A 576,716-nucleotide genomic window follows, 5' to 3' on the forward strand; every position below is an offset into this window, starting at 1 on the left:
TTCCTAGTAGAGGTGGTAGATACAAGGTCGGTATCTAAATTCAAGAAAACAAGATGCAAGCATAGAGGATCACTGAGGGAGAGGAAGGGATTGTAGAGCTTAGTAGTCGGTGTGTATGGGCAGACTGACTAGCTCATATGGTCTTTATCTGCCACTAGTTCTCTGTGTTTTTCTGTTTCTAAACTTTACTGAACTTGCATGAAAGTTTGGCAGCTGCTACACAACATTGTTTCCTAGCGGCTAAAGCTTTATAAGTGAAGTAATATTTTCTTTTGAGATTTGTGAGTTTTATAGTAATTTGTACTTTTTTTCTTCAAGGTCATTTTAAATGTGCTTAATTAGCATGGCAATAGAGGAATGATACTCCATTATTTTGCTTACAGGAAACCTTCAACATTACATACTACAGATCTTGAAGAGCAGATCAGTCGCCTCATGCTTACGCAAAAAGGTGAGTTTGTGTTCACTGAGCTATAGAAGGAATGTATCATACAAGGATTCATCTGTGTAAGTTTAGTTGAACAATGCTATATGGCCAGATGTGCATCAAAGGGATAACTTTATCAGCCTTTTGTGCACATAAAGCAATGTTTTGCATTCAGAAACAGGCACTTATAAAATTGCCCTGGGCGTAGACTCTACTGATACATGGAGAGTAATTTGGTAAAATACACATATAAAATTTTCAAAAAAGTGCCTATTTTGCTGTGACTGTCCACTTACCTCCTAATTGTATATATAGCACTCAATATTGCGTGTGTGCAAATTTAGGTGTGTGCCCAAATTGTGTATGCAATTTAATTGATTAATGAGACAATTAGTGCTGATAATTGGGTGTTAATTATTGGTGCTAATTGGCAATAACTGGAATTTAGGCTCGCATCTTGCTACATGCTATTCTGCTCAAATCCTAATATCTTAACAAGCAAGTGTGTATTTGCCCCTGTTTGTTTTAATTTAATCTGCCATTTTCAGCGATTGCGAGGAGGAAAAGACTTCAGATGCTCGGCTATCACTACCTTTTTGATTTTAATGTGAGTGCAGAGTGAGCTTCTTCATCAGTCTAAAAAACCTTGAGATCTAAAATTGCTTTGAAATTCGCATATTTATACCTCTTCTTTTTTTCTTTTTTACTTCTTTCAGTGTAGTACTTAATAGTGATAAACCACTTATCTGCATTAAAGCTTATCTTCTTAGGCGAGATATAGTGTGATTCGCTTCAACAGAGCGCCTCTGTTTCTCGCAATGCTTCTACAGGCAACAAACCCTTGTGCTTTCAATATCCTTTCCCTGAAAAGAATAGTGCTTTGTAAGCATGGAGGAATATATTAAACATTCTCATGAAATTCCTTTTAATGGTAATATTTTTCAAGCATGGTGCCTACCTCTTGTCACAGCGCTTTTTTGATGTGTGTTAAGATATCAAAAATGGTGCTCAACTTTAAAAGGATGCTATTCTACAAGCACCAATCAGGGACTTTAATGTGTTGTGTTAATATTTAAAGGGACCACTCATGATTTAATACCTTAATGTGTATAACTGATTGTAAACTATATATTCATCGTTGTTCTAATTGTATTAGTTTGCGATCTCTGTCTCCTCCTCTGACGGACTTAGAAATCTGGTCAGTCACCACACAATGATAGTCTTCAAATTTATACTGTTGAACTATGCTGTGTGCTACTATTGGAGCTTCTAATTTGCCATGAGTGATGTTATGTTTATGTTCACTAAGACTTTGCTTTAACGTTGTAGTAGATTTTTCCCACATATATTTTATTACAGTTGCAAATCAAAACATATATTACATATATGCTATTACAGTCTGTCTTTTGTTTTAATCTGTATTGTCTGTTATCCAAAGGATTTGTAAATACATCTGTTGTTAACACTAGAGGACAAAATATACAAGACACATTTTCTATGCCCTTTCGATTCTATTTGCTGTGCTGATGGAAACTGATTTTGTAAAAGTTATCTTATATTTTTCCCTCAGTATATGCTATTCTTAAATGATGATTTTGGAAGACCGGATGTATTTGTATGATCCTCCAGTGTTGTTTAATGATGCATCACCCAACTTTGAGTGCCATTTATAAAATAGCCCCTAGTGTCCTTTCTTTTTTTGAATCCATAGTGTGGAGGAGCATTTTCGAAAAAACATCCAATTCAGAATTGTGACGTTCCGCTATAACGTCCAAAAAAAACCTGTCCATCTCACAGCAATTTTTGAACAGGAAAGACGTCCAGATTTCCTGTTTGAAAATGCGTGAGAAGCAAGTCCTTATGCTGCAGACAGCAGACATTCATCCTGAACAACCATTTTACAAACTGAAACGTTTAAATTATAAACGGGTGAAAAAAGGCACAGGGACGTCTGTCTGACAGCATTCTTATAAAAATGACCACGCAGACATCCTTTCAGAACAGAGGAGTAACCCATTGGCTAGTGCAGTGGACTGTGCACCAAGGGGACAGGTTCAAATCCTAGTTAAACTTACTTACTTATTTATTTATTTATTTAGGTAACTGTGATCCCTCCAGGAATAGAAAAACACCTACTCAAGGTGAGGTCACACCATGGAGCAATAAAGAGGCATTATAATTTTCTTGATCTTATTTTGCATCCCTTTCCTAATAATTCCTAGCATCCTGTTTGCTTTTTTTGGCTGCCGCTGCACTGTAGGCAGTATATTGTCTACAGTGACTCCTAGATCCTAAGGTGGACTCTAGCATCAGGTAACTATGATTCGGATTATTCTTCCCAATGTGCATCATTTTGCATTTGTCCACATTAAATTTCAACTGCCATTTGGATGCCCAGTCTTCCAGTTTCCTAAGATCTTCCTGCAATTTTTCACAATCCACGTGTTTTTTGACAACTTTGAATAGTTTTGTGTCATCTGCAGATTTAATCACCTCACTCGTCATTCCATTTTCAAGATCATTTATAAATATGTTAAATAGCACTGGTCCCAGTACAGATCCCTATGGCACTCCACTATTCACCCTCCTCCATTGAGGAAAATCGCCATTTAACCCTACCCTCTATTTTATGTCCAATAACCAATTCCTAATCCACAGAAGGACATTGCCTCCTATCCCATGACTTTTTAATTTTCTCAGGAGTCTCTCATGAGGAACTTTATCAAAACCTTTCTGTAAATCTAGATACACTACATCAACCGGCTCACCTTTATCCACACGTTTATTTATACCTTCAAAGAAATGAAGCAAATTCGTGAGGCAAGACTTCCCTTGACTGAACCATGCTGAGATATAAATAGAAACAATAAATATAGTTTGAAATGTCTATATGCGAATGCCAGAAACCTAAGGAATAAGATGGGAGAGTTAGAATATATTGCACTAAATGAAAAACTACATATAATAGGCATCTCTGAGACCTGGTGGAAGGAGGATAGCCAATGGGACACTGTCATACTAGGGTAGAAATTATATCATTGTGATATGGTGGATCGAATTGGTGGAGGGGTAGCACTGTATGTTAAGGAGGGCCTTGAATCAAATAGATTGAAAAATCTGCAGGAAACAAAACACATCTTGGAATACCTGAGGATTGAAATTCCATGTGTAAAGGGGAAAAGGATAGTGATAGGAGTGTACTACCATCCACCTGGCCAGGATGAACAGATAGATGTAGAAATGTTATCAGAAATTAGAGAGGCTAACAAACTGGGCAACACAATATAAATGGGTGATTTAAATTACCCCCGATATTGACTAGTTGTGTCATAGGAGCCAACTTTTCAAAATGATTGAGGGTGCTGAATGAACGCAACCCAATATTCTCCCTCCACCTGCCACCACCAAAAATAGTCTTAGACTACATTCACCTTTCCTTTGTTTTTAATTGATGAAAATAAACTTTTCTAGAATATACACCGACTATGATGCATTTTCAACACACAATCTGAGTAAACATGGAGAAATTTTGTTTAGGCAACAATCCATGATTATAATTTTTTTAACTCTGAATAGGCCAAGTAGAAAAATCACATTTACTTGTTATTTTAGTACTGATAACTAATATGTATGTATATATTTACAGTTCAAAGAAAGCAGAGTGTAAGAAAAGTGAAAAGAAATAACATATGTATACATAAATAATATAGCCATCATCAAGCACAAGGCAGGTGCTTCTTACTACTTAGGTGAATGAAACTACCGCGGGTGACCACGCTGCTGACTCCTCCGAGTGAGACGTGAGTTCCTTCCACTTCCCTCCACTGTGACCTGCCCTTGCGGAAGAAGGAAGTTACCTCTGAAGGGGGCGGGCCACAGGAGAGAGAAGTTCCAGTATCGACGACGGCAGCCAATGTACTAGCTAGAGCAGACAGCAGAGGGAGAGAGAGAGAATCAGCATCCATCCGTCGACAGCGTCACGGTCAGCACTGGGGAGAGAGAGGGGGGCCAGAGGGTGACAGGAGCTGAGCGCCGAGCGCCACCACTGAGTACCAAAAACAATGTGTCGTGTTGGCATCGCGGTCGGGGTCAGCACATGAGAGAGATATGCCGCGCCGGCACATGTGGGAGGTAGCCCCTGGCCTCGGGTTCCAAAATATTGTGGGGTGCTCAAGCACCCACAGCGTCGGCGCCTATGGGGTGTGTAACATCAGGGCATGCTAGGGAGGTAAAATTCCTTGACAAAATCAAGGACTGCTTTATGGAGCAGCTGGTACAGGAGCCAACAAGAGGAGGAAAAATTCTAGACCTAGTCCTTAGTGGAGTGCATAATCTGGTGCAAGAGGTAATGGTGCTGGGGCCGCTTGATAACAGTGGTCATAATATGATCAGATTTGATATTGGCTTTGGAGTAGGTACACAAAGGAAATCCAATACGTTAGCATTTAACTTTCAAAAAGGAGACTATGATAAAATGAGAAGAATGGTAAAAAAAAAAACTTGGAAGAGCCGCTGCGAAGGTCAAAAATTTACATCAGGTGTGGATGCTGTTCAAAAATACCATCCTGTAAGCCCAGGCCAAATATATTCCACGTATTAAAAAAGGAGGAAGGAAGACCAAATGACAGCCGGCATGGTTAAAAAGTGAGGTGAAGGAAGCTATTAGAGCTAAAAGAAAATCCTTCAGAAAATGGAAGAAGGAACCGACTGAAAATGATAAGAAACAGCATAAGGAATGGCAAGTCAAATGCAAAGTGCTGATAAGGAAGGCAAAGAGAGGCTTTGAAAAAAAGATTGCGTTGGAGGCAAAAACACATACAGTAGTAAACATTTTTTTTAGGTATATTAAAAGCGAAAAGCCAGCAAAACAATCAGTTGGACCGCTAGATGTCCAAGGGGTAAAGGGGGCAATCAGGGAAGACAAAGCCATAGCGAAGAGATTAAATGAATTCTTTGCTTCAGTCTTCACCAAGGAAGACTTTGGAGAGATACCAGTTCCAGAAATGGTAGTCAAAGCTGACAATTCAGAGAAACTGAATGAAATCTCTATAAACCTGGAGGATGTAATGGTGCAATTTGACAATTTGAAGAGTAGCAAATCTCCTGGACCGGATGGTATTCATCCCAGAGTACTGACAGAATTGAAAAATGAACTTGTGGAAATATTGTTAGTAATATATATTTTATCTTTAAAATCAAGCATGGTTCCGGTAGATTGGAGGGTGGCCAACGTATCGCTGATTTTTTTTAAAAAAAGGTTCCAGAGGTGATCTGGGAAATTATAGACGGGTGAGCCTGATGTCAGTGCTGGGCAAAATGGTAGAGACTATTATAAAGAACAAAATTACTGAACATATTCAAAAACATGGCTTAATGAGACAAAGCCTACGCAGATTTAGTGATGGGAAATCTTGCCTCACCAATCTACTACATTTCTTTAAAGAGGTGAACAAACATGTGGGTAAAGGTAAGCTGGTCGATATTATGTATCTGGATTTTCAAAAGGCGTTTGACAAAGTCCCTCATGAAAGATTCCAGAGGAAATTGGAAAGTCACGGGATAGGAAGTAGTGTCCTATTGTGGATTAAAAACTGGTTAAAAGATAGAAAACAGTGAGTAGGGTTAAATGGTCAGTATTCTCAATGGAGAAGAGTAGATAGTGGGGTTCACTAAGGGTCTGTGCTGGGACCGCTGCTTTTTAACATATTTATAAATGATTTAGAGATGGGAGTAACTAGTGAAGTAATTAAATTTGCTGATGACACAAAGTTATTCAAAGTTGTTAAATCACAAGAGGATTGTGAAAAATTACATGAGAACCTTACAAGACTGGGTATCTAAATGGCAGATGATGTTTAATGTGAGCAAGTGCAAAGTGATGCATGTGGGAAAGAGGAACCCGAATTATAGCTATGTAATGCAAGGTTCCACATTAGGAGTCCGCAACCAGGAAAGAGATCTAGGCGTCATCATTGATGATACGTTGAAACCCTCTGCTCAGTGTGCAGTTTCGGCTAAAAAAGCTAATAGAATGTTAGGTATTATTAGGAAAAGAATGGAAAACAAAAATGAGGACATTATGATGCCCTTGAATCGCTCCATGGTGCGACTGCACCTCGAATATGGTGTTCAATTCTGTTTACCGCATCTCAAAAAAGATAGTGGAATTAGAAAAGGTACAGAGAAGGACAATGAAAATGATAAAGGGGATGGGACGACTTCCCTATGAGGAAAGGCTAAAGTGGCTAGGGCTTTTCAGCTTGGAAAAAAGACAGCTGAGGGGAGATATGATAGAGGTCTATAAAATAATGAGTGGAGTGGAACAGGTAGACGTAAATCGCTTGTTTACTCTTTCCAAAAATACTAGGACTAGGGGGCACGCAGTGAAGCTAGAAAGTAGTACATTTTAAACGATTCAGAGAAAATATTTCTTCACTCAACATGTAACTAAACTTTGGAATTCATTGCCAGAGCATATAGTAAAAGCGGTTAGCTTAGCGGGGTTTATAAAAGGTTTGGATGACTTCCTAAAGGAAAAGTTCATAGACCATTATTAAAATGGACTTGGGGAAAATTCACTGCTTATTTCTATAATAAATACAAAATAGCAGAGTATTAAATGGGATAGCTCGATCCATTAACTATGTGAGGTAGAGTCTCATATAGCTAACACAGCTATTTTCATTTCACTCCACGGTGAATCTCTGCTCATGTGTATGCTTCAATCATTGACTCTGGGGCAGCAGGTAATTTTATCGGTGCTGAACTTCTGCACCAGTATAATATTCCTACACAGTCCCTGGACACAGCTTTACAGGTCACATCAATCCAGGGAGAGGTTCTTTCTGGAGTGGTTTCTTAGATATCAGATCCTCTTCGCCTCCAACTGGGAACCTTACACTGCGAGTCCATGCAGCTCCTGGTCTTGCCTCAGGCCATTCATCCTATTGTGCTGGTGTATGGGGTTCACTTGGCTTCATCTGCATTCACCTAGCAGTGACTTGGGAACCGGTGCATTATCAAGTGGGGTCACCACTGTTTTTGTAACTGTTTGGATTCTGTTCAGCCTGTGCCTACTCTGGACAGTCATGCCACACTCCCCTGCGCCATCCAGGCCTATCATCTGCCTCCTGAATACATCAACTTCGTTGATGTCTTCGATAAGAAGGTAGCCGATCGACTCCCACCTGATAGGGTATTTGACTGTGCCATCGATGTACTCCCATGGAAGATGCCTCCACGTGGACGACTCTACACCACCACCCAAATCACAGTGTTACCATCGGAAACAGACAAGTCTGTGATGAAATCCATGGCAATTTCCTGCCAAGGAGCATCAGGAATGGACAAGGGCTGCAGCAGACCCCAAGGTTTGGCCTGAGAGATCTTGCTTCGAGCACATGTGGGGCAGGTAGTGACAAAATATTGGATGTCCTGAATCATCCGTGGCCATCGATAATAGCGTTGAATAAGATGTAAGGTCTTACGGAAACCAGGATGCCCAGCCAACCATGACAAATGCCCCCATTGCATAACAGCATAGCGAAGCCTGGCAGGAACTGGAGTGAGTCCAGGAGGAATGGGGAGGCTTGCATAAGCTGGGGTTCCTCAGCATCCTCCTGAGGTTCAAAGGCTCTAGATAAGGCATCCACCCGAGTGTTCTTTTCCGCTGGCCGGAATGTCAAGTGGAAATTAAAATGGGTGAAGAATAAGGACCAGTGGGCTTGCCTAGGATTTAGGCACTTGGCATCTTGGAAATATAGCAGATTCTTAAGGTCTGTGATGAATGTAAATGGGTGTTGGGCTCCTTCAAGGAGGTATCACCATTCTTACAAGGCGAGTTTTAAGGCTAGAAGCTCCCAATCTCCAATAGTATAATTATGTTCGGTTGGAGTAAATTTCTTGGAAAGCCCCTAGAGATGAGGCATCCACCTCTACAATGAATGGTAGATGGACGTCCAGGCTGCGTAAAACTGGCACAGAGAGAAATGCCTGCTTCAGTTGATCAAAAGCTTGAAAGGCTTCCTTTTATTTTTGCTGATGCAGTTGTGGAGGTGGAGTGACACTTGGTGGTACTGAGTCCCTCTTCCACCCCCTCACCCCCTCCATTCCTTTCAGTATATTGAGTCTGAGGAGTCACATTGTGCTGCTGTTTTACTGCAACGGACATGTTACGCATTAGGAACTTGTTCCTCACTCCCTTTTCCTTCATGCCTTCATTTTGAATGGGGGTTAAAAAAAAAAAAGAGAGACCAATAGGTTTTATTCTGCCTTCTATCTCAGACACTCTGATTTCTGTTGCCTTTTATGAGGCAAGTTTTCTCTACTCTTTCCGGAGTCTGGCCATATCTTTTAAAATGTGGGTTCCCCGTAGCCGTTCTTTAGTCCATTAGTGTTTTTTTTTTGGGGGGGGGGGGGGGTCATTGCTCTTAAGTGTGAGGAAACAGAACGCAAAACCCCTCATTTTAACACTTGTTTTGGTGCCAGTTTTTTCATGTGAGCCAAGCACTGAAGAATCTTCAATGAACTATGGTTCCATCAATATTTCTGTGCCAGTACTGTCTGGTTTCTACAGATTTAAAAAGAAGAAAAGAGAGAAATTTCAGTTGCTTTTTTTGGGTGTTCATTTTATCAAGCTAAGCTTGGCCCTTTAGTGCAGTTGGTTCTAGTACATGAGGAATGTTTTTTGAGCTGCTGGTCTGATGTTTTTCCAGCAAATTAAGACTTTGTTTTAATATGTTCTTTAATTCAACTAATTCGCTGTCTATAGTCGGCTTTCAAATATTGCTATGATGTCTGTTATAATCGCAGCTGTTATCCAATGGTTAGGGCTCTTCAGCTTTGAAAAGAGACAAATGAGGGGAGATATGATTGAGGTCTACAAAATCCTGAGTGGTGTAGAACGAGTAGAAGTAAATCGATTTTTTACTCGTTCCAAATGTACAAAGACTAGGGGACCCGCGAGGAAGTTACATGGAAATACTTTTAAAACAAATAGGAGGAAATATTTTTTCACTCAATGGATAGTTAAGATCTGGAACTCTTTTCTGGAGGATGTATTAACAGCGGTTAGCATATCTAGGTTTACAGAAGGTTTGGACATATTCCTGGAGGAAAGGTCCATAGTCTGCTATTGAGACAGACATGGGAAGCAACTGCTTGCCCTGGGATTTGTAGTATGGAGTGTTGGCACGATTTGAGTTTCTGCAGGTGCTTGGCTTGGCCACTGTTTGGAAAACAGGATACTGAGCTAGATGGACCATTGGCCTGACCCAGTATGGCTACTCTTACATTCTTATATTATGTTATGTTATGTTATGTTATGTTATGTTATGTTATGTTATGTTATGTTATGTTATGTTATGTTATGTTATGTTATGTTATGCCCTAGTGCCACTGAAATCTTTATATATAATCTCTGCTCTTTCTAGATAATGCCAGGGCAGAACATGAGCATCCCACATTTATCTGGATAGCAATCCGGATACTGATTCTGAATATTCCTGCATATTCCAACAGCAAAGGACTCAAATACAAATCCACTTATGCATCCAGCTTTTCCTACTTAAGTGCACAACTATGGAATGCACTACCAAAAGCAGTAAAAGCTACGCTCGACCACCTAAATTTCCGGAAAGCACTAAAAACAAATCTGTTCAGAAAAGCATACCCCACCGACCCAACATAAAAAAAAACATGGATACCAGCGACATAACGTAACCAAAGACCATAACTGGACATATCTTAATCCTTCCTCTTCTTCTCTAAGTTCCCCCCAATGGTCTTTACCATACATGTACCTCAATATCACCTTGCAACTGTTCATACCTTGTATTTGTTCATACCGGAATCGGCTAACGCCATTTACGGTACTATGTAAGCCACATTGAGCCTGCAAAAAGGTGGGAAAATATGGGATACAAATGTAACAAATAAAATAAATAAATAAAATGTAAATGCTACCGCCAGTCTTTAAACAGATGCCAACCACACTGTGTAAATATTGGCCTGAAAGATTCCAGAGTACAATTTGCACTCCACAAGAATGTTATCCTGCATGACTGTATGACATGTTTTGACACTAAGTGCCTGCCTAGGGGTCTACAGAACATTAAACATAAATAAAGTTAAACTTAAAGATATAAACTGGTGTGAAATGATATCAAATAAATACAATTAGATAAAATATAAAATATATTGATTGTATATCTAACAATATATATTTGTTGAAAATTTACAGGTAATTAAGAATAATAAAATTTGATAAAAATAATCAAAAAAGGACTTGCATACTTTTATGTGTGTAACCCCTGTGGTAGGTAACTCTATAAAAGACTTTTGTGCACATTATGGAGACTACAGACACTCCAGAACACAGCTGCTTGATTTCTTAGCTGGGCTCATAAGACAGATCATATGACCCTCACTTCGCCATACATTACATTGGCTACCAGTGTCTCATCAATCCCACTTTAAAATTCTTTGCCTAGCTTTTAAAGCTTATCACTGGGGCACTCCATCCTGTCTTTTTTCATCTATTATTCCCTACACCCCTCACCGGCCTCTTCATTCACTGGATACTCATTATCTTGTTCTTTCTTCCCCACCGGCCTCTTCGTTCGCTGGATACTTGTTATCTTGTTCTTCCTTCCCCAAAATTTGCTTACTGTGAATCCACTCACAACTCTGCTTTCTCCTTTCTAACACCAAAATTATGAAATGTCTTTCCTCCTATTCTGCCTTCTGAAAACTTCTTTCCCCCAGTTTAAAATGTTGCTAAAGGTACATTATTTTGAATTGGCTTTTAATATGACTCAATAAAGAATACCAAGGGGGTCCTATGTGCCTGAGTGGCTGGAGCAGTTCAATCCGTTCATTTAGTCTTTTGATTTTAATGCTTGTAACTTTGAGTGTGTGACATCTGTCTTGTTTTTATTGGCATTCTTTTCTATCTTTTAATGTTGATTTTGATTATGTAAATTTCCTTGACCTGTTTCAGAATTTGGCGATATAACAAGCCTAACTAATAAACATAAACATAAAAACATAAAAGGCCTTTATATTGTGAAAAAATCTTTTGTAAAACTATCTCCTCAGGGGCATTTGTTGCCTTTGTAAAATAGGCACAATGGGCTAAACAATTGCACCTAAAAAAATCAGTGTGAAAACATTTCGGCCTAAGCGTATTCTGTAAGCAGCGCTAAGATTTAGGCACGGTATATAGAATACGCTTAGTTGATATCCCAGTGCCTAAAACTGTGCACCTCCATTTACTCCAACAAAAATATGGTTTAAATCCCTGCACGTAAATTTACGCGCTCTGGGCAATATTCTATAACTAAGCGCATGAATTGTGGAATGCTCATTTCCCCACCCATAGCCATGCCCCTTTTGAACTGCATGCATTAGAATTTTGGCGCACTTTATTACAAAATATGCTTACTGAGTTGTGTGCATAAATTCTAATTATTGCCAATTAGTGTTCAATATTTCTTGTTAAGTGCTGTTATCAATGCTGATTAGCTTCTTAAGCCAATTAAGTTACGCACATTGTTATAAAATATGCCTGGATTTTGGCACACATTTCTAAGCATTGTATATAGAATCTGGCAGAATATACATAACTACATGTATGTTCTTTTCCTGCCTAGGCACCATATTATCAGATGTCATATGCTGGGTCCTCTAGGTTAGCTCTCTGAGAGAGAAACTCAGCAATGTCTCTTTTTCCAAAGATAAGGCATAACACTGGTATACTGTTTGCATTCTTTATTTCAACTTAATGTGGATGCGTTACAATGGGCTTCCAACTAGCAGCTTCACGTCTCCTGGCCCTTCAAAACAATTTGCCAGGTGCCCTTGGCCTGGATTGGCCGCTGTCGTGGACAGGATGCTGGGCTCGATGGACCCTTGGTCTTTTCCCAGTGTGGCATTACTTATGTACTTATGTACCCCAAAGTAACATAGATGACGGCAGATAAAGACCTGAATGATCCATCCAGTCTGTCCAACAAGATAAACTCATAATTTATGTTTTGCTATGATATAATATATGTGCATTTGATCTTGATCTGTCCTTGTCATTTTCAGAGCACAGGCTGTAGAAGTCTGCCCAGCACTGGTCTTATTCTCCAACTGTTAGAGTTGCTGTCAAAGCTGCACTCCAACAACCAGATCTGTCTATGTCCTGATTGAGCACATATATTATAGAAAGGTTTCAAATTAAATTAAATTCTAGGAACTATTTTTATTCTGTGTATATGCTTGTAATATGCCATCTGATTATTTAATTGTCAAAACAAAGGCTTGATGCTTATTTTTGCAGCAATGGACACAGGCAACTTATTAATAAAGGTTGAATGATATGTTTTCAGACCACTAAAAGAAATCTGATTAAGCATTCTTTTTCCTTTTTGTATTTATTTCCCCTCCTCTCAGTGTATTTGAAAGTTCTTGGGATGTGGTTATGCAAATTTTTCTGAACTTGCTGATTCCTTAGTTCTGTTACCACTTAGCTTTCTATGACTTGAACGATTATAGAGTAGGGAAGTGAATGGTATTGTTAAAAGGAAGACAATCTTCCAGCCCAGGTGAGTATAGAGGTTTGTAATCATGTAAATAATCTTATACAATGTACAACTGTAAATATTGAAAATGTGTAATTTTTTCAAATATTTGCTTTATTTATATATTTTAGTGAACTCTCAAATTGCTTCTACTGCATCTGGTCATACTTCTTCACCAGATAAACCCCATGAGGATTGGAAAACCAAAAGTAAATCTCCTGTTCCAAAACTGACTATTACAACAGATGATAGTTCTGCAGTGCCCAGCATGGCAGAGAAACCTTCATCCTCCAAGAGGTGTTGTTCACAAGATCTCTCCGTCAATAAATGTAAGTATAATGTGTGGGGCTTGTGGCCTTAGTGTAATTATTTTCAACAATCTTTAATATAAGTTAGTTAATAACAGAGAACATCCTATGAACTACTATAATTCTGAATTTAAAACAGTGATTTGAAAGCTAGCCATGTAGCTCAGGCAATAGTGCTTTGTATTTTGGCACAAGGGATCTGGATTTAGATTCCCATCTGTTGGGGATAATTTTCTGGGTATGCCATGGAGATGGTGAACTGAAGTTCAGGGAGGAAAGATGATTTCTGGCAGTGTGTTGGCACCTGTCAGTCAACAAGCAACACTATCAGGCTTATTTTCGAAAGAGAAGGGCGCCCATCTTCCAACACAGATCGGGAGATGTGCATCCTTCTCTCAGGGTCACCCAAATCGGCATAATCAAAAGCTGATTTTGGGCGTCCTCAACTGCTTTCTGTCGCGGGGACGACCAAAGTTCACGGGGGCGTGTCAGCACCGTAGCGAAGGCGGAACTGGGGCGTGATTAAGAGATGGGCATCCTGGGCTGATAATGGAAAAAAGAAGGGCATCCCTGATGAGCACTTGGCCGACTTTACTTGGTCCATTTTTTCTTGTGACCAAGCCTCAAAAAGCTGCCCGAACTGACCAGATGACCACCGGAGGGAATCGGGGATGACCTCCCCTTACTTCCCCAGTGGTCACCAACCCCCTCCCACCCTAAAAAAAAACTTAAAAATTTTTTTTTTTGCCAGCCTCAAATGTCATATCCAGCTCCATGACAGCAGTATGCAGGTCACTGGAGCAGTTTTAGTGGGTGCAGTGCACTTCAGCCAGGCAGATCCAGGCCCACCCCCTACCTGTTACACTGGTGGTGGTAAATGTGAGCCCTCCAAAACCCACTGTACCCACATGTAGGTGCCCCCCTTCAACCCTTAGGGCTGTGGTAGTGGTGTACAGTTGTGGGGAGTGGGTTTTGGGGGCTCAGCACCCAAGTTAAGGGAGCTATGCACCTGGGAGCAATTTGTGAAGTCCACTGCAGTGCCCCCTAGGGTGCCCGGTTGGTGTCCTGGCATGTGAGGGGGACCAGTGCACTACAAATGCTGGCTCCTCCCATGACCAAAGGGCTTGGATTTGGTCGTTTTTGAGATGGGCGTCCCTGGTTTCCATTATGGCCGAAAACCGGGGATGACCATCTCAACATTTAGGTCGACCATCTCTAAGGTCGACCTAAATGTTGAGATTTGGGCATCCCCGACCGTATTATCGAAACAAAAGATGAATGCCCATCTTGTTTCGATAATACAGGTTTCCCTGCCCCTTCGCAGGGCCATCCTGCAAGGACGCCCTCATGAAAACTTGGGTGCCCCATTTGAGTATTCCCTCCACGGGTTCCTCTTGAAGTAAGTGCCTCTTCACCCTTAGGATAGCATATGTTCCTTGTGCCACCCAAGCATGCTTGGGAAAGGGCTAACCAGTGCAGACTGATGACATGAATAAACATCACAGGCTATATTATATTGATTCCTGGACTCCAAGCCTCTAAAGATCTTGTGGACTTAACTACTTTCTCTTAACCCTGAACCTTTCCACCCCACATATCACTTTCCTTTAATTGTACTTTCCTGTTTAACTAAATGTTATAAGCCACATTGAGCCTGACAGTGGTGGGAAATTGTGGGGTATAAATGATATAAAATAAAATTAATTAATTAATCAGAGCAATCCAGTGGTAAGAATATTGAAGCGCCACTGGAGAATTCTACAAGTGCACCCAGCATTCCAAGACCGTCAATTACGCATAGTGTTTTCTAGAGAACAAAACCTGAGGGAGATAATGCAACCTCAGGTAGGAAATAAGATCACAACCACCCAGAGTATGGGACATAGAGACTGTGGAGACTGTATATACTGTCTGAATATGGATACTACAAATGTGTTCATTAACCCTAGGGATGACAAAAAATATAAGCTTAGATATAATACAGACTGCAATAGTACTCATGTAGTCTATGCCTACCATTTAACATTCGGCCGGTGGTAAGAATATTGAAGCGCCACTGGAGAATTCTACAAGCGCACCCAGCATTCCAAGACCATCAATTACGCATAGTGTTTTGTAGAGGACAAAACCTGAGGGAGATAATGCAACCTCAGGTAGGAAATAAGATCACAACCACCCAGAGTATGGGACATAGAGACTGTGGAGACTGTATGTACTGTCCGAATATGGATACTACAAATGTGTTCATTAACCCTAGGGATGACAAAAAATATAAGCTTAGATATAATAGAGACCGCAATAGTACTCATGTAGTCTTTGCCTTGAAATGGACGTGTCCAAAAATATATGTGGGGAAAACCACACGGGCTTTAAAACAGCGGTTAAGTGATCACAAATATAATATCACACATCAACGCAGGGAAACACCCCTGGTAGCCCACTGCATATCAAAAAATCATGCGTTATGGATCTTAAATGTACAGTTATAGATCACATAATTGGGTCCCAGCGGGGTGGTAACAGAGATAAGGTTTTGATACAAAGAGAACAACAATGGATTTTTAAGCTAGATACCCTAGCCCCAAAGGGTCTCAACAATCGGATTGAATGGAAGGCGTTTTTGTAGCTTGCTCACAACATGATCAGGAGAATGATGGTATAGACAGACAATCCAGTAAAGATACTCGGTCCCTTTAAAAACTAAGCGGTCCGTGATTGGACGTACTTGATGGCGTCTGTTTTAAATAGCCCTGACGCCATGTTAAACGGTAGGCGTCCCGCTAAAGGAACTAGCAGGACCCTCCGAAGGTAGGATTCTCTCTGCATTTTATACGCTCAGCTAATCCATTGGTCCCCTCTCTGAAATATAATATTTACACTTTCATTGCAGGGCAAATTAAGTAGCCAAGGGAAAGCTCCTGAAGAAGCACTTGAGAAACAGGAGCGCTCTGTCGAGCATTTCCAATCATTTGAGCTACAGCCCAGATAAGTGTAATCTTTAATTGGAATACGGTTATGCTAAAAAGAGCCGGTAAATTCCACATGGAGGTTTTCAGACTAGTGACGATTCTGCACCTAAACCGTGTAGCAGACTTAAAGGTCTGTATAGTACAGGATAGGAAGCAGTCTGCCAATGTAGGAAAATACAATAAAGACGAAGGCAGAGAATCTGAAATCTTTCCTCCATAGAAAAGAGAGTGAAGCTTGCGTTTAGTACCTATACAAAGTATCTATAACAATATTTCAGTACTGCTGGTAAATTTATATGCCCCAAATACTGACTCTCCTGAGTTTTTCTCTAACCTTTTTCAAACATTACAGTCGCTGGAATCTAGTCCTATAATTATGTCAGGGGATTTTTAACATTCCTTTAGATTATTATCTTGACAGGCATTCCCAAATTAAGGTGTCACCTTCTAAATCGTCAATCACTTTACATTCTTTTATAGATCAATTACATCTCATTGATCCCTGGATATTATGTAATCCGACATCTAAAGAATACACCTTTCACTCTGCACCTCATAAAAGTTTTTCCAGGCTGGACTATTTTTTAATCTCTAATAGTTTAGTAGAGACAATAATCACCTTTAAAATTTCACCAGTTGTAGTGTCTGATCATGCACCAGTTTCTTTAGCATTAAATTGGTCTACTATCCACCTTATAATTGAAAGAGAAAAACGCCTAGATTTCGACCCAAATCGGGAGATAGACGTTTATCTCACAAAAACGAATAAATCGGTATAATAGAAAGCCGATTTTGGACGTTTTCAACTGCACTCCGTCGCGGAAGCGTACAAAGTTGACGGGGGCGTGTCGGAGGCGTGGCGAAGGTGGAACTGGGGCGTGGTTATTGGCCGAGGAGCGATGGGCGCCTTTCACCGATAATGGAAAAAAAGTATGCGTTTGTAGCTAGAATTTAGGGCACTTTTCCTGGACCCTGTTTTTTCATGAATAAGGCCCCAAAAAATGCCCTAAATGACCAGATTACTACCAGAGGGAATTGGGGATGACCTCCCCTGACTCCCCCAGTGGTCACTAACCCCCTCCCACCACAAAACATGATGTTTCACAACTTTTTATTTTCACCCTCAAATGTCATACCCACCTCCCTGGCAGCAGTATGCAGGTCCCTGGAGCAGTTGTTAGGGGGTGCAGTGGACTTCAGGCAGGTGGACCCAGGTCCATCCCCCCCTCCCCACCTGTTACAATTGTGCTGCTTAATGCTTATTAGTCGTCCAACCCCCAAAACCCACTGTACCCACATGTAGGTGCCCCCCTTCACCCCTTAGGGCTATAGTAATGGTGTAGACTTGTGGGCAGTGAGTTTTGAGGGGGATTTGGGGGGCTCAACGCACAAGGGAAGGGTGCTATGCACCTGGGAGCTCTTTTACCTTTTTTTTGGTTTTGTAAAAGTGCCCCCTAGGGTGCCCGGTTGGTGTCCTGGCATGTGAGGGGGACCAGTGCACTACGAATCCTGGCCCCTCCCACGAACAAATGCCTTGGATTTATTCGTTTTTGAGCTGGGCGCTTTCATTTTCCATTATCGCTGAAAAACAAAAACGCCCAGCTCACAAATTGTCGAATAAAACATGGACGTCTATTTTTTGAGAAAATACGGTTCGGTCCGCACCTTCATGGACCCGTTCTCGGAGATAAACGCCCATGGAGATAGACGTTTTCGTTCAATTATGCCCCTCTATAACTCCTAAAAAAAATCCCCACTTTGGAGATTATCTCCTAGTCTTCTTACAGATGAAGAAATCTGTGTAAAGCTGAAAACTTTTATTGAAGAATTCTTTATTAATAACTCTTCTACCTCACTTAGCACAATAACGATTTGGGAGGCTTTTAAAGCAGCCCTCCGGGGTGAACTTATATCTCTAGCTGTGTACAAATTTAAGAGTGATAATGCTCAAATAACACAACTCGAATCTCAAATCAAAGGCGCAGAAACTAAATATTTTCAAACAGGAAATACTATTTTCCTCAACTCTTTGTGGAATTTAAAATATAGAATAAATAAATTGCTTAGTCTTAAAGCTGGTCAGCAAATTTTCACTCTAAACATTATGCTGAAAAAGACAAAAGTAGTAAATTATTAGCAAATTATCTTAAAAGAAAACGATCTAAAGTACAGATTTCTGCTATTAAACTTTCAAACCATAATACTGTGACTTCCACAAAGAATATTTCCAAAGCATTTCATCATTTTTATTCTGAGTTGTATAAATCTGAATCTCCTTAATTTCAAAATCTAACAAATCAGTTTCTGTCTTCACTAGATAGCCCCACATGGGCAGAAAATGATGTTATATTTCTTCAAAATCAAATTACAGAACAAGAGCTTATTACTTCCATTAGAGATAGCCCGGGCTCAGATGGGATTCCTGTTGAGTTTTATAAAATGTTTAAAAAGGACCTTTCTCCTATTCTTATAAATCTCTTCAATGAGTTATCTCCTGAGAATATATCTCACAGCCTATTTTCTGAGGCAGTTATCACTGTTATACCTAAACCTAACAAAGATCCCTTATTAATATCTAATTATCATCCAATTTCACTATTAAATGTAGATTATAAACTGTATGCTAAAATCCTTGCAAATAGAATTTAAAAAATTATTTCTGAAATTATTCATCCCAGTCAAGTAGGTTTCATGACTGGTAGATATCTATATATATAAAAGGCACCACCAACGTTCTATGAAGCCTCCAGCCGGAAGTGTGAAGCGCCAGAGATATCCAGTTTCCCCATGAGTGAAGGAAAACAGCACAACACGAAATCCCTCTCTCTGTAACAGTGAAGGACTCAGAGGGGGAGGGGAGAGAGATGCCCTCACTCTCTCTGTAACACAAACACAGAACAGCAGGAAACTTAACACTGAAGGACTGGACTCGAAGGGGGGAGGGAGAGAGGGCAGAGGGCAGGGACACACACTCCCACATGCACACTCTGAAGAAAACCTTGCTAGCCCCCGTTTCATTTGCATCAGAAACGGGGCTTTTTTACTAGTATTAGTGATAATACACGACTTTTTTGCATATATCTCATCTTGCATCTTCCTATTCTCTCCCTGCTGTGGCTCTTTCCTTAGATGCAGAAAAGGACTTTGACAGGATCGAATGGAACTACTTATGTGAAGCCTTATCCTGGTTTGGTTGTCCTCCTGAATTTCTACTTAAAATTAAAACTTTATATGCTAATCCAATTGCTAGGGTAATCACCAATAATTCATTATCAGAGAAGATTGGGCTCAATCATGGTAATAGACAAGGCTGTCCCCTCTCCCCATATCTATTTAGCATAGCACTTGAACCACTTTTGATTGCATTAGATCCAGGGCCGCCAAGAGGGGGGGACAGGGGGGACAAAATTCCCCGGACCCGGCACCAGAGTCCCACCCACCCTCCGTCATCAGGACCTCGCGCCTCCAGGGGCCCGTGGCGCTTCCTGGCGCTCCCTGCCACATCGTTGCGACGCTCAGCTTCATTCTTTCCAGCTGCCTTGCATTTAAAAAGTTGCAGCAGTGGCGAAAAAGCAGGTTCGCCTCTCCTTTAAGCTCTTCCCCTTCTCTCTCAGCGTGCACTGATGCAATTTCTGGTTTCCGCAAAGGCGGCACAGTGCACACTGAGACAGAAGGGGAAGGGCTTAAAGGAGAGGTGAGCCTGCTTTTTCGCCATAGGGCGGCTGGAAGGAAGGGAGGGCTGTGGTGGAAAACTGAGGGCACAGCTCGGGCTGGGAACTGAAACTCAGGGGGGGTGAAAAGGGGGATACGTTGGGGCCTGGGGCGAGTCACTGGACATGGAGGGGAAGGGAGGGGAGGACAGGGAGCAAAGGAGAATCACTGGGGATGGATAGGGAGGGCAGAGGAGCGAGGAGAGTTGCTATGGATGGATGGAGGGGAGGGGAGGAGAAATGCTGGACATGGATGGAAGTGAGGGAAGACAGGAAGGAGATGCACATGGATGGAGGGGATAGAGGAGAGGGCAGGGGACAGAGAAAAATCACTGGATGTGAATGAGAGGGGAAGACAGGGGGCAAAGGAGAATCACTGGACATAGATGGGAGGGGAGGGCAGAGGAGAATTGCTGGACATGCATGGGTAGGGAGGGCAGGGGAGAGAGGAGAGTTGCTATGGATGGATGGAGGGGAGGGTAGGAGAAATGCTGGATATGGGTGGAAGTGAGGGAAGACAGGAAGGAGATGCACATGGATGGAGGGGAGAGGAGAAATTCTGGATATGGATGGAGGAGAGGGAAGAGTTGAAATGCTGGATATGGATAGAGGGAAGGGAAGAGAGGACACGAGATGAACATGGATGGAGGGGAGGAGAGAGGGGATAAGTGCTGGACATGGATGGAGGAGAGGGAAGAGAGAGGAAAGAGATGCATCCTGACGAAGATGAGGGAAAGGGAAAAGAGGAGAAAAACTGCACATGGCTGGAGAAAATAGGCAAAAGCTGGATCCACTCTATACTTCCTCTAGTCAAGTCCGCGGAGGACCCAGCTTTTACCTATGGATGTAGGGGAAGAAATGAAGAAGAAAGGAGGAAAGTAAAGAAATAAATGGAAAGGAAACCCTGGAAGTGGAGTTAAGGGAGCAGATAGAGAGCAGCAGAATCAGAGACTTGGACCAACATGATCTGAAAAACAGTCACAAGACAACAAAGGTAGAAAAAAATCATTTTATTTTCATTTTAGTGTTTGGAATATGTCCAATTTGAGAATTTACATCTGCTGTCTTATTTTGCAATGTATAGCAATGTTCTGTTTTTCTGATATTGTGCTGCATGCAGAATCTGTATGCTAATTTGGTTTCTGTCATTTTGGGTATACTGGAGCGGGAAGGGGTGGGTAGGCCCCAGCAAACTAGTCTGCATAGTTCCCTGCAGTTGCTAAGACCGGCCCTGTCAGTTGTTGACCGTCTGCCACCGGGCCGGGCCCCCTGCATTGAAATCACAGCGCCTCTCACCTCCGTGTGAAAGCGCTGCAGGCAGCAGCAAATCGCCTCCCTTCGGGCTTCCTTCCCTCTCTGTGTCCCACCCTCACGGAAGTTACGTCAGACAAGGGCGGGACACGGAGGGAAAGAGGCCAGAAGGAGGGAGGCGATCTGCTGCTGCCTGCAGCGCTTTCACATGGAGGTGAGAGGCACTGTGATTTCAATGCAGGGGCCCGGCCCGATGGTGGGCGGAGGAGGAGCGGCGGTGACCTCGGGGGGGGGGGGGGGGGGCCCGGGGGGGTGGCCTTGTCCCGGGCCTGGCCCAGTCTCTCAGCGGCCCTGATTAGATCTCATGCACATATAAAGGGTATTGCCTACAATGGTTTAGAAATTAAATATTCGGCTTACACTGATGATGTTTTTCTATATTTGTCCAGTTCATATCAATCAATACCCAATCTTATTGAACTAATTACTTACTTCTCTCAGTTTTCTAGTAATAAGATCAATCAACAGAAGACTGACTTATTACCACTTATTAAATATGCATTCTCAGACATTGCCAAGTCTTTCAATTTGGTTTGGGCAATGCCTAAAATTAGATACCTTGCAACTAATTTACATACTTCACTGACAGATACTATTCAGTATAATGCTGATTTAATTCTCAAGTCTCTTAAATTGTTGCTACGTTCCTGGCACCCACTTAATTTATCTTGGTGGGGTCATCTTGAAACTATTAAAATGATGGTTTCTCCTAAAGTTAACTATACTTTAAGTATGCTGCCAATCATTTTTCCTCTCACGTTTTATTCTCAAATAGACAAATTACTGGGCACTTTTTTGTGGTCAAATAAACAACCTAGAATTGCTCTTAAAAAAACTTAAAAGCACTAAAGATTCAGGGGTGTTTTGTTTCCTGATTTTTTTCACCTATCATAAATCCTTCATTTCTCATCAAGGGTGTAATTGGTTATATCAAAAATCCTGACTATAAACCAATATGGTTGATTTTTGAAGAAACTATGATTCATCCATATCAATTGTCTCTTTTCCTCTCCTCTACCCCATTTCCATCTCATAAAATAGATGATATAATAATCTCCACTGTTAAATGCATGGTAGAATTGGTTAAGTTACATACTATTCCTTTCACTTCATCTCTTTATATGTCACTATGGTATAACCCTCATGTATTAATAAACAAGGTTCCTTTCTTCTGGAGGGAATGGATTGATAAAGGAATTTGGACTCTCAGATATTGTAAATGAAGACAAAAAAATCCGTTCTTTCTCTGAAATCATAGAAAAAGTTTCTCTGCCATCTTCTGTATATTTCAAATAGTTACAACTATCTCATTGTATAAATGCTTTACCTTTCATCTCCCATTTGACTTACCAATTGCCCTCTTTGCTTTCCAAAGCTCAAACACTGATTATGAATGGTCACACAGCCTCTTTTATTTATAAACTTTTAATTAAGCATACATATAATTTCAATTTTGTGCTTCAAAACAGCTGGCAAACAGAAGTTAGTTGTGACTTAGATATAAGAATCATGGGATCATTTTTAGACAAAAGTTATAAAACCTTTACTTCTGCTTCTATTCTCCAATCAATGTACTTTTTATATCACAAAACCAACTGGACCCCTCGTAAACTTGCTATTGCAGGTCTTCAGTCTTTAGATAAATGTTGGCACTGTTCTCACAAGGTGGGCACCTTATTTCACATGCTATATGAATGTGAACAGATATTTAAATTTTGGAAAGCAGTATGGTGTATCATCCAAAAGATTTTGTCCATCAATTGTGACCTTACTTTTTCAATAACAATTTACAAATCTTCCTTCCAAAATCTGAATTTATCAGCTTTGCAGGCAAAATTGTTGGACATTTTGCTTACCATCGCTCAGAAGCATATACTCCAAAACTGGAAATCTTGTCAACTATTAAACGTGCATTTCTGGTAGAACACAGTCTTACAGCATCAAAAATTTGAATTTGCAATGGCAGAGAAAAATTAGACGACCCTTTCTAAGAAGAAAGTCTGGATTCCTTTGGAACATTATTTTCAAACTCTACAAACTGCATAATAGTCCACAAAAAAAATTTCAGTTGAAAAAATGTATTATCTCCTTTTTTCTTATGTAGATAAGAATGTTTTTGCATACTGACTTTGTATTTTTCTTTTCCCTATTCCTCTCTATGTTTGGTTCTCTTTTTCTTTCATGTTTATTGTACTTTTGAGAAAAACTAATAAAATATATTGGAATATAATACTTGGTTATGGAGTTAATTCTGTTATTTTTGGATGTTGTGAGCTTGGATCTGGAGATAAGAGAGAACATTTGCTTCTGACACTACATTGTCTGATGTTGAAACGCAGCAAGAGTCCCATTCTTTTAGTAATTTATACTGTCAGATTCCCCAATAACACCCCAGAAGGTTCTTATCTGTGTATGCCCCACAGGCAGCGGTCAGCAAAGCACTGATCGCTGCTGGCTGAAAATTGGGCTTGAGTTTCTTCCTACTTCTGACTGAAAGAGAATTTCCAAACAGTATTTTATTTATAATCACTATAAGGTTTATGCAGGATCCTTAAATTTAGCCCTCAGGCAAAATTCCCTTGAGTATGACAGTTCTGCTAACAAAACTCATAAAGAAAGAGGGAATACAGCGTCAAGATGGTGACTGCAGCTTAGTTTGATGCTATTCTCTCCATTATGGTGAAGAAGAAAGGGAGGCTGAGGGTTTATCCCTATAAACCGCAGTTGCAAGTCTCTTCCCTGATTGTTGGTCTGATTGACACTTACTTTAATCAAAGCCAAGCTCCACCTTTAGTCGGTGAGCTCCCGGCTGACCTAACGACATGACCAGGAGGTGTGTCAGCAGATTTTGGGTCTGACATCTCATTGACTCCCGAGTTACAGCCACAACAGCCACAACCACTCCTTGATGCATAACTGATTTCAGAGACTGGTGCCCAATGCAAGATGTCGGCATCCCCAGCCCATGGAAAGATGTAGTCAGCATTTCAGGAAGAAGTTTTTGCTTCTCCGGGTCAACTTTTGTTAGGCGCAGCATTGGGTGGAGCTGCAGCATCGGATATGGATGGGGCTTCTGCTGCTGCTGGAAGCGGACCAAAGGTTACTGTGTTTGCTGAGATATTGCTCCAGACCTGCAAGGGAATGGGGTTCACTGGAATCCCGTGGGGACGGAAGCAGTTCCTGTGGGGTTCTCATGGAAGTGTATGCTGCACTTTGTGCCAGCCTCTCACCTACCAAGTACCAGGTTCTTTGAGTGCTGTCTTCTCCTCCTCCTTGCTTTAACATCACAGATGTGGAAAGTCTCCATTAAGGAAGTGATAGAGATACAAATGATGATGAAATTCAAAAAGGCATGGGATGAACACAGAGGATCTCTAATTAGAAAATGGAAGTTATAAAAAACCTAAACTTAAATGGCTGCATGTGTATGGATGTGTCGCGTGACACTTAGATGATGACTCTGGCTGTGATGAACTAGGGCCGATACCGGGAGGCCTGTACAGTCTGTGTCTCATATATGGCAATCTGGTTTAGGATGGGCTGGAAAGGGTTTAGACAGCAACTTTAGTGGCTGGAACATGAGGACACTGCTGGACAGACTTTTATAGTCTGTGTCCTGCAAATGAGAAGATAACTAGGCTGGAGTGGGCTTTGAGGGCAACTCCAGCAGTTGGAACATAAGGATAGGGCCAGGTGGACTTCTATGGTCTATGTCCCAGAAACACCACAGAAAGACCATAATCAAGTATATAATCCAGCTTATAATCGAAAGAGAAAAACGCCTATATTTCGACCCAAATCGGGAGATGGGCGTTTTTCTCGCAAAGGCGCCCAAATCGGTATAATCGAAAGCCAATTTTGGGCGTTTCCAACTGCACTCCGTCGCGGAAACGAATAAAGTTGACGGGGGCATGTCGGAGGCATGGTGGAGGCGGGACTGGAGCGTGGTTATCAGCCGAGGAGAGATGGGCGTCTTTAGCTGATAATCGAAAAAAAAAAAAGGCGTTTGTACCGCGATTTTGGGTCACTTTTTTTGAACCCTTTTTTTCACGAACAAGTCCCAAAAAAGTGCCCCAACTGCCCAGATGACCACTGGAGGGAATCGAGGATGACGTCCCCGGACTCCCCCAGTGGTCACTAACCCCCTCCCACCAAAAAAAACCCACTTTAAAAACTTTTTTTCCAGCCTCTATGCCAGCCTCAAATGCCGTACCCACCTCCATGACAGCAGAATATGTTTGATGCTCTCACAGCCTTTCCCTGGGTCAGATGTGGCTCTCGGGTGCACTACAGGGTCACATCAGCATTGCATTGTGGTGAGTGTAGGGTATTGGGCTCCGTGATTTCATTAGCTTGTGTTACAGTCTCACGTTGTTGGTAGTTGGTAGGCTCTTCTCCCATGGTGCTTTTCCCCCTGCCTACTAGGTCAGAGTGTGTCCAGTTTTGTTTCCGGTAGTCCTTGAGGTAGTGGCCATTTTTGTAAGCCAGTTTTAGATCCCTTCCATGTGTTAGCCATGTTAGAGAACTTAGTTCTTACCTTGAATGTGGCTGAAAGACAGCATTGTACAGCATTCTGCCAGCTCTGACCTACTGCTAATCTCAGTACCAGGGAGACTCGTTGTCAGTGGGGCACAACCTCTGATCTGCAGTTAACTGTAAGTAAGCGTGCTTATTCCAATAAAGGACGTTTTCGGAGAGATTAGTCTTCAGGTGTAAACTGTTGTGCCAATGTTATACAGCAGTAACAAGTCCTAGAGGCCTGCGTGTATGCAGGTCCCTGGAGCACTTTTAGTGGGTACCGCAGTGCACTTCAGCCAGGTGGACCCAGGCCCATCCCCCCCTACCTGTAACACTTGTGCTGGTAAATGGGAGGCCTCCAAAACCCACTGTACCCGCATGTAGGTGCCCCCTTCACCCCTAAGAGCTATGGTAGTGTTGTACATTTGTGGGTACTGGGTTTTGGGGGAGGGGGGTTGGGAGCTCAGCAACCGTGGTAAGGGAGCTATGCATGTGGGAGCTTTTTCTGAAGTCCACCACACTGACCTAGGGTGCCCAGTTGGTGTCTTGGCATATCAGGGGGGCCAGTGTACTACGAATCCTGGCCCCTCCCATGACCAAATGGCTCGGATTAGGACGTTTTTGAGCTGGATGTTTTTAGTTTCCATTATCGCTAAAAAAACAAATGCCCAGCTCAAAAACATCCATTTTTTCGAAAATATGGTTTGGCCTGCCCCTTCACGGACCCGTTCTCGGAGATAAACGCCCATGGAGATAGGCGTTTCCGTTCGATTATGCCCCTCCACATCACATTCATTGTTGATTTGATCATGAATTGATAATGATTGTGACTATTGGGCAGACTGGATGGACCGATCCAGTTTTTATCTGCTGTCATTTACTATGTTACTATTAATCCTCTCTGCTCCCAGGCTGATTCGCAGACCTCAGCTCTGACATAGGCATGAGCATCAGATGTCACCTGACCTACTGGCATATGCATGTGGTGATCTCTTAGCACACAGTGCCAGTGAATCAGAGAAGTCTTTCATGTGTGCACCAGAGTGTTCCAACTTCCATTCCTTCCTTGCCTGCAGTGCTGTGGCTCAAACCCAGAGACTGAGAGAGCCGACAGGAATTTTTTTTTAATGTACCATTAAATTCTTGTGGGACTAGGTGAGCATAAGTTAAATTCTTGCGGGGACGGGTAAGATTCCCCGTGGGGACAAGTGGGGATGGGTTAGATTCCCTACGGGGATGAATGGGGATGGGTTGGATTCCAGTGGGGATGGGTGGAGACGGATTGGGTTTCTGTCCCTGTGCAACTCTCTACTCCAGAGGCCTCCAGTGTTTTCCTTAGAGATTTGGACTGCAATTGCATAGATGTGTAAGCAGAGACAGACAGCACAGCACAGCACAGACTGTCTGTAAATACTAGTATTCAAGTTAATGCTCTTCGCTGACTGCCTGAAGTTGATGTTTTGAATATTTCTGAAATACTAGAGACTTCTGGAACTGAATTGTTATCCTTGTCCACCTTGGTATTAACTTTGGCTTTGGCTTCTGATCTCCACAGGCTACTTCATATGTTTTTCAAGAAAAGGGATATTCCTTTTCTGGGTTCATGGATCAGGATTTTTCCTGACCTGTAAAAAAGAGAGACAGAGAAGGAGAAAATGTTTTATTTTGCTGAAACATGGAGTCCTCCAAATTAGAGCACTCTTTTTTCTTCAAGTATCCATGTAAATGTATAAATAAATTTCAGTCAGTCAAATATGCATTCTTTGATTCCTCGCAGTTAACTGCTTTTATCAGCAGCAGATGAGTCATATCCAGTTCTCCGAATAGAGTTGCAATTTGAAGTCTGTTAATACTATTAATAGTTGGAGTTTCTAAGCTGCTCTCTGCTTACATTAATTAAGATAGTTTTTGTGATATATTTTTTTCACAGGTTTTGTATAACTCTCCTCCACAGTGTTGTGGACCTTATAATTTAGGGATGTTTCCTTTAAAGTTGGCTATTTCTTCTGTATTTCTTTATGATATTTCTTTGTTTCTGTACAAGATTTTTGTCTTGGATGTAATTGGAAAATTATAAACAAATAAATAAAAAAGAAGGAAAGAGAGAAGATTAGCTATTATGTATTCTAACAAACTAAAGGTAACTAACCTTACCCACCCTGTCACTTTATATTAGGTTCACTGTTACCAATACAATTTCTACTACTCTACCACCCACTTCCTATTTCATCCCATTCCCTTATGGAATTCTCTGACATTCCCTCTTATACATTAAAAACTGCATATGTCTTAGATTTCTCTCAAATAATAACTGGCCTCACCAATTCTGCAGACCATACGCTTGACCTTGGGTTTTTGATGAATTATCACAAGTCAATACAGGGGACCCATCTTGCACCTGTCTAATTTGGAATGATCGCTCCTTGATTTGGTTCTCTTTATCCTGTTCTCCTTCTACTTGAGAAAAAAATCTCAAGTAGGAAGCAGATACATAAAATTCAGAATCTGAATGCAAATGTTTTTATCACCTGTGAATCATCCCTAAGTAATCTATCATTACTTCTTTTAGAAAATCAGGTATCTGCCTGGAACACCACACTGGGCACAGCATTAGACCAAGCTGCCCTATTACTTGCTCCTAGTCCTACAGTAGATGGACTGATTTCTGGTACCATCTGGGTTGTTGTTTTATTGATTTGAAATAAAGAACTTGTTTAAGGAGACACCACTTGTGAGAGGACTTTTTTGGATCCACTGTTTCCTTTACCATCTGGGTTCTACCTTTTGAAAGGTAACTCAGACATGCTGAGCACCTCTGGAATTAAGTCTAAGTCAGCTTCCCTTCTCCAATGCTATAAGGAGCTAGAGCAGTGGTTCTCAACCAGCATGTCGGAACACAATAGTGTGTTACCAAGAGCTTGGAGGTATGTCACCAAAAATGTGACTTAGACAACAAGTATATGCTTTCCTTAGGAACCATGTGTGCCTGTTCTTCCACTACAATCACTGCTGCCACCAGCTTGGACTGGAAATACTGCATCCTGTTCCCTCTTCTGTGGCAGCAATCACTGTTGCTAGTCTTGCCCAGAAGTGTAAAGTCCTGCTCCTTCCTTTTGGCTACAGTCACTGCCATTGCTGGCTACAGAGAAGGCCTGTGGAAGCCCCCTGCACACTTTCACCTTCTACCAACTCTGGAGAGGGTGAGATTTAAAAGGAGGATTGTCAGAGTAAATGATGTTGAAAGGAGTAAGAGAGGGAGGATATGCATACTGGTGAGAAGCATAGGAAATGAGAGAGGTGGAGTGAGCCTGGAGAGGATGAGAGAGAGAACTTGGTAAAATGGTATCATTACAGGATGGGGGCCATAAGGATGGCAAGTTCTCCCCACCAAAAAAAAGGAAAAAAGAAAACTAGCTGTCAGGATTAAAATTAAGTGAAGTCTTAGATGAGGGAGAACAGGGACTCAAGAATTATGAGAGGACTCAGGGAACTAGGCAGGAGTGTGGGAATTGTACCCAAATTGAAACATGGCAATGGTGAGATTAAGGACTAAGAGACTGAATAGGGATTTTGCAGCAGTGAGGACAAGGAACCCTGAGTTGGGGGTATGTGTAAACTTGTGTTAGATGGCCTGGAATATTTGAGAGAAGTCACAGAAAACAGGGATAGGGTGGGAAGGAGAAATGGTGTAAACCTGTGGAGGACATGGAGGCACTGGGAAAAGGGTTAGAGAAGAGAAAGACATAGATTTGTAAATGAATGATAGACGGTAGAAATGGAGAAGCTATAGATGATATTTAAGGGGGCATAGGAAGCTAAATAGGGGATAAGAGTCAGAAAAAAGGACTGGAGGCCAGGGAAGAGGGAGCTTGGGCTGGTGAGGGAACAAGGAGCACAGGAAAGTATATGAAGGCTAGGGAGGTGATTGAGTACAATGAGTTGGATTGGAAATGGGGTTCCATGGATTGATTGATTGATTGATTGATTGAATGAAAGAAAGACAGAAGAACAGAAAGCTTAGTAAGGAGTAAGAGACAAGGAGGAAATGGACTGAGTGGGGATGAGTGAGGGTGGGGGAAGTACCATGAACTGCAGTGAGAGGATGTGGCAACCATTTTAAAGAGGTACCACATGGGGCAGGAGCTAGAGGGCTGGGCTCCTGCCCCCAACGACCCTGTTGGATCACCAGTGATACAGGTAGACACAGGGGGAAGGCCTATTTGCACAGCTGGGGGGTAAGGGTCTTCCAGGGGGGGTCTTGATGTGGGCTGGGGGAGGGGGAAGGAAAGAGTGGGCATTGGCAGGGGGCTTGGGGGCTTTTTTTAAGGAAAAAAAAAATAAGGGTGCCAGCCTGATATTCAGAGCCAGCACCCATATAGCTAAGCGGCCTTATTTAGGACAGCTCTTGAGCTATCCTAAATTAAGCCGCTTAGCTATGCAGGTGTCGGCACTGAATATTGCTGGCACCTGCATAACCTGGGGCTCCTCCCCAGTGCTGCCCCTGATCTGCTCACTTTCTAGTTGGGCAGTCTGAGGGGCTATTCAGCGGCACTCTCTGGTTAAGTGCTGCTGAATATCCCCACTTAGGCAGCAGAAAGTGATTTAAGCGGCAGGAGAGACTCCTGCCTGCTTAAATCACTTTGAATATCGGCGCCTTAATTTTTATTTTCTGTTGGACTGGTCACAGACAAAGGGAGAGGGGGTTCTCAGGATTTCCATTTCTAATTTTTGATCTTTTATTCTGTAACTGGTGAGGGGCTTTCAGCATTCTGTTTGTGTAACCAAGGTGACATGTAATTTTTTTGTAGGTTTCTATAGCAGTATGGCTTCCCCAATGTGTTCTAGGGGGTCGATATTCAGACTGTGGGAGGTAGCTGGGCTGCCTTCCGTGGTCAGCGCTGAGACCCGATATACAATGCTGAACCGTTTCCAGTGACCAGCATTGAATATCCAGTTTATTTTTGACCGGTTTCAAATTAACTGGCCAAGTCAATACTCAGCGCTGGCCAGTTAAGTTGAAATCGGCCAAAGATAGGCCTGCTATTTGGTGGCCTAATTTGACTACCAAACTAAGCCAATGATGTGCTGAATATTAGCGGATAGCCGATTAAATCGTGCGATATAACTGGTTATCCACTAAGCACTAATCAATATTCAGTAGGAGATAGCCAGCTGTCTTCCGCTGAATAGTGCCAGATAGCCAGTTAAGTGCCATACAATCTGCCTGGAGCCATTCCTGGCTGGTTAAATGGCTTTAAATATCGGTCGGTATATGTCCTGGACTGCTTTTACAAATGTACATTTTTTGCTATTTGTGTCATGAAAAGTAAATGTTGTTATGGTATGGAAGATTTGCTTCATAGGTTCTGAGTAAGTTTTTTACATTTAGTAACTAATTATTCTTCCTTTAGCGGAAGCTGCTGGAAAGACTAGTCGGAAGATGCAGACCAAATTAGAGTGCTTGCAAAATCTTGTAGAAGATTTACAAACAAAAAGCCAAGGTACTGTAATTAAATCATTGAAAACACTAATTTAAATAACAATCATAGAAATCCTTGTCTCAGAGTGGGAATGTGTTGTCATTGGCAAAAGTTTTTATCTTCCACTATTTTTTTCTGTGATGTACAGGATTGAATTTATTCATGTATTTTGCTGCTGCTGTGGAACAATATATGCTTCCTCTGGCCATGAGAATGTACTTCTTTCACCTCAGATACCTTTGATTGACCAATAATGTGTATAGTGCAACAGGCACCCTGTTTTCATGAGACTAAGAGGCCCTTTTACTAACGTTTAGCAGGTACTAAATGCTGCGCGCCCTATCTATGGGTCATATGGCACTTAATGCATGCTAATGTCAACAAACTTAATAGGTTCTGGCCTGCTGAATATTGATTGTTATGATTCTAAAATATTAGGACTCCTGTTCCATTAAAAATTTTAATCGCGTTTAATCACACAATTAAGGGGTTGTATTTACTTATTTATTTATTTCCTACTGCGACTCCTTGTGACTCTTACCCCCAGGTACAGAGTAAGTACCTGTATATAATATGTATCCTGCTTTGATTGTAACCACAGAAAGTCTGTATACAAAAAAAAATCAAATCCCATCCCTCTTCCCTTAAGGACTGCTAATGTCCCTCCCTCCCACTCCCCAATACATCTCTCCCTTTCTCTTTCTCTTCCTCGTCCTCTCCCTCTCCTTTTTTCCCAGATCCATTCTCTCTCTTTCTTTCCTAAGATCCAGTCTCTCTCTCTCTTTTCCCTTCCTTCCTCCCCTCCTCCTGCCCATTGTCCAGCACCTCTCCTTCCCCTCCATCTCCATGAGCAGCAACACAAATTTGGTGGTGAGCAGCACAAAGCTCTTCTTGTAGCTGCTGAATCTCAGTACCTTGGCCATAGCTTCCATCAGTGGCCCCTCCAGTTCTGCTTGCTGGTCTGCAGATCACTCCCCTCCCCTTCTCAATATCCTCTGCCGGTTTACCTTAAAAATGGTCTTCTGTTGGTCCCTGGAAGTGGCAACATTGCACATATGCTGCCTGTGTCCTGCCCTGAAGCTTTCCCTCTGGCCTATCCTGCCTCCTCTGACATCACTTCTTTTTTCTGCATGAGTGAGATGGGTCTGAGAGAGAGCTTTAGACCAGTCTGCAGGCAGCATATGAGCAAAGCTGCCGCAGTCAAGGATCAACAGAGGACCACCTTTAAGGTAGACTGGCACAGAGGTAGGTGATCTTGAAACACAGGTGGGGGGAGGTGAAGATGTCAGATTGCACTGAGGACAGGAGCTGATAGTGGAAGAGAGTAGAAGAGATGTTTGGAGGAGACAGGAGACGCTGCATTGTGATTAAATTATTTTTAATTGTGATTAATTTTTTAAATCATGATTAATGATTCATGCATTAATCATTAATTATGCATTTTTTAAATCACAAGTAATGATTAATGCAGAGTTAACTGCAATTAAAATGAAGCCCCATAAAATATATGATTCTTTTCAGGATATAATGCCTTATCAGATCAACACTAAGAATTATTTAATGATGATTTACTGTATTAGCTATACATAAGAACATAAGAGTAGTCATACTGGGTCAGACCAATGGTCCATCTAGCCCAGTATCCTGTGTCCAAGAGTGGCCAAGTCAAGTCACAAGTACGTGGCAGAAACCCAAATCATGGCAACGAGAAGTAGCATTCAGTATAGCATTACAGAGGAGGTGGCAGCAGCATTGAGCCAGAGGGAGGAGATAGCACTGGCCTGATTTTGGCCAAAGATAAAGGAGGCAACATTTGGCATAATCAGGGCTAGGACACTAGAGTGAGTCTTGAACCTGAACAGGTAGTTCAAAGGCTAGGGGCTTTCATTGGTGCTGAGCTGAAGTTACCACCACAAGAGTCAGGGATAATTTGCTGAAGCTCTTGAAAGCATTATTTATCAAAAGATCAGTTATGCTCTATAGTATATCCCCATGTTATTTCAAGGATTCCTTGTTGTAATATACTGTATCAGGGTTCCGTGAATCAACAGATCTATCTATCTATCTATCTACTTAACATTTCTATGTGATGTCTCCAATCAATAGAGTGCATAGCAGCTAAAATGGTAACAGGATTGGGGACCAAAGTATTGAAACTCTGTTCCCAAGTGATATGATATAGTACATGGAATTACAGTATTTGTATTTATTGGTATAAATACAGTTGCCTTTACTAGAATCAGAAAAGTAAATCCTCTATAATACACTAGTGAGCTTGCCTTGGTTTCTGATGTTTTTGTAGTGAAAGGGGATTAACCATATATGTGTGTGAGAAGAGTTCTTTAATAAATATGAAAGTGACACCTTAAAATATCTTAACTTGGCCAAGATAGGTAAAATCATCAATGTCTAGCTTGACATACATCATCATATACATACATATGAAGAATTATTCTATAACAGGGCGCTTGCATTTAAGCATCATTTGCACACATAAATGTACAGAATATGGTATTTTTGTGGATAATATACACATATGCATTTAAGTGGCAGCAAAGTGACTATGGCGCTCATTTTCAAAGCATTTAGATTTACAAAGTTCCATGGGTTGAAAATATGCATCTAAGTGCTATTCTGTAAGGCTGTGCCTAAGTTGCATAGCACAGAAATGTAAGGGAGCACTTATATGGGAAGAATGTGGGTGGTGCTGCCACATGTGTATTACTTCTAGAATGTAGGCACCTGCTGTTGTGCCGGATCTATAGTGTGAATGTAAGGCATGCTGATGCCAGGTTACTCTAGTATTGTGTACCACAGTCTGGATGCCAAGATGCTGTTCTAGAATAAGTTCATACCACATGCCATTGAGGCACATAAAAGGAGGCACCCACTTATAGAATTGCCCCCCCCCCCCCCAATATTTAATTTCATGCTATAGATGTGTACTCTGAAGTCACTATGTTTTTATTCTTTAAGTTCCTTCTCTGTAATTCATCTGATCCCTTAACAGCAGAAATATTATGAAGAGTGTTACACATGGAATGTGATTGGTTCAAACAGTGTGGGTAATGTAAATTGTGACTTAGTTGCCAATATGAAATAAATTGGATCGGGGTTTCGACCCGCACACAGCACAGAAACAGTATTACTCACCCTGGTTTCCAAGTTCAAACAAGAAATTTCAATTGGCAACAAAATACTTCTTCTGCAGTTCGACCTATCCAGTGCATTCGACATGGTAGACCATGAAATTCTCACAAAACTACTGGACAAGCTAGGAATCGGCGGAAACATCATTAAATGGATAAAAAGTTTCATCACCACCAGAACTTATCAGGTCAAATCAACATATTCAATATCGCCTGCGTGGCCATCAAAATGTGGAGTTCCCCAAGGCTCACCCCTATCCCCGATCCTCTTCAATCTCATGATGATTCCTCTGGCCAAATCCCTATCTAAATCTGGCCTAAATCCCTTCATCTACGCTGATGACGTCACAATATTCATCCCCTTCCAATCCAACCTCACAGAAATCTCGGATAAAATAACCACTGCCATGAACATCCTAACATCCTGGGCCAACGCTTTCAAGATGAAATTGAACAAAGAAAAAACTCAACGTCTAATCCTTTCATCACAACACTCTACTCTGCTCCCAACTACCCTGAACACGCCAGACGTTACAATCCCAATATCTGACAACCTAAAAATTCTAGGAGTAACATTAGATAAACACTTAACTTTAGACACTCATGCAAAAGCCACAACGAAGAAGATGTTCAACATGATATGGGTACTGAAAAGAGTGAAACCATTCCTCCCACAGAAAACTTTCCGCAATCTAGTACAATCCACAGTACTTACCCATGCCGACTACTGCAACAGCATCTTCATCGGTTGCAAAGCCCAAATCATGAAAAAACTCCAAACTGTCCAAAACACAGCAGCAAGACTCATTTTTGGCAAATCACGATTCGAAAGCGCAACACCACTTCGAGAAAAGCTACATTGACTCCCTATCAAAGAACGAATAAACTTCAAAGCCCACACTATGATTCACAAGATTCTCAATGGCGAATCCCCAAGCTACATGTCCAACCTGATTGATCTTCCAGCCAGGAACCAGTCCAACTCTTCTCGAACATATCTCAATCTCCATCTTCCCAACTGTAAAGGCCTCAAATACAAAACCTACTACGCATCCAACTTCTCTGTTATAGGCAGCCAACTCTGGAACGCCTTACCTTGACATATCCGAAAAACCAGCGAACACCTACCCTTCCGAAAGCTGCTGAAGACTCACCTATTCAAACAAGCCTACCCAGACAACCTTACAAAGTCTCAGACCTAACCCACACCACAAACAATCCCCACACTCCAATCCTTCACCACATCGCACACTACTGTCCCACTCTTTATAAATGTGTTATCTCCATGATACTTTGTACCATACTTTGTATTATCCCTATGATACTATGTACCATACTCTGTAAGCCGCACTGAACCTGCTATTGAGCGGGAAAGAGCGGGGTATAAATGCCACAAATAAATAAATAAATAAGTGACAGTGATGCTTGCTCAGATATTAGGTAGAATTGTAAAGAGGTTGACAATTTATGTTGCAAATCATTTAAGCATGTTCCCTAGACAGCAACATACTTTATTTAATGTTGCCATATCATATGCTACATACTGCGGTAAATTTTCAATAAGCCACATAACACAAAATATACAAATATTATTCAGCTCCTACAAATGTCTTACTGTCAGATACAAAATGCCCACCTAGTGGATGTAATTTAAAAAAACTTTTTTGTGCATACAGTGCATCTCATAAAATTAGGTCACTCCTAAAAATAAACTTGGTGCAAGCAGGCATATACTTTTAGAGTAGGCATGCTTAGGGAAGGAGTTGGGGCAGAGAGTGAGGAGAGTCACAGTGTACCTGCCTATTCCATGAAATACATGAGTACAACATACTTTATGTGCTAATGTTTAGGTTTGCTCCTGAGCAAGAATAAATGTAAGCACCCATAATGGTACTGAATGTACTGTGTTGGCATTACCGCATGGCTTTGTAAAAGGTGAGGGAGGGTTGTTTAGTTATAACGTGTAGTGTACAGTCTCTAAAAGTCTATGCAGGTTGCATAAAGACACACATAATCAGTGAATAAAACAAACTCATATCTGTTATAAATAAAATATAAATGTAAACAAAATCTAAAACAGGCATAAATAATAAATAAATAACAAATTGCTGTAAGTTGCCCCAATTCCAAACAAACATAAAACAACATTTTTGCTCTATACATCTATTCAGCCCATCCCCATCTATGTTAAACAATGACAGATAACATATGAAACATTCTGAGAATGTGTGGCCATTCTCATACACAATGTTCCCCTCAGCTCCTCAGTTTTGTTCTGTTTTGGGTTTGTTTGTTTTTTTTTTTTTTTTTGTTTTTTTTTGGGGGGGGGGTAATCTGCCAAGTGGATGTAAAGCAAAACTCTTCCATTCATATTTCTTCTAAACAGATGCTTTTTCTTCAGTGTTTGTGTCAGTTCCTTCCTTCTTATTTGCAAACAAAAAATAGCATGACATTAATGTTGTTGAAGTTGGGATTTCAACCTTGTCCAAAATACACTGGAAAGGTCCAGAACTTTGACACTAATTCTAAGTATCTCTTATGCTTGAGTCTCAACTATAATCAAAAAGAGTGCAAATTGTGATTGAATGTCACCATGAGCTTGGAGTGATCGTCAGAATCATTTTGAAGCCAAGAAAAAGCTCCTTCTTGGAAAACTGTACCAGAAGAACTCCTATGAACAGAAGACTCCTACATCTGTGCACATCATTGAGAATCTTCCATGGAACAGCCATCAGTTCCTAGATGAAGTGACCTTAAGGGTCCAGTTACCCAAGGGAATTGCAAGACATCATTAAAAATAAACCAAGTACCTCTTGAGGTTTCCAGGCTAAAAGCATAGCCTGAGGAAAATCTGCTTTTCAGGGGCATAATCGAAAGAGAAGGGTGCCCATCTTTCGACACAAATCGGGAGATGGGCGTCCTTCTCGCAGGGTCGCCCAAATCGGCATAATCAAAAGCTGATTTTGAGCGTCCTCAACTGCTTTCCATCGCGGGGACGACCAAAGTTCACGGGGGCGTGTCAGCAGCGTAGCAAAGGTGGGACAGGGGTGTGGTTAAGAGATGGGCGTCCTCGGCCGATAATGGAAAAAAGAACGGTGTCCCTGACGAGCATTTGGCCGACTTTACTTGGTCCCTTTTTTTTCACGACCAAGGCTCAAAAAGGTGCCCGAACAGACCAGATGACCACCGGAGGGAATCGGGAATGACCTCCCCTTACTCCTCCAGTGGTCACCAACCCCCTCTCACCCAAAAAAAAAAAAAATTTTTAAAACATTTTTTGCCAGCTTCTATGTTAGCCTCAAATGTCATACCCAGCTCCATCACGGCAGTATGCAAGTCCCTGGAGCAGTTTTTAGTGCGTGCAGTACTCTTCAGACAGGCGGACCCAGGCCCATCCCTCCCCCACCTGTTACACTTGTGGTGGTAAATGTGAGCCCTCCGAAACCCACTGTACCCACATGTAGGTGCCCCCTTCATCCCTAAGGGCTATGGTAGTGGTGTACAGTTGTGGGGAGTGGGGTTTGGGGGGCTCAGCACTGAAGGTAAGGGAGCTATGCACCTGGGAACAATTTCTGAAGTCCACTGCAATGCCCCCTAGGGTGCCCGGTTGGTGTCCTGGCATGTGAGGGGGACCAGTGCACTACGAATGCTGGCTCCTCCCACGACCAAATGCCTTGGATTTGGTCATTTTTGAGATGGGTGTCCTCGGTTTCCATTATTGGCGAAAACCAAGGACGCCCATCTCTATGGATGACCATCTCAACATTTAGGTCAACCGTCTCTAAGGTCGACCTAAATGTTGAGATTTGGGCATCCCCAACCGTATTATCGAAACGAAAGATGGACCTCTATCTTGTTTTGATAATACGGGATGCCCCGATGGTGCCGATACGCCGAGTGTAGCAAGAACATCAGAGAGTTAGCTGTTTCGAAATACCTCTTTTTCCTTCACTATGCCGCATTCTAAAAGAAAAGGGACAGTTTGAGCCTTACCCTCTCAGGCTCGTACTTCTTCCCCAGCACAGTGAACTCTTGATGATTTTGCAGTTCGGCGTCCACCCGATCAGACCGGAGGAGTTGTTCCGCTAGATGCAGGGGCAGGGAGCCCTGCGTCGCTGGAGTGTGACATCTCATTATCTCCCCCGGAGATTGGTAAGCCGCCTTGTCCTGCTGAACTCCGAGAGGAGATCGCTGTGTTACACCCTCCGGAGGTTGGAGAGGTTGAGGGCAGCGGAGGGGACTCTATCCCGGAGTTGAAAACAGCAGTTGATGTAAATCCAGGAGGAAAAAGTTTGTCTGATCCTCCCCAGGTGGTGATGCTCAACACTCTATGGCAGGCTATGGAGAAAATGCAAGCCCTGATAGTAAATTCTACTCAGGAAACAAAGAACCTTATCTCTACAGTTGACCAACTTTCTAAATCAGTAGATAAGCTGAAGCAAGACTTTAAAGAACAAGTGAAAACCTCTCACGAAGTAGTAGAAAAAATTAAAGAAAATGTCTTAGCGGTAATGAAAGATAATACAAGTATTCGTCAAAGATTGAACAAATCGAGAATTACAACCGACGACTAAATATGAGGATTTTGAATTTTCCAAAACCGATAGGAATCTCACCATTGGAACTATTTAAAACATTTCTTGTTGAAAATTTAAAATTTTCATCTCAAAATATTCCCCCAATAAATAAGATTTATTTTCTTCCTACAAAGAAAAATCAAGATGGGATCCCTGGAGATATGGAACAAGAAAAATCAGAAGAATTGAAAGACATTTCATTAATTTTGAAAGATTCATTAACTGAGGTAACAAATAGAGCTACTCTTACGATTTCCTTTGTTTTTGAACAAGACTTTAATGCAATTTTAAAGCTGTATTTTAAGGATACACAGCAAACGTTTTGTGGTCAGAAACTATGGATTTTCCCAGATGTAACAAAAATAACACAACAAAGAAGAAAGGAATTTCTAGTAATGAGAGAAGAGACGAGGTCACTGGGGGCAACCTTTCTATTAGCATACCCATGTAAATGCATTGTTAAACATCAGGGTATAAAGTATATATTTTTTGTACCTAATCAACTGAGAGAATTCATAAGTCTGAAAAAGATTGTTGAGATATAATACCAGTATAGAGAATTTAAAGTGGTGGTTGTTAGTGCATTAAGCCTTTCCTCTTTACCTTGTTTCATATTAGATTCCCCTGAATCTGTTTAACTCCTCCCCTTTCTTAATATTGTGGTCTAAGGGACATTTGTGAGTTAACACTTCTTTTTGAGAAATGATATTATATCACATATGTTCACATTTTGTACCTTGTGTTGCTTGTAACAAGATTAACGCTTGTGAAATATTTAAAATTGCATAAATAAAAAAATACGGGATGCCCTGCCCATTCACCAGGACGTCCTTAGAGATGGTCATCCCTGTTCGATTATGCCCCTCCACGTCACCTTCAGCCAAAGCACTGATGAAGCATATACATACTAGTTCAGAAACTCCTACTGCTAAGAGGAATTGCAACCCCCCAAAAAACTAGCCTACTCTGTGCAGTCCTGTGCACAATAGCATGCTCCGTACATACCATTGTTGGTCATAGTGGCTGATGCATCTTCATCTTTGGTGTTTCTCCAGCTTCAGAGCAGTATCATTCTTTTCTGTAGAGATGTTTGCTGACTTTGTAAAGGGTTAGTTCAAGAACCTGTCTGAAGTTCTTTCAGCACCACAGGCTAGGTAGTCCTCTCACTCTTCAGGCTTTATGCCAGCACAAGGAAACACTCTGTAAATTCCTATCGTCTCCTTGTTGTCTGCTTCAGATTCTGAAGTACATTCACTCCCACCCTTCTCTCCAGATTCACTCCCATCTAATGTAGAGGGCATATCCAACGTCTTTCTCCCCCCCCCCCAATACACTCCATCTCATTCTTTCTCCCTCCCTTCGATGCACTATCTTTGCCCCCTCCACAGCTCTACCAGCTTTGCTCTGTCCCTCCCTTCCCTAGGTCCAACATCTCTCCCTCTCTGCTCTTTGTCCCTGGATCTGGCTCTCTCTCTCCTCATGTTTACCTCAAAAGTTCCTTTCTCCATACAGGACCCTGGCCATCTGAAGCAGACTGGAACCTACTGTGGCCCACCCTTGTGGAAGCAGGAAGTTACGTGAGAAAAATGTGGGCCATGGCAGAGAGAAGGTTCCGGTCAGCGGCTTCAGCAGCAAATAGCCAGGACTCTGTATGGAGAAAGGGACTTTTAAGGTAAAAGGGAGGGGGGTGAGAGAGGGGAAGTTCCAGACCTGGGGAGAGAGATGTCAGACATGTACAGAGGAGATACTGGGCCCCCCAACTGAACTGGGCCCTTGAGCACTGCCCAGTTGCTTGAATAGTCAGTCCACCCCTGCTTTCAACGAATATCAATGTGGCTATTATTTGAACAGAAGATTTTACTACCAAAAGCAATGTCAACAAGGTCAATGACCCATTGTCCTAAAGCCAAGACAAATAAAAAAGCCACAGCCTAAACAAATAACTCCTGTTCAAACCAAGCAACAACCTTCTTTTTGACTACATTCTGAGCCTCCACTTCCTCTAGAATATATTCATCTTGTCCTGCCCAGGGGCCAGGTTCAATTTTTTCTTCTGGCATGGCAGGACATTACAACAGACACATAGATCCTTTCTATAATCCAGATTGATAATATTATAGATTTGCCAGACATCCTCTGGACCAGCCTTTAACATGGACCCAACCTCCTCAAACCATCTCAGTCTTTTACAAGAGGAAGTCCTCTTCCTCTTCCAGGCAAGACCATTTAACCTGTTCTACCACAGGATAGGAAACAGGGTTACCACTAAAGATATTTTATCATCCTGAAAAGACAGTAGGCTTATATCCTATATTAGATCTCAGAGACCTCAACTATTTCCTCCTCACAGACCATTATTCTTTCCATTCTGATGAACAAAGGTGATTGGATGTGTACTCTGACTCTCGAGGTAGTGGCGCTTAATGTACGGATTGATAAATTTTCTTTAGTGACTGAATATCACTGCTAAATGGCTAATTTGAGGTGCTGCCTTTGCTCCTCCCCTAATGCGGCCCACAATTTTATGGATAGTAATGAGTCATTTAGCAATTTAAACAGCCCAATACAGTTTTGAAACAGTTGGCTTTTTTCACTGAGGTTTTTCTCCACTATGTTTTGTATTGTTTTAGTTTGTAGTGTCAACATTTCCATTTTATCATTAAATTTGGAGCAAATTTTTTTGGTACATTCAGTACATATGCCACCTGATATTCAAAACAATTTGAACAGGCAAGAGAGGCTCCTGCCCATTTAAATAGCCTGTGGCTGTCTAACCACTAATATTCAGTTGCACTTAACCTGACAGTGCCACTGAATATTGCCACAACATAGCCATGGGTGAAGTCAGAAAGTCACATGGGTGGTACAGAGGGTGAACTTGGAAAGGAGCTGGCAGTTATGCAAGTGCTAGTAATATTCAATACTGGCATGCACATAGCTGTCCTAAAAGTCAGTTGGTTAGCTATGCAGGTGCCGGTACTGAATATCAGCCAGCACTCACATAAAATAAAAAAAAGTGCCCTGTATTCCTCCCAATCCCCCCTGCCTCCTTCCCTGCAAGACAAGAACACCCTGCCCACCCTCCCCCATCCCTCAAAGCTGGACCCCTACGATGGGGGCAGCCCACCCAATCCTGCCCCTAGTGGCTGGCTCTCCAAAATGTCTACTGTGACCTCTAGAAGCAGTGTAGTACTGCTAGTCTGCTTTGAGAGGTCACATCAGCCATTTTGAAGAGCCAGGCACTAGGAACAGGAGTGGACTTTTCTTTTGCTCCATTGCCCCACTGGACCACCAGGGACTTCAGGTAGGCCTGAGGGAGCCTATCCTGTGTTGGGGGAGGGGGTTGGGAGCAGGGTCTTGACTCATCAGGGAGGTAGGAGGGGTTCCAACCTTACAGAGGGTGGGTGGAGAGATTTAGCCTTATGGAGGGGGGATCAGGAGGCATACAGGGCACATTTTCTTTTATGCAGGTCTCAACCGATATTCAGCCAGGGTCCACACAACTGTCTTATTTGAGCTCCATCTGAATATTGGCCGGGACCCCACATAAACTCTGGCGGCCAGAACCACTGCAATTAGCCCCAGATATTCAATGCCAGTGCCCAGACATGGTCCAGCACTGAATATTCAGAGCTAATTTAGCCAGCGAGAGTTAGCATTTAAAATAAAAGAGCACTGACTGCTGCCAGCTGACTATTGGCCAGATAAATGTTAAATATGCTACTTTACTATTTGCTTTGGAAGGATCTAATGATGCTTAACAATAGTTATCTTCCTTGAACACTATTTTCAGGAATGCCTTCAATGATCGGAAAGCAGGACAAGAGTTCAAAGAAGGTAAAGGACCAGGAGCAGATGCTTATGGAATAAAGCAGCAGTGGATGCCATTTCAACAACTGTTAACTACTGTAATATTTGCATTGTGATCTATTAACCACTGTTGTAAAATATCTGTCCTGTGAATTTTTAAGGAACAGATGTCATCACTATACTTCTTTCCATTAATTGCACAAAATACATGGTCTACCTGCTCTGAAGTTGTCATCGTTGCTTCCAAGGGACCCCTTTCACATTGTAAAATGTCATGCCAGCACAATTTTCAATTTGCTGGTATCTCAGAAATAAAATGTCCAGCACTGCCTGTTGTAGTATTTCTATACTTGAATTTTCACCTGAGGAAGTCTTTGAAAAGTGAAGTCACACATAAGACAGCAGAAGAATATGGTTTATAATGGCCACATTAAGCTGCTACCATTTGTAGAATAATGAATTGAGACCTATGTGAAATTTGATAAAAACTGATTGTGTTGATCATTAGTTATAACATGGCTTTTTTGTAATCACAAAAGAAAAGTTACAACATATTCAGCTGGTGATGATCAGCATTTTGCTGCTGGGGCCATGTCCGGGCACCAGCATTGAATTTCCGGGTTTGCGGAGCCAGCTAATGCATAGCTGGTTAAATGCAATATTCAGCACAACTGGCTATAGGTTCCCACATAAAGATAGGACTGGCATTTATGCGGTTAATCTGGCCGATTAAGTGCTGAATATTGGCACTTAACCGGCCAAGTTCCAACTCTGCCTTCAGAATACCGCCAAAATAGCCATTTTCATTCTGGTGCTAACCAGTTATTTTCAGTGGCACTAACCGAAGGATATGGTTTATTTAACCTCATCTGCCAACGTGACTAAACAATGAGATCTAGAAATTGAGTAGATCAGAAGCTATGTGGAAAAGTAATCGTCGCTTGAGGTCTTTGACAAGAGCCTAGTAGTAGCCTAATGGCTAGTGCAGTGGCCTGAGAATTGGGAGAAGCAAGTCCTACTGCAGCTCCTTGTGTCTCTGGGCAAGTCACTAAGGGGCCCTTTTACTAAGCCGTGGTAGGGCTATCGTAGCATAGTTCCAAAATTGGTGCGCACAGTCAAAAATTATTTTCTGTTTTCTACCATGGGGGTGTTCCCAGCGGTAATCAGCAACATGGCCACATTGCCGCACGCTGCCTGATTACCACACGAGTAGCGCATGAGCCCTTACTGCCTTCTAAATAGGTGGCAGTAAGGACTCAGACAGTAAATAGCTGCACACTAATTTTAATAATAGCACATGGCCATTTACTGCCCCATTTTTAAAAAGGCCTTTTTCCCACCGCAGTAAAAAGTGGCCCAGCGCACACCAATTTCATATGCTGAAACTAGCACTGGCCACTTTTTACCGCTGCTTAGTAAAAGGGCCCCTTAACCCTCCATTGACTCAGGTACAAAATAAGTACCTGTATATAATATGTAAACCGATTTGATTGTAGCCACAGAAAGGCAGTACATAAAATCCCATCCCCTTTTCCTAAGCTATTGTGTGCCAAATTTATCAATAAAATAACAGAAATAACAAATAGTAATTTTACCTACTTCAGAGTAATACAAGGATGAGTGCCAAAACTTCTAGTTGAAAAAATGTGCTTTATTAACCCATTAGTGCCCAATGTTCCCATAATAAAATCCCATATGGGAATGTTGGGCACTAATGGGTTAATGCACACAAGAAGTCCTTAAAGCCACAATCATGTGGTCATAAAGTACAAACATCCAATGATTGCAGAACAGGGTCTCAACTGGAGATCAAAGACTTGACATGGCTGTATTTCAGCATAAATGTCAGCGTTATGGTTCATATAATCCAATTGAAAATTTCAATGTCACATTCATGAACTTCAATAGAGTAAATGACGATAATTGTGCTGTTTGGCAGCTGTCCCTGTGCCAGGGAGCCCTGCCTCTGCCGTGTTGAGTATTTGCTCTCCTATTGAGACCACTGTTTTGCAATCATTGGAAGTTTGCACTTTGAAATGTAGTACTAGTTGAAAAAAATGTGCTTTATTAATGTCCACTACTACTTATCATTTCTAAAGTGCTACTAGATGTACGCAGCGCTGTACACTTGAACATGTAGAGACAGTCCCTGCTCGACAGAGCTTACAATCTAATTTGGACAGACAGACAGAACAAACAAGAGATAAGGGAATATTAAAGTGAGGATGATAAAATAAGGGTTCTGAACAAAGTTAATAAGGGTTAGGAGTTAAAAGCAGCATCAAAAAGGTGGGCTTTTAGCTTAGATTTGAAGACGGCCAGAGATGGAGCTTGACGTACCGGCTCAGGAAGTCTATTCCAGGCATATGGTGCAGCAAGATAAAAGGAACGGAGTCTGGAGTTAGCAGTGAAGGAGAAGGGTGCAGATACAAGTTTTTGCACTCATCCTTGGACTACTCTAACTCTTTCTAGGTCGTCCTTGCTGTTTTGTTATATTAGCTTTTGGAAATGTGCATTCTGACCTTTTGGATTTCAGTTTCTATATCTGTGGTATTGCTGTATGCAGAGTGTGATTTCATGAGCTTTTCCAGTTCAGTGTTTTTGCCATCATATCTCAATTACTGATGTTGTCCCTTGTTTCATATTGAGGGTCTGTCTGTGTTTTTGCATATGTGACCAAGGCATGGTATTCTGCTAGCATGTACCTATGTAGAGATTCTTGATGCAGTCCTGTTCGTTCTGTTTTCTCATTGGGTGGTGTATTGGTGTATTAGGGCCCACCCAGTGTAATATTTACAGTGCTGCCTTTTCATGCATAAGGTTGTTGCTCAGTCCTGGGAATTAGTGCTGTTATGGTACAGTAAGGTTCTGAGTGTGTGTTTGCACAAGTTTGTGCAAAGTGTTTTGCAGTAGAGGGGTTTGTGCTGAACTTACTGAGGTGACATCAACACTTTAATTTAATTTTAGTTTGTCATAACATCAAACATGGTTTTACAATATTTTGCAGAATCTGATGTTGAATTGTTCCATAGATATGTATGTGGTTTAGTGTTGGTAAGTGCTTGAAATGATTGAGTTTTTATGATATATAAATCTGTTTTTGCATGCACATGAAGGCATTACTTGTCAATAACCAGCAGCCCTTCCTTAGGACAGTCTCTTCTCCACCATGGCAAACTGTATACATTGAATGCACGACGAGAAAACCCTCACTCACTAGCCTTCAATTTCACTAATTAGGGTGGTACTTTTCACTGTTTGGGGTGGACCATCCTTAGCATTTCTACACTGGTCCAGCATCTTCCTTCCCTCCCCTTTTACTTACTCTTTTTTCTGTATGTTGTCAGATAACTATGGATGTAGGGCCTGCCTCTGGCCCCACCCCTGATCCTGCCCCCTTTAGCCTCCCCAAACAGCTGGGCCACCGACCACCTATGTCTATCACTTAGGGGCCCTTTTAGTAAAGGGCATTAAGCCCTTAACGCATGGTTAGTGTGTAAGAATACACACCTGGAAAGCATTTTGCAGTATTTTACCTGTTAGCATGTGGAAAGCCACATGTTACTTTTTTAATATATATTTTTGGATGGGGCATGTTATGGGCAGAGAGTAGGTGTTCCTATTTTATCCAGTAGCGTGCGCTAACTGGATATTTCAGAGTTAATGCTGGAGCACCTATCATCTCTTTCCACACAAAGTTCTTGCTCAGTTTTCCAAATCATATTCATCATAAATATCTAACACACATAAATCTATGAGTTGTTGGGAGAGACTGACTCATTTTACCCTCTAGCTGTGCACAGATCTCATTCTTGTATTGTTGAATCTGGGGGCATTCCCACAAACAGTCCGTTAAAGTTCCCTCTGGACTGGAACACTTCAAACAACTACTTGATATCTCTGACCATACATCATAAGCCCAGCAGGATGCATATACAACCAGTGAAGAATCTTGGAATAAAGCTCTCAGAGATGTACACTTTCCACTAGCGTGTCCTGCCTATGACCCTATGACAAATATCAACCTCTATGTAATCATCACTACTAGTCACTTGGGCCCACTTATCTATTAGTGCGCTGAAAGGGGGAGAGCCTATACTAATTCATATATTCCTTATATTTATTTATTTAGATTTTGCTTACACCTTTTTCAGTAGTAGCTCAAGGTGAGTTACATTCAGGTACTCTGGATATTTCTCTGTCTCAGGAGGGCTCACAATCTAAGTTTGTACCTGAGGCAATGGAGGGTTAAGTGACGTGCCCAAGATCACAAGGAGCAGCAGTGGGGTTTGAACCAGCCACCTCTGGATTGCAAGACTGGTGCTCTAACCACTAGGCCACTCCTCTTATAGTATCCCACTATCAACCATCTAGCCATCCCTCTTTATAAGTGCACAAGTGTTGCCATACTGGGACAAACCGAAGGTCCATCAAGCCCAGCATCCTTTTCCATTAGTGGCCAATCCAGGTTACAAGTACCTGGCAAGATACCAAAACAGTACAATACTCCACTCATTGGAACGGGTAGATGTAAATCGCTATTTTACTCTTTCCAAAAATACTAGGTCTAAGGGGCATGCAATGAAGCTACAAAGTAATAAATTGAAAACAAATTGGAGAAAATATTTTTTCACGCAACGTGTATTTAAACTCTGGAATTTGTTGCCAGAGAATGTGTTAAAAGCAGTTAGCTTAGCAGGGTTTAAAAAAGGTTTTGATAGCTTCCTAAAAGAAAAATCCATAAGTCATTATTAAGGTGGACTTGGGAAAATCTACTGCTTATTTCTAGGATAAGCAGCATAAAATGTATTGTACTGTTTTGGGACCTTTTGGGTACTTGTGACCTGTACTGGCCACTGTTGGAAACAGGATGCTGGGCTTGATGGACTTTTAGTCTGTCCCAATATGGCAACACCTATGCACTTATAAGAAGGGATGGATAGATGGTTGATAGTGGGATAATATACGTATTAGTATTGGCTCTCCCCCTCTTGAGGCCACAGTTTATCAGTGCCTGATATTTCAAATGCCTGTTGATTGTGCTGTAAAAGTTCCTTTACATAATGGGTGACCTTGAATGTAATATCTATTCCAGTCCTCCAATCCATATTGCATTTATAAATGCTCAAAAGATATGAGTGTATGTGTATCCTTCCCCCCTAATGTACTCTCTGAATTCCCTAAATATACCAGTTCTTAAAACTCATACCCTCCATCCCTGGATGAAAGTCTCCATTTCCTATTATGGGACAGTAAGGGGAACAGGTGGCTGATAACCCGTTTATTTATGCAGATGACATCACTATCTTTCTCCCTTTTTAAAAAAAACCTACGCAAAATTTCCAATGAGATACGGCTAGGATTGCATACCATGTTTGACTGGGCCAGCTCATTTAAGTTCAAACTCAATGCCGAGAAAACCCATTGTCTAGTTCTCTCCTCTCCCTACAACAAATTCACACCCCCAACATTAATCACTCCTGAGTTTGTCTTGCCAATCTCAGAGTCCCTAAAAATATTAGGTGTCATTGTTGATAGAACCTTAACCTTGGAGCAGCAAGCGAACTCTACAACCAAGCAAATGTTCTTCTCTCTTTGGAAGCTTAAGCGTATACAACCTTATTTCCCGAGAGAAGTATTCCGCAGCTTAGTTCAATCACTAGTTATAAGTCACCTTGATTACTGCAGTGGAATCTATGGGGGATGCACAGACATGCTTCTAAAAAAACTACAAACTGCCCAGAACACAGCGGCTAGGCTCATCTTTGGTAAATCAAGATTTGATAGTTCATGACCACTGCGTAAGAAGCTGCACTGGCTTCCTGTGAAGGACCGAATCGCTTTTAAAATTTGCACTTTGGTGCACAAAATCATCTATGGTGAAGCCCCTGCTTATATGGACACCCTAATTAACCTGCTGCCTAGGAACTCTCACAAATCAACTCGTTTGTACCTAAACCTCCATTACCCAGTTTTCTGTGGCCTCAAGTATAAGACCACTTATGCAGCCTCCTTCTCCTATCTCAGCACTCAATTGTGGAATGGGCTGCCTCAATTGGTCAAACTTACTCTTGATCACCCGACCTTCAAGAAGCACCTCAAGACCTTCCTCTTTAGTAGAGCATACGCTTCAAACCCGCCTGGCTTCTCTTCCTTCTGAATTCCAACTGACGTAGCGACACATTGTTCACCCCTACTCTTTCCCCCTTTTCCCTCCTTAGCTTTTTCCCTTACCCTTTTACGACATTAATTGTTTGCTGAATTGTATGTTTTTATAGACAGTTGTATGCCACATTGAGCCTGCCCTTGGGTGGGAATATTGTGGGACATAAATGCTATAAATAAATAAATAGCATGTCCTCCCTTGCTTCCCTGACCATATAACTGAAGCTATAACGGGATGACTCCAAATCCCAAGTGGAAGATCTGTCCACTTTGCATGCAAAAATGGTATGGCTTCATTATTTGTTGTTCTGGTCCACAACACCCAGACTCTTGCCTGCCTTAAAAACATGCTATATTGTAATGTTTAATGCCAGAAAGACTCAGCCTTCCTTCAGCTTTGGTCACTTGTAAAAAACTAAAGTTTCATTTGAAGGTTTTTTTCCCCTGCCCCGCAAAGGCAATAGGGGAACTATTCCATTTGTTAACTTTTCGGCCCCTCAAGGAAACAGATAAATTTTGAAGAAGATATAACCATTTGGGTAGACAAATCATTTTGATTAACTGAGCTCTTTCCATCAGCAATAACCGCAAGTCCTTCCACTCCTGTGATTGCCTGGTGAGCGTCGACAAATGGGCCACATATTAACTTGATAGAACTTCTGTCCATAAGCCATTACTGAAATGGACTTGGGGAAACTCCACTGCTTATTTCTAGGATAAGCAGCATAAAATGTATTGTACTGTTTTGGGATCTTGCCAGGTACTTGTGACCTGGATTGGCCACTGTTAGAAACAAGGATGCTGGGCTTGATGGACCTCTGGTCTGTCCCAGTATGGAAATATTTATGTACTTATTCCCTGCCCTCCTATCCAAGTGCAATTCCCCCCTACCTTTCTTTCCATTCATGTCCAGCCTTTCCCCCTCTCCCTTCCATTCTATTCAAGTGCATCCTTTCTCCCTCCCATCAAATTGCAGCCTGTCTCCACTGTTGGAGAGAGGATGCTGGGCTTGATGGACCTTCGGTCTGTTCCAGTATGGCAATTCTTATGATTTGATACCCAAGTATTTTAATGTCCATGGGGCCTATGGAATAGGTAAGCACTCAGCAAACATGAATAGAGATTCTAAAACAAGAGCCATAGTGCCTTTGTGGGGGAAGCTATCAATGTGGGCTTCCATTAAGACATGGTTATTTTACTGTTAATCCCAGTTGTTAGAAACTGGGACCTGTGCTAAAACAGCATAAGCTAGTAGTAAAATACATTGTATTGATAGCCCACGTTGATAACTAAAATAGCCTTGCAAATGCTGCTGAAATAGTGGCTAGAATACAGCTATAGACCTGCTCAGTAGCAGCAGATGTGAATGTAAGTACAGGCTTTGGTACATTTTTTCTAAATTTATTTCTGGCATTTCATCTTGAATACAGAGAGAGAACCCAGCAAGATCACACTAGTAACAACAAATCAAGCAAAGCTAATAGATCAAAGGAAACTAACACAGGTTTAAGGTGTGTATTTTATAAACTATGCACATTCTTCATGGCTCTGCCTGCTTTCCACTCAAATTGTGTGTCTAAACACACCTACACAATTGGTCACTTGAAAAATACACAGCTTTTTGGCTCTGAGCATACTTTGTTTATTATCCAGAGGGTAACTTTATAAGATGCCTTTTATGTGCAAAATATCCTTTATAAACTGAACATCAACATGGGTGCCTTTACTACCTGGGGAATCCTTCTCATTTACATCTTTAAATCTGTCCCTATATGTTTATGACAAAGACCACTGACCAGTTTCATAACAACCATCTGGACCAAATCCATCTAGTTTTGCAAGCATGGCCTCCAGAATTGCACACAATACTCCAACCAAAATCCCACCAGAGATTTATAATTAACATTTTTCTGCTAGCTATTCTTTTCCTATGCACTCAAGCATCGTGCTGGCTTTTGCCATCATCTTATCTGTTTGGCCATCTTGAAATCCTCATATACAATCAGCCTTTTATTAATCACCTTCCATCGCACTCCACTCAGTGCTGCAATTTTTATTTTGGAGGTTTGCTTTGGTGGCAGCATGCACTTGGTCTGCAGGCCACAGCCACCTTGTACTGCATTTGTTGGATCCTTGTTTTGCTGTGTGGCATCAGTTATATTTGTGCATTTCGAGTCCTGCTCTGTGATGTACATACGCAGCATTTACCCTTCCTACCTTTCTTGATGCAAGTTCAAGTTATATACCACACAGGTCTGATCAGTCAAGCATAGCGGATAAACATCCACATTGTGTAGGAAATGTTGCTCTTTCCTGGAGAGATGGTTCTAGTACTAGGTAAAATAAGGTGGTCTCCTCAGGTGACAAATTTGGGGAGCAGGGGAACCAACACTTGCTTCCAAAACACCTCTGCGGGGGAACAACTTCACTATGACCCAAGTTAGCAGCCCAGCTACTTCCTTCACTGCAGTGACCCTGCAGTAGCCTCCCTTGCATCATCAGGGCGTGACTAGCAGAGCCTTAGAGCTACAAATGAGTCTCCTTAGATTCTCCCCCCCCCCCCCCCATAAGCTATAGTAACATTAAACATACTGATGCAGTACCAGGAGTTGGATGGATCTGGAGTAGCCTAATGGTTCATGCAGCAATCTCAGAACCAGGCTTGATTCCCAGTGTCAACCACTTTGACTGTAACCACAGAACAGCAGTATATTAAATCCCATCCTTTATACTAGAGTCCCACACTACATAATTAACTACTACAACAACAAACAGCATGACAGTTTGTTGACTATTTGTTTATACCAGCTAACCGCTGTGCTGACCAAGAGAACCTCCTAGTCCCTAATTGAGGAGCGCGCACACACCATAGCTGGTTGAGGGATGGTACATCAAACTTATCCCTTGCCTCAGGCAGCCTCGAGCTGCTCCCGCTTGTGTGCACTACGGCCAATAAGTGAACAGAAAAAGTAAGGTGTTTAAAAATGTATGGCTTTAGCTACTACTGCTAGCTATGACAGCATTCAACTCACAGTAAATTTGCTTCCCCTTATCAAATAAGGAAGTCTCTCTTAGGTAGTATTGCAACAGAAATATATACAAGGGTTTGTGGCCTCTTAGCCTTAGATTGCTAATATAAATAGGTGCATGCATAACACATTTCCCCCCCCCCCCCCCCCCCCCCCTTAAGTTTTCCCATTGTTACTAATGGCAGTATGGTTACTACATTGCAAAAGGCCTCCAGTGACTTTTATGACGTTACACTCACATTTCATATTTACCAAGTTAAATACAAAGGGTTCAATATGTACCATGCAGAGATAGTACATAGGGCCCCCTTCCAAATCCAGGCTCTTACCTATATGCTTAGTCAACTGGCCTCTCCCTCACTGCACAACAAACTATAAACAGCAGATCTTGTTCCTACCCTTTTAAAGGTACAAAGGCCCAGAGGCCAGCAGTATTAAAGAAACTACCAAAACTGAACTGGGCCCAAGCCTCTGCCTACCAGCATTCCTAGAAAAAAAAAGTGCAGATGTTTTTAACAAGGCAAATTCATTTAAAGGTGAAGGAGTGGAGTAGCCATCTAGTGGTTAGAGCACCAGCCTCAACATCCAGAGGAACCTGCTCCAAATCCCACTGATTCTCCTTCATATCTTGAACAAGTTGCTTAACCTGCACTTGCCTCAGGTACAGACTTAGATTATGAGCCCACCAGGGAAATAGCCAGTGTACCTGAATATAGATGAGCAAAAACTACAATTTTTTAAAAGGATTATACCAATACTTGGATGCAGCCATTAAACACCTCTGCAGCATAAAGAGAAAGCCTTTTTGGGAGTGCCAATGGGTAGGTTGGTCAACACTGCATTTCCTCACCACCCTACTCAACCTGATAATGAAATACTGTGGCTAGCAAGAAAACCCGAGACTGAGGAATACTGCCTCTAGTGGCTCAGAGTGCTATTGCAGTTTATAACCTTGATGGGCTCATTGTCTCCAGTTGGCAAACTAGGGGTATCCCCACCACTTACATACACAGTGTGCTGCTAAGTGTGTCTAAGGCAAGGGTATGGGCCCAGGCTCACCCTTGGCTGCAATAAGTGACCAAATAACAAAGGGGGAACAACATTAGTTAAGTCAGGTGCTAAAGTAACTGTTGACCTTAGGTTCTCACCCACCCACTCTTCAGCTTCAGTGGAGACAGCAAAAGCATGCTTAGTGTCATAATTACTCCCCAAACTTAGGCTGTAGGAGACAGCAATGTTATCACTTCTGACAAGCTTATGTTGTCTCACGTAGCAGTTGTAAAACAGGCAAGGGAACTGGCTGCATGTAGAAGGTTGTGTAGTCAACACCAAAGTTGAAACTTGGTCCCTGATGCCTGGCCTAAACAGTTCACTATAGTATAGCACAGGGCTGGATGGCCTCTAAAGATTATAAAGTACAGGCAGATCCTGACAAGCCTGCTCATCTGCCAGTCATGGAACAAGAGAGAGACACCTCTCAGTAGACATACTGAATGCAAAGCAACACTGGAGTAACTGGCCAGAAATATATCCGAGTGCCCAGTCAAACGTAAACCTGACTTCAACAGAAAGATGAAAAGCCCAGGCATAAAGTGTCTCCACCATCTCTTCCCCCCCCCCCCCCCAAATAAAAATGTGTTCAGTGTCTTCCATCCCTTCTGCTGAAGAGCACTGCAGTAGTTGGCTATGGAAGATGCCCTAGGCTGTACAGTAGCCACACTGAACCTCACACACTACAGGCCTGTTGGCTCCCACCACCTCTACAACAGGAAGGTTGAAGCCTGGGGGCTGGCAGGCCTAGAACATGCAGTGTTGCTCAATGCCCTGGTCATACTGCATCTTCTATTAGATGTTAACTGCTGTGTTTCTACCCCAGAGGAAGTAAGGTAAGCTGCTAACACCTTATGGGCAGGGAGGTTGATGGAAGGAGGATATTTATTTTACATTTTCCTCACACCTCTTTCAGTAGTAGCTCAAAGGTGAGTTACATTCAGGTACAATGGATATTGCTCTGTCACAGGAGGGCTCACAATCTAAGTTTGTACCTGAGGCAATGGAGGGTTAAGTGAGTTGCCCAAGATCACAAGGAGCAGTAGCGGGATTTGAACCGGCCACCTCTGCATTGCAAGACTGGTGCTCTGCTAGAGACCAAGAGGGAGAGAAGTATGAGGAAGGAATGTGCTGAATACTACAAGTTGCCCTGTGTTTAGGGGGAGGGCACAAAGCTGAAGGTTCACCTAGGGTATCAGATCCTTGGGCTAGCCCTGCATGGCCTGATACTCTTAAGCTACTTATTCAGGTAGTAGTCATGACACCTAGTTAGCAGCAGAACAAGTAGTTCTGGCTATTGCTGATTATCCAGAAAAGTTTAAGTCTGCTAATGTTGCTGTACTGGACTGTTATACCTATAGCTGAATCAGTAGTTCCTGGATACGTTTGAATGCCTGTCAGCTTTTGACATGACCACCAAAGCAGATATAGTAAAGCAGCATAGCTGCCACAATCCTAAGCAGTACTACAGCTGTATCTCACTAAGACCGAGTGTGCACTTGTAAAACCTACAGGAAGCAACTTGCATGTCACTGTTTGTGCCCCATGTGAGTTCTAACATGAAGGGGTAGATTAGATTTCTGCTTCCTGCTAATGCTAAGCATATCCTTAATGCTAGAAGTAGTCCTGTTAAGGTGTTTGTGACCTGGATTGGCCACTGTTGGAAGCAGGATGCTGGGCTTGATGGACCTTTGGTCTGTCCCAGTATGGCAATACAGGTGATAAACCTACAAAATGATCCCATCAATGTAAATCCAAAATTTGTCAAGATTTGTTTAAAAAAAAAAACACACAGGTGTTTAAGGCTGTTTAAACTTTTTATTAAGTCTACAAAATGATTTTAATTGCAGTACTGCATCAACATAGGTCTTACCGCACTAGTCCCCATCACTTGAGGAAAAAAAAATAAAGTTTATCATAAAAATACCAAAAAAACTATTCATTACCACCCCCAAAGTTTAAAATTCTGTAGTCTGATCTTTGCTGCCCTAGTCATTTTGCACATTAAGCCCAGTATCTCTTGCCCTGAAGAAAAAAAAAAAAAAAAAAAAAAAAGTTAACCCTCTGTTTACCAGAGTAAAGCAGCAGGAAAGAGTTTGGCTTCCAGCATACAGAAAAGGGTGTATCAATTTTAAATACTGGCCAAGTTAAGAGTAAGAAAGTGCATCTTCATGCTGTCTATACCAATCCTGTATACATGAACTTCAATGTAATATTCCTTTTGCGTAGTTATGATCGCATGATGTTCACGGTCATTGGACTAATAAGGTGCTATGTAAGAGTAGCAGTTTGAAGCTTACATGAAGGTGAACTTGTACTACAAGTAGTGCAAGCTCTAATCCAGCCACTAACATTGGTCTAAAGATACCAATTCTTTCGAAGATTAAAGGACATTTGTTAACGTCCCTTTCCAGGGTAGCACCATGCACCGTGTGTTACACATTTCGATGACCCTTTCCCCCCCCCAAAAGACACAATTTGCAGGTTGGCCAAGAAAAAAAAAACCTAATTCTGTGTAACGGTGTAGTGAATTGGAATTTGTACAACACACCTCAATATTTCTCACTAAACTTCATTTCATCTGGTCTTTGCTGTTCAGCATTGTGCCCTCCCTGTCAAATATTTATTCTTGGATAAAGTTTAACTTTTCAGCAGAGTTGTAGTGTCAACTGTTTACATTGTTCAGCTGTGCCATTAAATAGTTGGTGTGTGACTTGATTTATGCTTCAAATCTATTCAGATTGTGTGCAGTGAGGAAAATCTAGCACTAGCATTTAAATAGATGTTTTAGGCCTCTAATCTTCCCTCCTTGATGAGGTGCCAGTTTCAATTAAAGATATCCCCACCACTGATGTGCCTCCTTGTCATCATGTCCTGTCTCCAATGATCGATTGCTGCACTCTTCCCAGCGTTTGATTTTTCCATTCTCCACCATAACAAACTTCCACACCACTCTGGTGTCTGCTGGAAGTGCAATAGAATCAGACCAAAATCCATCTTTGTCACACTTAAGTGGAATGTATGCTTCCCAGACACCAAGGTTCTTGTGGTCTCCAGTGACTGCGATCAGCTGTATGTCAGACTGGGTGATATAATGAACTTTGAATGTTACATGGATGTTCTGAGGCATTGGTGAGATAGCAGCTACTTGTTTGATTTTTCCATCACCCTCTGGACTCTTGGCTTCTGCTTCAACCAGCCCAGACTTGGCCACTTCCTCACTGCTAAGATTTGAGCTGTGCTGTTCAAATTCTTCATTCACCTTGCAAGTAAATGAATCACAGACACCATCTACAGCTGCAGGATGATTAACTGCCTGTTCCCAGGAATCAGCCAGCTCCCTCCCTAGTGGCTGACCCAAATGACCTTTTTCTTGTTGACCATCAGGGCACGTGAACAGCAAGTTCTTTATACTCTCCTTGGCAATACCCTGTCCCTTTGCCTCTGTCACGTCACATGTGACAAGTCCAAGACTTCCAGGTCTTAAAGATTCAGAGCCCTGCAGACAGTTAACCGACTCTGCAACTGTACGCTGACAAGTTTCATCCAGTACTCCATGTTCACGGCCAGCCTCTTCCACTGTGGGAATATTCTGCAAGTTCCCTTTGGAGGCACTTTCTTCCAGTATCTGTTCCTTTACTTCATACACAGGCATCTGATCTTCCAGACAGTATCCTAAGAATAAGGAGACATGGGTCAATTTAAGAACTCATGAAGACAACTGTAGAGTAGTGGAAAACTACAAGCAATTGAAACTGAACAGTAATTAGATTTAGGCTCATGCCTGCGTTAAACAGACGCTGTAGTTATTTCCCTGACTGCAGAGGGCGACACTGGGCTAGACAACATGTCACAGGAAAGTAGACTTGAGCGACTCCAACACCCACCCCCCACCCCAAGGTTAGTGACCTTACTCAACATTGCCATTTCTATATTCTGTTCTTAGAAAGAACAGTCCAAGCCAGAAAATGCTGCAGACACTTCAAAACCTCCAAGCAGGCTTGGTATAATTGAAAAAAAGGTTAAAGTTGTTTGGGTCCTTATCACCACCAAACAGGATACAAGTGTCATCAGGTTAAGCACACACTTGTTCCTGTGGTTTTTAACAGCCAGAAGTATACAGACAGAAGGCGTGTTGGAAACTACAGGCTCTTATTCAGTCAGCAGGGACATGTCTGTTCTAAAGACATCCCATGCTTCTAGGTCATTATGACCACCCCCAGCTCTTGATGGCCATCACCTTGGGCCATCTTAATTTCAAGCAGGAGCCACTTGGGCAAACTACACCCCTCTATATATCTAGCAATGGTAAGTGGCCAGTGCTGGGGAGGAGTCGCCCGCCAATATAGGGCGCAGTTGCTCACACCTCTTAAGTTGAGCCTGTTCTTTCACACTCCCAGCCCCCACTATTCTGTTCCCCATCCCCCTCCTCCACCCTTATTCCCCCTTCATTTTCTCTGAAAACTTGCTGCTAACACTGCCTCTAGAACAGGGCTTCCCATTTGCCCTTCATACACAGCTTGCTTTTGCTGGGGGTGGGGGGGGGGGGTCACACTGTAGCTGCATGAAATGGGGTCATGGCTACAGAAAGCTTGCTATGTTGTACAGCAAAAAAAATCCCATACTGTATGGCTCAGTGATTTTAAGCCAAAGCACCTAGCTTGTGCTCAGCCACGTATCAGAAGCAGTACTAGCACCAAATCTTTTATAGACAAGGAATGCTTGTAATGGGGCCAGAATCAGGAAGAAACAGAAAAATCAGTGGCTTTCAGGCCTTACACTAAATTCTGCTGTATGCCCGAGGCAGGCAATACTGGTGTAATGAGGGGGTTGAAACGTATACAAAAATTTAGATATCCATAAACAAATTGTTTTAATTAATCCTTAATCGAAAGGCTGCCAAGACCCTCTACAACAGGTGTTCTTAAAGTTTTTTGGTTCCTGCACTCCTTTAACAAAAAAAAAAAAAAAAAAAAACCTCACTCACTTTCTAAACCACTTGTGCACTAGTGACCAACACCTACATATGTCACTAAGCTGAGTGTTAACATTACAGTAGCCCAGTAATACCATCAATAAACTGTCCTAAATTGCCTTTACAATGTCTAGAAAGTGTCAATGAATTGCCTCAGATTATGACCTCTGTTCGACCTCTTCCCACAGAGAAAAACCTCTGCTCTACATCACTCAGTAATTAGGCATAAAAAAAATTATACATTTGAGAACTATGCCAACAGGCAGTTTTCAGGTCTGTAACTCTGTTCAGGCAATTCATGATCTGCAAAACTTTTTTTTTTTTTGTCTTTCAAATTGTCTCTCAACTGTAATTGGATGCATTTGACAGCTGAACTGCTAGCTAGGAATTTCCAGGTGCAGTATACTAAACCATCAACCTGACATGTTATGTCATTTTCTCTTTAACTGAAGGCACCATGAGTTAACATTTGGCACAGTAATTCAACTAAAAGTATGTTGAAATCTGGCTATGGCATGTGACAAAGGTTAATCTAATTTCATTCAATTTTCAGCTTCTGTTGCTTTAGGATTCATTGAAACTGACCAGATTGCCTGAACATTTGCCCACAAGTGTTACATTCTGATTGAAGGCAGGAATGCTGCTTCAAGCAGAAGCATGAGATGGGAAACAATATCACTTAGTTGAAAATCAGATGCCATTGGAGAACTGCATATATTAAAGTTACTTCCCTGGCAATTCCAGAAAGCCACAATAGTTGACTTGCCGGAGAACGTAGTGAAGGCGGTTAGCTTGGCAGAGTTTAAAAAGGGGTTAGATGGTTTTCTAAAGGACAAGTCCATAAACCACTACTAAATGGACTTGGGAAAAATCCACAATTCCAGGAATAACACGTATAGAATGTTTGTACGTTTGGGAAGCTTGCCAGGTGCCCTTGGTCTGGATTGACTGCTGTCAGACAGGATGCTGGGCTTGATGGACCGTTGGTCTTTTCCCAGTGTGGCATTACTTATGTACTTATGTTAGGACAGTGAGCTAAGAACCAGGGAAATCAGGATTCAAATCCAACTGCTACCCTTTGTGATCTTATCACTTGCCTCAGGTACAAGCTTGGGGCTAGATTTAGTACTACACTACTTTTGAATTTACATGGATTAGTACATCTTTCAGGCTCAGCAGGAGTTCCCAAGCCTGTCCTGTCAGGTTTTCAGGATATCCACGAGTGATTTGCATATACAGTGCTTCCTTGGTATGCAAATCTCATATTTGTTGTGGATATCCTGAAAACCCGACTGGCTGGGGTTCCCCCAGGACAGGTTTGGAAATCACAGTGGTACATTTTATGCAACCCTATTTAATGGGATTTAACAGCATTCACATATGCTAACATGAGAGGGAAATGCCTTCCGTACCCCCACCCCAATAAAGCCAGGCACTAGAAGGGCAATTGTGAGAGGCGTCTACTGTCCTGTACAGCTACTAGCCTAAACAGGGACACAACATTTAGTCATGAACACTTCAGCCACAGCTGCTGAGTGTCAGTGCCAAGTACTGCAGATACAGAACTTGTAAAGTAGTGGGTAAGTTTGAGCTTTGCCCAAGCTTTGACCAGATGCACACCCCTCCCCCCTTACAAATACAGGCAGAGTGCTATTCTGTAAATAGCTGCTTAGGTAGTATTTTGGCACTTACACACTTGTATAAGCCCGTTTACAATGGCATCTGTGCCTGCAATTGTGCATGGCATTGATGCTTTCACATGCTAGATTACCCCCTAATTAACTCACCTGGCAAATATGCCAAAGATATGCTTTGCATTGGCCTCCACTGTGAGGGAGCGCAAATGCTCAGGTCTGAAAGCTGAGCAGCTCAGTTTTACAGGCTAAGTCACCTATTGTTCATTCCAGTAATGAGAAAGGACAGAGCAAAAGGGTAGCCCTCTAACATATGCATTCATAGCTGTTTCTCCTCTTCACAATCCTGTGTTGGAATTTTCAGTGTCCCTCAGTTGTTTGTGGAGTCAACTATGAAGTTAGACAGGAATGCCCAGGAGGACATGCCCTGCTGTATAGTACTGTCTAGCACTCTCCCTAATCTTCAAAACAAAACAAAGCCATGGTCAGATAAAGGTAATAGGATGTGCATATATGAAGTTGAAGCAACAAGTCCATAATTCAAATCAAGAATCACATTCACTACTATTCCACTCAGTAGCTGTTGGTTCCTACTTCACCTGTTGTAGGATAGAATAGTTATGGTTTCATTTCTTTGAAATGTGATGTGCTTGCTGCTACACAGATGAGTCTTCCTCCTGCTTGATTAGTTTGTCACATCTCTTCAATGCAGCATTCTGGAGCTGCCACCCTGCTATATGGAGAGTGTGGGAGGAGGCGGCAACCCCCAGCTCACTGCACAGCTGCTTGCAGAAATGCACAGGATGCCATGCTGTGTGCCTTTGCCAACAGGGCCGTGCCAACACAGTAAGCGGGGTAAGCACCGCAGGGGGGCGCTGACCTCTGGAGGGCGCTGCCGCGGTGATTACCCTCGCCGCTTACCTCAGCTCCGCACCACCCCGAGGGCTTTAAATCTTTTACCTCCGACGGTTGCAGTAGCTGAGCAGTATCAGTGAAAGCGCTGCCGACGTCTCCAGCCTTCCCTTCTCGCTCACTGGTTCCCTCAGTGTCCCGCCCTCACAAGGAAATTACGTCAGAAGAAGGCGGGACACTGAGGGAACGAATGAGCGAGCGCAAAGAGAAGGCTGGAGATGTCATCAGCGCTTTCACCGACGCTGCTCAGCTGCTGCAACCATCGGAGGTAAAAGATTTAAAGCCCCCAGGGCGGCGTGGAGCTGAGGTAAGGGAAGGGCAGAGAGGGACAAGGATGGACATGGATGGGAGGACAGGGCCCAGGGAAAAAGGAGAAATTGCTGGAAATGGAGGGGAGGGGAGGGAGGAGAATTGCTGGATATGGATGGAGAAGAGAAGGGCAGAGGGACAAGGATGGGAGGGCAGGGCCCATGGAGAGAGGAGAAATTGCTGGACATGGATGGAGGGGAGGGAAGGTAAGACAGAGGAAGGAGATGCACATGGATGGAGGGGAAGGGAGAGAGAAGAAATGCTGGGCATGGATGGAGGGGAGGGAAGAGATGAGGGAAAAGGAAGAGAGGAGAAAAACTGCACATGGATGGAGAAAATAATTTTTTACGATCAAGTATTTCGCAAGAAAGGCTTGTAAGCCTTGCCATGATTGCTATTGAGAATGATATATGTGCCCAGTTAGATATCAAAGATTTAATTACTAATTTCATGAACATGAAAAGCTAAGTGGTTGTAAACCCTCTATTTGTTGAGCAATCAACAAAGATACACTCCATCTTTCAGCTCCTATTTCCTTTGCATCTTGTACCACACGGGGCGGGGGGGAGACAACTGATAGTCTGCAGGGGGGCACCAGAGCCCTAGGCACGGCCCTGTTTGCCAAAACTTTAGGCCATAAACTTAAAAACCTAGCTCCCACCCCCCACGGGTCTTAACCCTTTCCTTGAAACAGGAGAATACTGCAGTTGCTAGTGTCCCACCTGTAGCATTTCAGAATATAGCATCAGCAAGCTAATGTGACTGGGACCTCAACCTCATTTCTGACTAAAGATGGGGTACTTTTGTCTCCAAGCAGGGGCAACTTTCTTTATACACAGGAAAGAAATTGTTCCCACCCCTGTCCTTGAAAGCAAATACTTAGTATACACTTTGGGGGGGGGGGGGGGGGGGGAATACTGCAATTGTTATTTTTTCCAATTCAGCGGTTTATATTTAGGAGGGGGGGCCTATCGTGGTATGCAACACTTCCACCACATTAGATTGCTCTCATCTTTAAAAAAAAAAAAAAAAAACCTAGTACTAAGCAGCTTGACAGCCTCAAGGGCTCTGGCCATTTCCCATGGCAATTCTTCCATCATAACTTCAGATTCTCATTTCTATCATGCATACCAGAAAACAGCCAGCTCTGATCAGGCCATACAAGGAGGCTTTGAGGTTAGACAGCAAGGTCACAATAGCGCATTAATCCAGAAGGGACAATTTTCACTATAGACTTTGGATACGTTTAGCATCCCCATGTGTTTGATAACTAGTGTGTAGCTGTTTGCCATGTAGCTTTTAAGTATGGCCTAATTTGTTGAAAACTCATGTATGGGAGGCAGATCATCACTATTTGGCATTTTAAATGTAATAACATGCCTCGTCTATGTTTTAGGATGCTGTCTTTACCAACACTGGCTTCATGGATCCAGTACCAGAAAGCAACCTTATAAATTATGGTTGTAGTCAGATTTTTAAGAGAAAAAGGCATCAAGTTAGTAATTACTGCCGGAGTAGCAGGCAACGAGTTAAAAGGTTTAAAAGGCAGTGCCAACATATTCAGCATTAACTGAGCTATGTAATCATTAGCTTTGGTCAGATTTAGAATTGATTTTTTACGGAGAAAATTGGTTTCTGAGAAGACTTTGCCCTTACCCATCCACTACTACTTTGCGTTTCAAATGTCAGGGATTACAACATTGTTTATACATAGTGGCGTGCAAGGATATGTTTTTCAATCCGAGCGCAACTCATTTTAAAATACGGTAAATAGATGGCCGCAGTTCATTAGAAATGTCCAGAAGCTTCGGTGCCGCGATGCAAGTAAGAGGGCAAGCGTTAGCTCTTTGAATTTGACAGATTCATTATCACAACCCGGATCATCATAGTATGTACACCATAAGACTGAAAACTTTTCTTCTCCCTCTTGGTGTCTAGTTAACCCTAAGCAGCAAAACAGATACTCTTCCACCAGTAGACTGCCAGATATTATTCCCTGGACTTTCCACGTTCAGGGTTTCTTTTTAGAGGGGGAGCTTGGTCTATTTATGCTTGCTCAAAAGATATTTATCAGCGGGGATAATCACCATCCAAGTCATTGATAACCAGATCTAGCTCGGCTGCAGCCGACCCTTGTTAAATAAAGTTAAAATAGAGGGGCTTTAACAGCGCCCCTTTATCTTTTGATTAAAAACCAGGGTCTATAATTTGTCTTGCTCGAACGCTGAACTAGAGAAACGAGCTCCCGAGCCCTGCCTACTTGTCTGGCACAGGAGGATCTAGAGCTGCAGCAGACGACATACTGTGGGGTGCTAGATAGACCCCGCCCATAACACACCCCATTCGTCCGCCCGAAGGCGTGTCCGCAGATCTACAGCTGTCCCACACACCCCGCCACGGGCCTTTCTCCAGAAACAAATGCAGCGGCAGCCGGAGCCTTTATCTACCTGTTGCCGTCTCCTCCTCGCCTGCCCGCGGTTCACACGCCTCCTGCTCCCGTTCCTCCTCCTCTTGCGCCGCCGGCGGCTTCTCCCCGGAGCCACCGAACCAGAACCAGGCGAAGATGGCAGCCAAGATCCCCAGCACCAGGGCGGACCACATGCTATTCAACGCTGTCACCAAAGAGCCCCGACTCCCCGGGGGCTGAACGGGAGACTCCCCGGCCCCACCAGCATCCCCGGTCGCTGCCATCACGCTGCCAAAGCGCACTACCAGCTGATCTATAATAAAGTACGCACGCAGCTCTCAGTCGCCTCTTATAGCCCTAAGAGGGCGCCCTGCCTCCACCCCCTACTGCCCCTCCCACCTCGCTGACAGACAGGCCATTGCACATAGCTAACTCTCCACTGGCTTCCAGTATGCACCGCTGCCTGTCGTAATTCGGCGCTTCCCTCTCTCTGGTTTGTGTTGTAAGTTGTGACACTCCTGCTGAGGCTTAGGAACGTGACACCATTCACAGGGGACGATCAAGGTGGGAGGGGGGAATGCCCTGCGGCTGGGAAATCTTTTCTCACGCATTCTTCTCTGTCCATTGGCAGATCTTTAAACACCCCCAGCCTCAGCCACTTCCCCAGGCTTTCTGCCTTTCACTCACGAGCAGGAGGCAATTCTGCAGGTCATTTTGCACGATTAATCGCGATTAAAAATTTTAACCACTCGGCCCAACTGTAAAATAAATGTTGATGTTGCATGTACATATAGTTGTTTACATTTTTCATTCATCCTAAACATTCAACCAATAACTTTGATTCCAGTTTCCTTAAAAGAACACCATTTCTTCAGGCGTGTGAAAGGCAGAGAGAGTGCGCCAATTAAGCACCAAAAGTGGCTGCCTTGAATGTGTTTTTTCTGGATTTAGCTGCCATCTTTCCCAGTAGTAAGTAACTGTAGGTGAACTACATTCAGGTATACTAGGAGGCATATTTTCAAAGCACTTAGCCTTCCAAAGTTCCATAGAAACCTATGGAACTTTGGAAAGCTAAGTGCTTTGAAAATATGCCTAAAAGTATTTCCCTGTCCCCAGGTGAATTAGAATCGAATTTTGTTTGGTTTTGCCCCCAATCGTTTATATTGTCCACAATAACAGGGTTAAATCACCTGAAAATTAGCTCACAATATATCAATGTATCTACCAGTATGACTAATGAATTTTTTAACAATATCTAATATTTAATGTTTGTTTTTTCAAAAATATTTTATTAGTTTTCCATATATAACAACAATAAGGGGCAGCAAAGAAATTAATGAAGGTACAAAAGGGAAAGGAAAAGAATATCTAGGTGTCAATTACACTATGAAGATAGTTCTGGCAACCAGACTTTTTTCGTTAACTGCAATTAATGCAGCCCTGCATGAAATGCAACTTACAGTAAATAATACTCAGTAATACATGCTGTAGTAGATTTAGTCCTTAGAGAGTAAGCCCTCTGGAGAGAAGAAAATACCTACTGCACCTGAATGTAACTCGCTTAAACTACCAATGAGTCTAAATCCAAATAAATACATATATGGAGGTGTTATTGGTTTGGCTGTGTTATGGACCTTTTTGTATGTGATGGTTGGAAAGTAGAATTTTGATGGTAGCTGCATCTTTCCATTGATTTTTCTCTCTGGAGGCAATATCTGGAAATTGGTTAGTTTTGCGCGTGACAAGAATGAACGTCACTCTTAAGCCAGGGTATATGGCACATGATCTCAGTCTCGCAAATTTACTGCTAATGCTCACCAGATAGAGCTTCCTTCTGGAGTTCATAAGATGTAACATGTAGAGATATTTGTGGGTAGGTATTGTTCACTAAAAGTGTGGTATCCATAACATTAATCGGAATACATAACACAGCAATCTAGTGTTTCTCCTGAGGTAAACTGGATTCTCAGCATCATAGGCGGTCGGTGGCCCAACTGTTTGGGGAGGCTAAAGGGGGTGGGGTTAGGGGTGGGGCCAGGGGTGGAGCTTAAATCCATAACTGTCTGATAACACACAGAAAAAATAAGTAAAAATAAAAGTCACAATACCTTTTATTAAATTTAGATATTAGATATGTATCATATGTCAAAGAATAAAGTGGTTGCTCAAAGCATATTCTAAGCACAATCGCTCAACTGCAAAACACTATGCACAACTTTGTGCAAAAACACACTCAGAACCTTACTGTACCATAAATATTACACTGGGCAGAACCTAATACACCAATATACCACCCATACGGAAAATGCAGACCGTCAACAATATGAAACAAGGGATCATATCATCACAATTCTCATGTAGAGCCACAAAACACCCTAATTAATGTGGGATAAAATGCCATAAATAAGTAAATAAATATAAACTTTTAACGTCGAGCACCTGATTCTCAAAGTGGACATATTCCAAACACTATAATGAAAATAAAATGATCTTTTCTACCTCTGTTGTCTGGTGACTTTTTCTGATCATGCTGGTCCAGTATCCGATCCTGCTGCTATCTGTCCTCAGTGCAGGTCATGAAGTCATCCTCTTTAAACATCTCCCTGGCAACCCAGGACACCCCCCCCCCCCCCTCTCCCAGCAGTAAGGTAAACAAACCATAAACCAATTTCTACAATTGGTTACACAAGGCTAGAGGGCTTTCACTGCAGCTCCTGCTGTGAGGGTGGAGGTAAATCAACAATTTAAACCTCTCTGAGCACAGCAGGGGAGGCTTAGCCTGTCCAAGCCTCTTATACCGGGCGCCTATGCTCAGCATACTATTTGCTTTCATTGGATTAATGCAACTATCCAAAAATATTATACATGAGCTATTGAGATCTCATAGTCTCTTCTTCAGGTGTGAATAAATGTCTCTGATATTGTTTCTGAGAAAGGGATCTCTGTGGTTTCAAAAACTCATATACTACATTTTTAGATGATTCTTATTTGAACCAATAAAAGGTCTCTGTTGGCCAGCAGTCTCATAATTAGAAACATAGAAATGTAGCAGCAGATAAGGGTCAAATGAGCCATTCAGTCTGCCCATCCTCAGAAACAACAACTATCACCTCCTTTCCCTAAGAGATCAGACATGCCTGTCTCTTGCTTTCTTAAATTCAGACACAGTACTTGTCTCCACCACCTCCACTAGGAGTCCATTCTACGTGTCCACCATCCTTTCCGCGAAAATGTAATTCCTTAGATTACTCCTGAGCCTATAAGCTCTTAACTTCATCCTAAACCCTCTCATTCCAGAGGAGTTTTCCTTCATTAAAGGCTCACCTCCTGTAAATAAATGCCATAGAAATATTTAAACGTCTCTATCATGCCCCCATGCGCTTTATAGAGACCACTGTCAAAAAGACACAGAGTCTTGAAAGCCTCCGCGTCTTTTTGACAGTTGCCGCTTGAGCATTGCGGGTTGAAGCTTTTTCACCAACCTGATTCAAATTATCTCAGAAGCAGGTTCTGTGGAACCAAAACGCCATTCTCTTCTTGTAGTGGGCGTCAGAAGCTCTGCTTATCTTCGGCGCTGTGCCAGTCCGGTGTAAGTTAAGTAACGGGGTTGCTGATTTTTTTATTTTAAATGAGTGTGAAAACTTGCTTATTATAAAAATAAAAAAAAATTACAAGATCTACCTCAGAATAGGAGGCAGATGATTATTATGTATAAAGTGCTGCAGATCTAGCTTTGAGCTAAAGGATATCACATAGCCGATTCAATTGCTCTATGATGCCTCCAAGCTCTATTTACATAAGTACATAAGTACCGCCATACTGGAAAAAGACCAAGGGCCCATCAAGCCCAGCATCCTGTCTCTGACAGTGGCCAATCCAGGCTTCAAGAACCCGGCAACCCCCCCTCCCCCCCAAAAAAAAAAATTAATAATGTTCAATGGACTTTTCCCTCAGGAATCTGTCCAAACCCCCTTTACATTCCGTAAGGCCAGCTGCCGTCACTACATATTCCGGCAACGAGTTCCAGAGTCTAACTACACGCTGAGTAAAGAAAAACTTTCTCCTATTTGTTTTAAATCTACCATATTCTAGCTTCATCTTGTGTCCCCTGGTTTTGTTGTTGTTTGAAAGTGTAAACAAACACTTCACATCTGTCCGCTCTACTCCGCTCATTATCTTGTAGACTTCTATCATATCACCCCTTTTGTTGGGTAGCTTTGCTTGCATAGTTCTATATGGTTTTTACCACTTTTGCTTGGTTTGGACACTCCTCTTTATCTTGTTAACTTTTCATTTAGGAGTGATATTCTTTTCCCTTGCTTTTTCTGAGGGTACTTTATAAGGCCAGCACAATCTCGGCACACGCATGTCCTGTGATTTTTGTGGAATTGTTCCAGAGATGTCAAGCTATCCAATTCCAAGCTGGAGATTTTGGGACGGTCCTGGATTTCTGACTGCCCCCATCCTGGAGCATTATGGAGATCATTCTAGAAAGAACTTTACAATTTAGCTGTTAAATAATGAAAGCTGAGCCAGTATTCTATAATGACATCTGGGCACCCTGATTCCATTATAAAATACTAGCGTAAGTTGACAGTCATGTGAATACATTTAGACACAACCACATGCCATTTCTACAGCTGGTGTTAATGTCCACGCTTAAATATTGGCACTTGTGCATGCAACGTACAGTATTCAATAAGTTTTGCATGTAACTGTGTGACACGCCCATGCCTCTCCCTCTTTGCAGTTGCACACTTTAGAAGTTAGATGCTAAGTTTATAGAACAGGGTTGTAATTCAGTTATGCACATCTAACTATAAGGGCCAATTGATGCCATGAAAGCAACTTATTGCTATGTATTGCCAATTTAGCAATTAGTTAATTGTTACATACGTAACTGGTGCTATTCTGTAACTGGATGCCCAATTGCGCACCACCCTATATAGAATGGGGGGAAGGGCGTATAGGACTTGCAGCACTGGTTTCAATGGGCAGGAACAGGCACTACAAACCCCACACTGCTTAGGGATGAAAGTTCGAAACCAGGAGTGGTCAAAACATGTGGAAACAGGATAGCTTGGCAGATCTGTTCTTGGGCTCCATTAACTGCAGCTCCGAGTTGTGTTGCTAAGCCAGTTTCTCATTCAGTTAGCAGCTTTCTTGCCTGCTCCCATTTTGACTAATTTGCTTAGTGGTCTCGTGTATGGAACAGGAAAAGGTTAGCAGATTTTGGGGTTGCAATCTGGGACACCTGGGCAGGGCCTCCACCATAAACATTATAATCTACAAAGGCAATAAGATGTTCAAAACTACAATTACAGTTAGCAAGACCCCAACCCCACTTCTGCAATAACACAAACCATCCCAAACATGTACACAACCCCAATTATTGTACTCAGATCTCTGATATATATATATATATATATATATAGCATCGCTGCTCTCTTGCGTTGGGTACCTTGGTCTTTTCCACATCCACGTCTCCTCGGTTGGCGAGGTCAGCTCACCGGCTCAGGAACTCCAGGATACCTAGTGCTCTGACTCAAAGAACTAAAAAAAATGAAAACCCTGACTCCCTGTGCTTGTTGTGTGTGCTAACCTCAATCAGTATTTTCTTTGGCAAGGGACCTTGTGTCCCGTCTTCCGCCGGGACTAATACTCACCTGCTCGCCACCAGTGCCACTGGGCCGTGGGATCCGGGCCCGCCATGGATGGCCGGCCTTCGCCGCAGGTCCTCCGGTGGCCGGCTATCGCCGGCCAGTGGGGAGAGGTGGCCATTGTCTTCAGTCTGGCGACAAAGGATCGCCGGTTGTTCTCACCTAGGTTCCGCCGATGGCTGGCTTCCCACTTCCGGGATGGAACCCCTGCAACATGGCACCGGCGGAGGATAGCCAGCGTCTCTTCCGGTTGCGGGAGCAAGCAGGGGAAGCGATGACTAGTGTCACCTCGGATTGGTTGCCAGAGACGCAACCGCAGGAAGCACCAGCTGGGGCCCCGTGCTAATGAGGAGGGCTACTTAAGGAGCACCACTTCCCCTAGCCAGTGCTTCGGCTTCTCGTTCCTGAGAGCTCCGCATCGTTGGATGGATCTCTGTACCTTGCTATCGGATATTGCCTGCCTTGACCATTGCCTGCTACCGACTCTTCTTGACCGCTGCCTGCCTTGACCATTGCCTGTTACCGACTCTTCTTGACCGCTGCCCGCCTTGACCATTGCCTGCTACTGACTCTTCTTGACCGCTGCCTGCCTTGACCATTGCCTGCTACTGACTCTTCTTGACCACTGCCTGCCTTGACCCGTGCCTGCTACTGAATCATCTAGACCGCTGTCTGCCTCTACCTCTGCCGCCGTGGTCTCCATGCCGGCGTGCCAGTTCCCTGGGACCTCGGCCCAGCTGTCCTCTGGGGATCCAGAGCCGCGCTGTCCGCGGGGCCTGTCCGCCCCCTGTTCCAGAAGCCCTGTAGGCTGCCCGCACCTGGAGGCTCAACTTCCAGGGAACGGCGGCCTTCCCAGGCGAAGAGTGGGAGTGGGTCGGCTGTCCTCTGGAGAAGGAGGGGTTCACTCCGCCGGATCCAAGGGCTCACACCAGCAAGCTGCTCGTCCTTTGGCGGAGCAAGACACCTTGTGGGCTAACTAAATTCAAATAAAAAGATATGCAAGGGAAATTCCTATCTAGCCCTCCCAATACATGACACCTTTTCTTTTATTTTGTTATATACCCTCTACTCAAACTGATGGACTGCTAAACTAAACCCCCTAATGGCAGGTCCTTAACTGCAGGCACTCACAGGGCTCGAGGCTTGGGCTAGGCAGCTCCTTCCCCAGGGCAGGTTCGCTTAGGTGGGGACATTCAAACCAGCAGGCTTCTGTGCTGGATCCTCATGAGGCAGACACTCTAAAAAAGTTCCTTTGGAGTCTGGGCACTCAGGGGGGGGTCTCTCTGTCTCTCTCTTTGTGGGGCTTCTTCCCTTTCCGGATAGGCCACTTCTTTGCAGGACAGGCAGTCACACAGCCGGCTTTCTCCTCTCTGGATAGGCAAGCACACCTACGGAGGGATGCGCTGGGTGGACTTCTCTGGGATTCAGGGCCCTTGCCGCGCTGCTCTCTATTCAGCTCTGCACTGCTCCCAACACGTCTCAGCTCCCCAGTGTGGCCCCTCTTCCTCCTCTGCTTCTCTCTCTGACTGAAGAATGGCCTTTGTGGCTACTGCTACAGCTCCTCTTCTTGGTCCCATTTTGCCTGTTCCCCTGCAGCTCGGCTTCTCTTTTACCCCCCCCCCCCTGGCTCGATCCAGACCTCCTTCTCCTCCTCCTCTGTTCCTGTCGGCTTTGGTGCCCCGCCCCTTACAGGACATCAGTTCTCTCTCTTCATCTGGGGCTTCTCAGTGGGTCTTTCTCTTCCAGCCTGCAGCTGCCTCTTCAAACCTGAGTATGCCCTTCTCTGCCCCAGCTTGTAGCACACTCCCACCTGGATCCGATCTCCTCTCAGAGCATGCTTTCACCCTCCTCTCTTTGCCCAGGCTTGCCTTTCTCTTTCCCAGGTTGCCTCTGGGCCTCAATGTGGTGATATAATGTTTCTGTTAATGCTATCCTAGTGCCACGACCTAGCTAAATAAAAAAGCTACCACAGAGAAGGAGCTCAGAGGGGCCATGGAGGGCCATGGTCAGGGGTGAAGCTACCAATGAGCAAGCCCAGCAAAATGCCCAGGACCACCCAATGGTAGGGGCTGTCTGCAGTGGTGAATCCCCACCTTCTATCCCCACAACTCTGGCATTGCTATCTTTCCTAGCCACTCCCACCCATGGGTCAAGCATCTGTCCAACAACCCTCCCATCCTCGTGTGGCCTAGTATCTCTCTTACCCATCCCCCGGTCCTTAAAATGAACACACTTCACCGGCAGAGACAGCAATTAAAACAGGCTACCTCTGCCCAGCCCCACCTGGGCCTTTCCTGTGCTGTGTCCCACCTCTGTGATGTTACTTCCTGTAGACAGGAAGGGCCCAGTCAGAGCCAGGCAGAGGCAGTCTGTCTCAATCACTGCCTTTGCTGGTGATCCATGCGCATTTTGAAGACCACGGGAGATGCTGGGTCAGTGTGGGGAGGGAGGGAAGTGGGAAAACAGATGCTGAGCTTGCGCAGGGAGGGGGAGAAGGACAGGGGTTAGAGAGATGCTGGACCAGCAAGGGGGGGGGGGATAAGAGGAGAGAAAGAGACCTGGAGCAAAGGGAAGGAGGGGAGTAGAGGGAAGAGGGAAAGAGAATGACCTGGAGCAAAGGGGAAGGGGATAGAGGGGAAGAAATGCTGGACTTGAGAGGTAGTAAAGGGAAGAGATAGAGACTGGACCAAAGGGAGGAGACAGTGGAAAGAGATGTTAGACCAATGGAGGGAGGTAGAGAGATAGAGAGGCTGGGCCAGGGGTGGCAGTGCAGGAGGAAGGGAAGAGTGAGGGGAGAAGCTGGACAAGGGGAGGAACAGGGATACAGAGAAGAAATGCACATCATGAAGGGAGCATAGGGAAAAGGATACAGAAGAGAGATGCTAAATATAGAGGGAGGTTATGGACACTGAGAGGACAGTTGCTGAACATGGGTGAGAGGGGATAGGGGCAGGGACACAGAGGGGAGAAACTGGACAGGATGGATAGGGACACAGAAGAAAAATGGATAGTGAACATAGAGAAGAAATGTCAAAAGGACAAGAAAAAAACAGAAAAGTGGAAGAGACACTGGGACCAAAGCAATGACCAGTCAACAAAGGCAGAAAAAAAGTTTTTCTTTCTGAATTTATTAATTGTAATATGCCAGCTTTGGGAAATGTGCATCGCTGATATCTTGCATTTCAGTTTCTATTTATATTACTGTGACAGGTTTTCTATATATAGGTCTGGAATGTGTTTGCTTTTTGCAGGATTTGCTTACTGGAACTCTTAAGGAATTTTTCCTCTTCCCCTCCCCCTCCATCTCCCTACCTTAGGAGAGACGGCATTATAGGGGGGCCCATCCAGTACTAGCTATGCCATTAGCCATGATGAAGGAAACTTGTCCTCCAAGGAGTTGGAAACATCAAATCAAAATTGGGAATGTCTTATAACCTTGGAACAGGGTCAAAAGTCTTCTGAAATGCTGATAGGGGGCAACCATTGCATCTTCCTGATCCACCACTTTTGACAACTCATGAAAGAACAAAATCAAAATTGTCTGATGGGATCTTCCCCTAGTAAGGCATTGCTTCAAAACAGCAGTGAAATTACTTTCAGGCTTATTTTCGAAAGAGAAGGATGCCCATCTTTCTACACAAATCGGGAGATGGGCGTCTTCTCAGGGTAGCTCAAATCAGCATAATTGAAAGCCAATTTTGGGTGTCCCCAACTGCTTTCCATCGCAGGGATGGCCAAAGTTTATGGGGGGGGGGTGTCGGAGGCATAGCGAAGGTGGGACTTGGGCGTGCCTAACACTTGGACGTCCTTGACCCATAATGGAAAAAAAAAAAAGGATGTCCCTGGCGAACACTTGGCCGACTTTACTTGGTCATGTTTTCTAAAAGGTGCCCGAAATGACCAGATGACCACCGGAGGGAATCAGGGATGACTTCCCCTTACTCCCACAGTGGTCACTAACCCCCTCCCACCCTCAAAAAACATCTGTAAAAATATGTCCTGCCAGCCTCAGATGTCATACTCAGCTCCATCACAGCAGTATGCAGGTTCCTGGAGCAGTTTTAGTGGGTACTGCAGTGCACTTCAGGCAGGCGGACCCAGACCCATCCTCCCCCTACCTGTTACATTTGTGGAGGAAACAGTGAGCCCTCCAAAACCCACCACAAACCCACTGTACCCACATCTAGGTGCATAGGAGCCAACTTTTCAAAATTATTGGGGGTGCTAAGCCCAATAAAAATACCCCCTCCCTGGACACATACAAGGAATTTTCTCAATATTGGGGGTGCTCAAGCACCCACAACACCCACAGAGTCGGCTCCAATGTCTAGGTGCCCCCTTCACCCGTAAGTGCTATGGTTGTGGTGTTCAGTTGTGCAGAGTGGGAGTTGGGGGGCTCAGCAGACAAGGTAAGGGACCTATGTTCCTGGGAGCAATTTATGAAGTCCACTGCAGTGCCCCTAGGGTGCCCGGTTGGTGTCCTGGCATGTCTGGGGGACCAGTGCACTATGAATGCTGGCTCCTCCCACGACCAAATGGCTTGGATTTGGTTGTTTCTGAGATGGACGTCCTTGGTTTCCATTATCGCCGAAAATCAGAAATGACCAAGTCTAGGGACGACCAAATCTAGGGATGACCCAATTTCATGATTTGGACGTCCATGACCGTATTATCAAAACAAAAAATGGACGTCCATCTTGTTTCGATAATACAGGTTTCCCCGCCCTGGCTGGGGACGTCCCTTTCGATTATGCCCCTCTTTATGTACTGTATTCCTAAGAAGTGGGGGTGGGGGAGTAGCCTGCATAGAGTGGCAGTTACACCTCTATGCAGATAGATTGGTTTGCTCTCTAGCTGCCATCCTCATTAGTTTCTATTGGTGTCTGTCACAGATGTCAAATTATACTAATGCCACCTAGTGGCTCATTGTTGTATCTCACTGTTTCCTACTTTCTAGTTGCTTCACATTTTAAGCTCCTTTTCTTTCTTTCTTTCTTTCTTTCTTTCTTTCTTTCTTTCTTTCTTTCTTTCTTTCTTTCTTTCTTTCTTTCTTTCTTTCTTTCTTTATTACATTTATATCCCACATTTTCCCACTGATCGCAGGCTCAAAGTGGTTTACATAGCCTGTAGTGCAAGCTACAGTACAAGAAAAACAATTATACAAATTGAGAATAATATATAAAATAACAATTAAACATCAAAAAGACAAGTGATAATAACAGGTAATTATAGTCCTTAGATCTGAATTTATAGTAATAGTTAATTCAAGTTAGGTAAAACCTAACAAAGCAATGGTGCCGATTAACGTGCACTGAATGCAAAGAAGCCCATGGGAACTGAATGGGTTTGTCACACTGAACGTGCTACTAATTGGCTGCGCCGCTTTGTAAAAGGATCCTTAATCTATAGTTGCAATACAGCATGGTTCCTGTGCACTAACTTCATGCAGTATTTCTTTATTTCTAATCTAAAATATGGTGTCAGAAGTTTCTGGACCTGTGCTGTTTTCCTGCATATGACAGACAGTTTCTAGAGTATGGTAGACTAAAGAACTGTGAGTGCACAGCAAGGCATGTAGTGTTATTAATTGGTGTAAGATTGCACACACTCTCCATTGAGAAAGAATCCCAAAAGCATTACAGCATCAGAGTAACCGCAAATAGCATTCCACCTCCAGAAGGCACAAAGGTTATTAGTGACTTAAGTGGCAACTGGGAAAATTTTCAGAGTAGAATTTGAAAACTGCTTTCTAGCAATAGGCATACACAAGAAAGCCTGCTGAAGTGTAGTCAGTGATGTTGAGATGGGTAATAAGTGCTCAATGTAACAATGTTTATAAGCACAATTTCAGCCTCACAGAGGAGCAGAGAAAATACCGAAGTTAGCCTGAATGTATCAGAAGCCTATTTCAAACCAACCAAAAGAAGTAATATATGAAAGATACATATTTGACAGCTGCAAACAAGAGGAGAGTGAATCCCTTGACAAATTCATAATGCATTTGAGAGAAAGCAGTGACATGTGAGTATGCCAACTGAAAGATGAACGTATTTGGAATAAAATACTTTTTCACAATCATGCAGGGACGTAGCCAGACATCCAATTTTGGGTGGGCCTGGGCCCAAGATGGGTGGGCAGAAGAACTCCGCCTTGTCCCACAAGTGATTTGGTCTCTCCCTCTCTCAACTACAAGCCGCTGTCACAATGCCACTAAGTGAATATGTTGCTATCTCTTAAAAGAACATGACTGAATGCAGCCACTGAAATATGACATATTGCAGAACTCATGGCTTGCCACTGAAAACTGTAGAACAGACTGGCAGGCTGACAGCATTAATGTAACAGACAAGCATCAGCGAGGTGAGGATAACTACTGCAACAGGCAACTGCAGAGTAACTCACCTGCAAGGCATGTAGGTACTGTGGCAATTCGTATAAGTGAGTGAAGAAACACTGTCCAGCATATGGAAAAACATAGCGGCTATGCAGTGGCTGAAATTATTTTATGAGTGTGCCCCAAGATACAGGGGCTCCAGAAGGGAAAGATCTTGGCCATCTCAGCATGTGGCCTGGAGAAATGCTAATCAGGAGAACAAAGCAGTGGAAGAAAGAGGAGTGACACACAGAACTGAACCAGTGCAGACCAGACCAGAGGGCAGTTCAGAGAGCTGATTGGAGGTTCAACCTAGGGGATGCAATACTGCAAGACATCAGAAAGCAGGAACAGGATTTTGTGAGTCAATCACGTCAGCTACTATATGTGTAACAAACAACAAAGGGTATATTATTTAGTACCTTGGCTTTAGAAAGTAAAGTCTAATGTTAGAACTCTGTCCTTAGTGGAGCCTTAGATTCTCTTGCTCTACTGCGATTTTCCCATTTTTCTGCTCACCGGCACCACCCTTTTGTGAGGGAGTATATAGGAAGTTACTGGTCCCCCTTAACACTCCCTCACAGAACCACATTAAAAAGCAATACAAAGCAGAGAGGGCATGGCTCAATGAGGGTAGAGCAGGATAAAACTGAGCACAGCTAAGCAGGGAGGCCCAGGGAAGACAAGAGTAACCCTCTAGCAGATGCCTTGACCTCACGTCAGTAACTACTACTACTACTTATCATTTCTATAGCGCTACTAGATGTATGCAGAGCTGTACACTTGAACATGAAGAGACAACCCCTGCTCGACAGAGCTTACAATCGAATTAGGGCAGACAAACAGGACAAATAAGAGATAAGGGAATTACTAAAGTGGGGATGATAAAAAAAGAGTTAAAAGCAGCATCAAAAAGGTGAGCTTTTAGCCTAGATTTGAAGACGGTCAGAGATGGAGCTTGACGGACCAGCTCAGGAAGTTTATTCCAGGCATATGGTGCAGCAAGATAAAAGGAATGGAGTCTGGAGTTAGCGGTGGAGGAGAATTGTGCAGATAAGAAAGATTTACCCAGTGAACGGAGTTCCCGGGGAGGAGTGTAGGGAGAGATGAGAGTGGAGAGGTACTGAGGAGCTGTAGAGTGAATGCACTTATAAGTCAATAAGAGGAGTTTGAACTGTATGCGAAAACGGATAGGGAGCCAGTGAAGTGACTTGAGGAGAGGGCTAATATGAGCATAACGACACTGGTGGAATACTAGTCGTGCAGCAGAATTTTGAACAGATTGAAGAGGAGAGAGATGGCTAAGTGGGAGACCTGTGAGAAGCAAGTTGCAATAGTCTAAGCGAGAGGTGATAAGAGTGTGGATAAGGGTTCTGGTAGTGTGCTCAGAAAGGGCGAATTTTGCTGATGTTGTAGAGAAAGAAACAACAGGTTTTAGCAGTCTGCTGAATATGTTCAGAGAAGGAGAGAGAGGAGTCGAAGATGACCCCAAGGTTACGAGCTGATGAGACAGGGAGGATGAGAGTGTTATCCACAGAAATAGAGAATGGGGGAAGAGGCGAGGTTGGTTTAGGGGGAAAGATAAGAAGCTCAATCTTGGTCATGTTTAGTTTCAGATGGTGGTGAGACATCCAGGTGGCAATGTCAGACAGGCAGGCTGATACTTTGGCCTGGATTTCGGCTGAGATTTCTGGTGTGGAGAGGTAGATCTGGGAGTCATCAGCGTAAAGTTGATACTGAAAACCATGGGATGAGATCAGAGTACCAAGGGAAGAAATACAGATGGAGAAAAGAAGAGGTCCCAGGACAGATCCCTGAGGCACACCAACAGACAATGGGATAGAAGTGGAGAAGGATCCACCAGAGTATACACTAAACGTACGATGGGAGAGATAAGAAGAAAACCAGGAAAAAACAGAGCCCTGAAATCCAAGTGAGGACAGCGTATCAAGGAGTAGGCTGTGATCAACAGTGTCAAAAGCAGCAGATAGACTGAGAAGGATGAGGATAGAATAGAGGTCTTTTGATCTGGCCAGGGACAGGTCACTGGACACTTTAGCAAGTGCTGTTTCAGTGGAATGAAGGGGCGAAAGCCAGATTGAAGTGGATCAAGAATAGCTTGAGATGAAAGAAAGTCAAGGCAACAGCGGTGAACAGCACGTTCAAGTATCTTGAATAGGAAAGGGAAGCAGCAAAAGCTTAATTCAGGTAGGCCAAGTTTTACCTTGGAACCTTGTCAACTGCTAATCCTTGAGGCCAGACCAGAGCAGGCCTGGTTCTGATTAATCTTTAAGACAAGATTAGTACACCACAACACTGGAGCTCTGTCAAGGACACAACTGCACAAAGATTGGTACATGAACTTAAAAGAGACTTTTGTGCTTGATTTATCCAGTCTGTGTGTACAAGTAAAGTGTTTTTGTTTTAGTTTCATCACTCTAAGTGACTGTGGGGCCCTTTTACTAAGCTGCATTAAGTAGCTTACTCAGCATTATCAGCAAGGTAGACAGTAGCGCAGGTCTACGATACTGTCTACTGCACTAAAACAGGGCCCTTTGCATTAAAAAAAATCCCATGTTAGCTACTTAACATGGGAGGGGGCTAGGTCTGGGCGTGAAAGGGCAGGAGAAGGTGTGGCCAGTTGTGACAACCAGTGGCGTAGCTACATGGGGCCACGGGGGCCTGGGCCCCCATAGATTTGGCCCCGGACCCCCCTGCCGATGACCCCCACCCCCCTTCCGCTGCCAACCCCCCGCCGCCGCCACCGTTGCCTACCTTTGCTGGCGGGGGACCCCAAGCCCTGCCAGCCGAGGTCCTCTTCTTCCGGCGCAAGACTTCGTTCTGTTTCTGTGAGTCTGTGCAGGACGTCAGACTCACAGAAACAGAACGAAGCCTTGCGCCGGAAGAAGAGGACCTTGGCTGGCGGGGGTTGGGGTCCCCCGCCAGCAAAGGTAGGTGGCGGCGGCGGGGGAGGGGGGATCGAGAGAGTCATCGACGGGGGGGGGGAAGTTGGTGGTGGTGGTGGTGGCGGCGGTGGTGGCGGGGGGGTTCAGCAATGGCAGGGGGGTCGGCGGTGATGGGGGGGCTAAAATGTGCCCCCTCACCTCAGGCTCTGTTCCCCCCTCCCGCCGAAGTCTGGCTACGCCCCTGACAACTAGTACACAGGTCTTTCCGTCACGGGGACGACCAAAATTCACAGGGGCGTGTCGGCAGTGTACCAAAGGCGGGCGGGGGCGTGGTTAACAGATGGGAGACCTCGGCCGATAATGGAAAAAGGAAGGGCGTCCCTCACAAGCATTTGGCCGACTTTACTTGGTCCCTTTTTTTTTCAGGACCAAGTTTCGAAAAGGTGCCCGAACTGACCAGATGACCACCAGAGGGAATCAGGGATGACCTTCCCTTACTCCCCCAGTGGTCACCAACCCCCTCCCACCCAAAAACCTTTTTAAAAACATTTTTTGCCAGCCTCAAATGTCATACCCAGCTCCATCACAGCAGTATGCAGGTCCCTAGAGCAGTTTTTAGTGGGTGCAATGCACTTCAGGCAGGCAGACTCAGGCCCATACCCCCCTACCTGTTACACTTGTGCTGGTAAATGTGAGCCCTCCAAAACCCACCACAAACCCACTTTACCCACATGTAGGTGCCCCCCTTCATCCCTAAGGGCTATGGTAGTGGTGTACAGTTGTGGGGAGTGGGTTTTGGGGGGATTGGGGGGCTCAGCACACAAGGTAAGGGAGCTATGTACCTGGGAGCAATTTGTGAAGTCCACTGCAGTGCCCCCTAGGGTGCCCGGTTGGTGTCCTGGCATGTAAGGGGGACCAGTGCACTACGATTGCTGGCTCCTCCCATGACCAAATGCCTTGGATTTGGTCGTTTTTGAGATGGGTGTCCTCGGTTTCCATTATCGCTGAAAACCGGGGATGACCATCTCTAAGGACGACCTAAATGTTGAGATTTGGGCGTCACTGACCGTATTATCGAAACGAAAGATGGACGTCCATCTTGTTTCGATAATACGGGTTGCCCCGCCCCTTCGCGACGGCGACCTTAGAGATGGGTGCCCTTAGAGATGGTCGTCCCTGTTCGATTATGCCCCTCTATGCAAACTAGGATTGATTATGTTGTTTTGAGAGAAAGTTATGCATCACTCTTTTTTTTGTTTTTTTTTTAGAAAATCTCACGCCAAACACAGATAAATCAGTGGTAACAAACAAGTCATATTGGATCCTCCCTGGCCCCAGTGATCCTTCTATCTCCACTTTCTCTCAATGTGCCTTGAGGGATGTGATTAGGTTGGCAAACAGAAAGAAACATATGTTTTACAATCTCTCAAGAAAAGAAAAAAAAAATCACATTGAAGGAATTGAGAGAAAACAATGATATCACTATCAAACCAGCCAACAAAGGAGGTGGGGTTGTGATCATGAATAAAGATAATTATGTTGCCAAAATATTACATCAACTCTCAGACACTGCTTTCTATTAGATGAGGATCCTACTGGAGAAATTAAGAAAGAAAATGAGTTTTGGGTAAACTTTGGCTATGCTTCTGGCTTTTTCACTCAAAAGGAAAAGGATTTTCTACTTGTCAAAGATCCTGTGATTCTCATAATATATATCCTGCCGAAAATCCATAAAACTTTGGAAAATCCTCCGGGTAGAACCATGGTGTCAACCAAGGGCTCTTTATTAGAACCTCTATTTTTGTAAATGTCTTTTTGAGGCCTTTTATTCCTTAGGTTAAATCCTTTGCGCGTGACTCTTCAGACGTAATCAATCTTTTGAATGATTTTGATGGTGAAACGATAAATTTGATTTTAGTTACTTTTGACATTGAAGCCCTGTACACTAATGTTCCTCAGCAGCAAGCCCTTGAAACTTTGGTACAGGTTCTCAATGACAGACCCAGACCACACAGAATCCCCACAGCTTTTATTATTCAGTTGGCATCTTTGGCCCTTAGGGAGAATTTATTCTGTTTTCTCAGTCAATTCTACAAACAAATCAAAGGTATGGGTGCCACTATGGCACCCGATATCCCCATCCTGTATGTTGCCGATTTTGAATTCTAATTCTTAAATGAATACCCGTTTCCGGCTGAGATTTGTTTCTGGAAAAGATATATTGATGATACCTTGATGTTGTGGAGAAGTTACAGGACTTTTATGTATGATTAAACACTCTAGACATAAATACCAGATTTATCATTCACTCTGACAGCAAGCAGATCTCATTTTTGGATTTGTTAATCATTAAAGACACATATGGCTTCAAAACTATTGTGTACAGGAAACCCACTAACAAAAATCAATGTTTACATTTCGAAAGCTTCCACAATAGATGTTTTAAGGAAAACCTCCCTTACAATTTCTCCAGGTGAGGAGATTGTGTAACTCATTTGACGAATTTGAAAAACAAGTCATATCCATAACCAGCAGATTTTGAGAGCGAGGTTATCCTTCATACTGCATTACCACAAGTTTAGACAGAGTGACGGGAGCCGATAGAGATACATTGTTAAGTCAACAAACTAACAGACCGGCACCGGATTCTGTGCAGTTTAAAATTTTCATGCCTCTCCAAGGATATACAAAAAATGTTGAGATAGAATTGGTACATATTGGAAGGGCATTCATGTTTCAGAAACAAAAAACTAACAGTTGCATATGCACAGGGCCGCAATATTAAAGAGCTGGTTGCCCCATCATCTCTGCCCATCACAAGAGTAATTTCTGCTCCCACTTCTAGTCACTGTCCCTGTGGGACCTGCTCTGTCTTTCCTCTTTCCCTGACTATTGTTAGTTTCATACACCTGCATACGGGTAAGGTGTATCAATTGAAGCAGAACTCTGACATAAAGAGTGGAGGAGTGGCCTAGTGGTTAGTGCAGTGGACTTTGGTCCTGGGGAACTGAGTTCAATTCCCACTTCAGGCACAGGCAGCTCCTTGTGACTTTGGGAAAGTCACTTAACCCTCCATTGCCCCATGTAAGCCGCATTGAGCCTGCCACGAGTGGGAAAAGCGCAGGGTACAAATGTAACAAAAATAAAATAGATACTATTGGAGATTCTACATGGAATGTTGCTATTCCACTAGCAACATTCCATGTAGAAGGCTGCGCAGGCTTCTGTTTCTGTGAGTCTGACGTCCTGCACGTACGTGCAGGACGTCAGACTCACAGAAGCAGAAGCCTGCGCGGCCACATTGGTGATCTGCAAGGGTACATGGAGTGTTGCTAGTGGAGGAGTAGCCTAGTGGTTAGTGCAGTGGACCTGGGGAACTGAGTTCAATTCCCACTTCAGGCACAGGCAGCTCCTTGTGACTCTGGGCAAGTCACTTAACCCTCCATTGCCCCATGTAAGCCGCATTGAGCCTGCCACGAGTGGGAAATTGCAGGGTACAAATGTAACAAAAATAAATATATGAACATATATTACCCTTTCAGGGTAATATATGTTCATATGCCCCTGCTCTTTATTTTATGTGGGCTTAAAACCATGAGAAAAATTAAGACAAGAATTATTGAGGAAATATTTCTGCTACCTCTTTCATTCTTTCTCTGAATTGAGGTTCTTCGTTTCTAAGGTAATTAAAGCCACTGGTGGAGTGATGACAGATAAATCATTACTGTGATAGGAACAGCAGTGTATGTTGGAGCGTAATACTGTACCACCAGTAGGATTAAATGCTGAAACTGGTTTTTCAGTTTTTCTCTTAAGTATCAGTTGTTCTGTACCAGGATCACACTCCATTTGTCTTTATGTGGAGTCTCTTTCTTCAATTGTTTATCATATGTATGTTTCTTGACACATTTACAGTTAATTGTTTTGTCATCCATTTGCCATCACGTGGAGTCCTTTTTTCCAATTGTTCATCACTGGGCATGTTTATTTCAACATGTATATAGTTGCATAGCCTTTATGTATGTTTTTATTCACAGGATGTTTTACTTTGACCTTAGGCTTGCTTGCTAATAAATTGCAAATAGCACCTTTTCTTATGTATTTTTACTATATATGTTATTCAGTGTTTTGGAGGCTTGCATTTGTATATCATTAGTTGCAATAGTGACCTCATGAAACAATTAGGAGTATTGTTTTGCAGCAGATTTTTATGTCATGTTTTCACTGAAATTGTCACTCTTGTTTCTTTGACCCCTGATTCAAGAAGCAGGCATTTTCAGTATATATATATTCACCTTTTTAAAACGCTGGTTCATTCTATTTTATTACACTATTAACACACATTTCACATATAAGCACTGACATTTCACTTACTCAGATATTTTATTAACATCAATTCAGTTAAATTCTTTTTTTTCACAGACATCACAAAGATGGGTTCCCTCACGATATGTTTCAGGCAAACATATCATTTTGGGATTCACTCCTATTTTACACTATCACACACACACAGTTCTTTTTGTGCTATGCCATAGCATTTCATTTTTAGTGAACTTTTTTGACCAAGGAGGTTTAATAGCCAGGAGACGAAGTGAGCCTATCTAGTCCACTGTAAGAGCTAATGAGGGACAGCCTATGCGTGGTCCATCTGTAACAAGTGTAAAGCTGTTTCAGTTGGATATGCAGTGTCTTAAAAGGTGGAGGACAAACCTTTTTTAAAATGTATCGAACAGCTTTTGAATTTATTTGAACGCTTCCCATCTCTAGATATAAATATCATGAAATAACAATTGAATATCACAAAAACAGCTTCAAAAATTATTGTAGCTGGTAGAAACAGCAATTATAAACTCTGTAGTTTGTGCTCATTTTTTTCACTGTTCTTCTATACAATACAGATGGCCAAATTTCAGTAGGATATCCTGTCTCCTGATGGGTTAATCTTAACTATTGTTGTAATCTGCCTTGGGAAGCCTGGTGTTATAAGATGATGGAATATATTGAAATTAAATGGAAGTAAACTCTCCTTTCATTGGGGCACATGGAGTCACATCTTCATCTGTTTTGTTGAAGTTTACCTTTTAGATACTACAAACGGATTATTCTGTTTTGAACATGTTTCAGGAGCAAGTGGTTTTATAATTCAAAATAAAAATAAATATTTTGTTTCATGCAGATCTCTTTTGTTGAAACATAACTAAATGGGCTTTAAGCCCCTAATGCAGTCCATTGGATTTCTTATATTTTGTTCTTTTGATGAATTATACTGTGCCAAAACTAGAAATACAGAGACAGAATAATAGAATTCATTAACATCCAAAACTTATTTTTTTACGTTTTAATTATCTTTATTAAAAGCACAACATGTTGGTTGATAAGCTTCATAAAGAGCAAGAAAAAACAGTAAACCATCCACCATGGCACAATAAAAACTTTTACAGTGAACATAGGATTGGGGGAGGGGCATAGAATGTTGAGATTGTACCATGGGGATGGGAGCAGCAAACTGAAGGTGTGCCACTGCTGTGTGAGCTATCAAATCTGAGGGTGTGTCTTCCACAGTCCTTCCTGCAATAGAATATGTCTTCTTAGAAGATGTGCTGGTAGCAGGATGTACAGGATTCCCCGTGCAAATTTTGCTAGTTGTGGCCAGTATGTTTGCTTGTTTTTCCAAAAAATCAAAATATCTTTGTAGGCATCACGTCAACATAAATAACAGTCCAGTTCATTAACAGACTTCAAAGCAGAAAATGACACGGGGATAAAGTTTGTCCCCTTCCCTGTGGGCTTTGTCGCCCATCCCTGCCCCGTCCCTGTAGGATCTGTTCCCGTCCCCACCCTGTGAGTTCTGTCCCCGTCCCCATTCCTGTGGTCACTGCAATTCCCCGTCCCTGTGTCATTCTCTAGTAGGCTGTCTCGCTGCAGTGTTTTCAACGGGTTTAAAAGCTTCTTTGCGCATTCGTGCGGTTCATATTTTTGGCGCCAGTGTAGCTTAGCTGTTCGCTCGAAATTCAGGCTGAATCTTTGGTACAAAAAAAATCAACTTTTTTTTTTTTTTTTACAGAATTTTGGTTTTGTTATAGCACAATGTAGCTTTTGCCAGTTCATTCGTTGTTACATAGCTTCTTCAGTATACATTCATAGCTGCTTTTCAGAAGTTGAAAATGTAGCTTTGTTTGGTAAATGTACTTTAACCAGGATTTTGATATAGTTATAACCTTTTGATGCATAATATGGCTTCTGCTGTTTTCTTTTTGTTACATGGCTATTCTTCGGTAAATTTGTACAGCTGACAAGTCCATTCCATGATATTACAGCTTAGACGGCATTCACATCTTTTTTTTCTTTTGAAACCTGTAGTTTTGCTGAATGAATTGGTGTACTATTTCTTTTTGTCCATTTTTAACGTGTTTCTATATCAATGCTTTCCTTTTTTTTTTTTTTTTTTTTCTTTAAAGAGCTGATGTTAGGCTTCAATTTCGTGGTTTTTACATATAATTTATGTGCTGTTGTGAGGTAAAGCCATTGTTGCCCCCTTTCTTAAGGCTTGGAAGTACTCCTTTCCATCTTTCATCGGTTCATTTCTTTATATGAGTAACTTTTTTTTTTCACTTCAGCTACACATTGTTAGTTAATTTATGCATGCTGTTGAAGCCTGTGTATTACACCACATCATTCAAAAACAACACTGTCAGCACTTATAAAATTAAGCCCAACTTTACACAGCTTGCATTGCTGTATTTCATATGATCCATTGCACATTATTTTGATTCCTCCCCATTTTCAAGTAATAAAGCGCTTATTTGGGTCACCGTTGCATGGTATATTTGCACTTTTAAGTGTTTATGGCGTATAAGGCCTTTACATTTATGTTTTTTATGTTATTTAGTATTTATTGTTTCTTAAGAAAATGTGAATTGTACAACGTACAGTATGCTGGTTTGTTTTAGATTGACCTCTGATGCAGGCACAGTGTTGCTGAAACACGGCCTATGTCAGGTCCTTTAATAAAGCATGTTCATTTGGTCCTATCTTGGAAGCCGTTTGTGCATTTTTTTGCTGCTGTGTTTTGTGTACTTTGACCCTCTCCTTTGTATGTATCTGTATAGGACTCACCCATAACTATCCTCTGGGTTCCACCAGTCAAAATCATTCACTAACAGTTCCACCCAATCCAGTATATCTACCAAGTAAAATGTATTTGTTCAGTGTATCAAAGGTAGTTGTAATATCTAAGGCTACTAGATAGCAATGAAGTTTCTGTACTATGAATTTCCTAAATCCATGTTGATGACAAACCAAAATACTATTGAGATCTTAAAAATCTAAAAGCTGATATAACACAGCCTTCACCAATATTTTGGTTAGAATAAACAAGGAAGGATGGAAGTTTACTGTATCACTTTTATCTGCATCTTTCTTGGGAAGAGGACACACAACAGCATTTTTAAGGTCAATGGAACATGTCCTGATTGGAGGCAAAATCTTATTTCATAGCCTTCAAAATAAAGGGAGAACATCCATCCTGAGGACAAATTTAGAATTTATTGAGTCTAAAACATGAAGCAAATCAGATGAAATTAGCAAAGAAAATTGACACCATAATATACAGTCATAGACAGCAGGAGAGAAAGCTATTAAAGGCACAGAATCAAAATGTGGTGATACAGAAATCTGTCCTATGCAGACAACTTCAAATTGTTCAGCAGTGAATGAGTAGGGTACAAACATTCCTTTATCCTTTTGAATTAAAAAGTTCACAATAGAACTCAATTGAGCTGGGTGATTAAGGGAATCAGAAATCTTTTTTGGAAAAATAAGATGCCCTTACAGAATCAACATGATGTTGATATTATTTCATTCCATAGCATCCCACAGATCAATCGAGAGACTTGTGGTTATGTCCCTCTACCAGCAGATGGAGATAGAGAACTTCTGAGAGAGCTTTATGTGGTCATGTGCAGCCAGCTTCTCTTCAGTAGTCTCTCTATCTAGCAGGTGGAGGGTCATAACTGGGCAGCTCTGTATTGATCCAGCTCCTAGCACTTCCCACAGGCCTTGTTGAGCCTGGATCGGGGTTGAGGTCGTGACTCCTGGGATTTTGGGGGGAGCATACCTGGTTGTGCCAGGCCCCTCCCCTTTCCCCCCATTGGCTCCTCCGGTTTCCCAGGATTCTGTGCCCTGATTGGCCGTGGCTGTTCTCTCCTGCATCCTACAAAAAAAAAAGTAGGTCGGCACAGAATGCAAGGTTGACAAATAACTGCAAGGAAAAGGAACTGGACGGAGGAGCGCCTCACAGCGTGGGAAGCTCTGTCGGGAGGGGGGGGCATGCTCCATTTGCTTGGAGCTTCCGATGTCGGTGTCTGAAGCTGCAAAGTGCTGCTCCTGGTATAGGAACCAGAGAGCGGCGGCCGACGGTTGCGACACATACACGTGGCAAGTCTCACCGGAGGCGAGGCCGGTGGGAAAAGGGAGCTCCATTTTGGGTCTCATTGCAGAAGAGTCACTTCCCATTTTGGCGGGAACCTCGGCCCTGGCGCTGGTGCGGGTGAATTTTTTTCAGCCTTGCCACGTCCTGCGCTGCACGTGGCAGTGGGAAAATCTCAGTCTGACCAGGTTTGGGTAAGACTGGGTTTCTTTTTTTTTTACCATTTATTTATAATTTTTCATTTTACAAGGGTCACTTGCAAACAGTAATACAGAGATGAGAAGAAAACAGAGATAAGAAGAAAACAATCCCAACTAGATATATGGATTATATACAATCTTTCTCTTTCTTAGACCACAAAGTGAAGAAAAATAGGGAGAGTGAAATAAGACAAGGAGATCAATTAAACAGAAAAAAGAAAACATGGTATTAACCTGATTATCCCCAGATATTACTCATCTAATTCATTATTCCACATTGATCATCTTGGTTGGCTTCCTCGACCAAATACGGCATATAGTCAATTAATTTCATTGAGAACATACTTATTGTCCAGGTTTTAGTTAGAAATAATACATCTGATTACATTCTCTCTCTTTCAAAGACCAGAAATTATTTAACAATGCATATACTCAAGTCTCTAATTCAAATCCCACTGATTAAAGCAATCCAAGTTTTCACAGGCTTCACTCCTTTCGAAGTAATAATTAAGGAAATTTTTCTGAGGAAAACTTTAGGAGTCATACCTGGAACTCTGGGAAAAACAATAATCTCGACATTAATCATCCACAATAACATCCACCTTATTATTTAAAGTTTCTGGTCCATTATCATTTTCAAGATCATAACCTCTTCTTGCTTGTGCAGAACTTCATCTGTCATATCAATTTTTCACTCTCAAAGGGTTCAGTCAAAATGTCCATGCAACTCTCCAATAAGATCGTATATAAGACTGGGTTTCAAGGGTGCTGAAGTCCAGGCGCAGTCTCAGGGGAGCGTCTCTTTCGCCAGAATTTTTGCTATTCATGCACAGGACATTCTTATTAAAGCCAGCTGGGTTTGCTGAGGACCAAGATATCTCCTCCAGGATCTTGCTCTTCTTTGCAGCTACTCCTGCCTAAGCATCCCAGGATTGAGGCCTTTGATTTAGATGCAGGCTGCACCGAGTCAAACCCTGATGATGCTCTCCTTTCGGGGGACTCCTTTCCAGGAACCCTGGACCTCCTGGAGGAGGGAGAAGGTCCAATGCGAAGGGGGTGACCCCAGAGCGACACATTTATTAGAAAGGAAGAGCTTCCAGCCTTGATCATTAGAGCACTCAAAGTCCTAAATATGTCTTCTCTGGAGGCTGCAGTCAGGGCTCCAACAGCTCCCTCTATTATGTCTGGGACAAAACGTTCCACCAAATCTTTTCATATACATAGGCGATGAGGGTCCTGATATCAGCTCAATGGGGGATGCTGGCCTATGAGTGGTGCAGGCAATGGCACACCTCTATTCCCTGCCAGCGTTGGATTTGGAGTCCCTTAAACTCCCTACAGTAGACTCCTTAATCACGATGGTCACAAAGAAGACCATCTTGCCGGTTGAGGGCGCACCCTCTAGACTGTAAGCTGGAGGCGTCTATCAAGCTTTCTTGCGAGGTGGCTGCATTTAGTCTGCAGGTGACTGTGTGTGGCTCCTATGTGGCCTGAGCATGCCTTTCATTGGGTATAAAAGGCCTCCTCGGAGGAGGAACTCTCCAGCAGTGGCCCTTGAATCTAATTTATGTTTTCCCACTGTGGCCCATGGTGGGATGGATAGTGGGCCGGATTGCGAGGCATCCCCGGGCCAGTGATACTAGTTGCACCAGATTGGTACTGACGCCTGTGGTATGCAGACCTAGTCCGACTACTGATGGATCAGCTGTTGTGCCTGGGCAGTCCTGTTCAAATGGAGAATCCCTCCCCCTTTCGTCTTATGGCCTGGCCCTTGAGAGGGCGTGATTGAGGAAGAAGGGGTATCCGAACTCAGTTATTGCTAAAATGCTGCAGACCAGGATGTGTTCCACTTTCACTGCGTATGCTAGGGTCTGGCGTAAGTTTGAAGAGTAGTGTTCTTCTTTGGGTGTACCTGCAGTCTCAGCTTTGGTGTCCATCATTCTAGCTTTCTTGCAGGAAGGTCTGGAGAATTCTCTTTCCTTGAGCACCTTAAAGGTTCAGGTGGCAAGTTTGGCCTGCTTTCGGGGTCCCCTTCAGGGCTCCTCATTAGCTGCACTTCTGGATGTTGTGTGCTTCCTCAGAGGAGTGAACAATTTGCAGCTGCCTTAGCTGCCATTGTTCCCGACTTGGAACCTGAACCTCATGTTGCGGTCGATGCAATGGCCTCTTTTTGAGCCTTTAGATCGCTTATCTTTGAAGAATCTCACTTTGAAGACAGTCTTTTTGGTGGCTGTCATCTCTGCCCAGCACGTCGGAACTGCAGGCCTTGTCATGCAGGGACCACTTCTTCATTTTATAGATGGGGGGGGGGGGGGGGGGTTGCATTAGGATGGCGCCATCCTTTTTGCCCAAAGTGGTATCCTGTTTTCATTTGAACCAGACTCTGGAGTTACCGGTGTTTCGGGCGCTGCAGCGCCTGGATGTTCATCACATCGTTCTACATTAGAGTAAGTCACGAACAAGTTTCACTGTTCTGATCATCTGTTCTCTATGGAGGCGCAAGGAAGGAGACATAATTTGAGGCATATTTTCAAAGCACTTTGGGAGGCTAAGTTCCATAGGTTTCTATGGAACTTTGGGAGGCTAAGTGCTTTGAAAATGAGCTTGATAGCATCTAAGGCGATGGTGGCACGTAGATTGAGGGAGGTGATAGTTTCTGCTTGCTTAACCGTTGGTCGTTCTCCTCCCTTGCAGGTACAGGCACACTTCACGAAAGCGCAGGTGGCTTCCCATGCAGAGTTTCATTTGGTCTCTTTGGAGGATGTTTGCAGGGCCACCACGTGTGCTTCATTCCACTCTTTTACTAAACATTACCAGGATATGGCATTCATGGCTTCTGTCCTCTCTTTAATGCCTTTCAAACAAATGTTGCCTTTTTTGGGTGTGGTATGCCACTACTTCACCCAGGCCACCGTACCTGGCTTTGAAGATGCACAGTGGGTCTGCTGACAAAAACGAACACCAGACGGCAGTATCATTGCTGATTAAGGAGTATGTGTGCAAATGAAGAAATGTCTAAATCTACCAAATACTTTTGCCAAAACTGGACTAACGGAGGAGACCCTATCTATGCAAGTGATATATTCAATTAATATTTAAAATCTCAACTGCCCCTAATGGGCTACTATCATAGGTTTAATTAAATGCCGCAAGAAAGAATGAGTAGAAAACAACTCTGTAAGACGGAGAAAAAAACTTAAAAAAAAAACCCACATCATAAATTTACAAATTTGCAATATTAGGATCCACCTCAGTGAACCAACTATAACTAAAAGGCTTCTAAATGAAAAACAAACAACCGTGCATGACAACGAAAGCAAAAAGCTTATCTTTAGGAAGTTTTCACGCTGGATCCAAGTGCAATCTTTGCCCCATATAATTCAAACTGTTATTTTCATCTGTACAACATGGTGGCTCCCTTAATAATCCTCAACAAGGTAAGAGCCCTTTGTTTCGCAATGGCTGCATCAGGAGAGATAAACAGTTTGCTCATGAGAGAGATTTGCATGCACTGCCTCCACTGAATGCAAATCCATCTGATTAATATTCATTGTGGATACACTGAAAACCTGACTGGCTGGAGTGCATCCAGGACCAAATTTGGGAACCAATGACATATACCATTGAAAATTATGTGAAGCAGATAGGGTGATTTCATTTTCAATAAGGTCATATTTAATGTGCAAGAAAATCCACGTGTAAGCACAGTTTTGCACAGGTTTTTTTTTTACTTCCTTTTTATATTTTTTAATAGGAAAATTTTAAATCCAGTTCATGGCTGTGAGGCACTGTAAAAGCACCAATCCCAAACACACACATTCCAAAATGTCACTCAAAACAGCATTTGAAAGTTGGCTAGCCTACCTCTTGCTCAGTAGCTGAAATGCAACCCGGTGATCTAAGCTTGTTACTATCCAACACCTGTTCAGTAATTGTGCAAAGAGATTGGCCCACAGTCTGTTTTTCAGCTAGCTCCACACTACAAATAAAGCCCCAGCCAAAACTGACAGCAAATTGCATGCAGTGTAAAGGTCAAAAGAGAGGATATGCCTAGAAATAGAAGTAAACCTGTGTGATCCCTCCTGAATTGGTCAGATTTGGTTTCTTTTTTTTAGCAGGGTGTTTATCTTGCTGTTTTGGACATGGCTACAATATAATGTCATACCAAAAGGATTTGGGTGCCAGAGTGCAGGCTCCTCATATTATATACTGTAGGATCTCAGTCTTGGCCCTGAGATGAAAAAGGGATCATTCTCAGCTCACTGCTCAGCCTGAAAGAGGGTCAGAAGAGATACTGTGTTTTGACAAGTTGTATAGAATAGTTTGGCCCAGTCCTGTAACTGAATGATATCTGTTCCAGCTGAACTAGTGAGTGTTCTGAGCATTAAAATATTCAGCAGCAAAACTAATAATCCTGTGTTTTTAAAAATTAAATATTGTAAAACTGGCCTGATGGCAGAGGAGTAGCTAAAGGGGGGGGGGGGGGGGGGCAAGGAGAGCGGTTGCTCCCCCAAACGGATTTTAAAGAAAATGGTGTCTATGCCAGCTGTTGTCAATCGTTTTTTTAAAAATTTGCTGTATTGACTTTCCCCCTTCCCATCCCCACCCCACCGTGGAATTGGCACCCCTCCCTCCCCAAGTGCAACACCGCTTTCTGTTCTCCCTCCCCCCCAACACCATCAAAGCTTCTTCGTTTAGTGGCCCCTGCAGTATATAACACGCTTCCTGTCTGAGCCAGTGTCGGATAGGGAAGGATCCGATGCAGGCTCAGGCAGCAGCGTGTTATACGTTGCAGGGGCCACTAAATGAAGGAACTTTGACGGTGTTCGGGGGGAGGGACAACAGAAAGTGGTGCTGGACTTGGGAAGGTGGATTGAATGAAGCAGGCATTGGACCGGGGAGGGGGGGCGGTTGAAGGAAGGAGGAGGTACTGGATGGGAGAGGGGTTTGAAAGAAGAAGGAGGTATTGGAAAAGGGGGAAACAGGGACACTACTGGAAAATGCAGGGAGAGATAGGGACACTAATGGAAAATGGGGGGGGGGGGGATGGGGACATGGGGAGTTTTGCTGGAAAGGGAGGGAGATGGGGACACAAGGGAGATAATGCTGGAAAAGTGGGAGATAGGGACACTACTAGAAAAGGAGGGGGACATAGAGAAAAGGGAACAATGCAGGAAAAGGAGGAAGATGGGAACAAGGTACATGGGAAGTTTTGCTGGAAAGGGAGGGAGATGGGGACATGGGAGGGAAATAGGGGAAAGATGAGGCCGGGGGGGGTTATGCTTGAAAGGGAGGGAAGATGGGGACACTGGGGGTAATGCTGGAAAGGAAGGGAAGGTAAAAGAGATGCCACATTGCATAGGGGGTAGGAAGAAAGATGTCACCAGACCACAGGGAGGGAGAAGGGAAATGTGAAAGAGCTCGGATGAAGCGAGGGGAAGAGAAGCTAAATCCATGGGGAGAAAGGGAGAGCATCTGGGAGGGAGGGGTTGGCAGAGGGAAAAGAGAAAGATGAGATGGGTTGGGAGAAGAGTAGGAAAGGTGCTGGAGCCAGAGAGAGAGAGAGAGATGCAGTACCATGGGGAGGGTCAGGGGAGAGAGAAGAAGTGCTGGCTGGGGTATGGGGGGGGGGGTACAGGAGAAAGGGGGAGTACAGGAGAAATGGAAGAGAGGATGAGAGGAGAAACTGGTCAAGGTAGGGATGATGACACAGATGGCAGATACTGAACATGAGGGAAATAGGGACAGGGGAGGTGCTGGATACGACAGATAACACAGAGGGAATGATGGTAGATATGAAGAAAGAAGAAATGTCAAATGGACAGAAGATGGATGGGACTAGTGGAGAAGGGGGGGTGGATCAGAAGATGACTAGGACTTCGTGATTGAATGAGAGAGTGTTTGGGAGCAGAGCAGGAATTATAGATAGGACAGATGGCATGGGAATTTTGAGTGATGCTCGTAGCATTGGTAAGTATGAGTGAGGTATGTTGATGGGTTCGGGGAATGAATGAGGGTGTGAAATGGATAGAAGAGGGGAGAAAGGGGGTGATGTTTGGGGGAAGTTTGAGACATAATGTGAATGACCTGGAAGAATGGAAAGGATGAAAGGCACTGAAAAGGGATGGGGGTACTGGAGAGAGGTATGGGAGGAAGAGTATGGGTCCCTGAAGGGATTGTGTGAGGGTGGAAATGGGGTTTAGAAGATGGTGGAAGAAGCAGTATGACATGGGGTATATTGTAAAAGATAGAAGAATGACCTGGAGGCAAGGGAAGGAAGGAGAGATGGAGATGGATCTGGGGCTGGTGAGGGTGTAATGGTATCAGTTTATTATTGAAATATGTAGCATGATATTTTGCTGGATCATATATAGCAATACAAACATACAGCTTTAAAAATACAGTTTTAAACTACAGCAGAGAAAATAGTTTCATTTCAAGCCCCTCTCTCCCCCTACCTTTTTCTTGGGGACTTTTGATAGCAGGGCTAGTCAATTACAAACACTTAACAAAGACAAAAGAGAGATATATAGCTTCCTCTGCCCTCCCACCTAACAAAGCATGACTAGGTGGATACCTGAAGGCTCATCAGGACATCTCCGAAAACCAAAGACCCAAGAGACAGAAAGTCTGGAGAACCCATTGACAACAAGGAAACTCAGAGAAAAACCATAAACAAAACATTTGCCTGCCATCAGAGGTATACCTGCCCCCTCCCATCATCTATCAGACAAATGGATGCCAGGACATCTGCAGAAAGGAAAGACTTATAACAGACTACAATAACCATAATGCCTTGCAAGTTATCCAGTGCAAACCAGGAAGCAGGTGCTGGGACTCTGTGATCATATCCTCCTGCAGCTTGCAAGATATAAAAGAAAAAGCTGTTTCCCCAAGAGGCAGATTCTCTCTTCAGCTCCAAGCAACTCAGATCCATTCACTGCAGAAGCCCTGCTCCTTGCTCCTGACCATGTGCTCATCAATCAGCTGGACCACAGCATGCTTGTAACAAGGACTATAAGTTAACCTACCTGTTACTTTGTTCTATTTTATGCACAAATTCTCTGTTCTAAGATCCTTTTAAAAGCTATCTCTTGTTTGTAACCTTATTTATATGATTGCATTAATCATATTGTAACTTAATAAACCTTTCTGAAGCTAAAAATATAGTCTCTTTGTGTTCTGAGTATATGGTATCTGTTAAGGTTAATCTTGCAGTACAGAATACTGCATTTCAACAGAGATATATACTTAATGTATTTAATTTATTGCAATTATCACCTTTGGTGATTGGTGGAGAAATTAATATCCTAAAACTTATAAATACAACACCTCCTCTTAAATTATAAACAGTAGCGAGTGCTCTAGAGCTCTTTCCCCAAAAATAAATCATTTCCGGTAACAAGGGGATGAGAGGCAGTGGAGGGTAGATGAGGGCTAAGAGCATACAGAAGATGGGAATGCGGGAGTAAGGAAGTGGGTGAAATACGAGGATGGGGATAGGAGACTGGAAAAGGAGATGGGCAGAGGGGGCAATGGGAGGGAGATGGGGAAAGCCAGTAGGTAGATGAAAAGTGAAAAGGAGACTAAGGACTAGAAGGTGAGAGAAAGGGATAATGAGAGTAAAATCAAATGAATTTACAAATGCAGAGAAGAGAATAACAGGGGGGAAAACAAAACAAAATGAAAGATCAGTGCCAAACGGATATAGAGAAAGAAAGGAAGAAGACAAAAGGAGAGAGAAGAAATGGAAAGGCCAACCCAGAAAAGAACTTAGAAGACTGACACATGGAAGTGGGAAAGAGACTGTGATCAGCCTAATCATAGAAATAAAATGCCCAGACAACAAAGGTACATTTCACACTGGTTATGAGAATTGATGATTTAACTCAGGGATAGCAAATCTGTCCTTGAGTATGCAATAGTTCTGGGTTTCAGGCTAGCCATTTACACAAATGATATGATTTATTGATCAAATATGTGTAAATCTCTAAGTATTCATTGTGTCAATCTGTAAAAAAAATCTTCAGTCTGCCATACTTGCAGGCCAGAGCTCACCATTCCTGAGTATTTTTAATTTGTGATCTCTGAATGACTGTCTCTTTCCTGTTTTAATTGGTGTTCTTTTCCATTCTTTTATTGCTTCTTATTTACTACACTGCCTTGTAGTGCCTTTCAGGAAAGGTGGTATATCATAAGTACATAAGTATTGCAATACTGGGAAAGACCAAAGGCCCATCGAGCCCAGCATCCTGTTTCCAATAGTGGCCATAAACCATAAACCAAACATATCTCTATATATAAAAGGCACCTCCAACGTTCGAATGAAGCCTCAAGCCGGAAACTTGAGGCGGGCGAGATATCCGGTTTGGCCATGAGTATCTGCCCCGCCCTCATGTCACAACGTGATGACGTCGAGGGCGGAGCAAAGACACTCAACGAATCAAGGAAGCTCATTGGTTAATCTCTGTTTCCACTCCCCAACGCAGCCATCATTCCCATACACTCAAAACCAAACAAAATGGCCACTGCACCCCGTCCGTCCCCCCGCCCACACTCCCGCTCACCCACCCTCCCGCAGCCGCTTGCTCACCATTCCGCTGCACCCCCCTCTCCTCTCCCACTCTGGCCTTGCAGCAGGACGATTACTACACACGAGTGGAACTGACCCAATCAACTACAATGTAAGTAAGGAGGCCCATTGGTTAATCTCTATTTCCACTCCCCAACACAGCCGTCATTCCCATACACTCAAAACTAAGCACACCTACGAGCTGCTGATACACATTGTCATTTTCACTCAAAACCAAACAAAATTGCCACTGCACCCCGTCCCCCCGCCCATACTCCCCCTCACCCACCCTCCCACAGCCGCTCGCTCACCGTTCCGCCGCACCACCCTCTCCTCTCCGACTCTGGCCATGCAGCAGGACGATTACTACACACGAGTGGAACTGACCCAATCTACTACAATGTAAGCAAGGAGGCCCATTGGTTAATCTCTATTTCCACTCCCCAACACAGCCGTCATTCCCATACATTCAAAACCAAGCACACCTACAAGCTGCTGATACACATTGTCGTTTTTTCTCCCTTCTTCCATCTGAAACACGTCTAAAGCTGTTTCTACTGGATAAACTGCGCCTTAACAGGTAAAGGACAAAAGGTTTTTCTTTTTGGTTTCTTACTGCACACCTTTTTAAATTATTTGAAAGCTACACATCTGTACATATGACTATCATGAAATCTAAACTAAATATCACTCAAACACTTTATCTAGCCGTTGCCTGTCAATGTGTGTCACTGAAAGAGTATGAGGGAGCTCCAGCTGCCTGTGGGTCAGGACAGGACTTAGCTGCTGTACGTCAGAAGCAGTGTCTCCTTAGGTTGACAGCAAATAGCAACCCCCCCCCCCCCCCCACCAAGCACCTCGGAGGGAGGGAGGAAGGGAAGGGACAGGACCATGGAACTGGGAGGGAGGGGGAGGGACCCTTGAACTGGTAGGGGGACCCTGGAACTGGGAGGTGGACTATGGAACTGGGAGGGAGGGAAGGTGACCCTGTAACTGGGAGGGTGGGGACCCTGAAACTGGAAGGGACCCTGGAACTCGGAGGGGGGGATGACCCTGGAACTCAGAGGGGGGATGACCCTGGAACTCGGAGGGACGGAGGAGGGACCCTGGAACTCGGAGGGATGGAGGAGGGACCCTGGAACTGGGACGGAGGAGGGAGGGGCCCCTGGCACACACACTGATTCTCACACATACATTCTCTCTCTCACGGACACACTCGCACCCAGTCTCACTCTCTCTCTGTCACACACACACACTCACACATTCACTCTCTCTCACACAGTCAATCTCACACACACTCTCTCAAACATACACACTCCGACGAAAACCTTGCTAGTGCCCGTTTCATTTCTGTCAGAAACGGGCCTTTTTCACTAGTTTCTTATATTGGTCCTGAAAACCAAGATGTGGTCAAGTGGTTGGAACATAGGACTGCAAGTACATAATCATGATGTAAGCATTATCTTTTTATGATTGCCAATCAAACCTTTGATCAAACATTTGCCCTTCAAACAATGTCAAACATTTGCCCTTCAAACAATGTGAATGATCCATTTGAAAAAAGCATTGTACTGAAGACCAAGTCAACTTGCATTGGTCTGCCCACCTGTTCTAAGAGATGGAAGGAGGGTTTTAGCCATAAGCCAGAAATAAGTCTGAAAGTAATGTAAGAATTTACACATTTCTTTTTTATATACTGCTTACATACAAACTGGATTATGCAACTGTTGTTCACAAGTAACAATCATTCATCCTAAAAGTACAACCCAATACCCAATACCATTAATTTAGACAAGGCTATGTGTCTGAAGTATAATTTATTAGCAACCCTCCCTCAGCCCATGAAACATAAACAGAACAAAAGGTGAAAAAAGGGTTAATTTATAATAGTTTCTCCATGTGTGGAGGCAGACCCTGATTTATACCTCCTGTTTTTCTTTGACACATTCCTTGTTGACAATTTTGACGTAACTCCATCCATGCTCTCTGGTGTTTGATTTAAAAAATTCATCAGGAACTGGAAGAGTGAAAAAATGGAAATATAGTTACTTATTGACCATATATACTGGAGATTCAGATTCAGATCCTGAAATGCTTTGTGAAAAAGTACATTTTTATGATTGACATCTAATGGCACATGTACTTTAATGAGACATTTTGCAGCATTTAAGATTTTTTGAGTGCAGTCAGAACTGGGTAACTTTAGGAGACATCAGAATTTGTTAAGGATTTAACGATCCCACTATGTTTTTACCCAGTGCATATAGTTTCACCAATGAATATGGCTACAAGCAAAGAGATTTAGATTTTGCATATGACTAGTTACTAGATCTATAATCTATCATTAAAATTGTTTGTAGTACCTGAAGATTGGAGGGTGGCCAATGTAACAATTATTTTTTTTTTAAGAGTTGTAAGGGTGATCCCAGAAATTACAGACAAGTAAGCCTGATGTCAGTGCTGCGCAAAATAGTGGAAACTATTATAAAAAATAAAATTACTGAACAAACAGACAAATGGTTTAATGGGACAGAATCAACATGGATTCAGCCAAGGAAGTCTTGCTCACCAATCTGCTTTATTTACGTTCCAACTACTGGAGTTGCCATCAAGCCCAGTCATATATGGGATACAGACTGCAGAAGTCCGCCTGGCACTGGCCTTAGTTTTTCACAGTCGGAGTCACCATCTAAGCACCACTCAACACGTCACACACTTGCAGTCAATCATTTAGGTTTTGGGGGTTTTTTTCTACCATCCATTTTCTAAATTAGAGATCCTCTGTGTTCACCCCACACCTTTTTGAAATCTGTTACCGCGTTTGCCTCCACCACCTCCCGCAGGAGAGCATTCCAGATATTGACCACCCTCTCTATGAAAAATAATTTCCTGACATTATTCCTAAGTCTACCACCCTGCAACTTCAATCATATCCTCTAGTTTTATCGTTTCCCCTTCTCTGGGGGGGAGGGGGGAGAAAAAGAGTTGTGAAGTATTTAATCATCTGTGTTATAATCCCCCCTTTCCTCCATCTTCTTATTCAGGTCTTCCAGTCTCTTCTCAAGCATTTTAGCACAAGCCCCATACCATTTTAGTCACCTTCCTCTGAACCACTTCAAGTCTTTACATCCTTAGCCAGATATGGCTGCATAAAACCTGAAAATAATACTCCAAGTGTGGCCTCACCAACAATTTGTACAGGGGCATCAACACCTCCTTTCTTCTGCTGGTTATGCCTGTCTATGCAGCCCAGCATTCTTCTAGCTATGGCTTCCGCCTTGTCACACTGTTCATCACGTCCTCAGACACGATCACCCCAAGGTCCCTCTCCTTGTCTGTGCATATCAGCCTCTCTCCTCCTAGCAAATACAGCTCCCTTGAATTTCTAGTCCCCATAAGCATAATTCTTCATTTCTTCATATTAAATTTTAACTGCCAAATACATTAGACCATTCTTCTAACTTTTGCACATCCCTCTTTATTTCTTTGAACGTGTGAATAAATATATGAATAAAGGTGAATCATATCTAGATTTTCAGAAAACTTTTGACAAAGTTCCTCATGACAGACTCCTGAGAAAATTAAAAAGACATGTGATGTGATAGGAGGCAATGTTCTGTTGTGGATTGGGAACTGGTTAATAGACAGAAAGCAGAAAGTAGACTTAAATAGCCATTTCTTTCAATGGAGGAGGGTGAATAGTGGATCTGTACTGGACCAGTGCTATTTAACAAATTTATAAGTAATCTGGAATTGGGAACAATGAGTTAGATGACTAAGGGCCCCTTTTACCAAGCTGCGGTAAAAGAGGCCCTGTGGTAATATCGGTGCATGGATTTATGGATTTGCCATGCACCGAGGCCTCCTTTTACCACAGCAGGTAAAAGGTATATTTTTTAAAGGTAAATGGCCCTGCAATAAGTGAACCACTTGCTGCACGCCATTTCCCGGGGGAGTCCTCACTGCCACCCATTGAGGCGATAAGGGCTTCCACGCTCACCGGGCAGTAACTAGGCAACACACAGGGCTGCCTGGTTACCACCAGATAAGCCCCCGGCCCTAGAATGCATTTTCTAGCGCTGGAATTGGCACACGACAGATGGGCTGGGACTAAAACCGGGCTCCTGTGGTAGGCCCGATTTGCAGCATGCCAACACAGTGGTAGTCCTACCGTCCTTTAGTAAAAGGGACCCAAAATTTGCAGATGACACAAAACTATTCAGTTGTTAAATGGACTGTGAGAAATTGCAAGAAGATCTTAGAAAACTGGAAGACTGGGTATCCAAATGGCAGATGCAATTTAATGTGGAGAAATGCAAAGTGAGAATAAAAATCCAAATCATTGTTACTTGATGCTAGCTTCCACATTAGGAGTCATCACCCAGAAAAAGATCTAGGTGTCATCATGGACAATATGTTTAAATCTTCTGCCCACTGCAGCAGCCAAAATGGAAACAGAATGTTAGGAATTATTAGAAAATGGATAGAAAAAAAGGATAAAGAATATCGCTGTATGGTGATGTGTCCGCTCCTTGAGTTTTGTGTGCAATTCTAGCTGCTATATACTCAAAGACGAGTGACCAAAATGATTAAGGGGATCAAACCCCCTTCATATGAGAAGAGGCTTATGAGTTTAGGGCCCTTCAGGTTGGTAAAGAGATGGCTGAGGGGGGATATGATGGAGGTCTACAAAATCCTGAGTGGAGTAGAACTGGTAAACATGAATTGATTTTTACTCTTTCACAAAGTACAAAGACTAGGGGCCACTCAATGAAGTTACATAGTAATAGTTTTTAAATGAATAGAAGGAAATTTTAGTTTCAGTCAACAAATAGTTAAGTTCTGGAACACGTTACAGGAGGATCTGGTAATAGCAGTTAGCGTAGCTGGGATTAAAAAAGGTTCGAACAAGTTCCCGGAAGAAAGGTCCATCTTCTGCTATTAAGATATACATGGTTAAAGCCACAACTTATATCTGGGATCGGTAACATGGAATCTTGCTCCTATTTGAATTTCTGCCTGGTACTTGTGATTTGGATTGGCCGTAGTTGGAAACAGGATACCGGGCTAGATGGACCATTGGTCTGATCCACTACGGCTATTTTTATATTCTTAAATAAACAAAACAGTTTTGACATTTTATTTAAAAATGAACTGCCCAATTTTAAAGCGATTTAACTGGGTAAGAAAGGCTGCCGCCCCCTTAAATCGCCTGTGACCACCTAATCTCTGATATTCAGCAGCACTAAACCGGGCAGTGCTGCTGAATATGGGCTCTGACCACCCATGTTAAAAGTGGGCAGGTCAGGGGCGGTGTTGGGGAGGAGCTGGCAGTTATGCAGTTGCTGGCAATATTCATTGCTGGCACCTGCATAGCTAAGCAGACAAATTTTGAACAGCTCACAATCTGTGCTAATTTGGTCCGAAACTTGGCCCCTTAACTATGTGGGTTCTGGCACTGAATATTGGCTGGCACTCGCATAACTTGTTTTATTTAACCCTCATGATCCCCCTCCCAGCCCCTGAAAAAGCTCCCCTCCCCCCTGATTGCCTCCCAATCTTTACCCTTGCCTGGTCTGGGTGGGCCCCCTCAGGCCTACCTTGGTGGTCCAGTGGGGGTGATGGGGCACACTTGAAGCCCACTTGCTCTTACCCCTTGCTACCGCCTGTAGAAAATTGGTGCTATGACCTGGGGGTCTGGATAGATTCCTGAAGGAAAAGTCCATTGATCGTTATTAAATTTTGGGTTTTTGCCAGGTTCTTGGGGCCTGGATTGGCCGCTGTCAGAGACAGAGTGTTGGGCTTGATGGACCTTTGGTCTTTTCCCAGCGTGGTGATGCTTATGTGCTTATGTACCCCTCACGGCAGCCTCATGATACCATGAGCTGCCGCAAGAGGTCACAGATGCCCAGACTGAAGAAGTGGGGGATGGGGAGGTGTTCTAGGTGGAGGAGGGGGCTTCTGCATAGCGCAGGCTGGGGTAAGGAGGGAGGGAGGGAGAGATGGAGATGGGCTTTTTCTGGAGCCAGAAGGGGTATAGCAGGGTCTAAAAAAAAAACAATGTTATGCAGATCCTGGCCAATATTCTACCGTATAACTGTCTTATATGGGCACTGGCTGAATATTGGCCGGGACCTACATAAACTCTGATAGCCAGCCCCACTGACATTGAATATTTGGGGCTAATTCTGCCCATAGCTGTCAGCATTTTAAAAACACACTGACTGCTGTGGGCTGAATATTACCCCCGAAGTTTGTAAGGTGTTTGTGTGGAAGCTTGCAAAGGGAAGGAGGTGGGGGGATGCAATATTTTGGGGTGGGGAAGTTTGGGCAGAAATTCTAAAAGAAGGAACTCAGGTGTCTATACAGTATTTCCCAAGTTGGTCCGTAAGTACCCCCTTGTCAGTCAGGTTTTCAGGCTATCCACCATGAATATGCATGGAAGAGATTTGCATATAATGGAGGCAATGTCTATTATATGTGCATTCTACCAGCACATGTTTCCATAGTGCACATGCATTTAACTGGACTGAGAAGATGTGTTCCCAGAGCCGTGTTTAATTTGGGGAGGAAAACAGCACGCCTGGATGACCATTTAACAACTGCATGTGTTATTTTATTCCATTGGGTCACTTGCATAAAAGAACAGGTGCAAAGTATGAGGCCCCTTCTAATACTGACACATTTCTCTTTGAAAACTGGACATAAAGCACATGCACTAAAAGCAAGTTCAAGGAACTGACATGCTTTACAACTGCATGGGCTGTTTAAAACTGGCCTCTAGTCAGTTTATTGCTTTTGTACCATACCTGAGGTCTTCTGTAACCCTTCCTGTCAACGAATGTCTTAAAAGCTGCTGTTGACTGTAGTTTCACAATCTCTTCATCCTACAACAGTTGTAACAATGTCATTCATTCATAGCACATATTTTTGCCATTCTGCTTAATCTCCACAAGGAGTAAATTTATGGTTTCATCTGAAGCTTGGAATTGCTGCCCATTTATGGAGCTGATTGAATTGTTTTACTTCACAGTAAATATAATTCTGAGACTTCACACTGCCCTACATTTTTATTTTTGTTACATTTGTACCCCGCGCTTTCCCACTCATGGCAGGCTCAATGCAGCTTACATGGGGCAATGGAGAGTTAAGTGACTTGCCCAGAGTCACCAGGATCTACCTGTGCCTGAAGTGGGAATTGAACTCAGTTCCTCAAGCCCAAAGTCCACCACCCTAACCACTAGGCCACTCCTCCAATTCCCCCCCCCCCCCCCCCTTAGTTGTATAACAATGAGGTTCAATTTAGGACAGCCTTTTTTCTCTCCTAAATTAAACTGCTCAGTTATATGGATAAGGGCTAAATATTGCTGATATATAGTGAGGGTGATGCCCTTGTTCTACCCTGGCACTATCTGTATAGAAGTCTAGGCCTTACCACTCTATGATTCAACAGCCAGACTGTACAAGTAGCAGTGGAGAGGTGAAGCCCTGCCAACCACAGATTCAGCAGGCTAGTAGTGAATGGAAGGGTGGAGTGGTGCTGCAGCCACATAACCTGAAGAAGACATGGCAGACAAAGCAGCCCCCACAAAGAGCAGGCAGCTGAAGTCCTGTTCTCCACCTTTTTTTTCTTCTCTACCCCGTTCCCCCTCTACTGCTGCCCCTCTTTTTTCTGTCTCCTTCCTCTCTCTCTCTGTTTGCTCCTCACTTTTTTCCTCTATATCCTCTTCCCTCCCTAGTTCCATTCCTATACCCTCTCTCCTTCCAAGTTATAGCCTGTTCTGAGCTTCCAGTCAAACACTTCTTCAAGGCTTCTTTGCTCCCAGATGGGTCAACACTGCTGGCAGGAATCTGGGAGCTGCTTCAGACACAGTTGTTTGTTCTTGGGTGCCTGATAGCTGGGGGAGATGGGACCTCAGCTGCCATATCTTTGGGTGACAATGTCTAGTCTCCCATAATCCTCCTGCTCCATCTGCCATGTCTTCAGATTAGGTCGCACTGCCTCCAGAATGCCCCTTCCACGGTCCAGTTTCTTTCTGTGGCAAAGCCAATATTCAGCAGCCATGCCTAGTTAAGTGCCGCTGAATACTGGTAGCCAACCCAATGAGCATGATTTAAGCAGACAGGAGCCTCTCCTTCCTGTTTAAATTACTTTGAATATTGACCCCAGGATCTTGATAGAGAGAAAAGAAAACTAAGGAAAAGAGGTGGATTTGATACTTTGATCTGATATCCTTTCCATTGGTTCTCTCTCAGAATGAAGAGGAGACATGGAGGACATTCTGTAGATAAATCTCTCTTATCTGTCCCCTTCTCCTCTACTGCTAATTCCAGACTCCGTTCCTTTTATCTTGCTGCACCTCACGCCTGGAATAGACTTCCCGAGCCTGTACGTCTAGCCCCGTCTTTGGCCGTCTTCAAGTCCAAACTTAAAGCCCACCTCTTTACCACTGCTTTTGACTCCTAACCACTACTCACTTGCCCTGTCCTTTCATCCTCACCTCTTTATTCCCTTACCCTTAATTGTTCTGTCTGTTTAACTGTCTTATCTAGATTGTAAGCTCTTTGAGCAAGGACTGTCTTTTTGTGTATGGTGTAGAGCGCTGCGTATACCTTGTAGCGCTATAGAAATGATAAGTAGTAGTAGTAAATGGATTTCACTGTGTGAAAGAGTACTCCTGGAGGCATTCTGCAGTAAAAAAAAAAAAATTTTAAATATTAGAAAACTTTTAGAAATTCTGCACCAAAAGTTTTGTTTCTCACCTGCAACAGTGTTTTTCATAGACACAGAAGTGGGTAACTTCACTGCACATCACTGGGATGGAACAGCTCACCTAGAGCTCAGAACTAAGTGTTCAGCCCTCAGTCTCCTCAATTAGTCCAAGGCTGGTAAAAGGAATACAACTCTTGGGGAGGCAGGAGGGATTGTATACCTGATCAATCTTGTTGTCTATGGATAACACCTTTAACAGGTGAGGACAAATGCTTTTTACATCAACAAGCAGGACTGAGTCAGGTGCACATGTGGGTGACTCCAAAGGTTAGGGCTGCTCATCTCTTTATGATTATCCATTGTTCAGAAGAAGCCCACTCATCAAACAATGGGACACTTTTAATATCACACAGATAGGTTGACAAGCACAGCTCATCCAGATGCACTAAGTCTGACGGAGGACAAGTCCAAGCAATATTGCGAAGAGAAAGTATGATGCAATGATCAAGTTGCTGCTTTGCATATGGAATCCATTGACGCCACAGTAGCTATAGTGGTTCTGAACTGATGAGATTTCACTTTACTGGTTAATGGAGCCCCAGTTTGATCATCATGTAACCTTGGCCTAACCATAAAGTTCTGGGCACCAGCTAGCTCTTCAGGTCAGCACCCGAAACCAGTGTCACAACAAATTTTTAGTTTCTTACTGAGCTGGGCGCAGGCCGGTGCCAGACTTACTCCGGTAGGCTGTAGGGTTTTAAGACACTTTTGTTTAGATTTCTTTACTAATCCAGGAGCAAATTAACTTTACTCTCACTCCAAATGAACTTTACTCTCCAAAGAAATACTCCAATCCAGGCTTTATGAAACAAATTTAAACTTTACTTGAAATGCTGCAACAGGCAGTTTATCCAAACAACAAATTTAATTAACTCTTAACCCCACCCTTATATGACAACTTCTATCCATCTAAACCCACAAACATTTCCCTCAGCACTTTCCCTTAAACACTCCCCTTGGGGCTGGGCTTCTCACTCTCCCTTTCCAATCAGTTCTCTCCAACCAGTAATTCTGAAGAAGGACTCTCATCTGTTCAGTAATCCCCAATGATGGATTATAATAACATAATTGTATTCAGGATGCTAGCCAATTTGCTAGGCTACTGGAATGCCAACTCTGTTGGGGACAAAGGAGACAAACAATTGTGTTGACTTTCTGACGGATTCAGCTCTTTTCAGGTAATAAGTGCAAGCTCATTTGCAATCTAAAATATGGACAAATTTCTTGCATGGATTCTTAGGAGGTTTTGACAGAATGTAGGAAGCATCATTTTCTTGTGAACATGGAAAAGTGTTACTACTTTAGATAACAACTTGGGATGAATTTGATGAACTCTTGTGATGAAACTGAGTATACAGCTCATAGTACGCAAGGCTTGAAGTTCACTTATCCTTCTCAGCAAGTTAGCAACTAGTAGAAAGCGTACCTTCCAGGTAGCATGCTTGAGAGTAGCAGACTGCATTGACTCACACAGTAGCTTCCATAGAGATGAACGAATGAGCTGAAGTCCCAAGGTACAGGAGCTTCGGTAATGGTAGTTTGATGTAAAGAAGTCCTTTTCATGAATCAAGAAATTATAGCACATTAAGCAACTGAAAACTAATCAACCAGGGTATAATTTCTGGATGTTCAAATATTTTCTGAATTTTATAGAAATAACCCAAAATGGGTTGTCTCTTTTAAAACATCAAGAAAGATAACTTGAGTAGAACTGGAGAAAAAAAAATTAATTTGTTGAATCAAAGATTAAATACTAAGAAATCACTAGGTGTTACCATTCAGAAATTTTGAAAAGTAAAAAAAAAATGTATTAACAAGAAACTAGAGGAGGTTGGTAACAATCCTCATAGACTTTATAAAATAATATCTGACCTTACACTGTCATCTTGCCTTGCTGAGTTTATAATTCTTTGATTAGTGCTGACTTTTTTGAAAAGAAAATAATTTATTTAATCCTTGGTTAGTGAGTCATCAAAGGATTTAGAGGCAGTTGATTAGAGGGGTTGGAACTGCTCTCGTATGAGGAAAGGCTAAAGAAGTTAGGGCAGCTTGGAAAAGAGATGGCTGAGGGGGGATATGATTGAGGTCTACAAAATGCTGAGTGTTGTGGAGCGGGTGGAGATGAATCGATTTTTTACTCATTCAAAAAGTACAAAGACCATGGGATACTCAATAAAATTGCATGGAAATACTTTTAAAACATATAGGAGGAAATATTTTTTCACTCAAGAGAATGCCCTGGAACTCATTGTCGGAGGATATGGTAATGGCAGTTTGCGTATCTGGGTTTAAAAAATGTTTTGGACAAGTTTCTGGAGGAAAAGTCCATAGTCTGTTATTGAGATGGAAATTAGGGAAGCCACTGCTTGTCCTGGTATTGGTGGCATGGAATGATGTTACTAATTGGGTTTCTGCCAGGTACTTGTGATCTGGATTGGCCACTGCTTGAAACAGGATACTGGGCTCGATGGACCACTGGTCTGACTCAGTATGGCTGTTCTTATGTTTTCTCTTTTAAAATGTACAAAGACTAGGAGACACTCCATGAAGTTACTAAGTAGTACATTTAAAACATAGAAACAGAGAAAATGATGGCAGACAAAGACCGTCCAGCTCATTTTCGAAAGAGAAAGGTGCCCATCTTCCGACACAAATCTGGAGATGGGTGTCCTTCTCTCAGGGTCGCCCAAGTCGGCATAATCGAAAGCCGATTTTGGGTGCCCTCAATTGCTTTCCATCGCGGGGATGACCAAAGTTCAAGGGGGCGTGTCAGCAGTGTACCGAAGGCGGGACAGGGGCGTGGTTAAGAGATGGGCGTCCACGGCCGATAATGGAAAAAAGAAGGGTGTCCCTGACGAGCATTTGGCCGACTTTACTTGGTCCCTTTTTTTTCAAGACCAAGCCTTGAAAAGGTGCTCGAACTGACCAGATGACCACTGGAGGGAATCGGGGGTCACCTCCCCTTACTCCACCAGTGGTCACTAACCCCCTCCCACCAAAAAAAAACAATTAAAACACATTTTTCCAGCCTCTATGCGAGCCTCAAATATCATACCCAGCTCCATGACAGCAGTATGCAGGTCCCTGGAGCAGTTTTTAGTGGGTGCAGTGTACTTCAGAAAGGCGGACCCAGGCCCATCCCCCCCTACCTGTTACACTTGTGGTGATAAATGTGAGCCCTCCAAAGCCCACCCGAAACCCAGTGTACCCACATGTAGGTGCCCCCCTTCATCCCTAAGGGCTATGGTAGTGGTGTAGAGTTGTGGGTAGTGGGTTTTGGGGGGGGGTTGGGGGGCTCAGCACACAAGGTAAGGGAGCTATGCAGCTGGGAGCAATTTGTGATGTCCACTGCAGTGCCCCCTAGGGTGCCCGGTTGGTGTCCTGGCATGTGAGGGGGACCAGTGCACTATGAATGCTGGCTCCTCCCACAACCAAATGCCTTGGATTTGGTTGTTTTTGAGATGGGCGTCCTCGGTTTCCATTATCGGCGAAAACCGAGTTCGCCCATCTCTAAGGTCGACCTAAATGTTGAGATTTGGCCATCCCCGACCGTATTATCGAAACGAAAGATGGATGCCCATCTTGTTTCGATAATACGGGATGCTCTGCCCCTTCGCTGGGATGTCCTTAGAGATGAGCGCCCTTAAAGATGGGCACCCCGTTCGATTATGCCCCTCCATATGGCCTATCTAGTCTGCCCATCCATACCAAATAATTAGGTCTACAATATCTTCCTCTTCCTTAGAGATCCTTTGTGCTTGTCCCACACTTTCTTGAATTCAAACGCACATAGAGATAGAAACTGGAGAAAATATTTCTTCACTCAGTGCACAACTGAACTTTGGAATTTGTATCTGAGTTTAATAAAAATCTGGACAGGTTCCTGTAGGAAAAGTCTATAAACTGTTACCAACTAGACACATTTAATGAAAGCCACTGCTTATCCCTCAGCATAAGCAACAATGAATCTATCTGAGATTCTACCAATTACTTCTGACCTGTGCCTCAAGCTTACTCTTCAATCCAACCATTTCCAGTACAGAGTCTTCCCATTGGCCTCTCATCAGCCCCATGTTTTTTTGAAGTGCCTTGTGATGGCAGTTGCTCACCTACACAAACAAGGGTATCAACCTAGCAGTGGGCATTCCCTTTACACTGTGGCAGCACCAGTTAGTCCTGACTATAGATTCCTAAGACTGGGGAACTTATCTCGACAATCCACATTCACAAGAAATGTGGTCAAGATTAAAGACAACTCTTCACATCAACCACTTAGTACTTAGAGCAAACTATGAATGTTCCTTCACTGCCTTCAAGATTCATCTGTAGTTATTCACATGGACAATCAAGTATCAATGTTTTAAGTGAACAAAAAATAGGGTGCAGGCTCTCTGTGCCTTTATGTAGAAGTAAACAAAATCTGGGATTTTGCTATAGCCCACAGAATCCAGATACAGACTACGTATATACCCAGCTCACAGAATCAGTTGGTTGACAAAATTAGCAGAGTGCTTCATCCTCACAAATAGTCCCTGGATGCAGCTCTTCTGATTTCCCTCTTTCAGGGGTGGGGAATGCCTCTAATCAACCTTTTGTCAACGAACAGAACACAAAGCTACCTCTCCATTGTTTGATTCTTTCTTCCCCACTACTTCTAGCTCTGGATGTTTATTCAAAAGAGTTGATCTATCGCCAAAATTGGACTGGCCAAGAATAGGCAATGTACAAATTAAAATTCATAAAAGAAAACCGAAAGGAACTCCATTAAAAAGTCACAACAATCAAACCAAAAACAAAGAAGGGAGGGGAAGAGAGGAAAAGGGGAATGTAGTGAACACTGCTATCATCCATCATTCTCATAAAGAATTAAATGCTAGTGAGAAAAGATAGGTTTTCAGACTTACTTTAAAATTCTTATAAGAAAGCTCTGTTTATTCCACAGGAAAGGGGCCAGAAAGAAAAAGGCTGATGTTCAGGTGGATTCCCAGTGGAATTTCAATAGAGAAGGAATAACCACATGGTAATAATTAAATGAGAACAACATGTGAGCGGCAACATAGGGTATAGTGAGACTGGCCAGATAGTCTGAGATTCCTTCCCAAAGTGCCCTAAAAGTCAGCAGTAGTACTTTAAACTATATTCTGAAGGAAACTGGGAGCCAATGTAAATCCTGAAATAATGGAGTGACATGGTCATGGCGCTTGGCATTATGCAAGAATTCAGCTGTTGTATTTTGAAGAGATTGCAGTCCTTTTTATGGCTGACTGGGGTGAGCCTGCTTATATGATATTGCAATAATCCATACACGAGGTGCCTCCATAGACTTGGTTGCTTCTCCATGCTTACTCTCCTATTCTTCTAATACTGAGAATTCTACACAAGTTCCAGCAAAGCCGAAGGACCATGAGTCTTGTAATGCCCTACTAGCTTCAACAGAACTGGTTCCCTCTTCTTGAGAATATGGCAGTTCTACCTTCTCAGAAGCAGCTCATATTTTCAGCACTGATAACTCAACAGGAGGGCCCTCTCAGTCCTCACATCCTAGAAATTGAACAGTGTCTAGTTTTTTTCTTGGTGTTCCACAGACCGTCCAGCATATCCTGAGAGTTGTTCAAAAATCTTCAAGTAGACAAATGCTTTCAAGTGAAAGAGATTCCTAATCTGGTGTTTTATTCATGGCTATGACTCAATCATGTGCCTTCTTATGAATCGTCTTGGCCTTCAAATCTCATCTATTACAGTACACCTCAGTGTGCTATGGGCTTATCACATTCACTCACATATGGGGCTTGTTTCATGAAAGGTCTGTTTCATGTAAAGCCTCCATTAGGAAAGGTTCTGGTTCTATGGACCTGACTTTGGTGCTTGCTTTGCTTATGACGTATCCTTGTGAATCGGGGATGGACTACAAGTTTGTAGGCCCCTGGGCAAACTAGCACATAGGGCCCCTGTCCCCTTCCCGGGCACAAGTGCCAAGTGCTTACTTTTACTATCCATCACAGAAGGAACACAGCTTACATGCAACTGTGAAGTGTTTTAAATTTATACAACTACACAAATAAAATCAAGTCGTGTTTTAAAGTTAACAACTATGTGTATAACATCAAGTGTCTAGCTCACTGGCTGTTGTATATGTAATTAGGAATTGCTGTCTAACAGATTAATAGTAGGTCTATTGCTCATGTAGACATAGGCCCTACAGTACAATATCTTCAAGGAAGCATTCGCCGTGCTTTTCTCAATGAAAACTCATTCACCTCGTCATCAAAGTCTAACTGTTTAGTAAGTTCACTTTCAATTGAAATGAGTGAAAGTGAATTCAGTCATTCCTGTTTCATCCTTGTATGCAGCTTATTTTTTTATCCATACTATACTTGAGAATGACCGCTGTCCCTCTCAGTTTGTCACTCGCAAGATTAAAATCTGTTTCAGAGCAATATAGATGTTAGGGAAAGTATAGTGCAACCCATATTACATCAAAGTAACCATCAGTTTCTGTGGCAGCATTCTTCCATATGACTCCAGGCAACAAAAGCTCTCAGCTGAATCAGCTCATCGCCCAGGCTGCTGTTCAGGTCAGATGGATACATGTCTGAGAGGTGCTTTGGCTTGTGGATGATGGAAGGAACAGGCTCTGCCTCTGTAGTGAAAAGTACAGCAAATAGCGTACACAGATGCTCATAAGCATTAAGACAGTTGATTAAGTTGTCAATAGCCACAATAGCCATTTTCAAAGCACATAGACTTACTAAGTTACACAGATTACTATGGAGCTCATTTTGAAACAGAAAAACATCCAATGTGATAAAGCAGCATTTGGACGTTTTTCTCACAAACGTCCAAATCAGTATTTTCAAAACCTATTTCTCAGACATTTTTCTATGCTGTTCTTCTGCAGTGCATCCAGATCTCAAGAGGGCATGTTGGGGGCATGTTATGGGTGAGATTTGGGTGTTCATAAGACTTAGACATTTTTCAGCCAAATGGAACAAAACAAAACTATCCAGGACTAAAACAGACATTTTGAGCTAGACCTGTTTTTAGAATGAATAAGGCACAAAACGGTGACCTAGATAACCACTGGAGGGAATCAGGGGTGACCCCCCAATAACCCCCCCAGTGGTAACTGACCCCCTCCCACCCCCCAAAAATATGAATAAACATAGGACTTACCAGCTCTATGACAGCCTCAGATGTTAAAGTCAGGTCTATTAGAGCAGCATACAGGTCCCTGGAGTAGTGTAGTGGTTGGTGCAGTACTCAGTGGGGGACCCAGGTCCCTATCTCCCTCTAGCTGTCACATTTGTGGTGGAAACTGTGACCCCACCCAAAATCACCAAAACTCTACTGTACCCACATATAGGTGCTCCCTTCACCCATAAGGTCAAAAAAGATATAGTGGAATTAGAAAAGGTACAGAGAAGGGCGACGAAAAATGATAAACGGGATGGGACGACTGAAGTGTCTAGGGCTCTTCAGCTTGGAGAGGAGACAGCTGAGGGGAGATATGATAGAGGTCTAATTATGAGTGGATTGGAATGGGTAGACGTGAATCATTTGTTTACTCTTTCCAAAAATACTAGGACTAGGGGGCATGTGATGAAGCTACAAAGTAGTAAATTTAATACAAATCAGAGAAAGTTTTTCTTCACTCAATGTGTAATTAAACTCTGGAATTCGTTGCCAGAGAATGTGGTAAAGGCAGTTAGCTTAGCGGGGTTTATAAAGGGTCTGGACGGCTTCCTAAAGGAAAAGTCCATAAACCATTATTAAATTGACTTGGGAAAATCCACTGCTTATTGCTGGGATAAGCATCATAAAATGTATTGAGCTTTTTTGGGATCATGCCAGGTATTTGTGACCTGGATTGGCCACTGTTGGAAACAGGATACTGGGCTTGATGGACCTTTGGTCTGTCCCAGTGTGGCAATACTTATGTACTTAAGGGCAATTGCAGTGGGGTATGGTGGGTTTTGGAGGGCTCAGCAGACAAGATATGAGAGCAAAGGTGAGATGTGCACCTAGGAGCATTTTCATGAAATGCATAGAAGTGCCCTCTAGGGTGCCTATTGCTCTCCTAGGATGTCTGGGTGTCCAGTCTACTAAAAATACTGGCTCCTCCTACATCCCAATGGCATGGATATCTATGTTTTGCACTTATTTGGATGTTTGTTTTTTGAAAATGGACCAAAAAACAAAATGTCCAAAGCACAAAACCTTGTTTGAAACAGTATTTTTCGAAAAAGAAAAAAAGATAGACATTTTTCTTTTTCGAAAATTACCTGCTTTCCTATTTGGATTTTGGATGTTTTGTGGAAAACGGCCAAAGTCGGACTTAGACATCATATTGAAAATGTCCCTGCATGTAACTTTGTAAGTCTGCGTGCTTTGAAAATGAGTTCCTAAATGTCTCTATCTGAAGTGTTCTCCTGCCTTCGAGAGAAAAGTCTGAATCTTTCAAAAATGGGTTGAACTCTGCCAGTAACTCCAGAAGCCTCAGATAATTTCCATTGTGTGGTGACCCTATTATTTCATCATCACCCCTAAAAGTCAGTCTTCTCTCAGCCAAAAACTTTATTACCACCACCTCAGTCTTCAAAACCTCCCCACTTTCTTCCTCGACTTGCCGATACAGCCCAGAATGCACAGTAGCTCCAGAATTACATTGAAGCAAGAAAAACATGCAGCTCCTGTTCTCCTTGCTCCTCTCATGTTCTCCCATACATTCTGGATGCTTCCAATCATCAAAGCCGGCAACAAGAGCATGCAATTTTGTCAAAAGCAGTTTACATGTAAAACAAAATACATTGCCAGTAGATGGGAGAATAAATGGCCCACTTCCTCATTGTGCAAGCTACAATGTAGCCCCTCTCCCAACCTCTGGGCCCAGTAGACCAGGGCCGCTGAGAGACAAAGCTGGGCCTGGGGCAAACACCCTCCCAGGCCTGCACATGTGGTTTTAGTAAAAGACCCCTTCAGACTGTGAGCCCTGCAGGGACAGAAAAATACCCACTGTATATGAATATACACTGCTTCAATAACTTCCAAGCAGTATACAAGAAATTAAATAAACAAGCAAATAATTTAATAAATAAATAATCAACATGAATAAACAATAAATACACCTGGTTAAGCGAGTGTTCTATAAAAGAAAGTAGGCACCCACATTCCTTTACAGAATAGGTTGTTATCAGGTGCCTTATTACAGAATTGCCCTGCATGTACTGATATATAAAAGGAACAATGATTGGGATAATTCTGTAAAGAAAGCGCCAACATTTAGGCATCATATGCACACAAATGACCAGTATACTAGCACATACTGTATATGTGTAAATAACAAGATCTTGGCTATGTGCTGTTCTATAATCTGGAATCTAAATGTGATGGTGCAGTGGGTGTACCCATGGGCATGTATCTCCAGCTCTATGGCTGGTGTAAGTGCTCATGTCTAACTGCATACACTCTGTATACTGGGTTTCACTAGTATTTTATAAAAGCAAGTAGACATCTACTTTCCTTTATACAATACAGTCCATTCTCACTATTCGCTGGAGTTAGGTTCCTAGAAAACCTCGTGAATACCGAAAATACGAATACAGAACCAGTGATCCTATGGGGAAAAGGGGGTTAGGTTTCTGTGCAACCCTGTTCATTGTACACTTTTGCTACCTAACACCATAAACTCATCCTTTCGTATACCCTTCTTGTAAAGAATAGCTCACTTATTATACTGTGCATTTTATAAATGTATTTTATACACTTTTTAAAAATAAAAGCAAAGTATGTACAGTCTTTTGGTGTAACAGTACTCACACATAGCTCTATGAATATCTTCATCCTCATGGGAACACACTTTCATTTGCATTTGTACTACACTGTGGATGGCCATGAATAAGTGATAATGGGTTACACTTTATTTTGTGTGATTAAGCAAATCCATGAAAACCAAACACAGGGATAGCAAGAATGGACTGCAGGTCCCAATTAGGTGCCCTCTAAGCCCTTAAATGTAGCACCCCTTTATAGAATACCCCTTATGGACCAGATTCTATATAAGGCACCTGAAAAAAATCAGCGCCGAAAATATTTCTGCCAAGGCACATTCTGTAAACCATGCCTAGATTTAGGCACCGTTTATAGAATATACCTAAAACCATGCCTGCGCCTAACTCTAGGAGCGTCCATTTACGTTAAGTAAAACTTGGTGTAAATACCAGCGTGGAGCAAGGGTATTCTATAACCCTGTGCATAGATTTTCAGATCACCCACAATCCACCCATCCCACGCCTCCTTTTTGGCAGCACACATTAGAATTTATGCACACCACTTGACAGAATACGCCTAGCAAGTTGTGCATGTAAATTCTAATTAATTCCAATTAGTGTCAATCATTGCTTGTTAAGTGGTAATTATTGGCATTGATTGGCTTGTTAAGTAATTAAATTGCATGCGCAAATCCAGAATATGACCGGATTTACAAGCGCAATTTCGGTCACACTATATAGAATCGTGGGGTAAATGTCAGCTGCATCGTATGTTTTATAAGCGTTTCAATAGAAATGTAAAAAAAAAACCACTGGTGATACTTTTTCACTTAAATAAAGAAACAGTGCTTCCCACCCTTTGTCTAAAGCCCAATTCAGATCTTCAAGAGAAAGCTGTCCACACTCTGGGCTGTAAATGGGCTCTCGCCTACCACCTGGAAAGAAATCTACTCAACTTTTCAAGTCATTCAGCCAAGTAGACCTGCTATGCCACTTGCAGAAAAGGACTTTAGCAGACTGGCTAGCTTCTTGTATTCAATTCTGAACAACCAGATGCTCCTCTCGGCTCCAAGGTCACTTCTCATCAAATTAGAGCTCCTGCTTCACTGAGCACCATGTGCAAAACACCTACATGCTCCTCTTTTCACAGTTTTGCTACATAATAATGTTTGGACCAAGCCTCAGCACAAGGCAATACCTTTGGTCAAGTGCTGCAGGTCAATCTGTCCCTGTCAGCTAGCAATTCTCATTAATTGTCTGTACAGACTGCTCTGAAGACTTAAGGTGGTATCAAACTGAGCAACCCTAAGCTTGGGATTCATTGACTTGTGCCTGCTTCAATTCTGCTTGTCCACAGAAAAAGCAAAGTAGTTCACCTTTAACAGGTATTTTCTGTAGACAGCAGGGCTGATAAGGCACACAATCCCTGACACCTCTCCAACAGTTCCTTATACTGATCTTTGAAACCTCCTGAGGAAACCTCTGTGAGAGGGAGGGGCTGCACATGTTGTTCCATCCTGGTGCCCTTGGATGACATCCACCATTTGTGTGTCTTATCAATCTTGTTGTGTATAGAAAACAGCTGCTGAGCAATATTTTTATATGAGAGAGAGAAAACAGAGAAGCTTTCTACTGTTACACAGTAGCAAATCTCACTGCAATTCCTTGTGATCTTGGGCAAGTCACTTAACCCTGTATTGCCTCAGTACAAACTAAGGGGGTCTTTTACTAAAGCTAAAGCTTAACTTGAGTTATTTATTTATTTGTTTGTTGCATTTGTATCCCACATTTCCCCACCTATTTGCAGGCTCAATGTGGCTTATATCTTACCGATCAAGGCGATCGCCTAGACCAGTATGGAAACAAATACAATTTGAGTTATCTGCAGCAGGGCCTATCTTAGTCCTATGAAACCCGCTGCAGTTAACTCGAGCTAAGCTTTAGTAAAAGACCCCTTCAGATTGTGAGCCCTCCAGGGACAGAAAAATATACACAGCTTCAAAAACGTCCATGCAGTATATAAGAAATTAAATAAACAAACAAGCAAATAATGTAATAAATAAATAATCAACATGGAATGAGATCCCACTGGAAACAAATTATGCAGGGTAAAGATTAAAGCTTGAATTTTTTGCCAGGTCTATAACTAAATGGAGTCAAATGTCATTTTGTTTCATGTTTATATGATTTGCATTCATATATGAATTGTTTTATGATCTATATGGATTTGGATATTTAATTGTAATTTATTAATCCATTCTGAGTTAGTTTAGTTGTGAAGGTCAGAGTTTTAAAGAATGTTAGATAAAATAATAAATAACCAGGTCCATTGAACAGGAGACTCAAACGCACGTGGGGCATGCAAAAATATTCTAACTGGCATGAGAAAGAGACCCCTACAACATGTAAACACAAGTACATTGTACCTTTTTATTTAATTTCTGCAACAATTCCAGGGTCACTCCAAAGGCCCCAGCATTTGGATCTCGTAAAGGCTCATCTGCTTTTAGTTTTTTCCAGGTCTGTGGATGAAGGTACCAAGCTCCAAACCTTGTTTTCTCCCATTTAGGGCAGTAATGAGCATCCTGCACCATATAATGACAAGAAAAATCATATTTATCATGATTTATCTGCTATATAGCATTAATTCAAAATCAGACCGCTTAAGTGGATTAGCAGAAGTGCAGCAAATTGGCATACAGGAAAATCTAGTTTGTCTCAGGAGTTTCAGTTATTCCTGAATGTCGGAAGCTGCACCTATCAATCAATTACAGTAGTGAAGGAAAGGATTTCTCCAAGGGGCAGGGGCAAAGTAATTTTTTGCATTAGCCAACAGAATGCTTAAATGGAGGGGAATAGAAACAGTAGCAGGCAGCACTGAGTGGTTAAGAAATGGGGGAGGGGCAAATGCCCCTCTTCCCTCCCCCCACACCCTTGCTCAGTTGTCCAGTAACCTATTTTCTGGAGATAGAATTAAGTTCTTATTGCAACTAAAAGATGCATGATTAACAGTTACTATGATGCACTGGACATGGCCAAAGGTCTCTGCCAAGAAATTGGGTCACTTGGTAGCACATCACACTAGCAGCTATAGAAGGGTTTGCCATGCCTTCATAGCCTGAGGAGATCACTGCAGCATAAGCAAATTACCAAAGTAAGGATTTAAGGCATGTCTCTCCTAAATTGTGGGAACGGACACAGAGTTATATTGCCATTCTCATGATACTACTGAAAAGTGGACTCTTGCATATTTTTCTCATTTAAATTAGATTTAATGCTATAAATGATGCTCTCACATTTATATAAATATCACTTTCATATAAAGGAGAAAGGAAAAGACTTGTTAAGAATTAAACGAAACCTTTTGCAATCTATGAAACTATACATTGCTGAATATGCACAACTAAAAAGTTGTAAGGTGGTGTTTCCCAAACTGTTCAAGCCCAAGGCACACTTACATTATCAAAACTGCTGTGCAGTACATCAGCCTTCAAGGCGCATAAAATCAGAATAAGAGCCCTGAAAGTACCACCAAATTGAAAAACAAAGAAAGAGAGGTCAAGGAGATATAAGCAGATGATCCCATCACAGTGGACCAGTTCTCTCTATAGTCAAATACAGGAGAAGGAAGATGTCAGTATGGTGTGGGCAACCTCAGCTGCTTTAATACCTTGTAAAAGTTTTCACTTTCTGCTTTTAAAAAAGAACACAAAGCAATAAATAAATAAAAATCAGAATGCATAAAGCAGGAGTTTGTTTCATTGACATACACAACATTTTAGCTTGTTAGCCACATTGAACTCGAAATTGTACGGGAAAATGTGGGGTATAAATGTCATAAATAAATCAGTGTGATCCAGAGGATATGAGAACTCTGAAAGAAAGTGAGCTGGGAGCTGTAGTCCCAGAGAGTTCTGGGTTGACAGAGAATCAGCTCATGCTTGGGATAATCAGTGTGGGAATGTATGTAGTACAAGAAGTCATACAGTGAAAGGTAATAAAGCAGTATAGCAATGAGCAGAAGAAAAAGTCCAAGCTGCAGAGAAGACTATGAAAGGAGGAGTCCAGGAAATGCAGAGCTGCAAAGCCACAGAACCGCTTCAGGGGGAATACAACTGTAAAACACTTTCTTGTTTGTGAGATCCTAAAATAAAGTAAGACCCTGGATTTTGTTAATTAAGGAGCTGTCAGGGTTTGGGGCAGTGACAGAAGAGTACTGTGTTTGTTGTGTGAAGGTTGCTGATTAGAAACTAAAAATATCAGCTTTGAAGTGCCACTATTCAGATTGTGAACAGAGCTGAATATACTACAGGTAGGTCTACTAAAACAGCAAGCTAGGAAAGCAGAGAAGATTTGGTGCAAAAATAAAGTTCCTGAGATTTTGGCATTTTGTATCGAACATCACCGTTATTATAAATCTAGTATGAAACAGGCTAAGCCAACTTCATTGCCCCAGGTACAAAATAAGTACCTGTATATAATATGTAAACCGCTTTGATTGTAACCACAGAAAGGCAGTATATCAAGTCCCATCCCCTTTCCTTTTCACTTTCTTATAATAACATTAATAGAAGTATCAAATAAACCTAGGAAACCTTTCTCATTGTTATCAAAGTTATCCCAATTGGATCCTTTTGAGCCATTTACCAATCAGCCAACAATAGATGTTTACTAGCTGGCATTATTTTTTGGATATCTTTTAATTCAGCTTTGTAAGTCTAAGATGGAAGGTTCTTCAAATGCAGTATCCTCTTTCCAATAGTGGCCAAATCAGAGTTGGCAGGAGGAGACAAAGTTTGGGGGTGGGGTAGGGACATTCTCAGATCATCTCTTCTTCCTCAGCTAGCAATGGCAGTAATCGCAGCACACAGGGGATAAAGCAAGACCACATATTTCTAGGCCAGGTATGCAGCAGTAAACACAGGCATAGGGGAAGAAGCAGGCGATAACATTTCAGGGCCACGCTAGCAATAGTGATTGCAACTACAGGGGAGGGAGCAGAATGTAGCATTTCCTCCCTGGCCTGAAGGCAGCTGCGACTGCACTAGAAGCAGTTTAGGACGCAGTGGTGCTGATTTCCAGTGGGAGGGTGTAATGGAAGATGCAAAGGATTGCTTTTCAACCCTGCTTTGTCCGATAATACACTCTGAAATCTTCTGTCTTTGACTGAAAGTAACTTTCCTTGTAAGTAGAAAAATAAGTTGTAATGCAGAAGATAAGACACAGCTCTAATTAATTTGGTATGTGAAGTGGAGGATGGCTCTTGTTTTCGAAGTTCAGACTGGCCACCTGGACTTGGAAACATGTGACCATATTCCCACAGTATGGCTTGTTTACCTATTCTCAAGCATTCTGTAATTTTCCTTAGCTCTGAACATGAGTTCTAAGCTTAATAAAAAGGGGTGCTTGTTGCAGCAGAGTTTTGAGGCTCATCTGTGGGTAGACATATCACGCAGAGGACTTGTTCCTGGTCATAAGGAGACTTCGGGCTTTCGCTGCAACAGGCCTCCAAGCTGATGAGATAAGGGCCTGAAATTCCTGACTAGTGATGTTGTATGTATAATATGTAAATATCTGACTTATAGCTTTCTTTTAGTTAGATGATTTAATCATTAAATATATATATATATATATATATATATATATATATATATATATATATATATATATATATATATATATATATATCTTAATCACTGTAGATTTTAGCACCTCTAATAAAGGTCTCATTTACCTAATACGAATCCAAAAGAATCCACAGTAATTATTGAGTAGTCTGTGTCAGTGAGACAGGCTGTAAATCCATAGCAGTACAGAGGGAGGGGGAAAGCAGACCTGCAACATTTCCAGCCTCTGCTAGGGATGGAGAAAAACATATATAGGGAATGATTATGAAGATTTCGAGAACCTGGCTCCCTGCTTTGTGCTTGCAGTAGGCACATGTGGTTAATTAAGGAAAGCATGGGATTTGCTGTCTATGTCAAATAGTTGGTGATGCACCACTGTGTCCTTACACACTGGTTGAGAACCATTGCTGTAACTGGCTTTATAATATTTGGATAGCCAAGGGGGAAAGGGAAGCTGGAGCGAGGGCAGTGTCATGAAATTATCTGGATAGCAGAAATATTCAGGTACATGTTTAGTTAGGGCCAGCGGAAAAATAAGCTAAAAATAAATGGATAGCAGCAGCAGTGATTACACATATATTCAGCACTGCTGATTAAAATGGTAATTTTACAACAGGTTCCTTATGTGTGAAGGGCAAGTAAATAGAAACTTATTTTATAAAGACCAGGTACATAGCCAGACCTTGATGGGGAGGAGGGCCAGAGCCCTAAGTGTGTTGGGGGGGGTGCACATTTTGGCCTGCCTCCCTGCCGCTGCCAACCCCCCCTTTGCACTGCCGCTGCATGATGGTACCTTCCCAACCCCCTATAACACAGATAGAGAGGGTAATACAGCATATATAGAAAGTATACACACAAAAAAGCAACACTGGGCCTTCAAGACTGGGACAATTGAAGTTCTTAATTGATGAGTGACCCGACACGGGCCGTGTTTCGGCGTTAAACAACGCCTGCCTCAGGGGTCTTGATTATTGTAGTATTGGATACATTGGTTTGTCAGCCACTTGTATTCAATCCATGCAAATTGTTCAAAATGTGGTTACCAGTCATTCAATTGTTGTTTAGGCTAGCTAAAAATAAGCATGCATCATCATATCGTAGGAAATTGCAGTGGTTGCAATTTCAATCCAAGTTCATATGCTGGATATCAGGCCTCCATCCCTCGCCAGGTCAAAATAATTACATAGGCGCTGCAGCAGTATATGCTGGAGCTTCAACTCTTCCCTGAGAGGGAAGCAATGCGAGAGGAGACAAACCTGCCTGCATGCCTGCCTCAGTGAGCACTGTTGCCTTCACTGCCGGTTCACCGCAACTTGGATGAGAGGGGAGGGCAGGGGAGGAAGGCGACATGTTGGGCATGGAGGGCAGGGGAGGAGAGGGGAGGGGAGAGAGAATTGCTGGACATGGAGGGGAGGGCAGGGGAGAGAGGAGAATCGCTGGACATGGAGGGGAGGGCAGGGGAGAGAGGAGAATCGCTGGACATGGAGGGGAGGGCAGGGGGGAGAGGAGACATGCTGGACATGGACAGGGGAAGGCAGGGGAGAGGAGAATTGCTGGGCATGGATAAGGGGAGGGCAGGGGAGAGAGGAGACATGCTGGACATGGAGGGGGGAGGGCAGGGGAGAGAGAATTGCTGGACATGGACAGGGGAGGGCAGGGGAGAGAGGAGAATTGCTGGGCATGGATGAGAGAGGAGGGCAGGGGAGACATGCTGGACATGGAGGGGAGGGGAGAGGAGGGCAGGGAAGAGAATTGCCGGACATGGGCAGGAGAGAGAGGAGAATCACTGGGCATGGATGAGAGGGCAGGGCAGGGGAGAGAGGAGACATGCTGGACATGGAGGGGAGGGGGAGAGAGAATTGCTAGACAGATGAGAGGGGAGGGCAGGGGGCAGAGGAGACATACTGGACATGGAGGTGAGGTCAGCGCAGAGAAATTTGCTGGACATGGAGGGCAGGGGAGAGAGGAGAATCGCTGGACACAGATGAGAGGGGATGGAAGGGGAGAGAGGAGACATGCTGGACATGGATGGAGGGGAGGGAAGACAGGAAGGAGATGCACATAAAGGGGAGGGTAGGGGAGAGAGACGAAATGCCGGAAATGGATGGAGAGAAGAGCAGGAGATAGAGAATTGCTGGACATGGTGGATGGATGGAGGAGTTGGCGGGGAGAGAGAATTATTGCTTTATATGGATAGAGGGGAGGGAAGAGAGAGGAGAAATGCTGGACATAGATGGAGGGGAGGAGAAAGGAGAAATGCTGGACATGGATGGAGGAGAGGAGAAAGGAGAAGTGCTGGACATGGATAGAGGGGAGGAAAGAAAAAAGAAGAAGATGCACATGGATGGAGATGAGGGAAAGGGAAGAGAGGAGAAAAACTGCACATCGATGGAGAAAATAGGCAAAAGCTGGATCGACGTTATACCTCCTCCAGTCAATTCTACGGAGGAGGACCCAGCTTTTACTTATGGATGTGGGGAAGAAATGAAGAAGAAAGGAGGAAAGTAAAGAAATAAATGGAAAGGAAGCCCTGGAAACGGTGTTAAGAGAACAGATAGAGAGCAGAAGAATCAGAGACTGGGACCAATATGGATAGAAAAACAAAGTCACCAGACAACAAAGGTAGAAAATCATTTTATTTTCATTTTAGTGTTTGGAATATGTCCAATTTGAGAATTTACATCTGCTGTCTTATTTTGCACTGGGTATACTGGAGCTGTAACAGCTTACAGAAATGATTTATAATGAAAAAAAAATCACATTGTTTTTTTCTCCTATACTAGTATAATATTTTCAATGATGTCTGTTTATATGCGCCATGGCTGGTATAAGGGGTGTGGTTAATGTGGGTGTGGCTATCATAGGGGTGGAGCCATATGTGGTGACCCCGCCCATAATGAGTACCGGCACCTTTTTTTCTACAAATAAAGCAATGGCTAAATCAAACAGGAGTGGGGACAAGGGGCAATCCTGTCTAGTGCCTCTGTGGAGCCCAAAGCATGATGACAGATAATTATTGACATAGAGCCATACATATGGCACCGTATACAGTGCCTGAACCATACTACAAAATCCTGTTCCCAATCCAAACCATTCAAGCATTTTCAACATATAAGGTCATTCCACCCTATCAAACGCCTTTTCGGCATCCAAGGATACTGAGAAAGTGGGAATCTCTAACTTTTTAGCCACCTGAAGAAGTTGGAAGCATAATCTGGTGTTATTAGCACAGTGCCTACCAACCACCACAAAGCCAGTTTGTGAGGGGTGTATAAGTTTATGAATATATTTAGTCAGTTGTAGGGCAAGGATTTTAGCATATATGTTAGCATCCACATTTATCAGAGATAGTAGCCTACAGTTGGCAACTTCAAGCGGGTCTCTACCTGGTTTAGGGAGCACAATCATGAGAGCTTCATTCATTGTACATGAAAACCTGCCCTGGTCTAACATGAAACAATATGTGTGTGCCAGGTGGGGTATTAATAACTCTTGGAATGCTCTGTAGAATTCCACTGTAAAACCATCCATACCTGGGGTTTTTCCATTTTGCATCTGCTTTCGCGCTGTTACAATTTTGTTATCTGTGATAGGACCTTTAAGATGCATCCTGTCTTTATCATCAAGCTGTGGAGCATGTAGTCTCCTAAGAAATTGATCTGCCACTTCAGGTGATGGTGGACTTTCAGATGTATATAGGTCATGACGTATATAGGTCATTGTAAAAGTCCACAAAGCGCCCCAGAATATCCTTCTGAGACGTAAGGAGACGACCGTTTATGTGCTTAAGGGCACCAATATGCTCCCTATTTTTTTCCCTTTTAAAAATGCAGCTAAAACTTTACCTGCTCTGTTAGATGCTTCATAGCAGGTGGATTGTTGAACAAAAATGTCCCCCCTTGCCTTCACACTCAAAAGAGTGTCATATTTATATTTAGCCTTGAGGTAGCGGTTTAATTCCTCCCATGACCAGGACCTAATTAACTCACTCTCTGCATCATGTATTTCCTGTTCCAGGGATATTAGTTCCTGTTTGTGCTGGTTGTTAAAAAATGCCCATATACCTTATTATTTCACCCTGTAGGGTAGCCTTCAGGGCATCCCATCCAGTGACCGGGGATACTGGAGCCTCTGAATTGAAATGTACATAATTCTTTATCGCATTTGACAGCTGTTATATGTATATTTAATCTTGGACTAATGCATTATTAAACCTCCACAATGGCTTAGTTAGTTCAGGTGTGGTAGTCATAATAGCCATAAGTACATAAGTACATAAGTAGTGCCATACTGGGAAAGACCAAAGGTCCATCTAGCCCAGCATCCTGTCACCGACAGTGGCCAATCCAGGTCAAGGGCACCTGGCACGCTCCCCAAACGTAAAAACATTCCAGACAAGTTATACCTAAAAATGCGGAATTTTTCCAAGTCCATTTAATAGCGGTCTATGGACTTGTCCTTTAGGAATCTATCTAACCCCTTTTTAAACTCCGTCAAGCTAACCGCCCGTACCACGTTCTCCGGCAACGAATTCCAGAGTCTAATTACACGTTGGGTGAAGAAAAATTTTCTCCGATTCGTTTTAAATTTACCACACTGTAGCTTCAACTCATGCCCTCTAGTCCTAGTATTTTTGGATAGCGTGAACAGTCGCTTCACATCCACCCGATCCATTCCACTCATTATTTTATACACTTCTATCATATCTCCCCTCAGCCGTCTCTTCTCCAAGCTGAAAAGCCCTAGCCTTCTCAGCCTCTCTTCGTAGGAAAGTCGTCCCATCCCCACTATCATTTTCGTCGCCCTTCGCTGTACCTTTCCAATTCTACTATATCTTTTTTGAGATACGGAGACCAGTACTGAACACAATACTCCAGGTGCGGTCGCACCATGGAGCGATACAACGGCATTATAACATCCGCACACCTGGACTCCATACCCTTCCTAATAACACCCAACATTCTATTCGCTTTCCTAGCCGCAGCAGCACACTGAGCAGAAGGTTTCAGCGTATCATCGACGACGACACCCAGATCCCTTTCTTGATCCGTAACTCCTAAGGCGGAACCTTGCAAGACGTAGCTATAATTCGGGTTCCTCTTACCCACATGCATCACTTTGCACTTGTCAACATTGAACTTCATCTGCCACTTGCACGCCCATTCTCCCAGTCTCGCAAGGTCCTCCTGTAATCGTTCACATTCCTCCTGCGACTTGACGACCCTGAATAATTTTGTGTCATCGGCGAATTTAATTACCTCACTAGTTATTCCCATCTCTAGGTCATTTATAAATACATTAAAAAGCATCGGACCCAGCACAGACCCCTGCGGGACCCCACTAACTACCCTCCTCCACTGAGAATACTGGCCACGCAATCCTACTCTCTGCTTCCTATCTTTCAACCAGTTCTTAATCCATAATAATACCCTACCTCCGATTCCATGACTCTGCAATTTCTTCAGGAGTCTTTCGTGCGGCACTTTGTCAAACGCCTTCTGAAAATCCAGATATACAATATCAACCGGCTCCCCATTGTCCACATGTTTGCTTACCCCCTCAAAAAAATGCATTAGATTGGTGAGGCAAGACTTCCCTTCACTAAATCCGTGCTGACTTTGTCTCATCAGTCCATGTTTTTGTATATGCTCTGCAATTTTATTCTTAATAATAGCCTCCACCAGTTTAATACCAGCATGGTCAGATACATCAATATCCTCAATAGAGGTATGAGTTACTGCAGTAATCAATACCTTGGATATAAGAAAGTAATCTATGAGGGAAAAGGATTTATGAACATGTGATCAGTATGTAAATTCTTGCCCAGTGAGGTTTTGAAGTCTCCAAATATCCATTAACCCAAGCATTGACCATAATATATTTATGAGATCATCACTCCTCACTCTGGTTGCCTATCTAAAATGGGGTCATTTACATGATTAGTTACCAGCCATAATGACAGGTGTATCCCCAGCAGTGAGTAGTAAAGTTTAAAGTTCTTTAAAATTTTTCTTCCCCCCCCCCCTCAATAGATGGTGCATATACATTAAGTAATATGAATTTTCTATCTGCTACAGTTATTTCTGACAATAACCAGTGCCCTTGGATATCAGCCTGTTGCTTTTGCACCACTATATTAGCACCGCGTTTTATTAAAGTAGCCTCACCCCCTTTTTTCTTACAAGCAGAAGAGAAATAGCTTGCCTATACCCACTCACCCTGTAGTTTAACCACTTCCGTCCATTCAGATGGATTTCTTGTAATAAACACACATCTGCACCCACCTTTTTCAAATGGCCCAATATTTTCTTACATTTCAAAGGATGGTTCAGTCCATTTACATTAAGTGAATATATTTGTAACGATGCCATAGATTAACACAGAGACAAATCTGGAATTTGAGTCACAGTAAGTCCAATTAAACAGAAATCATATTCCTCACATTAAGGGTCTCCAGATTTCCCAGAGAAGTCAGTTCTGTGCATACAAACCAACCATACATCTGAGTGCTGGATACCCATGTACCAATACACACATCCAAGTCCCTTCTCCCTTTCAAACCAATCACATATAATCTCCCTCCCCCCTCCCCCCACCCAACGCTCCAGTCAACACTGCAACATCACGATGTAGGCCCCAAATCCATACCCTCCCTCATTCCCCTTTATACCAGATAAATTTACAAGACTGACATACCAACATGGCGACTAACAGAGCTCAACATTATGCTTAGGAGAAATAGATATATCATAGCCGCCTAATTGTAGGAGTCAAGTCGGGTCATGCTGAGATGAATGGATAAACTGGTGCAGCTGCGCACATTCCACAAACTGATATGTTTTATTGCTTTACGTGATTTTCATGACCGCCGAGTAAAACAACCCATACTGCGTGCCCATAGCCTTGAGTTGTAGATGAAGAGCTAAAAATTATTTGCACCTTTTCGTTGTAATATGGTCAAAATCAGGTACTATTTTGATCTTTGCCCCTTGCCATTGTAAGACTTGTGTAGTGCATGCCTTAGCAAGGATCTCCATTGCCTGCGGGTGTCTAAGCACTTTCAGGTTTAAGTAGACAATTGCCACTGTAGCTCTCTGACCTGGTAGTAGGAACACGGTGCACTCTTTCTACCTCAAACAGTCTTTGAAATTTTAAGCTGAGCATCTTGGGAATCATATCTTCCATGAACGTCATCAAAGACTGACCCTCAATTCCTGCAGTAAGACCCAGCACGTGCAAGTTGTTTCTTCTACTGCGGTTACTGGAATCTTCCAATGTTTTCTGTAGTTCCCTAATAACGTTCTGCTGCTCGTTCCACTGCAAGGCCGAATCTTCAAGCCCTGAGACACGTTGTTCAAGCTCCATTGTATGTTTCATGCAGTTTTTGATCTGGGCAGTAATCATGATTTCTTGCTGCATTTCTGCAATATTCGTCGCATTTTCACAAAGCATACCCTTAATCTCAGCCAGCTCCTTCATGATGGGATCAAGTATGTTCTGAAGCTCTCATGGCGACGCCATCTTTATCAGTGTAAGTCCTGTTTAGGCCGTTTGCCACCACTTTGAGCCCCAAACACCGTTTCAATCTTGTTTTCGATCAACGCTGCCATGTCCAGAGATAGTTAGCAGTTTATAGTGAGCTGTAAATCCAGGGTTTATGAAGTATGTCAGCTATAATCAATCATAGGGGAAAGAGAGCATGGAGATCAGGCTGCCATCCCATACACTGCAGGTTCCACCCCCTATTCCCTTTATTCTAAAACTCTGTCATGCAAAATTGCGGCACACAGGTGTGATGGATGCAGTTACATGTCACATGGCAGGTAATTGGTCACCACCAATTAGACACTGCAATCAGACACTATTGCATAACTGCACTTAGACACTATTCTATAATGTAGCACTTAAGCGTAATTGCAAGTGGGACGTGCCATGTACAAGGGCCTAATCAGCTCCACACTTACATATTTAGGTGCCAACATTGTCTTGCATTTCTGGTAGTCTCAATTCCTGTATCCTGATTAGCTCTTTGCTTTAATTAATCCTTGTGTGCCCTTTTCTGCTAGATGCACTTCTTGAGGGTACAATGACATTAAAGACTTTCTTGTCTTGTTCTAGTTTAGTATTCAAGTCCTCAGGAGTCCCTGCAAGGAACTTGTGACTGAATGAACCAGCTAAAGTATATGTACTAAAAATTAACTCAGTCACCTTAATAAAAAGCTGAACAGAAGAATTCAACTAAATTTGAGTCACAGGAACAGAGCCAGCACTTAGCCAGTTAAGGTCGCAATATTCAGCACTTAACCGGCTAAGGGTAACCACATAAATAGGACGGCATAAACAGTCAGTCCTTCTTTATGCGGTTCTCCGTTAGTTTGTTTAGTGCTGAATATCACACAACTTATATCTGGAAATTCAATGCCAGAGCCTGGACATGAACCCAGTATTGAAATTCCGGGAATAAAGCTGGCAGCAGTCAGCAAAATGCTGATTGCCGCTCTCTGAATATTGGGCCCTTTATTTTTATAAAACGTCTGTCCTGCTATACCAAATGCATGTTTCCCCCAATTGTTTATATGTATTTAACAAAATGCTTCACATTCATTGACCTGTAAAACATTCTGCAACCTGTAAATGGTCCTGAATTGTGTGTCTCTTTTCTGATCTAGAGGCCCACCCAAGTCCAAGAGGGCCTCTCTTAAATGTTTGGATCCTAAAATGTTGAGGCCATAACAAAGTATGGCCTCAAACATCTAAGATTCCTAGTCTGCAGAGGCAGACATGTATAAATCGCTTAGATGATCGCAACAAAATCTGCTGGTAGTCCCTTTCTTCTGGACACTTACTTATGCTGCACTCGACACATCATCTTTCTGTACAAGGTCCAGAACTCTGGAATAGACTACTACATAGTCTTAGACAATGTTCTTTTCTCCAACAATTTAGGTCAGAGCTTAAGACTTTCCTTTTTCTGACACCTATGGCTAATATTTTCCTTACTGCAGGTATGTTGGATAGTGAGCCTGACCTGCACACTGTCACTCCTAATGTGGATTCCCCCTGCTTTCATATTGACTACTGTAGTTTAACCCTCTATCTGTCCGCTCACCAGTGGCATAACTACGGGTGGGTGCCTCAGGCCCACCCAGTCTAATGGCCCCCAAAACACCTCATTGGCGGTATCTCTCTCTTTACTGCTGGTGGCATGGCAGCTGTCTGTCTCTCTCTGAATCTCCCGCTCCCCCCAAATCTACCTTCAAGCAGTCGTCTGCAGCAATTCTTGTAGGTAACCTGCACCAGCCCTGCAGACTTCTCTCTACCACATCCCACCCTCAATGATGTCACTTCCTGTTTCTTCACTGGTGCAGCGGGGATGCGGTAGAAGGAAGCCTGCAAAGCTGGTGCAGATTGCCTACAGGATTGCTGCCGGTGATGGCTTGGAGGTAGACTGGGGAGTGGGGATTTCAGAGAGAGACAGGCAGATGGGGCGGGGGGAGAGAGGAGCAGATGCTGGGCAGAGAGGGAGAAAGATGATGATATGTGGGTCAGAGGTGGAGAGAAAGGTTAAAAAAAACTGTATTGTATGTATGGGGATGGGGGTGGGAAGGGCCCACCCAAAATGGCAGGTCTAGATATGCTCTTGTCACTCGCTTCCCTCTTTCTGACTCCTCACTCCTGCCCTCAACTATAGCATGTAAGCCACCCAGATAACCTGTTTGATGTGTAGGATAGAAGCCCTAAATAAATTTGGAAACTATAAATGAAGCAAGAGAAATATCTCCCCATGAAGAATAATTCACAAATGATTCAGAAGAAGGTTCTGAAGCAGGAGTGAGCAACCATGGTCCTCAAAGGCAGTGCTTTTTTTGTGCCGGTACAGCGTACTGGCACCTTTTTTCTGAGGTCCCGCTCCCGTGCTCCATTCGTCCCGCTCGTGATTCTCCTCGCTCCCCTACACTGCCCTTCATGCCAGCAATTCTCTCCCCCCTGCCCTGCCCAGCATGTCGCCTCCCTCCCCTGCCCTCCCCTCATCCATGCCCAGCAATTCTCCTCTCTCCCCTGCCCATGTCCAGCATGTCTCCTCTCCCCCTGCCCTCCCCTCCATGTCCAGCATTTCTTCTCTCTCCCTGCCCTCTCCTCCATTCACACATGTCCAGTGATTCACCTTTTTTCTGAGGTCCCGCTCCCGTGCTCCATTTGTCCCGCTCCTGCTCGCAATTCTCCTCGCTCCCCTACACTTCCCTTCATGCCAGCAATTCTCTCCCCCCTGCCCTGCCCAGCATGTCCCCTCTCTCCCCTGCCCTCCCCTCTCCAAGTCGCAGCGAAGCGAACGGGTCCGGAAGTGAAGGCAGCAATGCTCACTGGTTCGCAGGCAGCCAGGTTCGTCTCCTCTTGCGTCACTTCCTCTCAGCGCGTCCCGCCTTTGAGGGCGGGACGTGCTGAGAGGGAAGCAACGCGAGAGAAGACGAACCTGCCTGCGAACCAGTGAGCATTGCTGCCTTCACTTCCGGACCCGTTCGCTTCGCTGCGACTTGGAGAGGGGAGAGAGGGGACATGCTGGGCAGGGCAGGGGAGAGAGAATTGCTGGTATGGAGGGGAGGGCAGAGAGAATTGCTGGCATGGAGGGGAGGGCAGGGGAGAGAGGAGAATCGCTGGACATGGAGGGGAGGGCAGGGGGGAGAGGAGACATGCTGGACATGGACAGGGGAGGGCAGGGGAGAAAAGAGAATTGCTGGGCATGGATGAGGGGAGGGCAGGGGAGAGAGGAGAATCGCTGGACATGGAGGGGATGGCAGGGAGAGAGGAGACATGCTGGACATGGGCAGGGGAGAGAGGAGAACCGCTGGACATGGGTGGCTGGAGGGGGGCAGGGGGAGAGGAGGGTTGCTGGACATGGGTGGATGGAGGAGAGGTCAGGGAGAGAGAAGAAATGCTGGACATGGATGGAGGGGAGGGAAGAGTGAGGAAGGAGATGAGATGAGGGAAAAGGAGGAGAAAAACTGCACATGGATGAAGAAAATAGGCAGAAGCTGGATCCACTGAACAGTCAAGTCTGCGGAGGACCCAGCTTTTACTTACGGATGTAGGGCAAGAAATGAAGAAGAAAGGCGGAAAGTAAAGAAATAAATGGAAAGGAAGCCCTGGAAATGGAGTTAAGAGGACAGATAGCAGCAGAATTGGATACTGGGCCAGCATGATCAGAAAAACAGTCACCAGACAACAAAGGTAGAAAAAAATCATTTTATTTTCATTTTAGTGTCTGGAATATGTCCAATTTGAGAATTTACATCTGCTGTTACAGGTCCAGTATCCCACTGGGGATACTGGACCTGTAACAGCTTACAGAAATTATTTATAATGAATAAAAATCACATTATTTTTTTCTCCTATACTAGTATAATATTTTCAATGATGTCTGTTTATATGCGCCATGGCTGGTATAAGGGGTATGGCCAATGTGGGTGTGGCTATAATAGGGGTGGAGCCATATGTGGTGACCCCACCCACAATGAGTACCAGCACTTTTTTTTCTACAAAAAAAGCACTGCTTAAAGGCCACAACCTAGTCAGGTTTTCAAGATATATACAATGAGTATGCATGAGATTTATTTACAAACAATGGAAGTAGTACACGCAAATTGAGTCTCATACATATTCATTGCGGAACCTGACTGGGTTGTGGCTCTTGAAGACCGTGGTTGCCCACTCCTGTTTTAAATGAAAGCCTCAATAAAAGTTTCTTTATGACTCAGCACTAAATCATTAGCACTTGGAGTAGCAATTCTTCCTGTTTACTCCCCAAGTACATCACTCTACACATTAAATTCTAACTGCCAAACAATAGACCATTCTTCTAATGTTTATAGATCTCTTCTCATGTTTTCTATTTCCTCTGGGGTGTCTACTACATTTGCTAGGAATCACACCTGTAAAGAAGAATGACATGACTCCCATATCAAATAAGCCAATGAATTCTTGAGTAGAGAGATCCTTGGTGAAGCGAGATACTGGGAGAGTGAGTCTCTGAGAACTGAGCTACCATCCAAAAAGTCCTAGACCCATTTTATTTATTTTCCAATCTGCAACTTTCTCTCACTTTCACACGCATACATTGACACTCACCTTAGAATGCCATGTATCCCCTTTTGTAAGGAAGTATCATAGTTGGCGATGAAGTGGAGTTCCCACAATCTTCCTCAGCTGTGCTGGAACATTATTTAGCTCAACCACATGGATAGGAACACTGAGAGCAGCTTGGTCTCATATCCACAGGCAAACGACTCAACAGGGTGTCTTCATCAATATTGTAAGTCTCCCCTCCTGAAAGCATAAAATGCAGACACCAAAAATGTCCATCATTGAAAATAAGTTTCAGTCCATAGGACAACAGTGATACTAAGGCAGGATTAACCTTTTGATGTGTCCCCCATTTGAATACAACTTCCACAAACTTGGGAGGTTCTAACTGCAAAGGAAAGCTGACAGAGCTGAAAGCAGTAGGTAAAAATTGCTGATCTCTAAATCCTCCTGTTGACTGAAAGGTAAGGTAAAGTACAGGAGCAGGGAAATAGAAAAATCTATGTGGGCAGCAGTGGCTTTAATACCCTCCTTTCCCCCATTCTTCTTAGTACCAACATCTGACGAAAACATGGCAAAAATCTGTCTTGACTGCCTTTGAATTAATACATCTGAGAGGGCCTCTTCTTAATGTCTGGACCCTAGGAGCATGACTAGTTTGCCTATGCCTTAATCCTGGTCTGAGTGATATCTATGAGTGAATTCAGGGTACACAAATGCTGTGATCTATGGTTTCCTACCAAAGAATGCCATTGCAGCGATTAAGTTATTGTCAGGGAAAAAGAGTGTATCTTGTGACTCATGAAGTAACCCAGATATTATTGAAGCAAATCAACCTAGAAGTGGTTTGCATGCTGTGTGGAGCACAGACCTGTGACACTGCTTCTGGAAGATCTGAACTGGTCATCAGCGGATACAGAAACAATTAACTGTTCTTAGCAATTTGAGAACTGGAGGGCCATTGCAAGCATGTGTTAAGTCTGAATCCCTGCTTCATGTTAACCTGTATAAACCTGAATTTGAACTTAACTGAACTTGTTTTTGACTTAAACCCTTGTTTTTGACTTAAAACCTAGAATACACAAGCCAGACCCTCTTTTGTGTAACGCATGTTTGAATAAATACAGTTTCTGAATCTCTAATCCAAGTGTGGTTCATTTGGATTGGCCGCTGTCGTGGACAGGATGCTGGGCTCGATGGACCCTTGGTCTTTTCCCATTGTGGCAATACGTATATACTTATGTACTAATCCGATAGTTAGGAAGTGAAGGGAAGTAGAGCTTAACCTGGAAAGACCTCTGCCAGCCATGGATGAAGAACCATGATATCTCGGGTTTCAGCACTCTCCATCAATGACAAGAAATTAGTCTAAACAAATTCTATCAGGGCTGGAAGCTCAGGTGTGAGGGCAGAGATTTAAGGCAAGATAGTTAAAAGACCTGACAGGCTTATTGTATTTAAACTTGTACAGTTCCTATTTTTTCTTAATTTCAACTCATGCCTCAAAAGTCTATTCTTATGCATGTATGTTTATGTATGTACACGGAGCTAAGAATAACTTTGTGAATCCCAAGTACAATAATGAGAATGATAAATTCTACCATGATACCCTTACTTAATGGAAACTAATCTTTCTAGTGCAATAGGTGTACAATTAAACAATTCCATGCTTCATGAGTCATAACAATGTACAAAGTAGGAACAAGGAGGTCAATATTCAGCCAGTACAGTGACTTTATTAAGCACTGGTATCAGCACTCACATTAATAAATATATTCAGTGCCACTATCCAGATATACAGACAGTGCAGTGACTGAGCTGGCACTATCCATTAATTTTAGGGATGCTAGTCAGCAGGTCTAAACTAAATGTATAAGTATTCAGATAACCCAAAACCCATTATCTATCTATTCAGATATATTTTTGACCCAATACTATCCATATGGCAACTGAAAACACACAGATAGTGAAATTATATATTTACCACCTGCCAGTGAACACATAACGTCATTTGAATATTGTTTCTGAGTAAGATTAAAATCAGTTTATAAAATGATAAGTGAAACCCTGGTTTCCTTAGCATATTTAGTCTGCTAATTGGATCTGGGTGCTTTAATACCATGCAGAGTAAATCTGCAAGACACAATATGGGCTTCTATACATTAACACCTCATTTTAGGTTCCACAAAGGGGCACACTTAGAGCCAATTCCATAATGTCTAAGGCCATGCCTAAGCCGTTATAGACTATTAGTACAAAGCTGCACTGGCATGCCAAAAGTTAGCCATGCTTACTTATGCATGTCATTGCTGGCATAAGTGGGCTTGTCTAAATGTGCCAAGCAATGCACAAAGCTGATAGTATTCTATAGCTTGTGTGCATCGCTTGGTAACACTCCTATGACATGCCTATAAGCTGCCCACATGTAAGTCCACACAAGTTGCATGCTAAGCAAGTTAGGTACCCACTGTTATAGAACAGCATCTAGCACTTATGCATGTAATTACCAATTATTGGTGTCAAACATGCACATATTCTATAAACTAGGTGCACTATTAGCACCTAATTTAGGCAACAGTTTATAGAATTGCCTTTTAAACATTTGGGGCTCCATCTTTCATTTTCAGATAGTCTACAAAGGGAAAACATTGAAGACTTTAGTGCCTCTACACAGGAGCAGTCAGTCATCCAAGCAAATCAAGAAATCAACCATGAAGTCACAAAGAACCCCAAACTGACATCTTGCGGAGTACCGCTAGGATCACCACTATCACCGATCCTTTTCAACCTCATGATGACCCCACTAGCCAAGGCCGTATCCACCCAAGGCTTTAACCCATTTATCTACGCTGATGACGCTACATTATACATCCCCTACAAACATGATCTGGCAGAAATCAGCAATGAAATCAAGCTCAGCTTAAACATTATGAACTCATGGGCAAATGCATTCCAACTAAAACTCAATACAGAAAAAACACACTCTCTCATCATCTCATCCCAACGCAAAACATACAAACCCACAAACATTAACCCCCCAGGATACACCCTCCCTGTCTCAGACAGCCTGAAAATTCTCGGAGTAACAATCGATCAAAACCTCTCACTAGAGACCCAAGCGAAATCCACCATAAAGAAAATGTTTTTCTCAATGTGGAAATTCAAACACGTGAAACCATTCTTCCAGAGGGAAATATTTCACAACCTGATACAGTCAATGGTACTTAGCCACGCAGACTACTGCAATGGAATCTATGCGGGATGCAAACAGCAAATCATAAAGAAACTTCAGACTGCCCAAAACACAGCAGCTAGGCTTATATTTGGAAAAATGCATTTTGACAACGCCAAACCACTCCAAGAAAAACTGCACTGGCTTCCAATCAAAGAACGTATCGCTTTCAAAATCTGCATGTCAGTGCATAAAATTATTTACGGCGAGGCACCGGGATACATGACAGACCTCATCGAACTGCCAACCAGAAACACCAACCAGAAAATCAGCACGATCATACCTAAACCTCCACTACCCAAGCAGCAAAGGACTCAAATACAAATCCACTTATGCATCCAGCTTTTCCTACTTAAGCGCACAACTATGGAACACACTACCAAAAGTAGTAAAAACTATGCTCGACCACCTACATTTCCAGAAAGCACTAAAAACAGACCTGTTCAGAAAAGCATACCTTACCGACCCAACACAATAAACCTGGATACCTGCGACATAATGTAACCAAAGACCGTAATGAACATATCCTAACTCTTTCTCTCCCTCTCTAAATTCCCCCAACTGTATTTACCATACATGTACCTCATCCTATCGGAATATCACCTTGTATTTGTTCATACTTTGTATTTGTTCATACTGAAATCGGCTAACGCCGTTTACGGTACTATGTAAGCCCCATTGAGCCTGCAAAAAGGTGGGAACATGTGGGATACAAATATAACAAATAATAATAAATAATAATAATAAAGTTTTTTAGCCTTCTCTCATAGTAGCTGAAGTGAGGGTTCATAAATCAACCATTAGGTAAAGGTAATGGCATTCATGGAAGGATAGCTAAGAAGAACTCTCTAAAAAGAACGTTGCTGCCCATCCTCAGGTTTGCCAGAGAACATGTAGATTACTAACAAGACTTCTGGAACCTCTTGGGACAGATGAGCCAAAAATTGGAATTTTTTTGATCGAAATAACAACAATTGCTTTCCAAAATAAAAACTTCATATCAACTCTCAAGTATGGTGGTGGAGATATTATGGTGTGAGGCTCCTTTGCTGCATCAGAATCTGGACAACTTGCCATTATTGATGGAACCATGAATTCTGCTTTATATCTAGAGGAGAATGTCAGGCCACCTGTCTATGAGCGGAAGCTGAGCTGAAAGTGGGTCATGTGTCAAGACAAAGATCTTAAATATTTAAATAAATCTATTGCAGAATGGCTGAAGAAGCAATTTCACACTGTGGATTGGCTGAGTCAGCTTTTCAACTTAAACCTCATTAAATGTTGTGGCAAGACCTGAAATGAACAAGGACTAGATCACTACCTTATTGAAAATGATGTGGATACTCACTCACCTATGGGAATGCTTATAAGTTGTTATAAGGGGATAACTCACAGCTTTAGGGTACTTCTCTCTCTTTGACAGTCCTCTAATGAGGCATGGATTATTGTGTTTAGTCCCTGACTACTCCTGGATCCAGCGTTCATGAGTGGTAACATCTGTCAGATCAAACTGCTTCTTTTTTTAGTGCTTAGTGCTTGGGTCGTCAAGTGTCCTCTAGCTTTTGGACTAGGGGTAGTGTGCGTTCTCTTTATTCCACCTTGACAGGTATGTAAACTTAGTATTTTTCCTTCATGTTGGGTATTTCTGTATAAGTGTTGTCTCTGATTACATTTGCTATTTGCAGCCATTGTCATTTGAGGGATTTGCTGCCCTCTTCAGAGTCTACTCCTGATTTGCATAAAGGATCTAAGGCTATATTACCAGGGTCTGGCTCTATTTCTGTTGCTGAGCCAATAGACTTTTTTTTAAGGATATCGGTACAGCTATTATATGAATTGAGAAGGTATTACAAGATAATTTGCAGAAATTATTTCAGTTTACAGAAGAAAAAAGTCCTGGAAGATGACAACAACTAGTGAAGTCAGATTCTCAGTTGAAGACAGTACAGGCTGCTTTATCTGCCATGACCAAGGATAATTTAATGTTACATATTCGTATGGAGACTCTTGAGAATTCTGCTAAAGCTTAGAGGGTTTTTAATTTTCCAGCTACTCACTATCTAGCTCCAAGAGAATTGTTAAAGATGTACTTGAAAGATGTTTTGCAGCTCCCTAATTATGAATCTTATTTAGTTACTAATTAGTGTTATATACCTAAGGGAGTGAAGGAAATAAGAGAAGAAGGTGGCATAGGTGTAATTAATTCACCAGATAGCTTAGATGTTTTTTGTTTTCTTGAATCATCTCAAGATGTTATTAATAAACATGCTACCCTGCTGGTTACTTTTCAATCTTAAGAGCAAAAGCTTGCCATCTTAAAAGCTTATTTCCCTAACAAAAAAAAAATAATTTGTTTTGTAGTCAGATGGTATTTATTTTTCCTGACATTTCTAGACCTACCCAGATGCGAATTGAAGCTTTTCTTCAATTGAAGACTAAAGTGGTATCAATAAGAGCATTGTTTTTTCTAAAGTTTCCCTGTAAATGTTTAATAGTTTTTTGAAGATAAGAGATATATTTTCTTGGATCCTTTGGAGCTTGAACATTTTCTTGCTGGGAAACCGGTAAAGGAAAAATCAGATTGTAATTGATTTCTTTATTGTTTCTGTTGGGGATAGGGAAAAATGTTCAGAGATACTGATGGCATGAGTACTGCTTCTTAAGTGTTTTTCCTTTGTATTACATTTTCTTTTCTTTGAATTGCTAGTTCAGTAGTGGTATAAGTATCTCCTGTGATGTGGACTTGAATAATTATGTATTTCCTACTTCATGTATGGTTTTGAATATTATCTTTTTTCTTGGTGTTTGCCTGTAGTAGTATTTTTTAAATTCAAAGGAAAAAAAGAAAATCTGTTGTGCTAAGTAGCATTCACTCTTCCCTGTCTATATCTTTTGGACTCCCTAAAGCATCCTCTAAATGAACCTCTAAAAGAAGGTTTGGGCCAATCTTCCGGATGCCTAGGAACCTTGGACTCAGAAAGACTTTTAAACAATTTTTCTAAATCTTCCCCAAAGCGCAAGCCTTCTTTAAAAGGTAATTTATTGAGACACATTTTAGAAGTAATATCTGCAGACCAATTTCTGAGCCAGAGATAATGTACCCCCCTCAACTGGGATAGTAGTCTTCTTCATCACAACTGAAACAATTGTATTATTCTGTTTAAGCTTAAATCTTTCAGATTGCTGAGACACGTCCAGAAAAAACCTAGCCATAGACCACTTAACACAAAAACTGGCATCTGGCCCTTCCCATTCCACAGAAATGAAATAATCTATCACCCTGAAGAATAGGGAACGCCTGATACCAACCGGATGGACCCTGAGAACCAAAACTAGAACTGGGCTTATCTGCCGAAATCTTAAGAATAGGCAAAAACTGGGAAATTAGTATAGCCAAGTCCTCCTTACCAAAAATACAGATCTCATATCAATCCTATCCTGGTGGAATTTCATCCCCTTCGAAGAGGATGTCATCCTCTAGCCCAAACTGCTGCTCTGCCAAATTTAAATCTAGCTCCTCCTCTGCTCCAGAGATTAAGGAAAGACTGTCATCCTAACATTCTACCGTTTCCAACCTGGACCGCTAACAGCTGCATTAGAAGAAGCAGGGACTAAGTAAAGCATAAGAAGTAGAGGGTAAATCTCTGCTCACAGAAAAGGCTCTGTGCAACAAGAGAATAAATTCAGGCAAGAAATTTTGAGTAAAACCTAAGTCTTGCAACCTATCCGCAAGAGAAGGATCCATCGCTGCCAGCAGGGAGGTAGACAATTGGAGGCTCGTCTCTGGCAGCAACCGCCACAGGCCAAACAAAGTGGCTATTTCAACCAAAATTGTGTCTGCCGTTCTGTGCTTGGCAGGAAGAACCAGAGCACTGCTTATCCAATGGTCTTTTGCTACCAAGAGAAAAGGAAACTGCACCTTTCTCCTTGCACAATTGGTGTTTTCCCACTGCCACGTTAGCCAACCTTCGTGGCTCACAAACAGAACAGGGCTTATTTTTATCCTGCAGCGTTGCCACACTGAAAACACACCAGTGACCAGGCATGGAGACTAGTTTGACAAAGAAAAACCAATGGAGTCAAAAACAAAAGCCTTTCCAGATTAGTTTTTTAAAAAAATTTTCCAGGTAAACCACAGTTGGTAAATAAAAACCAAAGAAGCACTATGGGCGGCCAACTCATTATGAAAAGGGTTGGTCGCCTGGGACTACCAGGTGTTATACCCCTGAAATCTTGGGGGATTTTTGGTTAGAAAGCCATAAATCTCCACTAGGCTTCTACTTTTTTTGTGTTTTTTAATATGTCTGACCAAGAAGAGACTCCAAACTGTCCAAAACACGGCAGCCAGACTTATTTTTGGCAAATCAAAATTCGAAAGTGCATCATCTCTTCGAGCAAAGCTTCACTGGCTTCCCATCAAAGAAAGAATACATTTCAAGATCAACACAATGACCCACAAGATCATCCATGGTGAATCCCCTAGCTACATGAATGATTTGATCGACCTCCCTGCCAGAAACAGATCTGTTTCTTCATGAACTTATCATAACCTACACCTTCCCAATTGTAGATGAATTAAATACAAGACCTACTACGCATCCAGTTTCTCCTTTTTGGGCAGCCAGCTTTGGAACGCTCTACCCAGACGAATCCGATTAATTAACGACTACTTGACCTTTAGAAAAATGCTGAAGGCTCATCTCTTTAAGAAAGCCTACCCTAATGCCCCAACCTAATCTTACCAACCTCCACTCCCAATTCTGTTCTGACTTAGATACCGACCTCCCATCCTTCTCTTCTCCATCTCCCCTTAATTTTATCCCTCCTTACCCCTTTTCTCCCAATTCATACTATCCTATCCTGTCTACCCTCTCTTATCCTAATCATACATTATGAAGCTCCTTATCATACACTACCAAAGCCCAACTTTACAATGTTTCACTACTGTTCTTGAAATTTCTATTATATAACTTTGTATTTCAAATTACTATGTAAGCGCATTGAGCCTGCATTGTGTGGGAAAGCGCAGGGTACACATATAATAAATAAATAAAATAGAAATGAAATATCTGCATAGAATATGTAAACTACTTTGGTTGCAGGGGCGTAGCCACGGGTGGGCCTGGGCCCACCCACTTTGGGCTCAGGCCCACCCAGCAACGGTGCACGCTGCAGGCCTTCTTTCCCTCGGGCCCTCCCTCCCCTTCAGGCAGCGCCGCAGTCTAACTGTACAGCAAAGCTGCACGGTACCGGGTCTGTCTTGCCGCTACGCTGCTGCCCTCCGCTCCGTTGTCATCATCTTTGTCTGGCAGAGTTCTTACTAGTTCTTCTGCTGCTTATCTGCAGCGGATCCGCGCGCTGCCAGGGCTGTCTGCTGCTGCGACTGCTTCCTCTGCGCTGGCCCCGCCTCTTCAGAAAGAGTATCGGAGAAGGTGAGGCCGGCCAGAAGGAAGCAGTCACAGCAGCAGACAGCCCTGGCAGCGCGCGGATCCGCTGCAGATAAGCAGCAGAAGAACTAGTAAGAACTCTGCCAGACAAAGATGATGACAACGGAGCGGAGGGCAGCAGCGTAGCGGCAGGACGGACCCAGTGCCGTGCAGCTTTGCTGTACAGTTAGACTGCAGCGCTGCCCGAAGGGGAGGGAGGGGAAAGAAGGCCTGCTCCCGAGGATCCCGCTGTTTCCGTTTTTTTACCTTTTGCCTGCAGCCAGCGTGTCAGTGAGTGGTGGCTGGGGAAAGGGAGGGAAAAAGTCCTGCAGCATGCTGGCGGGTGGTCGGTTGGTGTGTGTGTGTGTGGGGGGGGGGGGGGGGGCGGGGAGAGACAGGAGCACTGTTGGAATGAGGGAGTGAGACAGGGTACAGCTAGGTGGGGGGAGGGATGGAGAGATGCTGCAAGGGGAAAGAGAGGGAGAATTGTTGGATATGGGTAGGATGGGGAGAGGGAGGGAAGGGCTTGAGAGAAAAAAATGTCTTGGACATGGAAGTGGAAGGGAGGGAGAGATGAGAGGGGAAATGTTAAACATGGCATTGAGATGAGGGAAAGGAAGGATGGAGAGATGGTGGGGGGGGGGGGGTGGGTAGAGAGAGATGTTAAACCAGGGGCTCAAGGCAGGGAGAGGGAGAAAAGTTGGACATGAAGGTGGAGGAGAGGAAAGGAGAGATGCACAAGCAGGGGAGGGGAGAAAGCGGGAAGATGGATCCAGGGAGAGAAGATAGACAATGGATGGTAGGGAAGAGAAAGGGAAAAATGCTGGACAATGGGGGAGGGGAGAGAGATGGGACAGGAAAATGCTGGTGGTGGGAGGTAAAAGGGATAGGGAAATATCAGGCTACAAGGGTGAGGAGGGTAGAAAGAGGGAACAGATGTTGGGCTGGAAGGGTGGAGGGAGGGAGACACTAGGAATAGTGGAAAGCATGGAGGAGAGGCCCAGGGAGTGGAGATGGCAAGGAAAAAATAAGAGAATAGTGATCACAGGGGGTAGAAATATGGTAATGGCGCGTAGATTGAAGATGGAAGGGATTGGAAGGCTGAGAAGGAGAGAGATGGGGAATGGGAGAGCTAGTGGGTGAAAGGAGATGGAAATGTGATAGATATCTGAAAAGTAAAAAGAAGGAAAAGATTTAGAAAGAGGATGAAATTTGAGTGTAAAGAGGCAGAAAAGAAAAAAAAAAGAAAGGAAAGAGCTAAAATGGAAGGATCAATATTTCAGAGGTAGGTGTAGTGAGGAAATGAAACGACAGGAGAAAAAAAGACAAATGGACACCGCTTGAAGAATTAGCAGAAGACAGACAGGAAAGCGGGAAAGAGAAATTGGAACCAACATGATGGAAAAATAAAATGTCCAGACAATAAAGGTAGGAAAATCATTTTACTTTGAATGTTTTAAATGGAATATGTTAACTTTGGGAAATGTGCATAGCGGATGTCTTTTTATTGTGTTAAGTAGAAAAGGAAATGCACTTTTGTTTTGTTTTGGGGTTTTTTTCTCCAGTGTTGCAGTACATGCTGAGGTTCCCAGTTCAATTTTGTCTATATTTTTATTTCTAATTTGTGATCCCTTGTTCTGTAATTTGTGAGGGTCTGTCAGTGTGACTTTAACGGCAGATGAGGAGATTGGATAGGAGAGGGAACTGGGGGAGGGGCTCTATTTTTTGCCCTGGTCACCAGCATGGCTAACGGCAGCCCTGACCCTTGCTGTAGCTAGTGGGGATTCCTAAGCCCAACTAGCTGGGGTCTCTTCTGAAGCTGGCCAGAGATGCCTTCTTCTACTGAGCTTGGCAGATGGGGGCAGCATCCTGGAGCCACTGACAACTAAGCATGTATGGGGTGCTGGCATCAGTGGCTCGAGGAGTTGCTGCTGCCTACTGGGCTTGGTGGAGAGGAGTTCTGGCCATCTTTACTGGAGGCCATCAGCTGACAGAGATTGGGGATCCTCATCTGCTAAAGTATTTATATTTTGAATTGGGAAGTGCTGGGGGGAGAGAGAAAATTTTGTGCCCACCCACTTTGTGCTCAGGCCCAACCAAAATTGGCTGTCTGGCTACGCCACTGTTCGGTTGTACTTAGAAAGGCAGTACATCAGGTCCATGACCCTTTACCCTTTTACCCTTTACTACCAGACCACCAGAGTTTGCACCAGAAGCTTAACTCCTGCTAGAGACTGAGAAATACTGACTCGCCAGGGGGTTGCACAGGTTTATTTAAGTGATGACATCACAGTCTCCATCTGCTGACTGAACAGCACAAATCCAAGTATCTGGTGGGATGATAAGGAAAGAGGTAATCTTATAACAGGCATCAAGGTTAACAGTGGATACCACAAGAAAAAAAGAGGTAACAACTTTAGAACAAGGAGGAAAACAAAACTTAAACTACTAAGGGGCCCTTTTATTAAGGTGCGGTAGGCCTAACGTGGGCCTACCATGTACTAAAAAGCACTACCATGGACACGCTGAGGCGTCTCAAGGTAGTTTTCCACTTAGCGCGTGCTAATCCCACATGTTTTAACATAGCTTGGTAGAAGGACCCCTAAACCTTCAAGCAAGATTAAATCTTCACCAATAACCTGTAAAAATATATCCCATTTAACATAATTTTATTTTCCTGTGCTCATAATATAAGACGGCAGTGGCACTATGTGGTGTCACAAGCAGCCATCACTCATAACTGTAATCATTTCACAGATTCACTCAGAAGCTTTACAACTTTACAAAAATATAAACAAGTGAAATTCAAAAATTCAATAAAGAAATGACACTAGTTCATCAAAATAATATTTCCAAAATGACAGTACTTACCTGATAGAAATATAAAGCACCAGTGAGTGATGATATAATGGAACAGCTGGATTGCAGTAAAATTTTTATAAGTTATTGGTGAAACTTTAATCTTGCTTGGAGGTTAATCTAGTTTACAGGGCAGGAAGGTACCTATTTTATAAAGGTACAAAGGCACAAATCCTATAGAACTAGCACCTAGATTGTGGGCACTAACAATTACACCTGTTTGGGAGAAGCCTACATTTTAGCATGTCAAGTATGCATATATGCACAGATGTTTTAGAATGCACACATGAATAGCAACTCTGCCAATACTATGACCAAACCCCTTCCCTGAGTGTGCCTACTCTAAAGATACACGTCTGCTTGCATCACATGTACTTTTTAGGTGTGATCTAACTTTTTAAGAGGCCTTTTATGCACCTAAATTAGTATTTTATATATGAAACATGTTTCTAAAAGTACAGATATGCCAAATGCACAATGTTATGAAATGTACCTGGAAAGCCAGCTAATGCATTATTTTTTCTTGACTTACCAAGGAAGCAACCCAGTCACAAAATTCCTTTGTCACCTTTTTCACATTTTCATCCATGACTGGGGACGCGGTACGCTTTGTATGCTTGTCATCTTTTGCTGCTTCTTCTTTCTTAGAAAGCCACGTGTATGGGTTTTTGGGTTTCACCTCTTCACTACAAGAAATACAACAACAACAACAACAAAAGTTAAACAGAACTTGTAGTAATTGAAACGTAAATGTGTGTAACACATCCATCTTGCTCAATTTTCTCAGAACAAATTCAGCCTTAACATGTTCAAAATGTAGATATATTATTTGACAACAAGTAAATGATTCTGAAAGAATAAGAAACAGGAAATATATTCGGAGGAATAATATTATCTATCTACTCATCCATCTACAAAAAAAAAAAACAGGTACTATTAGCTCTGATTTAAGGATATCAAAAATGTAAAATTCCTTTAAGATCTTCCAATAAACACTGAATTTGATTTAAAAGGTTTATATACTACCAGTCCTGGCTTTTATGTCAGAACAAGGTGGCATATAACAACATATATCACAACTATCCATATTAAAACTACACACTTTTATTGGACGCTTCTGGCGGAGAGTGGTGGAGGCAGTAGATCAAATGTGGAATTGCACTTTAATTTGGGACCCCCTGTTTTTATTTTACATCTTTAAATATACAGCGGATCCCCCAGCAGGATTCCATTCACAAGAGTAGCGATTTATTTTGGAATCAGTGCTATCCTACAATTCTGGAGACTCCCTGAAGAGCCCCCTTTGCAGGTGTGGCGATTACAATTGTTAAAGCAGATGTGAGTGGACAAATGTGGAGTCACATATTTGGACAGTATAGCAGGCCAGAAGTTTAGAGCGCAGTGGGAGCCCCTGTGGGTAACCCTCACAGCAAAAGGGAGAAGCCTCTTGTTAAATTTTTAGTTGGCAACTAGGGGCTATGGCAAAGTAGAGTGGAGGGAGGCCATGGGAATATTGAGAGAGCCCCAGTTGGAGCCATACTATGCCGATGCCACATTTCCTGATTACAGTGTGCTGGGATGTCAGGCACATGTAAGGGGGCACTGGTACTCACACTCATGATGGAATACAGATGTACGGTTCCCTGTTAACTCCACTGCCAAAGAGGGTGGGGTATGGGAGGGGATGGGGGAGGGGATGGGGGAGGGGGGCAGGGGAGGAACAAGCACCATGAGCACATATGATAAACGGTATGTAGAGCAAGGACAGGATGCTTGTTAATTTGATACATGTTTCTGGATTTAAGACACAGGGTCACAGGAGCCAGGGCCCTGTGCAGTTGATGACATTAGAAGGTATTCAGTTATATGCAGCGATTAGGTGGGGGCACAGTGGAAGGTGTCCTGCTGGACCATTACGCAACACATTCATTATACTAGGTTTTACCATTACAGGTATGAAATACAGAAACTTGCTGTGATGTGCCTAGGGCATGCTTGTGACCTGGGGGTTGGGGGGTGGGGGAGAAAATTAAAAATGGAAAGAAGACACCTGCTTAGATGTTGATCAGCCGAGAAATTGTTCTGTTTGGTGAAATGTGTAATCTGTTACCATCAATAAAAATGATTTAAACATAAAACTACACACTTTATTTCAGATATTTTGGAATCTTCATAATCCGAAGTAAAAGCCAGACAGGCTTATATTCAAAGTGATCGCCAGCGATCTTCCAACTAATCGGGAGATGGCCGGCGATCTCTCAAAAGCGACGAAATCCATATAATCGAAAGCGGCTATTTTTGACACCATCGCTGCTTTCCTGTCGCCACAACAGCGAAAGTTCAAGGGGGCGTGTCGGCGGTGTAGCGAAGGTGGACATGGGTGGCCATGGGCGTGGCTACCAGATGGCCGGCTTTTGCGGATAATGGAAAGCAGTATTCGCTGGGTTTACTTGGTCCTTTTATTTTCATGACCAAACCTCAAAAAGGTGCCCCAACTGACCAGATGACCACCGGAGGGAATGGGGGATGACCTCCCCGTAGTCCCCCAGTAGTCACCAACCCCCTCCCACACTAAAAAAATAAAAATAAAAACCTTTTTTTACCAGCCTGTATGCCAGCCTCAAATGTCATACCCAGCTCCCTGACAGCAGTATGCAAGTCCCTGGAGCAGTTTTTAATGGGTGCAGTGCACTTCAGGCAGGCAGACCCAGGTCCATCCCCCCTACCTGTTACACTTGTGGTGGTAAGTGTTGAGCCCTCCAAACCCCCCCCCAAAAAAAACCCCACTGTACCCACATGTAGGTGCTCCCCCTTCACCCATAAGGGCTATGGTAATGGTGTAGAGTTGTGGGGAGTGGGTTTGGGGGGGATTTGGGGGGCTCAGCACACAAGTTAAGGGAGCTATGCACCTGGGAGCTATTTGTGTATTTTTTAAACATTTTTAGAAGTGCCCCCTAGGGTGCCCGGTTTCTCTCCTGGCATGTCAGGGGGACCAGTGCACTACAAATGCTGGCTCCTCCCATGACCAAATGCCAGAGTTCGCCGGGTTTGAGATGGCCGGCATTTTTTTCCATTATCGCTGAAAAACAAAACCGGCGATCTCAACCCCGGCAAACTCTGGCATTTGGCCAGGCCAAACCGTATTATCGAAAAAAAGATGGCCGGCCATCTTTTTCAAAAATACGGTTCCGGCCAGCTGTTGCGCCGCCGCCAAAATAGATCGCTGTCAATGTTCGATTATGCCACTCAGAGCTACCCTGATGGTTTCTTTGTCTTTTCTACAAGATAGGGACTCGATCTTGAGATGATATTATAAGACAGTAGATACATCATTTTTGAGAGAGAAAGTGCAGGTGTTTCTGGACGTATCTAGGTTGATGCAGTCTAGAAGAAAGAAGTTTTTGGAACTACGTTCTGCAGTGTTTTCTTTAGGAGAATTTTACACCATAAAGCAGCTCATGGTCAGATGGTCATTATCTTAACATTGTGAACGATGTTAACTAGATAATGACCGTCTGACCCTGATGCCGCTAGACGAACGCTGGCCATCGTTGGTCTGCGCGTGGAGGACAAAACATTGTTCAGCTAAGTACATGAGCTGCTTTATAGTGTAAAATTCTTTAAATGAATTATTGGAAATCAATTTAGAGCACTGTTATATTTGTATTCTTGTTCAAAGAAGGCTTTTTTGCTGATGATGAAGTATCCTGCTCCTGTGGCATTAACCGGGAGCTTCTTGAGGCTTTTTACTCCTTATCTTCTAATACAAATTATCCATCGCTCACTTAATATCATACAGAGAATCCTGTCTAATTTGTTATTTTGTTAATATGTTTGATCCTCATATAATATTTAGTTTACACCTATATCATTTTACACCCATTTTGACCATTGCATCTTTGGTTAATTGTGACAACAGTACAGATTACATCTCAGTGGTCTAGGCATCAACTCATGCAGTGATAGGGCTTTCTTTTAGCAGGCACCAGGCCTTTGGAATAGCCTGCCAAGGAAAATCTGTGGGGAAGTAAAGTATAAGAAATTTAAGGTGCTTTTGAAAACTTATTTATTTAAGCAGGCTTTTGACTTATGACCCGGAAGTATAAAGACCTGAACTGTCTTTTAGGAAGATTTTGTTTTCTCTCTCTTTTAGTTTAATGATAGTATGTCTATTATGTGTATAAGTGTTGGACTTCTTAGACAAATATAATAAGGTCTTTCCTGTTGATTTTACGGAGTTCCTTTCTAATTTTTATATTTGTGTACTGTAAACTGCTTTGGTCAAGTAAGGGTGAGCGGTATATCAAATTTTTAAATAAGCATAAACATGCAGATGAGCACAGGGCTAAATTGAAAATATAAACCATGGGGAATATACGATTCCAAAGATCATGCTGGATACTTACACCACAGACTGTTTGGTGCTGTTATCCTTGGCTGTCATGCACACCTGCTTCTCTTTTCCTCTCTGTGGACTGAACCACTCATGCTCTTGCCCTTCAGTGGTCTCCTCATCTGTCTCACTATTCATATTCGGCTCCGGGTCAAGGGTATTCAGCTCCGGGTCAAGGGTATCCACAACTTTTTCAAACAGCTATAAGCCAGACATAAAAAAGCATAAATATAAATGGCTAGAAAATACAGATCTTGCCTTATTTTTCAGCTGTCTGAAAACTTTCTGATACAATGTTTAAACAAAGATTTATATATGAAGAACAATGAAACGGGAACAGGAGTGTCAACTAAGAGACAGGACAGGCTAATCCAGTTTTGTTTGTGTTTCATTTTTATCATACTATCTTATATATATGGGAGATAATTTTATAACAGAATGCTTATAACAAATTTGAAAAACATGGCTATATTATTTTTTTTATAAAGATCATCATATAATAACTATCAGATTTTCCAATCAATCCAGATATTTTATGTATAATGGTTCTTCATCATGGGAAGACAACATAAATAAAAATGATCAATTTTGTGTTTTCATCAGCATTTCATTGGTCCATAATAATAGATGATGGTTATGGACATTTTCGATATGACATCCTATTCTGATTTTGGACATTTTGCAAAAATGTTTCAAAAATGGCATTTGCTAGATGCTTTTGTGCTCAGTGCATCTATCTTTTAGAACTATTTTTGAAAAAAAAAAAAAAAGCACAAGGGGAAAATGCACAAAAACAAGCCATTGGGATATATGGAGGGCACTGGCCACAAAGACATCTCAGCAGAGCAGTGGGGCACCCTAGAGAGCACATTACTCACCTTATATTGTTTGGTGAGCCCTCCAAAATCCACCAAAAACCTACTGTACCAAACTGTAGCCATTATGCCTATATGTAGGTATAGTAGGTTTTTGGTGAGTTTTGGAGGGCTCACACATTCCACCACAAGTGTACTACTTAGAGTAGGATATGGCCCTAGGTCCCTTTCTCTACAGTCCACTGCACTGACCATGAGGCTACTCCTGTTCTAATAGGACTGTCCATAACATCTGAAGCTGTCATAGAGACTGGTGTGTACTGTTTCTTTCATATCTTTGGGGGGTGGGAGGGGGTCAGTGACCACTGGGGGAGTATGGGAGTATGTCTTAATCCTTCCGGTGATCTAAGAGAAAAAATTCACTTATATAGTTTCTCTTCTGTCGGGACAAGCCCTGGCCTAGGCGTTGCCTTTATGGGAACAACAAGATCCCATCCTCTCAGATCTATCAGCCTTTTAAAAACAATTTCATCTGGTCTTCGATGAGCCTGGGCAACCTTCCTCTGCTGCGGCGGATCTCCTCCATCTTCAACAAGGCTCTCTCATCGTGGGAGCCTACGCAGTTCACTTCCAGACTCTAGCCTCAGAACTCAGATGGAACCAAGAGGCCCTGGTGGCCATAATTTGGCAATGTTCAGCCAGACGAATTAAGGATGAACTCGCTGGGTGAGATCTTCCTACTACCCTGGATGAACTTATTGTCTTATGTGTCAAGATACCAGATCCCCACTTCTCAGCTTGTCATCCCCCTGTTACCTGGCTTAGTCACCACCATTTCCAACTCTCTATCACTTCAGGTTGGTGAGCTTCATCAGGAGTCTATTCAGTTCTATATACTCTCCAAGTCTATTTATCCTCTAGTTTTAGGACTACCATGGCTTCAACTCCATTCCCCTTGGATTGATTGGAAAGCTAACGATACAGTGACTTGGGGTTCTCCTTGTTTCCACTCATACATAAATCAGGTCAGACCATTGATTACCACTGCCACCATGTACCAGGATTTAGAGGATTTTCAGCAAAACTCAGCCAGAAAAGCTTCTGCCTCATAGAGCGTATGACTGTGCCACTGATTTAATTCCCAGGAAAATGCCTCCGCAGGGACATGTGTATACTCTGTCTCAGCCCGAGACAGAGCCCATGACAACATATATCAAAGAAAATTTACAACGGGGTTTTATCCATCCTTCCACCTCTCCTGCCGGAGCAGGCTTTTCCTTCATGGGAAAAAAAGATGGGTCACTCCGACCCTGTATCAATTATCAAGGTTTAAATAGTATCACTATCAAGAATCAATATCTACCACACATCTCTGAGCCCTTTGACAGGCTCCAAAGAGCCATTATTTCTACTAAATTAGATCTGCGAGGAGCCTATAATCTCATTCAAATTAAGGAAGGAGATGAATGGAAGACTGCGTTCAACATTCGCGATGGGCATTATGAATACTTGGTAATGCCTTTTGTTTATGCAATGCCCCTGCGGTCTTCCAACATTCTGTCAATGAGATATTTAGAGACCTCCTTTACTCCTTTGTCATTGTTTAGCTGGACGATACACTAATATTCTCCTCATCTCCTGAAGAACATATATGACATGTTAGAATGGTTCTCCGATGACTCAGTGATAATTGTCTAGTCACCAAATTGGGATACATTATATCAGGTTCTGGGTTACAAATGAACCCCAAGAAGTTCCAGGCTATTCAAGACTGGTCCCGTCTTCCTAGCCTGCGGGCCCTTCAGCGATTCCTTGGGCTTATTAATTACTACCGCCAATTTATTGACCATTATTCTACCATCACAGCGCCTCTCACTGCTCTTACCAAAAAAAGGGGCTAATCTGGATAAATGGCCACGGGAGGTCAAACAGGTCTTCCACGATCTGAAATAGGCTTTTCTCACAGCCCCAGTGTTACAACGACCAGAACTGACATGTCCTTTCTTAGTAGAAGTAGATGCTTCTTCAGTGGGAGCCAGAGCTGTCCTTTCCCAGGCCTTCTCTGGAGGTCGCCTATGACCCTGCTTTTTCTTTTCCAAAAAAGTTCACGTCTAGAAAAAAAAACTAATCAGTCAGGGATCAAGAATTGCTAGCCTTGAAATTGGCCCTCAAGGAATGGAGGCACATGTTGTAGGGATCCATTCATCCATTTACCATAATTACTAACCATAAAAAACCTCCTGTAATTACAAGAAGCCAACGACTAACCCCCGACAAGCCTGTTGGTCTATGTTTTTCGCCAGATTTGACTTCAACCTGATCTTTCACCCCGCCAAGAAGAATACCCGGGCTGATGCACTCTCTAGCTCTTTCGAAGCGGCTGAGAACATGGAAAATCTCCAATATATGTTGGATCCAGCTAAAATCTTGGCACTTACTACAATGAAAGTCCCTTCTGGAAGAACTCTGGTACCAATCTGATCTCGCCGAAAAGTGATGACTTGGGCCCATTCTTCTCAACTCGCCGGTCATCCAGGAATTCGAAAGACCCTACATCAGATTACTCGGCATATTGGTGGCCAAGAACGGCAGCTGATGTCAGAGATTTTATGCTGCCGTGCCCTGATTGCGCCCAAAATAAAACCCCTCATGTCTGTCCTTGGGGAGTACTACAACTGCTACTTGTTCATGAAACACCATGGAGTGTGCCTATTTCTGTAAACCCTGATGCCTCGTCAGTTCAATTGGTGGCCAGACATAAAGGATGTCTGGACCTGAATTCATCATTATGGCATACAAGCTTCGAGCCAACCATTTCCACTGGTCTGCTACTACTCTGTGTTACAGCTTAACTGAATGGGATAAGTGATATTGATGAAAGTTTTGGATATCCATTTTGAAAAGTTCTGATGTTAAGTAACCTTTTTGCTGTGCACAGTTGTTGTTGTTGCTTTTTCAGTTAATAAATGAATAACTGAATAGAGTTTTGCTCAAGCTTTATATCTGATATATAAGATTGCTCTGTTTTTTGGCTACAATAAATTTTCTTCCTGTTAGGGAGTTGTTTTCTATTGTGGCTTTTTTCGGAGTGTCTTATGAAACCTGTGATAAAAGCCTGTATGGGAATGCCATCTTTGTAGGCTTCCCAGGCGGTTGAGGTTTCTTTTGCTAATTTATTCTAAGGATAGCTTGCAACTCTCTCTCTGTCTTGAGCAAAAAATACATTTTTGTTGTTATACTTAAAATATAAATGGTACAGTTTGTACAGATATTATTTTAAAAGGATATTAGGGGCCTGAGGTCCTAAATAGTTTTTCTCATTTTGTGTCTATGCATAAAACATTTAGTACATCTGGTCCTGTGAGATGAATTAACTATTTCCTGGGAGATTAATATATAGGGTTTTTTTTTAAATATGCAACTTGCTTACCTCAGGTGGAACACTTTCTTCTAAATGGGGGTAGAGAGCCAAAGGATGCTGCGCCAGGGTGAATTCTATGGAATCAATGTAGTCTCTCCTGGCCTGCTGTAATGGAAGGAGCTTGGAAAAGCATGCCTGATATTCTGTAAACCTTTTCTTTGTGCTCTTCCTCACTGTGTCTGAAGTCTCAGGTACATTATTTAGAAGAGGAGCAGGTCCTGTTGCTCGTTCCACATAAGTGCGGTCAGATGGAAGTGGATAGCCATCTCGGAAATCATCCACTCCACGCTGTAGGAACTGCCAGCGGCGGCCATTGAGGGCATCAGACAAGTATAGTTTGTCATTAAGCCCCTTCAGGTATTTTGGCAACAGTCTGTTCCTGTACCTGTAAAATAAACCCCTTTGTTTAACTCTAAATGCAAAACAGGATGAGCAGCTTTCACTAGGAATTAAAGTTTTAATTTATCTATTACAATACCAACTCTCTATTAAACCTACCAGTTTTAAAGCATGTATCCAATTAATGAAAAGTCTATTCTGACAAACAAGATAATTCCAATGCAGATTAGATGTATGGTGGAAACTTCCATTTTAAATCAGATCCTCTTTGAATCCTCTCCAATTCAGACTCTCCCTGTATCCTGAAATCACACTCTCTGTCTTGAAGAAAGCCTGGGCGTTCAAACCTTGAGTCCCAGTCACTTCTGTAGGAGAATTAAAGCAGAAATGAGGAAACTTCCTGAGCTCCTGAGGCCAGGAAATCCCCCCCCTTCTCTCTTCCAGTAAGAAAATGTCTGATATCCAACACATCCCTTCATTTGCATATATTTTACTCAGAGAACCAAGTTAATTTGAATGGCTTGGTTTAATTTAATTTACATATATCTATTTCACACTTAACAAGGAAATCCCATACAAGAAGGATCACAGTGTAAAAGCAGGGTAATACAAAGTCATATACCTTCCAAAATCAATAAAATAAAAAAAGTCAAAGGGAGGCTCCTGCCCGGTTAAACCTTGCTGAGCTGGCCATACCAGGATATTCAGCAGCACTTAACCAATTAGTGCCACTGAATATCTCTTCTGACTGCCAAAGCACTAACCGGCTAGGTCACAGCAGAGGCATAGCCAGACCTGAGATTTTGGGTGGGCCCAGAGCTAATATGGGTGGGCACGCACTGTCTATATAAGTATGAGTAGTGTCTCTTGGGATCCTACAAAATAATGCCTTAGAATTCATTTGATGATGGATTTCTAAGTAGTCTGCACAACAGCTGCCCTGCATCAGTATAACCACATACATACTTAATGGAAAAAATTATATTTTTAAATATAATTACATTATCCCACAATCTCTCCACTGCAAAATGCTATACACAAACTTGTCCAAAAACACACTCATATCCTTACTAAACTATAACAGCACTAATTCCAAGGACAGAATGAGCTACAACTTTATGCTTGAAAAGGCAGAACTGTAATTACACTAGGCTCTAAATACCAATACACTACCCTCGTGAAAAAAAAAAGCAAAACAAAAAGGGCTGCAAATACTACACGCTAGCAGAATACTGCACCTTGATCACACATGAAAAACTCATGACACAACAGACATGACACAAGGAACTAGAAATAAAAAAAATATGAAGGCAAAATACTGAACTGGAAAGTTAACTCAAGACGTCAGACTCAGCATGCAGCAATACCAGAAAAATTGAAACTTACATGCAAAATATCACAGATGCACATTTCCAAAAGCTGACATATTCCAATTAATAAATTCTGAATAAAATACCTTTTTCTACCTTTGTTGTCTGATCTATTCGCTTTGGTCCCAGTGTCTTCTGTTTTATGCAGTGTCTTCTTTCCATTTGATATTTTTTCTCTCATCATGCCCACCATCCTCCCGTGTCCTTATGTGTCCTGTCTACCATCTGTAGCCCTGTCCCTATCCTTCCTCGAGTTTCAGTATCTGCCCTCACCGTGTTCCAAACCAGCCCTTAAACTCAGCAGTTTTCCCTCCATCCATAGCCAGCATTTCTCCTCACTCCCCTCCATCCATGTGCATCTACTTCCTTAGTCTTCCCTCCCCTCCATCCATGTCCAGCATTTCTCCTCTCTCCCTTCCCCTCCATCCATGTGCATCTCCTTCCTTTGTCTTTCCTTCCCTCCATCCTTGTCCAACATTTTTCCTCTCTTCCCTGCCCTCCACTCCATCCATGTCCAACATTTCTCCTCTCTTCCCTCCCCTCCATCCATGCACATCTCCTCCCTGACTTCTCTCCCCTCCCTCCCTCCATCCATCCGTCCAGCAACTCTCCATTCTCCCCTGTCCTCTCCTCCATCCACCCATATCCAGCAAATGTCCTCTGTCCCCTGCATTCATCCATCCATGTTCAGCAATTCTCCTCTCTCCCCTGCCCTCCCCTCCATCCATCCATGTCCAGCAACTCTCCATTCTCCCCTGCCCTCTCCTCCATCCATCCATACCCAGCAAATTTCCTCTTTCCCCTTTCCCCTCCATCCATCCATGTCTAGCAATTCTCCTCCTTCCCCTGCCCTCCGCTTCATGTCCAGTAATTTCTATTCTCTCCCCTGCCCTCCTCTCCATCCATCCATCCATGTCCAGCAACTCTCCATTCTCCCCTGCCTTCTCCTCCATCCATCTCCAGCAAATTTCCTCTCTCCCCTGTCCCCTCCATCAATCCCTGTTGTCCAGCAATTCTCCTCTCTCCCCTGCCCATCCTGTTTCTTTCCATCCCCTTCCCCATTCTATCCGGCGTCTCCCCACCCCCTCTCTCCCCCTTCGCAGCACCTCCCCTCTCTCAATAAAGAACGACAACGTGGATGCAGCAGCTCACAGGTTTGCTTGCTGTGTTTTGAGTGAATGGCGACGGCTGCGCGGGGGAGTGGAAACACATTTACCAATGGCTTCCTTCCTTACAGTGGACTAGATGGGCTTTCACTAACTTCCACTCCACTCCCGAAGCTGCAGCGGCAGGCGGCCATAAAAGCAGCAAGCAGCCAGGCTCGACTCCGTCCTTTGCTTCCTGCTGCCCTCTCTCTGCACCCCGCCTTCCTCTGATGTCATTTCCTTTCGGGCGGGCGGGATGCCGAGAGAGGGCAGGAAGTGAAGGACGGAGTCGAGCCTGGCTGCTTGCTGGTTTACGCCCGCCCGCTCGCCGCTGCAGGCAAGAAGACTGTTGTCGTTGTCGTGGAGAAGGTCGGAAAAAGACTGGGTGGGCCTGGGCCCACCCAGGCCCACCCGTAGCTACGCCCCTGCAAGGGACCAGAGGCTGCCTGCTTCAACAAAGGAGAGAATGGGGGCAGAGAGGGAGTGCATCACACACAGCAAGCACCTCCTGGAGGGTAGAGAATGGAGAATTGGTCAGATGTAGAAAATGCAGATTATATGCTAAGCTACCAGCTAACACCCAGTCTGAAACTTTCGGAAAGGAAAGGTACAAAGCCCACACACACCAGTTATATTTCAAGAATTGGCAAAAAAAAGTCCCGTCCCCAAAAAAACAAACAGGTGTACAAAAGCATACAGTGTTTACTATAACTGAAGCTAAAACACTTTGAAATACCACCCCATAATCTAAAGAAAAACCTCTAAAGTGCAAGCACAGAGAAAACCATTTTAAAGAGGTGCCAATAAAGGGAATGCAAACTTCCAAATCAGAAGAGCAGCTGGAGACGTTTATCATTTTCACCTATAATCAATAGAAATCAAACAAAATAAAACATGGAAAAGAAAATAAGATGATACCTTTTTTATTGGACATAACTTAATACATTTCTTGATTAGCTTTCGAAGGTTGCCCTTCTTCGTTTTTCCGATCTGAGGAAGAAGGGCAACCTTCGAAAGCTAATCAAGAAATGTATTAAGTTATGTCCAATAAAAAAGGTATCATCTTATTTCTTTTCCATGTTTTATTTTGTTTGATTTCTGTTGATAACCTTAAGAGTGGACTAACACGGCTACCACACTCCTCCACCTATAATCAAAATTAGGGCGTCCAAAACACAGAGCAGCTGGGGACATCCATAGTTCCCACTAATAACTGAAATGAGGACGCCCAAATCAGCAGAGCAGCTGGGGACGTTTAGGGATTTTGTCAATAATCGAAATTAGGATGTCCTTCTTGGGGACGCCTATCCCGCTCTTACATGGACGTCCCTGGGACACTATTTAAGCGTCCTTCTCAGTATTTTCAAATCTTTGCATCACATTGTTAGAATGGCACCAAAACAGGCACCCACCCACAAGGGTAATTTCAGTGACCCTGAAATTGAACTGCTGGTGCAAGAAATACAGAGAAGGCACACACATCTCTTTGCTCCCATGGGCCAGAGGCTGGCTGCTACAAACAAAGCAGAGAGAATGGGAGGCAGTGAGGGACCGGGTCAACGCAGTCTTCCACTGTGGCAGGGATGTGGAAGACTGTAAGCGGAAGTGGCACCGTCTCAGGTGTGATGTGAGGAAGAAGGCTGGTGCCAACCCCCCAGCAGATGACACTGCTAACTTGACCCCCCTAGAATGCATCATTCATGGGCTCTTGCCCCAGGAGGGGATCCATGGCATTGGGTCCCTGGACACATCAGCACAGCCTGAGGGCTCAGGTAGGTTGACCATTAGGAAGCTGGGGTGTCTGTTGTGCTGCACTACACTCTGTTTTCCACAAGTGGGGGACAGTGTGGTGCTCCTAAGTAGGGGAAGGGGTGAGAACACCACATGCAATACAAATCACTATTCATTACAGACCATGACACAGGGAGTAGCCAGGTGCAGGGTGGAGAGGGTTTCCAGCTATGTGTGTGTAGGTTACCACTGTTTCACTGTTTTGGGGGCCTTCCCCACTCCCTCCTCTTTTCCCATCACCAAACTCTGCATATCTCCTTCCTACACCTCTGTGCTGTAGCCACTGTGTCTTCTGCACTCCTTCCACAGTTCTATGTCTACCCACCTGCCTGTGTGGCTCTCTTCCAAATCAGTCTCTGTAGTACACTGCGCTCCTCGTCTCCAGCTCTGTACCATGTACAATGACATCTGTGGGTTAACTGCCAATCCCATTCCTCACCATCTCTTTGCTGGGTTTTACCGTGTGGGGCTATGTATATGAATGCTGAAAAACAAAAGTGGGTTATTTTGACCAACACATGTCCTCCCCTTTTGCTATGGAGGTGATGACAGCCAGTCAGAGGCAGAAGCTGGTCCTAGTGGCCACCAGCCCCAGCACACTGAACAGCACACAGAGCAGCAAACCAGTGGGCCTGGAGGTGTGCCTGCACAAGAAAGCACACAGGACCAGTCATATGGGGTGGAACCACAGGACCCAGCAACGCCGGCTCTCCCTCCCCCACCCACAGCAGAGGCTCTCCCTACACCACCCACAGCAGAGGCTCTCCCTACACCACCCACAGCCTTTGCCGATGGTGGCACAGAGGAAGAAGATGCAGAAGGGGGGGGCACATCCTCAGCAGAGGCCATCCAGCCAGAGAAGGCAGCTACTGCGCCTTGAAACACAATTGCTGGGCCACAATGTGCACCTGGAAGATTACCGGCGCCAGAAATTGGAGCTGCAATGGGAAGCAGTACAGCAGCTCCAATGGCTGGAGCACAGCATCGAGGGCCTACACTGTGACCTGAAAGCACATAGTACAGCCCTGATGCAGCAATAAGTGCCATCTACTTCCACCACTGCACAGCAACCACCCGCAAAGAAGAGGAGCTTGAGATCCTCAGCCCCCCCCCCCCCCCCAGCCACTGGTCCAGCAGCCATCACACCAGCTCCCCTTCTGGGTCCTGTGCCCAGGTTGCAGGGCAAACCACAGATCACAAGGTGGCCGGACTTCCACAGGGCAGCCAAGGCAGCAGGCTGCCTTGTGGACACAGAGGACGGTGGGACCTCATCAGAGGAGGACTCTCAACAGAGTTCCCCTGCAGCACCGACAGCTGGACTGCCACCAGCTGCTCAGAAACACGGTGGGAGGGGGAGGAGACAGAGACGGGGCCAGGGAAAGTGATGGGACATGGTGGGGGGTGCTGGGAGATGGGAGGAAGGCGTGTGAGGGAGGGGAATATGCACCGAGCGGGTGATGGTGGTGGGAGGCAGGGTGGTGGTGGTGGTGTGTAACTAGTATGTGATAGCAATAAATGTCAACTTACTCTCACACAAAACTTGTCTCGATGAGTCTTTGCCTGGTTCTGACCCCAGCTGGTGTGCACTCTGCTCTGCTCTGTGGGCGGGAGGGGGAGGGGGCTCCTCATCCTCTTCATCTGGGCCATGCTGCTGCGGTTGCTGTGGCTCTTCTGGGAGGGCCTCTTTGCGCATTGCCAAATTATGTAGCATGCAGCAGGCCAGGAATATCTTTGCCACCTTTTGGGGGCTGTACAGGAGCTCCCCTCCAGAACGGTCCACACATCGGAACCTGTTCTTAAGTTGTCCGAAGGTACGCTCTCGATGATGCCATGTGTGGTCCGATGTCTACTGTTGTAGTTCTCCTCCAGTCCTGTTTGAGGGAGCACTATGGGGGTCATGAGCCAAATCTGCTGTGGGTAGCCTATGTCACCTTTGGGGAGAAAGAGGATGAGAAAGATGAGTGTATATTGTTTGGAGTGGGTACCTTGTGGAGGTGGGGGGGGGGGAATAGTGGGTTGTGGAGTGAGCTGGAGGGAGACAGTGCTGAGGGTTGCCCGGTGGAGGAGGTATAGTTTGGGCAGATCCATGCTGCACTTACCAAGGAGCCATCCGCCGGTGATCTCCCCTCGGTCAAACCTGTGGAAGATTCCTGACTGCTGCAATATATAGGCGTCATAGGTGGAACCTGGGTATCGGGCACACAGGTCTAGAATCTCCCCCTGGGCGTCACATACAACTTGCATATTGAGTGAGTGGAATGCTTTCCTGTTATTATGTGGCCTCTCATTCCCGGGGGGGGGGGGGGGTCTGAGTGCGACATGTGTGCAGTCAATGGTGCCTATGACCGAGGGGAAGCGAGCTACGGCGTAGAAGTCAGCCATGTTGTTCTGCAGGGCCTGGGGGGTGGTGGGGAAGGTGATGTACTCAGAGGTGTGGGTAAGGAAGACATCAAGGAACTGGGTGAGGCAGTTAGAAATGGAAGCCTGGGTGAGACCAGTGTTCACAGATAGGACAGACTGGAAACTCCCAGTGGCCAGAAAAGATAAGAGAAGCAGTGATCTTTAGGTGTACAGGGATGGGATTGTTCCTATGGGTCCTGGGCTGCAAGAGGGGTTGAAGCTGCTCACAAAGGTGCTGAATGGCAGCCCTATCAAACCGGTACCTAGTGAGACACTACAGGTCAGTGAGGTCTAGGAAACTGCTACAGGGCCTGAAAACTCTGGGGCGTGAGTTCCGCCTGTGGTGCCTCCCCTCTCCCTCCAACATGTAAGCCACCTGTGCATTTAGTGCCTCCATTTCCACACACTACAGGTGCAATGCAGTGCCACCAGTGCTCACCTCTCCCTACCAACCTGGTGAAACACAGTAGCAACAAACAGAAGCTGACACTCACTCTCCCACCACCAACAAACAATGTGGTCACACACAGCAGAGCCACACTGCAAGCACTCTCTGACCCACTACAAACTCCGGCCATACCCTCTAGCCACTCATTCTCCAAGCAGCAAATGACAGTCTTCACAAACACAGAGAAATGCTGCAGCAGCACACAGGACAAAGAGACAAACAGAGACAACAAACAGGTAAGGAAATTAAAGATGAATTTGGGGACAGTGACTGGAGAGGGAGAGGGATAGGGAGAGGGGATGGGGGAGATAGAGGAAGGAATGTAGTGTCTGGGTTTGGAGGCTAGAAGGGGTAGGGAAAGCTGAAAAGGTAAAACACAAAAGAGGCAGGTGAGGGTGAGAACGTTCTGATTAGGGCACACAGACAAAGGTAAGAGGTACTCAACAAACTCTCAGCTTTCTCTCCAAACAACGATTCAGCTTTCTCTCCCAACAACGATCTCGCCACTCTCCAACTCCACAAAATCGCAAATGGGTCTAAAGACGACTTACCCCTTACCTGGTCGCTTTTATTTCAGGTCTAGCTAAGGACACCCATGTTCCCGCCCATGCAAAACCATTTCACAATCCGTTATACGTTGGAGGTGCCCATCTCATAACACTGCCCACAGTGGCGTAGCTAGGGTAGTTGACACCCGGGGCCGGTCATTTTTTAACACCCACCTCCAAAATCTCGTACTAGGCATGCCGAGAATTCAAAACACTCAACACCTATAGAGCAATTCTACCATACCATAAGCAGTAATTTCTACGAGTCACACAAAGGAAAGGAAAGCATCTTAAACACTACAGTGAACACTAGAACATAAATTCACCTATTGTAAAATGAAACCAGGAAGAATAATACAGATTGTCGATCCTGCACAGTCAATGCCAACTGAAAGCCATGTCTTTTTCACAAACACAGATACACCCTAATCCACTATAGAATAAGTAATAATAAGCTTTCTATTTAGACAAAAATTAAACTGAACCCCCAAGATGCCAGACTCTGCATACAATGCAACACCACAGAAACAGAAAATGTCCCCTAGTACTGTGCAAAATATAAAGACAGCAGATGTAAATTTGAAAAAAACTAACAAGTACCAATCACCACTTTACAAATTACTACTACTACTATTTAGCATTTCTATAGCGCTACAAAGCGTAAAGCAGCGCTGCACAAACATAGAAGAAAGACAGTCCCTGCTCAAAGAGCTTACAATCTAGTAGACAAAAAATAAAGCAAACAAATCAATTAATGTGTAGAGGAAAGAGGAGAGGAGGGTAGGTGGAGGCGAGAGGAAAGAGGAGAGGAGGGTAGATGGAGGCGAGTGGATACAAGTGGTTATGAGTCAAAAGCAATGTTAAAGAGGTGGGCTTTCAATCTAGATTTAAAGATGGTCAAGGATGGAGCAAGACGTAGGGGCTCAGGAAGTCTATTCCAGGCACAGGGCGCAGCAAGACAGAAGGAGCGAAGTCTGGAGTTGGCAGTAGCGGAGAAAGGAACAGATAAGAAGAATTTATCCAGGGAACGGAGTGCACGGGAAGGGGTATAGGGAAGGACGAGTGTGGAGAGATACTGGGGAGCAGCAGAGTGAGTACATTGATAGGTTAGTAGAAGAAGTTTGAACAGGATGTGAAAACGGATAGGGAGCCAGTGAAGCGACTTGAGGAGAGGGGTAGTATGAGTAAAGCGACCCTGGCGGAAGACGAGACGGGCAGCAGAGTTTTTGAACCGACTGGAGAAGGGAGAGGTGACTAAGTGGGAGGCCGGCAAGAAGCAGATTGCAGTAGTCCAAACGAGAGAGGTGACAAGGGTGTGGATGAGGGTTTTGGTAGAGTGCTCAGAAAGAAAGGGGCGGATTTTACGGATGTTGTAAAGAAAGGAACGACAGGTCTTGGCGGTCTGCTGGATATGAGCAGAGAAGGAGAGAGAAGAGTCAAAGATAACCCCAAGGTTTCAAGCTGAGGAGACAGGGAGAATGAGAGAGCCATCAACAGAAATAGAAAACGGGGGGAGCGGGGAGGTGGGTTTGGGGGGGGGGGGAAATGAGAAGCTCGGTTTTGGTCATATTTAGTTTCAGGTGGCGTTGAGACATCCAGACAGCAATGTCAGACAAGCACGCTGAAACTTTGGTTTGGATGCAAGGTGAGATATCAGGGGTAGAAAGGTAGATTTGGGAGTCATCAGCATAGAGATGGTAGGAAAAGCCATGTGATGAGATTAATGAACCAAGGGAAAAAGTGTAGATAGAAAAGAGGAGGGGACCAAGAACAGAACCCTGAGGTACGCCGACAGGCAGAGGGATAGAAGTAGAAGAGGATCCACCAGAGTGAACACTAAAGGTGCGGAGTGAGAGGTAGGAAGAAAAACAGGAAAGGACAGAGCCCTGGAATCCAAGTGAGGACAGGGTATCGAGAAATATACTGTGATCGACAGTGTCAAAAGCAGCGGAAAGATCAAGAAGGATGAGGATGGAATATTGACCTCTGGATTTAGCCAGTAATAGGTCATTGGAGACTTTAACAAATAGAAATAAAACAAATATAGAAAATAAAATAATACTATTTTATTGGACTAATACATTTAGCTTTCAGAGGCCAAAACACCCTTCCTCAGGTCAATACAGTATAGTGCTGTTACAGTATCCTATCCTGACCTGAGGAAGGGGGTTTTGTTCTCCGAAAGTTAGCCAAAATGTATTAAAATTAGTCCAGTAAAAACATTACCTTGGTTACATGTTCTATTATAAACATTTATTATTCTCTCTCTGCCATCCAGTGTCTGCCCTCTCTGCTGTCCCCTCCATCCAATGTCTACCCTCTCTCCCTGCTCCTTCCATCTACATCTGCCCTCTATCAATGCCCCTTCCATCCACTATCTGCCTGTCTGCCCTCTCTCTCCCTCCCCCTTCCATTCACTGTCTGCCCTTTCTATCCCTTCCATCCAGTCTGCCCTTTCTCTCTGCCCCTTCAATCCACCATTTGCCCTCCCTCTCCCATCCATCCAGGGTCTGCCCTCCCTCTCACTCCCCCTTCCATCCAGGATCTGTCCCCGCTCTCTGCCCCTTTTTTTCAGCCCCCAGTTCCAGCCCCATTATCTCACCAGTCCCCAGCCACTTCTCCCTGGCCCCTTTCAGCCCCAAGTTTCAACACCAGCCCTTTTCTCTCACCAGTCCCGAGCTTCAGCCCCAGCCACTTCTTCCTGTCTCCTTTTCAGCCCCCAGTCCCCACAGTTTCAGCCCCTGCCCCTTTTCAGCCCCCCAGTCCCAGTGCTAGCCCCCTTATCCCACCTACCCTCCTTTTCAGCCCCCAGTTCCAGCCCCCTTCGTCCACATGCCTTGCATTAGGGCCCCCCTTTTCAGCCCGACCCCTTCTCCCACCTGACTCAGGCTTGCCCCATTTTCCCTCATGATCCCTTCTCAGACCCCCAGTTCCAGCCCCTTCTCCCATCTGAGAACCCCTTCCCCTCCCCATCTGAGAATCCCCCTCCCCATCTGATAACCCCCACAACACCCTCCCCACCCCACCCCAGTCCCGTTCTCCCATCTGAGAACCCCCTCCCCACTCCAGTCCTTCTCCCATCTGAGAACCCCCCCACCCCAGTCCCCTTCTCCCATCTGAAAACCCCTTCCCCTTTCCACCTGAGAAGCCCCACAACACCCCACCCCAGTCCCGTTCTCCCATCTGAGAACCCCCTCCCCATCTGAGAACCCCCACAACATCCCTCTCCTCTCACATCTGAGAACCCCCTCCCCACCTCAGTCCCCTTCTCCCATCTGAAAACCCCTTCCCCTCTCCATCTGAGAACCCCCTCCCCTCTCCATCTGAGAACCCCCAGAACACCCCTCCCCTCCCCACCCCAGTCCCTTTCTCCCATCTGAGAACCCCCTCCCCACTTCAGTCCTTCTCCCATCTGAGAACCCCCACAACACCCCTCTCCCATCTGAGAACCCCCACCCCGACCCGACTCTCCTGCCACCACCCTACCTTTAAAAAAACAATTTGTGAAGCGTTGTTGCAGGCAGCGCCTCGCGTCTGCCCTGCTTGTAAAAGAAGTAAATCTCTTCTCCTCCTCGTCGTTGGGTCTCACTGAGTCCTGCCCTCGCGGAAATAGGAAGTTACCTCAGAGGAGGGCGGGACACAGTGAGACCCGACGACGACAAGGAGAAGAGATTTACTTCTTTTACCAGCAGGGCAGACGTGAGGCGCTGCCTGCAACGATGCTTCACAAGTTTTTTTTTTAAGGTAAGATGGAAGGCAGGGAGCAGCGGGAGCGGAGCACCCCCACCCACCCACTGACACCCGGGGCGGACCGCCCCGCCCTTGCTATGCCACTGACTGCCCATAACATGCCCCTAACATGCCCCCTGTGGGGACGTCCTTAGATGGGTGACCACGCACTGAGGACGTCTTTACGGCCCTGTTTTGATTATTGGATTTGGACGACCTTCTTTCGCAGGGATGCCCATGTGCCTTTTGTGTCGCTTTTTGGATGCCCTTCTCTTTCGAAAATGAGCCCAAAGGTGTTACTGGAAATAGCCCTCCATCCACCCATGCCCAGCAACCCTCCTCGCCCCTGCCCTGGCTCCATCCACCCATGTCCAGCAACCCTCCCTTCCCCTGCCCTCCCTCCATCCACCCACCCATGTCCAGCAACCCTCCTCCCCCCCTGCCATCCACCCATGTCCAGCAACCCTCCTCCCCCCCTGCCATCCACCCATGTCCAGCAACCCTCCTCTCCCCTGCCCTGGCTCCACCCACCCATGTCCAGCAACCCTCCCTTCCCCTGCCCTCCCTCCATCCACCCACCCATGTCCAGCAACCCTCCTCCCCCCCTGCCATCCACCCATGTCCAGCAACCCTCCTCTCCCATGCCCTGGCTCCACCCACCCATGTCCAGCAACCCTCCCTTCCCCTGCCCTCCATCCACCCACCCATCTCCAGTAGCCCTCCTCTCCTCCTGCCATCCACCTATGTCCAGCAACCCTCCTCTCCCCTGCCCTGGCTCCATCCACCCATGTCCAGCAACCCTCCTCTCCCCTGCCCTGGCTCCATCCACCCATGTCCAGCAACCCTCCCTTCCCCTGCCCTCCATCCACCCACCCATGTCCAGCAACCCTCCTCTCCCCTGCCCTCCATCCACCCACCCATGTCCAGCAACCCTCCTCTCTCCTGCCCTGGCTCCACCCACCCATGTCCAGCAACTCTCCCTTCCCCTGCCCTCCATCCACCCACCCATGTCCAGCAACCCTCCTCTCCCCTGCCCTGGCTCCATCCACCCATGTCCAGCAACCCTCCCTTTCCCTGCCCTCCATCCACCCACCCACCCATGTCCAGCAACCCTCCTCTCCCGCTGCCATCCCCCCATGTCCAGCAACCCTCATCTCCCCCCTGCCCTCCTCCCCTCCATCTGCCTTCTTCCAGCCCTCCCCGCTCCCCCAGTCGTCCATCATCCGTCTGCCCTCTGCAGCTCTGCTCCCCGATAGCCCTGTTTCCTCCCTGCGCCACCGCCCTGCCTTTAAAAATTGTATTTTCCCTTGAGGCGCGCCAGCGTTGAAGCGAAGACAGCAGGCTCAGCTCAGTTCCAGCCTTCGTTCCGTTCCTTTGCATCATGGCTCCGCCCTCACTCAAACAGGAAATACGTCAGGCGAGGGCGGAGCCATGATGCGAAGGAATGGAACGAAGGCTGGAACCGAGCTGAGCCTGCTGTCTTCGCTTCAACGCCGGCGCGCCTCGAGGGAAAATAAAATTTTTAAAGGCAGGGCGGCGGCGCAGGGAGGAAACAGGGCTATCGGGGAGCAGAGCTGCAGAGGGCAGACGGAAGATGGACGAGCAGGGGAGCACAGGCGAGCCAGCTCGCACTGCCTAACAACCAGCTCGCAAGATGCCAATAAATTTAACCGGCTCTTGCGAGCCGGTGCGAGCCGGCTGCAGCACACCACTGGGACTAGTGATATCTATGGTGAACCCTGCGTCAAAGTCTCTCCCACCTAGGGAAAGCAGAAAAAGCACAATGCTCCTTGCTATATAGGCAATGGAAACCATTTGGTTTCTATAATAAATCCAATCTGGCTTACCTTGTTGGTATGCATCCCTAAGTTCACATATTCCCAGCTCAAACATTTGATGTTGCTATTCTTGATAGCTAGGTAGGTTATCCCCCACCCAATGCTTCAGAACCACCTTGAACACAAGAGAATAAATCAAATTCTCATATTACCTCCAAATTTCTTAAGTTCAGATCTTTACCCAGCAGTAATAAGGAATAGATCCATGTGACCAAACCAACAATATTTTTATTTTATTTATTTATTTAGATTTTGCTCACACCTTTTTCAGTAGTAGCTCAAGGTGAGTTACATTCAGGTACACTGGATATTTCTCTGTCCCAGGAGGGCTCACAATCTAAGTAGTTTCTATGGTTTTCAGGGCCCCTCCCCATAGGTCTTTTTGTTTCTGGCATTCTAAAAAAACCTGTGGATCCAGGTTCCTCTGCCAACCACACATCTGTCATGCACATCATCCTGCCAAAGGCAGAGTCTCACACCCTTTACTTTGGTGATACAGGATCTGTGCAAAACTTTAGATTACATAACTTATGTCTGTTCTCTTGATTTAGACCACAGTTGCACAAATAGGGATTAAGTTCATCTGTAGAAATATCTTCTCCTATATATCCCTTGTCCATTCCAGTGCCAGTTGTTTAATGTCAGTTGTACTTGCCCTGACCCTTACTATACTATATCAATTCGACAGTGTATTAGTTTTGTGGGAAACCCTTAGAATTTCCCTATCTGAATCTGTCCAGGTCAGCGACCTGTGCTGTGACCTACCGAGCTATGCAAAGTAATGCCTGACCTGTAAGTACTGCAAAAAAAAATGAGAGTAAGGCAGAGCCCAGCATTTCCTCACTTGATCAAATGAGGGAAGCTGCCCCTTATTCACCATGGTGAAGACGCCCACATTTCTGCATCCCCTATCAAACCAAACCCTGAGAGGAGCGCTTGAGCGCTGTTTTTGGATAGCAGAATAGAAGTGAGGCTCCACAGGCACTTGGTTTAAAATCATAATTTTCAAAGTTCTTCTGAGTGTGATTACTTACTGAGGCTCATTTTATAAGAATCTCAACAGCAAAGTAAGATAGATACAGCATTCAACACGAGTTCTGGTATAAAACAACAAAAACTGGAGTTGGTTTCTCTATGCAAGAGTTCATCGAGCAAACATGGTGTTGGTACTGCTTCCAATATCTCTGAGCAACTTAACAAGATTTCATTTTTTTTTTCATTTCATTTATTAAAATTTATATCCACAATTACCCAGAGCAGAGTACAAAAACAACACACATAATAAAAAAATACATCAAACAAAAACAAACTATAACTACATACAGCAAACAAACAAAATAAAACCCAAACAGTACATAAATCATGTCCACTGGAGCCTGAAATCAAATTCAGGCAAGCCCAGATGCACAAAACCTAATGAAACAGCAACGTGATTTTTAAACTGGTTCTAGACGGTTTAGCGAGCAAGGAATACAGCAAGACATGCACAAAAGGGTTCTCCGAGCTCTTTTCCTATCATGGTAGCAGCTAATGAAAACGGAATGCAAAGCTATTATAATCAGCTAATTACTATACAAATGTGCATGCAAAGTGATGCACAGCCATTTTCCAACCCAAAGCACAGAAGCAGTCCCACCTTTACCATGGAAAAGTTAACAAGCTGCCAGTATTGCCTGGTGGCTGGCTGAGGAGAGCTGTCAGAGCTGTGGACTGGTCAATCCTGCCAGGGAAACGTTCTATTCTTGATCTTCCACCATTGCTCCTGCCCCTGCCAGTACTATCTCCCAAAAAAGATAGGACGCCAATAGTGGTCTTGAGAGGTTGGGTTTGCTTATAAGATCTCTGCTGATTTGGGTGACTGTGGGAGAAGGACGCCCATCTCCTGATTTGTGTCATAAGATGGGCGCCCTTCTCTTTCGAAAATAAGCCTGTAAGCGATGTTGCAACAGTCGATGATCCAATGTATCAAATGCTGCAGATATATTAAAAAAATGCTTATCCAACCCCAAGCAAATTTCATCTAAAGGAGCAGTAATCAACACCCCAGTGCTGTGGGCCTTTCGGACTCTGTACTAGAATGGATCAAGGAACTGATACCTCATGAGATGCTCCTCAACTTGCTTGAATACAACCCACAAGATTAGTTCGCTACTCACTGAAAATAATGCAACAATTAAAGGTATTAAATCAGATGTGGCCCAACTCAATAACTGCTTTACACAAATTGAAAATCAGCTTGATGTGGCAGAAAACAGAATTAGTACTTTAGAGGATAATCACATGGTTTGCCGCTCCACTTACAAAATGGTAGAGGATCTACAGTCTGCTTTGGAGGATGCTAACAATCACAACAGAAGGAACAATCTATGTGTTCTTGGCATACCTAAGGGCAGTGAAGGCCTAAACATCATCACGTTCATAGAAGGTTTTATTATTAAGATACTTCAACTTCATTTTGATAAGACCATTCAAAACTGAAAGGGCACATAGGGTGCCTGCCCAAACAAACCCACATCAAAAGAGGCCACACCCCATTGTTTTAAAAATTCTACATTTTTGTATTTGCTCCGGCTATAATGAAAATCACAATGCAACAAAATCTTACCATGATCCCAAGGCTCTGGAAAAATATTTAGAACAAGAAGTCTCACAAATGGCTACAACATGACTGATGTAGTATGCTAATACGTGTATATCTGTATAAAACTGTAATATGCATTATCAAAACACTCGATATATTCTATTCATATTGTGCCTGCCTTTCTTCTACCCCCCCCCCCCCCCGCCTTGACCCCCATTTATCCTTCTCATTAGGGTTTATGTGGTTGGATATGTTACTCCCACTTTTTTTTGTTCCCGTGGAGCGGCATAATCAAAAGGGACGCCCAAGTTTTCCTGGGGATGTCCTCGCAGGATGGCCCCGTGAAGTGGCGGGGAAACCCATATTATCAAAACAAGATGGGCGTCCATCTTTCGTTTCGATAATACAGTCAGGGACGCCCAAATCCTGAAATTTAGGTCGACCTTAGAGATGGTCGTCCTTAGACTTGGTCGTTTCTGATTTTCGGCGATAATGGAAACCGAGGACACCCATCTCAGAAATGACCAAATTCAAGCCATTTGGTCATGGGAGGAGTCAGCATTCGTAGTGCACTGGTCCCCCTCACATGCCAGGACATCAACCGGGCACCCTAGGGGGCACTGCAGTGGACTTCACAAATTGCTCCCAAGTGCATAGCTCCCTTGCCTTGGGTGCTGAGCCCCCCAAACCCCACAACTGTACACCACTACCATAGCCCTTAGGGATGAAGGGGGGCACCTAGATGTGGGTACAGTGGGTTTCTGGTGGGTTTTGAAGGGCTCACATTTACCACCACAAGTGTAACAGGTGGGGGGGGGGATGGGCCTGGATCCGCCTGCCTGAAGTGCACTGCACCCACAAAAACTGAGTATGACATTTGAGGCTGGCACAAAATATTTTTAAAGTTGTTTTTTGAGGGTGGGAGGGGGTTAGTTACCATTGGGGGAGTAAGAGGAGGTCATCCCCGATTCTCTCCGGTGGTCATCTGGTCAGTTCGGGCACCTTTTTGAGGCTTGGTTGTAAGAAAAAAGGGACCAAGTAAAGTTGGCCAAGTGCTCGTCAGGGCACGCCCAAGTCCCGCCTTCGCTACGCCTCCGACACGCTCCCGGGAACTTTGGTCGTCCCTGAGATGGAAAGCAGTTGGGGACGCCCAAAATCAGCTTTCGATTATGCCGATTTGGGCGACCCTGAGAGAAGGACGCCCATCTCCCGATTTGTGTCGAAAGATGGGCACCCTTCTCTTTCGAAAATAAGCCTGTTAGTTGTTTTTGAAATGTATTCTGATGTTTTCAGCACACGTCGGTTTGTTCTGTTGTATGACATTATTATTGCATTTATCTTTTGCTTCTTAACTCTCAGCAGAGAACTGTATTTTGATTTATCTTATTTAAATCATGAGTAGTTTCCTAGGGGCTCATTTTTGAAACAGAAAAACATCTAAGAAGCAGCAAAACGCGTCATTCAGATGTTTTATATGCCAAAATGTCCAAACTGCTATTTTCTAAACCCATTTTAAAGACATTTTTAGAGCAGTTACTTGGCAGCACATCCAAATCACAAGGGGGCATGTCGGGGGTATGTTAGGGGTGGGATTAGGGTGTTCCTAACACTTGGACATTTTTCTGCCATAATAGAACAAAACAAAAAGGTCCAGGGCTACAATTTACAGGTTTTGGTCTAGACCTGTTTTTATCACTACAGTGCCTTAAAAGACCAGATGATCATTGGAGGGATTAAGGCATGACCCCTCCTTACTACCCCAGTGGTCACTGACCCCCTCCCACCCCCCAAAGATGTGAAAGAAACAGTACATGCCAGCCTCTATAACAGCTTCAGATGTCATGGCCAGTCCTAATAGAACAGCAAGCAGTCCGTGGAGTAGCCTAGTGGTTGGTGCAGTGCACTGTAGAGAAGAGGTTCCAGGCCCATATCCCACTCTAACTAGTACACTTGTGGTGGAACATGTGAGCCCTCCAAACTCACCAAAAACCTACTGTACCTACATATAGATGACACCTGTGGGCATAATGGCTATTGTAGTGCTATACAGTTGGGTACAGAATGTTTTTGGTGGGTTTTGGAGGGCTCACCACACAATATAATGGGGTAACAGTGAGATGTGTACCTGGGACCTTTATGTGAAGTCCACTGCAGTACTCCCTAGGGCACCCCAATGCTCTTCTGAGATGTCTGTGGGTCCAGTCTACTAAAAATGCTGGCTCCTCCTACATCCCAAAGGTTTGATTTTGTGTGTTTTTAACTTGGACGTGTTGGTTTTTTTTTTAATGGTCCAAAATGATAGACGCACTGGGCACAAAAATGTCTAGCAAATGGCCATTTTCGAAAAAAAGGTAGACTTTTTCAGGTTCAAAAATGGCCATGTTCGCTACTGGAGTTTTAGACGTTTTCCGCATAATGTCCAAAGTCGGATTTAGATGTCATATTGAAAATGCCCCTCCACATGTGTTATCAATGAATATGAAGGGAATTAATCGCCCAATTAAGCATAAAAAAACTACTATTATATTTCAAAAAGTTTAACCCTTCAGTGGTTTTTATTCAAGAAACCCATTTATCTAGAGCAGAATCAAAAAGGTTAAAACAAGATTGGGTTAATGATTGCTTCTTTTCATCAGCAAAAGGTAAAAGGAATGGTATTATGAAGTTATCAGCAAAATCATTACAGTATACTATCATTTCAGATGTGATAAATTATGAAGGTCACTGGATTATTCTATTAATATTAGTCAGAAAAAGTATGCTCTTGTTAACACATATGCTTCTAATAGAGATCAGCCATCATTCTTTAATGTTCTGTCTCAACAAATAGTTCTTACTGGGGCTGACTTTATCATAATGGGTGGAGATATAAATCTCCCTTTGGACCCGCTACTGGACCACAAGTCAACAGCGAAATTCAGACCACTTAAGGCTGCAGATGCTCTCCAGAATTGACTTCAAACCTGGGACTTTATGGACTCATGGAGGATAATAGGTGGGAAAATGTGGGATACAAATGCAAATAAATACATATAACATCCCACCTACTTGGACTTCGCCTTTCACTAAATACCACACAACTCTTTCTCTTGATTGGACTATATTTTCTTATTTGCTGCTCCAGATATGTCTCCTACTGATTTGCTTCCTGGTTACACCTGCATATATAAGGAAGATGAGCAGGATTCTCTGGCTATTCTCTGGAGTGGAGGAGTAGCCTAGTGGTTACTACAGTGGACTTTGATCCTGGGGAACTGAGTTTGATTCCCACTGCAGCTCCTTGTGACTCTGGGCAAGTCACTTAACCCTCCATTGCCCTGGTACAAAATAAGTACCTGAATATATGTAAACCGCTTTGAATGTAGTTACAAAAACCTCAGGTAGGTGGTATATCAAGTCCCATTTCCCTTTCCCTATGTACTGGCTGGAGGGAAAATCCCACTGGTCTGGACTGGATGAAGAGGAAGTGTTCATTCCATATTTTCAAAGCTCTTAGACTCAGTGGCGTAGGAAGGGGGGGGCGGTGGGGCGGTCTGCCCCGGGTGCACGTGCTGGAGGGGTGTCGGCGCCGCTGGTTACCTGCTCTCTCTGCCCCGGAACAGGTTACTTCCTGTTCCGGGGCAGAGAAAGCAGGGAACCAACGAAGCCGACGCAGCTCCCAGAGACAACGTGCACTTGGCGGGGCGGGGCGGAGCACTAGCGGTAAAGATGCACTCCGGGGGGGGGGGGGTTTGCGTGCACCAAGGGGGGGGGGTGCGCCGTGCTGCACCCGGGGGGGTGCGCAGCGGCGACCCGCCCCGGGTGTCAGCCGGCCTCGCTACGCCGCTGCTTAGACTTACAAAGTTCCATTGTAACCTATGAAACTTTGTAAGTGTATGAGCTTTGAAAATGAGCCTGTTAAGTAGTAGTAGTAGTCTTCATTATTTTGTACCTGCTTCAAAGCAGATGCAAAAGTTCATGGGTAAAAAGTACTCATGTTCCCCTAGCTGCTTGAATTTTCAAAGCTTGCAGATCTGTAGGCTGTTCAAATGTGGCCTTGGGTGACTTATAAAGGAATAACATTAGAATATGCTAACATAGTTGGACATGTTAGTAACTCTAGTTGTTATTGTTGTCATAAAAATTTATATGTATGATCTTTAGTGAATCCACCACCTTAATATCTTCCATTACAAAGTTCTCCCAGAGAAGCTAACATGCTTTTTACCCATAACATAGTCATAATGTACTGAAAGCACCACTTCACTAGAGGCTTCTTTAATCCTTGGTAAAAGTTACCAGGTTGCAAATAGCAAGCCATATTCAAACAAAATCGCATGCAAATGAGCTGCTTGCAACTTACAGAAAGCAGATCAGTATGGGAAGCGCCAGCACATGATTGGGCAGCCACTCACTAACCGTGCCTGTATTGCGCATGCCGAGAACTAGGGTTACCATATGTCAGCAACAATAAATGCTGACACCACACATCCAGTTTTACCTGGACATGTCCTCTTTTTGAGGACACCATGGGACGTCCAAGTAGGTTTTGCCAGCCTGCCTGTTTGTCCGGGTTTGCAGGCAGGCTGGCTTGCGAGCGAGCGAGCAAGCGGGCCTCAGGATTTCCTCCCCTCCCCTCCTGTACCTTATCGTCGTGCCCTGGTGGTCTAGTGGCCTCTTTGGGTCAGGAAAGAGCCCTAGACCTCTCGATCCTGGCGCTGCTTCAAAATGGCTGCATAGAGTTCAAGTGGTGACCTTGCAAGGTCATCACTTGAACTCTCAGCAGCCATTTTGAAGCAGCACTGGGAGCGAGAGGTCTACACAGAGCTAGGCAGGAAAGAGGGGGCTCTTTCCTGCCCGGAGGCCACTAGACCACCAGGCACGATAATGTATGGGAGGGGAGGAGAAGGGATGTGGATGGAGTGAACTAGGGAGAGAGAGGGAATCTGGCTTTCTTGGGGGGGGGGGGGCATCAAGGTGACACTGTGGTGCAGGGGCATGGCAGGGGCGTGGCAGGGTGTGACAGGTGTCCTCTTTTTTTTATACCGGCAAATATGGTCACTTGCGCTATGGATGTACCTCCACAGCAATTCACAAACATAGCTACAAGCTTCTTGTGGGTCACCGGGTCCACCAGCTGGCTGGCAAACATCCCCCTATACCATGCCTCAAAAAAATCTGTCCAGGACAAACAGAAGCAGTAAACAGAAACAAGAAAAACAACTTCAACTGTGTGCCCAGAACAGTGAGTACTATAGACACATCTCTATAGCGTTTCACTGCACACGTGGCTTTTATATGTATGCGAGAAAGCCATGTGTAGCTTTATTTCATGAGACGCTGTGCAGTTTAAACTGGACAGAGGGAATACAAGTTTATATTAGAAATCAAAGCTGTGATTATTAGCTGTTAAGAAAAGGGGAACGCTTCGTTTTCATTAAAAGCACTGCTCCGCCGAGAAGCCACAGTCATGCTATGACAGCTCCTGACCTTCAGTAAAAATTTCCTCGTAAAAGGTAGGGGCTGCGTTCTGTGCAACGCTCGTAGGCGGCTGTGCATCATTCGGAATGTGCATGTAAATAGTAGTCAGCTACTTGTAATACATTTGTATATGATTCTCGTAGTCTGCAACCGGAAACTGTAAAAAGCACACAGAGCTCCTTTGCGCATTTCTTGCCGAATACAGTGCTCACTAAACTGGCTAGAACCTGTCAAAATCCCATGTTGCTAGCCTGGAAATTTTTGTGCATCTAGCCCTTAGATAATATAGAAGCCTTAGTGGCCGACGTTCCTCTATTTAACCCATCAAACAGAATGAACACACTACAAATATCTTAAATCTTTTAATTAGCTATAGACTTTTAACAGTTTCAACTATGCCATTTATTTTCCTGTTCATTCTAGATAAAAAGAAAGTAATGTTATTTCCCTCTTCATCTGAAAACAAGTTCTGAACTTTGGAACCGATTGTGGTATTATACAGAACAAAATTCAAAATAGTTCTTGATGGGACAGTGCTTGAAGTTCTCTCAGTTCCGTGGCAGAAGTAATGGATACTGCATGTATAATGTACATTAAAAGCAGGAAACCGGCCAAAGAGTCGGTTGGGCCGCTGGACGAAAATGGTGTTAAAGGGGCGATCAAGGAGGACAAAGCCGTAGCGGAGAAATTAAATGAATTCTTTGCTTCGGTCTTCACCGAGGAGGATTTGGGGGGGACACCGGTGCCGGAAAGAATATTTGAAGCGGGGGAGTCGGAGAAACTAAACAAATTCTCTGTAACCTTGGAGGATGTAATGGGTCAGTTCAGCAAGCTGAAGAGTAGTAAATCACCGGGACCTGATGGTATTCATCCCAGAGTATTAATAGAACTAAAAAATGAACTTGCGGAGCTACTGTTAGAAATATGCAATCTGTCCCTTAAATCGAGTGTAGTACCGGAAGACTGGAGGGTAGCCAATGTTACTTCGATTTTTAAGAAGGGTTCCAGAGGAGATCCGGGAAATTATAGACCGGTGAGTCTGACGTCGGTGCCGGGCAAGATGGTGGAGGCTATTATTAAGAATAAAATTGCAGAGCATATACAAAAACATGGACTGATGAGACAAAGTCAGCACGGATTTAGTGAAGGGAAGTCTTGCCTCACCAATCTAACGCATTTTTTTGAGGGGGTAAGCAAACATGTGGACAATGGGGAGCCGGTTGATATTGTATATCTGGATTTTCAGAAGGCGTTTGACAAAGTGCCGTACGAAAGACTCCTGAAGAAATTGCAGAGTCATGGAATCGGAGGTAGGGTATTATTATGGATTAAGAACTGGTTGAAAGATAGGAAGCAGAGAGTAGGATTGCGTGGCCAGTATTCTCAGTGGAGGAGGGTAGTTAGTGGGGTCCCGCAGGGGTCTGTGCTGGGTCCGTTGCTTTTTAATGTATTTATAAATGACCTAGAGATGGGAATAACTAGTGAGGTAATTAAATTCGCCGATGACACAAAATTATTCAGGGTCGTCAAGTCGCAGGAGGAATGTGAACGATTACAGGAGGACCTTGCGAGACTGGGAGAATGGGCGTGCAAGTGGCAGATGAAGTTCAATGTTGACAAGTGCAAAGTGATGCATGTGGGTAAGAGGAACCCGAATTATAGCTACGTCTTGCAAGGTTCCGCGTTAGGAGTTACGGATCAAGAAAGGGATCTGGGTGTCGTCGTCGATGATACGCTGAAACCTTCTGCTCAGTGTGCTGCTGCGGCTAGGAAAGCGAATAGAATGTTGGGTGTTATTAGGAAGGGTATGGAGTCCAGGTGTGCGGATGTTATAATGCCGTTGTATCGCTCCATGGTGCGACCGCACCTGGAGTATTGTGTTCAGTACTGGTCTCCGTATCTCAAAAAAGATATAGTAGAATTGGAAAAGGTACAGCGAAGGGCGACGAAAATGATAGTGGGGATGGGACGACTTTCCTATGAAGAGAGGCTGAGAAGGCTAGGGCTTTTCAGCTTGGAGAAGAGACGGCTGAGGGGAGATATGATAGAAGTGTATAAAATAATGAGTGGAATGGATCGGGTGGATGTGAAGCGACTGTTCACGCTATCCAAAAATACTAGGACTAGAGGGCATGAGTTGAAGCTACAGTGTGGTAAATTTAAAATGAATCGGAGAAAATTTTTCTTCACCCAACGTGTAATTAGACTCTGGAATTCGTTGCCGGAGAACGTGGTACGGGCAGTTAGCTTGACGGAGTTTAAAAAGGGGTTAGATAGATTCCTAAAGGACAAGTCCATAGACCGCTATTAAATGGACTTGGAAAAATTCCGCATTTTTAGGTATAACTTGTCTGGAATGTTTTTACGTTTGGGGAGCGTGCCAGGTGCCCTTGACCTGGATTGGCCACTGTCGGTGACAGGATGCTGGGCTAGATGGACTTTGGTCTTTCCCAGTATGGCACTACTTATGTACTTATGTACTTATGTCATCAACCTTGGCCTTCAGATATTAAAATGTCATGTGCATAGAACTTTATAGATAAAAAAAAAAAAGCCAAGAAGGCTTACTTCATGAATCTTATATTTTCTTCTAATTCAAACAACTCTTCACAGTAGAGAATGGTGCAGGGACAAAGTTTGTCCCCATCCCAGCGAGCTCTGTTCCCGTCCCTGTCCCATCCCTGCCCTGTCCCCATTAACTCTGTTGGATCCCAGCCGCACAAGCCTCGTTCTGATTTTATATATAATTTTATTAAAGTATAAAAAGAAACAGTATTTCGTACAACCGTCGTTTTATAAATCACAAACAATACAGAACAAGGATCAACAAAATCCCTGTCTCCCCTCACAAATATCCCCTCCACTATCAGGAAGACTGAACAAGCTAAATTACTACAGAATGCTATATAGAAAATCCATGCTACCAGAATACCTTGGTCACACATACACAGAACACAAATGCCAAGTACATAACAGCTGACCAAAAATGATAAACATATATTAAAACCACAAGAAGCCACACCACTGAAATAGAAACATATGCATTTCCTCCTATACAATGAAAAATATAAAGATCACACATATCACAGATGGTGTTAAGAGGGTGCAACTAGGACAACTGCCCCATGGCCAGAGAGGGCTGGAAGCAGAATAAATTATGGCCTGGTAGTGGGCTTTGGGGTCCCTTCCCAATTTCTGCCCTGGACCCTAGCCACATCTAACACCAGCTCTGGTAGGATACACATTTCAAATCTGACATATTCTAATCACAAAATAGAAAATATTTTTTTCTACCTTTTGTTGCCTGTTCATTTTATTTGTCAAATCATGTTGGTCCCAGGCTCTGGTTTCTGTTTCCCTCTGTCTTCTCAACTCACTTGCCAGGATCTCCTGCCCATTTGACATTTCTTCTTTCTCCATGCTCACCATCCATCTTCCATCTCTGTGTACCTGTCTTTCCTCATATATTTCCCTTTCCAGCAATTTCTCTGTGTCCATCTCCCCGCATTCATCACCACCACTCTATGTCCATAGCCCCTCCACCTATGTCCAGCACCACTCCTCTGTGTCTCTGTGCCCCCCCCCCCACGTCCAGCATCTCCCTTTTTGCATTCCTATTCTCTCCCATGCCTAGCATCTTCCCTCTGTATCCATATAACCCCGCCCATGTCTGGCATTGCCCCTCTGTGTCCCTTCCCCTCCCTTCTCTCCCCTGCAGGCCCAGCACCTCTCTCCCTCCCCTCTAGCAGCTGGGCAAGGGTCCAGCACCTCTGTCCCTGCCCTCCAGCAGCTCCCCCTCTCAAACAGGAAGTCTCATTGGAAGGCAGGACCCGGCAGAGAGAAGGTCCTGGAACAAACCTGTGGGGATCAGATTCGGCTCAACTGGATGGCTGCTGCATAAGGTAGAGCTACTGTGGGAGGGAGGGAGTGAAGGAGAAAGGTAGGTAGGTAGGTAGGTAGGCAGGCAGGCAGGTAGGTGCAGAGATGCTGGACCCGCGGGAGAAGTAACTGAAACTTTTTTTTTACCATTCTCACGGGGCGGTAAAATGTTTTGCTCCTGCACCTGCGATAAACGGGCCAAATATTTTTCTTTTACTTTGGATTTACCGCAGAGTACTCTGCGTTTTACCGCAGCTCCCCATCCCCATGTCATTCTCTACTTCACAGTCTTCTCTTGACTAACCAGTGTTCCATTTTCAAAGGCAAATGTCACAGAACCTTTACCTTCCCACCCTCCAGAGTTGTTAGCTCAATACTTCTGTAACAAGATTAAAACACTGCAAGATTCCCTTCCTCAGCTTTCAATTAGCAGTCTCCCCCAGCAATAACATCATGTTAGAAGGCCTTCAATCTTCCTACTCTTACTATCCTTTCTAAGGCTTTGTTCTCTATGAACATCCTGTTCCCTCGATCCAATACCCCCTAGCCTACTTCCAATTGCCTTAAGATTGTAACTCAGAGTTTATCTTCAAATTTGGTTCCTCCACTGCTTTTTTGGAAGGAAAAACATACCGGTACACATCAGGACAGCCTTAGGGGTGGGGTCACTTTGGCTCTGCCCCTACAGTAGCCACACCCCTTTTGCCAGCCATGGAACATATAAAAAAGCATTATTGAAAATATTACACCAGTAGAGGAGACAAAAAAATAACTTGTGATTTTTTTATTATCAAACCTATAAATGGCAAGTGACCGACTCACCTGCAAATGCGCAGTAGAGACTTCCCTCTCTGTCCCGCCCCCGCGTCAAGACGTGATGACGGGGAAGGGGGGCGGGACAGAGAGGGAAACTGCGCTGAAGGGGAGGGAGGGAACCGCTGACGTCGCTACCGCTCCCCCCCCCCAAGGTAGCCGCTACCGCCCCCCCACCCCCGGAGTCGCCACCACCCCCCTTCACCCGGCCCGGGCCCTCTCTTCGTTATTGAACTTACAGCAGCGCCAAAACAGCAGCAATCAGCTCAGCTTCAGCTCCCGTCGGCCTTCCTTCCCTGCCTGTGCCCCGCCCTCGCCGACGTGACGTCACACGAGGGCGAGGCACAGGCAGTGAAGGAAGGCCAACGGGAGCTACTGCTTGCTTCTGTTTCGGCGCTGCTGTAAGTTGAATAACGAAGAGAGGGCCCGGGCCGGGTGAAGGGGGGGGTGGTGGCGACTCCGGCGTGGGGGGGTGCGGTAGCGGCTACCTTGGGGGGGGGAGGGGACATGGGACATCTCAGAAGGAGGGGGGCCTTGGAGCTGGGAGGGAGGGAGGGAGGGAAGGAAGGGGGCCTGGGGAGCTGGGGGGGGCCTGGGGCCTTGGAACTGGGAGGGAGGGAGGGAAGGGGGCCTTGGGAGCTGGGGGGGCCTGGGGCCTTGGAACTGGGTGGGAGGGAGGGAGGGCGGGGGGACTTGCAGCTGGGAAGGGGGGAGGACTGGAGCCTTGGAGCTGGGAGGGAGGGCAGGGGGGCCCTTATAGTTGTGAGGGAGAGCAGGGGGCCTTGGAACTGGGAGGGAGGGAGCTGGGGGCCTTGGGAGCTGGGGGGGCCTGGGGCCTTGGAACTGGGAGGGAGGGCGGGGGGCCTTGCAGCTGGGAAGGGGGGAGGACTGGAGCCTTGGAGCTGGAGGGCAGGGGGGCTGTTACAGTTGTGAGGGAGAGCAGGGGGCCTTGGAACTGGGAGGGCGGGAGGGAAGGGGGCCTTGGGAGCTGGGGGGGAGGGCCTGGGGCCTTGGAACTGGGAGGGAGGGAGGGCAGGGGGCCTTGGGAGCTGGGGGAGGGCCTGGGGCCTTGGAACTGGGAGGGAGGGAGGGCGGGCAGGCAGGGGGCCTTGCAGCTGGGAAGGGGGGAGGACTGGATCCTTGGAGCTGGGAGGGAGGGCAGGGGGGCCCTTACAGTTGTGAGGGAATGGGGCCCCTTACAGTTGTGAGGGAGAGCAGGGGGCCTTTGAACTGGGAGGGAGGGAAGGGGGCCTTGGGAGCTGGGGGGGAGGGCCTTGGGAGCTGGGGGGGAGGGCAGGGGGCCTTGCAGCTGGGAAGGGGGGAGGACTGGAGCCTTGGAGCTGGGAGGGAGGGACAGAGGGGGCCTTGGAGCTGGCAGGGAAGGAGGATGGCAGGGGCTTTGCAGCTGCAACGGGAGGGGGGCCTTGGGGAAAAAAACATTCCAATACCCGCCCGTTTTTACGGGCTTAACGGCTAGTAATTTCTGTAAGCTGTTACAGTTCCGGTACACCCAAAATGACACAAACCAAATTAGCACACAGACCAGGAATCAGGAGAACAGTCTTGGCAAATCTGAAGCACAATAGGCTTCTTTTACTAACCCGTGCTAGTAATTCCCGTGTGGCAAATACGGCAAAGCCCATAGGACTTGAATGGGCTTCATTGTATTTGCCACATGGGAATCGCTAACGTGGCTTAGTAAAAGGAGACCAATGCGTTATCAAAATCATCCCTGTTCAGACACTGACTTGCAGTCACACATGCAGAACAGAGGTTGCTTCTCTTCAAATAAAGGCAAAAATTAATCTGAAATCACAAGAAGCAAGACTCTGTATACAGCATAATACCAAGAGAACAGAAAGAAACATGTTTCCTACTATATAGTAGCCAGACACATAGTATACAGGAAAATACTTTGTTTTGAAGTTTAACCAGATATCGTTTAGGAGGAGGTACATGCAAACAAGTATAAAAAAAACGAGGAAGGATATTAATTTTTACTGCCCTATTTCTACCTACCCAAGAAACTCATAAACCCTCCCACCTGTCCAAATCTCTAAAAACCTGATTTAATAAGGGTGGATAATTTAATGCAAATAACACAGTCAAATCCGCCGGAATACGAACTCCCAGATAGCGAACACTTTTAACAGCCCAATGAGAACAAAACCTTTCTTTGAGTAACGAAAGCAAAGGATCAGATAAATTTAGATTAAACAGTTCAGATTTAGAAACATTAAGAGTAAAGCCCGACAACCTGCTAAATTCCAACATATGCCACATAGCAGCTTGCAAAGAGTAAAGGGGGTCTGAAAGCATGAAAAGAATATCATCCGCGTAGAGCAAAATCTTGTGCTCACGATTCCCAACATAAACACCACAGACTACCAAACTCTTGCGAATGGTCTAAGCCAGGGGTTCCATAGCCAATGCAAAGATTAAGGGAGATAACGGGCAACCCTGGCGGGTGTCTCGACAGAACAGAAAAAAATCCGTATAAGCCTCGTTCACCCACAAACTAGCCACTGGAGAAACCAAAACGGCACAGTGTAGACATCATAAAAGCCCAAGACACCTTATCAAAGGCCTTCTCTGCATCAACCCCCAACACCACTGCAGGAGAAGAACCTTGACACACCACCCAGATAAGAGGAAATCCAGAAGAGGAAACCGAAGTTCTGCAGATCAAACAATGCAGTCTACAAAATAGAACACACTTCTTCAATGGTTAAAAGGCTTTTATTCTTGCCACTTTAAAACACAACCCAACATTGCCAAGTTTCGCCTCTCTAGATGCTGCGTCAGGGGTTTACAACTATTAGGGTCCCAGAGGGCACACACACCTAATAGTTAATGAATTGATCCAAACAAAAGCAGCAAGGAAAACAGTCAGCAGCTAGCATCACACATAGAGAATGACTCCAATCTCTCTCAGTAGCACACATTCTAGAATGGGGGGGGGGGGGGGGGGGGGGGGGGAGGGAAGGTAGGACAATCCTTTCAGTGAAAGAGAGCCAGGATGATGGGGGAACTGACTTATCCCACCAGCGTAAGTTCCTTTCCCTTTCAACCAGGGGTGTAGCCAGACAACAGATTTTAGTTGGGCCTAGACAAGAAGTGGGTGGGCACCAAGTGTTCTCCCACCCCCAACCACCACCAAAACAATATCTCAGCTGGCGGGAAAATGCTTCTTTCTACCTTGGCGGTCTGCAGCAGGCATGCGCTGAAAACTGAGAATGCGCAGATGCTGGTATCGTAGACAGTAGTGTTTTTATTACCGTCAGGGGGAAGTCTTCAGCTGGCCGAGCTTGGGATCCCCACCAGCTACCGCTAAACATGTGCTACTGTTGGATGGGCCTGAGCCCTAAAAGGGTGGGCCCTGGCCCACCCAGGCCCACCTGTGGCTACGCAACTGCTTTCAACATGGAATGTACCACTGGCATATTCTTTTCACATCAACCCAGCTGAATAGGTTGGGCCACAGGGAAGCATTTGTATCGAGTCCCTGATGAAGCTACGTCTTACTCCCAAGCAGGAGATGAACATGATGTTACACTGGCTGGGAAAGGAAACAGCAGTGCATGTGGAGGAGTTGAAACATTCATATTTGAACAACCCTTCTAAGGGGTTAAAAGAGATGTGGGAAAGACTCGAGGAGTATTATGGCAGCCCAGAAGCCATAGAAAATTCACTGTTCAACAGGTTGGATAGATTCCCAATGATATCCAGTAGAGACAACCACAAGCTGCAAGAGTTGGGGAACCTCCTTCACAAGCTGGAAGCGGTCAAGGCCGAGAACAGCTTTCCAAACCTCAACCAGCTAGACACGCCTCGGGGCACCAAGAGCATCTTGGGAAAGTTACCATACGACATAAGGGAGAAGTGGTCAGTAGTTGGCACACATTACAAGGAAGAGAATCAAGGGAAATATGGGCCCTTTAGCATCTTCACAATGTTCATAAGAGACGTAGCCAAGAGGAGAAACGATCCCTGGTTCATGCAGAGGCATAGTCAGACTTCGGCGGGAGGGGGGTCCAGAGCCCGAGGTGAGGGGGCACATTTTAGCCCCCCCTGGCACTGCCGACCCCCCCCCCCCACACCGCCACCACCACCACCATGACCCCCCTTCCTGCTGTCAACCCTCCCCCGTTGTCACCTACCTTTGCTGGCGGGGGACCCCAACCCCCGCCAGCCGAGGTCCTCTTCTTCCTTCGTTCTGTTTCTGAGTCTGACGTCCTGCACATTGTACGTGCAGGATATCAGACTCACAGAAATAGAACGAGGGAAGAAGAGGACATCGGCTGGCGGGGGTTGGGGTCCCCCGCCAGCAAAGGTAGGCGAGGGCGGGTTGGAAGCGGGGGGCGAGGGGGTCATTGGCAGGGGGGTCCAGGGCCAAATCTATGGGGGCCCAGGCCCCCATGTAGCTACGCCCCTGGGTTCATGGTTGAGGCACCTGAACCAGGCAGTTCCCGGAAGGGAAACCAGCTAAACTATGCAGGAAACCCATATCTGTACATAAGATGGAAGTGCCATCCTCAACGTTTGCGCCGTCTGACCCCTCTCCCACCACAGAGAGCTCAGAGGACCCCAATGAACAGTGCCCTATACATGGGACATCTCACCCTCTCAGAAAGTGTCGGGGGTTTTTAGGGAAGCCATGGAGGGAGCGTAAAGAACTGCTCAGAAGGTACGGACTCTGCTATAGGTGCTGTTCTTCTTCAGACCATCTCGCCAGAGATTGCAGAGTACCTATCAAGTGCACAGAACGTGGCAGCGACCAACATGTCAAAACCTTATGCCCGGATGATGCCGAACTGTATCCCAACCCCGAGGTGAATCACGGCGAGGAGACGGAAGAGGGAAGGGCACCGACACTCCAAGTCACACCGAAGTGTACAAGGGTGTGTGGAAAAAATCACGAAGGGAGATCCTGCACCAAGATAGGCCTGGTCAAAATGTATCCTGAAGGGCAGCCGGAGAAGGCAGGCAAAGTGTATGCCATCATAGATGAACAGAGCAACTGGCCCCTTGCAAGGTCAGAGTTTTACAACCTATTCGAGATCCAGCAAGGCTACTCCTCATATAGCATCAGAACGTGTGCCGGAGTCGTACAGATGTCGGGGAGAGTAGCAAGCGGCTATATGATAGAAGCAATAGATGGAAGCACCAAGTCACGATTACCTACGTTGATGGAATGTGACCAGATACCAGATGACAAGGATGAGATTCCCACACCGGAGGTAGCTTGGAATCACCCCCATCTGAGGCCAATAGCCAACCAACTCACACCTTTGGATCCAGACGCTGAAATCTTACTCCTGCTGGGCCGAGACGCACCAGAACCCCTGGATATCCATAAATCGTGCAAGGGCCCACGTGGTACTCCCTATGCACACCGTCTCGACTTGGGATGGACAATAGTAGGCGATGTCTGCCTCAACCGGATGAGAAGGACAAACGTCAGTGCGCTCTCCACCAAAGTCTTAGAAGGCGGGTGTGCCTCGCTATTTGAATCATGCACCAACCACCTAACTACCAAAGAGGCTCCCGCTTACAAAGAACAGAGCGCTGTCTCAACACCCCATAGAACCATCTCCGCAGCAGATTTAGGAGAACACCTGGGAAGCTCAGTGTTCCAGACCAACAAAGACGATGACAAACCTGCCCTCTCCATAGAAGATAAAGAGTTCCTGAACATTATGGACAAAGAATTCAGGAAAGATGAGTCAAATGGCTGGGTAGCACCCCTCCCATTCTGTAAGCCTAGGTCTCGACTCCCAAACAACAGAAGCCATGCCCTCTCCCAACTTGCCTCGTTACAGAAAACTTTGAAGAGGAAACCAGAGATGAGGCAGCATTTCATAGCCTTCATGCAGAACATGCTCACCAATGGCCACGCAGAGCTTGCCCCACCATTGAGAACGAGGAATGCTGGTACCTACCTATCTTTGGGGTATACCACCCACAGAAGCCACGACATATCTGAATTGTGTTTGACTCTAGCGCCCAGTTCCAAGGGACCTCACTGAACAATGTGCTGCTCACTGGGCCCGACCTAACTAACAGCCTGTTGGGGATCTTAATCCGCTTCGGAAAGAGCACATTGTCGTGGTGGCTGACATTCAGCAAATGTTCTACTGCTTCACTGTCCACGAAGACCACAGAAATTACTTAAGGTTCCTGTGGTTCCATGGCGATGACGTTAACGGAGATGTGGGTCCATATCTTTGGGAACAGCCCATCACCTACAGGCTTAGACAAACTGCATGAGAAGGAGAGAAGGAACACGGTGCTGATGCCAGGCGGTTTGTAGAGAGAGACTTCTATGTGGATGATGGGCTGAAGTCCTTACCCACTGAAACAGAAACCATTGACCTGCTGAAAATGATGCAGTTGATGTTGGCGGGAGCTAATCTGAGGCTCCACAAAATCACATCCAACAGCGCCAATGTGATGAAAGAGTTCCCTCCGGTAGACCACGCCACAAACTTGAAGGATCTAGACTTAGGAGTGGACACCCCCCCACTACAACGCAGCCTTGGCTTAAGTTGGGACCTGAAGACGGGCACCTTCACCTTCCGGGTCTGCACGCAAGAGAAACCGTACACCGAACAAGGCATTTTGTCTATAGTGAATAGCCTGTATGACCCACTAGGATTTGTAGCACCAGTCACCATCCAAGGGAGGTCACTGCTTCGCGAACTCTCTTCAAGCTCAAGGGAATGGGATGCTCCATTACCACCAGAAAAGAAGCAAGAGTGGAACACATGGAGAAACTCTCTAAAGACACTCGAAGAACTCCACATCCCACAGACATATGTCTCCACGTCTCTCACGAATGCTTGCCACAAGGAGGTTTGCGTCTTCTCTGATGCCTCAGAGAAAGCCATAGCTGTAGTGGCATACTTGAAAACCATAGATGCCTGCGGCAGCGTTGATATGGAATTAATCTTCGGCAAGGCAAAGCTAGTCCCGCAGCCCGGTCAGACCGTGCCACGCTTGGAACTATGTGGAACAGTCCTGGCAGTGGAAATAGCCGAACTGATTGCAAGCGAGATGGACCCACTTAGACTCAGTTAAGTTCTACACTGACAGCAAGGTTGTACTCGACTACATATACAACTGGAGTAGAAGATTCTATGTATACGTGAGTAACCGAGTAGAACGCAGTCAGAAATCTACCAGACATGAACAATGGCACTACGTGTCAACCGACCAGAACCCAGCAGACCATACCACGAGAGCTGTCTCAGCAACGCACCTAACGCAAACGACTTGGCTAACAGGGCCGAAATTTCTCACACAACCAGTAAGCGCCCCTCTAACTACTGCAAACTCCTTTGAACTGGTGAACCCAGAAGATGATATTGAAGTTCATTCGATAGTAACTACCCTCGCCACAAGTATCTCGACTAATAATAACCTGAGGACACACCGCTTTAACCAATTTTCGCAGTGGGTGGCACTGAGAAGAACCATAGCCCACCTTATCCACATCACACATTCTTTCCAGCAAGGGCCTGATAGAAGAATGAACAAGTGTCATCACTGGCACCTCTGCACCAAGCCCTTGGCTGTAGAAGAGTTCGTCCAAGCAGAGAAGGTAGTCCTGCATTGGGTGCAGCGAGAAACATATGCTACAGAGTTCCAGTGCATCAGCAAAGGGAAGAATATTCCGAAGGCCAGCCCCCTCTGGAAACTAGACCCCATCAAGGATGAGGATGGTTTGCTGAGAGTAGGCGGCTGCCTCACCCATGCCAAGATAGACAAGAGTGAAAGGAACCCTTTGATCATCCCAGGCCGACATCCAGTATCCACCCTGCTCGTGTGGTACTACCATCAGCAAGTCAAGCACCAAGGTTGACACTTCACTGAAGGAGCAATCAGGACCGCAGGAGTGTGGATCGTTGGAGCGAAGCATTGCATCACTGCAACCATCCACAGATGCGTCAAGTGCCGTAAGCTGCGGGGCAAACATCAAGACCAAAGAATGGCAGACTTGCCACCTGTTACACTCTGCTACACTCCTCCAGAGGTGCAGCCTGCTTGCGCAGGGTATGGGCATTCGAGGATGAGGTGGCCATCTTAGATGTGGTATCTCCAGGATAGGACAGCCATCTTGGAGATGGGCATCTCATGTTGTGGCAGCCATCTTGGAGATGGGCAGCTTCAGGAAGGAAGCCCATACTTGGGCATAGGGCATCTCTTCTGATGGAGGCAGCCATCTTGGATCAGCTGCACATGTTTGAACCTAATTCCTACACTATTTAAAGCCCTGCCTCCAGTCCTTCCTTGCTTCAGCTTCTAGTGCTTAAAGGTCGTGGTCTATGTCTGTGTTCTACAGCCGGCTATCTTTGTTCCTGTGATTCCTGTGTACCAGACCCTGGATTGTTGCCTGACTACGCGCTGTGTTGCTGCCTGCCTAGACCTCGGACTGTTTCTCTGACTATTCGCTGGGCTGCTGATTCCTTGGCTCCTGGACAGTGTCTGCTCTCCCTGCCTGTCGGGTCAGTGGCCGTGCAACCCTGCCGGTTCCGGAAGTCCTGGTGGCCGCCTGCACCTGGGGGCTCAACTCTCAGGGAACGGCGGTCGCTTCCCAGGTGAAGCTAGGGGTTGTCTGGCTGCCTGACCGAGTGCTGTGTCACTCCATCTCGCCGTGCTCAGTCGGGGCACAAGGGCTCACATTCCTAGACATAACACCACCTGAAAGGCTGAGCATTGACCCACCATTCACCTATGTGAGGCTGGACATCTTTGCGCCATGGCCAGTTATCTCGAGACGGACCAGAGGAGGAAGTGCGAACAGCAAACGATGGGCCGTTATGTTCACGTGCATGAGCACAGGCGCTGTCCACATTGAAGTTGTAGAGTTGATGGACACTTCAAGCTTCATAAATGCTCTTAGAAGGCTCTTCTCAATCTGTGGGCCAGCCAAGCAGATCCGCTCTGATTGTGGATCTAATTTCATGAGCGTTGCAAAGAACTGAAAAAAAAACTCAGAGAAGATCAACGCTCCAGCCATCGAAAAATACCTGAATGACCACCACTGCACATGGGAGTGGAGGAGTGGCCTAGTGGTTAGGGTGGTGGACTTTGGTCCTGGGGAACTGAGGAACTGAGTTCGATTCCCGGCACAGGCAGCTCCTTGTGACTCTGGGCAAGTCACTTAACTCTCCATTGCCCCATGTAAGCCGCATTGAGCCTGCCATGAGTGGGAAAGTGCGGGGTACAAATGTAACAAAAAAAAAAAAAAAGCCTCCCCATGCTTCATATATGGGAGGAGTTTGGGAGCGCATGATTGGGATCACTCGCCGCATCCTTGATTCTATGCTGTCAGAAACAGGGGCTAACCGCCTCACCCATGAGGTTCTAACCACACTCCTGGCAGAAGTGTCTGCTATCATCAATGCAAGACCTCTGATCCCAGTGTCCTCCGATCCAGAGTCACCTTTGATCCTGACCCCAGCCATGCTCCTAACACGAAAGACAGGTATGCTTCCAAACCCGCCTGGGGACTTTGATGAGAAAGATCTATGCAGACGGCAATGGAGACAAGTTCAGAGTCTGGTCAACACATTCTGGAGCCGCTGGAGACGAGAGTACCTCCCGACTCTACAGATCTGCAGCAAATGGCAGACTAGTAAGGCCAATATCCACGAAGGTGACATTGTCTTACTCAAGGACAACTAGGCCCAACGCAATGATTGGCCCCTGGCATTAGTCACCAAAACCATCCCCAGTGAAGATGGAAACGTCAGAAAGGTCGAAGTCAGAACTGTGAAACAGGGAACAGCAAAGAATTTCTGCAGACCCATCAATGAAATCGTGCTCCTCGTGCCGCATGAAGAGGCATGAATATGGTGAGCCATCATCTACCTGGGAAGACCAGAGACTCTCTCTCTTCTTTGTGTTGTCTGGTGTTGTTGTTGTCCGTCTCTCGTTTCAGCTCCTGTGAAAAAGAAGATGACCCTACAGCCGGTGGACAGCCTGAATAACAAATAATGGACTTTGTATGCTATTAATCTGATAAATTGTGATGATGATGATAGTGGTATCTACCGATACCAGGCAAGGAGTGTTCTGTCCTCTGGCAACCTTGCACTAGCTTATGTGACCCTAAAATGTGTTTAATGCCTTTACTGTTATTCTCATTTCTAAGGACTTTCATTGCGGCAGTTCTCACTGCAAAGATATGTGAGCAATGCATTGTGGGTAATGTAGTTCGCAGGCAAATGCAGCCACACTTGCATGTCTGTGTAAGAACTGTTACCATTGGTTTGTATCTCTGCCGAGACCTCCTCTCTTTCTCAGCCAAGCTTGGCTCCTTTGTCTACCTGCTATCATTTCCTGGTCATTCTTACCATCTCTGTCCTGAGAGGTCAGCCAGGTATGTCCTTTCCCTCCAATTGAGGGCTGTCTTCTAGGACCACCCCTTGCTACCCGATGGCAGGCTCTGTCCCCATTGGTCCTCCTCCTCCTCCCTGGGTCTGTGTGAGACTTCTTGACCTCCCTGTCCCCCTGGCCATGAGGCATTCTCCATCTTGCTTCAGACCAGCACTTGTCCTGCTCCCAACTCCCTGGAACAAACTTGGTTTTTTACTTTGAAAATATCCCCTCCCTAATGAGATATCACACTCTCCAGTCACCCAGCTTTGAACCACTTCTATCTGCTCAACTATTTCTCACCTCTGCAATAAAGCTACCTCTCTTCGGATGGCACCTGGGGCAGAGCGCTGATACACCCCCCCCCCCCCCCGCTAAATTACACCTTCCCCCCCCCCCCTCCGGCGAAATGACACCCCCCCCGGGTGCACACCGCTGGGGGGGGTGCCACGACGTGCGCCTGCTCCAAGTTCGCTAAATTTCGCTTCGCTGCAGCTCCCTCTGCCCCGGAACAGGAAGTAACCTGTTCCGGGGCAGAGGGAGCTGCAGCGAATGAGCGACGAAGTTTAGCGAACTCGGAGCAGGCGCGCGCCGCGGCACCCCCCAGTGGCATGCACCTACCCCCCCCCCCCCCCCTTGGTATGCCACTGCCCTGGAGCAATACTTCTGAACATCTGACTGTGAGTAAATTATCTGTGATTTATTCAATAAAGAAACTTCAGAAAAATAATAGAGACTTCAGGTGTGTTCTGGTGTGCCAAGGTTATACTCCAAGATATCAAGAACTTACAGTAAAAAGTCTTGAGAGTCTTGAACAACCACTCAGGAAAAGGATCTAGGAGTCATCATTGATTTGCTAAGAAAGCAAATAGACTATTAGGAATTATTAGGACATGAATGGAAAACAAAAATGAGAATACTATAATGCCTTTGTATGACTCCATGGTGCAGCTGCATTTTAAATATTGTGTGCAATTCTGGTCATTGCATTTCAAAAAATACATAATGGAATTAGAAAAGGTACAGAGAAGGGTTGTCAGGTTCTCAGGTTCAGAGCCCGTGGGGCCGGGCTCTGGAGCAAACGTGAACCCTTGGGCTGCTGACGAGGAGTGACAGCAGCAGGCAAAAGCCACCAACCAATGCTGGGCAAGCACACCGGCACCGGCAGGGACTGCAGGCACCGCCTAGCAACCGGAACACACGGACTGGAATCCCCCAGACTGGAGGACACCGGATTGGAACACTGGACTGGAATTCCCCGGACTGGAACACTGGACTGGTCCGAACAGCTTCACCTGCACTTAGCTACTAAGCCCCCCAGGAGTTGAGCTCCTGGGTTCAAGTAGCCGGCAGGACTTACCGGATACCGGATGACACAGGGACCAGGACAGGAAACAGAAGAGACAGCAGTGCTCCAAGGAACTGGACTAACCAGGGCACTCCTAGGCCTACACTAACAAAAGGACTTCCTAAGCCCTATACTAAACAGGAGCTCCTAAGCCCTGCTCAACAAAGGAACTTCCTAAGCCCTAAACTAACAGAGCAGGGAACTAAACACAAAGCTAACACAGGTGCTACTAAACACTAAACACACAGCAGAAGTGCTACCACACACTACAAAGGAAAGCAGGGAAGCTACACACCTACGCAGAACAGGTGCTTCCTAAGCACTACACTAACAAGCTAAACACAAAACCAACACGCTTCCTAAGCACTACTCTAGCAAGCTAGCTACAAAACTAACAAGGTGCTTCCCAAGCACTACCCTAGCAAGCTAGACACAAAACTAACAAGGTGCTTCCTACAGCACCAAAACCCAAACAGCAAAGCCTGCAATGCTCCCAAAAGCACAAACACCAGAAGTACTTCTAACAGCAAAATCTGTAGTGTTCCTAACAACACCAAATCCTGAAGTACTTCTAACAGTAACAGAGCTTCTAAAGCCCTACACACAGCAATGCTTCCAAAACCAAGAGGCAAAAGCAGGGGAACCACAAGGGAAAAGCAGGAAAGCTAAACACACAGACACCAGTGCACACTGCACTAACACTAACCTGGACCTTAGCAAAAGCAAGCAGGGAAACTAGACACAAAGTCAACAGTGCACACTGCACCACCCTACCTAAAGCAAACACCACCGTTGCAAAGGCTCTGAAGGAAACAACACCACTTCCTTATCAAGGCCCTCCCTGATGATGTCACACTCCCTAGACCTAGGCAAAAGCACACTGACCCAGAGAGGCCCAACCCACACCAATGCAACACCGTGAAGCACTTGAAGCCAGTACACCCAAAGAGAGGTAGAGCTAACTCAGTCCACCCACACAGCTGTAGTAAAGTGAAACAATTAACCCCACGCTGCTGGAAGCTGCCAGCACAGAGAGACAGAGCCAGCTCAGAAAGGACAGACAAAAGAAACAGAAGCCAGCTAAGAAGCTGACCCCCAGGAAAGAGGTAAGTTTGAGAGGGGTTCTGACCCCAATCATAACAAGGGTGATGAAAATGATAAAGGGGATGAGATGACTTTCCTATTAGGAAAGGCTAAAGCTTGGAGAAGAGACATGGAAAAATGTATGAAGGCTTCTAATACAGCGATTATCTATAAGAACCTCAAAACGCTCACTAAGTATCACACTCCTTCACAATGCTCCACATTGCCGTTACCTACAACTGAATCATTGGCAACCCATTTCAAAAATAAAATGATGGTTCTTCACCAGTCTATTCAATCATTACAATCCATCCACCCTGGAAATCATCTCAATTCTAATTTCACACAGCTTACCATGGTTTCTACTCATACACCCATTACTACTTCTAGTTCTACAACCACTTCAGTTCTTTGCAGTACACTATCAAAATTTCATATCCGTACAATATCTGACCTTAAAAAGTATTTTACTACTATACATATTACTACAGACCCAACAGATCCCGTACGTTCAATTTTGCTTAAGAAATTTCTGTCCACATTCATTCCATTTATCTATTCTGTTGTAAGTGATTCTCTTACATCAGGTCAAATGCCAAAGGATCTGAAATTAGCAATAATATGCCCAAAAATGAAAGATCAACAAGGATCATCTTTAGACCCCACCAATTATTGCCCAACTGCAAACTTACCTTTTCTTTAAAAAATTATTGAAAATACTGCTTTTGCTCAACTTTCTGAATTTATAGCTAATACTGCATCAATACTAATGTTTTGCACCCAAATCAGACTAGTTTCTGACACCATCATAGTACAGAAACAGCATTGCTAGATATCACCACTCTTATTCGCACCCATTTAGACAAATTTAAATCGGTTCTAATTTCGCTAGAGCTCTCTGCAGCCTTTGACCTAGGATTTGCGTTACAAGTCGTATGAGGAGAGACTTGATGATCTGAACATGTATACTCTGGAAGAAAGGAGAAACAGGGGTGATATGATACAGACATTCAAATATTTGAAAAGTATTAATCCGCAAACGAACCTTTTCCGGAGGTGCGAAGGCGGTAGAACGAGAGGACATGAAATGAGATTGAAAGGGGGCAGACTCAAGAAAAATGTCAGGAAGTATTTTTTTCACGGAGAGAGTAGTGGATGCTTGGAATGCCCTCCCGCGGGAGGTGGTGGAAATGAAAACGGTAACAGAATTCAAACATGCGTGGGATAAACATAAAGGAATCCTGTTCAGAAGGAATGGATCCTAAGGAGCTTAGCCGAGATTGGGTGGCAGAGCCGGTGGCGGGAGGCGGGATAGTGCTGGGCAGACTTATACGGTCTGTGGCAGAGCCAGTGGTGGGAGGCGGGGCTGGTGGTTGTGAGGCGGGGATAGTGCTGGGCAGACTTACACGGTCTGTGCCCTGAAAAGGACAGGTACAAATCAAGGTAAGGTATACACAAAAAGTAGCACATATGAGTTTATCTTGTTGGGCAGACTGGATGGACCATGCAGGTCTTTTTCTGCCGTCATTTACTATGTTACTATGTTATTCCCTTCTTCTCAAAAGATTATATGATATAGGAATAACAGATCTGACACTTGACTGGTTCACTTCATACCTGGAAAATAGACACTATGCAATTTATGCAAAATATCTCTGAACTATTTACAGTTTGTTCCAGTGTTCCCCAAGGATCAATACTTTCTCCAATACTTTTTAATATTTTTCTCTCACCTCTTCTAACAATGACTCAGAGTCTGGGTCTGCATATGTTTGTATATGCAGATGATATCCAAATCCTATACCCTTTCTCTACCATGGAACAACAAGAAATGATTGATGATAATAAGAAACTCAAGCTTATTACTTCTTGGCTACAATCACATAAGCTCATTCTAAATCCACATAAATCTAAGCTACTCCTTTTCCCCAATCAGATAAATATATCCCTTTCCTCTCCTATATTTCTAGCTGACACTCCGATCCCACAGGTACAGACCACCTGTATGCTAGGTGTTACACTGGACTCACAATTTACCTTCCAATCCCAGATATCCTAAGTAACACAGCACTGTTTCTACAAACTTCATTTGATAGGATTCATTCGCTCATTAATTTATCTTCCAGGTTTACTAAAAGTTCTTTTTACTAAGCTGTGGTAAAAAGTGACCTGCGGTAGTGTAGGTTCATGTATTGGGTGCACGCCGGGCCAGTTTTTATCGCGTCTGCAAAAAGGTTTTTTTTTTTTAATGGGACAGGAAAAGGGCATGCGGTAAAACTGAAACCGGCATGTGTCCAAAACCGGTCTGAGCCCTTAATGCCACCCATTGATCTAGCGGTAAGGGCTCACACGCTACATGAGTGTGGGAGGAAATAAAGCACCCAGGTGTTATGGGTGCATGCCAAATCTAAAATTACTGCCACGCGCTGCATGCACATAGCGCTTAATGCGCTTTTGTAAAGAGGTCCCTATGTTAATACACTCTTTGATTATTAGTCAGTTGGATTATTGCAATTCTTTGTACATGGGCAAAGGGTAAAAGATTGCCAAAGATTACAACTTATTCAAAATACAGCTATAAAACTTACTAATGGACTCAGTGTTTGACCATGTTACAACTCATCTTAAAAAAAAGCCCATTGGCTGCCCATTACTCATCGGGTTACATATAAATTGCTGTTAGTATTTAAAATTTGCATTTCTGATGAACTCTTCTATCTCGCACGATATTTAGTTCCATATACTCCACCTAGAGCTCTTAGATCCGCACAACTTCTTCAACTTAATGTACCATCTTACAGAGAGTTCCCCATGAACACAATAGGCAAGGGATTTTTTCAGTATAGGCCCTGAAACTCTGGAACTCTCTGCAAAATTATTTGAGACATTCCCAATCTCTTGATCAACATTCTTTTTCCAAGATGCCTGTCCAGCTAATCCATAAACCCATAATCTTGAAGTTCAGTAAGACTGCTGTAGGACTGGAAGGCAGGTTAGGATACCTTTTCTTTTTACCTTATCCTTTACTTTACTATCATAAATGGCGCTCTCCCCTCTTCCCTAATGTGTACGTGTTTTGTCCAGAACTCTCTATCCCTTTAATTTTAGACCCTTTTCTTTAAATCTTAGATTTACCACCACCTAGATGGATATGGGCAGGATAGTAAATTTTAATAAACTTGAAACTTGCCTATAAAATACTGAGTGGAGTGGAACAGGTAGGCATGAATTCCTTGTTCATGCTTTCCAAAAATACTAGGACTAGGGGTCATGCAATGAAGCTACTAAGTAGTAAATTTTAAACAAACAGGAAAAAAAATATTTCTTCACTTGTGTAATTAAACTGTGGAATTTGTTGCCACAGAAGGTGGATTTAACAAGTGCTTTAAAATAGGTATCAGTTCTTTTTTTCTGCTTACGTAGTGTGTGGAGCCCCTCCCCCACTTGCTTTTGGTTGTAAGGCATTTGTAAAGCAGAGGTGTGGCTTCTCTCCAGGAGGTTTAGTCTCTGCAGAGGAGCTGGAAGGAATTTGGAGCTCACAGATAAGACTATTTTCTGATTACCCCTACCTTAAAGCTGTGTTTCTGGGCATTTCAATACAGTTCTAGAGATAGGTTACACAGCAAACACATTGTACAGGTTTTAAGCTTAAGAAGATAAAGAAAAAGCAATGAAGGTGGTACAAAAAGATATGAAGGTACCCAAAGAGAAAAGACACCCCCAAATCACTAAAGTTCAAACACATACTAGGAAATGTAGATGGAAAGCGATAACCACAAATGCTCGCAGTCTAAGCAATAAAGTTCATGACCTTCAAGCCCTGAAGTTGGAGGCAGACTTAGACGTTGTTGCAATCACGGAGATGTGGCTCAATGGTTCCCATGAATGGGATGCAAACATACCAGGCTATAATCAATTTAAGAAGGACAGAGAGGGTCATAAAGGTGGTGGAGTAGCTCTATATGTGAGAAATGATATCGCAGCAACTGAAATGACAGGGACCTGGGGAAAGGAAGAAGCGATATGGATCACCTTAAAAAGAGAGGATAGAACCTCTGTCCACGTGGGTGTTGTCTACAGACCCCTGACACAATTGGAGGAATTAGATAAAGATCTGATCGCAGATATTCAAAAGTTGGGAAAAAAGAGAGAGGTGCTGTTGCTGGGAGATTTCAACCTGCCAGATGTAGATTGGATGATTCCAACTGCAGAATCGGAGAGAAGTAGAGAGATTGTGGATGCTTTTCAAAGTGCTCTGCTCAGACAAATGGTGACGGAACCCACGAGGGAGGGAGCGACGCTGGATCTGGTGCTCACAAATGGGGATAGTGTGTCAAATGTCCGAGTGGGTGCCCACCTGGTTGGCAGTGACCATCAAACGATTTGGTTTGATATAACAGCTGTAGTGGAGGGCGGCCACTCAAAACTCAAAGCCCTGGATTTCAAGCATGCTGACTTTAGTCAAATGGGGGAATACCTGAGGAAGGAGCTGATGAGCTGGGAGGGTGAACGAGAAGTGGAAGGAGAATGATCCAGGCTGAAAGAAGCTATAAATAGGGCCACAAACCTTTATGTAAGGAGAGTAAATAAAAGCAAGAGAAAAAGGAAACTGATATGGTTCTCCAAGAAAGTGGCTGAAACAATAAAGGCTAAAGAGTTGGTGTTCCAGAAATACAGAAAAATTCAAGAAGCCGAACACAGAGAGGAATACAGGAGGAAACTTAAAGAAGCCAAGAGAGAGATACGTCTGGCGAAAGCGCAAGCGGAAGAACAAATGGCTAGAAATGTAAGAAGGGGTGACAAAAATTTCTTCAGGTATATTAGTAAAAGGAGAATGACTAAAAAGGGAATTGTGAGACTGAAAGATGCTGCAAACCGCCATGTAGATAGCGATGAAGAAAAAGCAAATTTGCTAAATAGATACTTTTGTTCTGTTTTCACAAGAAAATCCTGGAGAAGGACCACGATGGACTGGCAAAAGTGCAAATGAAAATGGAGTAGATATAGCACCGTTCACTGAAGAGTGTGTGTATAAACAACTTGAAAAACTAAAGGTGGACAAAGCCGTGGGACTGGACGGGATCCACCCCAGGATATTAAAAGAGCTCAGAGAGGTTCTGGCGGGTCCTCTTAAAGATTTGTTTAATAAATCATTGGAAACGGGAGAGGTTCCGTGGGATTGGAGAACGGCGGATGTGGTCCCTCTTCACAAAAGTGGTGATAGGGAAGAAGCTGGAAACTACAGGCCGGTAAGCCTCATTTCGATTATTGGAAAAGTAATGGAAGCAATGCTGAAGGAAAGGATAGTGAATTTCCTGGAAGCCAATAAGTTGCAAGATCCGAGACAACATGGTTTTACCAAATGGAAATCGTGCCAAACGAATCTCATTGAATTCTTTGACTGGGTGACTGGAGAATTAAATCAGGGATGTGCTATAGACGTAATCTACCTAGATTTCAGCAAAGCTTTTGACATGGTCTCCCACAGGAGGCTCTTAAATAAACTTGACGGGCTGAAGATAGGACCCGAAGTGGTGAACTGGATAAGGAACTGGTTGACGGACAGATGCCAGAGGGTGGTGGTGAATGGAATTCGCTCAGAGGAGGGAAAGGTGCCTCAGGGATTGGTGCTGGGGCCGATTCTGTTCAATATATTTGTGAGTGACAATGCCAAAGGGCTAGAAGGTAAAGTTTGCCTTTTTGCAGATGATACTAAGATTTGTAACAGAGTGGACACCCAGGAGGGAGTAGAAAACATGAAAAAGGATCTGTGAAAGCTAGAAGATTGGTCTAAGGCTTGGCAATTAAAATTCAATGCGAAGAAATGCAAAGTGATGCACTTAGGGAGTAGAAATCCACGGGAGACGTATGTGTTAGGTGGTGAGAGTCTGATAGGTACCGACGGGGAGAGGGATCTTGGGGTGATAGTATCTGAGGATCTGAAGGCGACGAAACAGCGTGACAAGGTGGTGGCCGTAAGTAGAAGTTTGCCAGGCTGTATAGAGAGGGGAGTGACCAGCAGAAGAAAAGAGGTGTTAATGCCCCTGTACAAATCATTGGTGAGGCCCCACCTGGAGTATTGTGTTCAGTTTTGGAGGCCATATCTTGCTAAGGATGTAAAAAGAATTGAAGCGGTGCAAAGAAAAGCTACAAGGATGGTATGGGATTTGCGTTACAAGACGTATGAGAAGAGACTTGCTGACCTGAACATGTATACCCTGGAGGAAAGGAGAAACAGGGGTGATATGATACAGACATTCAAATATTTGAAAGGTATTAATCCACAAACGAACCTTTTCCGGAGATGGGAAGGCGGCAGAACTAGAGGGCATGAAGTGAGATTGAAGGGGGGGCAGACTAAAAAAAAATGTCAGGAAGTATTTTTTCATGGAGAGAGTGGTGGATGCTTGGAATGCCCTCCCGCGGGAGGTGGTGGGAGATGAAAACGGTAACGGAATTCAAACATGAGTGGGATAAACATAAAGGAATCCTGTTCAGAAGAAATGGATCCTCAGGAGCTTAGGCAAGATTGGGTGGCAGAGCCGGTGGTGGGAGGCGGGGCTGGTGGTTGGGAGGCGGGGATAGTGCTGGGCAGACTTGTACGGTCTGTGCCCTGAAAATGACAGTTACAAATCAAGGTAAGATATACACAAAAAGTAGCACATATGAGTTTGTCTTGTTGGGCAGACTAGATGGACCGTGCAGGTCTTTTTCTGCCGTCATCTACTATGTTACTATGTAAAAGCACTTAGCTTAGCAGGGTTTAAAAAAGGTTTGGCTATTTTCCTAAAACTTCATAAGCCATTATTAAGATGGACTTGGGAAAATCCACTGCTTATTTCTATGATAAGCAGCATAAAATCTGAATGGAGGAGTGGCTAGGGTGGTGGACTTTGGTCCTGAGGAACTGAGTTCGATTCCCACTTCAGGCACAGGCAGCTCCTTGTGATTCTGGGCAAGTCACTTAACCCTCCATTGCCCCAGGTACAAATAAGTACCTGTATACAATATGTAAGCCGCATTGAGCCTGTCATGAGTGGGAAAGCATGGGGTACAAATTTAATAAAAAATCTGTTTTACTGTTCTGGGATCTTGCCAGGTACTTATGACCTGGATTGGCCACTGCTGGAAACAGGATACTGGGTTTGATGGACCTTTGGTCTGTCCCAGTATGGCAACACTTATGTTCTTATGTTCCAAGGAGGTTTAATTGACAAGAGACGGCTGGACCGTGCCTGGCCCATTATCTGGCCTGAAGCCAGTAGGCTTATTAGAAATAAGGACTGCCTTCGTGTGGCTTGGCATGGACCAATAGTTTGCTATAGTTTGAGTGTATCAAGATGGCAGCTATGGCTTTAGCCTTGTCACATGATGCTGTCGCCTGTCAATTAAACCTCCTTGTTATGTTCTTAGGCCTTCTCAACCCAGTCCTTGGGGTACACCCAGCTAGTCAGGATTTTGGGATACCTACAAAGAGTATGCATGAGATAGATTTGCACACCAAGGAGGCAGTGCATGCAAATCTGTCTCATGCATACTCTTTGCAGGTATCCCAAAAACCTGACTGGTTGTATGTATCCCGAGGACTGGGTTGAGAAGCACTGGTCTGGAGGAGTAGCCTAATGGTTACAGCAGTGGGCTAAGAACCAGGGAACCCAGATTTAAATCCCACTGACACTCCCTATGACCTTGAACAAGTCGCTTAATGCTCCACTGCCTCAGGTACAAATTTAGATTGTAATTACTGGGGAAAGAAAATGCCTACTGTACCTAACTGCAGCTGGTTTTGAATCACTATTGAAAAAGGTATGAGCTAAATTCCTCCCCCCATGCATGTAACATGTATCTGTGTCCATGCTATATATTCAGATTGGATATGTGTTAGTTCCTATTTAAATAGTTGAAAAATGGTTGTAAGTTGAGAATACACTTTTTTATAGCACTTAAAACATATCTTAGGTATCTGCTTTGTCTTTGTTCGTGATTATCGACCGAACCGTTTAACCTACAAAAATCACATTTTCAGGACAGGTGCACATCTATAGAAAAGCTAGAACCTGAAATAATATGTCCCTAGAAACTTTATGGATCTACTTCAAAATGTAATAAATAAATGATCTTTTCCCATTGAACTGGGGCAAGGCCGGTCTTAGGCAGGGGCAACAGGAGCGGTGGCACATGGCCCCATGCCTCCAGGGGCCCCGCTGTGCTCCCTCATGCTCCCCGCCATTGTAGGGCCAGCGCAACCCAGTCCTTACCTGCCCGACCTCAGCTTCTCGACAGCCTTCCTTTCGTTCCTGCTGCCCTGCGTTTAAATCTTTTTTTTTTTACTTTATCTCAAGACAAACGGCAGTGGCAGTGAAAGCAGCAGGCTCGCCTCCAGCCTTCCCTTCCCTCTCAGTATCCTGCCCTCATGGAAACAGGAAATTACATCAGAGGAAGGCGAGACACTGAGGGAAGGGAAGGCAGGAGGTGAGCTTGCTGGTTTCACCGCCACTGCCACTTGAGGTAAAATAAAAGGTTTAAACACAGGGTGGCAGGAATGAAAAGGGAGATGTGGGAGAGGAGGGTGGGCAGGTGGGGCTAGGGTTGGAACTGGAACTTGGGGCCTGAAAAGGGGGCAGGTGGGGGCTGGGGCAAGTCACTGAACATGGATGGGAGGGCACAGGAGAATCGCTGGACATGGATGGGAGGGAGGGCAGGGGAGAGAGGAGAGTTGCTGAACATAGATGGGTGGAGGGGAGGGCAGGAGAAATGCTGGACATGGATGGAGGAGAGGGAAGACAGGAAGGAGCTGCACATGGATGGAGGGGAGGGGAGGGGAGTGAGTTGAAACACTGGACATGGATGGAGGGGAGGGAAGAGAGAGGATGTGAGATGAACATGGATGGAGGGAAGGAGAGAGAGAGAGAGAGAGAGAGAAGAAATGCTGGACATGGATGGAGGAGAGGGAAAACAGAGGAAGGACATGCGTATGGATGGAGGAGAGGGAAGAGATTGTAAGCTCCTTTGAGCAGGGACTGTCCTTCTTTGTTAGATTGTACAGCACTGCGTAACCCTGGTAGCGCTTTAGAAATGTTAAATAGTAGTAGTAGTAGTAAAGAGGAAGGAGATGCATACTGATGAAGATGAGGGAAAGGGAAAAGAAAAGAAAAACTGCATATGGATGGAGAAAATAGGCAAAAGCTGGATCCACTCTATACCTCTTCCAGCCAAGTCCGTGGAGGACCCAGCTTTTACCTATAGATGTGGGGCAAGAAATGAAGGAGGAAAGTAAAGAAATAAATGGAAAGGAAGCCCTGGAAATGGAGTTAAGGGAACAGATAGAGAGAAGCAGAATCAGGGACTGGGACCAACATGATCAGAAAAACAAAGTCACCAGACAACAAAGGTAGAAAGAATCATTTTATTTTCATTTTAGTATTTGGAATATGCCCCATTTGAGAATTTACATCTGCTGTCTTATTTTGCAATGCACAGCAATATGTTTTTTTTTTCTGTTTTTCTGATATTGTGCTGCTTGCAGAGTCTGTATGCTAATTTGGTTTGTGTCATTTTGGGTGTACTGCAGATGTAACAGCTTACAGATATTATTTATAATGAAAAAATATATATTTTTCTTCTGTACTGGTGTAGTATTTTCAGTGATTACTGTTTATATGCACCATGGCGGTAAAAGGGGTGTGGCTAAATGTGCCAACATTGTCCAGTTCAACATACTATTAGCAGCCAAGTTCATACAAAGTTAATTATGTTCAGTGGAAAATAAATCTGTTGGCTCAGGTTGCCTGCTATGTGAATATTCAATCACTGTTTCATTATTGCTACCAAGTATATACATATTAAGGGGATACTTTTAATTCATTTATATCCAGTCCTTACATGCACATGGTTTTGCTTTTTAAATCCAAAATTTTCCTATGATAGCATTTTACATATTTGAATTAGTTTTTCTGTACAAGTTTTGCTTGATTTGTCTTTGTTTGAAATAAAACATTTTTAAAAACACATCGTCAACTAGGGGCGGGGCTAGGTGGAACGGCAGCCCCCACCGAACTGGTCTGCACGGGGGGTCCCGCAATTGCTCAGACCGGCCCTGAACTGGGGATAATTTTAACACCAAGTAGTCATGTTCCTAAAAATCGCCCTGCAACAATCTTTCCTTACTTCCTATCTTTGTTACAATTTTTTTCTGGCTTCAGTCCGATTGCCCGTGCCACTTACCAGGGGAAGCGCGGACGTGGGGACTTGTCGGGATCTGAGAGCTGGGGGAACCTCTCCATGGAGCTCCCCTTCACCCTCCTGAGCGTCCTACCCGTCGCTGCTCCTGTATACAGAGGCACCGGCTGCTGGTTACTGTGGAAACTGTGCTCATGACAACCGGGCTCGGCGGCAGGTTAATAGAGCCGAGGGAAGAAGCAGCAGCACGGGAGAGGGGCAGGGCAGCTTCGGGACAAAAAACAAGGGGGAAGCCGAGGGGCAAGTGCTGGACTGAAGCCAGAGAGACCCAGACGTTCTCACCTGCCTTTGTTGTTTAGTGTTTGCGTGACTTGAGGCCAACAGTAGGCCTCATTATTTTCTTCGTCTGTTTTCCAGGGTATGTATTAAATCCACATGCATTCCCCATTAGATAAATGGCTGCTACCATAAAACAAGTCTTTTACCTGCAGATCTCACCTCAGAATCAAATTCTTGCCTGGTAGGAAAAACAGTTTATGACATGCCAACTCTGGGGCTGTTGGAGCACGCCTAACCTGACTACAAACCCTGCACAGTGTTCAAGGAAAGTAATACATAACCTGGAAAAACATTCAAAGGGTAAAAAACGGATAAAGCGGGATCCTCGGGATCTTCCCGGATTCGATCAGAGATCTGGCTTTTACACCGTCCCACATTCAAATAAACGTTCCTGGCTTTGCCTACTCGTGAATTCTTGCTAATTATACCATTATTTATAGTCATTTCTGTTAGTGTAAAAGGTTTCTGTGCTTCACACTGATCGCACGAATCACAACTTGCTGTGTTTACACACCCCACTCCTCCAGAGTCCAGACTAGTGACAGCAGCAAGCTCACACACACGGGAGGGGAGAGACGCGCGCGCGCCGGCTCTCGGGCCGGAAGTGCGGGGCGGGCGCGGGTTTCTCTCTGCTGCTGCTCTATCTTCCTGCAGGCGAGCTGCCCGTCACGTTGAGTGAGTCACGCTACACTCGGGTCGCGTTGTTGTCTCTCTCCATCCCCACCATGGCGCAGGGGAAATGTTGCGTGTACACCACCGGGGCGCTGGCTGTGCTCCTGCTCATAGTCAGCATCATCCTGTTGGTGGCAAATGTCTTCCAGAGCGCAGTCGAGAGGAAAGTCCAGCAGGTGAGACAGGCTGGGAAGAGGGAGATCGCAGTGAGTGCAGGACAACCCCCCCCCCCCCTCCTCTTCCTCCTCATGAGGGGGATAAGTGTGCGGCCGAATTGCTCACTGCCAGGCGGAACAACAGGCTGAGAACAAGGGAACAAACCCCAATCCTGCTCCTTGTGATTTTGGTTGTCACTTAACCCTCCATTGACTAATGTACAAGTTTAGGTTGATGAGCCCTCGAGGGATAGGGGAATAATACTGTACCTGAAGCTCGCCTTGAGCTACTACGGAAAAGGTGTGAGCTAAATCCAGATTACCCACCTCCCCCCAACTGCCCATAATATGTAGGAGACAACTTTTCTGGGGAAGTCGCTCAGCATGTATTACTTTCCTTGAACACTGTGCAGGGTTTGTAGTCAGGTTAGGCGTGCTCCAACAGCCCCAGAGTTGGCATGTCATAAACTGTTTTTCCTACCAGGCAAGAATTTGATTCTGAGGTGAGATCTGCAGGTAAAAGACTTGTTTTATGGTAGCAGCCATTTATCTAATGGGGAATGCATGTGGATTTAATACATACCCTGGAAAACAGACGAAGAAAATAATTGTGGAAATGTTACAGTGGGCTTTTTGTTGTGTTTTTAGAATTAGCAGTTGTCACGAAATGCCTAGGCACCGACCTGTGGTTACCCTGCGGCCACTTAGAGGGTCTATCCCCAGCACAGTTCAGGTCTGCCTGCAACAGCCGCTTGTGCACTACACTAGCACCGTCCTCCCAGCTACAGGGTTACAACCCTCTCTGGGCAAGTCTCCCGCTCTCAAATTCTCCCCAGTGATTTCAAGGTTACTGGAGCCACACTCCGTGGTCCTACAGTTCACAGAAAGCACTCACAGACCCAACCCACAAACCAGTCTAGGGTTGCCAGGTTTAAAAAACTTTCCCCGCCCAAAACCATCCCCAAAGTGCACAAAATCAAACCATGCCCCCGGCGTCATTAACCCCACCCCAACATCTTTACCCTGCCCCCACGTCATTAACCCCGCCCCCGACATCACCTCCGACGACATCATTAACCCCCGACGTTGCCTCCACTCCGACCATGGTGGACCTGCATCGATTTAAACCTGTGGGTATTCTAGATCGCGTGGAGAACAACAGAAACACGGGTGCTGGGACACAAAGCAGTGGCAGGGGAAGGGTGGGATGAGGGCAAAGGAGCCAGTCCAAATGCTGCCCGCGCGCAGCCTCCCACTCCCCACGTATCGTCAGTGCAATCCACAGCACTTACTTCTGCCCAGTCCTGCCGCCTTCCACTCCATGTTCTCCACCGCCCCGTAGTTTTTGGCCGCTTTTTCCGTCTCCATGCTGGCCGAGAGGGATTTCTTTAGCTCCATGGCGCTCTCGGCTTATGACCAGACTGGGGGAGCCATTCACTCCATGCCCCGCGGCCCGCACCTTTCTCGGCTCAGCCTCAGGCCAGGCCTTAGCTGCTCAGCGCACCGCCAAGGAAGAAGGAGCAGGAGAGAGGAGAGTGACGTGATGTCGCTGCAGGCATTTAAGAGAAGCCTGCAGCCCGCCTCCGCGGGGCTTCTATTGGTCCAAATTAGACCAATAGAAGCCCCGTGGAGGTGGGCTTTAGGCTGAAGAGAGGAGGGAAATTAGGGAATGCATTGCTGGGCTTCTGGACCAATAAAAAACCCTGCTGCCCGGCGGCCGGGAAAAGTGCCCAAACCCTCCCAACAGCTGCGAAAATGCCGCCCAATTTCCCGCACCCCGCAGCTGTCAAAAATTGCCCGCAACCGGTCACAGGAAGCCGCTCAATTGTGCGGGAAACCCGCAGCCCTGGCAACACTGCAAACCACCAAGATTCCAGACAGGCAGAACAAATTAAAAAATGTGTTTATTCTCAGAACGTGGAACAGTGGACAAAAAATGTGCAGTTAGAAAACAGGAATAAGTAACTGAAAATTGGATCAATTAGAAAACTAGTTAAACATTTGCATACTTCCTAGAAAGTACCTGGGGAGATCAGGACATATATAGCTGTTCACCAGTTATCAAATATAACTTTTTGTATAGAGCTTCTGCAAAGAGCTCTGTCTCTCTTCTCTCTCTTCTCCAGGGCTGAAACTGAACTTAAAACTAGTAAAGTCCAAATGAGATGAGCTCCTGGGCCAATCAGAGCCCAGTCAACAAGATTTCAAATATATACTGCTTCTTGCTTTCTGTTTGTGTCAAACTAAAATACAGTTCTTTATAACAGCATTACAGCAAAGAAACACCACTGGCTGGCCAAATAGAAGAAATACACTTCAGGATGTAATTAAAACAAGAAAATATCCAATACATTTTACAGGAATAAAACACACTGTTTTTTTCACAGCAGTATGTGTAAACATTGGCATAAGTACCATTGACTGAGAGAATAGAGTCTTCTGGAGTGTATGTTATGTCGGTAATTGCGGACACTGAAAAGTGAAGAGATTTTGAGGACCCTAATCTGTGCCATTATCTCAAAGAAATATATTGGCTGTGCGATCATTTTTAGAGTAGGATTTGGTTGCAGTATACTACAACTTTCTCCGAGGAAGAATTGACCTGGATATCACTTTTGCTGACACAGCATGCATCTCAGTGTTTCATGTCCTCTCGTTCTACCGCCTTCCCATCTCCGGAAAAGATTTTTTTGCGGATTAATACCTTTCAAGTATTTGAACGTCTGTATCGTATCACCCCTGTTCCTCCTTTCCTCCAGGGTATACATGTTCAGGTCAGCAAGTCTCTGCTTATACGTCTTGGAATGCAAATCCCAAACGCAAAGTGAGAAGGTTGTTTGAGCGTTATTGCCCTGCAGATGTTTTGCTAGTGTTAACTTGTTTAGGTGATTATTTTTAGAGATATATATATATATATATATTTAATCTTGGTGGAAAGCAGGTTGACTTATGTTCAAGGCAAATCACGTGCAAATAATGAGGAAATATTTGCACGTGTCTGTGAGGAAGCTGCTTGACAGTACAGTATCTTCCTGTACCAGACTTTCCCTTATCACCCTTTCCTATGCTTTTACTTTTTCTAGCGTTACTATGCTTCTTTGCATTTGTAGTCACATTCAAGGACTCTGCAGGATAACCAAAATATACCAGTTTTCTGAGTGAAATTTATTCAAAATTAGCTAATACATATTCATAAAGCTAGACCTATTCACAAATCCTGGAGGACCAAAGCTGCTTACTGCTCGCCTGACTTTTTTTTCCAGTCTTTATAGCTGATTATTTTTTTTAAATAAATTTTTACTGCATATTTCAAAATACTTTTAATTATGTGTTGGCACAGTGTAGCCTAGTACTTTGTGTTTTCTTGCACTCTTATCCCATCCTTCTACCTTTTCTCCTACTTCAGAGGCCTTAAATATTCTATCTTGTAACACGTGAATCCCTGACTTGCCAGGGAACCCTAGCAACATTGGCCTGAGGAAGCCTGTATTATTGGATTTCAGAAGCCAAACAGGGTTAGGTCTGTCCAGAAGGGTGGCTAAACACATCGGTTCTCTGCAGTAGCCTACAAAAGAGAGGCCACAGGCACTGTTGTGGATTAGTCAGTCATAATCCCGCAACTCCCAGAAATAAGTAGAAAGAGAATAGTGAAGAACCAGGGTGCTCTTTTCTTGTAGTTTTATCTTGTCTCTATATTTTATTGTTTTTTTTTTAGTCTATCTTTATTAAAAAATTATGTAATCACATAACAAAGAGAACCCTAAAATTAACAAGGAAAACAGCAAAGTGGAACCAGAAATATGGCAATGAGTGACATTAACAGTCAGTATCCTATATAATAATTTGCACCTCCAACATTCTAGGCCTGGATGCCTGGGTTCGTAACACAATTCCCATTGGTCCGTTCTTGCTTCGGAACGTGATGACGTCAGAGGGCGGATCAATGAGAGGAAAGCGAAACCAGCACCAGCCAGCAAAAGAACGTTGGAGGTGACGATTGAATCGATGGAGAATCGCCCCCCTCCCTCCCCGCCTGACCTCCGAATTTCAGGCCCCCCCTCTCTTCCGACTTCCAGGGCAGCCGTCCTCCCTCCCTCCCCTGCCCTCCCCTGCGAGTTCCATGCCCCCCTGTCTTCGGAGTTCCAGACCCACATGCCTCCCTCCCTCCCTCTCCCTCTCTCAGTGGCAGCTCGACCTGCGTTGGCTGCTCCCTCCCTCCCCCCTGCGAGTTCCATGCCCCCTGTCTTCGGAGTTCCACACCCCCACGCCTCCTTCCCTCTCTCTCAGTGGCAGCCCGACCTGCGTTGGCAGCCCGACCTGCGTTGGCCGCCCTCTTCTCGCAGTCCTGCACCTGGCCCTCGCTTTCCTGTGTGCTGGCTGTAATTTAAAAGTTCTTACCTTGGTGTATGCTGGCAGCAGTGAAACTAGAGCACGCACGGCGCTTCAGTGTGCCTTCCCTTCTATCTCAGCTCTGCCTCTGGTCCTGCCCTTCCGGAAACAGGAAATGAGGGCGGGACCAGAGGCAGAGCTGAGATAGAAGGGAAGGCACACTGAAGCGCCGTGCGTGCTCTACTTTCACTGCTGCTGGCGTACTCGAGGTAAGAACTTTTAAATTACAGCCAGCACGCAGGAAGGCGAGGGGCAGGCGCAGGACTGCCACAGAGAGAGAGAGGGCGGGAGGGAGGCACGGGGGTCTGGAACTCCGAAGACGGGAGCATGGAACTCGCAGGGGAGGGAGGGAGCATGGAACTCGGAGGGAAGGGGGGGCCAAGAACTCGGAGGAGAGGGAGGGAGGGAGGGGGGGCCTGCACCTCAGACGGAAGTGAGGCCTGGAACTCGGAGGGGATGAGAGGGAGGGAGGGAGGGGTTATGGAATTCGGAGCCCCACACACACTCACTCTCTGTCTCTCACATACACTCTCTCTCACACTGGAACGAATATACTAAAAAAAGGAACAATAAAAGAGCAACATTTTTGCTCTTTTATTGTTCCTTTTTTTAGTATATTCGTTTAGCATATTATTTGGCATTGGTTTCATGTTAATAGAATTTTATTATTTGCATTTATATGGCGATTTTTTTGATAGTCTATATATGTTCCTCTTTCAGTATATCATTTGCTGTATATTATTTTTATGCATAATTTTATTTTTATGCATAATTTGTTTACTTATTGTTTATGTTTATAGACTCCTGATGTAGGCCTATCCGGCCGAAACACAACGTTGTGTCGAGTCATTTTTAATGTGTGATTGTTATATTATCATTTGTTTGAAAATTATTAAATTCTGCTTATTTTAAAGATAATTTGCCTCCCTCATTTTAAAGATACCAGGTGCTGTTGTCTGGGGCGGCCTAGTTTTAATCGGAGATCCAGGTATCAGCCCAAGCAGGGTTTCGGAACTCCAGGCTTTGTCCTCTCGAGATCCTCTGGATTTCTCCTGAAGGGGTGACTGTATGCAGTGTCCTGTTTTTTCTTCCTAAAGTGTTTTTTGCCTTTCATCTCAATCAACCTTTGTTTCTTCCTGGTTGCTTGATGTTCGCTGTGTACTCCTGCACTATTTGGACATGACCAATGAGTTCCATCAGTCAGATCATTTGTTCATGGTTTGCTCAGGACCTCAAAAAGGTATTGTGGTTTCCAAAGCCACGATTGCTCGCTGGGTCAAGGAGGCTATCGTGTCCGTACATTTACTAGCAGGTAAACCACTTCCGGCCAGATTCTGGGTGCATTCTAACAGAGCAGTTGCAACTTCCTGGGTGGAAGCCCATCTGTTCTCCCTGGAGAAAATATGTAGAGCGGCTTCATGGTCTTCTTCGCATACCTTCTCTAGACACTGCTGTTTGGATGTCTCTGATCAGTCAGATGCATTTTTTGGAGTATCGGTGCTATCTGCAGGAGCTTCAGGTTCCCACTCTACTTAAGGACTGATTTGCTACATTCCACAAGTCTCTGGATTCATGTGCTGCTGACACTAAGGAATGAAAAATTGTCTTACCTTTATAATTTTCTTTCCTTTAGTTGCAGCAGATGAATCCAGAGGGCCCACCCTGTTTTTTTCCGGTAGTTCCTATCGGTTAGTTCTCTGTTGGACAATATTGCTGCATTTATGTGTTTGCAGTTCTCGGTTTTTCACTTTTCCCTGTGGGGAAGGAAAAATGTTATAATTCTGTTTCCTTCTGCTTTGTTTGAGAAATACTGATTGACCAAGGAGCATTCCATTCTGTAAGACAGAGCGCTGAGCTGAACTGTCTCCACTTGCTGGTAGATGGTCACAACCCACAAGTCTCTAGATTAATCTGCTTTGACTAAAGGAAAGAAAATTATCAGGTAAGACACAATTTTTAACTTACAGAACGGACAGTCTCCAGGTACTGATGCCGCCCCATGTTCCTGGTGGCAGAATAGAATATATTTTGCTGGTAAAACTGTTTTCTCCTTTTCCCCCAGAATTATTCAGAGATTTTCTTGATCATTCTTTTGTGGAAGTCTTATTTTCTGTCTGCTTTAGGAAATGACACACACAAAGCGAATCCAACAAAAAAATTCTAGATGTCTTTATTGAAATAATAAAATATTATCTGACATGGTCCACTTTTCACCCAGAGAGGCTGTTTCAAGGATACAATGCTAAAACAATAATCATAAAATTATATAAAGCATTTGTATTCAATAATCTCTCGTACTCTCCATCTGCTTGCCCTAACTGAAAATTGGCTTTACCCTGAAGACTCTGTTTCGTTTGCGGCCCTATGCCATGGAGGTTATCTTTTCTCCCATACTCCTCACCCGGTTGACCGTGGAGGTGGTGTCGGGCTACTACTTTCACCCTCTTGTAGATTTCAACCTCTTCTTCCACCTCAGTCTCACTGTTTTTATTCCTTCGAAGTCTACTCCATCCGTCTATTTGCTCCTCTGCCTCTCCGAGTAGCAGTCATTTATCGACCCCCTGATAAATCCCTTTCTTCCTTTCTCATTTACTTTGATGCCTGGCTTTCCTTCTTTCTTGAACCTTCATCTCCTTCCCTCATTCTTGGGGATTTTAACATTCATGCTAATGATCCCTCTGACTCTTATGCTTCTCAGTTTCTTGCTTTAACATCCTCTTTCAATCTTCAACTGTGCTCCACTGCCCCCACTCACCAGAATGGCCACTGTCTTGATCTTATCCTCTTCTCAAACTGCTCACTCCCCAGTTTCTGTGCCTCAACTCTTCCCCTCTCTGACCATCATCTGATAACTTTCACACTTAAACACCCTCCTCCCCAGTCCCATCCAATCTTAACCAATACAATTAGGAATCTTCAGGCTATTGACCCTTCTACTCTGTCCTCCAGTGTTTCAAATCTCTTCTCTACCACTATGTCATCCAAGTCTGTCAATGAGGCTGTCTCTTCCTATAATACTGTTCTCTCCTCTGCTCTGGATACTCTCGTTCCTCCCATTCTCCGTTCTGAAAAACGTACCAAACCCCAGCCTTGGCTGACCCCTAGAATTCGCTACCTATGTTCCTGTGCCCGCTCTGCCGAACGCCTTTGGCTGAAATCCCGTGCCTATGCTGACTTCATACATTTCAAATTATTGCTGACCTCCTTCCAGTCTGCTATTTTACTTGCCAAACAGGACTATTACATTCAGTTGACAAATTCTCTTGGCTCAAACCCTCAACATCTCTTTGCCACACTGAACTCTCTCCTCAAAGTGCCTTCACCTTCAACCCTCAACTTTCATTTTCCCCCCAGACGAGTACTTTCATGATAAGGTTCACAAGTTTAAACTTGAATTCTCAACCAGGTCACCTCCACCTCTTCTTCCCTTAATCCATTCTTTCAACCCTCCAACCCCTGCCTCCTTTTCTTCCTTTTCTGAAATCACTGAAGAGGAAACTACACATCTTATTTCCTCCTCGAAACTAACTACCTGTTTTTCTGATCCTATTCCCACCCATTTACTTAACACTATCTCTCCTACTGTCATCCCTTTTATCTGTCATATCCTCAATCTTTCACTGTCCACTGCGACTGTTCCTGATTCCTTCAAACATGCCGTAGTCACACCACTCCTTAAAAAACCTTCATTGGACCCTACTTGTCCTTCCATTTATCGCCCCATCTCCCTCCTCCCTTTCCTGTCCAAGATACTTGAACGTGCTGTTCACCGCCGTTGCCTTGACTTTCTTTCATCTCAAGCTGTTCTTGATCCACTTCAATCTGGCTTTCGCCCCCTTCATTCAACTGAAACAGCACTTGCTAAAGTCTCCAGTGATCTGTTCCTGGCCAGATCCAAAGGTCTCTATTCTATCCTCATCCTTCTCAATCCATGTGCTGCTTTTGACACTGTTGATCACAGCCTACTCCTTGAAACGCTGTCCTCACTTGGATTTCAGGGTTCTGTTCTTTCCTGGTTTTCTTCTTATCTATCCCAGCGTACCTTTAGTGTATACTCTAGTGGATCCTCCTCTGCTTCTATCCCACTGTCAGTTGGTGTACCTCAGGGAGCTGTCCTGGGACCTCTTCTTTTCTCCATCTATACTTCTTCCCTTGGTACTCTGATCTCATCCCATGGTTTTCAGTATCATCTTTATGCTGATGACTCCCAGATCTCTCTGGAAATGATAAGTAGTAGTAGTAATCATGTAACATATAATGTTTGAGGGAACCATGTGATAAAAATTGTGTACATACAGCATATAGAAAACATAGCCATATATGTGAAATACATAAAAATATTCTTCATAACACAATAATACACAATTAACAGATAAAAGCAGTCTGTGCAATTAGGACTAGATAAAAATCATACTGGGTTTAATTCAGTGAAATCATGCTAGATAGACAAATGGTTCAAACTCATGAAAAAGAAAAAATTGTGATTAAATAGAAGTGACAATTTGTGAGTACTTGGCTTAGTATATAGAAAGCAGTGAAAGCCTCCACAGGATACTCAAAAAGCTTAGATACCAGCCAAAATAGCAATCCTAAACCTTTTAAGAAATTCAACCAGTGTGATGCTGGTCACTATACAAAATGAAAACAAATTAGCTAGAACAACCACAGTGACTGCATAGAGTATTTAAAAATACGAAGAAGGTTAAAAAAATATAACTATAATGAATGAACATAAAATCAGAGTTTTTACTGGTAAAGCAACAGTGTAGTAATGCTGTAAAAAAAACGCAAACTTCCAAAAAGGTAGGCATTGTGGGAGGTTTTTTAAAAAGAATCGGAACCAACAACTTAAAACAAAATATATAAATCAAAATAGCTATAATAAATAAATGTAATAAATATAATAAAAAATGGAAACAATGATGTAATAAGTAAAAATATTTTAATAAACCAACTAAAAAAGCTATTGGAATGCATATGCATTCAACAGCGTTTTTTATTTCTGAGATGACATCCTTGGAAGGAAAAAAGCAGTATTGTGGAAAGGTGATCTAAAAAGAATTTGATTGGAACTTAAAAATGAGCATAGCAAAAATATGTAAGTGCAACTTCTATTTGAAAAAAAGGAAAAAGTGAAAAAAAAGTAAAAAAAAACACCATTGGAAAGCACACGCTTTCCAATGATGTTGGCTCCAAAAAATTAAAGCACTATAAGGACAAGCAGCATCTTTGATATATTGTATGTTGCACAGAAAGAAATGCATTTATGTTTCTATTTCTCCAAAATTACATTGCAGGTAGGGCCTGACTTTTTGTGGTTTCCAGTTCGTTTTTTGTCTGAATGTTTCTATTGCTGTTCTGTGGTATCATCATATTCTCTATTTGGTAAGGATCTGTTTGTATTCTGTACGTATGATCTAGATGAGGGACGGTGCTAAACTACAATGTTATGTAGGGATCTCTAGCAGTCCAGGTGGAAGACCATTGGTGTTCAGTACAGGTTCCAGTGGTTTGCATTTTCTGCTTTTCATAGGTCAGGTTTGCATTCTGGGTTTTAGTGCTGGCTAATTATAGCAGGCATGGTACATATGTGTGGAATGTGCTTTTTTCCTTGATACCTCACAGAGTTCCCATCTGTGGAAGGAGTTTGTGTTGCTGTTAAGATAACAGTATTTAAATGTTGGTTGTTTTTTTTTTGTATGGTATTACTGCACTCATTGGGAGTGTTTGTGTGGATGCACAGCATGTATTTGTAGAACTGGAAGTATGGAATTTCTGTGGGGATCTGTCCCATTCTGTACAGCATGGGGTTAATGATAGATGTCAGACCTCGCTTGCATATTGAATGATGCTATGAAGTAATTTGAACAATAGTTTTTCTTGAGGGTTGTTTGCTCAGTGGTTTCTTTGTTGCATATAGGATTTAGTACTTTTCCTGTAGTATCTTTGTAGCTAGTTTAAAATGTCCAATGCACTTAATCTCAGGCCAAAAGTTTAGAAAAAATTTGATTTTGAGGATTTTGGGGGAGGTCTTATCTGGAAATCATAATTTCTTTTTCTTTTCCAAGTTGTCTTGTAGGTCGGTAGGAGGTCTAGGTTATCTTGCACATCTGGAGTGGGGGCTTTATGCTGCTGTTATACAGCCCCCCCCCCCCCCCATTGAAACATTTATCTTCTGATAGTATTGTCATTTGGATTTTATGTTTACAAAACTGTGTAAACTGTGAATGAATTTTGTTTAAACATTGCAAAGACAAGTTTTGTTTTTATCTAGTATAAGTACTATCATTTTAACTATTTCTTTTCAATTTGATGGCATTAAAATCCCAATTCTTGGAGAGATGCAATATTTAGGGACTATCATCCTCACTTTAATATTCCCTTATCTCTTGTTTGTCCTGTTTGTCTGTCCTAATTAGATTGTAAGCTCTCTTGAGCAGGGACTGTCTCTTCATGTTCAAGTGTACAGCGCTGCGTAGGTCTACTAGCGCTATAGAAATGATTATTAGTAGTAGTAATTTGGATTCTCTTTGAAACTGCATCTCAGAGGTATTACCCAAAGGGTTTTTTTCAAACTTAAGTCTCTTGGTCATTTGGGAGGTCTTCTAAAAAAGCACGCTAGCATTTTTAGCGTGCGCCAAAAATTCATGTGTGCTAAACGCTAAGATACCCATAGGAATTTAATGGACGTCTTACCGTTTAGTGCACAGTAAATTTTAGTGCTCGCTAAAAACTGTAGCGTGCCTTTGTAAAAGGGGCCCTTGGAGGCATATTTTCAAAGCACTTTGGGAGGCTAAGTTCCATATGTTTCTATGGAACTTTGGGAGGCTAAGTGCTTTGAAAATAAGCCTCTTGGTGATTTAAGTCCTACTAATTTTTGGACAATTAGCAAGGGTTTTGTTTTTTTCATTATTTGGTTTCTATAATGCACATGTATTAGGTGTTCCCTAGAACTCGCTCTGGGCATTGCAAGTTGCCTAAAATGCAACTGCTCATCTGCTTTGGTAATGTTTCTCATTTTGAGCATATGTCTCCTGTCTTCAGTTACATTGGCTTCCCATTATGTGGAGAATACGCTTTAAAATTCTGACTTTTGAGGCGTTGAAAGATGATTTTTCTTCTTGTATTACCACTTCTTTGAAAACATAAACCAACATGAGTTTTGTGTTCCTCTGATAAGGTCCTTGATGTGCTTTCTTTTATGCTTGTTAGACTGGATGTATACTGAAAGTCTCTCTTTATAGTTGCAAGGGCAGGGCAGTGGAAGTGGTCCACCCCAGGTACAGGCAATAAAGGGATGTAAACCATCGTTCTAGCTGCTCACTTAGGGGTGTCTGCAGCAAAACACGGCTTCTGCAGCCAGGGGAGCGCTGCTTTGTTCTTTCCAAGGAAGTGGTGCTGGGGAGTCTTCCTCTAGCCCCAAACTGGCCACCATCAACTCGCCTAGAGCTGCAGCTCAGCAGCAGAGTGGAATGTGCTACTTCCCCTTCCAAACTTGAGCCCAGAACTGGCTCAAGGCAGCTCCTTCCTTCTCTCATTCCCTCCCCCACCCCACCCCACCCATCTACCTTTCAAACATGGCTTTCTCCTCTCTAGAGGCAGCAGGCAGCATTAGTGATTGACACAATGCTGCTTGCTACCTGTGCCGTTTCCAGAGCCTTCCCTTTCATGTGTCCTGCTCCCTCTGCTGTCACTTACTGTTTCTGTGTGAGCCGAATGCGGCAAAGGGAAGGCGCGGGGAATGTTGCAGGCAGTGCTATATGAATCTCTATTGCTGCTGGCTGCCCCTAGAGGGGAATAAGCCAAGTTTAAAGGTAAACTTAGGGCAGGTTTGCAAGAGAGGGAGCTGCTGTACTGGGGGGGGGGAGGAGGTTTGAGAAAGGGGGGGCTGATGTAGTGCGGAGGGGGAGGAGGTTTGAGAGGGGGGAGAGCTGGTATACTGCTGGGAGGGAGAGGAGGTTTGAGAGAGGGGGGAGCTGAGTTATCCGGAAACTGAGGATCACTTCAATATTGTAGCTATTGAAGGGGTGTGGCTTAGACTAATCAGCTGTGATCATCTTAGATCCAGATCTCCTTGGAAACCATGTGAAGACATTTGAGAACCAGTGTTCTTCATTGTTTCAGTGCAGGGTCTACCATATTTGTTTTATAAAAATATTTTGTAAAAGTGATATTAAAAACATAGATGGTTATGTAAACTACATGTTTTGAGCTTTTTTACCCTTTATCATCTCGCTGAATTTTTATGCCAGGCATTCACTCTCCAAGCAGAACTTACACCAACAAGGGATTCTATTCAAGTTTAACTATTTGTTTTGTTTAGAACAATTGAACCACATTGTTGGATATGTGCTGAGGCACTGCTCATGTGGACAGTCCCCATTGTTCAGGACCCGTCCTTAATTCAGCATACATTTACAAGGGAAGCTTTGCATTTGGTAAGGATGCTGTGTTTCAGCACATTGAATTTCAAGTCAGCAGAATACTTGGGGTGCAAGTTTGTGTTTCATTTTGAAGACTGGTTCTTTACCAAACAGTCTTTCTTGTTACACATTTATTTAGTTTAGCCCGTTTTTTTTGTTGTGCTGAGTAGTAACACAATTTCATGAAACACTGTCTGGCCTTTTGTTCCAGGGATGTCTGTGTATACTTGTTGGTAATTTTTATATAAAGCAGGACTATTTAAGTGTCTGGGTGGGAGTCACATGATGATTGGATGCTGAGTGGGTACCTTATATATCAACTCAGGGTAACCCAACCCCAAATTGGTCATCTACCGAAGTTTAATTATCTCTGAGTTAGTATTTGACTTGATTGAGTCCTGGGAGACTGGAGGAAAGGAAGAAAAAGAGAACATGCATGATCAGAAGAGACTATGCTCCTTGGGGACTGCCTGGGCTTTAAGGCAGGGCCAAGTACACTGGTCACAAGATGGTGATGGATGTAACCTCCGCCGATATACACTCTCCAAGAAGAGGCAATACGGGAGCTAGTGAGGAGTTTCTACAGTACTAGACAAGATGTTTTCCAACTTCCAGTCTCTAGGTGAGATTAAAGAGCATCTGGAGGGACAAATGAGGATTCAGCAGGTGCATGAGAAAATCTCATGTCAGGAAGACTGAATCGAGAGTATGGATACTCAACTCAGGTATGGAAATAAAAAGCAGGCACGTTAAGGACCAGGAGAATAGAGGAAGGTGAAATACCATGAATGTGGGGGCTTCATGAGACAATGAAGCGCTGGGGTACTGCAGCTAGAGCTGCCTATATGAATGGAGAGAGAGAGACAGGCAAGAAGCAACAGGGCCTTAAACAGTGGTTACACATATATTAAACTTTGCAGAAAAAAGCAAGCTCATAACACTCTACCATAGCAAGCGAGAACTGGAGTGTGAAGGGATAAAGCTTCTATTATTTCAAGATTATTAGCGGAGTGTCTGAAAGCTTAAAAATAATGGTGCCTAACTGCATGGAGATATAATAGGCATCTCTGAGACCTGGTGGAAGGAGGCTAACCAGTGGGCCACTGTCATACCAGGGTACAAATTATATCGTAGTGATAAGGTGGATCGAATTGGTGGAGGGGTAGCATTTTATATTAACGAGAGCCTTGAATCAAATAGATTGAAAATTCTGCAGGAAACAAAACACGTCTTGGAATCACTGTGGATTGAAATTCCATGTGTAAAAGGGAAAAGGATAATGATAGGAGTGTACTACTGTCCGCCTGGCCAGGATGAACAGACAGATGCAGAAATGTTAAAGGAAATTAGGGACGCAAACAAACTGGGCAACACAATAATAATGGGTGATTTCAATTACCCCGATATTGACTGGGTAAATGTAACATCGGGACACGCTAGGGAGGTAAAATTCTTTGGTGAAATCAAGGACAGCTTTATGGTGCAGCTGGTACAGGAACTGACGAGAGAAGGAAAAATTCTAGACCTAGTCCTTAGTGGAGCGCATGATCTGGTGCGGGAGGTAATGGTGCTGGGGCCGCTTGATAACAGTGATCATAATATGATTGGATTTGATATTAGCTTTGAAGTAAGTATACATAGGAAATCAAATACATTAGCGTTTAACTTTGAAAAGGAGACTATGATAAAATGAGAAGAACTGTGAAAAGAAAACTTAGAGGAGTGACTGCAAGGGTCAAAAATTTACATCAGGCGTGGATGCTGTTCAAAAACACCATCCTGGAAGCCCAGGCCAAATATATTCCGCGTATTAAAAAAGGAGGACGGAAGACCAAATGACAGCCGGCATGGTTAAATAGTGAGGTGAAGGAAGCTATTAGAGCTAAAAGAAAATCCTTCAGAAAATGGAAGAAGGAACCGACTGAAAATAATAAGAAACGGCATAAGGAATGTCAAGTCAAATGCAAAGCGCTGATAAGGAAAGCTAAGAGGGACTTCGAAAAAAAGATTGCGTTGGAGGCAAAAACACATAGTAAAATTTTGTTTTAGGTATATTACAAGCGGGAAGCCGGCAAAAGAATCGGTTGCACGGCTAGATGACCGAGGAGTAAAAGGGGCGATCAGGGAAGACAAAGCCGTAGCGGAGAGATTAAATGAATTCTTCGCTTCGGTCTTCAACGAGGAATATTTAGGTGAGATACCGGTGCTGGAAATGGTATTCGAAGCTGACGAGTCGGAGAGTAGCAAATCTCCTGGACCGGATGGTATTCATCCCAGAGTACTGATAGAACTGAAAATGAGCTTGTGGAGCTATATGTAATTTATCCTTAAAATCGAGCGTGGTACCAGAAGATTGGCGGGTGGCCAATGTAACGCCGATTTTTAAAAAAGGTTCCAGAGGAGATCCGGGAAATTATAGACGGTGAGTCTGACGTCGGTGCCAGGCAAAATGGTAGAGACTATTACTAAGAACAAAATTACAGAGCATATTCAAAAGCATGGATTAATGAGACAAAAAGTCAACATGGATTTAGTGAAGGGAAATCTTGCCTCACCAATCTACTGCATTTCTTTGAAGGGGTGAACAAACATGTGGATAAAGGGGAGCCAGTTGTTATTGTGTAGCTGGATTTTCAGAAGGCGTTTGACAGTGTACCTCATGAAAGACTCCAGAGGAAATTGGAGAGTCATGGGATAGGAGGTAGTGTTCTATTGTGGATTAAAAACTGGTTAAAAGATAGAAAACAGAGAGTAGGGTTAAATGGTCAGTATTCTCAATGGAGAAGGGTAGTTAGTGGGGTTCCTCAGGGCTCTGTGCTGGGACTGCTGCTTTTTAACATATTTATAAATGACCTAGAGATGGGAGTCACTAGTGAGGTAATTAAATTTGCTGATGACACAAAGTTATTCAAAGTCGTTAAATCGCGGGAGGATTGTGAAAAATTAGAAGAGGACCTTGGGAGACTGGGCGTCTAAATGGCAGATGAAATTTAATGTGAGCAAGTGCAAAGTGATGCATGTGGGAAAGAGGAACCCGAATTATAGCTACGTCATGCAAGGTTCCACATTAGGAGTCACGGAACAAGAAAGGGATCTAGATGTCGTTGTTGATGATACGTTGAAACCTTCTGCTCAGTGTGCTGCTGCGGCTAAGAAAGTAAATAGAATGTTAGGTATTATTAGGAAAGGAATGGAAAACAAAAATGAGGATGTTATAATGCCTTTGTGTCACTCCATGATGCGACCGCACCTCGAATATTGTGTTCAATTCTGTTCGCCGCATCTCAAAAAAGATATAGTGGAATTAGAAAAGGTGCAGAGAAGGGCGACGAAAATTATAAAGGGGAGGGACGACTTCCCTATGAGGAAAGGCTAAAGCGGCTAGGGCTCTTCAGCTTGGAGAAAAGGTGGCTGAGGGGAGATATGATAGAGGTCTATAAAATAATGAGTGGAGTTGAACGGGTAGATATGAAGCGTCTGTTCACGCTTTCCAGAAATACTAGGACTAGGGGGCATGCGATGAAGCTACAATGTAGTAAATTTAAAACGGATTGGAGAAAATGTTTCTTCACTCAACGTGTAATTAAACTCTGGAATTCGTTGCCAGAGAATGTGGTAAAGGCGGTTAGCTTAGCGGAGTTTAAAAAAGGTTGGACGACTTCCTAAAGGAAAAGTCTATAGACCGTTATTAAATGGACTTGGGGAAAATCCACTGTTTCTGGGATAAGCAGTATAAAATGTTTTGTACATTTTTGGGATCTTGCCAGGTATTTATGACCTGGATTGGCCACTGTTGGAAACAGGATGCTGGGCTTGATGGACCTTTGGGCTTTCCCAGTATGGCAATACTTATGTACTTATGTACTTCCTAAGAGGGTGATACACATTGTGCTGCAGTTTCTAGCCAGAGTGAGAGTTATCTTTCAAAACAAAGCCCAATTCTTTGAAACACTTTGGGAACTGAAGGAATTTATAGACAAGCTCCTGAAGGAGTGAAAGTGGCAGAACAGGTTGGGCCACTCTGAATAATGTTTCACATGTTGTTAAGTATATAAATACATATGTACAGTGCACTCCATTTAAGTGCACGTCGGATAAGCACATGCTCTGTTTAACTGCATGCCGTACTTGGTCCCGTTTTTGGCACCATCAGTTTCTATGTGGACAAACTTCGGTTTAGCGCACCACTGATAAGTGCAAGATTCACTTATATGCATGGTTCAAGACCGCTCCTCACACAAAAAAAGCAACATTGGGCTTTCAAGACTGGGACATTATGGAAGCCGATTGGCGCGTGACAACCAATGAGATTTCCAATTTACTGCCTCTTTAACTGCCACAGGCAGAATAAGCGAAAGAATGCTGTTAGAGCGTGCACTGGGGTCGTCGTCGTCATCATCACGGCGGAACTGTAAGACTTTAACACTGGCTGAATGAAGAGAAGTTCTTAAAAAATTAGAAAACAAACAAAGTCAAGCATCTGTTGCTAAAGAATATGGTGTCAATCCCAGTCAAATTTCATGCGTCTTGAAGCAGAAAGACCAGCTTCTGGAAGACTAGCAAAACAATACAAATCCACAACAGAAACGAAAATGGGTGGGAAAAGCTGAGGAGGTAGAAGATGCTCTTCTTCGGTGGTTTTTTCGAGTCAGGAGCAGACAGTTTCTTGTCAGTGGTCCACTGCTTATGGAGAAAGCTAACCAGCTAGCTGAAAGTCTTGGACTAACTGAATTCAAAGCCACTGTTGGGTGGTTGGAAAGATGGAAGGAGAGGAACAGCATAAAATTCAAGAAACAGCATGGTGAGAAACAAGACGCTGATGACTTTGGTGCTAAAAATTGGGTTGTTTCAGTTCTTCCTACCATCTTGAACGAGTTTGCACCTTGTGACATTTTCAATGCTGACGAAAACGGTCTCTACTGGTGAGTGATTCCTGAAGGAAAACTTACATTCAAACATGCCGAAACTACTGGGGGTAAAACATAGAAGGACCGATTGACGATCCTCCTTTGCTGCAATATGGATGGGAGTGAGCAGTTGGAACCCCTCGTCATTGGAAAGAGCAAACAGCCCCGTTGTTTCAAGAAAGTTAAGCGACTTCCTGTGTCAAAAGAGGCTAATGCAAATTCATGGATGACTGGGGAAATTTGGAAGCAGTGGCTAAAGAAGTTAAACACTAGAATGCGTGCACAAAAGCGTCAGATTTTGCTGCTTTGTGATAATTGTGCTACACACAGGGATGATGTCAGGCTGTCTAACGTCAAGGTGGTCTTCCTGCCACCAAACACTACCTCTCTGATCCAACCTCTGGATCAGGGCATAATAGCCAATTTCAAACAACATTATCGGGCTTTTGTGCTACGTTGTCTGATGAGTGTTATGGATGACCAGATTGGCAAGGATAAACGTGCTGTTGAACTGGCTCGTAATCTATCACTGTTGGATTCCCTACATATGCAGAAAGAAGCCTGGAATCATGTTACACAGGCAACCATTGTGAAGTGCTACAAGCGGGCAAGCTTTGTTAAGGATGTGGAGGGGGATGTAACTGTTGGAAACGTGTCAGATGAAGAGGTTATTGACATACCAGCTGGTGTTACTGAAGAGGAGTTCCATCGCTAAGTAACTGTTGATTACGATCTACAAACAGCTGAAGACAGCACTGATGTCGAGATATGCGCCTACACGCAGACACGCAGGCAACAACGGCTGATGATGGAACAGATGAAGAAATGAGCAGCTAGGCACATGCTGATGAAATTCAACAACCTCCTCCTGTCACTTTTGCAAGAGCGCTGGAGAGTCTCAACACCGTGCGGGCCTATCTGGACGCCACTGGATGTCAGTGCTATGACAGTTTTTACCGTCTGGCAGATATAGTCTATGGAACTCACAAACCCAAGAGTGTACAAAGGACTATAACTGATTACATCAAGTAAAGCCTAATGTCAGTTAACTGAGACTGTATACTGTACATATAATAATAAACAGTACTGCACATATGTTTATCAGATGTCAAGCTTCTTTGGGTCACAACGGTTAAGTGCACGCTCTGGTTAACTGCATGCATTTCTTTGGTCCCAGACCCTTGCACTTAAGCGGATTGCACTGTATTGCCATACTGGGACAGACTGAAGGTCTATCAAACCCAGCATCCTGTTTCCAACAGTGGCCAATCCAGGTCACAAGTACCTAGCAAGATCCCAAAAATGTACAATACATTTTATGCTTCTTATCCTAGAAAGAAGCAGTGGATTTTCCCCAAGTCCATTTTAATAATGGTCTATGGACTTTTCCTTTAGGAAGCCATCCAAACCTTTTTTTTAAAAACCCCACTAAGCTAACTGCCTTTACTACATTCTCTGGCAATGAATTCCAGCGTTTAATTACATGTTGGGTGAAGAAATATTTTCTCTGTTTCGGTGTAAATTTACTACTTTGTAGCTTCATTGTGTGCCCCCTAGTATTTTTGGAAAGAGTAAACAATCGATTCACGTCTACCCATTCCACTCCACTCATTATTTTATAGACCTCTATCATATCTCTCCTCAGCTGTCTTTTCTCCAAGCTGAAGAGACCTAGCCCCTTTAGCCTAATCTCATAGGGAAGTCGTGCCATCCCTTTATCATTTTCGTCGTCCTTCTCTATACCTTTTCTAATTCCACTATATCTTTCTTGCGATGCGGTGACCAGAATTGAACACAATATTCTAGGTTCAGTCGCACCATGGAGTGATACAAAGGCATTATAACATCCTTATTTTTGTTTTTCATTCCTTTCCTAATAATACCAAACATTCTATTTGCTTTCTTAGCTGCCGCTGCACACCGATCAGAGGGTTTCAAAGTATCATCAACGATGACACCTAGATCCCTTTCCTGGTCGGTGACTCCTAATGTGGAACCTTGCATTACGTAGCTGTAATTCAGATTCCTCTTTCCCACATGCATCACTTTGCACTTGCTCACATTAAACGTCATCTGCCATTTATATGCCCAGTCTCCCAGTCTTGTAAAGGTCCTCTTGTAATTTTTCACAACTACCTCACTAGTTGCTCCCATCTCTAGATCATTTCTAAATATGTTAAAAAGTAGCGGTCCCATCACAGACCCTCCTTGGGGGGGGGGGGGACCCCACTATCTACCCTTCTCCATTGAGAATACTGACCATTTAACCCTACTCTGTTTTATTTTAACCAGTTTTTAATCCACAATAGTAACATAGTAAATGACGGCAGAAAAAGACCTGCACGGTCCATCCAGTCTGCCCAACAAGATAAACTCATATGTGCTACTTTTTGTGTATACCCTACTTTGATTTGTACCTGTCCTCTTCAGGGCACAGACCGTATAAGTCTGCCCAGCATTATCCCCGCCTTCCAACCACCAGCCCCGCCTCCCACCACCGGCTCTGGCACTATCTCCTATCCGATGACTCTCCAATTTCCTTTGGAGTCATTTATGAGGTTCTTTTCTCCGAGGAGAAGCAGGCTGTATTATTCTAACAGCTCGGTTGGCGATCCGTGCCAGCCCGGGAACCGGCATTCGAAATAGCAGAAAAGTTTGCTGGAGTCTTCTAGTGCACTGCGTGTCCGTCGGCGCATGCACCGAGTGCCTTCCCGCCCGTGCTTCTCAGTTCTTTTTCTTCCTTCCGCGCGAGGAGCAACAGTGATTCTCTGTGGCTCCTCTTTGTGTCTGGGAAAGAGCCTTGACCATTTTCTTGAGTACCTTGCGAGTTTCTCATCATATATTTCTTTGTTTCATTTTGTTAAAAAAAACAAACAAACTGCGTTTCCCTTTGTTTTTCTTCAGTTTATTTTTCCCCGTGTAAAGTTTTCTTTATTTTCCATTGCGGCCGCTGTTAGGCTGCTGGGCCGGGTCCTTCCCTCCTTTTGTGCCCTTTTTCTTGGCACAGTTGAGACTTTTGATTTCACCGGTGCTGTCTTCTCTTCCATGTCATCGAAGACTCCCAGCGGCTTCAAATGCTGTACTTGGTGCAACCGGACCATCTCGGGTGCAGATACCCATTCGTGGTGTATCCAGTGCCTTCGGCCTGACCGTAGCCCAGCTCGTTGTGTCCTTTGTCTTCATATGAAGAAAAAGACTCAACTGCCTTGAGAAGCCCAGAGAGAAAATCTTTTTGGGGCTCGGTCCAGTCCTTCGATATCGACACCGAGGTCGGCATTGACATTGAGGGTCACATCGACATTGGGAATGGAGGTAGGCATGGCTGCTGAGAGGCCACGGCACGCTGGGAGCAGTGAGGCATTGAGTGGGTTTCCACCTGCCTCGAGGTCTCCTGCTGTGCAGGCCCCCGGGACATCCATTGTCGAACCCGACCTCAAGGCGATGTGGGGATTCGACGTCATCCTCAGCACCGAGGAGTCTCGGTGAGGTGCATCGAGCAAAGGCTAAGAAGCACCGACATCGTTCCCTTTAGACGCTTGGTGCCGGGAGCTCCGGGGCGCCGAGGGATTCAGCACTTGAGAATAGTCGATGCCTGGAGTATTGCTCCCACTCCATACAAGAGGTGCTGACGCGTCAGTCTCTCCTCAGTCTGGTTCCTGCTTCCGGTTCCCAGGTGACGCTGCCACCGACTGCCTCACCGGCCCCGCAGCCTCTCCTATGGCGGGTCTCGACAAGCTCATTCGGGCCTTGCTCCCTGAGCATCTGGAGGGACTGCTGCATACATCGGCGTGTTCAGATTGTGCTTGCTGAACACTGCTAGGCTTGATTTTAGCTAGCCCTGTTTTTAGCCAGCCCTGTTGAATCTAAACCTCACTATTTATGAGAGTGAAGTAGTCACCACAAAGTTTATACTAGAACACTATGCATGATCAAAGGAAATTCCAGAAAAGATGTGAAAAAAGTTGTTGTATCAGTCTAGTCTAAAACTCTGGGATTCCACCAAATCACAGTGAGAGCCATTATCTCAAAATGGAGAAAACTTGGAATAGTGGTGAATCTTCCCAGGAGTGGCCAGCTTGTCAAAATTATACCAAGGGCGCAGCGACAATTCATCCAGGCAAGAAAGCTAGCATCTGATTGGTGGGCAAATGAGATTTGCTTGCCTTGCTGAAGAGGCATGTTTTCTGTCTTGCAGCTCAGCCTTCAAACCTTAGGCACCAGGCCTGATTTTTATTTTGTTGTCACCATAAGGTAATCCATTGGAGAATCATGAGCCTCAGTGATGCATGTTCTCACCCCAGCGTATTAGATGAGTAGGGGGCTAAAAGAACACTCTGAGAAGATAAGACCATAAATACCTGAACTAACCCTTTGCTTCAGTCTTCAATGCTGAAGATGTTAGTAATCCAGAGAAACGGAAAGAAATTAGTGTGATTCTAGAAAAAGACCAGCATTATCTTTCCATGCATTTTTATATTTTGTAAAAGCATCAACATAAATGTACTAATATTTTAAGTAACAATTTTTCATAAACAGTAAACCCCTATCAGCGGACTAATTTCATAGGGCTTGTTTGACATCATCTGGAATTGTATGTATTGAAAAGCTGGAATACCTTCTGTTGTGTTTTTTTCAAGCTTATGTACAGATAGAAAAGACTTGTTATGAAAGAGTGGCCACAGGCCATTTGAAAGGGAGAAGTTAATTCTGGTAAAAATGTTCTGGGAAGTCAGGGTTGTTCCCAGGTTAAGCTGTACAGGAAGTGTTGCTAAATTGAAAATACTGTCAAATATCAATGACCAGCAAAATGATAGTGTGAATTATCTGAAAAGCTTCTTTCTAGATCTGTTTCAGAAACCAAGAATTGTTGAAGTTTCTGCCCTTCACAGTTTCTCTTTCAGCTTGGATCCATCATTTATCTGAACTTCAGTTTAATCAGTGTACAGTAGTTTTCATTAATATAGCCTGGTGTTAAAGCTTAAAATCTGCTAAAGCTGATCCTCCCTCATTTTTCTGCATGCTTGCTGCTCTTCTTAGAAACTTCGTGTCCCTTATGATCTCAAGCCCAACACGTTTTCCTAACTTCTGTTAAAAAAAATTCTGGGTGTAGAATTTGGAAAGACTTCAAACTGAAAGGAAAGGTAAGAGAGAGCCCCATCTTATGACATTTCTGACCAGTCCTCCTTGTAAGATTCAACAGCACGTGGGAAATGGTTTCTACTGGTGGTATAATGTGCTGGCATCCTCTTTCCTCCTCCCCCCCACCTCCAATAATCCAGTGATCTGGACAGACACCCATTGCAACAACCCCTTATGACAGTTCTAAATACTGTTAGTTTTACTAAATTTATACAGCAACCACTTTGTCACCAGTGATGTGAAGTATATGAAGTAGGATATATAACCTGATCCAGTGGTTCCCAAACCTGATCCTGGAGGTACCCCAGCCAGTCAGGTTTTTGAGATATCCACAATGAATATTCATGAGAGAGATCTGCATGGAGTGGAGGCAGTGCTTGCAAATATCTTCATGAATATTCATTGTGGATATCCCAAAAACCTGACTGACTGGGGTGCCTCCAGGACCAGTTTTGGGAACCACTGACATAGTCAGTTACATCACAGGTGAAGGATACAGATACAACATTACCCTTATCCCACATGCATCCCACCCACCCACCCTCCTTCCCAAGGGATTTATCATAAATGAGCATCATTAATTATGAAATTGTTGCAGGGGGAGACCATAGTGCTTTAATATATGCCAACTCATCACAATACTGAGCCATGGCAGTGCAGGGAAGAGCTCCAAATGTAGGTAGTCATCTTAGTTTGAAGTCTACTCACTAGCATCCCCCTGACAGTCCTAAAAACAGTAGAATGTTTATCTTTAGAACTGCAAGCCTCCCACAACAGGATATCAGGATATTTGATAAGAGTAATTTTGTAACAAGCCACCTTACTTGTGCAGCAGGTATGTGCTTAAGTTGCACCAGCTTTCTAAAGGAAAGTATGATATTTGTTATAAATGCCCAAGCGATTATTAGAATTATTTTCTTTCCTGAAGTGAGTGGGCATTAATGAGGACACTTCAATTTGTAGGAAGCCCGAAATTGGTGATGCAAGACAGACAGCCAACAGACTGATGAAGTGTTCCATAGTTTTTAAATATTGAAATAAATTAATGAAACCATACATTGTTGTTTGCTGTATTCTGATCATGCTTTTTCATTATTTAAATTAAATTTTCTGAACTGTAATAAATTTACTACAACCACATGAACGAACCTGCCAGTAAATTTATTTGTTGATACCTCTGGGTAGAAACATTTCTATTATATAGATTGGAAAATAATGTTAAATATAAGAGAGAAAACTTAAGATTTAGTGTAATTATAATCACAAGTTAGCACATTTTTGTTTGGCACTTTGCATAAATTAGCTACTTGACTATTGGCGTTCATTCAAGGAATTGTAATCATCATTGTTATCATCACAATCATTATATGGATTGCCTATGTTTTCTACAACTGCTGTTGCCATATCTGCTTCCATGTCGGTAAATCCTGCAAATGCTTCATTGTTATCATCGTTGCTGCACCAGATGATATCATCTTCACTGCAATCTAAGGGCCCTGTTTACTAAGCCACGCTAGAGGCGCATTAGCATTTTTAGTGCGCGCTAACTGTGTAGGCGCCCACAATATTCCCATGGGCACCTACACAGCGCACACTAATTTTGTGCACGCGCTAAAAATGCTAGCGCATCTTAGTAAACAGGGCCCTAAGGCATTGGCTGTTCCTGTTTTCAAGAAGCTTTTCCGGATAATTTCTGGGTCTAGTTCAACCCGTGCTGCCTTCATCCATTTTAGACGAAGCTGGGTTTCTCACTTTAGCCCATGACCGCCTTTGGTGTAAGTGTTAGTTCTTTGGACCATCCAGTCATCCCACTTTTCACAAATGAAGGCTTTGAAATACCAGTTCAATTGTACATCAGGCTGCAGCAGGCTTGTGCAGCCTCTGGGTATCATTTTTATTTTTGTTACATTTGTATCCCGCGCTTTCCCACTCATGGCAGGCTCAATGCGGCTTACATGGGGCAATGGAGGGTTAAGTGACTTGCCCAGAGTCACAAGGAGCTGCCTGTGCCTGAAGTGGGAATTGAACTCAGTTCCTCAGGACCAAAGCCCATCACCCTAACCACTAGGCCACTCCTCCACTCCTGTGGCCACATTGCTATTGCCTCCAAAGAAACCATGTTCCTTTAATAACTTCTTGACCTCTGGAGTTTTGTGTCTGCGAAAGACATCCCGTACTAATATTTGTATTGTAAATTGTCAACTTTCTATACCTTTTTGGCCCACCGGTGTGTAATGTCCTCATTGCTCCATCCATTTGTAGTCATACATACCAATTTCCCAGGTGGTACAGTTGTTAGTTCCTGTTTCCCTTTAAAAATGATGATCAGTAGCAATTTCTGCCCATCAGCAGTAGCTTCCAAAAGGACTGATACCTTTACCTTTTCATGGCCTGTGCTCTATATTGTTACCGTTTTGTCATCTATGTGATGCAATGTTTTCTTCCCTGGTATATCAAAACATACAGCCATTTCATCCAGGTTTCCAATATAGGTAATTTCTTAATCTATTCATTTTTATAACAAACCTTTTTGAAAAAAGGTTTATCATTTCTTTCACTTTTTGTGTTACGGTATACCTATCCTTTATCACTTTAAAGATTACTCCACAGAAAGTACATACACACATTTTACACCTACTATTTACTATGCACAAAGTTCACAACTTATTTATGTGCATATTTATAAAATAGGCCCAAAATAGATGCCGACTGGCCCTCCCCACCTGTGACCTGTTATATAAAACTAGTAAAAAAGGCCCGTTTCTGACTGTAATGAAACGGGTGCTAGCAAGGTTTTCCTCTGAGTGTGTATGTTTGATAGAGTGTGTGTGAGAGTGACTGTTTGATAGGGAGAGAGTGAATGTGTGAGTGTGTATGTTTGACAGAGAGAGTGTGACAGGGTTGATGTTGCTTTAGTGGGAGTGGGTGGCAGGCAGTTTAGAGGTTGGTCAGCGTTGTTGTGGTGTGTGGGCTGTTTGTAAGAGTGCTGTTTTCTTTTTTTTACGACGCTGACCGGCGCGCGGCACCCCCCCCCCCCAGCGGCGTGCACCCGGGGGGGATGGGTTCTTTCATCGGGGTGCGGGGGGGTCATGCTGCACGGGAGGGGGGGGCGCATCAGCAATCCGCCCAGGGTGTCAGCGCCCCTAGGATCGCCACTGGACAGTACCTTTGTACAAAATTATTATCCATGAAAAGAGCTTTATGGATAGAGTTAATATTATTAATACATACAAATTATTTGGACTATCTTGGAGAACCTGCAACAGGTACAGAGGCATCTTCATTTTAGTTCAAAATGCCTTTTTTAATGAAAGAAAAATAAATAAGGCAATGAGAGGGTTAATGTTTCCTGTTTGCTTCTCTGCGACCTCCCAACCTCCACCCTCCCGGGAGCTCAGGCGGAAGTGCAGATTAAAAAGGATTCCCAGTTGTAGCCGACCAGTTTTAGTACCATGCGTCCGGACTCCGAAGACCGGTGAGCCGGGGAGGGGGACCACAAGATCTGCTTCACGCACATAACCTCTCCTGGGGAAGGAAGGGCAGGAAGGAAGCAGAAAAAGAACTCTTCTACTCGTGTTTGCAGTCTCACGGCTTTGTTGACTGCCAGATCAGGTTTTAGGATGGTCGCGGGAGGTACGGACTGACTGGTGGGTGAGGGGGACTGTGGGTGGGGGCAGCGGAATCCAGCGGTGAGTTCTCTCGGGGGGGGGGGGGGTGGACGGGAGGCGCAGCATTTGGCAGGCAGTCTCTAGCGATTCCTAGGCAGGGGCAGGAGTGGAACGTGTTTCCCTACTCCTCCCCCTGCCTGGGCCGCTGTTGCTGCTGTCTGGGTGGCGGACACGGGTTGTTGCTGTGCGGGGGGTGCGGCGGTGTGTGGGTGGTTGGGGAGGTTTTCCCGGGCAGTATGAAGTTCGGTGATGACGGCTGCGCTGGGGTGTGGGGGGGGGGGGGTGCGGCAGTGTGCGTGTGGTTCGGGAGGTTGGCAGCGAGTCTGGAGCGATTTGTGGGCAGGAGTAGGGAAACACGCTCCTCCCCCTGGCTGGGTCACTGTTTGCTGCTGTGCATCGGGCTGGTGATTTCACCGGAGACGCAAGCAATCACTGGGATAGGTCCTTATGCGTCTCTCTGGTCCTCCCTCGACGTCATCACGTTTTGACGTGAGGGTGGGGCAGAGAGACATGGTGAGTGGGATGGCTTCACCACCATGAACTGACGAACCCTTTGCAGAGTGGAGTGACTTCAGAACGTTGTCTTCAGAACGTTGAGGGTGCGTTTTATTATAGTAGATTACCCCCACATTCATATCATAGTTTAAAATCTGTTATTACCAGACACAGTAAGTTAGCAAAAATAATTAAAGCCCAGGTTGTTGCATATTAAATATCACAGTCATTCCTCCAGTATATAGTGGAACCCTGATATAATGCGTCCCATAATAACACGAATCCGCATATAACGTGATCATGTCTTGGCTCCCCATTTTCTTATATACAGCTGTTCTGTCGGCAATGTCTAGCTAAACCGGGGAGGGCACCCCCCCCCCCCCCCCGGGTGCCTGCATGAAAACTACTCCAGCCAATGTCTAGCTACTCTTGAGTTGGGGTTCATCCCCTTCCCTGAGTGAGAAACACTCCAGCCAATGTCTAACTAAGTTGGGGTAGGCCTGGGCCCACCACTGCTGTAAACACAACTTCAGGTGAGCTCTGTCTACGTTGCTGAAGTCTGCGCCCATTTAGAAACCATTTCACATAAGTGGAAGTCTTTCACTACTCAAAAAACGTTATCTGCTCTCAATCAACTGAAGTCTAGTAAGCAACAAACTGAGCTGGCCAGAGAGCTTGGCATCAATGAATCTACTCTTGAGGGTGGAGGAAAGAAGAAAAGCTGCAAGGTTTGCCCTGAATTTTTAGAAGAGGAAGCTAGATTACAGAGAAAAAAAATTAAAGTGGCTAGTGCTGAAAATTTGGATTCAGCGCTATATCAATAGTTTGTCCAAGTTTGGTCCCAGGGAGTTCCCTATTTCTGGCCCCATCATGAAAGCCCAAGCGGAAAAATTTGACTGATAGCTAAATGGCCAAAAGTCTGTGTTCAGTGTTGCTGATGGGGAAGATGACTATGTTCCTCCTGTTCCTCCACCAAAAATGTCAGAGGCTATAAAACATCTTGAGGCAAGTTTGAAATGGCAAAAAACCCAGGATGTGTGGATAGCATCAAAATTTGACAGCTACAAAACATTCTTGATTTTGCAAGAAGCCAACAGTTTGCATTAAAGATGTTTCACTGTGGTAACATGACAAGGCTGGATGATTATTGAACAAGATTGGAAATGTTTTCCCTGCTTGGATAAAGCAAGAGCTTGAAGAAGGAAATCACGGCTGGGTGGGCTGTTGCTACACAGCAGGGGAAGTTAAGTGACTTTTACTAATTAAGTTGTGGTCTGGCCTGTTCACAGAGCAAATTGAGAATTTGCAGAAACATTGTTATATTTTCTGTGTGATACTTTGTGTTAGTAGCTGGAGATGAATGAAAGTTTTAATATATTTGTGCTAGATGGTTTGTAAGAAAATAAAGGGTATTTGGTATATAGAGTTTCTGTTATTGATATATAGTTAAAGTTTAATGCCAAGAAGTGCAGAGTGATGCACTTGGGGTGCAGAAATCCAAAAGAGACATACCAGATTGGAGGGGAGAGATTGATAAGCTCGACTCAGGAGAGAAACCTTGGGGTGATAGTGTCCAAGGATCTGAAGGTGAAGAAACAATGAGACAAGGCAGTGGCCGTGGCCAGAAGGATGCTAGACTACATACAGAGGGGTATAACCAGCAAAAGAAAGGAGGTGTTGATGCCCCTCTACAAGTCATTAGTAAGGCCCCACTTGGAGTAATGTGTTCAGTTTTGGAGGCCGTATCTTGCAAGTTTCTTTACGAATACAGTATTTTCCATTAATATTTGTATATACCGGCGATTTTCGATCAGAGTGCCGCGACACATTGGTGTGTCATGGATGGTCCGCAGGTATGCCGTGGGACTTACAGTGGCTAGAAGGAATCCCAAAGCCCCGCCAGCTGAAGATGTCCCCGAAGATGCCCAGAAGCTGCTAAGCACATCTTGGCAGTCAGCAGCTGCTTTCTGAGCCGTTGATTCTGGTATTCTTCGAATGCTCAGTTTTCATCTATGCATAGAGTACCGGTGTTGTGGATATCTTCAGCTGGTGGGGCTTGGGGATCCCACCAGCTCAGTACTGAACTTGTTTCTGTAATGTACGTGGCACCCATACACTTTAGAGTGATGTCCTTCTTTCGTTTTTGAATTTGGAAGATTTTCGTAGAAGTGCAGTTCATTGCAAATTAATCGAATTCTGAGCTAGTTGTGATAGAATTAGTTTGCGAATGCACATTTTAATATTCATTATATTTGTCTAATTCACACATTGAATCTGTTGTTGGTATAGTAATACATCGAGTAAAGGAAATCTCCTTCAATCTTTTGTGCGTTCTCCAAAAATTGTTTTTCTTTTCTGGGTCAGGGTAAGTGAAGTGCCAGTCAAAGCTGTTGTTGAAGCCTCTAGATTTTTCTTCCTGGTTTTTTTTCTTAGGAGCTCTTAAATTTATCTTGCTTTTATCAAACAATATTATAGACTAGTGTTTTTTTTTTAAAGTTTGTGTGTGTGTGTGGGGGGGGGGGGGCAATGCGAGGAGGGGAGTGGGTAGAAAGGACATATAATCCTTAAAAAAACTGATGGTATTTCTTGACAATTTTAGCACCTTGTCAGTGTGCTGTGGGATGAAAAAGGTTGAAAATTTCTAGTATATACAGTAGTTCAACCATAGTTGTGTGAATGCTGTCTTGATTTATTTATTTATTTTATTTTTGTTACATTTGTACCCCACGCTTTCCCACTCATGGCAGGCAATGGAGGGTTAAGTGACTTGCCCAGAGTCACAAGGAGCTGCCTGTGCCGGGAATCGAACTCAGTTCCCCAGGAGTGGACCAAAGTCCACCACCCTAACCACTAGGCCACTCCTCAAATACATCTTTGGCTGCAGATCAATTTTTGGTTCAGTTTTGTTAAATCTTTGATTGACCCTGCTATAACATGACTCCGCATTTAACGGGATTATATTTTGGATCCCAGTAATCATGTCATAACAGGGTTCCACTGTATCTGGTATTCCTGTACTATGCAGGAGATTGTAAAAATCTTTAGTAAGAATGCTTATTTCCTCAGTATGGTTTGAAGTTTAGTTATGGTTCCTATACAGTTAACTATACTATCCTATTCTTCCAACCACTGATTTATTCTACACCGTACAGTTTAGAGATGACAGTGAATGTATGCTTCTTAGGAGATACAGTGATGTGGATAATTTTCCCCTCCTGATTTCCCCTATTATTGCATATATGAATGGTTTATGATCTTTTAAACAGAATGTAGTATTAGACAAAGGGAACTGTGTAAACATAACGTGGTTTTCAAATTAGTTCATTTATTTAAGGATCAAAGTTATCCAACACCCATATCACCCATGTGAATAAGTAACTCTTCTTGGTTACTCAATAAACCAATTGACCAATTTTAATTGATCATTAGATTCAGCTGATTTAACACAGCCAGGCTTCATTGCAGCCAGCCCTGTTGAATCTACACCTTACCTTACCATGAAAGTGAACACTATTCCACACAAAGAAAATTCTAGAAAATGTTACAAAACTATTTGTAAAGCTCTGGGGGAAATCAGGAATGGGGCAAAACCTTTCTCACATTGCTGTATATTATGAAGAGTGTAGCTTCTAGATATGCAAAGATCTGTAGGCCATGTGTGATGAAAATGGTGGTGCTTGTGCAATGCTGCTGATAAGGTAGCAGGTGTTACGTCTGTGCTTGCCTCGCCCTCTGGTGGCCAGAACGGGTGGCTGCTATGGACTGTTTTCTGCTGTCTTCCATGTTCCAGACTTCAGTGAGTCCGGTCCAGATTTTCCGGGTTGCCAGACTTGCTCTGCTGGTTTGTCCTTGAACAGCAACCTTACTTGGCTGATGATGACTCCAGCTGAGTGTCAGCTGCTGAGGGGCTTATTAGCTTCTGTGAACCTTGCTTGCATTGCCTTGGTATCAAAGGTCATTCCTGAGTTCCTGTTGGTTTGTTGGAGTTCCTGCTCTGTAAGTTTCCTGTGTGTTTGATCCTGCCTGTTTCTGGACCTGGACCTTGTTATTGCCTGCTGCCTCCCTATACTACTACTACTTATCATTTCTATAGCGCTACTAGACGTACACAGCGCTGTACACTTGAACATGAAGAGACAGTCCCTGCTCGACAGAGCTTACAATCTAATTAGGACAAACAGGACAAACAAGAGATAAGGGAATATTAAAGTGAGGATGATAAAATAAGGGTTCTGAACAAGTGAATAAGGGTTAGGAGTTAAAAGCAGCATAAAAAAGGTGGGCCCGTTGCCCGGTTTTGGACTTTGATATTGCCTGCTTCCTGCCTATGAACCATTGCCTGGCCTTGGATTTTGACTTTGCTTTCTGGCTGTCTAAAGACTCTGGTTAGTTTATTGATTACCTGTGTTTTGCTGCCTGCCTTTTGACTGTGCTGTGCTCCTGGATACTGTCTACTATTAAAGTATTTTCCAGTTATATTCTGTGGTTTCTGCCTGTTGTGTTCAGCACTGCTTTCTGCTGGGGTGATTTTGCCTGCCGCTGCCGCTCCTTGGCAGTGGCCCAAGGGCTCACAATTCCAGAGACTGGGTGAAAACCGTGACAGCAGGGCAAGGCAATATGTGCAGTGTCTAATACTTTTTTTTAATACTTCACCAGTGATATGACTTTCCTGAAGTCCAGTGTAACATTCTTGGTTATTAGAGTTTACTTCTTTTAGAGAGGAAAAAAAGTTTCTCTGATTTGATATTCAAAAGCTCCTGTGTGATCAGTAAGTATGTGCATTTGCTTTTCAAACATGAATGAAGCCATTTTTAGTTCATATATCTCAAAACAAACTGAAAGGACATGAGTCCCAAATGAAATGAAAAGCTGTTCATTTTCCATAGTCTGTAGGAATCAGTGGGTAGCCACAGGTGGGCGTGGGTGGGCCAGGGTCTACCCACTGAGGGCTCAGGCCGACCCAACATTAGCACATGTTTAGCAGTAGCTGGTGGGGATCCCAAGCTCCGCCAGCTGAAGACTTCCCCCTGATGGTAATGAAAACGCTACTCTCCATGATACCGGCACCTGCGCATGCTCAGTTTTCAGCGTATGCCTGCTGCAGACTGCCAAGGTGGAAAGAAGTGTTTTCCCACCAGCTGGGATATTTTTGTGGTAGTGGTGGGGGGGGGGGGGGGAGAATACTTGGTGCCCACCCACTTCTTGTCTAGGCCCACCCAAAATCTGTTGTCTGGCTACGCCCCTGGTAGGAATCAGGAAAAAAACACCTTACCTAGGTCTCTCTGCCATATCTGCCTTTTTGTTCTCTTAGAACTTTGTAGGGTAATTCTTTACCCCCCCCCCCCCCCCCAAGTCATTTGGCTGAAGCTTACCTAGAGGACATCTTTTGCTTATCTTGCTCTATTCTTGTGCAACTTGGTGCATATCAGGTCTGAACCTTCATATGTAAAGTTTTGAAGCAGGCCTTAAGAGCCGGTATTTTTCTTTAGCTTTTTCAGCAGGAGTTTCTATTACCTCTGAACAAAATCAAAATGTCGGTGCACAGGAGTGCCTGTTCTTCTGCGCATAAATATCAGCCTTGCAAAAATTCTATGTACAAGAGATTTTTGCAAGGCTGATTTTATATGCAGAATAACAGGTGCTGATATATGCCGAGACTTTTTTGTTTTTTGTTCAATCATGTACACAAGAAGTGTGCTTATCAGAAAACCTTTGTGCGCATGCATCTGGTAGACTCCCCCCCTCATTAAAATACAAGTTCTGCATGCACAAAATTTGCATACACTTAGCTTTCTGCATGGCACAGTTAAATGCTTGCAATAGAAGAGACAGCAGACTGTGGCTCTACTGTATGGCTTGCTGTATTAGCCCCTCCCCCTCCAGTGACCCTGATAAAAGTAAAGCCACTTTGGGAAGAGAAAGGACAAGGGAGAGACAGGGATTGTGTTGAAACTTTTTAACAGACAATCAAACTTACCTCAGCCAAAATTTGTAAATCCTGTGGCTCATGATGTCATGAACCTGAAACGGCATCATTTTCTTGCCACTCCTCTTATTGCTTATTGAAAAAATTATCTCAAAACATTTTAGCAGATTGCAAAATGTACGTACATAATTAGTAAAAATAACAAAAACAAAAATCATAATCGGACATCAATAATCAAATCAAACATCAAGTACAAAACAACATTGGATTTCAGAGAGGAAGGTGTAAGCCTTAGAGGAAAAGGGGTAAATTATTATCAAGCTTAAAGATGGAGGAATTTGAAGAACACACACAAGGCTCAGCAGTTACCGGGGTGGGGGGTGGGGGGGGGAATGGGTTACTCACCGAGTTTGTTATAAAAAAGTCAGGCTCTATGGTGTACAGTAGGCAGACTGTATAGTGAGAAACCTGATAGAAAGTAAACTGAAAGAGCACTGCCAGTGTTGGTGCCAGAAGAGGGTTATTCTGCTAATGTTTGTGCTGATTTGCTCCTCTCCTGGTGCCTTGGGGTCTTCATTCCACTGCTTTTGCTTGTCTGCTTTTGTTATGGTGGCTTAGTCTTCATGTCGCTGTTAGTCCCTTTGCCTCTCTTTTGATGATGTGGGGTCTTCATGCAATTTTTGATGTTATGTAGTGCAGTTGCCTTTGTTACAGATGCCTGTCAGCAAGTAAATAATAAAAATATTAGGATTTAGCTCACATTCCAGTAGTAGATTTTATATACTTTGTATTTATGCAAATTTCTTGACCTAGAACAGAAGAAAATAAATGAACCACAACAACCTGTATGTGCTTGTCCAGTTGTCTATAGTTTACAATAAGACATATTTTCAAAACACTTAGACTTACAAAGTTTCATAGTAACCTATGGAACTTTGTAAGTCTTATGTGCTTTGAAATGAGCCCCAATGTCACCTCAAGCTGGGATCTTGCCCCAGGTACTTGTGACCTGGATTGGCCACTGTTGGAAACAGGATACTGGGCTTGATGTAAAAAAAGTACTTGAATGATTGTCCTTCGGTCCCAATATGGTAATACTTATGTTCTTAAAGGACAAAATGGTATGTGTGTGTATATGTATATACTAGTAAAAAAGGGCCCGTTTCGGAAACAAATGAAACGGGTGCTAGCCAGGTGCTTACCGAGGGGGGCACCGGGATCTCCCAGAAGTGCTGTTTTGGCGCCGCTGTCTCTACTGGCCCGCCCTCGACATAGCGTTTTGACGCGAGGGCGGAGCTACACTTCCCTCTCGGTGTTTTATTTTTGTTTTGGGCTCGCCGCTACTCCGCCGTGTCACCCGAAATTCGGAGGGGGGCTCCAGGATCTCCCTCGAAGTCCTGTTGGTGTTTGTTTTTTGTTCTGTCCTTGCCGCTACTCCGCCGTGTCACCGGAAATACCGAGGGGGACTCCGGGATCTCCCTCCAAGTCCTGTATCAGCGCTGCTCTGTCTACCGCCCCGCCCTTCATGCCATCGCGTTGTGACGCGTGGGCGGGGCATACAGACATGGGGAGTTGGATGGGCTTTAGCAGCACGAATCCACGATCCCTTTCCTGCGGAGGCGTATGTGTGTTGTCGGCTGTGGGGTGTTCCTGGTTTAATTGGCACTTGTGTTCTGTGGCGCGGTGCGTCGTGACGTAGCATTGACGTCATGATGTTCGACGCGAGGGTGTGACAGACAGGTATGGGCAGTGGAGAGGCTTCACCACCCTGAATCCACGAACCCTTCACGAAAGTGGGTGGAGCTTGGGGGGCTTCATTCGAACGTTGGGGTTGCGAATTATGTCCGGATGGGGCGTGGCTGAGGGCGGGTGTATGAGTGAGAATGAGTGGTGTGACAGGCTGCAACAGTACAGGGCTTCAGAGTTTCCCTGCCACACAGTGAGCTTCAGAATTGGAGGTGAGAATTATTTATATAGATATTAGTCGATACCAGGCTATTTTTGGGAATCTACACACCAAGATAAGTCCTTGCCAGATTAAAAGTCTCCGCTTGTCCATACAACAAGTAGTTTTTTCATAAAATGTTATGTTGGCCACTCTTTGCTCTATGGTAACAAACAGGACAAACTGTTTCATTATTTCTAAGTCCCTGCCCCTGTTTTAGGAAGCTGGGATCAGTGCAACATCACTTGCTACTAGCGGGTGTAAATCCTTGACAGTTTGACAACACAATAAACAATTTTTATCTTAAGTCTGTAAATAATATCCTCCTTCTTATTCCTCTTCAAAATACAATATAATCTGAAGTAATCTTTTTTTTTTTTCCACAAGTCAGCTTACAGACTTCCGTAACAGTCTGTGTAGAAAGCAGTTCACCAAGGCTCAGCAGGGAAAAAAAACAAAACCCACTGCCCATCAGCACAAGTCCATTCACAGCTTCTAGATCAAGTAATAGCCAGAACAAAACGCAGTGTGCTGTAGTAAAAACGTATGAAGCAATACTAAATAAATACTACAGCCTAAATTGTTAGTGTTGTGTCGGTATTGGCAGAGAAAAAGCCCTCAGAAACCGCTGGCAAAAAATGTCTGCGGTTTAGTGCAAGGTTATATATGATTCAATTCATAACTCATGCAGCGTTTCTATCATTGGGCAAAAAACTCTGTCACCACAGGGCTATATATTTACAAGCCTCAACTGAAATTAAGCTGACTGACAGCAATGGTTTTTAAATTATCAGGCCCTATTCATGACCCGAAACAAATCAGCAAAAAAAGACTTAGCTTTTGAACTGAAATCGAGCACTCGTCTTTATCCGCCTTCAATCTAATTTCAGCACATTAGCACTCCGTTCCTGATGAAGCCGCGTTCTTAGGTGAAACTGTGATCCCCGTCGAACGGATAAAGACGAGTGCTCGATTTCAGTTCAAAAGCTAAGTCTTTTTTTGCTGATTTGTTTCGGGTCATGAATAGGGCCTGATAATTTAAAAACCATTGCTGTCAGTCAGCTTAATTTCAGTTGAGGCTTGTAAATATATAGCCCTGTGGTGACAGAGTTTTTTGCCCAATGATAGAAACGCTGCATGAGTTATGAATTGAATCATATATAACCTTGCACTAAACCGCAGACATTTTTTGCCAGCGGTTTCTGAGGGCTTTTTCTCTGCCAATACCGACACAACACTAACAATTTAGGCTGTAGTATTTATTTAGTATTGCTCCATTCACAGCTTCTCCCTGGGCCTGTTCCAATGTTGTTCAAGGAAACGGGGCTGTGATAGTAGCAACTTCCTTTACGGGGGTGTAGCTATGAGTGGGCCTTGATGGACATAGGCCCAACCATTTTTTTGCTCAGGCTCACCCAAATCTGGTGGCCAATCAGGCACTGTTTTTTTCTGGAGGTGCCACCCTCTGTCAAAAAAAAAAAAAGAACTATTACATTTCAACATCTGCCTGCTTACATGTCTTTCACCAACAGTGATGAAGCCAGGCTGTCTCGGACCAGTCTAGTGAACCTTCCCTGTGTTGCTCCAGACACAACTTCCTGTTGCTACCTTGGCAGGATGCGGTGGAGTGACTTTTGGGCTGACTGGAGGCAACTTAGCATCCTCAGTGCCAGTAAAAGACATGCAGGTTTGGTTGACCAAGGATGAAGGAGAGAATTGCTGGACTTTGAGGGGAATGTGAGAGAAAGCAATACTGAACCTGTGGGGGTGGGAAGGGAGGGTGGTGTTGGGAGAGAAAGATGCCTAAAGTTCACTCAATGTCAGGTCTGGCTATGCTACTGTTCTCTTAGCAGTTAAAATTTCACTGCTCTCACCCACACTGTTTTAAAGAAAAATAAATAAAAGTTCTAAACAAAACAGTAGGCTTGTAGCTGATTCCTGTACCTCTAATGTTGCAAGGCATCTCTTGTTCCTGTACTCCATCTTGCTTCCTCTGGCCCTTTAGGGAAGGCCTCCTCATCAGTAGGTTGTTCTGCATCTTTTAATGACTCCCAGGCTAGTGCTCCACCCCCTTCCTTTGTTGTTGCAAAATGTATTGTTTGGTCTCCCAGGGAAATACTTACTCCCTGGGGCTCCCTACTCTCCCTGGCTGATGTCAGTGTGCTGTAGGGTTGCCAACATTTTGCCAAAGAAAAACTTGACACCTGCTCTGCTCCATGCTCTGCCCATACCACTCCCTTGTCCTGCCCCCATACCATGCCTAATGTTGTACTCTTCTTCTTTCCTCTATAACGACTAGGGTTGGCATCTTAAAAGAAAAAACTGCCAGTCTACATATGTTCTGTGATTATTTCACAAACTTTACATAACAGAAACAGTTCTAATAACTCTTCTCTGCAAAACATAAGCACATTCCGGACTTACATATTGTACAAAACCTGTCATAATAAAGCAGCACTAATGTCCAGGGCAGGAAAGAGGAGTAGCCTAATGGTTAGAGCAGCAGACTGGAAATCGGAGGGCCCAAGTTCATAATCCCACCATAGCCCCTTCTGGTCTTAGGCAAGACATTTAACCCCCCACTGGCTTGGAATGGCCAGGGGTGGCACTGGCAATCTCTCCCCATCCAGGGTCTGCCATCAACCATCACACTTGCAGTGGCCCCATAAGAATTTCACAGCTTGCTCCTTGTGAGCAACAGCTTGAAAGAGAATGTCCAGGACTCAAATAGTAACAACCCTACCTATAAAGAGGCGGCACCCAAGAATACCCATATACTTCCTTCTAAATATACAGAACAAGTCGGACTACTACAGATCCCTACACAGAGAACACACTAGCGGAACACCACACCTTGGTCACGAGCACAAAAAACACAGACAGACCTTCAACAAATATAAAATGAGGGACTATTAGATTGTAAGCTCTTTGAGCAGGGACTGTCTCTCTTTGTTAAATTGTACAGCGCTGCGTAACCCTAGTAGTGCTCTAGAAATGTTAAGTAGTAGTAGTAGGATTACACATCAGTAATAGAGATAAGAATACAAAAAGACTGAACTGGAAACCTAAAAAGTTAGGTGTTGCATGTACAGCAATACTAAAAATACAGAAACTGGAAATGTAAGATATCAGAGAAGTGCATTGCACTGGTGCTTTTAATAAAGATTTGAAGACCACAGCTGATCTTCATTTTGTTCAGCGTCTACTCCTTTCTTGACTGTGGTTACGTATGTAGAGGCTCTGCTCCTGCTTCTCTGTTTTTACCCTTGCTTAGATATCAGAGAAACACATTTGCCAAAATTGACATATTCCAATTAATAGATTTTATTTTTCCATTTGCTTTGATCCCAGTGTCTTTTTTATACTTATCGCTTGTCAAGGTCTCCTGTCCATTTCAAATGGGTGCAAAAGGCTATCTCAGCTGAGGAGCTCGTTCGGGTTCTCCCGGGGTTGGCATACTTGGCAGATCTGCTTTATGATCTTTTACAGGTGTCTGCTAAGGAAGTGTCCTTGACTGTCATGGCTTATCACTGGATTTGATTATAGCATTGGGCTGTGGATGTGGCCTCGAAGTTGAGGTTGGCAAGGTTGTCCTTTAGGGGGAAGCTTCTCTTGGGAAGATCCGGAAAATATTGTAAAAGCGTGACTCTAAGGGACAGCGCTGCTTTCGACAGCCCACATTGTGGGTTCAACGAATCTGCAGGCAGACTTCTTCAGTTGGAACATTCTAGACCCAGGCAAATGAGAACTTTTGCCAATGGCGTTCGAACAGATCACAGCCGCTGGGGGATATCGGCGATGGACCTCATTGCCAGCAGGACCAATGCCAAAGTGTCCTGGTTTTTCAGCAGGGGCAGGCAGTTCGGGTCAGAAGGGATCGATGCACTGATCCAAAGTTGACCTCCCAGCCTTCTGTATGTGTTCCTGCCATGGTGGGTCGAATACTGGGACGGATATCTGTTCTAACACTCTCCAACGGATATCCTCCACCTGGTGGTTTTCCCCCCCCCCCCCCCCAATGTTCCACTAGGGGGGAACATTGTATAAAGTGTCCTTGTGATCTAATCTATATAGGTAGGAGCAGTCGACCAATTCGGGTACGTTTGACGGAACACAAATCACGAATTGTTACCCAGAATCGCCAGGCCCCCCTAGAGGAACATTGGGGGGGGGGGGGGGAAGCACCAGATGGAGGATATCCGTTGGAGAGTGTTAGAACAGATAGATCAAGGTAGTGAGGGTGGATCGGTTAAGAAACGTTTAAATTTTCGGGAGCAGTGGTATATTTACTATCTGAATACTGTAAGTCCGTTCGGCTTGAATGCTGAATTAGAGTGGGGCTCTTTAATGTAATAGGAGTGTGCCCGGTTCTGGCCAATAGGAGCTGGGGTTTCCAGATGCGTCAACATTTAAATAGTCTTAGAGTAGACGCCGCGGCCATCTTGACAGGAATTGTTCTTTTGATAAATTGGTCAAGCTGGCGCTAGAACGGCGTAAGGATAAGATGGTTTTACTTAAGGGGATTATGTGTGGGTAGGAAAAGTATAACTCATACATAATAATACTAAGACGATATTTATTGAAATGTTTTTTGTAGGGGAGGTCCTTGATACAGCCGGGAGGTGAAACATGCATGTCGGACGCATCTGAGCCCCCGTCCGAATATATTTAAGATAAGTGTCCTAAAATGAAATATAATCAATAGAAGTCGATGAAGAAATTAGTGCAGTTTAGAATTGCCATGAAATTATGTTTGGGAAATTTTGCACTACTGAGGCGAGAATTTAAAAGTTTTGAAGAGTTATTGAAAAATTGTGATGTGTGAAGAAATGGTGTTGGAAGAATAAGAGCTGGGATTGTGGAAATTGAAGGGTGATACATTAAAGTTCCCAGTAAGAGATTTATTCACAATACTGCTTGGATTTGGAAGCTTGTTTGGTGTCATTGGAAGACATCTGCAGGGCTGCCACTTGGGCCTCGGTACATTCCTTCACGAGGCATTACAGTTTGGATGTGGCTGCTCATCAGGATGCGACATTTGGAGTTTCAGTCCTTGCATCTGGGGTGGATGTTCCCTGCCCTATTTGAGGACTGCTTTGGTACATCCTACAGATCTCTGAATTGATCTGTGGGACACTTACCTGATAATTTTCTTTCCATTAGTCCCAACAGATCAGTCCAGAGGCCCGCCCTTTTCTGTAACAGTGTTCTGTGGTTTGTTCGGTTTTCGCGTTCGTTTGTAGTGTTGGAAGTGTTCCTGCATTTGGTTTCCTTTTAGCAAAAAAAAAAATAGTTTTCTCTGCTCAAGAAGTTAGTACAGTTTCCAATTTAGTAGTATGATTGTTTCTCCCGCTGGAGCAGTTGAGGTTCTAAATTTGGATCTCAGAGCCAGGAGAGTGTTCAGCTTGGTTGGTTTACTGGATTTCCACTGCATTGGTATCAACAATCCTGAAGAGAATCTGGCTGCACATTACCACATATATCTATCTCTGAAGTTCTCTCTCTATCTGCTGGTAGAGAGACATAACCCACAAGTCTCTGGATTAATCTGTTGGGACTACTGGAAAGAAAATTATTGGGTAAGAATGAATTTTTCCTTCTGATGCTGGTTTTAATACTCTGCCAGCAGGCAGCCTGGCCATTTAAAAGGTAGTTGGCAACCCTAGTGTTCTAGAGTTCTGTTGGTCCCTCCACCTTTCCTTTATATAGTTAAGGCTCCTTTCTTGACCTGCTCTTTAGAGCTGTACTCTATAGGTCCTTTCCAAGATATATATAGGTAATCAATGACAGGAGAGAGAGGAGATGGGGCTCAGGAAGGAGGTGGGAAAGAACAGGGTAATCGTAGAGCAGAAAAACAGAAGTGAAAAGAACCAAAGAAAAAAATATCTAAATGCATGCCAAATTGTTGGGCAGTGCTCCTGGAATACTACCTGACATCATTCAGAACCCGTATTCAGTTTAAGGAACAGTTCTCAGAACTTCGCTCTCTGTCCTATCACATTCTCTCATTGGTCTTTAAGCGAGAACAAATGCTTCTGAAAAGGAACCTGCATTTCATCAAAGTGGTCTATTTCCAGTCATGATATAGCAGTTAGCCCCTTCATCTCCAAGATCTTCCACACTTTCTTGTACCATTCAGTCATACAAAGGTTATGTACCCTTTTCCAATTAGCTGCAGTAGCAAAACAGGCTACAAACAGACGATGAATCATTAGTTGTATGTGAGGCAATTTTTCATCAGAGGGATATTCTGCCCAGTCATGTTCTGTATCTCCTGCACTATCTGCCAGAAAGGCTGTATCCTATTTAACCCCTTTCCGGGTAGCCTGTCCAAAGACCCAATTCTGTTCAGGAGAGCTGCAATGGAATGGGGATCACAGGAATCCTACAAAACCTACGGGATTCCTGCAGGGATGGAAAAAGTTGCTGCAAGATTCTCACAGGAGGCGGTGCCAAACTGAGGCTTGGAATGCACTGAGAGAAGCAATTGGAGCATACAATGAAATCTGGAATACTCAGAGAGGCAGCCGGAACAACAGAGTGAGGCTTGGAACACTCATTGGTTGAATACTGGCCAGCATTCCTCCTTCTCTCTCCCCTGTCTCCCCAGTTTGGCATCTCTTCATCTCTCTTCCCTGATTCCCTGGTCCTCTCCCTCCCTCAAAGAGAGAGTATTTACCAGGAGGCAGTTGGGGTCAGGAGGATTGCAAGAGAGTAAGTAATAGCATTAACTCTTGCAGGTACAGGTGGGGATGGAGGAAATTTATTGTGGGGGTGGAATGGATCTTAGTGGGTTTGGGTTAGACTTCATTGGGGACAGGCGGGGGGGATGGGTGAAATTTTGCCCCCATGCAACTCTCTCTAAATCATCCAAATAGGATCTTAAACTACATGTCCAGTGATTAGTGCATATGGAACACTTTTTAGTTAGTTCCTATGAGCAGAACCACCCCCCAGTCCCCTTTTCACCTTAACTGATAGCTAGTCTTTCCTACATGCTTAACAGTAGTGAGTATTTTATAAAATTTATATAGGAGGCCCTTTGGAAAAAAGTGTTCAGTCTCATTAAGTGGGGCCAAACCCCTTACCTCAAACAAACAAACATTAACATATGCTCCTGAAAAACAAATGTTGCAGATGTCACCACAGAAAGATTGGTATCATTACCCCATGGTTGTCCCTCACGATATCCTGTCTGTTCTTAAAAGCTCCTTCTGGGCCAAAGTCAATCACCCTTTTCAGACCCAAATCCACAGCCCATTGAAATTGCCAAACATTCTCATACTCTGTTCGTAAAAACACAAGGAAAGACTCCCTTTCTCAGTTCTTTCATCAATTCCCTCCAAAATTTAATTACCAGCCCAATCAGTGGATGAAAATAAATTTCTCCTCTTTTTGGCCTCAGTCAGAGAACAGTAGTGATCCAAAGTGTCTCTCAGCAATTGCATCATCTCTCTCTACCCAGTGTCTTTCTGGGTTCCCTGAAGCATGAGAAATACACTTCTTGAAACAATATAGTAAAGCTTAAAGTCCAGCAGTAACAACCCTCCCTTTTTCCTAGGCCCTGAGAAAAAAGGACAGCGGGATTTCTAGGCTGTTTACTGTTCCAAATAAAGCAGGATATGTCTATTTAAATTCCTAAAATTGTTTATGGTACTGAGCAGGGAAGCATCGAGAATAAAAAAAAAAAATGTTAAACCCCCCCCCCCCCCTAGAGGTGCTATTCATTTTGATATTATTCTGCTCAATATGGATAAGAGCAGAGTTCTCTATCTGTATAGATCCTCCATTAATGTATTTTTTAGTAACGGGGGGTAGTGTTGGTCATGCATCTTGCCTGAAGTGCTCATGACCATAATACCTAAATATTTAAACCCCTCGAGTGACCATTGGAAAGGATAGTAGAATCTGACGCTACTTGTTAAAGGCTCTGTGAAAAATGTATGAGAATCAATTATGACTTAGATTCAATTAATTTGTACACTGACACTCTACTATATTGCTTACATGTCCTCATGAACAGCAGCAATGAGATCAAGGTGTGCTCTGTAAATGTTAAGAGTATCATCTGCATAAAGGGCTACTTTGTGGACCTTCCTAACAATATCTAATCTAATTTTGATTCTTATAGGCTTTAAATTTCCAAAAAAATATTTAGGAAAGATATCTGGAAAGAGTCTAAGCACCTGGACAAAAGACTCCAAAACCAACACAGAGCTAGGGTATGAGGAGGCAGCATCTTTGTCTCATGTCCCACTTAAGCTTGAATGTCACATCTAAAAATCTGTTTTTCTTTAGTCTTACACAGGGTTCATCATAAAAGGCTCCAATAGCACTTTAAATTGATCATCAAAATTTAAGTGGTACAACAGATAAGGCCACTCTACTATGTTGAACACCTTCTATGTGTCTTAACACCAAGAAAACATTCCAAGGTGGAAGTTCTTGGTTTTTCCTCTATTTGTTTGGTTTTTACCTTGCTATAAAATTAACATTTTTGAAAAACAAAATGTAACAGAACTGATTGGAATCACTTGTACTGTAAAAATAAACTGAAATATAGTAATTTAAATGAGACATACAAATCTTATAAAAAGGATAAATGAATAAAGCAAGGCATATTGAGGGATATATGGCGCCGAATAGTCAGGCAGGTAAAAACGTTCTAACAGATGCAAGGTGCTGAAATGGGGTGTAAACAGCAGACCCATGCGAAAACACATGCACCCATTTATAGAATAGTGCCTAAGTGTTCCTGTGCAGATCTGCAGAGGGGCGGGGCGTGGGCATTCCTTTAAAATGCACACAGTGTTATAGAATTTGGGAGATTCACGCCCAACTGAGATTTGCACCTGGTTTCAGTTGGTGTAACTCCTTGCACCCAAAGTTGAATGCAGATCCTGGTTCTACATTCTATTCAATTATGTTAATTCATGATTACTGTATTATTTATCAATCCAGAGAAGCGTAGCACCTTAAATATGTCTTATAATTTAACAGAGCATTAGGTTTAAGCTATATAGTTGGTTCATTTAGGATTGTACCATATTTCCTCATTTTATCTGCACAGCATCTTGCAGCTGTATATTCTTGCCAGATTATTGTTCTCATTACAGATCAGGACTTATTGTTCCTGATCTGCAGTGGCTAAGACTTGAGGAGACCAGGAGAAGTGCCTTCTATGTAGATTTGCCCAAGAGATTGGAACCAGTTACCCTTGGTGATCAAGCAGAAACAAGACAGTGCCTCTATTGAAAAGAAACGTTGCAAAGTTAGCCTATAAAGTGGTGTGGGATTGATGTGAGAGTTGGAAGTAATGTTTTGTTTGAAGAAATGACCTATGATATTTTGAATTACATTTGATTATTTTATTTCTTTTGTTTAACTATCGATTGTGTGTATGTTTCTTTGTACTCTGCCTTGGATAAAGGCAAAATATAAGTAATTATAACTATAACCTAAACAGTCCTATGCCAGTAGGCTATCAATGGGCTACTTCAACCAATAAAACATTGTGTTAATAATAAAAATATATAATATAAAATGATGTAGAATGAAAAGTTGAAATGAACTTACCAAGACAAATAGTATAAGTAAAGTGCCAATGCTCATCTCTTAGGAAAAGAAAGCTACGCATGTTCAGATCATCATTTAAAAGTGCAATTCCATGCAGCACAACATATAAAGTTATTAATACATCTGATCAAAAAGAAAACAAATGTGGAAATTGCTGCTAAAATTCATACATTTAAATATACTTTTTAAGCACCAATTTTTTAAATAAATGTTTTAAAACTGCTCAGTTGTATTATTACCAAATTGAGGTGCATACATTAAAAAAGCTACTAAATGGTTGCCCCTACTGGTCCATAAAAATGCCTATCTGTATTGTCATACTGAATACCACTACTTGTGAAATAAAAACATGTGCAGATGGAGGCATAAATCAGCAGTAATGAAACCATATTGAGAAAAGCAATAGAAAAGTTGTTTGAAGAAATATCTGGATAACAAGAGGGGGAAATATGAATTAAATAATGGGTAACCAGGGTTATAGAATATAAAAGATATGTATAAAGGACATGGACACATGAAAAATATAAATGTATTTAAGTGTAATTTTTATGCTTCTTAATTAAGATTAATTTTCCTCTGAAAACTTAAGACTCCTAAGTCTAGCTGAAAATGGGGCATACATTCTAGCTTCCTTATTTAAAAGCCTAAGTTTAGGAACTCAGTTTTTTATTATTAATATTAGGCCCTACACATTTAGCAGTTTTTGCCGTCTTAAGAATATTTGAACTTTAGTTCTTTCTACTTCACAAAGATAAAAACTTAAAGGTGTGTAAGGTGTAAAAACACTATTTTATATTGTTTTTTAGGACATTGTATTAAAGAATGCTACAGACACTTTTGAAGTTTGGGAGAGCCCTCCTGCACCCATCTACGTACAGTTCTACTTTTTCAACTTGACTAATCCATTGGAAGTTTTGGCAGGAGAAAGGCCTATAGTGGAGGAGATAGGGCCATACACTTACAGGTAAGTTTTCTTCATTTTGTTTTTGCTCAGATTATACCAGAAGGGACTATATAGGGAATGAAAAGGGTAAGTAGTATGGGAAAAAAAGCTTCCTTATTACATTCTCGTCAGGTATGCAGTAGTAGAACCCATGAGTGGAAGACTATCTTCATTGCCTGCTCTTCTGCTAATGTGTGTTAACCAATTATCACAGTTTATACCAGATATTCAATGTATCACAAGCTAATCAGCTGCTACACTGTTGAACATTGGGTATGATATGCTATTTCTGTTTGGTCAGATTTGGACCAGCCTAAGCATCACTGTCCTGTTTGAGCAGAGTCTGTTTCATTTACACCCTTAATGTAATGATATGGATTACTTGTGATCATGGCACAGAAGTACTGCATTGTGGTTGAGCTCCTGCAGATGAAACTGAATTGGTGGGGGAACCAAGACTACACTTAAGTTGGCAACTGCAGCTAGCTCTCCTTCCTCCACATTTCTTGAAGGGCCTTCTACTTCACCGAGCAGCTCAGACTTCCTAGTGTCAATATCAAGTCTCCCATTAACTTAAAGACCACAGTTTTGAAGCTAGTCCCTCCACACTCCAAGAGGATCAGTCTTTCACATCACTCACAATTGACGATCTTTTGGGTGCTCAGGTATCATTAGTCAGTGCGAGGGAAACCATGGCTCTTTCACTAGCCACCATTGCTGAAGATGGTGATAATGGAAGAGTTCTACCGGAACTCAAGGAGACCTCAGAGCACAAATGACTGCCTAGAAAGTTCTAAGCCTGCATCACTCCAAAGCTCCTAGGCTGACTCCCACACTGCACAAAAGAATCAGTTAGACCAACCTTGGGGTAGGATTTTGCTTCTCTCTCTTACCAATGGCAAAAACCAAACATCTGGGAAACCTGCAGTGGAGCTCAGGGAGACACCTGCCTGCTGTTGGCCATCACATGTGTTCAGTTAAAAACTTGTCCTCTTAGTAACTAGGGACCATTAGTGATTACAAATCACTTTTTGGGAATAATCTGAGCATACAATGTTTGAGAACCTTGTCCTTTAAAAAGCACTTTTCATCATTTTAAAAGAAAATATATTCTGAAGTTTTCAAATGTTCTTTCTAAATTTCTAACTCTTCTCATTATGTGCTTGGAGAGAGGTGAGAAGGATGGAAGAGTTTTCAGTGTTTGTATGTTTGACTTTTGCCATGCTTTTGTATCCCTTCCCCTATCAACTGTGTGTGACTTAGAATTTATAATGCATTTCCTTCTCCTTTTAGCAGTTTAAAAAGAGTTTCACTTTCCTAGTCTGTGTTCACTTGTCATTTGAAATGTTGCTAAATGGGCTCTATGTCAAAATATAGAGGTTGATGGCATGTTAGTTCATGGATCATTTTAAATTGACACAAGTAGAAGATCATGGCTAAATGCATGATACTGTGATTGTTCCAGGCTTGTGCATACAATCCAACTTTGATAACATTCTGCTCAGCACATCAGAGGCCTGTCCCTTACAAGCCTACCAGTTTAGGCTCAAAAGGCTGTCTAGCAATCTCTGGGATTATATAGAGAAGCCTGTCCTACCTTGCAGACTGTAATGGCCAGACTTCTTTTTAGCAGTCCCTCAGCTTATTTGAGCCATATGGCTCCTTTTGCTGGAGCTGTATGGTAACCCTACTCAGCTATCACTGGTAGGCTCATACCTGCCAAGTCGTCTCCAGCATTCAATAAGGACTTGTACTTTGATGGGTGATCTCCTGTACTCCTACCGAGGATGGTGATTCTCCTTCTAAACTGCAGACAAACCCTCAACTGGCAATTAAGCCCATTTATAAGTGGTAGATACACACACACACACACACACACACACACACACACACACACCAGAGGTTACCCCATCTATTGGTGCATGCGTACAGTGTTTCCAGAACCTTGCATGTGTGCAGACAGCTGGTTGGCTCAGCCCTCTATGGGAGGAGATCAGAGCAGTGCTTTTGCTCCACCGTGGCTCACTTCTGGCACAAGTTGAAGAGAGCTCAGATGCACTCAAAGACATGTGAACTGACAGAATAACACTCCAGCAGGTGGTGTCACCTGACTCAACACAGACAGCCACTGACTTAGTCCAGGCCCACGCAGCTGATTGCCTAGTCCCACTGCTAAGGCAGCCTAAGCCTGGTACAGCACCACCCAAAAGTTCCTGACCTGTATCAATTTGTGTCCATTATTGCTGTACCTTTTGAAAGTGAGTTGATTCAGTCAAGCCACAATGACAGATATGGGAAGAGAAATAGGAAGATGGAGATGCTGAAGAGGGTGGGAGGGAGGTGGAGACCTGTTGGATATAAGGGGATAAGGATATGGAAGATGTTATGGGGGAGGGACAAGTTTGTAGTTGGTGGGAGAGAGGACATGGGGCGTTGAGCTTGTAGTGAGAGAGAAGGGGAGGGGAGGTGGTTTTCATACTTTTTAGCATAAGAGTACTGTCACTATATTGTGGAATGAATTGCTGCTTATTTTAGATCCTCTTTGACTTTTGTAATTGGTATGTATTTTATAATCTTAATACATTTTGTAGCACATTTTATTCAGCATATAGTATATTTCATGCACATCACCTTGGGTTCAGCAATTTTAACACCTTTGAGACCTACATTAGATCACCGAGCAGAGAATTTTCATTTCAAGATGTTACGAAATGTGCTTTTTCAGTGTGTCATAATGCATGACTCATTGCACAGCCCTTTTTATGCTTGACATGTTGTAACTCGTGCTTTATTGACTATGCTATGTTTCATTTGGTTTCACTTATGCATTGTAAATTTAATGTCAGTGTACATTTCACTTGCTGGTCCCCATACACTATCAGGCTAATTTTAGAAAGCGGTGGACATCCAAAGAGTGACATAAATCAGCATTTGGACGTCTATCTCACAGAAACGTCAAAATTGGTATATTTGAAAGCTCATTTTGGACGTCTTTCTCCGAAGTCCGTCAGAAGGACATCCAAATCTCAAGGAGGTGTACCAGGGGCGTGTTCAAGGTGGGACTTGGGTGCTTCTAAGACTTGGACGTCTTTGATCCATAATGGAACAAAGCAAAGACATCCAGCACTAAAACGTAGATGTTTTGAGCTAGACCTACTTTTCTTATGAATAAGGCACAAAAAGGTGCCCCAAATGAGCAGATGACCACTGGAGGGAATCATGGATGACCTCCCCTTGCTCCCCCAGTGGTCACTAACCCCTTCCCACCCCCAAAAAATGTGATTAAGAACATTACTTGCCAGCCTGTTTGCCAGCCTCAGATGTCATATTCAGGTCCATTACAGCAGCATGCAGGTCCCTGGAGTAGTTTAGTAGTAGGTGCAGTGCACTTCAGACAGGTGGACCCAGGCTCCTACCTCCCCCTACCTGTTACACCAGAAACCCACTGTACCCACATATAGGTGCCCCCTTCACCTGTAAAGGCTATGGTAGTGGTGTACAGTTGAGGGTAGTTGGTTTTTGGGGGGGCTCAGCACACAAAGTAAGAGAGCAATGGTGAGATGTGTACCTGGGAGCATTTTATGAAGTCCACTGCAGTGCCCCCTAGGGTGCCCGATTGCTGTCCTGGGGGACCAGTCTACTAAAAATGCTGGTTCCTCCCACATCCCAATGGCTTGACTTTGGACGTTTTAGACTTGGACGTTTTTTTTTCCCCAGAAATGGCCGAAAAACAGATATCCAAATCACAGGATGTCCATGGTATTTTCGAACACAAAAGATGGACATCCATCTTTTTCGAAAATGACCTTCTTCCCGGTTCAGAATTTGGACGTCTTTGTAAAACGTTCAAATTCTGACTTGGACATTTCTTTCGAAAATGCCCCTCTATGCATGTTTTATTTTTTTTTACATCAAAGTTTTGTTTCTTAATTGGTTTGTTTTATATATTTGTTTTTTTAGAGTGCATTTGTTTATGTATTATTTTAGAATAAAATATGACATGTACAAATATCAAGTTATACCCCTGAGGCATCCCAATAGTGGGTGAAATGTGAACCACATCAGGTACTCTTATTAATAAAGGCATTTCATGTGAGAACTTTACTCAGGGATCTGCTGGGGTTTTTTTTTGCATTCTAATTTAGCTAAGCCATTGTTGGTGGTCACAGGTTACAGCTCCCTTTGTAAATCAATTAAGATAGGTAGCTATTAAAGCTTGACGTAAATTTGAGATATCTGGTGCAGATTCTGATAAGATTCTTTGTTTCATGTTTTGCTGCTGTTTTTTTTTTTCTTTCTTATGGTCTGCTTGTCCTCAGAGAAAGAAAGAAAAAAAATATTCTCACAACTGGGTGACATCATCTGATGGAGCCTGGTGCGTATGCTGCCCAGCATACTGTCTCTTTAAGAAGCCTTTGGCAGCAACCCACCATGTGTGCGGGTGTCTTCCTGCCCAATGTGCGAGTTTGGGACCAGCAGTCTTTAGAGAACATAAAGCATAAGAACATAAGAGGTGGTGTCTGTAATCTTGTCTGAGCATGTCAATTTCTGGCGGTTTTGTGATGTCTTCTCGAGGGTATTTTTTCACTTTTTTGGGGGGGCTTTTTTTTTTTCATTCCGCTACCTTTTTAGTGCCCTTATTCCTACCCCCCCCCCCCCCCCCCCCCCAATTTTAAGTTTCTTTTACTCTTAGGCTTGAGCTCTGGCTGGGTAGCATAAACCTTTTTCGAGGCTGAGTGGATTTTTTTTCTCCCCTTCCATTGAGCTGTTTGATTTTTTGTTTGCTGTTTTTCCCTTCATGTCCCACAAGGTTTCCAATGCCAAGCGCTGTTTGTAACAGGGCCATCTCTGGTACTGACACCCATAGCTGGTGTATCTAGTGCTTGGGGGCCAGTCCGTGGCGCTCATTCCTGTGTCCTCTGTTTATGCATGCAAGGACTTGGAGAGCCAGCGAGTTTCAGCACGAAAAGATTTTTGGCGCCAAGTCTGGTCTATTGACTTTTGCCCTGATGGCTGCGGTGATTTCTTCTAACACTGGGAGTGCTCCGGCATCGAGGAGGTCTCCCTCTACCTCAGTGTCAAGCACTGTGATAGTTCCATGGGACCTGACACCGAGAAGGCATGGGGATTTGTCATCCTTCTTATTGGTACTGAAGGATCCTGATGTTCAGCATTGGCCCAAGCCTAAGAAGCATAAGCAATGGTCCCCCTCAAGACACAGTACTGACAGCTCTGGGGATTCGACTGCCGGCACCCAAGAATCGTCAGCTTCGAGAAGAGCGCTCTACCTCTCTTATGGATGTGCTGATGCTGCAGCTGGTAACCTGCTTCTGATTTGGCACCAGCAGATTCATGGGCTGTCTCCACACTGGTTCCAGCCCAGCCTTTGCCGATTCCTATCCTTGATGATTGATTGGTTCTGGGCCATGCTCAGGGAAGAGCTGGCTGGCTGGCTTGCTTGCAGCAGCAGTGCAATGGCATCAAGGGCGCTTGTGTCATTCTTGGTACAGCCCCAACCCTCCTTGGAGGCCCAGGCTCTGCCTGTGGGTAAGCCACTGATGCCTTTGCTTCGAAGGGCATCAGAGTTGGGACCCTCCTTTGCATTGATCCATTCAACGTTGGGGGAGGAAACTTCTCCGGAGTCAGGTGGGAGACCTATAGCTTGGCACCCTTCGAGGCCTAGATGATCCTTCAGTAGACTGAGGGAGGTACAGACTCATTTTTCTCAGGGAGAGTGTTTTGATGAGCCTGAGATGGACTGATCATGGGAGTCTGAGTAGGAGCCAGATTACATCTCAGATGAGAAGTTTTATGGTGTATCTTCAGGCCCTTCCTCTCCACAGGAGAGAAGGAAGCCTCCACCTGAGGCTGTCTCCTTTACTGGTTTTGCCAAGGAGATGGTGGCCACCATCCAATTTAAGTTAGAGACTGAGGACGAGCCTAGGGCAGAGTTGTTGATCATTCTTGACTAAGACTCTCCACCTAGAGAGGTGGTCACTGTACTCTTCCACACCTCCCTCAGATATGCATAGATGAAGAATTGGGAGACTCCTCTTGTCTGTGCAGATTGTGCCAAAGAAGGTTGATTCCACTTATAGGATTCAAAAGGCTCCCGAATTTGAGAAGGCCTAGTTGCCTCACCACTTCATGGTGGTCGAATCTACTCTCAAGAGGGCCAGGAGTTCCAGGACTTCTGCCTCGGCTCCCCCACCCCCAGATAGAGGAGGCCCAGAAACTGGATTTCTTAGGAAGAAAAGTTTACCAAGCCTCGATGCTCATTTTCTGCATCCAGACCTACCAGCTCTATTTGAGCCTTTACTTGAAGTCCATGGGGCAAATTGTGCTAGACTTTATGGACACAGCTTCGCCAGCTGGCTGTTAAGCAGATGGCGTGCCGGAAATAACTAGCCAGGGGTACTTTTGACACTTTTGATGTTGTGTCCAGGCCCTCTGCTTTGGGTGTGTGGATGTGTAGGCTCTCATGACTGTGTGTCTCTGACCTCGACACAGCGATTGAGTTGTCCACCGAGAGCATATTATCTCAGCTCTCTGCACAAGGAAGTACTTTCAGAGAAACTCTGCCCTTCTACAGGCCGATGCGGTCAAACCCATTCCACCAGGGGAAGAAGGGTGGATGCTCCTGTTCCATCACTGCTCAATTCTGGAGCAGCCAGCAAATCACAGCTCGGCAGATGTTGAGGCTGTTGGGCCACATGGCCTCCACTGTTCATGTGACATCCATAGCACACGTCCATTTGAGGGGCACCCAGTGGACCTTATCTTCTCAGTGGTCCGAGGCCAGGGGAACCTAGCAGATGTCATCCATCTCAATTGACTTGCTCGCTGCTTTGGTGGACCGTTCGATCCAATTTGAGCCTGGGACTACCATTTCAAATTAATCCATGCCAGAAAGTTTTGATCATGGATATGTCCACCTTGAGGTGGAGAGTCCATGTAGATTGTCTTCATACCTAAGGGGTTTGGTCAGCCCAGGAGATTTCATTGCACATCAACCTCCTGGAGCTCTGGGCAATTTTGAACGCTCTAAAGGCTTTCAAAGATCAGCTGCCGAACTAGATTATCCTAATTAATACATGGCAACCAAGTTGCTATGTATTATGTGAATAAGCAATGGGGTTCCTACCGCTTGTGTCAAGAAGCAGTCGGAACGTGGACTTAGGCCATCAGTCATGGCATGGTGCTCTGAGCCACATATCTGGCAGGGAAACAGAACAGTGTGGTGGACAGGTTGAGCAGGGTCATTCAACTGCATGAGTGGTCTGTGAAAAATGAGCATTGCCCGCAAGATCCTCCAAAAGTGGGGCACTCCTTTGGTAGATCTTTTTGCCACTCGTCTCAACAACAAAGTCCCTTAGTACTGCTCTAGGCTTAGGTCGCATGACAGACTAGCAGCATATGCCTTTCTCCTCCATTGGGGAATAGGTCTTCTGTGTATATATCCTCCCATTCCTCTGACAGGGAAGGCTTTGCTGAAACTCAGGCAAGACCAGGGAACTATGATCCTCATCACTCTGTTCTGGCTGAGACAGATGTGGTTCCCTCTACTTCTGGAGCTGTCCTCTGATGAACCGTGGAAACTGGAGTGTTTTCTGACCTTCATCATTCAGAATGAGGGGTCTTTTTCTTCATCTCAACAGTCCCTGGCTTTCATGACCTGGATGTTGAGAGCATAGAATTTGCCTCCTTGCTAGCTGCTGGAGGGGTATCTCCAGAGTCATTCTGGCTTCTAGGAAAGATTCCACTAAAAGAAGTTATTCCTTTAAATGGAGGAGATTTGCCATCTGGTGTGAGAGCAAGGCCCTAGATTCTCTCTTGTCCTACATAGAACCTGCTTGAATACCTCCTTTATCTTTCTGAGTTCGCTTGAAAATCAACTCTGTAAGGGTTTACTTTAGTGCAGTCAGTGCTCTTCATCACCATGTCGGGAGTTAAACCTATCTTTGGACAGCCTCTAGTTCTCTTCATGTGAGCTGTGATGTTGACAAAACCTCCTGTCAAACCTCCAGCTGTATCATGGGATCTCAGTGTCATCCTCACCTGGCAGATAAAAGCTCCTTTTGAGCCACTTGATTTGTCATCTGAAGTACCTGACCTGGAAGGTCTTGTTTTTAGTGGCATTAAGTGACTGCCACTAAAGTTTGCAGGGTCAGTGAGGTTAGTAGATCCGCCTTATACAAGATTTCATCATAAGAGTAGTTCTCAGAGTTCCAGCTTAACCAGTCAGTCATCCTGCCAACCTTCTTTTCAGAACTGTATGCTCACCCTGGCAAAAGTGCACTTTGGACTGCAGGCAAACCTTGGCCTTCTATCTGGAGAGGATTAAAGCCCATAGATAGTCCACTCAGCCTTTTGTTTCTTTTGATCCAAACAAGGTTGGAGTAGTCATCAACAAATGTTGATAGTGATGGGGAGGAGCTGGCTGTCTTGGTACATGTGGGTACCAATGAAATAGGAAAATGTGGGAGGGAGGTTCTGGAAGCCAAATTTAGGCTGTTAGGTAGAAAGCTGAAGTCCAGATACTCCAGGGTAACATTTTCAAAAATGTTTCCCGTTCCACGCACAGGACCCAAGAGCCAGGCAGAGCTCCGATGTCTCAATACATGCTTGAGACGATGGTGCAGGGATGAGGGCTTTAGATTTGTTAGGAACTGGGCAACATTCTGGGAAAGAGGGAGACTGTTCTGAAAGGATGGGCTCCACCTTAAACGGGATGGACCCAGGCTGCTGGTGCTAACTTTAAAAAGGAGATAGAGCAGCTTTTAAACTAGAATTGGGGGGGGGGGGGGGGGGGAGCTGACAGTTGCCCAAGAGTGCATGGTTCAGTGTGGAGTATCCTTGAAGGATACTATTAAAACAGGAAATTTAGGGAATCCCAGTACAGAGGTTTCAACAATGCTGAAAATAAGCCAGGTGTGCTTAATGAGAGAGCAGGATAAAAGATGTACATTATCTCCTTCAATTTCTAAGCAGCTTGTAGATCCACGGAAAAAAACACAATTTGAAGTACCTGTATACAAATACTAGAAGCCTAACAAATAAGTTGGGAGATTTGGAGTATATAGCACTAAATGATGAGGTAGATATACTAGGCATCTCAGAGACCTGGTGGAAAGAGGGCAATCAATGGGACACTGTATTAACAGGGTAGAAATTGTATTGCAATGATAGAGAGCATCAAAATGGGGTGGGGGTTTGAGCTGTATGTTAAAGTGGGAATTGAGTCAAATAAAATAAACATTCCATATGAAACTGCAGTGTGGAATCATTATGGTTAGAAATTGGAGTATTCTTGTAGGGCTGTACCGTCCGCCGGGACAGAAGGAACAAACGGATGAAGAAATGTTTATTTCAGTATTGACTGGATAAATGTTGCATCAGGGAATGCCAGGGGAGATTAAATTCTAGATGTAATAAAGGACTGCTTGGCGCACCTGGTCCAAGAACAGACAAGAGGGGGAGCCATTTTGGATCTGGTTCTTGGTGCAGGGCATAATGCGAGAGGTGGCAGTGCTGTGTCCCCTGGAAAACAGTGATCATAACATGATCAAGTTTGAGCTACTTTCTGGGATGAAACCACAAAGGAAATCTACTGTAGCTGCATTTAATTTTCAAAATGACGGCTGTAATAAAATGAGGAAAATGGTTAAAATGAAGCTAAAAGGATCAGCTGTTAAGGTTAGGACACTAAATCAGGTGTAGACATTATTCAAAAATACCATCTTGGAAACCTAGACCAGATGCATTCCATGTATTTGCAAAGGTGGAAAGAAGATAAAATTTATTTATTTATTTATTTATTGCATTTGTATCCCACATTATCCCACCTCTTTGCAGGCTCAATGTGGCTTACAATAAATCGATCTTGGTGGTGATAGATTAGAATGTAATCATTTATTGTTACATAATGATGTTGAATAACGTATTAGAGTTTAAAGCAAGCAGATGTTATAAGAATAGATCTGAGTAAAGATGTGGGAGATGTATACATTTGTAATTGTTATTCTGTATGGTATGCCTTTTTAAAAAGATGGGTCTTCAGTGATGTTCGAAAGTTTGTTAATTCGTAGATCCCTCTTAGGTTTTGCGGCAGTGCGTTCCATAGCTTGGCACTCAAGCAGGTGAAGTTTGCTGCATGTGTAAGTTTGTATTTTAAACCTTTGCAGCTTGGGAGATGAAGATTAAGGAACGTGCGGGCTGATCTTTTGGCGTTCCTTGTCGGTAAGTCTATCAGGTCTGACATATACGCTGGGGCGTCTCCATGGATGATTTTGTGAACTAGTGTACAAATCTTAAACGTAATGCGTTCTTTGAGTGGGAGCCAGTGTAGCCTTGCTCGCAATGGTTTAGCACTTTCATGTTTTGCATTTCCGAATATAAGTCTGGCTGCTGTGTTCTGGGCTGTTTGGAGTTTCTTGATTGTTTGTTCTTTGCAGCCAGCGTATAGTGCATTACAGTAGTCCAGGTGGCTGAGCACCATTGCTTGTACCAAGTTACGGAAGACTGTCATTGGGAAGTACTGTTTTACTCTTTTTAATTTCCACATTGAGTGGAACATCTTCTTGGTTGTGTTGTTCGTATGACTCTCAAGTGTTAGATGGCGGTCGATGGTCACTCCTAGGATTTTGAGGGTGTCCGATATAGGGAGTGTCAGATTTGGTGTGTTTATGGTGGTGAATTTGTTCATATTGTGTTGAGAAGTGAGTATTAAGCATTGGTTTTTTTCTGCATTGAGTTTGAGCTTGAATGCGTCTGCCCATGAGTGCATGATGTGTAGACTTTGGTTGATATCGTTGGAGATTTCTTGTAGATCCTGTTTGAATGGGATGTAAATCGTTACGTCGTCTGCGTATATATATGGGTTGAGGTGTTGGTTGGATAGTAGTTTAGCCAGAGGTATCATCATTAGATTGAATAAAGTCGGCGAGAGGGGGGATCCCTGTGGAACTCCACATTCAGGTGTCCATGTGGCAGATGTAGTCGAGTTGGATGTCACTTGGTACGATCTTGTGGTGAGGAATCCTTTAAACCAGTTAAGAACATTGCCTCCGATTCCGAAGTATTCGAGGAGATGTAGTAGAATACTGTGGTCGACCATATCGAAAGCGCTGGACATGTCGAATTGTAAAAGTAGTATGTTATTGCCAGTATCGATTAGTTGTCTAAATTTGGACATGAGAGTGACTAGTACTGTTTCAGTACTGTGGTTAGCACGAAAACCTGATTGGGAGTCATGGAGTATTGAGAACTTATTTAAGTAATCAGTTAGTTGTTTGGTTACCATTCCTTCCGTTAGTTTGGTTATTAGGGGGATAGTTGCTACTGGTCTGTAGTTAGTAAGTTTGCTAGCATTTTTCTTTGCGTCTTTGGGTATGGGTGTGAGTAGGATATTTCCTTTCTCCTTTGGGAAGAGACCATTTTGTAGCATGTAGTTCAGATGTTCTGTGAGGTCTGTTATAAATTGTTGAGGAGCGAATGTTGTGAGGTTGTTGGGACATATGTCTAATTTACAGTGAGATTTGGCATATCTCTTGAGCATTTGGGAGATGCTGCCTTCTGATACTGTCTCGAAGTTTGTCCAAGTTCTGTCCGCAGGGTATACGCCAGAGTCTGGGTCTAGGCAGTCAAGGATTGTGGTGTAGTCGATGGTGCTGCTAGGTATTTGTTGTCGTAGTTTTACGATTTTCTCATTGAAGTATTTCGCGAGGCTGTCTGCTGTTGGTGTCTCTGTATTGTTAGATGTGACCGGTGTGGTGTCTAGTAATTTGTTCACTAGTTGGAAGAGTTTGTGTGTGTCTTTGTTATTTGGTCCGATTATGGTTTTGTAGTAAGTTTTTTTAGTTTGTCTTATGGTGTATTTGTATTTCCTATGTAATTGTTTCCAGGCTTCGTATGTGGAGTTGTTTTTTTGTTTGTTCCATGCTCGTTCCAGTCTTCTAACTTGTGTTTTAAGCTTTTTCAGGTCTTCGTTAAACCATGGTAGTGAATTCTTTCTATGTGAGGTTCTGGTTTGGATCGGGGCTATGTCATCTAGTATGTGTTTGCATCTTTTATCCCATTCTTGGAGGAATTGGTGTGTATCAGTTTTTGTAGTCCATTCATTATTGTAGATCTGTTGCCAGAATGTTGCTGGGTCTATTCTTCCTCTTGTGGTGTAGGTTTTTCGTATTTGTTTATTGGGTGAGTCTTTCTTTCGCCATTGAAGGCGGAACTTTGCTTTGTGGTGGTTGGACCACGGTGTAGGTGTCCACTTTGTATTAGTTAGTATGAGGTTTAAATCGGGATCAAATTTGTGTGTGATGATGTCTAATGTGTGTCCTTTTTTGTGGGTTGGTTGCGCGTTTGGCTTGTGGAGATCCCATAGTTGTAGGAACTCTTCACATTCTTGGGTGCTAGTTGAAGTGGGGTCTTCAAGGTGTAAGTTGATATCCCCTATGATGATAAGATTTGAGGTGGAGACACACGTATTTGAAATAAAGTCCATGAAGTGTGTTTGGGAATCTTTCCAGTTGCCTGGTGGTCTATAGAGCAGTACTGCATTAAGGTGTTCTTGTAGGTATGGGTGATTGATTCTGACCGAGGCAATTTCAAGCTGAGGCGTGATGGATTCAGCTGTGGTTGTGATAGTGAATTGGGATTTGTATATTATGGCTAGACCCCCTCCTCTTTTTCTGTTTCTTGTCCAGTGGATGATTTTGTATCCTGGTGGGCATAGATCTAAGATTATGGGGTCTTTGAGATCGTGGATCCATGTTTCGGTTATGAATAGAAGGTCAAGATTGTCTGTTGTGATCCAGTCTGTTAAAGTTGCTGTCTTGCTGACAATCGATCTTGCGTTTGTGTATCCTATTTGGATTGGTGTATAGGATTCGGCGTTAGGTGAGTGCGTGTTGATTCTTAGTAATTGTCTGTTGCCTTGGTATTTGGTTTTGTTGTGTCCTTTCTTCCCTTTCTGTCAGTTATTTCCGTGTGTGTTTGTTTTCCCTTTTAGTTGGTTGTTATCTTTTAGGTCTGGTGGGTTGTGATTGAGTTGTTTGTGAGGTAATTGTGCTGTATCCAGATTATTGTTTGTGCTGGGTTTAGTCCATGCGTAGTGAATTAGGGGGAAAAGGTAGATTATTAGAAGCATTCTGTTGAAATTCATGTTGGTTTTAGGTAATGTGTTATGGTTATTTCTCAGATATTTTGAGTTGCTGTTTAGTGTGGTTATCGGTAGTTGGAAGGTTTTAACATGCGTGATGGTAGTGTTGTGTTAAGAAAACATGTCAGGAAGGAGCAAACAGATATGCATGTACAGAGCAGAGATAGCAAATAGCTTCCTGTCATAGATAAGCCTAAACAAGGCTGAAGTATCCTCCAGCTTAATTTTGCGAATGAAGGTGAACAAGATAGCCTCTAGCTTATTGTTGCATATAAGTGTGAGCAAGACAGACATAATAAATAACTCCAAATAGCATAATGTCGCCGGTTTGCATGAGTAGAACATAAGTAACAATCAACTTACTACAGGTAGGCGTGATCAGAACAAAGTTTGTACATGGTTTTCTAGTACATAATTTACTATCACATATAAGCAAAAGCAGGACAAGAGGAAATCACATATAAGCAAAAGCGGGACAAGAGGAAACAGATAGCTTAATGTCGCGGGTAAGCATGAAACAGAGCAGATTTTCAGTTACCATTGCTTAGCAGTCTCTCAGGTAATACCTGCTTTGTAGTTCTTTTTTTTTTTTTCTTCCTCCGCGTTGTGTATCAGCTTTTCTGCCTGGTCGCGACTCGCGAGTTTCTCAGGCTTGCTGCGCTTCACTGATCTCAGTGTTGTCTCTGCCCGGTGCGTTCTTCAAGCAAGATCAGGTTCCAGTTTCCATTATATCGCGTTTGCGCTGTCCTGTTCCTGTGCAATTTCTACGGGGGATGATCAAACTGCCTTTCCGTGCGTCGGAGCGGCCACGTGTCAGCAGGGTCCGGCCGGCGGAGGTGTAGACTCGGATGCTCAGATCGCTGTCTTCAGGCGTCGAGGTGGGGGTTGGGTCCGCCGCGTGGTTTTCCTACCAACTCGTGCGAGTGAGGCCTTGCTTGGGTTGATTGGGTCCGGTCGGTCTCCGTCTCTCATCGAGTGATCGGTTAGGCGTGGGATCATGCACGGCTCGTGCTGGGTCCCGTATTAGCCCTCGTTGGTCAGAGGAGCTTGCCTCTGCCCTCGTGGGAGTGATTCAGCTGGGAGTCGGCCTGGGTGTTGGTCGACCGCCGCAACTCGAGGCCGCGTTTACAGTTGGATGTTCGGCTGGAGTGCTGATACAGCCTCGCTTATCTCTCCGCTTGTCTCTTGTATATCCGGTGGCTTGCGTTGGTTAGTATGGGGCGGGATGGTATAGGCTCTGGGCTTGCTTGGGTGAGATCAATTATCCGAAATCAGCCAGCTGGTTGCCTCGTGGTCTCGGATCGCAAGTCCCTGCGAGTTTTCGGCTCTTGGCCTGGTACCTGGCGATCCTCTTTCGTTGCTCCTGGGCATGCAATCCCGTCTAGTGGAGGTATTCCACCTCCTCGTATGCAGCGGAGTTACTCGGATCGCGATCTCCGACAGATCCCAGCGATCTACAGCAGAGCTCCCGTCTCGGCGTCCGATCAGGTCGCCATCTTGCCCATGATTAAAAGATGAAGTGAAAGAGGCTATTACAGCCAAAAGATTGTCCTTCAAAGCATAAAAAAAGGACCCAAATGGAGAAAATAAGAAGCAACATAAGCACTGGCAACTCAGATGCAAAGCAATAATAAAGAAGGCTAAAAGAGAATATGAAGAGAAACGCTGCAGAGACTAAAACTCACAGTAACAAATTTTTCAGATACATGAGAAGCAGAAAGCCTGTGAGGGAATCCGTGGGACCGTTAGATGACGAAGGAGCAAAAGGTGCACTTGGGGAGGAAACTGAATGAATTCTTTGCTTCGATCTTTATGGAAGAAGATGTAAAAGATCTGCCAGTACCGGAAATAGTTTTCAAGGGTGATGATGCGGAGGAACTGAAAAAAATCTCGGTGAACCTGGAAGATGTACTGACCCAAATTGACAAATTAAAGGGTAGTAAATCACCTGGATCAGATGTCATACACCCAAGGGTACTCAAAGAACTGAAGCATAAAATTGCTGATCTTCTGTTAGTAATATGTAACCTGTCGTTAAAATCGTCCTTAGTACCTGAAAATTGGAGGGTAGCCAATGTGACATTGAATTAAAAAAAAAAAGGGTGAGCCAGGAAATTACAGACCAGTAAGCCTGACACCAGTGCCGGGCAAAATAGTGGAAACTATTATAAAGAATAAAATTATGGAACACATGGTTTAATGCAGTGGCGTAGCTACAGGAGGCACCTAGTTTGACTGGCGGTGGTCCTCAACTCCTGCGCTGCTCTCCATACATTGCCTGCCGTGCTTCCCTCTCGTCGCTTGCATGTTCAGTTTTAGAAGGTATTTAAGACGCATAGATATGTGTATCTTGTATTTTGGAAACCTATACATCTAAATGTGAAGTACAGAAGCCAATCATTATACTTCTTCCCTTGGCACTCTGATCTCATGTCATGGTTTTCAGTATCACCTTTATGCTGATGACTCCCAGATCAGTACTGAAACTGTACTAGTCACCCTCCTGGCCAAATTCAAGCAGGAGATAGACATAGGTAAAAGCGTACTCCGCCTCCAGTTCGACATGTCGAGCGCATTCGACATGATAAACCACAATATACTACTAAGACTACTTAGCCACTTCGGGATTGAAGGAAATGTACTTAATTGGATTAAAGGTTTTCTAACCAGCAAAACTTATCAAGTAAAATCAAACACAAACATATCACCACCGTGGAAAGCTGTATGCGGAGTACTTCAAGGATCACCATTATCACCAGTACTCTTCAACATGATGATGATTCCACTGGCACAGTCCCTATCCAATGGAGGCCTCAACCTGTTCATTTATGCAGATGATGTTACAATCTACATCCCCTTCAGACATGACCTGAAAGAAATAACCAATAAAATCAACAATGGTCTGAACATTATGGACTCCTGGGCAAACTAATTCCAACTGAAACTGAACACTGAAAAAACACATTGCCTCATCCTCTCTTCTCAACATAACAAGTACAAACCCACAACTATAACTAACCCAGGACACACCCTCCCTACCTCAGACAGCTTGAAAATACTCGGCGTCACACTCTCGAGAGCCAAGTAAACTCTGTAATAAAGAAAATGTTCTATTCAATGTGAAAGCTCAAACGACTAAAACCTTTCTTCCCAAGGGAAACCTTTCGAAACCTAATACAATCAATGGTCCTAAGTCATGCAGATTACTGTAACAGAATCTATGCGGGATGCAAAGAACAACTAACAAAAAAAACTCCAGACCACCCAAAATACAGCAGCTAGGTTGATATTCAGCAAAACACGCTTCAAAAGTGACAAACCCCTTCGAGAAAAATTGCATTGACTCCCAATCAAAGAATGGATCATCTTCAAAATCTGCACTTTAGTCCACAAAATCATATATGGCGTAGTCCCAGAATACCTGATAGACCTCATAGATCTACCAATAAGAAACAGAGTCGGGTCTGCAAGATCATACCTAAACCTACACTACCCAAATTGCAAAGGACTGAAATGCAAAACAACCTATGCATCCGGCTTCTCCTACATAAGCGCACAACTATGGAATGGCCTCCCAAAAGCTGTGAAAACAATCCATGACCACCTGAACTTCTGGAAATCACTAAAAACCAACCTCTTCAAAAAGGCCTACCCCAGTGATCCTACGTAAACCTCTTCACCCAAAACACAGCATGCCTGATGATCGTACCGGACAACACACAATCTTCATCCCTTCCGACCCTCCACATATGCCTCATTCGATCACTATACAACCTTGTATTTGTTGTCATCTGACTGGGCAAACGCCTTAACGGTACTATGTAAGCCACATTGAGCCTGCAAATAGGTGGGAAAATGTGGGATACAAATGCAACAAATAAAGATCTACCTCTCCACACCAGAAATTTCAGCAGGAATCCAGGCCAAAGTATCAGCCTGCCTGTCTGACATTGCTGCCTGGATGTCTCTGCCATCTGAAACTAAACATGACCAAGACTGAGCTTCTTATCTTTCCTCCTAAACCAACCTCTCCTCTTCCCCCATTCTCCATCTCTGTGGCTAGCACACTCATCCTCCCTCTCTCATCAGCTCGTACCCTTGGGGTCATCTTCTACTCCTCTCTCTCCTTCTCTGCACATATTCAATAGACTGTTAAAACCTGACATTTCTTTCTCTATAATATCACCAAAATTCGTCCTTTCCTTTCTGAACACATTACCAGAGCCCTTATCCACACTCTTATCACCTCTCGCTTAGACTATTGCAACTTACCTCTCACAGGTCTCCCACTAAGCTATCTCTCTCCCCTTCAATCTTTTCAAGATTCTGCTGCACGACTTATATTCCGCCAGTGTCGCTGTTCTCAAATTAGGCCTCTCCTCTTCACTTCATTAGCTTCCTATCCGTTTCCGCATACAGTTCAAACTCCTCTTATTAACTTACAAGTGCATTTACTCTGCAGCTCCTCAGTACCTCTCCACTCTTATCTCTCCCTACACTCCTCTCTGGGAACTCCGTTCACTGGGTAAATCTCTCTTATCTGCACCCTTCTCCTCCACTGCTAACTCCAGACTCTGTTCCTTTTATCTTGCTGCACCATATGCCTAGAATAGACTTCCTGAGCTGGTATATCAAGCTCCACCTCTGGCCGTCTTCAAATCTAGGCTAAAAGTCCACCTTTTTGATGCTGCTTTTAACTCCTAACCCTTACTCACTTGTTCAGTACCTATGTTTTATCACTTCCACTTTAGTAATTCCCTTATCCCTTATTTGTCCTGTTGTCTGTCCTAGTTAGATTGTAAGCTCTGTCGAGCAGGGACTGTCTCTTCATGTCCAGTGTACAGCGCTGTGGACGTCTAGTAGCACTATAGAAATTATAAGTAGTATTAGTGGTAGGGTCACTGGGGGGAGGGAGATGATGACCTCCTCTAATCTTTCCTATAGAGCCCTGCCCAAAATGAAGCACTTCTACAAAATCTATTCATGCTCAGAGGCAGATGTAAATTGCAACACTGACCTCTCTTCTGAAATGGGAAATACATATGTATTTTTTGTCATGCCTTCGTCTCACCCAAACCATGTCCCCTGCTATATGCACATAGGTCACATTTACACCTGTAAATCCCTGATTTTCTGAAATTGTTCTCCACGTTTATTTGGGGTTAAAGAGGTTTAATTGACAGGAGACAGTGAGAGCATGCTTTGTCCATTATCTGGTCTGAAGCCACCATATTGAGTCACCCAAAATAATATCAAATTCTTATTAGAAATAAGGACTGCTTATATATGGCTTGGTGTGGACCAATAGTTTTGTTTGCTTTGAATACATCAAGATGGCAGCTACGGCTTCAGCCTTGTCGTGTGATTGCCATCTCCTGTCAATTAAACCTCCTTGTGATAGTTATATGAGTAAATTGCAAATAGGGCTCTTAAAACAAGGGCTAAATTATGCTTTTCTGAGTGGGCAGTGGTGCAAAATATACAGGATTATTTTTATTTGGTGAATTTTGGTAAAGAGCTTTCTGTCTGAAATGTTTCTAAGTCCTGACATTTGAGTGAATTTAAGTGTGACTTAATTAATATGCAAATGTTGATAAAAGGGAACCTTTTCCTTTTCTTTCACACTGTTTTAGGGAGTACAGGCAAAGAACTGACATTCAGTTTCTCGTCAATACTACAAGCGTGTCTGCATTGAACCCGAGAACCTATGTATTTGAACAAGAAAAATCTGTTGGTGATCCTCATGTTGATTTGATCAGAACTGTCAACGTTCCTGCTGTGGTAAGTCTTGCTTGGCACATTCTGAAACCATTTTACCTGGGGATACACCTTTCTTTTTAAAGACTGTGTGTACTTTTTGCAAAGAGGAATTACAGTTAAGTTTTCAAAGCACCTGTGTGTTAGCAAGTTCTGGTTCTCAAGAAACAAAAGTGGATCTGTTTTTTAGGATATCCACAGTGAATGTGCTTGAGATACATGCGCATCTGATGGAAGCAGTGCATGCAAATATATCTCATGCATATTTATTCATGTATTTATTTTTATACCGCACTTATCACAGAAGTTCTAAGTGGCTCACAACTTCACATACATAATTTATTTATTTATTTATTGCATTTGTATCCCACATTTTCCCACCTATTTGCAGGCTCAATGTGGCTTACATTATTCGGTCCTGGCGATCGCCATTTCCGGAGTGAGAGATACACATGGTATTACATTAGAACATGATTAGCATAGTAGATTAAACAGTCAGTTATAAAGAGTTCATTATCGGAATTAGAGATAAGGTGATATTGCTTTAAAGGTCATTCGTGGTAGAGAAGTCTATAGTAGTCCAGTATAGTGAGTTGGGTTTTATCTAGTTCAGGCTTGAGTTTCGTTGACTGGTAGTTAGGCTGTATGGTTGTGGTATGCCTTTTTGAACAGGTTTCTCAAACCTACAAAATACATTTTAGACAAACATATACAATTTCTTTTTCAAATACAATAAAATACTGGCTGGCTTAAACATCTGTGCAATTTATACTACTTCATAAGACTCCACAAATATGTGTTCTGTTTTAAAATCACTTAAACTCTGAATTTCTCTTAATCTCAATGGAATTGTATTCCAAAAAACAGGACCTGCTATAAAAAAATCATATTTCTGTACTCCTCCAATGTAGCTAGTAGATAAGAAGGGACATCAATGATTTTCAGAGCACAAAGATAGTCTAGGTTGGTAAACATGTAATTTGGATGCTAACCACAGTGAAACCTACCTATGAAAAAATTTAAACATCAAGGAAGAATCTTAAACCCCTATGAGCAATCGGAAGCCAATGTAGCTCCTTCAACACAGAAGAAATGTGATCATAACAACTCTTAAGCAGTGAGAACCCCTGCAATGGCGTTCTTTGCAACCCAGTGGCGTAGCCACAGGTGGGCCTGAGTGGACCGGGGCCCACCCACTTAGGGCTCAGGCCCACCCAACAGTAGCACACATTTGGTGGTAGCTGGTGGGGATCCCAAGCTTAGCCAGCTGAAGTCCCCTTGATGGTAACGAAAACACTACTCTCCACGATACCAGCACCTGCGCATGCTCAGTATTCAGCGCATGCGTACTGCAGACTGCCATGGTGGAAAGAAGCATTTCACCGCAAGCTGAGATATTTTTGTTGGTGGTGGTTGGGGGGGGGGGGGGGAGAGCACTTGGTGCCCACCCACTTCTTGCCTAGGCCCACCCAAAATCTGTAGTCTGGCTACGCCCCTGTTGCAACCTGTAATGTCCAATGCTGATTTTTCTCTACTCCAAGCAATAAACCATTGCAGTAATCAAAATATGGTGTAATGATGCTTTGAATGACTTTTCTAAAGTTATCAAAGGTCAATTCAGTATTGATATCCTGAAAACCAGACCTGTTTGTGGATTCTGAAGACTAAAGTTGACCCATCTGTGCTATACTATTTCCATTAAATGAAAATTTTGATTAGCATTGCTATTCCATGTCTTGGGGTGTGTGCAAATTAAAAAAATTAATCGGTTCCAATTTTTTGTTCTTGTGGTAACAGTGGAAGCATAACTTAAGCTCAGTGTTTTCCTAGCTCATGATAACACGAATTAATAATCCATAAAGGAGGCAATTCTATAGCAGAGCACCTTCATGTAGTGAGCTGGATTAAGGCATAGGCAAACTAGGCAGGTGCCTCGTACCTAAAGGTCTTGAGGGGGGGATCTCTATCAGATGTGCTGAGGACTTGGGAGCCTTGGATTGCCAACTGTCTGGATTTTTTTTTTTTTTTTTTTACTGTTCTAAATACTGATATTCCTCCCTGCTTAGAGCACTGACAGCAGGAGGTATACAGGGTGTCCTAGTGAAAGTGCTCTGCCTGCCAGTATGTCTGATATCTGTTGTAGAGAGGGGAAGGGTGTTTGAAGGAATTACTGCTGAGGTTCAGTACTAGTAATGCAATGATGAATAACTGAAGCCCTTGTGTGTGACAGAAAAAGTGCCACTGTCCAAAGCTCCTAGCTTTTATTGACTGGTTTTGTGAGGGGATTGTGAGGTCATCACAGCAGTTCAAGGGTTGTGAATTGCATGGTATGTGCAAAGGAAAGGTGTATATGACTTGTGTCTTGTGAATAGAAAGGACAGCAGTGAGTGAAGGATAGAGAATAGGAGTTACAGAGGTGACCAAATGTGTATGTGGTGATTTTTTTAAAAAATGTATATCAAAAACACAAACCTCCATGAAATCCACATTATGTAATAATGAGAAAAATGACTCAAAGAAATTTTTCTGGTCATAAACTTGAAATGATATTGGAACTATACAGTGTCAGAAACATGAATCTCATAATACTTTAATCATTGCACATGTTCGTATGTTAAAAATTGTGATATTGTGGGGAAAAAAAAATCTTTCAGTTAAATTGTGGTCACATAAGAAGCCATATAAAGTTCCTCAAAAATATAATGTATTTATTTGTTGTTGATGAGCACCAGTGAATTGTAATTGTAGCAAGAAGGTTCCAATTGTAATTTAACTCCAGTTCAGGGTCTCCCCATTGACTGTGAAATTTAATTAAATTATAGTTAGAACCCTTTTGTTACAATAATAACTCGCTGACTTTCTTTGGTATGGGGGACTCTTTCTGTTTTGGAATTTTCTGTCTGTCACAGGACAGAGTTATGTTTTGAATCAATGTATGTTCCCCTTTTATTTCATTTGAATGACTGCTAATATGATATGCTTGACCATAAAAAAATCTTAATTCACCTGGTGTGCGGCATTAACTTCTTTCTGAGTTGGTTTGCCAGAATGCCCAAACTATTACAGTGCAAGAAACCCACCTTAGAAAGAATGGGGAGAGGCTGTTATAGGATAAGTGGTTTCTCTTTTACTTTATTTGCCTCAGACCATTCTGGAAATAGAAAGCAGGGAGTCCCCCCAAGGCTTCTTTCCAGCCCCACTTCTGTTCAATATCTTTCTGACCCTTCTCCTATCTCTTCTTCATTCCCTGGACTTCACAGCCTTCATTTACGCAGTTGATATCCAGATTCTCTGCACCTTAAATCCAGCGGACACTCTTCAAATTCAGGAAATCAACTCCAAGCTGTCCCATGTAACAACTTAGCTACAGTTTAACAAGCTAGTCCTGAACCCTAGTAAATATAAAGCTCTTCTGTTCATGAAAGACGAGATTCAGATGCTGATTTACCCTGTTTTACTCTGCTCCACTCTGTTCCATTAGTAGTATCCACAAAAATTCTAGTCGTCCTCATTGATACTTCTCTTGCTTTCTCTTTACAGGTATCAGCTGTGGTTAAGCGTTCATACTTCAAACTCCATCTTAATCACTTATCCAAAAGTTGCTTGATCCCCCTGCCCTTAATATTGTTGTCTACTCCTTAGTCATCTTTCAGAAGGATTATTTACTCCTGCCGGAATTCTGCACGACTGTGGAACACAGAATTTGTGCAGAATCTGCGCTCCGAGGCTGGATAGCTGGCCTCCCTCCCCCCCCCCCCCCCGAGCCTCGGCAAGCCCTCCCCAGCTTGTGGCAAAGACAGGCAGACTGGCTGGCTGACTCCCCCGCCGCCCTTCCAGGCCTACCTGGTGGTTCAGTCGCCACTTCACGGCAGGAAAGAGCCCTACTCTTTCCTGCCCTCTGCCGCCATTCGCTGGCTCATGCTGCCACTTTTTCAGAATGGCTGCCAAGACTTCAAATGGTAATCTTGTAAGACTGCTGCAGGAAGTCTCGGTGGCCTTTGGAAAAAGCAACGGCATAAGCCAGAGAGCAGCGGCGGCAGCAGCAGCAGGCCAGGAAGGAAATAGTGGGGTTCTTTCCTGCCCCAAAGGGGAGCTCCTATGCAGCCCCTACTTCATGTGTGAGTGCAGGGGTAGGCTGAAAAAAATATTGATGGTTTGTGGGTGCAGGCAGGGAGTGAGCTGTTAAAAAAAAAAAAAAAGAAAAAAAGTGGATGCTGTGGGTGGAGGGAGGGGGATGTAAAAAAATAAATAAAAGGTGGATGCTGTGGGTGGAGTGTGTGTGAGAGTTGGAGGGAGGGAAGGGGTTTGTAAAGGTGGATGCTATGTATGGGTGCAGGGAGGGGGCTGGAAAAAATATGGATTCACCACTTACATATTGTACGGAATACTGCTATAAAGTTGATAACGGAACATAGGAAATTTGATCACGTATCCCCCCCCCTTCTCAAATCTGCACACTGGCACTCCCCTTCTCTTACCGTATTGATTACAAGTTACTGCTCCTGCTTTTTTAAGATTCACAATTTGGATGAGCCCAGGTTTCTTGCATGTCACTTTGGTTCCTTATTGTCCCCTTATATTTCTCATATCCTCACAACAATGTTTTCTCCAAACTCCATCTGTTTGTGTGCTCTCCCACACCATCGTTAGGCATTCCATCTTCTCTGTGCAGGGCCCTGCCCTTTGGAATATACTACCCCTTCACCTGAAGTTATGCCGCTTCCTCCAGGAATTTGCCCCTGCACTTAAGACTTTTCTTTTTTTTTTTTTCTGAAGCCTAAGGCCAATGATTGCCCTGCTATGGATGCATTAGTAGCAAACCTGGACTACACTTTCCCCTTTTCTTGTGTCCCTCCCCCCACTTTACTTTCAACCATTGTATTTCCACTCCCTTTCCTCTTTGTTTTGTGATTTTGTAAGATATTTCCTAATTCCTCATTATGTAAGCTGCCTAGACAATGTGTTTGATGGGTGGGGTAGAAGTCCTGAATAAACTTGGAAACCTGGGAGTTTCCCTTTTGTTCTATCACAGCATTCTGGCCCTGTTGTCAAAGGTACATAGATACCTTCCCTCAGTGTTCCTTTTTGCCTGGATCAGTTGAAACCATTAAGTTTAAACTATTAGGAGTGTGTGTGGCTAGCACACACACACTCCTAATAGTGTTCTTTAAGGACCTGGTAGACATTGGCATCCTTTGCTGATGGTCCCCTGATATTGAATAGGGACTTTAATGCCTGAATGTATCCTTAGGTGGATTACATGATCTCCCCCTGCCCTTAATACTGTTGTCCACTCCTTAGTCACTTCTCAGCAGGATTATTTACTCTTGCCGGAATTCTGCACAACTGCAAATAAGGCTTTTAAAATAAGGGTCAAATTATTATGCTATTCTGAGTGGGTGATAGTGCAAAAAAAAAAAAATCCCAAATGTTGGTTATTTGAACTATTTGCCACTGCCTGCTTTCTAGTTTCGAGTTAAGTGAAATGAGCCTCAAATGACTAATTTTTTGTTTTCTTCAGTACTTTTACTTTTGCGATACATATTTCCTACCCATTTTTGTTTTCCCCGTCTAGTTCAAGATGATATATTTTTAGTGCATTGCTCATTGATATTTACTGCTCCCCTGTCCCCCGTCCAACTTTGAGTTGAGTGACCATTTCTGTAGGTGGCTGAACTTTGGCAACTGAGAAGAGTAATTTCCATGAGATAAGGTTCATTCTAATTTAGTTACAGATGTCGGTTTAGCTGCTGATGCACTCAAATGTTCAGACATTTGGTTTTGCAATACTTTTAAGTGGAAGGGCTGACAGGGTTACTGTTATTATTTCAGAGTTGCATGTGTAAGCAAGTAATACATGCCTCACTGTTACATAATTTTAGTACACAATTGCTCTTTTAAAAAAATATTTATTTTTACTTCCTCTGGAAGAAATTGCAGAATATATTTTTCATCAGAGTTCAGTGAGTGTTTGCAGCTTTGCAGTGCTGAGGGTACTGTTACCAAACTCTTCCAACATTTTCCATTGTTTTCTGTGCCGGAGGTCACCGAGCTTATCTCGTGCTGATGTTGGTTTGTTATCCTTATATCAAACTTTAGGCCAGATGTTGAAAGCCGGCAAATAAAGTCTGATCCCTTAAAAAAAATAGTAAATTTAAGTACTTTATACATGTTTCATTTGCTAACTTTGTGACTTGAGTAAAGAGCTTAAGCACTAGGCTAACTCTCCTCAATTGTAGATTGGGCAGGGGCCTAGGGACCTTGTGATTTGTATTCATAAGACTGCATAAACAGACAGCATAAGCCTGCTATAATTTGGCGAGCAGAAGCAATTTGAATGGAAAGTTGGATGTGGCTGTTGTCTGAACATAGAGAGGTAGCTGCCATGGGAAGCAGGTGAATGGAATATTTTAAAGAGGGTGCAGATATGAAAACAAGTATATGATATATATTTCTGATCATTGTTTTATGTATTTATTTAAAGCACACTTCCAAGATTCTTTCTCCTCTCTATCTTGTCCTCCCCTCTCCCCACTGATGGTTTGCTGCAGAGTCCTTGGTTGAAGTGGGAATGCTGCCTTCAAATTGCTGCAGATGACCCATGCCCAAACCTTTCTCTTTTCCATCGTGACTTCCTGTTTCCATATGTTCTCTTTGCTTGAGCCTTTTGAGTGGAGTAAATTCCTTCCTTGAAATCCAGGGTGTTGCCTATTCCTGTTTTGTCTTCTAAGTTAAAGGCTTGTCTCTTACACATCACTTAATCCCAACTTATTATCTGCCTTGCATTTTTCAGTGACCCACCATTTACCTTTCTTTTTTTAACCTTCATCCTCCCCGTCTCATCTGCCCGCAACCTCTGAGTCATCTTCGACTCCTCCCTCTCCTTCTCTGCCCATAGACAGCCAAGACCTGTCGCTTCTTTCTCTATAACATCAGCAAAATTCGCCTGTTACTCTCCGAGCACACCACCCGAACTCTGATCCACTCTCTCATCACCTCTCGCCTTGATTACTGCAACCTACTCCTCACTGGCCTCTCACTTAACCATCTATCCCCCCTTCAATCCGTTCAGAACTCTGCTGCGCGTCTTATCTTCCGCCTAGACCGATATGCTCATATCACCCTTCTCCTCAAGTCACTTCACTGGCTTCCGATCAGGTATCGCATACAGTTCAAGCTTCTCCTACTAACCTACAAATGCACTCAATCTGCAACCCCTCATTACCTCTCTACCCTCATCTCCCCTTACGCTCCTACCCGTAACCTCCGCTCACAGGACAAATCCCTCCTCAGTACCCTTCTCCACCACCGCCAACTCCAGGCTCCGCTCTTTCTGCCTCGCCTCACCCTATGCTTGGAATAAACTCCCTCAGCCCATGCGCCAAGCCCCCTCCCTACCCATCTTCAAATCCTTGCTCAAAGCCCACCTCTTCAATGTCGCTTTCAGCACCTAACCATTGTACCTCTATCCAGGAAATCTAGACTGCCCCCAATTTGATTGACTGCACTTTTTGTCCTTTAGATTGTAAGCTCCTTTGAGCAGGGACTGTCCTTCTTTGTTAGATTGTACAGCGCTGCGTAACCCTGGTAGTGCTTTAGAAATGTTAAATAGTAGTAGTAGTACCTTGATTGTCCTTAAACTTGTTATAAAGATTTATATATAAATCAAGATCTATATGTGCGTAAGGCAAGTCTTCAGACATGTTTATAGATTTTTGGCTTCTTTGTGTTCTTATTCCTAAATCCCCTGTTTTTCTTTAATATATCTTATTTCTAATGAGTTTGGAGTAAAAGGTATGTTTCTTTATATTACAGTGGTGATCTATGTCTGAAAGCGGTCTATATGGAGTGTTGGACAGATGTAGGAGCCACAGCAGCAGCTTTGACATTCCAAACAGCACCCCAACAAAATAGCCCTGACAAGATAGCCCCAGCCTTGTAATAAAATAACTCTTGACAAAATCAGCACCTGACAAAATAGCCCTTGACAAAATGGCCCCTCCCACAAAATAACCCTTGACAAAATAACCCCCTAGAAAAAAATAACATATCACAAAAAAAGATGATAAACTACAAGTGAAATCTTCACTGATGAAGGCTCCTACCAGCATTGCATTGTATAAAGCATATATAAATAAACAAAATTCTGTAGCTACCAACTGGTAGGGGCGATCAGGGAAGACAAAGCCGTAGCGGAGAGATTAAATGAATTCTTTGCTTCGGTCTTCCGAGGAAGATTTGGGTGGGATACCGGTGCCGGAAATGGTATTCGAAGCTGACGAGCTGGAGAAACTTAATGAATTCTCTGTTAACCTGGAGGATGTAATGGGGCAGTTCTACAAACTGAAGAGCAGCAAATCTCCTGGACTGGATGGTATTCATCCCAGAGTACTGATGGAACTGAAAAATGAGCTTGCGGAGCTATTGTTAGAAATATGTAATTTATCCTTAAAATTGAGAGTGGTACCGGAAGATTGGAGGGTGGCCAATGTAACACCGAGTTTTAAAAAAGGTTCCAGAGGAGATCCGGGAAATTATAGACCGGTGAGTTTGACGTCGGTGGATTAATGAGACAAAGTCAACATGGATTTAGTGAAGGGAAATCTTGCCTCACCAATCTATTACATTTCTTTGAAGGGGTGAACAATCATGTGGATAAAGGGGAGCCAGTTGATATTGTGTATCTGGATTTTCAGAAGGCGTTTGACAAAGTACCTCATGAAAGACTCCAGAGGAAATTGGAGAGTCATGGGATAGGAGGTAGTGTCTATTGTGGATTAAAAACTGGTTAAAAGATAGAAAACAGAGAGTAGGGTTAAATGGTCAGTATTCTCAATAGAGAAGGGTAGTTAGTGGGGTTCCCCAGGGCTCTGTGCTGGGACCGCTGCTTTTTAACATATTTATAAATGACCTAGAGATGGGAGTAACTAGTGAGGTAATTAAATTTGCTGATGACACAAAGTTATTCAAAGTCGTTAAATCGCGGGAGGATTGTGAAAAATTACAAGCGGACCTTACGAGACTGGGAGACTGGGCGTCTAAATGGCAGATGACGTTTAATGTGAGCAAGTGCAAAGTGATGCATGTGGGAAAGAGGAACCCGAATTATAGCTATGTCGTGCAAGGTTCCATGTTAGGAGTCTCGGACCAAGAAAGGGATCTAGGTGTTGTCGTTGATGATACGTTGAAACCTTCTGCTCAGTGTGCTGCTGTAGCTAAGAAAGCAAATAGAATGTTAGGTATTATTAGGAAAGGAATGGAAAACAAAAATGAGGATGTTATAATGCTTTTGTATCGCTCCATGGTGCGACCGCACCTCGAATATTGTGTTCAGTTGTGGTCGCCGCATCTTAACAAAGATATAGTGGAATTAGAAAAGGTGCAGAGAAGGGCGACGAAAATGATAAAGGGGATGGGATGACTTCCCTATGAGGAAAGGCTAAAGCGGCTAGGGCTCTTCAGCTTGGAAGAAAGGCAGCTGAGGGGAGATATGATAGAGGTCTATAAAATAATGAGTGGAGTTGAATGGGTAGATGTGAAGCGTCTGTTCACGCTTTCCAAAAATACTAGGACTAGGGGACATGCGATGAAGCTACAATATAGTAAATTTAAAACGAATCAGAGAAAATTTTTCTTCACTCAACGTGTAATTAAACTCTGAATTCGTTGCCAGAGAATGTGGTAAAGGTGGTTAGCTTAGCAGAGTTTTAAAAATATTTGGACGGCTTCCTAAAGGAAAAGTCCATAGACTGTTATTAAATGGACTTGGGGAAAATCCACTATTTCTGGGATAAGCAGTATAAAATGTTTTGTACATTTTTGGGATCTTGCCGGGCATTTGTGACCTCGATTGGCCACTGTTGGAAACAGGATGCTGGGCTCGATGGACCTTTGGTCTTTCCCAGTATGGCAATACTTATGTACTTATGTTAATGATATCTATCCACAGACCATATCAACCGTTCAATCCTCCCCCTCACCTCCCAGAATCCCCTATCTGTCCCTCCCTCCCTCACTTACACCAACCCAGTAAGCCCCAGAGACTTGTAATAGCCCTGGAGCTCCCCCTCCCCCCAAAGTGGGCTAATAAAAAACTAATTATGTTATCTAGGGCATGCTAGGCATGGATTAAATTGAGAACTAGGCTGCAGCCTTGAGTATTTAGATTTTGTAGGTAGGAATTCCAAGTTTGTATAAAACGTTGTTTACATTTAGGGGACCCCCTCACATCTTGTGCCTCCCAAGTCACCAACAAATGGACTTGGTTCCTCCAGTGCCAAAAAGATGGCAGCTCCTGTGACGTCCAACATTTTAATATACATTTCCGTGCCACCAGATACAACTTGCGACAAAGAAGACTACCAAGTTTAGATAAGAGAGAAAAAGCTCTAGGTTTGTCCAAAACAAATTATTCCAACGAGCCCTGGACCAAAAATCACAGATATTCGGACATAACCAGAGAATATGACTGAATGAGTGAGGTCACTGACCACATTTAGTGCAAGCATTATCTTCTAATCTCCCCACATGCGCCAACTGCCCCCTCTTCATATAAGCCTGAAGTATCACTCTATATCCACATTCTCTCAGTCTTTCATCCGACGTTAAGGTCGGAATGCCCCGCAACGTGGCCCCCAAATACCTAATGCAGCTTAGTAAAAGGGCCCTTAGCTAGCAGCCTGGTTGGAGTATTTATCTTATCAAGATCCATTATTTATTAAGCTGAAGTTTATTTTTATTTGTATGTTTGATTTGTTCTAATTTTTTCTTCTGTTTTTTTGCATCGTTTATTTTTAGTTCCCCATTCCTTTGTCCCTTGGCTCTTTTCTGATGTTTGTTCAGATTATGAATGATTTGTTCTCCTGAGGCAGATGAGAGTGCCAAAACATGTCAAGCTGTGGCTTAAATTGAACTTTGATTGGACCTTTGTGAGCTATTCATGGCTTTAATTCCCCTAACATGGTTATTTTATTTCATCTATGTTTTAACAAGGTCTGTGGAGTCACACCAAGCCTTCAACTCCTACTTCTTTATTTTTCTACTGTCTGATTCCTCAAGGAAACTTCTCATACTTCACTGAAGCCTCTACTGTTAGCAATTACAGGGTAACAATCTCTGTTGAGGGCCGCTTCTCTTCCCCAGGCTGTCCCCAGGTACTGTAGCCAATGGGAACATCCTGGGAGTCCTGCACACAGGGCCTGTCTGAACTGTTCAACCTCAAGGGATTTAACTCGAGCCTGCTCTGAGCCCCATCCCTCTGACTCAGCCTCAGCAGACTAGCGCCACCTGTTGTAAGGTGGCTGAACTGCACCAGTGAGCTCTTCACTATCCCCCATCCATTCCCTCACATCCCTCCTATTGTCTTTCGTCCCTTTCTGTTTTCTCTGACAATGATTTTTCATCTTTTTTTCTCCATTCTTTAGTTTGCCTCTCTATTCACCCATAGCTAGATTGTGTGCATCCTTTCATTCTTTGCTTTACATTCCAGTCTTCAATTACCCTCTTTGTACTTTTCACTACCTAGCAACTTTCCATCTTCCACTCTGTTCCCCCCATTCCCCCTCAATCTTTTAGTCCTTGCCCAGTCTTCTATTGTCTTTTTCACCCACTCCCCCATATATATCTTTAATACTCACTCTCCCCAGCTCTTATCTACCTCTCTCTCATTTCCTCCCTAACCCCAATTCCTTCCCCGTATTTCACCTCTCCAGTCTCTAGCCCATTATTCTGTTTCTTACTGCCTACCCCAGCCTCCCATTCCCCTCTAAACCTTCTCCATTTTCACCCTTCCAAAGATCAGTCTTCTTCCTCTCTTTGTATGTCTCACTCCCTCTAGTCTCTTGTCCCTTTCTACTACTTCCCAGTCCCTCCATGTCCTTTACACCACGTCTCCAGCTTTCTTCACCAATATACCCTATTCATACCCCCAGTCATTCACTTACTGCCCATTCAAACAGTGTCTGCTATCCTTCAACCAAATCCCTAGTGCATACTTTCCCACCCTACCCAATTACCATTCAAGCCCTAAGAACCCCACTTTCTTGTGCTTTTCTTCTTTCATATTCAGTCCTGAGTCCCCACCTGATATTCTGCTCTCCCTTAACCCCAGATACCTAATATATGCCCTCCTGCCTTTTTCCCTAGCATCTTCCTTTCTTTCCTTGCATCCATTCCCCTTCGCTGTCTCTTTCCCTGCACCTGCTCCTGCCTTCCCCTCCCTTCCCAAAATCATTTCTCTGTCTCTCCTTCCTCCCTCCCCCCAGCATTTTATTTCTTAGTGTTTTATGTAAAAACAAAATAGAAAAACTAGATTATGATTCCTCAGGGGACAGGGAAATACGTACTGTACCTGAATGTAACTCACCTTGAACTACCACTGAAAGTGTGAGCTAAATACAAATCCCTGAAATCCAAAAGTGGTTTACTGACCAAAGGAAAGTTTACTCCAAACAGACTTCTTCCAGATATACACTGGATAATGCCTTTAACATGAGGTCAGATGCTAATCTTTCACAACTACAAATCAGCGCCTACCATTTTATGATATTCTTGTCTTTGATGTTTTATTATAAACATCAAAGACAAGAATATCATAAAATGGTAGGCGCTGATTTGTAGTTGTGAAAGATTAGCATCTGACCTCATGTTAAAGGCATTATCCAGTGCATATCTGGAAGAAGTCTGTTTGGAGTAGACTTTCCTTTGGTCAGCCTTTGAGCTGCTGTGGAGGGACTGTCCTCTAGCTGCAGCCAGTAGTGCAGTGCTGCTGCTGTTGCCAGATACACCTTGCATTCACCTTGGCTCTGATTCATTTTATTTTGTTTCACTATTAAACTGAGGCAGCTGTGAATCCGCTTCAGGATTTCTTCAGCTGGCAAGGACCACCACTAGCTAAACCAGTGTTCTTCAGTGCAAGGCCCAGGGGCTAATGGCAGCCACCGGAGACTTCTGGGTTGGCACCCATTGAGGCATATTTTCGAAGCACTTTGGGAGGCTAAGTTCCATAGGTTTCTATGGAACTTTGGGAGGCTAAGTGCTTTGAAAATGAGCCTCATAGTCTTTCTTTTTTTTTCTGCTGCTCTGCCTCTCTACGCAGGCTCAGGACAGAAAGAGGAAAGTGGTTGGGGGAAGAGCCGCATGCTTGAAGGACAAGGCATTTCTCAATAGATGAAAAAGAATGCATTTGGAAATGTTCACAACCTTGAGGATATCCCCCTATGAAGTTTGAAGGTGAGCTGGTGGGGATAGATGTCATTGGCACACGCTGCTTAGCAGTGTTGTGGCCCCACAGATATTTGGCGACTCTCCTTCATCTCAGAATGCAAAGTGGCCCCAGCTTAAAAATTAATGAAGATCACTGAGATAAACTATAAATCTGCCATTGTGTGGTACAGCTGGGAGGCCTTGGCTGAGAGTGGTGGGGCTGTGACCCCACCCCTCCGTGGCTACACCCTGGAGCATGGTAACTGTTGTCATTCTGGTATGGCAACATATACTAATTTATGCTAACTGCATGCCATGTTATGGGGTGGGAAATGGGTAGATTATGGGCAGAGAATGGAAAAGGACTGCACATTAGTTTGTGCAGAAAACTTTATCACATGCTGTCACTGTTATAGTTAGTGTGGATGTACTTGCCGCATCCTCCGCACTAACTGTGAATACCCTTACCACATGGTAAAAGCTTTTCTCTGTGTGTTATTTATGAAAAGATAGAGGGCACATCTCCAACAGGTAGCACAAGCCTTTGCATTTACTATGGCTTAAGTTTTGCATTTAACACACAGTAAATGCAAAAATATACTGCACTTTACTGAACATGCCCTTTTATCACTGTGTGGGCAGTAGACTAACATGACAGCTACGCTACTTGATAAAACTGTGAAAATATTAAAATAATATCAGAAATATAATTCACTAGTTAATATGGTAAGTAAGTTTGCCAGAAAAATATAAGTGCAACCTAATAAAAGTTTTTAACTAAATGTGCGTGAAGAGTAAGAGTGTGTTTCTGAATCAATATAAATTGATTTTTTTTGTTTGTTTGAAAATTCTGGTTGGGTAAGTCCATTGCTACAAATGTACCCATGTGCATACTAAGTGGAAGGAACTTTTCAGTCTAGAGAATTTACCCAGATAACCAACTACCTGGGCAAAGTCCTTTGAAAACTGTCCTAATAAATCACTTTGTCTATAGCCTTTCAGAGGCAGCAGAAAGAGCTAGATAGTATCTGATTCTTCCATTTTTGAACCATTTTTGATATTTTTACATCTTCCTAGATTTATACCTCAAATGCATCATCTGTATATTTCATTATATATCTCATTCTTTGGGATGGTCTACCCTTGGTATCTCTGGTTTCAACCAAAGACAATTGGGTAAAGGGATGGATTGACCTGCCCAGCTTCTCTGGTTCTCAACCATTACTTTAACCATTAGGCCACTCATTCAAAGCATGTGCTTTCACAGACGCCATACTTGCTGCTGTGCACCCAGAGCTAAGCTCTGCAGTTTTCTTTATGCCGCTTCTGGAGAAGTGACATGGGAGAATGCCATCAATAGAAATCCTGGTGTGGAGCAGGAGCTGCAAAGAAAGAGTGATTGTTGGTGGGATTTAGAAAAGGAGATCCATGATAGAGGAACACAAATGTAAAGGATCGTGGATTTGATATACTGATTTTCTGTGGTTACAACCAAAGTGGTTTACATATTTTATCTGCAGGTACGTTTTTCTGTCCCTAGTTGACTCACAATCTAAATTCTACCTGAAGGAATGGAGGGTTAAGTGGCTTGCCCAGGTTCACAAACAGCTGCAGTGAGAATCAAACCCAGTTCATCAGATTCATAGCTCACCACTAACCATTAGGCTACTCTTAATGGTTAGTCTGGCCCTAGTCATGAGACTGTCAGCCTGCGGTTAGCCAGTAAAAATCCATCCTTTGAAATCTGTTATGAATGACATCTAAGGGCTTGATATATAATCACAGTTGGTTTTAATTTTTATTGTTCTTTTAAACTACCCCCTTCCTTCTCTGCTTCAAGTCAAAGGTATGCATGCATACAAGAGGGTTGGGAAAGATTTCCATGAGCTATGCTCTGCATGCTTTCCTCAGTTGCGAAGTTTTACAAAAGGTGTTTTTTTTTAAAGTATATGGATTTGATTAATATCGAGATTATTGTTTTTCCCAGAGTTCCGGGTATGACTCCTAAAGTTTTCCTCAGAAATATTTCCTCATCAGAAATATTTCCTCAATTATTACTTTAAAAGGAGTGAAGCCTGTGAAAACTGGGATTACTTTAATCAGTGGGATTTGAAATAGAGACTTAAGTATATGTATTGTTAAATAACTTCTGTTTTTTAAAAGAGAAAGAATGTAATTAGATGTATTATTTCTAACTAATATTGGACAATAAGTATGTTTTCAATGAAATGATTTGACTATACACCGTATTGGCCTTGAAGAAGCCAACCAGATGATCAATGTGGAATAATGAATTAGACGAGTAATATCTGGGGATAATCAGGTTAATACCACTTTTTTTTTCTGTTTACTGTTTAATTGATCTCCTTGTCTTGTTTCACTCTCCCTATTTAGTGGTCTATGGAAAAGAATAGAATTACCTGACTGAAATAATTCCTATATACTGTATTACTTTCTCTGTATTTCTGGCAAGTTGTTTTATCGCTTGTAAAAATTTAAATGGTTATAAATAAAAAATTGTAAGTATATGGATTAACCAGATTGTCTTTAACTAAAAATGTCCTTGTATGGCTTGGTGCTAATACATTTTTCTTAGAAATGTGTTTTGCTGTTCATTGCAGTCTATTTTGATGTTTGTCACAATTTTGATCGTCCATTAAGAACTATTTTGTGTTTATCTTCATTTTAGGCTGTTATGGAGATGGCCAAAGCAAACTTTTGGCTAAGAACGTTTGTAGAGGCCATCTTAAAGACCTACCAGGAAGGCTTCTTTGTGACACGATCAGTTCAGGAGTTATTGTGGGGCTATAAGGATGAGCTGCTGACTTATGTTCATACAGTTAAGCGTGATGTTGATCCGGTATTTGGTTTTTATTATAAGGTAGGTATTTTTTTTTTCTTGGAAGAGCATAGTCCAGTCTGATATCTTTTCAAGGTATATCTACCTATTATTATTTCATTCTTTTAGCTGTCTGATGTGGATATGTTTTGTAATCCTGAGGATTGTCCAAAGTCCCTTGTTCTGTAGGTTGCATTTCTTTCTACGAATCATGATGAGTTTTGTATCCTCCTCATAATACCATTATGGATACCAGTGATCTCTCAGCTCTGTATAACAAGGTGTGTAAATACTGGTCTGGTTTTCAGGATAACCAGAATATGCAGTGTATCCTGATTCTTGGACCGGTTTACACAGAGAGATTTGAATATTTGTCATGAATAGCCTGAAAACACAACCAAATTTGCACTTTCCCGATATGCATTGATATCATTTTGCCTTTGTAGCACTGGTAACAGGGCCACACAGATCATCTTAGAATGGTATCAATCTATTTGCAAGAGGCTGGATGGGGACCCTCAACAAGTTAACTTCAGAAGTCTACCAGGATTTCAAGACATACATGCACTCCCTAACCAAGGATTAAAGGCTACATTAGAAACTTAATAGGTCAATATCAGTCTGCAGCAGTCGGTGTTTACCATGAGCTGGTTTAGAACCTCCAGGCCATACCCAGATATTGGTGCTGAATATCTGGTTTATCGGCCACCAGAAGTTATCAGGGTACCACCGATGCTCTACACCAGTACCTGGATAGCTGGCAGGCACGTTTAGACAGTCTTTTAATTACTAGCTGTACCTGAATAACTTCTGGCTTTGCCTTAGCTGTTCTCTCAGACTTTTCAGGCACTATCTGAGTAGTACTGAGGCAGTCAGACTTGATATTCAGCAGTACTCTCCAGTTAAATGCTACTCAGTATTAGCCCAGGACCCGGTCAACATGAGTTAATCAAGAAGGAGCAACTTCTACCCAGTTAACCTGCACTGAGTATCAACCTCTAAATTCTTAAACTGTTTAAATCGCTGAGCGTATTGTTGTAGTACATATCACTACTGGTACAGTGTGCGGGATCTGTAAACTTGAGGATTGACATACAACTAGCTGTTACGCAAAGCATTTGCTTTTGTCTTTGCTAGAATCATTTTATTGACAGTAATATTTCTATTTGTCAAAACTCTTAGACGTGTCATTAAGGAGGGAAATTATCAATACAGGTTACTGTTAAGTTGGGTTATTTTACCACAAGTCAAGTTATTTTAAAACAGGGTCCCATTTTATTCAGTGAGACGCTATGATGAAATAACCCAGCTTAACAGTAGCCCACGTTGACAACTACCCCCCTCTAAAATCTGAAATTCATATCATCTCCCTCTTGCTTGTTAACAGTACACATTTTCCTTAATAAACAAACAGAATTTTCCTTAAAATGAGGGCATTTAGGATTAAGTAATCAAGCTAGAGCTACAGTGGTGGAAATAAGTATTTGATCCCTTGCTGATTTTGTAAGTTTGCCCACTGACAAAGACATGAGCAGCCCATAATTGAAGGGTAGGTTATTGGTAACAGTGAGAGATAGCACATCACAAATTAAATCCGGAAAATCACATTGTGGAAAGTATATGAATTTATTTGCATTCTGCAGAGGGAAATAAGTATTTGATCCCCCACCAACCAGTAAGAGATCTGGCCCCTACAGACCAGGTAGATGCTCCAAATCAACTCGTTACCTGCATGACAGACAGCTGTCGGCAATGGTCACCTGTATGAAAGACACCTGTCCACAGACTCAGTGAATCAGTCAGACTCTAACCTCTACAAAATGGCCAAGAGCAAGGAGCTGTCTAAGGATGTCAGGGACAAGATCATACACCTGCACAAGGCTGGAATGGGCTACAAAACCATCAGTAAGACGCTGGGCGAGAAGGAGACAACTGTTGGTGCCATAGTAAGAAAATGGAAGAAGTACAAAATGACTGTCAATCGACAAAGATCTGGGGCTCCACGCAAAATCTCACCTCGTGGGGTATCCTTGATCATGAGGAAGGTTAGAAATCAGCCTACAACTACAAGGGGGGAACTTGTCAATGATCTCAAGGCAGCTGGGACCACTGTCACCACGAAAACCATTGGTAACACATTACGACATAACGGATTGCAATCCTGCAGTGCCCGCAAGGTCCCCCTGCTCCAGAAGGCACATGTGACGGCCCGTCTGAAGTTTGCCAGTGAACACCTGGATGATGCCGAGAGTGATTGGGAGAAGGTGCTGTGGTCAGATGAGACAAAAATTGAGCTCTTTGGCATGAACTCAACTCGCCGTGTTTGGAGGAAGAGAAATGCTGCCTATGACCCAAAGAACACCGTCCCCACTGTCAAGCATGGAGGTGGAAATGTTATGTTTTGGGGGTGTTTCTCTGCTAAGGGCACAGGACTACTTCACCGCATCAATGGGAGAATGGATGGGGCCATGTACCGTACAATTCTGAGTGACAACCTCCTTCCCTCCGCCAGGGCCTTAAAAATGGGTCGTGGCTGGGTCTTCCAGCACGACAATGACCCAAAACATACAGCCAAGGCAACAAAGGAGTGGCTCAGGAAGAAGCACATTAGGGTCATGGAGTGGCCTAGCCAGTCACCAGACCTTAATCCCATTGAAAACTTATGGAGGGAGCTGAAGCTGCGAGTTGCCAAGCGACAGCCCAGAACTCTTAATGATTTAGAGATGATCTGCAAAGAGGAGTGGAGCAAAATTCCTCCTGACATGTGTGCAAACCTCATCATCAACTACAGAAGACGTCTGACCGCTGTGCTTGCCAACAAGGGTTTTGCCACCAAGTATTAGGTCTTGTTTGCCAGAGGGATTAAATACTTATTTCCCTCTGCAGAATGCAAATAAATTCATATACTTTCCACAATGTGATTTTCCGGATTTAATTTGTGATGTGCTATCTCTCACTGTTACCAATAACCTACCCTTCAATTATGGGCTGCTCATGTCTTTGTCAGTGGGCACACTTACAAAATCAGCAAGGGATCAAATACTTATTTCCACCACTGTATAATTTGGATAGCTGAAGTGACATACAACACACAGAAGACTGTAATACCTGGATGTCATTCATGGCTTGAAAACATTCATTTTAGGCACATTACTACATATTAGAGGTCATTTTAGAAGGCTTGTGTGGCATTTTACATATGTAAAGCATGACTTTAGGGGGCATAGATTGGTTTTGGGTGAGCTCGGACCTAAAATTTGGCGTTTTCCACTCCATCTGTATAGGGACTCTCAGTTTAGGCCCTAGTTTGCTCAGAAGCTGCAATAATACCTAGCAGATAACAATCAGCATGCCTCAGACCCCATACTATTTTGGGAGACTGCGAAGACTGTTTTGAGAGAGGAAACCATTGCTTATGTGGCCGTTAAGAGAGAGAAATTAGCCAAAGACTTATTGTACTTGGAGCATTAGGTTGGCCGCTGTAAGTAGGAGTAGGTTTTGCATCCCTCCCCAATGACTAAAGATAATTTACAAGATGCCAGAGTGGCACTTAATGTCCATATTCATGACAAGGTGATTAAATCTCGTGTGCACTGTAAGCATAAACTGTATCAACATGGGAACCGTACTGGGAAGTTGTTAGCCCATTTAGTCCATCCTTGAGAGGTGCCCTGGTTTTGTACAGGCATGAGTTACCAGAGTAAAATTGTTTCTAATACCGAACAACTGACGCTGCTGTTTTCCCAATAGTTTGCTCGATTTTATCAGCAGTCTGCAGTACCAGATGGGGCAGTTCAGTCATATGTGTCTTCTTTGGTTTTGCCCAGGGTCAGCCCTCAAGACACTGAAAAATTGCATGAGCCGATTTTGGCCTAGGAGATTCTGCAGGCCATAAAGCAGACCCCCTTTGGCTAACACCCCATGTCCTGATGGCCTGAGTGCCGAATTTTATAAACTTTTGCGGGACCTTATTTGTTTCCCTTCGGAGGCACATTTTAGATGGGTCTGTGAAGCTGCTGCTTTTCCGACATGTGCAAATCATTCGATCATAGTGGTTTTGCCTTTAGCATGGTCGGGATTCCACTCTTTGGACTTGTATAGACCCATCTCCTTGCTCAATTTTGAAGTGAATGTGATGACTGAGATCCTTGCGACTCGAGTGGCGGGCCTACTTCCAGAATCTTATCCATCAGGATCAGGTGGGCTTTGTACAATCTTGACAGGCAGTTTGGAATGTTCATAAGGTTATGGCTGCTAAGGGATATTGTACCACTGGAAAAGTCCCTGCTCTCTTAGTTAGTCTGGATGCCCTGAAAGCATTTTGATTGTTTGCATTGGGACTATTTGTTCCTCTTATTTGATAAATATGGTTTTGGAGATTCCTTTCTTGATATGATGATAATCTTATATATTAATCCTACGTTGGCGGTTCTGGTCAATGAAGGACTCTCTGATTACTTTTCTTTGGCGCGGGGCAACCGTTGAGGGTGCCCTTTGTCACCACTTATTTGTACTTGCTCTGGAGCCCCTGTTGATTGCATTACGGGCAGATCCTGAGGTGATTGGTCTCCCTATTGAGGAGGACGTAGTGAAATGTGTGGCTTTAGAGCTCAGGTGTCTTCACCCATCCATGCTGTTCTTTACAATGGCTTTTGCATTTGGTGCAGTCCCATGGTAGAGTTTCGGGCTTGTCACTTAACCTTTGCAAATCTGAGGCTCTGGGCCTGGGAGGGTACCAATATGCTGATTGGAGGGATAACTTTCCATTGAAGAAGGTGCACCATAAATTGAAATATTTGGGAGTTTGACTAGTAAGGTGACTGTATGGCTCAGTCTTTAGATGTTTTTGTTCTGTGGGCACTACTGCTGCTCTCCCTCTTGGGGTGTATAGCTTTATATAAAATGGTTTTATTCCCAGTGGCTATATGTTTTACATACCTTTCCAATGCACCTTACTAACCGTGATCTGGCCATTTTTCAGAAAAGATTTTATGGAATTACAAGAGGCCTAGAGTTTCCTTACACCAGCGCTCTCTGCATTTTGGTGGTGGTGGGGGGGAGTCTAAATTTACCTGACTTGAGGCATTATAATGTGACCTGTATTGTGCGATACTTACTGGATTGGATTAAAGGGACTGTTTACTGTGCACCGACTCATCTGCTGTACTATCTTCATACCAAACAACCCACGCAGGCGGTGACGACTGCAGCATCTCCCATTTAAAAAAACATGCACCAGGGTTGGAAGTGGTTCTGCAAGCAGTTATGACTCCCCTCTTTCTCTACCATGCTGCTTCCTCTTTGTGGTAAGAAAGACTTGGATCCTGATGCGACAAATTTGTACTTACAACGCTGGTCTCAAAATGGATTGCCTTATGTTTGCAACTTTGTGATGGATACAGGAACTATGAAATCCTTTGCGCAGCTTCAGCAGGAGGTGATCCTGCTCCTGTTGAGTGGTTCGCTTATCATTAAATGCACCATTATAGGAGTGCGCTGGATGTATGTACTTTGAATGAGGAAGCAGCTGTTTCAATCTCTGAGATTTGCTCTGGACTCAAACCACTAAGGCAAGTGTATCCTATTATCAGCTCTGCTTGCGTAGCTTGGCACCTACTTGGGATTATGATGCTTTGGCTGAAGTCTGGAATCGGACTTTATTACCTGAGGAGTGAATTACTGGTGACGTGCTGCGGCTGTTAATAAAACACTTAAAGCATCTCACTCGTTCAATATCCTTTCAGGAGCAACAATATAAGTTTCTGCTCTGCCTCTATATACCAGGCATACCTGGCTCATATGACAGAAATGGCAGAGTGTCCACGCTGCAGAGCTGAGCCGACAACGTTTGTGCATATGTTCTGGATGTGTCCTTTGATTAAGCCTTTCTGGATGCAGGTGCCGACTTACCTGTCTCTGCTATTGGGTAGATGCCTTCTGCTCCATAAAGACGTTCAGCTGTTCTCAAATTTTGTTTCATTGGGCCTAAGAACAGGCCTTAAGCTTCTACACAAGGCATTTTTTTCTGGCCAGAAAGTGACTGCTTGGAGGAATGAACTTTTTAATTTAATGAAAATGGAGAGATTGGATGCTGGTCTGAGGTCACTTAGGGCCTGTAAAATCTTTCAACAAATTTGGCCCCCAGTGTGGGATCATCTGGCACATCACGCTCATAGTTATTTGTTGAACTTGAAGTACTTAATTTTTTTTTTTGGGGGGGGGGGGGGGGGGGGGATACTGTTGGGTTTGTTATGATTGTGGGATTGGATCGCCATGAAAAATCAACATGTACGGTCTGCTTCAATTTGTTCTGTATTTTCTTGATTAGGAAGGGGGTGGGGGGAGAGATGAAACATGGAAAATTACCACGTATTTTTATTTTTGATGCCTATTTTGGTATCATGTGATTATAATAAAGATGTAATTTTTAAAAAACATACTCTTTAATAATCCTTAAAATAAAACCCAACATGGCTATATATTGGAAATAGCCTGCATCAGGGGTTGCAAACAATTGGTATATCTATAAAAACAAAAGAAGAAATGAGAACCATTTGTTAAAATTTCATGTCTTGTTAGTTCACTATGAGGCTCATTTTCAAAGCACATAGACGTACAAAGTTACATATATTATTATGTAAGTGCTTTGAAAATAAGCACCTATATGTCAAAAATATCATTGTAGAAGGACATACCTTGTAATCACTTCCAAAGGAAACATGACAAATTATTTTAGCAACAGGTATCTCTCTCCTAAAAGGTAATTAAAAGCTATGTCCCTCAACAGTGATGTTTATGAAATATAGTGAACTAATAATGCTTTTTATGAAGCATAGAAAAGAAAGGCAGATGAACACCATTGTGCTCATTTTCGAAAGTGAAGGACGTCCATCTTTCAACATAAATCGGAAGATGGACGTCCTTCTCCCAGGGAAACCTGATTTAGGATGTCTCCAACTGCACTCCGTCGCAAGGACAGCCAAAGTTCAAGGGGGTGTGTCAGAGGTGTAGCAAAGGCAGGACTTGGGCGTGCCTAACACTTGGACGTCCTTGACGAACACTTGGACGTTTTCACCCGGACCTGTTTTTCTTACCACTAAGGCACAAAAAGGTGCCCGAAATGACCAGATGACCACCGGAGAGAATCGGGGATGACCTCCCGTTACTCCCCCAGTGGTCACTAACCCCCTCCCACCCTCAAAAAACATGTTTAAAAATATGTCATGCCAGCCTCAGATGTCATACTCAGGTCCATAACAGCACATGCAGGTCCCAGGAGCAGTTTTAGTGGGTACTACAGTGCACTTCAGACAGGCGGACCCAGGCCCATACCCCCCTACCTGTTACATTTGTGGAGGAAACAGCGAGCCCTCCAAAACCCACCACAAACCCACTGTACCCACATCTAGGCGCCCCCCTTCACCCGTAACGGCTATGATAGTGGTGTACAATTGTGGGTAGTGGGTTTTGGGGGGCTCAGCACACAAGGTAAGGGAGCTATGTACCTGGGAGCAAATTATGAAGTCCACTGCATTGCCTCCTAGGGTGCCCAATTGGTGTCCTGGCATGTCAGGGGGACCAGTGCACTACAAATGCTGGCTCCTTCCATGACCAAATGGCTTGCATTATGACATGGACATCTTTGGTTTCGAAAATCGCCAAAAGTCAGAAACGCGTCCATGTCTAGGGACAACCAAATCTAGGGACAGCCAAATTTAAGGATTTGGACGTCTCTGACAGTATTTTCAAAACGAAAGTTGGACGTCCATCTTGTTTTGAAAATACGGGTTTCTCAGCCCCTGGATTTCGCAGTTTTGCAAGGACGTCCCTTTCGAAAATGCCCCTTAATATTGCCTATCTAGTCTGCCCTTCCACAACATCTACTAAACCTTCCTTCTTTAGAGATCCTATGCATTTGTCCTGAGCTTTCTTGAATTTAGGTAGTCTTCACCACTTTCATTTGGAGGCTGTTCCATGTATTCTTCACCTTTTCTGTGAAGAAGTATTTTCTTAGGTTACTCCTGAGTCTATCCCATTTCACCTTTATCTTATGCCCTCTCATTCCAGTGCTTCCTTTCAATAGAAAGAGATTTGCCTCTCTGGACTGTGGAGTCAGGGTCAGAAGGAATTTTGGGCGGAGTCGGAATATATATATTCCAACCCCACCCAAAATTCCTTCTGACCCTGACTCCACAGTCCAGAGAGGCAAATCTGTCTCATACACACACACACTGACCCCTCCTTGGAGAATACAACACAGATGATGAACACTTTGGAACCCCAATACAAGCCCAACACCGACACAGACTTCACCACACCCATCACCCCACCCCCACCCCTCATTCTGACAGAGAAAAAAAAACTGTACCACCCTCTCGTAAACCCTCCCCTGTCTCACTTACACATAAACACATGATCTCTCTCTGTGACACACAACACACACAGTTCCCCAACCCACCCCCTCACAAGGTAAGTGTCACACACACTCATGGACCATCGCAGTTCGTCAAATCCATCCCCACCACTGTTACTGTCAGAAACACACAAACACACACAATCTAACTATCACATACACAGTTACTGCCTGAATCATAGACACACACACTGAAAAAGCCAAGAACTACACAAACAACTACCCCTCCTCTGTCAGTAGAACAATGATGTACAACACTTAGGAACTCCAATCAAACACCCCCGCCACACCATACCACTTCACCAACCTCATCCCCCAACCCCCTCTATCATTATGACAGACAGAAACAATCTGCACACCACACACACATGCAGTCGCCCCCATCTTCTCAGCTCCCACCCACTATATCACTTTCACACACACACAAGATCTCTATCTGTGACACTCACACTCTGTCTCTTTCACGCAGCCACACACACAGATTCAAACACACTGTCTCTCATACACTCAGACTTACTTTCATACACAGACTGTATCACACACTCAGTCACTCTCTCTTTCACATATACACTATCTCTCTACTGTGTTCCACTTTTACAAACTATCAATAAAAAAACAAAAAAAATATTTAAAAAACACATACATTAAAACAGTTCAGGTATAAAAAAAACACAAATAGATAAAAACCTTGCTAGCGCCTGTTTCATTAGTTTGAGAAACAGGACTTTTTTACTAGTGGGATATAAATGTCACAAACAAATAATATGAAACAGTAACGTTGATAGTGGGGTTTCTTTTTTTAAAGCCAACAATGTTAATGTTTTGCATTTTATTTCTTTTCATCCCTTGTACTCTTTGCAGAAAAATGGGACAGATGATGGTGAATATGTTTATTTGAGTGGAATAGATAACTACTTTGACTTCGCCAGGATTGTGAAGTGGCAAGGAAATGAGTAAGTTTGGGAAGAAACTGCAAAATGTCAAGCCTGCATGTATGTGTATGTTGTGAGTTTTACCACTTTTGAGCAGATGTATCACTTCCAATTTCTGTGGAATTTTAATATTACTGTCGGGTACTACAGGTGAACTATGTGAAGGGCAGCTTTAAAAAGCATTTCTGTGGGTACAACAGAGCTGAACTGCTTCAGCAAAGCAGTTGAGGTTTATCCTGTTTGGGTAGATGTGAATCCAACACTAGTTCTTTCCTTCCCCATGCTTAAATAAATAAATCCTATTCTGTCCTAGGCAGTTAGGGAACGTAAAAATTTAATTTACAATTTCTCTGTATTCCAGAGTCTAGGACTAGTGGCTATTGAAGAGCAGTCCACACAAAATTTTAACTAATCCCTTCATGTGGTTCTTAATGACAGACATCCTGGAAGGTCCACCCTTAAATTTGTCAATCTACCTTCTTACTCTGCTTTCCTGACTGTTATTTTTCAAAAATAGATTTGTAGCTCTTTTTTTCTTTTTTTGCTAATGCCCCAGTTCTTTTGTCGTCTAGTCTAAAATTAGTCACAACCAGGTTTAGCTATATGTAGCAACTCTGGTTGTATCCGGTTCCTGTCACTGTGTGTATTTCACTAGCCTACTAGTGTGTGTCTACGGTGACAGTTTGGAAGCTCTAAGTTCCTTAGCATCAGTAGCAGATGAATCCAGACACTACTACTATTACTACTTATAATTTCAAAAGCGCTACTAGACGTACGCAGCGCTGTACACTTGAACATGAAGAGACAGTCCCTGCTCGACAGAGCTTACAATCTAATTAGGACAGACAAACAAGAGATAAGGGAATATTAAAGTGAGGATGATAAAATAAGGGTTCTGAATGAGTGAATGAGGGTTAGGAGTTAAAAGCAGCATAAAAAAACATGGGCTTTTAGCTTAGATTTGAAGACGGCCAGAGATGGAGCTTGATGGACCGGCTCAGGAAGTCTATTCCAGGCATATGGTGCAGCAAGATAAAGGGAACGGAGTCTGGAGTTAGCAGTGGAGGAGAAGGGTGCATATAAGAGAGATTTACCCAGTGAACGGAGTTCCCGGGGAGGAATGTAGGAAGAGATGAGAGTGGAGATGTACTGAGGAGCTGCAGAATAAATGCACTTATAGGTCAATAAGAGGAGTTTGAACTGTATGCGGAAATGGATAGGAAGCCAGTGAAGTGATCTGTGGTGAGGGCTAATATGACCATAACGACCCTGGCGGAATATTAGTCGTGCAGCAGAATTTTGAACAGATTGAAGAGGAGAGAGATGGCTAAGTGGGAGACCTGTGAGAAGCAAGTTGCAATAGTCTAAGCGAGAGGTGATAAGAGTGTGGATGAGGGTTCTGGTAGTGTGCTCAGAAAGGAAAGAGTGATTCCATATCATCAAGCTGATCAATCCATAGACTGGTGGGTTGTGTCCATCTACCAGCAGGTGGAGATAGAGAGCAAACTTTTGCCTCCCTATATGTGGTCATGTGCTGCCGGAAACTCCTCAGTATGTTCTCTATCTCAGCAGGTGGTGGTCACACACAGCAGCAGCAGCTCTGGCTAGGCCTCCAAGCCTAATTTTTAGGTTTTGTTGAGTGCCTGGGGTTGAGGGCTCTTTTGAGCAAGTGCAAACCTGGTGGTGCCAGGTCCCTCCTTTTCTCCCCCCTCCCGCTGGCTCCGTTAAAAAAAAAAAAAAAAAAAAAAAAAAAAAAATTTTAAACGTCTTTAAAGGCGTTTATTTCGACGTTTATTTAAGCGTCTATTGCAGCTACTCACTGGGACACCAGGTCGTTACAACTCGGAGCGGACAGCAGGTAATTTTACCTTTTTATAGCGGGCGGGGGTTCCCCGATTCTTCTCCTCGTGGCACATGGCGTCGGAGGGCGAGGGCGCAAAGGGTCGCTCCCCGGGTCGCTTGAGCGCTTCTAGAGGGGATGCGGGGGTCTTAAAGCCTGATTCGCCCTTGTTGGGTGGCAGTTTTGTGACCGATGAATGTACCGGTCCTTCCTCCGGCGTGGCGGTTTTTCCCGCCATAAACGCCCATCCCCCGCTCCTCGCCTCCGCCATTTTGGCCGGCCACGCGGCTCGGACGGCTTCTTCTTGGGCCGCCCTTGAGGTTGGAGACATTAATGCCATGAACGCCCTTAATTTGGGCGACGGCACAGAAGCGGCTAAAGTTAAGAGCCGTTCTTCCCGCGCGGCTCCTTCGCGGAGTTTCGCGCCGGACGCCATTTTGGATGCGCAGCAGGCCTCTCCCCCGCTGTTGCGAGCGCCGGTTGAGAGTGCGCCTAGGGCTGTTGCCCAGGCTGCGGAAGTGCACAGTCTGGGGGGTTTCTCCCCCGAGTTTGTTTTGCTGCTGCATCAGGCCTTCCTCATGCACAACGCTGCCCCCGCTCCCTCGTCTGGTAAAGAGGTTGAGGTTCCCAGAGGTAAACGCCCTCGGGTTGATTCCCAGGCCTTGGAGGAATTTGTCTCCTCCGATGTAGATGAGGGCAGCGTGTCTGAGGTCTCCCAACGGTCCTTTGCGGATTCCTTGGAGGAGACGGATCCCCGCTCGGTTGGAGCGGATGACCCCTCTGCAGCGCGGCTTTTTCGCCCAGAGGATTTGCCCAACCTGTTGTTACAGGCCATGGACACTTTGAAGATTTCCTCTCCGGAGGACGTCTCTCCCTCAGCCCCTGTTGGCTCCGCCATTATGCTGGGGACGAAGCGCCCGCCGAGAACCTTCCACGTGCATGATGCCATGCACACCTTAATTTCGGCTCAATGGGATGTCCCAGAAGCGAGCCTTAAAGTGGCTAGGGCTATGTCCCGCCTCTATCCTTTGGCTGTGAGTGAACGTGAGGCCTATCTGTGGCCTACCGTGGATTCTTTAATCACTGCGGTGACTAAGAAAACGGCATTGCCGGTGGAAGGTGGCACGGCCCTAAAGGACGCCCAAGACAGGAGATTGGAGGCGGCCTTAAGGTCGTCCTTTGAGGCGGCTGCTTTAAGTTTGCAGGCCTCAGTTTGCGGCTCCTATGTGGCCAGGGCGTGCCTGACTATGGTGCAGCGGGCTTCCCCCTCGGATCATTCCTTGAGGGATGATTGGCCAGCCCTGGAATCGGGCTTAGCCTATGTGGCAGACTTGCTGTATGATGTCTTGAGAGCCTCAGCTAAAGGCATGGCTCAGACAGTCTCTGCGCGGCGGTGGCTTTGGCTGAAACATTGGTCTGCTGACCACGCCTCTAAATCCCGCCTGGCTAGGTTGCCTTTTAAAGGCAAGCTGCTCTTTGGGGTCGAGCTGGACAAAATCGTGACCGATCTCGGCACATCTAAGGGCAAGAAGTTACCAGAGGTCAGGGCTCGGGCTAGTGCTCGTCCCGGTACCTCCAGAGGACGGTTTCAGGAAGCCCGTCGGTACCGCCCGGGCAGGTCGGGTTCTTCTGCCCCCTCTTCCTTTAAGAGGCATTTCTCCCCCAAGCAGCGTTCCTTTCGCAGAGACCGCCGTCCCGGAGGTGCTCCCTCCGGTCCTCCCCCAGGGTCTCGTACCCAATGACGGGGTCTTGGTCCACGCCCCAGTGCAGATTGGAGGACGGCTGTCCTCGTTTCTGGGCGAGTGGACCACAATAACTTCAGACGCTTGGGTGCTGGAAGTCATCAGAGACGGCTACAAGCTAGAGTTCTGCCGACCCTTAAGAGACGGGTTTGTACTCTCTCCCTGCAAGTCTCCGGTCAAAGCTGTGGCAGTGCAGCAGACTTTGGACAATCTGATCCGCCTGGGGGCGGTCGTTCCGGTGCCAGAAAGTCAGCTTGGCAAGGGGCGTTACTCCATTTACTTTGTGGTACCAAAGAAAGGAGGTTCTGTCCGGCCTATCCTCGACCTCAAAGGGGTCAATCGGGCCTTGAAAGTGCGGCACTTTCGCATGGAGACTCTCCGCTCTGTTATAGCGGCAGTGAAGGCAGGGGAGTACCTGGCTTCCTTGGACATCAAGGAAGCGTACCTGCATATTCCCATCTGGCCTCCTCATCAACGCTTTCTGCGTTTTGCAGTCCTGGGCCGACACTTCCAGTTCAGAGCCCTCCCGTTCGGGTTGGCTACTGCTCCGCGGACCTTTTCCAAAGTAATGGTGGTCATAGCGGCCTTCCTGCGAAAGGAAGGAGTACAAGTCCATCCTTATCTGGACGACTGGTTGATCCGAGCCCCCTCTTATGCAGAGTGCGGCAAAGCTGTGGACCGGGTAGTTGCTCTTTTGAGCTCCCTGGGATGGATCATCAACTGGGAGAAGAGCCAGCTGCGACCGACTCAGTCCCTGGAGTATCTGGGAGTTCGATTCGACACCCAAGTGGGCAGAGTGTTCCTGCCAGACAATCGGATTGTCAAACTTCAGGCTCAGGTGGACCAGTTCCTGGTAGCCTCTCCTCTTCGGGCTTGGGACTATGTGCAGCTGTTGGGCTCTATGACGGCCACGATGGAAGTAGTGCCCTGGGCCAGGGCTCATATGAGACCACTACAACACTCTCTGCTGCAGCGCTGGACTCCGATGTCGGAGGATTATGCGGTGCGTCTTCCCTTGGATCCAGCAGTGCGCAGGGCGCTGAGCTGGTGGATGCAGGCAGACAAGTTGTCTGCAGGAATGCCTCTGGTGACCCCAGAGTGGATTGTCGTCACGACGGACGCCTCATTGTCGGGCTGGGGAGCCCACTGCTTGGGAAGGACAGCGCAGGGGCTCTGGTCTCCTGCAGAGGCGAAGTGGTCTATCAACCTCCTGGAACTCAGAGCCATTCGGTTGGCGCTTTTGGAGTTCATCCCGGTACTGGTGCTGAAGCCTGTACGGGTACTGTCGGACAATGCCACGGCTGTGGCCTATGTCAACCGCCAGGGAGGTACCAAGAGCGCCCCTCTAGCCAAGGAGGCTATGAGTCTATGCCAGTGGGCGGAAGCGAACCTGGAACAGCTGTCAGCGGCCCACATTGCCGGAGTCATGAATGTCAAGGCGGACTTTCTCAGTCGCCATACCTTGGAGCCCGGAGAGTGGCAGCTATCTGCTCAGGCGTTCTTGGACATCACGAAGCGCTGGGGCCAGCCGAGCCTAGATCTGATGGCGTCATCGGCCAATTGCCAAGTGCCGCGCTTCTTCAGCAGAGGACGGGACCCTCGATCCCTGGGAGTAGATGCTCTTCTCCAACAATGGCCGACACAAGAGCTTCTCTATGTGTTCCCACCCTGGCCCATGTTGGGCAGGGTCCTAGACCGGGTGGCAAGACATCCCGGCAGGATAATCCTGGTGGGTCCGGATTGGCCCAGACGTCCCTGGTATGCGGACTTGATCAGGCTCTCAATCGACGATCCTCTGCGGCTGCCAGTGGAGCAGGGCCTGTTACATCAGGGTCCCGTGGTGATGGAGGATCCCTCCCCCTTTGGTCTTACGGCCTGGCTATTGAGCGGCAGCGTCTGAGGAAGAAGGGCTTCTCAGACAAGGTCATCGCCACTATGCTGAGAGCGAGGAAACGCTCTACTTCTACTGCTTACGCCAGGGTTTGGCGTATCTTTGCAGCGTGGTGTGAAGCAGGCTCACTTTCTCCCTTCACTGCTCCAATTTCTTCAGTGTTGGCGTTCCTGCAAGAAGGTCTGGACAAAGGCCTGTCGCTCAGTTCCCTTAAGGTCCAGGTAGCGGCTCTGGCTTGCTTCAGGGGCCGCCTGAAGGGTGCTTCCCTGGCTTCCCAGCCAGATGTGGTGCGCTTTCTCAAGGGAGTTAATCACCTGCGCCCTCCTCTGCACTCAGTGGTGCCTGCGTGGAATCTCAACCTGGTGCTAAGAGCATTGCAGAAGCCGCCGTTTGAACCCTTGTCGAGGGCATCTCTGAAAGACCTGACGTTGAAAGCAGTCTTTTTGGTGGCTATCACTTCAGCCAGAAGAGTTTCCGAGCTCCAGGCGCTCTCATGTCGAGAGCCTTTTCTGCAGTTCACTGAGGCAGGAGTGACTATTCGCACAGTGCCTTCCTTTCTGCCCAAGATTGTTTCTCGCTTCCATGTGAATCAGCAGCTCTGTCTCCCTTCCTTTCGTAGGGAGGACTACCCAGAGGAGTACTCTGCTCTTAAATATCTGGATGTGAGACGAGTCATCATCAGATACTTGGAAGTGACCAATGATTTCCGGAAATCGGATCATCTGTTTGTCCTGTTTGCAGGTCCTCGTAGGGGTCTGCAGGCTGCTAAGCCTACAGTGGCAAGATGGGTCAAGGAAGCCATTGCAGCGGCTTATGTGGCCGCAGGGAAGGTGCCGCCTATCCAGCTGAAGGCTCACTCCACAAGAGCTCAGGCGGCCTCGATGGCAGAGGCCGGTTCCGTCTCCTTGGAAGAGATATGCAAGGCGGCAACTTGGGCTTCGGCCCATACATTCTCCAAGCATTACCGCTTGACTGTGGCTGCTCGGGCGGAGGCCCGGTTTGGAGCTTCAGTGTTGCGGTCAGGGATTTCTATGTCCCGCCCTGGGTGAGTACTGCTTCGGTACATCCCACCAGTCTATGGATTGATCAGCTTGATGATATGGAAGGTAAAATTATGTATAATCATACCTGATAATTTTCTTTCCATTAATCATAGCTGATCAATCCATAGCCCCTCCCAGATATCTGTATTGTTTTATTCTGGTTGCATTTCAGGTTCAAGTTTAGTCTTCAGTTACTTCAGAAAGACTTCGTGTTCAAGTTTTTTCACTTGGATTCTTCAAGAGTTAAGACGAGTTTGTGTTACAGTGAGCTGCTGCATTCCTCTCCCCTCCGTTTTACGGGGCTGGATTGAGACTTATAATTCTGCCGGCACTCCCTCCCGCTTCGTGCGGCTGTAGGGCAGTTTTGTACCCCTCCCGCTTCGGCGGTGTTCGGGTCAGTCAGCTCCTCCCGCGGTTGCGGTTGCAGGATAAGCCAGATCCCCCCGCATCGGCGGGGTGGTGTCCCTCCCCCGCTCCGCGGGGATGAGCTGGACGGATTCCCCTCCCCCACTTGTGTGGGGATGAGCTGGGTTAATTCCCCTCCCCCGTTTCGGCGGTGGTGAGCTGGGCAGAGTGTCCCTTCGTGGGTGTAATTCTCTAAGTGCTGAGTCCTGCGGATGGAGCTTTGATATCGACATACTGAGGAGTTTCCGGCAGCACATGACCACATATAGGGAGGCAAAAGTTTGCTCTCTATCTCCACCTGCTGGTAGATGGACACAACCCACCAGTCTATGGATTGATCAGCTATGATTAATGGAAAGAAAATTATCAGGTATGATTATACATAATTTTACCATTTTGGTGATATTATAGAGAAAGAAATGACAGGTTTTAGCAGTCTATTGAATATGTGCAGAGAAGGAGAGGGAGGAGTTGGAGATGACCCCAAGGTTACGAGCTGATGAGACAGGAAGGATGAGAGTGTTATCCACAGAAATAGAGAATGGGGGAGGAGGAGAGTTTGGTTTAGGGGGAAAGATGAGAAGCTTAGTCTTGTCATGTTTAGTTTCAGATGGCGCTGAGACATCCAGGCAGCAATGTCAGACAGGCAGGCTGATACTTTGGCCTGGATTTCAGCTGAGATTTCTGGTGTGGAGAGGTAGATCTGGGAGTCATCAGCATAAAGATGATACTGAAAACCATGGGATGAGATCAGAGTACCAAGGGAAGAAGTATAGATGGAGAAAAGAAGAGGTCCCAGGACAGATCCCTAAGGTACACCGACAGTGGGATAGAAGTAGAGGAGGATCCACTAGAGTATACACTAAAGGTACGCTGGGAGAGATAAGAAGAAAACCAGGAAAGAACAGAGCCCTGAAATCCAAGTGAGGAAAGCGTATCAAGGAGTAGGCTGTGATCAACAGTGTCAAAAGCAGCAGATAGATTGAAAAGGATGAGGATAGAATAGAGACCTTTGGATCTGGCCAGGAACAGATCATTGGAGACTTTAGCAAGTGCTGTTTCATTTGAATGAAGGGGGCGAAAGCCAGATTGAAGTGGATCAAGAATAGCTTGAGATGAAAGAAAGTCAAGGTAACGGCGGTGAACAGCACGTTCAAGTATCTTGGATAGGAAAAGGAGGAGGGTGATGGGGCGATAGTTGGAAGGACAGGTAGGGTCCAACGAAAGTTGGGCTTGTGGGTTGTGTCCATCTACCAGCAGGTAGAGAGGGAGTGCTGAATTGCACTGTCTTATGGGACGGAATGCTCCCTGGCCAGTCAGTATTCTCTATCTCCAGCAGGTGGATGAGATGGTCTCTCCCATGATCCTGGCTTCATCTGGTACTAGCTCCTGCCATGGTCCTCGGTTCAGTGTAGCTTGGGGTGTGCGGCTGAGCGGTTCTGCCTTTAGGGGGTACACCTGGTCCCCCCAGGTTCCTTCCCCACCCTGCACTCCCCTTGAGCCCTGCCTCCCTTCTCCTTCCTCACTAGCTCAGCTTAACCCCCCCCCCCCAAAAAAAAAAACAAACCAGCTAGTGGGCAGTTCATTCTGCTCTGTTTATTTGCTGTAGCTTGGCTGCCGGAGGCTTTTTGGTTTTCCAGTTGTGGGCTTTGGAGGAGGACCTCTTAATAGCTAGGCCATAAAACCAAAGAGGGAGGAATTGTCCATGAGAATTGGACCCTGTGACAGCAGGTCCTTCTCTTGAGGAAGAGGGAGCTTTTGATCTATCTATAGATGAATGAGGTCCACATACCATAGTCACCTTGGCCAGTCTGGTGCTACTAGCACTCCTTAAAAGAGATTCTCCTGAAAACTCTGCCAAATTTTGGCCATGAGGGAAAACATACAGAAGACTGTCCTGTGGCCACAGCTGTACTGATGTATCCAGGCCCTCCAAACTGAACTCTTTGATGACTGAAGAATTGACAGATTTTGGCGTTCCGCTTTGTTGCCGTGATATTGAAGATTAGAAGGCTCCAACGAGACACGATGAGGTTGAAGGCCTCATCCAATAACTGCCATTCTCCGAGGACAAGCAGGCTGCTTGTTCTCACGACTGGGTGACGTCCGCGGCAGCCCCCACCAACCGGAAATAAGCTTCGCGGGACGGTCAGCACGCAGGGCATGCCCACCGCGCATGCGCGGCCGTCTTCCCGCCCGTGCGCGACCGCTCCCGCCAGTTACTTTTTTTCCGCGACTGAGAGAGTTGTGTTTTCCCCTCTCTCTCGTTTCAGCCGCCGGATTTTTTCGACCGCGTTTACGCGGATCGTCGCTTTTGGCCTGTTCGGCCTCTTCTTTTTCTTCTTTTCTTTTATTAAAAAAAAAAAAAAAAAAAAAAAAAGAATTTTGCGCGTGTGGAGCACGCGCTCCTTCTTTTCCCTCGCTTTCTAGCGGGGACGCCTCGTTGCGGCCTAGTGGCCGCTCGGTCGGTTACAATTTTCGTGGTGTGATTTTAGCCACCATTGCCGACTTTGACTTCGCCGACGCGATTTTTCCGTCGATGTCCTCGAAGGTCCCGAGTGGATTTAAAAAGTGTGGTCGCTGCGGCCGGCCGATCTCGCAGACCGACACCCACGCTTGGTGCCTCCAGTGCCTCGGGCCGGAGCACAATCTCAAGTCGTGCGTTTTGTGTCTCGGTCTCCGGAAACGGACTCAGGTTGCGAGGCAAGTTCTGCGGGACCGTCTTTTTGGAACTTGCGCCGGCCCCTCGACGTCGACCTCGACGGCATCGGTATCGAAGACCGGTTCTTCGGTACCGGTATCGATGCCCGAGACATCGGCACCGATGGCAGCGACCCCAGGAGAACAGGTCCCGTCGGCCCGCCGGTCCGCCGGCGAGAGTGGGGTAGAGAGACCGCGTGGGCAGTCGGCCCCGGTCACTCCCTCAACTCGTGAGCCACGGGACCGAACCCTGTCGGACCCGGTACCCCGAGACCGAGGGGGATCGACCTCCTCCTCCTCCATGCCCTCCGGCACCGGTGACGTGCACCGGAAAAAAGACAAGAAGCGCCGTCACCGGGAGCCCTCGGTGCACCCTGAAGAGGAGTCGACGCCGAAGCGTCATCGCAGAGAGGAGAGATCTCCGTCGGTGGTGGAGGTACCGACGCGTCGGGGTTCCGGCACCTCGGTGCCATCTCCTGGCCCCCAGCAGCTTCCGGCACTGACACCCTTACCGGCCCCACCGCCTTTCCCGGCAGCGGGCCTGGACGAGTGCCTCAGAGCCATCCTTCCGGGGATCCTGGAAGGGCTGATGCGCCAGGCTGTGCCGGCGCCGGGGGTGCTTGCGCCCTCTGCGCCGATGACTGTGGCGCCGGCGAGCTCTAGCCCGGCGCCGGGGCAGTCGACACCGCCGCCGCTTGCGGTGCCGGTCTCGACAGCCACGCAGGTGGAGTCCCCGTCGACGTCGATGGAGGGAGCTCCGTCCCCGCCGGCGCGGGAGTCCACCGCTCGACGACACCGAGACCTTGGTGCCTCGACGTCGAGCCGGGCCCGGTACCGGACTCAGCTACATGAGCTAATGTCCGATACCGAGGACGAGGACTCGTGGGGGGAAGAGGAGGACCCGAGATATTTCTCCTCCGAGGAGTCTACAGGCCTTCCCTCGGACCCCACGCCGTCACCGGAGAGGAAGCTCTCACCTCCTGAGAGTCTCTCCTTTGCCTCCTTTGTGCGGGATATGTCTATAAGCATTCCCTTTCCCGTGGTCTCTGTGGAAGAGCCGAGGGCCGAGATGCTCGAGGTCCTCGACTATCCATCACCACCTAGAGAGTCCTCCACGGTACCGCTGCACAATGTCCTGAAGGAGACGCTGCTCCGGAACTGGGTGCGACCACTAACTAATCCCACCATTCCCAAGAAAGCAGAGTCCCAGTACAGGATCCACTCTGACCCAGAGCTCATGCGGCCCCAGTTGCCCCATGACTCAGCGGTCGTGGATTCTGCTCTCAAGAGGGCACGGAGTTCGAGGGATACCGCCTCGGCGCCCCCGGGGCGGGAGTCTCGCACTCTGGACTCATTTGGGAGGAAGGCCTACCAATCCTCCATGCTCGTGACCCGCATCCAATCTTACCTGCTCTATATGAGCATCCACATGCGGACCAATGTGCAACAGCTGGCGGACCTGGTCGATAAGCTCCCGCCGGAGCAGTCCAGGCCTTATCAGGAGGTGGTCAGGCAGCTGAAGGCGTGCAGAAAGTTCCTGTCCAGGGGGATTTTTGACACCTGTGACGTGGCATCTCGTGCTGCGGCCCAAGGTATAGTGATGCGCAGGCTCTCATGGCTGCGTGCCTCTGACCTGGACAACCGCACCCAGCAGAGACTGGCTGACGTCCCTTGCCGGGGGGATAACATTTTCGGTGAGAAGGTCGAGCAGATGGTGGACCAACTGCATCAGCGGGAAACCGCTCTCGACAAGCTCTCCCACCGGGCGCCTTCAGCACCCGCCCCCACGGGTGGGCGTTTTTTCCCGGGCACGGCAGGCTGCACCCTATTCTTTTGCAAAGCGTAGGTACAACCAGCCGGCCCGAAGGCCTCGTCAGGCACAGGGACAGCCCCAGCGCGCTCGTTCTCGTCAACAGCGTGCGCCTAAGCAGCCCCCTGCGCCTCCACAGCAAAAGCCGGGGACGGGCTTTTGACTGGATCCACGGGAACATAGCCGCCCTACAAGTGTCCGTACCGGACGATCTGCCGGTCGGAGGGAGGTTAAAAATTTTTCACCAAAGGTGGCCTCTCATAACCTCCGACCAGTGGGTTCTCCAAATAGTGCGGTGCGGATACGCCCTGAATTTGGCATCCCTGCCTCCAAATTGTCCTCCGGGAGCTCAGTCTTTCAGCTCCCATCACAAGCAGGTACTTGCAGAGGAACTCTCCGCCCTTCTCAGCGCCAATGCGGTCGAGCCCGTACCACCCGGGCAGGAAGGGCAGGGATTCTATTCCAGGTACTTCCTTGTGGAAAAGAAAACAGGGGGGATGCGTCCCATCCTAGACCTGAGAGGCCTGAACAAATTCCTGGTCAAAGAAAAGTTCAGGATGCTTTCCTTGGGCACCCTTCTGCCAATGATTCAGAAAAACGATTGGCTATGTTCCCTGGATTTAAAGGACGCATACACTCACATCCCGATACTGCCAGCTCACAGACAGTATCTCAGATTCCGACTGGGCGCACGGCACTTTCAGTATTGTGTGCTGCCCTTTGGGCTCGCCTCTGCCCCACGAGTGTTTACCAAGTGCCTCGTGGTGGTAGCGGCCTATCTACGCAAGCTGGGAGTGCACGTGTTCCCATATCTCGACGATTGGCTGGTCAAGAACACCTCGGAGGCAGGAGCCCTCCGGTCCATGCAGTGCACTATCCAACTTCTGGAGCTGCTGGGGTTTGTGATAAATTACCCAAAGTCCCATCTCCAGCCAACTCAGTCTCTGGAATTCATAGGAGCGCTGCTGAATTCCCAGACAGCTCAGGCCTACCTTCCCGAAGCGAGGGCCACCAATCTCTTGACCCTGGCTTCGCAGACCAGAGCGTCTCAGCAGATCACAGCTCGGCAGATGTCGAGACTTCTGGGTCATATGGCCTCCACAGTTCATGTGACTCCCATGGCTCGTCTTCACATGAGATCTGCTCAATGGACCCTAGCTTCCCAGTGGTTCCAGGCCACCGGGAATCTAGAAGATGTCATCCGCCTCTCCACCAGTTGCCGCACTTCACTGCTCTGGTGGACCATCCGGACCAATTTGATCCTGGGACGCCCATTCCAAATTCCGCAGCCCACGAAAGTGCTGATGACGGATGCATCTCGCCTGGGGTGGGGAGCCCATGTCGATGGGCTCCACACTCAGGGTCTGTGGTCCCTCCAGGAAAAGGATCTGCAGATCAACCTCCTGGAGCTCCGAGCGATCTGGAACGCACTGAAGGCTTTCAGAGATCGGCTGTCCTGTCAAATTATCCAAATTCGGACAGACAATCAGGTTGCAATGTATTACGTCAACAAGCAGGGGGGCACCGGATCTCGCCCCCTGTGCCAGGAGGCCGTCGGGATGTGGCGTTGGGCGTGTCGGTTCGGCATGCTCCTCCAAGCCACGTACCTGGCAGGCGTAAACAACAGTCTGGCCGACAGACTGAGCAGAGTCATGCAACCGCACGAGTGGTCGCTCCATGCCAGAGTGGTACGCAAGATCTTCCGAGCGTGGGGCACCCCCTCGGTGGACCTTTTCGCCTCTCAGACCAACCACAAGCTGCCTCTGTTCTGTTCCAGACTGCAGGCACACGGCAGGCTAGCGTCGGATGCCTTTCTCCTCCATTGGGGGACCGGCCTCCTGTATGCTTATCCTCCCATACCTTTGGTGGGGAAGACCTTACTGAAGCTCAAGCAAGACCGCGGCACCATGATTCTGATCGCGCCCTTTTGGCCCCGTCAGATCTGGTTCCCTCTTCTTCTGGAGTTGTCCTCCGAAGAACCGTGGAGATTGGAGTGTTTTCCGACTCTCATTTCGCAGAACGACGGAGCGTTGCTGCACCCCAACCTTCAGTCTCTGGCTCTCACGGCCTGGATGTTGAGGGCGTAGACTTCACTGCGTTGGGTCTGTCTGAGGGTGTCTCCCGGGTCTTGCTTGCCTCTAGGAAGGATTCCACTAAAAAGAGTTACTTTTTCAAGTGGAGGAGGTTTGTCGTGTGGTGTGAGAGCATGGCCCTAGAACCTCGTTCTTGCCCTGCACAGAACCTGCTTGAATACCTTCTGCACTTATCAGAGTCTGGCCTCAAGACCAACTCAGTAAGGAATCACCTTAGTGCGATTAGTGCTTACCATTATCGTGTGGAAGGAAAAGCTATCTCTGGAGAGCCTTTAGTCGTTCGATTCATGAGAGGCTTGCTTTTGTCAAAGCCCCCTATCAAGCCTCCTGTTGTGTCATGGGATCTCAACGTCGTCCTCACCCAGCTGATGAAACCTCCTTTTGAGCCACTGAATACCTGCCATCTGAAGTACTTGACCTGGAAGGTCATTTTCTTGGTGGCAGTTACTTCAGCTCGTAGGGTCAGTGAGCTTCAAGCCCTAGTAGCTCATGCTCCATATACCAAATTTCATCACAACAGAGTAGTGCTCCGCACCCACCCAAAGTTCCTGCCGAAGGTGGTGTCGGAGTTCCATCTTAACCAGTCAATTGTCTTGCCAACATTCTTCCCCAGGCCGCATACCCGCCCTGCTGAACGTCAGTTGCACACATTGGACTGCAAGAGAGCATTGGCCTTCTACTTGGAGCGGACACAGCCCAACAGACAGTCCGCCCAATTGTTTGTTTCTTTCGACCCTAACAGGCTAGGGGTCGCTGTCGGGAAACGCACCATCTCTAATTGGCTAGCAGATTGCATTTCCTTCACTTACGCCCAGGCTGGGCTGACTCTTGAGGGTCATGTCACGGCTCATAGTGTCAGAGCCATGGCAGCGTCAGTGGCCCACTTGAAGTCAGCCACTATTGAAGAGATCTGCAAGGCTGCGACGTGGTCATCTGTCCACACATTCACATCTCATTACTGCCTCCAGCAGGATACCCGACGCGACAGTCGGTTCGGGCAGTCGGTGCTGCAGAATCTGTTTGGGGTGTAAATCCAACTCCACCCTCCAGGACCCGATTTTATTCTGGTCAGGCTGCACTCTCAGTTAGTTGTTCTTCGTAGGTCAATTTCTGTTATACCATCGCCGTTGCGAGGTTCAATTGACCTGGGTTCTTGTTTTGAGTGAGCCTGAGAGCTAGGGATACCCCAGTCGTGAGAACAAGCAGCCTGCTTGTCCTCGGAGAAAGGGTATGATACATACCTGTAGCAGTTGTTCTCCGAGGACAGCAGGCTGATTGTTCTCACCTTCCCTCCCTCCTCCCCTTTGGAGTTGTGTGTTTCATATTTTTTGCTAGTCATTCAACTGGCGGGAGCGGTCGCGCACGGGCGGGAAGACGGCCGCGCATGCGCGGTGGGCGTGCCCTGCGTGCTGACCGTCCCGCGAAGCTTATTTCCGGTTGGTGGGGGCTGCCGCGGACGTCACCCAGTCGTGAGAACAATCAGCCTGCTGTCCTCGGAGAACAACTGCTACAGGTATGTATCATACCCTTTCCCCCAGATCAAGAGAATGATGGCTTAGGTAGTCTGCTTGACAGTTGTTGACCCCTACAATATGAGGTGTTGATAGAATGCTGAAATGCTGCTCTGTCCATAGGAAGAGGAACTGTGCCTCCACAGCTAGATATAGCGGAATTAGAAAAGGTTCAAAGAAGATAGACCAGATTGATAAAGGGGATGGAATGCCTCTCGTATAAGAAAAGGCTAAAGCGGTTAGGGTTCTTCAGCTTGGAAAAGAGACGGATGAGTGGAGATATGATTGAGGTCTACAAAATCCTGAGTGGTGTAGAAGTAAATCGATTTTGTTTTACTCATTCCAAAAGTACAAAGACTAGGGGACACACAAGGAAGTTACATGGAAATACTTTTAAAACAAATAGGAGGAAATATTTTTTTACTCAATGAATAGTTAAACTCCTGAACTCTTCGCTGGAGGATATGGTAACAGTGATTAGCATATCTTGGTTTAAAAAAAGGTTTGGGGCAAGTTCCTTGAGGAGAAGTCCATAGTTTGTTATTGAGACAGACATGGGGAAGCAACTGCTTGCCCCAGGATTGGTAGCATGGAATGTTGCTACTAATTGGGTTTCTTCCAGGTACTTGTGACCTGGCTTGGCCACTGTTTGGAAACAGGATACCGGGCTAGATGGACCATTGGTCTGACCCAGTATGGCTACTCTTATGTTCTTATGACACTGTCAGCTTCTCCTTGCCTGTTCATATATGCCACTGCTGTGGCATTGTCTGAGAAGACTTGGACTGATTTTCCTTCCAGCTGACTGGCAAAAGAAAGAAGGACCTCTCATATTGCTCTCAATTGCAATTGATTGATCAACCAGCTTCTTCTGTCAAGGACCAAATCCCTTGAGCCATCTGATTCCAACAGTGAGCTCCCCATCCTAAAAGATTGGCATCCATGATAATTGTTATCCAATCCAAGACCAATAGCAGCATCCCTTACTTGAGATTCCTGGCCTACAACCGCCAGTACATACTGGCCTTTACCCAAGATGTCCACATAAGGTGGAATCCTCAATCCTAGGTTATTGGGGAACAATGACATAGGAGGGAGTTCTGCATTTGAGCTCTCACTCGTGGAACCACATCTAAGGTTGCTACTACTGAACTGAGGACCTGCATGTAATCTCAGGCCAGAGGACTTGGGCTGCTGAAGGAGGTGTTGTATTTGTGATTGTAGCTTCTGCCTTTTGAGATCTTGACTCCCAAATATTCCAGGGACTGATAAGGTAGCAATCTGCTGCTGATGAAATAGATCACTCATGCCAAGGACTGCAGTACCTAAATCACCTTCCTCATTATTTTTCTTATTCTCCTGGAACGTAGATGCTCTGATTAGGGAATCTTCCAGATAAGGATGAGCCTGAATCCCTTGCTGACAAAGGATGGTTGCTACTACCACCATGACCTTGAAGAAGGTTCTTTGCACTGTGGCTAGACTAAAAGGCATGGCCTTGGATTAAAAATGGTATCCTAGAATCGCAAACCTCGGGAACATCTAATGAGGGGACCAGTTGGAAATATAGAAATAAATGACCTTTAGGTCCAAGGCTGTGAGAAATTCACCTGGACACACTAAAGTGATGATTAAGCAAAGGGTCTGCATCCTGAAATGAGAAACTCACAAGCAATAATTTACCTTCTTGAGATTGTGAACAGGATGGAAGGAACCTTCCTTCTTTGAAACTATGAAATAGGTTGAGTACCTTCTTAGTCCCTGCTTTGAGGCTGGTACAGGTACCACTGCCCCTAGATCTAGTAGAGAGAACTGCTCGATGCTTGGTGGTCTTTGCAGGGAGACCCCTAGAAGAATTCTAACTTTCTCTTATAATCTCTAAGACCCATTGGCCCAATGTGATATTAATCCACTCCTTGAGGAAGGAGATGACCTCCATTATTGGTTTCCGAGGACTGAACTGGAACCCAATTATAGGCTGGTATGAGAGGAGAAAGAGGGGCATGCCCCTTCAGAATCTACTCTTTTGTCCCCTCCAAAAGGAGGTCTACCTTGACTGAATCCTGATTTGCTGACTATAATGGTCTACAATCCTTGGAGTTTATAGGTCTATATCGGAAGAGGAATAACAAGATGATGACTTGGGCTAATCCTTTGAGGAAGCACTAAGGATTGATCTCCACTAAATCCTTAACCATTCTTTCCAAATCTCCAAAGAGTAATTTCCATTTAAAGGGCAGTCTGCCAAAATGAGATTTGTATACTGAATCTGCTGCCCAGTTTCACAACCATAACATTTGCCTAGCCACTACTGAAAGAGACATTGACCGAAACAAAGCATGAACCAAATCATAAATGGCATCTGCCATATAAGACTGTCATGCTTCAAGATGTGCCCTCTTATCCTGATTCCAGATTTCTGAATCCTTATTCATTTCAAATGCCTTCTGAAAGGACATAAGACAAGATCTGGCCATAAATGCAGAGCATATAGAAGCCTAAAGACCTAAAACTGTGACATTAAAGAACTGTTTCAAGATAGCCTCAACTGTGCTATCCAGAAGATCCTTGAGAGCCCTACTTCCTTCTACAGAGAGTCTTTTTTGTAAACCTTGTTACCAAGAAATTCACTTTCAGCTGCTGGATCTGTTCCTTCTGATCAAGAACATTAGGATACTTCTGAAACCTAATCTTAGCTACCTTGAGACAGCATCAGGAAAATTCCATTCAGTGGAAATCGGGTCTTGAATAGCATCATGAACAGGAAAGATCATAGAAGGAGCCCTGGTTCCTGACATAATGTTATAGTCTTGTAAGAGGAAGAAAGCTGTTCCTTGCAGAACAAGCTAAGCAGTATGGGATCATCTTCCTCCTCTGAGAAAATTTCTGCTTCTATGTGCTCTCTAAACAAGGAAGATCTTGCTGCCCCAGAGATAGCAGACACAGATAGGGTAAAAGAATGGATAGGCTCTGTATTTTCTTTTCTTGAGCTCTGAGCATGCTGCAATTTAGGAATAGATTATGAAGATTTATCCTGCCCAGCCATTTTAATTTAAGCAAATAGACTTGATGCATTAATAAAATCAACTCTGGTGTGAAAAAAGGACTTGTGTTCCAGGGAGATTAACTGCCTCGATTCAAGTTGCTTCAAAGATGGCACTTGTATCTCATGCACACACGAGAGATTCCCCACACAGGAAACGGACATGGCTGCTGTTCCCTTGGCTTGAACAGAAGAACAGACTGCCTTGGGCAGTAAAAATCCCTTAGCCCTCGCTGTGGTATTGCTTGAGGAGGTTTCCCTCAGATCTTCCTGCACCTCCTGATCAGTACCAGAGGGCTCCCTGCCCCCCACCCCCCGGCAGGAAGCACATTTATTCATAGTTGAGTGCTCTTTGCTGCATTGGGTACATCTTTTAACTACCTCATCCAGCGCCACCATTAATATAGCAGTGAGGGAATGGATAAGGGCCCTGGAAAATTAGGCTAATGTCCCACAGGAAACCTCCACAGTACAAGGCACAGCACAGTTGTACTCGTTTGTCCCTTTTAAGACTGTCTTTACTCAATCATCAGATTCAAAGATAAATATTCTCCTCAGAGACATAGCAGTAGTCAGTAGCCAGAGAGGAGAATGGACCAAAGAAGGGATTAGGGGAAGAAACCCAGAACACCACGTATCCTCACGAAGGCAGTGAGAATTGCTCAGAACCCCTATAGCTCAATTGGGGACTGACCAGACCAAGAGTGGGCCTCAAGTCAGAAGCCATCTGGAACCTCACAGCAACCATCCAGCACCCACTGGAAATACAAAAGTACTGGACTGTGAGAGCTGCACAGGGTCCTTATAGGCTCAACACAGTTCTGTCCTTTCTATCTCCACCTGCTGGCCAATGGTCATAAATCACAAGTTTGAACGGATCTGGTGGTGACGCAGTGGAATATAGCTTTCTGTTCATTAGAACATTATAATACCATTCCCAATATGGCAGTTCTCAGGCAGGGGGAACAGGGGAGAGGGGCAAGATGGGTGATGGGATGTGAGGAGGCAAAAATGTTTGAACAGATAAGAGACTACGCATGGTGAGAGAGAATACAAGGGGTGTGGCAGAGTGAAGAGAGAATGTGCTGTTGGGTGAGTGAAAGGATCAGTTGTCCCTCTCGTTTCCCTTCCCTTCTTTCTCTTCTTGTTCTCATCCTCCCCTATCTGCTCAGTTGTAATTTAATAGAAAAAAGTATCAGGTCAGTGACGATGGCAGCCTCCATCTTCCACTCTAGCTAAAGTGGAGAAATAGAGGTACATTCAAAAAGTTGTAGGTTGGTAACTTGGCAAACATATCACCACTGCCTCTGTCCCTCTTCTGAGATACCTGATCAAGGAGAAAGTTGAAGGTATCAAGCCTGGGGCAGGATAAAGCCAGGACTTTATGATGGGAGAATTCAACACAAAAAATTACAATAAAGAATGCAGAATTGTAAAATACTGTATGCAGAATTCCTCCAGGAATAAATGTCAGTGTTTCAAATGTGGACACGCTGTTTTGTCCTCATTTACCTATCTGCACCAATAGCAGGTGGAAACTAGTTAGCTAAATTTTGCACACATGCTTCAAGCTTGCTGGTTTTCAGAAGAAAATGGGCTCCTGGAATCCTTTTGAAAATAGGATGCAGTGCACATGTGCAAACACTGTCCACCTATGTTGCTTACCATGTGGGCTCTTCAAAATTGCCTCCTAGATTGTTTAAATGGGATTTATTTCTCAATATCATATCTGTTCAAAACTGATCTAGTGATGTTAGGTTTTTAAATAGATATATTCTGTAATTTTTTCTTTTGTCATTTGTTTTATGGAAGAACACTCCATTGGTGGACATCAGATACATGCAATATGATAAATGGAACTGATGGGACTTCATTCCACCCCTTAATAAGCAAAGAGGAAACTCTTTATATGTTTGTATCAGATCTTTGCAGGTAAGAAAAGCACAAACATTAGAACTAGAAGGTAAACCTGTTCCAATCTTATTGCAACAAAAGTATTTTTCCTTGCCATAATTTGATGTCCACTCAAGTAGAGCCACCACTGGCACAAACAACACTGGCCTTCACAGTTGATCTTATGGCAGAATTATCCCTTATGTTAGCTATAACCACAAAGGATTTTAAAGCAGTTTGCAAAAAAAAAAAAAAAGAATTATAATGTAAAATTGTACATACAGTTTGAAAGAATAAGATGCGGTTCAAAAATATATTTCCATGACTAGTCCCTAAAAATGTTCATAACTTCTGCATGTATGAAAGCAGTAGGAGTAGCCTTTTAAATAATTTTTTTATAAGCACAAGCCTCGTTTTGCTCCCACAGCCCTTGCAGATGAAGGAGCCACCTTAAGGGAGAACAGGGCTAGGTAAACTACCCACTGTTGGGACTTTTCAAGAGACAGCGGAAAAGCTTGATAGGTAGGGGAGGGGGAATTACAGCTCAAAGGGAGCCCATTTCCAGCAGAGATTGTGAAGCCCGAAGGAGGCGGATGGGCTCTGAGGCACAAACCTCTGAAAAAGCCTCTTTAAATGCCTTCCCACCCCCTTACTGCAATACCAATAACGCTTGGATGGAGTTCACTGCATGCAGCCTCATCTTCTGTGGTTCTTGGGGACAAGAAATCCAAGGAAGAGATAGCATCCTGTTTGTAATGCACAGCCGTCCAGTCCATAGTGTAGGAGAAGCAGGGGTGGCGGTGGGAGATCCAAGAGAACGTTTGCCCGGCAGGACATCTGCAGCTCTGATAGCGCTCTTCAGCCAGCCACCAGGCAGTACCGCTAGCTCCTGACCACACATTAAATTTTCAATGGTAAAGGTAAGGGCTGCTTCTGGGCATCGCTCGGAAAATGGCTGTACATTGCTTTGCATGCACATCTGTATAGTAATTAGTTTATTATAATAGCTTTGCATACAATTTTCATTAGCTGCTACTGTGACAGGAAAGGAGCTCAGGGAACCCTTTTGTGAATGTCTCACTGTACTCCTTGCTTGCTAAACCACCTAGAACCAGTGTTTCTTCTGTAACAATTGGAGAAGACATCACAAAATTATTCAATACATGGTATACAAACACCAAATCTAAAACATGGCCTGCAGAATGTGTAGATTGCCTTACTAACTATAAAATAAAAAAATTACATGAAGAAAACTTATCAAACAATATTCTATTCGAAAAATAAAATTGGCTCAGGATCAAAAGTCAGATTAAAATCTCCTAAAATACACACACTTTCTAATTTGACGGTAATTCTGAAATAACATCAAACAAAAGAGCTATGGATATAGGCGATCGGTGTCTAAGACCTAAAACACCAATTCATTACCTAGTGGTGAAAAACAAAACAGGACTGGAACAGAATCTCTACACAGACCCTACATGATAGCAGAATACTGCTCCTTGGTCAAACACACAAAACACAGACAGACCCTCAACAAATAAGAAACAAAGGACCACAGATCAATAATAAAGATGTGAAGGCAAAAAAATGAACTGGAAACCTCGAGGTCAGACTCCGCACACATCAGTAACAGAGAAAGAGAAATGCAAAATATCAGAGATGCACATTTCCAAAAACTAACATATTCCAATTAAGAAATTCAGAATAAAATACTTTTTTTCTACGTTTGAGCATTTTATTTTTCTTCTTCGCTTTGGTCTCAGTATCTCTTTTCTGCTTTTCTCTCTTTTTTTTTTCTCTGTCTTTGCAGGACCTCCTGACCATTTGACATTTCCTCTCTATCGATGTCCACTTTTCATCTTTTCTCAGAGTCCCTGTTCATCTTGTCAACATCTCTACTCTATATCTCTGTCCCTATCCCTTTCTCCATGTTCAGCATCTGCTCTCTGTGTCCCTATCCTCCCCTATATTCAGCATTAACCCCTCTATGTTCCTATCTTGACCTATCCTGCATTTTCCTTCTGTGTCACTCATCCTCCCCATGTGATCAGCATTGCCCCATGGCCCTGTCCCCCTTCTCCATGATCAGCCTATCTCCCATGCTCAGCTGTGTCCCATATTGCCCCCCTGTCCCTATCCCCTCCCCTCTGTGCCCAGTATCGTCCCTGTGCCCTATCCACCCCCACCCCATGCTCAGCCTTGCCCTGTGTCCCTGTCTGCTCCCCTGTGCTCAATATTGCCCCTTTGTCCTTATCCCATCCCCTATGTGCCCACCATTGTCCCTGTGTGTCCTTATTCCTTGTCTGTCCAGTATTTCCCCTTTGTATCCCTGTTCCTATGCCTGAATTCCCACCACCTCTTCATGGTTCAGTGTTTCTCCCCCTCTCTTCCCCTTCTCCTCAGTCATACACACACACACTCTCTCTCTCTCTTTCTCTCTCCCACCAGCTGGTCAACATCTGTTACTCCCCTCCCCCTCCAGCACTTCCCCCTCCCCCCAAGGTCCAGCAGAGGAGCATTTACACCTCTCTTCCCCCATTGTTCCTGCAGCCAGGTTCTGTGTCTCTCCCTTCCAACCCCAAAGTGGTTCTAGTGTCTTTCCTGCCCTCCCCACGGTCCAGTGATCCCTTGCAAGTTCCACTTGCCTTGATCACCGATGCTACCAGTAGCAGTACTGTAGTGATCATAGCAATCTGCCTGAGCACCTCAGGGAAGGAGATAGGGAGGCCTGCTATTTGTTTTTGATTGTTAATTACATAAGCATCGTCATTCTGGGACTGACTGAAGGTCTGTGAAGCCCAGTATCCAGTTTCCATCAGTGGCTAATGCAGGTCACAACTACCTGGCAAGATCCCAAATAAATAAAACAGTCATCTGGGGTCATGTTTGAGAAGCACTGCTTGTTTCATGGGAGTTCTCACTAATCTCAGTCCCCCTCTTCACTCTCCAGCACCAGTGTGGAATCTTGACCTTGTCCTCTTTCAAGTCATGCATGCTATTGCCATTTGAGCTTCTCAGCCTAGCTTCCCTCAAGCACCTAACTTGTAAAACTGTCTTCTTAATCACAATAACATTTGCAAGACACATTGGCGAATTTCAAAGAATGATTACCTACTCACCCTACTTACAATTCCTCCTCAACAGAGTTGTTCTCCATACCCACCCAGGGTTCTTTCCCAAAGTAGTCTTCAACTTTCATCTCATGCAATCCACTGCGTTCCCCGTTTTTCTTGGTACTGCACACTTTGGGAGCAGAGCAGACCCTTTACACCATGAGCTACTAAAGGTAGCTTGTATCTGAAAGCTATAATGAATCACACCATGCCTCGCCTTTTATCACCTTCAGCCCTAATAACCCAGGCTTACTGGTCCCCAATCACATAAGAACATAAGAATAGCCATACTGGGTCAGACCAGTGGTCCATCTAGCCCAGTATCCTGCTTTCAATAGTGGTCAATCCAGGATACAAGTACTTGGCAGAAACCCAGTTAGTAGCAACATTCCATGCTATCAGTCCTAGGGCAAGCAGTGGTTTCCTCCATGTCCATCTCAATGACAGACTATGGACTTTTCCTCCAGAAACTGGTCCACACTTTTTGTTTTTAACCCAGATAGACTAACCGTTGTTATCACATCCTCCGGAAGCGAGTTCCAGAGCTTAACTATTCTTTGAGTGAAGAAATATTTCTTTCAAAAGTATTTCCATGTAATTTCATTGAGTGTCCCCTGGGCTTTGTACTTTTTGAAAGAGTGAAAAATCGATTCACTTTTACCCGTTTTACACCACTCAGTATTTTATAGACCACAATCGTATCCCCCCTCAGCTGTCTCTCTTTTCTGAGCTGAAGAGCCCTAACGTCTTTAGCCTTTCCTCATGTGGGAGGAGTTCCATCCCCTTTATCATTTTGGTTGCTCTTCTTTGAACCTTTTCTAATTCTGCTATATCTTTTTTGAGATACAGTAAACAGGTTTTAATGCAGTACTCAAGGTGAGGTGACACCATAGAGCGATTCAGAGGCATTATAATATTCTTGGTATTATTTTGCATCCCTTTCCTAATAATTCTTAGCATCCTATGTGCTTTTTTGGCCACCTCCGCATACTGAGCAGAAGATTTTGGTGTATTGTCTACAATGACACCTAGATCTTTTTTTTGTGTGCTGACTCATAAAGTGGATCCTAGCACCAGGTAACTATGATCCGGATTCGTTCCAGTGTGCATCACCTTGCATTTGTCCACATTAAATTTCATCTGCCATTTGGATACCCAGTCTTCCAGTTTCCTAAGGTCTTCCTGTAATTTTTCACAATCTGCATGTGTTTTGATAACTTTCAATGGTTTCTGTCATCTGCAAATTTAATCACTTCACTCATCGTTCTGTGCTTCCAGATCACTTATAAATATATTAAATGGCACCGGTCCCACTACAGATCCCTGCGGCACTCCACTATTCACTCTCCTCCATTGAGAAAAATGGCCATTTAACCCTACCCTCTGTTTTCTGTCCAATAACCAATTCTTAATCCACAGAAGAGCATTTCCTCCTATCCCATGACTTTTTAATTTTCTCATGAGTCTCTCGTGAGGAACGCTGTCAAAAGCTTTCTGAAAATCTAGATACACTTTTATCCACGTGTTTATTTACACCTTCAAAGCAAATTGATGAGACAAGACTTCCCTTGGCTGAACCCATGATGACTCTGTCCTATTAAACCATGTTTTTCTATGTGTTCCATAATTTTATTCTTTTGAATACTTTCCACTGTTTTCTCCAGTCTGTAATACCCGGATCACCCCTGGAACCCTTTTTAAAAATCTGTGTTACATTGGCCACCCTCCAGTCATCAGGTACTGTGGATAATTTTAATGACAGGTTACAGATCACTAACAACAGATCAGCAATGCCTTGTTTGAGTTATTTCCGTACTCTGGGTTGTATGCCGTTCGGTCCAGGTGATTTATCACTCTTTAACTTGTCATTTTGGCTCAGTAAGCCTTCCAGGTTCACTGAGATTTCTTTCAGATCCTCTGCATCGTCACCCTTGAAAACCATTTCTGGTACAAGTAGATTTCTTACATCTTCTGTAAATACCAAAGCAAAGATTCATTCAGTCTGTCTGCTGTGGCTTTCTCCCTCCTGAGTGTGCACCTTTTGCTCCTTCACAGTCTGATGCTTCCTCACAGACTTTTTGCCTCTGATGTACCTGAAAAAGGTGTTACTATGAGTTTGTCTCCACAGCAAGGTTTTCTTCATATTCTCTTTTAGCCTTCTTTATCAGTGTTTTGCATCTAGTTTGACTACTTACGTTGCTTCTTATTTCTTCTTTTAGATTCTTTTTTCATTCTTTGAAGGATGCTCTTTTGGCTCTAATAGCCTCGTTCACATCAGCTTTTAACCACACTGGCTGTCGATTGCTCTTCTTTTCACCTTTGTTAATATGTGGAATACATCTGGTCTGGGCTTCCACAGTAGTATTTTTAAACAACGTCCATGCCTAATTTATAGTCCTAACCTTTGTGGCTGACCCTTTCAGCATTTTTAAAACCATTTTCCTCATTTTGACATAGTCACTCGTTTGAAAATTGAATGCTGCTACAGTAAATTTCTTTAGTGACTTCACTTCAGATATTACTACTACTACTTATCATTTCTATAGTGCTACTAGACGTACGCAGCGCTGTACACTTGAACATGAAGAGACAGTCCCTGCTTGACAGAGCTTACAATCTAATTAGAACAGACAAACAGGACAAACAAGAGATAAGGGAATATTAAAGTCAGGATGATAAAATAAGGGTTCTGAACAAAGTGAATAAGGGTTAGGAGTTAAAAGCAGCATCTAAAAGGTGGGCTTTTAGCTTAGATTTGAAGATGGCCAGAGATGGAGCTTGACGTACCGGCTCAGGAAGTCTATTCCAGGCATATGGTGCAGCAAGATAAAAGGAATGGAGTCTGGAGTTAGCAGTGGAGGAGAAGGTTGCAGATAAGAGAGATTTACCCAGTGAACGGAGTTCCCCGGGAGGAATGTAGGGAGAGATGAGAGTGGAGAGGTACTGAGGAGCTGCAGAGTGAATGCACTTTTATAGGTCAATAAGAGGAGTTTGAACTGTATGCGGAAACGGATAGGAAGCCAGTGAAGTGACTTGAGGAGAGGGCTAATATCAGTTCAAATTTGATCATGTTATGGTCACTGTGTCCCAGCTGATCCAACACTGTTGCCTCTCGTACCATCCCTTGCATTGCACTGAACTGAACTAGGCCCTGCTGTGCCTTCTAGAGGCTATCTGTTAATGCTGTATGCTCTAGTTCAAAATTTAAAACTATAGGGAAAAGGGTAGGGAGACTATTCTGACTTTATTAATAAACCAACCTTACCTCTTTTAAACCCCAGCCTTTAAATCACCAAAGCACAGAGCACAAAAAATGTTCACTTACCCAGAGAAATGTTCTCTTCCCTAACTGGTTATCAGAATGTGTATCTTTCTGTCCCTGTCCAGCAGATGATTCTTCCCCTCCAAAAGTTGAGCCACACCTACTTTGTGCCATAGCAGCCTCCATGGCTAATCCCAGGGCCTCTTCCATCACAGACATTTGCAGAGCTGCCACTTGGTCTTCGGTCCATACCTTTACAAAGTATAAAGCCTAAATGTGGTCTCTGCTAGGGATACTGACTTCAGCCAATTTATTTGCCTGCTACAACACTTCTATACAACTGGAAAATGACCCTTAGCTAGTGACTCATCATAAGTGTGTCTGCACATTCTCTTCTTGCCTGTGGAGAAAGTGTAGCTGCTAACCTGTAACAGGAATTCTCCATAAGTAGCAAGGAAGTGCAGCCATACTTTTTCTTCCCCTTGACATCTTTGGAAAGGACTTGGTATTTCTGCTAGTGACAGACTGAGGGAGGAGGGATCACTGCCAGTGCGGGAAGGCTGATGCATGCTCAGGAGGAGCTGGAGGAGAGCTCCAACACTGAATCTGTCATGGATAATATCATCATATGTGGCTGCATCTCCGTTATCTTCAGAGAACCTCCATTACAGGTAAGAAACTGCACTTTCCTGGCCAAAAAGCTGCATCTGTTTTTGCTATGTCTGCTATGCTGTATCTTCCAGATTCAGTTAGTACATTCTATCTACTTTTTGCAGATCGATATATATAACCTATCAAAGTTCTCAAAGCGTCAAGGGGATCACAGCTTACCGGTTTGTGCCACCATCAAAGCTGTTTGCTAACGTGACTATAAACCCAGATAATGCTGGATTCTGTGTCCCAGCAGGCAACTGCCTTGGCACAGGCATTCTGAATGTCAGTACGTGTATGCAGGGTAAGAGAAAATGGGCAAGTATTTTTCTTTTATCACTTACCTGATTATAACAAGCTACCAAGACCTGTAATTTCCACAATTCGAGAATTAAAAAAAAAAAAAAAAAAAAAAGGCTTTGCCACTGGAATACATACAATTTTCCCTAGCCCATTAAACATTTGCTATGGAAAGGGGGATAGGGAGGTCAATATATTACTTCTCCTGTTATACATTATCAACAAAGGTCCCACTTTAGAAATATTTGCCCTGTGCACAAAATGAGAAAAGGTTTTTGGAAATAAAACCGTAAAGTTTCTGCATATGAACAGGGTATTTTTTTTTTTAGTGGTTATAGCTGAATGTTTATGCCTACCCTTCTATGTGTGTACGTTGGTGTAGTTGTATATTTAGATTTCTCTCACATTTTTTTTTTCGTAGTAGCTGAAGTTGCATTATATTCAGGTACATTAAGTAATTTTAGTAGCGTAACAAGGGTGGGCGGTGGGGGCAGTTCACCCCAGGAGCAAGCAACAAGGGGGTGCAAGGAGCAGTCGTGCGGCTGTCAGCTCTGCTGGTCTCCTGCCCCCTCTGATGTTGCTTCCTGTTTAAGGGCAGGGGGCTGGTGTCACCCTTGCTAAGAGGAAGAGAGGGTGGGGTGTGATGCTCCTCAGAGGGGGCAGCGGTGACCCACCCTGGATGGCAAACAACTAGATACGCCACTAGGTAAGTTCCCTATTTCTGGAGGGCTTATGATATTTGTACCTAAGTGTTGCCATACTGGGACAGACCAAAGGTCCATCAAGCCAGCATCCTGTTTCCAACAGTGGCCAATCCAGGTCAAAAGCACCTGGCAAGATCTCAAAAAAGTACAGTACATCCTATGCTGCTCATCCTAGAAACAAAAAATATGCACAGAGTGTACAAATGCAAATATGATAACCCTAGGGGCTATAAACTAAGGTGAGGTAGAGTCTCATATGTAATTCACGATAGTATTTCTTTCACTCAACAGGTGAATCACTTATTCGTGTTTATTTTTAATTTTTAATCATTGACTCAACCTCCACCATCCTAAATCTGCTAACAAAAATACTGGATAACTAGTGACTTGTACAACAGTCTTCCTATATAATAATTCTCACCTTCAACCAGGGGCGTATCTGCGTGGGGCCTCAGGGGCCTGGGCCCCCGCAGATTTCGCCCTGGACCCCCCTACCGCTGCCAACCCTCCCCCTCCGTTGCTCGCCTACCTTCGCTGGCGGGGGACCCCAACCCCCGCCAGCCGAGGTCCGCGTCCTCCTGCCGCTGCCGGCTGCCTTTGGTCCTTTAATTCTTCCATTGAAGCTGGCGCCGACGAAAGTTTCTTTTGAGTCTGACGTCGCTGCACGTTGTACGTGCAGGACGTCAGACTCAGAAATTGTTTCTGAGTCTGACGTCCTGCACGTACAACGTGCAACGTGCAGCGACGTCAGATTCAAAAGAAACTTTTTCGTCGGCGCCAGCTTCAATGGAAGAATGAAAGGACCAAAGGCAGCCGGCAGCGGCAGGAGGACGCGGACCTCGGCTGGCGGGGGTTGGGGTCCCCCGCCAGCGAAGGTAGGCGAGCAACGGAGGGGGAGGGTTAGCAATGGCAGCGGCTGGGGGGAGGGGGATCGGCAATGGCGGCGGCGGCGGCGGCGGGGGGGGGGGGCTATAATGTGCCCCCCCCTCTCTGGCCCTGGCCCCCCCTACCGCCGCAGTTCAGATACGCCCCTGCCTTCAACAGGATGTGCTTGGGACCGTGCCTGCCGGAAGTGGTCTGCTAGGCAGGCACGCACTGACCTCAGTGACAGACAATTTGGCAAAGCAAAACAATCTGAGTGCTGGCCATTAGGACACAGGGTTGAAAGGAGAGTTTTAAAAGACTGAAAGAACCGAAAGTGTTAAATGGGGGGGGGGGGGGGGGGAGAGTTCTGAACGACTGAAAGACATGAACATTTGGGAAAGGAAAACAATCTGAATGCTGGCCATTAGGACACAGGGTAGATAGGAGAGTTTTAAAAGACTGAAGGAAACAAAAGTGTTAAACTGGAGAAGGGGGGGGGGGGGAGTTGTGAATGACTGAAAGACATGCAAATTTGGGACAGGAAAACAATCTCAATGCTGGCCATTAGCACACAGGGTACATAGGACAGTTTTAAAAGACTGAAGGAACCAAAAGTGTTCGGGGGTGGGGGGCAAGTTCTGAATGAATGAAAGAAATGAAAATTTACGAGAGAAACACAATCTGAATGCCAGGCATTTGTACACAGGGTAGATAGGACACTTTTAAAAAAAAATGAAGGACGTGAAAGTATTACATCTTGGGGGAGGGGTGAGGAGGAAAGCGGTGGGGTATCCGGATACTGGGCGTTAGGGCCACGGGGGTACATAGACTTTTGAAAGCCTTAAGGAACCCAAAAGTGTGGGAAGGAGGAGGAAAAGGAGGGGAGGGAACGGGGTGAGGAGCATTAGGAACAGGGGAGGGGGCCCTGTCACACACTCTCATTCTCACACACACACTGTCACACAGACAGTCTCACTCTGTCACACACCTGCACATTCACTCTGGCTCTCTCTCTCAAACATACACACTCCCAGGAAAACCTTGCTAGCGCCCTTTCATTCGTTCCAGAAACGGGCCTTTTTTTACTAGTAATGTAATAAAGCACACTGCACTTATCTTAGGCAGGTTGGTGCGCTCTTAAACCCCGACAGGTCCCCGTTTCGTATTCACTTTGTCAAGGGGGAGTGCCACCAAATCCGATTGCTGCCTCAAACGTTTGTGTGTGCTTGTTCACCTGTTGAGTGAAAGAAATACTATCGTGAATTACATATGAGACTCTACCTCACCTTAGTTTATAGCCCCTAGGGTTATCATATTTGCATTTGTACACTCTGTGCATAAAAAGGACTTTGAGAAGAAATTAGCGTTGGAAGCAAAAATACATAGTAAAAACTTTTTTAGATACATTAAAAGCAGGAAACCGGCCAAAGAGTCGGTTGGGCCGCTGGACGAAAATGGTGTTAAAGGGGCGATCAAGGAGGACAAAGCTGTAGCGGAGAAATTAAATGAATTCTTTGCTTCGGTCTTCACCGAGGAGGATTTGGGGGGGACACCGGTGCCGGAAAGAATATTTGAAGCGGGGGAGTCGGAGAAACTAAACAAATTCTCTGTAACCTTGGAGGATGTAATGGGTCAGTTCAGCAAGCTGAAGAGTAGTAAATCACCGGGACCTGATGGTATTCATCCTAGAGTATTAATAGAACTAAAAAATGAACTTGCGGAGCTACTGTTAGAAATATGCAATCTGTCCCTAAAATCGAGTGTAATACCGGAAGACTGGAGGGTAGCCAATGTTACTCCGATTTTTAAGAAAGGTTCCAGAGGAGATCCGGGAAATTATAGACCGGTGAGTCTGACGTCGGTGCCGGGCAAGATGGTGGAGGCTATTATTAAGAATAAAATTGCAGAGCATATACAAAAACATGGACTGATGAGACAAAGTCAGCACGGATTTAGTGAAGGGAAGTCTTGCCTCACCAATCTAATGCATTTTTTTGAGGGGGTAAGCAAACATGTGGACAATGGGGAGCCGGTTGATATTGTATATCTGGATTTTCAGAAGGCGTTTGACAAAGTGCCGCACGAAAGACTCCTGAAGAAATTGCAGAGTCATGGAATCGGAGGTAGGGTATTATTATGGATTAAGAACTGGTTGAAAGATAGGAAGCAGAGAGTAGGATTGCGTGGCCAGTATTCTCAGTGGAGGAGGGTAGTTAGTGGGGTCCCGCAGGGGTCTGTGCTGGGTCCGTTGCTTTTTAATGTATTTATAAATGACCTAGAGATGGGAATAACTAGTGAGGTAATTAAATTCGCCGATGACACAAAATTATTCAGGGTCGTCAAGTCGCAGGAGGAATGTGAACGATTACAGGAGGACCTTGCGAGACTGGGAGAATGGGCGTGCAAGTGGCAGATGAAGTTCAATGTTGACAAGTGCAAAGTGATGCATGTGGGTAAGAGGAACCCGAATTATAGCTACGTCTTGCAAGGTTCCGCGTTAGGAGTTACGGATCAAGAAAGGGATCTGGGTGTCGTCGTCGATGATACGCTGAAACCTTCTGCTCAGTGTGCTGCTGCGGCTAGGAAAGCGAATAGAATGTTGGGTGTTATTAAGAAGGGTATGGAGTCCAGGTGTGCGGATGTTATAATGCCGTTGTATCGCTCCATGGTGCGACCGCACCTGGAGTATTGTGTTCAGTACTGGTCTCCGTATCTCAAAAAAGATATAGTAGAATTGGAAAAGGTACAGCGAAGGGCGACGAAAATGATAGTGGGGATGGGACGACTTTCCTATGAAGAGAGGCTGAGAAGGCTAGGGCTTTTCAGCTTGGAGAAGAGACGGCTGAGGGGAGATATGATAGAAGTGTATAAAATAATGAGTGGAATGGATCGGGTGGATGTGAAGCGACTGTTCACGCTATCCAAAAATACTAGGACTAGAGGGCATGAGTTGAAGCTACAGTGTGGTAAATTTAAAACGAATCGGAGAAAATTTTTCTTCACCCAACGTGTAATTAGACTCTGGAATTCATTGCCGGAGAACGTGGTACGGGCGGTTAGCTTGACGGAGTTTAAAAAGGGGTTAGATAGATTCCTAAAGGACAAGTCCATAGACCGCTATTAAATGGACTGGAAAAATTCCTCATTTTTAGGTATAACTTGTCTGGAATGTTTTTACGTTTGGGGAGCGTGCCAGGTGCCCTTGACCTGGATTGGCCACTGTCGGTGACAGGATGCTGGGCTAGATGGACCTTTGGTCTTTCCCAGTATGGCACTACTTATGTACTTATGTACTTATGTGTAATTGGACAGAGTGCCGGTCCACAATTGTTTGACATCCTAGAAACAAGCAGCGGATCTTCAAGTCCATCCTAATAATGGCCTATGTACTTTTCCTTTAGGAAGCTATCCAAACCCTTTTTAAACCCAGCTAAGCTAACTGCTTTTACCACATTCTCTGGTAACAAATTCCAGAATTTAATTACACATTGAATGAAGAAATATTTTCTCTGGTTTGTTTGCTTCATTCCGTGTTCCCTAGTCCTAGTATTTTTGAATTGAGTGAACAAGTGATTCATGTCTACCTGTTCCACTCCACTCATTTTATAAACCTCTATGATATCTCCCCTCAGCCATCTTTTCTCCAAGCTGAAGAGCCTTAGCTGCCTTAGCCTTTCTTTATAGGGAAGTCATCCCATCCCCTTTAGCATTTTTGTTGCCCTTCTCTGTACCTTTTGTAATTCCATTGCATCTTTTTTGAGATGCGGTGACCAGAATTGCACACAGTATTTGAGGTGCGGTCACACCATGGAGCGATACAAAGGCATTATAACGTCCTCATTTTTGTTTTACATTCCTTTCCTAATAATATCTAACATTTTATTTGCTTTCTTTGCTGCCGCCGCACACTGAGATAAGGGTTTCAATCTATATCAACGATGACATCTAGATCCCTTTCCTGGTCGGTGACTCCTAATGTAGAACCTTGCATCACGTAACTATAGTTCGAGTTCCTCTTTCCCACTTGCACCACTTTGCACTTCCTCACATTAAACATCATCTGCTATTTGGATGCCCAGTGTCTTAAGGTCCTCTTGTAATTTCTCATAATCCTCTTGTGATTTAACAACATTGAATAACTTTGTGTCGTCAGCAAATTTAATTACCTCACTAGTTACTCCCATCTCTAGATCATTTATAAATACAGTAGAACGCTGGTATCCGAACGCCGATCATCCAGATTTCCAGTTATCTGGACCCATTATCCGCCAATACCTTCCCAGCCAATCCTCATGGTCTGTGCAGAGATAAGCCCTGCCCTTTCCTTTTCCGGCCTTTTCCAGATTCATACGCAGCAGAAAAAACCCTTTCTGCCTTGCTCTTGCGGGGTTGTGGCAGAGGAAGCATCCTTTCTATCGCTGCTTGCGGGGACGTGGCATAGGAAACAGCCTTTCCATCGCTGCTTATGGGTACGTGGTAGAGGAAGCAGCTTTGCTATTCTGCTTGCGGGGACGTGGCAGAGTAAACAGCCTTGCTATCACTGATTGGAAATGGAAAAAAAAATCAAAAAAGACATGTTGTCATTAAAAGAGAAAATTGATACTGTGGAGAAATTAAGAAAGCGAGTGTCAGGGAAACATTTGGCAGAAGATTATGGTGTAGGAACATCAACAATATCTGACATAAAAAGACAAAGTGATGCTATTGTAAACTACATCCCAGTTTTTGAAAAGATGAAGGGAGTTGATAAAACTCTATATTTTTGGTTCCTGCAACAAAGATCATTGGACCACCCTATTTCTGGGCCACTATTAGCTGAAAAGACAATGTTTTTCCATAAGCAGCTTCAGGGGGATTCAGACTTCAAAGCCAGCACTGGATGGCTTCGAAATTTCAACCACTGCCACGGAATAAGGCAAATTGAAAACCTTGGTGAGAAACTTTCTGCAAATTTGCCATCAGCTAATGACTTTGTTCTTCAGTTTAATGGCCTTATTAAGAACTATGACCCTGATTGTGTTTATAATGCAGATGAAACAGGTCTGAACTGGAAATCACTCCCCCAGTAAATCACCGATTAGTCATAAGGAGCAATCTGTCACACTCTTGATTGGGGAAAATGCAACTGGTAGTCATAAGTTGGAGTTATTGCTGATTAGTAAATTTAAAAATCCTTATGCATTCAAAAACATACATAACCTTCCGTTGTTGTACAGAAGCCAAAAAAAAGCATGGATGAGTTGTGAGGTTTTCCTTGACTTGTACGACACTTGTTTGTACATGGTTGCTGATGCTTGGAATCATGTTAAAAACCAAACCCTGGAAGGGACCCTCCAGCCTGAACATTTGAAGGCATGCATTTTGAATATTCCCACAGTAACGGAAAATGTGACGTTGAGGGAGACTTCTTATAAGTTCCTTACACGGATGTTCATTTCCCCACAAAGGGCATGGAGAACAGCTATGAGGAAAGATGATAAATGCTTGAAGTGTGGACATGCTCCAGCAGACCTAGGACACATGTTTTGGAGCTGTCCCAGAGTAGTGGAATTTTGGAGACAGCTTTGTGGTTTTGTGTCCAGTCTCTGGGGAGTTACTTGGCATAAAAGGCAGATGTTGCTGTTTGATAAGTTCCATTTTTCACAGTCTCCTCCAGGAGGGCTGAAGGCCTTTCTAAAGAGAGCAGTCCTGGTGGGGAAGAAAACAATTCTACACTCATGGATAGCTCCTGACGGCCCGGCTCTCTCCCAGTGGCGATCTAGGATGATTTTCCTCTGTTCAATGGAACGAAGAGAGGTGGGTGACCTGTCCTTGTGTAGAGGGGATTACTTTTGTCATCGGTGGTCTCCCTTTTGGGACTCCCTGACGGCGGTGGCACGCAGTAGAATATTAAATTTTTTGCACTGAATGGGTAGAGCACGGAGCAGTAACAGGGAGGGGAGGAGATGATTTTGTTACATAGGGATTTTGCTTGCTGATGCTGTATACTTCCTAGTACTCTTGACTTTACCAGGTTTCTAATTGAGAGAAGACATCATTTTGTAGAGTCAATGTCTGCCAGTTGTTACTAGCACATAACAAACATCGGTCTCACTCTTATATTTGACTGCATAAAACAAGATAGTGGGCTAAGTTAGAGGAAGATGGGGATTAGGGGGGGGGGGTCAATAGTAGAACACATATGATGCAGATGACACTGACTGTCTGAATATCATTTGTTTTGTATTTACTCTTCATCAATAAAAAACAAAAAACAAACAAACCCTGAAAAACGCGTGGAACATAATTCTAAACAAACCTGAAAGCCCCGGAGAGGGAAAAGAAGAAGATGTCCTTGAAAAAATTACCAGAGATCTTGTACAGGTTCCTTGTTGCTCTGATTGTGATGTTGAGAATGTCAGTGAATGGATATGCAGTGATGCAAATGATCCAGGGTATCAGATCATGATGAAATCGTGGAATCAGTACAGGACAAAGAACATGAAGAATCAGAAACTGATGATGATCACCAGGTTGATGCTGATACGGGACTGACACATGAAGAAGCCTTTGAATGTTTAAATACAGTGATGGCTTAGCTGGAAAAGCGGGAAGAAAGCGGTTCAAAACAACTCATTTTTCTGAATAGACTATCAGGCTCATTTTCGAAAGAGAAGGACGCCCATCTTTCTACACAAATCAGAAGATGGGCGTCCTCACAGGGTCGCCCAAATCGGCATAATCGAAAGCCGATTTTGGGCGTCCCCAACTGCTTTCCATTGCAGGGACGACCAAAGTTCATGGGGGCGTGTCGGAGGCGTAGCAAAGGCGGGACGTGGGTATGCCTAACACATGGGCGTCCTCGACCCATAATGGGAAAAAAAAGGTCGTCCCTGACGAACGCTTGGATGACTTTACCTGGTCCTGTTTTTATTATGACCAAGCCACAAAAAGGTGCCCAAACTGACCAGATGACCACTGGAGGGAATCAGGGATGACCTTCCCTTACTCCCCCAGTGGTCACTAACCCCCTCCCACCCTCAAAAAAAAATCTTTTGTGCCAGCCTCTATGCCAGCCTCAAATGTCATACTCAGGTCCATCACAGCAGTATGCAGGTGCCTGGAGCAGTTTTAGTGGGTGCAGTGCACTTCAGGCAGGCAGACCCATCCCCCTCCTACCTGTTACACTTGTGGTGGTAAATGTGAGCCCTCCAAAATCCACCAGAAACCCACTGTATCCACATCTAGGTGCCCCTCTTCACCCATAAGGGCTATGGTAGTGGTGCACACAAGGTAAGGGAGCTATGTATCTGGGAGCAATTTGTGAAGTCCACTACAGTGCCCCCTAGGGTGCCCGGTTGGTGTCCTGGCATGTGAGGGGGACCAGTGCACTACGAATGCTGGCTCCTCCCACGACCAAAAGGCTTGTATTTGGTCGTTTCTGAGATGGTCGTCCTTGGTTTCCATTATCGCCGAAAATCAGAAATGACCAAGTCTAGGGACCTCCATCTTGTTTCGATAATACGGGTTTCCCCGCCCCTCCACTGGGACATTTTGCGAGGATGTCCTCAGCAAAACTTGGGCGTCCCTTTCGATTATACCCCTCCACGTGATCTTGCAGTAGAGAAACGAAAATCGGCCTTGAATTACTTGCATTTTTAGTGTACAGTAGTGTATATACTGTATGTACAAGAAATACAGCACTGTACTTTATTTAAAAACAGTACTTTTTGATTAAAACTACAGTATTTTATACTTTTTTCTGCAAACACATTGATGAAAATTAAACTATTGTTTAATATGCAATGCTGTAATCTTGTTTTCTTTACAGAAATTTGGTATGTCCAATTGTCCGGATTTATTATTATCCGGGCCACCCTCTGCAGATGATAGTCCGGATAATCGGCGGTCCACTGTATATTAAAAAGCAGTGGTCCCTTCTAGATGCTAGAGTGGAATTGAATGTTGTGTGCCCTCCCTAAATGCAGGCTGGGGTCTGAACCAGAGGTTGTAACCATTAGTTCGTAATTATTGCTATATGTTTTATTTTTTAATTCTAAATTCTTGGATTCCAAATTTCCTAAACTTGTGGACAGAAAGGCTGTTAATGATATTTCCTTTTATTTCTTTTTTGCCTCTTGTATAAATGCTGATTGCATACTCACGTATTGTGATGATATATTGAAATATATGAATAAAGAAATAATTATAAAAAAAGAAGAAAAAAAAAGCAGTGGTCCCAGCACAGACCCCTGAGGAACCCCACTATCTACCCTTCTCCATTGAGAATACTGACCATTTAACCAGTTTTTAATCCACAATAGAACACTACTTTCTATTCCATGACTTTCCAATTTCCTCTGGAGTCTTTCATGAGGTACTTTGTCAAACGCCTTTTGAAAAACCAGACACACAATGTCAATCGGCTCACCTTTATCCACATGTTTGTTCACCCCTTCAAAGAAATGTAATAGATTGGTGAGGCAAGATTTCTCTTCACTATATCCATGTTGACTTTGACTCATTAATCCAAATTTTTGAAAATGCTCTCTAATTTTGTTCTTTAGAATAGTCTCTACCATTTTGCCTGGCACTGACATCAGGCTCACCTGTCTAAACTTCCCAGATCACCTCTGGAACCTTTTTGTAAAAATCAGCGTTACATTGGTCACCTTCCAATCTTCCAGTACAATGCTTGATTTTAAAGATAAATTACATATTATTAACAATAGTTCTGCAAGTTCATCTTTCAATTCTATCAGTACTCTGGGATGAATACCATCTGGTCCAGACTATTTGCTACTCTTCAGTTTGTCAAATTGCCCCATTACATCTTTCAGGTTTATAGAGATTTCATTCAGTTTTCTAACTCGTCAGCTTTGAATACCATTTCTGGAACCGGTATCTCTCCCAAATCTTCCTCGGTGAAGACCAAAGCAAAGAATTCATTTAATCTCTTCGGTATGGCTTTCTGAGTGCGCCTTTTTCACCTCGATTATCTAGCGGACCAAATGATTTTTTTTGCCGGCTTCTTGATTTTAATATACCTAAAAATTTTTTTACTAAGTGTTTTTGCCTCCAACGCAATCTGTTTTTCAAAGTCCCTCTTTGCCTTCCTTATGAACGTTTTGCATTTGACTTGCTGTTTCTTATTATTTTCAGTTGGATCCTACTTCCATTTGCTGAAAGATTTTCTTTTAGCTGTAAAACTTCCTTCACCTCACTTTTTAACCATGCCAGCTGTCGTTTGGCCTTCCTTTCACCTTTTTTAATACATGGAATATAACGGGCCTGGGCTTCTAGGAAGGTATTTTTGAACATCATCCACTCCTGATACAAATTTTTGACCTTTGCAGCTGCTCCTCTTAAGTTTTTTTTTTTTTTTTTTTACCGTTCTCATTTTATCACAGTCTCCTTTTTGAAAGTTAAATGCTAACGTATTGAATTTCCTGTGTGTACTTCAGAGCTTATATCACTTCTAATCGTATTATGATCACTGTTATTAAGCAGCGGCTGCTCCAGATCATATGCTCCACTAGCGACTAGGCCTAGAATTTTTCCTCCTCTTGTTGGCTGCTCCATAAAGCAGTCCTTGATTTCTTCAAGAAATGTTACCTTCTTTGCATGCCCTGATGTTACATTTACCTAGTCAGTGTTGGGGTTATTGAAATTAAAAAACTGAAAAATCCACTCTCTCTACTGTAATGTTGAAATAACAATAAGAACAAAAATTGTGGAGAAAAAATATCTCAGCCAACAAGAAGTCATGCCACAGCAACTAATAATAGTCCAAATAGGCACGCTTCTCCATAATCATAGGTCAGAAAAAAGTCCACTATATAGAAAAACGGCTTTTCAGCATTACAATAGGATAATGTTCATGTAACTGCTAAAGGCTTATAACAATGTCCCTAGCAACCATTTACTAGCAGCAGTAGCAATTTCAGAATTGGCAATAGCAGTCAAATGCAAAAACCACAATACTTATCTGGCAGTCGTTGGAATCCCAGATCCCAACAGGAGTAGCACTGTTCTAATGCTCTAAAACACAGCACACCACTCCACAAATACCGTCCCTACAGTAAAAGTCTGGTGGTGATTATGTTGTTTGGAATGCTTCACAGCAGCAGAGACAGGGAGAGCTTGTGAAGATTGAGGGAAAGATGTGTGGTGCAAAGTACAGGCAGAACCTGGAGGAAAACCTGTTGCAGCCTGCCATAGACCTGGGACTGGAGAGGAGATTGACTTTAAACTGCCCCACCCCTCTGGCCTCCAGGTCAGAGACATGCACAATAACATGCAAAGGAGTTCAAAAGAATTTCAGAAGCCATATTCTACACGCTTTCCTCGTATATTCTATTGTTCATATTGTGCTAACTAGTAACCTTTCTCATCTGAAATGATTACTTATAGGTCTCGTTCCTGTTTGACAATTGCCTGTTTTTGTCCTGTTAATAGAATTTCACAGTGAGTTGCAGATACCACGCTTTTGTCAGAATCAGTTTCCAAACCCTTGAACATCCTTCTAGTTTTTAGGTGTTCCTTTTTTGTCAGCATGTTCATCCGGTTAAAGATTTTATCATATTCAAACAGATTTTTGTCTCGTGTTTCTTTTTGTTTTTATTTATTTGGATTTAGCTCACATCTTTATCAGCAGTTCCCAGACAGCTGATAATTATAAGCATAGGCGGTTGGTGGCCCAACTGTTTGGGGAGGCTAAAGGGGGTGGGGTTAGGGGTGGGGCCAGGGGCGGAGCTTACATCCATAATTGTCTGACAACACACAGAAAAAAAAATAAGTAAAAATAAAATAGTCACAATTAATATGATGTAAAGGAAATCACAAACAAGATCAACCTAAGCCTCCAAATCATGCACTCCTGGGCGGACGCATTCCAGTTAAAACTTAATGCAGAAAAAACACAATGTGTAGTACTCACCTCACAACATAACACAAACAACTTCTCCACCATAACCACAACAAACTTTTCTCTCCCCGTCTCAAATAATCTGAAAATTATTGGAGTCACCATTGACCGAAACCTCACACTCGAAACCCATGTGAAGTTCTCAACGAAAAAGATGTTCCACTCAATGTGGAAACTCAAAAGAGTAAAACCTTTCTTCCCGAGATCCATCTTTCGTAACCTAGTACAGTCAATGGTACTAAGTCATCTGGATTATTGCAACGCACTGTACGCTGGCTGTAAAGAACAGACTATCAAGAAACTCCAAACGGCCCAAAATACAGCAGCCAGACTCATATTTGGTAAAACAAAATATGAAAGTGCTAAACCCCTAAGAGAGAAACTCCACTGGCTCCCAATGAAGGAATGCATCACGTTCAAGATTTGCACAATTGTACACAAAATCATTCACGGAGACGCCCTGGCCTACATGCTAGACCTTGTAGACCTGCTCCCCAGAAATGCCAAAAGATCATCCCACCAATTTCTGAACCTACACTTCCCCAGCTGTAAGGGACTAAAATACAAGCTAACTCATGCGACTACCTTCTCTTACATGAGCACGCAAATGTGGAACGCCCTACCAACGGATCTGAAAACGAATAACGGAATATCGAACTTCCGTAAATCTCTGAAGACATATCTCTTCAACAAGGCTTACAAAGAGATCCTATAGCCTAACAATACCACCTCATCAAACTACCCTGTTCTGAAAGTCATCCTTCGATAACTATCTGCTTAGATCTCTTTTCCTATCTTTATTCTTTTTGCATTACCAATTGTATTTGATATCCTGGAATGGCGTCGCCATAACAGGTCTCTGTAAGCCACATTGAGCCTGCAAATAGGTGGGATAATGTGGGATACAAATGCAATAAATAAATAATAAATAATACCTTTTTATTAAATTTAGATATTGAATATGTATCATATGTCAAAGAATAAAGTGGTTGCTCAAAGCATATACTAACCACAATCGCTCAACTGCAAAACACTATGAACATCTTTGTGCAAAAACACACTCAGAACCTTACTGTACCATAAATATTACACTGGGCAGACCCTAATACACCATATACCACCCAAACGGACAACATCACAGACAGAAGACCGTCAACAATATGAAACATGGGATCATATCACAATTCTCATGTACAGCCACAAAACATCCTTTTAGGGTGGGAATTCACAATGAACTCCTTTTATTAACGACCAGATAGAGATAACAGTTTTCAAATTTCAATTTTGGCACAGTATAAGTCATCACAAACAAAATATAGGAAAGCCAAAAGCATTAGGGGCTTATAGTCCATTTAGTTATGTTTAAACAAAAGAGATCTGCATGAAACAAAATATTTATTTTTTTTATTTTGACTTAAACCTTCAGAGTCAGCACCTACCTCTCCTGAAATCCAACGTGCGCTGCGTGCCACAATTTCCTTATTATGATCTGGGTCGGAAGTGGGAACACCTCAGACAACCACTGTTAACCAGCCTTGAGCGTCGTTGAGCCTTCCCTTCCCTACTCAGTGACGGCCCCTCCCGCGCGGAACAGAAAGTTGCATCGCTCTCGTAGGGAAGGCTGACTGACTGAGGCGGCGAAGAAAGAAGCACGTCATCATGAATATCCCACCCTGTCACACACATCGTCAGCGTCAGTCAACCCAGGCTCCGCCGATCCATGCATCCACCCATCACCCCTTCCCTGCGCGAGCTCTGACTCACTGTCCCCATCCGGGATGATCCCCGCGTCATTAATCTCTAGGCAAGAAGAGGAGGAGGAGGGACGCGGCGCGCCGGAACTGGGCATGGTGCTCAGGTGATAGTGAGCTGGCCAGCAGCACTCAGAGCACTGCAGAGAGAGGAGAGGATGGGTCATTCTAAGAACGAAAAAGATAAAGAAAGACGGCATGTCGGCATCGCGTCGGAGAATGAGACTGCTGCGGCTGCCGGCTGGGGAGGCTTAGCCTCCCCAAGCCTCTTATACAGGGTGCCTATGATTATAAGTTTGTACCAGAAGCAGTGGAGGGTTAAATTACTTACCCAAGATCACAAGGAGCAACAGTGGGCTTTGAATCAGACTTCCCTGGTTGTCAGCCAGTGTTCTAACCACTAGGCTACCCATTCCTCTAAAATGTCACTAATAAAGATTCTGAAAAGAACTGGTTCTAGCACCAACCCCTCAGAAAACCCACTAGCTACTTTGGAGGCAATAAGGACAGTGATTTACAAGATTAAACCAGTGTTTACCTGTGTAACATGGTGGATTAATTGTTAACCTGCTCCCTCCTCCCTAATCCAGTGCAGATAGAGGGTGGCATTAGGTCAGGAATTACACATGGAGATTGCATAACTTCTGCATGTCACTCCTGTTGCATACTTTTATACCCGTTTTGGTACGTGTGCAAAAGTACATAGGTATTTTTTATCACCATTCTGCACACCAGCCAGATTTTCAAAACAATACTTTATGTGGAGTTTTCCTTTGAAAGTAAATGTGCAGCCCTGTTCTCCATTGAAGTTTTGATTATTAACCTCCCTACCTTTACCAGCCTTTACTCCATTTACTATCTGTGCCTCACCAGTCCACTAATTTTTCTTTTTAGTGTGTGAACAAACATTGATAAAGGTGAGACAGCTGATCTAGTATATCTAGATTTTCAGAAAGCATTTGGCAAAGTACCTCATGAGACACTCCTAAGGTAATTTAAAAAGTTACAGAATAGGAGGTAGTGTCATACTGTGGACTGGGAATTGGTTAAAAGAAAACAGAGAGTAGGGCTAAATGGTCAGCATTCCCAGTGGCCCACAGTTCTGTACTGGAACTGGTGCTCTTTAAGATATTTATAAATGATCTGGAAATGATAACAAGTGAGGTAACCAAATTTGCAGATGACACAAAATTATTAAAAGTTGTTAAATCACTAGCAAATTGTGACAAATTGCAGGGGGACCTTGTGAGGCAGGGAGACTAGGCATTCAGGGGCCTGTTTTCAAAGGTACGTAAGAGCCTATGCGCATTCAGCATGTGCCAAATCGGCATTACCACCCAGCTATCGCGTACCCCAGGTGGTAATTCCGAATTCGGCACATGCCGAAAACATGCACAGTGCGCTTACCTGGCGGTTGATGGCGATGGGCGCAAGCTGCATGCTTACCGCCCAGGTAGCATGTCAGTGGGTGGTGGTAAGGTCTCAGGCCGAAAATAGGCACTCACTGGTTTTCATTTTGCTGCACGTCCATTTTCCAGTCCCTTAAAAAAGGGCCCTTGTTCCAGGACTTTGTAAAACTGGCCTGGTGTGTCCCCAAAAGATGTGCTCACACTGTCACAGGCCACTTTTTGCCACAGCTTAGTAAAAGGGCTCCTCAAATGGCAGATGAATTTTAATGTGGACCAGAGGAAAGTGATGCACATAGGGAGGAATAACTCAAAGAATAGCCACATTATCCTAGGTTCCACATCAGGAATCACCACCCAGGAAAAGGATCTAAGCATCATTTTGGATGTTGAAATCCTCTGCTCAGTGTGTAGTTGCAGCCAAGAAATTTATTAGGAAAGGGATGGAGGATAAAACAGATGTAATGGCAGGGGGTACCCATCCTTAATAATTTATTAAGGCCTTGATAATGCAGGGCCTGAGGTTTCCACCCTTTTTTGTACAAAAAGGGTGGAAACCTCAGGTCTCTGTCTGGGGAATTAGGACAGATGCAGCCCTGTGCCAGATTTTGCTTAATACAATCTTATGTGACCTTAATATGATCACTAAGACCCTGGCACAGGGCACTTGGCACTTGGGTAGGGTCTTGGCCCGCTTTAGCCAAAAACACCATCAAATGAGTGGTACTAGTAATAGTCTGCAGGGATACCTGGAGACACCTCAGTAGTAACAGCTTTGACTGGAACCAGGAGTCTAAGATCTGGCATGCAGGAGAGAAACCAGGCAACAATCTGATCCTGTTGTCAGTGAATAAGGGGGTTATGTTGACTGCATCAAACATAGTAACATAGTAGATGACGGCAGAAAAAGAACTGCACGGTCCATCCAGTCTGCCCAACAAGACAACTCATGTGTGCTACTTTTTGTGTATACCCTACTTTGATTTGTACCTATGCTCTTCAGGGCACAGACCGTATAAGTCTGCCCAGCACTATCCCCGCCTCCCAACCACCAGCCCCGCCTCCTAACCACCGGCTCTGGTACAGACCGTATAAGTCTGCCCAGCACTATCCCCGCCTCCCACCACCAGCTCTGGCACAGACTGCATAAGTCTGCCCCACCTCCCACTACCGACTCTGCTATCCAATCTCGGTTACGCTCCTGAGGATCCATTCCTTCTGAGGAGGATTCCTTTATATTTATCCCACGCATGTTAGAATTCCGTTACCGTTTTCATCTCCACCACCTCCCGCGGGAGGGCATTCCAAGCGTCCACCACTCTCTCCGTGAAGAAATATCTGGTATCTGAGCACCAGGTATCAAACATCAAGTTCAAATTCTATACTACTTGCCTAGGTGCCAGTGATATTCAGACTGGTACCTGGATAAAGTTAGCACAGCCTTCTTTTTTTTTTTTTTTTTTTTTTTTTTTTGCTGTTCTAACTTTATCCAGGCCAGGCAGTTATTCAGTTAGTGGACTGAATTTTGCCAAATTGGCCTAGGCTTCTTCCCTTGTTGGCCCCTGCACTAGATAATGCTGCTGAAAATCTGAGTATGAAGCTGGTGAGTGGGACTAATCCTGATAGGAGTTGTTCTCAGATAAGTCCTGCTGAATATTTACCCCTTTATCTTTAAATTTGTATTGGTTTTGATGCCCAAACCCATGAGAGTCTGTTCTAATAGGTACTCATGGAGGGTAATTTTGATATATTATTTTTTATGTTTCAACATTTTTATTGATCTTCAACAATTAAGCATCCAACATGTTCCATTTACTTTTAACTAACAACCAAAAGCCACTAGCTGGAGTAAAGTATTAGTCTTGTCAACCAAATTTTTTAACAGTTCCCCCCCCCCCCCCCCCCACTTCACCCTCCCCCGTTATGGCACAACTTTTGAATCTTCCTACTAAGATAAACACCACCATCAGTGACATGAATACAACTTCTTTTGTCAGAATACATCCAAAGGGTAACATCCTATGTTGCCTTCCATCTCTTAAAACCAATTCCCCCCTCCCCTCCCCCCACTCTTTCCCATACTCCTATTTTTTTATTTTATTTATTTATTGCATTTGTATCCCACATTTTCCCACCTCTTTGCAGGCTCAATGTGGCTTACAGTACATCATGCGTAATGGAAATATATTAGAAAATGGACATTTAGTGTTGCAGAAGAATCTTTGGTAACATGATAATGAAAAGACATGATAGTAGTATTACAAGCAGATATTATAACACAGTTCTGAATATGTGTGGAGGAGTTATGTACAGTGGTGGAAATAAGTATTTGATCCCTTGCTGATTTTGTAAGTTTGCCCACTGACAAAGACATGAGCAGCCCATAATTGAAGGGTAGGTTATTGGTAACAGTGAGAGATAGCACATCACAAATTAAATCCGGAAAATCACATTGTGGAAAGTATATGAATTTATTTGCATTCTGCAGAGGGAAATAAGTATTTGATCCCCCACCAACCAGTAAGAGATCTGGCCCCTACAGACCAGGTAGATGCTCCAAATCAACTCGTTACCTGCATGACAGACAGCTGTCGGCAATGGTCACCTGTATGAAAGACACCTGTCCACAGACTCAGTGAATCAGTCAGACTCTAACCTCTACAAAATGGCCAAGAGCAAGGAGCTGTCTAAGGATGTCAGGGACAAGATCATACACCTGCACAAGGCTGGAATGGGCTACAAAACCATCAGTAAGACGCTGGGCGAGAAGGAGACAACTGTTGATGCCATAGTAAGAAAATGGAAGAAGTACAAAATGACTGTCAATCGACAAAGATCTGGGGCTCCACGCAAAATCTCACCTCGTGGGGTATCCTTGATCATGAGGAAGGTTAGAAATCAGCCTACAACTACAAGGGGGGAACTTGTCAATGATCTCAAGGCAGCTGGGACCACTGTCACCACGAAAAACCATTGGTAACACATTACGACATAACGGATTGCAATCCTGCAGTGCCCGCAAGGTCCCCCTGCTCCGGAAGGCACATGTGACGGCCCGTCTGAAGTTTGCCAGTGAACACCTGGATGATGCCGAGAGTGATTGGGAGAAGGTGCTGTGGTCAGATGAGACAAAAACTGAGCTCTTTGGCATGAACTCAACTCGCCGTGTTTGGAGGAAGAGAAATGCTGCCTATGACCCAAAGAACACCGTCCCCACTGTCAAGCATGGAGGTGGAAATGTTATGTTTTGGGGGTGTTTCTCTGCTAAGGGCACAGGACTACTTCACCGCATCAATGGGAGAATGGATGGGGCCATGTACCGTACAATTCTGAGTGACAACCTCCTTCCCTCCGCCAGGGCCTTAAAAATGGGTCGTGGCTGGGTCTTCCAGCACGACAATGACCCAAAACATACAGCCAAGGCAACAAAGGAGTGGCTCAGGAAGAAGCACATTAGGGTCATGGAGTGGCCTAGCCAGTCACCAGACCTTAATCCCATTGAAAACTTATGGAGGGAGCTGAAGCTGCGAGTTGCCAAGCGACAGCCCAGAACTCTTAATGATTTAGAGATGATCTGCAAAGAGGAGTGGACCAAAATTCCTCCTGACATGTGTGCAAACCTCATAATCAACTACAGAAGACGTCTGACCGCTGTGCTTGCCAACAAGGGTTTTGCCACCAAGTATTAGGTCTTGTTTGCCAGAGGGATTAAATACTTATTTCCCTCTGCAGAATGCAAATAAATTCATATACTTTCCACAATGTGATTTTCCGGATTTAATTTGTGATGTGCTATCTCTCACTGTTACCAATAACCTACCCTTCAATTATGGGCTGCTCATGTCTTTGTCAGTGGGCAAACTTACAAAATCAGCAAGGGATCAAATACTTATTTCCACCACTGTATATTCACACTGGTTGATCTTTGTGGTAAGCCTTGTTAAAGAGATGGGTCTTCAGTAGTTTGCGGACGTTCGTTAGTTCGTAGATCATTTTTAAGTTGCGTGGCAGTGCGTTCCATAACTGTGTGCTTAAATAGGTAAAGGTTGACGCGTGCATTAATTTGTATTTTAGACCTTTGCAGTTAGGGAAGTGCAGATCAAGGAATGTGCGGTATGATCTTTTGGCATTCCTGGGTGGTAAGTCTATAGGGTGTGACATGTAGGCTGGTGCGTCTTCGTGAATGATTTTGTGAACTAGGGAGCAAATTTTGAATGTGATGCGTTCTTTAAGTGGGAGCCAGTGTAGTTTCCTATTCACTCCTCCGATATATTATTTTTTATTGGTAGCCTCAGCATGAGAGGAGTCTCATCTCATTTCCACCAAAATTATGGTAACTCTTCTTCTTCCCTCTTTCTCTCTTAAATTCAGGTGTTCCCATTTTGTTATCAAACCCACATTTTTACCAAGCAGAGGACAAGTATATCCATGATATTGAAGGAATGCATCCCAACCAGGAAGATCATGAATCCTTTATAGACATTAATCCGGTAAGAGTCTTGCCTTGTTTGCTGTCAAACCTGTGATGTTTCAGTTTGAATTTTTTTTCAGCTGAGAAGAGCTTACTGTTGTAGTAATATGTAACACATGTCCTAAAAGGTCCCCTTTTCAGTGATGCCAAAGACGAGGCCAAATGTTAATCTCTGTTGATCTGCATTAGTTCTATTTAGTAGTAATTTAGATCATGAGGGTTTAGATGTAATCCAGATTTCTCCATGTAACCTTGGAGAACTGGCTGTCTGACGATTAGGTGACTCATGTAAGCTCTAAACAAACAAGCCTATAAGGATTAAAGTAGTTTGTCGTGTACAGTATGTTAGAGAAGGGAAATGCAAAAGTTACCTATGTCAAATAATCTCATCTCCTGGATTGTAGAAATATGTATGAGTTTATATATTTGCAGGCTATAGAAAAAATAATACACAAATTCTAAGCTTCTCAGATGGTTTCTGTCCCTTTACTGTACCATGGCTACAGAAGTTTGAGATGCTGGGGTGCTCGTATAGTTAGTTATTGTTTGTGTAGAACAGTGGTTCCCAAACCTGGTCCTGGAGGCATCCCAGCCAGTCAGGTTTTCAGGATATCCACAATGAATATTCGTGAGAGAGATCTGCATACAGTGGAGGCAGTGCATGCAAATCTCTCTCATGAATATTCATTGTAGATATCCTGAAAACCTGACTGGCTGAGATGCCTCCAGGACCAGGTTTGGGAACCACTGGTGCAGACTGTTGTATACCAAAAGTAAACATGACTTTAATGGAGAGCATCAGCTTCTTAATCACTGCTCAGTTTTTCTTTTCTGTTGTCTTGGGTTGTTAACTAGCCTCATTAGGTCTTCAGGAATAACATCCGGTTTTGACAGCTTGAGATTCTTCTGTTGCATGATATTGTCTGTTTTCATATTCTGAACAATTTACAGTAGTAGTTAAGTATAAAAACAGAGAAAAGTGATGGAAAACTTTGCTTTTAATAAAACTAAATTTTGAAAATGGCTGTCATAGTAACATAGTAAATGATGGCAGATAAAGACCTGAGTGGTCCATCCAGTCTGCCCAACAAGATAAACTCATTTTACATGGCATGTGATACTTTATATACCCGAGTTTGATTTGTCCCTGCCTTTCTCAGGGACAATGCCAGAGAACAAGGGATGGCAGGAAAGAAAAGGCTCTGGTGTGTGTGTGTGGGGGGGGGGGGGGGGGGAATAAGATGCCAGAGAGTGGAGTGGCAGGAGAGAAAAGACTAGCGGGGAGGGGTATGAGAGAACATGGGGCGACTGGAAAGAAAAAGCTATAGGAGCGCCTGAGAAGGAGGTGAAATGACAATTGTGCCAATGGAGAGGACAGCAAGGGAAGGAATGAGATGAGATTCTGCCTATAGAGAGGAAGGGAAGGAAGAAGGGACAAGAAGAGAGATGGAGGATATGGTGTCCATACAGAAGAAGGGAAAGAGAGAACAGAGGAGATGGTGCCCACGAAAGGGAGAGGTAGAGAGACCAAAGGAGAGAGGAGATGGTGCAGTGGTGTGCTGGAGCAGGCTCTCACAGGCTCGCAAGAGCCGGTTGTTAAGTTTTTAAGAATTTTGGGAGCCGGTTGTTAAAGTAGGGCCCTCCATGGCTACTTTAACAACTGGCTCCTAAAATGTGGGCTTGGGCCCCCTGCTGAATTCTCTTTTACTTTGCTGGTGGGGATGCTGAGCCCTGCCAGCCAAGTAAATAGACTACTGCTGCTCCCCGCTCCTTGTTTCTAGCTCTGGGCAGCAGGCTGGGACTTCTTGAGCATGTGAGAGAAGTTCCAGCATGCTGCTCAGAGCAAGACGTTGGGAGTGGTGGCAGTCCATTTATTGGCTGCCAGCAAAGGTATGCCTAGCGTGCTCGAACGAAGGGAGGGAGGAGAGAGAGGCACGTGTTGCTACCCCACCCCACCCACCCCCGGCCACCCCTGGCCCTTCCAACTGCAGAGCTGGCTACATCCGGAGAAAAAGCCTGTTGTTAATAATTTACCAGCACACCCCTGAGATGGTGCCTGTGGATGAAGGGAAGGGATGGAAAGAAGACAGATATAAGGAGGAAGAAAAATGGCAGGAACTTGAATGTGAAAAATATTATAGGGGGAGGAGAGAAAAGGAGGCCCTGAAAATGGAGTTCAGAGCACAGACAGAGAGAACCAGAGACAGGGAGTAAGATGGTTAGAAAAATAAAATCACCAGACAACAAAAGTAAGAGAAGTGATTTTATTTTCAGTTTAGTCACTGAATTACAGTATCTCAGTTTTGAGAATTTACTTTTGCAGTCTATATTTTGCACTATACAGGTGAAAATGTGAGGGGGCACTTTATTCGATTAATCATGCAATTAAAATCATGCTCGATTGTGCGATTAAAAGTTTTAAATGGTGTGTGGCCCTAATTGTTATTCTTCTGAGCCAACAAATACTTTTTTTGCCAGAATGTTTTCTAAGCCCCAAGCAGGACTAAATCTGTTGTATAGTCCTTTCACATTCACAGACCCCCAGAAACCTATGCAACTGAAACAAGTTATTTAAAAAAAAAAAAAAAAGTCTTGCAGATAAAGATGTGCATACTATCTGCAAACTGAAATAGTAAATTGCAAAATCCGGCATTCTTCCCATATTGTAATATGAAAGTAATTTGTTAGTATTTCTATTCAAAGTGTTAACATTGTCAATTTGGAATTTTTGCTAGGAAGTCAGTTCAGCGGATAATGATGGGGTGCCTTTCATTGGCTGAATCTCTTCAGAAAGACAGTTAATAAATGTTAGAGATTGCTAGCCAGGCCAAATGCTATGTATGTGAACAGTATTGGTGTTTTCATGGTTTCTGTAATTATGGCCCATATCTAAGTTTTCCATGTTCATTCACAGCTCAGTGGAGTCATTGTGAGAGCAGCCAAGCGGCTCCAGGTCAATGTGTATGTGAGACAGATTCCAGAGTTCACGTGAGTACTCCTTCAATTTATCTATTGACATCCTACATAGGTGACCCAGTGGCTTGAGTTAGTCCCGATTTACACCATTGCGGCTCTGCACCTTTGGAACTGCAAATTCACAGAGGCAGTGTAGGTAAAACTATGATCTGATGGACATGGTCATAACCCTGTATGAGCATCAGCAGTCTTTCTAAGAGAAGCCTTTGTTTTAGTCTTCTATCTTACCGTTTCATCCAGACTGGCAGGTAATAAACTTTGGGGTTAATATTCAGCAGTGGTTCTCCAGGTAGGAGCAGCCCTTGCCCAGATTATTATTTATTTTTATTTTCAGCACTAAGTGATCCCTGAGGATCTTGTGCGGTTTACAGTTTCTATTACAGGAACTTTGCACTGTCCCTAATCTAAGTTACACATATTGTACCTGGGGCAATGGAGGGTTAGGAGGGTCTTTTACTAAGAGGCGGTAAGCCCAACGCGGGCTTACCGCTCGCTAAACTGGAAGTACCACCAGGCTACCGCAGCAGCCCTGTGGTAGTTCCCACCCCCAGTGTGTACCATTTCCAGCGTAGCGCTGGTGTTCACCCGGTGGTAATCAGGGAGTGACGCGCACTGCCCAGTTACTGCGGGAGCCCTTACCGCCACCTCAGTGGATGGCAGTAAGTGCTCCCCCTGAAATGGCCGCTCAACAAGTGCTTCACTTGCCGCATGGCAAATTTAAAAAAACAAAAGAGAGGGAACGCAGTACAAACTAAAGTCCAAACAAAAAAAACATCACCACGGGCCTTTAAAAATGGGTCTTTTTATCAAGGCTCATTCATTAAAGAACTGTGTTCCATTTTTAAAGGCCCGTGGTGCTGTTTTTTTTGTTTGAAATTTAAAAAAACAAACAGCCTTTTACCCACTGTGGTAAAAGGGGGCCTCGGTGCATGTCAAAAACACTCGCTGAAACCAGTGCAGCCCCCTTTTGCCGCAGCTTAGTAAAAGGACCCCTAAGTGACTTGCTCAGGGTGACACAGAGCTGCAGAGGGAATTGAACCTGGTTCCCCAGGATCTTAACCCGCTGCACTAATCTGTCAAGGCAGTCTGGGGATGTAGCCATAGTGGAGCCAGAAGCTATTCTGGTACTGCCTATATTCCAGCGCTGGTATCCAGATAAGTTAGGATGGCTGTGCTAACATCCAGGTAGTTTTTCAGGTACCGGCTGAATATTGAGTACAGATTTAAATGCCATAGACAGCGTTTGAAATCATCGCTGACCCCAAGGTTTTAATGTTAATGGGTTTGTTCTTACTTTATTTGCTGCTCAGTCATATAAGGATGTAAGAAAGTCAGTAAGTAAGCAGAGATTCCAGCGCAGGAGTTAATGTGTCCTGAAGGGGGCAGACTCAAGAAAAATGTCAGGAAGTATTTTTTCACGGAGAGAGTAGTGGATGCTTGGAATGCCCTCCCGCGGGAGGTGGTGGAAATGAAAACGGTAACGGAATTCAAACATGCGTGGGATAAGCATAAAGGAATCCTGTGCCGAAGGAATGGATCCTCAGGAGCTTAGTCAGGATTGGGAGGCGGGGCTGGTGGTTGGGAGGCGGGGATAGTGCTGGACAGACTTGTACGGTCTGTGCCGGAGCCGGGGTTGGGAGGCGGGACTGGTGGTTGGGAGGTGGGGATGGTGCTGGGCAGACTTGCGGTCTGTGCCGGAGCCGGTGGTTGGGAGGAGGGGCGGGTGGTTGGGAGGCGGGGATAGTGCTGGGCAGACTTATACGGTCTGTGCCCTGAAGAGCACAGGTACAAATCAAAGTAGGGTATACACAAAAAGCAGCAAATATGAGTTATCTTGTTGGGCAGACTGGATGGACCGTGCAGGTCTTTTTCTGCCGTCATCTACTATGTTACTATGTTACCATTTTTCTTGCTAGGACATTGCAACTGAACTAGTACAAGAGGAGTTTGCTGCAACTCACTTAGTAGTTAAAGTTTAGGAGAAAAAATAAAGCAGGAGACCCTATTCATGGTCTTAATACAGTATTTAGAAAATATTGGTAATGAGTACAGGTGTGTTGTGAATTCAGTTGTGTATTATTTGTAACGTATAAATTCACAAACTATTACCAACTTCTATCTTGGAGGAAGGTGTCATAAAACTACAGAGCATAACCTTTTGGTTAAAAATATAAAGACTAGTGGAATTACAGAAAAATAACTTTTCCAGCCAGCCATCTTGAGTTCCAGTAGTCCTCTGGGTGTAACAGTGTCAGCATTAGAACTAGAGCAGTATCTCTCAATCTGTCCAAGCCCAAGGCACACCTAATGTTGGGTAGCACATGGGCCTCATTCTCCTCTGAGTGTAGACAAGGGAAAGGATTCATATGGTTAAAAGAAAAGTTAGGTGGGAAGGAGTCAGAGGAGGAGATGCCATATGCATTGTGAGTGCTGCATAAAGCAGGATCCAGCGATCTGCATCCTACATGCTCCGTGGTTATTTCCACACTCTGGTGCTCATTCTGTATCTAGGAAGGCGGGAGGTGTATGTGAATGTATTTGTGCTCAGACAGAAAAGAAATCCTCCATTTTAAGAGTCGCTGCTGGTATCTGTCTTTGCTGTGAGGTACTGAGAACAGAGCCCATGTGGTGGTCTGGACCTGGGCATCAGGCAGTGGTGACCTTTTTTTCATAGCACAGTTGATCAGGTCTGAAGGCACACTGGTTAGTAAACACTGAACTAGAGGGCATATATCTGAAAGCTGAGCGTAACTAGAGAGAAATGGAAATACTAAGGGGCTGTTTAAAAAAACAAAGTGCATTAAGCAGGTAACACATGAACACATGAATTAGTGTGTGCTGTTAGCTGACAAGCACGGTAAGTATTACTGCACTGGCATGACAGCATGTGATAATTCCTATGTTAACTGCAGGCCATGTGGGGGAGGGGATGGGAACTGAGGGGGGGTATGGGTACAGAATGGGCATGGATTATACATTGCAGTTAGCACATGGTACTTACTACACACTTCACTTGACACTTAAAGTGAAGAGGAGTCATTAAATGAGTATTTTACAACTGGGCACCCCCATATACGTGCCCTGAAGACATACGGTAGAAGCCTATTTTATAATGGCATCTGGACACCCAGATTCCATTATCGAATACTAAAGTAATCCAGTATTAGTGCGCCTAACAATTACGTGCCCCCAGGTGCATGTGAATAGTACACCTCACTAGCGTTTGTCAACCGTTAATTATCTTTAATTGATGTTGACAGGTGCCATGCCCACTTCCAGGTTATCAACCAATCAGAGTAGAAGGTCTGCCTTAGCCCTGCCCACTCCATCATGCCACACCCACTTCCCCCTTTGACTTCACGTAATGTTATAGCCCTGCCCCATACCCATCTTTTTTGTGATATCACAGATATCATAACTGACATGCCACACCCCTTTTTCAAGATGGCAACGAGTAGTGGTTGCAGAAATCCAAGATGGTGATGCCCATAGGGGCACTTCTTTTTCACAATACACATCACCATCTTGGATAGATCACATGACGGGATGTGATGACACATGCCAGGCAGAGTCCCCTATAGCCTAAGAGGACTGTACACTGTTTGAGCAGGCACTACAGGCAGTGAGCATGCATTTGGAATTTTGAGACCTTAAATAGTGTTCATTTAAGCTAGACTGAGACTGGTCTGTCCGGCCATTTTTTTTTTTTTTTTTTAAACATTCTGAGTGCTCTTTTGTGCTGAATTCCAACCATTTGAGAGCATGCAGTCTTCCCGTTCCCAATCCCCTGCATGTTAGCAGCCATACACTGTTTCACAGTTACCCTTTCTCAGCAGAGATTTGACCGGTACAGAAAACCCCCCCAAATTAGATTTTAGGTTTTAATTGGCACATATGCAAAAGAATTAGTGTGAAACAAATCTAGTGGTTTTACAATCGTTTCACTGTGTAACATTTTGTACACAGGTCAGCAACCATGCTGATTTTAAACTATTCTTCTCAGGGTGAGCTCGTCAGAGCCTCACACAACGATGTGTGCATAGACACGCCTCCCTAACCCCCTCCCCCCCCCCACACTTTTCAGTGGGCAATTCAGAAAAAGCAGAGCTGTGTGATTACAGATTTCTTAAGATAGACAACCCCAGAGCCATACATTTTACACAAGGATTTTTTTTATCAATACTGCGCAAGTCATGCAAACCACAGTGAGTTCCTTTAGCAAAAACGACTACCCCCCCCCCAAGCCCCTCCCTCTCCATCCTGGCAGGCAAGGTCATGTGAGTGAATTATATAGCGGGTTTCAGAGCTTTTATTGACTGGGAAAAGTTACAGATATCAACCTTTTTCTTTTTTTTTTTTTTAAATGAAAGTAGTTACAGAACAAGGCTTTATACAAGGATTGCTTTGCTCTATCAGTGTTAACCTAAGAAACATTGTGCAAAATAGAAGCCAAAAATTATGAGTACAATACACAAGGTGTGTGAACATAATCAGTAGCTGTACGATATGACCCCATTCCAGTCATATCTGGACTGGATGTATCAAACTTTCCATGCTGACTACTCAAAAAAAAAAAAGCTTGAAAATCCCAAGCACCCCTTACACAGTTGCTCATACTTAGTACCGAGGACTTTTTAAAATAAAACACCCTCTTTTTAAGATGCTGCGCTAGTGTTGAAATGCACATCACCCTATGAAGTCATGTACAAAAAAAACCTAAGCAGAATTTTCTTCGATATGGAGGCAGTCGGGAGTTTAGGAGGCATCGTGCCTTAATAAGGCTCTCAAATGAAAACAGGTAGAAGAATGGCTCAGGGTCCAAGACGCTTATACCTTACACCATCCTGCTTGCCTTAGTTTTCTAAAAAACAAAAACATAGTTTCAGAGGTGGACACTGAGTGGCAAGCGGATTTGATGGATCTGTCAGCTCTCTCTTCTTTAACTGTAGCATAAATGCATACTGATTATCGACATCTTATCAAAACATGCATGGGCTATGTGTCTAAAAAAAAAAAGGTTGTGAAGTGGCCAAAGCCTTTGAAAAGGTATTTAGTTTAGGCTGCAGATGGACAAGGTAAAGAGTTTTTTAAATAAATCTGTACAGACGTTACTGAAAAGAAAAGGAATTTACCATTTTGTGACCAACAGCGATGTAAAAGCAGCCATGGTACAGAGGTTTATCTACACCCTAAAGTCTAAAATGTGGCGGTACTTCACATCACGCAATAGTTTTTACTATGTAAATATATTGCAGGCCATTCTACTTAGCTATATTCAGAGTTTTCACAGAACACATACGGAGCAGACTTATTGACGTGACACCTCTGAATTCTCTGCAGGTCTGGCAAATGATCTGTAGTGCAGTGTTTTTCAAACTGTGTGCCACAGCTGCATCCTAGGTGTGCTGCGGGAGTTCGAGAATTCCCATGACACTGCCTGATTTTTTCATTTGCAGCCACATCGTTTTGATTTCCTTCCATCGTGCTGCATTTCTCCCTCCTTCCTCCTGAAGTGCGATGGGTCCAAACACCTTTCCCTCTTCTTCCCATGCCTGCAGCACATCAAACTTTTCTCCTTGCTGCATTAGCAATCAACACAACACTGTCTGCAGCTGGGCTGGCCCTGGAACCTTTCGTCTGCATGTCCCGACCTCTGCTAATGCAATTTCCTGTTTACGCAGCAGCCGAGATGTGCAGAGGAAAACTGTCTTTCACATTGAGGCTTGGGAGTTTTGTTTTGTTTTTTGTGCCATTTTTTTGTTGTTAATCTGTGAAATTTTTCCCTTCATAGCTGCACTCTGATGTATACAACTCCTTGCTTGTCTAATCGACATGCTGTCTTACTCTGTCACTTTGCTTGACAGTACTCTAGGTAAATCATGTTGTTTCTTTGTTGATTTTCACACTTCTTCATGCCATGTGACCTTATTACTGGGTTTTTATGGCTCTCCTATTATCTCAGCACCCTCAGTTTCTCTACTTTTAGGCACTTTTTTCCTCTTTAAGCTTTTTGTTGTAATTAGCAGGACATGCCTTCAGCTAAACACATTTATAGCTTTACTGTTCTCTATTCCAACATGATCATATTACTTGGTTTCTCCTGGTTTACTTCAGTACTTTCTGGCTGCCAGCTTTTACGTTTATATGCTGTATTGTTTGACTTGATCCTTGGTGCTTTAATATATTAATTAGTACATAAAAGTTATTTGCAGTTGACAGTATGCTGGCTCTATTTTCTTACTCTCTGTACACTGTTTGCCATACCTCACTTTTGTATAAAGCAATTCCATTGTAGCACATTTTTAGCTGTGCCATTCATTAACAGCTGACAGCATACTGTTTTTGGTTCATGTTTTGGACACTGTTTTTTTTTCTCTGTAGTAGCATTTAGTTGTTACACATGTCTTATTCATATTTATATTTTAGCTGCATTATAAATTAGTGATTTGTCTTTATCATGTTCAAATCATTCAGTGAACTTTCTTCTTGTTCTGAAATAGATGCTGAGTTCTTGGAGGTTTTTGCTCTTATGTTTTCATTTTATCATCTGTGGCTGGTATGTTTTGTTTTTATTCTGTGGGAACAAATTGTCTGAGAGTCATGAGATGCCATAGTGGGGAGAAATGTGGGACTTTGGTCTGTGGGAGATGGAGGGAACAGGGAAAGGCATGCTGGACTCAGTGGTAGAGTCACATGCTGCACTGGGTATTGGAGAGGGAATGGGAGAGAGACATATTGTCCTGTGGTGGGATGGAGGGAAGATAAAGATTCTGGACACAGGGTGATGGGTGGAGAGAAGAGACAGAGAGATAGCGGACCATGTGGGAAGAATAGGAAAGATTCTGGGCCATGTTGGGCAGGGAAGGTAGAGAGAAAGAAGAAGTTGGACATGGGGAGAGTAGGGACACAGAAGGGAGATAGTGGGCATGGAGGAGCATAGGGACTGGGAGGGTCAATGCTGGATAGAGAGGGTACATAAAAACATAAGAGTAGCCATACTGGGTCAGACCAGTGGTCCATCTAGCCCAGTATCCTGTTTTCAAAACAGTGGCCAAGCCAGGTCACAGGTTCCTATCAGAAATCCAAATCGTGGCAACACTCCATACTATAAATCCTAGGGCAAGCAGTTGCTTCCCATGTCTGTCGCAATAGCAGACTATGGACTTTTCTTCCAGGAATTTGTCCAAACCTTTTTTAAACCTAGATACACTAACCGCTGTTACCACCTCCGGCACAGAGTTCCAGAGCTTAACTATGTGTTGAGTGAAAAAATATTTCCTCTTATTTGTTTTAAAAGTATTTCCATGTAGGGACACCGAGGGGTGATACTGAACAAGGGGGGTGGGTAGGGATACAGAATGGAGATGTTGGGTACGGGAAATGAGATGCTGAACTGGGGACAGGGACACAGAGAGAAGATGGATAATGGATAGAGAAGAGGGGAGGGGATATAGGCTGCACAAATAGGGAAGAAAAGAGGGGAGACAAAATTAAATTTGAGAAAGAATCAGAGAAATTGAAGAATGCTGAATGTGAAAGATCAGTGCCAAACAGGCATAGGGCAGGAGGTGAGGTAAGAAATTGCAAATGGAAAGGAAGCCCTAGAAACAGAGTTAAGAGCACGGACAGAGGAAAGCAGAGCCAAAGATTGGGAACAAGATGAATGGACTAGTAAAATCACCAGACTACAAAGGTAGGAAAAATGATTTTATTTTCAGTTTAGTGTTTGAATTATGTTGGTGTTGAGAATTTGCATGAGTCTGTTATTTTGCGCTGTACAGGAGGACACACATTTCATTCCTTCTCTGGAATTGCACAGCATGCAGAGTCCTGTATCTCTGCTTTCAGTTTTTGTATGCATGTTTTTGTAGTTCTGTATTTTGTATCAGGTGAGAGTCATGTTCTGCACCTGCAACTGAGATAAATGATTCTGCTAGCATGCGGTGTCTGTAAACCTGTAAACAGTCCATCTTGTTCCAGTTTCCCAGTAGCAAGTATGTTGGTGCTCTAATGTATTTCAGTATTTAAATGAAATAACTACTTCTGAAGGTTACAGGTACAAGTGGAGATGGAATGGATCGGGCGGGTATGGGTTAGATTCCAGTGGTGTGCCTTGAAAATGTTTCCAGCGTGTAAATGTGCCACAAGATGAAAAAGGTTGAAAATCACTGCTATACAGGGAATGCAAAACTAGAAACAGCCATGAAACATTTTACAAAAGGCAACAACGTAAGTCTATCGAAAACAAAAGGCGCTTTTCAAAAGCGGCATGATCAGATGTGGACTGATGAGATTTTTATAATAACAGATGTGTTAAGCGGGGGGCAGAAGCCTGTTTACAAGATACAGGATTATGACTGGAAACTATAGAAGGTTCTTTTTACCCTGAAGAACTATTAAAAATCAATCCTGACATTGACAGGGTATACTGTACTGAAACAAATTGTAGAAGTAAAAGGAAGGAGTCAGAACAAAATATGTTTAGAGAAATGGAGAGGCTGGCCTGAGAAATTTAACAGTTGGGTACTGGCCAGTGAGGTACAACTGCTATAAAAGACATCTAAGGTACAAGGCATCTAAGTCTGCGCAGAAGAATCAACATGGTCGATGAGGGGTTCTACATCACAGTACTTAGTAACAACTCTGCGGAAATATTTCTGCAAAACACCAATTCTAATTTTAGAGTATGTTTAGCAAGATCTCTGGATCTACAAGGCCCTTGGGAAGTGGGTTTGGTGGAAATACAATACCCACACATGTGGGATAACGATACAAAAGACACATTTTACGTCTTGATGGTGTATGGCTTGCCAAATGAAAAATTTGTAGTATGGAGAGGTTTTTACTCGAGCGTGGAAGCTTTAATGGAGAGTATGAATGAAGACAGAAAGTGAAAATGCCTTTGTGCTTTGTAGCTTTTACTACATGAGACGTGGGGTAAGGAATAATATATTGTAGAGGAATATATTCGAGTTATTCCCCAAGTTTTCCACGTCATCACTGTGACCCCTGACGCAGGTGCTAGTCACCGAAACACGGCCCGTGTCGGGTCTTTTTGTCAAGGCTCATTCATTAAAGAACTGTGTTCCATTTTTAAAGGCCCGTGGTGCTGTTTTTTTTTTTTTTGTTTGCCCATCAGACATGGAACCATAAAGAGAAATATGGACTCACTGGCATTCATCCAGCAGATGACGAATTAGCAATCATTTTGGGGTTAGAAATTGTCCAAAAACATAGTCAAAGATATGATGGGTAATGTTACCACAGCTGTTGTGAATAACATGAATTACAAAATGGAGCAGACTGGATCGGGACTAGCAGTTGTGCGAAAATCCTTTAAAAGATAGAGAGGTGGGCAGACGCTTTTAGAAGGACCGCCTGAACCCCTTAAAATAAAAAAACCCAACTATATAGTGTCTCAGAAGCCTAAATGCAAGAGAGTCGATGCTACATAGCCGGAAGATATATTTTGAGAAAAAAATCATGGCTTTTGTGCACGATGGCTCAGAAGAATGCATTAAATGTATTTATTTATATCATTTATACCCCACAGTTTCCAACCGCTGGCAGGCTCAATGTGGCTTACAACATTTAGTAAGCAAACAGTAAAGTACAATAAATTGAACGTGATATGGGTGGCGTAAAGGTACAGGGTTACGAGAAAGTAGTTAAGTTCACAAGGTCTTTATAGGAGTTGGAGGCAGGACGGGATCTGTAGGGTAAGTTGCCCAAATAAGTAGGTCTTGAGAGACTTCCTGAAAGTCAGATGATCTTGATCATTTTTACAGATTTAGGCAATGCATTCCACAAATGAGTGCTGATATAGGAAAAGGTGGAAGCATATGTGGTTTTATACTTGAGACCAGAACATGCAGGGTAAATCAGAGTTGGACCTCTTTCAATTGTCACCTGCACAAGCCAGTATTGGAAAAAAGCATTTATGTGGAAATACCACCTTTATCAGCCTTATCGGAAACTGCACTGCTTGACTTTTACATAGCCAGGCACGGGGAAGATTATTTGCATTTGAACAATACGCTGTTGTACCTGACCATGAAAGAAGATGGAACAGTCATCGCAGGGATGGTCAAAGTTGCGCTAGTAAATTATCCGATAGACTCCCTCTTCAGCCACCTGGATATCATAATCAGAGACAGACTCATGAGTCTGATCAACAACTGCTACCCTTATGAGCCCTCATAGAACCGCTTGTCAATTACAGCGAAGGACCCCTCAAAACACAGTTTATGAGCGGTCTGTTTTATAAAGACTCAGCCAGGAGTCAGGATCCATGAGTTGACAGACCTGGCGGTTGCAACGCCAGCATCAACGAAAGGGCTGCTTTTACAGCTGCTAGCCAAAAGATAGTGTATATTCCTTCCTATGCTTGGTATGCAAGCACTCAGATCTGCTGTCATTAGTATAAGCTTTGTTTCTCCCTACTGCTGCATGTGCATAGAGTGCATAATTTTTGTTTTCCAGTAAACAGCAAATGTTGTTATGCACTTCTGGTAAATCACATGACAAGGAGAAACTCATGAGGAACTGAAGCTGTATGACCCATATATGGCAGATAAAAATTGATTTAACCTTGTTGGTGAGTGGGGATGAGGACCCTCCAAAAAAAGGAGATGTTTCTCAACGAATATGTGTTTAGGGAAGAGGAGCCAGGTGGTTCTTGCAGTTTGCACTGCATGAAGGTATCACGCGTAGAGGATAAGGGAATGACCAGTGAGCACAAAGTGGGACAGTAGAGGATGGTAAGAATAAAGGAAATAAACGTAAACATATGAAAGAGAGCACGTTGATGGACAGTATGGAGTTTTACAGAGGTTACACTTTGATGGCTTTTGATCTGTCATCTGATCAGGAATGCACAGATCACTATTCCTTGATCAAAACTGGTAATCTGCGCACAGAAATCCGCCTTTCAAATGCTTTGCCCTGTACTGTAAAAATGATTGTCTACGGGGAGTTTGACAATGTAATAGAAATCAACTAGTGAAGGAACGTTCTATTTCACTACATGTAAACAGTGGACACCGTAGAGATCTATTGTTTGTTGAAAGAGGACCCGTTCGCCACAGAATCATTTTTAGACATTTTACCCAGCAACTGGCTACTCGGTACACATGTGCTGTGTAGACCATTAGTGGTAGTGGTAAATACCCACCCTCATGGTCAACCCAGCAAGCACTAGCTAGCCATCAATCTGTGTCAGAATGGCGTCTGTGAGGTTTTTTTTATTCTTACGGACATCCCTCTGATAGTTGGTTTTCTAGCGGTATTATGGACTTATTACAGAAGCACTGTGAAACTATTGTGTGTTATAACACCCTCTATCGACTGCCTGTGGTCACCACTCCTTTTGAAATAATGGGTCCAGCATCATGTGTCTGTGTTCAAAGTATTTTATTAAAACTGTGCATATTTAACCACTGTTGTCTGTTCAGTGCAGATTGCTTCTTATTGGGGAGGCTAACATATTTCATAGTTTGTTTTTTTTAAAGGGAAGAGTTTCTTCGATTTTCACAGGGATCTCCATGGGCTTTTCTTTAAGAAGTTTGAGCAGATGCCTGTTGCTTGCGTTGGCGACTATCATGGAGGGTATATTGAGTTTGGCCAAGGACTGCATTACATGAACTCTCCCCAACCTCTGGTTTCCTTTGTTGTGATAGAGCATGTGTCTACGTAGCCCAGCAAACCAGGTTGAAGCAGATTAGACCCACCGATTGGGTACCCGTTGTATACAAATGTCCTATTGGAACCCCAGGTTGCCACATCCTTGTACCTGGACAGCCTATCGAGCAACATTTTTGGGCATTTTTTCCTGTAATTCTGTTTAGCCCATTAGTGCCCAATGTTACTACTACTACTACTAACTAGCATTTCTAAAGCGCTACTAGGGTTACGCAGCGCTGTACAATTTAAACATAGAAGGACAGTCCCTGCTCAAAAGAGCTTACAATCTAAAAGACAAGAGAACAATCTAAAGACAAGTGAACAATGTTCCCTTATGGGCACTTATTATGGGAACATTGGGCACTAATGGATTAATACTTCCTGAAGAACAGGATCAGGTGAGTCATCGCTATCTAGCAACACCGCCGTCTGCTTATGACTTTGTTCAGGGAGATACAGGTTTATTTTTTCTCTTTCTGTTTCACCCTGTCTGGCAAACGAAAGGTAGCACTGTAACACGGTTGAATGTTTGGCCTTTTCATAGTCGGTTAGTCCGGAACTTTGAAGAATTCCACTTATTTCTTCATTGAGCCTTTGAACATCATCCATTCTAATATTTTCATGGGGTTCTGAAGTACCTCTTAAATGATCATGCTGCTGGCTGGGGACCAAGTATCTCTCTTAAGCATACTGCATTGCCGATAAGCCTTTTGATCAGCAGCAAGGCAGAACTTAGCAAGGGTCCAATGAAACCCCCAGACTGCATCACCAGCTTCTTCTTTGTCTTTTCAGGCTGTTGATCTGCTGCTGTGTTACTTTTCAGAGCGTTTAGGGCTATCTCTGCTGTAGCCACTATTAAGTCATCTGAAGCAATGTTGAGGATGGCCTTTCTCTGCCGGGGCGAAGCCGAAACTAAAAGTTTTAAAAGCTCCAGGTTCCTCTTCAGACAGCTAGACATGTTGTTGCCTGTGAGAGTGCCATTAACATGTGTGTGGGGAAAAGAGGCGGTTTGTCACTTCTTTTTATAGGCACCCACTGTTTTCTTACTGTATACGACCGTCAAAGTGGGGGGGGGGGGGGGGGGGGGGGAGATGTCTGTCCTCAATGTGTAAGCCTCAGATGTCAATGCATTCAAATCCACAATGAGATAACCGTATGGTTTTCTGGTAATGTCTTCGAAGGGCTCGAGAAAGAAACGCTTCTTGCTTGAGTACATTTGTCTGGTGAGAACAGCTATCTGCTGCTTATCTCTTGAATTCGTAAACAGCACCATATATTTTTTATTTAAGGTGATAGTGCAGCTTGTCTCTGCCTTGACAAAAAAATGTTCTGGATGATATATATATATAATACTTAAATTTCTGTGGTGTGTATGTTTGGTACAGGCTTTTTTGATCTCATCAGTTTTACAAGTGAATTCCATAAAATCATTGATGATGACCAGATTTACTTTATGGGCCAGAAACAACAGGTCATCGTTAAATGTCACCAGCAGCGAATCCATAAAATGTATAAATGGGTGCCAGTATCACAGTCCTTCATATGTAGGTTGCCAGCAGGTATAACACCATATGATTTATTTATTTATTTATTTATTTATTGCATTTGTATCCCACATTTTCCCACCTCTTTGCAGGCTCAATGTGGCTTACAATACATCATGGATAGTAGAAGCATATAAGAAGATATACATTTAGCATTATAGAAGGATCTTGGGTAACATGATAATGATAAAGCATAATAGTAGTTGAACAAGCAAACATGATAATGATAGAACATACTAGTAGTTTAACAAGCAAATATTGTAAGGCATTTCTGGATATTTGTATTGGAGTTCATATTTGTTGGTCTTTGTGGTATGCCTTGTTAAAGAGATGGGTCTTCAGTAATTTGCGGAGGTTGGTTAGTTCATAGAGCGTTTTTAAGTTGCGCAGCAGCGTGTTCTAGAATTGTGTGCTCAAGTAGGAGAAGGTTGACGCATGCGTTAGTTTGTATTTTAGACCTTTACAGTTGGGGACGTGAAGATTAGGGAATGTGCAGGATGATTTTTTTGGCATTCCTGCGTGGTAGGTCTATCAGGTCTGACATGTAGGCTGGGGCGTCTCCGTGGATGATTTTGTGAACTAGGGTACATATTTTGAACGTGATGCGTTCTTTGAGTGGGAGCCAATGTAGCTTTTCTCGTAGGGGTTTAGCACTTTCATATTTTGATTTGCCGAATATAAGTCTAGCAGCAGTATTCTGAGCTGTCTGAAGTTTCTTGATTATTTGCTCTTTGCAGCCAGCTTAGAGTGCATTGCAGTAATCTAGATGACTGAGTACCATTGATTGTACCAGGTTGCGGAAGACGGTCCTTGGGAAGAAAGGTCTTACTCTTTTTAATTTCCACATTGAGTGGAACATCTTCTTGGTAGTGTTTTTCGCGTGATTCTCAAGTGTTAGGTGTCGGTCAATGGTGACTCCAAGAATTTTTAGGGTGTCCGAAATTGGAAGATTCAATTTTGGTGTGTTAATGGTGGTGAATTTGTTTGTGTTATGTTGTGAGGTGAGTGTTAGGCATTGGGTTTCTTCTGCATTGAGTTTCAGTTGAAATGCGTCCGCCCATGTGTGCATTATATGTAGGCTTTGGTTGATGTCATTGGAAATTTCCTTTAAATCTTGTTTGAATGGGATGTAGATCGTTAAGTCATCTGCGTATATGTATGGGTTGAGGTTTTGGTTTGATAGTAGTATCGCCAAGGGTATCATCATTAAGTTGAATAAGGTCGGTGAGAGGGGGGATCCCTGTGGGACTCCGCATTCAGGTATCCATGTAGCTGAAGTAATTGAATTAGATGTTACTTGGTACGATCGTGTGGTTAGGAACCCCTTGAACCAATTGAGAACGTTGCCTCCAATTCCGAAATACTCGAGAATATGTAGTAGTATTCCGTGATCAACCATGTCGAAGGCGCTAGACATATCAAATTGTAGAAGTAGTATGTTTTTGCCAGTTGCAATCGTTTGTTTAAATTTGTTCATGAGAGTAACTAGTACCGTTTCCGTACTGTGGTTAGAACGGAATCCTGACTGGGAGTTGTGTAAAATTGAGAATTTGTTTAAATAGTTTGTGAGTTGTTTGGTTACCATCCCCTCCGTTAGTTTGGTTAGTAAGGGAATGGATGCTACTGGCCTGTAGTTGGTTAGTTCACTAGCACTCTTCTTTGCGTCTTTGGGTATGGGGGTGAGTAGGATGTTTCCTTTCTCCTTCGGGAAGAGTCCAATTTGTAACATACAGTTTACGTGATTCGTGAGGTCTGTTATAAATTGTTGAGGGGCATATGTCATAAGGTTGTTTGGGCATATGTCTAATTTGCAATGAGATTTTGTGAATCTTTTGAGCGTTTGTGAGATAAGATCCTCCGATAATATCTCAAAGTTGGTCCAGGTTCTGTCTGCTGGGTATACACCAGGGTCTGGATCTAGGCAGTCAAGGAGTGCTGCATAGTCGGTGGTAATGACTGATATTTTAAGTCGCGATTGTATGATTTTCTCATTGAAGTATCTCGCGGGTTTGTCTGCTCCTGGTGTATCTATGCTGTTGGTTGTGATTGGTGTGATATCTAGTAATTCATTCACGAGTTTGAAGAGTTTATGTGTGTCTTTGTAGTTTGGTCCAATTTCCGTTTTATAAAATAATCTTTTAGTTTGTCTTATGGTATATTTATATTTTCTTTGAAGTTGTTTCCAGGTGTTAAGTGTGGTGTCGTCTTTCTTTTTATTCCTCGCACGTTCTAACCTTCTAACTTGTGTTTTAAGTTTTTTCAGTTTTTCATTGAACCATGGTGTTGAATTCTTCCCATGTGAGGTTCTAGTTTGGGTTGGGGCAATGTTGTCTAATATTGTTCTTCATCTATCGTCCAATTCTAGGAGGAATTTGATCAGGTTTCACATTGAACGTAAGATTGGCATGTTCTAACAATTTTTTTTTAACAAAGGAACATTTACCACTATTAGAGGGTCCTTCTGTGATGCACGAGAAGGGATGATGGTTTGTGTACCAAACTCTTCAGTAGCCATAGCAAAAGTGTAAACTCCCAACTGTCTCCTGATAGAAGTAAATTCTGCTTAGGTTTTTTTTTTTTGTACATGACTTCATAGCATGGTATGCATTTCAACACTAGTGCAGCGTTGTAAAAAGATGTTTTATTTTAAAAAGTCCTTGGTGCCTCGGATAGGGGGACCATGTAAGGGGAGTGGGGAGGAGTTGTTTGGGATTTGCCGGCTTTTTTTTTTTTTGTCAGCGTGTAAAGTATGATATGTTTTTCTAGTCCAGACATGTCTGGAATGGGGTCATATCATATGGCTACTGGTTATGTCCACACACCTTGTGTATTGTACTCATAATGTTTGCCTTGTGTTTTGCACAATATTTCTTAGGTTAGCACTGTTAGAGCAGAGCAATCCCTGTATAAAGCATTGTTCTATAACTATTTTCGTTTAAAAAACAACAACAACAAAGTAAGTTAGTTTGCATATCTGTAACTTTTCCCAGTCAACCCCCCCCCCCCCCCCCCAAGCTGCTATATATTTCATTCACGTGACCTTGCCTGCCGGGATGCAGAGGGAAGGGTTACCGGGGTAGTCATCTTTGCTAAAGGAACTGCCAGGGTGGAGAGGGAGGGGCTGTGAGGGTAGCCTTCTTTGCTAAAGGATGTATTTTGCATGACTTGTGCAGTATTGATTTAAAAAAAACTGTGCAAAATGTGTGGCTCTGGGGGTTTCTGTCTTTAAAAAAAAATTATGTAATCACACAGCTCTGCTTTTTTCTGAATTGTCCACTGAAAGGGGGGTTAAGGAGGGGTGTCTATGCACATACTGTTGGGTGAGGCTCTGATCTCTAAAAACAGCTGTTTTTTCTTTCAACATGACCGCAGAAAAGGGAGGGGTGCTGGGGGGAATAGAGAGAAGGGGGCCACTTGTCAGCCTGATTGAGCTCACAATGAGAAGAATAGTTTAAAATCAGCATGTTTGTTGATCTTGTGTACAAAAGGTTACATGGTGAAATGATTGTAATACCTCTAGGTTAATTCAACAGTAACCACTTACACTAATTATTTGCATATGTGCCCTTTAAAGCCTAAAATGTAATTTGGGGGGGGGGGGGGGGGAGGGTTTCCTGCACTGGTCAAATCTCTGCTGAGAAAGGGTAACTGTGAAACAGTGTGTTGCTGTTAAAATGCAGAGATTTGGGAAGAGGAGGGCTGCATGCTCTCAAATTGTTGGAATTCAGCACAAAAGAGCTCTCAGCCTAACGTTTATTTAAAAATAAAGGGGGGGGGGCAGACAGACCGGTCGCAGTCCAGCTTAAATGAACACGATTTAGTGTCTTAAAATCATTAGAGCAGCAGTTTAAGCAGCAGGGGATCTTATTGAAAGAAAAAAATTTAAAAATAGGTCGTCTGAAGGCTAAAAAGTGCATATTTTCTTTCCTGGCAAAGAGAGAGAATTAAAAAAAAGTAAGTTCAAGGGTTATGAAAAATGAAAGGAACTCCAAAGTGCATATTCACTGCCTGCAGTACCTGCTCAAACAGCGCACGGTCCTCCTAGGCATTAGGGGGTGCTGTCGTGCATGTGATGTCACATCCCATCACGTGATCTATCCAAGATGGTGGCACGTAGTGTGAAACAGAAATTCCTCTATGGGTGCCGCCATCTTGGATTTCTGCAACCACTACTCATTGCCATGTTGATAAGGCGTAGTGGCCTGGCAAAGTTATGACATTACAGAAAAAGGTGTGTTTTGGGGTAGGGCTATAACATATTTAGTGGCATCATCAAAAGAGGCAGGAAGTGGATGTGGTGTGGGTGGAGAGTGGGCAGGGCTGTAGAGCCTCTGCTCTGATTGGCTTGACAACCCAGAAGTAGGTGTGGCATCTGTCAAATTCAATTAAAGATAATGGTTGAAAAATGCTAGTGAGGTATACTGCTTGTTGCCCTTACAGAATAGAATAGAGTGTAAGCTCCAGCAAGGCATGTGTGGGTTGGTTTGCTGCCCATATACCCACAAGAAAGAGGTTGTGAATCTTCCCACCCTGGGACCTCTGAGTTCCTTGGAGGATTACTAGCTGATGAGACTACAAGCTCCTTTTGGGGATCCACCAGATTGCTTGTTCACTGCTAATTCCCATCAGGGCCCGTTGTATATGTCCACTATGCTTCTCTCGAGCTCCACAGCAAAAGTAGAGGCTGACAAATGTGCAAACCACAGAGTGGTGGACATGATAATCTTTTATTTATTGGGCAGCTTCATCCTCTTAAAGAAGGAAGAGGTACAGGTGTTTGGAAGAAGTCCTACACCTAAAGGTCTAAGTTTCAAGGGTTGGTCAGAATAGGAATGGAAATTAGCTACTCTCTCCACAAGTTTCCTTCCCCCCCCCCCCCCCCCCCCCCCCCCACCTCAATGATACTAGTCAGATTTGGTCCAAATTCAGAAACTGTGAGTAATTCTATGTAGTCAACTCCTCCTTTCCTATAGAAGATGGTTCTGGCCAGAAGTGTAGTTGAGGTGCCCCCCCCCCCCCACCTTGTTGCAAGCTGCTGTGACCTGGCCTGTTTCTGCATAGCAGCCCTTGAAGGCCTAGGGGTTGAGACACTACTTGGAGAGGGACTCCTTTCACTCTCACTGTAGGTTCTGAGAATAATGTTTGGAGCGCAAGAGAGCCTGACTTAAACTGTTCTTTGGATTCCTATGCAGAATTGCGGACTTCTTCTCAGGTAGTTTCCTGCAAAGATACACAATGTCTTTCCTTTAAGAGTTTCTCCAGGTATTCACAGTTTTGGTGTCTGAATCCCTCATTGTCATCTTCAGGCTCTCTTCTCTTGGGGTAAACTGGGCCACAGTCACCTTCATTCAAGAGTATTGACTTCAAAGGTCTGGTTAATTAGGACCTGGTCCATACAAGAGGGCCCAACCTTAGTCAACATTCTGTAGCCACAGCTCCTCTGTGTGGAAGATTTTCCTGTAAGGCAATTAGTCCTCCTAGTTTCAGATAGGGAAACCACCTTGTCTTCTAAGATCCATTGTCTTGGGAGCCAGGGGCTCAGGACCTCATGTCCAATGTCCAGTACTCCCATTTTCCATGTCCTCCCTGAGAGGATCCTTGACAGGTTCTAGGCTCTAAGTACATGATCTTGTAGGTTGTACATTGAGTTTAGACCCATATGTGTGTCTCCAGTTCAGTCTTATCCCCCCACCTGAGAAGTGTCGAGATTATCCAGTCATCAGCCATTGTCACCTTGGATGGCTGGCAGCTGAAATTTTTTAGTCTAAGGAAAGTGAGCGGCTCCAGTGATATATCGCTGGTCCAGACTGGCCCCAAGGAAGTCTGCCATTCTCCTTGAATCAGTTGCTTGTGATGGTAGGTTCAAATCTGGCTCGAAGGTTGTACCCTTATTGGGGCCTGGTACCCTTGGAGATCTTAAATTCTTGAGCTTATGGCATAGACCTTTGGAATGGTCCAATACATGTCTCTCAGTTTTTGACAGTGGTCAGTTGTATGCGTCACCAGTTCTTGGGTTCAGAGCTTAGGCCAAGCCAAAGGCGCTAGGTCTTGTGAATGATTGCCTCAGATTTGCTTGCAGAGAAGAGTCTTGAGTCTTCACTTTGGGTCACCCTTCTTATGCCTTTGATTGTAGGATGTATATTAAGGAAGAGTTCTAGCAGCCCTCCCAGACATTGTGTGATTCCTTATTCCCAGCTGGGTACTAACTGCTAAGGTGAAATCTCCCCTTCCTTAGCATCCCTCCGGACCGGACCAGGATTGGACTGTTGGGTTGTGCCCGCCTACTAGCAGGTGGAGACTGAGAAAAAACTCTGACTCTAGAGAGCCAATAGGAGCCCTGGCCATGTGACCTTAGCCTCAGTATTTTCTCAGTCTCCCAGCAGGTAGGAAGTGAGCCCATTAGTCTCTCTCTCTCTTTTTCTCTATAAGATATTACAGATATATTTATAATACTTCTTCTGTGCCTGGAATCATAATTAGAGGCTTGACAGGGTTTCTTTTCTTTCTTTGACAGCCTCTGGGGTGTTAAACTCGGGTGTCTCGAGTCCACCCCCCTTCCTCCCCATCTCCCTGGCTTAGCAGGGAAGGGCCGTCCCTTTCTCTGGAAAGGTGTACCGTCTTTGGGAGAGGCAGCCACTTTTAATAGGCAGCTGTTTTTAAAGAATTAAATCAAGTAAAAGAAAATTAAAAAAATTAATTCAAATGAAAGGAATTTAAAGGAAGTAGTTTTTGCTTTCCCCAGTCTTATAACGAGCAGGTAGCTCTTCTGTCTTATTCTGTTTGAAGAGTCTTTATTTTCTTTTCTGGCGGAGCTATTTTAAAAAAAAAAAAAGTGAAAAGTCAGCGTCTGTGACTTTAATCGGCGTTTTTTTTGTTATCTTCATTATTTTTCCTCTGCTATCCGGTGTTGTTAGCGGCGGTAGTTGTAAAAAAAAAAAAAAAAAAAGAGAGAGGCGCGAACTGTTAAGCGCGTGCTCGCTCTTGGACAGGTCTGTATAGCTTGGGAGCTGTATTGACGGTTCCTGTCGGGCCAGAGGCTAAACCATGTTTTGTGCGGCATTGGAGGTTATCTGTTTTCAGCGGCACGGATTTCCTGCTTCTTCGTCGGTCTGGTCAGTGGTTTTCTCCCCCGAACTTTATTCTTCTCATTTTGGCGCGCTTGGCCGCCATTGTTTTGCCTGCAGCTGCAATTTCCCTTGATGCGGCAGCGTTTTTCTGCTTTTACTGTGTTTGGCTGTTTGTGCAATGGAAAGGAGATATTGTTTCTCCGGTAGTTGGGGCAATTGGTAGTATATTTTCCCCGCAATTAATTTTTACATGTATTTTTCAAGCTATTAAAAAAAACAAAAAAAAACCGAAATGTTACGATGCGAATGGCGCTCATTTTGTTTTTCCCTCTGTTTTTTCTCTGTCGGGGACTTTTTGGTTGCTAGCAATGTTGTGAATTAAAGTGCAGCTCAATTAGCGATTTCTTTGTTCTTGGCAAGACTCCGATTCAAAGTGCAGCTCAGTCGGGAATTCTCTGTTTTAGACAATGGGGCGAATTAAATTATATCTCAGCTCCAAATAACCAATTTCCTATTCCTTTCCCTTGTGTGTGATGTTTGGAGGAAAGGTCTTTGCTATTGTCTAGCGCAGTTTTTATGGAGGTCCAGTGTGTGTCACTCTGTGTCTTTCTCATTTCCTGGTGAATAGGACTACATTGTCTAATAGTCAATTAATTAGTACTTTACAAATCTGGCCATAATATCTTAGTTCCTTTCAAGCATTTCCCTTTATGGCTATGATGTTATACAGTGTTTTAAGAACTTAACAAACATTTTCTATGGCATAGGCTATCTGGTTCAGGTGCCATGTGGATAGAACTACATTGCCGGATAGTCTATTGTTTGGTACTTTACAATGCTGGATATAAGATCTTAATTCCTTTCAGGAAATTTTCCTCCGTGGCTGTGTTCTTATACAGTGTTTTAAGATCTTAACAAACGTTCTCTAGTGCGTAGGCTATATGGTTCAGATGCCATGTGCAATGAAATACATTGTCTGATACTCAATTGTTGCATACTTTGCAATTCTGGACATAAGGTCTTCCTTTCAGCAATTTTCTTTCATGGCTATGCGTTCTCTTTGGCATAGCAGATGACAGCTGCATAGGCTACATGGTTCAGATGGTTCTCATATTCTAGGAGACTCAGTCCTGTCTACCGAGCACCCAGTTTTCTCAGCTGCTTTAGAAGGCATGTTTTATTCACGTCTTCTCTACTTTCCAACTGTCTTGGAGTTTCTCATGTGTTATCTTAGTTTTCTTCTAGGACTTACAAGATATATGTCCACTTAGGGAGTAAAGTTATCAGGTCAATTTGCATTTTCTCCCACTTAAGGATAGTGGGAGGTCCTCACGCCATCTACTTGTATTTTTGTTTCCTCTATCTGTTCAGCCTGGGCACATGGTAAACATTCTGGTTTCGTCCAGTATGACCATCCATAACATCTGCTATCCCTTTCTCTTCCTTACAGATTTTAGGGTCTTGTTTCAAGCTTTCTTGACGTCAGGTACAGTCTTGTCTCCTGTGGCACAAATTCACCACCTTTTCTGTAATAGGTATTTTCCAAATCTATTCCTTTTCATTTTCATTTTATTCTTCCTCTCTCCAGAGTTTTTTTCTCTTGGAAGAAGATTCACTCATTTTCTGTGCATTTTTTGCCATAAGGGCATAAGTGTTGCCATAATGGGAAAGGCCAAGAGTCCCCATCCTGTTTTCAGATGGGGTCAATCCAGATTGCAAATACCACATTCATATCTTGTGAGTGTGCATCTGTTCATCTCTGTACATCTCAGTGAGGAAGGAGGCATGACATGATACGAGGTTTGGGGAGATCCGGTAAAATTAAAGGCCAGTGTGTCTCAGTCCACGCTCAACATATGGTGATCCTTTCATTTTCATTCTATATGTCCTCATTCCAGACCTTCCTTTCAATTGGAAGAGGATTCTTTCACTTCCTGTGCATTTTTGCTATTAGTATATGAGTATGGTCATACGGGGAAAGTCTAAGAGTCCATTAAGCCCAGCATCCTGTTCTCAGTTGTGGTCAATCCAGGTTGCAAGTACCACATTCATTTCTTATGGGTGTGGGTCGGTACATCTTAGTACATCTCAGTATAGGAGGAGTAATGTGCATGATATGAGGATGATGAGAAGGTCCTCATTACCAGTTTTCTTGCCCTGCTCTTCGGTCTCGTGTCGGCTCCGCGCACTTTTTTCTTAAGTTATGGTCGTAGTAGCAGCAGCGCTCATGAAACTACGTCTCTTCGTTTCATCCTTTCCATAGATGTCTGGTTCATTACAGTCTTATTGGCAGAGTTGTCAGGTCAAGCAACGGGTGGTGCATTTCGGGCACACCCTAGGTTATGGGGTGCATGTAGCCAGGTCTCTCATTTGAGCTCTCTTTTGAGCTCTCGTGTGATCTCATTAGATTTCATAGCATGTTTCTATTTTTTCTCTCTCTGTTTAGTCAAGTTGGCGCAGACTGTTTTTGTCTTCTCTACAAGCGTCCCACTTTCTGTTTTCTCTGGATGTTCTTGGGCCTTCGGCCATTACCTTGCTCTATTTTGCAGAGTAAAATTTTACTTTCTAGCTCCCAAGAAGGAATTTTTTCTTCATTCGCTTTGGAGTCTCGGTAGTCTTTTTTGGGCAGCTTTTCACTCTGTCAATTTCGTGACCATTGAAGAAAAAAAAAAAAAAAAAAAAAAAGTTCTCAGTGGATAGTACCTTAAGGGGAGGTCCCAGTTCTACAACTATTTCTTTTCGCTCTGACCTTCCATGTGCCTCGCTTACTCTCTTGCTAAAAAAACTTGTCAGCGGCAGAGATAGATGCCCTCTCGTATCCAGATATTTATCTCTGATGGAATCCCTCCGCTCAGTTGGCCTCTGTATTCTCACTAGTGGTCTGGTGGTTGAGATTGAGCATTCTTCCTGCAGGTATGCCGGGAGCATATACACAGTGACCAGTATTTTGATGGCTGCATCTGTGAAAATATATATGTATATTTATAGTTCTACTACATAAGTACATATGTAATTCCACACTGGGAAAAGCTCAAAGGTCCTATTGAGCCCACCTTTCTGTCCATGGCCAATCCAGACCATGAGCACCTGGCTAGATTCCTAAACGTACAAACATTCTATACATGTTGTTCCTGGAACTGTGTAGTGTTTTATGGACTTCTATATGTTTCTAACAGATGAAAGGTACTAACAAGTGTCTACTGTTGATTTATTCCCGTTTTCACTAATTGGGGTCTACGACAAGAGTCTCAGGTGATTGGCTTGCAGAGGCAACAGCTACAGATGATTCTTTCTCTCTCAGTTGAATTGCGCTCTGAGATATGTTTTTTTTTTCATGTTGGGTAACTGCAGCGGCTGTCAGTTTATTTGGACCTTCAGTCTAGTTTGCAGCAAGGATTTAGGTACCTTCTTCTTCTGCATAGTATTTAACTGCATTCTTGTTTTTACCTATTTAGCTTCTAGTGATCAGGTACTTTCTCACTGACAGGCTTTACATACTTCCAATCTGTTGCTAGGTCAGCAATAGTCTACAATATCTGGAGTATTGTACTTCAGGATTTCGGTTTCCACTTTCTCAGCTGAGGTAGATTCATTGCAGTTTTTTGTTGCCAGGCGGCTCTGCTTCTACCTTTGTCATCCTTCTTTCAGTCGTTTTTTCTCGAGTCTCTCTGTCCTTTGCACTGCACTGATAGTGCGGTAGGGGACAATATATAGCGGCCACTTGGTAGGGGACAATGTTCAGCGTCGCTTGGACTTTTCAGCTTCAGCTTTTTTGCTTTGTAGTCATTCTATTTAGTTTATTGGCGGTTCTTGGATCGTCAAGCTTTGGCTTCGTATTCATCCTAGTTTGGGTGTCTTCAGGGACTCTACCACATTCTCAATGTCTGTCCCTCCCGTAAGATTACTGCTTTGGTACTTCCCAACAGTCCAATCCTGGTCCGGTCCGGAGGGATGCTAAGGAAGGAGAAATTAGATCTTACCTGCTAATTTGCTTTCCTTTAGTCCCTCCGGACCGGACCAGGCCCCTCCCATGTTCTATCAACTCTTTAGATTCTTTTATTAAGTTTGGAAGTGTATTCGTTCCTTTACCATACGTGGAATGTTTAAAAAACAAAAAAGACTTTGTGTGGTCCATACCACTTCTCTGGTGGTTGCTGGTGAGCTCGGTTGCTGGAATATATATAAAACCTTAATGGGTCATACCACTTCTCTGGTGAGAGTTGCAGGTGAGTTCAGTTGCTGGAATATATATAAAGCCTTAAATATGTCATACCACTTCTCTGCCGAGAGTTGCTGGTGAGCTCAGTTGCTGGAATATATATATATATATAAAACCTTAATGGGTCATACCACTTCTTTGGTGAGAGTTGCTGGTGAGCTCTAATATGAATGGGCCATGCCACTTCTCTGGTGAGAGTTGCTGGTGAGCTCTAATATGAATGGGCCATGCCACTTCTCTGGTGAGAGTTGCTGGCGAGCTCTAATACAAATGGGCCATACCACTTCTCTGGTGAGAGTTGCTGGTGAGCTCTAGTACTCGGTTTTGCCGAGGAATTTGTGGCTGCTAGGATTCCAAACGGCACAGAAGTTCTTTCTTTCTTTCCTGCTTTGTTATTCAAATACTGAGGCTAAGGTCACATGGCCAGGGCTCCTATTGGCTCTCTAGAGTCAGAGTTTTTTCTCAGTCTCCACCTGCTGGTAGGCGGGCACAACCCAACAGTCCAATCCTGGTCCGGTCCGGAGGGACTAAAGGAAAGCAAATTAGCAGGTAAGATCTAATTTCTCCTTATTCATTGAAGTTTGCAGCTTTTGGATCCCTCAAGGTGGCCTGATGGAAGTTGATTGCTTGGTCTTGGTGTTGGTATTTAGGGTCTGCTTCCATAAGGTGTCTGTTTGGTTACCTGCATCCAAGCCTGATCTCCTCTCTTCTGTCTATAGCTCCTTGCGGTTTGCGGGTGCATAGGGGTTGCTTCAGGTTCCCTTTATTTCTTCTTCATTGCTTGAGCATTTCAGGATTTTCCTGTCCGGCAATCAACTGGGGAACAACAGAACAGTGCCAGTTGCATTGGCCTTGAATATATTAGGGGCTATAAAAAGGCTATAAGGTCATAGTATTAATAGTTTGGGCAGGGGAAGCAATAGGATTTCTACTACCCAAAAGAGGATTCATATTCCCTTAAAATGATTAATTATTCTGACCTTGTATCCGCTCAGACTGCTTTACACAGTCTGGGCACTAACAAGCTACATAATCAGAAAGACACCCGGGAGTCAGTGGATATAAGACTATCGTTTATTAGCAACAGTATCTTACCCAAAGGCAGTACAGGCAATTAGGCATTCATATCTGGAACACGGTGGAGCAACACTCCGCGACACGCAGTCGGTCCTCTCTCTTCTGGCTTTATCCTAGCAGACCCTCTTTTTATACTTTCAGTCTACCATTCTGTGCTATTAGCCCATACATTTGGCCACCTGCAATTTCATCATCATTGGCACATACATCCAATTATGACCAAGCTTCAACTTCAGTGAGTTTGCTTATCTCTCATCCAGTTATGACCAAGTTTCAACCTTAGTAAGTTTGCTTATCTCCAAGCTTCGCTGATCCCTAAATTTAACTTTTCTGCACCTGGCCTCATCTTTGCCCAATTATTTCTTATCAAATCTCAGCATGCCTATGTCTAGCTGTACACAATCCTTGGCAACTTTGTAACTCTGCCAAGCTTCATTAGCTTAATCAGGCTGTCACATTTCTTCAGTGAAATATCAGGTCTGAGAGGTCCTATGATTTTACAGGCCTAGTTTGCTTAGAAAGCCTGAACCTGTTTTTCACTGTATTCAGTTTGTGACAATTATTTACAGCCTATAATACTAGGGGACACTTCAGAATGTGACAGTCTAGGTTTGAGGGCATCATCACTTATAGGCTCCCCTGGTGGTAGTGTGAGCACTGGCTTTGTGAAGTCCCAGGGCTTTAGAATGGGAATCTTGAGGGAGTAACCCACTTAGGCATCAGTGCTTTTCTGTCATTTGAGTATTGCAGTGGGTATGCTTGGGGTGAGGATTTTGAGAAGACTTTGTGTAATGGGGTCTGATCTTCCTCCCACCCAGGGTCCTTAAAGCTTTTGGTACGTATCATTTGTCTGGACTGGTCTGGCAAGGTAAGGAAGGTGAAATTTGTTCATATCTGTTAATTTCCTTTCCTTGAGTTCTACTGGACCAATCCAGGACCCAGTCGGGAACACTAATGTTTTGGATTTTATCTCTTGGCTTTCTCCAGCAGTTAACTTTGGCTCTCGGTGTTTCCTCCATGAATACCGGGAACATTGTTGTCAATCAAATGCACATGAGTTTTGAATAATCATATGCTAATAGTATGTTCAAGTTTTTCATATCTATTTTGGAAATAGTATACTGGCAAATTCCAGGGCTGCACCACTTATTATAATGATGACATCACAGACAGCTTAGTGTTCTGTGCCTCTGTCTGCTGGTTGGGAAGCTAACCCACTCGTCTGGAATGGTTTAGCAGGGCTGTACATGAGAGATTAACAATTGTTCTCCTTAAACACTTGTAGTTGATCTCAAAATAGAAAATGAAACCAAGTTAAAATTATAGCCTACTTAATTGGTGGCACACGTATAGGTGTATAAAATGGGGCAGCTACACATGGAATTATAGCAAACTCACCACTTCCATATGTAAATGCTCCATGTGGAAGCTGCTAGGTTCATACCATTCATTTTTCAACATGTATACTCCCACTGCATATACCAGCATATACACATGCACCATTAGAATGGGCTCTAAAATAACCCTGGAATTGAGTATGACTTGACCTCAATGTCTAAATTCCGAGTTTTATCTTCTGTGTAAAATGGGGATTACAATGTAACAGATAAAAAGCATGATAAAATAAAATAACCACAAACAGAACAAGAAAACAGATAATAATCCTCAGTCCCCAATAATAGGTGGTTCCAGCCCCCCAATGTGTTTCACGAACACCACCCTACAGCAGCAAAATTAAAAGTCTCGCTTCTTGCTTGCTGTCCATGACTGCAGATTCCAGAGCACTGGGAAGTTGTAATCATGGAGTACACATATCTAGCCGTGTTCTTTATCTTCAGCCCTTATTCATCCATCATGCACTTCTGCCTCCACTTCCCCATTCCCCTCTTCTTGCTTACACCCCTAGTAATTTGTTTTAAGGAGTGTAGGTGCTATATGGGGCAGTCCATTTTTTTCTGTAGTACGTGCACATCCCCTCCTTTCCTGACCCCAATCCTGGTGTAGTCCTCTTCCACATATTATCCCACTACTACTCTCTTCCCCTCTCCATCCACCCACTTGTCCTTTCTTCCTTTCACCCTCCCTTAACCCTTCTCTTCCCCCTCCCAGCAGCTGTAGCACTCTCTGGCTTCTCATTCTCTTCAGCTGAGGGTGCATAGGCATCCCTTCATCCACACTGATCCTGCTTTTTTTGCTGTTCACTTGTGTATGTAGACATTTACCTGCATAGATTTATTTACCAAGAAAGCAATGCATGTTAACCATTCACACATATGCAGATGAGAGACCATATAGATAGGCACCATAGTTACTGTAAAGAACTCCCAAGAAAAGAAACTAGGAATAGATAGTATGTTCAAAGAGTAGGTCATAGGTCAGCAACATCAAAAGCTGGGCTGTTGGGTATCAATTGTGCTTTTGGACCCAGATAAGGAACATGTGTAAGGAGACTTTAGTACATAGGTATGAACAGGTGCTACTGTACTTTGCATAGCTGTTCTATAAATGAACAGATTCCTGTGCATGTGTCTATTAGTATCTATTCCCTATATACTTGAGATTAAGATGGTTCTTTAAGTGCACTAGGTAATTAAGTGAAAGCAATACATCATCATTGCTTACTTGATAGCTGCATTGAACTTTTCAGTGCTGTGTGCATAAGTACATAAGTATTGCCACACTGGGACAGACCAAAGGTCTATCTAGCGGAGCCCAGCATCCTGTTTCCAACTGTGGCCAATCCAGGTCACAAATACCTGGCAAGATCCCAGAAAAGCTCAATACATTTTATGCTGCTTATCCCAGAAATAAGCAGTGGATTTTCCCAAGTCAATTTAATAATGATCTATGGACTTTTCCTTTCGGAAGCTGTCCAGACCCTTTTTAAACCCCACTAAGCTAACCGCCTTTACCACATTGACTGGCAACAAATTCCAGAGTTTAATTACACGTTGAGTGAAGAAAATTTTCTCTGATTCGTTTTAAATTTACTACTTTAAGCTTCATCGCATGCCCACTAGTCCTAGTATTTTGGAAAGAGTAAACAAATGATTCAGGTCTACCCATTCCACTCCACTCCACTCATTATTTTATAGACCTCTATCATATCTCCCCTCAGCTGTCTCTTCTCCAAGCTGAAGAGCCCTAGACGCTTCACCCTTTCCTCATAGGGAAGTTGTCCCATCCCCTTTATCATTTTCGTCGCCCTTCTCTGTACCTTTTCTAATTCCACTATATCTTTTTTGAGATGCAGCGACCAGAATTGAACACAATATTCGAGGTGCGGTCGCACCATGGAGCGACCGCATTATAACATCCTCACTTTTGTTTTCCATTCCTTTCCTAATAATACCTAACATTCTATTTGCTTTCTTAGCCGCCGCAGCACACTGAGCAGAGCGTTTTAACGTATCATCAACAATGACACCGAGATCCCTTTCTTGGTTGGTGACTCCTAACGTGGAACCTTGCATTGCGTAGCTATAGTTTGGGTTCTTCTTACCCACATGCATCACTTTGCACTTGCTCACATTAAATGTCATCTGCCATTTAGACGCCCAGTCTTGTAAGGTCCTCTTGTAATTTTTCACAATCCTCTCACGATTTAAGAACTTTGAATAACTTTGTGTTGTCAGCAAATTTAATTACCTCACTAGTTACTCCCATCTCTAAATCATTTATAAATATGTTAAAAAGCAGCAGTCCCAGCACAGACCCCTGAGGAACACTGCTATCTACCCTTCTCCATTGAAAATATTGACCATTTAACCCTACTCTCTGTTTTCTATCCTTTAACCAGTTTTTAATCCACAATAGGACACTACCTCATATCCCATGACTCTTCAATTTCTTCTGGAGCCTTTCATGAGGTACTTTGTCAAACGCCTTTTGAAAATCCAGATACACAATATCAACCGGCTCGCCTTTATCCACATGTTTGTTCACCCCTTCAAAGAAATGTAATAGATTGGTGAGTCAAGATTTCCCTTCACTAAATCCATGTTGGCTTTGTCTCATTAATCCATGCTTTTGAATATGCTCTGTAATTTTGTTCTTTATAATAGTCTCTACCATTTTGGCCGGCACTGGATCCCCTCTGGAACCTTTTTAAAATATCAGCGTTACATGGGCTACCCTCCAATCTTCCAGTACCATGTTCTATTTTAAAGATAAATTACATATAACAAACAATAGTTCCACCAGTTCATTTTTCAATTCTGTCATTACTTTGGGATGAATACCATCCGGTCCAGGAGATTTGCTACCCTTTAATTTGTCAAAGTGCGTCATTACATCCTCTAGGTTTATAGAGATTTCATTCAGTTTCTCCAACTCATCTCTCCGCTATGGCTTTGCCTACCCTGATCGCCCCTTTTACCCCTCGGTTATCTAGGGGTCCAACCAATTCTTTTGCCGGCTCCTTGCTTACTATATGTTTTTACCTCCAACGCAATCTTTTTTCAAAGTCCCTCTTTGCCTTCCTTAGCACTTTGACTTGGCATTCCTTATGCTATTTCTTATTATTTTCAGTTGGTTCCTTCTTCCATTTTCTGAAGGATTTTCTTTTAGCTCTAATAGCTTCCTTCACCTTACTTTTTAACCATGCTGGCTGTCATTTGGTCTTCCTTCCTCCTTTTTTAATACACGGAATATATTTGGCCTGGGCTTCCAGGATGGTATTTTTGAACAGCATCCACGCCTGATATAAATTTTTGACCCTTGCAGCCGCTCCTCTTAAGTTTTTTTTTTTCACCGTTCTCATTTTATCATAGTCTCCTTTTTGAAAGTTAAATGCTAACGTATTGGATTTCCTGTGTATACTTACTCCAAAGCTAATATCAAATCTGATCATATTATGATCACTGTTATCAAGCAGACCCATCACCATTACCTCCTTGCTCCTAGGCAGGTTTCAAAGTGGAAGTACACACGTACCTGGTATAAAGTCTGTTGCAAAGTCCACAAGTACTTTTACATGTAAAGCAGGCAGTGTGATATTGCCCCGGAGAGTACAAACATTTCAACAAACTGATTGATTGTTCAAAGGTGATGCAGAATAAAATTACTTACAGTCCTTGAGTTCTTATATATCTGCTGACAAATATCATGTATCAGTTGCCAATACAATGTAATAATAAACTTGATGTTTGGTAAATGGTTTTTAAAATGTTGTAGAGGGAAAAAAAGTCAAACATCCACATGTGAAGTGAAGCTTTGTAAATCCTTTTCATGTACTGTTTTTAGATGTTTCATAGTAGATGATATCGCCTATTGCCGAGGCTCTGTCCATCCATCTGTATATATCTATATCTATCTATCTATCTATCTATCTATCTATCTATCTATCTATCTATCTATCTATCTATCTATCTATCTATCTATCTATCTATCTTTCTATATGCATGCGCTTGTGTGTAGGGATATTTCAGTAGCAGGCGAGCAGAAATCGACAGTGGAAATCAATCCCCTGCCAGTTGAAAGTGCGGTTGGACCCATGGCAGTATGACTTCAAATGGTGGCAAGATGAGAGGTTAAAAGGTAGGAAATGAAGGAAAGGAAAGACTAGGGTAGGAAAGGAGAATACAGGAGGTGTGAGAAGGAAGGGGAAGGGAAGGCTGAGTTCCATACGCACCTCTGTACTCACTCGCCCACATTCAGCATCCACAGTCACATATTCTTCATACAATATACTCATTCTTCTGATCGTCCTCCCACTTCCAAACCTCCATCCACTCACTCACTGAACCCCCACATACAGTGTTATACTCACATGGCGTTTCTTACACTTATAATCCTTCTTGTGCCACACATCCCCCCCCCCCCCCCTGCTCCAATTGACTGGCTGACTTAGCAGGAGTAGGAGAAGAGTGGGAACAGAATCAGGCTGTTCAAAAAACAGACCCAAGGCGTCCAATGTTAATGTAAACTCTTTATTAGAGGGTGACTCAACACGGTACCATGTTTTGGCACTAAAAAGTGCCTTCTTCAGGTATCTTGGTAAATGTGTCTAAAACTCCTTGTGGATGATATCTTTCAAATAGAGCTGTAAAGGGTTGTGGTCTTGGTGGGGGGTCTGGAAGAGTATCAGGGGTGTTACTGAGGTGGGTCAGCTGGGAGGATAGGGTATGCAATGAAGGGTTTAGGAAACACTCTCCCACCTCATCCCCATCCCTATAAAATATTTCTATAATCTGGGAACTGGGAGAAGGTGAGCATGGCACACACTGCACTTACCTCCTTGCAGTGCTGCTTGCCATGCTGCCTCTGAATCCCTGTCTTCACACCTGTTCATGTGACTGGCTCTTACTGTGAGACTTCAACCCCACAATAGCCTGAGATGAAGCCCTGCAGCATTGCCGGCTGTCCAGCTGCATGACAGGGATGAAGACTGGAACTGGAGGCAGCGCAGTAGCAGCAATGTTAGAGGAAAGTGCAATATGTATTGCGCTGACCTCCCAGCACAGCCTCCTGCCTCAGATTTTTTTTTTTTCAAAAATTAAAACTCTACTGGTCCAGCAGCCCCTACCAGTTAGTCTAGGGCTTTTTGTTGGGCTCATTCAATGGTAGCCACGCCACTGATTTTCACATTAATCCACATTAACATTTTGATGCAAATTAGCAAATGAGACTATAAGATTGAACAATACCACGTTCATCTAGTAACGCTGTGAAAATAAGTAACATTTTTGGTATTTGTAAAGTTTGCTTTTCAGTTGCATAAGAAACCAAGGAATATAAGTTATTTTTGTTATGTGTTGCTCATGAATGAATGTTTGTTAAAGACATTTTATAAATCATTTCCATAGGGCTAATTGTGCATTATCCATGGAAATGGGCCTCTATATAATTGCCTGCCCTATATGTGGATTAAAGTATAAGTGTTGTGCCATATCACCTACAGTTGGACCCTAAGCTGCACTAAATAGATAATGTGGGAATTTGTGCATGCTAATTTCAGTGTTAACTGCCTAACACAGAATGAGGCAGGGAATGGGTAGAGAATGTACAGTGAATAGGCTGACACTGCGCTTTACAGTTAAAGCATCAGCTGTTAATAAGGCATAGTTAATGTCACCTAAATAGGCATAGCTACCTGCAGTTCATTATCTGCTATGCAGTTAACGTGTGCTAAAGATGTTTCCTCTGTTAGCTCTATAGGAAGATTCTGGGAACATCTCACAACAGTTAATGCAGAGGTTTTGCAGTTTCCGTGGATTTATTTTGGCAATTAACGCGCAGTAATTGCAAAACCTTACTTCACTTTTGTAAATAGGTCCTTTGAAACTCTACAGCTCAAACAGGAAGTAGACTACCACAAATCATAAACTATCTCAGAAAACCATGATAAAAAAGTGCAAGGATTGGTGTGTAGCCTCTCTGTACCATTCTGCATACTTACTTATTGGTGAGGAAATACAGTAGCAGTGTTCACTAACTGACCTGGTGTACTTCTGTGGGAAGCGTTTTATGTTAGAGCTTTTTCAAGAACATTTTGCTCAAACGATATAGCACTAGCTGGGGTAAGCTCCGTCCATTTGTTTCTGTCCATCCATTCACATAGACACAAAGACACACACACACACACACACACAATCATATGTTTTCACACCCAGTCCCCAAACAGACATGCATGAGTTTGCAAATGTTGGAAGGGGATACATGCCATTTTGACGCATTATGTGTGTACTTCTCAACTTTTTTTCTGGAACAGGCAAAAACCTATTCTGTGGGAACAATACCGCACTTCCAGTCACCTCAGAGATAGTTCTATAAAGTTAGATGCTAGGAAGATGAGTGTCAAGCATGAATTCTGACTTATTTATAGAACACTAGCTCAAGTCAGCACTTATGTACTTTAGTCACGACCACGTATGCCATGTCAAAAGCTGGTATAAATGCTAAATGCTGTCAATAACACACATCACTGACAATATTCTAAAAAGTTAGATCATAAGTGGTTGGTATGCTTCTGCCCTGCCCATGCTCCTTTCACAGTTATGCACTACAGCACTTAGGTGTTAACATGAAAGACTAGCACGTAGGGAGGAGTGGCCTAATGGTCAGTGCAGCAGGCTTTGATCCTGGCAACCTGGGTTCGAATTCTACTGCAGCTCTTTTTTTTTTTTTTTTTAGTTTTAAACAATTTTATTGATGACCTATCACAGACAATACAATATTCATACGCTATGTTCAAGATACATCAGAAAACAAATGAACAACTTGTAATCACAACATAGAGGTAGCCATCACTTTTCTCTTTAGCTTCCTCCCTCTCTACTCCCAGCTATTTCTCTTTTATCCATACCTCTATATCCCTCCCCGCAACCCCCCTTCTGCCCTTCCTTACCCCTCTAATATTCCTCCCCCCTGTAACCTCCCTCCCCCCTTTGTCCACCCCCCTTCCAGGCAGCTACATATCTCTAATAGCCCAGGGAAATTGACCTATTCACTATCTAATACCTGTAGCTAATTTCGCTGGGTCCAAGCTCAGTCGATTAAGGATGGAACTTCGGGCCCTAGGGGCTAAAGCATTAATATATGATTCCCATATTAAGTAGAATTTACGCTGTGTTTTGGGTTTATAATATGAATCTCGCAGCTCCATTAGTAGCAACGCATGCCACCTGTTGCGCCATTGCCAAAACGATGGGGCCTCTAAATGTATCCAGTTAACTAAAATGCATTTTTTTCCCACGAGACATGCTTTAAAGATTAGCAGGTTATGACTAGCGGTACCTTTCCCCTTCAGTAAATCGACCCCCAAAAGGGCCGTTTCCGGTGTCAATGTCACCCTCCGCCCCAGGATTTCGTCTAAGAACTTCGCTATTTGTTCCCAGTAAGCGGATATCGCTGCACAAGCCCACATAGCATGATAATAGTTATGATTGGGATCTCCACACCTACCACAAGCTGATGATTCCGCCCTACCCATTTGATATAATCTTGACAGTGAAGTGTATGCCCTGTAAATACTTCTTCCTTGGCATTCCCTCAATTCCGCGCTACTAATCCGTCCCCTGATCTGCCTCAAGCTGCTCCTTAATACGTCTATACTAATCTGTTTCTGTATATCTGCCGTCCACTTCCTGGCCAACTTTTCGAGATTCTTTGGTGGTCTACTCATTAATAACCTTTTGTGCAACATTGAGATAGAAGCTGGATCAGTTGTTAGCGTATCAAAAAGTTCGTCAAATTTGGAGGTCACATCAACTTCCAAAAAGTGTGTAGGCAGCGTGAGAATGTAATGAGAAACCTGTTTAAAGGCGTATGTATCTGCCCATGTATTAGAATTGAGATTCAAGGAGTCCATGGATTTAAGGCGTCCATCCTTGTCTACAAAGTCCTCCACCATGTGAAGTCCTTTATCTCCCCAGCTCCGGATACGTTTATTCTCTAACCCTGGTTTAAAGTTTCCATTACCTCTAATGGGTAGCAATCTACTAATATGTGCATCAAAGGACCAGAGCCTTGCCATCTCCCCCCATATCGTCCGCAATGGCTTCACCAACATACTTCTACGAACATAAATAGGCAGATCTAAAGCCTCAGCCTGCAGTACATAATTAAAATGCAGAGGTCGCAACCAATCCGCTTCCGTCTGCAATGGGGTACAACGTGATTCTCCCTTTAGCCAGTCTCTCAGGTGTCGGATCATACAGGCTCTATTATACCACCATAGGTTCAATATGCCAAATCCCCCTCTATTCCATCCATCCATCAGATTTTCCATACTAATCTGTGGCCTTTTCCTATGCCAGAAAAATTTTGAAAGCATACCAAGCAGTTTATTCCAATCGCTTTTGGTGAGGCATAGTGGTAAGGTCTGAAAGTAATAAAGCCACTTGGGAAAGATGATCATATTGAACAGTGAAATTCGGCCTAGCAGTGACACCGGCAGCTCTCTCCATGACCTTGGGCAAGTCGCCTAACCCTCCATTTCCCCAGGTACAAAAACTTAGATTGTGAGCCCTTTAGGGACAGAGAAAGTACCAGCATATAATGTGTTCATCGCTGCATATGTCTAGTAGCGCTATAGAAATTATTATTAGTGGTAGTAGCACATAAGTACAGCTATGTGTGCAACTCCAAATTAGGAACAATTAGTGCAAAGTAAGTACAATAATCACCAGTTATCAATTGTTAGTGTTTGCACCTAACCATCCAGTAAAATTTCACACGTAACTGGCAGTATTCTAGAACCTACATGCAAGATTATAGAATTAAGGGGCTGAGCACACTGCTCAGCCTTGCAATTCACAGCTTCGCAAAACATCTGCATGAGGGTACGCATTAAAGAGTGGTGTTGCCTACCTCTATACTCTACTGTACTTGCCTGGGATTTTCAACAGCACTATCTGGAAATGTTTGGAGAAAATCCCTCTGCCATATATTAAAAAACGAGGAAGGAAGGCCAAGTGACAGCTGGCATGGTTAAAAAGTGAGGTGAAGGGGGAGCTATTAGAGCTAAAAAAAAATCCTTCAGAAAATGGAAGAAGGATCCGACTGAAAGTAATAAGAAACAGCATAATGAATGGCAAGTCAAATGCAAAGTGTTGATAAGGAAGGCAAAGAGGGACATTTTTTTATTTTTATTTATAAATCTTTATTGGAGCAATCAAGCATACAACAGCAACATAACAGATCCAAAGAAGTTTTTGTTTTATACCAAACTGTATTATTACAACAATTGGGGAGTTTAAAGATAAACCGGAGCTGATAACTCATATACAATATTCTACATATATGATCCAGAACACACGTTGACTGTATGAAAATATTTATTACAATCAAATATAATACAAATAAATAACTTTATTCTTACTTCACTCATACCAATCACCCATCACATTCATTCAATCACTTTGCTGGACATTCTTATCTAATCAAAAAAGTCAGGTCCAGATCCAGAATCAACATATCACAAGTTGACAAAACCGCTTGTGAATTAATTGAAGCAAAACCCCATGTTTATATATTTGTCCACACACAAGATGAATATACTCGAGCGAGGATTTCAGTCAGTTGAAACTTCCAATACCAAATACTTCATTGTGATGGGGTGTGACACTGAAGATCCCTTTAAAAACACTGGACTGGAAAATACCTTTATAGAAATGTCAATTCAAATCAAATTTTCATAGCCACCACAGTTGTTTGGTCTCATGGTGCGTGAAGTTAATTCACACCCCAGATATGAATTTTGCAACCCTATTTGGGAATTGTTACCCACAGTTTGGGAAGCCCTAGCTTAACTGACAGACATACTACATACTCGGTTGTTGTCTACCTGCTGTGAAACGTCAGAACAAATTCACTGTCACATCCACAGACTCAAATCACATTTGGTTACTACAGCTTTGGGTAGATTCTCTTTGTAGTCACTGAGGTCACATGATCAGACCATTCCCTACCCCTACCTGCTGCGCAACGCAGACTGAGAATGCATTCTACAACCTTTAGTATAGGCACATTAATTTTCTGTTATTGCTATGAAAACACCAGTAATATTCCACAATAGGCTTATTTATAGTCCTTGCATAGCAGAACAAGTAATCTTGATAAAAGATAATGAGGTTAAAGGGTACTTTTTTCACTACAAGTGCATGACTGTAGTTGTTTTATTGTTGAGCTGTAAGAAATGAAGTTGTGAAATATTTAGTAAGAGTATTGGAAATACTGCAAATTACCAGTTCTATGTTTTTTCTCCCCTCCCCAGCATCCCTGAAAAGATTAGAACAATGGTATTTCCTGTGATGTACGTAAACGAGGTAAGACTGTCAGTTTTGAAGTAGTGTTTATGCCTGCTTTGACATGCTTCACATGTATATACTAATATGACATTGGGCTTTTATAAAATTGGGGAACCATGTGTATGCGTGAAAAGTACTGAAGTTTGCAAATACTTTTATGTGATCTGTGTGTAGGCAGAGTTGTGATGTGATTTTTATAAAATGCTCAAATACACACACGCATTTGGGACCAATTACATAGGTACCTCTGTTGTCTTTATGAATAGGCACCTTTTGGACTTCCCACCTAGGTGTTCTGTCACCAAATCAGGCCCTGTAAATTATACACACAGAGAAGGGTGCAGAGTTTGATTGGCAAAGTATAAATTAGCAGTGTACTCAATATTTACAGAAGTGTTCCAAACAGGGGCATAGCTACCATTGAGTCAGCTTGGCAAAATACACAGGGCCACCAAGTGGTAGCCTGCAGTTGACCCCCACCTCCACCCGTGGCATTTCTCTAGCCACCCCTCCCCTTGAGTCCTCCAAATACATGGCGTGTTGCAGGCAGAGGCACCGATGAAACAGGCTGCCTCCAGCCAGCCCTGCCAGGGCTTTTCTTCTGCCACAGCCCTCCCATAGAATGTTGCATCAGAGAGGCAGGACATGGCAGAGGAAAGGAATGGTCCTGATGGCGCCAAGAGATGACACAGATAGAGAGGGTAATACAGCATACACAGAAGTATACAAACAAAAAAAGCAACACTGGGACACAGAAAGTTCTTTATAAATGACCCGACACGTGCCGTGTTTCGGCGCTGAATCAGGGGTCTGACAATAAAATACAAAAATAATAGTAATAATGAAAACAACCACATAAATAAACATAGGTATATTTGTAACGTGAATAAAAAGTGCATTTGAACATTGTAGAGTAAGTCAATATAGACAAAGACAGTGCATACTCAAATATTTTTTTTAAATTATATATATATATATATATATATATATATATATATATATATATATATATATATATATATATATATATATATATATATATATATACTGATAATAAGCAGAATAACTTGACATATTAAGACACGGTACACCCCACAGATGAATAGTTATAGTTATATTCAAAGAAATATATGTGTTTGGTGTAAAATGAAAAATATTAAAAACATAATCAATTTGCAAAGTAATAAGTAGAATACAGGTTTTTATCACAGATAAATTCACTGATTCACTGTATTCTACTAACAGAGGAAGAGCTGGAACAAATCCCCAGGATAGCTATACATAACATTTACATAACAAGAGAAAGTCAAAGATTACAAAGCATTGCATAGTACAACTTTTCTAAATAACCAAGTTGTGATCTTTTTCCTGAAGTCTAAATAGGAGTGTGCACTATGAAATATAACCGAAGTATCTTTCCAAAGTTTGGCAAATTCAAACGCCAAGAAATATTCCAACAATTTTAGTCTCTTTTTATCCTTGGAAGAAGGAAAACAGATTAAGTTGAAATTATGAAATCTACCATTTCTAACCGAATTAGCAAAAGCCACATTTTGATCGCCAGAGAGAGTTTATACTTTGTGCGATACTAATAGAACCAGGGATATTTGTGGATTTAGTATCTATGTTAAAATGTTTTTTTCAGTATTCAGCTGTAAAAAAATCATCCAAGATTCTATTTCACCACTTGGGGAATCCATGAAAAGCATCTGGAAATATTGTGTCTGTAGCTTGCTCCAACAGATTGCTTTGTGAGTCCATGACAGAGGCATATGGTCTCATCCCCCCCCCCCCCCCCCCCCAAATTCCACAACCTGAAATTCTTGCAGTCTTGTCTCAGATGCTACCCAAACATGGATACTATCTGTAGATATAGAATGCATCAGTATGCATAAATCCAAATCTCTGCTTTACAAGCACCATAAAATAATATAATTTCCCTCCTCCACCTAAGTAGCAATCCTCTAGATTATGTATTTTCTTTTTTAGAAATATTTCTGAGGTTTTTTGCTTATTTGTATTGTGCTGTTTTAATGAAATATGTTTGTTCTGTGAAAACTATCTATCTATCTATCTATCTATCTATCTATCTATCTATCTATCTATCTATCTATCTATCTATCTATCTATCTATCTATCTATCTATCTATCTATCTATCTATCTATCTCCGTGCTTGGGCTTTGCCTTAAGACAAAGAAATTTCCATGTGGTTCTCATTTCATTGCATCAGAAAATTTCCCTTAAATATTACAACTCCCCAAGCCAGCAAGCATATAATTCCAGGCCACCTGATCAAAAGCTTTTTACACATCAAAGCTGATCAACAGCAAAATTGCACTCTCCCAGCAGACATGTTCCAACAAGGCTAATTCTCCCTCACATTTTTGGTCAGGTTCCTATTAAGAACAAACCCAGACTGATGACTCTTACCAGGTCATACACCACTAAAGCTAGCCTATTTGCCACATTTTAGTGAGCACCTTGAGATCAAAGTTGATCAGTGATATTGGGCAATATAACTCAGGCTTCTGGGAATCCTCCCCCAATTCAGAGAGTAGTTTAATGGGCTGAATTCAGATGCAATGGGACCTCCCCGCTCTGCTGACTACAGGGCACGCTCAAGGATTCTACTACCTCCCGTAGAATTTGGTAAAATTCCCCACTGAACGCATTAGGTCCAGACACTTCCTCCAGGATGATTGAGGAGGGGGTACAGAAACTTCTGTGCATCTCCACTGACATGGGGAAGACTGATTTATTCCAGATACTGAATTTTTGACCCCAGATCATCTATCCTCAGATATACAATCTCTAGTAAAATTTATGAAACCCATGATAGATATCCTTATCAGAGGTCACCTTGATGGTTGGATATGCTGTTACTCTTTTTATTTCCATCCATCTTCTTGTTAATGAATCCAAAAGCTTTTCTGGCTTATCATTAAAACCAGAAGAATTTATATTTATAAAATAAGTAGACTTCTTAATCTATAGATGGACGAGAGACTTGATAGCTCTGGCTAGGGACTGCCTAGCAATCCCAACTGGTTGCTCTAAGAACATCTCGTTTCTACTTCCCACTTTCTCTTAAACATGAATACATTAATCTCTCCTTTCAACACTGCTTTAGCAGTTTCCCAAAACAGCATAGGTCTCTCTTGATAGTCCTAGTTAAACTGTTTGTACATATCCTACTTGCACAAAAGAAAATCCTTAAATTCAGAATCAGATACTAGAGAAACTTCAGTGTCTTCCCCTCAGCTCTTCACTCCTTACCTCCACATCTATCCAAATCAGCCCTGTGGTCACAAGCAAAATTCACAAGCAAAATGTTTAAAAAGAAAGACAAAAACAATATGTAATCAATATAGAGCAAGGTCAAGTGAGCCTTAGATAAGTGCCTATAATTTTGCTCCTGGGGATGCAGGACATGCCAGGCATCAAAATGGTCTAAATGTTTGAACAGCAAGGGCACCCTTTGGAAATGTTCATATAGTCCTTGGATGAATTATATGACTTATCCAACTGAGGGTTATGTACTATGTCAAAATCTCCCCCCCCCCCCCCACACACACAATTAAACCATCTTCATTGAAGCCCATCGACTTGCTCAAATGCTATGACAGAAGTCCAGTGGAAAGTCTGGTCCAATGACTTCAATTTTCATCTGTTTTAAAAATTTAGAGCATCAATTTTGTGAGAATTAAGGTTAAAATTTGATAAACAGTGCCAAAATCTATCAGATTTTTGGAAGAATAGGTAGAATGAAAAAGCATATTGTAATTTCCAAGTTGATGTCATCTGTGTCACCCACTTGTGTGCTATTTAATCCTGGTATTTACAGGAAACATCTGTTACAGGTAAGCATTACTTTGTTATATATGTATTTGGATTTTTTAAATTTATTTTTGGGGGAGGGGGTTGGACAGACTTGTACATTTCTTGTGAAATGTGGAGAAACAATTGATAAATATTTAAACAATCCTAAATCTCTTTGTAAAGTGGCTTTCTTCTCCCCCCCCCCCCCCCCCACTTTCTTGTGAGTCCCTATAGGTCGTAAGAACATATACATAAGCATTATTATACTGAGACAGACGAAAGATCCATGAAACCCAGTATCCTGTTTCCAACAGTGGCCAATTCAGGTTACAAGTACTGGGCAATTTCCTTGAACAGTAAAACAAATTGTATGCAGCTTATTCTAGAAATAAGCAGTGGCTTTTCCCAAGTCCATCTTAATAATGGATTATGGACTTTTCTTTTCGGAAATTAGGCAAACTTTTTTTAAAATGTTAATTTAAAACACTTTAGCATTTTTTTAAGTGCATACATATATATATATAAAAAGATAAATTATTCTGAACCCAAGTTTACTATAGTGAGTTTAAGGTTTAACTTGGTTGGTTGGATTTGATCTTCCTGATTTTTTGTAATTTATTAATAAACTTTTTTTAAACCCTGCTAAGCTAACTGCTTTTACCACATTCTCTGGCAATGAACCCCAGAGACCTATAAGTAGTTTTGGAGCAAACCAAACAGGGGTGAAATTAGTCACTAACAATAGTTGCCTGACCATGTTCAAATTTAGCCAATGAAGAAAATGCATGAAGAATTATATTCTGCTTTTGATTAGTTGAAAAACTTCGTGTTGTGTTGGAGAACGCAGTCAGACTGTGACTTTAGTGTAATAATAATGGATGTTTCCTTCTTCCTCAGACCGTTTTGATTGATGATGAATCAGCAGAAAAGCTTAGGTCCATCCTGTTGAAGACCAGTGTGGTATCCAACATCCCTTTTATGATCATGGTTCTCGGAATTGTGTTTGGGGTTATTTTCATTGTACTTGCTTGCAGGAAACAGCCAGCAAAGGAAGAAGAGGTATGTAGTTTGATATCTTTGGCATCCACATCCCAGATATTTAATTTCTAACATTTACATGCACAGCCCCATCAAGGTTGGTTGTTAGAAAAAGAAGTCACCTTCTAGTATTGTGGTCAGTATTAAAGTATTATGCCCTGCTACCTTTGGGAAATATCAGGAACCTTGACATTTTAAATTCCCCTCTTCTGACTGGCTAGAGTATTTCAAGGCAAACCAGACTGTGGAAAAATTGGTCTGACAAAGAGGCACTGCTGAGAATGCTCTTGGGGCATAGTTGAACTTTGGCCCACCAGCGCTTCGGAGGCAATTCAATAACTGGATGCCGCCATTTAGGTGCCCAGAGACAGTGCAATACTTGCCTGTTCTATAAGTGAACCAAGGTGCCCAGGTTCCATTATAGAATACTTGGCATTACCTGGTATCAGAGTGTGTAACCTGGTGTAGTCTGTAAATTACACGTTCATGTGGGAGCCCCATTTATCTCCTGCCTGTGCTCAGCCCCTGTGTACACCCCTTCCCCTCTTGCACATACATGCTATGCAAGTGACACAGACATTGGGACAGAATAGCTCTTAAGGCATACTAGCACATGTGCATACAATTGTGCACTTAGGGACATACACTGTACACCGCCTTGAGTGAATTCCTTCAAAAAGGCAGTAAATAAATCCAAATAAATATATGCTAGTATTCTAAACATTTGTGTGTGTATCACATGCGTAAATGTGAACACCTAAGGGGTAAATCTATAATTTGGTACCTTTTCTATAATGGCTTCTGGGTGTGCCTAAGCCATTATAGAATATTCGGGCAACGCCACTTCAGTGTGCTTACTTGTGTCAGTGGCTGATGTAAGTTGGTGCACCTAAGTGCACAATGCAATGCACACAACTGATAGTATTCTATAATCTGCACGCATTGCTTGGTGACACATCCATGCTGTGCCCACTGTACACCCCCTTGCAACATAACATGCGCTTGTTACAGGATGGCGCGCAACTTTAAATTATTGGTGTCAATCATGCTCATAAATGCTAGTATTCTTCTGTAGCATACACATTAGCATTTATATTCTGCCATATACCTCTCAGTTCAATGTGAATTACATTAAGGAAGAAGCTGGACATTTCCAGGAAGTACACAATTAATCAATACAAAATAATGTACTATATACTGATACAAAGAAATAGTCTTACTAACCATTAACATCCTAAACAAATAGGTTTTTATATGCTTATGAAACCAATAATTGCTTACAGAAAGCAGCAGATCCTGAACATGTTTATCCAAACAAGCTGCCTGGAATGAAAAAAGAGCATGTAATAACCTGTAACCGGGTCACCCTTCCAGGTGTGACCAAGGCTGTTCCTACTTAGCTTCGTCTGACTCTTGTGTGCTGGGCTCTCCTGTACACCTCACAGTTAAGACCAGCTTCTTTCCACTCGGTCTCTCCCTCCATTGATCGGTATAGCCCCTAGTTTCTTTCTTTACCCTCTTCCAGAGACTTTCACACACTCAAAGAAAAATCCTAGGCTTTATTGTTCAAGTTCTTCAAATACAGTATTAGTCTTGACTTAAATCAATTCCTCCAGCTTATCATCAACAGTCATCATTTCCAACATAGTTCAGTCCCTCCTTCAGCATGTATAATTCTGCTTATTATAACAGTCCTTAGTTCCAGCACAGTTAAATCCTATTTTCCACATGACAGTTACTCTTCTTACCAACACAACCTAACCCACAGCACTATCTTTTATCAGCAGACAGTTTCTGGGGTAGTTGTTTCCACCATCCTCCTCTCCACTGGCTCACTTTAGCCTCCCCCAACATCCACAGTCTTGGTAATACATAGGCCACAAACGCTTTTACCTTTTCCCCACGAGTCTGAGCCAAACCAGCCACCTCCATACACTCTACCCCATCTTCCTCCCCCACTTTCTCTTTATTGCATTCCATCTCTTCCTCCTCCCTAATTTCCCTCAACTGTTCCTCATCCCCTGGCTCAGAACTCATCTCCCAATCATTCACTCCCCCCCCCCCTTTGCAAGTCCAACTGACCCTGCAATGGCTTCTGGGGAGTGTAGTTTTTCCCCTGAACTAGAGATTTCACCGCTGGTTCTTGTAATTCTGGGCTTTTGTTGGAACATAAAATGATCCGCAAAAGGAGGAGTAGGATGATCTTGGCCTTTACAATAACCCAGGGAGACATATAAAATTTTAGTCTTTATTAAGGAGCATCAAGTGACTTGATGCTCCCTAATAATCACTAAAATTTTATACGTCTCCCTGGATTATTGTAAAGGCCAGATCATCCTACTCCTTCTTTTGTTGCACTACTTTACGTAGGAATTGAGGGTTCCTCTACCTCCTGTGGCTGCTCCTTGTTTTCAGACACAAAATGATCTAACAGATAAGGAGGAGTAAGGCCATGCAATAAATTAAGAATGAGACAAAAAATTTTGAACAGCACCCTAGCATGTACAGGAAGCCAATGAAGCTTTATATGTAACATAGGTACACTATCAAATTTTTTTTCAATGAATAGATCAAACACAAAGCTACATTTTGAATTGTATGCAGTTTTTTCAGCATTTCCTATTAGTGCCTACATTTCGTGTCATGATTTACAGAATTGCCCTTTCAATACTAAGCCAGCCAGCCACTCTGATAACTGTTCCTGGCCAATTACTTTAGCCAGATATTCGGAATGATGTCACTGTGGTAGCTCCTAGAACTCGCCGCCACAGCATGGACTGTGCTCTTTCAGCTTGCTGAGTTACAAGAACACTATGAAGCGTGCCTATTTTGTGCTACACTGAAAGCGTGCTGTTGGTTGGAAGTGTTGCACTTCATGGGTCTGGTATTCCCTTCCTGTTAAGCATAAAGACAGGACTAGTCTATAACTGGGCAATTCCATTTAGGTACCCCGAGGGCATGCAGTAAGAGCCTGTTCTGTAAAGGAATGTAGGTGCCTAGCTATGTAAAAGTTGAGCAGGAATTTGCAGAATTAGTGCATTTATACACGTATGTGCGCATGCATGCTCATATATGCCATTTTTCTAAACATTTACACATGTAATGCACATGTAAATGTGGGAGCCTTTGTTATAGAATTGCCCTTAAAGTGTAGTTGCTCACGGGGGTGTTACAGTGGTGATCTGTGAGTTGTACTGAGAGCATATACAGGGGAGCTGCAATGAAAATCATGCAAAGTTGTAATGCCTCATTTTTCAATGTTTCTCTTCTGCATTGCAAATTCAGGCAGAAAATTGTAAAATGACTCTTGTTTTAATTGTAAATGAGCTTCATGTCTTTTCTTCCTGATTTATCACACTAGTAATGTCCGCTGTGCTGCTCCTTCTTCCTCTGTTTCAAATGAGCATGATATCACTGTTGAGAAACTTCTGAAAAGGGTTAATAAAAGATGATTCTGAAGCGAGGCAGGAAATGTTAGGTTGTCAGTGGAAGCAGGCACAGGGCTTCCAAGCCTTGTAATGCATGGCAACTTTTCCACCCTGTCCTTGACCTCAAGTATGCAAACTTCTTTCTGGCCACTCTTGTTTTCCTGCACATCTCCTGAATTTAGCAGACTAGGAACTCGGTTGACTTTACCTTTTGAGAGTAACAATATGCAATGCTGTTGCTTTTCAGGGTACAGCAGATGAAAGGGCCTCACTAATAAGGACATCCTAATCTCTTCCCTCTTGTTGAATCTCTGAAGAGCAAACTATGCAGACTAACCAAATCATCAGACCTGGCACAACGAACCACAGGAGACTATGCTTGAGCTAACCCTCTTCCTGTGATGTGGTTGAGGAAAAATAAATTAAGGGGTCTTTTACTAAAGATTAGTGCATGCTATCTGCCTCAGGACACCATTTTTATTCCTGTGGTCCCTGCTGCAGATTACATGAGCTAATCTTTACTAAAAGGCATTACATTTTTTTTAAACGGCTGCTTCATATATCTAATCATGTGGGACAGGAGAAATATATTTCCCATGGTATTTACACTGACTAGTAAGATATGAGTATGTGATGGACACGTGGCCTTCATTAAAGTGCTCCAGCACCACTACGTATTCTCTTGAACTGTTGAATAACTTGAATCTAATCTTTTATGCTTGCATTAAGCTTGTTTTAATAAGCACTGAAGTTTGTTATTCTTGCAAAGTAAAAATTATGTATAAATAAAACAAAAATAATCAGATTGTAATCTAGATCAGATGTATCAATTCACCCATCTTAAATGGAAGCAAGAGGTGCCATTTTCCAAATGGCTTTCCTGTAGCATCTGTTTAATTATGCTCTGAATCAGATTAGTACTGAATGAGCTGTGTTCATAATGATATTTAATAGTTTGGATTAGGAGAGTTAGACATTTTTAACCTCTATGGGCAAGGTTGCACACTTTTGAAATGTGCCTGTGAATACTTCTGCACCATGTATCCTGTGTTTCAGAATGGATAAATAATTTTATAAATAAAATATAAAACACTTATGTAAACTGACTCTGAAAACAGAAGCCGCCTGCAAGATCTTTACATAATAAGCAAGTGGCCTTGGCAGGGGATGATAACAGTGGGTGGGGATGGGGCAGAGAAGATCAATGGTGGTTTGGAAAATAGCAGCTGCTAGATGCATGCAACTGAGAAACAAACCAACTCCAGCAGTATTTCATCAGATGACAAAGTACAGCATGTCCTATGAAGAAGCAGAGATAAGGGGACAGGTCACAAAAGATTAGAGGTGACATTAGTTCCCAAAGGGCATTTCTGTTTTTATCCAGAGGAAATTCAAAGCCTTAAAGGAACAACAAAATATTATTACTATTTTTCTTTTGTATACTGGGCTCATATGGGCAAAAGAGATCTAAAGCAGGTAACAAACGAGGGAAGGAGCCAGAAGGGAGAGCAAGAGAAGTCCCACAGATCTGATTATGTAACAAGTATACTCACCAATAAGGTGCAGTACCAGGCTGTTTTTTTTTTTTTTTGGCTAGTGCAGGCTCATTAAGCAACATTTTTACAGTCTTTTTGGTATATAGGTAAAATGCTGCTTGGAACTACAATGTTAAAATAATATCATGAGCATTTATAAACATGAACGGTAGCCATGTGTTTGTGGCCTCTAGTGTAACACTAAATCCTATGTCTTTGCTTAATTGCATATATAAAAAAAGGTACAGCTAGGTTATAAAAATAACAATGAAATCACATGTAAATTGTAGCTAATTGTTTTTCTAAAGAATTACAACTGTTAGGGCCCTGTTTATTAAGCTGCGCTAAGAGTACACGCTAAAGACACACATCAGAATATGTGGGTGTGTCTATCATTTACCACAAGCTAAAAATGCTAGCGCACCTTAGTAAACAGGGCCCCTAGTGTATAGTGTTTGAAGTGTGTGAGGTGGCATTCGTTGCAGAAAGGTATTGCCTCTCATGTGCTCCCTGTTTACTGTGTTTTTAGTTCAGTTTTATCTGGGGTGAAGGGTTGGGGAGAACCTTTTCTCTCACATGATTACATCTACGTGCTTCTGGATTGAGAGAATGTCATGCTAGCTTTTCCCTATAGCAGTACCAAATTTGTTCAGAATTATGGCAGCATGCAGTCTCGGACCTTTAGTATTAACAACTGAACACTTACAGAGGGCATTTCCATAACAGGGCAGCTGAGAGGGTATATTCTATAAAGGAAAGTAGGTGCCCACTTTGTTTTGTAGAATGGTAGCCTAACCTGCATTTGCACTTAGGCATGGTCACTTGTATCAGCCTACGTGCACCTCTTACCTGTCAGATTTGAACTGTGCAAAATACACACACATTTACAGACTAGCGCTTAGGTGTAATATGTATGCTAGTATTCTAAATATTCACATGCATAATGCACCTGGAAGTGTTACCGTCTGTTTCATAGAATTTCCCCCACAGTAGTCCATAGAAGAGCAGAACTCAAAGTGGCACAAATAAAGCTTTCATTTTATCATGTTAGATGTGTGTTTTGCTCTTCTTTGGACTGCTTTCTGTACTGCAGAACATTTTGTTCCTCTTCTGGTGTATCCAGTATGGGTAGCTTAATAAATAAATATTTTTTATTTGTTGTGCTGTATAAAAGACCAATGCCTGCTTATAGTGATCACTTCAAACATGTAGTACCTTGTATATGACACCACTGTGTCTCATTTAGTTGCTCCTTCAAATTCAAAATATTGCACTAATAAAAAGTTGTCCATAAATACTTTGACAAATATTTGTTGCTTTTATTGATACATTGTTTGTTTTTGATGGTAGTTAGTTCATTCATTCATTCATTCAGACTTAAGCAGAGATGCATAAGAATTGCACATCAGGAATACTTTTTTCTATGGTTAAATCCGTTCACACTGCCTTATAGTGACAGTATCTGAATTTCAAATGATACAATAATGCACATCAGTAAGAACAGTTATAAAGTCATGTGAAAGATATTTTTTTACCTCTTATTGTATGCATATTGAAAGTAATGAAATATTTCCTTAGACTTCACTTGGTTATTTTAGAAAGCTTGCTTGTAATTTGCACATGTTAATGATGGGACATACTCATACATATTACAAACACCTGTAAAACCAGATTTTAGAGAGCTGTTATTTACATGTGCAAAACCAGAGCGTACAAATTTCAAGGGGTCTTGATGTGGATGGGACTAAAATCTGTATGTGCAGTCCCTAGTTCATAAAGGAAATACACCTGGATATGGGGAAATTCATACCATCACACTTTTATCCTATTTTTTTCCCCTTAACAGCCCTATATAGAGTGTAGTTCTTTTTCATTGTTTTTTTTCCTAAATATTATTGTGAACTGTTCTGACGGTATTTACCCTCCACAGTATATCAAATAAAAGAGAAACGCAAAGATTTACATCTGCTCCTTTGCACACAGATTTACAAACATGGTCGATTTGGAGTGATTAAAGGAGGGATCCTCCATCGTGCATATCCACTTCCAAGTTAAAATGAAATGGCAGTTGCAGCCCTTTTCTAATTAGTAGCAGTCACACACATTAATGGTTGAAATACATGCGTAAATGACACCTTCACAAAGTGCACCTCTAAGTTGCTGTATTCCTGTGCTGTTGATGTTTTCCATGTTTATAATCTATAACATGGATTCAGCTGCTGCAGCGAGCCAGTACATCCACTTGTACTCCTGCAAGTATTCTAGAAAAGGCTCTATGTCGGTAGATCCTTTTGTAAGATACCTTCAGAACTGAGCATGCCATAATCTAGATGTATCAATTCTGATCTCTTATGTTGTCTACAATGGGCCTTATACAGTCAGTTATACAAATAATGGTGGCAGTGCTTTCCTACATTCTTCTTACCTTATATCTTCTCATTTTGCTCATCAGTGCTTGTAGTTATTCCATATTGGTTGTAATGCACAGAGGGTGGCCTGATTGGTGAAGGCTTTTTTTTTTCTCTATTCTGTGTCTACATAAGTACATAAGTACATAAGTAGTGCCATACTGGGAAAGACCAAAGGTCCATCTAGCCCAGCATCCTGTCACCGACAGTGGCCAATCCAGGTCAAGGGCACCTGGCACGCTCCCCAAACGTAAAAACATTCCAGACAAGTTGTACCTAAAAATGAGGAATTTTTCCAGTCCATTTAATAGCGGTCTATGGACTTGTCCTTTAGGAATCTATCTAACCCCTTTTTAAACTCCGTCAAGCTAACCGCCCGTACCACGTTCTCCGGCAATGAATTCCAGAGTCTAATTACACGTTGGGTGAAGAAAAATTTTCTCCGATTCGTTTTAAATTTACCACACTGTAGCTTCAACTCATGCCCTCTAGTCCTAGTATTTTTGGATAGCGTGAACAGTCGCTTCACATCCACCCGATCCATTCCACTCATTATTTTATACACTTCTATCATATCTCCCCTCAGCCGTCTCTTCTCCAAGCTGAAAAGCCCTAGCCTTCTCAGCCTCTCTTCATAGGAAAGTCGTCCCATCCCCACTATCATTTTCGTCGCCCTTCGCTGTACCTTTTCCAATTCTACTATATCTTTTTTGAGATACGGAGACCAGTACTGAACACAATACTCCAGGTGCGGTCGCACCATGGAGCGATACAACGGCATTATAACATCCGCACACCTGGACTCCATACCCTTCTTAATAACACCCAACATTCTATTCGCTTTCCTAGCCGCAGCAGCACACTGAGCAGAAGGTTTCAGCGTATCATCGACGACGACACCCAGATCCCTTTCTTGATCCGTAACTCCTAACGCGGAACCTTGCAAGACGTAGCTATAATTCGGGTTCCTCTTACCCACATGCATCACTTTGCACTTGTCAACATTGAACTTCATCTGCCACTTGCACGCCCATTCTCCCAGTCTCGCAAGGTCCTCCTGTAATCGTTCACATTCCTCCTGCGACTTGACGACCCTGAATAATTTTGTGTCATCGGCGAATTTAATTACCTCACTAGTTATTCCCATCTCTAGGTCATTTATAAATACATTAAAAAGCAACGGACCCAGCACAGACCCCTGCGGGACCCCACTAACTACCCTCCTCCACTGAGAATACTGGCCACGCAATCCTACTCTCTGCTTCCTATCTTTCAACCAGTTCTTAATCCATAATAATACCCTACCTCCGATTCCATGACTCTGCAATTTCTTCAGGAGTCTTTCGTGCGGCACTTTGTCAAACGCCTTCTGAAAATCCAGATATACAATATCAACCGGCTCCCCATTGTCCACATGTTTGCTTACCCCCTCAAAAAAATGCATTAGATTGGTGAGGCAAGACTTCCCTTCACTAAATCCGTGCTGACTTTGTCTCATCAGTCCATGTTTTTGTATATGCTCTGCAATTTTATTCTTAATAATAGCCTCCACCATCTTGCCCGGCACCGACGTCAGACTCACCGGTCTATAATTTCCCGGATCTCCTCTGGAACCCTTCTTAAAAATCGGAGTAACATTGGCTACCCTCCAGTCTTCCGGTATTACACTCGATTTTAGGGACAGATTGCATATTTCTAACAGTAGCTCCGCAAGTTCATTTTTTAGTTCTATTAATACTCTGGGATGAATACCATCAGGTCCCGGTGATTTACTACTCTTCAGCTTGCTGAACTGACCCATTACATCCTCCAAGGTTACAGAGAATTTGTTTAGTTTCTCCGATTCCCCCGCTTCAAATATTCTTTCCGGCACCGGTGTCCCCCCCAAATCCTCCTCGGTGAAGACCGAAGCAAAGAATTCGTTTAATTTCTCCGCTACGGCTTTGTCCTCCTTGATCGCCCCTTTAACACCATTTTCGTCCAGCGGCCCAACCGACTCTTTGGCCGGTTTCCTGCTTTTAATGTATCTAAAAAAGTTTTTACTATGTATTTTTGCTTCCAACGCTAATTTCTTCTCAAAGTCCTTTTTTGCCCTCTATGGGGTAAAAGCTTAGTAAATTAGGCCCTTGGTTTTGTAACATTCTCAGCTTGAAGGCCTCAGGATGTTGCTTCATTCACCAGGCTACTTACAAGAACAGCACTTGACAGTGTCACCCCAGGACGGACATGCTATATAATCAAGGCAGGTATTATACATGATAGCATGAACTTCCAACAAGGATCCCAGCTGAATTGTTCTCAAACTTTAAAACTAAATTGGGTGCTTTCAGCTAATCCAATGAAGACTTTATGAACGATAATGGCCACATTACCAGTGATTGCAGTAGCTTAATAATATATGATTTTCATAATTGGTAAAATAATCCCTTTGACACTTGAAAGCTGCAGAGAGCACGAGGTGGAAAATTATCATTATAGAAATTGTGTGGGGTTTTTTTTTAATCCTTTTATGATTAAGTGCAGTTTCCTCATAACAGTGCTCAGAAACGGAACAACAAACATTGCAGTCTCAGCTCATCATAAACAGTTAAATAGATCACAGCACCGTCTTAAAAGTGACTGAAATGTTAAACAATAGAAGGGAAACTCTATAAAGGGAGCCTGTTTAGACCCTATTCTGTAAAGAAAAGTAGACACCTCCCTTTCTTTATAGAATACTAGCATAAGCGGTTTCTATACACGAGCACTCTTAGAACAGCCATAGAGCTGCTGTAAATGTTCACACCCTGCTTGTGATATAATGTGCACAAATCATAGTATTCTATAATTTGTGGGTGTGTATGCCAGGGTCCAAACTCCGCCCATCCATGTGAACGCCCACCTGCAAAGTAGATGTAATAAAAGATTGGTGTACACTTACAGAAGGGCACAAAGCTGCTTTATTATTCTCATATGTTCGTAAATTACTAGAATACTCGCATTTACATCCATTTTTGCCACCTTAATCTAGGCTGTTCCCGGTGAGGGGGGGGGGGGTTAATTCTGTAAGGGGTTCTTTTACTAAGGTGTGCTGAAAAATGGCCTGTGGTAGTGTAGACGCATGTTTTGGGCGCGTACAGAATTATTTTTTAGCGCAACTACAAAAAATGCTCTTTTTTGCCGAAAACGGACGTGCGGCAAAATGAAAATTCCCATGCGTCCATTTTGGGTCTGAGACCTTACTGCAAGCCATTGACCTAGTGGTAAGGTCTCACGCGGTAACCAGGTAGTAACGGTGTACGTGTGTCAAATGCCACTTGATGCATGTAGATGCCACACCAGAAAATAAAAAATATTTTTCAGACACGCGTAGCGGACGCGTGCCAAAATTGTAATTACTGCAAGGGCCATGCGGTAACTCCAATTTGACACGTTTTGGGCATGTGTAGGCACCTACGCGGCTTAGTAAAAGGGCCCCTAAAATAGGTACTAAGATTTATGTGTGTGAATGATTAGAAGAATACCACCACAAATGGCTGCCTGTGCACTATTCTGTAACTACACACATTTTTCATAGTATGTAGTTTCAGGGTGCGCGTACCTAGGGGCAGGCTCTGGCCAGCATGGGCAGGATGTGTGTATCTCCCACAAGTAGGTGCACACTTACACCAGCTGTTGTCTTATATCTAATATAGACCCACTTAAGCTGCTATTCTGTAAAAGACTGGTTCTGTACTAGTGTGTTGGAGCACGTCGGTGTGTCACCAAACTTGTGCTTTCCTTAACCATGGGGTCCTTTTACTAAGGTGCGCTGAAAAATGGCCTGCGGTAGGGTAGACGCGTGTTTTGGGCACACACATAATTATTTTTTAGTGCACCTACAAAAAATGCCTTTTTAAAAAAATTTTGCTGAACATTGCCGCGTGTCCATTTTGGGTCAGACCTTACTGCAAGCCATTGACCTAGCCGTAAGGTCTCATGCGGTAACCGGGCGGTAATGGTCTACACACATCAGAAAATAAAAAATATTTTTCGGACGCACGCCAAAATTGAAATTACTGCAAGGGCCACACGGTAACCCGGCGGTAACTCCAATTGGGTGCATGTAGGCACCTACGTGGCTTATTAAAAGGGCCCCCATCTGTGTGGCAGGTTGGGGAGAGCTGATAAACCTAGACATGCTTGAAATCTCCATAACTACTCCTTCTACCAGCAGCCCCAAATGCAATTATTGCAGGCTTCCAGTCCACCATGCCTTTTCCTCCATGTGGTCACCACCATTGCATCTGTTTCTCCCTTGTATTATTGTTAGCAGCAATGAAATGATATAGAGGAAGAGGAATTTAAGTTTTGTTCAGCTGTGTTCAGTGTGTCATAACAGCAGAAAGGTTCAGAACCACTTCTATAAAGGAAAGTTGGTGCCTATACCTAGGCACATTGTTAAAGAATTACCCTCTAGGTGTTGATGTGGAACACAGAAAATGATAATGCATTTCAAGATCAGGCTAAAAAACAATATTAAATCTCTAAATATCATTCAGTGTTATTTACATCACAAAACAGGCTGTGAAGAAGCTTGTTCTTGTGGTTGTCATGGTATGAAGCATCATATTCCAAATGCGATGAAAAAGTTCAGCTTGCAAAGGGAAAAAGTGAGAACTTGGCTTTTTTTTTTCCTTCAATGCATGCAGCACTGTGCAATGTTACCGTAAGATCACACAAATCGGTGCCTGAGAAGCAAATGGAATTTGCAGATTATAACTTGTAGCAACTTGCAATGTCCTGGCAAATCACTAGCAGCCATCGCAGCAAAACAGAGATGCATTGAGTTCCAAAAAGTTCATGAGTTGGGAGCAAGCAGCCACTACCCGCTGTAGATACGTTTTTAGGATGAAAATACTTGCAAGGAGCAATGTCCATCCCTGAAAGTAAAATAGGTTTAATAAATGTATTTTAAAACAAGGCTACAATTTTATTACAGTAATGCTGGGCCTCAGATAATCTCATTTAAATGGTTTTTTTTCTTACAAAACAAAAATCTAAGCATCATAAAGGTGGAAATGACTTGTTAACTTCTTTAAAAAATGTTATTAAATATGAAATGTATGAAAATAGTGCTGAAAGTAACTGCCGTGCTGTAGCAGAGACTTAGAAATGGCAGGGTTCCACTGGGCAAAGTTAGGACTGATAGTGCCTGCATATCTTCTAGGACCACCCCACCTTTGCCCCTGAACTACTACAGTATGTTGATATTCTGAGGGGATATTCAGTGACAATGCATGCCTTGCTGAATTGGTTAACCATTCTTTCTAAAAATCAGTTTGTTTTGCCATTGTATTCAGGGCTGGGCTTTAATTTGTAGGCAAAAAGGAAGTAGAACAGGGGTACGGGCAGGCCCAGGACAGGAGCCACAGGCAAAGAGAGGCTACATTAGGGAAGGGAAGGGCTGGAGGCTACCCCTGCTGCTCTGGAGTCTGAAATGAAGTGGTAGAACTATGTTCCAGGTTGTTTCTCTGGAAATTAAGCACCGGTTGTAGTGAAGTTTTGATGGAGCTGAATTTGATATAGTGTAGTTTTCTATTTTACTTTTCCTTTTAAGACACTTTCCATTTGAGATTCATATGCATAGAGAGAGAGATTGAACATATGATAGCAGTTGTGCTAGCACCAAGTTTGAACCTTGTGATCAACAGTACCAACTGTCAAGACTAACTATAGCTGCTGACAATTTCAGTGGTGCTGATAAACGTTCATAATTCATTTCAGTTCCATTTAAAAATTTCTCCACCTCATGCCTACAGCAATGGTTTGTGGTCATGGGGCTTTAGACTTCACTAGAGGATTTGGTTATATGGCTTTTGACTTCACTAGAGGGAAGGAGAGTTTGAAGGGGAAAGTTATAGGCCCTGTCACCAAACTTTGAAGGTAAAATAAATCACAAGTGCTATAGCAAGTAGGAAGCCAGTCAACAGGAAAGGATTAGGTTAGAAATTATTTTAAAGGGTGTTTGAATTACAAATATTATGAAAGTTGAAAGCTGCATGTATGGGTAGCTACAACTGAATCTTTAAAAAGGAATTATTGTTACAAAGGTCAAGCCTGTGCTAATTCAACCTCTTTGTAAGCAAATGCATTTAACAGAATATGTTTTCTGAACTGAGTTCTATGATTTATTTTATCTAGTTCATATACTGTACATTCATGAACCAGACACTTCCTGATGAAGTAAGTACAACTACTATGTGTGACCATGTCAAGGACGTTAACAGATACAACACAGTGAGGTAGTGATAGGTCAGGGCCAAGCTCAAGTGAACCAGTGTGTGGTATTCTAGCCAGATCAAGTGCTAAATTTGCTTTATGATCTCTCTATATAAAAAGCAACACCAATGTTCTATGAAGCCTCCAGCCGGAAGTGTGAAGGGGGTGAGATATCCGGTTTCCCTATGAGTGTCTGCCCCGCCCTCTCTGTAACACAGTCAGTGAAGGAAAACAGCAGAGCACGAAATCAAATCGCTGGCTCTGTAACACTGAAGGACTCAGAGGGGGGAGGGGAGAGAGGCCAGAGGGCAGGGACACACACACTCCCACATGCACACAGAAGAAAACATTGCTAGCCCCCGTTTCATTTGCATCAGAAACGGGGCTTTTTTACTAGTGTCCAATAAAATAAAAATTAGCTCATCAGTGTCTGCAGAAGTTACATCAATCTGTCATTGCAATTAGGGAGGTGATAAAACTAAGGTTCCATTTGTAAAGGTGTTCAGAGACTTTTCTTACCTTACATGGATAGTAATTGCTTAAATAGGTCAGTGTTTTTTTGCCTGCATCATAACGATGAAGTGTCTTCCTTCACCCTAGTGCTGACAATTTATAGTTTCTTGCTCAGACAGCTCTGTTCTCCTCCATGCACACATGTTTAAGTCAGGGTGTTTTCTTAAGGGAATTTTGCTAGGAATTCTTGTGTCCTGTTGGAAGTGACTGTGTTAAACCTAGAAGTGTATTTGGTAGTAGGCAGTTTACCTGCAGTATGTGGTGCTGCACTCAGCATTTCCTGTGCATGTGGCTCCGACAGGCCGCAGCGTTATCCAGCGCCAGAGCATCGATCTTTTGACACGCAGAGTTAAATAGTTTCCTTGCTTGTTTGGAACTGGTGCAGCATTACCCTGTATGCACAAATCATTTCCATTAGTCATGCAAAGATATTTTCTAGACTGCATAAATAGGCAGGAACTCATACCAGCACCTTTCCCATAATCCAAGGGAGGTCTGGTTTCAACAGTGATTTACCTATCCTTGTTTTTTTTTTTTTTTTTTGAAGAGGCTCTGGCACAAGATTCAGTGACATCCTTGTAGCTTTATCTGACCTTTATCAGAGCAGTAAGAGGCCTTGAAAATGATAGCATAAAATGAGCATCTGTACCAACTGCTAAGCTCTACAATCCCGTTCTCTCCCTCAGAGATCCTATGTGCATATCTCATGCTTTCATGAACACACAAGAAGAGAGATTGGGCACCAGCACAAAAATAAGTAACCAACAAATATCAAGAGGAAAATGGAAACAAAATTTGTTGAATGATTTTACAAATATATCAATAAAATATTATTTATTAAAATAAGTTATACTCTAAACCATACAAAAACCTTTATTAAGATATGTTATTTAAAGCGAAACAAAAAATAAAAAGGTAACATGACCATGGCTCAGTTCCTGTTTGCATCAGGAGTGAAAATGATATTTACCTTGATTTATTTATCGATATATTTGTAAAATATTCAACAATTTTCCTTTTTCTTCTTGCTATTTGTTAGTTACATGCTTTATTGAATTCACATACAATCCTTGTCTCCACCACCTCTGCTAGGAAGCTGTTCCAAACATCTGCCACCTTTCTATAAAGAAATATTAACTTAGGTTACTCCTGAGTGTATGACCTCTTGTTCAAGAGCTTCTTTTCAATTGAAAGAGACCCACCTCCTGTACTAAGGAGGTATTTAAATGTTTCCTGTCTTCCCCCCCCCCCCCCCCCCCCAAGATTTACATATTGAGAACTTTAAGTCTGTCTCCATATGCTTTATGACAAAGATCACTGTGCATTTCAGCAGCTGCCCTTTGGGCTGACTATCTTGTTTATGTGGATTTTTTTTAAGTTATTTATATAACTTCATGCTTACACTCAAGCAAAAATACTTGTACAGAAAGATAACTGCTGGTAATAAGGGTAGGCCCTGGTTTACAAGGGCTTTAAAGCAATTGAGAGATCAAGTGGCTCATTTTCAAAACAGAAAAATGTCTAAACAGCAGCACAAAGTGGCAGATGGACATTTTGGCAAAAAAAAAAAAAGTCCAAGTAGCTATTTTCAAAACCCATTTTTAAGATGGTTTTCTATGCAATTCACATGCAGTGCAGCCAGATCACAAGGAGGCACATTTTGGACGTTTTTCTGCCATAATGGAACAAAAACATCCAAGGCTAAAAGCTAGACATTTTGGTCTAGACCTTATTCAATCACGACTAAGGGCCCTGTTTACTAAGGTGTGTGAGTGTTTTTTTGCGTGCCTATACATAGCGCACGCACTACCCATGTAGGCGCCTATAGGGTATTATAGGCATGTACATAGTTAACGCATATACTGGTTAACGCGTGTTAAAACCATTAGCGCGCCTATAACGCTGCTTAGTAAACAGGGTCCTAAGTCACAAAAAGGTGCCATAAATGACCACTGGAGGGATTAAGGTATGACCTCCCCTTCTACTCCTATTCCACAAACATACCATTTAACATTGATCAGCAGTTTTCTCCTAACATTAACAATAAACTTATATTCCACCATATACCTCTCTGTTCAATGTGGATCACAGTTACAAAGAAGCTGGACATTTCCAGGAAGTACAAAGGATAGTCAGTATGATGAAATGGCAATATACAATTTAACTGAAAAGATGACATTACTAGTCATTACAATTCAAAACAAACTTTCTAAATAAATAGGTTTTAATTTGCTTACAAAACGAACTGTAATTGTCACAGAAAGTAATAAAGCTTTGAACATCCTTGTCCAGATGAGCCACTTGATATAAGAAGAGGCTATCTAATAATCTAGTTCTTCTTAGATTCTTGAATGGAGGAAAAGTAAATAAAGCCAACAATCTAGTAACTCTGGAGTTTGTAGAAAAGCTAAATGACCCAACGCAACATTTTGAATAGTATGACGTTTCTTCAGCACTTGTTTAAAAGCGCCTAAATAGATTATACAATAATCTAATAAACTCAGAATCAAAGATTGTACTGTTCTGTCCTCCCGGCAGCCTTACACTAGTTTTATACAGTAGCCCTAAAATGTGATTAATGCCTTTACTGTTATTCTCACTTCTAAGGATTTTTACTGCTGCAGTCCTCACTGCAAAGCTATATGAGCAATGCAGCGTGTGAAATGTTGTCTCACATGTACCACAACCACTCCTGCTTGTTTGTATAAAGTCTGTTACCAGTGGTCTATTCTCCTGCAAAGACCTCCTCCTTTTCTCAGCCAAGCTTGGCTCCATTGTCTACCTGCTATCATTTCCTGATTATTTTTACTATCTCTGTCCTGATGGGTCAACTAAGGTATGATATTTCTCTCCAATCGAGGACTGCCCTCTGTGAACACCCCTGCTTCCTGATCTCAGGTTCTGTCCCTATTGGCCTCTTTACCTCCCCCTCCCTGGGCTCATGTGGGTGTAAGTTATAGAATACTAGCACTTAAACAAGAAAATGTCACCTGTGTAAGTACCAGTTCTGCACTAAACTTACAGAAACTGCCCAATTCATATAGGACCAGATTCTGTAAATGGCATCTAAAATCTAGAAGTGTCCAATTAACACGCCTAGTGTTATTCTATATAATATGCCTAAAGTTAGGCACGATGTATAGAATAGCACAGAGGACCGGGAAATGGGCCTACATTTAGGCGCGGTCGTTTACACCACTGAAAACCAGGTGTAAATACCTGCACCTAAATGTAGGCGTGTCTCCGCCCCCCCCCCCCCCATAACACCATGTTTAAATTTAAGTAACGGCCCTGACATGCCCACACTCCTCCCATGACCATGCCTCCTTTTCAGCTATGTGCGTTGAAATTTGTGCAGGCCAGTTTTTAGAATACACACAAAAAGAAGCGTGCATAAATTCCAATTATTGCCAATTAGTGATGATAATTGTTTGTTACTGGCCAGTTATCACTGGTTGGCTCGTTACTAAATTGAGATGCATGCATAAATTGGCTGCATGTACAATTTAATATGCACTACTCACCATGTCTTATACAGAATCTGGCCCTTTGTGCATAAATGCAAGGGGGCATGCAGAGAGGAAGGTGCATGGGTGGGTCCCATATTTACACATGAAACTTGTAGAATACTTATGCATCAAGGTGCCACATTTAGGATTGCACATTTCCACCTGCTATTGACATGGCATAAGTGGGTTTGCCTAAATGTTGGGATCGAAATTTCGACACGCTAGTAATTTGTAATGGAATCTGGGTGCCCAGATGCCATTAAAGAATTCGTGGTAGCGGACTGCATCTTTCAACCTAACTAATGACGCTCTTTATAGAATTGCTCCCATAGTGGCTGCAGTTATATGGATAAGGACATTATATGAAATCAAACAAACAAAAAAACAGAAATACATTTTTAATGGCAATTGATACCAAATTTCATCTCCCTCTCCTCAACCTGACTCTAAAAGAAGGAATAATTTAGTACTGCCAACTTTTTAAAAATGTAATACAATCCTTGTAGGTTGCAGTACCTTTCATTGGATCAACAACAACAAAAACCATGCTGCTGCTACAGATGGACTTTCAAGACTGGATATGTCCCTTTTTCTGGTGCGACTTCAAGGGTGAAGGAAGGAGGGGAAAAAGAATGTTGTGGGAAAGAGGTATAGATGAGATTAGCATTGGTAAACATTAGTTCTTTATAGGATTCTGGGATTAGCCATGCCCATTTTCTCAAGGCAAATCACACGACGGAAAGATCCCAGAACTCTTAAGAGCCAGTTGAGAGATATGAGTGTAGCACTGGTGATATGGTAAAGGAACTGCAGGCTGTTGGTACAACTCTAATTCAGTTAAATCTGACTTTATCTAATCTAATACAATACAGACATTTCTAGTCTGTTTTACCCAAGAAGGGCTCAAGGAGGATTACAAAAGAAATAAAAATGGAAAAATACCATTGAATTACAGAAAATGAATAAATAAAAATGACAAAAACAGAGAAAATCAAATTTAAAACTTATAAAAAAAACTTTAGACTTATAAATCTGTGAGCACATTTAGAGTGAGAAAATGAGTGCAACAAAAACATGCTTTTATAATGAAAAGAAACCTCACAGCATCACCATATGCATACTCTGTGGCTGCTAAAACTCATTTCCTATATATAACCATGGTGTGCTCACTTCCCGTTCTGAATTATATACCTTCCTATATAATATGCTGTTACATCTATATCATAATTATATACCCTATGGTTTACAACTTGCAATACTTACAGCAGTATACATGATACATTAGGAACTCAACTGCTTACCAGGCTGAAGCTAATTAGCAGGAACACACAGGCAACGGCAAACACTTGGGTAAACTCTTTCCTCATGCTGCTTGCAGTCAGTGCTGGTAAGGAGGCTGACAAGGAATCACCTGCAGTGCTGAAAATACATGCAAAAGGCTGTGCAGGTATTTATCCATGATGGTTATCACGTCATTGGGATAAAGAAGGTCAATGAACAGCACTGACTGACAAAGAGCCAGAAATGGTACTGAACAAAGGACACATGATAGAAGCTGATTAATGAGATCTTACACAGCTGACAACAGGCCAGAAGTACCTGTAAACATCGACCCACAGCTATTTCTGGTGACAGTAACAGGGTGACACTGTAAACAAAGGTATAAAAAGGGCATTAGGTCCGTCCCACCAATAAGGATACCCAGATGCCATTCACAAGAGTGTGAATATCTGGAAGGTTTCTCCTTTTCCAGGACAGTTTTTTTGTTTGTTTGTTTTTGTTCTTTTTATTCAACCATCCTGGTTTAAAGAGAATACAAGACCCCGCCTATTTCCCACCAGAACCCATCTTTCTCATATAGTTAATAGTTTATTTTATTTGATATCCTGCTTATGGTTAAAACACCCAAGCGATTTACAACAATAATTAGAAAAATAGGGAAGATAAACAGGTTACTTTTCAGTCAGGTGAAGGGACAAAACAAGTGCTTAATAGAAAGAAATAGTAATTACAGTATCACAAATGTACAAACAAGCAGGAAATACAATAGAGTAGGTGAGCGAGGAAAGAAGTGGGATCAAGGCCGACTCCAGCAGCAAGGGATAAGACTGAACCATCTGAGGGAAAGCCTGGTGGAAATAATATGGGCCCTACATTGAAAGTGGTTTGAGCGAGCAGGAGAAGATCCTGCATGCTTAAATCTTGCTCAACAGGCTGGCCGCCAATATTCAGTGACATAACCGGACAGTGCCACTGAATATTGGCACTAACTGACCATTTTGAAAGTAGTGGTCAGGGCAGGAGCAAATGCCACTTGCTCCTGCCCCTTGTGGCTCCTGATAGAGAATGGCCTCATGATTTCTAATAGTAATCTCTTGGTACAACCATTATAGGGTCAGCTTCTAGTGGTAGTACCACGAGACTACCTCTAGAGGCTGCGGCATCCATTTTTTATCAGGAGCCATGAGGGGCAGGAGCAAGTGGGGTTCGCTCCTGCCCTGACCACCACTGAACCACCAGACCTCTTCAGGTTGGCCTGGAGAGTCTGCTATAACTTGGAGGTGGGAAGGGGGATCAGAGTGATGTCAGGGAGCAGAGGAGGATTGCAGTGATTTGGGGGTAGGAAGTGTGATCAGAATGATCTTGGGGGGGGGGGGGGGGCGGAGGACATCTGGACTCCTCTTATGCAGGCTCCAGCTGATATTCAGCCAGGGCCCACATAAGTGGAGATGAGTCTATAATTTGAGACAGAGGATGAATCAGATTTCTTTGCCTAAGTTGTTCTCTGCTCTTGGACACGTTTTGCTATTGAAAAATGCAAGCACAGTGCTTCTCACAGACAACAGCTCCAGATCTCACAGAAACCTTTGCACATTGAGATATATGTTCCTTTATGAGCATCGCTCGGAATGCTCATTGTAATAATAATCAACTCACTGTAATACATTTGCATAGGATTATCACTGCCTGCTACTGCAATTGGTAAGATAGACACAGAACCCCTTTGTGCATTACACGCTAAATAACATGCATGGTAAACTGGATAGAACCAATCAAAATCAGACGTTCCTAACATGGTAAGCTTTATGCATTGCCCTTGGGAATTAACATATGCAACAGATATAGAGGATGTCCTGAATAATGTACTTTATGAACCAGTATGAGTTTAAATATAATTCTGTGTGATATGGGCAACCACAGAGCAGGGGACTGACATAGTCGAATTTGCTGGTGTCCGTCAAAAGTGTCACCGCTATATTTTGTACGAGTTGTAGTCTCTGAATATCTAAGAATCTCAGTCCATTTAAGAGGGAATTACAGTAGTCAAGATGACTGGTAACAAGGGAATGAATAAGGATTTGAAGGGCATCTATGATGAACAAGTTTCTCACAGAGTATATCATCCTAAGCTTGTAGAAGCAGTGCTAAACTAAGTTAGAAATATGTGATTGAAACGTTAAGGTCCAATCTAGCAACACTCCTAGGATTGGATAGGGATGATAGAACCCACAAGTTGGATAGGAATCATAAGGATGGGGCGATCTTTCCATGAAAGCAGCAGAGCTCTGGTCCTGGATTTGTCAAGGTTCAGTTTCAGTGTATGATATCCAAGCCTGTCTGCTATCTTAGTTTGCTGTTGAGCATGGAGATATCATGTGGACAATCACAGCTGAAAGCACCAAATATCTGGATGCCATCAGAATACACATAAGGAGTTAATTTGAGGGACTGAATGAGAGTTAGAAGTGGGATCATAAAAAAAATAATATATTGAAAACTAGGGGGATTCAAGATGGTGGATACATGCCTGCAGCGCTCTCTGTTGTGACCCGCAGCTGTTAATTTTATCTCAGCAAATTTTTCTTGAAGTGAAATTCCATCCTTGTGGGCAAGAGAAGGGGTCAGACTTGTACTTATCCCACAGAAAAGCCTGTCCCAGCCATCACGGGTCTGATGGATCGATTTGCAGTGAGCAGTTGAGGTCCAAGATCGTGGGCATCGCTGCAGAAGCTGGCGGGGGAAGAAGAGCTGCCCCCCCGCCTGACCCAGACACCATGTCCGGAAGCAAAGGACCTGCTGCAGAACCTAGCCTTGCTGGTGGGAGGATGGGGAGTGGTGCCAGAGCTGGGAGGGGCTGCTGGTGCTCTCTGTGCAGGGTCTGCTCCTCTGTCAGCATTGGCAGAGGATGGAGTTGTGGACGAGGGCGGGGTTATCGTTTCTCAGTGGCGGTAAGGACCCAGGAACTGTCAAGGAGTTTCAAAAGAAAGCTGTGAATAGGAGAAGGTATTAGCTGAGCTTCATAAACCGTCTCTTTCGGGCAAACCTAAATTGATTACTCTGGATGTCAAGTCAGAGGCTTTGACTAAATTGGACAGTTCTTTTGCAAGTAAGTTGGAATTAATGGCCTCACAGTTCTGTGTGGATCAAGGGGCCTTGGTTGAGATGAAGAATAAAGTTTAGTCTATGGAAAAAGTCTTGAGTTCTGTTAAACTTGAGGTTAAATCAAGATCGGATTCACAAGCTGTATTGGTAAAAGATAATTTGGTTACATCGAAGACTTTTGAGACTTTTGGAGAACTCTTTACATAAAAATACTCTATGATTTGTGAATTTTCCAAACGTTTCATCTGTTGTTCCATTGTTAACTCATTTATTTTTTAATTCTGAAGATGCCAGAGCAATCCTGTCCTCCTATCTTGAATGCATATTATTTGCCATTGGTGGTTAAGAAACCTACAGAACTGGATATTGTCCCTGGAATGGATGTTTCTTTCGATGAATTAAATGTGACTCAAATTATTACACATGAAGACCAAGAAGCAACTCCTGTGACTTTGACTGTGAAATTTGTGTTAGAACCTGATAGAGACTGGGTGCTGTGTTTGTTTTTTAAGAAGAGAGAGAAAAGGTTTTTGAATTGTTTGGTTCGAGTGTTTCCAGATGTATCTTTAGTAACTCAAAAGAGACTATAACTATTTCTTGAAATGAGACCTAGGGTGTTACAACTAGGAGGATTATTTTGGTTAAACTTCCCATGTAAATGTTTAATTAAATTAGAATCAGTTAGATATATTTTTATGAGCCTACTCATCTAAATGCTTTTTCTGTTACATAAAATATTAACTCGTCATAGCTTCCGGTTATGCCTAATGTAACATCATCTACACTTTGATTAGAAAGAATTCTGTTCTTTAGTTAGCATGCTTATTTCTGGTTTATAGTTTGTATTTCCTTTTATAGTGCCTTGGATCATTCCAGCTTTTTTGGACTGTTATGCGTGAAGGTATATATATGTATAGAGCCAATATGGAGCCTTGAGGGACACCACATCGAAGGGTGTATGGTTCTGAAAGTTGTTTGTTTTTTTTTGCCAGAGGACAGTGTTAGTATAATTTATGAAATAAGATTAAAACCAGCCCAATACTCTCCCAGTGATACCTGTGTCTTATAGTCTACACAGAAGGGGATTATGATCTATATGATCAATACAGCTGAAAGATCTAATGAAAAGAGTACTACTGTATTATCCCGATCAAAGATGTACTGGATGAAGATGGTGAAGCCAATAAGGGCTGTTTCTGTACTGTGGGTCTCTTGCCATTGGTTGATAATAATGTGGCCTTTACACCCAGTTTAGAAAACGCGGTGTTTCGGCAGTGGTAGTTGCAGGGGATAATGCTTTTGGAACATTTGTTGCATATGGATGGTACTCTTTCTTATGCAGATTTAAAACAGAAGTTCTCTTTTCCCTTAGCGAACTGCTTTGTGTACCATGAGTTGGCTAGATATTATTGCAATTTGCCTTCTACTAGTATGACTCATCAAGTTGCCTTGCGACTGCGTGAATTTCTTGAGGGGATTGCAGTGGGACAAGTGTCCATCTCATGGTTTTCACCAGTTGTTGACCACACAAACCGCTCCTTCCTATGGGGTTTTGCAGGATACCTGGCCTAAGGATCTTGGTTGCTCTTTGAGATGTTCCGTGGGTCTTCCGCTGTTTAAATTGGTTCTGTGGGTGGTTCATCAGGCCAAACTTCGGGAATGCCATTATCAGGTGATTCATTGTGCTTATTTTTCACAGAGCAGAGCTTATCTTGCAGGCTGTATGGAAACCCCCAGTTGTCTGAATAACACCTTCGCTCGTTGTATGAGGGCATGTCGGAGGATCCAGGCTTTTTGGGCGGCGCTCCGGCTCTATTTGCAGCTCCTTTTTGGCCATTCTCTTCCCCTTTCACTGGAGGGGGTTCTCATGACCAATCTCTCCTCTATGGGCTACAGGGATCGGGAAGAGGGCCTGTTCTTGGAGAAAGCTTACATTTTAGCCCAGAAATTATTTTACATCATTGGCGTCAGGCCACTCTGCCCACATTTTGATACTGGCGCAATAAACTTTATGCCTTGATTCTCTGGAAATCCTATGGGGCTAGTACGCATCCCAAATGTCAGAAAGTCTTTTTTGCTATTTGTAAAGCTATTAAGGGCCCTACTATAATCACCAGCCGCTCATAGTAGGGCCCTTAATAGCCTTCAGGAACAAACTCCACACACCTTATAGCTGTTGCATGGGGGGTGGGGGTGGGAGAATGGGTCTGAGTGAGGTGGGTGGCTCTCTAGGGGGGTTTGCAGTTGGTTTGAGGGTGTAAGAATTAAATGAACCATCTGACTCTCTGTTATGTTGTTGTTGAAAATGGGTAGAGGTTTGTATTGGGAGGGGGTTATGGGGATTAATGCTTGTGTATCCATTTTGTTTGCTGCTATTTTATTAATCTGAGTTTTTCAATAAAAAGATTCTATAATACGGTTCAGGTGGATTTGGGATGGGATTGGGTGCAGAATAGGTTAGGAACTGAAATTGTTTGAAAATTTAAGACATGAGACATGGAGGCGTACGTTCAAAGCACTTAGACTTACAAAGTTACACAGTAACCTATGGAGCTCTTTGTAAGTCTAAGTGGTTTGAAAATGAGCCCCATTGTATTGTTTATTTATTGAATTTTTCAATAAAAAAAGATTTTAACATAAAAAAATAAGAAAATGAAAGTAGATCACATGAGGTGAACTTAAAATGCTTTTATTAAACTAGCCGAAAATGCCCACATATGGAAGGCTGCATCAGGGCCAGCAACCGTTGATTAGACATAAGCTATAAATTAAAAACAAACAAAATAAGAATAATGAAATTAAAATAAACATGCAAAAACATATTATATCCATAAATAAAGCAAATACAAATAGACCAATAAAATTCATCAATTGAGCACATATACACAGACATGCACATTTGTAAAATTAACCACTTATAAAGCAGTTCCATCCGGATCCAGTTCTAGCCTAGTTCCTTGTCGTCCTGTCAGGGTTCTAGCTCTAGCCCCGCTGCCTTGTTTTCCTTCCCTTGTCTGGATCCGGTCCTTCTGTCTTGCCTTGTCCCTTGTGTCTTGCCTAGTCTAGTTTGCCTTGCCCAGTCTCGTCCAGACCTGCCTTGAACTGTCTAGCGCCTTGCACTGTCTAGCTTTGCCTTGTCCTACCTTGCTCAGTCTAGCCCTGTCCTGTTTTGCCCTGATTCCTGCCTCGTGCCAGCCCGGGGGATTTGACTGCCGCAGCTCTAGCTGTGGTCCAAAGGCTCACCGTCCTGCAGTAGTGACACTTCCATTAAAGGCCTGATTGAAGAGCCAAGCTTTCACCTGCTTCCTGAAGTAGAGATAATCATGTGTTAAGCGAAGCCTTTCAGGGAGTGCATTCGAGTGTGGAGGCTACTCCGGAGAAGGCTCACTGGTGGGGGATCACATCATGTGATGTACTTTGGAGAGGGTGTGATTAAGCATACTGCTTTGGAGGACCTTAGTGACCTTGGAGGTGTGCAGTGGGAGATCTTATTCTTCAAGTACTCTGAACCATTTCCTTGAAGATCAGACAGAATTGTAAATTTAGCCCTGTATTGTACTGGTAAATGGTGTGATGTGGTCACATCACTTACAACCTTCTGTTAGTCTTGCTGCAGCATTCTGAATGAATTGGAGCTGGTGCAGACCCTTTGTAGTCAGACCAGTGTAGAATGCATTACAGAAATCCAGTCTTGATGTTATCATGGCATGCACAACTAAGACAAGACTTGCCTTCTCAGTGTAAGGAGAGAGGAAGTGTAGTTGTTGCAAATGACAGAAGCAGCTCTTGAAGGTTGCTTGGATTTGGCAGATCAGAGTAAGTATTGAATCTAGCTGTGTTCCAAGGCTCTTGACTTGTGATTTGTCGGGGGAGTTCGCATTTCCCAAAACAAATTTTGATGTCAGGTATGTCCCCACTTGTGTTAGGGACCCATAAAAGCTCAGTTTTACTTGGGTTTGGGCAAAGTTTGTTGTTTGTAGCCCATTCTTGAATTGATGTTAGACAGGTAGTCAGTTTATTCAGGGATGTGGGCAAGTCAGGTTCAATGGGTATGAGTAGCTGCACATCATTTGCACAGATGTAGAATTGAGTTCCCATGACTGAATCAGCTCAGCTAGTGGTAGACATTGAACAGAACAGGTGACAGTATCGATCCTTGTGGTACCCCACAGGTCAGTGCCCATGGTGGCGATGAGGTGCTGCCAAACACTATGGACTGCTGCCTGTCTGATAGGATCTGAACCAGCCAGGCAAGTACTATTCCACTGATATCTGTTTCTGCCAGTCATGCTAGCATTATATCATGATCCACAGCATTAAAAGCTGCTGAGAAATCTAGCAGTACTAACACCGAGGCTAATCCTCTGCCTCTGTTTCTGAGAAGATCATCTAGTAGGGATACAAAGACCATTTCTTTTCCATAACCAGGTCTAAATCCAGATTGACATGAATCTAGCCAGTTTCTCTCCTCTAGCCAATCACCAAGTTGAACACAGACTGTTCTATACATTTTCCTAGAAATGGGATGTTACATACTAGCTGGTAACTTTCAAGTTTGGCCTGGTCAAGGTTGTTCTTCTTTAGCAAAAGATGCACCATTACCCTTTTTAATAATGTTGGTAGTTGCCCATTAGAAAGAGAGGAGTTCACAATTTTTGTGGCACATTCTATGGGGCCCCTGCTTGCCTGCTGCACTATCTTTGATGGACAGGGGTCGAGGGAGCAGGTAGTTGGTTGAAGGTCTCTTAGGATTTTGTCAAGGCCCTCCTATGTTATTTGGTTAAAATGTCTGTGCCAGGAGGGGGCAGGTTTGTGTGCTTCTGGTTAGCTGACTGGAGACTGGGAAGAACTGCCTGTAAATCTTGGTGAAGATTTTAAATTTTGTTGGCAAAGTATGCAGCAAAATCATTGCAGTTCAGTTTTGATTGGGTAGGCTGGTTCTGTTGTGGGGGTTGCAGTAGGCTGTGCTTGGTTGAATTAGCAGCCTGGTTGAATCAGCAGCCTGTTCAATGCATTGAGAGAAATATTGTTTTATGGCTGCTGTTAAGGCTTGGCTGTATTTTGTCATGTGTTTCCTACAGTTTAGCCTGTCCTCATTTAGGTGAGATTTACGCCATCTCCCTTCCACTTTCTGTCCTTTGTGCTTAAGGGTATGAAATTCTGGAGAAAACTAACACAAACATTTGTGAATGGGGCATAAGTCCTTTTTTTTAAATGGTGCCATTTTCTCTAAGGTCTTAGCTAAGTGTGCATTCCAACTATTAACCTATTCTGACACTGTAGTTGTCTTTTCATTCACATGTGGATAGTCCAAGGCCTCTAGGAAATTCTCAGCAATCAGCTTTTTCTTGTCTTTGATCTCCTTCCAAACTCTGGGAGGTGCCATTTGTTTTAGATGGTCTCTTAGGGAAATGTTCTGTCTATGATAGGGGTGTTATTTCAGTACTGCTATCCCAGTATTCTGGGATGTCAACCCCTTTTGTAGAATACCAAGTCTAGTATGTGACCCTTTTCATGGGTTGGAGAATTGATCACTTGTGTGAATCCTAGTGCTGTCATCGTGTCCAGGAAAACAGCTGTGGTGGTATCTGGGGTTTTGATGTGTAGATTGAAATCTCATATGGTCACCATACTAGGGTTATTCAGGGACACTTGTGTAATCAGATCAAGGAGTTCTTGTACATATGATGTGCTATTATGAGGTGCTCCATACTACCATGAGCAGCCAGATTGGTTTCTCCTCGTCTAGCTGGATTAAAAGAGATTCTGATTCATTTAGATGTGAACTTGACATTTAAACTTGAAGTGAATGAGAAAGAAATTCCATTTTTAGATAGTATTAGAAATGATAGAGGGAAAATAAGTACTAATATCTACAGGAAAGAGACTGACATCAACCAATTGTTACATTTTGAAAGCTGTCACAGCAGAAATGTGAAGCAGAACTTACCATATAGTCAATTTTTAAGATTAAGATGCCTTTGTTCAGGCATATGATATGAAAAGAAGATTCTCTGAAAGGGGTTATTCTAAGAAATGCATTGAAGAAGGTTTTAGGAGAGTACAATCCAGTGATAGAAATGAATTATTAAAAAAGAAGGATAAGAAAAATGAAGAAAGGAGTGTATGGAATTTAATCATTTCTTCAAAGATGTTATGCAGATATTGAAAAAGCACTGGTCCCAAGATGTTGTACAGATATTGAAAAAGAACTGGCCCCTACTAACTAGCGTTGAGTCTTTCACTGACAAGCCTCTTAGTGGTATACAGTAGATATAAGAACTTGAAAAATTATGTAGCCCTGTCAGCTTGGAGGGTGGTATGCCAGTGAAGACCCCACGGGCAGGAAGAAACTGTGTGCAGCTCCCAAGTCCCAAGATGGCAAAGCCACAAGCAGGCTCCTCTGCAGTAACCTTGCCGGCCGAGGCAATGTGAGAGATTACCTAACAGATTACAGCGGTTCTTGACGAACGAATTTCTAAACTTCAGGCCTCCATAGACCATATTAAGGAATCGCTGGAGAGACACAGAGTTCAACTACAACAGGCTGAAGACCGCATTTCGGGCCAAGAAGACCAAACAGAGGCTGCAGATACAAGGACCACAGCGCTGGAGTCTCAGTGCCAGCAGCTAGAGCAACAGGTTGATGACCAGGAAAACCATGGTAGGCGTAATAACCTCAGAATTATAGGTTTACCTGAATCTGTGAAGGACAAAGAACTTTGGGATTTTGTTGAGCGATGGTTGCTGGGTCAGCTGTGCATGGAGCTTCCAGACAACATAATGCGTGTTGAACAGGTCCACAGAGTGGGTGTCCTGTGTGAGGGAGAGCAGCGCCCGCGACAGGTTCTGGCTCGGGTCCTTAATTATGCTGAGAAGGACAGATTATGACAAGTGTTTCGAATAAAACGACCTGTGGACTTTAAGGGTCATAAGATCCTGCTCTTTCAGGATTATTCGGCTCGCGTCTCTGACCTATTTAAAATTGTACAGCGCTGCGTAACCCTAGCAGCGCTATAGAAATGCTAAGTAGTAGTAGTAGTAGTAGTACCTAAGGAAGCAGATGGGTCAACACTAAGCACCTTTTTGACAAGGGTGTGTGCTTTGCACTGCTGTATCCAGCAAAGGTGCATGTCCTGCATGAGAACAAAGCTTTTTTCTTTACTGAGCCTAAGGAGCAGTGCACATTCGTGGACAAGCTACCATAAGTCTACTCTGGATTACTGATCTGAGGGCACATTCTGATTTCTAAGTGTTGCTTGCAGTGTGCAACATGCACTTGGATTACAAGTTCATTTTGTGTTTTCGTTTTGCGGTCTGTGGACTCTTGGGTTATTATGTTGAAGTTGTGGCAGTGAGGAGCCTGTGTTTCGGTGTGCAGTTCTCGCTCTGTGGCGGCAGCAACAACGGCATGTTTCTTTTGGCAGCATCAGTGGCATTTAAGCATTGTCATTAAAGCAGAGGGGGCCGCATGGAGGGGAGAGTTTTGGGGAGTCCAGCAAGTGCGTGGATGCTGTGGGCACGAACAGCATCGGGCGGCAGCAGGGGAAACCCAGGGAAGCCCTGTGAAGGCTGCGTCGCTGCCTGATGTCATAAGTGACGTCAGACAGTTGCTCATGCGCCTGGCTGCAGGGATTCCAGGCCTAGGGGAGCCAGCCTAATTAAATGAGCAGGGTCAGTTCCTGAACAGAATAGAGGCAGTGTATGACTAGAGCAAGGAGTGAAAGTACTCCGGTGGGCTCTCTTAACTTTTAGGGTTTTTTTTGTTGCACGGGTTTGGGATGTTGGCTCTGCGCATGCGCCTGTGGGAGAAAGGACGAGAGAATGAGCCAGATGCTGGCTTGTGGCAGAGCTGTACAGCGGGCGGGTGCTGAAGAAAAAAAAGAAAATAATTGATTCCCAGAGGGAAAAAAAGGTATGAAAATATACATTATTTAATGCTGTTTTAAAGATGTATTTTGAAAAAATGTTTAACATGTTATAAAACTGCATTTGTTTGGTTGTTTAGAGAAATTTGATGGCAGGGGCTCGTGAATGAGCTCGAGCCCGGGAGTGACAGTATTAGGATTCTAAACTAATGTTTTAGTCAGTTGGGAGGTGAGTTAATTGCTGAACGGACCTATGTTGAAGGTCTCTGACCAGCCAAATTAAAAAATCCATTTTAAAATGAATAGAATTGTTATTTAAATTAAGAAAATGTGTGAGAGTGTTTGGGCAGAGGTAGTTAACTTAAGAAGCCCCGCGTTGTATTTTTGGCTTTGTGTGAATGGTAGCTGGTACGAGAAGCTCTAAATCTAATAAAACTAAACAAAAACAACTTAACCTTTCAAACAACATAATTAGTTATTTGACAATTTGATGTGGCTGAGTAATTTGATAACCTGTCATGGAGAGGAATTGAATGAGGAAATTTTATATTAACAGCTAACACTGCTTATACAGGAGTTTGCTGTGAAGAAGAAATAAATGATAAATCTCCACAGAGAAAAATAAAATTACTTTGAAAAGTAGTTAAATGTGAGTTTATAGCAGCTTTATGCTGTTAATTTTCAGAGGATACTGAGGTCTCTGATTTATAACTATAAGACCAGAAGCTTGGTACTTGAAATTATAACTGGCTATAATTTAATATTCTGAGATTGGAAGTTCTTCTTTGGGAAATGATACGAGGGTGGGCTAGTTTAGGGTCAAAGAATTATAAGGGTTTTTTTCTGGGGTAGCTAGAATAGGAAGTGATAAAAGATTAAACAAATTCTTTGGTCAAGTAGATAGGGATTAGGTTTCATTCCTTTGAGTTTTAAAGTCAGAGTAGTAGGTACCACCGGACCTCATTCCTCTTCTTCCAGCAAAAATTAGGTAACCAACGTAAAAGAAAGACCAAGAAAAGAAAAAACTCAAGAAATCTTGAAAAACAGCTAAGTTCTTTATTCAACATAACAAGTAAACAAAGAACTAAGACACTAACCTGCTTATAATCGAACGAGAAAAACGCCCAAGTTCAGACCTAAATCGGGAGATGGACGTTTATCTCACAAAAACGAATAACGCGGTATAATCGAAAGCCGAACTTGGACGTTTTCAACTGCACTCCATTGAGGAAGCTTACAAAGTTGACGGGGGCGTGTCGGAGGCGTGGTGAAGGCGGGACTGGGGCATGGTTATCACTCGAACAGAGATGGGTGCCTTTCGCCGATAATGGGAAAAAAGTATGCGTTTTTAGCTAGAAATTAGAGCAGTTTTCCTGGACCCTGTTTTTTCACGAATAAGGCCCCCAAAAGTGCCCTAAATGACCAGATTACCACCAGAGGGAATCGGGGATGACCTCCCCTGACTCCCCCAGTGGTCACTAACCCCCTCCCACCACAAAAAATGATGTTTCACAACTTTTTATTTTCACCCTCAAATGTCATACCCACCTCCCTGGCAGCAGTATGCAGGTCCCTGGAGCAGTTGTTAGGGGGTGCAGTGGACTTCAGGCAGGTGGACCCAGGCCCATCCCCCCCTACCTGTTACAATTGTGCTGCTTAATGCTTAGTCGTCCAACCCCCCCAAACCCACTGTACCCACATGTAGGTGCCCCCCTTCACCCCTTAGGGCTATAGTAATGGTGTAGACTTGTGGGCAGTGGGTTTTGAGGGGGATTTGGTGAGCTCAACACACAAGGGAAGGGTGCTATGCACCTGGGAGCTCTTTTACCTTTTTTTTTGTTTTTGTAAAAGTGCCCCCTAGGGTGTCCGGTTGGTGTCCTGGCATGTGAGGGGGACCAGTGCACTACAAATCCTGGCCCCTCCCACGAACAAATGCCTTGGATTTATTCGTTTTTGAGCTGGGCGCTTCATTTTCCATTATCGCTGAAAAACAAAAACGCCCAGCTCACAAATTGTCGAATAAAACATGGACGTCTATATTTTTCGAAAATACGGTTCGGTCCGCCCCTTCACGGACCCGTTCTCAGAGATAAACGCCCATGGAGACAGACGTTTTCGTTCGATTATGCCCCTCCAAGGAGACTAAAGTTTAAAGAAAGTTAAATACGTACCTGCGTGATATAGTGAAGAACCTGTAAAACAAAACAACACACAAAGAATCAATTTCTAGAAATAGATCATTTAAATTGATATGTGAATGTTGATTCTGTTAAAAAAAAATTTTTATAGAAGAAAAATACTTATCTGATAGAAATTACTGTGGCAGCTCACAGGAACGGTGTAATTGTAATCTATAAGACAAGTAAACAACATTGTTAAAGATACTTAAAGTATGATGTTAGAAACAAAGAAGTAATAAATTTATTTTAGCCTAAAAATAAAACACTTGCTTGTTTGAGTTACTTTCTATAGATATTTTCCCTTCCTATTTATAGAAATAGGAAAGAGAGGTTAGTTTTAATATTTGTACCTTTACCTCCATTCTGGTGAAAGTTTACCTGAGGTATTAAACAGGATATAGTAAGGTAAATTCTTCACTCTTGAAGGTGGGGTCACATTATTCTTAGTGCATGCTTTCTATTGGACATTTTTGGTATCTGCTTGCTTTGGGAGAACCCCCTTCGGGGGCAACAATGGTGTCTTGGCCTTTTTGTTTTCACTCTTGCCAGCTGGCATGCACCACTACCATTCTATTTATATTGGGTGACTGCTGCCACTCTTTATGTTTACTTCAGGGGAGAGTTTTCCACGTTCATGGATGTGGGGTGGCAGGAGGTGGGGCAGGGGGGAGTTGGTGATTGGAAGGAGGGGTGTTATGTATGGTGAGAAGTTGTTTGGTGTGTGTGTGTGTGGTTATTGTAGGGGTTCTTCTGCTGGGTTTTCGGAGGGAGGGAAAGAAAGGTTGGGATGGGGTATATAAGATCTGTACTATTTCATCCAACTATACTATGGTTGTTTAAGATGCCCACTTTGGGGGGTGTTCTGTTTTGGAGCACAGCTGACGATGTTCTATTTTTACCCTCTATTTTCACAGTTGCCTGGGGGGGGCTTAGCTGGGAAGGCTCTTGGGTATGATCTTGTTTACAGTCATCTTTGATGGTATCGCCCTTTCCACGGTTGGGAATTGGCTAATCTTAAGATCATATCCCTAAATGTAGATGGAATTCACTCATCCATAAAACGCACCAAGATTTTGCAGATGTTCAACAGGCAACACACTGATGAAGCACTATTACAAGAAGCTCATCTAGAGAAACTTGACCATCTCAAGCTGAAAAGGGACTGGATGGGTGATCTTTATTATGCTGCTTATAACAGCAGGAAGTGGGGAGTAGACATATTAATAAGGAAAAATGTAGCTTTTACCATGTATAAACTATATCAAGACCCAGACAGCTGCTATGTGGTGGTAGCAGGGTTACTACAGGGAGTTAAAGTGGCCATATGCAACATTTATGTGCCTAACATTTACTCACACAAGTTCTTCACCCTTTTGGCAGCCTGTTTGGTGACCTTTGATGACTATCTTCTAATTTTAGGGAGTGACTTTAATATCACCAGTGACCCTATGATAGATTCTAAGTGCGGATCACAAAAGGGGGAGCGGTTATGGAAGGGGTCATGGGTATTCCTGAAACTTACATGCACTGTCACAGAATATGCCCGATCCATGCTTAAATAAGACGTGGGAGTTTACAGCAGGTTTTAGTTTAGCGTAAATGGCTGCACCTAAATTTTAGTCACAGGACAGCCTCTACACAAATTCTATAAACCACACCTAACTTTAGGCACAGTTTATAGAATACCACTAAGCACGTTTTCTTTCGATGTCATACACAGAATCTGGCCCTTGTGTATAGACAACTGCTTGGTCAGTTTAGATAAAAAACAGAGATTTGATACTGGCCACAATGAAACTATTGCCTGCATGTTCTTGTCTTCACGTGGCTTTGCTGAGTGTTTATGGTTTCTTAGCATGATATATCACACTTCCTCACAAAGATAACAAAGTAGTTCACTATTTTAAAACAAGTAATTAAAATCACAAAAGAAAAGAACACCAATATTTGACAGGAAAGGGTATAGAACAAATGAGTATGTGTGGAGGAGTGGCCTAGTGGTTAGGGTGGTGGACTTTGGTCCTGGGGAACTGAGGAACTGAGTTCGATTCCCGACACAGGCAGCTCCTTGTGACTCTGGGCAAGTCACTTAACCCTCCATTGCCCGCCGCATAGAGCCTGCCATGAGTGGGAAAGTGCGGGGTACAAATGTAACAAAAAAACAAAAACATTAGAGATAGTAGTAGTGACAACAGAAGACTGACAGAAAAGACAAAGGACACAGAGATTCGCTGGGGTCTGTGCAGCCACATCCAAGTGCAAGTTGAAAGCCTTATCAAATAAATGGGTCTTCAAAAGGGGCCTAAATCTAGAATGGGATGACGCTAATTATGTGTCTCAAGGAAGGGAATTCTATAAGGAAGGAGCTACAAAAGAAAAAGCTTGTTGACTGAATTAACTTCATGTGCTGATGGAATCCGAAGGCATAGATTATCAAGGGAACAAAGAACTCTAGATGTTCTTTTGAGATAGGATTCATGTGGAGGGTTAATTTCATACAGGTCACTTAAATGTGGAGACCAAAATGCTATACACTGTTCTGTAACCATGCACATATCTTCAATAACACATAGTTTGCAGATGGGCATTCAAATGGGTGGAGTCAGGAAGAGGCTTGCTCTTAACGAACATAACTTACATACTATAAATTTTGTGTGCATCACTCAAATCTAAGCACAATCATTTACATCAGCAGCTCTATTGTAGGCATATGTGCTCACGCCTAAACATATATGTGTACACCCGGTTGCCCTAGTAGGCTCCAGATAGGGTGTCCCATCTTTAAAGCTGCCATCCAAGTGGGAACCTATTTTATAAAGTCACATAGGGGCTACTTTGCCCCACATATTATGCAGAAATCATGATGAAAATGAATGTGCGTGCAATACATTCAACCAAGCATATTTTATAAAGAACACACATAAAAATTGCCACTTAATTTGCATTCTACTTAAACTCTGTCCCTGAACACACCTACACGAGTGTTGCATTCAAGTACATGCATTCTTGTCATCAAAGTATGAGAGGGAAAATTTATGTTCTTACCTGATAATTTTCTTTCCTTTAATCATACCAGACCAGTCCAGACTAATGGGTTGTGTCCATCTACCAGCGGAAGGAAACAGAGAAAATAGTTCCAAGTAAACTGCCCCTAAAGGGTATCGTGCAGCCTGGAATGTTCAGTATTTTGAATAGCCAAGCAATGATGCTCTGAAGTCTAGAAGAAAACACAGTTAATACCAAACAGGCAAACTCTTGGAGCCAATATGCAGAAACTCACTGTTCCTGCTTGGTCAAAGGCAACTGCAACCTCCCCTCACAGTAAAGTAAGCTGGAGGGAATGCCCAAGCACATACAGATCTACCCCTGAATCCGGGGAAAGAACTCCATGATCCCAAGTAACAGGAGTCATACAGAGTTGGCACAACAACAAGTAGCAGGAGATTGAATAGAGAAGATGAAGTAAGCAGTGCTGTAGGACATCCCACCGTATTGAAGAGTTGTGGATCAGCCAGGGATACCTAAAGGAAACAAAACTCTGACAGACTTTAGCCAGGGAGGACATCTGGACTGGTCTGGTATGATTAAAGGAAAGAAAATTATCAGGTAAGAACATAATTTTTCCTTCCTCCCAAAGATGGGGGAGGGGGGGAGAAAAGAAGAATGTAGAAGGTTGAAAAATCAACAAAGCTATACACACAGCAAAAAAATGATCAGCAGAAAAGGATTCGAATATCCGAACCACCAGGCTACCAAAATGAAACAGAGTTAGACACTAGAAAAGGAACTGAAGCCATAGGACGTAAAACAAACGTCTTGAGCAAAAGAAAAATTATGTACCCCTATCCCAAGAGTAGCAAAAGAAGCAGCCAAAGATACTCATGCCAAAGGACCCCCCCCCCCCCCTGGAAGGAAGGCAACAGTCGTATCCGAACTCTCTCCTAGACCAGGATCCACTTCTCCGAACTCTGGAAGGATAAAGACTAACTCCCAAACCTGCCAGTCTGCCTTGAGTCCAAGATGGTCGGATGAAGTGACCCTAACAAGTACTAGGAGTACACAACCCCAAATAGTGCGCCACACTTCATAAAAGAGAGGAAGCAAGGCCCCACCCAGACCCGCGCCTAGTGAGAGAATCAAACTCCACAGAACAAGAAGAGACTCCAGAGTCGAAAGAACCAACTAACTGGAGCACTAGTCTCTCCAGGAGAACCATGAAGAAAAGGGCAGCAGCATACCAGGGTACAACCGTAGGAAGAGAGTACTCCTCAACCAGCTCACTCTGGACTTAGGAACGAAAGAATAGAGCCAAGGGAACAAAAGGAGACAAAAAGAAAGAGAGTCGAGAGCCACACTGTGGGGAAAAGACCCCCAAGGTGGCAAGTAGCCACAAAAGGAGCAGAGATGAATTCAAACTCCAGCAATGGAGAAGCTGCTCGCCAGCCACCAAGAGGCTACGGCAAGAAAAGGTGCCACAGGAATGGCAGCTAACAGGAGACAAGACAGCCTTGTCTAGCAATCTAAACTGCGGTATGACACGGCTGTCGAGAAGTTACTGTATCCAACCCACAGAAAAGAGCTGGGGTTGACTGACAAGGTGAAACAGTGCCCAACAGGTAAAGGTGAAAATACGCTCCCCAGTCAGAGACTGAACTGTGCTCAAGGGACAGAAACGAAGCTGTGCTCATCAGACAGAGTAGGATCCGTGCTCAATGAGAACAAACGGATTTGCACTCAAAGCACACAAACTAAGCCATGCGCTACGGGCAGAGAAAGAATTGCACACCTCTGGCAAAGATAGAAATGCACTGAACAAGCAGAGAAGAAGCTGAGAGTAACAGACAGAGGATGAGCAGTGCCCCACTGAAAGAGCTGGATGTTAGAGGTACCTGCAGAACTGAAGCTGTGGTAGTGATGGAAGTGTATAAAACGCAGTCAAGGAGCTGCTTTCCACACGCAAACAAGGAGCTACGCTCCAGATGCCAGCAAGGAGCTGTGCTCCAGACACTGGCAAGAAACTGTGCTCTAGACGCCAGCAAGGAGCAGCGCTCCACACGCCGACAAGCAGCTATGCTTCCTATGCAGACATGAAGCTGTGCAGCACCTGCAGTCACAGAGCTGTGCTCCACATACCACCCTGAAACTTCACCCAATTTGCAGAGAAGAGTTGTGCTAAATACACAGAGATGGAGCTACACTCAACAGGAGGTGGAGCTGCGCTCTGAATGCAGACAGGGAACTGCGTTCCATACGCAAAGAGAGCTACATGCCACACACAGACAAGGAGCTGCGTTCCACAGGCAGACACAGAGCTGTGTTCTACACACAGACATAGGACTGCGCCCCACACTGAGACCTGCAGAGAAAGAACTACACTCAACATGTGACAATGGAGCTGCATTCAACATGCAGAGATGAAAGGTTGCAGAATAAGCAACGAAGGAACTTCACTCAACATGCCATGATACAGCAGTCCTCAACATACAGCGATGGAGCTAAAGCCAACCTGGAACTGTGGAACTGCATGGAAAAATGAAGCTGCACTCAACATGCGGCGATGGAACTGTGCTCAACATGTGGCAATGGAGCCGTGCTCAACAAGCAAAATGCATAGATGGAGCCCTAGGGAACAGCCAGAGAAGAAAGTGCTGCCAGGAGGCCAACAGGAAAGGAGCACAACTTGTGGAAATGCAGACCTGGCACTGCACTCCCCTGGCCCAGAGGGACTAAAACTACAAGAAAAGAAGGCCCCGTGCCGCCAAGAGGGAAGGAAGCATCACAGATCTGGAATCCTCAGACCATAGGGAGCAAAATGCAGCCGTAAGGCAGTGAGCAAGAAACAACTCTCGCCAGGCCAGGAACAAAGAGGAAGCTGGCCACTAACACCAAACTGAGGAAAAACCAGCTAAGGGAGAGTCAAACTCCACACCTAGAACAGAGTCACTTCCCTGCAGAAAAGTAGAGAAAAGCACAGAGCTAAGAGGTGATAATCCAGATGCACAGCAATAAATCTGCTCAGAAGGAAAGAACTGCGCCCCATACAGAAAAAGGAAGGAGTGCCAAATATGCTAGGAGAGAGGCGCCTGAAACTAGAAAAGGTAAAATCCGCCTGTGCCAGGCTAAAGCTCCCGCCAGAAAGCAAGGGAAGCAAGGAAGAGCTGTGGCAAACTAGTCCTAAAAAGGCACATTCCCATAAAGAGACACTGAAATGAGTCCAAGCAGAAGACTGGCAAGAATGGCGCTCCCGAGGGTACTCAGAAGAGGGATTTGCAATAGCAGTTGCACAACAAGGGCAACTCAGACCCCTGCCAGAAGAAAAGTACCCTGCAGACAAACCAGAGCAGACAGGAGGGATCCATGGGGATCAGAGAACCAGAACCTCCGTAAGGGAGGAAAAACTGCTGCCAAAACAAGAATCAAATAGCAGGGGCGTCTCAAGCAAGATGCCTGAAGCAGCAGAGACCATACGGTCTGAAAAAGAACTGACCAACAGTTGCGTAAGGCTGACAGGAAAGAAAAAAATAGCCCTGAACTAAAAAGACCGAGCCTGCAGCCAAACAGAGCCAGCGAGAGACTTCCCCCACTTTGGAAATGGCATACTAAGACCTCCGAACCACAAAGGTACAAGTTCCCGCAACGGGGCAGCCCTCTGAACCAGCCGCCGTCTAGGACCGTGAAGAGGAGAAAAACAACTGAGTTTCGTGATGCAGACACAAGCCGTGCCCCATAAAAAAAAATCAAAGCAGCTGGTACCAGCTCAGAAGGGTCCAAGATCAGAATCAGACGCCGGCCAGCGAAATTCAAAGAAACTTCGCAGGTGGTCCCCTAGAATACATTGCCAAAGGCGGGAAAATAAATCACGTAACAGGCAAGAGAAAGAAGGAAAAACAACGTTTATTTATTTATTTTTTTAACATCCTTCTTCACTAGTGACAGGAATTAATAAAGGTTTATCTCAGAGGCAGAAAAGGAGGGAAAAACAAAGTTTCCTTTTTTTTTTAAACAACCTTCACTAGTGACAGGAATAAATAAAGGTTTACCTCAGAAGCAGAAATTCAGATATACCTACCACCACAGAAGAGAAGAACCCCACAGGGGAGACAAGTTACTTCATGCCACAATCAACCATCACCCTACTAGAAAGACAGCCAGGGGAGGTAGGGGAAGGGAGGGAACCAGGGATATCACCCTAGCTGGCAGATGAGGAACTCAGAACCACTGAGTATCATCTAAAACTAGCCCCGACACGGCTACCAGCACACCCCTGGGTCCACTGTCACCAGAAGAATCTGGGACAGGAGCTACCAGCTAGCAATCCAGAACAGCTGCACGATCCGTCCACCATCCGCTAGGAGACAGAGAAAATACTGAACATTCCAGGCTGCACGATATCCTTAAGGGGCAGTTTACTTGGAACTATTTTCTCTGTCTCCTTCCGCTGGTACGACTACTACTACTACTATTTAGCATTTCTTTAGCGCTACAAAGCGTACGCAGCGCTGCACAAACATAGAAGAAAGACAGTCCCTGCTCAAAGAGCTTACAATCTAGTAGACAAAAAATAAAGCAAACAAATGAATTAATGTGTAGAGGAAAGAGGAGAGGAGGGTAGGTGGAGGCGAGTGGATACAAGTGGTTACGAGTCAAAAGCAATGTTAAAGAGGTGGGCTTTCAATCTAGATTTAAAGATGGTCAAGGATGGGGCAAGACGTAGGGGCTCAGGAAGTCTATTCCAGGCATAGGGCGCAGCAAGACAGAAGGAGCGAAGTCTGGAGTTGGCAGTAGCAGAGAAGGGAACAGATAAGCAGGATTTATCCAGAAAACGGAGTGCACGGGAAGGGGTGTAGGGAAGGACGAGTGTGGAGAGATACTAGGGAGCAGCAGAGTGAGTACATTTATAGGTTAGTAGAAGAAGTTTGAACAGGATGCGAAAACGGATAGGGAGCCAGTGAAGCGACTTGAGGAGAGGGGTAGTATGAGTAAAGCGACCCTGGCGGAAGACGAGACGGGCAGCAGAGTTTTGAACCGACGGGACAGGTGACTAAGTGGGAGGCCAGCAAGAAGCAGATTGCAGTAGTCCAAACGAGAGGTGACAAGGGTGTGGATGAGGGTTTTGGTAGAGTGCTCAGAAAGAAAGGGGCGGATTTTATGGATGTTGTAAAGAAAGAAACGACAGGTCTTGGCGGTCTGCTGGATATGAGCAGAGAAGGAGAGAGAAGAGTCAAAGATAACCAACTTATTAGTCTGGACTGGTCTGGTATAGATGACAAGGAAGAGTGGCTTTGTAAACAGCATTTTACGCACATACATTGGCATTTATATGTGAAAACACCTTTAAAAAAATCATTCCTTGTGTGTCAAAATGCACAAGGGACACAGAAGAATACATAGGAGCCAACTAGAATGCATGGCTCACAGTGCCCTCTAGTGGCTAAGGATATAACAGCATAGACCGCCTAAAGGATTGAGATGCAAGCATATTACAGTATATACAATGCCTTCAATTTCCCGTGACAGATTTTTCAAGATGTCCCATTCAATTCTGTAATATAGTTATGTACATTTTAATATATATTTGAATTAAATTATTGTTTTTTTAGATTTTGGGGGAAAAGGAGGAGAGGAACAATGAATATGCAAAGAGAAGATCTGTACTGGAGTTGGTGCTTGTTAACATATTTATTAAATGATCTGGCAAAAGAAATAAGGTTTTGCAGTAGTTTGCCTGATACCGTACACTGCTGAATTTTTTAGGATTTTTCTGTCAGGGGGCATAGCATGGGTGATGAGTGAGTGTGGAAGCATTTGCTAGTTAGGGCTAGATTCTATATATGATGCTTAAAACTTTGGTGCAAAAAAAATGTGCTTAGCGCTATTATATAAACCTTACCTAATGTTAGGTACAGTTTATAGAATGTGCACAGCAGTCATCCTGCAACTAAAATGGAACAGCCATTTATAACAAAAATCTGGTGTAAATGCAAATGTCTTATTTAGGTGCGGTTTGGGCATATTCTGTAACAGTGCGCAAACATTTTCAGAATGCCCTCGACCCATCCATGCCCCTCCCATGGCCATGTCCCCTTTTCAAATCCACACAGTCAGATTTACGTGCATCACTTTATAAAATATGCTTAGCGAGCGATGCCCATAAATACTAATTAGTGCCAATTAGAACCGATACTTGCTTGTTAACATCCAATTATCGACACTGATTGGCTTATTACCAATTAAGTTCTTTGCGCAGATCGGCTATGCATGCTGATTTGTGTGCGGAATTTTAGTCATTGTTTACAGAATCCAGGGCTAGTGTGTTACACTTACTGTGTGCTTACTGGCTAATCCAGAATTAACGTGGGAGCACTTTGCTTCCTTCTACATAGGAGGCAGTAAGTGGTCTCATGTTGATTCTCAGCATAGACTATTGCAACTTGCTTCTCACAGGTCTCCCACTTAGCCATCTCTCCTTTTCAATCTGTTCAAAATTCTGCTGCACGACTAATATTCCGCCAGTGTCGTTATGCTCATATTAGCCCTCTCCTCAAGTCACTTCACTGGCTCCCTATCCGTTTCCGCATACAGTTCAAACTCCTCTTATTGACCTATAAGTGCATTCACTCTCCAGCTCCTCAGTACCTCTCCACTCTCATCTCTCCCTACATTCCTCCCCGGGAACTCCGTTCACTGGGTAAATCTCTCTTATCTGCACCCTTCTCCTCCACTGCTAACTCCAGACTCCGTTCCTTTTATCTTGCTGCACCATATGCCTGGAAGAGACTTCCTGAGCTGGTACATCAAGCTCCATCTCTGGCCGTCTTCAAATCTAAGCTAAAAGCCCATCATTTTGATGCTGCTTTTAACTCCTAACCCTTATTCACTTGTTCAGAACCCTTATTTTATCATCCTCACTTTAATATTCCCTTATCTCATTTGTCCTGTTTGTCTGTCCTAATTAGATTGTAAGCTCTGTCGAGCAGGGACTGTCTCTTCACATTCAAGTGTACAGCACTGCGTACATCTAGTAGCGCTCTAGAAATGATAAGTAGTAGTAGTAGTATCCAAATTTAATATGTATGTCCCAAAAAAGTAGGACATTAGAATTGGATTATCGATAAGTGAACGTCACCAATAGAGGTACATGAAAGGAAATATATTAAGATACATTAAAATACACGGAGGGGCATAATCGAACGGCGCCGGCCAGCCATCTTCAGGACTGGCGCCGCAAGGGGGCGGAGCCAACCATATTTTCGAAATACGGTTGGGGCCGGCTAAATCGATCACTGGGTGTAAAGGAGATGGCTGGCTTCGTTTTTCAGCCATAATGGAAACCAGGCCCGGCCATCTCAAACCAGGCGAAATGCAAGGCATTTGGTCATGGGAGGAGCCAGCATTTGTAGTGCACTGGTCCCCCTCACATGCCAGGACACCAACCGGGCACCCTAGGGGGCACTTCTAAAAATTAAAACAAAAAATAACAATAGCTCCCAGGTACATAGCTCCCTTACCTTATGTGCTGAGCCCCCACAAATCCCCCCCAAAACCCACTCCCCACAACTCTACACCATTACCATAGTCCTTATGGGTGAAGGAGGGCACCTATATGTGGGTACAGTGGGTTTTGGGGGAGTTTGGAGGACTCCCATTTACCACCACAAGTGTAACAGGTAGGGGGGGGGGGGAATGGGCCTGGGTCCACCTGCCTGAAGTGCACTGCACCCATTAAAACTGCTCCAGGGACCTGCATACTGCTGTCATGGAGCTGAATATGATATTTGAGTCTGGCAAAAAAAAATTTACGTTTGTTTTTTAGGGTGCGAGGACGTTGGTGACCACTGGGGGAGTAAGGGGAGGTCATCCCCGATACCTTCTGGTGGTCATCTGGTCAGTTTGGGCACCTTTTCACGGCTTGGTAGCAAGAAAAAATGGACCAAGTAAAGACAGCCAAGTGCTCGTCAGGGACGCCCTTCTTTTTTCCATTATCGGCCGAGGACGCCCATCTCTTAATCACGCCCTGCCTTCGCTATGGTGCCGACACGCCCCCGTGAATTTTGGTCGTCCCCGTGACACAAAGCAGTTGAGGACACCCAAAATCGGCTTTCGATCATGCCAATTTGGGCGACCCTGAGAGAAGGATGCCCATCTCCCAATTTGTGTTGGAAGATGGGCGCCCTTCTCTTTCGAAAATAAGCCTGATAGTGTTCCACCATTGTATATATTCAATTTTTGAAAAATCTTTCCAATTTTGCAATATCTGTTTGATAACTACCTGTATTAGTATGTGTAAAAGTTTGAATTTGTTGTCAGATAAATATGTTGTAAGTCCTTGGGATCCCAAGATCAAAATGTTGTATTGTAGTGGTTCTGAAAACATTAATGCATGACCTGCAATAAAAACTACTGGGAGTTCCCCTTCTTGATGCAGCATTCTCCTACATAAGCACAAAACTATGGAATGGTCTCCCATATGCAGTGAAAACAATACAAGCCCACCTAAACTTCAGGAAATCATTAAAAACCCACCTCTTCAAAAAAGCTTATCCCACCGATCCAACATAAATCCTCACGCCCAGCAACACAACATAATCAATGTTCGTACTGAACAATTTACTTTCCTCTTTCCCCTCGACCCCATGACGCCTGATTCACTTCTACCTCATCTGACCTCAACACAATCTTGTATTTGTTATCACCAAAATGGCAAACGCCTTTATGGTACTTTGTAAGCCACATTGAGCCTGCAAAAAGTTGAGAAAATGTGGGATATAATTGTAACAAATAAATAAATAAATAAATTAGTTTTGGGCTTAAAATCCTATGTTAAAACATGTTAAGCCCAAATCAATGCACTTTAGTAAAGGGCTCCTAAATGAGGAGATCAAAATTGCAGATGAAAATAAATTGGTAAAAGTTATTAGATCATAAGCAGACCGTCAACTGCAGGAGAAGCTTATGAAACTGGTGGACTGAGCGCCTAAGGGCAGATGAAATTTAACGTTGACATGTGGAAAATGATACACAGAGAGGAAAACAATTATAACAATAGGTATGAGATGCTAGGTTCTGTAGTAAGTATTGACACTTAACAAAAGGATCTTAGTGTGATTGTGGCTAATATAGTACAATGAATAAAATAATCCTTAGTATGCCATGTTGGACAAAAAAACAAATAGATACTAAATATTATTAAGGAAGAAATGGAGAATAAAAACAGACTACCCAATATTCAAAAGTATTTAACTAGCTAGAATCGGCACCTGGCCAGTTACATGCCAAATAATCGGCTATCCACATATTTTCAGCAGGATATGGTCTGCCATGACCCACTGAAAAGGAAAAATTAATTCTTACCTGATAATTTTCTTTCCATTAGTCCCAACAGATCAATCCAGAGACTTGTGGGTTGTGTCCCTCCACCTGCTGGTGGAGATAGAGAGAACCTCCGAGGTTTGCTATATATGGGCCTGTGCAGCCTGCTGAACATCAGTATGAACGATACCAAAGCAGTGGAATGGAAACGAAAGAAAACTCTCCTGACATTTTGTCAGACCAATTGCCCAACATACTTCCACCACTTCTATATTTATTTATTTTATTTTTTAATCAAACGAAGGAACATTCAGAACAACAGAACCCGAAAAAAAACTAACCAACCGCAACAAAACCGCAGACAGTAAACCCAGGGGGGGGGGGGGCCTCTGGATTGATCTGTTGGGACTAATGGAAAGAAAATTATCAGGTAAGAATTAATTTTTCCTTCCATGGCGTCCCACAGATCAATCCAGAGACTTGTGGGATGTACCCAAGAAGTCCTCAAGCAGGGCCCAGCCGAAATCACCGACAAGCCAAACACCGCATCTTGACGAGCTGCCACATCCACCCGATAATGACGAGTGAATGTATGGACCGAAGCCCATGTAGCTGCCCTGCAGATATCTTCCAGAGAAACCAAACGGGACTCTGCACTGGAGGAAGCTTGAGCTCGTGTAGAATGAGCACAAACTTGCAAAGGGGCTTGCTTGCCTAATGCTACATATGCCGAAGAGAAGGCCTCCCGCAGCCAATGGGCTATGGTGTCCTTGGACGCCATATGACCCTTCTTACTGCCTCCAAAAAGGACGAAGAGATGGTCAGAAAGACGAAATTCATTTGTCACCTCCAAAGACCTGAGAAGAACTTGTCTCACGTTGAGGCAGCGAAGAGCCTGAAATTGCCCATGGTAAACTTCTCTGCGGAAGGCCGGCAAATGCAGGGACTGCCCCAAATGGAAACGAGAAACCACCTTGGGCAAAAACGAAGGAACTGTCCTAATTGATACCCCCGCCTCCGTAAAATGCAGGAAGGGGTCTCTGCAAGAAAGGGCCTGCAACTCTGAAATTCTCCGAGCAGAAGTAATGGCTACTAGGAAAATCGCCTTCAAGGTGAGATCCTTAATCATAATCTCCGATAAGGGTTCGAAAGGATGATGCTGAAGTGCTTTGAGAACTAGATTAAGGTTTCAGGATGGCAGAACTGGCACGTGAGGAGGGTGCAACCAATTTAAGCCCCCAAGAAACGAACCACATCCGGGTGGGAGGCGATGGACGCCCCCTGAAGCCAGCATCTAAAACATGCCAGAGCTGCCACCTGCACCTTAAGAGAACTCAACGAGAGTGATTTTTGTACAGCCTCCTGAAGAAACGCAAGGATAACCGATACTGAAGCCGAAGCCGCTGACAATCCCAAACTCGCACACCACGAATCAAAGGTATGCCACACCCTAGCATAAGCTATCAAGGTGGATCTTTTCTGAGCCTACAGCATCGTAACGATAACCGCGTCCAGAAACCCTTTTCTTCTCAACCTCGCCCTTTCAGGCCTCTGCAGCAGGAGACCGCCCTGCACCGGTAGCAGAAAAGGATGATCGAACAGAAGCCTGATCACATCTGCGTACCAGGGTCGTCTGGGCCAATCCGGGGCCACTAGGATCACTCGACTGGGATGACTGGCAATGCGAGTCAGTAACCTGCCCACCATTGGCCATGGAGGAAAGGCATAGAGCAGGCTCCTGGGCCAAGGTTGAAGAAGGGCATCGATGCCTTCTGAGCCCAGCTCTCGTCCCCTGCTGAAGAAACGGGAAACCTTCGCATTGAATGCGGTGGCCATTAAGTCCATCTCTGGCATCCCCCAACGGGCAGTTATCTGATCAAAGGCCAGAGGAGAGAGCGTCCACTCCCCCGGCTCCAACTGGTGGCAACTGACAAAGTCCGCTTGCACAATCTGTGACTCCACTATATGAGCCGCTGTCAAGAAAGAGAGATGAGTCTCTGCCCAATGGCAGATCAGAGCCACCTCGCGCACTAGGGGTGCACTCCTGGTGCCCCCCTGACGGTTTACGTAGGCGACCGCCGTCACATTGTCTGAAAGAACTCGAACTGGGCAACCGCGGAGAAGAGACAGAAACTCCCGAAGGGCCAGACGAATTGCCCGTAACTCCAAGCAGTTGATGGACCATGACGCCTCCGTCGAAGTCCAAACGCCCTGTTGCAGGCAATGAGCCCCCCAGCCAGACAGTGACACATCCGTGGTCACCTATCTTCCAGTCCAGGGTTGCCAGAGGAAAGCCTGACACAAGATTCTTTTGAATGAACCACCACATGATTGTGTGAAGACGGGCCGAACATGGAACTCGAACCTCGTAATCTTCTGAGAGCGGAGACCAACGGCTCAGAAGGTGCCATTGGAGGGGGCGCATGTGAGCTCTGGCCCACTTTACCACGTCCAACGTGGAGGCCATGGAACCTAGAACTTGTACATAGTCCCAAGCCCACAGGTTCGGAGTTTGAAACAGCACTCGTAACCTAGCCTATAACCACTGTGCTGGAGCTGAAGGAAGAGAAACTATCCCTGTTCGGGTATGGAAAGACACCCCCAAGTATTCCAGTGTTTGGGAAGGCGTTAGGCTGCACTTCGGGAAGTTGATCACCCAACCAAGCGACTGAAGCAACCCGACCACTTTGTCGGTTGCCCGCCAACTCTCCTCGAAAGAAGACGCCCGCACAAGCCAGTCATCTAGAAAGGGATGGACCTGAATCCCTTCCTTCCTGAGATAGGGCGCCACTACTACCAGGACCTTGGAAAAGGTCAGAGGCGCTGTTGCTAGGCCGAAGGGCATCGCTCTGAACTGAAAATGACCAAGCACTGCAAAGCGAAGAAAGCGCCTGTGGAGAGGCCAGATTGGAATGTGTAAATAGGCCTCTTTGAGATCGAGAGGTCAAAAACTCCCCTGGCTGTACCACTGCAATCACCGATCGGAGGGTTTCCATGCGGAAAATCCGAACCCGTAAGGACCTGTTAACACACTTGAGATCTAAGACGGGTCGCCAAGAACTGCCCTTTTTTGGCACCACAAAATAAATGGAGTATCGACCGCACCCTCTTTCTGATAGGGGTACAGGCTGGACGGCACCCAACCGTTGAAAGTTGAGGAGGGTTTCCGAAAAGAGTCTACTATCGGACGAGCTAATTCTAACTTGTAGCCGTTTCTGATAATCTCCAAGACCCATTCATCAGATGTTACCCTGGTCCACTCCACCAGAAATAGGGACAGTCTGCCCCCAATAACCAGCTGGATTTGGACCAGGGCCCCATCATTGGGTGGACCTGGCTGCGGGCTGGTTTCTGTTACCGAAAAGGAAGTCCCGCCTGTCACCTCGAAAAGGCTGAGGCCTCTGAGAAGACTTTGCTCTCTGAAAAGAGGCCCCGCAACCTGGACGGTAACGCCGTGTATCCCTAAACTTAGGTCTAGGTCCCGCCGGTCGTACAAACTTGGACCTGTCCTCCAGGAGGCGCTGGACCTTAAGAGTCACCGAGGTCCTTCACAATCTGTTCTAAGTCTGCCCAAAGAAAAGCTTTCCCCTTAAAGGAAGCCTTGCTAAACGTGACTTAGAGGCCACGTCTGCAGCCCAATGCCGTAACCACAGCCAGCAATGCGCGGTGACCGCTAGGGAAACTTCCTTCGCCGAAGCCCTCAAAAGATCATAAAGAAGATCCGGAGGAAGGCTAAACCGGACTCCAAGGCCGGCAAAACAGCCACGAGATCTTCCGGAGAGAAGGCTTTCTGTACCCACGATAAGCATGCCCGCGCTGCATAGGAGCCACAAACTGAGGCCTGCAGAGAAAGGGCCGCTACTTCAAGGACAGCTTCAAGCAAGTCTCCAACTTACGATCCTGAGGGTCCTTGAGTGCCGTGCCACCCTCCACAGGGAGAGTGGTTTTCTTAGTGACCTTTGTGATTAAGGAATCCACCGTAGCGACCTTCAGCAAGTCCAAGTCAGGAGCAGGTAGCGTGTAAAGACTCAACATAGCTCTAAGCAACCTTAAGCCCACTGTCCGGAGTATCCCACTACGCCGAAATAAGGATCTTCATGGCCTCATGCACATGAAAAGAACGAGGTGGGTATTTGGTGCCAGACATAATAGAGGGCCCTGGACCTGTTCCCCCTGACGAATCAGGGGGGAAATGGCCAAAACCTCAAATGCCCTAACAATCAGGGAGGGAAACTCTTCCCTGTGAAAAAGGCGGGCAGCTGTCAGATCATCCCCCTCCTCAGAGGGCAGGGTGACCTCATCTGCCAAATCCAAAGATTCTGAGGGATAGCCCGGAGACAAAACCGGGCCATCTGTGTCAGATAGCTCCTCGGGATCCAAAATCTCCACCCGGGGACGTTTTGGCAGGAAAGACTGAGAGGCTGCAGCAACTGAAGTTTGTTCAGGAAGAGACGGGACTGCCTGAAGAGAAGCTCCTGACTTTTTCAAAAGAAAGGCATTGTGCATTAATAAAACAAAATCCGGGGGAAAAGGAACTGCAAGGGACTCCCCTGCTCCCTGCACATTGCCTCCCTCCATCGGAGCCTGTGCCACAGAAGGGCGCTGTGCCTCTTATCTATGAACCACTACGTGTGGAGCGGGTCGCGCCTGAGAGGAAAAAATGGCGCCCGCCAATGTGCGCTGCACTAACTGCCCTGAGGAAACCACCGAAACTATCCCCTGCGCTTCCGACTCACCGGACGCCTAAGGGGAACCCCCGTTGCACTGAACATTTGCTGCGGGCTGACGGCAGCAGGACTCACACTCCCCCGATGCTGCTCTCCAGCCCCCACACCAGGAGCAGCGCTTAGCCACCTCAGAAGGCACTGACATACTCCACAAACGCCTGTCCCAAAACTGACTCGGCAGAATGTCTAGCTCCTCCATATGATTAAACAAAAACAAAGTCTGTAGCCTTTTTTTTTTTTTAGTCAGGAGAGAAAGGAAACACCCGATCGGGCCAACAGCCCCAGGTGACGGAGGAAAGGTAGGGGGAGACCGGGAGGGACCTGGCACCACCAGGTGTATACCACAAGCTGCAAACAGCCACTCAACCCCTCTCTGTGCTAAACTAGGCCCAAAGGACATCAGTAGCCAGATCAAACCAGAGCTGCACAGAGATGTCCCTCCACCTGCTAGATAGGGAGAATACTGAGGTTCAGCTGGCTGCACAGGTCCACATATAGCAAACCTCTAAATATTGGCTTGGCTGGTTAAGTTTGAACTGGCCAAAAATAAACCAGATATTCAATACCGGTCACTGGAAACAGCCCAGCATTGAATATCCGGGCTCAGCGCCAACCGGGACAACTCCCATAGTCTGAATAATCGGGGCCAGAGAATATCACAATTGCTCTGTATTTATCCACATTGGGGGTAACTCTATAACAGGTCACCTAAAGTTAGGCACTTACAGCATGTATGCTAAACACGAATAGTATAACAGCAATTACGTACATCATTGCCATTACAGAATTGTACAATACGTCCACACTTACATGCTCAACTTTAGACATGACCACTTACACCATGTCAAAGTGTAAGTGGTCGTGTAAATACTTGCACCTAAATGCTTCAGTTATGTGCACAACTGACCGTATTTTATAAAGCGAATGCTACATACCTGTAGAAGGTATTCTCCGAGGACAGCAGGCTGATTGTTCTCACTGATGGGTGACGTCCTCGGCAGCCCCTCCAATCGGAATCTTCCTAGCAAAGTCCTTTGCTAGCTCTCGCGCGCCCGCGCGCATGCGCGGCCGTCTTCCCGCCCGAAACCGGCTCGAGCCGGCCAGTCCAGTATGTAGCAAGACAATACACTTCAAGGGAAGACACAACTCCAAAGGGGAGGCGGGCGGGTTTGTGAGAACAATCAGCCTGCTGTCCTCGGAGAATACCTTCTACAGGTATGTAGCATTCGCTTTCTCCGAGGACAAGCAGGCTGCTTGTTCTCACTGATGGGGTATCCCTAGCCCCCAGGCTCACTCAAAACAACAACCATGGTCAATTGGGCCTCGCAACGGCGAGGACATAACTGAGATTGACCTAAAAAATTTACCAACTAACTGAGAGTGTAGCCTGGAACAGAACAAACAGGGCCCTCGGGGGGTGGAGTTGGATCCTAAAGCCCAAACAGGTTCTGAAGAACTGACTGCCCGAACCGACTGTCGCGTCGGGTATCCTGCTGCAGGCAGAAATGAGATGTGAATGTGTGGACAGATGACCACGTCGCAGCTTTGCAAATTTCTTCAATGGAGGCTGACTTCAAGTGGGCTACCGACGCAGCCATGGCTCTAACATTATGAGCCGTGACATGACCCTCAAGAGCCAGCCCCGCCTGGGCGTAAGTGAAGGAAATGCAATCTGCTAGCCAATTAGAAATGGTGCGTTTCCCTACAGCCACTCCCCTCCTATTGGGATCAAAAGAAACAAACAATTGGGCGGACTGTCTGTGGGGCTGTGTCCGCTCCAGATAGAAGGCCAATGCTCTCTTGCAGTCCAATGTGTGCAGCTGACGTTCAGCAGGGCAGGAATGAGGACGGGGAAAGAATGTTGGCAAGACAATTGACTGGTTCAGATGGAACTCCGACACAACCTTTGGCAAGAACTTAGGGTGAGTGCGGAGGACTACTCTGTTATGATGAAATTTGGTGTAAGGGGCCTGGGCTACCAGGGCCTGAAGCTCACTGACTCTACGAGCTGAAGTAACTGCCACCAAGAAAATGACCTTCCAGGTCAAGTACTTCAGATGGTAGGAATTCAGTGGCTCAAAAGGAGGTTTCATCAGCTGGGTGAGGACGACGTTGAGATCCCATGACACTGTAGGAGGCTTGACAGGGGGCTTTGACAAAAGCAAACCTCTCATGAAGCGAACAACTAAAGGCTGTCCCGAGATCAGCTTACCTTCCACATGGTAATGGTATGCACTGATTGCGCTAAGGTGAACTCTTACAGAGTTGGTCTTGAGACCAGACTCAGACAAGTGCAGAAGGTATTCAAGCAGGGTCTGTGTAGGACAAGAGCGAGGAGCTAGGGCCTTGCTGTCACACCAGACGGCAAACCTCCTCCACAGAAAGAAGTAACTCCTCTTAGTGGAATCTTTCCTGGAAGCAAGCAAGACGCGGGAGACACCCTCTGACAGACCCAAAGAGGCAAAGTCTACGCTCTCAACATCCAGGCCGTGAGAGCCAGGGACCGGAGGCTGGGATGCAGAAGAGCCCCTTCGTTCTGCGTGATGAGGGTCGGAAAACACTCCAATCTCCACGGTTCTTCGGAGGATAACTCCAGAAGAAGAGGGAACCAGATCTGACGCGGCCAAAAGGGAGCAATCAGAATCATGGTGCCTCGGTCTTGCTTGAGTTTCAACAAAGTCTTCCCCACCAGAGGAATGGGAGGATAAGCATACAGCAGGCCCTCCCCCCAATCCAGGAGGAAGGCATCCGATGCCAGTCTGCCGGGGGCCTGAAGCCTGGAACAGAACTGAGGGACTTTGTGGTTCACTCGAGATGCGAAGAGATCCACCAAGGGGGTGCCCCACGCTTGGAAGATCTGGCGCACCACTCTGGAGTTGAGCGACCACTCGTGAGGTTGCATAATCCGGCTCAGTCTGTCGGCCAGACTGTTGTTTACGCCTGCCAGATATGTGGCTTGGAGCACCATGCCGAGACGGCGAGCCCAGAGCCACATGCTGACGGCTTCCTGACACAGGGGGCGAGATCCGGTGCCCCCCTGCTTGTTGACATAGTACATGGCAACCTGGTTGTCCGTCTGAATTTGGATAATTTGATGGGACAGCCGATCTCTGAAAGCCTTCAGAGCGTTCCAGATCGCTCGCAACTCCAGGAGATTGATCTGTAGACCGCGTTCCTGGAAGGACCAGCTTCCCTGGGTGTGAAGCCCATCGACATGAGCTCCCCATCCCAGGAGAGACGCATCCGTGGTCAGCACTTTTTGTGGCTGAGGAATTTGGAAAGGGCGTCCCAGAGTCAAATTGGACCAAATCGTCCACCAATACAGGGATTCGAGAAAACTCGTGGACAGGTGGATCACGTCTTCTAGACTCCCAGCAGCCTGATACCACTGGGAGGCTAGGGTCCATTGAGCAGATCTCATGTGAAGACGGGCCATGGGAGTCACATGAACTGTGGAGGCCATGTGGCCTAGCAATCTCAACATCTGCCGAGCAGTGATCTGCTGGGACGCTCGCACCCGCGAAACGAGGGACAACAAGTTGCTGGCCCTCGTCTCTGGAAGATAGGCACGAGCCGTCCGAGAATCCAGCAGAGCTCCTATGAATTCGAGTTTCTGCGCTGGTAGAAGATGGGACTTTGGGTAATTTATCACAAACCCCAGTAGCTCCAGGAGGCGAATAGTCATCTGCATGGACTGCAGGGCTCCTGCCTCAGATGTGTTCTTCACCAGCCAATCGTCGAGATATGGGAACACGTGCACCCCCAGCCTGCGAAGCGCCGCTGCTACCACAGCTAGGCACTTTGTGAACACCCTGGGCGCAGAGGCGAGCCCAAAGGGTAGCACACAGTACTGGAAGTGACGTGTGCCCAACTGAAATCGCAGATACTGCCTGTGAGCTGGCAGAATCGGGATGTGTGTGTAGGCATCCTTCAAGTCCAGAGAGCATAGCCAATCGTTTTCCTGAATCATGGGGAGAAGGGTGCCCAGGGAAAGCATCCTGAACTTTTCTTTTACGAGATATTTGTTCAGGGCCCTTAGGTCTAGGATGGGACGCATCCCACCTGTTTTCTTTTCCACAAGGAAGTACCTGGAATAGAATCCCAGCCCTTCTTGCCCGGATGGCACGGGCTCGACCGCATTGGCGCTGAGAAGGGCGGAGAGTTCCTCTGCAAGTACCTGCTTGTGCTGGAAGCTGTAAGACTGAGCTCCCAGTGGACAATTTGGAGGTTTTGAGGCCAAATTGAGGGTGTATCCTTGCAGGACTATTTGCAGAACCCACTGATCGGAGGTTATGAGAGGCCACCTTTGGTGAAAAGCTTTCAACCTCCCTCCGACTGGCAGGTCGCCCGGCACTGACACTTGGATGTCGGCTATGCTCTGCTGGAGCCAGTCAAAAGCTCGCCCCTTGCTTTTGCTGGGGAGCCGCGGGGCCTTGCTGAGGCGCACGCTGCTGACGAGAGCGAGCGCGCTGGGGCTTAGCCTGGGCCGCAGGCTGTCGGGAAGGAGGATTGTACCTACGCTTACCAGAAGTATAGGGAACAGTCTTCCTTCCCCCGAAAAATCGTCTACCTGTAGAGGTAGAAGCTGAAGGCTGCCGGCGGGAGAACTTGTCGAATGCGGTGTCCCGCTGGTGGAGAGACTCTACCACCTGCTCGACTTTTTCTCCAAAAATATTGTCCGCACGGCAAGGCGAGTCCGCAATCCGCTGCTGGAGTCTATTCTCCAGGTCGGCGGCACGCAGCCATGAGAGCCTGCGCATCACCACACCTTGAGCAGCGGCCCTGGACGCAACATCAAAAGTGTCATAAACTCCTCTGGCCAGGAATTTTCTGCATGCCTTCAGCTGCCTGACCACCTCCTGAAAAGGCTTGGCTTGCTCAGGGGGAAGAGCATCAACCAAGCCCGCCAACTGCCGCACATTATTCCGCATGTGTATGCTCGTGTAGAGCTGGTAAGACTGAATTTTGGCCACGAGCATAGAGGAATGGTAGGCCTTCCTCCCAAAGGAGTCTAAGGTTCTAGAGTCTTTGCCCGGGGGCGCCGAAGCATGCTCTCTAGAACTCTTAGCCTTCTTTAGGGCCAGATCCACAACTCCAGAGTCGTGAGGCAACTGGGTGCGCATCAGCTCTGGGTCCCCATGGATCCGGTACTGGGACTCGATCTTCTTGGGGATGTGGGGATTAGTTAATGGTTTTGTCCAGTTCGCAAGCAATGTCTTTTTCAGGACATGGTGCAAGGGAACAGTGGACGCTTCCTTAGGTGAAGAAGGATAGTCCAGGAGCTCAAACATTTCAGCCCTGGGCTCGTCCTCCACAACCACCGGGAAGGGGATGGCCGTAGACATCTCCCGGACAAAGGAAGCAAAAGACAGACTCTCGGGAGGAGAAAGCTGCCTTTCAGGAGAGGGAGTGGGATCAGAAGGAAGACCCTCAGACTCCTCGTCAGAGAAATATCTGGGATCTTCTTCTTCTTCCCACGAGGCCTCACCCTCGGTGTCAGACACAAGTTCACGGACCTGCGTCTGCAACCGTGCCCGGCTCGACTCCGTGGAGCCACGTCCACGACGGGGGCGTCGAGAGGTAGACTCCCTCGCCCGCATCGGCGAAGCTCCCTCCGCCGACGTAGTCGGGGAGCCCTCCTGGGAGGTGGCCGCAGTCAGCACCGCACGCGGTACCGACGTCGGGGACCTCACCCCGGGCGATGGGCCAGCCGGCGCCACGCTCGACGGTACCGGAGGCGCAAGCACCGCCGGTACCGGAGGGGTAGGGCGCAACAGCTCTCCCAGAATCTCTGGGAGAACGGCCCGGAGGCTCTCGTTCAGAGCGGCTGCAGAGAAAGGCATGGAGGTCGATGCAGGCGTCGACGTCAGAACCTGTTCCGGGCGTGGAGGCTGTTCCGGGCTGTCCAGAGTGGAGCGCATCGACACCTCCTGAACAGAGGGTGAGCGGTCCTCTCGGTGCCGATGCCTGCTGGGTGCCGACTCCCTTGGTGACCCAGAGCTCTCGGTGCCAACGCGGGGAGGGGACCGGTGTCGATGCTTCTTCGACTTCTTCCGAAGCATGTCACCGGAGCTCCCCGGCACCGACGAGGAGGACGTAGAATCCATCCGTCGCTTCCTCGGGGCCGAGACCGAAGGGGGTCGATCTCGGGGGGGCTGTACCGCAGGAGCCCTCAGGGTAGGAGGAGACCCACCCGAGGGCTCACCGCCACCAGCAGGGGAATGGACAGCCCTCACCTGCACTCCACTCGATGCACCACCGTCCGACGACATCAGGAGACGAGGTCCCGGTACCACCGACGTCGATGCAGCTATCCGATGTCTCGGCGCCGATGCAGAGGGCCGATGCCTCGATGCACTCGATGCACTGGCAGCCAAGGAAGAAGGTCTGGACGCTGATGACGTCGATGCACACGATGACCCCGGTGCCGATGCCGACGAAGAGCCCGAGAACAAAACGTTCCACTGGGCTAATCTCGCTACTTGAGTCCGCCTTTGTAAGAGGGAACACAGACTACAGTTCTGGGGACGGTGCTCGGCCCCCAGACACTGAAGACACGAAGAGTGCCTATCAGTGAGCGAGATTACCCGGGCGCACTGGGTGCACTTCTTGAAGCCGCTGGAAGGCTTCGATGTCATGGGCGGAAAAATCACGCCGGCGAAGTCAAAATCCGAAATGACGAATTTGGAGCACCAAAACTTTAAGGGAGAAAAAATCTCGACCGAGGCCGAAAGAGGCCTACCCCGACAACGAAAGAAAACTTACCGGGGCAAAACTGGAAATACGGGAAGGGGCAAACGAAACCCAAGGGGGTTTCCGGAGCACTTTCCGAACGAAAATGAAACTTTTCCGAAGAAAAACACGTCGATTTAGATAACGGACGCGCGAGGTCGACTCTCCGGGGCTCGACACGACAAAAAACACAGCCGTACCGAGTGCGGACGAAAGAAGACTGGCCGGCTCGAGCCGGTTTCGGGCGGGAAGACGGCCGCGCATGCGCGGTGCGCGCGGGCGCGCGAGAGCTAGCAAAGGACTTTGCTAGGAAGATTCCGATTGGAGGGGCTGCCGAGGACGTCACCCATCAGTGAGAACAAGCAGCCTGCTTGTCCTCGGAGAACCCTTAGTAGGGAATTCTGTAAACGGCATCGAAACTTAGGCTCCAAAAAAATTCAATACCAAGTCCTAGGTTCTATATAGTGTGACTTACATTGTGCACGTAAATACAGTCGTATTCTGGATTTGCATGCACAACGAGCCAATCAGTGCCAATAATTGCCAATTAATAAGCAATGATTGACACTAATTGGCATTATTTAGAATTTACGCATAGAACTGTCTAAGCGTATTCTATAACATGCTGCATGTAAATTCTAAGTCACATAGCTGAAAAGTGGGCATGGCCATGGGTGTGAAATGGGCAGGTTGAGGGTGTTTCTAAAATCTATAAACATTGTTATAGAATACACCCAGTCCATGTCTAATTTAGGCGTCGGCATTTACAACAAGTTCTACTTGGCGTAATTGTCCACGACTAAATTTAGTCAAGCGGACCAGTACTCTGTGTATTCGGCACTCGGTGACTTGGCACTCAGTACCTGGCACTTGGTGACTGCACACAAAAATTAGCCTTATTCTATAAAGTATGCCTACATTAAGGCTTACTTTACAGAATATGCTTAGATGAATTTCATTTTGGCACTGATTTTTTAGGCATAAAATATAGAATCTAGTTCTTAGTGCTATTCTACAATAGGCATGCACTTTATACAGAATAGCATTTAATGCAAATTACCACACCAACCTAACTTTTGGGCGCTGGAGTTTCACCTGCTGAAACCTGGTGTAAATGCCGGTGCCAAGTTAGGCGCAGATAGGCAGTTTTCTGTAATTCCACATGAAACTTTTCAGAACGCCCCAACACGCCCATGGTCATGCCCCCTTTTGAAATATGCACCATGGAAGTTAAGCACTGTGCCTGATAGAACAGCATGCATCTAGACACACACGCAAATTTTAATGAGTGCCAATTATTAATTATTGCTTGTTAGCACTCAATTATTGATGGCTCAGAACTCATTATCTAATTTATTTGTGCATGCATCTCAGAAGAGCACCCAAAATTGGGCACGTAACTTTTTGCACAGTATATTTAATCCAGGGGTTTGTGTGTAAGTGCTGAACATGATCCTGACCCACCCTTATACTTGCACACTATAGAATTTGCCATGGGCGTAGTTTCACTGTTTCATTTGGGGGGAGGGGCAAAGGGTGTGGATTGCCACATCAGCATATATGGTCCTAAGAAACAAGATGGCAAGCGATCTGCAAAATCCAATGTGGAGACAAACAAAGCAGATCAATCAGTGATATGGTTCAAAACTTCATTTTCAGAAATTCGCCCGACACAGACTGTGTTTCGCCCAGCAGCTGAAATATGTGACCGGACTTACCCTGTGTATTGAGCTGATGTCCTCACCTTGATTGAGGAAAGCACCCTGCTGTTTTTTTACGTTTCAATCTCATGTCCTGTTTGGACTATTAGCCCCTGACGCAGCCCTTGTGGGCGAAACACAGTCTGTGTCGGGCGAATTTCTGAAAATAAAGTTTTGAACCATATCACTGATTGACCTGCTTTGTTTGTCTCCACATCAGCATATATGCATCTCATACAAATTATGGTTCAATAGAAAAACAACAACAACAACAACAACAAAACACACACACATGCACCAGACTAAATGTCAGTGTCAGTGTGTTGTTTATATAGTACTATATCCCCATTCGGGGTCACCTCAGTTTACAACTGAAGAAAAATGAAACAGAAGAAAAATCAATAACAGAAACAACTTCAAATATACAAACTAATTTTAAAAAAATTAGACATCCTGGGACACGCCGTAGATAGATTTAAATCTTGGAGGTTCCCATCCTATTTAGCTGGGGACAGAGATTTTGGTAAATTTCTAGTACAAAAATGGAACCTGTTTGAGTCTGATAATGTGGCTCATAAGGATAACCCGACATTATTCTGGGAAACTTCTAAAGCGGTCATGAGAGGGGAAATTATTAGCTACTTAAGTGCAAGACACAAAAAGATCTCCCAAGGAATAATTACGCTGGAGCGGAAATATCAACAAGCCAAACGTGCACACATGCGCTGTCGAACCCAGACCAACTACGATAATGTGATTGCGGCACAGGTGGCCCTAGATTCATTACTACACGAACGTGCCAAGAAGCAGGCCTTTAGTCGTAGATATCAATATTACAAATTGGGCAACAGACCTGGGAAACTGCTAGCTAAAGTTGCCAAAGCCTGGTCAGACAGGACATTTATCCCTACAATATTGGCGCCTGATGGCTCTCGTAAATCCTGCCCTAAAGACATACTGACTATATTTCGGGATTATTTTTCTCGAATGTATCAACCAGAGGCGCAGCAGGGTGGACCACAATTAGAGGAATACTTGAGAGATGCAGGACTCCCAGTGCTGTCCCCCATCATCAGAGACCAATTGAATGCCCCCCTCCAGGCTCGAGAAGTTCAACAAACGATCAGAGGTTTATCTTTGGGTAAAACTCCGGGCCTGGACGGATTCTCTACAGAATACTACAAATTACTGTCGCTTCAACTGAGTGTTCCCCTGACTCTTCACCTTGATGCAGCGGTGGAGGTGGGGAGACTACCCAGGGAATCGAATGAAGCCTTAATTGTCTTAATCCCTAAACCGGGTAAGCCGACAGATCAGCCGGGGTCTTATCGACCAATTTCCCTTCTCAATGTTGATGTAAAAATTTTAGCTAAGATCCTTGCTGATAGATTGGCTGTACATCTCCCGACTTTAGTGGGAGACCACCAAGTGGGATTCGTACGGGGGAGACACCCAGGTCTAAATGTACGTAGGGCCTTGTTGGCTGTAGCGCAAGCTGAGGCCACGAATCACCCACTGTTGCTGGCAGGCCTGGATGCTACTAAGGCATTTGACCAAGTGAATTGGGACTACCTTTTTCAAATACTCATATACGTGGGGCTGTCCGGGTGGTACTTGCATGCAATTGATACCTTATATACTGACCCTGGGGCCCGGGTCCTCGTGAACGGAATGTGCACTCCGCGTTTTTTGGTAAGACGGGGCACTAGACAGGGCTGCCCCCTATCCCCACTTTTATTTTTGATTTATCTAGAACCCCTGCTCCGTAGCATCATAAAAGATCCAGAGGTACAGGGAGTTCAGTTGCCACATCTCCAGATCAAAGTACTAGCCTACGCGGACGATATTCTTTTAGTGTTGACACACCCCCAAACATCGCTGCCAATAGCTTTAGACCACATAGCAGAGTTTGGATACTATTCGGGTTTTCAACTTAACTCACAGAAATCTGAGGCGCTGCCAATACCTCTTTTGGTGCGGGAGCGCTGGGAGGGAAGGTTCCCGTTGAAGTGGACCACGGATTATTTGGTCTATCTGGGGGTTAGAATACCAACTTCATTAACACAACTTTACAGAATTAATCTAGCCCCCTTGTGGAGGGAGACACAACACACCTTAGAAATGTGGCAGCGCCTCCCCTTGTCTTTGTGGGGACGGGTGGCTCTGTACAATATGATTTTGGTCCCTAAATGGCTATATGTGGTTCAGGTGTTGTCCCTTTTCTTCCTATATAAAGATGAACGGAAATTGCACAGACTACTTGCTAGATATCTCTGGAAAGGGAAAAGGCCCAGGGTCACACAAAAACAGACATATCTTCCAATACCTAAAGGAGGGCTTGGGGTTCATAGTATACAGCGTATGTCTGTGGCGGGTTGTATGAGACACATTACAGACTGGTTCAGGGGAACGTCCTATTTTTCATTTCCCATCACTGAAACCATAATGGTGAGCAGGTGCCATTTTAGTTATTGGCTACATGCGCCAGCAGGCAAAGCACCTACTGCTAAAGGATGTTCTCCTATCTTTATGCCACTAAGACGGACATGGCGATGGTTGTGCAAAGCTGGGGACTTTGAGTGCCACTCCTCCCCCTTCCTACCGATTGGAGGAAACGCAGATTTCCCTGCGGGCACGGATACTGTGACCTTCCGGAAATGGAGAGAGGGGGGGACAGTTTTTTTGTTCCAGGTGCTAACAAAAGAGGGAAAATGTAGGTCCTTTAAAGACTTATGTGAGACTGCTGGACTCCCGGTACGGGCCACTTTTTCTTATCTACAACTGAGTCATTACATTGCCTCCCTCCCTCGAGTCTCTTTGACCTCGCAGAGACGGAGGCAACTCACAGATTTGCTTGACCTGGAGGCGCAGCTTTTGGTACCTCTTAAATTCTACCATTTTAAAATTAAAGAACTCTGCCCGGAGATAACATATGATCAGATTGCCAGGGCTTGGACTGGAGATTTGGGTTGTCCTATAACTGGTGCAATGGTACAAACTAATCTGGTTATCGGATATAGGACCTTCAGAGATGTGACACTACGGGAATCCCAGTATAAATTTACGATGAGGCTCTACATTTCACCACACAGGGCGTTCAGGGCTGCCATGCGTCCCTTGGATGATTGCCCCAAGTGTGCGAGACCTGGAGCACACTTGGGACATATGTTCTGGTTGTGTCCCCCGGTCCGTGCTTTCTGGGTTCAACTCTGTGCCTTTGTCTCAACTGTTTGGGAGTTGACATGGTACCCCTTTCCCGCTTTATTGTTCGACAAATACAGAGTGAGGGGGAACCGGAGAAGGGGTATGCTACCTTTCCTCCGAAGGGCGGTTGCTATGGGAAAGAAAACGATCCTACTGAACTGGATTTCATCAGAGCCACCTTCTGTGTCAAGATGGCGATCCCTCATGATCTCCCTGGGTGCCCTGGAACGTAGGGAGGTGAATGACTTAGCATCCCCACGGGGAGATAGACTATTACAATGTTGGTTACTGTTCTGGGATACCTTGACCCCCACGGCTCGCAGTAGAATCCTGAATGGGTAATGCTCACGGGAGGGAGGGTGGGAGGGGGGTGGGAAGGAGGGGAGTTAGAAGGAATAAGGCGGGAAAGAACAAAATTATGGATGGCCAGTTTGAATAAGTTGGATGTTTGTTAAGTTGTTTGAAATATACTTGCAATGTAATGCATTTCTTCACTTCATTATCACTTGTAAACTTATGACCATCAATAAAAATGATATAAAAAAAAAAAAAAAAAAAAAAAAAAAATTAGACATCATTTTAGTTGTCAAATAAAGTTTTCAATTTCTTTCGAAAGACCAAGTAAGAAGTTTCTAATCTCAAAATGCTGAATTTGAAGCCAGCATATCAAAACAATGAATATATATATATATATATATACATATATATATACTAGTAAAAAAGGCCCGTTTCTGAGAAATGAAACGGGCGCTAGCAAGGTTTTCCTCGGAGTGTGTATGTTTGAGAGAGTGTGTGTGAGATTGACTGTGTGAGAGAGAGGGAATGTGCGAGAGTGTGTGTGTGTGACAGAGAGAGTGTGAGTGGGTGCGAGTGTGTCTGTGAGAGTGAGAGTGTATGCATGAGAAAGAGTGTGTGCCAGGGGCCCATCACTCCCTCCTCCCTCCCAGTTCCAGGCTCCCCCTCTCCCCTCCGAGTTCCAGGGTCATCCCCTCCCTCCCAGTTCCAGGGTCGTCTCCCCTCCCAGTCTCAGGGTCCCTCCACCCTCCCAGTTCCAGGGCCACCTTCCCTCCCAGTTGAAACAGCTGTAGACTTGTTTCTGATGAAGCAACAATTTAAAAACGACAATGTGGCAAACCGGATATGTATGCCACCTCAAGTTTCCGGCTGGAGGCTTCAATGAGAACGTTGGAGGTGCCTTTTATATAGAGAGATTATTTTCTTCCCTTTGCTACAAATATCTGTTGATTTTAATTTATAAAAGAAAAAGGTTTTGCACTCAAGGCAGTGGCTTAGCCACAGGTGGGCTTGGGTGGGCCAGGGCCCACCCATTTATGGCTCAGGCCCACCCAACAGTAGCACATGTTTAGTGGTAACTGGTGGGATTCCCAGGCTCCACCAGCTGAAGATTTCCCCTTGATGGTAACGAAAATGCTACTCTCCAGAACATCGGCACCTGTGCATGCTCAGTTATCAGTGCATGCCTGCTGCCAAGGTGGAAAGAAGCGTTTTCCCAGCAGCTGAGATAAATTTTTTTTGGAGGGGGGGAGGGGGGAGAACACTTGGTACCCACCCAATTCTTGCCTAGGCCCACCCAAAATCTGTTGTCTGGCTACGCCCCTGACTCAAGGGCTCTTTTAGTAAAGGCAAGCTCCTAAGACTCTGGGAGGAGTTAATTGCTTTACTTGCAACTAAGGAGCTCTGCACCCCAGCTGACCTTGTTAATCACCCAGGGCAACCACTCCAGGTGCCTGAGAAAACAACTCTGGGAGGAGTTAATTGCTTTACTTGCAAGGAGCTCTGCACCCCAGCTGACCTTGTTAATCACCCAGGGCAACCACTCCAGGTGCCTGAGAAAACAACTCTGGGAGGAGTTAATTGCTTTACTTGCAAGGAGCTCTGCACCCCAGCTGACCTTGTTAATCACCCAGGGCCAAACCGGATATCTATGCCACCTCAAGTTTCCGGCTGGAGGCTTCAATTAGGTGCCTTTTATAGATAGAGATATATTTTTTTTCTTTTTTTTTAATGAAATAAGCCAGCATCATGGGAAATTTCTCTCATTATGTCCCCTCTCACATTCACACAAATTAGCAAGGGAAGAGTGCACTCTCCCCTTGGCCTTACACCAGCACCTTCCCTTTTTCTCCTTCTCCAAATCCCAGCTCTTTCTCCCTCCTTACCGGTAACTCCCCATACCATGCCACATGGTGCCGCTCGTACTTATGTGCTACAGTGATGTTACTTCACCAGAGCGAACTTCGGCTTTACTAAATATTTCAGATTCTCTCTTCAGGAACCAACTGAACATCAATATACAGGGACTCCTGAGGCAGGCCAGAGCGGCCAAAACACGATTCGTGTCAAGTCCAGTCTTTATCAATAAACTCTTGCTGTGAACTTTTTTCGAGACCAGTAGTAGTTTTATCGACATCATCCACCTTGTCAACTTCACTGTGCCTTTCTCTTGGTTTTACCATTGCGGAGGTTTGTTTTCTTCAGTGATTGTCGACCATTTCACAAAGCAGACACAGCTGAGGTCTTAAAAAGCATTAAATATAAATATTTTGTTCTACCTTTGTTGTCTAACCATTTTATTTTTTCTAATTGGGCTGGTCCCAGTCTCCTTTCCATTCTCCTAAATTTTCTTTCCAGGTTGGCTTTTCTGTTTTTTTTCTCTTTTTTTCCTTTCCTTCGCTACATCTTTCTGGCACTGATCTTTCATTTTATGGGTTTTTTCCCCCCACACACCTTTCTCTCACCCTCTAGTCTTTAGTCTCCATTTCACTTTTCATCGATCTACTAGCTTTTACCATCTCTCCAGCACTCCCATTGCCCCCCCTCACTTCCTTAGTCCCCCATCCTCTGTACTTACTCTCTTAGCCCTCATCTACTCTGCATTACATTTCATCACCCTATCAGTCCAAGCTCCACCCGTCTGTCCTTTCTTTCCTTACCTCCAAGGCCATTCTTCTGTTACCCTATACCCCATAGCCTCTCTTTCACCATCTTTTTAACCCCACTTCCACTCTCATTCAACCCCTTCAGAGACCCATCCCCTTCCTCCCATACCCCTCCCCAATACCCCCATCCCTTTTCAATGGACCTCTTCCTCTCTCCAGTCTTCCAGGTCATTCACATTATATGTCAACCTTTCTCCACGTCATCCCCTTTTCTCATATCCCTCATTTCACACCCTCACTCATTCTCCCAGCCAATCAATATACCCCCCTCATATCTAAAACTGCCAAGTATTCACTATCCCTTCAAATTCCCACTCCATTTCCCCTATCCATAATTTCCTGCTCTGTTCCTCTTCCTCTCCCCGCCACCCACACTGCCTAGCCTCATCCTCTTCCACTCTGTTTCCCTCCCCCTTACCCATACCCCCTAGCCCCATCCATCTCCTGCTCCTCCCCCACCCCACCCATCTCATGTTCCTTCCCCTTCCCCATACTCCATAAGCCCATCCATTTCCTGCTCCTTCCACCCACACCTCCTAGCCCCATCTTCTACTCTGTTCATCTCCCCCACCCACACCCCCTAGCCCCACCCATCTTCTGCTCCTTCCCCCTCCATGGCCTGGCATATCTTCTTTTTTTCTCCTTTCCCCCATGGTCTGTCTTATCTCTCCTTCCCTTCTCTTCCCCCCCCCTAGTCTGGCATCAATCTCCTCTTCCCTTCTCTTCTCCCCTCCACCCACGGTCTGGAATCTCTCTCCTTCCCTTCTCCTACCTCACCCTACCCCACAGTCTGGCATCAATGCCCTTCAATTCCCCCCCCCCCCCCCCAAGTCTAGCATCAATGTCACATCTATTTCCTTTCCTTCCCTTCCCCTACCCACCCCATATTCTGACATCAATGTCCTCTCCTTCTCTTCCCCTCCCCCCCAGTCTGGCATCTCTCTGATTTCATCCTCCCATTCCCTCGTCATCTCTCTCCTTCCCTTACCCTTCCCCCCCCCCACCTCACAGTCTGACATCTCTATCCTTCCCTCCCTCCCACCCCTGGTGATGTGGCAGTTCTCTCGCCCCATCGGTGGGTGCAGCGTTCCTTGCTTCCTCCGCCCCCTCCCCCTCCGAGATCTGTTCTCTCCCTTCCCATTTCCCACTCTCTGCACCGCTACCCTCATTTAATCCACAGTTACTGGCAGCATCAGAGAAGTAAACACACTGCCTTTGGTGGCCCCAGAAGCATTCCCTCTGCTACAACTTCTTGTCCCGCATAGGCAGGGCATGTTGTAGCAGAGGGAAAACTTCCAGGGCTGATGAAGGCAGTGTGCTTACTTCACTGACCCTGCCGGCGGCACGGAAGATTAAATGAGGGCAGCGGTGAAGGGAGCAGGAAGGCAGAGAATAGTACCAGATCCTACGGGGACAGAGGTTGATAGGCCGGACAGGCAGCTCATTTGGGGGAGCAATGCCCCCCTCACTCCCCCAAACTACACCCATGGAATTTGCATATAAAGGATACAGAATACCAACTAAGTCCAGTCACATGTGTAACTGCAAATTACTGCCAATTAACTCCAATTCTCATCAATTATTGGTTGTTAGTGCCAAGTATTCTATATCCTGTATGTGGCAATTTTGCACATAAAGGGATAACTGTACTTAGTGTTATTCTATAAACCTCGCCTAACGTTAGGTGCAGTTTATAGAATGTGCATAATGGCCATCCTGTGACTAAAACCTGGTGTAAACAAACACATCTTACTTAGGCACAGATCGGGAATATGCTAATGCCTCAGGGGTCAAATACAACAGTACTTGAAGCTGGAAGGTGTTACACACAGTGCCTTGATAAAATGGCTCCAAGTGTGAGCAGAGTTAAGGATAAGTACAGCCACAGCTGTGTTCAAACAGACGCTGTAGCGGCAAAATTGCCACTGCAACAGTTCCAGTGGCAATTTAGGTGCCACAGCCATTATACCAAGGCACGGTCTGTAACACCTTCCAGCTTTAAGTACTGTTGTATTTGACCCCTGAGGCAGGCGGATATGTCCGCCGAAACACAGCCCCTTGTCGGTTCCCTTCTGGTGACCTAATAAAGAACATTTTTGACGACACTTCCCAAGTAGAAGTCAGTGGTTTATCCTCAGCTCCTCTGGTTTCTTTCAGATATAACTCAACATGGTGTAAAGGACTGTGTATAGCAGGGAAATCACAGCTAATGTAAGCTCTAACCCTTCTGCATTCTGTCATATAGAAAATTCCCAAAAAGAACTATTAGCCTCTATCATAACCCCCAATCTGTACTAAACCTACTAATGTTACCAAGAAAGAATACCACATCTACCACTGGAGTTCAGGTAGATTTCACAGAAGAAAAATATATTTCTGAAGTAATTATTCTCTCAAATATATACAAAGTTAAATATTTATTGAAGTCAAAACAAAACAAAACAATGGAGAACTCTTTGCAATACTTTTACTGGACATCAAAATTGATAGGATAGAGGAAAGAAGACCTAAAAGCAAGGACAACTAGAACACTCAAAGAACCTACAGGCAATAGGATAAATTAGGGCCCATCGCTGCTCAAATGTTTGCCAAACACCCGAGAAAACAATAAGTATGGACTTTTTGAGAACAGGCAGTCTCAACATGCAGCAACAGCGGAAGTTCATTCCACACAAGGGAAGCAATGCTAGAGATGGTGCAGTGGCACGCAGAGCTTTGAAGACCATGGAAATAACAAGAAGATGGTTATGAATATATCACAATGAACACTCTAAAGTATGCAGAATGATAAAGGAACATAGCAAGGGGAAAGCTGAGTGCAAAGCCTTATGAATACGGAAACCATCCACTAGGTTACTCATTCCCCATTTCACTCCTTCTCCAGCCTTCCATTCCCTTTCATCTACTCCCCATTATCATATTTCTACCCCTTGTAATCACTATCCTCCTCTCATTCATCCCCCTCCCCCATATGGTTCCAACATTCACAGCATCATCTTCCCTCTACCCTTCTAACAGCATCTGCTCCTTCTTTTCCCCCTCCCCCACCCTTGTAGTCTCAAATCTCCCTGCCCCTTTCACTCCCACCCCCCACCCCGCATCTGTCCCTTTTCTCTTCCCTGTTGCCCCATGGTCCAGCATTTCTCCCTCTCTTCCCTCCCTCCCATTGTCCAGCATCTCTCCCTAATAACTTCTGCACCTGGATCCAACATTTTCCTCTCTCTCCTTCCCTCTCCTCCACCCCATGTCCAACACCTCTCCCATTGTCCACCATCTCTCTCTCTCTCTTTTGCTTGCACCCTGGGTCCAACGTCTATCTTCCCCCATATGCAGCATCTCTCCCTCTGTCCCCTCCACTGCCATGTCCAACATTTATCCCTCTCTTGCCCCTTTTCTACATGCAGCATCTCTCCGTCCTTCCCACCTGAACTCCCCATGTCCAATTCTCCCTCTCTCCCTTGTCCAACAATTCTCCTTTTCTCTTTCCTTCATTCCTTCTGTTGTCCAACCTTCCCCTCACCTTAACAAATGTCTCTCTTCAAAGGGTCACCAGCAGTGGCAGTGATTCCTACATGCTGCCTGTAGCTGACCCCAAAGCCTTCCTTCTGCCGCGTTCCACCCAGGTGAAATAGGAAGTTGTCAGATGGGGATGGGATGTAGCAGAAGGAAGACTTCCAGGTCGGCCACAGGTAGTGTGTAGGAATCACTGCCGCTGCCAGGAACCATTGTAAACGAATCCAAATTTAATGATTGTCTTAATATACATGAGACAAATTTGCATACAGTGGGGGTAGTAGGCATGCAAATCTCTCCGATGCGTATGTATTACATATATCCTGAAAACCTGACCAGCTGGCAGCTCTTAAGAACTGGAAGTGAAGACCAATGCTTTAGGGTATCTCCTTCCTCCTCCCCCCACTCTGCCCTCAGCTGAGTCAGGAGACCTAAGATCATAGACTGTGGTTGTGTCCGCGGCAGCCTCTCCTTTCCTTTTCTCTCCAGGCACTGTTGTTGAAACAAGACAGGAGGGGAGATGGAGAACTTGTGGGCCAGAGACACTGCTCAACAGAAAACTGCTTCGCTTATTTTACCATCTCCTCTCTCCCTCCCCTTTCCTGCCTGATGGGATGAGTTGGAGAAGTAAATAGAAAAGCTGTTTTTGGCTGACCGAGATTGAGGGCACTGGCCAGTAGATTCTTGACATGAGCCCTGTGTGCCCTTAGTTAGTAATGTCCTTGGCTCCCAAATGTGGCACTGCTCTGAACTCAAGGAGATTGCACTTTTGCAGCTATAGATGGAGGAGAGCTCTGATTTGGGGCGGAGGGGGGGGGGGGGGGTTGGACTGTTCCCAGCTCTTTGTCCTAGACTGAGATTGCTGGTTGGGAGCTGTTACTCCAAATCTACTTAGAATAGAAACTGTGCAGAGAATGGATACTGTACATTTCAAGGTCAAGTTATCCCAAATACATGTTGCAATTCTAAAGGCCAGTGCTGGGTATAATATATGATTATAATTTGATTTTATTTTTAATTAAATGAAGGGAGAATATGATTGTTCTGCTGATGAAGAGCAACGTTTGGCTGTCACACAGATGGGGAATTAGAGTGAAGAAGGTGCAAGGGGTTAGAACGTGGTGCACTTGCATCATACCCGCCTCACACAGTCACATGGTTCTGGGGGTATTTTTCTAAAGCTTAGCTCGAGTTCTGCAGCAGGGCCCATAGGAATGGATGGCAGTCATAGAAACAGATGGTTAATGGAGGATAAAAGATATTTTATTCAGGGGTGTGCTGGTAAATTGTTAACAGGGGGCTCTCTCTCACCAGCAAAGTAAAAGAGAATTCAGGAGGGGCCCAAGCCCACATTTTGGGATCCATTTGTTAAAGTAGCCATACAGAACCGGCTCCCAAAATTCTTAAAAACTTAACAAACGGCTCTCGAGAGCCTGCTCCAGCACACCACTGATTTTATTAGAGAATCAAATATAAAATCAAGCCAGACATGACCGTGTTTCACCTGGCAAAGGTTGCTTTAGGGGCAAAACATTACTGTTAAAAAAAATAGAATCATAAATAAGTCTCACGAAATCATAATAGAACCATAACATAGTTACTTCAACTTTTAAAGTGACTCAGCAGTGATTATTCGGGGTGAATGAGAGAGAGATGAAGAAAGAAATTAACATTCTAAAGCTGAAGCTGTGTGTACTAAAATCTGCTAATATTTACTACAAATAATCCAACAAAAGGGTTATGGGCCCAGGGCTCAGGAATTGAAAAAGAAGAGAAATCTTACCAGGCAGAAAAAAGGCCACATTTTTCTCTTAAGTTTTAAAGGAAAGATTCAGTCTGTCTCTCTTCTCCCCCCACACAGCAGACAGAAGGCTAAGAAAATGGCTGAGGGAAGAAATTCACCATTTTTCTATTCTCTCAAGGTGCCTAGATTAACTGAGTTTAATTATCAGCAGTGGGAATTAAGATTCATATGTCTCCTTCGAGCAAAAGGATTAAATATATGCTTAGACCAAGACAGAACATGCTGAAAATATGGCCTGAATGGGACCAATGCAAACTATTATGTGAAGTGCATGCTTTTGGAAGCTCTCTCAGAGAAACAAGCCATATTAGTGGAGGGAAAAGATACACCAAAGGAACATTTTATATAAACTGAGAACTATGTATGCAAATACATATGCAAGCAGCAACCAATTTGGTTAGCAGAGTTGAATGAAACCAAATTAAGGGATAAAAGTAAATGTAATGATCACAGTATGCATCTTATGTCTTCATTTCAAAAGTTAGAACTTTCAGGAATTCCATGTGTGATGCATTGAAAAGAGCATTTCTTTTTACCTCACTATCAAAGAAGTTTGATGTTTTTTAGGTCTGTAAATGAGGCCATTGAAGGGCAATCTTTGAACAGGCAACATCAAAACTAAGGCAGGGAATGCATAATAAATGATTCTGAGGAGATGTGTTCTCAAAGTCAGTCAGAGAGAAATGAAACAAATTTCTTGGCAAAGAACAGAGGAAGGCGGAGCTATGGGAAAACTCCACCCAAGGGCAAGCTGATTTGCTACTCATGTGGAAAGGAGGGACATGTATCTAAATGGTTGTAAGGAAACACAAAACACTCCCTCTAGCTCACCTAAGCCAATGGAACTAAAGACTTTTCAAACCAGGAAATGTATGAAGGACAAAGATAAACACACAAGGGCTTTCTAATGGCAGAAAAATCTTTGACTATGGTAAATCATAATTCAAATGAAAGTACTTGGATTTTGGATTCGGGGAGTACATGCCATTTAACCAATTGTAAAGATTCTTTCAGGAAATGTGTCCAGAGGAAGGTATTCTTAAAACTGCAAACGCAGGGACTGCTAAGATCCAAGCAAAAGGAATTGGATTCTTAAAATGCAAAGTGTCTAATGAAGTTAAAGAAATTCCTGTCAGTGATGTCTTGTATATTCCCCCAAGCAGTTTGCAATATGCTCTAGTGTATCTACATAGATAAGAAGGGATTTTGCGATTCATTTTGAAAACAGTAAGTGCACAATCTCTAAAAATGATGACGTGTATGCTGAAGCTTTTATGCATAATGATATTTATCAACTGAGCATTTCAGGTGATAGCTCACATCTGGCGCAAGTAAGGAAGAATGTGGTAAATGTAGTCTGGAAATCTGGCACCGCCCGCTGGGACATCGTGATTTCTAAGGTGATCCAGGATCTTTACAGTAAGCAAACTGGCCACCGGCATTCAGATAAGTGCAGGAGCTGGTAAAATTGAGAAATGCATAGACTGTGTTACTCAAACAAGGTCGTGAGACCCTCATTTTCCTGAATACACGGAAATAGGAGTAATAAAGTGCTGGAACTTAATACACAGTGACTTATGTGGACCGTTTAATATACCATCATTGGGAAATAACAGATTTGTGCTAATATTCTTGGATGATTTCTCTAGATATTGTTGTGGCCTATTTGCTGAAAGAGAAAGGTCAAGTCACAGACCTGCTGCAGAAATACGTAGCCATGGTGAAGCAATAAATTTGAAGAAAACCAAAGGTTCTTCAGACCGACAATGGTGGTGAGTTCATTTCACAAAGCATGCGCACATTTCTAGAACAAGAAGGCATTCAGCATATCAAAACAGTAGCTTATACACCAGAGCAAATTCTGTTGCAGAGAGAAATTTAGGTCACTTGTGGAAATGACCAGATGTATGCTGTCAGATAGCAAATCCCTAAAAGACTATGGGGGGAAGCCATTCTCACAGCAGTGTACCTACAAAACAGAATGCCAAACTAAAGGCGCTGAGCGCACACCACATGAGACATGGCATGGTAGGAAGCCAAACCTGTCACACATAAGAACATTTGGGAGTACCAGCATATGCTCATGACACCAAGCAAAGAAGGCATAAGCTGGATTCCACAACAGAAAGGGGCATTTTAGTTGGCTATGCTCCAGGACACAAAGGATATAGAATTTTGAATCTGAAAACTGGCATTGTTGGCATAAGACATGTTACATATTTTGATGAAAACAAAAGGGTTGATAAAGGCTGGATTATCCCAGATGAGCCTTATCATCCAGAATATGAAACTAGAACATAATAGACATGCCAGTGTATATAAATGCCATACCAAGGCAGATGTCTGAAAGCAACTCACCTGTATCTAACAAGGAACAGGCAGAGGAAGCAGACACAGAAAGGATCATTATTGAAGAAGACAGTACAGTTGGAGAAGGGGAATCAATTGAGAGAAGGACTCTCAGATTTAGAGGATGCGGAAAGGTCAGACCAAACCTGTTGTCAGACGCTCATCAGGGAAAACAAAGGTGTTCCACCCCCAAGACTGTCTTACCTAACAAAGTCAGCAGAAGCTCAAGAGCCCTTAACATGGGACGAGATTGAGAAAATGCCAGCCGAAGAAGCTGCTGAATGGCATAAAGCTGCACAAGAAGAAATTGATGCATTGGATAAAATAATACTTGGATTCTTACAAAATTACCTCTGGCAAGAAAGCTTAGGATGCAAATGGGTATTCAAGTTAAAAAGGAATGCACAAGAAAGGAAAGGTAATAAAGCCCAGATCGTGGCAAAGGGATATCTTCAAAAATATGGAGAAGATTTGATGATAGTGTTTGCACCCTGTAGTGAAAACACACGACAATTAGAACACTTCTGAGCATTTGCCAGTCTCAAAAGGCATGAAGGTCAACCACATTGATGTGAAAACAGCGTTTCTTCACGGAGATATAACCTGAAGACTTGTACATGGAACAGCCAACAGGTTTCATAAATACAAAACAAAGACAGCTAGTGTGTAACTTAAACAAAGGTCTTTATGGATTAAAGCAATAGTGCAGAATGTTGGAATGAAAAATTGCATGAAATATTGAACAAATTAGGCTTTAAGCACGGTGAAGCAGAATAAATGTTTGTACAACTAGGTGCACATAATGGACAATATGCATCCCTTTTAGCTTTTGTTGATGATCTGCTCATTGCAAGCAAAAGTGCAGCAAGAGTACAAGGACATTGTAAAGGTTTAAACCACAATGTGAGGATAAAAGAACTTGGTAATGTGTTCATACTATCTTGGTATAGAAATTGAGAAACAAAATGCTGTGCTTCTCTTCTAAGCCAAGCAAGCAGAAACTAAATGAGCCTTATGAAAGTTCGGTATGCAAGATGCCCAAGTGTAAGCACTCCCATGATCACTGATTTTCTGAAGGATGAAACAGTAAGAGAACTTTACCAGATAACATCCCATATAGATCAGCCATAGGTAAGCTTTTATATCTAGCTACCACATACAGGGCTGATATAGCAAATGCAGTAGGAATTTTGAGCAGAAGGGTCAGCTCACCTACCAAATCAGATTGGACTGCAGTTAAAAGGATGGTAAGGTATTTAAAGGGTACCATTGATTGTAAATTAAAGATTTCAGCAATAGTAAATCCAAAACTAATATGTTACTGTGATTCAGATTGGGCAGGGGATCATTCTGATTATAAATCCACAAGTGGATATGTGTTATGTATGGAAATGTACAAATTTCATGGGCAGTCATAAACAATAGTATTTCGTGAGTCATGTCTTCTACAGCAAGCTGAATAAGTTGCCGTATCGGAAGCGTGCAGAGAACTGATGTGGATTGAAAACTTTTGCTGGATTTCGGAATAGCTGAAAAGAGACCAATCCAGATAATGGGAAGATAATCAGAGCTGCATACGACTGTCACAGAATGACAAGGTTCAGTAACGTACCAAGCACATCGCACCGAAATACCACAACGTGCGAGAGTTGGCGAAAGAAGGGGTCATCCGTCTACCACTATTGTCACACCAGTGAGATGACAGCTGACATCATGACCAAACAGTACCCAGAGAACATTTTGGCATCTGGTTATAAAGCTTGGACTTTGTATGAATAAATAATTGCATGACAGTTATGCATGAGAAGGGGTTTGTTGGAATGTAATTGTTATTTTACATGCATTGCCCTGTCAACTATTATTTCTCTGTGGTTACTCTGTGACCTCTGATGTGAATTACTTAGAGAGGTCACACAGCTATGCACTTCCTGTGGGGGTTAGATGCAGCACATGCAGCACATATATAAATAAGATCAGTATCAGATCATAAGAAATAAATACATAAATGATATCAAACAGCGAATATAAACAAATGAATGAACAAACAGTTATATTAAAGAGTGCATCTCCAAAAACAGGCAAAGTGCTATACTACATTTACAAACATCAAAATATGAGTGAGGACCAGAATAAAACACATTACATACCCTTATGGCATGAACCTTTCACTTCACCATAGACAATATCACAACAGTGCAAAAATATATATTCAGAATTAATCTTATCCATAGACTGCATGTAAGGCAGCTTAAAAATTCATGAAAAGCTCCACAAAAAATAATTTAAAGTTGCCAAAACCACATACCCAGCACTGCTTTAAAAGAGGAACTACTCTCACTGACATTAGAGGCTGCCAGGCAGAGATGCCCCCTGGAGTTTGGAGGTCCTGGTGTTTTACCATCAGGGTGTGTTATGTGCCTTATTCTGGAACACACTCATATTTTGATATTTGTCAATGTAGGTTACTTTGCCTGTTTCTGGAGATTCACTTCTTAATATAACTATTTGTTCATTTATTTCTATTGGCTGTTTGATACAATTAGTTATTAATGATTATTTATTTCTTATGATCCGATACTGAACTTGTTTATATATCTATGCTATGGTTCTTTTATGATTTTGTGAGACTTATTTATGGCTCTGTTTTAACAGTAATATTTTGCCCCTGAAGCAGGTGAAACATGGTTGTGTTGGGGTTGATTTTATATTTGATTTTCCAATAAAATATCTTTTCTCCAAGGACAAGCAGGCTTACATTCTCACAAGTGGGGCAGACGATCCGTGTTGCCCGGGTCAGCAAGATAGCCAGCAAAAAAGTTTGCGAGAGTCTTCTGGTGAGTGAGCGGCGCCCCAATGCGTGTGTGCAGAGTGCCTTCCCACCAGAGCATGACTGCACCTCTTCAGTTAAATACAACAGCATAAATCTACTATAATAATTTGCATCTCCAATGTTCTGATGCCAGGAAGTTGAAGTCCGGTTCATAATGTCTGAAGCCTTCCGGTGATGTCACCGTGTTGCCTGGGAAACCGCTACGCGTTTTGTAATTCCATTTAGAACCCTAAAAAGAACTGAAAAGAAAACATGAAAAAGATGCGTTTGCGCTGCTGCAAGTGAGCGGGAGGGAGCAGCAGCAAAAGGAGGCACAACAAGGCAAGCCGGGAAGAAGGCCCTCCCTCTTCGACCTCACACACCCACCTCCGTCAAACTCATACCTGAAGTCGCCTACTAACAAGCCCACAGATTTCCTTCTCCGGTGCCCCGTCCCCTATGATACACAACTTCCCTACTTCTCTCCCTCTGGCCTTTGTATCCACCTTGCCGGAACCAGGAAATTGCGTCAGAGGGGAGCACAGCATGTCCGAAATCGAAACTGAAGGAGTCAGTTAGCTAAGTAACGTCCAATGTCGATGCAGTAGTGCTCCGTAAAAGTATGCAAGGATACCCATGTTGGCTGCTTTACAGATATTTATTGGAGGGGGGGGGGGGCTCTGTGAAGGTGAGCTTTTGTACTAACTAGCCGTAGTTCGATGGTGATGAGCAGTGTCATGAGAATTCTGTGTGTTTTCAGTAGAAAAAGATACAAACCTCTATCCTGAGTGCCTGGGGATATTGTGCCCGGGGGAGTTAAATAAATGTTAAGTGCTCGCGCACAATCTAAAGTATGCAGTTGATGTCGGTTAGTATCAGTATGAGCAGGTGGACAATACTGGAAGTATGATGGATTGATTTAAAAGAAATAGAGACACCACCTTAGTAAGAAATTTTGGGTGTGCTGTGCACAGAAGTATCTTATTATGCAAAATAGGGGAGGGGGGGGAAGGGACGCCTGGATATCTAAGGACGGAGGGAGCCCTGGAACCTTGCTAGCGCCCGTTTCCTTTCTGTTGGAAACGGGCCTCTTTTACTAGTATGAAATAAAAAATAAAGAAGACAACTTCAAGGGAAGGTGGGCGGGATTGTGAGAATGTGAAGCCTACTGTCCTCTGAGAATACCTGCCACAGGTAAGAATCTTCGCTTTATCCTTCATTAATTGTGTCTGCTTCTATGATTACCTACCAGCATAGGAGCCTGGTCTTTAGGCGCCAGTGGGGGCTGAGCATCCCCAATATTGAGCAATATTGTACAGGAAGGAGTAATTTGTACTGTGTTTGGCACCTCAAATCATTTTGAAATGTTGGCACCTACGACTATCAATACAGCAATAGCGCATTTTAGAATAGATATCCATCTATGGATATGCAATACCAACTTTGTATGTTACTGAAAAGGCTTCAAACAATGTTTCCTGATTGTTAAAACGTTTTGAAAGTAAGGTGCAAATAAAGGTTAAAGGGTCGCTACAAAATGGAGCCAACGGGCTAATAGGGAAGGGGAAAGTTCCACCTGCCGATGGAAATAAGAAAACTAACGCAGAAGCACAGGATTTAGCCGTGTCAGGTGAGGGCCGCACACACCTGTCTGAGTCTGATCTGTTTTCTTCTCCTGGCCTTTGGATCACTAGGGCAAAAACTCTATTCCACAAACATAGAAATAAAGCAAAGTTAGCAAATGGTGTCACAAGCCTACTGCAACGGGTTTAAGCGACATCACAGACTTTTTCTCGCAGACACAAGATGAGGAAATACAAATCATTACCTCCGTCAGTTCCTTGCAAGCAGACCGCTTTGGGGGGGGGGGGGTCATAATGAACGGCCAGTGCCGCTGAGGCAGGGGTGGTGGAGGGGGAGCAGCAGCTCTTCCCCGCCCTCGGCCTTTGGAAGGCGGTGCTGGGCCGCCCTGGGGAGGACAGTGAGTCGGGGGAGAAGTGGAGGAGGAGCACTAGGAAACTTTGCAAAAGTGCGGCAGCCGGCCGGAACCGATGGAGGGGGCGTGGGCACGGGGCGCCCCTTTGCTGCTCGGTAAGACTCCCTCCCTCGCCTATACGGTAACGGGGCTCGCGGTGCGTCCGGGCCGCGCGCAGACTCGCGCACTGTGAGAGGGGGCTGCTGTTGTCCCGCCCTCCCTCGACAGGTGCAGTTCCCCGGGGCCGCGGCTACTCCAGCGCGAGGCGGTGCTACTGTGGGCAGCCGCTGTGCTTTAAGCAGCGAAGTTTAGATCTTAGGCTCCGGGGGGGGGGGGGAGGAAACAGGTGAGTGGCGGTAACATTGGGCCTTATGTGTTCTTGCCCTTGCGTGGTAACTGATACTTAAGAAAAAACAGATCCCACTTCTTTTTTTTTTGCTGCAAATTTGTGCTATAAAAAAGGCTGACACATAACTTGTAGGTGATGTATTTTTATTGGACCGACTTAATGTTTACAAGGTTTCCAGAGGTATCCGATTTTCATTAGGGCACTGAGGAAACGATGGAGTTACGCCGGGTTTAAATAGCACAAACTTAAAACCAGCCGTAACTGCATTGTTTCTTAAGTGACCCGATAAAGAGAGGATAACTTTCAAAAGCTTGTCAAAGAAGCATTTAGTTCGCTCCAATTTGTGGACTTAAGGATCAATAACCTGCTTGTAGGTGAAGAAAAGGTAGTCACTATTCTGTGCTCATGATATCAGCCAAAACAGTTGGGATTCATTTATGTTGTCAGTTTTATTTAGCATCCTAAACCATTCTTTACAACATAATTCCATACAAGCTGCCACTGCCGTGAGAGCTACTTACCACCTGACACAAGTGACGCTGGATTTTAGGCCAGGTGAGGTCTCCTGTTTCCTTGCTCAGTTATACCTGCCACTGCTGTGTTGGTCTGAGAGGCAAAGCAAGGATGATCAGAGCACAAAATGAAGAAGACCCAGTTCCAAACAGAACAAAATGGTTTATTGCAGTATAAAAAATTGATAGCTCAAATGAGCTGGCACACCTATATTTCTGCAAGGGTCCAGTTCATCTTAAGACTTAGACTGGTGCTATCACAAACTGACAAGCTTTTGCTTAATTTCATTCCATGGGCCATCCCTGCTTTGCTTTGTCACATGGTCTTCATGTTTCTAGGGTACCATTTCTTCTTTTTATGTGTGTGTTACGAGCCATATGGGGAAGTGGATGAGGCGAAGAGCTACACACTTGAAGGACAAGGTAATAGATGAAGAGAATGGATTTGGATATGCCCAATAAAAGTTTGAGGGTGAGCTGGTGGGGAGGATGTCATTGATACACACTAGTCAGCAGTGTTGTGATCTTGCATGGGACAATATGTGGTGCCTCTCCTTCAGCTCATTTGCATCCAAAGTGGCCCCGATTAAATAATTAGGGAAGACAACCGGCATAGACAAACATCACTGCACTTGAGGAAGGCAGATGTTTGAAAGCAAATGATATAACCATATTAAAACGAGGTGCACATTTTATTTCACATGTGAAAAGCTGAAAAAATTTGTAACAGAGTGGATCAAAAAATACTTCCAGGGAATTGTACCACATAGAATTCTGCATCTTATTTACAGAATTTGATGGGGGGAGGGGAATTGTGAGACATGTGCGGGTTAAAAAGAAACACAGGGGGTCTTTTACATAGGTGCGCTGGCATTTTTAGCATGCGTTAACAATAGGCGCACGCTAAAGACGCCCATAAGAAAACATCGGCGTCTTTAGCATTTAGCACACACCTATTTTTAACACCAGCGTGCCTAAGTAAAAGACCCCCACAGTTTTGGCCTCTGGTCAAAACAAAGCAGCAGCAGCAGCATCACTGCCACATGGGTGAGAAGCAGGTGAAAGATAGCATTGGCTGTAAGGGGAGGAAGAAGGCTGAAGCAACATCAGCTGTGGGGCTGATGGAGAAAAGAGGCAGAAGCAGTGGGTGGTGGATCCTGAGAAAGAGAAACTGGAGACCTGAAAAGGATTGGGAGGGGGGAGGAAGAGAAGAAGCTTGGGGCTGGAGAGAAAAAGTACAGTATAGTTTTGATTATCAGACATAAACGGGACTGAACCATTGCTGGATAAGTGAAAAGTTGGATAATACGGAAAACTATGGTAACCCCTTAAAATATGTACAGAAAACATACTTTATGCATACAGAACAGGCATAGGGTATCTGTATTTAAAATACAGTATTTATTAACACTAACCAGCAGCATGTGAAGCCGGTCGGTCAGATAATCGAGACTGTACAGGTCAACTGTGAAGGGTTGGAATGATAACATTCCAAGCTTGGGGGAAAAAAAGAGATGAGGGAGGGCAAGACCCCGGGTGATGGAGAAAGAGATCAAGAGTTCTGGGATGGAGCTTGGGAGGATGTGGAAAATCCAAGCCTGGAGGGAGGAATGAGGGAGGGAAGGAGAGACCCTAGGGAATGGGAGAGAATGCAAACAAGGTTATCGGTTTTAGGGGGAGGTTCAAGCAAAAGGAGGTAGAGCTGTGCTTCCCCAATTTGTATCCAGTGTAACGTCACATGACTCTTGATTATACAAACAAAATAGGAGACCCCCCCACAGCTCCTTCCCTCACTTAAAGCATAAAGGTGGCAGCAGCAACAGCAGTGGTAATATATGTGCAAATAGACCTCATGCCTATTTGTTGTGAATATCTTGAAAACCTGACTGGATTGTGACCTTCGAAGACTGGTTGCCCACCCATTGTGTATGGGGTCAAAGAAACAGGGCAGCTCCTCCTCTCTTTGGCCCTCTACTGTCCCTGAGGAAACCCCTGTGGAGTCTGTTGAGCTACAGCAGTAGTAACACGTACCAATATTGTTGCAGGAATTGATGCATAAATTTATGATACTTCAGGAGTCAGACAGCACACCAGAATGAGAGAGTAATCTTCTTTATTTGCCAGCAAACAAAGTAGGACATCAGCATTAAGTCTCTTCTTCTCTTTCTCAGCTCTCTTTGTCTTTGTGGCTTCTGTCTCAGCTGCTTCTCTTCTTATGCTGTCTTCTCCTTCTTCTGTCTGTTCCTTCTGTCCTTCTCTTTCTTCTGAGCTCCTTCTGACGTAAACTGCTTCTTCTCCCACTTAAATACAGTTCTATCTAGCCTAGCCTAGCCCCCTTACTCTCCAATTGGTTAAGGAATAGATTGATTACCTTGCCTCAACCAATCAGCTCCATACAAATATCAGTTACATAGGTTCCAGACATCCTAAACTGACCTGTGACCTGGGGCCCCTTACACCAGACATTTGGGCTCCAGTCTCTTACATGTTATTATGATTGATTTCTCATATTCCTAGTACTAACTGCTAACTAAACTCTGGTATTCATTAAAGGGGTCAAGGGCCAATCTTACTTAATAGCATACATATCAGGTTATTACTTTCAAGACCATTTCTACATTTTACCTATAATTAATCAAGGAGAAGAGAGCTGACTAGTCCTGACCTCTTTCACCTATCAGCTTATACATTGAACCAGCCAGAACTGCAGATAACTTAAAACACATGTTGGCCTCTTCACTGCAGTCCTTGCTTAACCTCTTAAACAGCAGACAAAGAGTAATACAGAATTTAACAGACATTCTACACAGAATTATTAATTTACACAGAATACAGCATATTCTAAAGTAAGCATCCTTATAAGACATATTCTACATACTTATAATGGTCTATATATCTAAGCTATCTCCTTATAACAAAATCTACATATCAAGAACTTCTGAAATTATTTCAGCTTTAAACTACAGTATGCCTAACAGTATACAGATGTTGAGCTAGCATTCATCATTCACAAGGGTGAAAGAAATTCCTGTCTCTGACCTTTCTAACCTTTGGCTCGGCCAAGCCAGACATTGAGTAATTAACCTGAACCATCTGGCATTCCTTCATTTTAGTTGCAAAACTGAGAATTTAATATAGTATTTTGAGCACCTTTAAACAAAATTAACCCTTAATATGATTTCTTATATATATTATGCCCATGGCTGCCTCAATATGATCACACAGAGATGGGGGTCAGGACCTGAAACCTATGCTCACTGCTACTATGGGGCATAGACTACAGTGGAGGTCCATAGGGAAGAAGAGCAGCCCCATTTCTTTGACTTCATATACCAAGGGTGGGCAACAACAGTTCTCGAAGGCCACAACCCAGTCAAGATTTCCACAATGAATATGCTATGAGGGTCTCCATAACTATGTTCCCTTGAAGCAGTCCAGCAGCTTCCTAGGCTCTGAGACTGGTTCCCACTCCTTGTACCTCAGGGTCAAAAACTGTGCTGTCAAACACCTTCTTTTAGTACAGTGGTTTGTAACGGGGCTGTGGAGTCAGTACACCAAACCTTTGACTCTTGACTCCTCTATTTACTTTAAATCCAGGACAATTATATATATATATATATAACATTATATGGTAAATTTATCAATTTATAATCTGTACATTTTTACTGACTCTGACTCTACCCAAAATTGCTTCTGACTCCAGCTTTGATTCCAAAACTCTGGTTCTCAACCCAGTGCTGGGGGCATTTGTTGTAAATGTTTGATTTATTTATTTATTGCATTTGTATCCCACATTTTCCCTCCTCTTTGCAGGCTTAATGTGGCTTACAATACATCATGGATAGTGAAAATATATAACAGAATAGACATTTAGTATTACAGAAGTATCTTGGGTAACATGATAATGATAAAGCATGATATTAGTATAACAAGCAAATTTTGTAAGACAATTCTGGATATATGTGGTGGAGATCACATTTGTTGATCTTTGTGGTATGCCTTGTTAAAGAGATGAGTCTTCAGTAGTTTGCGGAATTTAGTTAGTTCATAGATCGTTTTTAAGTTGCGCGGCAGTGCGTTCCAGAATTGTGTGCTCAAGTAGGAGAAGGTTGACGCATGCGTTAGTTTGTACTTTAGACCTTTGCAGTTGGGGAAGTGAAGATTAAGGAATGTGCGGGATGATTTTTTAGCATTCCTGGGTGGTAAGTCTATCAGGTCTGACATGTAGGCTGGGGCATCTCCCTAAATGATTTTGTGAACTAGAGTACATATTTTGAACGTGATGCGTTCTTTAAGAGGGAGCCAGTGTAGCTTTTCCCGTAGGAGTTTAGCACTTTCATATTTTGTTCCTAAGTTAAGCCTTAATTTTTACAGAAAGTTGTATACTTAGGAAGCAGTTTCTGTAAGGATCTGCCCAGTTTTAAGCTGAGAGAATGTGTGTAAATCTGGCATTCTAATTTCTGCACATATATGTTTATAGGTGTGTAAATGAGCAGCTTCCAGCTCAGAGGGATTCTTTAAGTATGCTCCTAGATGCGATTGTGAATACTTTGCAGTTGAGCACTCACACTGGTAGGGTGCATTCTTACACATGTAGATTATAAATTCTACATGTTGTCTTTTGCAGTCTAGGTGTGAACATGTACACCAGCCGTATGACTGGTGTTTTTGAGCCTTAAATGTAGGTAAGTTTTTGGCCACTTAGGACCAGATTCTGTACGTGATGCTAAAAAAAACTGCGCTTAGCGCTAATCTATAATTCTCACCTAAAGTTAGGTGCAGTTTATAGAATCCGCATAGCAGGCTGTGACTAAAATTTAGGTGCAGCCATTTATAACAACTAAAACCTGGTGTAAATGCGCACGTCTTATTTAGGCACAGATCGGGCTTATTCTGTAACAGTGCGTGTAATTTTTAGGAATGCACATGACCCACTCTTGGCCCTCCCATGGCCACACCTCCTTTTATGATCTGTGCATTTGAATTTATGCGCACCAGTTTACAGAATACATCTAGAAAGTTGTGCACGTAAATTCTAATTAAAAAAATAGCCCTGTGTTTGTAGGTTTAGTTTCAGCCACAGATAGTATTAACCGCCAACCAGTTGTTCAGAAAATGTAGTTCAATGTCAGCTTGAAATTTGATTTTCAAATCTTATAGGTCAATTAAAAAACAGCTTAGTTTATGTTCTTTCATTCAGGCTCATCCACTTCATGTATGCATGGTCTTTTACATTAGTCATCATAGTTTGGTACAGGGGTGTGCTGGTAAATTTTTAACAACAGGCTTTCTCTCCGGGCATGGCCAGCCCTGCAATTTGGGAGAGCTGGCAGTGGCAAGGCATGCCTCTCCCCCCCCCCCCCCCCCCCATGCGTTCACGCTAGGCATTCCTGTGCTGGCAGGGATGCCAAGCCCCACCAGCCAATAAATGGACTGCCACCACTCCCTGCTTCTTGTTTCTGGCTCTCAGCAGCATGCTGGGACTTCTCTCCCATGCAGGAGAATTCCCAGCCTGCTGCTCAGAGCTGGAAACAAGGAGCTGGGAGGAGGAGCAGCAGCAGTCTATTTACTTGGCTGGCAGGCCTCAGCATCCCTGCCAGCAACGTAAAAGAGAATTCAAGAGGGGGCCAAAGCCCACATTTTGGGAGCCAGCTGTTAAAGTAGCTATGGAGGAGGGGAACTACTTTAGCTTCTGGCTCCCAAAATTCTTAAAAACTTAACAAACGGCTCTCGCGAGCCCGTGAGATCTCCTTTATATTTCAGGGCTTCTTTGTGGATGCACAGCACATAGTTGCTCTCTAATCCCTTCCTTGTACCCTCTGGAGAGCTGCACTGGAAGCATGTAGCTTCTGGAGAGGATCATTGTAATGTATGAGCATTGCCAGGGAAGGAAGAGATATTCCTTGGCCATACACCGCGTGCTATATCCCTGGAAAAAAGAACTTGTATTAAGTTCTTCTTTGAATGGGGAGGAGAAGGTGAATAGTCTTATACTGCAGCACTATCTGCTGGATTCTGTATAGTGTGCCTAGAGCTAGAGATTCGTGCCGAAATCCAAGTGTATTATATAACAACGCATGTAACTTAATTGGCTTAACAAGCTAATCAGTGTTGATAACAGCACTAACAAGTAATAAGCACTAATTGGCAGTAATTAGAACTTACACTTGGTACATTTGTGTACCAATGACATAGGAAAATGTGGGAGAGAGGTTCTGGAAGCCAAATTTAGGCTTCTAGGTAGAAAGCTCAAATCCAGAACCTCTAGGGTAGCATTTTCTGAAATGCTACCCGTTCCACGACAGGGCCCAAGAGACAGGCAGAGCTCCGGAGTCTCAATGCGTGGATGAGACAATGGTGCAGGGAGGAGGGTTTGAGATTTGTTAGGAACTGGGCAACATTCTGGGGAAGGGGGAGCCTATTCCGAAAGGATGGGCTCCACCTTAACCAGGGTGGGACCAGGCTGCTGGCATCAGCATTTAAAAAGGAGATAGATCAGTTTTTAAAATAGAAATGGGGGGAAGGCCGACAGTCGCTCTAAAGCGCATGGTTCGGGATAAGGTATCTTTCAAAGATATCACCAAAACAGGGAAGATAGGGTATCCTGATAGTGAGGTTGCAAAAGAGACCATAGTAGATCAGGTGTCCTTAAATAAAAATAAAAATCAGACAAAAGATTGCAAATTAATACTGTCAAGTACTGAGCATAATGTAAATAGAAACAACAAACATAGTTTGAAATGTCTATATGAGAATGCCAGGAGCCTAAGAAATAAGATGTGAGAGTTAGAATATATTGCACTAAATGAAAAATTAGATATAATAGGCATCTCTGAGACCTGGTGGAAGGAGGATAATCAGTGGGGCACTGTCATACCGGCGTACAAATTATATCGTAGTGATAGGGTGGATTGAATTGGTGGAGGGGTAAAATTGTATATTAAGGAGAGCCTTGAATCAAATAGATTGAAAATTCTGCAGGAAACAAAACACTTCTTGGAATCCCTGAGGATTGAAATTCCATGTGTAAAGGGGAAAAGGATAGTGATAGGAGTGTACTACCGTCTGCCTGACCAGGATGAACAGACGGATGCAGAAATGTTAAAGGAAATTAGGGATTCAAACAAACTGGGCAACACAATAATAATGGGTGATTTCAATTACCCCGATATTGACTAGGTAAATGTAACATCGGGGCACGCTAGGGAGGTAAAATTCCTTGATGAAATCAAGGACTACTTTATGGAGCAGCTGGTACAGGAACCGACGAGAGAAGGAAAAATTCTAGACCTAGTTCTTAGTGGAGCGCATGATCTGGTGCAGGAGGTAATGGTGCTGGGGCCGCTTGATAACAGTGATCATAATATGATCGGATTTGATATTAGCTTTGAAGTATACATAGCAAATCAAATACGTTAGCGTTTAACTTTAAAAAAGGAGACTATGATAAAATGAGAAGATTGGTGAAAAAAAAACTTAGAGGAGCGTCTGTGAGGGTCAAAAATTTACATCAGGCGTGGATGCTGTTCAAAAACACCATCCTGGCAGCCCAGGCCAAATATATTCCGCGTATTAAAAAAGGAGGACAGAAGACTAAATGACAGCCGGTGAGGTGAAGGAAGCTATTAGAGCTAAAAGAAAATCCTTCAGAAAATGGAAGAAGGAACCGACTGAAAATAAGAAACAGCATAAGGAATGTCAAGTCAAATGCAAAGCGTTGATAAGGAAGGCTAAGAGGGACTTCGAAAAAAAGATTGCGTTGGAGGCAAAAACATATAGTAAAAAAATGTTTTAGGTATATTAAAAGCAGGAAGACGGCAAAAGAATAGGTTGGACCGCTAGATGACCGAGGAGTAAAAGGGGCAATCAGGGAAGACAAAGCCGTAGTGGAGAGATTAATTGAATTCTTTGCTTCGGTCTTCACCGAGGAAGATTTGGGTGGGATACCGGTGCCGGAAATAGTATTTGAAGCTTATGAGTCATAGAAACTTAATGAATTCTCTGTAAACCTAGAGTATGTAATGGGGTAGTTCTACAAACTGAAGAGTAGCAAATCTCCTGGACCGGATGGTATTCATCCCAGAGTACTGATAGAACTGAAAAATGAACTTGCGGAGCTATTGTTAGTAATATGTAATTTATCCTTAAAATCGAGCATGGTACCGGAAGATTGGAGGGTGGCCAATGTAACGCCAATTTTTTTAAAAAGGTTCCAGAGGAGATCCCAGAAATTATAGGCAGGTGAGTCTGACGTCTGTGCCGGGCAGAATGGTAGAGACTATTATAAAGAACAAAATTAGAGAGCATCTTCAAAAGCATGGATTAATGAGACAAAGTCAACATGGATTAGTGAAGGGAAATCTTGCCTCACCAATCTACTACATTTCTTTGAAGGGGTGAGCCAGTTGATACTGTGTGTCTGGATTTTCAGAAGGCGTTTGACAAAGTACCTCATGAAAAACTGCAGAGGAAATTGGAGAGTCATGGGATAGGAGGTAGTGTTCTATTGTGGATTAAAAACTGGTTAAAAGATAGAAAACAGAGAGTAGGGTTAAATGGTCAGTATTCTCAATGGAGAAGGGTAGTTAGTGGGGTTCCCCAGGGCTCTGTGCTGGGACCGCTGCTTTTTAACATATTTATAAATGACCTAGAGATGGGAGTAACCAGTGAGGTAATTAAATTTCTCCGAGGACAAGCAGGCTGCTTGTTCTCACTGATGGGTGACGTCCACGGCAGCCCCTCCAATCGGAAACTTCACTAGCAAAGTCCTTTGCTAGCCCTCGCGCGCCCGCGCGCACCGCGCATGCGCGGCCGTCTTCCCGCCCGAAACCGGCTCGAGCCGGCCAGTCTTCTTTTGTCCGCACTCGGTACGGTCGTGTTTTCGCCGTGTCGAGCCCCGGAAAGTCGACCTCGCGCGTCCAATTTGTTTTGAACGTGTTTTTTCCTTCGGGAAAGTTTTGTCCTAGTCGGGAAGTGCTCCGGAAACCCCCCGCCGGGTTTCGTGTAAATCCTCCCCGTACTTCCAGCTTTTTTGCCCCGGTAAGTTTTCTTTCGTCGTCGGAGTAGGCCTCTTTTCGGCCTCGGTCGAGATTTTTTCTCCCTCTAAATTTGGTGCTTCAAATTTCGCCATTTCGGCTTTTGATTTCGCCGGCGTGATTTTTCCGCCCATGACATCGAAGCCTTCCAGCGGCTTCAAGAAGTGCACCCAGTGCGCCCGGGTTATCTCGCTCACTGATCGACACTCGTCGTGTCTTCAGTGTCTGGGGGCCGAGCACCGCCCTCAGAACTGCAGTCTGTGTTCCCTGCTTCAAAGGCGGACTCAGGTAGCGAGACTAGCCCAGTGGAACGTGTTGTTCTCGGGCTCTTCGTCGGCATCGGCACCGGGATCTTCGAGTGCATCGACGTCGTCAGCGTCCAGACCTTCTTCCTCGGCCGCCCCTGCATCGAGTGCATCGAGGCATCGGGCCTCTGCATCGGCGCCGAGACATCGGATAGCTGCATCGACGTCGGTGGTACCAGGACCTCGTCTGCTGATGTCGTCGGACGGTGGTGCATCGGGTGGAGTGCAGGTGAGGGCTGTCCATTCCCCTGCTGGTGGCGGTGAGCCCTCGGGTGGGTCTCCGCCTACCCTGAGGGCTCCTGCGGTACAGCCCCCCCGAGATCGACCTTCTTCAGTCTCGGCCCCGAGGAAGCGACGGATGGATTCGACGTCCTCCTCGTCGGTGCCGGGGAGCTCCGGTGACATGCTTCGGAAGAAATCGAAGAAGCATCGACACCGGTCTCCTCCCCGTGTCGGCACCGAGAGCTCTGGGTCGCCGAGGAATTCGGCACCCAGCAGGCATCGGCACCGAGAGGACCGCTCACCCTCTGTTCAGGAGGCGTCGATGCGCTCCGCTCTGGACAGCCCGGAACAGCCTCCACGCCCGGAACAGGTACTGACGTCGACGCCTGCATCGACCTCTCAGCCTTTCTCTGCAGCCGCTCTAAACGAGAGCCTCCGGGCCGTTCTCCCAGAGATTCTGGGAGAGCTGTTGCGCCCTACCCCTCCGGTACCGGCGGTGCTTGCGCCACCGGTACCGTCGAGCGTGGCGCCGGCTGGCCCATCGCCCAGGTTGAGGTCCCCGACGTCGGTACCGCGTGCGGTACCGACCGCGGCCACCTCCCAGGAAGGCTCCCCGACTACGTCGGCGGAGGGAGCTTCGCCGATGCGGGCGAGGGAGTCTACCTCTCGACGCCCCCATCGTGGACGGGGTTCCACGGAGTCGAGCAGGGCGAGGTTGCAGACACAGGTCCGTGAACTTGTGTCTGACACCGAGGGTGAGGCCTCGTGGGAGGAAGAGGAAGATCCCAGATATTTCTCTGACGAGGAGTCTGAGGGTCTTCCGTCTGATCCCACTCCCTCTCCTGAGAGACAGCTTTCTCCTCCCGAGAGTCTGTCTTTTGCCTCCTTTGTCCGGGAGATGTCTACGGCCATCCCCTTCCCGGTGGTTGTGGAGGACGAGCCCAGGGCTGAAATGTTTGAGCTCCTGGACTATCCTTCTCCACCTAAGGAAGCGTCCACTGTTCCCTTGCACCATGTCCTGAAGAAGACATTGCTTGCGAACTGGACCAAGCCATTAACTAATCCCCACATTCCCAAGAAGATCGAGTCCCAGTACCGGATCCATGGGGACCCAGAGCTGATGCGCACTCAGTTGCCTCATGACTCTGGAGTTGTGGATTTGGCCCTAAAGAAGGCTAAGAGTTCTAGGGAACATGCTTCGGCGCCCCCGGGCAAGGACGCTAGAACCTTAGACTCCTTTGGGAGGAAGGCCTACCATTCCTCTATGCTCGTGTCCAAGATCCAGTCTTACCAGCTCTACACGAGCATACACATGCGGAATAATGTGCGGCAGTTGGCGGGCTTGGTTGATGCTCTTCCCCCTGAGCAAGCCAAGCCTTTTCAGGAGGTGGTCAGGCAGCTGAAGGCGTGCAGAAAATTCCTGGCCAGAGGAGTTTATGACACTTTTGATGTTGCGTCCAGGGCCGCTGCTCAAGGTGTGGTGATGCGCAGGCTCTCATGGCTGCGTGCCGCCGACCTGGAGAATAGAATCCAGCAGCGGATTGCGGACTCGCCTTGCCGTGCGGATAACATTTTTGGCGAAAAAGTCGAGCAGGTGGTAGAGTCTCTCCACCAGCGGGACACCGCATTCGACAAGTTCGCCCGCCGGCAGCCTTCAGCTTCTACCTCTACAGGTAGACGATTTTTCGGGGGAAGGAAGACTGTTCCCTATACTTCTGGCAAGCGTAGGTACAATCCTCCTTCCCGACAGCCTGCGGCCCAGGCTAAGCCCCAGCGCGCTCGCTCTCGTCAGCAGCGTGCGAATCAGCAAGGCCCCGCGGCTCCCCAGCAAAAGCAAGGGGCGAGCTTTTGACTGGCTCCAGCAGATCATAGCCGACATCCAAGTGTCAGTGCCGGGCGACCTGCCTGTCGGAGGGAGGTTGAAAGCTTTTCACCAAAGGTGGCCTCTCATAACCTCCGATCAGTGGGTTCTCCAAATAGTCCGGCAAGGATACACCCTCAATTTGGCCTCACAACCTCCAAATTGTCCACCGGGAGCTCAGTCCTACAGCTTCCAGCACAAGCAGGTACTTGCAGAGGAACTCTCCGCCCTTCTCAGCGCCAATGCGGTCGAGCCCGTGCCATCCGGGCAAGAAGGGCTGGGGTTCTATTCCAGGTACTTCCTTGTGGAAAAGAAAACGGGGGATGCGTCCCATCCTAGACCTAAGGGCCCTGAACAAATATCTCGTAAAAGAAAAGTTCAGGATGCTTTCCCTGGGCACCCTCCTCCCCATGATTCAGCAAAACGGTTGGCTATGCTCTCTGGACTTGAAGGATGCCTACACACACATCCCGATACTGCCAGCTCACAGACAGTATCTGCGATTTCAGCTGGGCGCACGCCACTTCCAGTACTGTGTGCTACCCTTTGGGCTCGCCTCTGCGCCCAGGGTGTTCACAAAGTGCCTAGCTGTGGTAGCAGCGGCGCTTCGCAGGCTGGGGGTGCACGTGTTCCCATATCTCGACGATTGGCTGGTGAAGAACACATCCGAGGCAGGAGCCCTGCAGTCCATGCAGATGACTATTCGCCTCCTGGAGCTACTGGGGTTTGTGATAAATTACCCAAAGTCCCATCTTCTCCCAGTGCAGAAACTCGAATTCATCGGAGCCCTGCTGGATTCTCGGACGGCTCGCGCCTATCTCCCAGAGGCGAGGGCCAACAACTTGTTGTCCCTCGTCTCGCGGGTGCGAGCGTCCCAGCAGATCACAGCTCGGCAGATGTTGAGATTGCTGGGCCACATGGCTTCCACAGTTCATGTGACTCCCATGGCCCGCCTTCACATGAGATCTGCTCAATGGACCCTAGCCTCCCAGTGGTATCAGGCCGCCGGGGGTCTAGAGGACGTGATCCACCTGTCCACGAGTTTTCTCGAATCCCTGTATTGGTGGACGATTTGCTCCAATTTGACTCTGGGACGTCCCTTCCAAATTCCTCAGCCTCAAAAAGTGCTGACCACGGATGCGTCTCTCCTGGGATGGGGAGCTCATGTCGATGGGCTTCACACCCAAGGAAGGTGGTCCCTCCAAGAAAGCGATCTACAGATCAATCTTCTGGAGTTGCGAGCGATCTGGAACGCTCTGAAGGCTTTCAGAGATCGGCTGTCCCACCAAATTATTCAAATTCAGACAGACAATCAGGTTGCCATGTACTATGTCAACAAGCAGGGGGGCACCGGATCTCGCCCCCTGTGTCAGGAAGCCGTCAGCATGTGGCTCTGGGCTCGCCGTCAAGGCATGGTGCTCCAAGCACATATCTGGCAGGCGTAAACAACAGTCTGGCCGACAGGTTGAGCAGGATTATGCAACCTCACGAGTGGTCGCTCAATTCCCGTGTGGTGCGACAGATCTTCCAGGCGTGGGGCACCCCCCTGGTGGATCTCTTCGCATCTCAAGTGAACCACAAGGTCCCTCAGTTCTGTTCCAGGCTTCAGGCCCACGGCAGACTGGCGTCGGATGCCTTCCTCCTGGATTGGGGGGAAGGTCTGCTGTATGCTTATCCTCCCATTCCTCTGGTGGGGAAGACTTTGTTGAAACTCAAGCAAGACCGAGGCACCATGATTCTGATTGCTCCCTTTTGGCCGCGTCAGATCTGGTTCCCTCTTCTTCTGGAGTTATCCTCCGAAGAACCGTGGAGATTGGAGTGTTTTCCGACCCTCATCACGCAGGACGAAGGGGCTCTTCTGCATCCCAACCTCCAGTCCCTGGCTCTCACGGCCTGGATGTTGAGGGCGTAGACTTTGCCTCTTTGGGTCTGCCAGAGGGTGTCTCCCGCATCTTGCTTGCTTCCAGGAAAGACTCCACTAAGAGAAGTTACTTCTTTCATTGGAGGAGGTTTGCCGTCTGGTGTGACAGCAAGGCCCTAGATCCTCGCTCTTGTCCTACACAGACCCTGCTTGAATACCTTCTCCACTTGTCTGAGTCTGGTCTGAAGACCAACTCCGTAAGGGTTCACCTTAGTGCAATCAGTGCATACCATTACCAAGTGGAAGGTAAGCCGATCTCAGGACAGCCTTTAGTTGTTCGCTTCATGAGAGGTTTGCTTTTGTCAAAGCCCCCTGTCAAGCCTCCTACAGTGTCATGGGATCTCAATGTCGTTCTCACCCAGCTGATGAAACCTCCTTTCGAGCCACTGAATTCCTGCCATCCGAAGTACTTGACCTGGAAGGTCATTTTCTTGGTGGCAGTTACCTCGGCTCGTAGAGTCAGTGAGCTTCAGGCCCTGGTAGCCCAGGCCCCTTACACCAAATTTCATCACAACAGAGTAGTCCTCCGCACTCACCCTAAGTTTCTGCCAAAGGTTGTGTCGGAGTTCCATCTGAACCAGTCAATTGTATTGCCAACATTCTTTCCCCGTCCTCATTCCTGCCCTGCTGAACGTCAGCTGCACACATTGGACTGCAAGAGAGCATTGGCCTTCTATCTGGAGCGGACACAGCCCCACAGACAGTCCGCCCAATTGTTTGTTTCTTTTGATCCCAACAAGAGGGGAGTGGCTGTAGGGAAACGCACCATATCCAATTGGCTAGCAGATTGCATTTCCTTCACTTACGCCCAGGCTGGGCTGGCTCTTGAGGGTCATGTCACGGCTCATAATGTTAGAGCCATGGCAGCGTCGGTAGCCCACTTGAAGTCAGCCACCATGGAGGAAATTTGCAAAGCTGCGACGTGGTCATCTGTCCACACATTCACATCTCATTACTGCCTGCAGCAGGATACCCGACGTGACAGTCGGTTCGGGCAGTCAGTTCTTCAGAACCTGTTTGGGCTTTAGGATCCAACTCCACCCCCCGAGGGCCCTGTTTGTTCTGTTCCAGGCTACACTCTCAGTTAGTTGGTAAATTTTTTAGGTCAATCTCAGTTATGTCCTCGCCGTTGCGAGGCCCAATTGACCAATGTTGTTGTTTTGAGTGAGCCTGGGGGCTAGGGATACCCCATCAGTGAGAACAAGCAGCCTGCTTGTCCTCGGAGAAAGCGAATGCTACATACCTGTAGAAGGTATTCTCCGAGGACAGCAGGCTGATTGTTCTCACAAACCCGCCCGCCTCCCCTTTGGAGTTGTGTCTTCCCTTGAAGTGTATTGTCTTGCTACATACTGGACTGGCCGGCTCGAGCCGGTTTCGGGCGGGAAGACGGCCGCGCATGCGCGCGAGGGCTAGCAAAGGACTTTGCTAGTGAAGTTTCCGATTGGAGGGGCTGCCGTGGACGTCACCCATCAGTGAGAACAATCAGCCTGCTGTCCTCGGAGAATACCTTCTACAGGTATGTAGCATTCGCTTTGCTGATGACACAAAGTTATTCAAAGTTGTTAAATCGCGGGAGGATTGTGAAAAATTAGAAGAGGACCTTATGAAACTGGGCGTCTAAATGGCAGATGAAATTTAATGTGAGCAAGTGCAAAGTGATGCATGTGGGAAAGAAGAACCCGAATTATAGCTACGTCATGCAAGGTTCCACATTAGGAGTCACAGACTAAGAAAGGGATCTAGGTGTCGTCGTTGATGATATGTTGAAACCTTCTGCTGAGTGTGCTGCTGCGGCTAAGAAAGCAAATAGAATGTCAGGTATTATTAGGAAAGGAATGGAGAACAAAAATGAGGATGTTATAATGCCTTTGTATTGCACCATGGTGCGACCGCACCTCGAATATTGTGTTCACTTCTGGTCGCCGTATCTCAAAAAAGATTTGGAGGCATATTTTCAAAGCACTTAGCCTTCCAAAGTTCCATAGGTTTCTATGGAACTTTGGAAGGCTATGTGCTTTGAAAATATGCCTCATAGTGGAATTAGAAAAGGTGCAGAGAAGGGCAACGAAAATCATAAGGGGGATGGGACGACTTCTCTATAAGGAAAGGCTAAAGCAGCTAGGGCTCTTCAGCTTGGAGAAAGGGTGGCTGAGGGGAGATATGATAGACTTCTATAAAATAATGAGTGGAGTGGAATGGGTAGATGAGAAGCGTCTGTTTACGCGTTCCAAAAATACTAGGACTAGGGGGCATGCGATGAAGATGGTTTTGTTAGAGAGAACTTATCTTCAATCGGGTGTAGCGCCTCTTAGCGCTTTCTGGATCAGAACACAGGAGATATTGCAAGCGCTATCAGCGTTTTTTTCGCCATCACAAACGACCATTTACCGGTGGTTCAAGGCAATCGTGCCTTGTCATCCGCACGCTATTGCGGCAACATATCGACCCCTGAAGCAGGCGCCTTTGTTAGCGCCGAAACACGGCCCATGTCGGGTCATTGATCAATAAAGTACTCCTGTTGTCCTAGTTCTGAAGGCCCAGTGTTGCTTTTTTCTTTGGGTTAAGCAGTATAAAATATTTTGTACTTTCTTGGAATCTTGCCAGGTATTTGTGACCTGGATTGGCCACTGTTGGAAACAGGATGCTGGGCTTGATGGACCTCTTGTCTTTCCCAGTATGGCAATACTTACTTACACACACAACTCTCTAAGTGTGTTCTGTAATTAACTGTGCCTAAATTGTAATGCGTGCAGTTTAAAAGGGATGTGGCTGTTGGTGGGGAAATGGGCATTCCCAAATTTACGCACGTACTTACAGAATATGGCCCTAAATCTACACATAGGGATTTACTGCATGTTTTTGTTGGTGTAAATGGAGGCATGTAGTTTTAGGCGCTGGGATATGAACTAAGCATATTCTATATACTACACGTAAATCTAGGCACTGCATATAGAATATGCTTAGGTGGAAATGTTTACCGCATGGATTTTTTTAGGCGCCTTATATAGAATCTGGCCCTGTAAGGGCAATTCTATAACTGGACACCCAAATTTTCACACCACTTATGTGGGTAAATATACAGAATACTAGTGCTTTCCTGGGTAGCTGTACACCTATGTACGTAAATGGCACCAAGGCAATTAAACGCTGCTGTATAAGGGTGTCAATGGCACAGCGTGTAAATACAAGCGACATTCACATGGGTGGAGCATGGGAAGGACATGGACGATGCTACTATTTACTGAAGATGAGAAATAGCCTAATGGTTAGTGCAGTGGCCAAAGAACTGGGGGGAACCGAGCAGAGGAGTAGCCTAGTGGTTAGTGCAGTGGAGCTTGATCCTGGGGACCTGGATTTGATTCCCACTGTAGCTCCTTGTGACTCTGGGAAGTCACTTAACTCTCCATTGCTCCAGGTACAAATAAGTACCTGTGTATATACCTTGTAAACCGCTTTGAATGTAGTTGCAAAACCCACAGAAAGGCAGCATATCATTTCCAATTCCCTTCATCTCCTTCTGACTCTGGGTAAGTCACTTAACCCTCCATTGCCCCAGGTACAAAATAACTACCTGTGTATAATATGTAAACCGCTTTGATTGTAACCACAGAGAGGTGGTATATCAATTCCCATCCTTTTTTGTTTCCTTTACATGCACAACTTAACTGTATGTTATGTTTGCCTTGCCACACATATGCGTCCAAATCTGTGGCTGGTCTAACTGCAGGCACCTAACTTGTAGGTATGACAGTGTTGGGTTACTCTAGTATTCTACAACAGAATCTGGCTGCCCAGGTGCCAAGTGGAAAAGTGGTACCAGATGCATTAGTCAGTGTATTTATGTATGTGTAAATGTCAATTATTTTTGATAATGATAATCTGATTTTATGTTTAAATCTTTTTATTAATTGGTATTCTCAAAAAATAGGTACATTCATGTACTGTAACCATAACACATCACAATGTAATACAACATGTTAAATTCTGGTAACTATTACTTTCAACTCGATGTCTGGGTATTTCTTTTAACAACCTATTCTACCCCTCAGTCCCTCCCTCCCCCCTCCCCATCCCTTCCCTCTTATCCCCCCTCCCTTCCTCCCTCTTCTATTCCTCAGTTTAGTGGCATCCCAACATAGCAGGGTCTCCCAAGGTCACACATGTTAGTCAATTAAGTAGCCTGCTCCTGGCTGCTGGTTGAAGAGTGTCCCAAAAATTGCTCCAGATGCTTGTCAGGTGTTTACCCGCAACAGATTCAAAGTCTTGTACTCCACGTCTTTCTAATTTCAACATTTCTATCATTTGTACCCTCCATTGGGCCAAGGTTGGGCTTGCACTCTCTCTCCAGTTTGTCAGTATTACTCTTTTCCCCTGCAACAACGCTCTTTGCAAAAACCCCTTCAAGCCCGGTACTCGGAGACCTACATTTTTAAAGTCTTCAAATAAAAGCAAGGGTTGTAATGGCACTGTACAGTTCCAATACTTCTCAATGGCTCCTACCACCACTCTCCAGAAGCTCTGCACCTGTGGACATAGCCAAAACATATGGCTTAAAGTAGCTGGGTCTTGTCCACATTTCAGGCATGCCCCAGAGGCTCCGAACCCTGCCTTAAATGCTCGATTAGGCGCCACATAAAGTCTCAGTGCAAACCTGTACTGCAGCTCCCAGTCGCGAGGGAACGTGGCGCTTTTCCGTATGCTAGTCAGAAATCCTGTAAACAGCGTCTCCGGCACTTCCTCTTTAAGGTCTGACTTCCACTTTTGTGCATAACCTTTGTAATTAATATCCTCCGTCGAGTCTAGGAGGTTTCTGTGAAAGAATCTCAGCGGCACCATATTCTGTGCCCCCAATGTCAGCGCCGAGCTGATAACCTCCTGCACATCTTCGCATAAATTCACCCAGCCCAATGAGTGTATGTAATGTCTCACTTGATAATATGCAAGGGAGTCTGCCCTCTGTAGCCCAAACTCTCGCTGCAGCTCAGACAGTGCCTTAAGCTGTCCTTCCTCATCCAGTATCTGATATAGATATTGAATCCCTCGCGAGTGCCAATCCGCAAATGTTCTAGAAGAGGTCCCCACCGGAAAGTCCGGGTTGTGTTTAAGTGGCAGAAAGGGGGTCGCCGCTGGTGAGAATCCGTGCCGCCGACACAGCCATCTCCATGCTTCCCGTGCTGAGTTGACAAATGGGTTTTTCCTGATTTCCAGCCGCGGCCTCCTCCCCGTGGTGTGCAGCAGCCATCCCAGGTGCTCCCCGGGAGACAGCAGGGTCTCAATATCAGTTGGCGTGAAGTTCTGTGTACCAGCCAGCCAGTCTCTAATGTGCCTTAGTATGCAGGACACCCCCAAGTACCTTACATTCAGCAGCCCCATTCCCCCATGGGCCCTAGGCTTCTGCAGCACCGATATTGGTAATCTGGGGCGCCGGCCTTTCCACAGGAATTCCTGAATCAGTTGAGACAACCTCCTCTCCTCCCTCCTCCGCATAAATAGTGGCAACATTTGAAATAGGTAAAGCCACTTAGGCGCTATCAACATATTAAACAGCGCTATACGGCCCATTAACGATATGGGGTAGGCGCCCCAGAGTTGCAGAAGCCTACGAGTCTCCATCAGCAGTGGCAATACATTGAGTTTATACAATGTTGACAAGTCCCCTGACACCCGGACTCCTAAGTATTTAATATTACCTTCTGCCCACCCCAGCGGGAATTCCTGGTTCCAACTATCCCTTGTTCTCTCTCCCAGTGGCAACCCCTGTGATTTGGTGAGGTTAAGTTTAAAGCCTGAAAGGTTCCCGTATGTTTGCAACACCTCTAGTAAACAGTACAAGGATGAATGGCCCTCATCTAGGAGCAATAGTAAATCGTCTGCGTATGCAAGAATTTTTGTTGCTACCCCTTGGATTCTTATTCCCTTTATTCCCTCTTCTGCCCGCACCTTGCACAGCAACGGTTCCAATGAGAGCACAAATAGCAGAGGGGACAAGGGGCATCCCTGCCTTGTCCCACACTCTATATCTAGTTCCCGGGTTCTAACCCCATTTATTATAAGCATTGCCTTTGGTGATGAATATAGTGTTCGTATGGCCTGTAGGACCCAACCCGTTATTCCTACCCACTGCAACGTTTCGAACATGAAGGGCCAGAGCACCCTGTCAAAGGCACGCTCTGCGTCTAAACTAGCTACAAGACCACCCTTCCCCTCCACCGCTGCATAGATCACAGTTGCTAACAATTTACGCACATTAAGCACTGACTGTCGCCCTCTAACAAATCCCACCTGGCTATCATGTACCAGCTGGGGCAGCAAGGGAGCCAATCTATCTGCTAGTATGCGGGACAAAATTTTTAGGTCTACGTTGATCAATGATATCGGCCTATACGATCCGGGGCTCAACCGATCTTTCCCTCCCTTTGGTATTAGGCTGATTAATGCTGTGTTCGCCTGTGAGGGTAAAGTCTTGCGTTCTATCACTTCCATATAATATTCCCACAGCGGCCCTACCAACTGGTTCCCCAATAGCTTATAAAATTCGCCCGAATAGCCATCTGGTCCGGGTGCCGAGAACAGTTTCAATGCCTTAATAGCTCTCTGGATTTCTTTAGCTGTTATCGGCTCGTTTAGCCCTGCTGCCTCCTCCGCAGTGAGTTGTGGTATCTCCGAATTTCTCAGATAGGTTCTTATTGCCTCTAAGTTCCCTTCCCCCCCTTGATATAGTGCTGCAAAATGACCCCACAGTGTCTCAGCTATGTCTTCGGCTCTTGTCTTCACCTGCCCCGCACTGTCTTTAATGGCTACAATGAAGTGAGACCCACGGGCTCCCTTCACCATCCTTGCTAAGCGCCCCCCTGCTATATCACCATATTTGTACATCTTGTATTTCCTATATATTAGGGAACGGGTCATTCGCTCATGTAGCAACTCATTCAAGGCTGTTCGTGCCACCATCAGCGCTTCATAATTCCCTGTGGTGGGCGACTTTATATGCCGCCGCTTTGCCTCTCTAAACTGGTGCTCTCTGTATATAATACCTTTTGCAATTCGGCGGTTACGCTGACTGACATACGCAATTATGTGTCCCCTTATGACTGCCTTTCCAGCTGCCCAGAGGAGCACTGGGTCATCTGTGTGCTGCGCATTAAATGTGCAGTAGTCCTCCCACTTTGCAAGCAAGTACTTCTTAAAGTCTGCCGAGTGGTAAAGGTAAGCTGGGAACCTCCAGTTCCCCTGCGCTCTGTAGTATGCCTGCGCTTCAAAATCCACCCATATCATTGCATGATCTGAGAGACCCTCCGGCCCTATTTTAGCCCCTTGTACTTGGCTGAAAAGTTCCTGCGAGAGGAGGATATAATCTAATCTAGAGTGGGTTCTATGGGCCCTGGAGATATGTGTGTAGTCCTTCTCTTCCAGATTTAGCAGCCGCCACGCATCTACCAGTCCCGTGAGCCTGCAGAAGGACTCCAGCAATGAGGGGCCAGATGGAGTCCCTTTGTGTCTAGGCCCTGAGCGATCCAGTTCCCAGTCATAAACCTGGTTCATGTCCCCTGCCACTATTATAGGCAATTCTGGATACTGTTGACACTTAGCCAACAGCTGAGAATAAAAAGCCTTGTTGGTTCCCGTAGGTGCATAAACTGCTATCAGGAGCCGATCCCTACCTTGTAGCTTGAGTTTGACCCCCACATATTTCCCTTCTGTGTCTGTAAACAGCGGTGTAACTTGACAAGCTAGGGCCTTGTGAATTAGAATGGCCACCCCTCCCTTTCTACCTTTTGCTGGTGAGCAGTGTACTTCTCCCACCCATTGCCTTTTCAATTTTTCACTTTCCTCTTGTGAGAGTCTGGTCTTCTGAATACAAGCTACCTGAGCCCCATGGCGTTTCAGCGCATCTAAAATCTTAGTTCTTTTTACTGGGGATGTGACCCCGCAGACATTCCAGGAGACCACCCTTACTTCTCCTCTCTGCTTCTTAGTCAGGAGCAATACTATGTTTCTCTGACCGTTTTCTCAATACGTTGCTCCAGGGGCGCCCAGCCTCCCCCCCAGAGCTTTGCTGTTCCCAGCTATCCAGCTCTCTTAATTTATTTTCTACATATTGACCCTGACTTTCCTGCCTCGAGTTCCCTGCGTGTGAAGTGCCACGTGTTTCCAAAATTCTACCCCCTCCTCCCTCCCCTCCATCCCCCCCTTCCCCCCCTCCCTCCTCCCCTCCTTCCCCGTGCAACTGTAGTTCTGGGTCCATATTCCTACAGACCTAGAGTCACTTCAATGCTAATGGCCCCCCCACCTCTGTAGCTTTTCCAAAGTACCCAGGTTTCCACCCCTTACTGTATGGAATGTTTCCAACCATTATTACACTGAAAAATAACAATTTCACAGGTTATTTGTCATACCTAAACACAGGAACTTCACTTAACGTTATTACTGCCCTGGATATTGTTCACATTATTCTCTATCTCATTTATGAACGCTGAGGCCTCTGCCACTTCTTCGAAAGACCTCCATCGTCCCTCGTGCTTGATCTTGAGAATGGCTGGGTAAATCAACATGAATTGAATGCGTGCCTCATGCAGTCTCTTGCACAGCGGGGTAAAGTTTCTCCTCCTTCCCTGCAACTGTGCCGAGTAATCCTGGAATATTCGAACTGTGTGTCCGTCATATTGAGTAGAGTCTCTCTTCATCCTGTATCCCTGCAAGATTTCCACCTTGTGTAAATAATTGTGTACTTTCAGTATAATTGCTCTCGGAGCCTGTCTTCCTTCTTGTTTTCTGCCCACGCGATGGATCCGCTCCAGGCATAGCGGTCCCGCATGGTCCGAGAGCGCGAACTCTTCTTTTAGCCATTTTTCTATTGTGGTACTCAGTACACCATCTCCCACTGATTCAGGGACGCCAGTGATCCTAAGGTTTGCTCTCCTTGACCTATTTTCTAGGTCGTCTAGAGCCGACGCCATATTTTCGATCTTTCCCAATGCTCGCTCCAGCTTTTGAGCTGCCGGCGTCTCTGCATCCTCCAGCGCTGAGACCCTCCGTTCCAGCTCCGTCGCTCTTTGCGCTGTTTCGCCTAGCATCGTTTCCATATTTGCTAGCCGCCCTTCCAGCCGCTCCCATCTCGGCTCCATTGCCTTCTCCACCGCCGCGGTGAGTTGCGACAGCTGTTCCAGGGAGAACACGGGGGTTTCCGGCGTTTGTTTTGCTTCTGCCGCGCTTTCCGCGCTTCGGGCCTTCTCCTTTTCCTTTTCTTTTTTCTGCCCTCTGCTCGCCATTGCTTTCCCCGATGTTTCTATAAATTTGTCCATCTGCTATGCGCTACTTTCGTTTAGTGCTCCGTTGGTTCCCTTCCTGTATTTAAATTAGTTTAAGGTTTCCACAGTGAATTAAGAGGTGTTGGGGCCTAAGAGAGCCTGAGAACACGTCTCACTCCCTCTACAGCATCACGTGACTCCCTCTGTCGATAATCTGATTTTAAAATAAGCATTTTGTTAGTATCTTCTTCCAGTTGATTTTTTTTTTTAACTCTGACCTTGTCTTACTGTGCATATTTCCCTACTCAAGTTATATCTGCTGTAAGCCTTATCAAAGGTTACGGCACATAGTTGTGTATAAGGCACTGCTTGATATCAAGCGTTGTCTATTATCCTCTGTGTATAAAATTGTCGTATCTGCTCTGCTGTGCACACACAGCTGCTCCGGTATGCTTTTCTACAAATATAGTTAGGAAATGACATGTAAAGGCCGATATGATTTTTATCAGCTGTCAAACGGAAGCAACATTCTTATGGTCTTCTGCAGGAACTAATCTGTTGAATGGTTCAGAAGTGCTAGAGATAAATGCCTGATACCAAAGATCTACTCCCTCTTGTCAAACAGCTTAACTATGCCTGAACTTCCCTAAGTAAATTTTCTTCAGAAGATAGGCTCTTTGATTTTTAATTCCTCCTGTTTTATTAAAAAAAAGTTTTGCTCTGTTGAGGAGTAGGGAAGGAACCTTTTATAAATCAGGCTAGTGGTATAAGTTCAAATTTTGGACCCCTAATCAAAATTTTGCAGAGATTCCCCCCCCCCCCCCCCCCCCCCCCACCATGGTAGTCAGGATCACCCCCTCTGATCTGAATATGAAGGAAAGAGCACTTCCCTTTGAAGACCAAGGAAAAGGTGAGGGGTGGAAAGGGATGGGCCCGATATTCAGCCAGCGGCAATTAGCGTTAAACCCAGAAATTCAATGCTACCATGTCCAGGCAGCAACATTGAATTTCTGGGTTTGTGGAGCTGGTTAAGTGCTGCTGAAAATGAGCAGTTAACCCCAAACAGGCAATTTAACCAGCCACGAGACATTTCTGTCTGGTTAAATTGCTTTGAATATCGATCCCAATGTTGTTTAGAGTGTGCAGCAGTCTGGGGGTAGTTCCCACCCCCAGCTGACACCAGCACAGGGCCCCTTTTGCTGCAGCTTAGTAAAAGGTCCCCAGCATGTATGTGCAAACCAGTATATACAAGTAGCACACACTCTTATCAGTGAACGGCATTGATTTGAAATGACTGCCTGTGCCTATATAGGGGTAGATTCTATCTTGCTTCTCATTCATAAGTGCCAGGGCAAAATTTAACCCCACAAAACACACACATACACACTCACTCACACAGTTAATAACTGATGATACAGTTTCAGGCCTTCTTGATTCTGAACAATTTATTTCTAAATCACGTTACATTTTCTTCTGACATGTCTTCAACTCCTTAAAGCTGTTCATGCTCCTAGCACACGCTGCTATTGATATGTAACAAAGCAAAGTTTCATAGCTGGTCTTGTCCAGCTCTGTTAGTTATTCACTATCTTCAGCTTTGAGAATAATTTTCCAGCTGTTGAAACTGTAACAGGCAATGTGAGGAATTAGAGCGATGCAGATACCACATCAGTAAAGCGAGAAGCAATGTCTGAGATTGTGAAACCACTTGGGACAGTGAAAGTACCTGCATATAATAAAAAATGTAAACCAAGGTGGGACCAAGATAGCATCCTGAGAAGATGTGGGGAGAGGTTCTCTGCAGTTTTCCAAGAGATACTGTAGCTGCTGTGGGGAAAAGGAATGCAAAACAACCTACCCCTCTGGGTCTGGTGAGCCTCCCAAGCTGATTCAGACCACTCTGGATTTTGCAGAGGCTTGCCCCCGAAACAATTGCCTGGCAACTTTGGGGGTCCCTGGAGGCTCCATGGGGAGTAGTTTGGCAATGGAATCTCTGAGCCCTGTAGCAGTTGCTGTACTGCCGCAACCCGGAAATGATTCTGCTGGCAGGTCGAGGAGTAACTAGAAGCTGAAACACTTTCATGGAGAATCCGCTGTTGAGGCTGGTGGCTTCTTCCCCCATTGGAGAAGGAAGACTTGGAATATGGAGTGAGAGTAGTATTGCCTCCTCCTGAATCCAGTTGCAGTCTTCCTCCGTGGGACCATGGCATTTGTTTAAAAAACCCCCCACAAAAAACAGGACAGTCACTGTGGATACCTTATGGGAGACTTTACAACTATTGGACAACTCTATTCAGGTATCCACTTCTCATTTTTCTGTTAAATTTGATGATATTCAGACACAGTTGACCAGTCAGTCCCAGATAGATTACATTACACACTACACTCTGTTCTTGTATTCTGCTAATACCCAATGAGTTCAAAACTGATCACAAACAAGAAAAACTAGATAAAACACCTAGGATCATATAAAATGTTAAAAAAAAAACTTCTGCAAATAAAATCCAGATTATATCAGTTTAGAAGTAACTTACAAAAAAAGAATAGTTTTTATCATTTTCCTAAATAATGTAAAATTATACTCTTCTTAAATTCTTTGATAGTACTTTCCAAACTTTAGCTGCCTGATTGGAAAAGAGAGAATTAAAAAGTTTCTTTGATCTTATCTCTTTATGATCTGGAAAACATAGTTGGCTCAAAGATTGTAAAAAATGTTTATGGAAGACACATGAAAAATCAAGTAAATGAATCATATAGCCAGGAGCTATTTCTTGTTGAATCTTGAAAATCGCCCATGCTTTTATCGATTACTGCTGGGTTACATATGGAACCCTCACCATCTCCTAAATAGGAGGTGGCAAGGGCTCCAACAGTAAATGGCTGTGTGAGAATTTTTAAGTAGCGCATGGCCATTTACTGTGTCTATTTGGAAAATGCCCTTTGACCTGCTGTGGTAAAAAGTGGCATCGGCATAGCAATCCCACGTGCCAATATCACCGTGGATCACCCTTTACCATTGCTTGGTAAAAGGTCCCTTAGTCTTATCCTTGTTTAATTTTAGTAAACTTTGAGATCCATTTAGCAGTTGTCTTCTGCACTGTTCTAGCTCCATTGAGGTTCCTAGGCCTGAATGTTTGCTTGAGCCTGAGGATGAGGTACCTCATTGTGGGTGCTCAATAGTGCGGAGGATGCAGTGAGGAGTAAATGCTTCAACAACACAGTAAACCCTGCACTGAGGTATGTGTGTTGCTGTCCCTTCGGCTTACCTTTTCCTGTGAGACACAAGTACAGATCAATTAGCTCAAAAGAACCTGCCCTTGCCAGGCAAAGATAACCAAGGATTGCTAGTATAAACCCCCTGGTGATTGAGCAACCTTAGGAAAAATGATGTTGATATGTCACAGTTGTTTGCCCAAAATAACCTCCATGCCAAGTCAGGGAATTTAATATTAAATTATGATTTATTTTACATTTGACCAACAAGTGTTAAGTAATTTTATATTTTATGTCAAAACTGACAGATAATAAATTAACACATATGTTTCAATTTACAGGGTTGCACAACCAAATAGTTTTGTTTTCAAGAACATTAATGAGAATGAATACTAATCACTTAAATCATTTACTTAGAACTATTCGAGTGAATTTGCTTCAATAAGTACTAGATTCTTTAAAGTTTTTCCCTGTTAATTTTCAGGTTTCACACCTCGGACATTCCCAAGGATTCCGTATCAAGTATGTTTTTTCTTACTCTCACTTTCTCTTTATATTTCTCTCTCATCTATTTCTCTGTCTCTTTCTTTATATTCTTTCCCTTTGTGGGCACACTTTCAGGAAAAATCTCAGTCACTTAACTGTTTTTTCTCTTCCTAGGGCTCTCTTGAATGGTGGGCACCTTTCGACAACAGTTATCCAGCGAAGACTTTCCTCAGGTCAGTTTGGACAACTTCTTTGTTCTTCCTATTCCCTGACTTTTAAAACATAAAAAGTGATCATTGGCCCTAGCTAGACATAAGTAGATAACACCCTCTTCTTGAATATGAGTTTATTTTCCTATACAATTTCCCCAGAAAATAAAATGTATAATTAAGTGTCTCCTGTCTAAACCCACCCAAGATTTAAACAGATTTTCTCACACACACTTGTCCATTCACTTATTTAACTCAGATACTCACATTCCCCTTCCCTGAACCACTCTTTTCCACAAATATGCCAGCTTATACCGGCAGGACTTCTTATATGCAATTCTGACACTCTAGGTGACGGCATCAGCTACTTAGACTGCCAAGGACTTTTAGGTACACTTTAAATGAACTGTTCACTTTCGGACATCAGTTTCATTTTTTTTTAACATCACCAGTTAACTTAGTTCTTGCATTTGGAACCAATTGTCTAAAGCTATCTTCTGTGCTGTAAACACAGAACCATCTGCCAGCTTTCTCTTTAGATCTCTGAAGTCCTTTCCTCGGAACTCAGGAGTTCCTAGCCTATAGCTTTTCCAAAGAAAAATTAATTGTTTACATATCCCACAACTTCATAAACTTTATCAGTACTCCTAGCTGCCATTTTGCGTCAGGACATGAACCATCTCACAAATGGAAGAGCCAAAGAAAGTCCACAAGACTCTCATTACCATTTATTAAGTACACTCTTATTCATCCTTACACTTACATTACTCTTATTCCTTAAAATTCTTGCAAATTTCATTAAACATCTGATGAAGAAGGGCAACCTTCGAAAGCTAATCAAGAAATGTATTAAGTTATGTCCAATAAAAATGGTATCATCTTATTTTCTTTTCAATGTTTTATTTTGTTTGATTTCTATTGATAACCTTAAGAGTGGACTAACACAGCTACCACACTCCTCTATTAAACAAGTAGAAATTGTCTAAGACTAAACAGGGAATTTTAAACTTATTCAAAAATACATCAATAACCCTAAAACGTTTGAATATCAGTTTGTGTGTCACCCACCCGTGACCTTCTAATTTCAACCAATCTTAATAAAATTTAAACAAATGGGACCTCAATACTCCCGATAGTGGATGTTTAATACTGTATGTATTTTCCCTATCATAAATGGAAGTGAGGTAATATCATAGGTCCCCGATGAGAAAAAAGAATCAACTGCAAAGACTCCTTATCAAGGAGAAAATCAGATGATTTAAAAAAACCTTTTTTTCTAAATACAGGGACAGGTGAGTGACCACACAAAACAAAATACAAAAAGTGGACAAAAATTGAAATATTCAGAATATTCAAAAATAGCAGGAAATCCCACCAAAAAATGGCGCCGAATCCTAAGAGGTTTTTTAAGTCGCCTGATTTTTCTCCTTGATAATCAGGAGTTTTTGCAGTTGATTATTTTTTCCTTTTTTTCTCTTCGGGGACCTATGATATTACCTCACTTCCATTTATGATAGTGGATGTATTTTCCCTGTCGGGAGTTTTGAGGTCCTGTTTGTTTAAACCTTTATTAAGATATTTCATGGTTGAAATTGGAAGGTCAAAGGTGGGTGAGATACAAACTGATATTCAAACTTTCTAGGGTTATTGATTAAACAAGTAGAGGCAAACTCCTTTACACCTGCCTCCTTCCAGTGTTTCCTTCCAACAGACTCTGGCAAACAACTGCAGACTCTAGAATGTTTACCTTGGTTACCATGGCAACCAACAGGCACATGTACACCTTCACCTGCTGCATTCCAGTCACGCCATGAGAATAAATAAAATATTTTTTTCCTTTTTCCCCAGAAACACCTGGAGCCTAGCCAGGAGCCACAGGTGAGCCTGCCCTTTAAAACAAACAAACAAACACAAAATCACAGCTTTACACCAGCACAGAAAATATACACTGCATCCAGCTCAGTAGTCCCTGTGCAGCCTCCAGTCTACCAGCTGTGCAAAATCCTGATGTACGGCCCGGCCCAGCAGTTATTCTCATTGATTATCTTTGCAGTAGAGGCCTTTTAGCAGATCTGCAGGATATACCAGTCCCTCAATACATGCATTTCCTCCAGGAGGCAGCATGTGTTTATTCTGGTCCTGCTCACTTGTTCTTATTTATTTTATTTATTTATTTGGATTTATTTACCGCCTTTTTGAAGGAATTCACTCAAGGCAGTGTAAAGTAAGAATAGATCAAACATGTGCAATAGACAATTATAGAAGTAAAAATATTCAAATAACAATACAAAGTATGGCTTGGTATACTACTTACAATGTCAACACAATACGTAATAGAACATTTTAAGTGATAGTGAAGGGTAAAGCAAAGCTACAACATATAGATAGGTAAGAGAGTAAGAAGAGTTAGAAAGTAAGAAAGTTGCACATGAGATCAGAGAGATGGTTAAATATTATTTTAGCTATGGTAGGAGTGGATAAACATGTCCTGCTGCAGTATCACGAGACATGGTAGCTCCACCTTGTGGACAGCCCTTTCCATAATGCGACATCATAGAGAAATATAAAAAAAGACGAAGACTATATGGTCTATCCAGTCTGCCCATCCATACCATCTGCTATTCCTTTCTCTTCCGTAAAGATCCTATGTGCTTGTCCCATGCTTTTTTAAATTCAGATACAGTCTTCATCTCCACCACCTCCACCGGGAGGCCATTTCACACATTCTTAGATTACTCCTGAGTCTGTCTGCTTTCACTTTCATCCTATGCCCCAGTGCTCCCTTCAATTGAAAGAGACTTGCCTCCTGTGCATTTATGCCATGCAGGTATTTAAATGACTATCATATCTCCCCTCTACCTGCTTTCTTCTGAAGTATACATATTGAGATCTTTAAGTCTGTCCCCATAGGCTTTGGGAGGAATTCTATATATATAGCACTGAAAGGATCGCCGCTGAGTTCGTATTCTGTAGAGGGTGCTTGACCTTTATAGAATGCTGGAATAGTGCTCAGGTCACACTTCTCTTTGGGCACTGGATGTACACCTGATAGAATAAAAGTGGGAGGACGACCAAGGATTCCAAAGACTGAAAGGATATATAATAATAAAGATGTTTATTGAGGTATAAAGACTCGACACAACGTCGTGTTTCGGCCATTAGGCCTGCATCAGGAGTCTTAATGCCGAATGCTTTTGAGAACTATTTGATGAAGGCAAATCCTCAACAAAGGGAGGTCTTTAGAAAGACCGTTGTGAAGGTGAGCGTGCTTCGTTGTCTCCTCTGACACAACGCTTGTATAGAATGCTGCAATAAACATCTTTATTATTATATATCCTTTCAGTCTTTTGAATCCTTGGTCGTCCTCCCACTTTTATTTTATTTCTTGTTGTTGTCCGTGGGGCGTCTAGAGTTCTCCGCCTTCTGGCGGATATTTTTTCTCTGTACACCTGATAGAAACAGGTCTAAGTCTGGCACCCAAAGTTAGGCACGGATTGGCACTGTTCTATAACTTGGTGCCTAACCTTTGGGAATGCTCCTGACTCACCCCTTCCCCTCCCATGGCCACGTCCCCTTATGGGTCATGTGCGGGAAAAGTTAGACACCGGTTTATAGAATGGCTTGCAGGGGAGATCTGGATGCAGCATCAATAAAGCACAAATTACGTGTGATTGGCTGAGAGAGACCTGGAGGAGGGGCATAATCGATCACCCTTGAAGAAAAGCTCGTCCTGCTCGTCAGGGACGTCCTTCTAAAGTGCCTAACATGGACATCCTTCACTAAACCAAAAAAAGGCGTCCCTGACGAGCAGGACGGGCTTTTCTTCAAGGGTGCTCGATTATGCCTCTCCTCCAGGTCTCTCTCAGCCAATCACAGCGCGTTTAGCTCTCACTGGTGTCAGCTAAATGCGCTGTGATTGGCTGAGAGGCCATGGGGGGCCTCACAATCGTCCATTAGCCCTCTCTTCAGCTGCCAATGAGGAAGGGAAAATGTCTCAAAGGAAGATTTAAAACAGAAGAGCGAGAGTAAAAATGAAGAAGTATGATGTCCTTTTTTTGTTGTTGTTGTTGTTGTTATTTTGAGTGAAGGACGTCCAAAAAGGATGTCTTTTTGGAGTGGGTTTTTATTATTATTATTATTATTATTATAAGTGAAGGACGTCCAAAAAGAATGTCTTTGGAGTGAGTTTTTTTTTTTTTTTTACAGGTGAAGGATGTCCAAAAAGGATGTCCCTGACGACATTTTTTTCTTCCCTTTGCCCCAGCGAGAGGTGTAGACCTCCCGTTAGATTTTCCACGGTTAGGCAATCAGAAAACGGTAGAGCATCTCATTACAATACGATTTATACACATTGGGGTACTAATTTGCTCATCTACATTCCGTTTTCGTTAGCTGCTACCGTGATCGGAAAATGGCTCGGAGTAGCATTTAGTGCATGCCACCATTTACTACTTGCTCGTTAATGGCTCGTTAAGTTTAGTGCATCTGGCCCAGAGAACAGTTCACAAAACAAAGCCACCCTTACCACTGAAAACCTAACACCAGCTCAGGGCACGCGTTGGGCTGTTTGAAGAGAATATTTCCTATGACTTTTTCTTTAAAAGCTGACAATTTTTATTTAATTTGAAAGCAGAAGGAAGCCCGTGCAAGCCTCTAAGTTCTGGTAGTGAGAATGTATGCGAGTGAATGAATGAGTGTATGTGAGTCAAAGCAAACCTGAAAGTGAAAGCACACATTGGTAACTGTTTTCTGCGTAAAAAAAAATTTGAAAAGCTTATATTTAAAGATGCAGAAGACCAGTGCCGATGTGTGCTTTGCTTCTGGGTTTGCCTGGTGTATGAGTTCAAGAGCTGTGCTTATCACAAAATTCTTGTGCGCATGCATCAGGCGTGTTCCTCCCTCTCGCTTTCAGTCAAATAGCACACATATCATTTGTATCTTTTTACAGTTGGGGCACTGGGGAACTGTTTTACAGTGCTGCTCCTGTGGTATTGATTGGGCTGTATTCCAGATAGAGCATTGGCCCATCAGTGCCTTTTCTGTACTCTATATCATCTCCTCCCAAATATATAATTTCATGCAGCTGAAGAAGAGGATTGTAGTCCTCAAAAGCCTCAATAAATTGGTTATCCTATAAGATGTCAACAGGTTAGCCCTGTGAAGGGTTCTGTTCGTGTTCCTGTAGAGCTGGTGAAAGAGTTAACAGCTGGTGGCAAACTTATTGCCTTTAAGCAGTCTGACAACAAACAATTCTAAATAAGATCCAATCTTACCCTTTTAATATTTTCGAGTATTTAAAATCACATTACATATTGCAAAGTTAGATATCTAGGGCTCTGATACCACTGCATCTTTGCCCTAGCATAGATCCTAAGCTCTAGATTTATTAATGTGCTTTTCCATATTACTGCACGCTAGCATGTATTAATGCGAGTTATTTACTACAGGTCACATTTTATGCCATGGGTTCTAGTTACTAAAAACATGCATTAACCTGTGCTAAGGTGGTAGAGAACTTTAATATACAGCTCAACCCTGTTAGAACGCGAATTCGCGTATAACACAATTCAAGCGTGGTTCCCAATTTTTGTAAGCTGAAATGTGTTTTTAGTCAATAAAGCTATTCTGTCGTGCCTTTCTCGTGTCTTGAGTGTGCAAACTCACTGCAACCAATAACATACTCGACAGCATTATCACAATCCTTCTTAAGACTGACAATGTTTTTTTTTTCCTCAAATTGCAAGTTGTTATATGAAAAAATTAAAGAAATGTTGTTAACTTAAACGGAAGAAGTTTAGAAAACAAATTGTTGCACTTGATAGAATCAAATCTGGAGTCCAGATAACTGCCCTGCCGATCCATCTGCTGATAACCTAATAAGCTGATATGGCAGAATCAGTCAGCTACTAGCCCCAAAAACACCACATCAAAAATACAGCCGCTCAATTAAGGTATTATATCAACATTCCAGATGAACTTCTGAAAGACGCTGATACAGTGAATAATCACAAGTGAGGATTCTGTTACTGCATTTTTAAAGAAGCTAAACCTAAAAAAAGTTTTTTATATTGGTGGTTAAGCCTGGGGTGCAATCACAAAAAATGTGCACTTCTAAATAAACTTGTATTTATGAACACTTTACAACACAACTATTGACTTCTTAAATACTTTATTGTACAACGCATCAAAGATTGAAGCATTATTTATATATAGTAATTCTATAGTACTTAATTATCATTCACAAAATCAAGAAGCATGCGGAATTGATGATAGGTATAAGTTGAATGCAGAAAAATGCGTAAAATTTTCTAATGTGATCTGCTTATATCACGATGTGATTCTTTGGACCACGAGCACACATTATAAGAGGGTTGAGCTGTATTTGGCTCTACAAGTTTATAAATGTGGCAGTCATATAACTCAAAATAATAACACATTCAGAAAACCACCATAGTTACTGATTTATGGTATGGCATAGTTCAGCATCAACAGATAGATTTTTAGTTTTTCACCTTTACAATGGCTACATATTTAGAAGCATTAGTAACCGGTAAGAATGACTCATGAGATCTGAGCGTGCATTCATGCAGCCTGCTGCCTCTGTTTTCAGTGCTAAATAGTTATCCAGATGTATTAGCTGACATTTACAGAACTCTGCTGAGAGTCGCTCTTCAAGATATAAATAGGATATTGAATGAAATATTTATAAGCTGGTTCAGGATAAAAACTTTATTATTTCTATTTTTAAAAAACCCTGTATGCAATAAACCAATTAAAAGCTTTTGCTCAAGTGCTTATGTGCTGTACAATAAAATATAGGTTTGCCCTTAGGATTCTTATGGCAAACTCCTGTGGTCCTACCAGAGCAGTATTTTTATTTTGCTGCATGTCCATTTTCATCCCCCCCAAAAGGTCGTTTTTTACAGGCATGCTGAAAAATGGACCTACGCGTGTCTGCACCAGCACGGGCCATTTTTCAGCACACCTTTGTAAAAGGATCCCTCAGTGAAGTTATATGGTAATACTTTTAAAACAAATAGGAGGAAATATTTTTTTCTCAACGAATAGTTAAGCTCTGGAACTTGTTGCCAGAGGTGTTAGTGTATCTGGGTTTAAAACAGGTTTGGACCAGTTCCTGGAGGAAAAGTCCATAGTCTGTTATTGAGATAGACATGGGGAAGCCACTGCTTGCCCTGGGATTGGTAGCATGGAAAGTTGCTACATGGGTTTCTTCCAGGTACTTGTGACCTGGTTGTCCAGTGTTCGAAGCAGGATACTGGGCTAGATGGACCATTGGTCTGACCCAGTATGGCTAATCTTATGTTCTTATAGTTTACAACTTTGTAATAATTAATGAGAATAAAACCTGAGACTATAACAGGTAAAGAATTTAAGCTGTGTCCAATAAAGAACTTTTTTCCAAGAAGAACCAAGTAGTGTGACCTTATTGCTAGTTATATCTTGGGTAAATTTCTCTAGCTTTGCATTAGAACGTTTGGCTTGACATTTTTCTGGATTCATTTGACTAGCCTTACGTGTTCTCTGACCTTGTATCGAGCACAATGTATCCAATCTATTTTACTCAAATGCCTCTAAAACTATAGCCATGAACAAGATGAGTTTGTATTAGCAATACTAAGCGTCATTCTCAGTTTCAGGATCCACAAGTCTCTTTATAGGCATGCAACATGATTCTTTCACATGGAATTTTTTGAAGTACAGCAGAGAAATTTATATTTACACATTAAGACTGATCAAAGATAACATAATATGTGGGTGTTTTGAGACTTGCCTTGCCTCTAATGTGGCTCGTTGATGAATGCTGTTTGATGCAGTTACATGTTTACCCTTTGAGAGGAGGAAAACACAAATTTTAATTTCAAAAAGCACTGATTCCTTAGATTTAAATATGTTTATGTCACGATTCTGTTATATTAACACTTCTGCAAAAGGGTTTAAATCAAATGATGCACAATTTTATCATTCATTCCAAGTGCTGTTCCTTTTTTTTTTTGCATCATGAGCAAAATGTACTGTGTGTAGGTTCAAATTATCTTCTGTCAAGCCAGAGTCTTGTTTGCTTTTGTGTGCTGTGAGTAGATTGATGTGTTAGCCCTGTGTTAGTCCACTTTTAAAGGTAATAAATAGAAAAAAACATAGAAAAGAAAATAAGATTATACCTTTTTATTGGACTAACAATACATTTTTTTGATTAGCTTTCGAAGGTAACCACCTTCTTCAGATCAGAAATAAGCAAATGTTGATACATAACAGTATATTAAAGTGAAACAACAAAGCATTCCAATGGAAGTTTCAGAGGAAGAGGGTGGAGTGGGTTAGGTGAGAAACAGGGGTAGCTGGGTGAATGAGAGACAGGGAGAGATGCATGGTAGATAAGAGGGTGACAAAGCAGTAGAATTTTATGGTTTATAATTGACTAGAAAACCCAGATCTTTGTTAAGTCCTGTCTGGTGGATGTCAAAATATTTAATCATTTTGATTTCATTCCTGGATTGTCTTAAAGTTTTGTTTTAGTATTCTCATGAAATCATTGATACAGTGTTGTGATTTTGTAAACTGCTGTTCCACAGAGGTGACATCCTAGTTGACACTGGCATTTTTCATATGACGTCTATGTAAATTAAATCTCGTCTTTAGCATCTGGCTTGTTTCTCCAATGTAGCACCCTTCTTCACACTTTTTCATTGAATGATATATACCACATTTGAAGATTAGCATGTGAAGGGTTCCTTTATGTTGAATGTTTTTCCTTTGTGAATAACTGTGGGATCCTTTGAGATGTTTTGGCACAGTTTGCAGCTAAATATATTGCAAGGATGTGTGCCACTCTGTTCTTTTTGAGTTTCTATCGGGAGCTTGCTTTTCACTAGTTTGTGTTTTAAGATGGATGGCTGTCGGAAGGCCAGCACTGGTGGGGATGGGAATATCTCTTTCAGTAGTTCATCCTCCTTGGAGTAGTGGTTGTAAATCTTTTCTGATTCTTCTCAATTTTTCTAGCTCTGGGTTGTATGTCACTACAAGGGGGATTCTCTCTGTGCCTTTCTATTCCTTGTACTGAAATAGGTTTTCCATGGGTATTTTAAGGGATGAGGAAGGGGGAACGCTGGAACTTCCCTTAAAAACATTAATGGCAGAAGGCGATTACCTTGCTAGCGCCCATTTCATTTCAATGAGAAACGGGATTTTTTTACTAGTATTTGTATAAGTGCCAAAATTCTACCTCAGTGCTATTCTGTAAATACCAGCTTAAATTACAAAGCACATATTCACAAGCAGGGTGTACTGTTAGGGTTTCAAGGCAGAAACTAGGTTCGTGAGCCCTTGGGCCACTGCTGAGGAGCGGCAGTGGCAGGCAAAACCACCCCACACCAGAGACAAGGCAGAACTCTGACAGAAACAGCTAGACTTCACCTGCACTTGACCGCCCTTCCCCAGGAGTTGAGCCCCTGGGTGCAGGCAGCCGGCAGGACTTACCGGACAGGGCAGGAACTGGATACCAACTAGGCTGAACAGAGACTGATGGTCAGAGGGGAAAGGAATATACATGGGCAGCAAGGCAGGAAACTGGGCTAGGACTCACAGACAGTCAGTAAGTCACAAAGCAGGAAATGGACAAGCTAAAGGACAGGAACTGAAAGCTGACAAGCAGCCACTGAAACAGGGTACAAACACTGACAGAAAAGAGTCAGGACTGAAAGCTGCCACACAGCCACTAAGAAAGAGACACAGACAAACAGAAACTAGACCAGGAATACAGACCAGAAACAAGACTAGGAAATAAGCAATAAACCTAAGCTAAACTACACACAGACTAACTAGAACCGGACAAGAAACTCAAACAAGAAACCAGACTAGGCAGAAGTGCAACAAAGCACCAACAAACCATGGACCTTAGACGATGCAAAGGCAAACACAGAAGTTTCCAGGTGATTAATAAAGCCCATCAGCTGCAGGAATCACAAGGCAGCTACGAGTGTTGTTCAGGCACAAACAAGAGAAGCAAGTCTGGCAGCCCGGAAGATCTGGACCGGACTGGGCTGAAGTATGGAACGGGTGACAGTCCATAGCAGCCACCGGTTCTGGCCACCAGAGGGCGAGGTGAGCACAGACAAGGAAACAGTTACCATCGTGACATGTACACATCGGCACAGCTTGGGCTGAGCATGGGCAAGACTCACAGGTGTAATACTGTAAGTTATATGTACATCTGCGGAACTTAGTTGCTAACATATAAGCTCTGAGTCTGGTGTAAGTAATCACACCTGATTTTTTTAGTGTGCATTTAAGCGGTTAGGCACCTATGTTCCTTTGCAGAATAGGCTCTTGCCAGGCTCTCTCTGGATTCCTGATTATAAGCATCCCATTATAGAATTGCCCTCATGAAGGGTAACTGAAATGGTAAGGGTGTCTTCTAATACAGAGGAGTCCCTTACCTTTCTGAGTTTATCCTCAGTAGTAACAGTTTTTTGGGATTCTGCCAAGTACTCGTGAACTGGATTGGCCACCAATGGATAAAAGCTTCTATAAAATTACATTATATATGTGCTGCTCTCCAAATTTTGATGAAGGAGTGGCCTTGCAATCCAGAGGTGGCCGTTTCAAATACCACTGCTGCTCCTTGTGATCTTGGGCAAGTCACTTAACCCTCCATTGCCTCAGGTACAAACTTAGATTGCGAGCTCTCCTGGGACAGAGAAATATCCAGTGTACCTGAATGTAACTCATCTTGAGCTACTACTGAAAAAGGTGTGAGCAAAATGGAAATAGAAATAAAATAAACATCATTGAAAATATTATACTAGTATAGGCGTTAAAATTAACATGATTTTGTTTTCATTATAAATAATTTCTGTAAGCTGTTACAGCTCCAGTATACACAGTGCAAAATAAGACAGCAGATGTAAATTCTCAAATTGGACGTATTCCAAACACTAAAATGAAAATAAAATGATTTTTTCCTACCTTTTTTGTTTGGTGACTTTGTTTTTCTATCCATATTGGTCCCAGTCTCTGATTCTGCTGCTGTCTATCTGTTCTCTTAACTCCATTTCCAGGGCTTCCTTTCCATTTATTTCTTTGCTTTCCTCCTTTCTTCTTCATTTCTTGCCCTACATCCATAAGTAAAAGCTGGGTCCTCCTTCGTGGAATTGACTGGAGGAGGTATAACGTGGATCCAGCTTTTGCCTATTTTCTCCGTCCATGTGCAGTTTTTCTCCTCTCTTCTCTTTTCCTCATCTCCATCCATGCGCATCTTCTTCTTTTTTCTTTCCTTCCCTCCATCCATGTCCAGCATTTCTCCTCTCTCTTCCCTCCCCTGTATCCATATAAAGCAATAATTAGTACATAAGTACATAAGTACATAAGTAGTGCCATACTGGGAAAGACCAAAGGTCCATCTAGCCCAGCATCCTGTCACTGACAGTGGCCAATCCAGGTCAAGGGCACCTGGCACGCTCCCCAAACGTAAAAACATTCCAGACAAGTTATACCTAAAAATGCGGAATTTTTCCAAGTCCATTTAATAGCGGTCTATGGACTTGTCCTTTAGGAATCTATCTAACCCCTTTTTAAACTTCGTCAAGCTAACCGCCCGTACCACGTTCTCCGGCAACGAATTCCAGAGTCTAATTACACGTTGGGTGAAGAAACATTTTCTCCGATTCGTTTTAAATTTACCACACTGTAGCTTCAACTCATGCCCTCTAGTTCTAGTATTTTTGGATAGCGTGAACAGTCGCTTCACATCCACCCGATCCGTTCCACTCATTATTTTATACACTTCTATCATATCTCCCCTCAGCCGTCTCTTCTCCAAGCTAAAAAGCCCTAGCCTTCTCAGCCTCTCTTCATAGGAAAGTCGTCCCATCCCCACTATCATTTTCGTCGCCCTTCGCTGTACCTTTTCCAATTCTACTATATCTTTTTTGAGATACGGAGACCAGTACTGAACACAATACTCCAGGTGCGGTCGCACCATGGAGCGATACAACGGCATTATAACATCCGCACACCTGGACTCCATACCCTTCCTAATAACACCCAACATTCTATTCGCTTTCCTAGCCGCAGCAGCACACTGAGCAGAAGGTTTCAGCGTATCATCGACGACGACACCCAGATCCCTTTCTTGATCCGTAACTCCTAACGCGGAACCTTGCAAGACGTAGCTATAATTCGGGTTCCTCTTACCCACATGCATCACTTTGCACTTGTCAACATTGAACTTCATCTGCCACTTGCACGCCCAATCTCCCAGTCTCGCAAGGTCCTCCTGTAATCGTTCACATTCCTCCTGCGACTTGACGACCCTGAATAATTTTGTGTCATCGGCGAATTTAATTACCTCACTAGTTATTCCCATCTCTAGGTCATTTATAAATACATTAAAAAGCAACGGACCCAGCACAGACCCCTGCGGGACCCCACTAACTACCCTCCTCCACTGAGAATACTGGCCACGCAATCCTACTCTCTGCTTCCTATCTTTCAACCAGTTCTTAATCCATAATAATACCCTACCTCCGATTCCATGACTCAATTTCTTCAGGAGTCTTTCGTGCGGCACTTTGTCAAACGCCTTCTGAAAATCCAGATATACAATATCAACCGGCTCCCCATTGTCCACATGTTTGCTTACCCCCTCTCTTCCCGCCAACCCCTCCATCCATCCATGTCCAGCAATTCTCCTCTATCTCCTGCTCTCCATCCATGTCCAGCATTTCTTCTCTCTCCCCTGCCCTCCCCTCCCATGTCCAGCAATTCTCTCTTCCCTGCCCTCCCCTTTCATGTCCAGCAATTCTCCTCTGTCCCCTACCATCCATGTCCAGAGATTCTCCTCTCTTCCCTTCCCTTCCCTCTCATCCATGTCCAACGATTCTCCTCTCTCCCCTGCCCTCCCCTCCCATCCATGTCCAGCGATTTTCTCTTCCCTGACCTCCCCTTCCCTCCATGTCCAGTATGTCTCCTCTCTCCCCTGCCCTCACCTCCCATCCATGTCCAGCGATTCTCCTCTGCCCCCTGTCCTCCCCTGCCATCCATGTCCAGCGATTCTCCTCTCTCCCCTGCCCTCCCATCCATGTCCAGCGATTCTCCTCTCTCCCCTGCCCTCCCATCCATGTCCAGTATGTCTCCTCTCTTCCCTGCCCTCCCCTCCCATCCTTGTCCAGCAATACTATGTTCCCTGCCCTCCTCTCCCATCCATATCCAGCGATTCTCCTCTCTACCCTGCCCTCTCCTCCCATCCATGTCCAGCGATTCTCCTCTCCCCCCTGCCCTCCCCTCTCATCCATGTCCAGCGATGATTCTTCCCCCAGCCCATCCTCCTTCTCCACTGCCTGCCAGCCAGTGAAGTAAAAAAAGAAAGGCTGCCGGCGTCGGAGCTTCCCTCTGCGAGTCCCGCCTACTTTGTTTCAACTTCCTGTTTCCGCATAGGCGGGACTCGCAAAGGGAAGCTCCAACGCTGCCAGCCTCTCTCAATCGCTGCACCATTTGCGCTGCCGAGTCCGTAAAAAAAGTAAGAAGGGGAGTGAGAGGAAGGGTTCGGGACTCCCTGGGGGAAAAAAGGGTGCTGGTATGCCATACCAGTGTGTACTGGCACAAAAAAAGCCCCGAGCATGGGACTCTTGATATTCATACCAAGTATTGTTCTTAAATTTTATTGACCATAGTGCTTGTTAAAGCTAGCAGATGGGCATCACTGGAAATAAGTCCTCTGGTTCTCTGTAAAGAGGACAATTTCCAAATTGAGCCTTATTGTTGCAGTGGTTACAGGTACGTTTTACTTGAGGACTTTGCATTAGTTTTAGAGTGAGAGCACGGATGTACATTCAGGAAAGAGAGGAGAGGGTGGTTTGACGCAGTACTCGGACATTATGTTGGCTTGGAAGGAATACTAAAGTGAAATCAAGTGTGAAAATACTGTAGATCATTAGATGTCACTGTGAACAAATTTCAAAGGATGGATTTTATTACTTTAGGGTGCCACTGCCCCAGTTTGCTAAATGAAAGATCTATGGTTCAGTCCATAGGTTTCAAAGTAGAAATGACAACAAAGAAGATAAAATACACATCTGAATCACTAAGAAGTAGCCCATACAGGTCTGGAAGTATGTGGGGGAGGAAGGGTGTGTGGTGAAGGAATCATATGGAACAACTTCATAGAATTATTTTCAGCCCCATTGTATTGTGTGTGTGTGTGTGTGTGTGTGTGTGTGTGTGTGTGTGTGTGTTTCACGTTTTTAGAGTTTCTGTGATGCAGAAGCTAGAACTGCTCCTCCCAGTGTAGCTCATACAATTATTTTCCAATGTCCACTGTGTTAGAAAGAATAAAAAAGCACCCATCCACTTAACTCTAGCATTAGTACTGAATTCAGTAGCCCAACAGGGCAGGAGTGACTGGGGAGTGGGGATAGTTTGTGCCCCTTCTACTAGAAATCTGGGAGACCCCCCAGTAATTGGCGGGGGAAGGCTCTTATGGTGATGGAGTTTGTCTTTGAGGGAAAGGGTGGTTCTATTATGCACCAACCCTTTTGCTCCTGGGTTGTGTCAAGCTGCATATTAGAGGCCCAGTGCTCCCAGGGAGGAAAAATAATACCAGCTGTCAAAGCTGGAGTTAATTTTTCCATAAATAACACATCTTGCAAAATTCAGCTCAAACTGCGTTATTCATTATTTACCATGTTATTGCAGGTTAATGACTCCTGTGGTAAATTAAGCTGTGGTAAAATGCAAAGTTACCACAGCTTAGTAACTGACATGTTGGTCTTTCTCTACTATAATTTACTATGTTACAATGTAATTACCATCTCAGTCTCCTTTTGCTTTAATTTTTACAATTAGAGAAAAAAAATATATAAATTAGGGGCCCTTTTACAAAGGTGCATAGTAGGCGCCTACTCATGTCCAACACATGTCAAATTGGAACTACCACCCAGCTACCATGTGCAGTGCTTACCTGGCGGTAATTGGCAGTGTATGCGCCTACACCAGCGTAGGCCATTTTTCAGCGTGCCTTAGTAAAAGGGCCTCTCACGTTACCTAGGATTTGCCCACTGGGTATTGCATCTTCTCTGCATTCTGACTGCCATTTCTTGAAGAACGCTGGTTATTGATTTGAGAAAGGGAGAGGGACCCCAGCAGTGGATCTTAGTTGAGGAATTAATCAGGTTCTTTTGGGTTTTTTTTTTAAGATTTCCTAGTCCTAAACATTGTGTGCCAAGTGAGATTGAGAAGTCTTGCTTAGTGCCAGATTAAATTTTACTATTAACAATCATTTACCAATATTAGTATTCTGTTACTCAATCTATAGGCACTCTTTCCTTCCTAAACAAATCCATGTTTGGCTGACAGATTTAGGAGACAGGTAAAACCAAAGATAAATAGGGATGTGCTATTTAGTGTACACAACATTTCTTTAGCATTCAGTAGATTGATACAGTGCACAAACCAAATAGGTTTTAGCATGCACAAAAAGATTTTACTATTTGCTAATAGGAAATTGAAAGTTGAAATAAGTGAAACTTTTTCAACTGTATACCTTTAATATCCTTAAAAGTACCTTCAAATTAGCTTTTTTAGTTACTTGATAGGGAAGTTCTTTGATTAAGCACATTTGACCTTTTTTGGTGTGTTTCAATTTTTTTATAACTGAGTGCCTCCTATAACATTGAAGCGTGGAACATCTCATTTAGAATAATGCCATGAATTTGTCTTAAAGTAACATTAAGATCATACAGTGGCTTAAATTTTGCCTATGCAGCCCCCATGGTGCGGGAATGCCCACTTAGGAAGGGGGCCAGGGAACCTTGCTCTGTGGAGATGGAGGCAGAGTATGACAAACATTAGTTTTAGAAAAAATTAATGCCACATCACCTGGACCAAAATTTTGCAATAGCAGCCACAGGATTTTCACAGATGTTCTCATGAGACTTTGACCCAGCAGTGGTAATTTCATAATGGGGCACCTACATTAATAGGGCAGAAAGGTTAATAAGATGACCTTTTAAGATATTTGCACAAATTCCACAGAGAGACCAGTTGAACTGTGGGTACTGACATTTACATCTGCTCAAGAGATGTCCCTTCTCTAAATTGCTTCTACCAACTGGGCATAATATTCCAGATGAGGTCTGAACAATGGGTATATTCTCTTTACTGGTCTTACTTTAGCATTCCTCTGATACTGGCCACTACTATAGTCTACTGTTTTGCAACCATAAGAGCTCTGGAGATGATTGCCCAGAAAATTCCGTCCTGTTGGTTACACATCTCTTCCCACATCATTTGCTGCGCCCTTAGAGTTCTGCACCCAAAACATGACTTGGTTTGGTTTTTTTTCATTGAATCTCAACTGACAAGATGACCATGTCTCAATCATCTTCATCAATTTTGTTGTAGATCTTACTTTAATGTGCAATAAAATATTGTTTTTTTATTAAGCCCTCTGTGAGATCACTGTTGAAAATATCAAACAGAATCTGTTTCAGGAAAGATTCCAGAATTATTCTATTGATAATCCTTCCTTTCATGGGAGGAAAACTGTTTACCAATGCCATCTGTTCATCACTCTATCATGTTTTAATTGTCACCAAAGCTGGGACCAACCACTAAGCTTCTCAGTTTATGTATATGGGCTAGTGGCGGAAGCTTTACTGATACTGAGGTGCATTAGATTACTGCCTCCCTCTGATCAAAAATTTCCTTCATTCAATCCAAGAAATGTATCAGATTCATTTGTCATGCTCTTTCTCCTGCCTTGGATTCTACAATATAATTCACTATTCTTTCCTTTTAATAGTGATTCCATAAATGTTATTTGTAGATCCAGAAATAATATAAGGGAATATTTCTTCATACGAAGGGTGGTGAGTGCATAGAGTAGCACTTCACTGAATGTGATGCCGGCTAAAACAATGCTTAATTCAAAAGCACATTGGACAACATCTTTTTATTTATTTATTATTATTTTTTAGGGTAAACCAAGAATTTGGACATAGTCTATGGTGCTGCAGTTGGGCCTGTCAGTTGCAGTGTTGAGGTGTTTTGCTCTTTGTTTACCAGAATAGCTTGGGGTGGTCAGCAGTGATCTTCTGAAAATGATGACCTCCTCATATTTATAAAAGAGGTTGAGATGATGGGAAAAAGGGAAGACAGAAGGGTTAGTTAGATTGTATAGCTTTTATTTGTTAAGCCATCATCAGCCAAGAGGTGCTGTTCATCATCTTTTTGCTTCGGTCTTCACCAAGGAGGATTTGGGGGGGACACCGGTGCCGGAAGAATATTTGAAGCGGGGGAGTCGGAGAAACTAAACAAATTCTCTGTAACCTTGGAGGATGTAATGGGTCAGTTCAGCAAGCTGAAGAGTAGTAAATCACCGGGACCTGATGGTATTCATCCCAGAGTATTAATAGAACTAAAAAATGAACTTGCGGAGCTACTGTTAGAAATATGCAATCTGTCCCTAAAATCGAGTGTAGTACCGGAAGACTGGAGGGTAGCCAATGTTACTCCGATTTTTAAGAAGGGTTCCAGAGGAGATCCGGGAAATTATAGACCGGTGAGTCTGACGTCGGTGCCGGGCAAGATGGTGGAGGCTATTATTAAGAATAAAATTGCAGAGCATATACAAAAACATGGACTGATGAGACAAAGTCAGCACGGATTTAGTGAAGGGAAGTCTTGCCTCACCAATCTAATGCATTTTTTTGAGGGGGTAAGCAAACATGTGGACAATGGGGAGCCGGTTGATATTGTATATCTGGATTTTCAGAAGGCGTTTGACAAAGTGCCGCACGAAAGACTCCTGAAGAAATTGCAGAGTCATGGAATCGGAGGTAGGGTATTATTATGGATTAAGAACTGGTTGAAAGATAGGAAGCAGAGAGTAGGATTGCGTGGCCAGTATTCTCAGTGGAGGAGGGTAGTTAGTGGGGTCCCGCAGGGGTCTGTGCTGGGTCCGTTGCTTTTTAATGTATTTATAAATGACCTAGAGATGGGAATAACTAGTGAGGTAATTAAATTCGCCGATGACACAAAATTATTCAGGGTCGTCAAGTCGCAGGAGGAATGTGAACGATTACAGGAGGACCTTGCGAGACTGGGAGAATGGGCGTGCAAGTGGCAGATGAAGTTCAATGTTGACAAGTGCAAAGTGATGCATGTGGGTAAGAGGAACCCGAATTATAGCTACGTCTTGCAAGGTTCCGCGTTAGGAGTTACGGATCAAGAAAGGGATCTGGGTGTCGTCGTCGATGATACGCTGAAACCTTCTGCTCAGTGTGCTGCTGCGGCTAGGAAAGCGAATAGAATGTTGGGTGTTATTAGGAAGGGTATGGAGTCCAGGTGTGCGGATGTTATAATGCCGTTGTATCGCTCCATGGTGCGACCGCACCTGGAGTATTGTGTTCAGTACTGGTCTCCGTATCTCAAAAAAGATATAGTAGAATTGGAAAAGGTACAGCGAAGGGCGACGAAAATGATAGTGGGGATGGGACGACTTTCCTATGAAGAGAGGCTGAGAAGGCTAGGGCTTTTCAGCTTGGAGAAGAGACGGCTGAGGGGAGATATGATAGAAGTGTATAAAATAATGAGTGGAATGGATCGGGTGGATGTGAAGCGACTGTTCACGCTATCCAAAAATACTAGGACTAGAGGGCATGAGTTGAAGCTACAGTGTGGTAAATTTAAAACGAATCGGAGAAAATTTTTCTTCACCCAACGTGTAATTAGACTCTGGAATTCATTGCCGGAGAACGTGGTACGGGCGGTTAGCTTGACGGAGTTTAAAAAGGGGTTAGATAGATTCCTAAAGGACAAGTCCATAGACCGCTATTAAATGGACTTGGAAAAATTCCGCATTTTTAGGTATAACTTGTCTGGAATGTTTTTACGTTTGGGGAGCGTGCCAGGTGCCCTTGACCTGGATTGGCCACTGTCGGTGACAGGATGCTGGGCTAGATGGACCTTTGGTCTTTCCCAGTATGGCACTACTTATGTACTTATGTACTTATGTACTAAGGGAGCAGACAGAATGAAACATTGTTCTCAAATATGCTAATAGTAATGCAGTCATCAGACTGAAATATAAACTGAGACCAGCCAAATTGTGTTGAAATTGTAGAATATTGAGAGGACCATGGAAAAAAAAGATTGCAAAAGTTACATAATGATGGATAAAATCAAGTGAGTTAATGTAGTAACATATGCATACAGTATCATATTAAGTTGAACCAAGACATGGAGGGTTTGGAGGGCAGTTTAATACAATAGGATCATTTTTCTATGTTTTGGCCAATTTTGTTATTCCATATCATCATGCTGATCAATCCATAGACTGGTGGGTTGTGTCCCATCTACCAGCAGGTGGAGATAGAGAGCAAACTTTTGCCTCCCTATATGTGGTCATGTGCTGCCGGAAACTCCTCAGTATGTTCTCTATCTCAGCAGGTGGTGGTCACACACAGCAGCAGCTCTGGCTAGGCCTCCAAGCCTAATTTTTAGGTTTTGTTGAGTGCCTGGGGTTGAGGGCTCTTTTGAGCAAGTGCAAACCTGGTGGTACCAGGTCCCTCCTTTTCTCCCCCCTCCCGCTGGCTCCGTTAAAAAAAAAAAAAAAAAATTTTGAACGTCCTTAAAGGCGTTTATTTCGACGTTTATTTAAACGTTTATTGCAGCTACTCACTGGGACACCAGGTCGTTACAGCTCGGAGCGGCAAGCAGGTAATTTTTACCTTTTTATAGCGGGCAGGGGGTTCCCCGATTCTTCTCCTCGTGGCATATGGCGTCGGAGGGCGAGGGCGCAAAGAGTCGCTCCCCGGATCGCTTGGGTGCTTCTAGAGGGGATGCGGGGGTCTTAAAGTCTGATTCGCCCTTGTTGGGTGACAGTTTTGTGACCGATGAGTGTTCCGGTCCTTCCTCCGGTGTGGCGGTTTTTCCCGCCATAAACGCCCATCCCCGGCTCCTCGCCTCCGCCATCTTGGCCGGCCACGCGGCTCGGACGGCTTCTTCTTGGGCCGCCCTTGAGGTAGGAGACATTAATGCCATGAACGCCCTTAATTTGGGCGACGGCACAAAGGTGGCTAAAATTAAGCGTCGTTTTTCCCGCGCGGCTCCTTCGCGGAGTGTCGCGCCGGACGCCATCTTGGATGCGCAGCATGTCTCTCCCCCGCTCTTGCGAGCGCCGGTTGAGGGTGCGTCTAGGGCTGTTGCCCAGGCTGCGGAAGTGCACAGTCTGGGGGGTTTCTCCCCCGAGTTTATTTTGCTGCTGCATCAGGCCTTCCTTATGCAGAACGCTGCCCCTGCTCCCTCGTCAGGTAAAGAGGTTGAGGCCCCCGGAGGTAAACGCCCTCGGGTTGATTCCCAGGCCTTGGAGGACTTTGTCTCCTCCGCTGTAGATGAGGGCAGCGTATCTGAGTTCTCCCAACGGTCCTTTACGGATTCCTTGGAGGAGACGGATCCCCGCTCGGATGGAGCGGATGACCCCTCTGCAGCGCGACTCTTTGGCTCAGAGGATTTGCCCAACCTGTTTGTGCAGGCCATGGGCATTTTGAAGATTTCCTCTCCGGAGGACGTCTCTCCCTCAGCCCCTGTTGGCTCTGCCATTATGCTGGGGACGAAACACCCGCCTAGAACCTTCCACGTGCATGATGCCATGCACACCTTAATTTCGGCTCAATGGGATGTCCCGGAAGCGAGCCTTAAAGTGGCTAGGGCTATGTCCCGCCTCTATCCTTTGCCTGTAAGTGAACGTGAGGCCTTTCTGTGGCCTACCGTGGATTCTTTAATCACTGCGGTGACTAAGAAAACGGCGTTGCCGGTGGAAGGTGGCACGGCCCTAAAGGACGCCCAAGACAGAAGATTGGAGGCGGCCTTAAGGTCGTCCTTTGAGGCGGCTGCTTTAAGTTTGCAGGCCTCAGTTTGCGGCTCCTATGTGGCCAGGGCGTGCCTGACTATGGTGCAGCGGGCTTCCCCCTCGGATCATTCCTTGAGGGCTGATTGGCCGGCCCTGGAATCGGGCTTAGCCTATTTGGCAGACTTGCTGTATGACGTCTTGAGAGCCTCAGCTAAAGGCATGGCTCAGACAATCTCTGCGCGGCGGTGGCTTTGGCTGAAGCATTGGTCTGCTGACCACGCCTCTAAATCCCGCCTGGCTAGATTGCCTTTTAAAGGCAAGCTGCTCTTTGGGGTCGAGCTGGACAAAATCGTGACCGATCTCGGCACGTATAAGGGCAAGAAGTTACCAGAGGTCAGGGCTCGGGCTAGTACTTGCCCTGGTACCTCCAGAGGACGGTTTCAGGAAGCCCGTCGGTACCGCCCGGGCAGGTCGGGCTCCTCTGCCCCCTCTTCCTTCAAGAGGAACTTCTCCCCCAAGCAGCATTCCTTTCGCAGAGACCGCCGTCCCGGAGGTGCTCCCTCCGGTTCTCCCCCAGGGTCTCGTACCCAATGACGGGGCCTTGGTCCACGCCCCAGTGCAGATTGGAGGACGGCTGTCCTCGTTTATGGGCGAGTGGACCACAATAACTTCAGACGCTTGGGTGCTGGAAGTCATCAGAGACGGCTACAAGCTAGAGTTCTGCCGACCCTTAAAAGACGGGTTTGTACTCTCTCCCTGCAAGTCTCCGGTCAAAGCTGTGGCAGTGCAGCAGACCTTGGACAATCTGATCCGCCTGGGGGCGGTCGTTCCGGTGCCAGAAAATCAGCTTGGCAAGGGACGTTACTCCTTTTTCTTTGTGATGCCAAAGAAAGGAGGTTCTGTACGGCCTATCCTCGACCTCAAAGGGGTCAATTGGGCCTTGAAAGTTCGGCACTTTCGCATGGAGACCCTCCGCTCTTTTATAGCGGCAGTGAAGGCAGGAGAGTTCCTGGCATCCTTGGACATCAAGGAAGCGTACTTGCATATTCCCATCTGGCCTCCTCATCAACGCTTTCTGCGTTTTGCAGTACTGGGCCGACACTTCCAGTTCAGTGCCCTCCCGTTCGGGTTGGCTACTGCTCCGCGGACCTTCTCCAAAGTAATGGTGGTCATCGCGGCCTTCCTGAGGAAGGAAGGAGTTCAAGTCCAGCCTTATCTGGACGACTGGTTGATCCAAGCCCCCTCTTATGCAGAGTGCGGCAAAGCTGTGAACCGGGTGGTTGCTCTTTTGAGCTCCCTGGGGTGGATCATCAACTGGGAGAAAAGCCAGCTGCGCCCGACTCAGTCCCTGGAGTTTCTGGGAGTTCGATTCGACACCCAAGTGGGCAGAGTGTTCCTGCCAGACAATCGGATTGTCAAGCTTCAGGCTCAGGTGGACTAGTTCCTAGTAGCCTCTCCTATTCGGGCTTGGGACTACGTGCAGCTGTTGGGCTCTATGACGGCCACGATGGAAGTAGTGCCCTGGGCCAGGGCTCATATGAGACCACTACAACAATCTCTGCTGCTGCGCTGGACTCCGATGTCGGAGGATTATGCTGTGCGCCTTCCCTTGGACCCAGCAGTGCGCAAGGCGCTGAGCTGGTGGACGCAGACAGACAAGTTGTCTGCAGGAATGCCTCTGGTGACCCCGGAGTGGATTGTCGTCACGACAGACGCCTCTTTGATGGGCTGGGGAGCCCACTGCTTGGGAAGGACAGCGCAGGGGCTCTGGTCTCCTGCAGAGGCAAGTGGTCTATCAACCTCCTGGAACTCAGAACCATTCGGTTGGTGTTGTTGGAGTTCATCCCGGTACTGGCGTTGAAGCCAGTACGGGTCCTGTCGGACAATGCCACGGCTGTGGCCTATGTCAACCGCCAGGGAGGTACCAAGAGCGCCCCTCTAGCCAAGGAGGCCATGAATTTATGCCAGTGGGCGGAAGTGAACCTGGAACAGCTGTCAGCGGCTCTCTTTGCCGGAGTCATGAATGTCAAGGCGGACTTTCTCAGTCGCCATACCTTGGAGCCCGGGGAGTGGCAGCTATTTGCTCAGGCGTTCTTGAGCATCACGAAGCGCTGGGGCCAGCCGAGCCTAGACCTGATGGCGTCATCGGCCAATTGCCAAGTGCCGCGCTCTTTCAGCAGAGGACGGGACCCTCGCTCCCTGGGAGTAGATGCTCTTCTCCAACAGTGGCCGGCACAAGAGCTTCTCTATGTGTTCCCACCCTGGCCCATGTTGGGCAGGGTGATAGACCAGGTGGCAAAGCATCCAGGCCGGATAATCCTGGTGGGTCCAGTCTGGCCCAGACGTCCCTGGTATGCGGACTTGATCAGGCTCTCAGTGGACCATCCTCTGCGGCTGCCAGTGGAGCAGGGCCTGTTGCATAAGGGTCCCGTGGTGATGGAGGATCCCTCCCCCTTTGGTCTTACGGCCTGGCTATTGAGCGGCAGCGTCTGAGGAAGAAGGGCTTCTCAGACAAGGCATCGCCACTATGCTGAGAGCGAGGAAGCGCTCTACTTTTACTGCTTACGCCAGGGTTTGGCGTACCTTTGCAGCGTGGTGAAGCAGGCTCATTTTCTTCATTCACTGCTCCAATTTCTTCAGTGTTGGCATTCCTGCAGTAGGTCTGGAGAAAGGCCTGTCGCTCAGTTCCCTTAAAGTCCAGGTAGCGGCCCTGGCTTGCTTCAGGGGCCGCCTGAAGGGTGCTTCCCTGGCTTCACAGCCAGATGTGGTGCGTTTTCTCAAGGGAGTTAAGCACCTGCGCCCTCCTCTGCACTCAGTGGTGCCTGCGTGGAATCTCAACCTGGTGCTAAGAGCATTACAGAAGCCGCCTTTTGAACCCTTGTTGAGGGCATCTCTGAAAGACCTGACGTTGAAAGCAGTCTTTTTGGTGGCTATCACTTCAGCCAGAAGAGTTTCCGAGCTCCAGGCACTCTCATGTCGAGAGTTTTTTCTGCAGTTCACTGAGGCAGGAGTGACTATTCGCACAGTGCCTTCTTTCCTGCCCAAGATTGTTTTTTCGCTTCCATGTGAATCAGCAGCTCTGTCTCCCTTCCTTTCGTAGGGAGGACTCCCCAGAGGAATACTCTGCTCTGAAATATCTGGATGTGAAACGAGTCATCATCAGATACTTGGAAGTAACCAATGTTTTCCGGAAATCGGATCATCTGTTTGTCCTGTTTGCAGGTCCTTGTAAGGGTCTGCAGGCTGCTAAGCCTACAGTGGCAAGATGGGTCAAGGAAGCCATTGCAGCGGCTTATGTGGCCGCGGGGCAACTTGGGCATCAGCCCATACATTCTCCAAGCATTACCGCTTGACTGTGGCTGCACGGGCGGAGGCCCGGTTTGGAGCTTCAGTGTTGAGTTCAGGGATTTCAGTGTCCCGCCCTGGGTGAGTACTGCTTCGGTACATCCCACCAGTCTATGGATTGATCAGCATGATGATATGGAAGGTAAAATTATGTATCATACCTGATAATTTTCTGTCCATTAATCATAGCTGATCAATCCATAGCCCCTCCCAGATATCTGTGCTGTTTTTATTCTGGTTGCATTTCAGGTTCAAGTTTAGTCTTCAGTTACTTCAGAAAGACTTTGTGTTCAAGTTTTTTCACTTGGATTCTTCAAGAGTTGAGACGAGTTTGTGTTACAGTGAGCTGCTGCATTCCTCTCCCCTCCGTTTTACGGGGCTGGATTGAGACTTAAAATTCTGCCGGCACTCCCTCCCGCTTCGTGCGGCTGTAGGGCAGCTTTGTACCCCTCCCGCTTCGGCGGTGTTAGGGTCAGTCAGCTCCTCCCGCGGTTGCGGTTGCAGGATAAGCCAGATCCCCCCGCATCGGCGGGTGTGGTGTCCCTCCCCCGCTCCGCGGGGATGAGCTGGACGGATTCCCCTCCCCCACTTGTGTGGGGATGAGCTGGGTTAATTCCCCTCCCCCGTTTCGGCGGTGGTGAGCTGGGCAGAGTGTCCCTTCGTGGGTGTAATTCTCTAAGTGCTGAGTCCTGCGGATGGAGCTTTGATATCGACATACTGAGGAGTTTCCGGCAGCACATAACCACATATAGGGAGGCAAAATTTTGCTCTCTATCTCCACCTGCTGGTAGATGGACACAACCCACCAGTCTATGGATTGATCAGCTATGATTAATGGAAAGAAAATTATCAGGTATGATACATAATTTTACCTTATATTTCTTTGGTTCACTTCAGAAATTAATGTTTGTAGAAGTTAGCATACATAAAAAATGTTTAACATGTATAAATCAACATTACATGCATTCAGAGTGTTTTTGCATGTCATTTTTGATTTAGTGTGTGTTTTTTAAACACACAGAATTGTTCAGACTAAAACTGCAAACCAAATGCACATCCCTTAGGTTCAAGATGCATTGCAAAAAGGATGTTTTATGGAGTGATTAGCTTTAATGAGGATAATTTTATAAAATATTAGCCATCTGTAAAACCTGTTTATGCACAACCATAGTCAAACTATATGTGCATGGAAAATGTGTACCTATTTTTACATGATCTCTATGTAGGTGATCCCAGTATTTTTTGGAGAAGTTTCAGTGTACAGATGTATTTTATAAAATGCTCATGTACATGTGTAGAGTACATGCCTAAATTTTAACCTTTTAGACAGCCTAGTGGTTAGTGCAGTTGACTTTGATCCTGGGGAACTTAGATCAATTCCCACTGCTGCTCCTTGTGACTCTGGGCAAGTCACTTAACCCTCCATTGCCTCTGGTACAAATAAATACCTGAATATACTATGTAAACCGCTTTGAATGTAGTTGCAAAAACCACAGGAAGGCGATATATCAAGTCCCATTTCCCTTTCCCTTATATAGCATTTTCATTTTCTTTCTCTGTTTACATGTGAACTTTCTGGGTGACGGTATCAATAGAAATCAAACAAAATAAAACATGGAAAAGAAAATAAGATGATACCTTTTTTATTGGACATAACTTAATACATTTCTTGATTAGCTTTCGAAGGTTGCCCTTCTTCGTCAGATCGGAAATAAGCAAATGTGCTAGCTGACAGTGTATATAAGTGAAAACATTCAAGCATTACTATGACAGTCTGACAGGGTGGGAGGATGGGGGTGGGTCGGAGGTATGCATGGGGACATCATTGATATTCTAACAGGATGGGTGTGGATAATTGAGGGGTGGGGTGATCAACAGAGAAATACAGCTTTATGGTTTATAATGGGCTAGGAACCCCAGATCCTTGTTAAGTCCTTTCTGTTGGGTGTTAAAATATTCAATCATTCTGACTTCAAAGGTCTTACGTTCTTGTATGTTTTTAAAGTTACCTTTCAAGATTCTCACTGTGAAGTCACTGGTACAGTGTCCTGGTCCTGTATAATGTTGACCAACAGGCGTGGGAACCCTACTGGCACCAGTATTGTTCATGTGATGTCTATGTAAATTGAATCTTGTCTTAAGCATCTGGCCTGTTTCTCCAATATAGCATCCTTCGTTACATTTTTTACACTGAATGATATATACCACATTGGAAGATGAGCAAGTGAAAGATCCCTTTATGTTGAATATCTTTCCTTTGTGAATCCAGACTGCCCCAATTTGACTGCCCCTATCGGACCGACCGTTCACTTGTCTATTAGATTGTAAGCTCTTTGAGCAGGGACTGTCTCTCTTTGTTAAATTGTACAGCGCTGCGTAACCCTAGTAGCGCTCTAGAAATGTTAAGTAGTAGTAGTAGTAACTGTGGGGTCCTGTGAAATATTTTGGCATAGTTTGCAACTGGATAAATTACAGGGAAGTGTGCCCTTCTGTTCCTTTTCAGTCTGTGATGGAAGTTTACTTCTGATTAGCTTGTGTTTTAAGTTGGGTGGGTGACAGTACAACCCTATAAATATGTTTCACTGTGTTCTGTAATTTAAAGCCAGAGGCACCTTTCCAAACTGAAAATCTCCTATAGCAGAAGTAACTGTTGGAGTAGCTCTGTAATGTACACCATCCTGCAGTTTGTATGTATGTGCCAGGAAGGTTACCAGTGTATTAATGTAGAGAAAATCTCTGTACACCCTATTAGAGTCCATATTAGATCCTGTCCTATTTCATGTATAATAAAGCAGTTGAGCTTTTGATAAACCATTTGTTTTATGTTTTATTTTTGAAGGCTTCATCATTGTTAGATGTGTGAGTGCGGGCGAGAATTCAACTGTTGGCCATGAAACCAGTGGCTTGCCCTGTAGCTACCAGGACGTAAACTGCACAGGTACTGTAATGAAGAGTGTAGCAAACAGCAGAATTCAGTGCAAAGGTAGAAACCATTTGCTCTGTTACTATGGTGAAAAATCCTTTTTAAAAAAGTGAAATTTTATTTGGGGGGGGGGGGGGTTGTGTGTGTTTTGGCTTCTGCTATTTAAACGTATCTGACTAATGTTATGGGACAAATATTAGAAATTAAAGACCTTGTTTACTAAGCTGCGTTGTAGGCATGCTAGCAGTTTTAGCGTGTGCTAAAAATTAGCATGCGCTAATGCTAAGCTATACCCATATATTCCTATGGGTGTCTTTAGTGTTAGCGCATGCTAATTTTTAGGTTGCGCTAAAAATGTTAGCACACCTTTGTAAACAGGACCCTAGGTGAGGGCAACGATGCAAAATTTAAATAGTGATTAATCTTGTGAATAAAAATTAAAAACACGATTAATCACACTTAATGACAGGATGCATGTTGGGCAGTAAAAAATAAAGTTTTGAACAAAATGTAATACTAAACTGAAAATAGCACAAAGCGATTTTTTTTCAGACATTGTTGTAATCCATTACAGTTTTTTATTCTTTGTAGAATTTTTTTTATTTTTTGTTCTTTTCTTTTTATTCATTTTTTTTAGCCTCCTCAGTCTTCACCCAGTTTCTCTCCCCCCCTCCCCCAGCGTTTACCTCTAAAGCAGGTACAATCACAATCTCTGCCTGTGAAAACATGCTCCCTCCCAAAGGCATCCTTTCCCCAAAGCTACATGGCCTTACCTTCTGTAAAGGAAAGTAGGGAAGGAGATTTTCCCTTTAATTTCCATGGCATTATTATCATCCTCCCTCCCACTGCACCCAAACACTACCTAATAAGAACCCAGAGTTTCTCTCATGTCACCCCCCCCCCACCCCGATTTACCTTTACAACTGGACTCAGGCCTCATATTTTTTTCTCCTTCCTCGCTGCCTCAAAGTCTTTGTCTTCCCCTGCATGGCTGAACTCTGCAGATACTTGAGCCAAGAGGATGCAGAAAGTTTGGGAAGTCTTGTGGTTTCAAGTCCCAATATTACACGCCCTGCAATAACACGAATCCGCATATAATGCGATCATGTCTTGGCTTCCCTTTTTTACATACAGCTCCTCTGTTGGCAATGTCTAGCTATGCTGGGGTGGGTGGAGCACACCCCTATGCCTTTATGAAAAACACTCCAGCCAATGTCTAGCTACGCTGAGGTGGGACCCCCAGTTTCAAAACAACTTTGGGTGAGCTCTGTCTACATGGCTGAACGCCGCTTCTAGTGCCAGTGTGAAAACAACTTTGGGTAAGCTCTGTCTGTGTGACTGAATGCCATTCTTGGCACTATAATGCGATCCTTCATTTAACGTGATGTTATTTTATGGATCCCAATCATTGTGTTATATCGGGGTTTCACTGTATGTTCTGTGTAAGATATGCACCTATTTACTGAATGGGTGGGCAGATCCTAGAGATAGGGTGAAAGAAATATGGGAGAAGAGACAGGGCAAAAGATGTTGGAGAAAAGGGAAAGATTACAGAAGGCAAGGAAGAGTGTGAGGAGGGATGAGAGAGAGACAAAACAGGAAGTAGTTGCTCTCTGACTTTTTAACCAGCAATCAATGCTGGCAGACAGACAGCCAAGGACTGGCAGAGTGGCAGCAGCGAAACAACAAACTCCCATTGTTTTGCAGGGAGGAGAAGGAGCAGCTGCCCCCCCCCCCCCCCCATTCTGTCACTTATGCTTCCATTCTCCTACTCTAGCTGCCAGAGATAGAACTTGTTCTCTGACAACCAAGAGCTCTTTGCACGAAATGCACACATACAATCTATGAACAACTGGGAGATAATCATACTTGTGGCACTTGGCACAAAAGACTTAATAGCCCCCATCTTGCTGTTGGAATTCCATCTGTATCTTAGTATTGTTGAGTTGTGTGTTATTGAAAGTTGCTACCAAAGTAGGGATTCTTAACCTAATATAAATTTACTAAAAATTGTCTGGTAGCCCGATTTACTCCTGGGCTGCTTCTTGAAGGGCCCACGCTTGAAATCAGGAGCAGACCCCCATCACATTCCCCTCCCAATCTGAAGCCCCCAATCGTCAAAAGCCCCTCCCCCACCCTCCTATAGACCCCCTCTTCTCTCCTGGGCCTACCTTATAATATTGGTGGGGTCAAAGTAAGAGCCATCTTCAGTTGCTCCTGCCCCTGGCTGGCACCAGATTCTCCCTAAAGTAGCCTCACAGTACTACCATTAGGGTTCAAGCTGCCATATAAGGACTTTAAATGTCTTTTCATACTTCTTCTGACATAATACCCATACTAGTTTTGATTCCTTCCTCTGAACCGCTTCAAGTCTTTTTATATCTTTAGCAAGATATGGCCTCCAAACATGAACCCAGTTCTCCACGTGGTGCCTCACCAATGACATCTCCTCTCTTTATGCCTCTCTGTGCACACTAGCTTCTTTCTGTCTTGGCCACTGCCTTGCCACATTTTTTCACCACCTTGAGATCCCCAGACATCATCCCTAAGTCCCTGTCCTGGTCTATACATATCAGCCTCTTACCCCCTATTACATACAACAACTTTGAATTTGTACACCTCAAGTGCCTTACTCTGTGCATTGTGTGAAGTTGTATAAAGGTTGTTACTAATAGTCTATTCTCCTTGAAAAGCCTTCTCTCTTTCTTAGCCAAGTTTAACTCCTTTGTCTACCTACTGTCATTTCCTGATTATTCCTACTACCTCTGTCCTGATGGGTCAGCTGAGTATGACCTTTCTCTCCAGTCAAGTTCTGTCCTTTTTGGTTCTTTTATCTCTCTCTCCCCTCTGCGTATGGGTGCTGTTCTTGACCCCTCTGACCCATGTGCTCAGACATTCTCCATCTTGCCTTGGACAGCACATGTCCTCCTGTCCCTCCTCTAAGAAAACTCAACTTTTTGCCTCATTCATTCTTTCTCTCATGATAATACAGAAACCCAGCACCCCTTCTCTAAACTGCTTTAAGAGGCCTTGACAGTGACAAGACTTGCTTCGTAATGTAAGGAGAGAGACAGAGTAGTTGTTGCAAACGATAGAAGCAGCACTTGAAGGTTGCTTGGACTTGGGGAATCAGCATAGTGTTGAGGCTAGCTGTATTCCAAGGTTCCTGACTAGTGATTTTAGGGGGAGTTCATATTTTTATGACAGAAGACACAGAGCATGGTGGTATATAGAATTCACTGGGAAGAAAGGCGAGTAGTGGAGTGCCAATGAAGCAGCTCTTTAGTTTGCTTGGATTTGGGGGATCAGCTGCTTTTTAACATATTTATAAAAGATCTAGAGATTGGAGTAACTAGTGAGGTAATTAAATTTGCTGACGACACAAAGTTATTCAAAATTGTCAAATCACAAGAGGATTGTGAAAAATTACAACAGGACCTTACAACACTGGGAGACTGGGCATCCAAATGGCAGATGTTTATTGTGAGCAAGTGCAAAATGATGCATGTGGGAAAGAGGAACTCGAACTATGGTTACGTGATGCAAGGTTCCACATTAGGAGTCACTGACCAGGAAAGGGATCTAGGTGTCATCATTGATGATACGTTGAAACCCTCTGCTTGGTGTATGGCGGAGGCTACGAAAGCAAATAGAATGTTAGATATTATTAGGAAAGGATTGGAAAACAAAAATAAGGACATTATAATGCCTTTGTATTGCTCCATGGTGTGACCGCACCTCAAATACTGTGTTCAGTTCTGCTTTCTGCATCTTAAAAAGATATAGTAGAATTAGAAAAGGTACAGAGAAGGGCGACGAAAATGATAAAGGGGATGGGATGACTTGCCTGTGAGGAAAGGCTAAAGTGGCTCCTCTTCAGCTTGGAGAAAAGACGGCTGAAGAGAGATATAATATAGATGTATAAAATAATGAGTGGAGTGGAACAGGTAGACGTGAATCGCTTGTTTACTCTTTCCAAAAATACTAGGACTAGGGGGCACGCAATGAAGCTACAAAGTAGTAAATTTAAAACAAATTAGAAAAAGTATTTCTTCACTCAATCAATGTGTGATTAAACTCTGGAATTCTTTTCCAGCGAATTTAGTAAAAGCAGTTAGCTTAGCGGGGGTTTAAGAAAGGTTTGGATAGCTTCCTAATAGAAAAGTCCATAAGCCATTATTAAGATGGACTTGGGGAAAATGTACTGCTTATTTCTAAGATAAACAGCATAAAATGTGTTGTACTGTGTTGGGATCTTGCCAGGTACTTGTAACCTGGATTGGCCACTGTTGGAAACAGGATGTTGGGCTTGATGGACCTTCAGTCTGTTCCAGTATGGCAACACTTATGTTCTTATGATTCAGAATGCTGCAGCAAGACTAATAGAAGTTTGTAAGCGATGTGACCACATCACACCATTTTTTCAAAAACTTCACTGGCTACCACTTCAGGGCTAAATTTAAAAGCCCTTAATGGAGATGGGCTAGAGTGCTTGAAGAACAGAATCTCCCTCTATACACCTTTAAGGGCACTAAGGTCCTCTCATGGAGTATCTCTACCACACCCTCTCTTAAGGACATCACACAATTTGATACCTGCCAGCGAGCCTTCTGTGGAGTAGCCCGCCACTCTGGAATGCACTCCCTGAAAGGCTTCACATAGGACAAGGCTATCTCTACTTCAGGAAGCAGGTGAAAGCTTGGCTGTTCACTCGGGCCTTTGATGGAAGAAGTAACTAACTTGCTAGTCACACACACGTAAGAAGTGACACCGGTTGCACATACTATAACAGGACATTCATTCCTACCCTAGCTAAGATAATATTCAAGCAACTTTCTTTAAATTAGCCCCTTATTTTCTAATTTCAGTTACTTTGTCTTATCTAGCTATCTGGCTTATTTTCGAAAGAGAAGGGCGCCCGTCTTTCGACACAAATTGGGAGATGGGCATCCTTCTCTCAGGGTCGCCCAAATCGGCATAATCGAAAGCCGATTTTGGGTGTCCCCAACTGCTTCCTGTCGCAGGGATGACCAAAGTTCCCGGGGGCGTGTCGGAGGTGTAGCGAAGGCGGGACTGAGGCGTGCCTATCAGATGGGCGTCCTCGAGCAGTAATGGAAAAAAGAAGGATGTCCCTGAAGATCACTTGGGCAACTTTACTTGGTCCATTTTTTCTTATGACCAAGCCTCAAAAAGGTGCCCGAACTGACCAGATGACCACCAGAGGGAATCGGGGATGACCTCCCCTGACTCCCCCAAGTGGTCACTAACCTCCTCCCACCCTGAAAAAAACAACTTTAAAAACTTTTTGTGCCAGCCTGAAATGTCATACTCAGGTCCATCGCTGCATTATGCAGGTCCCTTGGGGGGAGGTATGTGTGTGTCTGCAGAGGCATAGCGAAGGCATGAATGTCCTTTCAAACATTTTGGGCGTCCTGAACTGCCCCCCGCACAGGGACGGCCAAATTTCAAGCAAGTGGAGTGGACGAGTGGTCTAGTGGTTAGAGCACTGGTCTTGCAATCCAGAGGTGACCGGTTCAAATCCCACTGCTGCTACATGTGATCCAAAATCCAAATAAATAAAGGGTATGTCGAAGGCATAGCAAAGGCATGGACGTTCTTCTTTATTTTTATTTGTTGCATTTGTATCCCACATTTTCCCACCTATTTGCAAGCTCACAGAAACATCCACATTTTGGACGTCCTCAACTGCCGTCGCAGGGACGGAGGCATAGCGAAGAATGTCCTTCACCCATTCTCTGAAAAAAAAAAAAGACGTCCCTGATGAGCACTTGGACGTTTTCACCTGGACTTGTGTTTTTCTAAGGTTGTAGACGGCTATTATACACGCAGCTTGTCTGCATGTATGAAGCCGTCTTTGGCATGCGCAAAGCAGCCACGCATAATGCTTGGCTGCTGTGCACTGGCTTCCCCTCCTTAGGAAGGAAATCGTGTGCAAATGAGCTAACAGCGAGCAGCTCATTTGCATGCGATTTCCTTCATGCATGCCCGTTCTTTTCCGAATCGCTAAGGGATCGGTAAGGGAAGGGCTTTTTCCGTTCAGTTAGTACAGCTGGCTGAAGGTAAGTGAGCTATGTACCTGGGAGCAATTTGTGAAGTGCACTGCAGTGCCCCCTAGGGTGCCCGATTGGTGTCCTGGCATGTCAGGGGGACCAGTGCACTACGAATGCTGGCTCCTCCGATGACCAGATGGCTTGGATTTGGTCGTTTCTGAGATGGGCGTCCTAGCTTTCCATTATGGCTGGAAATCAGAAAAGACCAAGTCCTGGGGACGACTATTTCTAAGGTCGACCTAAATTTGCTGATTTGGGTGTCCCCAACCGTATTATCAAAACGAAAGATGGACGCCCATCTTGTTTCGATAATACGGGTTTCCCCGCCCCTTGCTGGAGCCGTCCTGCGAGGCCGTCCCCAGGAAAACTTGGGTGTCCCTTTCGATTATGCCCCTCCACATGTTCCATCTTTGCTTACATCCTATGATGTCTATTAAAATGTTTTATTGCGTATTGTGTTGATATTGCAATGTAGCTTATTGTGCTATACTTTGTATTGTTATTTGAATATTTTTACTGCTGTAATTGTTTATTGCTTATGTTTGACTTATTCTTGCTGTACACCACCTTGAGCGTATTCCTTCAAAAAGGCAGTGAATATATCCCAATAAATATGTAAAGAAATAAAATAAATTCAACCATTTTCTAATGCAATTCACCTTCCTCCAGTCCCAACCCCAGCCTGCTCAGTTTATTTATGAGCCTCCTGTAAGGAACTGTATCAAAGGCTTCACTGAAATCCAAGTACATCAAATCCAGGGTATGTCCTTGATCTAGTTCTCTTGTCACCCGGTCAAAGAATTCAGATTTATTTTACCACAATCTTCCCCTGGTAAAACCATGTTTCCTTGGATCTTGCAACCCATTGGGTTCTAGAAAGTTCACTGTCCTTTCCTTCAGCAGGACCTGAATTACTTTTCCAAGCAGTGAGGTAGGGCTTACTGGCTTGTAGTTTCCTGCTTCTTCAGTTACCATTTTTGTGAAGAGAGATCATATCCACTCTTCTCCAGTACCATAGAACCTCTCTTGTATCCAAGGATCTATGAAACATATCTATAAGAGGACTAGCAAGAACTTGCTGATCTCCCATAATATCCTGAGATGTATCTCATGCAGCCCCATTGATTTGTCCGTTTTTTTAAGTTCATAAACTGAAAGTAGAAAAGGCCATGAGGCTGGATTAGATACAAGAAGGTTGAACCCAAATTGAAACCTAGACTGGATAGCATTTAAAGGTAGCTTAATACAGTTCTCTGAGATTTAACATCTAATGGTGAGGTTACTGTCAATCTTCTGTTGGTCTATTGAAGGCTATTACTGTGCTTAGGAGTTATTCATGTTATTAAATATTGAAGATGTTTTTCATTTTGTCTTTAACGGAACTCCTCTTTTGTGCTATAAACTTTGGTGGCTAGCAGGTGGAATGCATCCTTAGCAATGTGGACAGGAATAACTGGGCAGCCTGAAAAGAGCCCGTTTTTGTCGTGTTCTTCTGCCATCTACTATAAGCCCCACTTTTGCTCCATGTAACAGTCTGAAATGAGCTTTAGGTTAGCAATTCTATAACAGGGTTCCAATTATAGCTGCTAGTTATGGTGCCTTTTTCAAGCCTATTTTATAAAGAAAAGTATGAACCTAATCTTTATGGAATACTACTAGCACAAGTGGCTGGAAATGCATGAGCACTTACATCAGTTTTGTAACCTGTTTGCATCTGTTTGAGAGCTGGAACATGCTCCACCCAAACAGGTTTATTCATATTTAATATACTGCCTTTCAAAACAAATAGCAAAGTTAAAATAAATCAGAGCAGGAAAAGAACTCCATAATACAGGAAAGAAAAAAAGCCAAAGACATGACCACCAGCAAAGTACATGCCACCAAATCATGATGTGTATTTTTCCACTAGTCGGTATTTTATAAGCGGTCATTTATGAGCATATGTAACTACATACAACTTGGTGGTTCCTTGTAGAATTACCCCTTATAGGGCTTTGATTTTAACTTCTGGTTCAACTTGGGACTCTTTCACACAGCTACTAGCTACAACTCCTACTCTCGGAGTGATCTAATTATTTATCGTTGAGATCTATGTGAGCCCATGACTAAGACATAAATAAGTATTTGGGTTCCTAGATTATTTGACTTCCGATGCAGGCAATTACTACTACTACTACTTAACATTTCTAGAGCGCTACTAGGGTTATGCAGCGCTGTACAGTTTAACAAAGAAGGACAGTCCCTGCTCGAAGGAGCAATTATGCTGAAACATGGCAGTGCCAAGCCCTCATTTGTGATTTTATGATCTCCTATTGTATTTTTCCAGATTTGGATGTGTATATATTTTATATTCACCCTTGTGGTGGATTTTGTTGTATTAAAGATTTTGGAAACGTTCTCTTAGTGCCTTGATTTGGTGACTTCCACTACTTTGTTGTGTTGTTCAACTTGGGACTCTTCAAATCAGGTTTGCTACAGTTGCCTGATGCAAAGCATTTGTCAGTCTTCTGTTCCCCAACCTTCATTTATGAGCCAAAGTGCTATGGGCTTGACGTTGGCCTTGGGTCTCATGGCTAAAATTAGTGCTACAGCAAGAAGGAAGAAGGCCGTTGACATGGAGCGATTGCAGCAAAGGGGAAACCCACTGCTGTACATATCTTGAAATTAGGGCTTCTGGTTTGCTATGATGCTACAGAATTGCAGCAAATCATCCGCTGCCCTTTCCCACCATGACTGGCATTGGTCTGCCTTCCCCTTCAAAGCCAGTATTCTCTTGCACTGCATCTCTTGCCACCTCCCAGCAGATGCAGGACTGATCCTTCCTTGCCTGTTCTCTTATTGTTTCCTGCTTACTACGTGCCCTGTTATTCTCTCAGCTCATCCACCCCTCCTCTGCTTTCTGCCTCTGCAGCTGTAGATATGATCCTAGGATATGATCCTAGTACTGTAGCTGCTGGCAGGTCTCCCTCAGTGCTGCAAATCATGTGACTCTGTCAAGAGGTTATCACATCAACAGGTCTACAGCTGTCATCATTCTTCCAAGTAGCTGCCAAGTTTGTGTTATTTCTAGACTTCAGTGAGGTACCTCTTCTCAGGCTGTTTAAATCCCTCTTGTTTTGTTTTTTTATGTAAAATTTAAAGTGACAACATTCACAAGTACAGTTAAAGCAACATTTAATTTAAACCATGAGGATGATATAATCCAGTGTTAAAATTACATTTGTATTCTGTCTGGAGCAAATGTTTGTTTCAGTGTACCACTCATGAGAAAGGAACCGTTACTTCCAGAGCCTGCAACACTTGTATTTCAATATTTTTTCTGCTTCATGTACATATGATGGGCAATTCTACCACTGGGCACTTCCATTTAGGCACCTCAGGGACATGTGGTGGGAGCCAATTCTGTTAGTGTACCTGGGCATCCAGGTTCCATTATAGAATACTAGTGGAACTCAATATCGGTGCACCTAACATTTAAGCACCTGCAATTACTCTGGGGTAAATTTGGCAGGATCACGTGTAACTTAAGTATTTTGTAAAATGTAAATGGGAGCGCCACCCATGCTCTGCCTATGTGTGCATCCTTCTTGAATTTACATGCTGTGTAAGTTATGCGTGCCATTACAGAATAGCACTGAGTGCCCTGCTGGCACTTTCATGTGTAAGGCACTTGAAAAAAGTAAGAAGAACACCTGCATAAAGAGAATTACAGTAACTGAAGTGGGAGATAACAAGAGCTAAGATAAGAGAACAAAGGTGAGAGGTAGAGAGGAAAGGGCATACTGATCGGATACGATGAAGGGCAAAGAATGAGGAGCAGAGCACAGAATCTATATGAGGTTTGAATGTGAGAAAAGAATCAAAAATAACACAGAGTATCTTGATAGTCATTGAATGGGAGTGGGACTTCATCAAGTGATGGAGTGTAGATACATACCTGTGGCAGGTATTCTCTGAGGACAGCAGGCTGATTGTTCTCACAATTGGGTCGTCATCTGCAACGGCCCAGGAGACCGGCAAATCCATAAGAAAAAATAAAAACTTGTAGAATGCACCGGCACACAGGCAGAGCGAACCGCGCATGCGTGAACGGCTTCCCGCCCGCAGCACGAGCATGCCCTCTCAGTTTCATAAAAAGCAAAACAGAATATAACAACTCCAAAGGGGAGGAGGGGGAGGGTTTGTGAGGACAATCAGCCTGCTGTCCTCAGAGAATACCTGCTACAGGTATGTATCTGCACTTTCTCCGAGGACAAGCAGGGTGCTTGTTCTCACGATTGGGGTATCCCTAGCCCCCAGGCTCACTCAAAACAATGAACTTAGGTCAATTGGGCCTCGCAAGGGCGAGGACATAACATGGATTGACCTGAAAAGAAACAGAACTAAGTGAGAGTGCAGCCTGGAACAGAACATAAATGGGCCTAGGAGGGTGGAGTTGGATTCTAAACCCCGAACAGATTCTGTAGCACCGTCTGCCCAAACCGACTGTGGCGTCGGGTATCCTGCTGAAGGCAGTAGTGAGATGTGAATGTGTGAACTGATGACCACGTTGCAGCCTTGCAAATCTCTTCAATGGAGGCTAACTTTAAGTGAGCCACGGACGTAGCCATGGCTCTAACATTATGAACCGTGACATGGCCCTTCAGAGTCAGCCCAGCTTGGGCATGTGAAGGAAATGCAATCTGCTAGTCATTTAGAGAGTGTGTGTTTTCCGATGGCGACCCCCCTCCTATTAGGGTCAAAAGAAACAAACAACTGGGCGGACTGTCTGTAGGGCTTTGTCCGCTCCACGTAAAAGGCCAATGCTCTCTTACAGTCCAAGGTGTGCAACTTGTCCTCACCAGGGCGGGTGTGTGGATGGGGAAAAAATGTTGTCAAGACAATTGACTGGTTCAGATGGAACTCCAACACCACCTTCGGCAAGAACTTAGGGTGAGGTTGGAGGACTACTCTGTTATGATGAAACTTGATATAAGGTGCATGCACCTTATGATATAAGGTGAGCTTGAAGCTCACTGACTCTACGAGCTGAAGTAACAGCCACCAAGAAAATGACCTTCCAGGTCAAGTACTTCAGATGGCAGGAATTCAGTGGCTCAAAAGGAGCTTTCATCAACTGGGTGAGAATGACGTTGAGATCCCATGACACTGGTGGAGGTTTGACAGGGGGCTTTGACAAAAGCAAACCTCAGATAGGCTTACCCTCTACACATTGATGATAAGCACTAATTGCACTAAGGTGAACTGTTACGGAGTTGGTCTTGAGACCAGACTCTGACAAGTGTAGCAGGTATTCAAGCAGGGTCCGTGTAGGACAAGAAAAAGGATCTAGGGCCTTGCTGTCACACCAGACTGCAAACCTCCTCCATTTGAAAGAATACCTTTTGGTGGAATCTTTCCTGGAAGCAAACAAGACTCAGGAGACACCCTCCAAAAGACCCAAGGAGGCAAGTTCTAAGCTCTAGGCTGTGAAAGCCAGAGACTGGAGGTTGGGATACAGAAGCGACCCCTCGTTCTGGGTGATGAGGGTCGGAAAACACTCCAATCTCCACGGTTCTTCGGAGGACAACTTCAGAAGAAGAGGGAACCAGATCTGACGGGGCCAAAAGGGCGCAATCAGAATCATGGTTCCACGGTCTTGCTTCAGCAAAGTCTTCCCTACTAGAGATATGGGAGGATAAGCATACAGAAGGCCTGCTTGTTGGTGTAATACATAGCAACCTGATTGTCTGAATTAGAATGATTTAATTGGACAGCCGATCTCTGAAAGCCTTGAGAGCATTCCAGATCGCTCGTAATTCCAGGAGGTTGATGTGAAGATCCTTTTCCTGAAAAGACCAAGCTCCTTGAGTGTGAAGTCCATCTACATGAACTTTCCACCCCAGGAGGAATGCATCCGTCGTCAGCAATTTTTTGCGGCTGAGGAATTTGGAATGGACGTCCCAAGGTCAAATTGGATCGAATGGTCCACCACTGAAGGGAACTGCAAAAGTCGGTGGAGAGATGGATCACACCCTCTAGATCCCATGTGGCCTGGCACCACTGGGAAGTTAGGGTCCATTGAGCTGATCTTATATGTAGGTGTGCCATGGGAGTCACATGAACTGTGGAAGCCATGTGCCCTAAGAGTCTCAACATCTGCCGAGCTGTGATCTGTTGAGACGCTCGAGCCAAGGATACTAGGGCCAGGAGATTGTCTGCCCTTGCCTGGGGAAGATAAGCTCGAGATGTCCATTTGTCCAACAGAGCTCCAATGAACTCCAATTTCTGAACCGGAACAAGGTGGGATAATTGATTATGAACCCCAGTAGCTCTAGCATTCGAATAGTCATCCGCATGGACTGTAGAGCGCCTGCCTCTGAGGTGCTCTTCACCAGCCAATCGTCGAAATAAGGGAAGACATACACTCCCAGTCTGCGTAGCGATGCTACGACAACTGGCAGGCACTTTGTAACGCGAGGCCAAAAGGCAGTACACAGTACTGAAAGTGCCGAGTTCCCAACCGAAATCGAAGATACTTCCTGTGAGCTGGGAGTATCGAGATGTTGGTATAGGCATCCTTTAAGTCCACAGAGCATAGCCAATCGTTTTCCTGAATCAAAGTTGATGCTTCCCTCGACGCCGATGCCGCCGACCTCGGTACTGACGTCGACGTCGAAGGACCGGACCGATCAGCAAAAAGTCTTTCACGTTGAGCCTCCCGAGATACTTGGGTCCGCTTTGGGTCCTCTTTTTCATTAAAGAGCACAGCTTACAAGCAGCTGGCAAATGTTCGGGCCCAAGGCACTGGAGACACCACGCATGGGGGTCGGTACCCGAGATGGTCCGGTTGCAGTGAGTACAACGCTTAAAGCCGCTAGGAATCCTCGATGACATGGACAGAAAAACGGCGGCTGTGAAATTAAAGGACTCGATCGTGCCAAATAAAAAGGCACAAAAAAGGAAAAGAAGACCCGGCCGAGCAGCCAAAAAGCCGGCCGCGACGAAAAAGAAGGAAACTTTAAAGAAAAACTAATAAAATAAGGGAAAAACTAAGTCTTTTTTTTTTTTAAACAAACTACTGGGATGTAGAAGAAAAAAAGAAAAAGGGGAGCGGTAAACGCTAAACTAAGTCTCCTGAGCTGAAATTGAGCACAATCGAAAAAAACATATCACTCAAGACGTGTATCAAAAGAAACTGAGAGGGCACGCTCGCGCTGTGGGCGGGAAGCCGTTCGCGCATGCACGGTTCACTCTGCCTGTGCACTGATGTGTTCTAGAAGTTTTTGTTTTTTCTTATGGATTTGCTGGTCTCCTGTTCTGTTGCAGACAACAACCCAATTGTGAGAACAAGCAGCCGGCTTGTCCTCGGAGAATGGGGGAAGAGAAACACTACAAGAAGAAGGGAAGAGAACAGATTCACACTTAGAAGTGTTAAGAAAGAGAAGGTTGGACTTGAGCCAGGAAGATACGTGAGAGAGTCAGGAGTCAAGGCGCTGAGCTGCTGAGGCATCAGATGCTTCACAGAGAATTTGGATACCACCTGTATAGTAGAATGGGATACAGGAGTGCTCTTGGATAATAGTGAGTAGAGGAGCTAGGAAGATATTAGAATAGGGGCGAGAATAGAACCTTGGGGGACGCCAGAAAGTAAAGGCAGGGAATTGGTGGAAGAATCTTGAAAGCAGAGCTGGTAGGAATGGTTACTAAGATAATTACAAACCATGAGAAGACTGTGCTGGAGATACCAGTAGAAGGGAGGCAGTAAAGAAGGAGAGTATGATTAACAAGGTCAAAAGCGGAAGAGAGATCTAGAGAGACTAGAATGACAGAGTGGTGTTGATCAATGGAGGTGCGGATAAGATCAGAGAGGCCAATAAAAAAGAGTTTCAGTACTGTGGGAGATCATAAAACCGGTTTGATAGGGATGGAGAATGTTGCTCTGTTCAAGGTGGTGAGTGAGTTGCACATAAACCAGTTTTCCCAGGCCTTGGAGAAGAAAGGGAGATTTGAGATAGGGTGGAAGCTAGAGGGAAGACACAGATCAGGGTGGTGAGTTTTAAGGGTATAGACCAAGGTATGCTTCCAGGAGGTTGGGTTAGTACCTTTGGACAGAGGGGAAGGAGAATAATGTGCAAAAAAAGACACAAGATGTGGGTCATGGATCAGCAGATAAAGAGGAAGGAATGAGGGATAAAAGAAACTTGGACAGGGAGTGGATAAAAGGAAGTTTGAAAGAGGCCCATGTAGATGATGGGCAGGGGGAAAGGGGTAGTGGGCAAGGAGGACAGGGGAGGGGACAGAGGGAGGGTAGGAGAGTCAATCAAAGTGAGTCAGATTGCCATGCTGTGGCAAGGGTGTCCAGAGGCAGAATAGAGGGATCGTAATTGGGGGAGATGTTAGAAGAGGAAGCAATGGAATTGATGAGTTAAAAAAAGTGCCCGAATACGGTAAGTTGCGATCCATCTTTTCAAAGAAGGTTCTTTTGGTTGGTGACTCTCACGGCTATATTCCTGATATAGAGAACGGAAGAGAGCAAGACAGAATGCTGAACACAATTTGCACCATTTATGCTCAGCAGGTGAGAATAGAGCAGGCAAAGACCGGGGTAAACCAGGGAGAAAAATGAGAGTGGGAAGGGAGAATAGAGGTAAGAGAGGCATGATGGTTAAGAATGGAAGTGAGTCATTGAGTTGAAGAGTGCAATCGTTGATTGGCAATGACGGGGAAGGAGGAAGTAGAAAGAGACGAAGAGAGACAGGCAACAGAAGAATCATTGAGGAAGTGGGGGGGGGGGGGAGGAGGAGGTGGCTGGAGACAGGGCAGCTGGAGTGAAATAAGGAAGTTGTCTGACCAAGGAATGAGGAAGAAAGGATGGAAGATGAAGGAATAGTGAGGGGTGGGGAAGTAAAGATCAAATCAAGGGAATTGCCGGCATTGTCAGTGGGGAAAAATGTGTTGCATGAGTCCAGGAGTATTTGTGAGTGAAAGGAATGAGATGTTGAAGTCAGAAGGGAGTAGATTGAAGTAGAGGAGCAGAAGCAGGATATACAGAATAGAGCATTCTAAGACAAAAATTTGTCCATAGAAAGAGAGGAGGGGGAGGGTGGTAGAGTAAAGCAATATGCAGAAAGAAGAGGAGAAAGAGATGAAGAAGGAAAACTTCAGAAATCATTTGGGGCTTAGTGATGCAAAGAGTAAGCTGGAGGGAGGAGCAAAGAAAACAGTCAACCCCACCACCATGGCGGGATGGGCATGGAACATGTAGGGAAGAGAAGTTAGGTGGACATGCAGCAAGGACAGAAGCCATGTCTCCTGGGTGAAGCCAGGTTTCAGTGGCAAAGAAAAGTTCCAGATCATGGCGGTATATAAGGTCAGATACAAGGGAGTATTTCTGTCCTAAGGAGCAAACATTTAGGAGGCAGGCATTGAGGTGAGAGGGAGTGGAGAAAGGGGTATATAAGGGAGAGAGAGTAGAAGGGAGAGGGACAAGCTCCTGAACAAGAGGGTGTATATGAGAGAACTGGGGAAGATGCGGTCAGAAGATAGCCAAGATCACTGAGGGAAGCAGAGAGGGGGAGGAAGACAGGGACATGTGGTATGGAGAGAGAGAGACAGAAAGGAGGTGAGCATTAGGAGGAGGAGAGTGACGAGGCAAGGAGCGCATAAGGAGTACATCTTCCTGCTGCTTAGTCACGCTTCTTCAGCACAAGCGCCTTGCACTGGGTTGTTAAAAATAGCCGTGGAAATATGACGTCACCTCAGGGAAGTTGCAGCGGGGAAAAGACTGGTTTCGGGCAGCATTCAGTATGACAAGTTGAACTTGAAATCATAAGAGCACAGAAAGCAACATCAGACAGAGAGCAGTACAAACAACTTTGCTATGGTTGGCTGATACAAACTGTCAGTGTCCTCCCCTCCCTTATAAGACATCTTGCTATGGGCCTGACATAGCTTTGAATATCAAGACTAAATTAGTGCAACTGCAGGAAGAAAGAAGGCCATTGAAAATGAGTTATTGCAGTAGAGGCAGTACACACTGTTTTGAAAGGTCATTGCCCCAGTAAGTATCTCAAGTAAGGCTTTCAGCTAGATCCAAATTTATCCAACAGGGTTTATCTAGTCCTGGGTTTCTCTCATTGCATGCAGGGGCTTGTTCCTTTTCTTAGGGAATGTGAAGGGGAAATCAGAACTACAAATCCCTGCATGCAATGGGTATAAACCCAGGACTGGATCAATCCTATTGGGCAAACCTAGACCCAGTTGGCAACCCTAGTCCCAAGGGTAGCAAATATTGCTTAAAAAAGGCATTAGGTACTATGCGTGAAAACATTTATGGTCTAGTAATAGTAAATCTTGTGCAGGGTGGTAAAACTGAATTGATCAACTTTTGGTTCACAGGTTTCACACTCGAATTATTCTTGCTTATCACTTAACATTTTTTACATCATAACAGGCATTATTCATAGCATATAGAAACTACAAATCAGACCACCTGTTGGGAAATGAGATGGTTGTTATGTAACAGTAATCTAGGGGGAAGGGGGGCTTTCTAGGTTCTTACAAAAAATCTTTCTCTGCTCTATTCTTCTCCAAATAAAATAGAAACCCCTCATTTTCTCTTTACTTCCAATTTTCTTAAATACCCTTGTTGTATATTTTTTTTAAATTTCCTTTTGATCTATATTGAAAATAAGTTTTACATTCATTCTAGATCACTTTGTAACTGTGAAACACAGAGAACACTTCTCCAGATGTCCTGAGGAGTACACTTATTATTGTGTTAAAGGCAGGTGTCGATATGTAGCATCACACAATACACCGTCCTGTGTGTAAGTATTGGATATTTTCACTATTCTAACTGGGAAAGAGTAAACAACAGAGGCATAACTTGGAAATATTTAGGTAATGATATATTCTGTTGAGAGAGATTCAGTTTATAAGCTCCAAATGCTATTACAACGTCACATGGGAGTTTTGAAAGAGTGACACAGTCTCCTGTTGAAATAGGATAGGTTTCCAGTGCTGAATCTATTTCAGGACTTGATTCTGTCCCCAGCAGCTTCAATATAGATAGGGAAATCTGTGTATATAAGGTGGGATGTGTTTTTCTTATTGGGCAACAGTTGGATCGCCGATTTAGTTGGTTAACTAATTAAGAGCCGGTTTCACACATAGGAAAGATAATGTATATGGTCATAATGGGATGCTAACTTGATAATTTGACATGTTTTGAAGGGGTGGCTACTTTTTATTGATAAAATGTTAGAAAAAGCGTTGTATCTTATTCTAATTGTATTTTACTTCACAAATTAATTCAGTTCTTGTTTACATTAAGAATTTATTTATCATTTTTAGTGCTTGATCTTCAAACATACTTGTCTCTGAACAAATTCTCCTAATTCTTAAAATTTGACTGATCGGTAAACTAGTCTTCAAGTGGTATGGGTGAGAGCTACAAAAATGTAACAAAGTATTTCGATAAGAGGATTTTTGAAACAGAGTAGTTTGTATCCAATTCGATTTTTTTGAACACCCTTACATCCAAAAATTCCAATTCTTGATGATGGTAATGGAATGTAAACTTCAAATTTTGTTGTAAAGAATTTAATTTCTCCATAAATTGCAGGAGTTCTCTCTCTGAGCCCTCCCAGATGAAAAATATGTCATCTAAGTACTGTTTCCAGTATGAGACATTTCTAAATTCCTCTAATGTATATACCAGAACATCCTCAAATTTTGCCAGATACAACGTAGCAACCGAAGGGGCTAACGTTGCCCCCATTGCTATCCCTATCTTTTGCTCATAAAATTGCTGCTGAAAGAAAAAATAGTTCTTGCCAATTACCAATTGAGCCAATTTCATAAGATATTCAGTTGATATACGATGGGGGGCAGGTCATTGATCTAATATTTCTTTTATAACCATCAAAGCCTCCTCCTGCGGGATGACGGTATAAAGAGATGTAACATCAACCGTAACAAAGATGGAATTATCTGTGAGCCTCACATCTTGAAGACTACATAAAAAATGCGTCGTATCTTTCAGATAAGATTTTACCTGCAGAGCCATTGGTTTCAAAAAAAACATCCAGTAGTAAAGATAAAGGTTCCAATACGGTATTACACAATGCCACAATTGGGCGACCAGGCGGGGTCAATTATTAAACTTGAAAGAGCAAAGATGGATATTTCAGTTGCAAACATTGTCTCCGGGTGGTTTAAATGCAGAAATAGATTGGTGGTTTTCCGGAGAGCAGGGAAATTATATAGGTAATCTTGAGTCTGTCGGAGGAAAAGGCCCCGGGCTGCATCTCAAAGAGCATGAGGCACTGGTTAAGGAACCCCCGACAAGCAGAAGGAGTACCATCAAACCGAGGAGGCTCCAGAAGCCGCAACCCAGGAGTAGGGAAAAAGGACCCAGATGAAGCAGCAGGTGGTTAGCGTCGAGTTTGGAGAGTGGACATCTGGGAACACACATCCTGTAAGACTCCAGACAGTCGGTTTAGCTGGGCCTGTTGCTGGAGAACCTGGCTCAGATCTGACAGTTCGGGTTTGTCCGGCGAACTCATGGCTTCAGCTTACTGTGAGACTTGTGAGTTCTTGTGCCAAGTGGAGCACTGCTGAGCGCGATGGCATGCCCCTGTACTCTGCTTGGCGGCCGAGGAATCCCGAAGTTGACCGCTGTTCCCCAGAGGTTGAGCCCCCAGGTGCGGGCGGCCAGTAAGACTTGTGCAGGAAGCTGAGGAGAGGGGCGCTGAGGAACTAGCCAGAGGGAAACAGAAGGGAATGGTCCTGGTACAAGCAATGTCCAACCAGCAGGCAGCAGGCAAAAGAGTAATCCAGGTACAAGCAATGTTCAACAGGCAGGCAGCAGGCGAGAGAGTAATCCAGCTACAAGCAATGTCAACAGGCAGGCAACAGACTACAGAGTAATCCAGGCACAAGCAAAGTCAGCAACGAGGGACCAGCAGAAGAAGCAGACTACAGAGTAGTAACACCTACCAAAGTAGAAGCCGAAGCATGGAGCCCAAGGATAAATCAGCAGATAAAGTGCTGGCATCTGACGTCAGCAGGAGCCTAGCAGGGTGAGAGAGAGCAGCCATTGGGAGAGAGCAAGAAGAGGGCACAAGCAGTAGCCAACAGGAAAGGAGCAAGGGAAAGGGAACACCCTGAAAGGCCACGCGGGATGATGGGGTGGATCTACGCAAATGTGCAGTGCATCGCGACGCGGAGACGCCAAGTAGGCAAATGGAAGCGCTGTACAAGGAGGCTGGAAGCACGCCGTGCTGGTTAAGATGGTGCTGCAGTGGATCCCCTCGAGGACGTCGAGGTAGGGGACGTGACAGCCACGCTGGTTACGACGGCGCTGCAGTGGTGCCCCGCGCCGCTCGAGGATGTCGAGATAGGGGACGTGACACCAAGACAGCTGTCTCCTCCCAAACACTTTCTAAAATCCTATTTAAATGGTGCATGAGTTCCACTGTCTTCAGACCAGTTGACCAAACGATCTTCACACAAAGCAGTCACCCACTGTCTACATTCCTAATGAATGATTTGCCAATTACAGCAGCCATCCTAACCCCTTCCTCCTGGACACAAGCCCCTGGAGAGACATCTTTGATGTTACAGAATATTGCATCACCCAAAAGGCAGATCCTGGCTACACGAACATTTCCTGGCACACAAAGGTGATACTTTCTTCCCAAGTGATCTTTCTTCTCCAAAGCAGCACAGAAGCTGCCAGATTTGCATTGGGACTGCTCTATATTCCTGAAGGTCTCCTTTTGTACCTCGGTGCCTCAGCTTCTCCAGATCTGCTACTGTAGCTTCCTGAGATGTGTTCATCTTCTGATAGCCAGGAGCTCTTTACACTGAGTGCACACACATGACCACTTACTGATTGGGAGGTGATCATTTATGTGCCATTTAATACAAAGACCAGATATCCCCCATCGTGCTGCTGGATTGATTTTTCAATATTAGTATTGGTAAGTTGTTATTTAAAATTGATAAGGGAGTAGGAATGCAAAAAGCACCAGGAGCCTTCAAAAATAGTGCTTTTTGCTGTATTTTGGACTTTGTTCTGTACTTTGGATCCTCTCTGTACCTTTTTAATATTTAGTCAGTGGAATTGACTGGCATTTGAGCTGCTGACTGATGATTCACAATATTTACATAAATTTTGTAAAAGGGTGTTGTGGTGAAAATTTGTGTGCTTTATTCTCCTGATAGCAAGCATTTTGTGGTAATTTCCCTGTCAGCACTCGCAGATTGAGTGTTAGTTCTTTTTAAATTATTTTTTCAAGAGGGGTGGGGTTGTCATGAGCAAGAAATGAGTGGAAGTGTTATCCAGATAGCCCTAGCAATAAGTGCTCCTGTGTTAATATTTTTGCAGGTCTTGTGTACTAGCAGAAAAATTAATGCAGGACCTGAAAAAAAATTTAAAAAGCCCTTTTTAGGGCTGTGTTAAAAATGGGTATAGCTCATGAGAAAGTCCTATGTTAAAATGCACTAAGCCCAATTCTTAAAACCTTTTAGTAAAATGGCCCCTAAGTTCTAATTCTAGGCAGACAAGGTTTATTGCTTAGATTAAGGATGATTTTCAGCCAAATATAGCTAATTAGATTTGGCTGCAAAATGTTGCTCAGTCTTTTTTTCTTTAATTGACTTTTTTTTTTATCTTTTAAATTATATCTGTGGGTTTCTTGATATTTTTCACAACTTTGTAGACACCCCAAATTCTATATATGGTGCCTAAAGTTGTGCGACTAATTTGGCCACACGCCAAATTGTACACACAACTTAATTGAACAACAAGCCAATCAGCATCGATAATTGGCAATTAACCAATTATCAGCACTAATTGGCAATAATTAGGATTTACACGCATATCCGACTCTATAACAGAATGCGCCTAAATCCTATCGCTTGTAACAGTTTAGGGGTGTTCCCAGATTTTATGCACATTGACACAGAATCATGCCTAACTTAGGGGTCCTTTTACCAAGCTGCGGGAAAAAGGGCTCTGCGATAGCAGCAGGGGCCATTTTCCCCACGAGCCAGGGCCCTTTTTCCCGCAATGGGTAAAAAGCCCCCCCCCTCCCAAATGGCTATGTGATGGGGAGCACTAAGGGCTCCTGCAGTAACTGTGCAGCGCACAGTGCTGCCTGATTACCGCCAGGTTAGTGCCCCGGTAAAAATTTGTCATTGCGCTGGAAATGGCACATGCTCAAGGTAGAACTAATGCCGGAGGCTGCATTGGGTCGGCAGTAGTTCTGGGTTGCCGCATGGCAACCCTTTAGTAAAAGGGCCTCTTAGGTGCCAGTATTTTAAGTCTGCTTATATCAGGCCTAATTGCAGCCTTGTACAGTTAGGCTCAACTTAGTGCTATGCAAGATTCTATACAGGACCCATACTCTTTATAGAATCGCGCTAAGTGTGTTTCATTTTCGGCATTGATTTTTAGGCACAACTTATAGAGTTTACACCTTAGAGAAAAAGGCAATGTACATGCGATGATATAACTCTCATACTTTTCTGGGTCCAAGAGTGCATCTTGATGATAACATAAGGCTTATTAGTAACATGTTTTTATGCCATGGCTGGAATAGTCTAGTGCAGTGATGGCGAACCTATGACACGCGTGTCAGTATTGACACGCGTAGCCATTTTCGGTGACACGCGGAGAAGCAGCGGAGTTCCTTGAGCGCGACCTCCCTCCCCCGGTGAAATCACCCCCCCCCCCGGTGCATGTTTACCCGCTGGAGGGGGGTGCCGTGTGCGCTCCTATTGGCTCCCTCCCTGCTGCTCCCTCTGCCCCGGCTCCTGCACGGCCGTTAGGGGATCTTTGATCTCACTTCCGGCCGGCGGAGCAGAGAGCAGCGGAATGCCGTGGGGGACGCATCTCTGAGGGCCCTGTGATCACCATTACCCGCAACCATCATCCAATCTACTGTTCTGGGGTGTCGTGGATTTGTAATTGACCATCATTACTGAGATAGGTGAGGGGGAGGCTGGGAGAGGCGAGGGCATGTGCTATGGGTGCCGTTTCCCGCCATTAGAAATAGCGGCAGCCGTCTTAATTTACATAAGGTGGTCAGTTAGGCTAGTTAACCCCTAATTGCCTGCAGGGCTAACAGGCTATCTATAATTCTATCTTCTGTCACTGCCCCCCTGATGGAGAACCCAAAAAATAAAAAACCAAGGTTAAGTAAAGGAAGTGGTAGTAGCAGTAGCCGACCCTTTCAAGAGACATGGACCGAGATGTATGGCATTATAGAAAAAAATGGCAGATCATTTTGCGTTCTATGTACTGAAACGGTAGTAAGCAGAACGTGGAATATAAATAGACATTTTGAAACTAATCATTCCCAGCTCTTGAAAAAAAGTGAGGATGACAGGAAGGAATACATTTCCAGGCAGCTACACTTTTATAAGAGCCAATCTAAGTCCATCCTTAAATTTGTAAAAGGTTCTACAAATTTAACATCTGCAAGTTTGAGCATTGCTCACTCCATAGCTCAGCATGGAAAAGCACTCAGTGAGGGAGAATTTATTAAAGAAACTCTCCTAAGATGTGCACCAGTTCTATTTCACGATATGCAGAATAAAGATGCAATTATTAAGAGAATATCTGAGTTACCAGGAAATTTGGAGTGCCTGGATCCGATTACCAGACACTTTTAGCACCCTGAAAAATATAGCAATGGCTTTACTCACAATTTTTCCCTCTACGTAGTTTTGTGAAACCTTATTCTCAGCGTTAAATAATATCAAAACCAACAAAAGAAACAGATTGAAAGATGAAGTTAGTAGTGCTTGCTTGGGCTTGAAGTGTACAAAATACCAACCTTCAATTGAAGATTTAGCCAATGAAATTCAGCAACAAAAAAGTCACTAATAGGCAGATTAGTTAAAGAATTCCCCCTCCCCCTCACTTATCTTAGTTCACGGCACCCCACACAAGTTAAATAATATCAAGACCAACAAAAGAAACCGACTGACAGATGAACAAAGAAGTCACTAAGTAGGTAAGTTAAATAATTAGTTTTTGGTTTATTAAATACAGTTTTATATTACAATTATACATTTTTGTTATTTAAACTATAAATATCGCGAAATAATGGTTTTTTTCTCGAAGTGACACACCACCCGAGTTATGCTCGGTTTTTTGGCGAATTTTGACACACCAAGCTCAAAAGGTTGCCCATCACTGGTCTAGTGTGATGAAGTATCACTGAAATGTCAGAGGTTTCTCTTTATTTTCATTAGAGTTGGGATATAATTGTCTTAAGTGAAAGAATTTACTAACCAGGAAGGTTCTTAAAATTGATTGGATGAAACTTGGAAATTATGCAGTGGGGCCTGTGTGGTAAGCTATTCCACAATGCATGTTTGTAAAATCAACTTTGAAACATTTTTGCAGGAGGGCCAGTACCTGTTGTGTGGGTTTTTGCAAAATATTTGTCATTTGAATCTTTCTGAGATTTGTTTCCCACGTGTCATTCCTATTTTAATAACCACCTTTAATGCAATTTTTGGTATATCACAGTTGGAGATTCATCATTTTATTTATTTTGTAATCATTGTGATATAAACAATTTCCTTCCCTTGCTTATCTCCTCCTGTCCTGGTGGTCTGCGAGAGGGAATCAAGCTCAGCTACTAGTTTTCTAAAGTACTAAACTGCAGACTGAAAGTTTGGAGGAAGCATGTTGAGCTGCTACTTCATAACCGCAGGAGTATTTTAATTTATCAGATTATACCTCAGTGTACTGCTATAAACGAGAGGTATGGATGTTGTTTATCCTTACTCTGTATGTTCTAGAGCAATACCAAAAACTCGAATGAAGAAAACGATCACTCACTCAATGTTTACATTCAAAACAAGAAAATAGTGATCAGTCCCAGCTTGCCAGTATGTCCGTCAATAAGCTAAGTCTCTCTCAGTTTCTCGTATGCTCGTTTTTGTGAAACAATATGAATGCTGATAGTAAATACAGATGTAAATGTTGACCGGACCTGCTAGACTTGTTCAGGATTGTGAGAAAACAACAACAAAATATGAATTAATAAAAATAAAAATAAAAAGTCACTATAACAGATTATAGAAAAAGAAGTGATACATTTTGGACTCGGAGGTTTTTTGGGTGAGCCAATGATTGAGTATAGCTGTGCCAGGCACGTTGAATCTTGCAGTTCCTGTGAACAGTGCCTTGGTTTCAGCAACTACTGGGCTCTTTTTCCTCCTACCTAGAGACATAAATCGCTAGATATAGTGATTTATTCCTGAACATGCTGGCAAGCTGGGATTGATCACTATTTCTTGTTTTGTCTGTATGTTCTAGGCCATTTCTGCTTGCTTTTCCCATTAGTTACCTCCTCTGTCCAAATAATTCCCAGCCCAGTGTTTGGTGGTATAGGTAATGGGAGAGAGAAGACCATTTGAGTTTTACAATCTTCTTACTGTGCAGTAACAGAGGGTACAAATAAGTGATTCCAGCTGGAAAGCTAAGCAGGCCTGGGAATCACAAAGCAAGGAGAATCATGAAACTCACCAAAATATCTCATTTCTATATCATAACTTGTTGCAGTGGTGCTGAAGCACTTTTTAAATAAGCTGGCTAGTACAACATCCTTTGTCAGCTGCATCTTAAAAGTTCACCCCTCTCATTTAAAGGTGAGAATTTCTAAGCCAGTGGTTCCCAAACGGTGTTTGAGATAGCCACCATGAATATTCATGATAGAGATTTGCATGCAGTGGAGGCTGTGCATGCAAACTTCTCTTGTGAGTATTCATTCTGGATATCCCAAAAACCTGACTGGTTGGGGTGCTTCCAGGACTAGGTTTGGGAACCACTGCTCTAAACACTTTTTATTATCATTGTAAAAAAATGCAGCATATTTTAGCTGTCGGCCTTGCCTGAAACCCTCTCTGAAAGCCTTCATTTTTCCCTCCTTTCTTTTGGCAGGTGTGTTGAGGGTTATACAGGGTCACGGTGTGAAAGGCTGGACCTTTTCTACTTGCGAAGTGATCGGGGACATGTTGTCATGATTAGCCTTATAACAGCTATATTAGTACTTACCATGCTCACAGTCATCACTTGTGTATGTTATCAGTAAGTAGAAAGCCTTGAACACATCATTTACCTTTTCTTTTTATTATTTAAAAAAACAAAACTTTGCACAGTATGGTGTTAGTAACAAGGTCTGTCTGGAGTGTTAGAAACATCAGGGTTATTAAAAATGTTTTAAGGGGTCCTTTTACTAAGGTGCGCTGAAAAATGACCTGTGGTAATGTAGGCGCGGGTTTTGGGTGTGCGCAGAATCATTTTTAAAAATTTTTGCAGAGAATGGACGTGCCGCAAAATAAAAATTACCGTGCATTCATTTTGGGTCTGAGACCTTACTACCAGCCATTGAACTAGTGGTAAAGTCTCACGCGGTAACTGGCCGGTAATGACCTACGCACGCCGAATGCCACTTGGCGCGCATCCAATAGGCGTAGTAGAAAATGACAATTATTTTTCAGATGCACACCAAAAATTAAATTACCGCAAGAGCCATGCAGCAAATCCATTTTGGCGCACGTTGGGCATATATAGATGCTTACGCGGCTTAGTAAAAGGGCCCCTAAAGTTGTTCATTCATCTTTTTAGAATTGGACGTCCCTTCCCCTTCAGTAGTTTGGAGTTGGATGTCCCTATTTTGAGTCTTCCCTAGTCCCACCCAAAAGACTTCCAGACCACACCCCTTGCTTTTTTAATGTACTGCAGTGTCAGATTCCATATCCTGCTTTTGTAAAATTGGGATTTGGACGTCCAGTTTTCAGATGTCCAAAACAAGAATAGAGCTTCTAAAATAACCAGTATAGCTTACTAGATATTACATACTAGGGCCATGATGGCGAACCTATGACACGCGTGTCAGTACTGACACTCTTAGCCATTTTCGGTGACACGCGGCCGCATGTGGCCGCATACAGAGAAGCAGCGGCATTCCCCGGGGCGGATCGCCGATGCGTCCCCCCCCCCAGGTGCAGCGCGACCTCCCCCCCCCGGTGCATGTTTACCCGCTGGGGGGGTGCCGTGTGCGCTCCTATTGGCTCCCTCCGAGTCCTCCGCTTGTTCCCTCCCTGCTGCTCCCTCTGCCCCGGCTCCTGCACGGCCGTTAGGGGATCTTTGACCTCACTTCCGGCCGGCGGAGCAGAGAGCAGCGGAATGCCGTGGGGGACGCATCTCTGGGGGCCCTGTGATCGCCATTAACACATAACCACAGCAACCATCATCCAATCTACTGTTCTGGGGTGTCGTGGATTTCTAATTGACCATCATTGCTGAGATAGGTGAGGGGGAGGCTGGGAGAGGCGAGGGCATGTGCTATGGGTGCCGTTTCCCGCCATTAGAAATAGCGGCAGCCATCTTAATTTACATAAGGTGGTCAGTTAGGCTAGTTAACCCCTAATTGCCTGCAGGGCTAACAGGCTATCTATAATTCTATCTTCTGTCACTGCCCCCCTGATGGAGAACCCAAAAAATAAAAAACCAAGGTTAAGTAAAGGAAGTGGTAGTAGCAGTAGCCGACCCTTTCAAGAGACATGGACCGAGATGTATGGCATTATAGAAAAAAATGGCAGATCATTTTGCGTTCTATGTACTGAAACGGTAGTAAGCAGAACGTGGAACATAAATAGACATTTTGAAACTAATCATTCCCAGCTCTTGAAAAAAAGTGAGGATGAAAGGAAGGAATACATTTCCAGGCAGCTACACTTTTATAAGAGCCAATCTAAGTCCATCCTTAAATTTGTAAAAGGTTCTACAAATTTAACATCTGCAAGTTTGAGCATTGCTCACTCCATAGCTCAGCATGGAAAAGCACTCAGTGAGGGAGAATTTATTAAAGAAACTCTCCTAAGATGTGCACCAGTTCTATTTCATGATATGCAGAATAAAGATGCAATTATTAAGAGAATATCTGAGTTACCAGGAAATTTGGAGTGCCTGGATCCGATTACCAGACACTTTTAGCACCCTGAAAAATATAGCAATGGCTTTACTCACAATTTTTCCCTCTACGTAGTTTTGTGAAACCTTATTCTCAGCGTTAAATAATATCAAAACCAACAAAAGAAACAGATTGAAAGATGAAGTTAGTAGTGCTTGCTTGGGCTTGAAGTGTACAAAATACCAACCTTCAATTGAAGATTTAGCCAATGAAATTCAGCAACAAAAAAGTCACTAATAGGCAGATTAGTTAAAGAATTCCCCCTCCCCCTCACTTACAGTGGTGGAAATAAGTATTTGATCCCTTGCTGATTTTGTAAGTTTGCCCACTGACAAAGACATGAGCAGCCCATAATTGAAGGGTAGGTTATTGGTAACAGTGAGAGATAGCACATCACAAATTAAATCCGGAAAATCACATTGTGGAAAGTATATGAATTTATTTGCATTCTGCAGAGGGAAATAAGTATTTAATCCCTCTGGCAAACAAGACCTAATACTTGGTGGCAAAACCCTTGTTGGCAAGCACAGCGGTCAGACGTCTTCTGTAGTTGATGATGAGGTTTGCACACATGTCAGGAGGAATTTTGGTCCACTCCTCTTTGCAGATCATCTCTAAATCATTAAGAGTTCTGGGCTGTCGCTTGGCAACTCGCAGCTTCAGCTCCCTCCATAAGTTTTCAATGGGATTAAGGTCTGGTGACTGGCTAGGCCACTCCATGACCCTAATGTGCTTCTTCCTGAGCCACTCCTTTGTTGCCTTGGCTGTATGTTTTGGGTCATTGTCGTGCTGGAAGACCCAGCCACGACCCATTTTTAAGGCCCTGGCGGAGGGAAGGAGGTTGTCACTCAGAATTGTACGGTACATGGCCCCATCCATTCTCCCATTGATGCGGTGAAGTAGTCCTGTGCCCTTAGCAGAGAAACATCCCCAAAACATAACATTTCCACCTCCATGCTTGACAGTGGGGATGGTGTTCTTTGGGTCATAGGCAGCATTTCTCTTCCTCCAAACACGGCGAGTTGAGTTCATGCCAAAGAGCTCAATTTTTGTCTCATCTGACCACAGCACCTTCTCCCAATCACTCTCGGCATCATCCAGGTGTTCACTGGCAAACTTCAGACGGGCCGTCACATGTGCCTTCCGGAGCAGGGGGACCTTGCGGGCACTGCAGGATTGCAATCCGTTATGTCGTAATGTGTTACCAATGGTTTTCGTGGTGACAGTGGTCCCAGCTGCCTTGAGATCATTGACAAGTTCCCCCCTTGTAGTTGTAGGCTTATTTCTAACCTTCCTCATGATCAAGGATACCCCACGAGGTGAGATTTTGCGTGGAGCCCCAGATCTTTGTCGATTGACAGTCATTTTGTACTTCTTCCATTTTCTTACTATGGCACCAACAGTTGTCTCCTTCTCGCCCAGCGTCTTACTGATGGTTTTGTAGCCCATTCCAGCCTTGTGCAGGTGTATGATCTTGTCCCTGACATCCTTAGACAGCTCCTTGCTCTTGGCCATTTTGTAGAGGTTAGAGTCTGACTGATTCACTGAGTCTGTGGACAGGTGTCTTTCATACAGGTGACCATTGCCGACAGCTGTCTGTCATGCAGGTAACGAGTTGATTTGGAGCATCTACCTGGTCTGTAGGGGCCAGATCTCTTACTGGTTGGTGGGGGATCAAATACTTATTTCCCTCTGCAGAATGCAAATAAATTCATATACTTTCCACAATGTGATTTTCCGGATTTAATTTGTGATGTGCTATCTCTCACTGTTACCAATAACCTACCCTTCAATTATGGGCTGCTCATGTCTTTGTCAGTGGGCAAACTTACAAAATCAGCAAGGGATCAAATACTTATTTCCACCACTGTATCTTAGTTCACGGCACCCCACACAAGTTAAATAATATCAAGACCAACAAAAGAAACCGACTGACAGATGAACAAAGAAGTCACTAAGCAGGTAAGTTAAATAAATAGGTTTTGGTTTATTAAATACAGTTATATATTACAATTATACATTTTTGTTATTTAAACTATAAATATCGCGAAATTATGGTTTTTTTCTCGAAGTGACACACCACCCGAGTTATGCTCGGTTTTTTGGCGAATTTTGACACACCAAGCTCAAAAGGTTGCCCATCACTGTACTAGGGTATTGTTGCTATAGCTAGAAGGTTGAGTACCCTTTCTCTTGATCCACAAATAAATCAGTTTATTTCTAAGACTTTTTGATGATAAAAAAACGTCACCAAATTTGTAAATATTTATCAGTTGAACAATTTAGACTTCTGGTCCAGGCAGTGATCTTGTTCCAAATGAATTACTGTAACATCGTGTATCTGGGATGTTTTCATCAACAACTGAAAAAATTGCATTCCATGGCATCCCACAGATCAATCCAGAGACTTGTGGGTTGTGCCCCTCTACCAGCAGGTGGAGATAGAGAGAACCTCCGAGGTTTGCTATATGTGGACCTGTGCAGCCAGCTGACCCTCAGTATTCTCTCTATCTAGCAGATGGAGGGACATCTCTGTGCAGCTCTGGTTTGATCTGGCTACTGATGTCCTTTGGGCCTAGTTTAGCACAGACAGGGGTTGAGTGGCTGTTTGCAGCTTGTGGTGTACACCTGGTGGTGCCAGGTCCCTCCTGGTCTCCCTCCACCTTTCCTCCGTCGCCCGGGGCTGGTGGCCTGATTGTGTGTTTCCTTTCTCTCCTGACTAAAAAAAAAAAGTAAGAGATTTTGTTTTTGTTTAATCATACGGAGGAACTAGACGTTCTGCCGAGTCAGTTTTGGGGCAGGCTTTTGTGAAGCATGTCATTGCCTTCTGAGGCAGCTAAGTGCTGCTCCCGGTGTGGGGGCCGGAGAGCAGCATCGGGGGAGTGTGAGTTGGAAGCACAGGGAATAGTTTTGGCGGTTTCCTTGGGGCAGTTAGTGCAGCACATGTTGGCGGGCGCCATTTTTCCTCTCAGGTGCGACCCGCTCCGCACGTGGTGGTTGATAGACAAGAGGCGCAGCGTGCTTCTGTGGCACTGGCTCTGATGGAGGGAAGCGAGGTACAGGGAGCAGGGGAGTCCCTTGCAGTTCCATTTCCCCCGGATTTTATTTTATTAATGCACAATGCCTTTCTTTTGAAGAAATCAGGAGCTTCTCTTCAGGCAGCCCTGTCTCTTCCTCAGCTAACTTTGGTTGCTGCAGCCTCTCAATCTTTCCTGCCAAAACGTCCCTGGGTGGAGATTTTGGATCCCGAGGAGCTGTCTGACACAGATGGCCCGATTTTGTCTCCGGGCTCTCCCTCAGAATCTTTGGATTTGGCAGATGAGGTCACCCTGCTCTCTGAGGAGGGGGATGATCCGATAGCTGCCCGCCTTTTTCGCAGAGAAGAACTTCCCTCCCTGATTGTTAGGGCATTTGAGGTTTTGGCCATTTCCCCCCTGATTCATCAGGGGGGACGGGTCCAGTGCCCTCTGTTATGTCTGGCACCAAATGCCCACCTTGTTCCTTTCATATGCATGAGGCCATGAAGATCCTTATTTTGGCGCAGTGGGATACGCCAGACAGTGGGCTTAAGGTTGCTTAGAGCTATGTCGCTCTTTATGCGCTACCTGCTCCTGACTTAGACATGCTGAAGGTCGATACAGTGGATTCCTTAATCACAACGGTCACTAAGAAAACCACTTTCCCCGTGGAGGGTGGCATGGTGCTCAAGGACCCTCAGGATCGTAAGTTGGAGACTTGTTTGAAGCTGCCCTTGAAGTAGTGGCCCTTTCCCTGCAGGCCTCAGTTTGTGGCTCCTATGCGGCGCGGGTATGCTTATCGTGGGTACAGAAAGCCTCCTGTCCGGAAGATCTCGTGGCTGTTTTGCCGGCCTTGGAGTCTGGTTTAGCCTTCCTTGCAGATCTTCTTTATGATCTTTTGAGGGCTTTGGCGAAGGAGGTTTCCCTAGCGGTCACAGTGTATCGCTGGCTGTGGTTGCGGCATTGGGCTGCAGACGTGGCCTCTAAGTCACGTTTAGCAAGGCTTCCTTTTAGGGGAAAAAACTTTTGTTAGGGACAGACTTAGAACAGATTGTGAAGAACCTCGGTGACTCAAAGGACCAGCGCCTCCCGGAGGACAGGTCCAAGTTTGTACGACCGGTGGGACCTAGACCTAAGTTTAGGGATACACGGCGTTACTGTCCAGGTCGCGAGGCCTCTTTTCAGAGAGCAAGGTCTTTTCAGAGGCCTCAGCCCTTTCGAGGTGACAGGCGAGCCTTCCTTTCCGGTAACAGAAACCAGCCTGCAGCCAGGTCTGCCCAATGATGGGGCCCTTGTCTATATCCAGCCGGTTATTGGGGGCAGACTGTCCCTATTCCTGGTGGATTGGACCAGGGTAACATCCAACGAATGGGTCTTGGAGGTTATCAGAGACGGCTACAAGTTAGAATTGGCTCGTCCGATAGCAGACTCTTTTCTGGACTCTCCTTGCAAATGTCCCGCCAAGGTGCGGGCCGTTCGACACACCCTCCCCAACTTACAACAACTGGGTGCTATCCAGCCTGTACCCCCAGCAGAAAGAGGATGCGGTCGATACTCCATTTATTTTGTGGTGCCAAAAAAGGGCAGTTCTTGGCGACCCATCTTAGATCTCAAGTACATCAACAGGTCCTTGCGGGTTCAGATTTTCCGCATGGAAACCCTCCAATCGGTGATCGCAGCGGTACAGCCAGGGGAGTTTTTGACCTCTCTCAATCTCAAAGAGGCCTATTTACACGTTCCAATCTCTCCTACCCACAGGCGCTTTCTTCGCTTTGCAGTGCTCGGTCATTTTCAATTCAAAACAATGCCCTTCGGCCTACTTCAGGACTGCTTGGGTACAACCCACAAGTCTCTGGATTGATCTGTGGGACGCCATGGAAGGAAAAATTCTTACTTGATTATTTTCTTTCCATTAGTCCCAACAGATCAATCCAGAGCCCCCCCCCCCCCCCTCCCTGGGTTTACTGTCTGTGGTTTTGTTGCGGTTGGTTAGCTTTTTTTCGGGTTCCGTTGTTCTGAATGTTCCTTCGGTTTTTTTTGTTTGTTTTTTAAATCATTTATTTATAATTTTTCATTTTACAAGGGTCACTTGCAAACAGTAATACAGAGATGACTGTACATTAATACAATATTAGAGGAAAACAATCTCAACTAGATAAATAGATTATATACAATATTTCTCTTTCTTAGAATGAATGTTCCTTCATTTGATTAAAAAATAAAATACATAAATATAGAAGTGGTGGAAGTATGTTGAGCAATTGATCTGACAATGTCAGGAGAGTTTTCTATTGTTTCCATTCCATTGCTTTGGTATCGTTCATACTGAGGTTCAGCTGGCTACTGTCACGTCTGTGGTCGTGACCCCTCTCAGGCGTACCTTATTTCTGGTGGTCAGCTTCTAGGCTGGCTTTTGTCTGTTCTTCCTGAGTTAGCTCTGTCTCTGTGTGCTGGCTGCTTCCAGCATGGCTCTGATTTCTCCACTGTGCTGCACCTGTGTATGTTGAGCCTCTCTATGCTTCAGTATGCTTTCTGCCTGCTTCTTGGTTTGTGCTCCCCTCGCCCTCCGGTGGCCAGAACCGGTGGCTGCCATAGACTGTCTTGCTGTCCCTACCCGTTCCAGGCTTCAGCCTAGTCCGGTTCAGATCTTCCAGGCTGCCAGACTTGTCTTTCTTGTTTGTGCCTGAACAGTATCCGTAGTTGCCCTGAGATTGCTGCAGCTGAGCCTCAGGTGCTGATGGGCTTTATTAATCACCTAGAAACTTCTGTGTTTGCCTTTGCATCGTCTAAGGTCCCTGGTATGTGGGTGTGCTCTGTGCACTTCTGCCTAGTCCAGTTTTATTCTGAGTTTCTTGCCTGAATCTAGTTAGCTTGTGTGTAGCTTAATTCTAGTTAGCTTATGTGTAGCTTAATTCTAGTTAGTCTGTGTGTAGCTAGTTTTGGTTCTATTGCTTACTTCCTAGTCTTGCCTCTGGTCTGTATTCCTGGCTTGGGTTTCTTTCTTAGTGGCTGCTTGGCAGCTTTCAGTATTGCTCTGCTCCATGCCTGTATTTCTAGCTACTGGAGCTTCAGCCATAGTCCTGTTCTCTGCCTGTATTCCTAGCTACTGGAGCTTCAGCCATAGTCCTGTTCTCTGCCTGTATTCCTAGCTACTGGAGCTTCAGCCATAGTCCTGTCCTCTGCCTGTATTTCTCAGCTACTGGAGCTCCAGCCATAGCCCTGCTCCCTGCCTGTATTTCTCAGCTACTGGAGCTCCAGCCATAGCCCTGCGCCCATGTCTGCCTTGCTTTTGTCTAGGTGCCTGTGGGCACTTCTGTATTCTGATTCCTGGTGTTCCTGCCTGCTAGTTCCAGTACCAGTTTTCCTCCAAGTCCTGCCGGCTGCCTGCACCTGGGGGCTCAACCCCCGGGGAACGGCGGATATGTGTAGGTGAAGCCTAGGTCCAGTCCGATGTGTTCCTGTCCAGTGTGTTTCAGTTCAGTGCGTACCAGTCCGGTGCGTTCCAGTCCAGTGTGTTCCAGTTCAGTACTCCAGTCCGGGGTTCCAGTCCTGTTTTGTCTTGTCTCTGGTTTGGAGGTGATTTTGCCTGCCACTGCCGCTCCATGGCAGTGGTCCAAGGGCTCACAACCCAGTGCTTCCGGGAGAAGCGTGACAGCTGCAGAGGTCCACATATAGCAAACCTCGGAGGTTCTCTCTTTCTCCACTTGTTGGTAGAGGGACACAACCCACAAGTCTCTGGATTGATCTGTTGGGACTAATGGAAAGAAATGATCAGGTAAGAATTACATTTTTCCATCAGTTCAGAACACAAAACAATTCTGACAGAATCTCAGTTTATTTTAACCATCTTACTGGCATCCAATACAATTCAGGATTCAGTTCAAACTGGCTTGCTTTCTTTTTAAGCTGTTGCAAGGTTTAAAGCTGCATATTTTTATGATCACATCCACTTTTCTATTTGGGTAGGATCCTGTAGATCTAATAATTCTAGTCTGTTTTATTTTCCTTCTGTAAGGGGTAGAAAACATTTAAAACAGATTGAGCTCTCTCTGGGTTTCCAAGTGTCTAGATTTTGAAAACATCTCGCTTCTATCTTTCAGATCTCATGTTCATACTTTGATTTTAGAAAAAATCTTAACATTTTTTTTTTTATTTCAAAAAGTTGTATTATAAAGTAATTAGTCTTTTGAATGGCTTTGTATAATTTCAAATCCTGATATGATTAATTACAATTTGTTTTCTTTTATGTTTATATTATATTATAATTTAACTTTGATTATTCTAGGAGTTTGTTCCTGTTCTTGTTCTGTTAACTGCTTTAGAACTACAAAGTATTAAAGGTCTACAAGCTTTGTTATATTTCATGTACAGTACAATAAGTTTATTTAGAAAAAATTCAAAAGGATCAATAGTTCTTGTTAATTCTTATTTTTGTTTAAGCCGTTGCAGGCAGAAGCAGAAACCAAGAAAGGAAGAGGAAATGGAGAGCTTAGAGATAGTGCCCACCGCTAAAACTGAAGAAACTTTGGAAACATACCTAGCATAAAGGTAAGTGAAGGTGATGGCAGTGTTAAAACTGAAGGCTTTTTCTGTTATTCACGAGAGAGCATATGATGTGTTCAAGCACCTTCCTTAATGATTAGGCAACATTGCTATCTCACATGAAGGCCTGCTGCTGTGATAGGTAAGGTATTTTAGGCACATTTTATCTAAGCAATAGCATCTGTTGAGAGGCTCTAGCCATCCGTCTGTATGTATGCATAGGCACAAAGACACAAACAGAAGATATACATGTGGACACAGATATGCACATACGCACAGATCAGACAGGTATGCACATACAAAGAAACATACACATATTTCTAGCCTCTTAAAGTATTTGCTTTCTTTAATATCCAGACCTATAGCACTAGCCCAGCATCTAACAAAAAAAAAAATAATTCAGCTGTTTATTGTAGGATTTTAAGATAAACATTTACTTACAGTTCATAGACCTGAAATGAGAAGCCTTTTTGCCTCTGGGCAACAGTCTTTGACTTGGATATTCACTATTATTAAACAGGGTTTAGAGAGTCTAAAGAATTAATTGATTTTTTGAGAAGGTGAGGCTTGACAGGAAGATGTTTGAAAGGATAAACGTGAGAGTTGCTTGGGTTTAAAAGACGAGCATTAAGGGCACTATGAGTGTTAAGGTAAAAAAAAAATAAGTCTGCTTTCCAGGAGGGGTTCAGAGCAACTGGGGCAAGATGGAGGAGTTTGCCTTCCAGAGACAGGAAGGGGGACAAGGAGAAGCACCCACAAGGCTATTGGTCATGGAAAGGGAGATAGGGTCACAGTGAAGGTCACTCAAGTTCACTGAGGGCATCCTTTAGTTTTAGAGGGAGAGGTTGCATGCATCTGCCAGGGGCTGACCTATCATAGATTGTAAGGACAATCAGGGAATGACAATGGAGACATAAGACTCAGGTTCAGCTGAGAGGGAAGAAGAAGTCATAAGCAAATGAATGACCAGTAAGAGTAAAAATTACATACTAAGCAGGAGTAGCTGCAGTAACATGCTGGATTCTACTGTGTTCAATGCAATGCTCACATACTACAGAGGAAGTAACAGTAGCATTGAACATCTTAAGAGGAGATAGCATCATTAAACACGCTGTAGAGTTATAATATAAAGAACAAATACAAACATGCACACAGTACTGTGACGGCAGAATAATACACATACACATGCGCCTCAAACAGCATCTATCACTCTAATGACATGCTTTATTTTATTTTTATTTTTATAAATAGATTTTATAGGCCAAATATGGAATAGTATGATCCAAAGGTGCCGAGGAACAATGTATAGAGAGTGATGAGCAAAAGGCGGACATGCTGAATAAAAACCCACATTCGTTGTATGACCCTGGAGAAGGACTGTAGATAATTAATAAGGCTATATGTGGGAGTGGGGAAGATACCACAGCATCATGAAAGAATGGTTGTTTATAAGGAATTTGAAAAGCAAAGTGGACAAAGCCATGGGTCTAGATGAAATAACATCTCAGGATACTGAGGGAGCTCAGGGAGATTCTGCTGAGGGATGTGTTTAATAGATCTTTGGAGACAGGAAAGGTTCTATAGGATTGGAAAAGGGGTTGGCTGTGGTCCCTCGTCACAAATGTAGTAACAGAGAGGAGGTAGAAAACTATAGCTGGTGAGTCGCTTACCTTAGTGAAGGTGCTACCGAAGGAAAGGGTAGTGAAGTATCCAGTGTGTTTATTCTTTCAAAAAAGGTGCCGGTACTCAAATGCTGGGCAACCCTTCAAGGGTGGGGTTATCACTGAGGGACTCATCCCACAATAGCCAGAACCCCTACAACCAGTCACAGAATCTATGACAAGGCAGTATTGGTGTGTAGAGCCTGAGCTCTTTCATTAAAATTTGGGGTCCATGGGTCAATTTTAGCAGACCATGGAAAAGGTGCCGGTACTCAGTACCCCCAAGTACCCCCTCAAAAAAAGCCATGGAAGTATCTAAAGTCCAGTGGGTTGCAAGATCTAAAGCAGCATGGTTTTACCAGACACAAATCATGTCATGAATTTGATTAATTTCGTTTCTCTACTGGCTAACCAAAAAATTAGATTAAGGGCAGGTTGTAGAGGTTGTAGATGTAGTCTACTTGGATTCAAGTAAGGCTTTTGATACTGTCCTTCATAGGAGGCCCATGGGTAAATTGATCAGCTGGAGGATAGCTCCCAAGGTGGTGAACTGGATTAGAAATTGCCTGAAACAGAACCTAGTGTTTAATGGAATTCACTCTGAGCAAAGAAAGTAAATAATGGAGTGCCCTCTAGGATCAGTCTGTGAGGACAGTTCTGTTTAATAACTTTGTCAGTGATATTATGAAAGGGCTAGAAGGAGACAGTGGTTCTGCAGGGACCGCTGTTTTTTAAAACATATTTATAAATGATCTGGAAATGGGAAAAACTAGTAAGATGATGAAATTTGCTGATGACTCAAAGTTGTTAAATCACAAGAGGATTGTGAAAAATTGCAAGAGGACCTTATGAGACTGGGAATCTGGGCATCCAAATCATTTATTGTTTATTGAATTTGCTATACTGCTTAGTTGTGACCAAAAAAGCGGTTTACAGTTAAAATTGTAGGAAAGAAAAGAACGCCAAATTATGTTAGGAAAGAACTAGCTACTATCATACAGGACGTGAAAGATTTAACTAGGTTAAATATATAAGTGATGCTAAGAAGACACAGTCAAATAATTACATTCTGCATTCTAGCAATTCCTGAATCTGTCATCGCAGGATCATCCATAGTTATATTGAATAAGCGTTTAGAAGAGTGCGGAAAGTGATGTAGGAAATTTCAAGGCGGAGGTGCTGTGGGAGTTCCAAAGTGCTGGGGAGAAGAAATAAAATTCACTTGGTCTTGTTGATTCCCATCTTGCCTGAGATGGATGGGGAAGAACCAGTCTGTTATCGTTTACAGAGCGCAATGTTCAAGAAGGTATATAAGGGACTACCAAAGAAGAGAGGTAGGCAGGAGATCCAGTATAAAGCACTTTGTGGGTTAATGTAAGAATTTTAAACTTGACCCTATAATCAACCTCTCAACACACATCACAGTAACCTGGAAAATAATTACTGCAGTGGCACATATCCCTCAACTTTATAAGAAATATAAAATACTTTATTAAGCTGTGTTAATAAAATGTCTTCTTGTCCCTTCCTCTGGTTCTGCTGCTTTCTCTTCTTTCTGAAGCTGACATGAACCAGTTCAAGTCCCTTCCACCACCTTCTCCTTATGAAGGAGCAGACGAATACGGGTTTGTCTGCCAAATTACTTTGTGAAGTAACACTAAATCCTGCATGGAAGCTTCTCAGAGTCTATGTAGCAAGCTTGACAGCACCGTTCTGAACACACAAATATCACTAACTGTACCTTTAAAAAGGTAGCAGTAAATATACAGAACCACAATATGCTTCCTATTGGAAAAGCCAGACAAATCAGACTCCTCTGGATCTACGCACAAATTACATGCCAGCAGAATCTCTCACCTTGGTCACCCACAGAACACAGACCAATCCTCACCAATTACAGAATGAAGGACCAAAATTAGAAAAGGAAACAGTGAGAAATCACATTTTCTGTAAGCAGTACAGCACAGGAGAAATAAAAAGGGATTATCTTAACACCATCGATTGACTTAGCGGTAAGAGCTCATGTACTACCTGCGTGGTAACCGTGCAGAGCACGCCAACTGCCAATTACCACCGGGAATGCCCCCGCAGTAGAAAATTATTCTCTATCACAGGATTTGGCGTGCGTCAAACTCAGAATTACCACCAGGCGCAAATGCTAGCCCGGCAGTAGTGCCGATTTGGCATACTCAACCCGTGCGTTAGCCCTCCCGCGCCTTTATAAAAGGGCCCCTAACTGCGTTAAGTACTTTGAAAATGAGCCCCAGTGACTCCAGCCAACTTATTAGTGGAACATAACCACAGAGGCATGGTGTAGTCGCATTTTCAATATGGAACAGATTATTTTGAGTTAGTCTTCACTGGACCAAACTTGATTTCCTTGTGCCATCACAATCCAGCTGGTTAGGTGGAGGATAAAGGATTTTTTTTTTTTACATTTATATCCCACATTATCCAAAGCAAACTTGGGTTCAGTGTGGCTTACATTTGAAAATACAGTGAGACAGAATAATAGAATTCAGTTATATCATGGGAGCAAAAAGATGGATATGTATGAAATATTTTACAAAGTTGAGATTAGCATATATACCCAACTTGGCATTTAAAAGTCTGTCCTTTAATGATGCCTACATGTTCAGGAACCATAGCCATATGTATAAACATGCACACACCAGAACAAGCATCTATACACACATTGTAAAAGTAAACAACTTCTACAGAGTACATCCAAAGCTTAATTTTTATTTTCTCATTTCCATCTTCCGGAATTCTAGACAGCAGGTGTCTACATTTGGAATGCCTCAAAGCATTCCAAAACAAGTAGTCAGAAACAATAATACAGTTTATACCTAATCATTCAACCACCCTTAGGATTCACCTTTGGGTTTAAAAAGCAAAACCATGTTCATGTAAGGACTGGATAAATGAATTTAAACAAAGTTTAAAGCAAATGCCCTTAATATGTAGTACTTGGTAGCAATAATAAAACAGTGATGGAATATTCACATAGAAGGCAGCCTGAGCCAACAGATTTATTTTCCACTAAACATAATACTTTGTATGAACTTGGTGGCTAACAGTGTGCTGAACTGGATAATGTTGCCACATTCAGACTGACTCTGGACAGAACTTCTGCATGAAGAAAGCCCTTCTCTCATTATTCAGTACCTCTCTGTGAAATAGCAGTAACAAAAAAGGCAAGTGCATTTTTATAATATACCACTGCATTCTAGAAAACAAAAGGAGCAAGTTCCCACATGCTATCATTTTCTTTTGATGTAGGCACAGGAAAAAAATATGTTAAATGTTCCCAGGTCTCAACCTAATTAAAAAAAATTTAAATTGTACTTATAAATAGTACGTTTGATTGTTAAGCACCTGATTCTGATAACATGATGTCTGTTTTGGTGGCCCTTTACTAGGTGAAAACACCTCTGCACGAATACAAGTGGTCCATATAACCAGCCCCTCCAAATGACACAATTATTTACAATTTAGAACTAATTACTCAATATTTCCCCTGTGTACATCTGCATGCTGCAAAACCGGCACGTTTGAAAATATGAGCAAGATCAAGTAAAAATGTTACCAACAATAAAGGATGACAACATGGATAGAGCAGCTCATAGGTTTGCTTGCTTTGTTTTGGGTGAACGGGGATGACCGACAGCTGCACAGAGGAGAGGGAAAGGGAGATCCACCTAATTGGCTTCAGCTTTTTGACCTGGCTCCCTGCACCGCTGCCCTTCTTCAATTTTCTGGGCTTCCGGCAGTGTCAGTAAGGTAAACACACTGCCTTCGGCAGCACCAGGAGCTCTTTCTCTGTTGCAGTGTCCCGCCTAGGTGGGACAGGAAAGTGGCCACCAAAGGCAGTGTGTTTACTTTACTGACGCTGCTGGCGGCCCATAAAATTGAAGGACAGCAGTGCAGGGAGTGGGAGGACAGCTAGTAGTTCCTCAAACACAGGCGCTTGACCTGGCCATCAGGGTTGGGGGGGCCTGGGCCCCCCTGTAGCTACACCATTGGGAGTAAGACTGAAGAATGGGGGAAAGTGTGAAGGGTCTGCTGTCGGCTGAGGAAAAGGACTGGCAATAGAGAATGAAAATGACTTGCCCAGCTTCCCTGGTTCTCAGCCTACTGCTGCAGAGCTGCCAAGTTACCCAGCTCCAGGAGGGAGACTTTTTGGCCAGTCCAGTTTTTTAACTTATATCTCAAGTCAGTGTGATTTTTGTAGTGTCTGATCCCATTAATTGAAATTAGCATTTTGAGTCCCATAATGTAGCAGGATAGGGTGGTAGAAATCCAACACTGGCTCAGAATTTCCCTCCTGCAACTGGTTAATATGGTAGCTCTCCAGCTGTAACCATTATCTCTTCCATTCAAACCCTGTGCTTGCCTAGTCCCCATGCTCACTCACAGATTATTACTACTATCATACACATAGCTAGGGTCTGCAGTTTTTTCTGCTACTTCTGGAGAGGTGAAATGACAGTGGGGGATGGGGTCCCTGGTAGGGGGGCACACTATGTTTGTCTAGGGCCCAATAGGGTATTTATCCAGCCCTAATCAGGCCATGAGGCCAAGGAAATTTAAGAAAAGAATGCAAAATAAATGTTATAGTATTTTTTTTTTCAGGGATGTTGACATTATTGAATTTTATTTATTTCACAGTGACATTTTTATTTAACAACAGAATGTCACTTGAAATAGGTTGATTGCCGCTGGTAAAGCTCGTGCATGCCTTTACCAACTGCCTTTCTTTCACTCCCTCTTCCACAGGTTCTAGCCGAGGGCACCTGCAGGCAGGTTCCATTGTACAAATCGACCTGGCGGCTACATAGCGGAGCGCGGAAAATGCCACAGGAAAGAAAATGGGATGAGAGATGGTTTATGTACTTTGTTTTATTTTTAATATTTTTGATGGCTGTGAATTGTTTGCTTAATTCTTTAAAAAAAAATAAAAGCATTCCTAGTGAATTCTTAAAAGCTGCAAAATTTTTAACTATAATATTAAAAGTCACAGCATTTAGCGCCAGCTGATTTCTAGTACAGTCTAAAAATGTTAGTGCATCTTAGTAAAAGACCCTCTAAATTAGCAAAGCAGGTGCCAGACGGGTTCTAGGTAGTGCAGTACACTTTGAATGCATGGCATTAAGGGGACCCCCTCAGCCTTACTGACATTAAGGTAAGGAGACCCACTTTAATGCTGTGCTTGGTTTGACAGAAACAGTAATTTTTTAATGACTAATTTGGAAGATAGTTCCAGGAGCCACAATTATGGGTACCCTCCAGCCTGCTGCTGGTTTTACTGGAGAGGAAGTCCTGAGTACTGGAGGGGTGGGAAAGTTCTCTCTCTCTCTCTCTTAAATCTAGTAGAGAGCATACCATGGAGAGAGCGCATACACTTAGCCCTAAATTCAGAAAGGATGACAGAACCCTCTAGAAGCAGAGAGGTATGTGAAAGCACCGGGGTTGTTGTTTTTTTGTGCCCAGGTCTTTGACTTGTCTAAATTTATCTAATAAATGCATAGCCACTGATAGTGGTTTTATTTTTTGTACTTTTCTGTGTCTGTTATTTATTCGCAGTTCTTTGCTGCATGCAGTGCTGAATTTCACTTCTGTTTTGTCCTTGTAAGGCAATGTGACTTTATAACAGTGCTGATGTACTATAGTTATGAATATGCTGTACTGTTCAAATGGTAAATTAAAAACAAGAGACTGTCAAGAGTCAGTAGGCTACGCATTATTATAACTACACTTTTCTGCTGAGTGGTTAATTAGATGCATCCTTTTTATCAACTGTGCTGCTAATGTTCTGCATGTGCAAGCAAGCAAGCAAGCTGTATGGTGTAGTTAATACATTTCCAGGGCCAGACATAACATACAGTCTTTTTGGTTGGTAGCTGTGGAGAAATAGCTCCTAAACATGTCCTGTCCCACCTGTCGAGTTTTCAGAATGTTCACAATTAAAATTCAACAAATCTGCAAGCCCTGCTTCTTTTGCATTAAAATTTCTCATGAGTATTCATTGTGGATATTCTGAAAACACTATGGGTTGCAGGTCTCCCTAGTCAGGTATGGGAATCACTGCTGTAGGGTGCATATTAAAATCTGCTCTCATTTGCTGCCAGTGGCCCCTGAAATGGAAACACAATAGAAGGACCTGTAAAATGCACTCTTTATTATATTTTTTTTAACCAGTAATTTGGGTCAATTTTCAAAGGGACTTGATACATGTGGAGCAGCATTTTAGAAAGGATGTACAAATCAAAAGGACATCCAGTTCAAGACTCATATTTTCATTAGTATTTTAAAACAGGATCTGCCAATGTAGAGCCTGTTCCATAATACATGTTGAAATAAATGTTTCTAAGCTGGTTACTTGTGGCAGCAGCATCCATTTTAGAATCATAAATGTCTAAAATATGAACAGGGCATAAACAGACACAGAAACAATGCAGACAGTGATACAAACAATTTTTCAGTGGTTGGTCCATTTTTATCCTGATGAAGCAGGAAGTTAGCTGCGAAACAAGGGCCTTGTTGGGTAGACCAGTAACTCCAATTAGAGAATGTGTATTTGGACCAAAGTGAAGAGTATGGTGAACCGAATAAGACTGAAAAATAAACAGATAAGTTTTGTTTTTTAAAGAAAATCATGTAAAAATTATTTTAAAAATTGTTTCTTGTGGAGATATCAACAGATGGTGGAGGTTTTGTATGCCTTTGATGGAATGTGGGAAGCGCAGCATAAAAGCACTTGAATAAATTCTGAGGCTTTTTCCTCCACATCTGTAGTAACCATGTTCAGAAGTTCCTCAAAGGGTGTATGTGGGGTGATTTTTTGAACTTGCAATATTTTGTCCCCTATTCTCATTGTATTGATATGTATAGGTCAGGGGCTTAGCCAGACTTCAGCGGGAGGGGGGTCCAGAGCCCGATGTGAGGGGGCACATTTTAGCCCCCCCTCCCGGTGCCAGCAGCCCCTGCCACTTTTAACACCCCCCCCCCCCCCGTGCCGCCGCCCCTCCCCCGTCCCTTTCGGCCCAACCCTCCCACTGCTGCCAACCCACCACCGCGAGGTACCTTTGCTGGCGGGGGTCCCCAACCCCTACCAACCGAAGTCCCCTTCAGCGCCAGTCTCTGAGTCCGGCGCGTTCGGTGATCTGGATTCTGTTTCTGTGAGTCCTGACATCCTGCACGTCCTACCCTCTCACCATATATGCATGTTTATGAGTTTTAGACATGTATATCCCAGCTTTCTAAAATCAGGATTTAGGGGGGAAGTTAATCAACATGGGCTACCATTAAGATGTGTCATTTTACCGTTAACGGCAGAAGCAGGAAGACACCCTCTACGAAGATCCACACAAAGAAGTCAAAGCAGGAGTAGAGGATGGCACAGTGACCAATCCACCAGGGAGATGTAGTTCAAAGCAGATTTATTCAAGCATCGAAATGAGAAGACCTGACACGGGCCTTGTTTTTTAGTGGATGCAGCCACTTGCCACAGGGGTCAATATACACACTTGTATGTGAAAACTAAATCATAATAAATCCACATTTTGTTTTCTCATAATAGATGCATGAAAATATCAATAAACATGCGTAAAATATAAAATACAAAGGGTCCCTTTTACCAAACTGCGGCAAAAGGCCTGCGCTGGCATCGGCGCGTGTTTTTTGAGGTGGCGGTAAGGGCTCCCACACCAACCCAGCGGTACAAAGATAAAAATATTTTTGTAGCGCTGGATCTGATGGCACGCTGGGAGTGGGAACTACCACCGGGCTGCTGTAGTAGACCAGCAGTACTTCTTTTTTTGGCGAGTGGACCACCGCTTTGTAAGAGGCCACAAAAAGAATAAAATGAATAAAAAGAAAAGAAGTGAACTACAACAAATATGTACTATCACAATATGATAAAAATATATATATATTGAAATGTCTATAAACATATGGTAGACGCATATTAAAAGGAATGATATAAATATGACTCACTGGAAGAGGTGGACATAATAGTGGTAAAAGGAATAAACACGCCAAGTGTTCAAACATTATTAAAAAGACAGCATTGCTAAAGTAGTGACTACATAAATAGATAAATACCTTAAAACAACTGACTGTAATGTCTGGTGCTGTAGTAAAAGTCAATAAAAGCCTAACTTTTTTTGGATTTTTGCTCACACCTTTTTCAGTAGTAGCTGAAGCTGAGTTACATTCAGTTACTCTGGATATTTCTCTGTCCCAGGAGGGCTCACAAGCTAAGTTTGTACCTGAGGCAATGGAGGCTTAAGTGACTTGCCCAAGATCACAAGGAGCAGCAGTGGGATTTGAAGCGGCCACCTCTGGATTGCAAGACTGGTGCTCTAACCACTAGGCTACTCCTCCACTAGCAGCATTCTATATAGAAGCCTGCCCTTGCAGATCAGCAATGCGGCCGCGCAGGCTTCTGTTTCTGTGAGTCTGACGTCCTGCACATACGTGCAGGATGGCAGACTCACAGAAACAGAAGCCTGTGCGGCCGTGTTGCTGATCTGCAAGGGCAGGCTTCTACATGGAATGTTGCTAGTGGAATAGCAACATTCCATATAGAATCTCAAATAGTAGCAACAGAACCTCAATAGTAGCAACATTCCATCTAGAATCTCAAATATTTATTTAGATTTTGCTCATACCTTTTTCAGTAGTAGCTCAAGGTGAGTTACAGTCAGATACTCTGGATATTTCTCTGTCCCAGGAGGGCTCACAATCTAAGTTTGTACCTGAGGCAATGGAGGGTTAGGTGACTTGCCCAAGATCATAAGGAGCAGCAGTGGGATTTGAACTGGCCACCTCTGGATTGCAGGACCGGTGCTCTAACCACTAGGCCACTCCTCCAATAAATAAAATGTGGGCATTTACACCAAGTTTTAGTTGGCGTAAATGGCGGCACCTAAATTTTAGTCATGATAGGGCTGCTACGTGTATTCTATAATCCGCGCCTAATTGTAGGTGGGATTTATAGAATATCGCTAAGCGTGGGGGGGTTTTCAGCAACAGTTCTTTTGGCGCTATAAATAGAATGTAGGCCAAAATGGAGAAAATGCTTTTAGCACATCTGGCACTTTGTCACAAGTAATTTGGAAAGACAGGCAGGCTGCTTCTTAGTGCATGACCTTTAAAAGGCTCTTTGAAATGCTGTGTACTACTTGGCAGCACTCACGCTGAAACTGTAATTTGAATTAGGAGCCTGTTTAATAATATGTACTGTCCAATGCAGAAAATAGTAATTAGGTCACATTAAAAGTTATGAAAATAATTTGTAAACATGACAGCAGTGTTTCTGGAAGGTTTATCCCCTCAGTAAGCACCAAATGCCACTGTGAAGAAGTTTGATGGTCTAAGTGTATAGTTTATGGAAGTGCCAGAACAGAAACTACAAGAATAGCATGAGATGATGGCAGGAAGCTTTGTAAGACTGTATATTAACTGTCTTGTCTGTCTGTATTATTTTAGATTGTAAGCTCTATTGAGCAGGGACTGTCTCTCTGTGTCAGGTGTTCAGCGCTGCGTGCGTCTGGTAGCGCTATACAAATGTTAATAATGATATAATTTATTTATTAGGATTTATTTACCGTCTCTTTGAAGGAATCCACTCAAGGTGGTGTTCAGCAAGAACAACTCAAACATAAACTATATTTATTTTTCTGCATTCTGTCCATTGGTGAACCAAGGACTACAATCTTAGTGTTAATTTTAGGTTTCCATTTACTTGATATACAAGGGCATGGGCTCTTGATCGGCATGCTGATATCAGACACCTGCATGAATGTGTCAGCAGTTGATATACTTTCAGAACTTTACTGCGTCCCACGTTAGGCCGTTTTCACCGCGTTAAGCTCAATGAGATCAAAACAAAGTCCTTTTACACATTGCAACAAATATTTCTGGGCCACGTTTTCATCCAGTCTGAGCCTCCTCATTTCACTCTAGGTTTGGGGTTTTAGATTCTTTCTAGCTGTTTCCCTTAAGGTGCTTACAATCTAACTGGGTACCTGAAACAATAGGAGATAAAGTTATGTATCCCTTATTTTTAATCTGGTGCTGTAATCACTAGGCCAAGCAGGTTAGCCTGAAGAGTTATGAGCTCAGGACTGCACATGCTCAGTAACTCATTGGAGTGCCAAGAATGATGCGCAATTACTTGTACAACATGCAGAACAAATTAGTCTCAGGAAGCCGCACAATATGAAAACCTTAACTGCAAAAATACTACTACTACTACTATTTAGCATTTCTATAGTGCTACAAGGCGTACTCAGTGCTGCACAAACACAGAAGAAAGACAGTCCCTGCTCAAAGAGCTTACAATCTAATAGACAAAAAATAAATAAAGTAAGCAAATCAATTAATGTGAATGGGAAGGAAGAGAGGAGGGTAGGTGGTGGTTACAAGTGGTTACGAGTCAAAAGCAATGTTAAAGAGGTGGGCTTTCAGTCTAGATTTAAAGGTGGCCAAGGATGGGGCAAGACGTAGGGGCTCAGGAAGTTTATTCCAGGCATAGGGTGCAGCGAGACAGAAGGCGCGAAGTCTGGAGTTGGCAGTAGTGGAGAAGGGAACAGATAAGAAGGATTTATCCATGGAGCGGAGTGCACGGGAAGGGGTGTAGGGAAGGACGAGTGTGGAGAGATACTGGGGAGCAGCAGAGTGAGTACATTTATAGGTTAGTAGAAGAAGTTTGAACAGGATGCAAAAACAGATAGGGAGCCAGTGAAGGGTCTTGAGGAGAGGGGTAGTATGAGTAAAGCGACCCTGGCGGAAGACGAGACGGGCAGCAGAGTTTTGAACCGACTGGAGAGGGGAGAGGTGACTAAGTGGGAGGCCAGCAAGAAGCAGATTGCAGTAGTCTAAACGAGAGGTGATGAGGGTTTTGGTGGAGTGCTCGGAAAGAAAGGGGCGGATTTTACGGATGTTGTAAAGAAAGAAACGACAGGTCTTGGCAATCTGCTGGATATGAATAGAAATAGAAATAGTGAGAAAGAATAACTAGGAAGTTCAGAAGTGAGGTGTAGAAATACAAGGGTCTTGAGAGGAAGTGAAAGGCTTCCGTATGAAGGGGTTTACCCTTTCAGCATCAACTTCTGAACCTCAGAAATCACTTGTTTTTGGGGCACCCTACCACTAGGCCCCATCCCACCCCCAGGTCCACATCCCTTCCAGTTGCACATTCTGGAATTTGAGAGTGCAATTTATACTATACCAATTAAGTGCAGTCACATGCATAATTGCCAAATAGTCCATTTGGCACCAATTATAACCAATTATCATCTAATTATGAAGTCGCATGCACATCTGACCCTATTCTATACGTTGGCGCACTGCTCTTGAATTTGACAACACAACTTTATAAAATTAGGGGGATTATTGCCATTTAACATGAGTCAAATAACATGCATGATTGCTGTAGTGCATAGGGTAACTGGAAGTTGCTAACTGGAACCATCGCTATGGTTGGCAGCAATTATGTTGATAATTTTCCAAAGTACGTATAATTGTGCTAAATATCACAAAAAGAAACATTGTTACTACCCAACACTGCACACAAGTCCACTGAAAATTATTTCACACATATTCTCATAACATGCTCTATGGAAAGGTTCTGTGGCACAATATTGAGCCTGCAATGGTCAACTTTTTAAGCCACTGAATTAAGCCTAGCAATTCAATGCCGGGCCATGTCCAGACACTGGCATTCAGTATCCGGGTCAGTGTGGCCACCCAGAAATTAACTGGGCACTTGCTGATATTCAGACCATTTCCTGGTTAGTTTAACTGATTAGCAGACTAAATATTTCCACGAACTGGTTAAGAGCCTGCTGTGCCCAAGCTCCACCATGGACTGCCTTGATACTATTCAGATAGTGGTCAGATCTGATATTCAGTGACACCGCCTGGTGAAGTGCTGCTGCAAATCCGTGGCTAGCCTGCTTAGTATGTTTTAAGAAGACAGGAGCCTTCCCTGCCCACTTAAATCACTGAATATTGCTCCTCCCCCCTAATTGCTTTCCCATGCATGTCATATGTTGCTGCCATGATTCCCTCAGGGCTGATAAATACATCCCAAACACATGATGTGTGGATGCAACTTGTGGTCTGTGGGCTGAATGTGGCTTGCCATTGAATTTTATGCAGCCCATGAGATCATGGGAAGTATACACAGCAACCAGAGTTTGGGCAATTCTAAACACGGAATTTTGCAAATATTTTCAGAATTGCCACTCTAGCAGTTTATTTTCATCATTTTTAGTTAAAATGTACTTATTTATCTCAACTATATAATTATATGGGAAAACCAAACTGGTATAATGAATAATGCTACTGTCACGGTTGTGACTGTATCCCATACCTACACTCACCTCGCCTCCGGGTGACCAGGCCCTATGGCTGCTGTGGACTGTCGTCTTCCTGCTTCCCATACATGTTCCAGAGTTTATTCCAGTCCTGGTGTTCCAGCACTCCTGACTTGCCCTCACTGCCAAGCCTCACCTGTGACCTCATCTGTAATTGCCTTTATTAAGCACCCGGGAACCTTCAGGCTTGCCTTTGAAACAGAGGTCTTCCGAGGAGCTTTCGTCTGTGTGTGTTTGTTGCAGTTCCAGTCCTGCTACTTCTTGTCTTGTTGTCTTCAGCTTTAGTTCCCTTCCTGTTTGTGTCTGCCCTGTTTGTCTTTAGCTTCAGTTCCCTTCCTGCTTGTGTCTGCCCTGCCAGCCTTCAGTTTTAATTTTGACCCTTCTTGTATCCTGTTTGAGAATCCTGAATCCTGTTCCAGCCAAGCTTGTGTGAGAATCCTGAATCCTGTTTCTTTGAGAATCCTGAATCCTGTTCCAGCCAAGCTTGTGTGAGATTCCTTTTTTTTTTTTTTAGTTCCAATATTTTTATTTAATTTTATCAATGAAACAAAACACAAATGACTAAAATGTTAGCCAGTATACAAATATGAACAATAAACTGAGCATCAAACAATATACATATCTGATACAAGATAAAGATATCAATTATTATGGTTACAGATTTGTAACGATGGTTAGGTAGACATATCATGAGAACAGATAGTTAAGAGAAGATATCTACACAAGAATACTACATATTTGATCTTGAAGGGGAGACCATATTTTCCTGTATTTGGTAATTGAATTATACTTCTCAGCCGATGCATATTCATATTTGGCAAGTATACATACTGAATTCCACCACGTTGCCTTGGATAAGTCTTTCCAGCAGAAGAAAAATATTCTTAATGCTGTTTGGAGAAGTAAATCCAAAAGTTGTGATTGATATTTATCCAGTGGGGCAATGTATAGCTAATGATCCTAATATGGCTATTTTATATGAGAAGGACACTGGTATCTTCAATGTCGATGATATGATGGTGTTCCATATTGATCTCCAATATTCTTGTATAAAAGTACAGGAGTAAATAATATATTTAAGAGTTCCTTTATCTTTATTACATGACCAGCATTTTTCCGTGTTGTTTTTGAGAACTGATGTTTTTAGTTTGGCAATTTTACTTGGAGTCCAGAGAGCTCTATGTGCCAAGTAAAACATGGATTGCGATATAGATGCAGATCTAGTAGTATGTGTAGTTCTAAACCAAATTTTATTCCATAGTTGTTCGTCGAGTTGAAGATTTAAATCATGTTCCCAGGATTCCATAATATTAGTAGGTGCTTTGAATTTTGCTTGTTGGAGGCAGCTCCTTTAGATAACATTAAAGTTCTACCAATTTGCCAATAACTAGGAGGATCAGTAGAAAGTAATGTCAATAGTAGCAGTTATGCAGTTCTTAAGTTGTATCCATTTATAGTGGTGGGTATTAGGAATACCAAATTTCAAGCATAGCTGTGAGAAGGGAACCCAGGTTTTGTCTTTTAGAATATCATTTAATGACAATGTGCCGGCTTTTTTCCATAGAGGCCACTTTATACAAGTTTTGTTGATTTTAAAGGTAGGATTGTTCCATATTGGGGTAAATATGGAATGCCTTAATGGCTTTTCAACAGTGTCAAGTTCATTGAATACAGTATTAAGAGTTATAAACAAAACATTCTTATTTAACTTAGTATATTGAAACCATGGAAGGTAATGTAAAGGCACATCTTTATGTTTATGAGTTTCTATATAGAACCAAGAAGGGTAATTAAGTAGTTCTTCTTTGGGCATAAATATTGAATTTTGTTTCAGGAGAAAAGATATGTGATAGTCATAAAAACTAGGAAATTTACTCCAGCATTTGCTGAACTAGCTTTTAATTTCTTTATGGCTATTCTTGGAGTCTTGTCTGCCCATAAAAATTTTGTTAAATTTGAATCCTGTTTGTTTGAGAATCCTGAATCCTGTTCCAGCCAAGCTTGTTTGAGAATCCTGAATCCTGTTTCAGAATCCAGCATCCGGTTCCAGCCAGACCAAGCCAAGTCTGTTCCAGCATCCGGTTCCAGCCAAGCCAAGTTCGTTCCAGCATCCGGTTCCAGCCAAGCCTGTTTGAGAATCCTGAATCCTATTCCAGTCCTGCTTATTCCAGCCCTGCCTACCAACAGCTTCAGTTCCCATCCTGCTAGTTCCGGTCCTGCTTGTACCAGCCTGTCTGTGTTCAGCCTCGCTTCCTGTTTGGGTGGTTCACCTGCTGCTGCCGGTCACTGGCAGTGGTCCAAGGGCTCACTAGTCCGGACTTCCTGACAGTTGTGACAGCTACAAATAAATACCAGCTTGTATACCAAACAGTTAATCTCACAGTTTCATCAAAATAGTAAACATCTGTTGACCTCAAAGCTTCCTAGTGAGGTAATTCAATAGTGAATGTTTGCATCCTCAATGGATACACCTCAACTAGGATACGCCTGCAAAAGGTGGGGAAAATGTGGGATACAAATGTAACAATAATATATACGGAGCCAAATCCTATCATTGGTCTGTACATCAAATGAAGAGGGGAAAAAAGAACCAATATAAAAAAACAGTTATAGAAAAATAACATTGGTTCCAAAAAATCCCCCCTTGTTTCTCAATTTTTACTTTTCAATATGAAACTGTGAAAGAAAGCGTTTGCCTATTGAAAATAAGCGATCTCAATTACAAAATTGCAAAAAACGTTTCAGCAGTCACAAGAACCCCCTGAATGGTGCACCAATCAGTACGTATCCGATATTGAAGTGTAAACATCAGAATCCTCTGTCATCTTCCAACACTTTTTTACAATGTCACCATTCATGCACTACTGCCGAATTTGTAATCCAACCAAACCGTGAGCTATAAAATCTTCTGATCCCACCAGCAAATAAACTACACAATCTTATTTATTTATTTATCACAGAAGGTTTATGGATGTCTGTGCATTCATGGTTCTGACATTATACAATGTTGCAACCTGCTCAGGGTCGTACTGACATGCATGAAGCTCTCTGTGTATAAAGGTTGCCCATCCCTAGTCTAGCAACTCATGATTGGAGTAAATTGCAGCTAATTCTGTTGCGCAATCAGAAAAGTATGAAACAGGTCAGCTTGTTGGTCCTGTTGAGCCCAGAAACATCCCTGTCATTAACTACTGATGGTTACAGTCAAGGTCTAACTGTCTTACCTTATTTTATGTTTAAATTTTGTTTATTGAGTAACGATAACATGAGTAAACAATTGTCATCTTCAAAATAGAAAACACACATATATATATTGGCAACTCAACTGAAATCATGGTACATTTTCATTATCTCCCCCCCTCACCCTTCCTTCTCACCCCCTTCCCCCTCCTCCTCCCCACCCCTTCCCACCCTTCCCGCACAGGTATTCAAATTAGAACTCATGCAGTCCTAACATTAACAGTTGTACAGTGAGTTAAGAATTCTACTCCGCGCCGCTGGCTGCAAAGTGTCCCAAAAGTTTCCCACGTCTTTTGCAGGTGCTTACCCTCCCTAGAGGACAAATCTGCAATTCCACATCTCTCCAATTTCAAAAGTTCAATCATGTGTGTCCTCCAGACCCCAACAGAGGGTGCCGTATTCTCTCTCCAGTAAAGCAGTATGATCTTTTTCCCCACCAGCATCGCTTTCTGCAGGAAAGAGCGGAACCCCGATGGGGCAGGTCGCACATATTTGCACTCTCCAAAAAGCATTAAAGGTTGTTTCTGTATGGTACAACCCCAATAGGTCCGTATCTCCGCTAGAATACAAGACCAAAGTTGTGAAATGCATGGGCATAACCAAAACATGTGGCCGAGCCCAGCCGGGCCCCTGCCACACCATGGGCACCTGTCCGTGCTGCCAAAACCTGCTTTAAACGCTCGTGCTGGAGAGATGTACAATCAGAGTGCAAACTTGTATTGTAACTCCCAGTGACGGGTGAAGATGGACGTGTGGTGAACTGTTGACAAGAAGCCACTCAATACCTCACCCGTTATCTCCGCCGCCAAGTCTTTTGCCCAGTCTTGTGATTTACCAATATAGTCCAGGTCCTCTGTTGAGTCCTGTAAATATCTGTGATGGTATCTTAATGGGACCACATTCTGCGCCCCCAATGTGAGCGCCGTGTTTAATGTATCCTGAACATCCTCGCTCAAGTTGATCTAGCCAAGCTTTGTTATGTAATGCTGCACTTGGAGATAGGCGTAACGGTCCACTTCAGTCACTTTAAACTCCTGCTGTAACTCCGAGAAAGGCCGCATTTGGCCCTCATCCGACACGATCTGATAGATGTAGTGGATCCCCAGTTTCCTCCAACGTGCAAAAGCTGCAGAGGAGGACCGCTCCGGAGAGTCTGGGTTATGGTGCAACGGCAAAAAGGGTGTCGCTGTCCATGCGAAGTGATGTCGTTTGCAAAGCCACTTCCATGCTGCTCTCGCTGATGCTACTAAAGGGTTCTTCCCCATCCCAGGATCTAGCTTACCCCCCGCTGCATGCAACCCCCATCCTAGGTGTACAGTGGGAGAGATCGCCATCTCTAAAGGTGTCACCGAGAAATCTTGCGTCCCCATCAGCCAGTCCCATATATGTCTCATAGAACATGCAATTGTTAAATATCTTATATTAAGCAGCCCCATCCCTCCGTGAGCTTTGGGCTTTTGAACTATTTGTAATGGGAGTCGGGGCCTCTTCCCGCTCCAGAGGAACTTTTGGGTTAGTTGATTAAGGATCTGCTCCTCTTTTTTCCTCAGATATAACGGCAACATCTGAAATGTGTAAAGCCACTTAGGAGCTATCATCAGATTAAACAGGCCTATGCGACCTGCGAGGGAAAGCGAACAGGCGCCCCAGAGCTGCACAACACGTCTGGTCTCGGCCAATAACGGGGACACATTTTGCTCATATAGTGTCCCCATGTTTGCCGGAATGGTCACACCCAAGTATCTAATCTGGTGGCCAGCCCATTGCACCGGAATCTGGCCCTTCCAAGTGTGTCGCAGTGTCTCCTCTAGCGGCAGCGCCAGGGACTTTGACAGGTTCAGTTTAAATCCGGAGAGCCTGCCATATCGGGTTATAGTATGTAGGAGGTGCTCTAAGGAATTCTGCGGATCTCTTAATAACATCATTATATCATCAGTGTATGCCAATATTTTTAGTTCCCTCCCCAGAACTCTGATCCCCTGTATATTGTTCTGCATGCGGATCTCATGGAGTAGTGGTTCCAGAGACAGTAGGAATAACAGTGGTGACAGGGGGCATCCTTGTCGTGTGCCTCTTCCTATGTCAAACCCTTCTGTTCTAACCCCATTAACCAATACCTTAGCACGAGGTTCTGAGTACAAGGTTTCAATGGCTTTTAGGTACCACCCGCTCAGGCCTATCCAACTCAAGGTTGCGAATAAGAAGGACCAGTGCACCCAGTCAAATGCGCATTCTGCATCTACGCTATCATTTTTGGGGTCTCCGGCTCCCTCCCCATAAGCATAGCCAGAATAAGCTTCCGCACATTTAAGACCGACTGGCGCCCCCGGACAAAACCAGCCTGTTCTTCTCCCACCAGCATGGGCATCAGGGGCGCCAGTCTGTCTGCCAAAATTCGGGACAGCAGCTTGACCTCTACATTAATCAGAGAGATTGGCCGGTAAGAGCTGGGTTGTAGAGGGTCCCTGCCAGCCTTTGGTATCAGACTTATCAAAGCAGTGTTGGCATGTAAAGGAAAATGACTTGTCTCCACTATTGTATTAAGATATTCTGTTAGGGGCCCTAAGATCTGTGCTTTCAACATCTTGTAAAATTCGCCGGAGAGGCCGTCGGGCCCTGGTGCCGAGTGCAATTTCAACACGCCTATATCTTTCTGAAGCTCTTTGGCTTCCACCGGTTTAGTTAGGGAAGCAATGTGTTCTGTAGAAAGTTTCTCCACCCCCACCTCTCTCAGATATGTTTGTATTACCTCTCGCATATTCGTCTCCTCCCTCTCCCTTTTATACAAGGCGGCAAAATTATGATGAAAGGTCTGCGCTATCTCTTCCAACTTAGTTGTTATCCCCCCTGCAGGAGTTCTTATGCCTGTAATACAGTGTGCCTTACGTGCGCCCTTCACAAGCCTAGCTATCATCTTTCCCCCTGTCTCCCCAAACTTTTGCAGCCTATATTTCCTAAACAGTAGGGATCTCATTGTGCGTTCATGTAATAAGCTGTTAAGCGCTGTTTTAGTTGATGTAGGTAGCTCGTACTGGGACTGTGTGGGCCTTCTGGTGTATTCCCGCCTCGCCTGCCATAGTTTCCTCTCTAGTTCTACTAAGCCTTGTGTGAGTTGCCGATTCCGTTTATGGACATAGGCTATCATCTCTCCCCTTAAAACTGCCTTAGCAGTGGACCAGAATAATACAGTATCCTCAATATGATCATAATTATGGGTGAGAAACTCCTCCCATCTCTGCTGTAAGAATTTTCCAAACTCCTGGGATGAGAACAGATATGCTGGGAATCTCCACCCTGGGGACTGCTGAAAATACCTTGCGGGTTCTATATCCACCCATATGAGGGAATGGTCTGAGATCTCTTCTGGGCCTATGGTAGCAGCTAGAACCTTCGGAAAGACAGCATGGGATGCAAGACTGTGTGTGGTGTGCTCTGGAAGTGTGTGTGTAGTCCCTCTCATCTCCGTGTAAGATTCTCCACGGGTCCACTAACCCCATCTGTTGACAAAAGGTTTCAAGAAGTGAGGAAGTCGGCATTGAACCTGGTTGTGTTTGAGTAGATCTATCTAGATCGGGATCCATAACTTGATTCAGATCACCTGCAAGAATTAGGGGAAGGGCCGCTTGCTCCTTGCATCGTGCCAAGAGCTGGGCGTAAAACCCATGGGCTGACGTGTTTGGGCCATAAACTGACACCAATAGTGACTCTCTTCCCTGCAAGTTCAGCTTGAGCCCCACATATCTCCCCTCTTCGTCTTTAAACACCATTTTTGCAGCACACATTAAAGATTTGTGTATCAGGATGGCTACTCCCCCCCTTCTGCCCGCCACTGGGGAATAAAACACCTCCCCCACCCAATGGCATTTCAATTTCTCATGTTCCTCCTAAGATAACCTCGTCTCCTGGAGGCATGCTATACCCACTCCTTGTCTTTTTAGGGCTGCCAGTATTTTAGTTCTCTTTATTGGAGATGAAATGCCACCCACGTTCCAGGAGATCAAACGCACCTTACCCTTCTGAGGACCTGTCTCCAATTAGCGTGTCCCAAGAGCCAGACTGCTCAACAATATCATCCCCGGGGTACCCAGCCCTACTCCGGAGATGGCCCTCCCCCACCGCACACCATTCATCTGTGTACCTTATCCAACCTTCCAGTGTACCTCTCTGCAACAAAGTCCTAGGTCTACTAAGTGCACTTATGGTCAAGTGAATACCCTGTGCTCTCCCAGCCCCCCTCTCCCCCCCCCCCCACCTCTGCTGCCCTACTCTGCCCTTCTCCCCCCCCCCCCCTTTTATCCTGCTCTGTATCTCTGTCTCCTATCATCTACCCTTTGCAAACATTGGGAGCCCCTACCATGCACGAGGCCCATTGCCCATACAGTGTGCTAAACAGTGCAACCTCATTTCTTACTATCAATTTGAGAGCAACAGCAGCATATTCTCACATGGCGAGCTCACTCTCCGGCCTGGCTTTCCGTCTGTTCTGTCATCTTTTTCTCCAACTCAGTGATGTACTCCTGCGCTGCGGTCTCTGCTTCAAACGACCTCCATTTTCCGTCCTGTCGGATTTTCAGCACAGCTGGATAGAGAAACATAAATCTGACATTGAGGTCCTGCAGCCTCCGACGTTCCTGGAGCAACGTGGAGTAAGCTTGAAAGATTCTGATGAGATGGCCATCAAATTTGGTATCCTCTCTCTTTAGTGTGTAGCCCCGCAGTATCTCTACCTTGTGCAGGTAGTTGTGCGCTTTTAAAATAACAGCATGCGGGGTCTGGCGGCCATCTTGGATACGGCCCACGCGGTGCACCCGCTCCAGGCAAAGCACTCCAGTGTGATCTGAAAGTGCGAACTCTTTTACCAGCCATTTCTCCACTACTGTCGCTAATACAGAGCCACTCACCGATTCTGGCAAACCAATGAGCCGCAGATTACTACGGCGTGCTCTATTTTCTAAGTCATCCACTTTGGTGTTCAGCGCTGTCACTGTGGACTTAAGCTGTTGCAGTTGCTGCTGCAGCGGGGTGCACGTGTCCTCGAATGCCACACTCTGTGCTCAAGTTTCCCAGTCCGCTGTACTGTTTCTGCCAACCAGGATTCAAAGGACTCGAATTGCTGTGATATTTTATCCAGACGCGGCTCCATTGCGGTAGCTACCGCCGCCATCAGCTGCGACAACTGCTCCTCTGTGAAAGCCGAGCCGTTCCGCTGCGAGGCCTGTTCCGCTCCCGCAGCCACTGCTTGCGGTTTTTCTTTTTCTTTTTTTGCGCCTCGGGCCGGCATTATTTTGGACGGCGTCTCCAGGAACTTGTCCATGGACGGCTCCCCTGGGTAAGTCGCGTCTTTTCAGTGATAAAATTGAGGTTTATTCGGAATTTGTTGGCGATTTCAGGCGTTGGGCCTCGGAGAGCAGAGACACATGTCTCACTCCCTCAGCGCATCACGTGACTCCTCCTTACCTTATTTTATATCATTACTTTCCTTTCGAACAAACTTAGAGGCTTTAGGGTAAGACTATACAAGTGATAATCTGAGTAAAGTTGTCCATCTCTCAGCTGAAAGTTTTGGAGGCTTTCTGCTCCTGCTGCACTGGCAGTTTAAGGCTATGTGCATCCTGGACCCACCTCTCTAGACCTCTCCTTGCTTGTTTGTGGATGAAAAGGAGATGAAGACTATGCAAGGAAGAGTGGTTGTGTGTATGAAGGTCAATTCTGGAGTCAATTAATTAGTATATCACAAGAATTCTTTCATCCAAGACCAGATTAACATTATATTGAGTCCTAAGCAACTTGTGCACATAGTTGATGATATCACATTGTTACGATGATAGTGGCTCCCCACCATGGCATTAGACTGTTGGCATTGCCAGGATGTGATGCCATAAATTATGTACAACAATAACCTGACCTACACACTAGTATTGGGAGCAGAATAAACCAAACAGCTTCCCTGCCCATCCTCACACCTACGGGCCACAGTCACTGGTGAGAGTTTGATTTGCACAAGTACTGGCTCCAGGCTAGATGGTGGCTTTTCTTAGGAAATTGTGGTGAAAACCAGGACTGGATTGAAGTACATTGCATCATGCCCCTTAAACACCACTGGGTAACCCTCTCATCTTATACTATGGGGTCCATTTACTGAGCTGTGTAATGCAGCTAGTATGGGTTTTACTGTGCGTTAGACTTGAGTGCACTCCTGTGTCAACCTGTAATGCATATTAAGACACTGCTCACGGTGAAACTTAGTGCTTCCTGCCTAATGCACTGAGGGGCCCTTTTACTAAAGGGTTGGCGTGGCAACAGGCTTGCCATGCGCTGATCTGGAACTACCGCCGGGCTACACAGGAGCCCAACAGTAGTTCCCACCCCCAGCGTGTGATGGCGCTATCAAAATATTTTCTATTTTTGTAGCACCGGTGCTTACCCAGAGGTAATCACTGCCCTGTTACCATCAGGTTAGCGTGGGAGCCCATACCGCCACCTCAATGGGTGGCGGTAAGTGCCCCCCCCCCCCCCCGAAATGGCCATGCAGCAAGCGGTTCACTTAGTGCACAGCCATTTCTTTTTGTGAAAAAAGACAGCCATTTACCTGCTGCAATAAAAGGAGGCTTCAGCACATGGCCTAGTGGTTAGGGTGGTGGACTTTGGTCCTGAGGAACTGAGTTCAATTCCCACTTCAGGCACAGGCAGCTCCCTGTGACTCTGGGCAAGTCACTTAACCCCCCCATTGCCCCAGGTACAAATAAGTACCTATATACAATATGTAAGCCACATTGAGCCTCCCATGAGTGGGAAAGCACAGGGTACAAATGTAATAAAAATGCTGACACTGGTGCAAACCCCTTTTTTACTGCAACTTAGTATAAGGACCCCTGAGTGAGCATGACAGGAGCAGAGCAGAGGCATATGCCTGTCAGTGACAACTAGTGCGAGGGTCAGTACTGTGCACTAAGATGTCACAAGTGCTGATTGCATGGCTGCACTTCACACCACCTTCTATATGTTGGGTAAATGGTTAAATAGCACTGGTTTGAAACTTGTGTGCGATAGTATCATTGGTCTGAAGTTTTGGTACTGGTGTTTGTTTTTCATTCTCTTTCTAACCAGTGTGTTGAGGATTAGGTAGTTGTAGGTTCACCACAGAGCTTGTGATCCTTCTGTTGATAGGGTACCGTATAGGATCACTGTTATCTTCTGGAGTCCATATTTTCATTGGTGGTGCTTCATCCAGGTACTAGCCAAGCTTGACTCTGCCTAGCCTCAGAAAAATCTAACAAGTTGAGGCTCTCTCAGTCCAGTATTGCTTGCATTAGTGCTGACAAAATTTCAAATTTGTGGTAATTTAAGCTATCTTTTTGCAATTTTCCTCTGATACACCAGGTGGCGCCATTGGTTCAGCAAATGATCTGAAACTTCTTGTGAGCACTTTATGAGGTTGGAATGACCAAATGTTAAATAGCCCCCTGCCTACAAAGATGCATGGCAATACTGGCACACCAGCAGTCACTAGTGTGGCTTTGAAAATGGAGGGGGGGGGGGGGGGGGGGGGGGGAACGACAGACATCACCAAGCTTTAAGAAAGAAGCTCACTTTCTGTTCCATTACATTTTATTTTCTTACCATTTATACTATTTCTTTATATGTCTCCTTGCACCAGAAGGAACTTCCAAAGTGGTGATCAAAGAAAGAAGCATAAGAACAAACAAAAAAGACAGAAAAGTATGCAAGAAAAGAGAACAAAAATAAACTAACAAATAACTTTCTGAATAAGTGTCTTCCTTATACGCCTGCTCTTTAAAAGGGTAAATTTATTCTCTGTTTTTGCTTTTGTTTTATCCATGTATATCTTGATGTGAATTTATTGTTTAATATTGTTTTATTTTTTATATAATCCATTTCAGATTTATTGGGAAATGAGAATATTAAATTTGAAAAATAAAATCTAATTAACCTGTTACAACCAGTAGTATTACAATTGCTTGTTCTTAAACCCCAAAGATTTAAAAAAAAAAAAAAAAATCTTTTCCACTCCATCTCCACTCATTTCATAGAGTCCTGGCTCTAGATTTTTTTTTCTTTCTCTGTCTCTCTGAAGGATCTCAAGGTGACGAAATAATACGATAAGGTGGTGGCCACAGCCAGAAGGATGCTAGGCTGCATAGAAAGGGGTATAGCCAGCAGAAGAAAGCAGGTGTTGATGTCCCTGTAAGTCATTGGTGAGGCCCCACTTGAAGTATTGTGTTCACTTTCAGAGGCCATATCTTGCTAAAGTTGTAAAACAACTTGAAACGGTTCAGAGAAAAGTGACCAAATCGTATGGGGTTTGCATTAGAAGATGTATAAGAAGAGACTTGAGGGACTGAACATGTATACCCTGGAGCAGTGGCGTTCCTAGGTTGGCGGACACCCGGGGCGGCGCCCCTCCCCCCCGGGTGCAGCACCCCCCCCCGATGCAGCGTGGACCCCACCCTGGGTGCAGCACCCCCCCCAATGCAGCGCGGACCCCCCCCCCCCGGTGCACACTGCTGGGGGGGGTGGGGTGCCGTAGCGCTCGCCTGCTCAGAGTTCCCTGACTTCGCGTATAGAAGGCATTAAACCAAACAAGCTTAGCGGTGTTTAGATGGCAACACTAGTAATTGGGAAGCACAGCCAGTGCTGGGCAGACTTCTATGGTCTGTGCCCCAATCATGGCTGGACAGATCGAACTTCAGTAGCTGACGAATAGGGCCAGTATATCAAATAGGTAATACAGTTCAGTAGTCCCTCATCGACACCATGGGTGCTGACCTGTTGGTACCACAAGGATTAATGCTGTTGCCTATTTTATCTTAATATCTACCTCAAGCCACTTCCTGAGCTGAGTGGAGGAGTGGCCTAGTGGTTAGGGTGGTGGACTTTGGCCCTGGGGAACTGAGGAACTGAGTTTGATTCCCGGCACAGGCAGCTCCTTGTGACTCTGGGCAAGTCACTTAACCCTCCATTGCCTGCCGCATTGAGCCTGCCATGAGTGGGAAAGCACGGGGTACAAATGTAAGAAAAATAAATTCAATCAATGGACAGTCAATTCTATGTGTACACAGATGATATACAGCTACTCATACCCATTGAACCAGACTTACCCGTAGCCCTAAATAAACTGACTACCTGTCTAACATCAATTCAAGAATGGGCTAAAACAACAAACTTTGCCTGAACCCATGTAAAGCTGAGCTCCTGTGGATCCCTAACACAAGTGGTTACATACATTATATCAAACAAAATCCCCTTTGGGAGATCTAAACTCCCCTTAAATCACAAGGGGGGGATCCTTGGAGTATAGCTAGAATCAACACCTTCGCTGATCCCCCAGATCAAAGCATCCTTCAGGAGCTGCTTCTATCACATGCAACACATCAAGAAGGCAAGTCTCATCCCACTGTTCACGCCATGGTAACATCACGACTGGATTACTATAATGCACTGTGCATTGGGCTACAAAGAGTTTGCACCAGCTCCAATTGATTCAGAATGCCGCAGCATGACTGATAGAAGGTTTTAAGCAAT

General features: G+C 44.0%; 6 protein-coding genes across 6 annotated transcripts in view; 3 read left to right on the forward strand and 3 right to left on the reverse strand.

Moving 5' to 3' along the window:
• The window catches only part of CCDC158 (coiled-coil domain containing 158), a 1,152,460-nt gene extending 1,109,319 nt beyond the window's left edge, over positions 1-43,141 (forward strand). Inside the window, exons 33-36 of the mRNA XM_030192135.1 lie at positions 384-451; positions 13,125-13,322; positions 31,221-31,310; positions 42,809-43,141. Of these exons, the coding sequence (XP_030047995.1) occupies positions 384-451; positions 13,125-13,322; positions 31,221-31,310; positions 42,809-42,885 (433 nt within the window). The 3' untranslated portion in view covers positions 42,886-43,141. The remainder of the gene's footprint in view (positions 1-383; positions 452-13,124; positions 13,323-31,220; positions 31,311-42,808) is intronic.
• An 11,726-nt stretch (positions 43,142-54,867) lies between these two features.
• On the reverse strand, positions 54,868-63,650 carry STBD1 (starch binding domain 1). Its single transcript, XM_030190577.1, has 2 exons — positions 63,347-63,650; positions 54,868-56,744 (listed from the first exon to the last, which is right to left on the reverse strand). Exons 1-2 carry the CDS (start codon positions 63,588-63,590, stop codon positions 55,900-55,902), a joined length of 1,089 nt encoding a protein of 362 aa, XP_030046437.1. The 5' UTR covers positions 63,591-63,650; the 3' UTR covers positions 54,868-55,899.
• A 33,287-nt stretch (positions 63,651-96,937) lies between these two features.
• Positions 96,938-201,400, reverse strand: FAM47E (family with sequence similarity 47 member E). The gene is given in 12 exon segments (XM_030192485.1): positions 96,938-97,462; positions 102,255-102,332; positions 116,412-116,570; positions 117,299-117,346; positions 131,802-131,866; positions 131,869-131,892; positions 131,895-131,933; positions 134,490-134,493; positions 143,740-143,893; positions 147,614-147,801; positions 151,846-152,221; positions 201,216-201,400. Coding segments are annotated over 12 exon segments (1,335 nt in total). The 5' UTR covers positions 201,275-201,400; the 3' UTR covers positions 96,938-97,321.
• A 716-nt stretch (positions 201,401-202,116) lies between these two features.
• SCARB2 (scavenger receptor class B member 2) lies at positions 202,117-389,696 on the forward strand. Its single transcript, XM_030190578.1, has 12 exons — positions 202,117-202,357; positions 247,611-247,768; positions 266,540-266,687; positions 282,556-282,747; positions 291,980-292,071; positions 311,941-312,060; positions 319,176-319,354; positions 339,353-339,471; positions 342,367-342,440; positions 379,734-379,785; positions 384,485-384,646; positions 388,301-389,696. The coding sequence occupies exons 1-12, from the start codon at positions 202,235-202,237 to the stop codon at positions 388,340-388,342; spliced, it is 1,461 nt and encodes a 486-aa protein (XP_030046438.1). The 5' UTR covers positions 202,117-202,234; the 3' UTR covers positions 388,343-389,696.
• A 6,360-nt stretch (positions 389,697-396,056) lies between these two features.
• On the reverse strand, positions 396,057-403,662 carry LOC115462492 (liver-expressed antimicrobial peptide 2-like). The gene is made up of 3 exons (XM_030192486.1): positions 403,560-403,662; positions 398,999-399,141; positions 396,057-396,897 (listed from the first exon to the last, which is right to left on the reverse strand). Exons 1-3 carry the CDS (start codon positions 403,623-403,625, stop codon positions 396,861-396,863), a joined length of 246 nt encoding a protein of 81 aa, XP_030048346.1. The 5' UTR covers positions 403,626-403,662; the 3' UTR covers positions 396,057-396,860.
• Positions 403,663-442,775: 39,113 nt separating this feature from the next.
• Positions 442,776-557,102, forward strand: BTC (betacellulin). The gene is made up of 9 exons (XM_030192136.1): positions 442,776-443,457; positions 460,700-460,887; positions 487,922-487,959; positions 488,098-488,156; positions 515,183-515,281; positions 532,031-532,148; positions 540,290-540,436; positions 549,782-549,889; positions 556,324-557,102. Exons 1-8 carry the CDS (start codon positions 442,776-442,778, stop codon positions 549,885-549,887), a joined length of 1,437 nt encoding a protein of 478 aa, XP_030047996.1. The 3' UTR covers positions 549,888-549,889; positions 556,324-557,102.
• Positions 557,103-576,716: the final 19,614 nt, after the last annotated feature.

Source organism: Microcaecilia unicolor, chromosome 2, assembly GCF_901765095.1.
Source record: "Microcaecilia unicolor chromosome 2, aMicUni1.1, whole genome shotgun sequence".
Lineage (NCBI taxonomy): Eukaryota > Metazoa > Chordata > Amphibia > Gymnophiona > Siphonopidae > Microcaecilia > Microcaecilia unicolor.

Excerpts from the sequence above, each read along its gene's own strand:
- BTC (XM_030192136.1), top strand. The coding sequence starts at position 442,776 with ATGAGAGGGGAAATTATTAGCTACTTAAGTGCAAGACACAAAAAGATC. Across the intron at positions 488,157-515,182 it reads CCAGCGAAGACTTTCCTCAG|GCTTCATCATTGTTAGATGT; the intron begins GTCAGTTTGGAC and ends TTATTTTTGAAG. Across the intron at positions 532,149-540,289 it reads CACAATACACCGTCCTGTGT|GTGTGTTGAGGGTTATACAG; the intron begins GTAAGTATTGGA and ends TTCTTTTGGCAG.
- SCARB2 (XM_030190578.1), top strand. The coding sequence starts at position 202,235 with ATGGCGCAGGGGAAATGTTGCGTGTACACCACCGGGGCGCTGGCTGTG. Across the intron at positions 312,061-319,175 it reads TTTGTATCAGATCTTTGCAG|ATCGATATATATAACCTATC; the intron begins GTAAGAAAAGCA and ends TACTTTTTGCAG. Across the intron at positions 379,786-384,484 it reads CTGTGATGTACGTAAACGAG|ACCGTTTTGATTGATGATGA; the intron begins GTAAGACTGTCA and ends CTTCTTCCTCAG.
- STBD1 (XM_030190577.1), bottom strand. The coding sequence starts at position 63,590 with ATGGCAGCGACCGGGGATGCTGGTGGGGCCGGGGAGTCTCCCGTTCAG. Across the intron at positions 56,745-63,346 it reads CGAGGAGGAGACGGCAACAG|GATACTGTCTGGAAGATCAG; the intron begins GTAGATAAAGGC and ends CCTTATTCTTAG.
- LOC115462492 (XM_030192486.1), bottom strand. The coding sequence starts at position 403,625 with ATGAGGAAAGAGTTTACCCAAGTGTTTGCCGTTGCCTGTGTGTTCCTG. Across the intron at positions 399,142-403,559 it reads TGCTAATTAGCTTCAGCCTG|GGTAATGCTGCACCAGTTCC; the intron begins GTAAGCAGTTGA and ends TTGTGCATACAG. Across the intron at positions 396,898-398,998 it reads TGCAGCACCACATACTGCAG|GGATGGACATTGCTCCTTGC; the intron begins GTAAACTGCCTA and ends TTTTACTTTCAG.